The 548,392-nt window shown below is 42.8% G+C and overlaps 2 protein-coding genes across 8 annotated transcripts; one reads left to right on the top strand and one right to left on the bottom strand.

Annotated features, from left to right (window-relative positions):
• The first annotated feature begins 5,947 nt into the window (after positions 1-5,947).
• ELMO1 (engulfment and cell motility 1) lies at positions 5,948-485,800 on the top strand. Of its 7 annotated transcripts, none has more exons than XM_033088366.1 (23): positions 6,278-6,406; positions 91,625-91,774; positions 115,164-115,204; positions 116,146-116,218; positions 148,643-148,693; positions 159,797-159,966; positions 169,380-169,415; positions 176,094-176,193; positions 183,891-184,042; positions 186,098-186,176; positions 189,423-189,467; positions 190,546-190,596; positions 193,170-193,292; positions 194,661-194,792; positions 239,842-239,946; positions 265,619-265,727; positions 337,460-337,596; positions 444,552-444,715; positions 451,693-451,805; positions 461,122-461,229; positions 468,645-468,727; positions 478,527-478,604; positions 484,385-485,800. In XM_033088366.1, the coding sequence occupies exons 2-23, from the start codon at positions 91,697-91,699 to the stop codon at positions 484,583-484,585; spliced, it is 2,229 nt and encodes a 742-aa protein (XP_032944257.1). In that variant the 5' UTR covers positions 6,278-6,406; positions 91,625-91,696; the 3' UTR covers positions 484,586-485,800. The 7 variants fall into 7 exon arrangements, with proteins under 7 accessions (XP_032944261.1, XP_032944257.1, XP_032944260.1 ...); XM_033088365.1 differs by lacking the exon at positions 6,278-6,406 and adding an exon at positions 6,434-6,594; XM_033088367.1 differs by lacking the exon at positions 6,278-6,406 and adding an exon at positions 34,086-34,281.
• On the bottom strand, positions 454,440-454,957 carry LOC117012288 (60S ribosomal protein L21-like). The gene has a single exon (XM_033088372.1). The coding sequence runs from the start codon at positions 454,923-454,925 to the stop codon at positions 454,443-454,445; it is 483 nt and encodes a 160-aa protein (XP_032944263.1). The 5' UTR covers positions 454,926-454,957; the 3' UTR covers positions 454,440-454,442.
• Positions 485,801-548,392: the final 62,592 nt, after the last annotated feature.

Below are 548,392 nucleotides of genomic sequence, written 5' to 3' on the forward strand. Positions count from 1 at the left end.
CAGATATGCAGTGTCTCAGAAAAATTGAGCTCCCATTCATACTTTCTGAAAAAAAAAATTATTTGGTTATGTATTTCAGTGAAAAAAGAAGTCTTAGAAAGCAGAAAACCAAGGTATTCCAGAAACAGGGGAAATAAATACAGCATCATGAGAACTTCTAGGAACACAGTGAATAAGTAGGCCACATTGGGACAGAAAATCTGAAGACTCCATAGAGAATGTCTTCAAGGGATTCCATTTGTAAGAACATGGAAGACTTGAATAGGCTTTGGCAATTTAAAACTCCAAGAAGGGGAAAACACAAAGAAAGACATGGCGCCTCCATGAAGGAGGACACTTAGCACCTTAGTCCTAAGCAGGCAGGGATCTGGGTGGTATACACAGCATCTACTACAAGTGATTATGAAACAGGTGCCAATTAGAGAATCTGGACATTTAAACTTCGATAAAAAATAAAAACAAACAAACAAAAAACCTAAATAAATGGGAAGAATGGACAAGTCTGAATTAGTGATCTGGAAGACAGAGCCAGGGGGTTCTCAGGGAGGGCAGTACAGACACCAGTGGGAATAGAAAGAATGAGAGAAAAGTGAAGTGATATGAATGATAATATCACAAGGTCCATTAATTAAAAAAAAAACACAGAATGTGATGTTATAATCAAAGAACTAACAAAAGAATTGGGAGATAGGAGTAAGTAAGCCAAAGTTTTAGAAATCTTTTATAGAAGGGAGTTAATAGGTACTGTATGAAGCTGATAAACCAAGAGATAATAGTGTTGATAATTAAAACCGTGGCATTAATCACTGGAAGAATTAAAAACAGAAATGATGATGTGTGTTAACCTCTAGGAACTAGGACTGGGGTTAGGAATGGGAAGACTTTTACTTTTCATTTACTATTTTACACTTATTTTTTTTTTAACAATAGACCTGTATTTTGTGAAAGTTTTTTTTTCCCTTTTTTTTTTTTTTTAAAGTAAAGAATATTGATCTTTCCACCTATCCTGGAAAAAATCCATAACCATTACAAGTGCATACTGGTTAACATGCACATTGGCTCCATTTATTGAGTATTTACTATGTGCTGGATATTGTTTGAGAGAAGTATCATCATCCAATTATCCTCATTTCATAGGCTCAGAAAAAAAATACAATAATTTGTTCAGGTCCCGTGGCTATTAAGGAGTAGAGGGGAGATTTCTTTCCATGTCTGTAAGACTCCCAAGCCTGGACATTTAAATACTTTGTCAGTTTTGGTCTGATGAGATTCCGGGGTCAATTCTCTTGCCATTTTTACTGTACTATTGTAGGGATTCCTTGAGTGGTTCATCAGTGCTATTCCTTTGACTTGGTCTTTGGGCTGTGGGTGGTTAACTGTGGATATAGATCTGAGAAGTCTTAATAAATGCCCTACCAAACCAAAATCCAAACAGGGGAGTACATACGGTTGCAGTCCATAGAGATGTTTTTGGTTTAAAAGTAGGGTGGGATGACTAGAGCAGAAGGGGACTGGTACAGAGTAAAGTTTCCATTTTGGCGTGGATGTCCTGAACAATAGTATAATGGCTAGGAAATGGGAGCATGTTGGAGATGAACTCAGAGCAGTGGTGTCCCAGAAATGATCATTGGCCAAATAAGAGTGGAGTCAAGGCTTTCATTCCTTGACCTGGGGGCAAGAGTTGGAGGTGGTATCCCACTGGACACAAGACTGCAAGAAGGCCCATCAGGTTCAGTGTTTGGTGAGGCCAAGGCGGCAAGGTGAAAGCAAATGGCTTGTTTGTGAGCCTCCTCGACTACGGAGGATGAGCAAACCTTCGATTCTAGGCCCCTCTGCCTCCTTTGTAACATTTCAGTTTCTCCAGTTCTCCCGAGCCCCCTCGGTTAATGCATGATAGGCTCCTATCCTCTCTAGCTTTGGCTTACTGCAGTGACTTCTTGTTTGTACTTCCCACGTGCATTTTTGTCTCCCCTTTAATCCATTCCGTATTTAGTAGGATGAACCTTTAAAACAAAAAAGAAAAAAAAAGACGAAAGTGACCGTGACAATCTCTTGCTTAAACTATTTCACTTGGAAAACAAACCAAAGTAAAACAAAAACCAAAATAAGTTTCAGTGCCTTCCTATTATCCTTAGTATATCCAAATTCCATGATATGACTCTCAAAGGCTTCCAAATGTTCACTTCTGCCCACTGCTCTTAGATTCAATTTTGATATTCTCACACTTCAACCAAATTGACCTTTTAAGGTTTCTCCTACACTATGATTTGTACAGACCTTCATACAAACTGCTTTTTTGGCCTGGAACCCTTCGCCATCACCCAAGCCACATCCTTTCCCCTCTTTGTCCTGGCTGACACACACACGCATGCTCACTTGAGGTCTCAACTCAAGTGCAGCTTCCTCGGGGGGCTTATACAGATGATGTTAGCCCCTAGGGCACTGCAACTTCCTGGTGTTAGGGTACTCAACAGAAGTCTGTCTCCCTAACTAGGAGACAAGTGCCAAGAGGGGGCGCCCCGTGTTTCTCATACTTATCATTGTAGCCTCCCTTTCTCTCGCAGTAGCTCACATTTCAGGCATTCTGTGCACACTGAATTAATGAATGATTGACAGAAGCAGTGCCCTGGTACAGCAGACCCCCTTGTTACTTTGATGTCTGGGGACTGCCCCAGACCTTGTTATCTCTGGTACAGCAACTTTGTGAAGGCCACGTTCTGCCCCGAGAGCTGTCTGAAGTCTGGAGTCAAGCCAACGTGAGCCTGATTCTAAGACAGGGAAAAAGAACAGATTCTTCGAGCTGTAATAGATCAAGGAAGTTGAGGCTGACGGGGGCAGAATTCTGAAGCAAATTACTAAATGCATTATTAAATGCACAGGGCCCATTGGGAGTCCAATAACTGTTCTTTCTTTTTAATGAATTAAAAATGAATATCTGTGAACACTTAGAAAGGAAAGAGGTGACCAACATGAATCATCATTGATTAAAAAACAACAGGCCATTTTTGCAGTTTGGGGTCTCATGGTGCCATTTTGATGGCCTTCCACTCACCCTCCTACCTTGGATTCCGTACATAGAAGGAGGATAAAGACATGGGGACCACAGGATCGAGGTATTAAAATCTGGGAAGTTCCCCCAAACACCTGTCCATCCATCAACAAGGCAAAGATGTCTTGTAAACATAGATGGGGAAAGCAGTTTTGAATTGGGGCTTCCACGAGTTTTGTTCTCCAGCCAGCAATCCCCCACCTGCTTCCTTTTCTTCAGCTCATCCTGAATCTGAGCTGGGTGGTCCTGCAGAGGACACCTTGAATCCACCTCCCTCACACTTTCGATGTAGATGAGGCGGGCCTCGCTCCCCGGGGCTTACTGCAAGTGCTAGTGAACGGCTGCACTTGGATTCTGACTCTGACCCTCAAATGACCCTCCTCTCTACTACAGCCTGACCTAGTGGTTGAATAGCTCCAGCCCTGACCAGGAGCTGAAATAAAATCAGAGCAGTAATATTAGCTCTCTCCATCCCCTGCGGCTACAAACACAGATGTGGGGAAAAGGAGGGGACAATGCTCTTTTTCCGGACTCCGTTACCATGACTTATTGATTAGAGGACCCGAGTAGATAATAATAGCTAAGCTAACATTTATTGAGTGCTTCTAGTGCCAGACCCTGTTCTAAGAACTTTACATGTGTTAACTCATTTCTTGCTTGCTTAGCCCTCCCAGGTAGTTATAGTTTTAAGCCCGTGAATTAAGTCACCTGCATAGGGTAATGCAGCTAGTTAGTAAATGGCAATGCTGGGATCTATACCCAACAAGCAACGTCAGAGAGGGGGCCCTTACACATGACAACACTGCTCTACTGTGAGCACTGAAGAGCACCAGCTGAACCCTGGGTGAAGGCGGGTTTCTCGAAGGCATTTGACACTTCTAAGATGTCTTTATGAATACAGTAGAAAAAATGGCTTGTCAACTGCACAGTGAAGAAGGTTATTAGTAACTGAATGATCCAGTGAATGCAAAGAGTATGGATCCCTACCATGGTGGAGGGAACCCCTCAGTGGGGTGTCATCCAGGAACCCAGTGCTCTTACCTCATCTGTGGATTTGGGGAGACACTGGATGCCTGAATCAAATCCAAAGAGCCTTCCTTAGAGAAGGTGGACCGGGAGCTTTAGTCGCAAAGACCAATCCTTGGGCATGGATATGGCCTAACAGTAACATAACACAGAGTTTACAGTCTTCCCTTTGCACTGAGATCAACGGCGAGATGTTTTCGAAAAAATAATTGACCAGAGCTGAGGCTGGATCGAGTGTTTTTAAGCATTGACAAGAGCTCGGGCTAACTGATTATATTAATTAGTAAATTAATTATATGACAACTAAAATGTTTGGAAGGGCAGAGACAGGTGTCCTTGAAGGGGTAGATGACTAAGAGGAGAGACATTTGAAACCATATCACATGAGGAGGAATTAGAGTAACTGAGAGTGTTGAATCCTCAGAAGAGAATGACTAGTTAGAACTCAGGGTGTATCTTTAAAAATCTGAAAGGTTATCTCTTGGAGGAAGGATGGGACTTACTCTGTGTTGGCTGCAGAGGGCCGAGTTGGGAGCAAAAGTTACAGGGAGGTGGGTTTGCCTCATTGCTGTGCAAGGAGGGGGACAGAGTTCCCTTACTACTCTTGGGATGACGATGACAGCTAATATTTACTGACTGCTCAGACTGTCTGCACTCAAGTTAAGGTCTTATATGCCTTGGCTAGGAAGTGGTGGATCAAATTCATAGTAATCACCACAGCATCTCAGAGCATCATTAGAAAATGCTCCTTTTACCAACTGCTTATTAAATTACCTCATTTGATAGTTGCCCTGTTGACTGTTATGATTATATCATTATTTTTTTATAGATGAGAAAACAGAGAAGTTAAATTACTTTCCTGGAGTCATCCTGCTTTGTTATTATTGGCTTCTAATGATCTGGACCCAAGTATTCCTGCTACTAATACTTCCTCTCAAGGTTACACGTATAATAAGGGGTCAGATCAGGGCTGTTCATTAGAGTATAAGGTGAGCCACTAATGAGAGCCATATGTGTAATCTTACTTCTTCTAGTAGCCACATCCAAAACGTAAAAATAAACCAGTGAAATTATTTGAAGTTGCATATATATACTGTTAACCCAGTTGCATCTAAACTCTTATCATTTGCTGAGCTGATGTCATCAACACTAAACTCATGAACAACCTATTTTACATTCTGTTTTTCACACTAAGTCCCCTGTCTATTTTCCACTTACTGAACACCTCAGGACTAGTCACATTTCAAGTATACAGTAGCTGTTTGGATCTCTGCTCATGAACAGCTCGCACAGGACTACAATTTAAATCTCCTGGGGGTGGGGATTGAAATTTAAAGGGGAGCTCTGCCTTCCAACTTTGATTCTAAGGCCTCCCTGCCCCCAACTTACCTGGTTGCCAATTTGAATGGAATCCTCAGCAACTGCCTTTGCCTTTTCTGGTAGAGCCAATGTAGATATTTCTGAATTTGGAAAGGACAGGTGTTTCTCCTGCAACCTTCCAACAACTGTCATTTCCCTCTTGGCAGCTATGCTGGGAGAAGACGTGTTTGATTTCTGCTTTGAAAATGTCTGAGGTAGGTTGCATGAATTAAATAATGTACTCTAAATACCAATTTGGGGGTGGAACATCTTGTTTTATGCAAATTCAGGGAGGCCCTGGCGTAACTGATCAGGAATAAATCTTGTCGCCTGTACATGCCTTCGTGAGGGTTAGGGGAAGGCAGCATGATGTAGTTATTTTTGCCATGCTGCCCAAGGAGAGGGGTAGAACGTCAAAACAAACACACCAGCCTCTTAAAGGAGCTTTAAAACAACCCACCGAAGTTTCCCCTCAAAGTTCCAAACCAACTGCCAAAAATGAAGGTACGTAAAAAGATGCCAGGCGCTCTCGGTCTCCTTAAGGTGGCGCTCTGAGGGTGACGGAGTTAATTAGTGCCTGCAAAACGCCGCGTGTGAGCTCATCCGAGAAGTCCTGCTCTGTACACTGAGTATTTATGGCAGATCTGAGGCGGCCACGGTGTTTGACATTTTCTTTTTAAGTAAGGGGACTTCAAAAAGTCGTGGGCACTCGCCCCCACCCTTACCGCGCCCCAGGCAAAGTACCAGGCAGGCCCCAGGGCGCAGGCGGGCGGCGAACGCGCCAACCACGCTTGTCCAGGCGCAGGTGCCGGGGGCGGCGGCGGCCACTCCGCAGCGTCCGCTCCGGAGGAGAGTTCGCGGCTGATCTCTGGATGCCTCGCAGCTGCAAAACGTGTCTCTGGCCAGCAGGAGGAAGGAAGAGGAAGTGAGAGCAGCGGCAACCGGCGGAGCAGCAGCCTGCGGACCCGGAGTGTAAGTGCGTGTGCTCGGGCAAGCGCTAGCGGGCGAGGATGGGCACGGGATAGTCAGACCACCCACACCGCCGCGGCCCCGAGCAGGGCGACAGAGCCTCCGGGCCCCCTTCAATGGTCGCGGGTCGCCAGAGGTCTGTTCGCTGGGAACCTTCGCTGCCACTGCTGCTGTCCTGCGACCCCGGGCAGGTTCGTAAAGTTTCCTGAGCTGGCGCGGAGCCCCGGCTCGCTGACCTCGGCAGACCTGGGGGTGGGGTGGGGACGGAGGGATGGGGCTGGGGCAAGGAGGAGGCGTCCTGCTCCGGGGACTCTGGTCGCCTCGGAGACACTTTTGTTTCCTCCCTGGGGGCGCCGCGGCTCGGGCGGGGGTGGCCGCGGCGTAGTGCGGGGTGAAGGCTGCGGGCGCGACGGGGCGCTGGGCATTTGAGGAAGTCTGGGCAGAGGTGGATGGGGGGCTGGAATGGGAATGGGAGCGGAGGGAGGGGCCCCCGGGGATGGAGAGCGGGGCCTGGGGCCCGGGAACCCGGAGAGACGTTTCGTCCAGGGCCGGCTGGAGGGGGCCGCGGGAGGGCTGCGCTGCCGGCGACTGGGATTTGGGGCCACGGGGAGTGAGAGATTGGGGGCTTGCAGTCACTGGGGGCTGCGCGGGAGAAGGAACTGGCGGCTCGGACTCCCGGCATTTCTCGAGCACTGGCAGACGGGAGGGAATCCCCCAGCGAGCGCGTTCCTGGGAGGGGGCGGTGATGGGCTGGAGGGAGGGAGGGCCGAGAGGGACTGGAGCGGGTGGATGGGGCAGCTGGGAGTCCCGGGGGCCACTGTGAGCAAATACACGCCTCCCGGGACACGCCGAGGTCCCGGTTGGGACCGGCAAAAATGGTGGGGGGCTTCGATAGAAGATACCGGCATCAAAGAGGGGGCGCACCCGGCGCGCCTTCAGAGAAAGGGGGCAGCGAAGCTCGGGGGTCCCTAAAATCAGAGTGGAGAGGGGCGGCGGAGATGGCAGGAGTAGCTTTGAGGAAGAGGAAATACAGAACTCAGCCGACCCGGGGGTGCGCGCGTGTTTGGGGTTGGGAAGTCCGTGTTGTGCCGCGGGCGCGCGCGAGGGTGGTGAGAGGGGGTGTGTGTGTGTGTGTGTGTGTGTGTGTGTGTGTGTGTGTGTGACTTCAAGGGGCTTTGGAGCCAGGGACTCCCCGCCGAGTGACCCTTTCCCGCCTGGGGGCCCTTTGAAGTTGGAAGCTTCAAGCTGGGGTTGCTGGTGTTGGAAGCTGCGTTGACCTAAAGCCGCAGGGCTTGGCCCCCATAGTGACCCGGCTCTGGGCCTCTGGACAGCTCCTGAGACTCACGGAGTGTGTTTTGTGATGCCCTGTGCTCAGGGCACGGGCCTGCTAACACCGCTGTTCATGAATGATTTGGACCTAATTCGTTCTAGTTAAGGTTTATTTCAGAGAACCTAAGACAAGGGTTTGTGCCTCCCGGGGTGGAGGCCACAAGGTCCCCATTTAGGGCTGCCAGTGACTTGGGGGTGCGGTGGGGGGACAGTGGAACATTTTCTGAGTTTTTTTTTTTTTGTCCATAAAGTAAAAGGAATTAATGACCTGTATGTTTACAAAGTATACATACATGTAATGTATATACATACATGTAATGACCTGTTTTTATATAATGACCTGCATGTGGATATCAACTGTTTGAGGAGCTAGAGGGATTTACCCCCACTTTTAGATGGAAAAGACCTGGCTGGCAGCAGCTGTTATTAAGGACCTCTGGTCATGATTTTTCATATTATCTCACCTCCATACCCGCTTGCCAAGGTTGTTTCAAGGATTCCAGGCCCCCAGTTTACAGAACCGGGCATTGTGAGTTAGAAGGCCGGATCGCCTGCTGTCACCCAGCAGACTTTTCCCCTTAGAACTGACCTTTCACATCTGGGCTCTTTACTAGGTACATGTCCTATCTTTCCAGGGCTGTGGTTAAATGTGTATGTGACCTTTCCTACTCAATTTACTGCTCAGAAAAGACAGTCTTTAAATTAGACATACTGGTTGTCTTCTTGGGAACTTGTGAGGGAAAGACCTGGAGTGTTGCAGCTCTGTAGCGGGGGGGTGGTTTTGGGAGGGAAGGGAATGGGGGAAAAGCTTGGTAGGTGTCAGGGAGGGGCAGGCTGGGAGGCAAGCCCAGAACTGGGTCTGGTGGGACTGAGGGCCTGGAGTAGCCACTGGGCTATAGGGTGGGTGGTGCTGTTGATGGCCATATTGCCACCCCCTCCATCCCTCACCATGTCTCATCTCTCTGCCCTTCTTAACTGCACCCGTTCTGACTGCCTTACACTCTTTCACCAAGTTCTCTCCCCAGGGCCTTTGCATATGTTACTCCTTTTGAACAGGAGGTTTTTCCTACCCGTCCACATGGCTCACTCTTTTACTTCCTTCAGGTCTCTGCCCAGCTGTCAGCTTCCAGGGAGCCTTCCCTGAATACCTCTTATAAAATAGCAACTTGCCACCTCCTGCTCCTCAACTTGCCACCTCCTGCTACTCCTTACTCAGTTTTCCTTCTTAGCACTTACGAACCTCTGGCATTATATATCGGTTTGTTTGTTTGATTATTGTGTGCCTCCCCCATTAGATAGGAGTTCCACGAGGGCAGGGACCTTGTCTTGTTTACAGGTCTAGACTCTAGACTGATTCCTAGCATAGTAGGTGCTCAATAAATATGTGCTGACTGGCTGAATAAGAGGTGCCTGTTATAGGAGAGGTTCACCAGGGTAATATACCAGCAAAATATTGTAGCACCAGCGGCAAGAAAGGTGCCCAGGTAACAACAGACTTTTGCTTTTTCTCCTCTCTCCTGTCCCCAGTGCCCAGCTGCTCTTCTTGCAGACCCCTTTCTGCCTTGAGTAGAGCCTTCCCTTAGAATTTCAGCCTGAAGAAAGGAACAGAGAGGTGATTTCTTGGGACAGTGGTAAATAGGTACAGGTTATTAAGAACGCATTGCCACTCTAGATCTGGTGTTTGTTTTGTCATTCCCCTTGGAGAAAGTCTGTCCAGAGTATGTTGCTTTCCCCAGAGAAATCCTCCCCTAGGAAGAAGGACTGTGAGTGGGGTGAAGTCAGAGACATCGCTAAATCCCAGTCTGCTCTCCCAGCAGGTGGAAGTGGAGAGAGAGAATGAGAGGCAATGAGGGAGGAAGGAGAGAGGGGCAGGAAGAAGCTGGATGGCAGATGCAGGGGAGAAGAGAGAAACACCTAGGAGGAGGAAAATGACAGAGAAAACAGTGAGGGCCTTGTGCAGTGCTACTAAATCATAAGCATTTATGAAATTGCAGTTGAGTTAGGACACTGCATAGTGTTTTAAAGTATTTTACCCCCTTTGGGTGTTTGGTGTGAATGGGTGGGGAGACATGGAGGACGGCAGTGCTTTGAAGCCCTTGCTGAGAGGATGTGGCTGGGGCGGGCCAAGGGGCTCAGCTGAGGCACACTTGGCTTATGTTATCATCTTTGTTAACACTGAAGGTGTGGAGGTAGGTCATTTCTACAGAGGACTCTTCCCGGCTGGATCTATGACAGTGGGTACCCTTAAGGTTTGCTGCCGAAGCCTGCAACCACTTTTTAACGCCTGAAACCAGCCAAGTGGATGGTTTGGCTTATAAGACATTTATTCTGTTGAATTTGGAAAATGTAGGGAGTTACTAGATCGCCTACATCACAAAGCCTCAAGTGTTCTTTGCTGATTACACAACTCTAGTTCTGCTTCCTTCTATTCAACTAGTCCAATGCTTTTGAAGCTTAGGATTGCAATCCAGGAGTGGATCATAATATATTAGGTCCAGACCCGCAGTTTAAAACATGAAAGAGAAGCGTACAATGGAAAATAGTGTTTTAGAAAACAAACATCGAATCTTAATGTCAAGCATATCGCTTAATATGGGTCGTGGTAAAAAATAAAATCTGCATTAAAAATTCTGGAGGCCCTAGAAATCTACATTTTTTAACCAACTTGCCAGGGATTCTGATGAAAGTGGTTCACTGGGCCATACTTTAAGAAATACGTAGCGGTCCCTCTCTCCTTACAAAATCCTATTGGTTTTTATCTCCTTCAAGGGATGTTATTTCTAAATGTTGAAGCAGATGCAGTAAAAGCACAAGCCGTTGACTTAACTTTGAAACACCACGGTTTGTGGAACGTGCTGGTGTGCGAGGCCCTGATGCTGCCATCTTGGTGAAACTGGAAATCCAAGCAGCTGAGTTGAGTGATATGTAGAGGCAGTAGATTCTTCCATAATAACTCTTTAGCCTTACTTGGGATAAAACGACCAAATATACTCTTTTCTGGCCAACTTTTCATTTAGAGCTTTTGAGGTCGTTAAGCTTTTGAAGTCTTCGGAACTTTGGTCAACTTTTCCTTTCATATTTTACACCTAGTCCTCCCCACATGCATGACGGTAATTACTCTCAGAAGTTTGCAAAGACAGTAGGAATCTCGTCTGGTGGCAGCCACACTGCTGTGGTACATAATTAGATTCAGCATTTTAGCTGACCTGGACTTGGGACTGGCCAACCAAAGACGAAAGAGGCTGACGACTTCAGCACTGTCCCAAACATAAGGATTTTGAAGGCCAACCATCCAGGGAACAGAGTGTGGCCCTTGGGACTTTCATGTGGCCCAGGACAGCCTTTGAATATGCCTAGCACTGCGTTTTCAGATACAGCGAAGCCAGCTTGCATGCATAATGCACACACTGGTTGCCATGTTCAGTTCCCTGGATAATTTAGGTTGTCTGAGTATTAACAATTGGGACTTTTTTTTAATGATAGCCAGCACTGAAGACTGCAAAACACTATTGATCCACAGTCAAGTTAATTTGTGACTTAGTACGATGTTTTCTAAACTTCCACAGGATAAGTGCACGTACAGTTTGAGTGGAGTTTTGTCACTGGCCTACGGTGGGGTGAACAGCGAAGTATCTGATGGGAATTTGTGTCGGGGAAGGAATGGCAGCTCATCAAACAGTAACAACCTGGCGTAGTGCTGAGTACAGAAATTAGTCACATGTGTAAATGGAAGGAGATGGTGATTCTCAGTCGGTGTTCTAGGCCTCCACAAACCCTGGTTTCCAGAATCTGAGCAAGAGTATTTCTTAGAACCTCAATTTTAGGAATTGCGGCTACAGTTTTGGCTATTTTAGTTCTAATAGTTAATGTCGGGGACAAAACATTCTTCGGTATAAAACATTGGAAAACGTACTACCTGCTGGACTGCAGGACTGTCAGGTGTGGGGTGGGTAGTCCTGGCTGGAGAAGGAGCAGTGGTTTGAGGGCGCCATGGTCAGGTAAGTCCTGAGTGTGCTATCTCTGTGGCCGTGGAGTCACGGGATCCGTGCAACAGTTTCTTCCTTGAGCGTATAGCTGACACCCTTCCTCCGGGCGTGCTGGTTTGGAAATGGTGGGGAAAAGCCAGTGTGGTAGTATCCAGTTTCATACTTGTAGATGTGCCTTGGACGAAGGAAATGTCCCGGGGTATTTGGGGAATAGATCTGAGCCGATACCAGCTTTTCTGCTTTCCCCCTGCTGTTCCTTTCCCTGGTATCTCGAAGCCGTTGCTGTTGACTTCCTCCTCTTGCTGGTTTTCTTGGACTATCCTGGTCTGATGCCAGGACCCCCGTGTCGAGCTATGCTGCCATGCACCCAGGGGGCCTTTCACTCCTGTACCCTGGTGGAAATGCCCTGGGTTCTGATGGATGTGCCCAGGGTTGCCGTGACACCTAGAGATGTGTGTCTGTCACCACTGAGGTCAAGTGTTTCACAGTTGGTGCCTGCCGCTGGATATCTCATCCCAATGTTGACCTTCTGAGCCTTGAGAATCAATGGAACCTTTTCTCAGGGACAGCGTGCCCATCACCCAAACTCGTGATATTGAAGCATAAAAGCTAGAATGCAATTCATTAAATAAAAATGAGAATGATATTTGCCAAGGGGAATAGACACTTATGTAGCCAACACTTTTTTCTCTGTGGGTGAGTCATGCTGAAAGCAAAAGGATGAAACCCACTGGTGGGGGGAACTAACTGGCGTAAGGGAATGCACTTCACAGAGTGTTTTCCAGGTAGCAGGTAGCATAACTTTGCTGCTTCTGCTGCCCTGTAGATTAATCCCAAGGCAGGGAGCGAGACTGGGGTCTTTAACCAGGGTGATTTCTCCCTTGGGCGATGCTGAGGCTACTGATTCTGTTCTTTGTCTACTTGCAGGCTATTGTCCATTTTATCTTGACTCTTTACTTCAGGCAGCCTTAACCTCAGCATTATTGGCATTTGGGGCTGGATAATGCATTGTAGAGTGTTTATTAGCTTCTCTGGCCTCTATCCACTCGATGCCAGGAGCAACACCCCGTTGTGATCGCCCCAAATGTCTCCAGACATTACCAATTGTCCTGGAGGAAGGGTGGGGCAACCCCTCTTCCCTTAGGTGAGAACTACTGCTTTGATTCCTTGCATAATTCTGTGCTATCAATAGGCTAGACTTCTGGCAGCAGTTATAAACACCCCCGATTTTTTATTTACTGGTTATTCCTTAGCCGCTAATGTGGTATAGTCACAGCTGGGTGGTCTCACACTTTATGTTCATTTATTTCTTCTCGCTCTCTAAATTTCCTCTCTAGCTTCCTTCTCTCCTCTATTGCAGTTATCTTCCTAACCCCAACTGGTTTCAAGTTTGAATTTCATGTGTGTTTCTTTCTGGTAAGGAAAAAGATGAGAACCAGTGATTTTATGTCTTGGTTTCCTTACAAGGTCTTGAATTCTGGCCACTGGTTACTGCAGTAGCTGTCACCGGTGCATAATGGGAATAAGACACGTGAAATAAGGAAGGTAGGTAACCAACGTCAGTTTGGCTCATTCAGAGGCCTCTGTCACAAGATTAAGGAAATGTCTGCGTGGGAAGGAGTGAACTGGGTGAAATGCCTCCTCCTCGGCTTGCAAAATGTGCCTTAGCTAGTAGGCTAGTAATAGATACTGCTAATCCCGTTAAGTGTGACCGGGACATTGTGGCAGGTCAGGGGAGAAGCTGCAAGGTACTGCTTTATGTGAAGCCCTTCCCCACTCTGTCTGTTCAGATTTCTACCCTAATGTCGCCGCATGTGTTTCCTTAGGCAATTATCCATCAACCTTTTCTTTACCTCCGCTGTTTGGTTGCTGTAGCAGGGCGCAGGAGCATGTAGTGGCTTAAGCAACGTGGGAATGTTGCTGACTGGTGTCCTCCTCGCTGTGTCTGCTCCATGCAGCAGGCTTCTTTAAAGTCACAACCCTATAGCAGCCCTCCACCCTTCCTTCCGCCCTTTGTGACTTTTTCTTTTTTTTGAAATTGCACTTAGAGAGCCAGCGTCTGTGCTGTGGGGTTTTGTGGCTAAGCAGCCCTGGATGAGCTATATTTTCCAGGCTGCTACACACAATTACCCTTAATTTCGAAGCGTAATACGTTTCCAAATAATTTTTCTTTTCTTTCTGTTTTCGGGCTCCTTAACCCAAATGCAGAGCCACAGCTGCTTAGCCCTTGGCCCTCGGAAGGCATGTGGCTTGGGAGGCAGAGCTAGTGAAGGGCCTTTGGTTAGACGGTGTAATTTTGGCTGCGTGAAGAGTGAATTCCAATAACACTCAGTAAGGCTGGTTTTTACTTGACGCCTGCCCTCCCTCACCCCTGCTCCACCCGGCCATTTTTCTCATGGATCCTGTGCCCTCATTATTCCAATTATGGGCCACTCTGTGGGAAGTGACTGAGAGCTCAAGCATTTAGGTTTGAGGAAATGCGACTGATTCTTCCGTACACTAGTAAGTGTGTGTTGTGTATGTGTGTGTGTGTTAGAGAGTCACACACACACACATCCATGCAGCTCTCCTAATAATGGAAAGCTTGTAGAAGCAAAGAAACTATTATATCAGCTGTTCAATCCAATTTTCTCCAGTGCTTGTCACTTTTATAGCAAGACAGCACAAATCCTATTAAATCAAAACTTTTTTTTTTTTTTTCCAAACCAAGGAAGGAATGTGTTTCCAGCATCTTTAGACTTACTCTACTGACAGGAAGTGACTTCGACTCATTAGGACTATTTTCTCAATTACTGTCCAATCTTCAATTGAAAGTTTTGAAAGCATTTGTCTGGATATTTATAGGGAGAAGTACAAGAAAGCTTTATTTATTCCTTGTAGTATATTTTTAAAAAGAAATGTGTGGCTTACATTTAAAAGGCACATACGCATTTTCAAATTGAAATCATCCTGAGCCTGCAGCATCCATTATATTTTATCCATTCATTCACTCTTTCATTCAGTAGCCATTTTGGTCACATTTTATGTCGTGTAGTCAAGCCACTTGCTGGACATAATAAGTCCCTCTTCCTATGAACAGTATGAGGATGGGGACACTATGGGAGATGGACTCCATTAATAGTCAAAATGGAGTGTGATAAATGTGTGTGTAGAGCATTTTGCAGATCACAGAGGAAGGAGTGCACAATGCAGTGACTTTGAGAAAGATCTCAAAGCATTAAGTATTAAGAGTGAGTCTGAAAGAAAGAACAGGATGTCTCCAGGGAATAGAGCAATCAGGGCGGTGGGGAGAAAGTCTGGAAGAGGCCTTGGGGTCAACTCTTCCCGGAGAGGAGCATTTGGATTGAGCAGAAAGGAAAGCCAAAGGATTTTAGGCAAGGAAAAGACAGACCTGGAATTCAAAGAGAAACATAGTTCCCCAGGGAACATGGAAGCTAGATGACACAGCAGGAATTAGATGGTATAGGAAAGATGGCAGCTGTAAGTTGCTGCCTTCTAGGCCCACTTGAATAAACACGCAATCTTGGTCAAATGAATAAATAAATAAAGCAATGTGCATGCTATGTCAATGGACTCTGAAGACTGATTGCTCCGCCCCCACCTTCCAGTCTGAGTAGGGGGCTAATCTCCTCCTTTAAGGAGACAACCTCTGGAGACCCTTCCCCTCCAGCTGGATGCAAGACAGAGGGAAAGGATATTAATACTGATGAAAAAAATAGAAGATTTGGGGACTTACTGGATTTGGGAAAGGGGAACAATAGGGGTCTGAGGTTTAAAACAAAATAAATACATACTTGTTGGTTGAGGGTTCAAATATCTTTTCGACTCTGTGGGCTGGATGACGTGGTGTAAACTAATTATCTTTCTCAGCTTCAGTTTTCACCTCTTTCAGAAGGAGGTAATGTACGTCTCTATCTGTTAGAGTTGCTGAAGTAATGAAATGTAGTAATGATCGTAGAGTACCCTGAAAGTATTGGGTTGGATTTACTATTACTATTGATGTTATTATTACTATTTCAATAGTTTCTATTCAGGGTTTTTATTCAAATATCTTGCTTAAATCATTTAAAGACACACATTGATTATTTCATCTTCTTTAGAAAGCCTAGGTAATTCCTTCGCAAATCTTGAGTAGACAGTTAATGTGATTTATGTATCTTTTCTTCAAGAATACAGGAGAAGTAAACTGCTGAAATAAAGGCCAGGGAAAATTATCATCGATTGGGATTAAAAGAACCGACATAATGAATCAAGTTAGCCACTTGGGGTCCTCAAATAAAACTCCTGTAACTAGAGCTCTATCCCCCATCGATTTAGAACGAACCTGGGATTTTTCTGTTTTATTATTATTTTACTTTGGGTAGAGAGACTCAAGGCGGCTAATCAGGGCTTTTTCCCTTCCCTTGACTCCAGCTTTCTGGGGGCGGTTTGTGTTAATACTTCCCCAGTGTGAACAGGAGCCCAGTGCGAAACCCCCAGTTTGTGGAGTGATGGTAGAGGAACATTTGGCAGGAATGTAGTTCAGTTGAACTGGGTTTCACAGGATTATGTTGCCTGTTAAGGAAGCTCATGTTTCCAATAACACTTTGTAAACGGCCCTTTTTGAATCATGTGGAACCTGCCAGTAAGTTAGGGGACTATTGAAATGCTCATTGGCAGGTGGGTGGTAGTAAAGTGTTAATTTTTCTCCTTTAATCTGAGCCCATTAACCAGGTTAGGAAATAGTGTGGAGATAAAAATAGAAAAATAAAAATAGGATGACTATTTTTGAGTGTACAGACCCAGTATTATAATTCTGTTGTCCCAGCATCATTAATTGTACCAACAACTTTCACTTTCAGAGGTGTCCCAGGTTGGACACTTCATTTTATGGTCACTTAAGTAGAAGGCTATTGCAGTATGTTTGGGTGCCTTTTCTTTCTTTTTAGTTTTTTAAAGATTTTTATTGGGGAACGGGAACAGTGTGTTTTCCCCAGGACCCATCAATTCCAAGTCCAGTTGTTGTTCTTCAATCTTAGTTGCGGAGGGCGCAGCTCAGCTTCAAGTCCAGTCGCTGTTTTCAATCTTTAGTTGCAGGGGGCATGGCCCACCATCCCATGCAGGAATTGAACCAGCAACCTGGTTGTTGAGAGCTCGCACTCTAACCAACTGAGCCATCCGGCTGTCCCTCCAGAAGCTTAGCGGCAGCTCTTTGTCTTCAATCTAGTTGCGGGGGCATGCAGCTCACTGGCCCATGTGGGAATTGAACCGGCAGCTGTGTTGTTCAGAGCTCGTGTTCTAACCAACTGAGCCACCCTGCCGCCCCCGGGTGTTTTTTCTACGTTATATGCCTTCAGGAAGGCAACAACTAGCTGACAGGCTTACCAGCTCATTAAGCTTAGCTCATGGACCTGTCACTGGGGAATGGCTTTTATGGAGTGGGTCGGAGAAAAAAAAAAGCCTCAATATAGACACTAAACTGCCATGAAGTCAGGGTATGTGAGAGAAATGTGCCAATGGAAATTACTTCTCTGAACCTGTGCTTTAAAAGTAGTATAGTTCCTCCGCAATCTATTACAAGAGTCACGAAAAGTCACTTATCTGATCACTATATGCAAATCTTGTTTGGTACCTGACAAATTACACACTATCTTCAGTCCAAAATAAAATTTCCCATCACTTTCTCTTCTCCCAAGTAGGGTGGTAAATACGGATTGTTCAGCTGCTAGATTGTCAGCTGTGTTGCAATGCCTCTTTGCTGTATGTTAGGATTGGTTACCTTTAAATAGGATTCAGTGTTAAATGTTTAAAGACCCAAACAAAGATTTATAGAGTGAAATACAGGCTTACAGTAAATCACTGGAGAATCACATCCATACCAAAGTACATGTCAGTTTAACAGTGTTTCAAACATTATTATTTCGCCTTGTACCCATTCCACAGATGAGGAAGTTTACATGTCAGATAGGCTGGCTGCCCAACATCATGTGGGTCCCAACTGAACACTCCCTTCAGCCACACACCAGATGCTCCCCTCTCCTGCTGCCAAGTTTCCATTGGTTTGCCCAGTTCTTTTTTGCCTCAGTTGAACCCGTTATTTTGGAATGTTGTGTTGAGTGGTCACGCTACTTGGTAAAAGATAGGGGACAATTTGCCAGGAGAGCTTTGCATCAGGAGCATGTAAAAGAATACAGTCAGGGTAGCAAACCATTCGTGACCTGAGCCTGGGCCAACTGCCAGGAAGGTGTTCGAGGGGAAATGGCAGTGATGGTGCATTCATTTATATCCCAGTGAGACATCGTTCCACTGTCATAGAAATTGTGTTGTAATTATTGCTGACTTGTTCAGGGCTATTGGAAATCTTTTCAAATATGCTACTAACAGTCCTAGCATGCGAAAGTGCCCCATAATACAGGCTGAGAATTGACACCTGGATCCGAGAGTGGTAAGGCACACGAAGGTATACAAAAATATAAGACATCATTGTGGAAACCTCTAGGCAGTTTTTATTTCAACATATATCTTTCAGATAACGAACAGGCTGCAGGGTAATTTTTCATAACCAGATCAATGCAAGGCCCAGATAAATGGCTGTATAGCAGTTTTAATGTTGAATTCCACTCTTTTTTCAAAAATCCAGGAATTCCATTATGAAGAGTTGGACTCATCCATTTGAAGCGTTTCGTGCAAAAGACAGTTTCCTGTGTCAGGTTCAGGGGAATGAAAACTACCATAAAACTTTGATCTTCAGGGTACTGGAGAGACATTGGAGCCTTTGACTTTTAGGAGAGGGACCAGAGTGTATTTTAAATTCTTGATGGCTACTGCGGGTCTGAATTTGCCTCCAGTGTTTGCTTTTGAAATACTCTTTAACTCATTTGTTCATGCACAAATATTTATTGAGCACCTGCTATGTACCATGGGGTGTGCTAGGTGATACATAAACAACGGTTATGTAACTCTTTCCTCGGACATGAAATAGAACCGTTGCTGATTTCATGGGCTGCTTAGACGCTGGCGAAGGAGATGTACATTGATCAAAGGATCACACAAATAAATGTGACATTTAAACTGTGCCAAGGACTGTGGGGGAAAGGTACGGATGCTGGAAGGGCTGATGGCAGGCTGACTCAGGGAGGTTTGGGAAGAGGCAGAATGGGTTTGACCAGGGAAAGAGGAGCCCCTGTGGAGACGAGCTTATGTGAAAGTCACGTGAAGGGCACACTTGGATGCTGAGGGAACTGAAGACCAGAGAGCCGGGGGGCTGGGAGCACTCCAGGCCTGAGTTAGAGTGGGGAGGACGGCACATGCGGCCATGGGTCTGGCCCTTTATGAAAAGAGCAGTGAGAAGCCACTGAAGTGTTTTGCCCAAGGGAGTGATGTGATCAGATTTATGCTTTGGAACGATCTTCCTGGCTTCAGTGTGTACATTTTACGTCATCTAAAATTGGTCATAATGTGCCTGCACCATCGCTACTTTTAGAATCTAACAATTTCTAAGAGGATCAATTTAGCCACTAGTGTCTCCTTCAAATTTTAAACAGCAATTTAACCCAGTGATTTAGCATGGGGACTGCATCCACTTAAGGATGACAGAGTGCCTCGCGCTGTGGTACTCAGACTTCAAAATGTATTGGAATCACTGGGGACCCAGAAACTTCCTTTTAACAAGTCTCTCAGGTGATTCTGATGCAAGTGGTCCCGACTCTACTTTGAGAAGTATCATCCTAGAAAGTGCTAGGAGCGAAAAAAGAATTACAAACCTCAAGATGAAATGTTATTAGGCAGCTTCCAGAGGAGGGAAGCTTTTTATTGCCAGGGTTTGAACTTGGACCTGGTCTCCCAATACTGGAGGGCTTTTCTCCCAGTGCGCTTAAAACAGATTCTAAATCCTTTGCGTGTCTTTTATTTCCTAATCTTTTCACACGCAGCTGTTTTCTCCCATCGGTGGCTTTTACTCCCTCTGTGTCTCTGATATTTTAGTTTTCATTTTGTTGCTAAACATTTCTTGAGGATCTTTTCTTGTGAGTCCTGGATGAGGTTTTGAGGCAGGGAGGTGGTGGGGAAGGCTGCCCCATGAGAAGGGGATGGAAGCCCTTCCATTTGCTACTGGCCCTCGGGAGAGGAGACGGGGGCAGGGGAGATCCCAGTCCACAGTTACTGCGATCGGGCAGGCGTCTCCTTTAGCGCCCCCTTTCTCCGGTACCCTCTGAAAATTCTGCTGGGAAACTGATTGTGAGGGAAAGGGTGGTGGGTTCATGGCTCTTCCTCAGTGACTATTAGAGCCCAGAATTCCTACTCAGGTGAAATCAGGTTGAAATGCTTTTTAAGGGTAAAGTTAGACTGGAAAAGAAGTCACAGAAAAGGCACCAGCCACTTTGGTGGGTGAGAAGAGAGAGTGAGGTGCCCGGCACCCACCTCTCCCACTGGCCATTAGTCACCTCCTCTGGGAAGCTTCCTTGATTGCCGGCATCTCCTTCCCGTTCACATTGAGCCTCTCTGTGCTGGCAGCTCTCATGCTGCCTTACCCTCTGTTTCGTGTGCTTTTTCCTTGAGTAGACTGGAGGTCCTGAAGGTAGATAGATATTCCCTTTGCCAAGCCCATAACAGGCACTCAGTAAGCGTTTGCAGAAAGAAGCACTATTATTCATGTATACGAGCACTGCATCCTTCTGCAGTCCTTTTGGAAGAGCCCTTTCCCATGGCTTCCTCGTCCCTGAGTAAGAGCCCCAGGGACGCCTGGCATGGAACTCTCCCTGTACTCAGATTTGCTGAAGACCGGTCCCGTCTGAGGTCACCGTGACTGAGGCGTGGGCCAGACCAGATGTCAGATGTGGGGAGGCAAATGCCACTGGCTCTGCAGTGCCCTGGTCCTGCGGTGGCAGTGGTGACTACTTTACTGTCATTCCACTGTCCCCACATCTGCCCTGGATGTCACGAACTTTCCAGAGGAGGAAACCAACATTCTGTCATCACATTACTGTCTGCAGAAGGTTCATCCTTCACGTGCCTGCTTATAATTCTCTCCTAGTCACCAAAAAGCCAGTGGGACATAGATATGAGAAGACGGTGACTTGGAAGGAAAACACATTTCTTGGCTTAAATCCTGAAACTTCTGCCTTCATCCACGGTTCAGTCCCTGTTGAATCTAGAGAGTATATTTCTCTCTTCCTTCCTCCCCATGGCCTGTGGGTGACCAGGCATTGGAGACACACACTGGGGGTCAGGATCCTTACCACATGTGTGGTTACCCACATTTCATTTATTACGTTCTGAGAGCACCGTGGCCTTGGTAATTTATGTTTCTTGGCTATAATTGCACGTTATTTTTCTAGCAGCTATCAAGGGTTTGAGCTAGCAATTGAAATTTGATAGGTGTCCTGGCTCTTCATGGCTGAAACAATTTATCCTGATGTTCAAATGCTGAGCTGAGCCCATTGCTTTTAAGCTAACGAGCACACGCATGGTAAACCCCAAACTTAGGTGTTCCGAGTTCACGCTGGACGTGGAGCGTATTCAGGCCTTTGCAACCACGTGCTCAGACCTGCCACAGCCCCTTTCTCCCTCAACAAAATAGCCAAACAACTCCTGGTTTTCCCCAGTGTGGGGATTCTGCCAGTTGCTGAGTACGTCTGTTCCATGAGTATGTTGTGCTTTCTGGAGCTGGGGAAATAACCACAGGATGGGTTTGGAGACCTACTGGACCTGAAATGAATCTGACCACCTGAATTCCATAAGCGCCGCGCCTACTCTGAGTGGTGGGCTACCAGTGACGTTCTGGGTCTCCCTGAATTAGTGTCAGTTCAGAGCCAACATCCAGTAGTCCCCAAAATGTCTGATCCTTTCCTTTGCCCAGTGCACAGTCCCCCTAGTAAAAAGCAAGGCTGGGAGAAAGATTAACAATATAAAATTTTGGCAATGCACCAGGGCCCTTCCTTAAGGGGACCCAGACTCCCCTTCATTTAAGGGGTTCTGGTTCCATCCACTGGTTGAGTCTGGGAATTGATCAAAGGCTTATGGCTCTGTTTTTATGATTCAGGTTAGACTTTTGTTCTCTTGACCTAGACCTCTTCTGCTTCTACAGATCAAGTAAGAAGGTAGTAGGCTTCCTGTCTATTTGCTTTCTGGAAACACCGTGATTAACTAGCCAGCACCACCGGTCTGTGTGAATCTGACTGTTCTCATGCTGCTGTGACTCTGCTGTTTATACCGTAACCCTGCCACATTACAAAGGGCTTACAGAGAGGCCTTGGCTGGTTGGAAGCCTGGCCCCACTTGCTGCCTTAGATGTTTCTTTGAGCTGCCTTGGTGGGGCGGGGGTGACAGAGGTAGGATCTCCACAGATGAAGGTGAAATTACTCATCACCTACTTGCTCTGGGCAAAATCGTTAAGTTCTCATAGCTTCTGTTTCCTCTTATACAAATGGAAATGGTGCCCTTGTGTTGTCACAACAAAACGAAAAAACGTGCCAGGGAGCAGAGAGTTCTTTCGCCCCAGCAGGTGTAAAGTGGGTGTGAAAGGATATATGCTTTTGAACCTCTCCTACCAAATCATGTGTTCAAGACCGTTGGTTGGTTGGAAGGGATGGAATGAGGAGTCACAAAAAGGCTCCCAGGATGCACTGTTCCTGTATATTTCCTATACCCTTCAGGTTTGCTGATGACGTTCAAACATGTGCTCGCTTTTCGCTTTTGTAGAGAAAAAAGAAAAAGCTATTTCATTAGAATAGGTTATGTCTACAAAAATATTTCACGAAATTTTCTGTTCTTTGCATTATGGCTTAAATTTCAAGTTCACTGTTTCTCCAGTACCAGAGTTTCATTCCTGGCTCTTATCTTTCGCTCTTTACAGACGATAAGGTCTGTCTGGGACAGGTGACCTTTTGTAGTACTTCCCCGATGCTGTAGGAAGTCCTGTTTGGGGGCCCCATTTGTAGACTTCATTTATTAACTGATTCTTCAAACACTTGATGCCGGGGGATGGTGGTACACGGGGTGACTCTGCTCTCCCCAGAGGAGGAGGCGGCAGCCATGGATACACCTGTAGTATAGTGTGGCTAGTACTCCCTTGTAGCCACCAACCCCCGTCACTACTGGCCAGAAGCACGCTTCACGGCAGATGCTGTGCTGTGAGCCCTGCGGGCTCTGGTGGCCCAGGCATGAAGTCATGGCCTCAAGGGCCAGGGTCTTACCCCTGGGCCTGGCACTGGGACCTTGGCCGCCTCGATGGCCTCTGTTTTCTTAGCTGTAGAAAGTGGAGGGAGGGTGCTAGACATGATGGATGGTGCCCAAGCAAAAAAAATGCATGGATCATTCAGCCGCTTTAGAATCATCATATCACCAGCTGAAAAAATTAGGACCTGGGCCTTCAACAGCAGGAATTCTGGGTGGGTTCTGGAATCTGTTCATACAAAGACTCCCTGCCTTCATATCAAATGTGATATGAAGCCCCTTTGGGAGGCCCTGGATGACTTCTAGTTTCCTCTTCTTTCCTGTAGCTCCATTCCTCACCCTTTATAAGCTCACAGTGTCTCCTTCAAAAGCCTTTTTGACCTCTGACTGATTGGCTCTCCATAGACAATTAGTTCATGCTTCTGTGCAAAACAGCAGCAACAAACAAAACAAAACAAAACTCCTCAATTCGTGCTTGTTTACTTTTCTGGCTCCTCTGCTGGCCCAGGAGCTCCGGAATCTGGTTATGGTACTGCGTTCATCTTTGCCTCTCCTGAACCCTGCCTGTCGCTGAGCACAGAGAATACGGCCAAACAGAGCGCCAGCCCTTCTCTCTGCCTGTTGGCACTTCTAGGAAAGATTTAAGAGATGTTTCAAACAAATCGCCCCAGCATATTTGGGATTTCCCATGGAGTTACTTAACCGATGCCTGTTATCTGGCTGTTACAGAGCTAAGTATGTCCCATCGTTTAGACCTCAGACCCCCGGGATGGACCTGGAATCACAGAGGGAAGTGGGGGGAAGAAGACGAGTTGGGAACCAACAGTTTAAACTCAGGTGTTTTGCAAATAAAAGCACTTCCAAACTATGCTTTGGCACCCCCTCTCCATCCCTCCACCTCTCCCCAGTCAAAAAAGACAACCGACAAGATGTGTGCCCAAATCCTCCTCTGGATGGAATGCAATCACAGTGAGAACAGGAAAGTTGACGTCCTGGTTGCCCTCCCACTCAGAGTTCCGGTGGCGCATCCCACACTGTTTGCATCACTGAGCCACACACACTGCCAAGGCTGCATCTTTAAATTTAAACCCATTTGGATGGGCATAGAGGGTGACGCCTTACCAGAGAGGTGCGTAAGCATTGTGCATTGTTAGGTTTTACCTCTGCTTTTGGATTAAGCACACAATGTTAATTGAACCGTATAAAGCTCATCTTCTGAGCAGCAATTTGTGTATCGCTCTGCTTTCATTCGTGTGGTCTTTGAATTTTTGGAAACAGAAAGGCTGAAATATATTTCCTGGGGGTCTTTCCAATGTGCCTCTCATTTCATTGTTTTGATCTTCGGGCTACATATTGACTTGAAAAAGAACCAGTGTTATAAAAAGAAATGTAATCGCAAGGTTCTGGTTCCTGATTGTTGTTTGGGTGACACAGCTGTGACAAGGCTCTAAGCATGTACACCATTGTTCACTGGTTCTGCCCAATCCCATCCGGGGTCAAATGTCCCATTTAGCCAAGACTGCTAAGAAGTAAGATAACTGGATTCATTAGCCTGAGTGCCAAAAGCTCCTCTGAAGAGTTATTTTTATATTCATACAATTTTAATATTTGGGAACAGGCTGTACCACTTTCCAGGTGCCAAAAGTGATCACTCAGTTTTTTATTATGTGCTATTTTAGCTTCAAAAATATTTTATTTTTTATGGACGGCATTGTGCTTTTGACCCAGTTCTTTTCCCTGGGATGTATGTCCCAAGAGGATGAGGTTTATGGTATTAGTAATATCTGGAATATTAATTCCTTAAACGAAATCACTGACCCCGTCGTTCTCTAACACACACACACACACACACACACACATACACACCCTCCCAAGTGTGCATCTTTTAAGTTAAAATGCCTTTGGAGTACGTATGGGGAAAACTGGTTGTTCTCCCCTTTCAATCAGGACAAAGTATGTATAGAGGCTTTGTGGGATGCAAGTGTAGTACCCAAGGCCTCCGAACTCACCGACCTGGGCAGTGTTGTCCTTACTGCTCCTTTTACAGGACTGTCATGTTCATGGTGGATGTGCCATGAAGGAGGGACCTTGGGCCTTGCAGCAGTGAGAGAGTGTGCCATTCACAAAAGTGAGCTGTCAGCAACCATTTCCTCTAACTATAATTTGCTACAGCCTGGAAATGAATCAGTGACAGCTCTGAAAAGGGTTTTAGAATAATTGCAGCTAAAAGTGAAAACATTATAGCAAAGATATTATAGACTACCGCTTATCCTTGTTTCTATTCATGGAAGGGCTGAATGTTTGGGGTCCAGAAAATCTTTACAAAATTGTACCCTTGCTCATGATACTTTTAACTAGTCTACAATATCCCTTCTGTTCTTTGCCATCTCATGGTGGCTTTGGTTTTGCTGACACCTGAAGGAGGGCCATGTTACATTGGCATGAGTGTGTGGGGTTTATTTCACCCAAGGTGCAGAGTGCTTCAACTTGTGCTTTTCCTGGGAAGTTCGGGGGTTGAGCGGGTGCTCTTGTTCTTGGCTGGGTGCCATGCTACCTGTTATGTGCATTACATGAGTTTTAGACTTTTAAAAAGTCTTAGCCCGAAACAGCTTAAAAAATAACTCCCCACCTCTCAGCTAATGTAGCACATCCTAGAAAAGTCAGTTTTTTGTTTTGTTTTTTTCTTCTTCTGTAAATGGAACTGCAGAATAGTTGGCCATTTTGGCAAACCATTTCGTTCCAAATAAGTACCCACATTAATTTGCTTGACAGAGAAAAAGAATTGAAATATCTGAACTTGAAAGAGAATTCTAAATGCCATTCTTGCTTTGGGAAGACACAGAGTCAGTTTCGTGCCTTTTGTCACCTCTGATTTCCGGCTGGTAAATGATTTGAATCTAGTTTCTAAAACGGACCCTTCTGTGGTCTGAACCATGATGCTTCCTCAGAGGGATAAGGTTATCATTTGCCAAGATTAGTTTATGTTTTTCTGGAGAGAAGACAAGGAATCTTTATTGAAAGGATCTTGGAGATCCTAAGTTAATGTTTTCAGTGTATGGCGTTGAAGATAAGTTAGGTATTAATGCTAGCTTTTAAAATACATTTAAAAAGCAGCAAAAGAAACACACTTATTTCCACGGGAGCTCCCATAAGACTGTCAGCTGATTTCTCAGAAACTTTGCAGGTCAGAAGAGACAGGCACGAAATATTTAAAGTGATGAAAAGCAGGGACCTACAAACAAGATGACTCTACCCAGCAAAGCTATCATTTAGAATTGAAGGAAAGATAAAGAGCTTTCCAGACAAAAATAGATAAAGGAGTTCATCACCGCCAAACCAATATTACAAGAAATGTTAAAGGGACTTCTTGAAGAAGAAGAAAGAAAGAAAAAAAAAAAGAGAGAAAAAATGTGAACAATAAAATGGCAATAACTGTATATCTGTCAACAATTACTTTAAATATAAATCCAATCAAAACATAGGAGGGCTGAATGAGTAAGAAAACAATCCTTACATATGCTGTCTACAAGAGACTCATTCCAGATTGAAAGACACACACAAACTGAAAGTAAAGGGATGGAAAAGTAAATTGCATGAAAATGGAAATGAAAAAAGAAAGCTGGGATAGCAATACTTGTACTAGACAAAGAAGACTTTAAAACAATGGCTATAACAAAAGACAAAAGGACCCAGTGATCCCAATTCTGGGTATTTATCCGAAGAAACCCAAAACGCTAATTCTAAGACATATGCATTCATCCATATGTTCATTGCAGCATTATTTACAATAGCCAGTATATGGAAGCACCTAAGTGTCCATCAGTAGATGAATGGGTAAAGAAGTGGTACATATATACAATGTAATATTACTCAGCTATTAAAAAAAGAATGAAATACTGCATCTGCAACAAGCTGGATGGACCTAGAGGGCATTATGCTAGGTGAAATAAGTCAGAGAAAGACAAATACCATATGATTTCACTTATATGTGGAATCTAAAAATCAAAATAAATGAACAAACAAAACAGAAACAGACTTATAGATACCGAGAACATTTTGATGGTTGCCAGATGGGAAGGGGGTAGAAGGATGGGTGGAAAAGGGGAAGGGATTAAGTAGTGCAGATACACAGTTACAAAATAGTCCTGGGGATGTAAAGTACAGCACTGGGAACATAGTCAGTAATATTGTACTAACTGTATATGCTGCCAGGTGGGGACTAGACTTATTGGGGTGATCACTTCATAAGTTACATAAATGTCTAATCGCTATGTTGCTTACCTGAAACCAATGTATATTGTGTGTCAACTGTAATGGGAAAAAAAATTCAATAATTGTCTGTTTATTTTAATGCATATTAGAAAACATGCAACAAGCATATGAAACTATGATTTCACAGATTTTCTTGCTTAGGATGAGACTAGGGTGAAATAATCTCAAGAGAAATATTGACTATAATAGGGTTGGAAATAGTCTTTGAAGAGCTAGAATTTGGGAAATGCTGATGTAATCCAAAACCTGCAGTTTGCGCTGTGATGACGCTACAGAGGCACCAACTTGCCAAAGTCGACTCAGTGGTGACATCGAGACTGGAATCCAAAAACAATGCATTTCATTTGTGAGTAATAACAAGGGCAGCTAGCTTTTACTGAGTGTTTCCTGTGTGTGATGCAAAGTGATTTATATATGTTATCTCATTTAATTCTTGCTGCAGGCCTTTGAGTTAACTGCTATTAATATTCTTATTTTATAGATAAGAAAAGGGAGTTTTAGAGAGGGTGAATAACTTGCCCAAGGTCATGAACCCAGAAAGAGGCAGAACTGAAAGGAAGGAAAGATGGGATCACAGGTAGGCTGGTTTTAGGTCAATGAGAATAGTAAGCATCAAAGAAGACTTCGAAGAAGAATCCTTTTGTTAGGCGATTTAAAAGCCTGTGGAGCAAATATTTGTGGAGAGCTTAAAAGTGCACCGAACTACTAGGCACCAGGGACCCACAGACTTGCCCAGCGAATATGAATTAAGGATTTTGTAGCCTGATTGGAGTGGGGGACACATAGGACTTTCTCTGGGAAATTCTCTTGATACATTAGCATGTTAAATGTTGGGAAGCTTGTAGCCAGCAACCTGTTTTCTTCTGTTATTACTGAGGGCTTTCAAATTCAGTTAACCACAGGTTCTCTTTTTCTCCAATAAAACCTGTTACGTTTTTGCCAGGATGCAGAGCTTGCTTCCTTTCTGGTACACATTTCAAGCATACCCCAAATGGCCAGCGTTAGTACAGTATGAGGGGCCTATGAGTCCACTAGACTAAAGGTTCTGAGCTGCCCAAGTGATTGACACTAGGAGGAAAGATAAAGAAAGTCAACAAAGCCAATGACTTTTCCACTTGCATATCTCCTTCTCAAAGGAATTGGTGACAGAGGAAGCACCTTCTGCTGTGGAAGAAGTGGCAGTCTGATGCTGGCATGCTCATGGCTCTTTACAGTTTGCTTTGTTGTCCTGGGAAGCAGGGGAGTGCCATGCTGATCCCTGCCCTGTATTCCACAGGGGACTCCCTGTTTCCGAGGAGTTCCCACCCATGAGGTTCATGGACTGCCACCAGCATAGACCTCAGGAAGCAATCACCCAACACTTCATCCCAAGACAACTATTTAGTTTAGGACAAGGGTGTCCTCAATTTCAGAGAGGAGTATTTTAGTGATTAGACACACCCGCCTCTGTAGTAGAGGGCACTTTTATAATTTAAAAGAAAAGAAAGGGAAGTACATCTGACGACATCTGTCAAATTCATTGCTAGGTTTCTAGTTTTGCCCAAGAGCGTAGTTCCCTCAGAAGGAATTGTTTGTTTCATTCTACATGGCTTTATGGATCACAACAAAATCAGACATTTATGTTGGGGAGAAAGAGGACAAGAAATACTTATATAAAAAGGGTTGGAATCAGGATAGATGTGTGAGAAATAAAAATAAAATGGAAAGCTATGAGTTTTGTTTAGACTCAGAAGTGAAAGCAAAACTTTTAGAGATTAGGTAAAGAGACAAAGGCTTAATCGTATCTGTAGGAGTTTTCTGTAGGGCTGGAAGAGGAATGTCCACAAAGAGTGACGAAATGATGGCATCATATGTGAGTGAAGGGAAATGGTAGACTTTTTTCTCTTCCCTACTTTTAGGAAACAATGTGTAATGTGGAAGACATTAGTGCAGTGCTAGGAGCATGATACCTGGAGCCCGAAAGAGCCAGGCTTCAGTCCCACTTTCTCCATTTACTTGATACGAGAATTTAAGCAAGCTATGTGATGCTTTTAATTCTGTTTTTTAAATCTGTAAAACCTCTAGAGGATGTTATGCAGTGCCTAACAGGCCTGGCACATGGGGAGTGCCCAATCAATGGTGGTTTTTATTATGAACCATAAATAGAAAAATAAATGGTGGTCACCACGCCAGAAGAGAAGCTCCTAAATGCCCTTGGGAGGTGCCTTCAGACCCCGGGGCTTGATTTCGTGTGTCCTCATGCTTGTCTGATTTTTTTTTCTTTCTTTTTCTCTAAAGCAGTCTTGTAATGTATCATTGCTAGAATGCATTTTGGAATTTTTAAAATCAGTTAACTAAGGCCAAAGCCCTTTTCCTAAATCGGTAGTCGGGTGTTGCCTGCTTCCGCTGTCTATTTGTACACCTGTTTAAGCATTTTAAAGTCCACCCGAACATTTAAAATCATGAAAGCGAATTACTTTATGACTAAACAAAATTCCCTACCGGTGTTGTATATTTCTGCCAACAGCTGAATCCTCTAAGAGACAGAAAACCACCAGCTTCTCTAGTAATGCTATTGATGTGTCATGACTTATACCAGATCCCTCAGGCGAAAAGGAAGCACAGTGTTTATTTATTTTTTTTTAGGGGGGGAATATGATGAATTAAGCCAATAATATCCAACCTCTTGGCCAGAGAGAGATAAATTCTTTGTCCAAATTCACAGAAATAAGCCTGTTTCGGGACTGGAAAAGATTGATAAGTAATGCAAACTCATTTCTTAATTGAATTGATTTCTCTGGGGCGAGGGGTGTAATTGGTAATCAATACATATTGTTTGTTTGCTTTGTGGAATTGTTTCAAGCTGGGATACGGATGAGTCTGTGGTGTTAAAATAGAGGAAAGCTAATTTTCTTATACTGGGTTTGGCTTTAATCTTATTAGCCAGATGTTCTAACCATCAGAGCTAGCCAGTCAGATCAGGCCACAAATATCTCATTTGCAAATGCAATTGGATTGTGCACTGCATTCTTCAAAGGCCACTATTGGTATGGGGACAGAGGCACCTCTTGTCTGCATTTCGGGAGCATCGGTTGGCTCCCTGGTCTCACTGAGGTCAGAGGCGACACTGCCCATCGCGTTTGGCTCCAGCCCCTATGGTTAACCCTCACAATATTTGTAAACTCTAAGCTCAAGGGCCTGTTTTGGCCAGTGAAGGTGGTTAATCCTTTTGGCAGGCCATCCTGTGCTGCTGTTTCTGAGGCCCGGCTTGTTCATCCTTGTCTGTTAAAAGATCATTCAGAAAAATCCATCGCAGTTCCCCATTTTCAAAAAGCCTTTAGTTTTCCATCGTTTTCCTTTTGCAGCTTCGTCCATTTGCTCCATATTCAACCCCAAAGAAGCCAGGGTGGAATTGAGATGATAGGTTCAGAACAGCCTGGAGCTTGGAAGTTGTGATTATATTAGAGAATCTGTGGCTTTGAGTTTGCTTAGCTGTGAAATCTGGAGGTCTGTCCACACAGGGAAAGATTTATAGTGTCTGGCAGCGCTATGGCCCCAATAAGCTGTGATATTTTGATAAGGTGCTTGAGGAGATTGCTGGATACAGAGCAGTATAGGTTCCAGAAGGGTATAGGCAATGTTGAGTCCCCTTGGCTGAGAACTGCGGAATGTGTGCCCTGGGAGATCAGAAAATAAATGGTGGGCAGGACACGACAGCGTCCAGTTGGCTAAAAGAAGAAAATGAGGAAAAAAGGGAGAACTTGGCATATATTTGGTATTTGTGTCTGTTTTTCTCTCGAAATGGGCTGATGTGTTGGCAAGAAGCTTCTGGCTGTTGTCAGAGATATGAACATCTGTGCTCTTTTGCAGAAAACTGGGTTCTAAAGTGGTTGGTGGAAACTGTGTCACTGCCACTCACTCTGTCTCCTCCTGAAGGGAGTGAAGCCTCTACTGCTCAGAGTGTAGCTTTGAACAGGAGGATGTGGCTTCTGGCGCGCTACGTGGTGGAAGCAATTTTCCAGCCGTGGAGTCTAAGGCCGTCATTCAAGTGTTCACACTCGGGGCAAATCAGCTTTGCTTTCTTGGTTGGAAATAAGAAGGAAAGATGTCAAGTGAGCAAGGTAATTGTGACGCAGGCATGCAAAGAGAGCCATCAAGAGGTGTGGTGAATTCTTTGAAGCCTTTGCTAGTCACCTTAGTAAATGCTAAATGCTGTTGCGATGACCTTGACATAATGACAGCACAAAGAGAGTGTAGTTGTTGATGATTCCAAAGTCCAGGGCTGGTCAGTGGTCTCATCCTGGGCACCAGCATCCAGCCAGCACCTTACCCATCTTCCACTTGTCTTCCTTTGGCCAGAACCCAATCACAGGTGTGGCCAAATGCAGAGGACACTGGGAAATGTTGTTTAGCCGTGTGCTTGTGGAAGATGCAATTGGTTTATTGACCATACAGCATGGTCACTGTCACAGCCCTAGATACATACGGATCTACATTTTGTGGGGTCTGAAGCTTATGTCAGTTTGGGGCTCACTTTAGAAAATAACAACATTAGGTGCACGAGTAACTGTTTACTGCATTTAGAATGAGAATGGGAAGGGCTCAATCAAGTGAGAGGTTCTGCAGGTTAAGCGTCCTTAGCCTCACGGTAAATGTTTCCCTGTGACTAAGTGTCCGAATAGAAAACACGTTTCCCCCTTTTGCATCCTAACCAAACTGTCCTTCTTGGCCCCTCCAAGGAGCACGTGGTGCTGGCGAGGCTGGGCCAGGCCAGCTACTCACACTGCGCTGCAGAGTGAAAATTGCTGCAGGCTTTCTGGGGAGCCACTGGGCTGTGCAGGGAGAGTCCTCGGTCGCCCTGGGCTTTGCCTCAGGGGTCCTACCCCGTGGCCTCTGCGTGCCTGCCAGGGGCTGAGCACGTGGGCAAGGAGGCAGATCCGGAGTAATTTGAACCCACCCACCGTTTACTTCACATTCCTTTACTTTTCTGAACCGAAAGTTCCCTCCGTGTAGAAAACCAGCATAAATAGAGCACGGAACTCCGTGCTGGTATCAAGATTAGTTGGGGTAATGAATTAAAGGTGCTTAGCATCGTGCGTGGAACTTAGTAAAAGCTTAGCACATGTTATCTATGTTTTTAATTATCATTCACAGTAGGCAAAGATTTATGTTTGAAGATGTTCAATTTGCATTAGTCATAGGTAAAGAAAAAAAAAAGAAAATGTTCTAATTGTCCAATGACAGGTAAATGCCTGAATTATGTCTCCACACATGGACTGTGACAGTAATTCCAAATGATAAAACATTTTACGGAAAGAAAAATACATATAATATAACACATGAAAATAGAGTGATATAAAACACTGTGATCCGAATTATGTGACTAATGAGTAAATTAAAAGACACCGAAATTATGAAAATGTTAGCATTGCTCATCTCTGGATGATAGACAGATGACCTAACTTTGTTATCTTTATAGTTCTCTGCATCTCGCAAGTTGCATACAATTATTTTAATAATGATATTAGTGATCCTCCTTTGTAAATACTGTGTTCCCCGAAAATAAGACCTAGCCAGACAATCAGCTCTAATGTGTCGTTTGGAGCAAAAATTAGTATAAGACCCAGTAGAATTTTAACATAAGACTGGATATAATATAATATAATACCGGCTCTTATATTTATTTTTGCTCCAAAAGACACATTAGAGCTGATTGTCCGGCTGGGTCTCATTTTCGGGGAAACACAGTAGCAAGACTGCTTTAAATTTGTCTAATATTTTACTGCTTGGAAAGTGCTATCATACCACATTTGATCTTCACAACAACCCAGTGAGAACAAAGGAGAAAACAACTTACACTTTTAGTGGAAAAACATAAAACAAACTCACCCAACCACTAAAAACTTTTAATTTACTGAAATTTCCAGGTAGCGCAGTCACAGAAATCTCCATTTCCTTCCTCATGTTCCTCTAATTCATTCTGCTCTTTACCAAGCACTGTATCAAAGGTAAAAATACTACCCTCATCTCAATTAACGTAGTTTTGTATTTAGATTTTTAATTACGAGCATTTTAACAGTATTGGTTTGGATTATGTCTTCATGAAGTTCTAGAATAGAGCTTGGAACCCTAGCCTGGTTCTACTGGAAAATGGTTTCTGCATTTCAGCCATGGAGTTTGGAAATGTCCTTTGGGTCAGAGCCTGCCTACTTCCTGAGCCGTCCCTGTGCTCCCCACTGGGTCCACCCCTGCAGGCCCAGCTCTTGGGGCTCAGGGGTGGGGGTTGCCGGAGAAGTCTCTAGGACCATGGGGACTAGCACCTCCTAATCAGATCAGCCTGGATGCTCTTCTGCCTTGGCTGACTGGTGCTCTGTACTGGGCTTCTGTCTTGTTCCAAGGGCCGCAGTCCTTACCAGAGTACCCCCCTGAAAGCTGGGTCCTTGGCTTGTACCATCCCTCCTTCCTGCCTGACTGACCCTCTACTGCAGAAGCTGAAGTGAACCTCCCACCCCCAGCCTGTGACTGACAGGCTGTGTTCCATCCTGTCTTCTGACTACCTGTCTGTACCTGGGAATGTGGTGTGTTCCTAGATTCACCCTCCCCACGCTAGGTCCTCCCTGATGCTTCTCAGTCCAAGTCTGATCGGTAGATGCTGACCCTGTTACTTGAGCTGCCTCTCACGCATGCTTGGCACTGATACGCAGCAGGTACAGAATTCTGCTGCTGCAGCGCTTCCCTTCCAGCTACTGAAGCCGCCTCTCTCTTTGCTTGCAGCCTTGCTCACCCCTGGGGCCTGGTAAGATCCAATTCCAGGATCTGCAGTCTCCCAGGGGCCTTACCTACCTCACTGCAGTGAACTGGGCCAGGTCACCAGACACTGCGCTTGGAAAAGACAGTCTGTTTTGAAGTTGCTACCAGCTTGAAGGACAGAACTTCAAGCAGAACTGCAGGCTGCTGGAGGGGCTCAGAGTTGGGGGAGGCGGATGGATTGTGCTGAAGCTATACGTAGGGGTAGCATACTCTTATTTCAGCTTTGATAAAAAGTACCATTCGAGGCAGTTCATAATACGTATGTTGCACTTTCTGCTTGTAACAGTCTCAAGTCTGGAAAAGTATTGTGGAATGGAAGTTTTCATTTTGTTCTGTAACAGACAGGTCCCGGTAAGTGGAAAGTGTGGGAGGGGAAACCCGGAGTGGGTGGGAGTCTGGACCGCTGTGTTCGATTCCTAGGGCCGCTTTAACAAATTGCAGCAGACTGGGTGGCTTAAAACAGAAATGTGTTCCCCAACAGTTCTGGGTGGTTGGAGTGCAAGATCAAGATGCTGGCAGGAACTGGCTCTCTTGGAAGTCCCTAGGGGAGGCTCTTCCAGCTTCTGGGAGCTCCAGGCTTTTGTCAGCGTGTGCAGCTTTCTCTACTTCCATCTTCACATGATCTCCTTTTCGTGTCTCTGTCTTTGGAGGGTGATTTCCTCTTCTTATACGGACACCAGTCATCTTGGATTAACGTCCACCCTAATGACCGCATCTTAATTTGATGACATCAGCAGTGACCCTATTTCCAAGTAAGGTGACTTTCATGGATACCGGGGATTAGGCCTTCAGGGTAACTGTTTGGAAATCAGTTCACCTCCTAACAGCTGCCTACGACTCAGTCCTGCTGTACTCGCTTCTGGGGTGTGGCCAGCAGCAAGACTGCCTTGGGTTTCAGGTTCCTGGGCTATAAAGTGGAGATAATAATAGTGCCCTCTCACAGGATTGTTGGGAGAATTGAGTGAGATAATGCTTGGGATAGTATCTTCCTCATAGAAAGTGTGCAGTAGGGGTTAGGTTTTTTATGGCCGGTCACTTCCAGTCCTTAGATGTCACAAGCTACTTCCTGGAGAAATTGAGGAAGTGGAGGAGCCCGGTATTACAAGGTAATACTGGGGAAGCAGTGTTAACTCTTTCAGTGCTGCGACTCGTAGGCTTCTTCTGTGCACACATTTTGCTTCCAAGCTTCTTGTCAGCACTAATTTTGCTCTAATATTAGCTAGATTGAAATCTCTTATGCTGCCCTTTAAAGTGAATGCAAAGGAACCGTCTTGGGCAAGTTTTAGGGAATCTAGTCTTTGAGCTGAACTGAGCAAATGTATCTGTCTTTTTGCAGTCGTCCTGTAAGATATGTGGTTTGTGTGCCACTTGACTCCAGGGGCACAGTTCACATTGTGGTGAATGACATTGCTGCCAGGATTCCAGGGGGCACAGCCAGGGCCACTGTGGAACGAGCCCCAGGTTCCTTCCTAGGGTTCCAGGAAGTTGGGGTGTAGCAATGTGAAACTCGAACCATATTCTGCTGGTCTAATTATTCAATGGAAATGGGATTCCCAAGATTCTAAACCATAATCCATAGCTTTGAGGACTATAGATCTATTCGATTGTCCATCCGGGTAAAACCTAAGAGTGACTGTAGCCCAATGGCTGTTCTCCCGGCTTCTTCTTTATGAAGTTTGTGTCATCAGTTTTACAAACTTAGAAAAGAGATGCTACAAGTTGAAGGCCTGCATAAAGCTTAGCTTCAGCTTGAAGTCCAGTAAAGGACTTATTTATAGTTAGTTAACTTATTTCTGTTTCAAGTCAGTTGCAAATCTGAAAATGCAGGCTTAAATTTGCACATTCATTTAGTGGCGCTAATCATCTGAAATGCTGATTGCTAGAAAGATTGCAGATTTCATTAAGGGATATACTTTGAACTTGATTTTTGTGTGGGTCTGTTGATGTTCTGGGAATTTTGTTCTACGATGTGTTGAAGGTGTGCTATAACTCCTTGGTTTATGAGTTGTTGAGGTGCTATTTATTTTTATGGTACCCTACTTCTTCGCAAAGCAAATAATTAAGAAGTAATGTTTAACTTTAAGTGGGATCCATTTACTTTGTATTAAGAATTATTATTACTTTAATTTCCATTTCTTTTCCTTTGAAGCCCTGAGATATCTTTTGGAAGACCAACCTTGTCATGTATCTTTTCGTGTATTGATTATTTTCCTTTTCAATATTAGTTATTACAACCATAGCAGTGAACATTATTGCACATTTATTATGTGTCCGGCACTGTGCTAACTGGTTTAGATAGAGTGTTCTTATTACTTAATTTTTATATTAATAGTAGACTTTTAAATAGTGTCTGTTAGAACACACATTTTATAATGAGGATTTGAGGCCTGGGGAAGCACACTTGCCAAGGTTACCCATTTTAAGTGGTGGGGTTTGTGTTTGCACCCAAATATTCTGACTTGGAATACCAGGCCCCTCAACTCTACACGGTTGATAGTGCAGACAGAAGCACATCTCTGCTTTGGAGGGGAGAGTGTGGATGCTTTCAAGAACTTGTCAGTGATTCAACAGGCCTCTGTGCATTTGGGGCCAGTGGATCAGTTCCCTTTACGTAATCTGCTTTGTTCAGGTGGACACCGAGCTAATTTGCACAGGCAATAGAGCGGGGGATATCCCAAGAGAGCTCTGGGTTGCACGAGAAATTAGCCTGGAATTAAGAAATCCACAGGCTTCCTGCATAGATAACCTCTAGAATTGTTGGCTCAGTTGTTACCAAGATGAAAACGATTGCCCGAACTATGTGTTTCAGAGCAAAGGATGTTATTTGGGTTTAAAATAAAAATAATTATTGTAATTATTAGTAGTGTAAAAATAATAGTGCAAAAATAATTGCAAGGTCAAATCAACTTAGATAATTAGTTTAAAACGTTAGATAATTTTTTAAAAAAAATTTATTTCAGAAATTTCTCATGGCCTTTACTATGACAATGTGTGTTGCAATCTCTATGAGAAAAAATAAAAGGGGAGTATTGTTTCCGGAATGTGCCTGACAATTGTTGGCTTATTTATCTGTTCTTTATTTGTTCTGGCAGATAAGGTTGGATGTATGGCACCCAGGCAGTGTGTTAGAATTTTCCAGTGTAGCAGTGAGAATGACTTTGTAAGTGACAGAAGACACAGTGCTGAGTGGCGTAAACAATACAAGCTTGTATAGTGAAAAGGCTAGAGGTGTAGTGCGCTATAGAATTAATTAGTTTGATTCCGTCACTCCCGAAGTCATTTAGGATTTGGTTTCTTTTTGTTTTTCTCTCTCTGCCAGAATTGAAGTTTGGAGCTGGACCTGGGGCACTCCCCTAGCAAATGCGCAGGGTACTGGTCAAAGAATGCCAGATCAAAAATCCGATAATTTTTAGGAAGAGCGAAAGGGGAGCATGGATTCTTGAGTGGTGGTGCATTCTGGCAAGTGATCTGGACACACATCTCTTAACTTAATGCAGATATTAATCCCCTCTCTTTTTAATTTTGTATGTGTTGATATTCTACATGCAACGTACAGATATTGTCTATCGTTGCCTCTAAATGCAGTAATATTTTCCAGCAGGGTACTCAGAGGTACCATATGCGTATTTCAGTTTCCCATATACCAATCTCATAGACCTGATGAGATATTAGCGTTGGCTGCTCACATCCAAGAAAGTTTTTGTTTTTTAAATTTTCTTAGCAAACTGAAAGCCATCATATCATAGCCATTCATTGCTCTGTGAGTCATCTTTACACTTCATGTTATTTTGATATAAAAGTACCCCAGTGGAAGACATTGACTTGTCTGAATTTATCCTTTCCCATCACTGCTTGCAGGTTTCTCCTCACTTCTGAAGGGTGTTTTACTGAGTGAACTGGCTGGGGCTGTAGACAGCAAGAAAAAAAGAGAACGAAGGGCTGTAAGTTTGCATGTCATGCAGATACTTGTTTTTGACCACGGGGATTTCTTGTGAGAAGTGAGAAATGCCTTGGGACAACTTGGTCCTTTTGGTGGCTGCCCTGTTTACCATGTGGTACCAGCTGGTATTTTCTTCTGTTGTTCAGTATTTGACAGAATGCCTACAATGTGTGAGGTATTTTGTGTGGATTCTAAGTTTGTCAAGACTTTCTTTTGAAATGCAGCCTTTCTGGTCTTTGGGTCTCTGGTCAGGGAGATGAGCAAGCACACAAATAACTAATACAAAGAATCAAGTGTGAAGGGCAGCTCAGGAAAAGGCCTAGGGGGCTGAAAGGAGTGTGACACTCCCCGGGGAGATGAGGTGTCACGTGTGGCTGGGAGAAGGTTGAAGAATGGGGACTTCCACCAGAGGAAGTGTTAGTTAAAGGATAAATAATCTAGTTTGGCTAGAGCCTAAATACTGTGAGCCTAAATACTGTTAAAAAAGAAAAAAAAATTAGTCGAGTTACTTCTTGTACCAGTGATTTATTGTTGTATAAGAAATGGCTCCCAAACTTCAGGGCTAAACCAATAATAAATGTTTATTATCTTGCGTCGTTTACTGGGTCAGGAATCCAGGAGCAGCTTGGCTGGGTGGCCTGACCCAGGACCTCTCCTAAGGTTGTAGTCAGACGTCAGCTGGCCATCTGAAGGGCCGACCAGAGTGTCCAAGGTGGCCCATTCACATGGCTGGTCTGTTGTGGGTGCTCGTGCTTTGACATGCTGGCCGGCCTCCCCCAGAGCAAAATTTGAGATAGAAACAGTCACGTGGCAGCTGTATCTTTTTGATGGTCCAGTCTTGGAAATCACATAGCTTCATTTCTTAAACATTCTCTGCGTTAGAAAAGGCCAGTCTAAGGGGACGGGGAACTAGGAGTCACCTTTTAAAGGGAGGCGTGTCAGAGAATGTGCGCACATATGTTAAAACCTATACTGTTCTCAAAAAAAAAAAAATGACAGAAGCAAAAGCAATCGTTGCATTGCAGTGGTTTTTCTTTAGTTGTTTGTATGCAGTATTTACTAATATTAATTGGCATGCTAGACTATTTTGATTGGTAGGCTATGATATAAATAAGGTCGTGAGTGTATTTTCATCTACGGTACTAGCTCTTTAAAAGAAAATTTGGTAACCTACTCCAAAGGTATCTTGCAGGAGAAACTCACTGCATAAAATAGATCCAGCAGAAGTGCCTGCTGCTGAGGTGGTGGGGGATAGTCCCCCTCAACATCCAGGACAGCCCACGAACACCTTGGACCCTGAGAATTCAGCTCCATATGAAAGCCATGCCATGGATCCATCCAGTTCTTTGGATTTTCTTGGAGAATTCAGTTTGTTCTTTTGAAGAACTCTCCTCTATCCAAGGGTCTAGAATTGAGTTGTAAAATGTATTCTAATCCTAAGAATTATTTTCCGTAATTTAAAAACATGGTTGAGCCTTGGCACCAAATGATGGTATTGTTTCTTTCAGAACCTTTGATTGGTGGGTGGAGGTGGGCGTTGGCTGAGAGTGAGAAAGAAGACTTTAATTTGAATAGATGTTTCCCTCTAAAGAGCATGTGTTAGCTGAATGCATACTTGGGACTGTGGCTACAGCAGTGAAAGAAGCAAGCCACCCTTCACTGTGATATCAAAACTCAAGCCATCCGTGATCCTGTAACCTCAAACTGTCACAATATTACTGCTGGAGTGGGAGGCAAAGTTCTGAGAAATGGAGAATGTGTGTGCTTTTGTATGAGTGCTTTTGATAATTACCAGAAGTAACAGGGGAAATTTTTATGAACCAGATGAGGAAAAATTGCTCATTCGTTATATGAATGTTAGTTTCCCCAACATAGCAATATGCTGCTAAGTTCCCCCCCACCCCGAAAAAAAGCCATTTCGGTAGACTGCATGCATGAAACGAGACCCTTTAATATAATAGAGAAGTTGGAAAAGCAGAGTACATTACTTTTCTCTAATTTAACACATTTAAAAGGCAATAGCCAACAAAATTAAATTTTATTTAAAGAATTTTGAGGATAAAAAGCATGAAGATACTAATTTTTCTCCAGGATCACTTTCCACTTTTATTGCTGCTACAATCTACTCTACCCACTTGTTCCTGGAAAAAAAAAACCTGCAGGGGTTTCTTTTTAAAATAAAGAAGTGCTGTAGTAGATGCAGAAAGCTTAGAAGAAACCAGGAGTTGGCTGGTGAATGAAAGAAAGGAGCCTTTATTTATTTTATTTTTACAAAGAAGTGTGTATGGAAGATTATTGTTCTTTGAATTCACCCATTAGCAATCCCTATTAATACCTGTGGGGTTCCCCATTTAGAATATTGCTAAAGTAGAATTAGTTGCTGCGTCTCCATAATTATTTCTTAAAATGGTTTTCTAAGAGCCAGTGAAATGCGTGCTGCTTCTTGTTCCTACTTCCTCTTCCCGCTGTTCCAGGCTTTATTACGAAAATGTAGACGTGGGAGTAAAGCCCCAGCTCTTACTGAGAAGAGGGCCTGGCCTGGAGTGGCATCAGCAAACATTAAGTCCCTTCCTCCTCCTCTCATCCTCAGGTGTTCTGCTCTGACCCCAGCACCCAGTTAGGAAGGGTGCCCAAAAGTGTCAAAGTAGATGCCTTAGAAGACGCATCTTTTTTTTTTTTTTTTTTTTTTTTCAGTCAGCAAAAAATCTTTTCTGGTTCTTCCCTTTGCTGCTTCTCTGTTTCTCTCCCAGCATGCAACCCACTGTTTCTTATTTCTTCACCAACATGAATCAGGCTGCCTTCTTTGAAGGCTGGCAGGCCCGATGATAGGATCTCATTTCTGTAATTGTATTAGTTTCTTCTTGTGTGAATGAAGAAAGTTTTTATAAACCTGGACTATTGTTCATTCTGTTTTTATCCCTATATGTCATCCATCCATCCATCCATCCATCCATCCATCCATCCATCCATTCATTCATTCATTCAGCATAACATTCATCGGGGGCCCTCTATGTAGTGTGTGTGTATGTGGGGGGGGGGCATGGGACATGGAGGTGATTGTGACCTAGGCCTCTAGCCCTCTGTCCCTGCCTTTTAGTCACTAAGTCTGATGGTGAGCTGGAGAGGTAGACCTATCAACAAGTCTGTACATCTCTAATAAGCACTTACTGAACTCCTGCTGTGTGCCAGGAACTGAATCAAACTTGATGTAGATACCAGGTTTTTCTAAACTCGATCCTTGCTTTCAAGGAGTCCATGGTTTCGTACAGGAAATAAACATATTTAATTTAGCCAAAATTTAGAGAGCTTTCTATGCGTCAGTCACTAAACTGCTATAATTGGGAAGTTCACATTTACTTTCATGTTAATTATATGAAGTAAGCCCTCTGTACACAAAGAAAGTAAAGAGCTTTGGAGTTCTAGTAATTGGCGTAGGGATTGCAGAGGAAGTGGAAAGCAGAATAATAGTTCATGGATCTGACTTGGAGTCCGATTTGATTCATCTGGGTTTGGATCTGGCTCCATTACTTAGTGGCTGTGATTTTGGGGTGGGGAGTTAATTAGTTTGCAAGATTCAGTTTCCCCATCTAGACTGTATTTGTTTAAGATGGCCAAACCAATATCTTTCATGTCACATGTCCTTACAAGGTCACTTGGACAGTCTTCTCTTCTCGTGATAAGGTTTACGTCCCTTCTCTTTGATCTTGAGTGGAATGTGGTGACCACTTTGACCCACAGGTACAGCAGAAGTGGTGCTATGTAACTTGCAAAGTTAGATCATGAAAGTGCTATGCACCTCCATTTTGCTCGGCGGTGTTCCTGCCTATGAGCCAGCCACCATGCTGTGAGGAAGCCCAAGCTGCCCAAGCAGGAATGACCCAAGTGGGAGGGATCGAAGCCCCTCACCTGTAGGCAGGGCTGAGCGCCCAGCTGACCACTCGAACAACTTCTCAGTCCTCTGAGTGAGCCATCTTGAAAGTGGACCCTGCAGCAAGCCCAGCGTGAATTGCCCTGGCTGACCCCACATGGAACACCCATCAGCCATGCCCACTCAACCCTGCTGGACTGTAGTTTCATGAGTACAATAAATGATGGGCATTGTTTGAAGCCACTGCATTTTGGGATGGTTTGTTACACAGCAGTAAGTAGCCAGGACATTTGCCGTATAAAGTTGCTATGAGGATTCAGGGAAATGGTGCATAGAACACACCACAAAACTAATGCTTCACTGGTGATAGCTCTTGTCATTATTGTCACTAGTTGAGAAGATACTTTGTGGAAATCAGCATTAGTTCAGAGTGAGGTCACAACGTCAAGTTCCCCATGTGAACTTCTGGTATCCAGTATGTTTTGGGGGACTTATTTTGTTCACTTTTGTCATTTGCAAAATATCTGTTGTGTGTCAGTTTCCTAGAGTCCTTTCCTCCTGGGTTTATCATGCAGACTCTGTCCTCTGTTGAGTCAGGCTTTCAGGGTCATGACCAGACTTGTAATCAGTGTTTAAACTTTCCAAATATTCTGTGAAAGTCATGCTCCTGACATTATTAAAAATTTTTTTTATTATGGTGAAAAAGCCAAAAACAAAATCATCTTAACCATTTTTAAGTGTTCACCATATGAACATTGTTGAATGACTTCTTTAGAACTTAGCCCCTGGCAACCACCATTCTATTTTCTAAGAGTTTGACTACCTCATAAGTGGAATCATGCAATGTTTGTCTTTTTGTGACTGGCTTATTTCTCTTAGCATAATGTCCATAGGATTCATCCATGTTATAGCATGTGACAGGATTTCCTTCTTTTTGAATGCTGAATAATATCCCATTGTATGTATACACTACATTTTGTTTCTCTCTTCCTCTGTAAGTGGACATGAAGGTGGCTTTCACCTCTCAGTATTGTGAGTTATGGTGCAGTGAACATGGGTGTGCAAATATTGCTCTGCTGTTATTTTTTTCCACCTCCCAGAATCTTGTAGAAACACATTTGAGAGAGGTAGGGGCTTATCAGTGTTCATTGCCATTTTCCCCCCACATATCTTAGAGAGTTACAGAACATCAGGTAGCCAAGCTGCCCATATTCTTCCTGAGGCGGGGGCCGGCGGTGGTTGAAGTTCAATATGCACATCTATTTTGTAACCTGAATAGTAGTAGAGTTGCAGCTCTATTTGTAGGGCCCTTGCTTGCTTTCCAAGCAGTTTCAGAAGCATTCTTTTATTTACCCCTTGCCACGTGATGGCTGTTTTTTTTAATCTGGGGAACGTGGGGATACGGTTATGATGTGGACAGAAGCAGCATGCTGCTGTCTGTATTTAATGTAACGCTCACTCTTCTTTACCAGAGTGGGCTTCATTTATGAATGGACTTGCCTTAGTTCTTTTACTTTATTTTTTTAAATGAGTGGACATTCTTTTGGAACAATTTTAGATTTACAAAACAATTGGGCACAAAATTCAATGAAATTTTATCACATATGTGGATGCATGTAACCCTGACCACAGTCAAGATACAGAACCTTTCCATCCCCTCAAAGGCATTCCCTAGCGCTCGGCCTTTTCCCTAGCGCTTGGCCTTTTCCCTAGAGCTCGGCCTTTCCAGTTGCATACTCCCCCCAAACCCTGCCCCGCCCCAATCTCTGGCAACCACTGGTCAGACATATGTTCTTAAAGAAAATATCCCTGGAATTAGTGATCCAGTTTTGTCTCTGCATTAGTATAGTTTGAGGGTGATTGGTTGATTGATTTATTGATTCATGTTCCTTTTCATTTTTGATATTTCTAGTCTAGTCTCAGGTTAGTTTGACTGAGCCCATGTATCATCATGTGTCTTTTGGAACAGGGGCCTTTTCTTCTTTGAAGATGGTTATAAAGGTATTTGCAGAATGTATTGCAGGGTTTTGAATGGGTAACACAGAAAGGTGCAGTTTCGTGAACTTGAATAAAGCGAGACCACTTCAAGAAGTCGGGACAGGCTTGACTTGAACATGTAAGTTCCTTTCTTCAGGTTCTGAGATATAGTCATTAGTCCTTCATGCAGCAGATAAATTAGTCTGGGGTTATTATATGATAAAAACTTGCACAAAAGGTCCATGAGCAAGTTCCTTTAAGTAATGATTTACTTTAGTTCATTTGAAACATGATTCAGTTTACCGAAACGTAATTTACAAATCATTTTTCAGGAGAAATACCAACTGTATTTATTATACTAACTAGCAAATGATACAGCTTTCAGAAAGTAGAAGAATCACGGGGGAGACAACACGAGATGAACGAGAGCCTGTTTCAGGCCTGGTGAATGAAAGCTGTTTGACAATAGTGCTGGAGCCTGCAAGCGATGTTTATTTAGGATGCTGGGAACATTTTAATCTCTGAGGTTTCAAAGGGAAGAGAGAAGCATACTTCACAAGCCTCTGGTGATTTCTTTCTTTCTTTTGCCTTCCTCCCTCCCTCCCTCTTCCCTTCCTTCCTTCCTTTCTCCCTTTTTTTCGAAGGAAAAGGAAGCATGGCAATGTTGTGTGTTGGAGTTTGCAACACCCAGACCCTAGCCAGTGGTCACTTAAGAGGTTCTTGCACGCCGGGAAAGTTAAATTTGTGCAGGAGATTGTTAGTTAAATAATTAAAATGTAAAAACAACTGTATTCCATAATTCTGGAGCAATGTTTCTCAACCTCACTGCTATTGACATTTTAGGCCAGATAGCTTTTTGTTGTTGGGATCTGTTCTTTGTACTGTTAGGACTCAGCAGCATATCTGGCCAATACCTACAAGAGTTCAGTAGCACTTCCTGCCTAAGTTATGTCACAGAAAAATGCCTCCAGACATTGCCAAATGTCCCCAGGGAAGGCAGAGGAGGGGCAGTCACTCCTGTTTGAGAACCACCAATTTTATATATACCTAAATTGTGTGTGTGTGTGTGTGTGTGTGTGTGTGTGTGTGTGCACCAATGATATATATATATACATATATATTTTTGAGATTCAGCCATGGTTTATCCTTTTAACTGCTGTTTCTTGGGTTATGTTTGGACCATATCACGTTTCATTTATCTATCGATGCACATGTAAGTTGTTTCCAATTTTGCCATTAAACCTTATTCCTCCATGAATATTTTTAGCCATGTCACCCTGAATATAGATGTGATTATCTTAGACATCGAATGAAAGCCACATAGATTTATTCGACTTTACTATAAATTACCAAACTGTTCTCCAAACAGGCTATATTAATCCCAGTCGGGAGTATATGCGATCCTATTGCCTCCATACTCTTTCTGACACTTGATATTGTGGAATTCTTTCATCTTTGCCCATCTCAGGAGTGGACACGGTATCTGATTGCCGTTTTAATTTACACTGTCCTGATCACTAGTGAGTCATCTCGTTTTAAACCTGGAAGGACCTTTGGGATCATCTAGTCAACACTTATATTTCAAAGATGAAAAAAAAGATTGAAAACATTTTTTTTTCTTCTTTATTGCTTTAACTTTTCTTTCCTAAGAATGTTTTTCTGTCTCATTGTTTTGTCATATTGAATTCAGTATCAAATCAAATTGAAACCATTCACATTTGCCATGAAGGCGGGAAATGTATAAATAGAGAAAAAAATGAAAGATTTTTGAGAGCATCGATTCCCCCTTTGCAGTACTTTTTTATTTCCACCAGCCACCCAAAGAAAATGGCTGTTTACTGAACTGATTACATTTGGCATAGGGCCTGGATTAGGGAGAGCATTCAAGCGTTTGCATGAATGATGAAATGAGCCCTAAGATGTAATGAGCAAAACACAAGGTTCTAGAAGGAGCTTCAAAGTACCCCTCGGGCTGGGTTTTTTCCCATCTCTGCAGCTTGAACTTGATTTCCTGATTCTGTCCGCAGCCACAGTGGACCTGGGAATTACTGATAAGAGAAGTGTCGACAGTTTCCTTATTAGGATGGGTTCCCCAGTGCATTTTGACCCATGCTTCTGAGGTCAGTCCCCTTGAGAGCAGCTTCCCAGAGGCCGGTTGTTAGGATCAGCAGAATTGACCCTCTGGGTGGAGAAGTCGCTGCACTGTCCCCTGAGGGACACGTGGTTTCCTCTGTGAGGCCTTTAGACGCTGGAAGAGATCCAGCGAGTCTGTGTTGTAACTGCCGCGACCCTTGTGAGCCTGTCTTCCCGACAACTTCGTTCCCATTGACGAGCCTAGCATCCTGAGTCCCAGTAAACATGCCAAACGTGATTTCAGTGCCCCACGCACGGGGACGTTTAATTGCCATGTGATTGCCTAAGATGTGAAATGAAGGACGGTTGTCTACAAGGGTAGCATTTGTGATTCTGTGCAATTCGTTTCATCACAGAGATTGGTGTCAGTCAAAGCAACATGGAAATGGATTGACGTTACGTGGTGATTTGGAGGAATAACTGCAGATAAGCTTTCCTGAGTTAAATTGTGAGCTTATTTTTATGCTAAATGATGCCCACAGTGCATATTAATATTTCGTCTAGCTGAAAAATATATCTTGCTGAAAGAGACTCTGTTTATAGGCTTTTAAAAGCTATCACATGCGGGATGCTATAAAGTCCATTTATGGGTTCATTTCTTTCGTGATGCGTGTTTTCAGGAGGCATCTGTTCATGACATGCTACAGGCAGCAGCATACTGTCGCAGTTGCTGGAAATAGAAAGAGGGGTAACAGGGAAGCCAAGTGTTTGCAGCTCGGTCAAGTGGAGACAAAGACATGCAGACAGTTCAGCGGTATGAAAGGAGATAGGTACCAGGTAATAAGGAGTGGGGAGGAAGAACTGAATAACCACGGTGGAGAATTCACAAGTTTCTCCAAAGGCGGGACCTTCCTGCTGTATCCTGAATAACGCATGGGAGTGTGACAAAGATGGTGAGGGTGGGGCTGAGGTGCCTGACTATGGGCTGGGTGGGGAGGGTACTCCAAGCAGAGGGAACGGTATGTACAAAGGCTGGCAGTGGTGAGAAGTACTGACCTTTTGGTAAGAACTGTTAGTTATTATTCATTCTTGTTGTTGTTTGGTCTGGATGTATTAAAAGCACCCATGCCCTCCTCATGGGAATGATTCATTCAGCTAAAATCCCATTATCACCCCAAATTATGCCGTTTAACACAGCATTTCAGTCCCCCAGCTGGGGGCCCCCATTACCAAGGCTTCAGTGATCCCACCAAAGTGACTTCTCTCCAGGGAATGTTTGCTCAGCAAATGCCTTTTTCCAGCCAATTTCATAAAGTCCACACTTTTAGTGAGGACTCCTGATTATGTGCCCATTTGCATTTTATTCAGAAAAGAATAAAAAGGAAAAAAAAAAAGAAGCAAAGAGATTTGAGCCAAGCTTTAGCTGATGTTTTTAAGTAGATATTTTGTTTTTTCATCAAAGAACAATTATCCACCTACAACCTCAGTTGATTTAGAAATCCATTTTTAAGTCACCCTTCCAGAACCCAAAGAAAACTACGGAAAAAGGATCCAGGAAATTTTTAGGACTGGAATATGGTACCTCCTTCTGTTCACACTGCGTTCAGAAACACTGGTACATTTCCACAGAGAAGCTAGATCTCCACACTGGTTCGCCTCTGGGCCCTGCAGATGGGCAGTGGTTGAACAATGCATTGGGTATAAGAGATCCCTTATGGACACCGCCAGAAGGACCTGGGGATTTATTATTTACTAGGTTGATACTTCCATTAATGCAGAGAAGCGTCTGAGGGTACTTTGTTTTTCAGAGATGTCATTATCAGAGGTAAAAATAACATGGGAACCCTAGGGATGCTCTGGAAAGCTGAGGGAGAGGCAGGAAGTGGCAGGGAGAGGGCAAGGTTGAGCCAAGAGCATGGAGGACCAATGAGTAATGGTGCACTCTGTGGGAGAGCACTAAGCATGTGTAGGGAGTCCTGAAACACATGGGGTGAAGTCAAGGTGAAGTGCAGAGATCCGTGTTGGTGGGCGTGGGGAGAGGTGTTTTGTGGAAGGGTGAGGATGGAAGGTACTGGTTTAACTCTTTCTATGCACTCTTGACATTCGTTACATTGGGTCAGTTTCTAGACTGATTTGAGAAGAAAACGATTACAATTTTAGGAATAGTTTCCCTCCCTCATTGTGTCTTTCCTTTTTCTTTTCTTTATTAATAGATTTCATTTTTTAGAACAGTTTTAGATTTATAGAAAAATCGAGCAGATAGCACAGAGTTCCAATATACATCCCCCGCCCTGCCCAGTGTTCTCTATTCGCAGTATCTTGCATCAGTGTGGTATACTTTTGAAAAACGATTCCTGCATTATATGGTAAGACTAAATGTTTAGCTTTATAAGAAAGTGCCGAATTGTCTTCCAAGGTGGCTGTCCCATTCCTCCTTGCTTTTGAACTGTCCACATGTCTTTAGGAACAGAATGCATTCTGATTCTGAAATACCTAGAGAAGTGTTCAGTGTTTGGTGGGGTACAGTAGCAGAAGACCTGACCAAGCGTATCTTTTAGCATAAGGACATTTACTTTGATGGCTTATTTAACCAGAAGTCAGGGGCAGGTGTCTTCAGATTCATTAAGTAGCTCAAGGATGTCATCAAGGCCCCGAGCTCTTTTCTCTCTTTCTGCTCCATACAAATAAGTATGTCGGCCTTTTGTTTTTTCTTTGCACTTCATAATCTCAGGATAGCTGCTGTTGCACCAGACAGCATGTCCTCACACACTCAACAGGAAGAAAGAGAAAGGGGAAACACCATCGGCTCTCCTCTCAATTTGTCTCTTTCATCAGAAAAATGACCTTCAGCAAATTTCCTCTAATGTCTTGTTGGCCTCGGATGGATCACACAGTCACTCTACCTGTGCAGAGGTCAGGAGGACGTGGCTTTTTTGAGTCCCTATGATGTTTGACCAGGCCTCGCTCATGTGTCCAGTGGCCTCTGCAGGCACTCCTTGTCACTGTTTGGCTAAATGTCCTCATTCACCTGTGCTATGAGGCTTAGGCGATTCAGTCACTTTTAAACTGTGTTTCCACCAGCCCCAAGCTCCTGAAGTTGAGCCGTAGGGTTCTCTGCAAGGAGAGTGAATGGCATAGAGCCAGCCAGGCTCGGGACTCCCACCTCCTCCTGGACAAGCACACCTCCAGCTTCCTCATAAGTTGAGGTTCCTGGAGGGTTTCCTATGAATAAGGCTTCTGCCCCTAAATTAAGTGTGAAAGCCTCCTGGGTCAGATGATAGTAAGTGTCTCTTTCAATTCTAAGAGTCAAGCTTCTGGACCAGACTGAGATAAGGCTATTAGTCTCCTCCCAAGTGCTTTGCAACATTCTTTGGGGTTTGCTTTGAAAGCTTTACCGAATGCATTGGTTGAAAGAAAATTGGTCTTGTTCTCTGTCCTCAAGGAGGAGGATTTTGCCATTTGTGAAGTGGTTCAGTTCTCACTCCTTCCTTGATGAGGAGATGGTCTGGAGGCGGAAGATAAGATGGTCAGCAGCCTGACTGTTACCCCTAAAAAATGAAGTCTGATCTTTCTTTCTTGGTCTTTTCAAACACAGTTTATCAAAGGTCCTTGAATAACTGAAAAGGACAATTTGTGTGGTTTCCTACACTTTCCTCACTCCCTTCCATGTTTATGTGAAAATTGTGGACTTTTCAGATGGGCATTTTATATTTGATGTAGTTATTTCATTTGCGCTGAAAAAACGTGGGCTTTAACAATAAATTTCGGTGAAAATGCTTTGGAGTCAGCATTTATGCCCTAAAGTGAATTTATGAATTTTGAGGACTAGAAAAATACATTTATAAACAAAACAAAACTAGGTCGGTGCTCCCTAAGGATGAATGGGTGATCCTGCTGCTGGATGAAGCTGACGTGGGTTTTTGTGTGTTTTGTTTGTGAAATAACTCCAGTTGCTTCACAGTTCTCACAGCGCATGGGGATGTGTGGACAATGCCCCTGATCCTTTCAGGTCTCACTGGTACGATACTTAAAGAGAGGGTCCCTGCTGGTGCAAGACAAAGGACCTCAGTTCTCAGTGAGCTGTGCTATCTGAGGGTCTAACATTCTGCAGTAGTAGACAGTGAAGTACCAAACTTATGCCGTATTACATAGCTAGGAAGGAGCAGAGCTGGAGCTAAAGTCTCCCCAGAAACCTGAACATTTTTCACTAAATCCATTGCTCCGCTCCTCTAAAATTAATTGGCATTTCTCACATAAACGCAGGGGAAAGAGAATTATCAATTTTTGGCACTCTCTCTTTTTTTTTTTTTTTTGTGCCAAGTAATTTGCATACTTTAAAAATGTGTAATCCACACAGTGACTCTAGGGGAGGGAGCATTTATGCCATTACGTGGAGTGGGGGTTATAGTATTATCCCCATTTTATGTCGCAGCAAACTGAAGATTGCGAATTGTAGAGGAAACGGGTCCTTCAAGGACACGTGAAAATCTGCTGAAGCAGTTGGAGTAACAGTGCTATACGTAATTCCAGATAATATGGCTTCTGGCCTCTGTGAACTAATAAAATTCCCCCAAAGCAGTCACTCAGCTTATTCCTGTCACAGATGGCACGACGCCATGTGTTGTCCACGAGGGTGGTGAATGTTAGTCTACCGGAAGAAAAAGATAAGAAGTTCAGCCTTTCCTTCTTTCCCACACACTTTCACAGGGGCTCACAGTCAAGTATGTGGGTTCCCCCTCTGCCTGTGTTGGCTGGCATTGGTGCTGACTGTCCTGGCACAGGCCAGCTGTTCACAGGGCTTCCTGAGAATGGATTCCAGCTCTGTTGAAAATGGGTGGTCCCTCCAGCAAGGACTCAGTGGCTGAATATATACAATTTAGATCGATATGCATCAAAATTGCCTGACACCCCCCTTTCCATAAGTCTTGGGAGAGAATTGTTCCCCTCCCTCTCTCCTTTCCTCCAAGAATTTGTTGAGTCAGTTGAATAAAGGACGAGAGAGATTCCAGCCCTCATTGCCATGTCCTGGCAGAGGGGAGGACATCAAGGGGAGGCAGATCAAGGAGCAGCCAGAACCTGGAATGGACGTGCCTCTGGGAGGAAGGTGGTTCTGGATGGCAGGGCCATAAACCTGGCTCAAGAACCAGGCTCTTTGTGCAGCCAAGTGGGAGATGTGGTTTCCAGACTGCAGGGCCGAGGGGCGGATGTCAGGCCAACAGGTGGCTTGCTAGGTTGGTGAGGGCTCATGGGAGCTGGCTGCTCCTTGTCCCATGAAGCTGGGTTTGGACTGGCTTCCTCTAGTCATCCAGTGTACCTCAACGTAGAAAGTCGGTTTCGGGTTGGAACACGCCAGGGAGGCGAGGGTGATCCTCGTAGGAGGTTAGAGCCTTAAGCTGAGGGTGATGTTTTCCAGCGAGGAACCAGGAATAGTGGCCCTTGGAGGAAATCTTACTGTGCCTCTGGATTAGGGGTAGGGAGTGGCGGGATGAGGGAGGGTCTCACACACAAGGCACAGACCTGTTCATCAGATCTGTCGGGCGACTGAGTCTAGGAAAAGCACCCAAGTGCTGCCCCCGTTAAAGGCGTCCTTTTTCCTATTCTCCAAGAGGGATTTATGGGTGAAGATGAGGCTAAAAAATTGTGATGTGACAATGTCAGTGGTACCCAGAGCCTGTGTTGTCTTCTGAGCCCTCACACGTTGTCATTTCCCCGGGGGAGGAAAACTTGCCCTTTGGTTTCCTTACTTAGAAAAGTAAGAAATGTCAGGAGGTAAATGAAAGAATGGAAACAAAGCAGGAAGATAAACAAGGTTGGTGAAGTCAGTTCCTTTTTGGTTCCTACCTGAGTTTCCTTATCCTGTTAATTTGAATTAAGCAGGAAGAGAACTTTGGAAGAAAGAACATGCAATGATTAGTTGAATGCTTCCATTTAAATGAATATACAGATTGAGTTCTCACGTGAAAGAAACTTTAAAGTCCTAGAGATAGGAAGGGAAAATAAAAAGGTAAAAAATATTAATCTCCTGAATTTCTAGGTGACCGGGGAACGCAGTTCAAAAGCTTTTACTGCGTTTCATATATTTACACATCTTAAAAAAAAAAAAAAAAATGACCCTGGGGCAGGAAAAGGCAGGACATATTTATCAGTTGTGTGTCAGGGAGTCTGCTGCCTTGTGTGAAAGTGAGCTCATTTAATACTCACACCGTCCTAATGAAAGGTGTGTTACTGGCCGTGTTGATGAGGAAATCGAGGCGCAGAGGTTATGTGGGCTGCCCGGAGGGAAATCACTAGTAAGTGGGCCTGAGGGATTCCGACGCTGTCTTCACAACCTGCTGTCCGCAGCCGCGTCTGTGTCCACATGCTACCTAATGGGGCCATCATAGGCATGTCTTCTATAGCCATTCCGGTCACCTCCCGTGGTCCTGATATATTGATTCAGAGATGGGCTTGACCCTTCTTCCCATGTGCTCAGCCTTTGATCACGGAATCTGCCTGTTTTGAGCATGAGGTGTTATAGGCCTCATTATTCAAAGGGATAGAAAGATAAAGAAGAAATGAAATTAAGAAAGTTTATACTATGACAGGCCATAAAAAAAGTATTTTACATTTCTCTTGGGCCCTATGTTATTTCTTATTTAATATAAAAGTAAATTAGGTAAAATTTAATTGAGTAGACATGTTGCAGAGCTTCTACCTTATTCATTAGAGTTTAAGACTATGGCTAATTTTATGTTTCCAGCCAGTTTGGTTTCTTTCTAATGTAATTTCCCGTCTTCATTCTATACCATTCGGTCTTTCCTAGGGTTCAGCTATCAGATTTAGACTAATGAATGGTGACATGATGTGGTCATTTCTCCCCCTTTTTTCCTGTTCAGTGAAAACATTTGACACTAAGAATTTTCCTCTCATTATTCTTTTGCCTGAGACACATGCAGTTTTGTATAAAGCATTCTCCCAATAATTAGTTTCTGGCCAACATGTATTGAACACCTGTGATATTCTAGCGTAAAGCAAAATATGTAAACCTAAAACTTGGAAGTAGGCAAAAGGACGACCATGTGCCCCTACCGAGTTATATTGGATTATTGTTCCCCACCAAAGATTATCTAATTCTCTAAGCCTATGTGCCTTTCTTTGCTTTTCTTTTGATTTACTGTTTACGGTTGGTAAAGATATTTTGCAAGTCTATAAGGGAAGATGAATACCTAGAAAAATGGTGCAATGCAAACGATTCTTGCCTATTAGAAAAGTTAATCCCAAAAGTATTAATATAATTTTGATGCCCTACAAGGCACTAACCAGTTTTATATCTACTTTAACAGTTATGTTTCAGCATTTTTTCTTTCAGTGGCTATATATAAATACGTCTCCTCTCATATAATCCTCTGAAACAATTTTTCCCGTTGGTTGTCTCATTGAATTAAATAGATTTTTAGTAAGTATTCATTTATTAGTTTTATATTTGTATGAGGGCCATGCTGTTAATGTTTTCAGTGTTGCTTCACACTAGGAACGCTGTTAGAGGCTTTCAACTGTGTCGATGAAAAACCAGTGCTGGACAGTAGTTAAAGCAGGACAGAACGGGTTTTACTCAGGAACTATTGCAGTAGGGGACAGGGGGCCTCAGTTTAGAACTGGGCTCAATTCCAAATACAACAAGAGAAAGGGGGGATTTATAACCAAGGAGCAGGATGCAGGCCTGGGGGTGGACGATTACTAAGAGGAGCCATCAAGAAAGGATGATTCTTGCTAAACCAACTAAACAGGATTCTTGCTGAAGGCAGGCCAGAGCGATCCCATACCTCCTGGGGCATGAGAAGGGTGAGGAATCTGGTCAGACATCTGTCTGGAGGCTGATCAGATATTGAGGGCGAGGATTCTCTCTAAACTGAGTCACCGGGATTCTTGCTCAAACTGGACTCTACAAGGACACAAACAGAACCCATGATCCGGCTCAGTCGAGCAGAAGGCTCAGAGGAGTCGGACTGAAGTTCAGTCAAAGACAGACCCTTCGTCACATTCATTATGCAGTTTAATCTTCATATAAATCCATGTAGGTGAGCTTATCATTATCTGCACTGCACTGAGGAAGGAACCGAGGTTCAAGTGTGTTCAAGTGACTTAGAACCCGACGGACAGGCTGTAATGTTGTGGCACCAAGTGAGTACAGGTTCGTGTGAATCGAGGTCCACTGCTGAAGACCCTGGCCACATTACCCTGAAAACTCCCATCTTCTCTCCAAGGAGAACAATGATAACATGTGTCTGAGGGTGAATTGCTATGGTGCACAAAAGAATGAAGAAATAAAAGGAAGAAATACGTGAAGGAAAAAAGGCTGAGATCGCCTATCAAGGAACTATGATACTATTGTGTTTTTTCCTCCATAGATAAAAACTAAAGTATGCAAAATGTCTATGCAATTGTGTTTACTCATTGTTGTACTGGATGGATTTTAGTTGGAAAGTCCCTATTCTCCTACCTCAGCTCTGAATATTTGCTTATTGGGTGTATAGAGAAATGGTTTAGAATTAGAGCAGAGGTGCCTGCTATATATTAATGAAACAAAACAAACGAAACATCAGGAGAGGAGGAGAGCCATAATTGCTTCTAGGCCCTGGCCAAACACTGGGTTTTCATCTTTCACTCTGTAAATATATTGTTCCTAAATGCTGTAGGGTGTTTTCAGTTTTTCTCAAGGATCTCACAAAGTTCTCAAAACAAAATTGGTTCTAATTCACTGGACTTAAAAATAAATACATGAGGGAGGGGTCTGCCATGAAATTAAGCCGACAATAGATTGCCTCTACTCCAAAATTACTGGAAATGATTAAGGAAACAGAAGTGGTGGGTGGCAGTGAGAGAGGCAAGGATGGACAAGTCTCGAAACATCTCTCTGACACTGTAAAACTAGTCCCAGCTCTACCCACCATAATCGCTGCGTCAGGTAACATTAGAAACTCAAAAGTAATTAAAATACTAGGGCTGTAACTCAGCACGCCACGCTGGTATCCATCACAACAGCACACGCTGTCCTCGAAAATCTCTGCTAACCAGGATGAGTATAAATTCACTAGGATTCCGAATTTAAAAGGTCGGGAAATTGGTTTTGTGCCTGGAAATGCTGAGTTAGCAACACCTACTGTTGTTACATTCTGGATCCTGATTAAAAACACCCCCACTCCCACCCATTTTGTCCAGAAGCCCTCTGGGCCCTCCTGGTTGTTCCCTCTCTTCTACTTCTCACACTCCTACAGGGTCCCATGGAGATGCTCTCCTGTGTTTCAGTGGAATCCGGTCCCTGTTTCCTCCGCACTGTTCCTGCTCTAGATGAACCCTCATCAGCCTCCGGTCTGGGAGATAACTGCAGCCAGCCCCTCTGAACAGCCTGTGTACCTGGCTTTCTTTCCCTCGTGCTCCCTCTTCTTCCCCTCCACAGATGGGCTCTGCAGATTGTTATAAAAATATCTGCGTGACCTTGCCACGTGGCTTCGTAGCTGTTAGCGATTCCCATGGCTTACAGGACAAGGCACCGACTTCTGAGCACACGGAGGCCCTTCTGACCCCGTCCCCAGCCACTGTGTTCTCCAGTCTCTCCTTTCCTGTAGCTCATGTTTGCTCAGTCGGGTCTGGGACCGCTGGACGTGTGCTTTCAGGCAGAAGATGCCAGACTGTGTTGAGCCAGTGTTTCCCGGTGGGACTGCTTCCCTCTCGACCTGGACAAGGTCAAGCACCTCCTGGACAGTGACTGTAGGTGCTTGTTTATAACACTTCCACAAGGGACCGGTGCAGGGCAGTGTCCAATAGAGAGGGGTGTCCCTGGGCTTCACAGGGAGAGGCGCCTGTAAATGTGTGTGGCTTGAATGAATGAGTGAAATGAAAAAGTTAATGCAACTGACCTCTAGTTAGCTATGCCAAGATTGTGTGTGAAGGACCTAAGGTATTCTGTGATTTGTCCACAGAAGCATGTCATCTCTCTTCTTTCCTTTCCTCTCCATCAGCCCATCTCTGTGCATGTATTTATCCCTATAAATCAGCTGTCACTGCTGTCACTGCAGTGCCCTCCAGGAGGAGGCAGAGCAGTGGAGCACTGCACATGAGAGACAGCAGAGAAGGTACAAACCAAGGGCCCAGGCCCTCCCTAGCTCAGCTTGTCCTTGGGATAGGCAGGCCAGTCTTCATGGACTTGTGGGGATTTGAGCGAGTACACACACACACACACACACACACACACACACACACACCCCAAGCTGGGGGAAAAAATGAACATTACTGGCAATGGGACAAATCAAAGTCATGCAGCATCTGCTAACGTACAAGGAAAAAGATGCAGCATCACCTTTCCGTGATTTTCCTGCCAAAAATTCATAAACTGACCCTAATCAGAGAAAGCATCAGACAAAGCCAAATCGAGGGACTTTATACAAAATAAGCAGCCTGTAATCTTCAAAACTGTCAAGGTCAAAAAAATCAAGAAAAAGACTGATGTCTTTCCTTGAGGTGTTTTAGACTGAAGGAGACTCAAAAAAGACATATCACCTAAAAGCACTGTGTGATTCTGAACTGGTTGCTATAAAGTTCATCACTGGGACATTTGGCAAAATTTGAATGGGGTCCAAGGAGCAAATGCAACTGGTATTAAATGTTAATTTTCTGATTTTGATGATTGTGTTGTGGTGATGGAGGAGAATGTCATTGTTGTAGGAAATGCATGTTAGCATATCAGTGAGGGGTGGGGCTTCAGCTGGTTCAGAAAGGAAGGGTCCTCGTGCTATCATGCAATTCTTTTTGGTAAATTAGTTTTTTTTGAAAGAAAAATATCAATAAACAACATTGGACTTCTCCCTGTGGACTGTTGTCCTGATGAGACGTGATTGGATCTGTATTCTATGCTGATGGAATTGTCAGAAGACGGGCCTTGGTATTTTGAGAAGAATTGGGGGTAGAGAGGTGTTGAAGCCCAGGCACACGGCCATGAGAAAACCCACAGCCTGTCTCAACAGCCCTCAGCTGGTGGCTTCAGGTGAAAATAGGCTCAGCAGACAGACTGCCAGCCCCCCGGAGAGCAGCGGTACCTCCCAGGGGCAGGTGCAATTAACAGGTTTCTAGGGATTGGGGAGCAAGGTGCCAGATAGATGATTTCCTGTGAGAATTGTAAGCATGGCCACTGGCACTCTTTGACTAACAGATTTCCTCCCTATAGGAGGACAAACTTCAAGGGCAGCTGGGTAGTAATCAGGAGATTAGGTGGGTAAACAAGGAATCACAGTAAGGAGAGCGGATGGTCCAGAGGCTTCCCATCCTGTATGGGAACTTCAGCTCACACTTGGCAACGGGGCGTGGAGGGTGGAGCTCGCCCTCCCATGAGCAGAGCTGGGGTGGTTCCAGGCTCCAATTTCCGTCTGCTTTCATGGCTGGCCACCTTTCTGCTTCTGACGAATGTGTTCTTTCTTTAGAGATGGTAAGAGCCACAGCCAGGTTGTGGACTCTTGAACGTCTTGGCATGTCTGTGATTCCTTCTGGGTGGATTTCATCTGTGTACTCTCAGAGGCATGGGCCACTGTATTTGGTTTCCTTAGCCTCCTTGCCACTTCCGGACACGTGGGAACTTGGGTTAGAGGCAGGCTGCACTCTACTGGGGCAACTTCCCTCTTTTCTGTTTATTATCATTTTTTTTTTAAAGTCTGGAGCCATGTAAAAGGAAGGAAAGACTTTTTTTTTTTTTTTTTTTTTTTAAAGGCTTACCTCCTTGGACTTTCTTGTTTTGTCTAGAGTTCTTTAACTTCTCTAGGTTGCCGGCTTTCCTTTAGGGTTAGCCACCATGGGTATTTTTCCCTTTTGAGAACAGAACCCCCTGCATTGAACCAGGTATTCTTTGGTGCAAAGTCCATGCACGGCTGTTACGCTTGTGGTGATTACAGTTCTCTTTCTACAACTGACTGGAACTCTCCCAAGGGTGAGATTCCCCCACTCCCTTCAATCGCCCGTCCCCTCTTCTTTGTCACACAGGTAGCCATATCTCCTCCAGGGCACTTTATGGCCCCTGGTACTTAGCCCTGGAACCTGTGGTCCCAAATGGCTCCTAATGTAAAAGCCATTTGTTTCCTGGTGGGCGTCACTAGGGTTGTCCAAATCTTGAGATTCCTGAGAGTGAGGGCCTGTTTCTGAAGAGATGCCTGAAACTTGAAACGTGGCGCATAGGCCAGACAGTGGCAGCGAAGCCACGGTTCTGTATGGCTGACCCCTTGGTCAGAGACCGGCCAAAAGGTCTGAGTCCTTCTGGGAGGGCTGAAGGCGGTGGCTGCTCTCAGGCACAAACCCGGTATTCTTCCGGAAAGGAGTTAGAAGGTTTCTTGGATTTTTTACAAAGGAAGCGCGTATACATCTATGGACCGGCCTACACCGGCCCAACACTAAGGGTCCTCAGTTTCGTGTGATGTTACATTTTGTTTTCTCCTTTGCCCAAACCATTATAAGACACTTCATACAAATGCCTTCATAAGAGATAATCACATGTTTCCCGGAGCACACCTGATGGGGTGTTTCTGGACTGTGGACATGGCACGACAGGTGCAGTCGGGGACAAGAAGGGCATCCACGTGGTCACCAGGTCAGCTGCTGAGCGTAGCGTGGCCATCTGTGTTCTGTGGCAGATGTCAGCAACCAGACTGTCCTCTCATCTAAAAGTGCTACCGTGTGAAGAGCCCGTGGCCCTTAGCACCTGCTGAACAGAAACAGGAGTTGGAGGGTGGGGTGTGAGTGCCTGCAAGCCTCAAGGAACAGACCCTTGGTTTTCATTTGCACACAAAACCCGATTCTGGCGCTAGCCTTGGCCTCTGTTTGATGTTTTTGCTGGGTTAGGGGTATGATGAGTCCCAGACTCTGTGGACCCGTACAAAGGACTAGACATGGAATCCCTGAAACAGGCTATTCAAAGCAGGTGGGGCCTGTGTTCTGCTATAACTTTCACTTTCCTTCTTTCCCTGGTCCTCTTTGCATCTGGGACTCAGGGAAATAAATCAATAAATAAAAGGCAGGCTGTAACAAGACATGTGCTCCTTGGGCTACCCTAAGTAAGCCGTGCCTCTGTCAGCCATATTTCCTGTTTGATGGGAAGAGTTCTGCCCTCTCCGGCTCTGCCAGGCTTTCCCCTGGCAAGGGGGCGTGGGCATGATGTGAAGCTAATCTTTTTCCACGTAAGTGGCATGAAGCTGACAGCTGTCTAAGGAAACGCTCCCTGTAATGGGCTTCGGGTCCCTGCTCAGGCAAAAGGCAGACTTTTTACTCCCAGTGACAGCTGCAAAGCACAGATTTATGGTGGGGCACTAGCTCTGAATTCCAATTACCATTTGAGCTTCAAAAGAGTCCACATCTCCATGTCTCTGGTGCATTTTTACAACTTGCCACTGTGACAGCCGATACACAGCCATCCTCTGCTGCTAATATTTCCGACGAAATGATTTGCAGACTGAGAGCACAGGTGACGCGTACTTCAGGCTTTGCTCCTCGGGGAATGAAAGTGCTAGAAATCTGCTCTGAATTTCAGGAGGTGAGGAACGGGGGTGGGATGAAGGAGCCTATAAGAGTTTGGAAGCTGGGCGACATCCATGAGGCTGCGGACAGCATGTATTTCTGTTTCTGTTTACCAGGATTAATATTTGTTTCAGAGAGCAGGTCTCCCTAATGAGGGCAGCGTGTGCCAGAGTTAATGAAGGCCCTTGGGGACACCTGTGTTCTATGCTTTACGCATGCCCGCAGGTGGAGGTGGAAGTCTTCGTTCAGTTCCCGGGCAAGTCCTGACAGTGTGTTTCCTATGGTTGAAGGATGGCTGGATTTGCCATTGTGGGAATGGACTGTTGAAGACCTGGAGACTAGTATGTCCCCTGAACCCAGCCTATCATCCCCACAAAGCAGCAGGCTGGAAGGTGTATCTTCTGACTTGACAACCCGTGATGCTTAGAGGAAATACACGTGTCTGTCCACATGCACATCAGCACCGTGGAGGAAAAAATCTAGATGTTTTAAAATAGACGTTTAAAAGCATTACCGAGACTTCTTAGTCCCTTTAAAAAAAAAAATCCTCCTTCTGAACTTTGAAAGTCTTTTTCTCCACACATAAAGAAAAGGTCTTATGTGGCTGTTTTGCTTAATGTGGGCTGGTTTTATTTTGGACTCTTTGAAACCCAGAGGGAAGGCTAACATTCTGCTATGTGGAGAAGTAAAAACAAAAGGAATGGCGAGGTTGTGCTAAATTAAAGTGACAAGGCACAGATAACAGGGCACGGCCGTCTCCACAAATTAGCCCTCTCTAATTTGCTGCTGTGGAAAGTACTGCTTTGCTCTTGCATTGTAATTTCTTTCTTGAATCAAAAGTTTAAAAAAGAAAGACTAGTTTGCTCAAAAGAGAAAACCTGGAAAACCTAAGCCTTTCAGTATGGAAATGACCCATGGTTCCCTGGGTTCAGGGAATTGTTTCAGCAAGTCCTGCTTCAAAACTATGTAAATGACATGGTTGTATTTTTAGAAGTCATATGGTGTGTGCTGGATTATTTTGTGTGCTACTTAAAGGCAGCCTTTTGCCATGTTTTTGTTGCAATTCAGAATGTATTTGGTGTTCAGCAGGTGGCAGCTGTATTTTGTGTAGTCTCTTCTGAAAATAATGTGCCACGTCATTACAGATTATAGATTTCTGATGGGGAAGGGGGTTGAAAAAGGCCAAGGATACTTTCTCAACCTTCTCTTTAGTTCTAGGTAGTAGCTCTATATTGGGGGGGAGCCAAGATGACATTTGTTTGGATTCTCCAGCCATAACATGCCCTGCCCCAAATTATATTCCTTTCCCCCAAACTCAACTTCTCAGAGGGCTGAGATGTTATCATTCTTTGAAATGTGGTGGCACATTAATTATTATACAGATGCTCCTTAACTTTCAATGGGGTTACGTCCCGACACACTCATTGTAAGTTGAAAATATTGTAAGTAAAACTGCATTTAATACACCTGACCTACTGCACATCACAGCTTAGCCCGGCCCACCTTTCACATGCTCAGAACACTTCCCTTACCCTACAGTTGGGCCACTGTTTTGAGTTTCATCTCAAGAGTCATTACCTTCCTCTTCTTCTTCTCACCAGAAGCAGGAGACACAGATGGGTGTTTTGTAGACATGATGGGATGTGAAAACACAATGTCCCAAAAACACAGCACAGTATACTCTAGGGTATCAGTTATTTACCCTTGTGATGACCTGGCCGACTCAGAGCTGTGACTCACGCTTGCTCTCTAGCATCATGACACAGTAACGTACCCTGTATCACTAGCCCTGAAAAGTTCAAAATTCTAAATTCCGAGTATAGTTTCTACTGAATGCGTATCACTTTTGCGCCATTGTAAAGCTGAAAAATGATAAATGGAACCATCCTATGTTGCAAAAATCTGGCTACATAGATTGTAGAAAAAGTCAAGATTATTTATTACAACACTGTAAAGAATTGCTATTCATGATCATTTATTGTTTGTTTTCAGTTTCTATGGGTATTTGCTCAAGGAGAGACCCATTGCCTCCATATCACGTTGTCCATCTCTGGGTTCTGACATTTTCACCCTCATATGAGGGTTTAATTCATCGTGGTTCATTCCACACTTAGACATTTACGATGTTTCCTAAAGTGTGTTTCATAGATGGTTAATTGATATGATGTTTAGAGGGTTCCAGGGTCAAATAAATGTGAGAGACACGAGCAAAGCCAATATACTGCTATACTGAAGGACTTTTCCCGGCTTTTAGCATATAGATGTGCTTTGTGAATCGGGACAATGACATCTGGCTTCTCATAGGAAATGTCCTTGGGGACGGAACACTGCCTTGGGAAACACTTTGGCTCTACCTGCCTATTGTGGGTTGAATTGTATCTTCCGCCCCAAAAAAGATATGTTGGAGTCTCACCTACCCAACAGTTCGGAATGTGACCTTATTTGGAAATAAAGTCCTTGCAGAGGTAATCAGTAGAGATGAGGTCATACTGGAGTAGGGTGGGCTCCTAATCCAATATGACTGGATAAAGAGGACATTTCCACATGCACACGCGCTCACCATATACTAGGCCAGTGCTAGCTGAAGACTGGAGTTATTTGTGTACATTTGCATTCATGTCTTCTTTCGTGTGCAAATGGTTTTATTATAGATTAGCGTGAAAGAAGTAATTTGTTAGGGCCAAGTTTCTGAGGCAGCCTTTTGAGTAGATCCAGAACTTAATATTTCCTGAGAAATGCACTAATGGAAAATTTCCAGTTTTCAGGCAATCTAATTATTTTGCTCACTCTTGTTTATAAAAGTATCTTTTCTAATGACTTGCACTTTTAATTTGCGTTTGTATCACTTCACTGATCTTAGTTGAGTGTAAGTAATTAAATGTGTGTTATGGGCTGATTGCTTATATCTCCCTGAAATGTGTATGTTGAAAACCTAATCTCAAAGTGATGGTATTTGGAGGTGAGACCTTTGGGAGGTACTTAAGGTCATAAGGGTGTGGTCCTCATGAATGGGATCAGTGCCCTTATAAGAAGAGACAGAGATTGGACAAGATGGCAGAGTAGGTAAGTGCTGTGCTCACCTCCTCTCAGGACTACATCAGTTACAGCTAAACTACAGAACAGCCATCACTGAGAATCATCTGTAAGCAACATATTCCATACATACCACAAGTAAAATGTAGAAGCTAACAAAACCTATATATTTCACAATTTTCCTAAAATTGATATTAGTTTAAATGTTGCCTAAAATAATCTTTTAGACACTTTTCTTGCGATACATGTTATAAGATAAAAAGGGAAAGTGCTAGAAACATTATACTCTGTAAAAAAATGAATGATTAAATTTGTAGAAAATAATGATGGACCCTCAAATAAAACTTCTGAAAATACAACAAAAAATACAGGTAGTGGAAACTATATATCGTGTTTCCCCGAAAATAAGACCTAGCCAGACAATCAGCTCTAAAGAGTCTTTTGGAGCAAAAATTAATATAAGACCTGGTCTTATTTTACTATAACATATGACCAGGTCTAATAATATAATGTAATATATAATATAATATAATGTAGTGTAATGTAATATAGTATAATATAATAGTATAATAATAATATAATATAATATAATACCAGGTCTTATATTAAGTTTTGCTCCAAAAGATGTATGAGGTTTAATTTGTGAAATATTGTGAAATTTTGGTGTCAAATGCCCTGTAACATAAATGACAAGCAAAAATTCATGTGCTAACCATCCAAGAGCTCAAAGTTGACATCCCCATTAATGTGACAAACCAACTACAAGTGACTCCTAATATGAGGTATGACATCACTCCTGTCATATTGCTAACAAAAATCCATAACCAGAATCTCATCGCGAGAAGATATTAGACAAACCTAATATCTACATGTTGCAAAATGTTTTTTACTCTTTAAAAATTCCAGATCACAAAAGACAACGGCTAAAGAACTCTCCTAGATTGAAAGAAACCAAAACGACACACAACTCAATGCCATAAATTATCCTAGACTGGCTCCTGGACCAGGGAAAGAAATTGTTTGATCTTTAACGATCAAGGACATTATTGGTACAATTAGTACAATGTGAACAGGGCCTGTAGATTATGCAATAGTGTGATATCAATTTTAATTTTCTGATTTTGATAATTGTGCTGTGATTATGTAAGTGAATGTTCCTAATCTTCAGAAAAACACATTGAAGTATTTAGGGTAGGGGCCATAACATCTGGAACTTACTCATATACAGTCATAAGGGAGGAAAAACTGTTCTTTTTCCTCTATGCCCCTAGGTTGTCCAGCAGTGGCCCTCCCTGCAAATTAGACTGACAAATGGCAAAAATAATGAGAGAAAAAAACCCAGAAGTTTATTAACACATGCAGCATGCATACATGTGGGGGAAGCTCAGTGGTGTTTAACTCCCAGGGGTGGTTAGAACTTGGTCATATGTAGCATCTTAACAAAAGAATAATACATTTTAGAAAAGTAACAATACAAAGGGAAAGGTTTGTTTTGCTTCAAAACCTAAAGCGTGGAAAACAATATAGGAGAGAACTAATGGAAGATTATTGTTAATTTAGTAAGTTTGGGGAGGTCCATCTTGGTACCATGACATCTCAAGTGATAAGGTTGTGATTCCCTTCTTGTTACGGGAAGTGGAGGACACCTTTATAAGGGAAATGTGTTCTGTTTTCAGGCAGAGGGCAGAAAGTTCATCCTGTATCTGGTTTTAAAAAAATTGCCTTCAGGTCACAGTAACTCTTATGCCAGAGTGGCATATTTTGGGGTGGCATACGCTGAACTCCTTCACAGTTCAGGAAAAAAAAAAATAATAATACAAGAAAGAGATTAAGCTACTGTGATAAAGTGTTAGTGTCTGGGAAATGTAGGTGAAGGGTATAAGTCATATACATCTCAGAACTTTTATGTAAGTCTGACATTTATTTCAAATTATGAACCCTACGTTGAGTTTAGGAGAGAACATTTTATTTTCTCCAAATTTCAGAACCCTCTCTAAGCTACCTGTTTCTAAGTAGCAGGAAGAAGACTTTTCTTTCTTTCTCTTTCTTTTTTTTTAAATATAAGGCAAGTGTTTCTGATATTGCTTTAAATGTATATCAACTAGCTAAACACATTTCAGACATTGTCTTGTACCCATAGAGCAGTGAGTCTTGACATGGCAAAAGAACCAGTTGAAATAAAGTGGACCAGAAGGAAGGATTTTTCTAACGCTGAACTTGTCTTAAATAGTTTTAAGTTCTTAAATAGAAAATGCGTGATTTAAAATATTTTATCCATACTATTCACTCGCCAATTGGTCTCCATCCTTGTTACTGAATGTGTTTTAAAAGAGAAAATAGACGTTTATTACAAAGTGAGACATTCACTGGAGAGGGGATTTCCCGCATAGAGTGATATCGTACTGGCCACATGCAAAGGTTCTCCTGCCCCGTGGACTAGGAAGAGGCAAGACCACTACATTTCTCATGTTCTACATGTCAATTTAGCTGGTCATTAGTTTTTATATGCATCTCATAAGTTGCAAAAGTTTTGACTCTTCGACATAGTTGTAGTTCTGTAAATTTATGTTTTAGAGAAGTCACCCGTTGTTCTTATAAGCAACTTGGGGCTCCCTTGTCATTGGTTACTTAAGAAGTCGTAGCTAGTTCCCGCAGTTTTACTTCTGTAGTGCAGAGCTGTGGATTCCCAGCTACTTTTATACAGATGCATGTCCCCTTCACGAAGAACAGTTTTGCCTCTCTCACTCTGCGTTTTCTATTGAAACTTTAATAAACTGGCTTTAATAGTCATGACACATCTACCTAGAGGTATGGTACACTGTTTCCGAGAGAGCAGGCCTTTTCTTGGTAATACTAGTCTAAGGAATGGACATAGGCCATCACGTGGGACATGCTCTTCACTCTGCAATGGCTGTATAACCTTAGACAAGCTACAGCTGGTCCTCATTATTCGCAGATTCGTATTTGCAAATTCACCTATTCGAGAATATTCATAACCCCAAATCAATACTTACAGTGCTTTCGGTGTCAGTCTGGGACATGCACAGAGTGGTGAAAATTTTGAGTCGCCCAGTGAGCACATTCTCAGCTAAGGTTGAACGAGACAACGCTCTGCCATCCTGTTTCAGCTCTCATACTATCAACAGGTGTCTTGTTCACGGTCTGTGTACTGCTACGTTTCCCCATCTTTATGCTTTTTGTTTGTGATTTCCCTGTTGAAAATTAGCCTCAAGTGGAGTGGATCGCGGTCTAGAGATTCTAAGTGACAGAAGGCTGTCCTGTGCCTTAAAGAGAACACGTGTGTTAGATAAACTTCCTACAGGCATGAGTCAGTGCTATTGCCATGAGTTCAGTGTCAGTGAATCAACAACATATATGGAATAAGGTGTCTTTGAACAGATATGCACATGAAACAATGTTATGTGTTGATTGATTGGCTGACAAAAATGTTGAAGCCAGCGGCTTGTGGGAACCGAACCCTGAATTTCCCTTAAGAGCAATGATTCAGCATTTGCTAATTCAGGGTCATGGCAGGTTTATAGCGTGTAACTATCGCGAATAAGAGAATTGACTCCTTTGATCTCTCCGAATCTCAGCTTCCTCATAGTTAGTTTGACCATGTCACTCATCGTACAGCCCAGAATGAAAGTGAGAGTTTACCAATCGTTATGCTAGTTCAACAGGTGTAAGCAAGGACTGTGTTGAACAAGCTGGTTCATACTGTCATCCAATTACAGGTATATGGAGACTATGGTATCTAATTTCAGTAGCATCCAGCCAATTTTTATTGACCATCTGCAGGGCTGGGTACCGTAGTGTGCAAGGGATAGAACTGGTAAACAAAACCACCATGTGCTTTGTCTTCAATGGAGTTTACTGTCTATTAGAAGAAGGCACGTGAATGAATAAGTGCACAAATAAGTATATCGTCACACTTTTTTATCAGTTATACGACAGCAAAGAATAATAGGCTATTATTGTGGAGAGTAAGTATCTGATTTTGAAGCTGGCTGAGGAGGCAGGGAAGATGTCTCTGAAAAGGTGACATTTAAACCAAGATCAGATGAGCTACAGTTCAGAAGAGATTTCCAGGTAGAGAATGAGGTAGAATAGAGCGTGACCCTTTCTAGCCAGACCTTAGTGGCTGAAAAGTAACAAACAAGGAGAGAATGATGCAAGGTGAGTTCAAGTTCAGGATTCCAAGAAGCGATGGGAATCCACTGAGGGATTCTAAGTAGGGAAGTGGTAAGGTATTTTCAAAGTCCTCTGCAGTGTATGGGGTTGGAAGTGGAGGGAAGAGCAAGTGAATGCAAGAGATGAGTTGGGAGGTTACTAGAGAAGGCCTAGGGGAGGTGGAAGAAGACTGGGAGAGATACTTAGGAGGTCAGATCTGCTGGCCTTGACAATGAATATGAATGTATGGGATGAGACAGGACTTAGCAATGATTGTCAGATTGCTTGAATACAGGTTCCACTTTCATATTCATTTGCAACAAAGAGGAAATGTTGAAGGAGAAACACTATAGGGAGCTGAGTCAAGAATTTAACAAATTAGACATAAGTATATTTACATAGAAGACTGGGTAAATATTCGTTTCTTTTCCCCTTTTCATTCTGGCCATAGCAATTTTTAAAATAATGTCTGTTCTTTTTCTCTCCCTGTCTTTCCCTCTGTGGGTTTGTGTGTATTGGCGTCCACATTTGGTCAGCATTCTTTCATTGTTTGTATCAATTTTCTGCACATTCTTTCGCACACATTAGTTGGAAGCCAACAAACACCCAGCTCTTCAGTTCTGCCACTGCTGGCAAACGTTAGCTGTTTACCCAATCCAGGTTTCCGATCCTCCTCAGGATGCCAGGAAGAGAGAACTGGAGCACTGATCTGCTTCAGATCCTTGCACAAGCCACACAGTGGCCCAGCTTTGGCCCTTCCACGTCGCGGTTCTTCAGTATACACACGAGCTCCGCTGTGGCTCCCGTGCAGGCTCCCCAGACCAGCACGACTGGGATTGTGGTAGCTCTCTCTAGATCCTGGTTTTGAACTTGGATTATGCTTCTTACTTCCCCTTCTGTCTTTGGGACCTGTTAGGAGGACCACTTTTCCTCTACCTGCTTAAGTTCAAATACTCTGGATCCTGCCATTTAACTGACAAGAGACAGATAGATAGGAGAAAAGAAAAGGTTTATTTACATGTGTACGGAGGAGTACCGAGTAACTTGCTGAATAGACAGAGGTAAAGGCCACATACCAACTTAATAAAAAAAGGGTGTGGCTTTAGAGCTTCTGTGCCAAAGTATGGAAAGTTCTGTTGGGCTTTTTGATATTGGACAGTTGAATTCATACTTTCTGGTGCTAACGGGCAGTCTTCTCCATCAAGGGAACGTCAGGGATGGCTGTATAGTATTTTCTGGAGACTCGCTTACATTTAGATAATTTTCTTACTGTACCTGCTGATCATTCTGATGTTTTCAGTTTAGAGTAACTTTAATACCACTTTGGTGGGCTGTTAATTAATTCCTTCAGACTTTAGGTTTTTGATTGGACAATCTCAACCCATCAGAGTCAAATTAAATTGAATGTCAGAAGGAAGAGATTCTGGACTCCTTTTTTCCTGGCAGCTCCTTTATTCTTATGCAAATTTGTCTACTCAGTGACCTGATCTGCCTACCAGGGAATATTGGGAGGAGTGACCCTTCTCAGGTCACACAAGACGACTGCCCCCCCCCCCCCAGAGGTACTGGTTCACTCCTCATTTGCATAATGAAGTGAAGCCACCATGTTGACTCATCCACGAAGTAAGATCTGCTTCTAGTGTCTTAACTTTATCTACCCAAAGACACACGTGGCCTGGCAGCTTCCTAAGACCTGCCATTTCCTTTTGGGCACAAGAGATTTTTAAGTAATGGAAAATTAAGGGATGCTGTGCAGTACAGGTTCACTAATTTCTTGCAACTTTTTGATCTTGGATAAACGAAAATGTTTAAAAAACACTGGACAGTAGGTCAGGGCTTTGATCAAAGGTTTTCCCTTTCTTCTTGGGCTGCATGAATCGGTGCTTTTTGGTTAGGAAAAATTTGATATCTGTTCAGTGGTTCATAAAAACAGGAAGGCCTCTCTTCTTTTTCAGTTCCCATGTTTGTGTAACCTGTTAAGATGTGATTATGGGTGCTTTTGAGTCCTGCTTTGCTTCCTAGGAGAGGAAATATGAGAGGAATCAGGGAGATAGGAACAAAGAACCAAAAATGACTGTGCAGAAGTTCTAGATCTTTTAAAAACAATGAACTATTATTCATTTTTATCTGGCAAGTGGTCATGATGCCTTGGATATAGTATATCGAGCTTCTTGCAAGACTTCCAAAAATTTATTAATAAGTCTTTGACAACACGGAGTAATGGGAGCGGGGTGCAAATACAGTTAGACACAAATGGTTGCATAACAACAGCAAAGCAAAAGCAGCCACCTCCTCCTTTTTCTTTCCTAGGGCTGCCAGGGTGTCCAAGGCACTGGCCTCCAGCCAGGACTCACCAGCAGCCTGGTCCATCATGGCCAGCGTGCGTTCTGATTGGCCGTTGGGCACCCTGTGTGGTGTGAAATATTTTCAATGTGAGCTCAGGATATAATACTAGAACTCTTTCAAAAAGCCGGCCGAAGCTGATCCAGGCCCAGATTAGCCCTTTGGGAACTTCATACATGGGACCCCCTGTGTAATTAAAATGAAAAACCATCATAAACTAAGTGTCAGGAAATCCAACACAGTGCACATTTTCCCACGGTGATGACTTCAGTATGTTTTTAGAAATAGTAAGTAACAAATTGTGTTTTATTTTCTCATTGATTGGATGCTCGTGCTTCACTAGTGTCTTGAACGGGAGCCTCTGTTGAGGTGAGTGGACCTTCCTTGTCAGGCAGCAGGGAAGGAGAGAACTGGGAATTATGGATTAATTCTGTTTGCATGTGGAGCTGCTATCAGTAGTTGTGTTGGCTTCAAGTGAGTAAAAGTTGTTTGCACAGCCATTAAGCACTTATGATAACTTGTTGAGTTGTTACAGAGAAAAGCACTGCTTAAATTAAAATAGCACTGTGAACAAATAAGCCTTAGACTTCTTGTACTGGAAAAAGGAAGCAAAATAGTCAACAGAGGGATTTAACACAAAAGTCTAAATTTATTAAATTACCACTGTGGCGTATTGGCTTACTCAGATTACTTGCTTTCGGCTTTAGGTAAGTCTGTGTGCCTTTCCCAGAAAAGACCTCCCTAGCACCTTCTTCAGTTTTACATAGGGTTTTCCTGCGGTGATGTGAAAGGCTGACTTGCAAAGCTGACGGAATGGACAGATTTCAAGGGGCGCTATTTCCAGTTATGTTTCTCTGTAGGGGTCACAGCACGTTGTGACTACTGCTCCGTGCTGGGGTCTGGGAGTACCTGCCTTGACAATCCTCAGGAGACAGAGCTGGTTCTATCTTCATCCACCATCACAAACAAAGAGTCTGTCTGAGTGGGGAGATGTCTCATGATATCTTCCTTCTGCTCTATGCCAGGTTGACAAGAAAGACAATTATGAAAAAAGAGTGCTGAAGAGAAGCACCAACTGCCAGGTCCCCTAACGAGGGAGGGATTTATCTAGAAACACAGCTGAAAATACCCATTAAATGTATAAACTAGACTGAAGGGATTGGCAGAAACTAGAGTCACAGTTATTTATTGAATTATTACATTTTTATTAGTTTGAAATATACTTGCATATGTTTCAGTTTGCCCTGGGGAGGAGAAAAAAATGTATGAGTACAATTCAAAGTTATAAAAAGTGTTAGTTATTAAAATGCTGTAACTTTGAAAATGAGATGTGTGTAGAAATCTATGGAAACTTCTTCTTTGAACGTACCTGGCTTTGTGACCTTAGGGAATAAAACTAACAATCATTTATTGAACATTTATTATGTGCCGGGGTCTCATGGCACATTTGACATCATTTAATCTTCACAGCAACCCTATGAAGTAGCAGTATTATCCCCATTTTACAGATGAGGGAACTGAGGCCTGGTGATCTTCAGGGATTTGCCCGGAGTGACTCAGCTGGTTAGTGATATAGTCAGGATTTGAACCCAGGACCTCTGACCTCAGAGGTTACGACCGTCATCTTATGAAGCTATGCCTGTTGCGTCAGTCGCTTAACTCTTTTGGTTAGTTCTCTTATTTTTAAAATGTGAGTACAGGCCTATATTTTTAATAATAAATCTGAGAGTTTTGCAACTAAAATCTCATTGCTTAAAAAAAAAAAAAAAACAACCTGAAACTGAGCAGAGAGCCAATGTTCATCCTGTACTAATTGTGAAAGGTCAAGAGAATGACTAAATGGGTATTGGTAGCAATTTAAGTCATTTCAGGAATTTAATTTTGACAGTTATTTTTATTAGTTTTAGTAATGGACTCAGAAAGAAAGTCTTTCTGAGCCTGTTGGTATTTCATCTCTGTTGCTTTCTCATTTCTCTGTATGAACCCCTCCTCCTACCCCGTCATCTGGAGTTGCTAAATAATCACATGACAAGCTGTCAACTCATCAAGAGAATGATGAGTAAAATGCAGCGGATACATGAGAGGAGGGAAATTCAGGCAAGGAATAAGAAACAGCCCTCTGATGCAGAGCACCAGGATGAGACTGCGGCTATTCTGTGTTGTTCGAATCTGGAGGTTATTAACTCTACATCAGTAGAAAATACGTTCCTTACGTCTATAGGAAAGACAACATTCATCCCTTAGCAGATTATTGATTCTTCTGCCTCATGCATAGTTTCTTAAGACACAGCTAATTTAAATATGCACAAGAAGCTTTAAAGGTACTTTCCTTAATGCAGTACAGGAACGCCTCATTCTTTTGTTATCAGGCAAAAATTTGGTGTGTCACATAAGTGAATTTTCTAGGTAAATAAATACCCAAGCCTAACATTTTTATTTTCATCAATGGTGATGGAATATTATAATTATATTAAGTAGACCATATAGGCAAGTGAGGAAATAAAGCATTTATGTAACGAGGAATAATAAAATTAATACCCAGGTACCCACTACCCAGCCTAAGAAGTAAGGTGTTACCGGTACCTTTGAAACACTGATCCCATTTTCAGCGCTCACTCTTGTAACCTTTGTCCTGAATATCTTATTAATTTCTCTCTCTTTTTTTTAATTTTTAGGATTACATAAATATAAACCAAATATTTTGGAACTTTATAAAAATGCAATTATTCTGCCTGAACTTTTCTGTGACTTACTCCATGTTAGCTCTATGTCCTGAGATTCACCCGTGTTATGTAGCTCTAGTCCATTTTCACTCTTTATAGTGTATTCTATTTTATGGATGTGCCACAGCAGTTTATTTTTCCTGGAAGAGACATCTGAGTTGTTTCCAGTTTCTTGCTGTGAGGATGATGCTCTGAATATTTTTGCACTCCTCTCTTACTGCAGATGAGCAAGGGTTCCTCCGGATGCATACCCAGGGCAGGCGGAGCTGTGTTGTAGGGTGGGCACACCTACAGCTTTACTAGGCAAAGCTAGTGCATTCCCAAACTAGCCGTGCCAGTTTACATTCATCCCGGGAGTATGTGAATTTTTCTGTTGCTTCACATTCTTGCCAACACTTGGCAATTGTCAGATTGTGTACATTTTCCAGTCTCCTGCGTGTTAAGTGGTGTTGCATTGGTGTTTCTTTGTATTTTTCTAATTACAGTGAGGTTGGCCATCTTTTCATTGACATTCATGGTTTCTCTATCATGTAATGTCTGGGTATACCTTTTGAGTTGCTTATCCTTTTCGTGCATATTCACTCGACTTCTTTAGATATTCTATGTAATAAATATTTGTTCAATATAAGTGTTATAATAATGTTCTCAATATGTGGCTTATATTTTTGTGTTATACTTTTTCTTTGGGTACATTTTGATAACTATTTCTTAATTATATTGTGGATGAATTGATCAGTCTCTTTCTTTATGTTTTGGGCTATTTATATCTTGCTAAGAAATCCTTCTTACACTATGGTAGTTAAGATACTTTTGTATAGACATTTTTTTCTAAGATTTCTCTTTCTGTTCATTTAAATACTTAGTCTCTGGAATTGTTCCATTTAATGTAGATTGTAATGTAGGGGTTGAATTTAACTTTTTCTTACATCGTTTCAGTGCCATTTATTAAATAGTTTATTTTCCCTCATACTGGTCTACAGTGTCAGCTTTAGCATATATCAAACTTCCATCTGTGTGTAGGTCATTTTCCAGCCTCTATATTTGTTACATATCCTTGTGGATATCTTTACAATATTGATCCTCTTATTCATAAACTTTATTTGTCTCTCCATTTATTTTGGTGTTTAATATTTTTTAATAAATCTTATTATTTTGCACGGAAAATTGTATAAAATTTTGTTCGATATGTTCCTAAGTATCTTGTTTTTTATTATTATTGTAAATTGCATATTTAAACTATTGTTCTTTCTAATGCTTTGTTGCTGTTGTATAGAAATGCAAATCACGTCTGTATATTGATCTTATATTCAGAAACCTTGAAAAACTGTCTTAGTAATACTAACAAAGTTTCTGGCAGATAATCCTATCATCTGAATAATAACAGTTTGCTTTTCCCTCATTCAATCCTTACACTGTGTATTTGTTTTTTGTGTCTTATTGCGTAGGCTAGGACCTCGACTACAGTATTTAATAGAGCTTTGCTGTTTGACTTCCTTGCCTAGTTTTCAGTTTTAAAGAGAAAGCTTAATGGTTCATAATTGAACATGATGACTGAGGTAGGATTTTTGTAGACGTCCTTTCAGAAGAAAGTTCCCCTTTATTCCTAGTTTGTCCACTTTGCTAAAAAAGGCTGTAAAATTTTCTGATTGACTCGCATGTTGGTGATTCTGATGTCCTGTTCAGTCAGGGCAGAAGGGAGTTAAATTTATTTTTAGTGATTGATGATGATGTCTGCAGTGGAGGTAGTGAAGATGGGTAGAGTGGGGAGGAAGTGTATGCTTGCTATATGCTTATTTCTGCTTATTTTATATGCTGTAAAATGATTTCATGGAAATTATCTCGTTTTGGTGATTATTTCCAGCTTGTTTGTTTGTTTGTTTGTTTGTTTGGAGCATTCCATGAGTATGACTGGAACCGAGGTCTCATGCCCACTCATGTTTCCTTCTACACTCTGGTGATACTTAATTTGCACCACATTTAAGTAACTGATTGTTTCTTCTACAGTCTTCCCCAATTTTTCCAGGTCACACACTTCCTGAGTTAAATCTGTCACCTATTATTTTTCGGTGTACTTCTGAGGAATCTTCTTAACGTGTCTAAGAAATAAATTGCTTCCTCAAAATCTGATCAGTTTATTCATTTATTCACTTACTTATTCACCGAGTAGTCACTGAGCTCATCCTGTGACTAGAAATGTAACAGTGAAGAAGACAGCATCTCTGCCCTCATCGAGTTTATACTCTAGAGTGGAATTATGAGCATAAACAAATAGGTGGGTGTGTAATATGGTGCAAGGTAATGATAAGTGAGGAGTGACGGGGGTGAGAGAGAGGCAGAGGCTGGCTGGAAATGTCCATGTGCCAATATACTGGCCTTAGGGTACGTAGAGCAGCTTAGATTGGGCTGAGCTCTGAATACAGTGAGCAAACCAGCTATGGGAAGTTGTGGGAACAGTGGGTGGAAAGCGTGGTATGTCTAAGGAACTTGAAGAAGCCCCAGGTGGCCAGAAGAGAGTGAGCAAGGAGGAGCAGGGTGGGAGATGGGGACAGAGAAAGAGGCAGAGGCCAGAAAATGTTGGGCTTGTAAAAATCCCTCATCAGATGGATTCGCTTTCCTATTCTTATTGACATAAGGCGACTATGTAAGTGTAAAGCATTTTAGTAGCATCTGGTATCTCTTTGTTCTTTCACTCTCCCAATGCTTTCTTCAGTCCATTATCCAGTTGCTGGGAGTAAGAATGTAAACTCGTTGAGAGCAGCAACCGGGTGTATTTCACCCTTGCATCAGAATTTTCAAGCTCCATGATTGATGAAGGAAGGACCTTGTTAGTATTTGTGAAATGAACGGAGAATCTCTCTATTTTCCTTGGAGGAGTTTGGGGAATGCTGTCACTGAATTGGGGCTGGTTCTTTGCATCAAATTGGGAGATGCTGCTATTCTGCAGACATTCCAGAAGAATGAACCTTGGCGAAGGGCAGCTAGCTGTAATGTCTTCCCAGCCTTGAGTTGCTTCATGGATGAGGCTCCTTAGTGTGAGGGAGGGAGATTCCCAAAGTCAGACTTTCTTTTTTTCTTTTTTTTTTTTTTAAATTTTTATTGGGGATTATTGGGGAATAGTGTGTTTCTCCAGGGCCCATCAGCTCCAAGTCGTTGTCCTTCAGTTTAGTTGTGGAGGGCGCAGCTCAGCTCCAAGTCCAGTCGCCGTTTTCAATCTTTAGTTGCAGGGGGTGCAGCCCACCATCCCATGCAGGAATTGAACTGGAAACCATGTGTTGAGAGCTCGCACTCTAATAAATGGAGCCATCCGGCCGCCCCTCTGGCAGCTCAGCGGCAGCTTGTTGTCTTCAGTCTAGTTGTGGAGGGCGCAGCTCACTGGCCCGTGTGGGAATCGAACCTGCAACCCTGTTGTTCAGAGCTCGCGCTTCAACCCACTGAGCCATCCGGCCTCCCTGACTTGCTTTCTTTAATAGAAGCATATAACTTAGATAACTATAAATGATTCATACATGGTTCCATAACTTTGTGTTTCTTCAGCTATTCTTCTACGCAATTGGTGTCAGGAGATTGAATGAATCTGATTTTTGAGCTGGTCTTAATTTCTATGCCTCAGTCCCCTATTTGTAAAATGAGATTATGTAACAGTAGTTCCTGCCCTACCTCACAGAGATTCTATGTTAGAAGCTTAGGTTTGCCTGTTTAAATATGTAACTAATAGTTAATGCTAAAGTCTGATACAAAATAGTTATTACTAATAAAGTTTATTTTTGTTGTGTGCAGCATAATTTAACTTTGAAGAAAAAAATACGCTGGACATTCCATAGAGACTGCCTAAAGGTTATGACTACACAGTTGGCCCTTCTTATCCATAGGTTTTGTGCCCACGGATTTAACCAACTGTGGATTGAAAATATTTTTTAAAAATCCCAGAAGGTTCCAAAAAGCAACATTCAAACTTGTCAGACACCCAGCACTATGCTGAATCAATGGGAATGAAGTGATGTGTAAGTGTATCCCTGCTGTAGTTTACATGCAAATTCTACAGCATTTTATATAAAGGACTGGAGCATCTGCTGATTTTGGTATCCACGGGCATCCTGGAACCAATTGCCCTCAGATACTGAGGGACAAATATACTTTCTTCCTTTGTCTTATAGAAGAACAGCACAGTTATGAAAATTGAGAGGCAAAAGTAATGCTATTCTTTTGAATTTCCTTTTCATCCTTTAGCCCCGTTGAATATGATTGGCTTTTCTGCTTAGGATTTGAGGATAACTTCTAGGTTATTTTAATAACCTTGAGAACCTCATTGGTGGAGAGGTCCCGTAAGTGGTGGACAGAAGTGAAATCTTCATTTGGTGGCTCATTTTTCAGATGTTTTTGTATCCACATAGTGGTTGTAATCTTTAGTAGGTTATACAATGAATATTTACTATTTTACATTTTTGTATTTGTGAAGCTTGAAATTATTGCACATATTTGATATTACAGCAGCACAAGAAGGTCGTCATAGAGACACTTTATGTTTCTACCTGCCTAAGAAAACATAAGTGGCGGGTTGGAATAATAATTTAAATCATTGAGAGAGAAGAGTCTACTATTGAGGAAAAACACAATTTTCAGATTGTCTCCATTGATTAACTTGTTGGTTAGTTCTTCAGCTTTCCACTTTACCTCGGAAGCCACATCTTTTCCTGTGTCTTCACACTGGGTTTGAACTTTTATGATGGCTGAGATCAAAGTCTTGGTCATAAGAAATAATGACTAAGACGAGAGTTGGTGTTTGAGAATTGGCGGTTGTACAGTAGATGACACTCTTTTCTGCTTTTAATGAAGAGAGCTGCTCCAGAGCTCAGTGTTGAGCAGATCTCCTGCTGACCTTTAAATCCTGCGGCCACTTTGGTTGTTGGTCAACACTAACCAGAGGGAGCGCGGACACCGTCTCTTCCCTGTTGAGCCCCTGGCTTCACTCTTGTCTCAGACCCTTCATCCTGATCCCCTGCAGCAGGCTTGGGAATTCATCAGTGTTTACCAGAACAACTTCTTCTTCTTTTTCTTTTTTTTTTCAGGTACCCATTTGAAAAAATCTTTACTCTGTGAACGTTCACAGCCTTTGATTACTGTAAGAATTTAGGGCCGCATCATAGAATTTGAAGTCCAAAGTATAAATGGGGTCTGATATTAGATTTCATTTCAGTGAAAGTGGACATGTTTTTCACCCGACGGGAGTAGACAGGAAAACTGCCATTGTATTTCCATGCCATGCAGCTCAGATGTAAACCTCTGGGTCGGAAGAACTTTTTATCTGATAAAACTAAAAACTTACCTGCGTTTCTCAGCTTTCAAGTTATGGCAGTCATTCATAACCATCAAATATAAAGATGTTTTGGCAACATCAGAAAGAATCTTTAACATGTTCCAAGTTCCAAGTGCTAGACGCGTTACAGTTGATGAAAACATTCTGAATTTTGTTAAGAACATGCTTTTGACCCATCTTCAGTCAAATCCATGTTTAGAGTTATTTTTCCATCAACTGTGATAGAAAAGGAAATGTCCTGTGTTGTCTTGTATCTGAAAACTAGGAGGTATCCACAAAAGCACTCTATTTTGCTCTTCTTTCTCAAGCAAAACTTGCCAAATTTTGAGAAGGTGAAGTGAAAGAAAGAAAAAATTTGGTTTCACATGATTTTTTTCTTAGTTACAAAATGCAAGAATTATGGGGAAAAATACCAGAGCAAAAATAAATACCAGATTACAGCACTCAAGAATGCCTTATAGAACTCCTGCGTAATTTTTGCTACGCGTTAAAGATTTTTAAAGCAAACAAAGAGACAAAGAAACACACATGAAAAGAAGTCTATCCAATTGGATTAACATTCAGGTGAAAGCAAACATGCGTAAGTGTGAGTAAAACTTCAAGAGGTCCCTAATTTAAGCATAAATATGTCTCAACATTCTAAATTTTTGTCTGAAACTTGGAACACTTTTAGTCATAGATTCATTACTGCATTTGACAGAAACAGTGTTAGACGCACAGCCATCTCAGGGTCCCCTAACTGTCTCTGAAGTCTTATTTTATATTAATAAGAACATAGATAAACACTGATTGGAGAATTTGGTTCTAAGGGGAAAATGTATTGAGCCTTTCATTTGGGCTTGCTGGGAGAATATCATTCTTCATCACATAGTGGACCAGAGATGGGGGTGTATGGGGGTGATCTCTGGCCTTCTGTGAGGAGAGGACTTCTTTACATCAGAGGGGCCGAGGCCTAGGGTTGGGTCCTAGAACTGAATTGAGTGAGTGATTCTTGAGGGCTTGGGAGTAGTTCAGTACGGAAGCATGGGTAGAGAGAGCTGTAATGGTCATGAAGTCGATGGAGTCCTTCTAGTCTAGGACTTTCCAGAGATTCCCTCCTCCGGCCTGTTTGCTTTCCTACTCACTCTGTTCATTTCTTTCCCAAATTCCCAAGCAGTGGAGATGACTGTATTTTCTATTTCTAGCAGTGGTTAGATGCTGTGGTCTCATGAATTCTGAGAATTTAATCTTACCACTTCTGGAGAGTTTTTCAAGAGTCATTTCCCCCCCCTTCTAGTAATGAATGCAAAGTAACATGTGCAAGGTGAGTTAGATGTGTTTTAGAGTGACGTCAAGTAGCTGGGGACAGAAAGGAAAGATGGAGAAGAAGGAAGCTAAGGTCTGTGGTAGGAGCTTGGTATGCCTGAGCAACAGAGAGGGCTCGAGTTACTAAAATGGGATTGGGTAGAAGTAGGGCAAGAGGTAGAGGGAGAATGAATGAATGAGATCCAGACAGGTGGGCACTCGTTGGACTATGCAGGCCTTTCTGGGTCCTGTTAATGACTTTGGATTTAAGCCTGCGTACAGTTGGGAGCCATTGAAGGAATTTAAACAAAGGAGCCGTTTCAAAAATGTTGTGGTTTCCACTTTGGTGGCTATGTGGAGAAGAGATTGGAGGCCTGTTACAAGAGTCCAGTTGAGAGATGTTGGTTTGGCCGAGGGAGCGACAGTGAACATGGAGAAAATGGGATGGAGGTGAGGGAGTTTGGTGGGATTGGTGGTGAATTGGAAGTAGGGCTGTCAAGGAAGAGCTGTCAACAAGGACACCTGGGCTTTGGCACGACTGCCTGAGGTTCCTACGTCAGGTCACGTTGTTGTCACAACCACCTCAAAAATCTCAGGCCAATAGCACAGAGTTTTCAGTCATGCAAAGTGGGCTACAGGTCGAAGTGACCCTCCAGAGCAGCTGTCCTCCAAACTCAGAGGTCCATACTGCCCACTATTGCAACACAGGTTTTACCAAACTAGCTGTGGCAGAGGGAGACGATGGGGATTCTTGCCCTGGCTCTTCAGTGCCTCTGTCACCTCCATTCCTATGCCATTGGCCAACGTGAGTCATATACATGGGTGTGTCCTTTTATTTAATGGACCGGAAGTGTCATCCTCTGGTGTTCCCTGAAGAAGAGCAGACACAGAAAAGCTGGTGTAAAAGTCAGCCACAAAGCTGTGTGTTTTTTTGTTTTGTGTTTCTTTTTTAATGTGGAGAACTCTGAAGGAGGAACAGATTCTGGAGGAAAGAGTTTTGTTTCAGATATGCTGTTGGAGATGCTTGTGAGATAACTAAGTAGTTATATCAAATAAGCAGTTGGAAATTTGAGGAAGGAAAGAAAGGGGGAAGAAAGGGAGGGAAGAAAGGAAGGAGGGAGGAAGATTTGGGTTTGGGATATACATTTAAAATGTATCTATGGGATTGTATAAAATTGCCTAGAGACAGTGTCTAGAGAAAGATTAGGATGCAGAAATGAGCCCTTTTATTAGTTAGAGCAGGCTAAGCTGTCCTGTGGGTCTACTATAGGTCAGTGTGAAGTTCCACTATTTTATAACTACACGACCCAGACAGAAACTCAGTCTGAATAAAAAGTTCAGTGTCACATTCCAGCACCTGGAAGAATACCTGGCAGGAGGAAGTACCATGATACCTAGGAGGAGGTAGTAATTTATATATGTATATATTTCCTTTTTGGTGGGCTTTGTTGAAGTACAACAAAATTCATCCCTTTTCATTTTCATTCAGTGAGAACTGACCACCATATATAGTCATGTAACCATCACTACAGTCGAGGTGCAGACCATTTTCATCACTCCATGATGTTCCCTCGTGTTCCTGTGCAGTCAGCATCCCCACCTGGCCCCGGCCCCTGACAACCACTGATATGCTTTCTATCAATACAGTTTTGCCTTTTCTAGAATTTCATATAAATGGAATCGTACAGTATGTGGTCTTTTGTATGTGGCTCCTTTTATTTACCATGGGGATTGGCAAACTTGTTTCTGTAGGGATTCAGATAGTAAATATTTTAGGCTTGCAGGGTATACCCTGCAAGGTCTTTGTTGGAAGTACGCAAGTGTGTTGGTTGTAGCATGAAAGCAGTCTTTGACAATATATAACGGAATAGGTGTAGCTCTGCTCCAATAAAACTTTGTTTATAAAAACAGGGAGAGGGCTGGATTTGGCCCATAGGCTGAAGTGTGCTGACCCCTGATTTAGCATAATACATTTCAGATTTGTGTCTATTGCTGGGTATAGCGATTCATTATTTTCAAATTACTGAATAGTCTTCCATTGTATGGATGATATTCCATAATGTATCTACCTATTCATTAGTTGTTTCTAGTTTTTGGCTTATATGAATAAAGCTGCTATAAGCATCCACATACAAGTCATTATGTGGGCACATGTCTTCATTTCTTAAGGTAAATACCTAGGAGTGGAATCGCTAGGATATATGGGAAATGCCTATTTAATATTATAAGAAACTGCCCAAACTGCCCTACTATTTAACCAACAGTGTGTGAGAATTCAAGTTGTTCTGAGTTCTTGCCATGGCAGTGTCTACTAAAATAAGTATTTATTAAGATTTGAATGTCAATGGATATAAATGAATCAAGGAAAATATATTGTGAATATAGCCTAGTGTCATAGGTTTTTTTAATATGATTGTGTTTTATGATTGTTTATTCCATCTTAGGACTTTATCATAAGTTATTAAATCAGTTTCCTATCATTAAACCTTAAGACTGTGTCTAAAATTTTCCTATTGAACACAATGCAGTCACCATCTGTGCAGATGGCAGTGAGGGTGCAGAGAGCGATTGCTTTACTCTCGGAAGTTACTTGCAACCACATAGGCCTTTTCTAATTTGAATAGGTGCCCACCCTACCTCCTCGTGGGTATGCCAAAAAGTACCCTCAGGCCGATGCCAGATTGTTTTCAAAAAAGTAATACGTGTCTGTTGTCCCCCCAGAATTCTAGGCTTTCCTATGTGGCTGAATCAATTTTTGTCTGAAAAAATTTTAAGTAAATGTTTAAAATGTCTACCTCAGATTTTTTAAAATGTCAGTCAAGTTTCATAAACTCTCTCTTTAAGCTGTATAACTTCCCAGTGAACTCTCTTGTACCTGAGTGAATTGATGTGCTATTTAGGTTCTTTGCCATAATAAGCTCATTAAATGCTGGGGCCTGCAACCAAAAAGTCATTATTTTAGTTTGGAGTCCTTGTTCTAAGGCTATACTCTGACAGAGCTAGATGTCAATTAAGATTATTCCTTGTTAGTGAAAATAAAATCGTGTTATCTGCTTATAAAAGAATCCCTCTGTTCTTTCTCTAGGGGTGTGGGAGAGTATATTTAACCCACACAACAGTTTATCCATTCATTAAGTGAAAAGGTAAAAAGATAGAGGTCTGGAAAAGAACCCTGTTTCTCTCACCAGGATTTATGAGCCGAGCCCTGCGGGTATTTTCCTGCAGAGCTCTGTCTCAGAGGTAGTGTCAAGTTGCAGGTTCTGTAACAGAATCAAGAAGTGTGTCTGCGTGGAGCCTCAGAAGCGCAGGCCATGTGATGCCGGTCCACGGAGTCAAAGTAGGAAGCAAGTTCACTAAGTCGCCATCGATATTATGTGAGTCTGTGGAGGGAAGCTGCCGGCGGGAACCATGATGGAGAAGTGCTTAAAGCCTCCTTCCTCGTGAACTGTACTGGTCGTAGAAGACTGAGTTGGCCGATTCAAAGAGCTAATATTGACCGGCACTCGCTCTGTGCCAGGCCCTGTTCTAAGTACTTTAGGTCTCTAGAGGTCAGAGGAAGTTCAGTGTCATGGTTCAGAACTCAGACTTCGGACTGGCTAGGTTACTAACTAGCCCAGTGAGTGTCTGGTTTCCTCAGTGACTCTATTTCCTCATTTTTAGAATGGGGCTCATGCCCACACCTATGTCATGGGGGTGTTGGAGGATTGACTGTGTGAATATATGTGAACGGTTCAATAGGGTGCCAGGCACACAGTTAAGTTACAGAAACTAGCTTTTACCATCGTCGTCTTATGACTCATCTCAAGGAAGCTGTGAGATAGGGTGCTGTGGCTTTCCCCATTTTACAGTTGGGTACATTCAGGCACAGAGAGCAGTTATCCCAAGGCCACAAGACTAGGAGGCAGTAAAGTGAGGATTAAAATACATGTCATCAGAGTTCAGTCTGTGGCTGTCACTGCTTTCTCTGCTGCTTCTCAATTTCACAAGAAGGAAATGGCCATGGATTTTTAGATGTAATCTGTAGTATGGAAGAGGGGTGTCTACATGGAAGAGGGGTTTCTCTCGTACTAGTGGCTTGTACGTTACCACTGGTCCCTCCAGATGACCCTCCACACCCATGGACTTGACAGAGGTCAACAAGTTGTCCAGCAGTGCATCTTCTGTTTGCAGGAGTCCTAGCTTAGTAAATGGCATCACTACCTACGTGTTGTGTAACGTAAGACAGAATCCTGAGTCACCCGTGACTTCAGCTTCTCCTTCCTCTCCTATTTTCAGTGCATCATCAATTCCCGTTGATTTTCACTTTTAAAATAGCTCCTAAATCCTTCACCTCTCCATCTCCAACCCTTCACCCCCAGCCCAGGCTACTTCTGTCAATCACTTTCTTACCAAGCTCCTCCAGTCTGTCTTTGCCCCATTCTAGTATGTTCTCCCTATAGTCACTATGCAAATCTGGTAATCTTGTGCTAGGGCTTAAAACATCACCCACTTTCTCGTTCAAATTCAGACCTGTCTGACTCCGGAACTTGTCCTCTTTCTTATGCCATCTTGCCTCGATAGAGTTTGGAGCAGTTGGCTTTGACTTGAAAAGCTGAGAAAAGTAAGATTCTTAGCTGTCAAGTGGAATCTGGTTGTCTTTGACCTCATTTATTAAATTCGCGCTGCAGATAATTAGGTCCTAGAATCTGACCCCATTACCAGACCTGTCAGCAGAACTCACGTGTTCCACACAAATTTATATTATCTGACCTTCTTTCTTCGGCAAAGTATATTGTAACAGAAAAATGAGAAGATGCATGGCGGCCTTTTCTAATTTTTTTCCCCACAATATTCCTCATTAATCTAGCTAAGGTATTTTGCGTGTGCGTGTGTGTGTGATTGTTTGTATTATTATTGGTTTCTTTGTGCATGATTAAGTCCTTATCAGAGCAGATATCAGCAGGTTGGGTCCCAAGTTTGCTAGAACTGAGTTTAGATAAAAAAAAAAAAAACTTAAATCATCAGCCTCCAATTTACCAAGGTAAATTTTAAAAGGTACTCAATTAGCAAATTGCCAGCACTGAGTAGAAAGTCTCTCTGTCTGTTTTCCTCTTATCGATTTTTAATCTCATCACTTCCCAGGGTGCACAGACAGATTGTAGGGAAGCTCTGCCCAGGGCACAGTGAAGGGGAAATGAGCATTAAAAGAAAAACAAAAAGTCCGAATGTGATCCTCAGGATGGCAGTCAGCGGATTGATTAGCAGCCCAGGGGGTAATCGGCGATATTGGCTTTAGGAACTGACCAGCAGGCCACCTTTCCCCCAGTTTGTGCAATGGGTTTATTTTTAAATAAACATGGTGAGGGATTTCTGGATTCATCTACGTATCTATGGAAGAGCAACCGTTTTGTTCGTCGACCTCCACCACTGGCCCACTGTATCCACTGTCATCTTGGTGTTTGTGTGAAAAACTCTTTAAAGTGTGGCCACCTGTCCATGCTGATAGCATGTGCCCTGAAAGTATTTTATCTTAAGATAGTGTGAAACCGATTTGTGAGGAAGCCCAGATAAAAACCAGAAGGAAGAGATTTCTACTATATAATCCGGGGAATTTTGACAGAGCCTCCTAAGGTGAAAGAGATAAGAGGGCAAGGTCTACAGGGTTTTGTTTTTGTTTCTCTTACTGGGGAATGTGGGGCTGTGCCTAATCACCAGGGGGATAAAATATCTAAAAGCCTGAGAATGGAGGAAATTTGTGTTTTTTAATGGAACCTTTCCTGAGGAACGTTCTGAGGTTCTTCATTTAGAGCTGGGATAGGACGCCCTGAGAGTAAAGCCGTGTAATCATTGGCCACTGTGCTTTCGTCCCCAGCTTCTGGGGAGCAGATGGGGCCCAGGTCTGCAAGCCCAGCTCAGGACCCAGTGGATCAGGTGTCCCCTCTGTCAACTTGCTGGGGAAGCATGTTGACACTAGGGTTAGTCACTTGGAGAAGAGGACAGCAAAGTCAGCGAGTGGGGCAGCTCGATGGGTCTGTCTGAAGGGACACCAGCTGGAAGGACCCAGGCAACTGAGGAAGCTGTGCAATAATGGGGGACAGGTCCCCTCTGTGCAGGGGCACCCCTTTGGTTTTTCTTCAGGAACTCATAAATGCCGAGCGCTGAAGACCACATCCACTTCTCGGAGAGGAAGTTTCCAGAGGAAGATGAGTTCTGGTCACCTCCCTGTACTTAGAGAACTTTCCTGTGAGACTTGGGCCTGTGGTCAGTCACAAAGTGGGTCTCTTCTGTTTCATCAGGCTGTGTGCTCAGGCAATACTCTGTGAATTCCTGCCTTTGCAATGCAGGTCGATCCTTCCAGAATCTTAACCCTAATCTCCCTCCTCCAATTCCTTCCAGCCTAAAAACTTCCACTCATCCTTTAAGCCCAGGAAAAAAAAAAAAAAAAAAAAAAAAAGCATCCAAATCTATAAAAGCTCCTTGGACTTCAGGCTGTGTTATCATTTCCTCTCTACTCTCCTAACAGTTTGTCCAGTTCTATTGTGATGCTTAAGGGAAAAAGAATGATCACGTTGTGGGACCTCTGTGTGTTGCACTAGAGGAGACTACAGACTGCTTCCCCCAGGTATCCCGTGCCTGGTAAATTAATAATAATAATGGTAATAATAATAATAATAATAATAATAATAATATCACAGCAGGCCCTGTTCTAATTGCTTTATATATTTAGTCTTCACAACAATCCTATGAGACAGGTTCTACTATTGTTCCAGTTTTACAGAGGAGGACATCAAGGGTTAGACATATTATGCAATTTGCCCAAAGTCACAGAGCTGTGGACATGGCAGAACCAGGATTAACGCCCAGGCTGTATCCTGACCTCACTCTCACTCACAAGCCTACGCTCATCCTGAGAATGGACGCTCAAGGCCCAGGGGAGGAAGAACCACACAGCCGCTAACGCCATCCTGGGCCCCAGCGCATGGCGTGATGCTTTGCCTTTTAGAGTGACTAATCCTGTGCTGAGTTGTCAGGTGGAAGCCTGTGGAGGCATAGCCCAGCACTCCCCCTTCTGCGGAAAGCCCTTGCTGCTAATCTGATGCAATCAAATTTCCTAGGGTGGCCTTTGGAGCTCTGCTGTTGCTGGAGAGAGAGGGAGAAAGGAGTTTCACACATTGTTTTTTGATCAGCAGGTTTGGAAACTTTGAGTGTTTGGCTCGCAGGATGGTGGAAATGCTCCAGCATTTCCTGTGGCCTGGAGTCTGGGTTCTGAGATAGGGAACTGGGCCTGAGCTTTGCCTCTTCCACTGGGGAATGTCAGCACTAGTCACAGAGTGACAGGGCTTGCAGGGAGGAGGGCAGCTGGGCTGGAGGAGGAGGAGGGTGGTTGTGATGGGGGCAGGGAGGAGAAGCCATCACTGGCATTACAGCAGCTGAAAAGGAATTTGTAAAGCAAATATCCAAAAACCAGAACAAGGAGGGAAGTGTGTTCATTAGTTTACAAAATAATGAACTTTCCACTCGAGATGCTGATTCCCTAAGTGCACAGAGCTCAGAGTGAAGGGATGAGAACCAGCAGCTCAGCTCCGGTCTCATCTGGTTAGTGACAGAATTTCTCCAGGAGGAAAATGAATCTGGAATCGGCCTTGTTTGCACCTCTGAGCGCCTCCATTTCTATTTCTGTCCAATGGGAGCAATGAAGAGCTGCTGCTTAAAGTGCCTGGAGGTTTTCTGTGCAAGGAATTCTGGATTTTAAAAATGCATCTTTGGCTTGAGTTAAGAAAAAAAATAATCTCGGAATTTACTTCTAAGGAACTAGTGATTCATTCACTTGTCTGAAAAATATTTATTGAGCTGCTGTTTGCCATGCCATCTGGTCAGGACCAGAGATACAGAAATGAATAAGACATATGATCCCTACCCCCTACCTTGGGTAACTCAAATAAACCTATAGCAGAAGGTGTGGAAAGGTGCTTTGGTAGGTACATTGTAAATACCTAAGAGGACAGATGTCGGGGCAACTGCTTCTAGCTTGAGAGACTGTGGGGTCAGGGAAATCTGTGGGAAGAGCTGGCACATGAGATTGGCTTTGAAGCGAAGGTGGGAATTTTTGAAGCCACCCCAAGGGAAGAGGAAAAGACACCCAGGTAGAGGGAATGCTATGAACACAGGCAAGAGACACAGGAATTTTGCATGCCCAGGAAATGGCAGCAGCTTGATTAGGAAAGAGGTAGTGAACGTTTGTTTGTCTCTACCATCCCTCTCCACGTGGCACATCTGGAGAGGGATTCTGACCTGGCCAGTCTGAGGTTTGCCTTCTTGAAGCAGTGCTATCAACAGCCACTGCAAAAGGACTACTGATGGTCTTAAGGGAAAACCTATTTGCTATGTCTGCCTTACAGTCGTTGCCTGTGTCTGTCGGAATGGTAGGAAAACGTGCACTGGCTGTGCTGGGGGCAGCCTAGAGCCCAGCTGTGGAAGGTTTATGTGCTATACTCCCCCAAAGCACCATCCGAAGATTTAAAACAGGAAGTGAGATGTTCAGATTCGAACTACCACAAATATAAATATTCTGTTTCTTTTGCTGTTTCTCGTCTGCTAGTTTGCACAGTAGAAGCTGTAGTTAATTGAATTTTTACTGTCCTTTGTGAATTGGAAAGAGTTACTCAAAAGAATTGAGCTGCTTTCCTGGAGACGATCCCGTAGAAGCAGGTGATGATAACTCAATATGGGATGAAAGTCAAGAGTTTTCTCTGCCACTTTCCACTACATTTCTGGCCAAGACTATTCAGCAAACCGTTTTTCCTGAGAAACAGATGAGGCAACTAGTATCACAGCATCATCCCCCAAAGAGTGTCCCCTGACAAGCCAGTGCCAAGATGCTCCAGGAGGGGGGGAAAAAAGTTTTCTGGACAGATACATTTGGGAAATATTGTATGTGGCATGTGAAGATTTCACAGTCTACATGTATTCTGTTAAAGGTCCAAGGAGTCCTGTAGTAAAGGAACCTTTTTCATAATATGGTATAGTGATTAAACACGTGGGCTGTGGAATCAGACATTGGTGGGTGGAGTTCTGGCTGGGCTTCGCATGTGGCTCTGGGACTTTGGGCAAGTTCCTGCGTCTGCAACTCAGTGTCCTTGTCTGTAAAATGGTTTCGGAATGCTTCCTATTGCACATGAAGAGTTATGAAGAGTGTACGTGTGTAGCACGTGAAGTGATTAATTATTAGCTGTTACCCCTTTACTACGGACCTCTGGGGCCTTTAATGTAATACAGGGAATAAAGTAAACCAAGGAACGTTGTAGGATTCCGCACCCATTCCCCAGATGCTTTCAGGAGCTCGATAGGGACCTTATAAGGCAGAATGGTGGATGGAGATGTCTAGCCAGCTGCACGGACTTCCCTTTAGTGGTTTTCAAATTTTAGTTTGCTTGACAATTGTATCAGGCTGTTTATACAAATTGTACAGCTTATATTTACTGGGAAATTTTGACACTAGATACGGTTTAACTGCCAGTAGCTCTGATGACTTGTTGGTCGTGAAGAGGATGCACTCAGCTGACAGCCATGTTTGAAATGCCCGCCGTGCCCTGGTGGTGCAGCTGTGGCCAGGGTGTGCATCTTGTTCTTAGAAGGCTCCGTGTCGCCCAGAAGAGCCCAGCGCCATGAGTGCAGTGCCAGGAAGCAAAGGATACCAGGAGACTGAGTTCGTTGACTGAAGATTTGAAAATGTATTCCCGTGGTGGTTATGCCTGGCCAAGCACAGGGCCTGTGTGTTGATGTTTCGTGGAGAGCCTGATGAGATGATTTGTCTTATGTCAAGTTCAGTGTTGGGTGACCCTGAGCGTTAGTGACCTGCCCAGAGGACTTGGTAGCTCACAACTGAACTGGAGGATGATTTTGTTCTCAGAGGACATTTCTGCATCTCCATCCATCTCCAACGTCTGCAGACATTCCTGATTGTCACGACTGAGGGGGCCTATTGACCTCTAGTGGGTAGAGGTCAGGGATGTGGCTAACCATTCTACACTGCACAGGACAGCCCTACAACAAAGGACAATGGGCCCAAATGCTATCTGTGCCACGAGTGAGAAAACCTGTGCTAGAAACTTCCTTTCCTAAATTTTATCAGGAGCAACAATGACTATATATAGAAGCCTTGAGAGCTGACTGTTTCCTCATGGAAATAATACATTCGGGAGGGTCAGATATGGACTTCTGAGGATAATGATGTGGACCGGATTATTCATTCTGCCGTTGTACACCCGCCTCCACCCCACAGGAGCCTGGCTGTGCCCTCTGTGTGCTGTTTGTTAATCTGGGGAAAAGTGATGAGGTCTAATTGGGTTTGGTTAAGTGAATTCCCAGGGGATGCTGCAACCTCATTGCTCTCTCGGTGGCTGCTTTGTACACTGCTCCCACTTTATTCTCCAGGGAGAGACACGTTATTGTATGCTCACCTGTTCAACAGGTTTTGTCTGAACCGTCTTTGGGAAATAAATACCAGTGAAAAGGGAAGAAAAGCACACTTGACCTTTGATTCCTGGAAGACTAGATGACCTTTTTCAGTGTAATTCTAGACTATTTTGTGTGGAGTGGGGAGGAAGGTGCTCCAAATGCATTTTTATTTTTATAATTTACTCTCTTGTACCTCAAGATTGTGTGTTCTTTGTTTTGAATAGTGTTACCTGATATCCACACCGCATAGTGTGTTTTCACATTAGAGCCTGGTTTCTTAATTCTTATTCTAAGGTGTGCAATTGGATCCCGAATCGAAGTGACATGGTACGGATATAATACACTGTCCTTAGAATTCTCAAGTGATTAATGTGCATACTAAAAAGAAGAAGCCCCAGAACAGATTGCCTGCTTGTATTTGCATGTTTGAGATTCCATAATTATTTAACAAGTCCCTGTTGTTGAATATTCAGTTGTTTTCAAGTGTTGGGAAGAATTGCAACCCAAACAGCCATTGGCATTGTTATGGTTTAGTTAATAACTATGTCTTGAGGAAACATCCTAGAAAAGTAAAATTATTCAAAGAGAATACAGAACTTTAAGGCTTTTGGGGCAGTTTGCCAAAAGTACCTGTGGAAAGTTGTACCAATTTATGCTCAGAGTAGATATGCATGGCCGTGGGTTTTCTTCTTTAGAAATCACAACCAAGAGATACGGTAGGAGTGTCTGTGGTGAAGGAGCCTACCAAGTCATGACCCAGCTCTCATTATCAGAACTCAGTACTGTTGCCCGTACTTACTTGGCTTTGGCCATTCACCTGTGTCAGGAACATACCAGCCGCACTCCTGCCTCAGGGCCTTTGCACTCGCTGTGCCCTTGGCCTGAGGCGTGACTTCTCCGGATGTCTGTCCGCATGGCTCACCTCCTCACCTCTCCGAGGTCCATCCTCCAATGCTGCCTTCTCAGTGAAGCTTCCCCTGATTTCCCCATTTAAAACTGTGCTCCTGCCCCTTCCACACAGATATCCTCACGTGCTTCAGATTCCCCGTCCTGCTCGGTGTCCCTTGATGCCACCCAATATCTGGATCCCAGCGTGGAGAACAGACACAGAGTAGGGCTCAATCATTATTTGTTGAATGAGCGACTGAACCGCTGTCCTCGCCGGTCAGCAGTGATGAGCGTGCATAGCAGGCTGCCCTCATCATCCTCGGCCAGCGCAGCAGCAGTTTTGTTTGGGTCTGCTTCCTTTACTTGTCAGCTCTGGTGACGTTCGTTATTTTATACAACTATGGTGTTGTTGAGGCCGCCATTATTAGCTCTTCTATCTCTACTGTCTCAGTAATGTCCAACCGCCACTGAGACAGTGACTGATGAAGTTTACTCTGGTCTGATAAAGGCCCAGTGCACATGTTTGATTAGAATCTTCATACAGAGATCAGTTTCTAAAAAAAAAAGACCAAGACCCCAATAAGAAAGGGGCAAAGGATTTGGACAGTTCACAGAAAAGTGAACATGGGACTTTGCCCCTTTATGTTCAACTGCATTCACAGTAAGAGAAATACACGTTACAAGTGCAGTGAGATATATTATTTTCGGTGTGTCGGGAGTGCAGAAGTTCAATCTGTTGGTGATGCTGTGTGTCAATAGGCAGATTCGTCCACTGCTAGAGGAAGTGCGGATTGGTACAGCTCTTGTGGACGGATATTTGGAAATGACCATCAAAATTTAAAACTGCACATGCTCTTTGACCCAGCAATTTCACTTCTGTGAATCTAGCGTAAGGATGTATTTGCACGTGTGCAAAATGATGTATGCGGAAAGTTATTCACCACAGCTTTGTTTATAATAGCCAAAGGAAAGAAATCACCCACTGGCCACGGCAGAGGACTGGTTCATCAGATAGGATATTTCCCTACGAAGAGCCACGATTCAGCTGGGAAAGGAACCAGGACAGTATTTGTACTATTAGTACAATATTTGTACTAATATGGAAAGATTTAGAATATACACGAAATGAAAAACAAAACAAAACAGAGTATGGAATGCTGCCTTTTATATAAAGAAAAGGGAAAATGTAACATATTTTTGCATTTGCCTTACATACATGAAGAAATTCTGGAGGAATAGAGAAGAAACTAATAACAGTGGCTAGCTGGAGGGCTGGGGTGTGTGGGCCACTTCGGGAGGAGGGAAATTCTACACTGAACAGCTTTACACACACACACACACACACACCCTACATTCAAGTTTTGAATCCTGTGACTGTTTTACCTGTTCAAAAATATTATTAAAAAAGTCATCCTAAAAGAAACAGGCTAGTCTAGGAGAGGCAGCAAAGGATCCTCTTACTTCTCTTGTGTGAGCAGCACTGTTCATTTAAATGAGAATTCAAGGTCTGTTCTGAATGCTGCACTCTCCACATCAGTGGATTCTCTTCCCTGTGAAGGTGCATTGTGTGAACTGGCCTTGGGGAGGGGGTGTGTGTGTGCCCGTGTGTGAACCTTGGAGCGTTTCTCCTTCCTCATGATATCCTGGTTGCTATAGTACGGAGCTCTATTTGTGACACGCAGAAAGCACTTTAAAGAAATGCTGCTTCCTGACCATGACTTCCTGGGCAATCTGCCTTCCGGAGACTGTTGAGAGTGAGGGGTTCACGTGCATTTCTGGACAGAGCGAGTCCAGCTCACCGAGACCCAGAGCACCATTTGGAGCAGAACCCGGGGTAAGGGGTGCCTGGCTTTCCCCTGGGGTCAGGCACGCGGTCCCTCCCAGGGCCATGTCTCCTGGCAGCCTAGACTCTAGGGCGTTGGCACCTTCCCCTCGTTTGTCTTCTCTCCTCAGGAGTGGCCGGTGGTGCAGTTGGCGCCTTGTGTCTTCTGTACCCAGAGCCGTTTCTTGTACCTAAACCACCAGTGAAAACAGGAAGTGATGAAGCAGAATTCGCCTTGCATCTACACTGAGCGACTTTTCTTTTTTCTCTTTTTGTCATTCCCCATTAGGGATAGACACGTGCGGCTGTCTACACCGCGGGATCCCAGCGCCACCGTCTCTGGATATTCTCGGGGTTTACAATGCCGCCGCCCGCGGACATTGTCAAGGTGGCCATAGAATGGCCAGGCGCCTACCCCAAGCTCATGGAAATCGATCAGGTTAGTAATTAATGCTGGGAGCAGTTTGGGGGTTGTTGTCAGCTTCCTTTCTCTTCTGGAATTTTCACAGACTTTGGGTAGCTCTTTTTTCCCCTTTCTCTCTCTGGCTGTGTGGAAAAATCTGTGCAATAATAGTTGCAGTGTAGTTTGGGTTCTGTACCACATGCAGTGGCGATGGATGGGGTTTTTATACTCCTCCAGCATCTACTTGGTTTGTGTCCATACAGAGCTTGTGTCTGACGCTGTGAGGGAGGCGGGAGGGACAAGTGAACTGGGCTCTAGGCAGTGGACACAGTGGCGGCTGTCCCAGCCCTGCCTGGCAGGGACTTCTGAATCTGTGCAGACTGTTTTATCATGGGCAACACAAAACCTAATTTTTTGAATCACACTTCTCTTCAAATTTTGCAGAAGCAGCCAAGTGTATTATATTAACAGCTTGATAATGAAAGTAGCGAACAGGGGCTCAATCTTGGATCCCAGACAATTGTGATTTTATGATTACGATAAAATGCACTGTGTGTCTAGTATCTTATCTGGCATGTAATCAATACTCAGTAAACATTTAATAAATGATAAAATATCAAGACCATTATTAAAATGGTTTTACCTATTAAAGCATTCTTTAGCTTAGAGCTGGACGGTTTTATGGTGTAGCTCTCATTGACTGTTTGATTATAGGTTATCTCAAAAAGGCTACTTTTGTCATCCTAGAACATGATTTAAAGAAAAAAAAGGATTGAGATTTAATGTACACTTAAGGGTTTCATAGAGCAAATGATACAGGTTTCTAGATGGCTTTCTAACTTTTCAAAGTTAGGGTACCATGGCAACTCCAGTTTTCATTTATGTTCTTGATACTATTTTATGATTATGATCTATACTTTTTTTTTTTCTCCTGCTCAGATTTTATTATCTGGTTGAAGACCGTTATAAGAGTTATATAGCATGTATGGATCCAAAGGACTCATTAAAATAAATTGTAAAAGCCAAGTCAGGATTAGTTGAACTTGAGCGTGAATGTAAGACAGGGTAACTTTTTAGGATTGTTGTCAAAAGTGGTGTCATCAGACCAGCCCATCATTGTCATTTTAACTGCTCTCTAAGGTAATTTGTGTGACTCTAGAGGAAACCCGTGCAGGAAGAGAAGCCCGCCCAGTAGTTTTATATACATTTGTTTATATCCTTTTTCACGTGCTGTTTGCGAGAAGATATGAGCTGAATTTTACTTTCAAATATGTCTGGGCCTACTTGGTGCAGACTAAATGCAGTTAGGATTAGGTTTGGCTACATCCTAAGAGAACAGCGCTTCAAAGAGCTGGAAGCTGGTTTCTCCCATCCACATGGCAGTCCTGTGCTGGTGTGATGCTCCAGTGCCATGGACCCAGGTCCTTCTGTCTTGTTGTTTCCCCTTCTCCATATGTGGGGCTGAGGACCAGTTGCGTGGGCACCACCTGGAAGCTCATTAGAAATGGAGAGTCTCAGACCCTACCCCAGACCTTTGGACCCGGGATCTACACTTTCCTGCAAAATCCCCAGGGAATTCCTATGTGTAGTTAATTCTGGGAAGTGCTGGGCTGGTACTTGGTGCCCAAGTCTGAATCCTCATCAGAACCACGTGGGGCCCCATCCCCAGAGACACGAAATCAGTGGTTCAGGTAAACTGTTCCGTTTTGATTCCACCGTGGCTTGGAGTGTTTGGGAACCTCTGCTTTAAGACGGCAGCCCCTGATGCACTCTCTTAGGGGCCTGTGGCGTCAGTGTCCTGTTCCTGCCTTTGCTGTGTGTGTATTAATACTTTTTGAAAACATATATTTTAAAATTTTGGGATAATTTTAGGTTTACAGGAAAATTGCCAAGATAGTAGAGAATTTCCATATGCCCTTCACTCAGTTTCACATCGTAATCTAACAGTGGCACATTTGCTGAAATGAAATTAACAATGATGCATAATTAGTCCCAAATTACAGACTTTGTTTGGATTTCACCAGGTTTCCCGCTAGTGTCCTTTTTCTGTTCCAGCGTCCAATCCAGGAATGCCAACACATTGCAGTAGAGTCATCATGTTTCCTCAGTCTCCTCCAGGCTTTGACAGTCGCTCAAGCTTTCTTTTTTTCATGGACTGACAGTTTTGAAAAATAACTTTATCCCGGTAACAATTTCTAACACAGAGAAGAGGCAAGAATAGTGCAAAGCACTTTTGTCTGCCTTTTATCTAGATTCACCGATTATTAACATTTTGCTTCATGTACTTTATATCTCCTTTTTCTGAACCGTTTACATTTATATACCCTCCTTTGGAGGGCAGTTTAGAGTCATCATCCCCCTTTAGTTCTAAATACTCAGTCTGCCTTTCCTAAGAACACAGTCATTCTTATATAACCACCGTCTCTTTATGAAAACTAGGAAACTGAACATTAGTTGAACGCTATCATCTAATTCCAAGTCCATATTCAGATTTCATCAGTTGTCCCAATAAGGCCTTTTATAGGTATTTGCCCGGAGTCCGATAGATCCTCCAGGACCATGTATTATGTTAACTGTCATGCGTCTCCGGTCTTCATTGATCTGGAATGGTTCCTCAGTCTTTCTTTATCTTTTGTGGCCTTTTTGTAGAGTACAGGATAGCTATTTTGTGGAATGTCCTTCAGTTTGGGTTTCTCTGATGTTTTCTCCTCGTTAGAGTCAGGCTTTGCACTTGGGGCAGAAATGCCAGAGAGGTGATGCCATCTCCTTCTTGAAGGATCATATCAGGAGGCACATGATGTTGCCTTGTCTCATTCTTGGTGAGGATTCTGGTTTTACACATGCACATACTGCGTTTCCTAGAAATTAAGTGATTTGCTAGTTAGTGAGACCAGGACACAAAGCCAGGCCTCCCTTACTCTGAAGACTGAACTTTTCAACAGTTGGCTAAATTGTAGACCTCCTGCTAATGCCATAGGGGGACCTACATAAAGAGTTGGAAACCTAGTCCCTTACTGTCCTGCCTCTGCTGACGTTGGAATGAGACTCACGGCAGAGCTGGTGTCAGGTGTAGTTTCTTGCCCGAGTCAGAAGTTGGCACAGGAATTGGACATGCATTTGCTCATGCAATGAAGATTTGAGCATGATCATTACTTGAATTTTCTCCTAATTTTCTAATTTTCTCCCTGTTCTATTAAGGTCACATAACCTGCCTCTCTCCCACTGCATCTTACCTTTGTTTAGAAAGCTCTTTGCTCCTTTTCTACCTGGATAGCGACTATTTCACTAAAAGATCTTCCTGGAAGTTGGGTTAGGCATCGCTGCCATGTGTTCTCCCCAAATCTGGAGTATCCCTCTCCTTATCACATTGTGTTGTCACTTACCACTGTGTCTTATCAGCTTAAACAGGGGGTCCCCAACCTTGAGTAGGCCCAAGAATCACCTGGGAACTTGAGGAAAGCGCACATACCGAGCCCAGACTCAGAGGTTTTGATTCTGTTGGCTGGGGGGGTGGGGGGGTGGGGCCCTGGTTTGTGATGAGCAGCCGAGTTGTCTGACGCAGGGGCCCCCACGTCACGTGAAAACAGTCGGGAGCCTGTGAGCAGCTCCGTCTTCAGTGCTGTTTTTCTGGTGAACAGCCCTTACTTAATAAATGGGTATTTAATTAATGGGGAGAAGGAGCTTCCTGAATGGGGAAGTTCTGTTGTCCTCCAGCAGTGCCCGTTGAGGTCAAGGGACATGTGCTGGGAGTGGGCTGGTTTATCTTCTTTCTAAAATGTAAGGAGACAATTCTCTGTTTTCACTCCGTGGGCAAAGCCCCTCGGAGCTTCTCATAAGTGGCGTTTCCTGTATCCCACGAAGCTGGCTAAAGAGTGGTCACTTAGCTCATTTGTTTGCTCGCAGCTCCTGCTCCAGCCTTTCCTGTCTGTTCCTGGGAGTCCCTTGAGGCTGTGGGTGGTGGTCGTCTGGACGTACTGAGCCTACAAGGCTTCCTATCCACTTGTTAACTTGCTATCTACTGAACAGTGCCTTTCTCAGTCAAGAGCGTAGAACCCCCAACGCTTTGACAAGAGGCGTCGGCTGAGAGGCAGTGCAGCCAACCGGACACAGTACAGGCTCCAGGACGTGTAGGCCTGGCTGTGAGCCCTGGATCCCCGCTTTCTGGGAGAGGCCCAGTGACCTCTCTGAGCCTCAGTGTCTCTGTCTTCTAAAGCCTAGAGGGTAATTTGCCACTTTTGTGATTGTTGTGAAGATTAAAGAAAGTGTATGAAAAGTATGTAGAACATTGCTTGGCTCAGAGTAAACACTCTGCAAATTTAGGTGGCCATCATTGCCACGAGTTTAAGCAAGTACCCACTGGATTATAAAATGACAAGGTCCGGTTTTCCTTTTCACCTGGCCTTCTGTCATGAACAGCGTCCCTCCTTTCTCCTTCTTGCTCTGCCTAACTTCTTCAATGTTTGGGAAGGAGAGAAAATGAAAGGGCAAGTGGGATAGAGACATCACCTAGTAATAAAGGGACTTATTCAATGGACTTGGAGCCGATTTGTGCCGTGGAAGATTTACCGGCTCCCTGGTAGTGCTCCACGATAGTTTCTTCCATCTCTTGGCCGCTCACTGACATTTCTGGGCAGCAGCTCTTATTTCCTGCACATGTTTTATTTCCAAGCCTCATGTTTCTTCTGCCCCTGCTCTGCCCTCACACACCTTTCTTTCCAAAGAGTACACTGAGGACGGAGGGTCACCACCTTATCTGGGCCGCAGAAGGTCTCTGCTTATGTATTTGCATGCTTCCACAGACCGCTAGATGCTTGTGTCTCCTGCCATCCTGCCTACGTGTTCACGACCAGCAGAGGAGGGAAGACGCGGCCCCATGCTCTTCCCAGGGCATTCGCCCGTCTCAACCCCCGTCTCTGTCTCAGCACCTGGGTTTTAACCATCCTTTCCCCTTACTTGAGGCTTTGCCCCAACAGTATCCTCTTCATTTGTTCTTTTCTCCTTCTCTACCTGCAACAGTAAGCTCTACAATTACTACCGTGGAAAACCTGTCTCTTAACCTGGTAACTCTCTTGCTAGTGTGCAGTTTATTTTCTGGCTTTCCATTCCAAGCTGATTGAAAGATTGTCAGTATATGTTGTTCATGTCGCTTCAGTATCTACTTAGCCTTAGGGTGAATAATAATTTTCCCCTGTCTACAGCTGCCCTCTTTGATGGCACAATACCTTCCCGTTGGCTAAATCAAGTGGTCGTCACTCCACCGTGGTTGGCCTTGCCCGCTTGGGGGCAAAAGTGCTTGAAACCCCCCTCCCTTCATTAGGCTTCAGTTCTGAGATTCTCCCTCCTTGTCTGATTAGTCTTTGCGTGTTTCCTTCATAGCTCCGTGTCTTTCTCCTTCTTTCTAAATCTGTCATAGCCTCAGTGCTTAGCCCTCTGGTCTGTGTGTTCAGATGCCATGCTCTCTTGTGGCTTTAAGTATAACTTCTATATAAATGCTACCAGCTCCCGTCACCAGCCTGGCCTACTAGTGAACCTCTCTGTTTGATGGATATATTATTCCCCTGTTAAACCTCCATTTGCCTACACAATACAAGCAAATGATCGATGAAACTGCTCAAATATGAACCTGAAGAAAGGGGGTCTGATAGGTGCTACCGACTTTTGGAAGTGCTTTCATGTAGAAGAGGGATCATTAGATGTACTGTTTTTGGCCCCCAGTGTAGAAACTCCATCCTGTCCATACAAGGAAATAGATCTCACTTCTACTCAAGAAAAGTGAGCATGGGCTATCTCAGCAGGTGAGGGGCCCTGCTCGTCACCTTGATGTGTGCCTCAGTCAAACATAGCGGTGCCAGGCACGTGGTGGATGATGGGAAGAGGAGCATGGCTTTCAACCTGAGTTGTGCAGGACCTTCTCAAATGGTTCAGGGTGAGAATTGTATGTGATGGGCTTCCAGGCTGTTCTAGAACACTTCTGCCAGAGCAGCTGGTGTTGACCTGTTTTCATTTCTGGATGCTATTGGGAAATATTTTGTTTGAAGAAAGTTGCCACAGTTTAAAAAAAAGAAAACACACAAGCAAAACACCATGCATGATCCCTGAGCTTTCTAGTGCCCTTGATATTCGAGTCAGATCCCTTAACTGGGCTCACATCCTTCCATGATTTTCTCTTGTGCATTATCCTGGGTACCAGGTGTCTGTAGGTACTACATGGAATTCTCACGTACCCTCTTGTTTTGTAGAAGCTGACTTTAGAAGTGTGTCCCTGCACATTTACAAACTATTTTTTTTAATCTCTTGAAGTTTCTTCCTAACAGTAAGGCTGGTCGAATTCCTCCCACCTTCTCTTCAGCTCTTCACTCCTCTAAATCCTGGCTTTGGTAAGCCTTGTGGAGGGAGCGCCTCCTTTCTGTTCAAACCATCTTTGATCGTGTTACAATACAGTCGTTTCTCTATCCTTGTAACTTCTTATACCATTTTCTTTGCCTGCAGCGTTTATTTACAGTTAATATAATCAGCATGTAATGTCATTTACATTTTAAAAAATGTGCCCATGTATTTTAAAGTAGATTATAAACCTCTGAGGGTCAGCCTGTGTTTCCTACACCTTTCTGTCCTGTGGTCCATCACAGTGACCTCTGTTTCTGTGTGTCTATTTCAATTGTGAACAGTAAAGATGAGAATACATACAACTTTGGTATCCTCCATTCTTGAAACAGAAAAATTACAATAGCACCCCCTCCCCACAGATGGGTGGGGGCTAGATTTCTCTAAAAGAAACATGGTTGCATGTGTTTTTAGGCAAGCATATACAAAATAATTACCTGTGGTTTTCCCTCAACAATCCTATTTCTGTAGTATATTTAAGATATAATTCAATACACATGAACTTGATTTACCCAAGACCCTTTTAAAGCTTAATTGCATAAAGCATGTTTAAGTTCTTGTGCTTGATATTGGAGTTCTGCTTATTTGTACATAGTAATAGTAGTAGCAATAATTGCAGCATGTGCCATCTAACCAGTACGCACTGTGTGCCAGGCAGTGTGTGAGGTGCCCTGCACGGACTACTTCATCTTTTTACTATATCCCAACAAGGCCGGCTTCAGACTTCAGTTCTTCATTGTCAGAGGGTCATTTGTTTACCTAAGCTCACACGGTGAGGGAGCCACTGATATGAAATGAATCCAGCACGTATGACACTAAAACCCAGGTAGTTTCTGCTGAATCATAGATCTGTTTGGTAGTTCTTTTCAAAATTTATTTTAGGCTTCATTGAGGTATATTTTCCATTTAAAAATGATAAGATATTTAAAGTGTGGATCGTGGTGATTTTGTGTGTGTGTGTGTGTGTGTGTGTGTGTGTATATATATATATATATATATGTATATAATATCGTGAAAGGATTTCCCCTGTGGAATTAGTTACAACATCCATCACTCCACATGTTTATGGTTTCTTTTGTTTGTTTGTTTGTTTTGTTTTTTGCTGAGAACATTTAAGTTCTACTCTTAGCAAATTTCAATTGTCAATAGAGTATTATCAACTATAGTCACCATGTTTTCTATTAGATCCTCGGGCCTTATTCATCTTAAAGCTGAAAGTTTGTACCCTTTTACCAACCTGGCCTATTTCTTTCATACCACCCCCACCCCGAGCTCCTCTCAATCAATCTCCTATTCTCTGTTTTTATGAGTTTTGTTTTGTTTTGTTTTGTTTTTAGATTCCACGTAGAAATGGTATCACATAGTATTGTTCTCTGTCTGACTTACTTCACTTGTTTGGTAGTTCTGTTTGAGTCTTCCCATCTTTTACGCCCCTACTTAATGGTTTCCACCATCAATACCAGCTTGACTTGAGCAGAAACATACATCATTGCCAGGTTGCCTGCTTCATCCACTAACAACATGACTTCCAGGGACATACTGTGTTGACAGCAAAGAAAACTTAGGGAAAATCTGGCAAGTGTGGTCAGGGTTATACAGAAGGAGCCTACCGGAAGCGAGACAGAACCTTGAAAGGCTGGTTTTGCGGGCTGGACGCTGGGAGGGGCAGTTTGGACTGCCTGTGGCCATGGATTTTGGTCTCAAAATCTGGGCTGCTACTTAAGTACTGTGTGAGTGGGGACAAGCCTCCTGCTTTATGAGGAAGAATTGGCAATATTCATGCATCCTTCCTGGCATTGCAGGACTTCAGTGAGATAATCACTCAGCATTCTGCTTAGTAATGGTAACCGTTAGGAGCCAATTGTGATTTGTTCAGAGTGGTCCACAGAATAGAACAAGCTTCTTATGTTTCTAGCAGGACTGGAACCAATAATACAAATGTTCCCTTCAATGCATTCAAGCCAACTCTTTAGCCCGAAAACCCCTAATTCCTAAGACATTTAAATATTGGGAGCCTGCTGAACGAAAGTGACAGTTGAACTCCACATAAAGAGTTTTGAATTCGAATCTTTAAGATAACATAGAGCACACAACATGAATGTACTTAACATCACCATGCTGTACATTTAAAAATAGTTAAGATTGTAGTTTTAATGTGATGTGTATTTTACCATAATAAAAGAGAAAAAGGTTCCATAGAATCAAGAAAATGAGACTGAATTTCTGGAAAGCGAGATTCCAGCTTTGCTCTGTAGAAACGAAAAGTCACGTGATCTTCCTGGACCCTTCTTTCCTGAGTGGTTGGATTACATCAGGATTTCTCAATTTCAGCACTATTGACATTTTGGACTGGATAATTCTTAGTTGTGAGGGCTGTGCTATATGTGGCAGGATTTTAGCAGTATCCTAGCCTCTACCCGCTAGATGCCAGTAGTGTTCCCTCCCCAGTTGTGACAACCCAAAATGTCTTCAGACTGCTAAATGTGCCCTGGCCAGTGGACACCTTTCCCCCTGTTGAGAATGGACTAAGCCAGTGACTCCTAAGCTTGATGCTGCGTCAGCATCTCTTACAAAACATTTCAGGCATACAGAGAGTATTACTGGCAGGGGCATTTCGAAGCGCCGGGACTCCTGTTTATATGGAGCTCCCTGGTGACGCTCATGTACTTGGACCCAGGTTTGGAAATCCATGCCGTGATGCCCCATAAACCTTTATCAGTCGGTGACACCTCTGACACCCACACTCACTTTCAGCGAGTGCCTCAGTGCCTTCATCAGTCATGCAACCCTAATACTTCTTCTCTTCTCCTTACCCTAGAGAGTACAAACACAGCACCTTTAAGAGCTCCTTTGGTCCCACATAAGAATGGTGTAATAAAGCCTGTGTGATGTTGCACTATTACTTTTGGTGCTGTCATTACAAGGTACAATGATATGGGGACAGAAGTAGTCATGCCCCACCTGATGTTTGCAGCTCTTAAGTTGGGTATTGTAATTTGTAAAGGTATTTCTTCAACTTCCTTTAAAATAAAGTAGCTGGGCTACTTCCCTTTCCGGTTTTAGCTCTTTCTCTCTCTCTCTTTGTGTGATAGAGTCTGTATCATCTCACAAAAATCTTAAAGTTTGCCATGCTTCAGAAGAGAAAGACAGCAAACATGTTTCTCTCCTCTACTGAGAGCTCAGTTTTATTTAGCAAGAATGAATTCTAGGATCCTGCTTTTTCCTTCTGAAAATGAATTGCGGATTTTAGTTTGCTTTCTAGGTACGTGGGGGCGGTATTCTCATCCATTCTGTTTCCCTACCCCAACTCTGTCATTAAGGGTGCATTGGGCAGCTCAGGACAGAGCTTTTCACCAACTGCCTTTTCTTGAGATTTGGTGACTGAGATGGTTCATACTGGTTCACGATTTGGTTCATATTTTAGGAATCTTTAGTGGATGTCACACTTTGTACTTCATTTTCTTGGTAGATCAACTGGCGATTTGTAGTGGGGTATAAACATGCCTAGATTTTAGCATGCCGAGGACTCTGGATCTGCAGAAAAAGGCAGCTTGTTCTAGAGAATGGTAGCTTTATCTCTTGGGCTATGTAGACCTGTACAGTGTGCGCAGAGCTCTGAGGAAATGAGAACAGCCTCAGGGAAATAACATATGTGCTTTCCTGTTTTCTGTTTTCTAGATTTCCATCCCGTGTGTCTGTGGGGCCTCTAAGTCCATGGTACCACAATTGTACTTGACAAAGCCCCTTCACATCTCCCACAGCCCCTCAAATAGCAAGTCCTGTAGCGTCTACCTCCTAAATGGCCCTTGATGCTGTCTGCCTTTTCTCCATCCTCACTGCCACTGCTCTAGCTTACCTGCACTAGGTAACTCCAGGAGCATCTCAGCCGGCCTCCTTGCCACCGCTCTCACTCCCCCTCCAATGCCCTCTCCCAGACTTACATGTTCTTCAGCAGCTCCCCGACTGCACTCACAATACAATCCGTCCTTCCTGGCTGTGGTAACTCGGGCCCTGCTGTCCCCAGTCCTTGCCTATATCACCAGCCTCGCTTAGAGTCATTGTGGCTTCCCCAAGTCCCTCTATCTGGGTTCTCATTATAAGGGATTCTTTGCCTTTCGGTGAGCGCACACTTCTCAGAGCCTTTACAAATGTAGTTTTTCTCCTACCTGGAAATTACCCCCCTCATTTGTCTGTCTGTCAAATTCCTGTTCACTCTCCGTCCCAGATGGAATGTAGCTCCTTTGAGTGTCTTTTCTGACTCCTCAGACTAGATGAAGGTCCTTGTTAGATGCACTGTAACATCCTATATGGATCCACTTACTCACTGTGTGGTCTTCTGCGTGGCCCACGTGTGTCCCCAGCGCCTAGCACAAGGCCTGGTACACGGTGAACTCAGAATGAATGTTGAACAAAGGAAATAAGTGATGTTTGTCCTTTTTCTGTCTAATGAAACAGACAATTGAATAGAATTATGAAAGGGAACTGCTCTGGTGAGAGGCACTTCCCTTTCCTTCTTCTCCCCATGCATTCTGCATATATTGTTACATTTTATGAAGTGACTCATGAAGGTCTACTTTTGTCCTCCCATCAAAGCCGTCCATAGTCAAAAGACAACCAAATGACTTTGAGAGAAGCTGTGTCAAATTTCAAAATGATAGTCGATGGATCAATATTGTGGGACAAGTTTGTGTTGATGGTTTGGCTTCATCAGCTTCATTACCATAAAATGCCTGTACTTTCCGGCTGTTGTTGCTTCTTTCTTGACCTCCTGACCCCTATCAACAACTACCTATCTGGCTTTTTGCCTTGCCCATCTAGACGTCCCAGGCACCATACACTCAGCATGTTCAAAACACTCCTCGTTTGCCTTCCTCCCCTGAACCTATGTAGTTCGGCTTCTCATGTTTTCCTTGTCTTGGTGACAGATGTGAGCAGACACCCAGTTTGCTGAATCTGAAACTACATCTTCCCAGACTCTTCTCGCTCCCTCAGCTCTTTTCTCTAATCAGTTACCTCAGAAAACTTGCCCGCATCTGGTCCCCCTCTGTTACATCTACTGCTGCTCTGGCTGACCTTATTCTCTGTGGTAAGTGTGGAGGAACATAGAGAGCAAGGGAGGACCTAAAAATAAGTGTGTTAGATATCCTCAAAGGAAGAACTTTAAAAGAAAGAGAATGGCATCTGCACAAACAGGAGATGATGAACACAAAGTAGGTGGATATAAATTGAGAATGGATGGATATGAGAGAGAACCAATTAGAAATCTTAGAAATGAAAAAATATACATATATAAGTAAATTGTTTAAAAGAAAAAGTAAAACTACAACAGAAAGATGAAAACAAACACAGACAAAATAACTCTAGAGTGGATCCCCATTCATCCATCATGTCTAAGAACTATTTATCGCCAAGTTAAATAAAAAATATTAGTTGATAGGTCATTATTAAAAAAAAAAGTCACCACGCTTTGCTAAAATACATTTTATAGTCTTCTGGAAATAACATCTTTATGATATAAGCTAAAACTATGCTACTCTCTTTGAATGATTCAGAACAATGCCAGTTAAGCAACAGCAAAGTTTTCATTTACATGGAAGACATTTAATTCTCACAAAAATATAACAAACAATTTCATGAATTATTCATTATCCTTGCTTTTACATGTTCTGATCGCCTCCTCTTCACCCCATTGGTGAAGGAGAGCTCCCTGCGCTAAGTACATAGCCAAACACACGATACCAGCACTGCTCAGATGAACTTGACAGCGGCTCATTCTCCATACATGCTCACAGTCTAGGGCAGGACATTCCATATCATGCAAGATCACATGGGGTTTGCACTCAGGAAGAGAGTGAACAGGGGCGTGGACCCAGACTCTGCAGTAGTAAGAGGATGAGATGTCCTCGGGTTATTGGGGGAGGATGAGACTGATTTGTCTGAATAATTCCACAGGCTGGAGAAGTGAAGCTGAGGACCAGGAGAAGTGCAGCTGATCTCTGCCTGATAGAGGAACCGAGGAGCCATGTGGAGAGACTTTCTTGCTGGCGAGGGGAAGGGAGAAGGAGAGAGGAACGAATATTTGGGAAGCTCAGGGGCTCATGGTTAGGCTTTTGGCGCCAGTGAGATTCAAAAATATAAAAGTAGCACTTGGAATTTTAGACCTTACAATGTAGTGTGCTTAATATCAGATTACAGGTGTTGGTTTTTTCATGCTGGATCATTGAATCCAGATACTACCGTGTTTCCCCGAAAATAAGACCTACCCCCAAAATAAGCCCCAGTGAAGATGCGTCCGTCAGCCAGACGGACACATTTAGTATGTTATGATGTTCCAGAAGAAGATGATATGACTGTATTTGAATAAAGGTTGATTGTTATACATGAAAAAAATAAGACATCCCTTGAATATAAGCCCTAATGGAGCAAAAATTTATATAAGAATTGGAAAATGAAAATGAGGACTTCATCTAGAACGCAGCCCAAAAGTCAAAGGGGTGAGAAACACAAATGTGAATTCATGTTGAAAGGATACATTGAGAAGTTCTACATTATGTCTAATTGTAGTCCTGCTAATAAAGAATGGAAAGAGTGGAGGAGAGGCAATATTTTAGGAGATCCTGGCTAATATCTTACCTCTCTGGAATGGAAGAAAAATGCCATAGTGGAGGTAAACGGACTCTGGATTTGGCTGGTTGCATAGTTAGAGGCTCTGCCATGAAAAGCCATATTGACTTACGACTCTGTTCAAGAGCCACGGGAAAAGGGAAGTTCTCTAAGCAGGAGAGTCTGTGGTATGATTTGTACTTTTAGATGATCACAGTTTGAGAATTGTTTTGTGAGAGGTAGAATCAAATATGAGAAATTAGGTAGCTCTTGCCGTAGCCCAGGCAAGACGTACTCATGCCCTGGCCAAGGATCGTGGTGGGGAGACAGACAGAGGTGAGGGGTGTCTCAGGAAAACATAAGCGATTAAATTGATGACTGCTTACGTGTAGGGGGTAACGGGGAACGAAATCTTAGAGATGATTCCAGGATTTCTTGTATGAAAAACTGGGCACATGGTGGTGACAGCTACCAAGATAGAAAAAAAAAAAAAAAAGAAAGAAACTAGTGGAAGAATAATTAGGTGGACTCACATTCTTCATGCAAACCTTACAAATGAGCGTAGGAAGCTAAGGCGGTATCTGTACGGTTGGACTCGACCTCCTTATATGTTTCCTTTGGGTTTTGGTACGCTGGCAATTTTGTCCACCTAACTGGTCTCTTGGCCTCCAGTGTAATCACCTATCATTAGAAAGTGCGTATCTGATTATGCCTTTCGGCTGCTTAAAAACCGGCAATGGGTCCAAGTCATCAAGAGTTGTCTATAGGACTTAGACGGTTTTTGCCTCTCGCTTGCCCGTTAGACACAGTCTATGGCTACATATTCACGCACGTGACCGTGTCAACTCCTGAATGTACAGCCTGAACACCCAGTTAGCCATGCCATTGCTTTTACTAGACCGGCAACAGAAAGCACCCAAAGCAAGCAAAATAGCATTTATTTTTCATTGCTTCTCCGCCCCACAGGCAGAATAAAGAAGAAGGTTTAGAGAGTCACCTCTGAGATTGACTTGACGGGACTGAAACACAAACAGCAACAGGGAGGAGAGGGAAGATGTAATGTTGCTTGATTGTGAGTTGATTTCTGGAAAACTAGAAGACGAGGATGAATAAAAGTTGAAACTTGGGAGAGTTTTGGGGTAGGATTTAAGTTTGAAGTCATGGAAGGCTACACCCTCAAGGAAAAATCACCCGAGAAAGAAGGGAACTGCAGAGACGTTAGGGCTGGAGGTGTTGATTTGAGCATCGAAAGTGAGAAGGAGGAGACAGGGTTATTCCACTGAATATCAAGAGTTTTGGTGTTAATTTAGGATTTCATCATAATTTATGTGGCTAATGCGTGATGCAAGATCATCTATTATTCTTATGGTAGTGCTAAAACTTGGCCATTAAATATTAATAACATTTATTAAGAACTCAGTATGTACCACAGAACGAAGATACCCAGAATTCCAGCGCTCTTTGCCTCAGGTGTTAGCTCCAGGCACTTGGGCATGTTGTTGGTTGCAGGACTGCAGAGCTGAGGCGGAGTTAAAGAGCAAGGGTTCTGGAATTATACAGGTTGGGGTTCAAATTCTGGCTTTGTCACGGGAGCTGTGAGGCTTTGACCAAGCTACTTAACATCTCAAGATCTTCCTACAGCCTTCTCATTTGTACATTTAGTAATATCATCTTACAGGGGATATATGGTAGTCACTCAATAACTAGTAGCTATTCAGTATTAGTAGTAACATTATCAGGTATGCTGGCCAACTGACAACAGATAACAAAAGTCTGGGTGAGGACATGTCAAAGGTAGGGGAACTTGCAGAAGTACGTGAGGTTTGTGGCCATTGTTTGCATGTTTGGGATCCTTCCAGAAGAGCCTGTTTTATTATTGTCCCCGGCTGTGGTTCAGCCTCAGGTTGCCATGGTCACGTTCCTGGGACATATATTTGAGACTTGGAAGCCCATGTCCCTCCACTACTTGTTGACAGATATCTCAGCACACCCATTACCATTCAAGAAAGAAGCATGAATTGGCATTAATCCATCTATTACAAACAAGTAAACCAACTACATGACAAAGAGAGACGAGCAGGATAAGGGACAAAAACTAAATTAAAAATGTAAACTCACTTCTTACTATACCTTTGCCACCAGTTTCTCTCACTATGCTTTTGATTGCTGTCTTACATCCAATCTCGGCTCCTTTGCAGTGGATAAACCATCATAATCTTGTGTTTCAATTGAACCTGAACCCTCATTTGCCTTCAGAGCTCATCTGGCTTTGTCATATCTACTCACCTGATCTGATAATACCTAGTTTATCAGAGTTGAGAAGTGTTTGTTTATCCTACTGAGCTGGTCTGGCTTTTTATTTTTAAACGATGCACATAAATATGGTTACCCTTCCACGTATGAACTTGACATAAATAAGCAGACTGTTCCCCATGAGTGAAGTGAAGCAGACCATAAGCTCTGAATTAATTCACAGTGTGAATCACTCACTTCCAAATAGAAAAGGACACTTGAGTGCAAGGGTGTGGTGGAGAAAAATGGCACATCAGTCAGCTGGGAGTACTTCTTGGAAAAGAATGATATGAAGACTGATATACCGGAATTAGGAAATTGGTTGTTGTTGCTGTCTGAGATATTGACATTTGGGGGAAAATGTGTGTTCTCATAGTCATAGCAACATTGCTATTGGGACAATGTAAAATAGTCAAGAATCACAGAAGATAATTGATATGAGCAGGGCTTTGTTCTTACATTGTTCACCTCCATACTTTGGTCATTTTCTAAAATTGCAGTTTCCCTTCTATCGAAGGACAACACAGTCTCTCCTGAGTAGATGTATATCTAATCCCTAAAAGAGGAAGAGGAAGGTATGTCTACTTGTCTTTAATCCACTGACACATGAGCATGCTGGTTATTTATATGTTTACTCATTTGTATAGTCCAGTGATGTTTATGATGCAGAGATTGTACTTTATGTTGCTAAAATCTTATATATAATTTGTTTCATGAAGCTTGAAACAAGTCATTTTTAGTAAACCATTTTTGCAATGAATCATCATTTATCAAGAAAAAGGTGGCATAGCCTGTCATCTTCCAGCTTTTCAAATTAATATGATGCATGGTTTTACTACTTTGGAGATGAAGCTGTGAGCCCCTTTGTCATTTCTGACAATTACTGGAGTCTTGTGTCAGTGATTCACATCGGAAGTGTTGTTAAAATACTTGCTTTCCAAGAACCAGCTGAATTTGCCTCAGGAAAGAGTGGTTTTGTCATTATCTTTCAGATAATTTAGGCCTCTCTTAGGAAAACAGTATGATACACACCTCTCAGAACTCCTGGGATTCCTCCATACGAAAGGTATATGGCTCACAAGCATGGGGAGTAGTCACAGGCTCACGGGAGGAAGAATAAAGCTGTTATAAAATGACTTGTGTCATTGACACAATGTCAGCAGGCACCTGGGCAGCCAGGTGGGTTATCGTACATTAAAGTTGCTCCAAGTCACATCGTAGGCTAAATCATAGTCAGCACGCGTGTCCCTTCTCAGAGGTGTCCTGACATGTGGAAACCAGGTTTCGTTTCTTTCTGGGCCAGCGTTACTCATAACTGCTGTGCGGAATATGTTCAATGAATTTCCATCTATAAAAGCAGAGTGAGATCCTGGTGCTGTGCTGCACGGCCTCAAAGTGGCAGAATAAAGCTGTCATGGCCTTTTAAAGCCCTGGGAAAGGCTTTTTAATAGTCTAGGACCAGAAACTTTGAAGTCGTTGTGGAGGATAGTTTTGCAATTAAACGGCTGTGAGACGGTGGTTTCAAGAGCAGAGCCATGGTGGTGAGCGTGGGTTGCTTCTGTCTTCCTCTTGCTGCGTTCCAGCTTCAGCTCCTCCCTGAGCTGCAGTGGCAGTCGGGAAGAGACCAGAAGAAAGGAAAAGAAGCTAAAAGTCTGAAAAAAGATGTGTTCTTCATCGAAAACTATTCACTGATTGCGTGCCTTGTGGTGGTGTTGGTGGGGGGGCGGGGGCTAGCGGCCATTCACCTGGGAGGTGACCAAGGTATCTCAGAGGCAGCCTCTGCCTCTAAAGCAAGTATCTTCTAGTTGGCAAAAGAAACGGAAATGACAGAAATGATGTGAGGGATAAAGAACAGGATGGGACAAGTGCCAAAGGCAGCGCTGGGGCCTGGAGTCACTCAACCAAGGAACAGGCATTGGATATTTATTCATTTATGTATTTAATTTCTCGAACCAACTTTTGAAAACCATACCCGCAAAGTGTGCGAACGGTATTACCTAGTCCTAGGTAACCTGTGTCCAGGGCCTCACTCTGGACCACGTTCTGTTTCAGGCACTCTGCACATGTCGTCGCGGCTCATCTCCACAGCACGCCAGTGTGCGAGGTGCTGCTGTTATTTTCAGGAGAGAAAACAGAAGCACTGTGAGGAGAAGTCACGAGCCTAAGGCTACAAAACCTGGGGAAGTCGGGGTTCAGTCCCAGGCAGGCATTTGCTAGAGTCGTTCAAGAGCTCATCGTTGAGGGAAGATACGAAAAAGCAAGCAGCTGATAAAAACTCAGCATTCTAAATGCTTTTCTGTAGTCCCTTCATGTAATGTCATCCCATAAGCATTTTTCCCCCTCCATCATTAAAAACATTTGAAAGGAACAAGCTTACAATGAAGCCAGGCTTTCTTTTCTGGGGGATGCCCATTTTAGCGCCGCCATGGGCCTGGGGAGTGGATGTCAGAGGTGAGAACGCAGCCCACACTCCGTAGTTGCTAACAGGAATGGGATAACATGCGGCGGGGGGCAGGGTGCTGCCAGCCTCCGTGGGCCAGTCAAGGCAGAAATTGGGGCAGCGGTAGACTTGAGAGGTCCGAGGTGAGCGTGTGGTCTGGGTCAAGTCCCCAGGCCAGGTGCCTTAGCCGACAGACGGGAACAGGTGGTTGACTAGGAACTGAATTCATCAGAAGTGTGGTAAGGAGGGGGCAGTGATGAGAGAGATAACAGCTGGGCCATCTCGGGGGAGGGAGCCTCAAGGCAGGCCGGACTCTGGCTCCTCCTAAATAAACAACCAGGGACTCCCAAGGATGTTTTTTCTTGGGGTTCTCTCCTGCCTTAAGGGAACCATGTGCTTGGCGTGGAAGAGTGTTTGTCTTTTTGTTTGTTTGTTTTTTTAACAGATCAAAAGGAGGCAAGAGGTGGATCTGGTTTCTAAGAAAGAAGATGAAGCGTGAAGCTTGAAGGGTGGCAGGGTCTGTGCAAGGCCTTATTGGAAATGCAGGACCCGCCCTTAGAAGAAGTGTCAGGGTGGGAGGTGTGGATGAAAGAACTCATGATGCCAACATTTCATTAAAGTCAAGGGAGAGACTACAGAAAGGAAAACAAAGGACCAACGGAGAGAAAAGACAGTATTGCCAGACATGTAGATTAAAAGTGAATTGCTAGAGAATTTGGCCATTCTCGGGAATCTAGCTGATGTTATGAAAAGGAAATAAAACAAATCTTTGTGTATGGGTAGTTTGTTTCCGAACTTAGTGTCTCCAGTAGATTAAGTTAAATAAAGGATCCTTTTGGAGAATAAGAGTTAAAATACAAAGGGAGGAATCAGCCCCCCAAACAACAAAAAAAGCTACTCCCTGAATAGAACTGTTGGCACATGATACTGTGCCAATCAGATTCATATGGAAATGCATACTTTGACAAATAAAAATATTTCTGCCAACATTAAAATTTCACCAGAATATAAAGTGAAGGAAACTTTCGTATGCTTTCTGTTTTGAAGGTCAGACTACTTTCTCAGACTCAGTCGTTAAAATAGTTTTGCCTCATGTATTCTAAACCCAGATATATTCAAGTAGAGTACAGAATTTTACTTTTAGTTCCTGGAGGGTTTATGGAGTCATGGGGAGAAGAACCAGTTTTCATCCTTTTAGACCAAATTTTCTTTACTCCTGGCCTTTTTCTGTCTGTGAGGTAAAAGGCAAATTATTCAGGGGATCTACCGAAAGCCATCAAGGTGTCGCCCTTGTCACCCTACTCCCACATCTTAGAGAACTGGGCAGGTAGACAGAAACATCTTATACAACCTGAGAGAATGGTAACCAAAACGTAGGCAGAGCCAGTGTCTGGCTTGGCATTTACATCAGGCAAGGAACTCCTATCAGGAGGCTTTCTATAGGCAGTGATATCAGAATAGCATGCTCTGTGTGGGGCATCTTATTCGGTCCCTGTTTATGAAAGTCGTGCCAATCACCTGTGAGGCCTGGCTAATGGATGGTGACAGTCACTTGATTGGTGTCTGTTTTATCACCTGTTCAATTACGCTCTTCATCAGCTGTCTCGTTCAGTGCTCTTCCAGGCCGTGAATCCCATAACTCCTTCCAGAGTGTTCTGTGCAGGCAGTAGTGACAGCATTTACATGGCTAACAGTTTATAGTCAGCAGCTGCTTAGAGCCACCCAGCAGTGGCTTATGTGGTAGGAAGTGGGATGTGTGCTGATAAATCCAGGCCATCCTTCAACATAGTTTGCTTTCGAGCCAAGCCTTTTGATTGTGTTTTTTTAAAGGAAAGTTAGTGAATGTGTGGATTTTCCATTTAACAGAGCTGTATTGATCTCCTCTTCGATCCTATTAGCACCTATGTACTATGGTAACTAGTACTGAGGGGTGGAAAAGGTTGCAAAGATGAATTAAGATGCCTTGTTCTCTGGGACAGGAAGATTCGAGAGATACACAAAGTCCTCAGAAGTGCTTTATTTAATGTGCTGAGTACAGAGGAGTGGTCTCTGTCTATTTGGGGAGATTGGGGATATCTGCTTAAAAGAGGTGGCTTTGACATGGATATTAATGGTAGGTAGAGTTCATTGTCTGAAATGGAACAGAAAAAAGAAGAGGGATGTTTCAACAAATAGAGTAAAGTGGAAGAACAGAGGTGGGATTTGTTTTTCCTTTGGGCGGAGGGGGTGGGGGCGGGGAGGAGAATCTCCAACAATGTAGAAGTATGGGGAACAAGTACCACAGCATCAGTAGAAAGTTGGATTGCTCGAGACCAGATTGTGGAAGGCCTTGGATGAGAAACTAAGGGTGTGTATTGTAGGTGATGGCCATTGGGGAATCCATGGAGGATATTAGAGCAAAAGAGTGACATGAACAACATTTGTGGGGAAAGTCTAATTTTGTATAATTATTGTTAATGTGAGGATTGAAGAGAAAGAAACTTAGAGATGCGAAGACTTATTTGCAAGGACCCGGTGATGGGATTCTGAGAACTCCTAACAAAGGTGGTAGTAAGGTCCAGAAAGGATAAAGGAGAGAGAGGCTGTGGAGGAAGGAGTGGTGAGACTCAGTGTCATATAAACGTATACGTCACAGGATAGGGTAAAGGAAAGGAGAAGGCACGTTCTCTAGAAACATACACGGAAAAACTTAGGCGAGTGTGGAAGGTTGGAATCTGAGTTTGATATGCCAGTGGAACGTTGGATTGGAAATTCCTGGCAAGTAGTTCGTAATGATGGGCTCGCCCTCGGGGAAGGCACTGCAGCTGGGGAAGCAGAATTACGGGTGATGGGACTGGGGGAAGAGTCGTCTGATGGCAGGAGTTGGAATGAGGGGTGTCAGGGTTTTAGAAGAGTAGTTAGGTGGTGAGCAGTAATGATGTGAATGTCACCGAGGAAAATGCTACCCCACCTTGTAACAAATTAGACTGGAGATTGAAGAAATAAAGGTCATGATGTTTCTGGGCGGCAGAGGTATCATAATACGACAAAGGACTCGTGGCTGGGGTGGGAGAGCTTTGGGCGGCGTGCTGTTGTTGGCTTAGGTTGATGGGTAGGAGATGGTGAGTGTGATGAGTTCTGCCGTATACTTAAATAAGATTCCTGAAGGAGACTTACAAAGCTGTATTTAACAAATTGTCAGACATTTTCAAGAGAGTGTTTGATAGCAGAACGATAGACCTAGGGCAGTTGAAGTGAATGAAGAATTGACCGGTTAAAAGCCGAAGGCGCAAGAACAGAAATTTGGAGTTCGGAAGCTAGTTAGTGGTAGAAGGGACACAGTGAAGGATCTCTTAGATTTTATGGAAGGATTCTTCGTGTTAGAACTGTAGGAGAATGAAGGAACTATCACAGCTCTGGCAAGAGGGTTTCAAACAACAGGAAGTAGTAAGTGTCAAATAAGGTGGAAGGATTAAGAGAGATGAGAACTGTGAAAGGTCATTAAGTTTGGGTGGCAGGGGCTAATTTTCACTGGAATAGGTAGAAGAAGGGGAACAGGTGTAGGAAGTGGGCCGTGAGTGCGATCATTTTACACGTCATTTCAGTTGGTGAGGCGGCATCATGGCTGCTTCTTGTTCAGTTAACTGGGATCCCTTGTCGTCTGTGGTCTGGAGTTTAATCTCTCTCTGTTAAGTCTCCAAGGGTTGTTCTTCCGTGGTCTTTACCCCTTTCATATATCCAGCTTCAGAGTGTTCTAGATAGAATAGTTCTAGAAGTCCATAGATTTATATCTTCTCAAATTGATTCTAAATCTATGGAATCAGAATTAAAATCCAAGAGGTCCCTCTAAGAAACCTCAACAAGGAAAGTCTAATTCTGAGAGCTGTTATTTTAAATGCCTTCTCTTACCTCAATAGCAATACTTTCTTGGCCTGGTCTGTTGTTTCAGTGTCACTGAGGCCTGAAAACCAGCCCTGTTATTTATGTTTCCGTTTGGAGGGTGCAAGAAGTAAGATTAGGGGGCTAGGAGACTGATAGGTCTTTATGAAATACTGATGCCTAGAGAGGTCTCTGGCAGCTGGAAGTGCAAACTCCTTGTCCGAGGAAAGTTTTCTTCCTAAAGTTCTTTTGTCATTTGGCTTCCCCTTAACTTACAGCGAAAGCTATAAACAATGGACACGTTTGCAAAGGCCTAGGAGTTGTGTGACATTAAGTTCACTGTAGGACCCAATCCCCATTTCTAATCTTATTCTGCAGGAGACCCACTCAAGATGCCAGGAATACCCCCCATCTTTCCTCCACAATTCCAGGTCCCTCTTCCCCCACTGCACTCATAGTGGTTGGCATTTGTTTGAACACTTCGTCACAGAGGCTAGAGCTGCAGTGGGAGGTGTCACTGTCCCTCAGGCACTGAGGACTGAGTAGGGGCTTTTAGCAGGGTCCTGAGTTCCTTAGAAAGGGTGATGTACAGTGTTCGGAATTCATCAAGACGGCAGATGTGGCAGCATCCTGTCCAAGGGCAAAGATGTAAGGAGGAAATGGAGCTCCACTAGTGACATGCGAAGGCAAGGAAGCGAGAGCTCTTCCCTTTTTTTGAGTCGTTTGCCTTTTGTGTTAATTCTCATTTAATTTAATGTCATTCTTGTAACAGCTCTGAGAAGTGGGTAGGTCCTGTGCCCATTTTACACATAAACTAGTTGAGGTTCAGCAAATGAAGGAAATTGTCGGTCACTCTACAGGCAAGTTGGCAGAGCTAAGATTTGAACCCGTCCTGCTTGATTTAGAAGTCCTTTCCCCATGCCACATCGCCCGTTAGAGGGATAAGAAGTAGATCGTGTTTATATGTAGACTTTTTTTTATGATTGTATCTGAAAATCCAGGACCATGTGTTGTATTTTTTTGGTTTCTCTTCCCCATTTGTTTCTTGTCTGTGATTTGTTCTTTCGGTTGACACACTACTCTCCACCCCAGGAGACAGACAGGGTCTGTTTGCATCCAAAACAGAAAGTGTTTCGACATCTCCCGGCGAGCTGTGTGTGTGTCTCTTCACTGCATTCCTTCTATTTGGGGGCAGGCGGACACAGCTGTGACTGTTAGGTGGAGAGCACAGCTGTGGTCAGCCGCCAGTTGACAACGGGGTACATGGTGTCACTGTCCTATTACTCAAGTGTGCCCAGCTCAAGCTGCTGCGTGATGGGCATTTGTCGGGGCCAAAGTTGGGGGAAGAATTCTCTGTACTTTGTAGGAACAATTTTGCAATACCTCGTATTCGATTTGCCACATGTTCTCATAAAAATATCATGAATCTGAGCTCGTTTGCATAAAACCCAACTGCTGGTTGCCTGATTCCTATTCTCCTGAGTATTTCTGGGTATCGTTTGACCCTGCAGGCGTTCATTGCCTCAGATCTTTGAACAAAGCTGTGTTTTCATCCTGATTGTGATGCGGGGAAGTTCTATGTGATGTCGATTTTGTTCAACTAATAATATGAAATGTAGGAAAAAGTGCCATCAGGGCAGTCGGTCATTATTAATATATTTGTGGTGATGGCTCATAGATTATTACCTTTAGAAAAACAACAGGTTCCTTGACAACAACTAAGAATAGCAAACGGAAATTCTCCTTGCTTAAACATCGTTTTACTAGGCTTCTTTTTTAAGTTTAAAATGATGAAATGAAACTAACAGAAAGTATTTTCTTTTTTTTTTTTTTTTTGCTATTTTGCAGAAAAAGCCACTGTCTGCAATAATAAAGGAAGTCTGTGACGGGTAAGTGTTACTCAGGATACATCTGAGATGCCCCAGTCCACAATGTGAGAGGCAAATAAATATTCCTGTGGGATTGTAAAATATAATTCATAAGTCCCTACTTGACCCGCCCAAAGACACCAAGAATTACTCTGTGAAATGTACGCGCCTCTCTCCACCAAAATGTTACTGTTCCTCAAAGAGGAGAACGTGTGAAAGGGTTGTGTGCGTACTGGGGTGGGTTTTATTTATTTTGAAAAGTTGTGTTCATTCACCCTTCTCAGCGGGGAGCAGTCTAAAGTGCCTGAGGTTAAACAGACACTTCATCTGCTGTAAACTGAGGGGATCACAGGTCCCTATAGAGAGAAAGTAATTTAAAAGACAAGTCCATGGGTAGCTGCACTGCCACATAGAATGTCACAATGAGACGGCTTTCTCACTTCCCTTTGGCGGCTCCGACAACCCAAGGAAAAGCACATATGGAAGTTGCATTTTCTTTTTTTTTAAGCAGAACTATGACTAGAGTATTCCCTGGAATTTATTTAAGACCTGGGATACTTGACTAGAATGTTCCAATATGCAGCAAGCATACTGATTGGGGATTGTAGAATGCAGAGACCATTGAAATATAACAATTATCAAAAATATAAATGGCATTCATTTCCTTTGTTTTCTCCTCTCCACTCCACTCCTTCAAAATACGGAGAAATGTAACTTATATTGAAATACCACCTCCGCCCCAAAAGCTGTGGCAGGTGAAATATTTAAAGGTGAGCTTGGAACAAGATCTAGATGAAAGGTGGGCTCGTGTCATCTTGTTTTGGAAACTATATTGTGGGATATGTTGACTGCTGGCCTAGTTTCAATCGTAGCGTATTTAATTCATCTGACTCTATCAAAACTATACAAGTGAAAACGACCATTTATTGTTTTTCTGAGCAGCTTATGCTTATATTTTTAAGGTGGTCCCTTGCCAACCATGAATACTATGCGTTGCAGCATGCTGATAGTTCAAACTTCTATATCACGGAAAAGGTAGGTCAGCCCCATTGTTTAATCTGGGACTTACATTTAAGGAAGTCAAAACGTGACTGATGTTTCCTCTGTTCAGAGCTGGACATGCTGCTCTAAATTTTACAACTACCCTCCACAAAAATGCAAAGCAAACAACTGCTACTTTGGTCTTAACAAGGTGATAGTTAGCCCGTTCAAGAGTGAAGACCGAGTATGATTCTGCGTCCTGTTTTAGCAACTGCACTTGCCTTCGACAGAGAATTTACCAATTATCTTTTTTTTTGCTTGGTTAAAGCCTTTATGTGACACTTAATGACAGTCTAGCTCTCCATTCTCAGACTTGTGTTTTTTTGTTTGTTTGTTTGTTTGTTTTAACAACCTCTAAGCCATCTTAAAGTAGTTGAAACTATGACAAGAGATCTTTTCAAAGTTGGCATTGTGTTGGCACTGATTGTTCTTTGGCTTTTGGGAACGCTCCTTTCTTCTTGGCTGATTTTTATGCTTAAAGAAGCTTGAGAGAGAAGGAGGGAGTTATGAACACTACGGTAGCTCTCTGGCAGCAAATAAAATTAATGTCTTAGAGTGCCCTGATAGGAGAAGGGAAAACTAACATTTATTCAGTACCTACTGGAACTGGGCCATGTCCAGTATTCTGTTGTTTTCTTTCTGCAGACTAACCTGTGATGTAAAGAATTTCGGCTTTGGTTAACAGATAAGAAACTGAGTCATAAAAGTCAGATGACTTGGTCAATATCTCAGGAGTAGTAAACGCTAGAATTCAGGAGGAAGTCCACATCTTTGTGCTTCTATCATTTTTCCTTTGGGGGATTTCTAGAAGAGTTTACAGGCAGCTCAGTTTTATGAAGTGTTCACTGAAATGTTAAAAAGCCAGTATTGTCCTCGTGGAACTCATAACCTGGTGGGGTTGGCAGGGAGGGAGGGGACAGCCCTGTGAACAGTTTTCACCACAGCAAGGTGGTTGGCGCTGGGACAGAGGTAATACAGAATGCTCTGGGAGGAGGGAGAAGGGGCGACCTCAGGCTCCAATCAGTGGTCCCTAGAGGAACCATAAGTTTACCCATGAATCTAGTGGTGGTGGAAGGTGGGCCCAGTAACAGGGTCTGGTACCCACCGAGACTGCTCGCTTTACCCTGAGGAGTGTGTGTGTGTGTGTCTGTGTGTGAGTGTGTGTGTTTGGTGGGGGGGAGGGGTGGTGGGGGAAGGGGTGGGGCCATTCGGTCCAACCTAGAAGGAGCATAGCCAGAGGTCTGGAAATGCTTCTAGAAATCGCTTTGTTGTTCCCAGATGGGCACTGGAATTTTCATAACTGGGCATGTTCTCCTCTTCACCCTGATTGCCACAAGGCTGAGTATTAATAAGTGGGCTGGATTTCCCGGCCTGTGTTGTTAATTTTATTTGTTCCTTTGATTCATTCCACAGACAACTCATTTTCTGTCTTGATTTTCCCCTTGCTTCATTTTCTTCACATTTTTCATTGATTTTATACTGCATTTATATAATCTGCATGCTATTCTTTGTGAGATAAAGAGGAAATAGATAAATACTAGTTGAATGTTAGCAGTTAAGTGTATTGTTGTTGATATCCTGAAGGAGAAGGCGATCTCGTTTCAACTTAGTTCACCTTTTAAAGGCTAAACTAAAATATTGTGACTTGTGGGATATTACTGAAAAAGATTGCATGGTTTCCTACTATTTTGGGTATAATATGAAAAGTGTAAAAATTATTGTGATAAAATTATAGGACAATAGAAGTTATAAGAGTTTTTCAACCATCATCAATTAGTGAATAGTGAAATCAATTTAGTTATAATAGTATTAAAAATTGGAATATCATAGATAGAATAAAGCAGAGTACGTCACCTGTGTAGTTTGTGAAATATTTGTGTTATACACACACATGTATAACACATGAGTATTGCACTGGATTTTTACCCTGGGTTGTGTTCTAAAAGCCACTGTGTCACAACTAGCCCTGCCTTTGATTAATCTGTATTGGCTTGTGTCCCCTGGTGGCTGTCCTGCCTTCTGTCACCACTGTCAGGAGACCTCAGCTTATTGGAGATTACTAAAGGTGGGATTCTTGCACTAGGAAACCTAAGCACCGCAGGGAGGACATTTCTGAAATGGAGATCTTTTAGACCCCAAACCCCAGAGACTCAGAGTGAGTGTGCCTTGGAATGTGGCCTAGGGTTTTGCATTTTCAGAGCCCCCCCATGGATTCTGGTGCAGGATACCCGGGGACCACTTGGAGAAACTCTGCTCTGGGGCTGCTTTTCTGAAGAGCTGGGATCTGTGTGTCCCGGGCACTGTGCATCGTGACCGGAACCTATGCACTAAATTTGACTTAGGAGTGTGTTTGTGTATGGCCAATTCTTGGGATACTTTAAAAATTCATATAATATGCACTGTTTTGTTCTAATTAATATTAGCACTGACTCAGAAAATCCAAACTACTCAGAACAGTGGGGAAATTATTATTTTATCAGGCATCCTAGTCATTTCTGGGGAATCTTGTTTTGCCTGAGGAAGTTCTTAATGTTGACTTTAAAAGGGATTGCCACCTAAGTCTGTCCCTCTTCAGCAGGCGTAGCGGGGGTCATTCTTTTATTAAGAGTTTAGGAAATGAGAAGACTCATCTTTCTAATTGTAGCCCTTTGTCTGTAAATAAAATGTTATCACTCTTCCTCCTGCAGCTGTTACTGGCACAGCTGCGTGTGTGTATGTGACCTTGAATCCTGGGTCCCCAGGGACAAACCTGGGTTGCCTTCAGTGTACTGTTAAGTCCATCCACTTCCTTGCAAGTATTCCTAAAATTAGAGCCCGTTTTCCATTTTTAAAGTAATGTATTTAGCATCATCTTGGTTACTTACAGCCCAGAAAGTTGTTCGGTAATATTTGCATTACCATGGTAACTGGTGACTAAGTTTTAAAACCTGTGCATGTTCTTAGTTACTGATTTTTCCTCATGTGCAAGGTGGTCTCCCTTCCTCTGTCACAGATAAGCATATCACCTGTAATTTCAAAGAAGAAAGGTTCGCCAGGTCCTGCCAGCTAACATGTGTTGTGACTGATGGAAGAATGCTTGTGAGATTCTAAGGAAGGCACCACCCTACTTTCTCGTGTTATTCAAGCCTATTTTCTGAAATAGTCTTCATTTGCTTATTGGGCCATTAACTTTGGATTTTCAGTGCAATGGGAAAAAAAATGTATTGTTCCACAGGGTTACGCGAAGTGTAGAATGCAAATAAATGCCATACAGAAAGATAAGATTCAACTATTCACTAGTTCACATTCCGCCTCAGAAATTTTTATATCTCAGGGTTATGTCAGAGAGAGAGAGAGCGAGAGAGAGAATAAAAATTGAAAAATGAATTGTGTATCTTTTTGGCTTTATTGAGGTATAACTGAAAAAATTGTAAGATATTTTTATGTACATCATGGTAATTTGATATATGTGTACACCTAGTTAATTAAGACACCCATCCCATCTGTCTGTCTGTCTATCTATCTATCTATCTATCTATCTATCTATCTATCTATCTATCTATCTACCTATCTATCTACCTATCTGGTGAGAACATATAAGTTCTATTTTCTCAGCAAATTTCAATTATATAATACAGTGTGATCGACAATTACCATATTTTACATTAGACATTAGATCTTCAGGCTGGACTCATTCTATAGCTGAAAGTTTGTACACTTTTACCAATGTTTCTATTTCTTCCAACCCCTCAGCCCTTGGCAATCACTCTTCCACTCCCTGTTTCTATGTTGGACTTTTTTGTTTTCTTTCTAAGATTCCACATATAAGCGATGCCATGCAGTATTTGTTTTTCTATGTCTCGATGCCCTCCAGGTCCACCCATGTTGTCACAAATGGCAGGATTACCTTCTTTCTCATGGCTGAATAGTATTCCACTGTATATACCGTATGTACCACATCTTCTTTACCCATTCATCTGTTCACAGACGCTTAGGTTGTTTCCGTATCTTGGCAATTATAAATGCTGCAATGAACATGGATGTGCATATATCTCTTCAATATCCTCTTTTTATTTCTTTTGGATGTATACCCAGAAGTGGGACTGCACTCACCACGGTAGAACTATTTTTCCACCATGACAGCACCAATTTACATTTGTATCAACAGTGTATGAGGGTTCTCTTTTCTCTACATCCTCCCAACACTTCTCTCTCTCTCTCTCTCTCTCTCTCTCTCTCTCGCTCGCTCGCTCTCTCTCAATGATAACCATTCTGACAGGTGTGAGATGAACTCTCATTGTAGTTTTAATCTGCATTTCCCTAATAATTAGGGATGTTAAGATCTTTTCATGTGTCTGTTGGCTATCTATCTGTATGTCTTCTTTGGAAAAATGTCTATTCAGCGCCTCTGCCCATTTTTCAATTGGGTTGTTGTTTTTCTGATATTGAAGTGTGTGAGTTCTTTATATATTTTGGTTATTAACGCCTTATCAGATACATGATTTGCAAATATTTTCTCCCATTCTGGAGGTTGCCTTCCTGTTTTGTAGATGGTTTGCTTCGTTGTGCAGATGCTTTTTGGTTTGATGTAGTCCCATTTGTTTATTTTTGTGACTTGTGTTAACTTTTAAGTATTTCTATGGAATTTGTCTTCTGAAAAAACGTGATAGAAAGAAAGTGATACACATTTTAGTTCATTATCCTCATTCCAGTCTGAAGATGAAGGTATTATTATCTCCATTTTACAGTGAGGAACGTGAGACAGAGAGAGGTTATGTAACAACTTGTTTCGGTCATACCGATAAGCAGTGGGCCAGCTGAGGCTTGCACCCAGGTGGGTCTGCCTCCAGAGCTTTCTGTGCCGCCTCCTAGAAACCCTCCTGCCCCACCCCTACAGCCTGAGCCCCAATTTATTTATGATGCCCTTTCTTTGCTGACACCAGGCCAGTGATCCTAATGGTAATTGCCTCTAGAACATAAATGCGGGAAGTTACAGCCCATGAGCACTGGTCAGCAGCCCCAGTCTGTGGCTTTCTTATTCCTTCAGAGAACTTGGAGAAAGTTGGACCAGGTAATCTTCCACTCACTAGGGATTAGCAAGTCCATTTTCATTTGTTTTTGGGATGGATTATATCATTGGCTGAGGTAGTATTAGTGCACTAACACCAGTCTTTGTGGGCAAGCGGGAACATTGCCTTGCCGTCGTTCATTATGAGCATGCAGAGAGGTAGTTCCCAGAGCGTGGGACGTGGCCGAGGATGCCCTTAGGGGCTCGTGTGGACAGTTGAAGTTTGATCACGATTTCAGAATCGTGTTCGGTTTTCCCCGGCCAAGACCTACTTCAGAATGTATGAAGGTTAGTGATGTACCTTGGCGGTGTCTTAGTTTGTTAAATTCTTATTTTGGAATAACACAGAAAAACATACCTCCTCAGATCCTGTCTGCAAAGCTGGCCCCAGGAACCTTTGGGAAGGAAGTGGGGTTGTTTGAGGAGTACCCCTTCTTATACCGTTCCTACTGCCTAGGTGCTCTGGGTTCCCAGACAGGCCATGAGCTCCCCAGACTCTCTGGGCAGACAGCGGTTGGGTGCCCTGGGACTGGTATTTCCCACTGGGTCAGGAGACGACTTGATTACCACGTGGAATTCAGTGCAGCTGTGAGGCCCTGAGCATGGGGCTCCGCAAAGAGCTTAGTGACATAAATGCGCCCCATTCTCTGCATTCATGTGTCTCAAGATCTAGCTGGGGAGAACGTCTTGAAATGGGCACAGATTTTGAGGAAGGAGAGGAGGGCACTGAGTAATAACAGGAGTCTCTCCTTATCCTCAGCTTCAGTTACCATGGTCAACTATGGTCTGAAACTATTAAATGGAAAATTCCAGAAATAAACAATTCATAACGTTTCAATTGCATGCTGTTCTGAGAAGTGTGATGAATTCTCACACAGTCCCCCTCCATCCCACCCAGGACATGGCATCCCTTTGTCCAGCGTATCCATAGGTAGGCGCCCAGCCCGTTGGTTACTTAGTCGCCTTCTGCAGCTGGTGCTGCATCTCGGTGCTTGTGTTCCCGTAACCCTTATTTCACTGAATAATCGTCCCAAAGTGTAAGAAGAGTGATGCTGGCAGTTCAGATATGCCAAAGAGAAGCCCTAGAGTGTTCCTCTCAGTGAAAATGTGAAAGTTCTTGATAGTTTGAGAGAGAGACCACAGTCACGTAACTTTTATAACGGTAGATTGTTGTAACTGTTCTATTTTATTATTAGTTGTTGTTAATCTCTTACTGTACCTAATTTATAAATTAAACTCTATCATAGGTATGTATGTATAGGAACAAAACATCATATACTGGGGGTGCCAAAAAGATGTATACAAGTGGATACTTTGGTCAACGTTGCTCAAGCAGTAGTTCAGTGTAATCAGGAAGTGTCTGGACGCTGATGGGAACCATTTGAGCACGTCTTGTAATTGCAGAAGTCAAAAGTGACTGTATTCATCTTTTGTTATTGGTATATATTGACTATTGCAATTTTAATACAGTTTTCCTTTCTTAAAATGTGTATACATTTTTTGGCACCCTCTGTGTGTAGGATTCGGTACTGTCTGTGGTTTCAGACATCCACTGGGGGTCTTGGAAAGTATCCCTCACGGGTAAGGGATAACTACAGTATGGAAGAAAAGAGGGGTCCAAAAGTGTCCTGGAGAAGGCTAACAGAATTTAAATACTGTCTGAATTGAATTCTGAGAGACGAATGGGAAATGGATCCATTCAAAGACAGTTCTTCCTGTAAATTTTAGGTGCCTTGGTAGGCCAGTTGGGGTTATCTGGTGGGTGGTAACACTTGTTGGGTGCTTGCCATGTGACAAGTGCTCAGCTCTGTGCCTCACATGAGCTGTTTGTTTTATCTGAATCTTCCCAGTAAGCCTGTGGACCAGGTTTCACTGCGATACGCTCCGTTTTACGGAGGGTACAACTGAGCTCAGGGGTGTAAGTAACAGAGCTGGGATTGGATGTAGGAAGTCTGACTCCAGAGCCACGTGCTGTGCTCTGGGGCTGTGCTGGGGACACACAGGAATTCCAGGTTCTCTTTATGCTGTACCACCAATAGGGGGCACACCAGTTCTTGGCGCTGGAGATGGAAATTGATCTGTCCATCCTCTTCTTTCACCTCCCTAGTTTCCTCTGTGCGCAGTCCTCATTTGACCCCCTCTTAGTCCTCCAAAAAGTGTTCCATTCTATGAGCATCCTCAGCCCAACAACCCCAGTTAATCAGCGTTGCCACACCAAGTAATTTGCCTTAGAACTTCCCCAAAGGAACACACATCACCAGCAGCGCCTTTTTTCCATTCGGAACAAGGCTAATAAGTCCCGAGGAACTGGTTCCAGCCCTGTGTGGGAAGGTCAGCTTTGTACAGACACAGTGGATGGCACTTCTAAGCTGGGTCAAGTGACACAAGATTGCATGTCTTTTGGTCGCTAAACAAAGTGGGGACAGGGTATCATGGGGGTGGCTCAAGAACACTAATGAAGACAGTACCTACACGTTTCAAATTGGTACCTACACGTTTTCATTTCAAACATGCCTTTTTAGTGGGACGGACATAGGCTGCCTCTCGAGGGACATTGGGGCTTTGGTGTTAGTTACATGAGCTTCTGTTTTGTGTTGATTTCCTAAAGCACAGACATTTCAGGTCAATCTTTTGATTCATCTTTTAAGAGTGGTGAAACTGTTGTGGGCTTTGGGGTATTCTGGAAAAGATTGGGGGATTTTCTTCTACCTTGAGTATAATGTGAAAAATAGAAAATTACTTTTAAATGCTATATTTAAAGGATAATAGAGGTAATCATAGTGTTTTTCAAGTTGTAGGTGATCACTTATTAATAGGGATAAAATCAATTTAGTAGGTTGAAAGAGCATAAAATTGGAGTATAGTGGAGTAGAAAAAGATTAGAGTATGTTACGTGTGTCATTTTCTGAAATATTTGTTTCATGGACATTTATATACAAAATGCATCTATACATGCATTACATGCAGGGTGATCTTAGTTGTCACCCTGGCTTGGGGGTCAAAAATGTTTGAAAGTCACTGAAAATCATTGCAAAGGGGAATTAAATAGGGAGAATAAATACAAGTGCTGTATGCTAAGTGGTTGAAGGAAGCCTCACGTTGGGAGTGTGTTCTTCCCTGAAGAAAGTAACTCACGCACACCACCACCACCACCAAATAAAGTAGAAAACAAACTGAGGCACGTGTCTTCCTGGAGAGCTGCCCTGCCTCGGCCTCTTAGGAGGGGCAGCTCAATGGCTTCATGTTGTGTGCCCCTTCCCTATTGCTCCTACAGCTAATTGGGACCAAAAGTTGGCACCTTTTGGCCCTACCTGGGCCCCCATACATCCTCTCCTGGGAATGTGAAATTGAGAGTTGAGTTGAGTGATGGTGTTTGCTAGAACTGGAAAGTCATATGTAGTCAAAGTGGATATGACACCACAGCAGATAAATCTTCCTGTGAGCTGAATACAAAGGGTAGTAGACCAAGCCATAGTACGTGGAGTAAAACCCATCCGTAGAAAGGGTTGAGACTTGAGAGAAGTAGGGATGAAGACCCAGAAAGTAGGGTGAGAGGGAGAAGCTTCCAGTCCAGATTTCCCTCTCTGCTTTCTGTGTCCTGCCTTTGCATCCCTGTGAGGAGACCTGCTGTGACTTTTTGGTCCTGTCCCTTAAACTCCTTTATGCGTGTCTTAGTCTTGATCAAACAACTTTCACTAGGACAGGCATTTTAATGTGAGCCCAGGAAACTGGTAAATTTCCTAATCAACCACGTATCCTAGGAAGGAGTCCCTTTTCTGCTGCCATTGGTGAAAGCGTCTGGATTCGTTCAGCACAAGCCATTGCTGTTGCCTCTGCAGGCTACACCCCAGCCAGGTTGACCAGCATGGGCTGCCACCTGCACACGTGGGCCGTTGCCTCCAGGACTGGCTCTCAGCAGGCAGGAATGGGCAAAGAAAAATGTTTCTGCTTTTCCCCTTGCCCTATCTCTTTAGCTCTTCTGGGGTTCCTGACTCCAAGTTTTTCTCTCATGCTGCCCTTTGAGCTCTTTCTCCTTTGCCTTTCTTTCACTCCGCCACCTGCTGTCCTTTGTTAAAGACCCTGAGTTCCCATGTGCCTTGCTGCTTAATTCTTTCTTTTTTGAATCGTGACTGAAACTGACTTCTGTCGTGGATGCTCTGAGCTCTATTGGCTGCTTGTATGCCTGTCACCCGCCTTGGGAAAGCACTGGGCTCTCCTCGACAGGCTGATTGTCCTGGATCTGCCAGCTCATAATCCAGGGCTGTCAAAAAGAGACAGCCAAGCCAGAAGGAAAAAAGCCATGAATGCATGTATTCGATGGAGAAATGCGTGAGACTTTCCGGATGTGCCAGGCACAATGATGAGCTGGAGGTGGTTCCAACTTTCGTGACTTTCAATGTCCAGAAGGGGAGAAAGACAAATAAATATTTACCACAAATTAACCAGTTATAATTGTAAGTGCCACAAAGGACAAATGTGAGCGTCCAGACCTCGTTTAGCCTGCAGCCGGTGACATTTAAGCAGGGATCTAAAAGAAAGGTTGGGGAAGGGGTAGAAGACTTTAAAATGGGCAAGAAGTGTGGCTGCAGAGTTTTGCATAAGCCCCAATTCTTCAGGCCTTATTAAGGATTTTGAACTTTATCCAAAGAACATTGGGAAGGCTTCAGAGGCTTTTAAACTGAACCTGACCACAAATGTTTGGACTATAGATTCCCCTGGTCTGTAGCCTGAATGCACCATCCTGGAAGAGTGCTAGAAACTATGCTAGAAACTATCAGAAAACAGTTCACTGTGGAGAAGAAAAGAATGCAAGGGCATTTTGAAAAAATGCATAGAGATTGACATCAAATGCTGGATAGAAAAATGGGACCAGATAAGAATCTTCTTGGAATATCTGCCTTCAAAAGCTTGCTCTCTCCCTGGATATCTTGGCTAACCTAAGAGTAAGAATAATAATACACTGCAGTTGAATAAAATTACTCATTCAATTTACACAATAATGTCTTCTTGATAAATGTGTTGATTTGCACAGCCTGATCAAATGATAATGTATAGTTACCTGACTAACTTACATCCAATTTTAACTTCTCTTTGAACACTCCTAATTTAGAATATAAAAGTGTTCTAACTTATGTTCGTATTCATGGGAAATAAGTAGAAAAACATGTAATATTTCCTATAGATTAGGGCATAGTAGTGCAAGGAGGAAAAATTGATTTGCTCAGATTTGACAATTAAGTATGTGCTGGGGTGAGAAAGATATTTAAGACACAGTTCCTCTCCTCTTAGTGTTTTCAGTCTAGCGGTGGGCGAGGTTGATACTGATTGATGATCGATGGGAGTCATGTTTGAAAAGATGATCAGGAATATGATTTTTCAGTCAATTACGTTTACAATTTGATCTTGTATTTTTGGACCCATGTGATTCAGTACACATTAAAAAATCTTTTAAGTAGGATATGAATTCGTCTGCTTTATTTATTTATTTTTATTTATTTATTTAAAGTTTATTGGGGTGACAATTGTTAGTAAAGTTAATAGGTTTCAGGTGTACAATTCTGTATTACATCATCTACATATCACACTGTGTGTTCTCCACCCAGAGTCAGTTCTCCGTCCCTCACCATGTATTTGATCCCTTTCTGCTTTAATTTTTAAAACATCTTTATTGAGATAGAATTTATACATCGTAAATTCTACCTAGTTAAAGTATCGCATACAATGGTGTTTGGTATATTTACAGAGTTGTGTAGTGCTTTAATTTTTAGCTAGTAAAGCTGTGTCATTTCCACCCAGGATATTTCCATCTTCCAAAGCAGCGGCTCTCCCTTAAATGCAGATCAGGGCCACAAATCTGGAGAGTCAGACTCTAAATCAAGGCTGGGGATCAAGCATTTTTTCCACAAATGTGGGTGATCTTGGTGCTGTGGTTAAACGCTGCCCACTGAAAGTGTCAGTAGCCTCTGGATCTTTCCCTTGATTCCTCCTGCATATTGTGAAAGCCCATATTGTGAATTCTCATCGACCTGTAGGCCTGCGCGTGCTCCCTGAGCTGTAGGCATCGTTCTAATTGGTTTGTACTGTTGCTGGGAGAGAATTGAGGTCCAACTTTCTTACTTAACGTGGCCACCAAGGTGTGTCACAGTCTTGCCCCAGTCAACATTTTCCATTTTACTGTCTTTCTCTCGTTCATTTAAGTTTAGGTACACTTCCTTAGTATTCTCCAGATAAACCTTGCTGTGTCCCCCCCGTGTAACTCTCCTAACCTGAAATTCAGTCGTGCCTCCCGCACCCCCATTATGGTTCAGGTACTAGGTTAGGTGTTGAGGATAAAGACGTGAAATGACTTACTCCTTGCTTCTATGGAAATGAGTCTTAGCTGCAAACATGCACTAGAAGCAATGTCATTAAAATAACTGCCATCTCAGGACAGTTGATCCTCCTCTCCCTACCAATCCAAAATTGTTTAAGATGGAAGAGACCTTGGTCGCTTGTCTGAAATAATCTTAACCCCAATTTTGGAGATTAGTTTATTAATTCAGTCCTCTTCTAAATCTCTCCCCTGCCTCTCTGCTGCTATAGAAATTACTGTCTCTTGAGTTGACTCTCTCTTAGATTCACTTTTGTAGCTAATCAGGCCTGGCGTCTCTTTGTTGTTGCCTTACTAACTGTTGTATTTTCCCCTCCTCTGGATTCCAAATGCCTTACAGTCAAAGACTGTGTTCTACCTCTGGATCCCCTGCGTGTCTCCCATGGTGCCTTGAGTATAATAGGTAGGTGTTCGAGGATTGTTTATTGATTTGATGTGATGCAGTTTTCTTTGCAAGATAAAAAGTACAAATCGTTGCTTAATAAATTATGTGGGATGGTGGTTAATTCAGTTACCAGAACATGTACATACACTTTCAGATTATTAACAGTGGAGGGATCGTAGAATAAGTAAATGGATCTTAGTGCTCCTCTTAAACAGAGTCTTAAGTCAGTGTTAGAAAATTCTGGTTGGCTTTCAGCCCTCCACAACTGATTAATTATCTTTTTCACAATAAGTTCGTACATACATACAAATATGCACACATACATGATATCTACACTGTGCTGGGTGTTGAGTGAAAATTTTCAAAGATTTGTGAGATTTCATAAAATGATACTTAAACCTAGTCCCACGGATCTGAGTACCGCCTATTTGTAATAAATGACCTCTACATGAGAACTTGGTCAGCTGTAGGGATTTATCTCCAGGTCACAGCAATAGTGATGCGGAGGGGAAAATAACGGACCCTCTGGTACCGTATGTTCTACAGATAAATCATCATTACGCGTATGAGCAAACAGTAATGCAATTTCCAAGTCAATATTATTACATTTATTTTCACTGTGGCAAATTACAACCTCTAAGAACAAAACTTAGTTGTGAGAGATAATTTACCCCAAATTGTGTGGTTGTTCAATTCTGAGAAAGTGAGTCTTACTTTATTTCACCCCATGGGATCCGTGAATATTCATGTGGCTCACGCATCTTCAGTGCTTTATTTCAGACAGTCGCTGTGTGGAAGCAGTGGTCTCTGATGAGTGGAGAGAACCCTAGGCTTAAATACAGACTTTAGAGTCTCCATGAAGGAAAACGTGGGCGAGGACTTAGAAACCTCACTGGCTTGCTCTCCCCACCCCCACACAATCTTTAACTAAATGAAGGAAAAGCTTACAATAGTCACACTCTACTGTGGTGACACATTTTCCAATAACCAAGGAACAAGTGTTTGCAGTCGGAATTATATGTACATGTGGTGAAAACAAGCCACTAAGAACAGAGGTTGGAGCAAGAATTTTAACCAACAGGAAAAATGCTTTGAAATTTGTCATCTTGTGTTTGCTTGTGCCTTAGTCTTTTTGAGCTGCTATAACAAAACACCATAGACTGAGTGGCTTATAAACAACAGAAATACAGAAATTTATTTCTCACAGTTCTGGAGACTAAAAGTCTACGATGAAAGCGCTGGCAGATTCAGTGTCTGGTGAGGGACTGCTTCCTGGTTCATAAGAGGCCATGTTGTCATCGTGCCCTTTCTAAGGGCACTAATCCCATTCAGGAGGGTTCCACCCTCATGACCTAATCACCTCCCAAAGGCACCACCTCCTGATACCATCACACTGGAGATAAGGATTTAACAAATGAATTTTTTTTGGGGGGAGGGGACACAAACCTACAAACCTTCAGTCTTGTCACATGTGAACCAAGAGTGTTTTATTATCATCCCTCAGATCTTACATTTTTAGTTTCTCCAACTCAGGAACCAAAGGATTATCAATATTTACTTTAGGAACATACTGGATTTTTCCCAATTCAATAGTTGAAGACAAAGGCAAATGTGGAGCTGAGAGCAAGATGATAGCCATATGACATACCAGGGTTTTGTTTTCTGGGGTATTGTTTGGGAGAGAATGATAGGTACTACGCTTGGATTTCCTCAGCTCTTTCTCAATCCATCAAGCCCATCTGGTGGCAATCGAGACACACACACACACACACACACACACACACACACACACCAAAGATTGTCCTGATTTTCCTCAGGAGCTATCCAGCCCTGGCATTGGGCTTCAGTCAGCCATTTCCTTTTATGGGAATGTCACCCCACCTCTATCCTGGTGCCTTTGCTCTTAGTGACTCAAACGAAATTGGCAGTAGACTTTCTGAAGTCTTCTCTAAAAACATTTTTTTGGGTGGTTTTAGAATTTTCTAATTAGAACTTGGGAATTGGATGGGAGCTATCATTTTAAATTATTTGGTGCTCTTCCTAACTTGGAAGAATATATACTTATTTCAGGATGAAGAAAAAAAGAAAAGACAGTCTAAGTTGAGACATAAATGAGAGGGAGGAGGACAGAGGACGGTAATGACTGCCACCAGTATTACTCAGATGTCAGTGGGTTTTATGACATGTTATTTAATTCTTACCACGGACTGCTGGATAGAGGCTACAGCACAATAATTACACAGGCAGCTCACTTTTTTTGCTTAGGCTCCCTCGCTTGTGTTGGGTAAGATACGAATGCTTCTAGAATTGCAGGCAAAGATAAATGCCAGAGGTCATGATAATTCCATGTTCTCCAGTTCAGCTATTAAACCAATGAATAGATTGACTCAAGTCCTGAAACATTTAACTGTGTAATGCTCAGATACAGAACGAGTGGCATATGGGTTTCCTGCAAAGGCAGGAACTTGTTTACCAAAATGACCCTAGAAACTCCAGAACCCCCCTTCTAAACAAAACCCACGACAGTAAACAACAAAAACCCATGATCGGTAGAGGAGATTAGTTCTGAGAGTGGTGTTTTGACTCTTACGATGTGTTCCAAAGCCAGAAACTTAATCACAAATTTCCTAAGCACAATCCCGTTCATGTTTTTTTATATGTTGGGAATGAGGTTTATTTTTGAATGGCTATGAGACTGTTACTCAATATTTAAAGATGGAGACACAATATAAATTCCCTCTCTCTCTCTCTCTCTCTCTCTCTCTCTCTCTCTCTCTCTTTCTCCCTCTGTCTCTCTCTCTCTCTCTCTTTCTCTGTCTCTCTCAAAGATAACATAATAGATTCATGAAACAATAGTCACCATACCACTTGGAATGCCTATTTATCACTCTTTTTAGTCCATTATTTTCTATTTTGTTTTACATTTTTTAAATATTTCTAGGGCCCTAAGGATGATTTCATGGCCATTAGTGGTTGCATTGCACAGTTTGAAAAACATTTCATTACACTGTTTGCTTTACAAGATCACAGACAAAGTTAGATTTCTCACCTTTGTTACTCCAATGTCTAGAACAATGCTCAATAAGCATATATTTATTGAAAGGTGAATACCAACTACAGCAGTAAAACAGTGACCCAAGGGCAGACTGAAGGGGTAGGTGTGAACAAAACCCACAAGGAAAAGGAGACATAAAAAAGAAGATAGGAAGTATGGTAGAAAGACTGGGGAAAGATCAGAGGAAGACCTTGCCTCTACCCAGGAAAGGTAGTGTTCCTGCAACTGTTTTCCGGATGTGACACTTTGGTGGCATTGGGGTTCAAGGTTGCCCACTCTTCCCTACTGTGATCAGAGTTAAGTTACAGTAATAACTATTGCATGATCATTTGTGATCCTCATTTTGCAGTTACCTATTGTTGCATTTGAAAAGCCCCAAACTTAATAACAAATAAAAAGACCATCATCGGTGGAGATTATTAATTTTGCTCCCCGATCCTCGCTGGGTCAGGTATGTGGACATGGCAAATTAAGGATGATGACTTGTCTCTTCTTGATGATGTGTGGAGTCTCATCTGCAGAGACACAAATACCTGGGGACTGGAATCATTTGGAAGCTTCTTCACTCATATGTCTGGTTCCTGGGCTGGGGTAACTCAAAGGCTGGGCTCAGCTAGAACTGTATCCTGGGGGGCCTACATGTGGTCTTTCCAAGTGGCTTGGGCTTCCTCATTACATGGTGGTAGGATTCTGAGAAGCTCCCAGAGAGGGGGCACTTCCTGAGAACAAGTGTTCCAAGAGAACCAAGCAGAAAGTGCACAGCTCTTTATGACCTAGCCTGAGAAATTCAGTAGAATATTCTGCTGTACTCTAGCTGGAAGCAGTCATAAATCTGCCAGATCAAGGGGAGAGGACATGGGTCCCTGGTCCCTATGGAAAGAGTGGCAAAGAACTTTGGAGCTTTTTAATTAAACCACCACATGCAACATCTTTTTACCTCTCTCTCTCAGGGGAAACGCTGTCAGATAGGTTTACTGTGTTCCAGAAGTTATCCAAAGATTAAACTGTGTCTTTTACATTCACTAGATTTCAACTTTTTAAGCTCAGAGGAAGAAGGAAAGATAGATAAAGAAAAAAAGAAGAAAGTTTGCATCCTTAAAATGTAAAACAGCAATGAGACACTTTTTCACATTTATGAAGGGTACAGGAGGAGGCAAGACCTGTTGCTTCTCTTTCGTAAGGGTGGGAAGCAGGAAAAATGACTAGGTAAATTGAGGACGTGTTCACAGGCATTTAGAGGAAATTTATTAAGCACTCCGATATTTACACCTTCTTCTTTTGAGTCCGATTTTTGGGGAAATTGGGTCATTTCCTTTACCGTTTCTGAAGATTAAAGTTCAAAAATAAAAGCGAGGGCTTTGTTATCATCAACCACACTTGGAAACCAGTAATCACTCTTCATTTTTCAAAGACAGTCTTTGTGCTGTAACTAAAGAGAAAGCTGAAAAAGACCTGGGTTAATGCCGTCCTATCAAGTTGCTGGAACTGGCGTAGACCAAGGTAACCTTGGCTGTGAGGCACTCTCCCAATTCACTTCTCACTCTCGTGGGGAAAATACAGAAATAACTTTACAAGTGAATCATTGTGATCTTATTTAAGATTTTCTATTTCATCAAAAGATGAATAGGAAGGGATAGCTTCTTCCTCCATTATTTTTTTTTCTCAAGTGGATTCCTTCTCTTTTCCTATTTTTTCTCTCTCCCTAATGTTTATTTTTCCTTCTCCCATGGCCCCCATTTTTTTTTCTGCTGTTTTTTTCCTTTTTTTATTTCTGTCTGTGACTTTAGTTTTCTTTCACGCCACCATGCCTCACTATCACCTCCTTTATTAGGTTATTAGCCATCTTTAAAAAATGTCTCTTCCTATTTTTTGTCATCTGCTTTTCTTTCTCTTCCTCTCTGTTTAAATGGCCCCTCTTGCAGTTGGAGACATTTAATCACTATAGTTAAGTTTAGATTTTTAGATATAAAAAAATAAGTGCCACTTTACTAATTTAACACAACTTATATAGAATCTTTTTTTCCCCCAGTATCCGCTGATCCTAAGCAAACAGATATGAAATCTCAAATTTCATTTAAAAATATTTACACAGAGTAAGCGCATTGGAGACATATTAGAAGAAAAGAGGAAGAAGTAAAATATTTTTAACTATCAGAATCCTACTACTCAGAAAACCACTGACATTTTAGTATATACACATTTTAGCATATTTTAGTTTGGGTGTTCATTTATTTTTGTAAAGTGAGATTATAGTGTATACATTCTTTCATGACTTGCATTTTAATTTAATATATAGTGGGCATCCTAACAAGTTAGTTCATACACTCGTCTACTTCATTGCGTAATGAAGATTAAATAGGATAACGCCAGGCAAACACTATTCAAGGAACTTAGTCCATGGTCATCTCTCAGTGAGTCATACTTCCTATTTATTTGTCAAACTTTCTTAATGGCTGAAAAGTGTTCAACTCAAGTTTTAAATTAGCTCTTTCTGTTTGGGCTTTTAAATTCTCTCTCTCTCTCTCTCTCTCTCTCTCTCTCTCTCTCTCTCTCTCTCTGTTTTTTAAATAATGCTTAAGTGTCCATTCTTTAAACTGAGTTTTTGTGTACTTCTTTAACTATTTCCTTACAAAACATCAGTAGAAGTTGAATGATGAGTCAAAGAAACCGGATCCTCCAGGCTTCTGCACCCACCTTTTATTGAGGACACCCTTGGTACCAGTCACTTCCATGGGTGATTTCATTTAGGCATATAGGACTCACTGGGGTCCTAGGGGTTTTGAGGTTTTGGGTCACACAGCTTCTGAATGTCAACTTTGGAACTGAAGCCAAGAACTCCTACATTATTGTGAAGACAATTCCATTTCTTCACAGAAATTGCAGGTTCAGGAATTGCAGACATATTTGGTTTATGCGACCTTTTAAAATATTATTTTGAACTGTTTAAACATGAATAAAACTCAACATGAACTACAACGATAGCTTCATTATTATTAAACCGAGCCGCCAGACTGAGCTGACTTCAAGCGGACCTTAATATGCAGCATTCATTTCCTCCACCCCTATGCATATATTTACACGTCTTATAAGCATGTCATTGACTGGGAAGATGGTACTGTTTTATTTTAAATCAGGCATGAATCCACCCACTCAAGCAAAATCCTGTAAGCACGTTTATTGCTGCTGCACCTGTGTACTGGCCCATATCAGCTCAGGGATAGGTCAGCCTTATTGTCTTGGGAGCATGTCAGGTGTCCAGTAATTGGTGAAAACCTAATTTTGTTCCTTTCTGTTAAATGTTGGGTGCTTTTTGTCTGACTTCCAATATTGATTATGAGGAATGAGAGTTGAGATTACATCTTAGTTATACTGATTTGAAAGAAAAAATATCTTAGATTGTACCTTTTCCAAGAATCTCATTGCTCAGGACGAACAATGAAAAGCAGTTACTCATTGACAACTACATACCTTATGTGGTGACAGAAGTCTAAGATGGCCCCAAGGTTCCCAGCCCAGCGTTACATGCCTGGTGTAATCTGCTCCCCTTGAGTGCAGTTGGGACCTGTGACTGTGACGGGGTATCTCCCCTTGATTCTTTCACATTGGATGTCAAACAGGTTTGCAGATGCAGCTAAGGTCCTTAATCACTTGACTTTGGGGTGATCAAGAGGGAGAGTGTCCTGATCTAATCAGGTGAGCCCTTTCAAAGAAGGGGAAGCATTAAAAGAGATGCTCTTCCAGTGGCTTTGAGAGGGAGCAAATTGCCGTGCTGTGGAGCTTACAGGTAAGGACCTGAGAGCAACCTCTTCAGAGGTGAGAGTGGTCCCTAGTCAACAACTTGGTAAGAAATGGGGGAAAGAGACGTCTTAGTCATACAACTGCAAGGAAATGAATTTGCCAAAAACTGGAATGAACTTGGAAAAGGCCTCTGCACAAGGATGGAGCCAATGATACCTTGATTTCTGCCCTGTGAGACCCTGAGCAGAGGACCCAGCTAAAACATGCTAGACTCCTAACCCACAGAAACTGTGACATCATACATTTGTGTTGTTTTAAGCTCCTGAGGTTGAGGTAATTTGTTATGCTGCAGTAGACATCTAGTACACTGTGTGAGTATATCCAGATTTCCTGCATGTTGAGTAAAATAACAAAGCACAAAAACAAATGAAATGTGGAAGCTTGTTATATTGTTGTAATCAGCATCCATACTACCAGATACTGAATTCTTATGGTAATAAAAAAGCCTTATTATTCCTGCTGATTATTTTAATAAAATATACATTTACAAACCTTTGGTCAAAAAACATATTGTTATCAGTACAGTACCTCTTTGTCTATTTTAGGTTCTGAGGCCTCACCGGAGGACTTTCTTTTTTCCCTTTGTAGAACAAAAGAATTCCATTATTTAAAAACCACTGGCTTGACTAATAGGCACTTTTTAAAAAGACTGCATTTTGGTGGTTTTAAGAATGTAACTGTTGGCAGGGAAAAGAACAGCAGGATTGTGCAAGACTAATTGACAGTCAGCACATTGGTTTTGAATTTATGTTTATCGTTAATCGTTCCCTCATTACAAGGTAATACATAGATGTAAGAAAGCCAAGCACTACTTTTGATTTAGATAGTTGAGTTTTGCACTAGTGATATTGTTTTTTTTTAAAGGAGAATTCATTTGAATAGTAATTTCAAACTTTTTAATTTTGAAATGTTTCCAACATATCAAAACTAGCGCAGAAAAGGACATAACTGACACCTGTGTACGCAGCCATCTGGAATGGAAGTCAGGAGATGTCCACATTTTGCCTATTGCTTCAATCATCATTCAAACAAAAGTGCAAGTTCAGCTAAAACCCTACTCTATTATTTTTCCTGTCTCTCCTTCTATTTATTCCTCCCTCCCCAGAGGTCAATATTAGCCTGAAATTGATATATATTATTTTCATGAATATTTTATGTTTTCTACATATATATGTATTCAAGAATAATATAGAGAATTGTTTAGTAGGGTTTTAAATCTAAATCATTGGTATCATACTGTAGGTACTCTTTTGCAACTTAATCTTTTCCTTCAAAGTTACATTTTGAGATGGATGATGTACACCACCCCGTGGTGATGTAGGTGATGTTGGATCTGCGGGCAGTTTCTGGGTGTGGGCCGGGATCGTGTCTCGTGAAGCCGAAGAATAAACACACGGACCAGGGAGAGGCAAAGAGTTTTAAAAAGAGCATAGTTTATTAGAGGCAAGAGGAGAGGTTGCAGCTCCCGAGTGGAAGGGGGTCCCGGATGGGGGTGCCCCATGACTGAGGCCAAAGCGCTTACTTTTATACCTTCCCTTGCCTGCTTGGGGCAGGGGGCTGGAGCCGTCTAATGGAATTCATCTATTAGGTTTGTCCTGTTTGCCCGTCCTGAAGGGATGAACGAAATAACACATTCCTATCTATCAGATCTGCTCCTTTGTCCGGCCAGAAGGGATTTGAGATTATCTATTAACCTTCAGGCGTATTCTCATGTCTCTGTCCTGGAGTGAAGGGGACATTCCAGGGCCTGGAGTTTCAGGATACGGCTGTTTTTTGTTTATTCCACCGGGGACGCCCCTGTCTACCTAGCAACCATACTAACCAACCTGTCTCAGTGGCATACGTGTGATTTATCCATTTTTCTGCTCATAAGTAGTTGTTTGCCCAATTTTGGTATTATGAATGGTACTCTCATGAATATCCTCGTACATGTGTGCACGTGACCCCCCTGGACAGTTTCTCTGGCGTAGGTTGTAGAAGGCCATTGCATCAGAGGGACACCCATCTTCAACTTCACTAGAAATTGCCAAACTGCTCGACACAGTGGTTCTGTCAGCCTAGTCCCACCCACAGGTGGAGGCTCATTCATGGCAGAGAATAAGTGTGAACTGCGGGGTACTTTCATTTCCCACACTGGGTCCAGGGCCTGCTTTTCCAGGGCCTGTCTCTGGCCTCTTCTCAAACAGGGCCCATCCTCTTTGGGCTGGGACAGGCGAATTGCTGGGAGTGGTTCCGGACAGTCTTGTAACCTCGGAGCTCAGTTGTGGATGTCGGGGGCCGTTTGTAACTTTGCCTCCGTGTTAGGGCAGCCTGATGCTGTGCTTAGGTGAACAGTATGGTGGCATATGGTCCATTTCCATTCCGGCATCTTTGCAGACGCATGGATTGATGATGGAACAAATATATCTCAATTCTCTCTTTTTTGTATCATTAAAAAAATGCTGAATGATACATGTGCCTCATAGTAGGCACGAAGTGAATATCCATTGACTGAAGGCCGTTGAATAAGGAAGGCAAAGAAAGGTGGTCGGTGATTTCCTTGCATTGTGGGAGGAAGGAAGATCTGTGTTTATATCTTTGAAGGCATATGTGGCCAGTTAGCTTTGGTTTACAGATAAAGTCTGGCTATTGCTCCAGGCCATATTACAATTAAAATATTTATTCAATTCGTTCACAGAAAGTATTTCTAAACACACTTTATATACCAGGCACTGTTATAGGAATTGCTGATGAACAAAGAGTGAAGATGCTCGTTCTTCTCATGGCTATATTCTTGTGATTGTGAAGACAGACAGAAAATTAAAACAAAACAAACAAAAAGTGAACGGGGTATTTATTTTCAGATTGGAGTAAGTGCTATGGAGGAAATAAATGGGACTACGTGATAAAGATACGGGGATAGAGTGTGAATGGGTCAGAAATATGTCTTGGCTTGCTTCAGGTATAACAATAACCAGATCTAAATAAAATGGGGCTCTAGGAGAGTGGACATAGTTTCCAGAATCGGAGGCTTCAGGCTTTTATTCCTATAAGTATGTGAACCCCGAAAAACACACGTATACCCTCGGCTCTAAGGCGGTGATCGTGCTGTCAGGATTTGTGCTCCCCAAGGTTGATGCTGGGTTCTGGGTGTTCACACTGGGGTTGTGCCAGCTCTGGGGCCGTCTGCATCTCTCTACAAGGCTCTGGGTGCCCAGCTGTGGGCTTTGGGCAAGATTGCCATAAGGCATCAGGGAATGTCTCGCTCAAGAGGTGACCTTGGAGCCAAGACTTGGCAATGACAAGGAGGCAAATCAAGGTAGTGCAGGACAAGGAACAGCCAGCATGAGACAGTATGGTGGCATTTCTGAAGGCTGAGCAGCTTTGTGAGAGGGAACAAAGAGGGAACGAAAAGGGATAGATAGTGAGCTGGCGGGGGACAATATCAGATATGGCTGGGGAGTTGGCAGGGGCTGCATCAGGCTGAGTCTTTCAAACCATGGGAGGAGTTGGATTTTCTTCTATGTCCGGTTTTAACCGGGGGCCCATGAACTTGTATAGGAAGAAAGTTACACCTGTATGAACATGTCGATTTTGCATTGCTTCCCTCATGAATGGAGGCAACAAGCTATGGTAGTAGGAGCAGTAGCATCTATGCTGACCAGCAGACATCATAGACATTTCCTTTTATTACTGTCATTACAGCTATCTCAAAATGTCATTTATGATCATTACACCTAATTAGAAATTATTGTAGCTATTAGACCTTGTGATAGATCTTTCGTTTCCTGCATCAGTACAGTGGTCAGCAAACTACAGCCCGTGAGCCAAATCCAGGTTGCCACCTGTTTTTATAGATAATGTTTATTTGAACAGAGCCATGCCTGTTTATTTATGTATCATAGTTGCAACAGAGACTTTCTGGTCTGTAGTGTTTTAAATATTTACTATCTGGCTCTTTCTGGAACAAGTTGGCTGATACCTGCACGGAGAGTGTACATATTACTCTGATACTATTTAAAAAATATTTGGGTGACTCTTGTTTTCTTTGCAAGCTTATGTATTTTATTTTGTACATTTAAAAACATTATGCAGAAAACATTATTTAAAAACATTATGCAGAGCTCCATGGGCTTCTTCAGACTGTCAAAACCATGATACGAGGGAAAAAAAAGAAAGGACAAAAGATTCAGCAGTGGGGCATCTCAGGCAAAATGGTCGGACCTGTGTATCTTCTAACGGAGAGTCTCGTCCCCTGTCTTTCCATATTTTTGGTACCCACTAGGGAAGCTGCCTCTTCTTTCTGAATGGTATATTGAGACCTTACCATGTGCCAGGCAGAGGCTTTATTAGCACTGCTAGGTTAATCCCCACGACAGCACCACATGGTCTAGGTGTAGCTGGCTTCATGTAGCGGTGAGAGGCCCAGAGGTAGTGTCATGTGCATGCTTCATTTACTGAATATTCACTGAGCACCTGCTATGTGCCAGGCGCTGTGCCAAGTGCCCAGGTAGCAAACCTGTCGGTGCTGAAGCCAAGGTTTGAATCAGGCCCATCTGATACCAGTGTCTGGGTGGCTCACACCACAGCAGGTTATGTTCAGGATGCTATGTGACACCACACTGTTTCTTTGGAGCCAACCCGCCAGCTCGTCACTCCTTCTCTGGCATTTCCACCCAACTTGGCTCCACGGCTCTCCACGATAAAGATTTACGTCCTGTTCTCTCTCCCTAGTCTGTTGGCTTTGCCTAGAATAGGCCATGGAGTTGATATTTCCCATGTAGCAGAATCCTCAGTGTTCCCTGCCAATGCCACTGGAATGGCCTTCGAAAGCCTTTTTTTGCAAGCATGAGGTTCTTTACTGTAAGTGCAGCTGTCCTTTCCAGCGCTTTGTGGATTTCTGAGACCACAGGATCTAACTTGCCCAGGTTTAAACATTTGCACATGTCATTTAATTGGGGGGTAGGTGAAAACTGATGGTAGTGAGAGTGGCTGGCAATCAACTCTCTTATCTCAAATGGATGAAAAAAATGGGACTGCAGGAGAAGGCCTGTCTGATGTGGTTTACCCCAGCTTGTCCAGGTCTCTTCTGTCAAATCAAGGAGGTCACCTTGTCCCCTAGAAACATACACAGTCCTCATTAGCTGGATTGAGCAGAGACCTACAGTATCAGACATTTCCCCCTGATTTCTTTTCTTTTTTAACATGTTGCAAGTGAAGATATTCACGTGATTATCTGCGTGGGCACCGATGTTTGTTCAATGCCTACACACACATTATATTCCATGAATTTGGACTCATTCTGCAATATTGTTTTTTTTTTTACCTTCTTATTTTTCAATTATAGTTGACATACAATATTATACTAACTTCTTAGTTTTCAATTATAGTTGACATACAATATTATACTAGTTTCAGGTGTACAACGTAGTGATTCGACATTTATATAACTTAGAAAGTGATCCCCCCAATAAGTCTAGCACCCATCTGACTCCATACATAGTTATTGCCATATTATTGACTATATTCCCTATGCTGTTCTTTACACCTCTGTGACTACTTTATCGGCAATACTGTTTTGCAGCCCACATTTTTCACTTCACAATATGTAATATTTTCTTATATTATTAAACATTCTTTTACACCAGTCCTTCAGTGTCTATGTTATGTATTATTGGCCCGCTTTACCATAGCATAGTTATTCAAAATTTCCTTCATATTAGGGGACATTTGCAAGACTTGATATATCAGTCAGGATCGAGTAACCATACCATTATCGGAACAGGGAAATTTAATTTAAAGATTGGTAACTAGTGGAAGCTGGTTAACTGCGAATAAAGATGGACTCTGATGGAGCTAGAAGAAGCAGTGACAGCGAAGTATATGTGGCCTTGAGTCTGAGGATGAGGGGACAATGTAAGAAGGAAAGACCAGGAGCCGGCACTGCCCCTCCCCCCACGGCTCTTGGAAGAGAGCATGGCGGCCCCGGGTTCATCACCTGCTTGGGGAGGGTGCAGGCCTGTCGCTGGGAGGTTGAGCAGGCAGAGCTGGGTAAGAGTGGCCGTTGATAGGGGGAGTAGGGCTGGAGGGTACAGGAAGCCTGAAGCCTTCTAGAGTGAATAACAGTTATAATGGTGGATTTGAAAGGGAACCCACCTATCTGTCACCAGGCTGGATCATTTCAGTGGCCTCGGTGAGGGAAGCAGACCTTTCATGTGTAACCGGCTCTCCACCTTCATGGTCTGTGTTTACACACCACAACGAGGCAGTTAGCAGATGTCTTACTTAATACCTGTCTTGTTTTTTCTTCTTTCGATGTTGGGAATTGTGTGGGAAAGCTATCTGGGTGCTGTGTAAAATAAAATGATTTTAGAAAAACAACAACTGACAACAGAATCTAGTGAGGCAAGAAAAAAAGTGGAAATGAAGTCAAACCTAAATCCTTCAATGAATGGGTGGAACCATTAAAGCTGTAGAGAGGTGGTGGAAACAGCGTTCCTGAGAGGAAGTGAGCCTGGGGAAGCCCAGAATACTGGTCGTGGGAAATGTTCATTTAGAACAGTTGGCCACCCTTTCTTCCTATACTTCTTCCTCATCCCTATCTCTCAGCTTTTTTTTTTTCCTGGCTTTTGGGGTTCGGATTTTATTTTAGGGTATTTCTAGCATCTTTCCTCAAACGTTAGACTAGTAGTCCGTCTAGAAGCATTGCTCTGTAACCTAGCAACCAGCATGGTATATTGTCCTTAGTTATTTCCTTCAGCCCCCAAAGATTTGAAGATCAGCTGGATGGACACATAAAAGATGAAAAGGATCAGGTTTACATGCAAAGTCAGTCTTTGTGATGATTGAGCAATAGATCTGAAGTGAGCTTCATTTCATAGAAATACTTCTAAAGAATGATGTCACATCTGGAGAGAGACAGAGATAGAGAAAGACAGGGAGAGAGGGGGGTAGGGGGAGGGGGAAGAGATGGAGCCGGGGAGAAGGTCTTGGAGCTGCCTTCCCTCTAGGGTCCTAGATTGTAGGGTCATACATACTCCCTCCCGCTCTGACCTCCTGTTTTCCTTGCTCAGTAAATAACAGGAAGAGGGGTAGAATTGGGATTTTTGACCAGGAAATAATTCTCAATTTGTGTGGCTAGATAGAGTGTTGGCATCCTGAGAAAAACAAATTTCAGAGGGAGACATACGACAACAATGACATTTTTCTGCAGGAGCTTATTATCCAATCCACACAGAGGCTGAGTCGCTCAGCTAGTTCTGTGAAGAAACACAAAGGCGTCCTGTCGAGATGCCTGTGCATGTCAGGGGCTAGCACAGTGTGGAACTGTTGGGTGTGAGTGCTCACAACAGTGGGGCTTTAGTGGGTTTTCACTGAGCCACTTGTCATTATTTTTGTATATCGTGAGCTGTCAGTACATTTTCCTGCAGAAATGTTCTTTATGCCTCTTTTCTCCTTTTCATATTTTTGAGGAGCTGGCATTAGTCTTGTTTGCCTCAGACTTTATTACCTTGAAATTCAGACAACTTATTCTAAATGTGCTGGGCAGGCTTAGGAATCAGGCTGGGATGATTTTAAACTTTATTGGACATCAGAATTACTTGGGCTCATAGTGAAAATGCAGCGTCCCAGGCCCCTGAGACAGTGGCTATGGAGTGGGAGCCCTAAAAATCTGCATTTTAATACCCAGCCGTGGTGATTCTAAAGATGATATGAAGATCATATAAGAAATGGAGGATTAAAGACAGATTTCCCAGAGAGGGGCGTGGGGCGGCTTGTTGGCACTGTGAGTTAATGGATACATTCTTTGTTTTTGCAGAATTCCCGTCTCTGTTTAGGGGAAGAGAGCTCCCATGTTTTTCTTTCCTTCCTCATGTGCTTTTATTTGTTATTTAGTGGTGTTCTTTGTCTAGCCGGGAATGGTGGCCCTGATTTAGTGCTTCTGGATTGGCCCTGTCCAAAGCTGTTCCCCAAAGGTTACCAACACAACCTGTGGATAAGACAGAGCCGGCCAGCATATTCTTCCAGTGGTAAGGGAGAACTCTGTCATGCAAAGCTTCGCCTGTGTCTCATGGGGTGGAAGTGTATTGGTCAGGGTTCAACTAGAGATGCAGAACCAGTAGGAGATATATGCTAAGAGATTTATTGCAAGAAATTGGCTCACATGATTGTGGAGGCTGGATAGGCAAATTTGAAATGTATAGGGCAGGCCTTCAGGAAGAGTAGGGTACGGGCTGTATCTGCTACCTAATGGTAGAATTTCTTCCTCCTCAGGAACCCCTCGGCTCTGCTTTTAAGTCCTTTCAATTTATAGAATCAGGCCCACCCAGATTACCTAGGATAATCTTAAAGTTAACTGTTTGTGGGCTTAAATCACATGTGCAAAATACCTTCACGGTAACACCTAGGTTCATGTTTGATTGAATAACTGGGGACTGTAGCCTAGTCATGCCGACATATCAAAAGGCCACTGTGGGGACAGAGCCCCAGAGAGCAGTTTCCAGGCTCTCAGCCTCACGAGAAAAGGTGCTGGCTCAGGTAGTAGATGGCCGTCAGCTGTAGCCAGTTGTCCACTGATACAACTGCTGCGGCTGCGCTGGTTGGTGAGTCAAGTCGAGTGGAGTCGGTCGGTTGGCAGGCAGAAAAGCGGACAGCAGGTCACACATCGTCTGACTCCAGCCTCCAGTGAGACTATAGTGGTATGACTCCCCTACCTATGGCTCCGTGGGTGTTGCTTTTTGGCCTAGCCACATCCTGCATTCTTATGTGGGGAGCAGGAGCTGAGACCCTGCAGGCCACCCCGCACGACAGCCACCATAGAAGGTAAGATCACAATTTATTGAGATCTGGAAGTTTGATTTAGGCTGGTCTTTCAAAGCATGTATGGGTCATGGTTCAACTGTCCAGGATTGGTGTCGACCGCAGAGAATTTCAAATGGCGGGATTCAGAGAATCTCAAGGTGAAAACAGTTGATGTTTTTCACTGAAGAGTTTATGAGTCTTGCAGGAAGCTCCTGCAATGAGCAGGCATACCGTTTGCCTACACAGAAGATGCCAGGAGAAGGAAGCCATGCTAATGAAGGCAGGAGGACCACAAAGGCCTATGATTCTAGACAGTTGGGTTTGGATTCTCAGTGTTTAGCTGACTGAGGGTAGAGTAGGTAGTTTCTTCTCAGATCGGATGTATGGCACTCCTTTCTAATGGAGGACACACCTCTCGTTTCTAAAAGACGAGCCTTGCAATTCTCTTTATTACCCGTGGACCAGAAGCATTAAGCACAGAGAATGGCTACATGTTGCCAAGCTGGCCCCTTCAGAGAGAGGACACATATACTAATAGCAAATCGGAGCTGGAATTTCACTCCACTTACTCCCGCTCTCCCTCTTTAAATGACTAAATGTCACTCTACCTGTTCAGTGTCAGGTCTTTCCTTTCTTTGCGTGTCCCAGACTCTAAGACCACACAGGACTTTTCTCTGTTCCATGGGGATGTTTAGTCCTCTGAGATGTGCTGTTTCCTCTTCTCTCCTGGAAAATCTTTGCTTATGGATTAGAGGGCCTTCTTGAATATCACCCTTCCTCTCTTCCTGCTGTCACATGTACGTGCTTGTGCCATGCTAATCACACACTGTCTGGGCCCACAGGTCTTTCATGGTACAGCTATCATTAGTACATGCCAGTCCCTCTCGCTTTATTAAATTCCTAGAGGACAGAAGATAAGTCTATTCAACTTTGTATCTACACCAGTATCTCATCTATGCCAGGCATATAGTAGGCTTAGCCATTTGGTCACCATGTATTTCCTGAGTCCCCAGCATGCTATGGCAGGTCATTGATATCCCCTGTTCTAGATAGGAGTGATATGTAGTGAAGGACTGTCTTTTCTCAGGGAAGTGAGGAGGGCAGGGGGAGGTAGCCAGTGAACAAGGTAAGTGAGATCACACACACTCACACACGCACATGTGCACACAGACCCTCACTCACAAACACACTGCTTACTGAATGCTTGGAGGGCTGCCTCAAGGGATTCCCCTGTGAAACAGACAGAGGCTCGAGTGTGATACCAGAGTGAGTGTCAGGTTCCCAGCCTTTGAAGCGTAGGATGCTGTGCAGCAGAAGTCCCCGTAGCTGTGTTGGTCCGCCGACGGGAGAGGCACACACTGGCTAATTATATTCTGCTGAATAGAAGCGACTGACTCTTTTAGACTTAGGGTAACATAGATCACAGTATTATTTTTACAGATGGAGACTAGCTAAAAACAAGAGTACGCAGCCATGCCGTTGTTGGATGTTATTTTTGCTCTTAGTAATAATGACACAGCTAAGTTTTTTGGAGGAGTGTTTGCAGTGTGCCAGATACTGTTCTAAGCACTTTAAATGGATTGCGTCATTTAATTCTCCGAACCACCTTAGGAGACAGACATTATCTCCATTTTACACAGAGAAGATGGCCCGAAGCACAGCTGTGTCACTTGTACCAGATTCCCCAGGTAGGAAGTGAAATGTGGGTCACAAAAAGAACAAAGTGAAGACCCTGCTCTTAAGCGATGCTCTAGTCCACCTGACCGTTTAGGAAATCAGAGCAAGTACAAGCCTTTTCCTTCCTTAGCCGAGTTACCATTCCCAGTTAGGCATCCCCTCGTGAGCAAAAGGTGAATTTCCTGTTAGGCTACAGTCTCTGAAGCGGAGGTCTACCAGTGGTTTTCTCTTTAAGTTTGATCTACCTTCCTGTCAGGACCTTAAAGTTTGTAATGCATATATTAATAGTTCTTTTACTTATCCTTTTAAATTCCGAAATTCAAAACACTGATTAAAAAAATATTTTTAGAAGACAGGAGGAGAGGGCACATGAGCTACCGACTGAGAAGGCCCAGGCAGGATGGGTGCTGCTCTCTGTGTAACAGCCCCGTTGCTTTCATTTTCCAGCCATTTCTGTGCCAGACACAGCACATATGTCACCTCTGGTTCTTACGACATTCTCTAAGCAGTGACAGCTTCTCATTTCAGGGAATAGAAAACTTAGATCAGAGTGATTAAGTAGTTTACACCGCTGCTGGGAGGCAGAGCGGGAATTTGAACCCAGCCCTGACTGTCGGTGGTTTGAATACTGCTTTTGTTTTAAGCTAACAATCCTCGAGACCCTTTCTTCAAAGAACTCGTATTTGGATCTCGGAAAGTCAGGAGCCAACATTGCAGGAGTCAGCATGGGGGTCTGGAGGCCACCTGCTTCATTTTAGCCCAAACTCCCACTCCGTGCCCACGCCCTGTGGGCATAGCAGGGAACCCCAAGGAATCTGCAGAGCATGTGCTAACACCACTCTTCCATCTTTGCTCTCATGTGTGTTGACCAATTGGTGAACTCACTCCTCTAAGGATAAATGCAAGATCTAGGTCTTCTTACCTTTTCGGACAAGACAGAGCACAGACTCTGGTGTCTTATCTTCCCTTCCCCTCCGTGATGGGTTTCAATCCTCCCTTTTTCCTCCTTGATGCCGAGCAAATATTTCATCCTCTCGGCAGCTTCGTTTCTTGTCTTTCAAATGGGCAAGTCCAGTTCTCACAAATATTAGTCAAATTAAAAAAAAAAAAAAGACAACTCATTCTTGAAAAGGTGCAAATGTAAAATTTATAAACATAGCTAGAACCATAAGGAGCCTGTTTACCAACAAGTTCAGTAATTATTTTGGATCTGGAACTTGGTTTTCTTTTTTTTCATAGTGATAAGAATAGTGCAATACTAGGAAAGTTCTGGAAAAAGCAGTCTATTTTACTTTAAAATGAGAATCTGGTGTTTCTGTCTTTGTATTGTTTTGTAAGTGTTTTGGAGAAAAAATGGTCAGAGTTATTATTGATGGTTAAATAAGCATTACAACAAAAAAACAAAACCCCTCAGCATAGTGTCTTTCAACACATGTCAGTTTATTGCTATTATTAGGAGTGTTTCATCCCCACTGCAGATTTCCAAGAGGAGAGATTATTGCCCAACCCCCTCCCCCCCTCCCCCCGGCCTCTTCCTTAAATATTTTCCTTTTTCTTCTTCTGACTCTCTTATTTCTCAATTCATGTAGAAACTGAGCAGGACAGATGTATGCTATGTATTCAGCTTCCTTAATATTCTATAATTAGTATTTGCTGTCTTCCTCTCCCATTCTGATAGAGTCAGAATTTGAGAGTTGAAAGGAGAATTTTTAAATGGCTGAAGTTTATTTCACCATCGCGTATGTGAGCCTGCCGCCAGCTGGTCATTCAGTCTTTGCCTGCACACTTCTGGTAATGAGTTTACTCTCTCAGGAGGTGGTCCAGGGTGTCTGGCTGGGGATGCTCTCGCCTGGGCTGAAATTGCCCAAGGACGGTCAGATTCCTCATGTTGGGCTTTCAGGCCTACCTGCATTTATTGTAAAATGTTTAGATTAGGTTTTCTTTGGGAGGGAGTATTGGCTTGCAGACTGCTGTCTTTCAGGTAGTTCTTTCAGAAAATTCATTTTCCAACAATTAGTTAGACTTGGGTGAGGGAGAGAACCAGTATTCTGGGTGTCTTTGGCATGTCATCCTGAGAAATTTCTATCCCCTTTGTGTGTCTGCTGCATCCTGAGCAAATTCCAGCTGTGGTTTGTCTTCAGTGGTGTGGGAGGACGACCCTCCAAAGCCTTGGTTTACCTCCTGGCTCCCTGCACCCAGGGGGTGTGCAGAGCTGTGACTCCCATAAGGTCACCTCCTGGAAGCTGAGGATGGGGCGTACTCTGGTGGCAGAAAATAAAACTGCCCGTGAAATTCTACTTCCTGTGCCCAAGATGCTAAGTGACAGCTTCAAAACACTAGCCCCAAATACACTTGCCACGTGGAGACAGACTGATTTGGGATCTGCTCCTTTCTGCGGTTTGTTCTTTACTTTAAGGCAACACATGTTTGGAGCTAGCAAATGTGAAGAAACCAAGCACCTTAATAACCTTTTTAAAAAATAACAGCTTTATTGAGATATAATTCACACTCCCCAAAATTCACCTTTTTAAATGTTCAATTCAGTGATTTTCAGTATAGTCGTAGATTTGTGAAACCATCACCACGGTCGATTTTAGAATGTTTTCATCACCCAGAAAAGAAATGCTGCACCAGTTAGCATGCATTCTCCATTCCCCCACCGCCCACCTTTGGAAACCCCTGTGGATTTGCCTGTTCTGTACATTTCATATAATGGACTCATAAAATACGTGGCCTTTGTGTCTGGAGTCTTTCACTTAGTATAATGTTTTCGAGGTTTATCCATGTCATAGCATATATCTATCTTCCTTTCTTTTTATGGCCTTGTAATATTCCACTGAATGAGTATGCCATGTTTTGTTTATCCATTGCTCAGTTGATGGACATTCAAGTTGTTTCCATGTTTGGCTATTATGACTAGTGTTTCTATGAATATTTATGGACAAATGTTTGTGTGGACATATGTTTTCAGTTCTCTTGGGTATATATGCAGGATTGGAATACCTAGGTCCTAATCCCTTAATAACCTTTCAAAATTGCTTTTTTGTTTGCTATTCTTGGGCCCCTTATTCCTGTTCTTTGGGTTTGTTTTCACTTCCTCTCTGACGAATGCTGTCTACTCGTACGACTTGACATTAAGTCAACACATCTGGGACCCAGTTTAAAGTTCTTTGTAGAAATAGTTAAAAATTACTCAAGTGAGAATAAACTGAATCATAAGAATGCTTATTGTTTGCCTTTGTTGTCTTCTTTATCAAGCTGCTACTTGAAAGTTTACAAAGGATTTTTTTTTTCCCCTTTTCCAGAATCGCAATGAAATAAAAAATGGCACTATCCTTCGATTAACCACGTCTCCGGTAAGTTGATCTTAGTTGATAGCTTCCCAGTAAACGCGTTGATCTCCAGTCCTATAAGTGATGATGAATATTGTTTTGAAGATTACTTGAGTGCCAAACAGAAGGTCTCTGGGGTGTCCTCCACGAGGATTCTGGATGGTCATGAGTGCCCCTTCTAGAGTTCCCATCACAGAGGAAGAAGCCTTTGCTCCAGGTTAAGTACAAGTAAATCGGTTTTAAGGTTTGACGTCGGTGCTCATCTCAGCAATTCTCATGTTGCAGATGGGATAACTGAGATCTACCGATTGGTTTTACCCACCCGCCCACACATGCACCTAAAGCCAGCTGAGCAAATTCAGACAACAAAGCAAGCAAATCCAAAGATCGCCTGTTGCAGCCCTTTAAAGTCAGGGAGTGTGTGTGTGTCTGTGTCCGTGTGTGTGTCCGTGTGTGTGTGTGTGTGTGTGTGTGTGTGTCTAATTTGGGTCAGTTATTATAACAGTTCATAAAAATATAGTTGAAGAAATGTTTGCCACTTAGGCTGTTTCACTGACAGCTAATTCTAGATAAAAACACTTTAAAGTCTTCCAAATAAAAGCTGCTCAACAAAATGCTGTCAACTATTTAAACTGCTGTTCATTGTTGCTTATCTTTAATCTTTCTTCCTTGTTTGTAGGTACTTTAGGTAGTACATTAGCATATTTAAACTATATTATTTCACAGTGCATTTTATTGCTTTCCTAAAAAATAATCTGCACAAAATACACCAAGTGTTACTATTTTCTCTCTGCATATGTGATGAAAACTATGCCTAACTCTCATTTTCAGTTTCTACTGAAGCCATGTGGTAGGCTAAAAATAAATTTAAAAATTGGGAAAAGCATCTGGCTAAGATTAAACTGTGGGTTCTGTAATGGCCGCAAATTCTTCTTGTTGAAAATTATATTAGAGAGGCTTAAAAACTCCTAAACATTTTACCCAATAACATCTTGAACCTAAACACAGTGATGAGCTCAGTGAGTGCATTGCGGGAGTTGGCTGAACTGTCTCTCGATGCCTTCTTTTCCACTTAATGGTAATTATAATTCATCCTCATTTTTCAATGGCTGCATGATGAGCTGAGACATTTTTGTCTGACTTAGCATTGCTCTTCTTACTTTAGTCAGCAAGAATGAATGTTAATTTGACCTTTAGAGACCATGGTTTCACTTGGTTTTTGCAGGTCCTATTTATCCTGCTAAAATTACTCATCTGCTTGCTGGGCAGAAAGAATATTCCTCGCCCTTTGCTTCATCTTAGAATTAGAAAGTCTCGGTTTAGTTTTGTTTTTAAATCTAGGTCTTCTCTAAGCCAAAGAAGAAGTCGGTTCTCTTTCCTATTGCCATGGGTTCATGAACAAAATGTCCACAATGTTAAGCCACTCCTTGAGAGAAGGCTCAGTGTCTGGCAGAGTGAAATTTTTTCCTGAAAATGAACATTCTAACACTGTGGCACGACTTGGCACCATTGGGGACAATGACGTTTGTCCTGTCTGGGTAGTGACCTTCACATTCCCAGCACGGTGAATGGACAGATGTGAAAGGCAGTGGACAGGCAGTATTATAAGACAGAGGCCACTTACAAAAGACTGGTTCACATTTTGTAAAGAATGGCGGTCCCCAAACCTGAATTATTGGTGGAGCTTTAAAAACGCTGACATCTGGGCCTTTAATGAGAGGCTGGATTATGATATCTAAGAATGGGGCCCAGGAATCTGCTTTTAAAGAAAGCACTTTATGGTTTGGCTGTAGCCACTGTGTCTAGAATTGGGAATTATTCTATAAGCAAGATATTTGGATTTGTAAACTTCACTTGTTGCTGGTAGATTATGTCTTATTTATTATTTTGTGTTTAACTGAAAAAAATGTGGGTCAGCATATGCTCTTTCACTTTTTACGTACACACTAAAATATGTTTAAAAATAACTGTCACCATCAAATTTGCTAGGAATTATTAGAATACCATAAAGAAACCAGCAAATAGTGTTATACTAGCTTTTACTGTCCCTTCATCCACCTCAGCTGAATTCCCTCTGTAGCCAGACAAGAACACACACCCACATGTGTTCATGCACACGTGCACACACATGCACACACTCTGTTTTAGGCAATGTGCAGCTGCGCTGAGTTTTATCTTCACTCTATCAAAGGTGGTGTTTTTGTTGGTGAATTTGTTTTCCATCTTCCTCTATCAACAAACCTTTCTGGATTGCTCGTAGCAAAATAGGGGTATTAATAAGGGATCTGAAAAAACAACGTGTGTCATTATTCTTATAAAAGCTCTACACTTGGTTAAATGGGGCTCTTCTGTAGTGCACGTCTTTAGATAATATCTCTAGTGACCATATTAAACACGCCTGACTTTGAGGTGTCATGTCTTTATCCATCTCCCCAGTATCATGAAAATATAGCCAGGAACATGACCAGGAAATGTGTGCAAATGTGTGTGAGTGTTTGAGCAACTCAGGGTTTGGGGAGTTTCTGATTGTGCCCCTAAGCAATGTTTCCTTCTACCTGCCATGGGAATAATAGCTGTGGAAATCGAATATGAGGTCACATGTTGCCTGAAGCATAGTTTAAATACATTTTGGCTACTGTTCCTATTAGAAGATGCTTGGGTTGCCAGATCATTGTGTTTACTTTCCTGAATTTTGTTTGAAAAAGCACTTACAATGAATCTGTTTGTAGTCTTGAAGTGTGGATATCCTCTTTTAAGTAGGACACAAAACCCCCTAGCCACAAAGAAAAAGATTGATGAGAAACTTGGCGACCAAAAAATAAAAACAGCCCACAGAAGCTTTATGCTTGGAAAGAATTCCAGAAACAAAGTCAAACACAGAAAATTCGGAAAAAACAATTGGCAACATACATGATAAGTAGAGGATTGATTCCTTAGTTTACCCGATCCCTTATGAGTAAATAAACAGACTCCCCCAATATATGGCCAAATGTATAAGCAAAAATGGTCAATATATCTATATAGCTATATCGATATCTATCTGTTGATCTGTATATCTATTTTATCCTGGCAACAGGGCTAGGATATAAATAAATAAATAAATAAATAAATAAATAAATAAATAAATAAATAAATAAATCCATCTATAGCTATAGATCTATACATATATAGATTGATACAGATATACACACACACACACACACACACACACACACACACACATAGCTATAGATACAGATATATACGAAAGAAGAAACTCAGTCTCTCTCTTAAAACAGATGAAAATCTCGACTCCTAGATAATCAAGTTGTGAGGTAAGATGCTGCAGTGCTGAGAGTAGGAACTGATACAGACTCGTTGGAGGGCAATTTAGCTGTGTCCACCCAAGTTAAAAATACATGTGTCTTCGTTCTGACAGTTTAGCTGCTGGGAATTTATCCAATAGATAGACTCACAAAAGGACTGCAGGAGAGACACACACACACACACACACACACACACACACACACACATACGTGCGCCATGCACAGGGCTGTATGCATCATTGCTTTTAGTAATCAGAACCTGGATATCTGTTCACTGTCTGTCATTTGGGACCAGTTAAGTGCATTAAGTAGCATCCATGTGATAGAAGAACATTGTGCAGCCATTAACAAGAATGTGGGTTGTGCTTGCTCGGAGATACCACTAAAGTATATTATTTAGTGTGAAAGCAGGCTGCAGAACATTCTGTGTATAGGGACTCCAGTTAGGTACATGGAAAGGAGGTGTATATATGCTGAATAAAGGGAAAAAGTCATTCTCCAGGGATAACAGGCGATGGTTAACGTTGGGTTAACTTTGTTTTTTATTTTACTACTTCTGGTAGTCCTTACAATTTTTTTATATCATGTGCTGGGATTATTTTTAATTAAATAAACAGACACACAAACAAATACCATAAGGTCACTACAGTATGCTAGAGGTTAATCATGACGTTCTATGCTAAAATCATTTTAGTGTTCCAAACTCTTAGATTTTTTTAAAATATTTTTTTAATTTTTCAATGACAGTTGATATACAGTGTGATATTGATTTCATACAGGTCTAATCACTCTGTTGTACACAAACTGCAACGTGAATTCTTCTTGCCCATTGTTTTGGCCCGTGTGGACATAGTACATAGAACTACTCACCCAGTACTTGCTGTTGCTTAGTCAGCTCTAAGCGTGGTGCTCCCTTTCTGCTGTCTCTTGTTTAGAGACCTGATGTTAGAAGCATCTAGGTCAGAGGGCCCTTCACACTGATTCTGGGGGCTAGTTACTCTGGCAAAAAGAAAGATGGTGTTATTTCAACCACTCTGGATTCAGGTTATCAGAGAGTCTTAACAATAAGACTGTTCACAATTTTTGAAACCAGTTTTTCTCTACTGACCTGAGAAACTGAAAAGGGTTATAAAATGTCTGAAATTCTATTTCTTGCCATCCCTCTGTGAGCCTAACTTAGAGGGAAGAAACCAGCAGAGGCTTTTAGGCAGAAGAGTGAAAAGGTCGCTCTGGCTGCTGCCCCAAGAGCAGGTTGCAGGGGTGGCCAGGGGGCAGGTCAGGAGTTTATTACAGAGGTCCTGGCAGGAGATGAAGACGGCATGAGCTGCCTGTGGAGGGAACGAAGGCATGTTTTAGAGGGCAAGGCCCTGAACATCCTGCTGGATTGGATATGGTGCTCCTTGAGGGAGGCTGTGACCATGTCCCTGGGCAAGGGAGAATGAAGAGTTCCAGAGGCCTGCACTGTGTCCCCGAGGACATGTCAACCAGGCAGTTAGGTATGTGTGTTGGGCGGCCATCCCCAGGTACATGGCATGGAAAGCCATGGACTGGATGAAGTCGCCACAGAGAAGGAAGAGCCTTGGGTGCCCCTCTCAGGTTTCCAAGGAGGAGCCGGCCAAGAAGCCAAGAGAAGAAGGTGTTTCAAAGAGGTGGGGGAAATTAGGTGTGTTGAAGGCTGCTGAGACAGTGAGGAAGAGGAGATGGGAAAATGACCCCTGGACCTGCCAGCTAGAGGTATTGACAGCGTCATGGGGACACTCTCAGTCTAAGGGTAAGGATGGTGGCATCATTGGAGTGGGAGAAGAGAGAATGTGAGGTGAAGTGAGACAGCAACTTTAGACCCACTCTTTAGTCCAGAACTTTTGCTGAGAATGGGAGCAATGAAATGAGGGCATGGCGGGAGGGGAATTGGGTCAACGGATGTTTGCACATTTTTGTTTGTTTTTTATGACAGGAACTATTGGAGATGTCTGCAGCTGGAAATGGTCCCCTGCAGAGAGAGTACCCAATGGTATAGGAGAAAGGGAGATAATTTAGAAGGAGAGTAAGCCAGAGAGGCCAGAGCAGAAGGGACATAGAGCAGCAGGAAGGATTGACCTTTGATGGGAAATAGGCAACCAGGTGTGTAGTTCCAGGAAGAAGCAGAGCATGGGGATAAGTGGAGGTGTTGGGCTGCACTCCTGGAAGCAGGAAGACGGAGGGAATCCTGGTTGATTACTTTGATTACCTTAGTAACATGTGAGGCGGGATCCCTAGTGTGGGGGGAGCAGGGGCAGGGGGACATGAAAGGACAGGGGAGTTTAAAGAGAGAAAAAAGTGTGAAGGAGTCTTTTTGGAAGGACATAGCAAACAGTCTAAGGAAATGTAGTTGGACTGCTGGGCAGTATTGAGTGACGTTTGAAAATCGCTGTGAAACTTGTGAACCTAAGAACTTTTCAGACGACATCTGAGTTGGTCTTATGGACCCGGAACCATGCTGGAAGTTTCTTGGGGGGATTCTAATTAGGACCTTTAAGAACACAGATGGGAAATACCTGGCTCGGATGACCAGTACCCCTTTCTCTGCCCACCGCTGATCCCGCGGGAATCTGTTTCCCTCTGAGCCGGGGCCCAGACTGTCTCAGTCTAGGATATTAGGCAGCCATGTCCAGCTGAGTGTCTCAGGACGAAACTTGTTTTCTATCCTTAGAGCAATACCGGAACACAAAACTTAGCACTCACATTCTGACCCAATCATCCACACTGCTAGACTCTTTTTATTTGAGCTATTTGAAAAATCAGAACTAAGGCTATTTTATTTTCTAACAGGATTGATTCCCCCCCTCGCCCCCAGCCCCAACTATGAAAACATTGCAGAATCCTGGAAAATTTGGAAAGTGAAGCTTGCTACAAAGCAAATTATGCAGGATATTACAATTCATAAATAACCATGGGTCTTATCTTCATTTGTTTCCTTTGGTTGTTCTCATGAAAACATACGTACCTATGTGTTTATATATGTTTATTTATTTATTCATTCATTTAGTGATTTTTTTTTTGAACTCCTGGTAAATGCCAGGCACTGTTCTAGGTACTGGTAATAAAGTGGGGAGCGAGTGTGACACATTTGTTCTTCTCCTGAGTTTGCATTCTAGTGGATGCACGCGCGTGCGCTCTCTCTCTCTCTCTCTCTCTCTCTCTCTCGCTCTCTCTCTCTCTCTCTCTCTCTCTCATACTCCCCTGCCCACAAACAAGAAATATATTTGCATCCTGGATTTACTCCTAATAGTCCATGATGAGGATGTGCTCATGCCACCTCACAGTCTCTGGAGGTTTCGTTTTTCATCCCACATACTATTTCAGCCTGTAACCACATCACGAGTTACTGAACCATTGTCCTGCAGTTGAACATGGTGGTTGCTTCTCATGTTTGAGTAGAAGTGCTATTCTCAGTGCTCCAAAGGTGCCGCATGCCTGTCTCCAGTCCTGAAATGGTTTGTTTCAGTGAGGGAAGCACATCACCAGCCACCAACCCAGACACACTGGTCCCCTTTGTGTCCCTCCAGATGTGCCGGCCTTGTTGTCCTATTCTTCCTTTGCACTAACTCTATGTGCTGCCCAGAAATCAACCTTCCCTCTCCCCAGTGTGGTTAGCTTTTTGTCAATCAGATCTGTGCAGAGATGTCACTTCTCTAGGCTGCTTGTCCCTGAAAACTGCACTATCTTAAAAAGCCACCAGTTGCTCTCTGTCACATTCCCCCATTGAGGGCTATACAGCTCATCAGTATTTAATTTCTGATCGTTAGTTTGTTGTATTGTTCACCCCCACCTCTGGGATGTCAGCCCCAGGAGAACCCTGGCTGTCTGTCTGTGGCTATTTCCCAATGTGCCCGGACAGCGTCTGGCTCAGCGTACACTTCCCTGAGTATGTGTTGAATCAGTGAGTGAGGCTTCTTTGATTTTGAAGGGACATAGCTTGGAAATAGATAACTGTAAAGAGTTGTCCGAATATAGGCCAAGTACAATTATATGCAGAGTAATCTTTGGCAATAGCCGATGCCCAAAAAAGTAGGTTTTCCTTATAAAACCCCAATATTTTAACAATAAAACTTTTATTCGCACATATTTTTATAATAGGAGTTTCATATCCACATCATTTAGAGATTAATGAAGGTAAAAAGAAAACGTATCAGGTTCCATCTAGGAAAACATTGCCTTTAAAAATGTCCCAGAAGTTTGATGTAATGTTTTCGTTGGGGCTCATTTCAGGGAATAACATCTATGGAGCACCGTTTCCTGGCAGACTCTGTGATGAGGGTCCCCGCCCACCTGAGAAACAGTTTGGGACTCTGTGGGTTGGAGGGAACTTCAAACATGACCTCATCACAGATTGTCAGGGTACCGATGGGGAAAATGAAGCTAAGAGAGCTGAGAGAAGGTCACTGAGGCGCCCTTGCTAATCAGTAACGGAGATGGAGGCAGCCCCGCGTTCTCACTCCTAGTCCCGGGAGCTCTTCACCACTGCTCACCACTTGCCATGATGCTCCCATCCTCATGAACGATGCACCCCCTCCAGTGCTTTACTTATGTCTCGAAACCAAAAGGAAAATTCACCCAATAGCACATGCCATGCAATTCTACATTTTGATGAAGAGTTGACTCCTTAGTTGGCACCCTGAGTTGGCACCCAGGAAAGGAGGAAGTTCCGTCTTGAAGGATAAGAACACCACCATGACTTATTTCACTTAACATAATCCCTCTAGGTCCATCCCTGTTGTCTCAAATGGTACGATTTCATTCTTTGTCATGGCTGAGTAACGTTCCATTTTATTTACTATGTACCACCTCTTTTTTATTCAACCATCTATTGGTGGATACTTAGGTTGCTTCCATATCTTGGCTATTGCAAATATTGCATATAGCTTTTTGAATTCGTGTTTTGGATTTTTTTGGCTAAATACCCAGAGGTGGAATTGTTGGGTTCGTAAGGTATATAAATGTCTAATCACTATGGGGTACACCTGAAACTAATATAATATGTATGTCAACTGTAATTGAAAAATTTTAAAAATTAAAGAAAAAAAGAACACCACCATGAAAACAGGGCACATTGTTTTCAGGCACTGGGGTGAGTGGGAGAGAGGGGTGGATGGTTCCATAGGAACTTCCCAGGCCATTGCATCTGTGAAAATGTTGCAGTCGGACACAATTTACATGAGCCTTTACTATTGTTCTTGGATGTGACTTCTTGGCTGAGACCCCAGCACGTCAGGGTACCGCTTCACTATTCCGGTGTGTGCCTGTCTTGGTGAAATATTTTTGATTTCCACAGCAGCTACCTATTAGCTGCCCTGCAATGTGGGACTTCAGTCTTGATTCCTCTGCTGGGGACACTTGTTCTTTTCCAGTTTCTGATGTTGTCTCTCTTCACTTCCCTTATTTTAAGTAAAGCAATTCATTCATGTTTAAGTAGGAAACATTTCAAACACACACAGAAGTGGAAAGAGTGGTCTAATAGGTGTCCTCTACCTAGAAGCCACAATTGTTTACTCTTTTTATTTTCTTAGCAAGCGTTCCTCCTGAGAAGTCTACATTTTTAAAAGAACGAGTAGATTGTTTTTTTTGGTAGAATAAGCCAGGAGGGGATCGTTGCGCCCCCCCTGAAGGAGACCAGGTGGTGAGTAGAAGACGGATCAGAGCCTGGGTGCCCAGTGGGATGGGCTGTACATTCTGTCGTCACTGAGACATGCAGTGTCTCAGTGCTTTAGAGCAGTGCTTCTCAGCGTGTGATTCTGGGACCACCACCAGCAGCAGCACCCGGGGGCTTGTTAAACATACAATTTAGGGGATGTCCCCCTAGACTTACAGAACTAAAGACTCTAGGTGAGGCCCAGGAACCTGTGTTTTATAAAGCCGACAGGTGCTTCTCAGGCATGCACCAGTTTGAGACCCACTGCTTTAGAGCCTGTTGTCCAGAGTCCAGCTGCCCAGATTCTCTTAGCTCCAGCACTGACAAAGCTGTGTGACCTTGGGCAAGTTACTTAACTTCTCTGACATTCAGTTTCCCTGATAGTGCTGTTGTGCAGATTCAATGATTGCTTCATGAAGGTGTCGAGAATAGTGACTCAAAGGGCTAGGGCACTGTTAGCGTTTTTATCGCTAGTCGTTAACAGCACCGAACAATGTTAATTAACATTAATAATGACGATGAACTCATTTTTGAGGATTCGTTATCATTATAACATCTACAGTGAGTGCAGACTTCCTGCTTGGAGAAAAGAATATTTTCAAGGAATTCAAAGTGATTCGCTTGGGTGAAATATTATGTTAATGTTGTATATTTGAAAACTTTAGAGAACAGCATGTCTTTGAACAATTTTAAAAGATAAAGTGATTCCCGCTCAGCTCTCTGTTCTCCCTTTTAAAAATATGGGATTTAGGGTTTGAGCGATTTGTCAGGTACCTGGAGATCACTGACAGAGTCGGGAGGGTTCTCTTTCTCTACCTCCTTTCTTCTTCTTCTTTTCCAGCTTCTGATCACAGGGTCAGTTTGGGGCTATAATAACAGGGATGCCATAATCTGCCTCTGACCAAGAGATCGGGGCACGGGTTTCATCCATCTTGGTCCCTGAAGAATCACATCGGTCTCCCTGGTGGACCCCAGCCTGTCCCCAGGGCTACGTCCAGGTGACAGTGTACAGAGAGCTAAGCAGGGAGGCGGGGGCTGTGCTGTGGAGTCTCTGGGGTGGGGTCCCTTTGCTCTCAGTCCCAGTGTGGATTCCTTTCCTCCACTGAGCAATCCCTGTTACGTGGGCTCCTCACCTAGTTCCAGTCAGTTTCTGTTCAGGAGAAGATACTCGTTGTTGGGGGTCAAACATCCCACCTTCCCCTTTCTCTGAAATGTAATGCAGTTTCAAAGGAGAAAGCAGGTACTGGAGAAGGAGACTCTGAGGATGGTGGAGTGCTTCAACCATTGATTGAAGTTTTGAGTGAAATAATAACTACAACAGATGTCCAGTTATTTCTGCTAAGCAAAAACACAGGCAGAAAAATTTAATATTTTCTTTTTTTTCCTGTTTACCCCAACTGAAAGACAGAGATGAAAGGCTTCACTGGGTGAATGAGAACTATAGATGACAAGTTATTATCCAGAAGTTCAGCTCGTCCCATAAATTTCCATTCCTCGCTGTCCTGCGCATGGAAGCCAAGTGCAAATGCCTTAAAAAGATGTCTGATTCTAGGCAAAGCTGCTAATTTGGTTTCCTAATTATTTTGTTATAAATTCATGCAGTAAGTAGCGAATGTATGGGAAACACATGTTGTCGAAAAAAGTGTCACTTACAAGTATCATTGTCTTGTGCTGGAAGATTGTCTGTAACCCAGAACGATTGTTTGGATGTCTCATGAAGCTTTTGAACACTGTGTGTAGGCAGTTATCACTCATAGGATTGACTGAATGGGTGAACACACTGTATAAATTTGTGTGATTGCTTAACTAAGCAAAACGCTTTTTGTAATTCCTAGATACAATTTTTACTTACAAGGTAAACAATTTCCCCTCCTCGCTGCCCCACCTTTTCTGTTTCTGGGGCTTTACTGTTCTTGTTGTGCTCTTGCTTTTCCAAGAGATGGAAACATGAGCCCCATCGAAAGAACGCAACGGATTTCCATCATGAAACCAACAGACGTAGCCTCAGGTAGAAACTTGCCCGTGACGTGCAGGACGCATATAGTCTTGTGCGTTTGGGCTCTGTGTCTCTGTTTCTCTGTGAACGAAACATGCATTTTCGGTGTGCTTTGCCTTCCTCTGTGAACATTCCTCCGTCTGTCTTTCGCCCGTAAGGCTCAGAATGCCCAGCAGCTCCATGAACGGATCCAGTCGTCGAGTATGGACGCCAAGCTGGAAGCCTTGAAGGACTTGGCCAGCCTCTCCCGGGACGTCACGTTCGCCCAGGAGTTTATAAATCTGGACGGCATCTCCCTGCTCACACAGATGGTGGAAAGCGGTACTGAGTAAGCACCTTTTGTCCAGATTTCCAATCTGTGCTATTCTTTCCAGCGTTCTGGGAATCTGTTACTTTCCTTATACTTGCAATTTCCAGTTTTAAAGACCAGAAATTGACTAGGCTCTGGAAAAAAACAAAAATCGCTTTCAAGATAGTGCCTGGGTTTGCAGTTTAAGTCTCACTAAATCCTCCATGCACCAACTAGCCAGTATCTAAGACAAAGTAGAATTCCATAAGATACCTGGAATTTCACATTTATGAGGAAAAATATTAGGTCATTATCTTTAAGGGCTTTTCCAACATTAAAATTATAATTTTACAAAATATAAATCCCTCACATCCCTTGCTTATCCCCAAGAAAAAATTATCTTCCCTGACTTAGTTAAAAAACAAAATAAAGAAAAGAAAAGAAAGATAAAGAAAAAAAACAAAACAAAACACTAGAATGCCTCTTGATATTCTCAAAGTCTTAAACCAGGTCAAAATATCATCCCTGAAGTAAGTTTTTAAAAATTAATGTTTGAATGATGAAATGCATGTCCCTATTTATTTAAAATTAAATCCAATGTTTATTAAATACCTGTTGTATGCAAAAGAGTGGAAACTGGGAAAATTTAAAAAGATGTGAGCCTTGCCATCCAAAAATGTAGGGAGGCAGAATTCAACTGAGGTTTAATTCCTCCTGCGGGCTTTGAGTTTCCAGGTTGGTCCAGCTATGTACATCCCTGGAAGCTTACAGACGGGGTGTCCGTGCATGGGTCTTGAAGGAGTTTGAGTTCCATCCTGAACATGAAAGGGATGCTCACCTTCCTTCTCAGGGGAGGCTTTGACCCCCTGGCATGACTGGGAGTGGAAGGAGCCAGACAGTGTAGCCCTTACCTGTGTAGACAGGTAACTCCCCTGACTGCCAAATGCCAGGGTAGGGTCCACAGGAAACTGTTCATTCCCATATGGTCAGGTGCCACTGGCATAGACTATTAGAGCCTGTGGGTTAGAGCATGTGAAGACGCTGAGTCAGTTAACTGCATATTAATATGCTAAATTAATCATGTACAGAGTTGAGATAGATATTTATTAGGAAAGACTACATATCATTGAGAATTGGGGCTTAAATCTGGGGCATTTAAATCTCTCTTCAGTACCTGGTGATTCAAAGAATGAACTGATGACTGTACATGTTAGAGACCTGCCTTAGCCCACTCCCTTCCTTCCTTCCTCTCTTCCTTCCTGTCTCCTCCTACACTGGGCATTCTTTGGCTTCTGCAGTTGGCACTAGTGAAAGATTCTTTTTTTATTTTTCTTATTCAAAGAGAGGATATTTTATAACAGCAGGAATATCTCCTAATCCAGAACGTTCTGTAGAGTTTGGAGTCGGGGGGGTCTTACCTCATAGACAAGTAGAGAAAATATCTAAGAGTGAATGGGGTGGGGGGAAGCAAATCTAAGAGAATCAGCAAGCAGGTGTGGGTGTCTAGAAAGGGTCAGTCGGAGGCAGGTATCATTTATTTTTTTAATCATCACTGAAACTGCTCACTCATGAAATTTTTGGCAAACATCACCTTGGACTAAGGCAGGGAAACTCAAATTCTGGGCGCTTTCAAAATCTAAAGTGGTTATTATAAATTGGAGTTGGAGCTTGAAACAGCTCGAGAGAAGTTGAATAAGTTTGGGGGTCCAAATGGCTTGACCAAGAAAAAGGAGAAAGAAGGTTCTGTTTGTGTGTCAGAAGCTCCAAGCTGAAGTCCAGTGTGGGAGGTGTTAGATCCCTCAGTCCTTATTAGTGGAGAGCAGTGGAGTGAGGTGTGATTACAGACACCTTCACTGGTGACTGTGGGTGACTCCCTGGGATTGCCACACATGGCTGGCCTTGCGGAGCGCCCACCACTGCTTCTGGCCCAACACGGAGACCTGCGAGGCTCTACCTCCATCACATTTACAATGTGTAAAATTAAAAGGTAAACATGTTCCCACGTTTATTGATTTTTCTAAGTCCCAGCCATTGATGTATCAAAAGCAATGAACGAGAGCCAGTTGTAAAATCACCTGCTAAAATTAAGTGGTTCTGCCACAGGTAGCTAGGTATCCAGGGCTGAAGCTTTTGAATATTGAGAATAATAGTGTATTCATACTTGCAAACTTACCAGAATTGCAATCGTGATTATTATTACAATGGTAATAATAATTACTGAAAGCATGAGTCTGTGTGATATGTGCCCTGAATAGAAGGCTAGAGCAGGTTCCAGCACCTCCAGAGGCTGGCAGTTGTGTATCTTGACAATGAGGAAAAATGTATGCTAGGAGCTTTAGTGCTTAGTTTCTCATTATATTTGTTCGCGAGGGCTGCTATACCAAAACACCGCAGACTAGGTGGCTTCAGCAGAAATTTATTGTCTCACAGCACCAGAGGCTGGAATCATGGAGTCGGCAGGTGGTTTTTCCTTCAGTTTCTCTCCTTGGTTTTCAGATGGCCACCTTTGTCCCTCTGTGTCCTCACACCGTCTTTCCTCTGTGTGTAGACATCCTTGGTGTCTGAGTGTGTCCAAACTTCCTCTACTTTTAAGGACACCAGTCAGATTGGATTAGGACACCTTCTAATGTGTTCATTTTAACTTAATCACCTCGTCTTTAAAGGCTCTATCTCCAAATACTGTCTCTTTTTGAGGTTCTGGCTGTTGGAGATTCAACATATGAATTTGGGGGGAACATGATTCAACCCATAGGACTCATCAAAGAGTCACTACCACTGTTGTTTAAAACGAAGAGTAAAAACTGATGCTATGTATTTGTCTTGCCGACATTATGACGTTTTACCTGGGCTGTTGTCTTACTCTACAACTTGTCTTGACCTAAAGTGTGGTCCAGACGAATCACATCCCTCAGACGAAGACTAGCGACCGCATGAGAGAATGTGCATACTGAATGACTTTATGTGAGCCACAGTCATTTCTTTTTCTTTTTTAAAAAAGCATAGTATACTCAACATAATATCTAACTATCTGTAATTCATAACCCATCCCAATTTGTGACATCCAGCCAGGTGTTAGGCAGATGAACAGAATTGAAGGCCAGATCTTAGGTGAGTTCTGTTTTGTATTTGTCTCTTACCTTTCCCGTCACACTCTCTTACTGGGCGGGCTTCGTGTGTCTCTGGATCACCTTTTGCACCCTGCTCGCCATTGTACAGAAGTTCAAAGTCATGCTGCTTTTGGGGATGGAGGAAGGACTGGAGCTACGCAACCTCCTGCCTTCCTCCACTGGGTCCTGCAGCTCTCCTAAGAAGCTGCTCATTTGATCCCCAACTATTTTTTGTTCTTCAGATCTTTTGCTCAGATTAAAAACAAAAGAGGAAGACATTTTACTTATAAGGAAACCTGGCTTCTCAATTAAACTTAGAGCAAGACTTTAATTAACTAACAGGAAACCTTTGGAATAGAAATCACACAAATGAAATAGATCCTGCAATTTGGAAGGCAGTTCGCCATGACCCTGGGCAGACCTCCAGCTGGGACAGGCAGAGGTTTCTAAGCAGGACCAATGGAAATTTTAGGGAACACTGAAGAAATGTAGCTGGAATTTTTCTCCTTAACTTTGAGCTATAATGAGATTCAAAGACGGCTGGGCTTCTTGTCATTACCCAAGGCTGAGCTTTTAAAGTGTCTCTCTACCGGGTACCAGGAGGGGTCATGGGGAAAAATGAGCAACAAAGGAACAATAGGGAAGTGTCACGTTGGCAGAGCACAGTGTTTAAAACCTGAATTTAATTTTCCCATCCTTGTGGAATTTGGAAATTCCGTTTCTAGTTTCAGCTTGAAAGGTAAGTGTGGAAGCAAATAAATTTGTGGGGGAACATGTTGCCCCAACCTGAGCAAAGGAATGGTGTCAGGAGGGGACATTAAGGAACGGACAGTGTTTAAAAATGCATATTAAAAGATTTCTCAGAAATGAAATATTTTATTTGATTTGAATAAAACAACCAAAACAAAACAAAAAAAACGATACCTGCAACTCTAAATGCCATGTAGCTTTTCTTCCGGTTTCAATCAAACACCATGTCTTTGGCTACACCTCTGTGCACACAGACAATTGTGCAGTTTAGCCTGTGTCCTTCCAGTCAGAAGAACAGGGAACATTTCCAAGAATGAAAGGGCAGCATCTTTAGAGTTTCCTTCTCACTTGGCAAAATTACACCGTTGAATATGAGTAAACTGTTAGCACCACCCTGGGCAGAAAAATTAAGAATGAAAGGAGTTAAATTTGTTTGTTTATTAAAAGCTCAGTTTTTTTTTTAAAATTAGTTTTTCATCCCTAGTACAAACAAAAACAAAAGCAATCATATTTATTGTTTAAAAAAATAAATGTAAATAAGCAGAGGCGGGAAAATAAGAATCGTGTATAATCCACCTTTCCAGAGACAAACATTTTTAACAACGTGGTGGATATCCTTTTTGTATTAATATACTTTTGACATACATACACACACTTGCACAGGCTTTACAAAGGTAGAATTATAATATTCATGCTCTTTGTAGCCTGCTTTGTATACCAAACAATATTTTCCTGTAATTTAATATTCCCCTTATCATTTTCCTCGTCTGCATATTACTTCATTTGAGAAGTTTTGTTAAGGTTCAGTGGATACACAGTGTGACATAATCATTTGAAACATGTGCACAGATTAGTCAACCATTCGTCCGTTTTGGGGCATTTACGTTGTTTTCAGGTTTTTTCATGAGTATGAGCATTCTCTAATCAGCTTTTCTTTTAGCAAAATCTTTGTGAAAATTTAAATTATTTTGCTGGCATAAAATTCTTGATTCAGAGAATGGAGCTGTGCCCATTTCACAGCTTGCTGAAATGTGCTAATTTATAGTTGAGCATTTGTGTCCGAGTATGTCCATTTCTAACCCCTGGTCACTACTGGGCTGGTGGTTACAGATTATAGCTTTCCTAAGAAAAACAGCAGCGAGGCATTTGAGGAGTTGTCACTCCTCAATACACGAGAACGTTTTATTTGCTTCATTGAAGTCGTTGCTCCAAAATTTGGCTGTATTAGGAACAGTGGAAAGAGTCTCACAGTTATGTAGACATATGCAAAGCCTCTAAGTAACTGTCTTAAAAACAAACAACATTTGTTGTTTGTTTAATTGTAGAAATTATTAGTTCCCTCCCCATTCTGTCATACATATGGCACAGAAGAGGACATTCTACTGTGTGTATGGATAGTTGAAATTGTTGTTGTTGTTCATTAACACTTAAATGATTTTCTATTAAACTTCCATTTTCAAATCCCTTTTCTCCTGGCTGGAATCAGAACTGTGGCTATTTCTTAGAAGATGTGAAAACTAAGATATAACTTGAATGAAGCTCCCTGAATGATGCCTTGGCTTTGCTACTGCCTGGTACCCACACTTGAGGATGGATTTGTAGGTTTTGTTCATTTGACAAAGTGTGTATCGTCTGAGTGCTGAATGTTCCTGACACTGGGTTAGGCACTGGGGGGAGGTGTATGGGGAAAATACAAAGTTGCAGATGACAACTTCAGACTGTGTGTGACATTTTTTGAAATGTTGCCTTCACACAAAAGATGAATTTCTTTTTTGAAAGCAACTTTGTTAACCTCTGAGGACACAGATTATCAGCTCTAACTCATGCTCTGGCTTCTGAGAATCTGGTGTCCCTTATCAGCCTGAGCTGTTCCGGAAGGCCCAGGCCAGGCCAAATTGACCAAGGACTCATGGCCGAGCCATTCAGTGCAGGTTGCACCGTGCATACCCTGCACTTCACCTCAGAGGAGAGAACAGCTCCCTAGACTGTGCCAAAAAGAAGCTGCTCTGTGTGGTGTGTGGGCCCTGCCAGGGCCGGCTGCCAGGTCTCCCAGCTCCCTTTGCCTGCTTTCCTGGGGCTTGTATTCAGTGGAGCTCCGGGAGTTCCAAGTGGAGCAGCCCTTCTGGGGCCTTGCCAGAAATTTGCATCATAAACTGCAAAGGAGCCAACCATCTTGGGCTTTGTCAGGGGTTGTGGGGCAGAAAACTCCTTCAAGGGGATCTCCCTTCACCCCACCCCTCTTTGCTTTGTCTCTGTGTCTTTGTCCATCACTCTGGTAATGGAAATGAGAAAGGGTCAACACAACCTGATTAAGAAGATTATCTTCTGTTAGGGAGAAGAATGACATACCTTGGGCTGAAACGAGAGGCTTCTGGCCACTCATCAGCCTTTCCAGAATCATTTCTTCTTATGGCCAGGTTTCTTTAAAAAAATGGGTATTTTGAGAGACACAGAGGGCAAGAGCCTCAGGAAAACAGACATCACAACAAAAAGTCCTTCTTCTGCTTAGGCTTAATCTGAAGTTGATAAATAAGAAACGCTGTGACCCATGACTTGGCACTGACTTTATATCTGCACTCTGGTCAAGGAGAATTTTCCAAGGCCAGGCAGGGTCTGCCACAGGAGGTGGAACACACAAAAACCTAAAGATGCTCAGGCCCGGACCAGAAGGCTGTTTTGAAAAATTGCAGTGATGTCATACAGATACACAGACACACACACACACTCTCTCTCTCTCTCTCTCTCTCTCTCTCTCTCTCTCTCTCTCCATAGAACAGTTTCGTTTGAAATAGTTCTGTTGAAAGATAAACTGAGGCATATTAAAAATTTTAAGAATTTATTTGAACAAAAATTAGTTAGAATCAGTCATTGCCAAACTGGAAGTGGTTAGGACTTCTCTGCCCACAGGAGCTTGGGGAAGACTATTCTAGAGAAGAGGCAGAAGCAAAACAAGGACATTATTTGATTGGCTGTAGTTAAAGCCTAGCGGCTGTTTGTAATTGGTTGAAACCTTGAGCCATCTACAGGCTTAGATTTGGGTTTGCTTAGCCACCAAGGCGTGAGAGCCACCTCCGTCTCCTGGCCTTCTTGTTTAATTACACAGTTGCACATTTAATGGAAAGGTTGCACAATCAAGTTCCACTTGTTGTCCAGTTGTGCGTTTTAATACAAAGATCTAACTCCAGGTAGCAGCTTGCACCCAGTTGTCCTGTCTTTTTATATCTATTTCAATCTGGAACTATTTCTTAGTTATTCCTTTTCTGTCATGACTTTGGCACTTTTTAAGAATATAGGTGAGCCATTTTGTAGGATGTCCTCCAACTTGGGTTTGTTAAAAGGTAATTCATTAAAGGTAATTTTCAGGGAGTGATAAAAGCATGGCTTTTATGCAGATATAAAATGAACCCATGTTAAAAGAATTCATTTTACTCATGATCTGAGAGAACCAGGCACGATGTTTTCACCATTTCAAAGGTATTGTCAAAAGGACACAAATGTATTTGGAGCAAAGGAATGTTGAAATGAATTGCAAATGGAGACAAAACTGGTTTTTCACCTGCAGGAAGTCAATTAAATTACTAACAGACAGGACAAAACATACATATCCATCAGTTAGACAATAAGGCTGGAATCTGATACCCATAACAGTATGCCATATAAACACCACATAATTTTCCATTGAAACAATTTTTTTCTTGCAGTGTTATCCAATGTTATCTCATTGTAGACCCTATTCTGTCTTTGGCTGGGATATCACAGATGCTTGTGATATCCCATTGCTTCTTATTGATGACACATGATGTCCCTTTGTCTTATTAATGATGTTCACTTCAGATAGTGCCTTCTAGGTGTCTTCACTGTTACGCTTCCCCCTTTGTAATTAAGAAATAATTTCGGAGTAGTTACAGCGTGGAAAATGGTACTAATAAGGTTTGTATGTTTTTCGCCCAGAGATTTGGTTCTTTAACAACACCAGCACACACCACTCTTTAAAACAACATGGACTTATGCATTCCCGTTTTATTCGGTGGGCTATAATATAATACTCTTATAATACTATTATTTATTTTGATGCTCAGTTTGTCCCAGATTTGGCAGTGGAACCTTCTTCAAGCTGTCTTCTGTGTTCTTCTGACCTGTTTCCTATTATTGTTTGAGCATTTCTTTACTTTTTGGCTCAAGGAGATTTTCCAGACTTACCTAAATCTTTCCTGCCCTAGTCCTGGCAGGAGCCATTTCTCCAAGGAGCCCCAGTTCCTTTCAGTGGAAGGTAGTGTTTGGCCCTTCCAAAACGACCCCCCTCTGCCCTGGCCTGCCTCTCTGTGGCCACCCACTCCTTCCACCCTGCCTAATGCCTTTTTGAAGGAAGCAGGAAGGGAGCTAATAAACATTTTTTTTTGTTTGTTTTTTGTTTTTTAAGGAAAGGCATGCAAAGATTGGGGAGGAGCAGAGAAAGAAGAAGATCTCTTTATATAGATTTTTAACCCCCCAGTTTTACCAAAGACTAGATCTGAACTTGTGGTCAGTTAGATTTCTGAAGTGCTTACATTTTACGTGGTTGAAAATGTGAAACTTAACTTTTACTGAAAGCCAAAAATTCATCCCCATTTATTGAGTACCTACACTGTATGTGCCTGCTGTTGTAGTTGTAAGGCACAGTGCAGAGCCCCTGCTTTCAAGGAGCTGGAAGGACAGAGAGATATCCTAATTCATACATCTGATGTGTCCTCAGCCCATGCAGACATGGGCGTCACTGTCAGTCTGGTCAGCGAAGGGAAATCAGAGGTCAGTGGGGCTTGCCAGAGGATCCTAGAATCCAGTGGGTTTGGAGTAGGTCTTCGTTAGTTGGACACGGAGGGGTAGGATATTCAATATAGAGAGAAGAACATACCTAATGCCAGAGAGATTTGGCAGACTTGGAGGATGGCAAGTGTTTTGGTAAGGTTAGCATCACTTGTTTCCTTATCTTTTTGACCCTGGTATTTTAAGAAGCATCATTGTTGTTTCTTGCAGGTAAGATTTGTCTATTGCACACTTTTTTTGCAGGTTACCATCGCAGGGTTCCGTCTATTGTCCAAGACAATTGCAATGTCTCATGATGTCTTCCTTCAGATATATATATATATATATATATATATATATATTTCTCTCTCAAGAAAAAGAAAGTAAAATTACCCAAGAAAGATAATTTAATAAAACTACGTTTTCCTTGTGAGCATACACTTAAGAACAACGGATCTAGTACTCTTTGGCTCCACTTTTTCATTGAAAATATACTCAGTTTTATCTCTAGGGATTTTTCCACATTGAACATATACCCATTCTGAATCAAATGGAGTGTTCTTGTTGCCTTTACTCATAAGTAAATGCAGGAGGTTGGTTGCAGCAATTTAATCCTTGTCTTTTGGTTGCTGCTTATCATGAGACAGCAACAATGTATTGCTTTGAATAATGTTTTGAAATGAACAGTTTTCTTACTTCATGGCAGTTAGATCTTCCCTATATTTAATTCTAAGCTTTATTCACAGTGTGTAATTTGTGTAAAAATCCTTGCTTCAAACATGTTACTTACATGATTTTTCTTAAATTTTGCAGCCGGTACCAGAAATTGCAGAAGATCATGAAGCCTTGGTAAGAACCTATGATCACTTGATACAGACAGCATAACCCTTCCTCTCTGCATAATTACACGCTGCCCTCTGACTGATTGTATCCCTGGGCATATAGATGTTTCGAGTGATTTTTATTTTTATTTTTATTTTTTTTGCTTTCTGTTTGATGTTCTTATAAACAGGTTCTTAAAAAATGTATTTCCCTTTTCTTTCTGCTTTGTGGCAGAATGGGTATTTTATGTTTGTAACCACAAAATGAGCATGCCAGGATTGCTCCCCTTTTCCTAGAGGAAGCCAGGCATAATTTTATGTATTACATTAAAAAGAAACTTTCTTTTTTGTGTGGCCTATGTGATGTTCAAAGTCAAAATCCTTTCATTTTCTTCAATGGCTCAGTAAGAGAAAGAGCCACAATAAAAAAAATGTATTCAGGATTGAAGTATGGAACGCAAATTATTTACGTGGAGTCTGAGAAAGTGCTCAGTCACCTCTTTTAAGTGTATTACATGCTAATTATGTCTAGAGATCTCAGAACTTCCTTCTTAGTTTCCCTCCTCAGCGCCTGTCTTATCCACTAAACAAGGTAAGCACAAATAGGGCCTAACAGAGTCTCTATAGTAGTAGGCTGAACAAATTTCCGTGTTGTCAAGTTGTTAAGGAGGTAATTTCAGTTTGAGAAGGAAGACTGAAAATGTGCACCTCATTCCTTAAGCCCTCCAAGAAAATCCTGACCATCGTCAGTGTTTGACTCTGCTCTCGAATCACTCATCGTCCCCTACACCTCCCACACAGAAAAATGGTTAGTTGTGGGAACTCTTTAGTTATTAAATTCTAATAGAGTATAGAAAGCAATCTTGAGTTTTTAGGGTAAAGCTTCTTAAGTCTTATTTTGATGTATGTTTTTGATATAGTAGAAGCACTTCATGGCGCAGAAGCCACCTTTTATGAGTTCATTCTGTCCCGGGCACTGTCTCAGTGTTTTCACTCATTACTCCTAATTCACACTTGTATCCACCAACACAAGATTGGTAAAACTAGTATCTTTCTTCATGCAGAAGTTAAAATCAGGTGGTGGCAGTGGGAATCAAACTGATTTTTGTTCTCTCCAACAACATCATACAGCTTGCTAATGTAGAGGAATTTGGGGCTCTGAAGCCAAAGTGATATCTTAAAATTTATCTGCCAATAGTTTCATTCTTTAGGTAAATAGGGATGTTGGAAGTGTGATTACATGTGAACTATGAATGCATTTATCAATCATAGACAAAATCAATATTCAGGGCCTTGGGTCTTATAATGACAGAGTAACTTATTCAGATTAAGTAATGCGGCCACTATCATCCTGATAGCAAAACCTGACAAGACAATACAGGAAATAAAAATTGTAGATCATCAGGTGAACAGAGGTACAAAAATTCCCCAGCAAGCGTATCAACAAATATAACCAAACAATATATAAAAAGGATAATACTTTGTGTCTAATAAAGGTTTATCCCAGAAATGGTTTGACGTTTGAAAATCACTCACTGTGATTCAGCATTTAGCAAAACAAAGAGAGAAAACCTAAAGAGAAAAGTCATTTTAATAGATCCTAGATACAGAAAAAGCGTTTCATAAAATCCAACATAAAATTCTGAGCAATCTAGGAACAGAGGAAACTTCCTCAACCTGATAAAGGCCATTGACCAAAAACATATCATACTTAATGTTAGAAGACTGAATATCCTCCCCTAAAACTTGGGAATAAGGCAAATGTGTTCACTTTTTGCACTTCTATTTTGCATTGTGCTGGAGGTTTTAGCCATAGCAATAAGTTAAGAAAGAAATAAAAGACATAAGGATCAAAAGAAAGAGGTAAAACCAACTCTATTTATGGAAGACATCATTGTCTGTGTAGAAAATCATAAAGAATCTACAAAGACGTTGCTAGATTTCATAATTGAATTTAGAAAGTTTTCTGGATACAGCATTGGTATATAAAAGTGATGTATTTTTATACATTAACAGCAACAACCTAGAAAATGAAATTTTTACATTTCCATGTAAAAAGTAAAAAAAAAAAATCATAAAATCTTAGGGATAAATTTAACAGGAGACATGCAATACCTGTTCACTGAAAAATAAATATGTTGCTGAAAAAAAGAAGACCTAAAAAAGTGGAGAATATACTGTTTTGTGGTTTGGAAGATACAATATTGTTAAGATAGCAGTTCTCCCCAAATTAATCTGTAGGTTCAATGTAATACAGTTTCAAAAAAAGAAATTACAAGCCAATTCTAAAACTTAAAGAAAAAAAAAAACTTAAAGGAAATGTATAGGACCTAGATAAGCCTAAACAGTCTTGAGAAAAGCAACAGAGATCAACAAAGTGGAAGGATTTCATTAACTGACTTGAAGACTTACTTGAGATGTATGTTGTCAGAGGATAGACAGGTCAACGGAATAGAATAAAGAGCCCAGAATTGATTCACAGTGAAATTTTCAACAAAGGAGCCAAAAGCATCTTTGCTGACATAAGTCTTGCTATTATTCTGAAGACTAAAGCACTGTCCAAAGGGTGTTTTAGAAATCCATACATTTCAGTGTGTATAAATTTTACCACAAACTAAAGAAAATACAGTAAGTCCTCACTTAACGTCATTGATACGTTCTTGGAACTGCAATAACACATTGTAGAAGGAAACCAATTTTACCATAGGCTAGTTGATATAAACAAGAGTTTGGTTCCTGTTGCATCTCATCAAAATAATGAACTAAGTGACATTACTCAAGAACCTACTGTACATGAAAAACACAAAAGGAGGGGCAGAACTATATTAATGATGGCAATTAAGAGTATATTCAGCATGATTTATTGATAGTTTTAAAAGTGGCCTTTATTTTCACTTTAAAGGAAAAGTAAAGGCCTTTCCTTTACTTCTGTCTTGGGCATGGCATCCAATGGAAACATTTGGAAGCACTATTCTTTGATAAAATTAGCAGCACAAATTTACATGCTTTACGATAGGCTGAAATGTACTGGAATGAAGATGGTCTCTACTGAGTTGATGAAAAACATTTATTTGAATCATTCCAGCACACATGGTGTGTTGGCTGTGATTCTGGCTCTCAACCAGCATATAAAGTTTGCAGTCGGCTTAATTTGTGGCAGTGAGTACTGCAAAATCTTAAGGTTAGCACTTTATAAAAAAATAAATAAACCAAACAAATAAAAATGCTCCCTCATGTGCCATGTGGTTGCTTTATATGTGGAATTCATTAGCCTTGATCTTCTACATCCAGCCCTGCTTTCAGAGAGAGGGCCTTGGCTCCTGCCTTTCTTCTTTGGAGCCTGAACCGCTCCTCCCTAAAAGTGGAAATAAACATCGATGTCTGGGTTTGATAAGACCTTGTATAGTGGCTTCATTTGAAATGAGGTGGTAGAGCCCCTTGATTTGGAATGCAATAAAATGTTAGCATGGCCATCCTTTCCTTGCAACTGGGGCTTTCAAGTTGAATTTTCAAATTCTCCCTCATGGAAACCTAGTATGCCAGCAACCAGCAACCAGGCATAATGAGTTATACATGTGATATATACAGTACATATAGTCTATTATATAATATGTATATTGCAGATATAATAATATATAATACAACATATATACATAATATGTCTAATAATATATTTATATATCATGATATTAATATATGTCTAATGTATCTATATAATATATAATACATAATTATATATTAAAATAGATAAATGTATATGTAAGATGTTCTATAATGCTTATATAAAATATAAATATAAATCATGTAACATTTCTATAAAATGTTATTAGATGGACCAAGAAAGCAGTCCTTCCTTTGGGCGCTCTGGTGTAAGACAGGAAGTAGCTTTTCTCTCACTTATTGATCATTCACACAAACGGAATACTGCAAATCACAGAAAGCCCTAGCTGTTGTCTCAGAAATGGTTCTCTATCTTCTTCCCCACCGTAGAGAGTGAAATCCTGGTCCCAAAAACAGCTTGGAGATTTGGAAACCAAATAGTTCTCTTTCCCTTTCTCTCCATCTTTTCTGCAAGGCCCTGGCAGTCTGTCCGAGGAGTCAGTCGGCAGAGTTCTGGAGCATTTGGGGAAGAGGGACCATCCCCAGAAATTAGGCCATGTGGATGATGGGTCCATGGAGTGGGGAACAGACAATTAGCATAAATATAATTTATCTTTTTCTTCTAATGCCATTAATGAAGACTACTGTCAGCCCTGTTCCCAGGCTCAACTAGCTATCGGGAACGTAAAGAAGAGTTTGATTCCCATAGTGTGTGTCTTCCTTTGTCACTGCCTGTTCCATTCCTTGTTGTTAGTGATGACGTTGAGGCAGTTCTTTGACACCATGTGGAGCCCATGGATGCCATCCTCCAGTCATGTTTGTGGGGATCTTTCCGCAGTTGAGGTCTTTTAGGATGCCAGGTAGAAGCAAATGGCCACTCTGAGTTATCATATAGTTGCCATTTTTCCTCTTATTAAGTTAAACTATTTAGCTAACATTATGTATTACTAATAAAATAATTAGCTAATATTTACGACTAATGCTATGCTTTATTATACAGTAATATTTCCACAGTAATACTAATGCTAATCATCTATTAATAGATCTTACTAGTTGCTTTTATTACCTGGCTCTTATTTTCTCGAGGCAATTTCCTTTTGGTTTTTGAAATCTTATGCTTGGATTTTCTTGTGATTCGCTGTCCGTAGAAAGAGTCATTGTGGAATTTTAATTTGGCATTCATATTTGGAATTCTTGCTAATCTTTTTAACCCATTTTTTCCACATCCTACTTTTTTTGTCCACTCCTTAAAGTAAGTGTGCGTTTTTCTGCTTTGGAATTGCTTTTCTGGGGTCATGATCCTCTGATGCCACCTAGGGGGCACCTGTAATATTGGGGTTGCCCATCTGTGACTCAGAAAAGTCTTTTTAAAAAAGGTATTTGCTGCTTTTCTATCTACCTTGCAATTTTTTTTTTCTAGCTCTAAGGACAGATAATTCTTGAGACATGAAGCCAAACATTTGAAAATCACAGGCTTCATTCACCTTCGTAGAGTATCACTTTTGCATAGTGATCATAGCGAACACTCACATGCTGCGGAGGTCAGAGGGCTTTACGTTGGTAGCTCATTTCATTTCCCCAACAGTCCTCTGAGTTTGGTATCACCCCCACCACCATCATCATCATTGTCCCCGTTTTTAATACATGAGGAAACTGAGCCATAGAATGCAGCAGTAACTTGCCCACTTAGAGCTGGAGGGGGACCCTGTGCTGTGTGACTCAGAACCCACCCGCTTAACTGTTTCTATCTATTGTGTGTCATCCCTCTGGCCCCCCGGCAGTGTTGGGGTATGGTCCTTTGCAGAGAGCCTCTTCCTCTTTTGTAGGTCTCTCCTCAAAATCACAGCTTCGGTGGTGATGCAGGATTTCAGGGTCGGTATTGAGACTGGGCTGAGAACACGAGGAAGAAGGGAAATTGCAGAGCTGTTTTAAGAGCAACACGAGCCTGTTTTCTATTCTATTAATTGAAAATCGGTGGGAAGATTCAATCAAAACATTTTATGAGACTTTAGTGTAGCAATTGTGGCATCTCTGAGTCAACAGATTAAGAATCTGAACAACCGACTTCATTTTTGAAAAACCATGCATGTGAATCCGGGCAGTTGTGTATAGTGTAGGAATGCTGATGGGCAGAATCCAATGTACTTGAAGAGAGAGTACTTTTCTTGAGAGTTTTAAGTTAATACTTATTATGATGAAAATGTACAATGGCGGTGAGTGTCTGTAAAAGACTCTGAGTGTCTGGTAAAGTGTTGTTTTGAAGGCACCAGAAACCAGGATATTGTCTGACAAGGGACGCGAGTGCAGCTGCTTTTGGTCTCTGCTTGGCTTTCTGAGGCACACATTAGGCCCTTCCCACAACTTCCTGAATCACAGCAACTCCATTGGCAGCCAACAGTCATTGTCTCCACAGATATTCTACAAAACCTATTAACTAAGGATAAACTGCTGGCCAGTGTAACATAGGATTGAATATGCTTCCATATCTACTTGTGTCACAAGTTTGTGTGTGTATATGCACTTGCCCAGACACACACACACACACACAGACACACACACACACACACACACGTATATAGAGACCACACAGATCCTTTGCAAGTGCTAATACTCTTAAGAGAATTATTTCTCATCTTCCCTATTGGCTACCCATGGGTAATAAGAGAAGCACGCTGCCCTTTCTCAGTTGTCCTAACTTTCATTTGCTGAGAAGCTTTTCTTTAAGCTCTCATTTGCAGAATACTCATAAGCTACACACTTTAGTGAGAGCTTTACAAGCAGCCCTATGGTTAAATAACTGTCACTATCCAGTTTTTCTGCTGAGAAGACAGAGGCTCAGGAGGTTAGTGAACTTCCCAGTATGACACAGCTCGCCAGAGTGAGCCCAGGTCTGTCCCACCGAGGCCCTGGCTCACCTCCAAGAAGCCGACCACCTCCTTCCCATCGATTCATGTTTGCAAGGCCTTTGTCTGTGGCCCAGCTGCGTATCCCAACCATCTTTTACGATTCTGCTTGTATTCACTTTTCTGAAGCTTTGTCACTTCTGTGTCTTCCTTTGTGCTCGGGTCTTGGGCCCTTGACCACTGTACCTCCCTGTGTTTTCCAGCTTTGGAGACATGCTGTCTTTCACCCTGACGGCCTTTGTTGAGCTGATGGACCATGGAATAGTATCCTGGGATACGTTTTCGGTGGCGTTCATTAAGAAGGTAATGCCGATCGTGCTTCCCTAGGCTTAAATCACTTCTTTCCTGCATGGGTATGTTCCTCTGCTTTGACTCTATCTTATAGTTGTTTCCACGAGTTCTTTGTGTTAAAAGGTGGGTGGGGCTTTTGATAGTATTATGTATATGAGGGTCAGAGCACCTCAATTATATGTGAAAATGATATTGCCTTGCCACTGGAATGATGAGGGATTGAACGAGGTAACCCATAGTCAAGGAAAATCAAGGTGTCATGTTGTTAAAACCATACAAGGGTCTGCTGAGTCCCTATACAGGACTCTGTTGTTCTCAAGACCTCAGGTGAGTTCTTGCCGCCCTTCCTGAACCTCCTCCCCTCAATCCCGTGTCCAGGGAAAGGGAAAGAGGCACAGCATACTGACTTCCTGTATGCCTGGGTTGGAAGCACGGCTGTGGGAGAAGAAACTATGCCTGGGTCCATGACACTTAAGCATAGTAAGCCTGCTTACCTGTAATCAAGGTGGAATAAACGTCTCTGGGATCACCTAGTTTGATCGGTTCCTCCTTCTGTAGGAGGAAGCTAATAAAAGATGGGTAAAGTTGAGTTGTAACAAAGACACATCTGCAAACTTACCATTGTGTTTCCAGTCTTTTCACAAAAAAAGAAGTAGCCCTGAGTTTAGAACTATTAAATGTAGTTTTAAATCATGGGTTATTATTATTTATATTAATGTGTTAGCTTATTTTTCCACTCTTTGTATTTGTGAAATGGTTTATAAGTGTATTGGTGTTTTTCTTCTTGCGGTTGTATTGGAAATGAAGAGATGTTAGGAATTCATAACTTTATTTTCTAAGTATAAGTTCCTGGGAAGGGTTACCTAAAATAAAGAATTTCAGAGAATCTGCAAAAGCTGGAAAATCAAAGCAAAACCCAGTAAGAGTCACTTGAATTTTGTAAGCCTTTTATTTTGACATCATGGTAGACTTAACAGAAAAGTTGCAAAAAATATTACAGAATGTTCCTAAATGCCCTTCCTCCAGCTTCCCCTAATGTAAACATTTTGCATAACGACAGTGCAATGATCACAACTAAGAAATGAACAGTGGTACAGTGCTATCCTCATTATCTCACCAGTTTTTCTACTAACGTCCTTTCTAGAAGGACCCAATCCAGGATCCCACAGTGCATTTAGTTGTCATGTCTCCTTAGTGTCTTCTAGTCTGACAGATCCTCAGTTTTACCTCATCTTTCCTGACTTTGGCAATTTTGAACAATACCGGTCAGTCATTTTGTAGAATGGTCCTCAGTGTGGCTTTCTTTGCTATTTCCCTCAGGGTCAAATTAAGGTTAAGCATTTTTGGCAAGAATACCAGAGAAGTAAGGATGTGCCCTTCTCAGCACATTGTATCTGGGTACTTGATGTGCCGATGTCTTTATTAAAAGCGACGTTACCTTCCTTGTGTGGTTGAGGTGGTGTCTGCTGAGTCTCCCCACTGCGAAGTTACTCCCTTTCCTTTAGAAGTTAGTCAGTGTCCTGAAGGAGACACTGCCTTGAATTGAAGGGCATACGAGAGCCCCTCGTGTGCTGAATGAAGGTGTTGGGAACGGAAACCCCATAGATGGGACCCCTGCGTAATGCTGTATGTTTAATTCCGACGAGCTAATTGGGAACCCAGGACACACCTCTGCATCCTCTTTCCTTAGGTAAGGGCATAAAACCAAAGATGAGATGTGATGGGAACCACTTAGAAAACACCCAAAAAAGGAGGAAGGCTCTTTTTGCTTATGATTGTCAAAATTGCTAAAAAGAAAAGAAGTGGTTATAGATGAAAAAGCCAAGGAAATCCTGATGTGTTAGGAGGTATTTTCTTTTGGTGATGACAGGGAGGGTAAGCATTAGATTATGAAAGCAGAGAGTTAATTGCAATATTCTGTCTTTCTAAGGTCAGAGTTCTAGAGAAGCAAGTTCAATCTGAAGATATGGGGTTTTGTGGCTTTTTTGTACTTAAAAAAAACATTTTAACTCATTCCGAATTTACAGCAGGTCTTCTTTCTACATCCAAGTTGCCTAGCTTGTCTGTCATTAGAGCCTCTTTTGCCATACAGACAATGCTGTTCTGAACGTGAATTCCTGGAAATTACGTTGTGCTTTCATGAAACACATGATCTCTTTGGATCCCTGCAGCGATCTTTCTAGAACAGAACAGAGAGTCTTGTTATTCCTGTGCAGGAGTCAAGGACACTGTGGATTGGGGAGGTTAAGTGAGGTCACAGAGTGTGGCCTGTCATGGTTCAGGGCTCCTTCTCCGTGGTGTCGCACCTGTGCTTTCAAGTGGTGGAAAGAACTGCTTCTGAAGACTTGTTCACCAGCCTTGCCTTTTGTTCAGCCCGTCCTGACCTCACTGTATAGACTTAAGTGATTTCTTCTGCTTCCCATTCCCCTTGGATCTTGTGATGACCCCAGTTCCAGCACCTTCCACATTTCTGTGAAGGTTTTGTTCATTTGACTGGCTCTCCCAGTGGACCGTGAGTCTTTGGAAGGCGGGGGCCATGGCTTCCTTCATCACTTTATCCTCTGATCCTGGCACAGAGTAAGCCCTTAATAGATTCCTGAGAAACAAATTAATGAAATATGCTTTGGAAGGCTTTTTTTTTTCCCTAAACCCTAGAACTTGAAAGAGAGAAGGAATACAGTGGCATCGTGTTTAAATATATTTCAAGTAAAATTTCAGTTATGAGTAGAAAGGAATTCCAAAGCTGTCTTTCTTTAAATGATGTGAGCAGTGGTTAGAGAGAATGACAATAATTTAATTTTCTAACTGCTTAAGAAAGTGGTTTCCATTCATCGAAATTGAATGAAAAATCATATTAAGTCTAAGGAAGCAAAGACTAGCAGACTTGAGAGTTTAAATAAAAATTAAATATTTTTCAGGAGGCGATACATTTAACATATTCCACGTCCTCATTCCCAATCATTTCACTTCCTTTGCACTGCTACTTAAATCTCAACCCCTATGAAAATTTGAAAATGCTCATCAGAAAATGACTTTATAATTGATAGTTTTTGTAAGGTTAACATTTTTTTATTCATTAGCTGGATCAAATTCAGCACTCTGACAACCCAGGAATTGTATGCGGGCAACTGTCTTTTAAATGGAGCTTTATCTTGACAAAAATCTACTAGGAAATACACTGACAAAAGATGCTTATCTCTGTGGTACAGACTTGGCTTCCTCTTAATGCCAAATTCATAGCACTTTGGAGAAGTATTTTTTCCCTGCCAGCCCCTCTCTCCTACTCTACTATTTTATCTGTTTTGTTATGTGTGGACCTAGATGCTCGTTACAAACTTTATTTGCAATACATAACATCATTTCATAAACACTTTGAAACTTGGATGCCAATATATAATTGTTGCTTTTTGAAGACCTGACTACTTAGGGAGAGGGTAGGAAGACATGGAGAAAAAAAGAAGTGGAAAAAACAAACAAAAAAAAACTTAGAACTTTCTGTGTTACGAATAGGTTCTCTCCTCGCCAAGTATAACATCAGTGCCTTTTGTTGGCAGGAATGTTTCATACAAATGCTCTTGTAACCTTAGCTCTGTAGGAGGGCCTGGTACAGCCTGCAGTGTTTTTAGTGCTTGGACAAACATCCAGCCATTTCGGTTTAGAGACCCAGTAATTTTTGCCTCTTAAAAACTTGAGAGATTTATGGGCCTCTGCCTGGATAATTTAAAATATGGGAGTGGAACTCCATGCCCTCCATGGTTCATTTCAGTTTTGATAACGCAGGAGAATTTAAGATCTCATTTTAACTGATTCTAAGAAGTGTTTATGTGATTTTAATCATTTCACATCATTGACTCATGTAGTGCAATGCCCTTTGCTTCTTAAAAGTCACCCATTTCCTCCATTTTGTTTAGGTAACATTTGTAAGTGAATGGAGGTATATGGGAGTACTACACGTAATTACTGCTGACACCTCTTACCTCTCCTTCCTACGATACAGACCTGCACTTTCAAGAAGCTATACTTTGCCTGGCTTAGCCTGCCTCACCTGTGTCGGCCAAACGTGCTGTAATGGAGCTTCGAAAAATTTAAAAGCAAAGGAAGTCATTATTGATTTCTAGGGGGACAAAGGAAATTAAAGTTTAACCAGAGAGTCTTCACCTTCTATAGCTATACTAAGATCTGTAGGTGTTAAACAAGAATAGAAAATAACATGTTTACATATACAAATTTGTATGTGCACTAATAAGAAGCCCAACTATTGTCATTATGTTTGCTCAATCAGCCTTGATGCTTTGGTTCTTACCATGTTTCCCCGAAATTAAGACCTAGTTGGACAATCAGCTCTAATGCGTCTTTTGGAGCAAAAGTTAATATAAGACCCTGTCTTATTTTACTATAAGACCGGACCATGTCTTATGTAATATAATATATTATATATATAATATACATATAAATTATGTAATATAATATATATATATAATATAATATATATATAATATAATATATATATAATATAATATATATATAAAATATAAGACCCGGTCTTATATTAATTTTTGCTCCAAAAGATACATTAGAACTGATTGTCCGGCTAGGTCTTATTTTTGGGGAAACACGGTAGTACTCATTAGGTGAAAATATTGGGTCATTTAAATGTCTGCTTAAAACCACTGACAAAGACAAAAATACAGAAGTTAGTTTCAAAAAATGCTTAGTATCACCTACAGAATTGTCCATAGGACTCTGAGTTGTGATTCTTCTGCTCTTAAGAGCAGGCAGTACCCAACTAAATGCGATGCATAAAACGCTCGTTTTGTAACCTGCAGTAGGGTTATTGAAATGATGGGTTTTATATGTTAAGAAAGAGGTGACGTAAAAGAAAAGATGAATTTTTAAGAAGCTTGATGAAGATAAGGGGTTAGTTTCAATTACTTCCAGAAATGGTAACTGGAATATGAAATATGTGTGTGGGATGTAAATATGCCTGAATCGAGTCACAGACCACCCACTAGTGTCCTGCCATTAAGCAAGCCCACTGGAAGCCAGTGAGAGTTAATAATTGGTAGAGTTTACAACCCACTATAAGAAGGTGTACTTTGTATTTTAAAAATCCGGAGCTCTGATTGAATACTTCCATAAAGGAAATACTGTCAAAAGGATATTTATGGAACTAGAGGATAAAGGGAAATCTTGAATGTAGAGAAAGCTGAATAATGTAGAGAAAACCCAGGAATGAACTCAACCACAGGCCAGTGTTGTGCATGTATCGTAGACCTGAACATGTATCAAAGAGGAGACATTACAAATGCGTTCTCAGGGATAGAAAATAGGGAGAGAGATTGTTAACCATTAATGGGATGGCAAACTTGGAAAAAGGTGATAATTGAGATGGGAGCATTAAGAAGACAGTAAGATTGGTTTTCACCCCACTTAATTTTAGGCTTTGTTGGAATATCTAAATGGAGGTATTCTTTTAGTCGCCAAGAACAAGCACTTAACATACTTCATAGTAAATGTTTCTTTATCCATCTGCCTCCGCTAGACTATGAGGTCCTTGAAGTTAAAAATCATGTGGGTTTTGCTCATCTCTCTATTTTCAGATCTTAGGACAGTGCAGGCCTGTTTTACAGCACACAGTGAATGTGAATTACTTGAATGAATGAAAAACGGGGATGAAGGTTGGTGGGTGTGGGAGGGAGTTTGACAGTAGGTTGTCAGGTGGAAGAGTCTCTATGGAGTCTTAAAAATGCATCCACATTTATTAAATGGAGACAAGTAAAGGAGCGTGGAAGGAGGAGAGAATTAGTGCAGAGAAAATTGGGAGTGTGGCCAACGAACTTCTTTGTGATACCTTCATTTTTCTGGTAAGTGCTGACCAGTGTGTTGCGAGAATGAGAAATGGTTGGGGTGGTGTTGGCGGGGAGGTCAAAGCCCTTATATTCTATTTAGAAGAGGTCTAAGTTACGTGTTAAACCGTGAGCACAGTAGGAGAGGAATTGGGTTTTTGTCAGAGAAAGATGGCCCGAGAGAAAGCCAGGTGGCCTTCCGTTGGTAGATTTGAGAGAGTGGAGCAGACTGTGTGGAGGGAGGCAAGAGCTTTCCAGGGACAGTAAACGTGCTGGAGAGGTTTATTAGCCGTGAAATAGACTAAAGCCAATTGGGTGATGAGCCAGTGGAATTCTTTTGAGAATCTTAAATTTTCTCATACTCTTTCTATTTCAAAGCAATAGAAATAGAGTAGTTCTATTACAAGGCAATAGCTTTTTGGAATAGAATATCATAATGTCACTATACTTCCTGTTATTTAGTTCCTACTCTCTGAGATCCAGATGAGGTGTTAGTATCTGTACCCCACCCCTATTTTCACCAGGAAGTCATTGGACTAGAAGCGGTTGAGATGGGAATAGCAAGTTGCCATGAATGCCTTTGCGGTTTTCCTTGTACAGGATGGAGAAGGATGAGAAGGGCCAGCAGGAAGGGAGAAATTAGTGTCGACAGAGGGAAGCAGTAAGTGTCAATTTGTCATGGAACCAAATTATTTAGCTTTTAAGAAAGCAGTCATTAAGTTGATATAATAACAGCTTTTTAGTTTGAGTTGTCAACAGATAGTAATAACTTTTAATGAGGCCTGTAAAATAAAACCTTTATGGTACCCATGTGTTTGCGTTGCTGTGATCCGTTATTCTAACCCTGGTGTTGCTTCTCTGTTGCATTGTGATTTATTTTGTTTGGGGCCTTAGTGATTAATTCCTTAGGGAATACATTTTGGAATTTAAACTATTATTTTAACTTTTCACACTGCTAATTTAAATGTGTTCTTGTTTGCTGAATTTTAGAGAAATGAGGAGCATTTATTATAACGATATAAAACGAAAGAATGGGGGAAGGAGGGCTCCATGGAGGAATAACAAGGAGAGTAGCCAGTGACTGAGAAGTTGCCAGTTGAATTGTGTTGACAAGTGTGATTTGTGTGAGTCCCTTAAGAATGTAACAGGATCATAATAAGAACATAAAAGTAAAGGAGTAGCCTGGGAACGGAGAGGAGTAGTATGTGTTGAAATGACTGAATCAAAGAAAAGTTGGCCTTCTGCGTCCGCAGGTTTCACATCCATGGATTCAACCAACCACAGATCAAAAATATTTGGGGGAAAAAATTAAAAAAAAAAAAAAACAAACAAAAAAAAACAACGTTCCCAGAAAGTTCCAAAAGGCAAAACTTGAATTTGTCGGGTGCCAAGCACTCAGCTGAAACCACTTGAATGAAGGGATGTGTAGGCGTACCCTGCTACAGCCTATATGAAATATAGGTTATGTGCACATACTACTCCATTTTACATAAAGGACATAAGCATCCATGGATTTGGGTATCTGAGAGGGTCCTGGAACCAATCCCCCAAAGATATGGAGGGACGACTGTATGTATTGAATTCATCTGCTCTTGAAAGCTGAAACTCAGAATAATCCCAGAAAAACCAGACAGAATAAGTCTGTGAAGCTGTCTCCTTTTTACAATTGCTTATTATTGAATTATAGAAACAGTGCTTTGTAATAAATGTCATGAACAATCATTGCTGACTAGATGTGTTCCTTGCTCTTCTTTTATCCCCGGGGTCTGCTATTTCTTAAAGGATTCACTCGACTTGCTCCCTTCTCTCCGTTTCTTCTCTGCTGACCATGAGTAGTCATTTGTGTCCTGCTTGTATTTTCAGATAGCAAGTTTTGTGAACAAGTCAGCCATAGACACCTCCATCCTGCAGCGGTCCTTGGCCATTTTGGAGTCCATGGTGCTCAATAGCCATGACCTCTACCAGAAGGTGGCGCAGGAGATCACCATTGGCCAACTGATCCCACATCTGCAAGGGTAAGTAAGCATGCAGACGCCACCCCTGTGAGGAGGGGAGCTGCTTCAGCCACCGTAACTCTGTGATTAAATGCACAGAAAAAGACCCTTGATTTGGCCTTCAGTCAAACCATGCACCACCCTCATCCTCCATGATGCTGAAATGGCACAGTCGCTTGTCCCTCCATGCCCACTCTCGGTGCTGTGCTGTCCCCAATCCCTGACCCTTGGTAGGTACTCGATTTCGATCCGTGTTGGTAGCTCTCCCTAGAGTTTTACTTTTACCAAGACATAATAGGATTGTTTTTTCTCTTACATTCTCAACAGAGTCTTTCTTTGGTCCTTTAAAATAGTGTTTTCAGTGGCGTAATGAGTATTTTCAGTCAGTTAAGAATTTTTAAAGGCAGTCTTCTTTTTTTTAGGCTCAAGGTGATTACAAGAACCTTTTTTTTTTTTTTGTATTTTATAATATATGTGTTTTTTTCCCAGAGTTTGAGCTACCAGACTGGGCCCTAGCAGCTTGCAGGCTTTGGGGCCTTTCCCCTTCTCTCTACCGTAGGTCACTGGTAAGGGTGTCTCTTATGATAGCGGACTAAGAAGGGCCCCACTGTACAATGCTGCTTTATAAATTGCAGCACTGTAGGTGCCACAGACATCCTGAGCTAGCTTACCCAGAACAGGACGTTGACTGAAAGGGACGCTGGGGCACAAGAATGACTTAAGTAGCTGAGCCTTGGGAAGGACAGAAACTATGGCCTCACCACAGGCCTTTTCTCCAGGGGGTCAGCTGGCACTAATGTGACTGGGTTCCCAGTAACCGCCACCCCTGGGCTCTCTGGTTACATTTGTAAATTCTCAAGAGGAAACCTGATTGCCCGTTTGGGTTGGGGGTGCAGGGTAGAGGTGGAGGGAATATTCAGAAATTCTCAATATACCCAAATGTTAACTGTTGTGTTTATAATTAAACTACCAAAGTGCATTCGATGTTTCCTTCATTTGGAGGGGGGATGGTGATCAGAAAGTAAAACGTTAAGTCACACTTGCTTAGACTGTGGCCTCGGGGAAAATTAGCACATGCTCCAGAATGATGGTTTTGTGTGAACCATCTCTAGAAATACCAGTTTCTCACTTCCCTGAATGTGAAATGTGTTATCTTTACAGTCTGTATGTTTTGTCTGCATCTCAATGGCAGACTTGTGCGTTCAATGTACTTCACCCAAGTGGACAGTTTCCTATTTGCCAAACTCTGTGCTGAGGATCTTGTACACACCACTTCGCTTTATCCTCAAAGCAACCTCTTGAAATAAGTGGATTCTTACCCAGTGTTATGAGGAACCTACGTCTTAGGGACATTCCATGAACTTGACCATGAACGCTCAGTGCTGCACTGGACTTTGACTGCCAGAGACCATATTCCCAGCCCCGCCTCTCCCTAAATTACCTGTAAATGGAGCTCTTAGCTGCCCCTTGCTTATGCTTTGGATCCTACTTGACTGCTTACCATGTGGGTTACATTAGATCTTTGCTTCATTTGGAATTTCTGATTTCATTCTGGTGAAAAGCAAATGCGTAAACTTAAAAACTCTGACCTTCCTGTTATTAAAACGTTTCTATTTGGAAATAGATTTTTAGAATATGCAGTATCACTGCCATGGATACAAAGCGGTTTCCTTTCCAATAAGCCCAGGACTGTGAACACACCCGTCTCCCCCAGACAGTCTTCATGCTTCAGACAGAAAATTACACACACGCATGCACGTACGCATGCACAGGCACACATGCGTCCATTCACTGAGTCCATGCTTTTCTTCCTAATAGAGAAGATGAGGAAAGAGCCAGCTGGCCATGGGTACCCCTGGGTAATCTGTGCTGAGCTGTATTGTCTGGCTAGCAGTAGTAATTCCCCCACACCCCGCCACTGTGTTTCCAGCCTCGTGATGGGTGAAATACATCTTCAGTGCTGACTGCATTTTCCAGGTCCTGCTGTTCTCACGTTTTAGGGAGATGATCGTGAGCCTCATTGCGGTCTGACTCAGGGGTAGCGTCTTCTGACTGTGTTTTTCCGTGTCATTATAGGACAGATCAAGAAATTCAAACCTATACCATCGCAGTGATTAATGCACTTTTCCTGAAGGCCCCTGATGAGAGGAGGCAGGTAAGTTGCATTTCTGTGGTTTTAAAACTGTTCCCAGGCCTGGCAACTTTTGGTGCAGAGGGAACCCTCTCCTGCCCATCTTGGGGACCCTTGGGCCTCCCTGCTGCTCTTTGGCTTGGCTGGCCAGCCTGGGATCATTCACACATCTAGTGGGAACTAGGTGAGACGGGCAAGTCCTTGTCTGAGGAAGAATGAATGCTGGAATGTTCCCGCAAGAGAGAGCCCTTTCCTCAAATGAAACCACTGTAAATGTCCAAAACATAAAGCGATGAAAGCACTGCGGCTGGGGTGTGGAAATGGAGTTAGAAGCCCCTGTGACCTCCTGTCATTTCATTGCTCACTGGGGCAACAAGGTGTTGTCCCCACTTTTCTGATCAGGAGCTGAGACCCTGAGAGGTGTCAGCTTTGCCCTGGAAAGTGAGAGATGGAAAGGTAGGTGAGAGGACAGGAGTGGGAGGACGCGGATTTCTGCCACCGGCTGAAAAAACTGTCCCTACCACAGAGGAGCTATTTGACTCAAGATATTTGTGTTGTCGCTGTGTGCATGTGCCGCAGGGCCGAGCAGTTCATTTCCTCTTGTGGAAACGAGGGATGAGCCCCTTGGATGCACCCGTGTGAAACCTGTCCTGGGAGACTCGCCTTTGTTCTTTTGTTCTTTTTTGTTTGTTGGTTGGTTTTTTTGTTTGGTTCAGGTGTACAAAGCAACATAATAGTTCGACATTTATACCCCTCATAAAGTGATAACCTCTTCCCCTCCCCAAATCCACTACCCCGTATATAGCTAGAAGAAGTAGAATTTATGTCTTGGAATTTAGCTCCCACCTCAAAATCCATTCATGTCTTTTTTTCCCATCAACATACCATATGCTATGTTACCTTGGTCACGATTCACATCATTTCAGAATTGGGTGGAAAGGCGAGATCTTTCAACCATCAGGAAGTGTGCCCAGGTGCTCTAAGACAGTTACCAATGCCTTGTCTTAGGAGAACTTAGAAAACTAGCCTGCTGCTGAACACCATGTCAAGAATTTTATTTATGTTTTATTTTATTTTTCTGTTGTCAAGGATTTTAAACCTCAATGACTAAATGTGAGGGTTTCTGGTTTGCTTTCCGTTTAGGATCATTTGCTCATTCCTCGGGGCTACAATTTGTGCACCGTGTGGAGTGACTTTAGAGTTTCCGGTGCCTTTGTTTTGGTGCCGGCTGGAGCCAGGAGAGCCTGCCCGTGCTCTAGGCTGGATTTTTAAGGGTGGCTCTGCCCATCTTAGGTGGGCTCATCCGTGGGGATGCTCCTGTATATTTCCACCTAAATACTGAGCTCATGATAACTCCTAGCAGCTCGGCAAATTGCTGGCAGCTCTCACATGCATGTGCCTGATGAGGTGATTGGAGAGGCTTGGTCATCCTGCTGGCGAGACCAAGGGTGCCTGGTCAGAGTACCTGGTAGATAGGTGCAGAGTGAGGGTCAGGAAGTCTGTTCTGGTCTGACCTCTCCGGACATTCCTTTCCCTGTAGAGGAGGAGGTTGGATTAGAGGAAATGAAAGCTCATGCCCACCCCAGGTGCTGTGATTTCACTCGGATCTCTGGATCTAGACTTGAGGGCCATGAGTGTACTTTGCACCTCCCTGTTATATCACGAACTGTTGTTAACCTGCCGAATGGGAATTGTATGACCGTGGAGAAATGGGGAATCAGATGCCAGTGTATACTGACTCCAGGACAATGACAAAGTAACATGTAATGTCTTACCAATATAACATTGGGTGTGGCTTCTGCGAATCAAATATACGTGTTAGGCAATATGGGACTGACGTGACACAGTTTGGCCATATAGTGTTATAATAATAATACATCACAAAGGGTCTAATGACATTAAACCATGTAAGAAAACAATTGAACTAAGAAAGACAGAATGTATCATCCAGTGGGAAAATCTAGAATATTACATGACTAATTTAGTCTTTGAAATGAAGATAGTGGCAAGGATCCTTTTTCTTACAGCTACTTGCCTTTATTAATTTTACTATTTTCATGGCAAAAATGTTCGTGAGATCCCTTCCAAATTTCTCTACAAATATTGATGGTTTCGATAAGCATTTAAAAAAAAAAAAACTTTTTGGTTAAAAGATTTGGCATAAAAATCAGGGGAAAAGAAAAAAAAGATTCCAAAGGAAGAAGTTTTAAAAACTCCTATAGTTGCATTCCCGGAGAGAAAACCACACCTACTCACAGCTTTGACTCTCAGAATCCTACGTCCTGCTTTGTTCTATGAAAGACTCTCGTACTTCATCATTTCTTCACCAGATGTCATCAGACCACATGCGTTGTTTTTCTAACACATTAGAAAACTTTTAGACTGCTTTTAAAACTAAAGATTTTGTGGACACCTTTCCATGTCAACATTCTTAATGGTATAAAATATTTTCCATAGAAATGTTTACTCAAATAAATCCGTAATATTGTGGGGGAAAATCCATGATGAGAACAGGTACTTTTCTATTTTCTCTCTGACCAAACTCTTGTTCTTTAAGGAGGGTAGTGGAAAATATTCATTTATTCTTTTATGAAACACCTATCTTCTACTCTGTGCCAGACAGTGTGCTTTGGGCCTGGAGTACAAAGATGAAAAGGACAGTCTCTGAGCCTGTGAGGTGACGAGAGCCTTATGCAGAAGAGAAATTATGCAAACAGATAATCACAGTAATTGCTGTACATGTTGGAAATAGGTTGCTCCTTTTAATTTATTTTAAAATTGTATAAATCAATTGGGCTGAAACAAGCAGAGACTATTTCTTTTTTTCTTTTGTTGTTTGTGTGGCAATTAGGCAGTACTTTCATTTTTTATAAAATAAAATACATTAAAAGAACTATAGAATCCTTTGGACCTTTTGTTTTTCATTTGATCTGAGAAAAAAACAGGCCTTTCTATTTTGATCAGGAAGAAAGCACTGCCTTCTATGCGTGGTGGAAGGGTAGGTTCCTTCTGCAAGGCCGTGAACTTGGTTCTGAATGTATCCTTGTTCTCCTGTGTTCAAGAGGGTGGAAGAGGACATCATTACATTTTGACTCGAATTCCACCCGGTCTTCTCGAAACACCTTACAGTACTGATGTACTTTTCTCTTCAATGCAGTGGGTCAGCAGGGGTGCTAAACAAAGCTGTCACCTCTAACAGAGTATTCTGAATTTCCATCCCTTCTTCTCTCCTGCTTGCTTTCCTTTCTGTGGTGGCGATGGCGCCGTTAGGTTGGTGTAGAGAGCAATGTTGACATCCTTGATTGTCCTCTGACTGTAAGTCTCCACGTTCCCTTTGTCAGCACAAAGCTAGTCCCGCACTTCCATTCTGCTCCTACAAGCCCTGCCTGTGCCCTGCCTCCTCCTGCCTCCCTGTGTTCGGGGTTCTCCTTGCTTTCTGCAAGTTGATTTTAACCTTGACTGAATTCGTGGCTGTGTTTTGGAATCGTAGTTTAGTTTCTTCTCTACCCAGTACGAGTAGCAGCACTAAAGAGACCACCCCCGCCACCTACAAAACACATTCAGGTGTCTTCCTGAATATGAGCAGTATTTTTGTTTTTGAATGTTCGCAACAGAACCATATTCCACTATTGAATTTTCCCTTGGTGTCTATATGTTAATATTTAGGAAGGGGACTCTGTGAATCATTTTATTTAATAAAATCATGCCCGAATCCTCTCTGCCGGTCAGGCAGGCCAGAGCACCAAGCACAGCTTACAGAACTGAGGCTGGCAGTGCTGTGTGGGTGCTGGGGCTGGAGCATTTGGCCAGATCTGTGTCCCGTGCTAAAACCTCCTCCACTCAGCTCACGTGCACAGACTACTTCCAAGTCCCGGGGGAGGTACTGTGTGCTCTTTGGTTTTGCCCAGATTGAGGTGAAATTCAGAAGACTTAGATTTTAAAAAATAAAGTGATGTTTCTCTAATGTTGACTCATGGTGCAGGCATACGTGGCCTTGTCAAAGCTCTCTCTGCACATGCGTATTCTAGTGAAAGCCGATGAGCGTTTCCAGTAGAGGACTACTGTTTTCATTTGGAGTGTTCGTGATTTTTATTCAGCATTCACCGTTTCCCACAAAGAAGAAACGCCCCTCCCCAACCCCACCCCCCCAAAAAAGGGGAAAATGTTTGCAGATACCAGATTTCCTTTCTGTGCTTTTGGACATGGCTTTGTTATCTAAGCAGAACATTCAAAAAGTAATTCGAATACCACTACCTATTTGAGTCCATTCTTTCATAAGAAATACTGCTGCTATCCAGTCGTGAAGCATAGCCCAGGATAAAGTCATTTTGGACCACGGTGAAATGTATATTTCTAACATAATCTTTTGTGTGGGTGTGTTTGTCTTCAACAGGAGATGGCGAATATTTTGGCTCAGAAGCAACTGCGTTCCATCATTTTAACAGTGAGTACCTACGTGCTGTGTCCGCTTTGTGGGGGAGGAATGGTCTGGTGCATTTATTTATCTCCTCTTTTGGCTTTAGCTCGTGGCTTATTCTGTGACTTGCTTCTGGGGTGAAGCAGTAGGAACTAGAAAGGAGGAAACAATGTGCTTGTGGAATTGGAATAAACAAGGCTTCCCACAGGAATGGCCTCCTGTGATGGCGGGGGGGGGGGGAGTCTTTGGACCTGCTCTAGAGAGAAAGACATTCTGGCAGGAAGAGTTGGAAACATCTCAGTGGGGCACGTGTATTATACTCACCATCGCGTTAGCTTTGCGTGTAAGGGAATCAGGGACTCCATGACTTAAAATGTCTACGAGTGTGAGCTTCTGCTTTTTTTAATGAGGGAGCTAGCTGGAAATATGTCAGACCCTGAGAGAAGTCTTGAAATTCTGACCCTCATTTTCCTGGGCCCCTCTGCAAGAGAAAGGCAGAAAAGCCTTCCACAGAACGTACTCATTAACTGCAGTGCAAACACGACTAGAAACCTCAATGCAAAAGAAGCCTTATGTGTTATGTTGTCAATGTTTAGAAATAAATCAAATAGCAAGATTTTCTGAGGCCTTACCTGCTACTTGACTTTTAAGCAAAGGCTGAAAGAGGCACATGTTAATTCCAAATAGCTCTGTGAGCGTATAGTTACACACACAGTCTCTCTCTCTCTCTCTCTCTCTCTCTCTCTCTCTCTCTCTCTCTCTCACACACACACACACACACACACACACACATTCCAACCCTATGAGGCCATTAAAAGTTACAAACCTTGTGAGGACAAACAAAATAAATATTCTAGAACCCAAAGCCTATAGTAATAACTACAATTTGTCATCAAGTTTGATTTTAAACTTTATGGCTGTCAAGGATAAAGAGAAACATATGAGTGTGATTTTCATTGTTTGACTAAAGAGGTACCCTGGTCCTTCAGGGATGACATATTTTCCCCCCCTGGAACTGGAATCTGAATTGGGTGTTGCTAGAGCATTCTAATAGATTCTAGGTCCAAGAATAGTTTAGTAGAACTCAAAGAAAGGTTCATAGTATGTTTATTTTTTATACTGGCTCTCAATAAAAGTGGAAGTTGCAATATTAAAGCGTAATTCAGTGAAAGTGTTTGTGAAAGGGGAGGAAAGGGGGGAATAAAAGATTAGAAATGTTGAGTTAAGGTCAAGTCCTCTGGTGGACATTGCCCTGATGTGGCAGTCGGGGTGAGAATGTCCAGAGATGGGGCGGGTGGAACGATGGTAGCCACCACGTCTCAAAGATCAATTTGCTTCAGTGGGACCTCTTTTCTGAGACTCTGATGGCTGAAAGTTCAAGATTGGCATTCGCTGGCAAGAACTTAGAGCACAGACACTTTTGAGTCGCTGAAAAAATAGATACCCACATACTTTAGCACCCATGCACTTTGGACACTACATGTACTGTGAAGGAACATTCTGCTCTGAAGATGAAAGGCCATGGGGTTTTATTCCATCCCTCCCATATTGCCCAGCTTCCCACCCCCTCCACCTCCGTAATTTTTCTTCCATGACTTCCTTCCAGCCCCGTTCTCCTCCCCATCCTTCCTTCTTTAGTTACCTATTTCAGCATGGTACTACCCGTAGCCAGCGTGTGCAGTCAGACGCATGCCAGCTGGGGGCATCTAGAGAAAGTTCTTTTGGACAGCAAGGCATGGCTGGGTGTAGCACATTCAAAATAACTGATTTCAATGGTTGTCGCGCCATGTCATCCACGTGTCGTGTTTAAGGCACAACCGTGGTCTCGGCCAAAGAGGATTTACTTAGGCCCAAGTGTTGAATCCCATTTCAGACCCAGCTCTGCTCGGGGCAAGCACCCACCTATGTAGTCTCCTGCCTCTCCTTTTATATTTGTTCCTTTGTTGTGCTGTTCCATTCATTGTGAGTAGGCGAGTAAAGTAATACACATGAATTCACTCACTGTAGTGCAGTGGTTCCCACATATTTTTCACAGTGAATTAACCACAAACCTGATAAGTACTTTGCATGTGCACATGCATGTGAGTGTGTGTGTGTCTGTGTGTTCCTTCTAAAACTTGCCTCCACTCAGAAGTGGGATCACCTATCAGAGACAGTTAGAGGGTGACATGGTGGCTAAAATGCTTACAATTAGCTGCGCCGTTTATTCCTCTGCTGTATGGGAAGGATGTTTCTGTTGTGGAAACCCAGTCCTCTTCCAGATCCTCTAATCTCAGGCACACCTTTATATGGCTGCAATCACCAGTGCATGTCTAGTGCCTCCCCTCTTCTATGCCCCCCTACACCCAGTAGGTCTTTTTCCTGATTTCTGGTCTAAAGGTCTAGGAACTTATTGGACCCTGGGATATAAAGGAAAGCTCCACAGTCACCTGTATTCTCACCTTTCTTCTGAAAGGTAGTTCCACCAACCTACCTCCCCCATGTCTACATGCAGACTTCTGAGGTTCTACTTGGCATAATCATGAGGGTGAATGTTTCTCATTTGTTTTTCTTTCTTCCCTTTTCTTTTTTAAATTTTCATTTGCAAACCATCTCCTCAGCATGTCATCCGAGCTCAGCGGGCCATCAACAATGAAATGGCACATCAGCTGTACGTGCTCCAGGTGCTCACGTTTAACCTTCTGGAAGACAGGATGATGACCAAGATGGACCCCCAGGACCAGGTGAGTGCTCCTAGTACAGGTCCATGAAGGAGAAGATGTGTCATTATGTGTCTTTTTCTTGGGCTACTCTGAAACCAGGCGTTTGTAGGTCATGATATTATTGTTTCATTATCATCTCAGAATTTGGGGGAATGGATTGCAAATTTAGATGAATCTAGGCTCAGAGAATGCACTGAATGGATTATTTCATTACTCATCAAACACATGCATCTACTTTGCTGGATAAGAAAACTTGACATCACGTGGCCACAGACCTTGGCTCTTGACCCCAGGGCTCTCAATGGAAATAGCTATGGTCGAGTTCCCAGACCCCTAAGGCCACTTGGTAGCTCTGTGTGATACTGATTCTGCAGGTTGAGGAAGTGATTTCTGTTCTCCAGTGATTAGTGCCAAAGGTGGGGGGCCCCAGGTCATCCCTGATTTCTGGGCTTGCATTTGTGTCTGTTGGCTATTTGCCATAATTGTCTCTAGGTCTCTGGCTCTTATGCGTGAAAGGTTATGTCTCCATCCAAATGGCTTTTGGGGAACTTTCCTGTGTGAGGACAGAGTGAGGGGAAGCAGCTGGGAGCCCTGCCGTAGCACATTTTCAACTTACACAGCGCTGCAGCTTTGGAAAGGAAAACACTCATTATTGGCACGTGAGGGCCTGATCTATCGCAGATGTGAACTGCACATGTGACGTGTGTAAGTGCTGCAGCGCTTCATTCATGGCATGAGGCCATGCGACTGAGAGTGACGGAGAGGCTTTGAGAGGCCATCTAACGTGCCCCGGACTCTTGGCAAGGCCACGTGCAATCATCCCAGAGAGATGAGACTGTCATCGTACCACTTGTGGTGGAGGAAGGCAATGCGTCTTAATGGGGGCAGCCCTCCCCGTTTGGAAACCCTTCCTTTTATTTATTTAAAACAGTTTTTGTTTCCCTTATTGTGGTTAAGTACACATAAAATAAAATTTACTACTGTAACCATTGGAAGGGTTTGTTTCCGTGAAGGCACTTCTCAGTGAAGTTAGGGATCCCTGGTCACCTGAAGACCTGTATCCCGCAGTGCAGCACCCCAGGTCCCCGGACTCGGCTTTTTCCCATCACAAGCCTTCCATTTAGAACTTCACCAGACAACTCATGTAAGTGTTCCTGATGACCTGGCCGTGAGGATACTCGTGGAGTAAAGCCAGGCTGACCAGCAGGAAGAATGACAGGCCAAGGAGGGGTGTGCGGAGCCCTAAGTTGGAACACTGGATGCCTTTTATCTGTTTTTCTTTTGCCTGAATTCAGTGATTCATTTAGACCCTGGGGAAAGAGGGAGTGTGTGTCATACCACACAATGAAAGCAGCTCTCCTCTCCTTCCTTTCTCCCTAACGCCTCCAGGCTCAGAGGGACATCATATTTGAACTTCGAAGAATTGCCTTTGATGCGGAGTCTGAACCAAATACCAGCAGTGGCAGCATGGAGAAACGCAAGTCCATGTACACCCGGGATTATAAGAAACTTGGCTTCATTGTAAGTAAGCCATCCCCAGTAAAGTCTCTTCTTCCAACATCCCGGGGCTGACCTCAGTCGCATAACTCACGTCTCCTCAGAGCGTGTGGTCCGCTTGCGCCTTACAGAATAGTTTTCACATTTTCCAGATGTTTAGCTGGTTTAAACAGGATCACATGAAAATCTCTCCTGGCTGCAATGAAATGGAATAACTTGCACAAGTGTGACTAATACTGAGTTTGTTTATTCTGCTCTGATTAAGTGTAACCAAGAGCACTTAGCCTGGGATGCATCTAGACTTGATTGAATCTACGTCACAAGATGCTTAAGGTTGTATTTGAATGAAGTGGGTGAGGGCAACTGTGGGATAGCTCTGATTATTGGGTTTAGTGATTGGATGCCTTACATACATTGATTTCATATCAAAATCGAATTGAGAGTCTCCTGAAATTTAGCCACGATGAGATTTATGCAACATATATTTTCGTAAAAGTTTCGTCTTGCTATGAATGCTAATACACTGTCTTCTAGATTTTCTTTTTTTATTTTGCAAGTCAGAACACAGCTTGTCCTAAATATAATCTGTTTCATTCTGGCCTTTACCGCCGTCACGTTTCTATGTGACCTTGGGCTAATAAGCTCAAATTCTGCAGGTGTAAAATCGGGTTTCCATTTTAAACTCCATCATAAACAACAGAAGTGAGATTTGGGCTTTTGTAATTATAAATTGCCAGGCCTTATTTTATAATTGCAAATACTATTTCCTTGAACACACACACAGATATTAAATTTGTACACATGGATATCATGCTTTAGGTGTTATTTGGGGGAACTGGTCTTTGAAGGGAATTGTCTTTGAAAATATTTCCACGTCAGTTAACATGTACTGTTTTTCATTACTGAGTTTTTCATCATTTGGATATACTGCAGTTCATTTAACCAAGCTCTTTTGCTGAGTGTGTCAGTGTTTTGAAATTATTATTAAGTCTATTATTAACATCTCTGCTGCCTTTTTATGCATGTCCATGATAATGATATTAGGATTAATTTGTGGAACTGTCATTTCCATGGCATATATTTTTAAGGCTTTTGATATTACCAAATTGCTTTCCACAAGCATTGAGTGTTTTTCACTTGCAGTGGATCAGAGTGACTAAGTTTTTGAACCTCTCCAATAATGTTTCTTAAACAAAAAACACAAAGATCTAACAATCTAATGAGTAATTGTTTATATAGCGGTCATCTTAGCATGTCTTTTCTAATAAGAATACTTGTCAAACATTGTATGTAGCTGTGCAACGTGCTTTGCAGAGGTATTGTGACATCATTTTTATACCCCCATATCCTATATTTTGATTATGACATTCCATTTGATCTTTTAGTTGACTTTATTTTTTAAAAAAAGTTTTAGCAAACAGTGTCATGAGTGATGGGCCAGGTGTGAGTTCCCCATACTTGGCACGCATCCATGAGCCATCCAGGCGCGTGGGCGGCCCTGGCCCTGCCCTCATCTGTTTCCCAGGGATTTAGCCAAGGGGATGTGAATGGAGCTCACGTCCTACCCCACCTCCTGCTCCTTTCAGGTTTCACTTCTGTGTGTTGAGCGAGGCTTCTCCAAACGACCTGGGAAGACTTGCAAACTCACGCAGTCTCTTATGCTTAGATCATATCAAAATGCCCAGAGCACATGCTTTGAGAAATGCTCCCCATTCATTCCCATTGTCCTGACGGAGAGTCTGGTGTAGGGTGCGTCTGAGTCATTGCCTTTCATCTTCCTCCTTCAGCTACCACCTGGATTTCGGGTGCATTGGAACTGTGTAGGAAATGCAAAACTCTAGCTCTTGACACCTACGGTCCCCTCCCCCAGGACTCATTGTCTGTCTGCCCAGCAGTTGGATCCCAAAATGCACCGTGTCATTTCTGGCCATGTGTGTGAGGGCAATTGGGGGAAGAACACTTGGTGGGACTCAGAGTATTCCAGGTCTCCAAGAAGGGTATTCATACAGGGGTAGGAGGTATGGAGCTTGTCCCTGTTTACGTCCATGCTCTGGTCCTGTGTGAGCTCGCCCGCGTATTCCATGAAGCAAAGTCTGCGTGATTTTGCTCAGTGTAGCTCCATGTGTTGTAACATGTTTATTAGTTCCCCCCACAGTTTACTGGTAGAGTATAGTTGTCTTTATTTTCAGTGTCAGCTGAGTGTTCTGTTTCATGAGTACTTTAAGAAAAACAATGCATTTTTTAAAACTGAAAGTTAATTTGATGTGGTTTTGAGGTCTTTACCACTTATGTGGCCTCCTCTCTAAGGGCTTGAAAAGTCATTTTAGAAAAAGCAAAGACCTTGGACAGAGAATAACCAAGAGGGAGTGTTGGCTTCCCTTATGTTTTCATGTTCTTTTTTTAGTTTCAGTCCTAGTCCTTCCTCTGAAACTTCTCCCAGGCCATGCTTTTCCACCAGAGAGTTGAGAAATTGTGAAGATTAGTTAGTAATGATTCTTAATGCTACAAGTGATCCAACAGCTCTGACAAGTAGAGATTTCTGCTTTTGAATATCCTGGCAGCCAGAAATAGACAAGCCCCAAGTCAAGGGAAACGCGCGCTTACTGCGCCACCTAGAGGCCATCGTGCAAAGGCGCTGCAAGCCGGCCGTGTCCATCTCCATAGGGTCTGTCCACAGAAGCTCTAGACACAGTGAATGGTCCTGGTGCAGGACTCCCTCTGTACTTTCAAAAGACAAACAGTCTTACCTGTTAGCTCCCTCTGTACTTTCAAAAGACAAACAGTCTTACCTGTTAGCTCTTTCAGGATCAATTTGATATTTGGATAATCTTTGGGATCTCTTTGAAGAAAAAGTTTGATTCATAAGATGAAGATTACGTTTTCTCATTTCCCGTCTTCCTAGTAGGTAGTGCCCAAGAAGTGTGAAATGACACTTTTTTGAAGTTGAGTGGGCCTACAGTTTAATTCCATCTTTTCTACTAACAAGCCCTGGGCCAGGGGGCCAGTTAGTTAACCAATTTGAACATCGGTTCCCTCGCTTGTGAAACTGGGCAGGTATTCTTGTTTCAAAGTTGGTGGAAGGCCCTGCCTGGCATGGAGGGACGCACCCAGCAAATGGGACGTCCCTTCCTTGCTCTTCGGAGGGCCCATATCATGGAAATCATAGGCAGCTTTTAAGGATTTCCAAATAGAAGTGGCTGTTGCTCCAACAAGGCAGGAAGAACAGTTTGTTAAAGGATGATGAGCACAACACCTTTGAGAAGGCAGATGGGCCTCTCTCATTCCTTCTCAGCAGAGCGTCCGCACTGATCAGGGCTTTTTTTTTTTTTTCCTCATGAAGTAATTCGAAAATCTCAACCTAAAGTGGCTAGACGTTTGGTATGCATAGTCATAACACAGAAAAGCGCCTGCTTTTAAAACAAAGCTGCTTAATCTCCTATGATCTCTTAGTTAATGATTCTCTAGTTTCAACATGACTTTCGAGGTCCCCTGGTTGGAGGAGGGGGTTAGCGTTGTCTGGGATATTAATATTGTTTTTATTGGAACTCTAAGGAAGTGTGCATGTATTCTTCCAGGTGATAGAAGGCAGATTCTCAATTTTAGAATGACTTTGTTTTGAAAACAGAAGATGCCTATATACCAATTATACTCTGTTGGTTATAATGACCAAGAACTGTCCAAGATGGTTTTTATATTCCGTGAAGAGTTGTGTTCCCAAGTAGAGACCTTTCAGAATTTCTCTCTCTTGATGTTGAATTGATAGCTTGTCTGTTTGTGAATTTTGCCTTAGCCCTGTCTATTGGACAAACATGAAAAAGAAGATGTCTGTACAGGCATCACTCAGAGTTATGTGAGTTCAGTTCCAGATGACCGAAATAAAGCGAACATTGCAGCAAAGGGAGTCATGGGAATTTTTTTGGTTTCCCAGAGCATATAAATGTGTTGTTTACATTATATTGTTGTCTATTAAGTGTGTAATGGCATGATGTCTAAAAAATGCACATGTGTAATAGTATGATGTAAAAAAATGCTTAATTAAACAATACTCCATTGCTAAAATATGCTAATTATGCTCTGAGCCTTCAGCAAATCATAATAATCTTTTTGCTGGTGGAGGGTCTTCCCTTGACATTGATGGCTGCTGACTGATCAGGGTGGCGGTTGCTGAAGTTGGGGGTGGCTGTAGCAACTTTTCAAAATAAGACGACAGTGAAGTTTGCCACATTGAATGACTATTCCCTTTATGGACGATTTCTCTGTAGCATGTGATGCTCTTTGATAGCATTTACCCCAGAACTTCTTTCAAAATTGGAGTCAATCCTCTAGACCTCTGTCACTGCTTTATCTGAATATAATGTTTATGTAATATTCTAAATCCTTTGTTGTCATTTCAAAAACCTTCACAAGTGTCTTCACCAGGAGTAGATTTCATCCTAAGGAACCACTTTCTTTGCTCGGCATAAAAGGTACTCCTCATCCGTCAAAGTTTTATCATGAGATTGTAGCAATTCAGTCACATATTCAGGCTCCACTTCTAATTCTGGTTCTCATGCTGTTTCTACCACATCTGCCGTTACTTCCTCCACTAATGTCTTGAACCCTCCAAGTCATCCACGAGGGTGGGTAGCAACTTCTCCCAAACTATTTTGACCTCTTCCCACGAATCACAAATATTCTTAATGGCATCTAGAACGGTGAATCCTTTCTAGAAGGTTTCCAATTTACTTTGCCCAGATCCATCAGAGGAATCACTATCTATGACAGCTGTAGCCTTACAAAATGTATTTCTTAAATAGTAAGACTTGCAAAGTTGAAATTACTATTCAATCTATGGGCTATAGAATGGATGTTATCTTAGCAGGCATGAGAACATTGATCTTGTGGTACATTGCCATCAGAGTCTTGGGTGATTGGGTACATCGTCAATAGTGGTAATATTTTGAAATGAATCCTTTCTCTCTGAGCAGCAGATCTCAACAGTGGGCTTAAAATATTCGATCCACCATGTTGTAAAAGAGATGTGCTGTCATCGAGGCTTTGCTGTTCCATCTGCAGATCACAGACAGAGTAGGCTTAGCATAATCCGTAAGGGCCCTAGGATTTTCAAAATGGTACATGAGCACTGGCTTCAAGTTAATGTCAGCAGCTGTATTAGCCTCTAACAAGGGAGTCAGCCTGTCCCTTGAAGCTTGGAAGCCAGGTATTGACTTCTCCTCTCTAGCTGTGGGAGCCCCAGGTGGCATCTTCTTCCAATAGAAGGCTATTTCGTCTACATTGCAAATCTGTTGTTGAGTGTAGCCACCTTCATTAATTATCTTAGCTAGGGCTTCTGGATAAATTGCTGCAGCTTCTACCTCAGCACTTGCTGCTTCACCTTGCACTTTTGTGTCAGTTTATTTCCTTAAACCTCATGAACCAAGCTCTGCTAGCTTCTAACTTTTCTTCTTCAGCTTCCTCACCTTTCAGCATTCATAGAGTTGAAGAGATTTAGGGCGTTGCTTTGGATTCAGCTTTACCTTAAAGGAATGTTGTGGCTGATTTGAGCTTCTATCCAGACTACTAAAATTTTCACCATATCAGCAATAGGGCAGTTTTGCTTTCTTATCATTCATGGGTTCACTGGAGTATTACTTTCAATTTCTTTCAAGAACTTTTCCTTTACATTCACAACTTGGCCAACTGTTTGTACAAGAGGTCTAGAGTTTAGGCTTTCTCAGCTTTTGACATGCCTTTCTCACGGAGCTTCATCATTTCTAGCTTTTGACTTAAAGTGAGAGACATGTGACTCTCTTCCTTTTCCTCAAACACTTAGGGGCCATTGTAGGATTATTAATTGGCCTGATTTCAATATTGTTGTGTCTCAGGGAACAGGGAGGCTGGAGGAGAGGGAGGGAGATGGGAACAGCTCATAGGTGGAGCATTCAGAACACATACATTTGTCAATTAAATTCACCGTTATATATGGGTGTGGTTCATGATACCCCCAAATAATTACAATAGTAACATCGAAGATCACTGATCACCATAACAAATACAATAATAATGAAAATTACCAAATGTGACAGAGAGGAAGTGGGGAATGACATTGGTAGCCTTACTTTACGCTTTAATTTGTGAAAAACACAATATCTGAGAAGTACAATAAAATGCGGGATGTCTGTAGTTCATTTTCTGATCCATCTTCAACCAAGGTAGATGTTAAAATTGGGCAAGTTTTGTGTTTTTTGTCCCCCCTAATTCCCTTTTGTTTGTTTGTTTCTTTAGCTTGCATGGGGCCAAAATAAACTCTTTTTTAATAGAATCTATTTCTGAACAATGTAATGTGCTTTAACATAAAAAGTTTTGGTAATCATCTCTTTTAACATTTTCAGATTGTCTTAAAAAAGTGAGTAAATTGTGAAGGTGGAAAAAAGTAATGGGAGAAATATTATTTTAGAATTAAGACTCTCTTTTAAAATGTAGGTTTTATTGTATTCGGGTATGGTGAGTCCAACGCCTCTCCTGGAGACGGTTGCTATTGAAAACATCGTTTGTTACTCACAGTGCCTAAGAGCATGTCACACCCCACAGGGACACATGGGGAAGCACCAGTGTTGGCAGAAGGAGCAAGGGGACAAGATGGGCAAAAGCCTTTGTTGTGATTTCCGTGGAAAGGCAGTGTAAGCAGGTTTAGGATTGGCTGGCTGGGATAATTTCACTAGGCTCCAGAGCATAGAGGCTATCCCTAGTTGTGGTACCTGGCCCTGTGCTGAGTAGGCAGGGGGATAGTGGCTCAGAGTGCAAAAGCCTGATACAGGAGAAGATTGAGGCGTGGCATTTGGATTGGTTGGTTTGCATATGACAGGTACTCTTTCTATCTCTGAGGAATTAGCTAACCCCGAGAAGGTCAGTCCGTCTAAAGTGGGCAAGGATCCAAGTTATCAAGGCAAAAGAAAAGGTAAAACAAAAAATGAGTAATATGGATTCATGTTCAGATTTTTAGAAGCTTTTTCTACCTTCTTGGGTGAAAGAAGATAATTATGCCTAGTCACGCAAGTGTACTTATGCATAATTACAGATGCAGTGCTTGGTGTTGTTTTCATATATTTTTTCTCAAATACAGATGGCAGGGAATGAAGCGAGATGCCTATTTGTATACCTCTTCCTCCATCTCTGTCCCTGTCTCTGTTTTCATACCTCACAAGGAAGCATCCTAGTCTAAATGCCACTAGAATTCAACAATGACTGTGAGTGTGTGACGTGGAGATTAAGCTTGGGCCCTGGATTCAAGGTGCCCAGAGTTGATTTCTCACCCTCCCACTCACAGGCTGAGTGACAGGCAAGTTACTTGACATTTTCATACCTCAGTTTTCTTATCTTTAAAATGGGGCGTGATACTATCTCTATAGGTGTGAGGTGTGGATTCAATTTGAAGATACTTATCAATCATACAGCACAGTGCCTGGCACATTGTAAGCAGACTATGAATTTCGATGCGACTGTGATGACATGACAGTTACTATTAATGTTACTGTTGGAACGTCACCCAGTGCCCCACGGCATTAAGACCCACAGTGATGAGGAAATTTGAGAGTTGTAAATTGTCCCAGGAGGACAGGGAGAAAACACACGGTTCCAAGCAACAGTTAAAGATGAAAGAACATCGTATGCTTGGGAATCTGCAAATGATTTGTCCTGGCCAGTGTTTATGAGCAGAGAGAAGTAGAGTTGGCTTTGCAAGTGAGGGACAAGTTATAGAGACTGTTAAATTCAGAAGAGTTTGAAATACAGTCAATCCTCATTCTTCATGGAATCCGTGTTTGCAAATTCACTTATTCACTAAAATGCATTGGGTAGCCCCGAAATCCATTATCATGGTGCTTTCAGAGTCATTTGCACACACACACAGAGTGACAAAAAATTTGAGTGGCCCGACAGGCACATGAGGTCAAACAAGACGGCACTCTGCCTTCTTGTTTCAGCTGTCGTATCATAAACAAGTGTCCTTCTCACAGTCTGGCCAGGGCCACACTTTTTGAAAATGTGTGCTTTGTGTTTGTGGTTTTGCTGTTTAAAATGGTCCCCTAGGATAGTGCTGATCTGGCCCATGTTCTGCGTGTGCCAGGCTGTGATGTGCCCTATGGAGAGAATATGTGTGTTAGAGAGAAACTTAGTTCAGGCATCAGTTATAGTGCTGTTGCTGTGAGTCCGATGTTAATGAATCCGCAGTATATGCTAACACGTTGTGTATTTAGAAACCCATGTAAAAAAGGTTATGAATTGATTGGTGGACAAAAATCTTATAACCGGAGGTTCAAAGGACCCTAACCCTGTTCAGTGTTTGTTAATTCAGGGTTTGGGATGACTTCATAGAACATGATTACAGGACATGTGGAGAATCGAGTGGCTTTAAGTGTCTGGAGAGCTTTCAGGCAGGGGTAAGCCACAGAGAGAATCCCAGGCTGTCCAAGGCTCAGCAATCTCCTAGCCACCTGTCCTGTATGTGATAAGTGGGCAAGAGAAAGTCACCCTGTCTTAACACAGAAATGCAGGAAAGAATGTGCTGGAAATGGGAAATCTAAGTGAATATTGACTGTAGAAGCAATAACATATTTAAAAATATACATAATTAAATCATGTGACAGCAGTGACGTGGAGGGCACAGGAGTGATAAAAATGGAGTCAAAGGGAACCAGCATTGCTGGAATGTGGTACAAAGCTGTCTGGGGAAGTGTGAGCTGCTTCTTGATATGTGTTTCTCAGGTAAGTAAAATTCTTTTACAACCATTTCTCAAGTTTCTTTTTTTTCTTTACGTAACCACATCTGGAGTTATCTGCTCAGTGGTATTGTTCAGACTTCTTCTGTCTTGATGGTAGGGGGTACCTGAGCCTCTTGGACATTTTTTTCCTTTTATCTCTGTCTTTCTCTTCCTTACTCCAACAAATAGCCAGGGCATTCTGAAAGGGAAAGCAGCCAAAGGAGTACTCCAGGAGGTTCTAGCAAAACCTTGCAGGCAGTTGTGGTGTTCCCTTCCTTGACTGGCAGGCGAGCGTCCTGTCTTTCAGAGGGTTCCTTCCAAACAGTTTCAGAGAAGAGCACCAAGGTCCTGTCCTGACACATCCAGGGTGGGCTCTGGTATCTTTCTTGGCTGTTTTGGGCTCAGTCATGCAGAGCAGGGCATGCATGGTTGTCCTGTTTGGTTTTAAGTGTGGAGACCATGACTTGGTTGAAGTTATTACTGCACATGTAGAAAGGGAAGATCAGCTTTGGAAGGCTCCCTGGCAGAACCCAGAAAGACCAGAGGTCGGGTTTTATTCCCCACCATTCACCTGAGCGGAGAATTCCCTAGGACAACGACAGCCCCTGCATGGTCAGCTCTGCACGCGGGTGTCTGAGGCCTGGTCAGGCGCTTTTAGCATCATCTCACTTCCTAGTGAAAGGGCGACACCCCGAAGTTCCACACAGAATACTTGCATGCCTTTTCTTCCCTGATCTTGCTTTGCTGTCTGGCTGGAGTGGGAAAGGACAGTCAAAATCAGAGCAGAGTGGCACATAGGGGCCGCCGAAGGCGCGCGCTCGGCCCCTGCCTGAGAGGAGCATGGGCCCCGCCTTCCACGTCCTGTCTCTTACATCAGTCAGGTCTGTGATTTTCCGTGTGTGACATGCTGTTTTCCTTCCCCTGCCCTTGCAGGGGAGGGAGCCCGGAGGAGACCTGTGAGGTCCGGGACAATATCATCTTAGATTCAGCCCACAAAGACCCGGCACTTAACCTGCTGCGGACGCCACTGGAAGCAGGTGAAAAGCACACCTATTTTTACTCTCCGACAAGGGACACATGAATAATTGTACTTTTAAAATGTTTTGATTTTTTTTAAAGGACATATTCTGAAGGGAAGCTTTTAAAAACAAATGATCGATGACTCATCTTCGTGACAATATTTGAGCTTTGTTCTCCTCTTGTATTTGTTACTGTAATTGCATTAACTTGAGGTAAAAAAATTTCTCAGGGATAACTATTGGAAAGCCAGGCTTCTCAGCTCCCTGTTTCCCCCACGCCTTTCCTGTTCGTTTCCCCTGGGAAAGGAAATTTAGAACTGATTTTTTTCTGGTCACCAGGGGGCGCTCCTAGCCAAGGCATGTACTTGGTTTTATAAAGAGCAGCGCCCATGTGCTTGACAGGGTGGAGTACTTAGTGGGGTAATTTTTTTAAAAAGCCTCAGTTGAAATCTTCCGCTTTCCAGTTTTAGCTTAAAACCCACAACAATGATGGCCCCTTTAAAACATGACTGTGGCAGAAAGAGGCAACTGATTAAACAGTGTTATTTATTAATCTCTTAGAGTATTCTGCATACTTTCTTGGCGTCCTTTCTTTGTACCTGGTACTGTGGAGCCACAGGGCACCACCCAACAGGTTCAAAGATGACGCACAGGAGATGTGGGCTTTGAAACATGTAAACAAGTCAATTTTATATCAGCCTAACAGCATAGCTTTGCAGAGCACAGCCTCTGGGGCCAGAATGCCTGGTTTTGCATCCCAGCTCCAGTGCCCATCAGCTGTGTGGCCTTGGAAAATCTCCCTAACCTTTCAATATGCTTCAGCATCTTCGTTAGTAAGATGGGTATAGTGATAGTTCCTACCTACGCTTGCTATGGAGATTAATGAGTTAATAGATGTCAAGTTCATAGAAACATACCTGGCACTGGAAAAATTTTAATAAGCTAACTATCGATATTACCATTTGGATCTGACAGTTATAATGAGTCTGGGGTCTGCATTTCCGCCCCTCCCACCCCCCACCCCCCCGGATGACTGGGACCAGTCTCCATTTGACCATCAAATCAGAGATTTGAAATACGTAGCTTCAAAAGCATTGCTAATCCTGAGGGGTGACACGTCCCAAAGTCCATGAATTCTAGAGAATTCTAGAGGGCTTAGGAGTGCTTAGCAGGGCAGGAATTTTATACCCCTCAAAGAATGTCTTTAATGAAGTGGTGGTTCTTTTTCCTGTGTCTGTTTGCTGCTCGGGAGCTAGCATGCAGGCCCGTCATTAAGTAAGGCCTTATGGATCCAGTCTGTCGTAGGCCTCTGCTCTTGTGAGAATTTTCAAAAGGCGGGGAGGGCTCAAACCCACAATATAAATCAGAGAAATCTTGCTGTCCACAACAGAAAGCACTTTTCCGTTGGCTGACTCCATCCAGGATAACCCTTTAGAGTGCCTCGGGCGTAGGACAGACAGTGCCAGAAGAGTGATCAAGTTATGGGGTCCTGATACCTATGATGAGTTGGAAACATCCAGCACCTCGTCCTGTTACGCTTTCCTGTCATTGCCTGGCCTTGCGAGTCTGCCCCTGGCAGGATCGTCCCTGAGAACCATGCTGGCTCTTCTGGGGTGCAGGCAGGGGGGTGAGGAAGTAGCCAGTTCAGAGACTCATGATGCAGTCGCCTGCTTGCTGTTGACAGCCACCAAACAGCCCCGCATGAAGCTAGCGTGCCTTCTATTTTCGTCCTCTTTCTTGAGACGTTTTTCTTTTCCTTTTTTCCAAATGGTCACCATTTGGCAATGCGTCTCAAAATTCTGAATTTGGTGTGAAGTGACCTCGGGAGAGGAGGTGCCAGCATGACATCCGGACCTGTTTCATGTCTGGGAGGAAGTAGTTCATCCATCGGGAGCTGGCTTCATGGCGTGGGATTCTAATTCTGGGGATGGCATTTTGTATGTGTAGGAAGACTGTCAAAACCTTTCCAAAGGGAAGGGACAGGAACCAACTTGAGAATGACGTGGTTATATAAGAACTGTCCCAATGGAGGCATCTTGGCACACTTCCTGTACTTGTTCATTTTGAAGAGGAGAGAAAGGGGAGCAGGAGGAATTCTCCATGAACTTGTGCAAACCTACAAACTTTCCAGTGAGAAATGACGCACGCCCCTGAGATGGTTCTGGAGGCAACCTAGTTAAATGGGTGTGGGTATTTATTAACCCTTTGCTTTCCTATTATGCTTGCACCTCCCCTTTAAATGTTTACCAAACGGATTAGCCTGCTGAGAATATATAATTTTCAGGTGGCCCATTGGGCTTTCCATTGATTTTATATCCATAACAAAATAGCCGCTGCCGTAACCTCTACCAGCAACAGTATATTGGGTGTTTCTCGGGACCAGGAGCAAATGGCTCACATGTAGTATCTCATTTTGTATCTACAAGGCACGAGGTACAGCTACTGTTATTCCTCTTTGAGAGATAAAATCACCTTTAATAAATGAAAAACCTGCCCAAGGGGACTGCCTTATTTTGGCAAGACAAGGAAACACCTGCAGACTTAATGTCGCTTCTTGAGTTATTTAGCCAGAGGTACAGACAACAGTGGAAGCAAGACGGTGAAATGGATGACTGTGGCACAGCTTGGCATCTCTTTCTGGCCTCCCGATGCCCTGTGGGGGTGTGCAAAGCCGGGACACTCTCCGCTCCTATAGAGTCCTGCCAGGATTGAGAAACTCCAAAGGCTGTCTCCACAGGGCCTTTTCATTCTCAGGATGTTACTTAGCTCCATTATGGAGACCACACACCAACCATCCATTAGCGTCTCCTTAAGAGAACAGGTGCAGACCATTGACGTCGCAGGTTCTCAAACCCAGGAGGGACAAGGCCACACCTTGTCCCAGGGTAGAAAGCAGAGTCCTGCTTGCTGGTTTGTGAAAGAAGCCCTGCTTCCAGTTTTCCGGAGCCCTGGAAAGCCTTCCCAAGTACTCAGGGCCAGCAAGGGGCACGCCAGCATCTGGCACCATTTCTGCCGGACTCCAGTCTCCCACTCAGCCTCTAGGCTGCACTGTGTTGCTCCTGAAGGAAAAATGGAACCGCTTATTTAACCTCCACCTGCTGTCTCCATGTTGTCCAGTGATTTGAATTTCGTTGATTTTGTTTCTGCGTTTCCTTTGCCCCTTGCCTCTTCCTCCCCCTGATGTGGAGCCCCTTCCCCTCAGAAATGCCCTCTCTTTACCACACTGATGTTCTCCTCGTTCCACAGCTAAAACAAAGTAATAAAGGAAAGGGAAGCAAGTGCTTTGATGATCGAGCTCCCACATGCCTCTTCCTTACTCCCTGGAAATCCAGAAATTGTCCTTGATTCTCTGCCTTCCGTCGTTCACGAAGCCTGATGTTAGCAATTGGATTTTGCTTCTCTCGACCACCCAGCCCTGTAATATATTTATCTGCGATGTAATCCTATACGGTCCTTCTTAGCTCTCTGGAAGGACTTTCCCACATTCCCACTGCAGCCATTCCTTATCACTCATGAGCATTTGGGGAAAGGGGACAGGCTGGAGAATGGGGAACAGGAAGACGGAGAAACATGTGGTTTGGCTGCTGGTCTGGAGGGACCCGCCACAGAGGACGTTTGGGGCCAGGTCTCTTAGGAAAAGAGCCCTGCCAGTCCTTGCAGGTAGGAAAGCTATGGCAGGAGGCACAATCCTCCCTAATTTTGGAGGACCCTGCAAAATCAAGCAACTGCTGCACATGGAAGGGAGTGCCGTCTCCAGCTGGGGGCAGGCTGAGGCATGGGAGAGAGGGTTCGCTGTGATTTCTGTTGTCTGGTCTGGGTGATTCACTGGATGGTGGGACCCCACTGGTCACCTACAGAGTACCTTGGTAATAACAGATCAGACAAAGGAATAGGGCCATGTTGGAATTTAATCTAGAACAAAAATAAGAGACTAATGAATTGATACATTTTTCCATGCAGCCGTATTCATGAGTCAGTATTTATGCCTATTCATAAATACTAATTATATTTAAGGCCCTGTGTGAATAAACCTCTAGTCACAAAATGAACCAGGCAGAAGCCAAGATGTTTGTGGAACTGGCTGTTCGTGAGCTCCCTGTCCCTCTGGGCCTCTGTGCATGCTGTTCCCTCTGCTTGTCCTCTCTTCCCTGCTTTCCCTCTTCTACCCTTCTGCAGTTCTCAGCCCAGCCGTTACTTCTGGTGGGATGTATTATATTCTTAGACTGAAAAAGGTTATTCAGCTGGAAGCTTCTCCAGCTGCAGGCTCTTCTGTTTCAGCCCTTGTCGCCGTCATTGGTGTCACTTGCTTACTAGCTTGATGTCCCCTCAGAGGGAGAGGACCCGTCTGTTCTGCCACCATTGCATCCCTCAGACCCAACACGGTTCCTAGCATTTGATGGCCATATGGTAAGTGTGTGTTAAATGAATGAATCAATTAACAGTTCTATCATTCAAGAAGGGATACGTGTGTGTGTGTGTGTGTGTGTGTGTGTGTGTGTGTCTAATACCAGGTGGAAGTTGAAAGTGCCCTGAAAGTCCAAAAAGAAATACAAAGAATTTGTTTGAAATTAAGTGGAGGGGACCTTGGGGATGAGCACGGAAGAACTGGGAGTGTTTGGATTAGAGGAGAAGCAAGGGACCAGCGTGAATTAGCTGTGAAGGGGGAGAATGCCCATGGGTGACAAGTCGGGAGTGGAAAGCTGAAGAATGTGAAGAAAATGTTCCTTTGGTGGCAATCCGTGGAAGACTAGGGTGCCTGGATGACAGTTGTCATGTTCTTATTCGGAGGTTACGTGATCATTCTGTCACTTTGGTGGCAGTATAATTAAGATGACCTTTTGGTGTGTATTCTTTCAACCTTTTTTCTCTGCAGACGTGGGGATGTGGCAGGATTTGTAATGGAGGCAGTGCTGTTACAGAAGTTGAATACCCAAGCTGGGTTCTTCTCAGGAGTGTATGTGTAGTCATTCATATGTTTACTTGTGTGCATGTAGTGTGTACGTGCATATGAGTGTACACATGTGTGTACATATGTGTGTTCATTGATGATAGAAAATACGATGGCCTGTAAGCCAGGAACTCTCCCAATTTGTTTGTAAGTGCTTAGAAACAAAACTGGTGCTCTTCCCACAAAAAGCCACCTGCGTAGTCCTATTTTTAACATCTCCTAGTGACTCAACACTGTTTATATAGTACTGCCCTATTTTAAGTGCTGGGTGTGAGTACACTGCAGAAGACTGCTGGTTACCAACGGGGCTCTCCCTCTAGCCCCTGGTCCTGCAGGGAGCCACCCTGAGTGGTGGCCTGTGGCTCTGTCATCTTCTGCCAGCCCCAAGCTTGGCAGAGCACATCCTTACCCGGAGCTATTGAGTGCTCTATTCTTCCTGCCTTCCACGGTTGCTGCAATAACAGTTTTGTGTTTTAAATCAGTTTGTATGTCAGGAAAAATCACCTCGACCTTAAAGGAGGTTTCTGTGAAAATGTCAGCCTGGCAGAAGTGCAGGGAGCGAGGACCTTGGTTGAAGAAGCATCACTTTGTGGGTTGTTCAGTGTAACCCTGGCTGGTCCAGGGGCTTGGAGTTTGCTCCGGCTCCCGAGTCTGACTCCCCACGTGCCTCCTTTCCCTTCCTCGGGGAGAAACACAGGGGAAGGTGGTAAAGGCCCTCGTGAAAGCCTCGGCAGGTTCAACCAGATAGTACAAATAGGGTCGAATTCTTCACAACCCTCAGAAAAGTACGCCCATCCTCCCAGATCTGAGAACACATCTGCAGTGTTTGGGTTTGTTTTTTGAACTTTTATGCCATGCATGAACTTTCTCTCTCCACTCTTGAACAACATTTCTTTCTGCTAATCCGTTTAATACATCCCTACTGTGGAAAGTTTGGAGAAGAGAGGGCATTTTGAAGAAGCAAAGCAAAGACACAGGAAACCACAAGAAGACCTCATAATCCCACCGTCCACAGGCAAACATAGCCTCTGGTTATCCTGTTTCCTTTACTGCTTGTTCTATGAACTCTGCTCTTTGCATAGTTGAGATGACATGTTCAATTTCCATATGTCAGCAGTAAACCTTGATAAAAATCCTGTGTAGTGGCTGGATAACATTGCATTACGTGATTGAATCCTTATTTATTTAGGCATTCTCCTGTATACTTAAGGATTTAAAAATATATATTACAAAGAAACATGATTCAATGAACATATTGTGTGTAACTCTTTGTCCCCATGTAGGATTATGTATTTAGCAGAGACTCTGGGGTCCAAACATAAGGACATTTTTGAAACTCTCATTTATAGTTTTATTTATACCTTCTAGTATAAAATTCATCCTGCTTTCCATGAAGTGGGTTATTCATATTGTTTCTAACCACCTTTTTTGAATTCTAGTGCTTTTTAAACTAACTATTCTAATTCTGAGAGCAGGACATACTTATTGCACAGGATTCAGAAATATAGATAACCAAAATGATTTGGATAAACGTCAGCCATATCCCCCCATATGTACATAAAATATTGTTACGATATCGGCAAATACCTTTCCAGATATTTTCTAGTGATTTGTGATGGACTTAAATATATTAAGAAGTTTCAGCAAAAGCAGGTTGATTTGGGTGAATATTTTAGTCTAAGTCTGCTATATTTTTGTTCTATAGGGACTATGGTTTCCCAGGCTGTATTCGGTTTTTTGCCTTCACTGTGTAGAGCAATTCATAGGGACCTCAATCCACAGGCGTCTGCAGCTGTAATACTAGTGCCTAGAGTCAGACCAGCTAGGTATCCAGAGAAGGTATCCCCAGTCTCTGTCTACCCACACCTCTGACCTCTGAACCACACACACGGGGAGCCGGCTCAAAGCAGCTTAGTTACAGACATAACACCTGAAATGAGACCAGAGCCGCAGCCCCAGACACAGTTTGCAGTTAAAGCCCACACAAGAAAATTACCTACTAAAACAAAGGAAACAATAATATGGGAGAAAGATAACAGAATCCAGAATCTCCACAACTTAACATTCCTAATGTCAGGAATACAACGCAACATTCCCTAATATATGAAGAACAAAGACACAACTTTGAACTCCAACTCCAAGATGAACCAAATGTTGAAACTCCCAGACAAGGAGTTTAAAATGACCATGCAAACTATGCACGATGAAAAAAGGCAAACCATGTTTTTAATGAATGAAATCTTAGCAGGAAAAATTAGAAGTCTCAGTAGAGAAATAAAAACAATAGGAAAGAACCAAATGGAAATTCTAGAAATGAAAAATACAATTTCTGAAATTCCTGGTATATGCCATGTTTCCCCGGAAATAAGACCTAGCCAGACAATCAGCTCTAATGCATCTTTTGGAGCAAAAATGAATATAAGACCCACTCTTATTTTACTATAAAACTGGGTCTTATATAATATAATATAAGACCACATCTTGTATTAATTTTTGCTCCAAAAGACGTATTAGAGCTGATTGTCTGGCTAAGTCTTATTTTCAGGGAAACTGTAATACATCTTTTGTAAATAGAAGTAGATATTATTATGTAAGAACAAGGGTAAGGTATTTTTCTCTTATGTTATTACACTTTTGCTAATGAAATAGAAGCAGATAGGGTAATTCTATTCCTCATTTCATCTTCCAAACCTTATTCTCCTTAGTCTTGAGACAAAAAAAGTTCTGGAATGTAAGTAGTAAAGTAAGAACGTTGAGAGAGTTGGGGAGTATATAGCATAATTCTTCTACTTCTCTCTCTTCTGTGTTACTTCTATACTTTTTTTTTCGTTACTTCTATACATTCATCTTCTTATTTGTTTCTCTCCCCTGATGGGCCCAGAATTCCAAGAGGTCAACTTCTAGGACTTTCTTATCTCTTTCTCTAATAGGAGTTGAGTGAATAATGTACTCAGTGAATAATTAAAGCTTTTGGGTCCCTGGGTCCCTATTGTTATCCCCTGGCCTTTTTCTCGTAATTGTCACGTCTTTATTGCAAATGTTTTAGGATGGTTTCCAAGAAATTACATTAGTTACGGAATCAATATTATTTACCGACTATACGGGTAGAATGTTTGCCAGTTTTCTTTATAATCAGGCTTTATTTTTGTATAACATATTTAATCGCCGTAAAAATGAAAAGTGTCCATCACAATAAATAGACCTGTCCTTCCTTCCTCTCTTCCTCCCCCTCCATTCCTGTGTTGTATTTTCTATCGCGTTCGCAGCTTCAATTCTTTTATTAGTCCTGGGAAGTTTCTATGATGTCCATTCCTAAAATAGCCCCCTTTAAAACGGTGTCATACAAGTGTGTCTGGACACTGATCACTTTTACTAAGAGGTCATTGCATTTTAAAAACTCGCTTCTATGGCTTATACCTGTTTGACATTTTTTGTAGAGCTTTGAAGAAGAAAAAGAATAGCAGAGATATGAGCCCTCTTTATGAATTACCAAGCCTCGGGGAGAACGAACAACTAGGAGTTTTTCGTCTACTTACCATCCTGTATGAAGGCCTTTCCTGAGTGTTGAACATTCTTTCTTCTTTTAATCTTCACAACTAGCTTGTGCAATAGATGTTTTGCCCCTTATTTTGTATCTGAAAATACTGAGGTTGAATAACCTGCCCAGAGTCTCACAGACAGTAAGTAAGAAGTGACACCCGGATTCAGTGATGATTGTATCTCCCATCTAAGTCGCCGTTACTGGGCGCACAACCGTACTGCATCTCTCTGACACGGAAGGTTGAGAGAATTCAGGAATGTAGATGTAGAACTCCCTGTGAAATAGTAATCGTTTTTAACCTTTTTCCACTGTGGAATCATATGATGGCCCTCGTATTATATATACCCCTCCTGTGGCCTGCGAGCTGTGACTGCCTCTTTCTCTCTCATAGGCAGAGGCACACTGGCATGCCAGTGAATAGCTGTGGGATTGTTATATGACTACACCCTACAGTATTTGCCAGTGTCTAAAACGCACCAGTGCGGAAGATGCACGGCGCCTGTTAAACGGCCTGCGCTGATTGCCTCACGTGCCAGCAGGGGGCAGCATCTTCACGTGGTGTCCCACGTTTCGGCGAGCGGGGCACTGGGCGGTGCAGTCATCGAAGCTCGCCTGGAACCCTGGAACTCTTCACCTCTTAGCTTCCAAGCCTCATGAGCAAGTCGTAACCGGGCAAAGTGAATGCAAACCTTTTTTTTTTCTTTTTCTTTTCTTTTTTTTTTTTTTTATTTGAGGAGGAGAGCAGTGAGAGGGAGGAAATATATCTTCATATATTAGCATACTCATTAAAATACTTGGTACTTTATATGAATGGATGTGTTGTGTGTGTTTAGAATTCTTTCTATTGCTGAGCGTACCCATTTCCTTTGCCAGGGCTGCAGTGCTCAACGTATGTCCCAGCCACACAGGAATCCTTATTTTCCTAAAGAAACAAAATACTCCCGTGACTGGAAAGCATGGTCCACCGGCTAGGAAGCAGTTTGTGTAAGGCCCGCTGTCCAGCGTGCTGACATTGGAGTCAGCCGACCTGCGTGCAAACCCTAGTTTCGACACTTCATTAGCTGTGGGACTTTGGCCAAATGACTTACCCTCTCTGAACATCACGTACTCATCTGTAACATGAGGATTATAGTACATTCCCGTTTTCTTTCATTCAACAAATATTTATTTGAGGATTCTTTTTTCAGGTAGAACATGGTGTTCTGCCTGGGTATAATGGTCTTTATATATAGCTCCCAGTTCAGTTTCGTATAAATTGGCCTCTTGGTTTTTGTAACTAAGTGTGTATTTCTGTCAAAAGCCCTGGCTAATGCGGGGAGATTCAAGGCAAGACAATCAGGGAGTACAGACTCGAGCTCCCTCAGGTAGTGACAGGTTATTTACGCTGTGAAGAGTGACTTGGGAGTCACCCCCAGGGGCAGCACCTTATGAAACACCCACCCCAAGGGGTGAGGTGGGTGTCCTGGTTCTCAGCAGCTTGGCCTGGGTGTGGGAGGAGTAGGGAGCTAAGCGTAGTTCCTGAGCTGCGGTTCTGAGGACAGGAATTGGCCCTTGTTTAGGGAGGCTCTTGGTGGCCTCTGGGCATGTTATACTTTGCCATCTGACAGTTAACGCCTGTCACTTATTCCCATTTTGAGTTTGGGCAACTGTGGCCCCTGGAATTACAGATTCTGGAGACGCTGCCAGGTCTCTTATTATTTTTGTTTTTATCTATATGAAATTCACATAACATAAGATTAACCATTTTAAAGTAAAGAATGCATTCAGTACACTCAAAACATTGGAAACCCCCCATCTAGTTCAAAAAAAAAAAAAGGTTATATTTCTAAGCCTTTATTTTGATAGAATTTTGAATTTAGGGAAAAGTTACCGGAATAGTACAAGGAACGCTTGTGTAACCTTCAGCCAGATTCCTTATATTTGTTTATCTTCTGCCCCATTTGCTCATTGCTGTGCTCTCTCTTTATGTATATACATGTTAAATATATACTATATGCATTATATATAATATATACACATACAAAATGTATATATAGAGGGTGCCAAAAAATGTATACACATTTTAAGAAAGGAAAACACTGTATTAAAATTGTAATAATATATACCGATAATGAAAGATGAATACAAGTCACGTTTGACTTCTGCAATTACAAGAGGTGCTCAAAGCAGTTACCATCAGCATAATTTTAATACAGTTTTTTCCTTTCTTAAACTGTGTATACATTGTTTTGGCACCCTCAGTACATATATACATTTTTTTCCCCTTGAACAATCTGAGAGCTTGTTGGAGACATTGTGCCTCTTTCCCACTAAATATTTCAGTATGTATTTCCTCGTAAGGGTACGTAGTACAATTAAAAAGTATCTGAAGATTTGAAATTGATAAAATACTATTTTCCAACCTACAGTGCTTGTTTGAATTTCATCACATGTCCTTTATACCAAGGGTGTCCAAACTTTTTTCAACGTTTTTCACCAAGGACCATATGCGGTAAAATACACACACAGCCGGGCCACTCACTCGAGGTGAAGTACGTATGGCCTCACCTGGTTTATTTAAGTAAACTAAATATATTTTTGGAATTTGCTGCGGGCCAATTAACAATGGACCGCAGTTGGCCCGCGGGCCGCAGTTTGGACACCCCTGCTTTATACCATTTTTCTTTAGTACAGATATAATCCACAATCACACGTTGCATTGAGTTTTCTTCCTTTTGTCTAATCTGAGGCACTTGTTTTCTTTCTGATTGTTCACCTTGATATTTTTTGAAGCATACGGGACAGTTATTCTGTACATTGTCATTCAGTCTGAATTTGGCTAATGTTTTTCATGGTCCAATTTGAGTTCTTACTTTTTTTGACACCATCCCTTATGGGAAAGCATGTCCTGATTTCCACATGCTAGAACATTGTTTTTCATCCTTCCCTTTCAGAAGCAATTGTCCATGGGTGGCATTTTCTAGCTTCCCATTGTAACAACCCCCTAACTCTGTGGGCCACAGTGATACGTTCAGTTTCGCTGAAACCTCAGAAGTCTGCAGCCATCTGGATTCAGGAATTATATAACTGGAGGTTTATGGTTTTGAGACTGGAAGGCAGTGGCTGAAAATCCTATTGGTTAGCTCTCTGGGTTAAAATCATTGTTCTTTGATATCTTAGTGCCAAATGGAGTTTCCTGTATGTTCACTCACTTTTCAGACGTTGAAGGAGAAAGTGGCAATTTGCAATGTAGATTTTTAAAATAATGAAGTAAGTCTTCTAGGGCATGGCAAAGAGAAAGCACCTGTTTGGCTCCTGCACCTTTTCCCAGGGAGGACGGTGCATTGCATTTCCTCTGCGGTGCAATTTCACTCTGCCCAACAAAAGCATGCCACTACCCGAGAATAAAAAGCAAACCTACGATGTCAATTGTGGTATCTTATTTGGTAGCTAATTTCTTATGACTGTTTTATTATCTTTACAGCTATTATTATTAGAAGCAGGTCCAGGGAAACCACTGTCTTTCTACTCTGTTCTCCTCCCTTTCTCCCAACTCTGCTTCTCCTTTCCGCATCCTGCTGTATTTGGCAACTAAACTTTTCCTAAAAGTGTTTTCGCTTTTGTTTTAAAAGTTGAAAGAAAAAGCTATATGTAAATATATGTGGGTTAAATTTTGATTGTTTTTAAACCACGTGGACAAAATTCCCCTCACCAGTCTGTTTCCACTAAGAAAAATACCTCTGTTGTTGCTTTTATTTTTTAAACTTTTTATTTTGAAATAATTTTATATTAACAGAAGTGTTGCCACTATACTACAGAGAACTACTATAACCCATAACGAACTTTTCTGTATGTCAGCATCCTAAAGGATCATAGTATATTTATCAAAACTAAAAACTAACATTCATATGATACTGTAACTCAGAGTTTATTAGGATTTCACTAGTTGTTATACCAATGTCCTTTTTCTTTTCCAGAAACTCAGGCTGCATTTAGTTAAGAGACTTTTTAGTGTCTTCCATCCTGTGATAGCGTTTCAGTCTTTCTTTGTTTATAATGACCTTGACATTTTTTAATGAGGTACAGTCAGGTATTTTACAGAATATTCCTCAATTTGGGTTGTCTGATATTTTCTCATCACTAGACTCAGATTTTCTCATCATTATCCTTTTTTGGAAAGTATGACAGAGGTGAAGTACCATTCTCATCGTGTCATATTGGGGTTAGGCGTTATCTTTGTTGATTTTTTAAATTTTCTTATTTTCTTCCTCTGTTCTGCTGTTTTCAATACCCCTTTAAGGTAGTAAAACCACTTTTCAAAATGGAATGAATGTTGTGGATCAAGCACTTGGTTGTTCATGCCTAGTCCTTAGACCCCTTTTACAGTTTTCGGTTTTCGTACGACATTGAGTATCTCTGTGAAGGAATGTCAAATAAGAGTGTCACCTCCTCCTTCTCAAGCACTTAGAAACTTTCAGTGCTACCTCAGGGGCATGGGTACACCACTTTGTAAAGTGTGCCGAGCGTCCTGGACAAAACATACCAAATCTTGAGATTTCTTTTAAGGTTATTGTTGACTGGAGCTCATACATTGGAACAAATCCTGCAAGGGAAATATAAGGGGTTGGGTGAATTCTGCGGCACCAAACTCCCCACTGAAACCTAACCTTGACTTCCTGAATTTCATAGAGGGGTGTTTATTTGGCTCAAAATATCTGTGGGTATTTCAGGAAGCTGATTTTAATCCTAATGTAAACCTCCCTTTCAAGTAGAGGGAATAGCATACCTGTGAATTTTATCTAATTTCCCTTTACTCCTAACTTTTTAGGCCCTAGAAATATTAAATGTAGCCCGTGAGCGCAAATGAGGAAGGACCTTGAGTAATCCACAAACCACCATCAGTGCGTGACCACCAGTAGCTAAAATTGTCGTTCTCAGGCTTTCTTGAATTAGTAGTACACTTTACATTTTTTCTTTTATAACTGAGATATAATTGATATATATCATTATATTAGTTTTAAAGATATAGCATCATGGTTTGATATTTGTATACATTGTGTAGAAGTCTTTCTAGTAACGTCCCCTTGTACATAGATTGACATAAATAAAACACATAACCAAAGGAAACATATACATAACTTTTTGTATAAAGTTAAATCTTTGAAGAAACATCACCTGTGTTTACTGTCTCGGAGTGAATTCTAATTATGGTTTCCGGAATACGTTCTAAACTATCGTGGGATAGCTTAACTATCACGCATTACCTATACTTCCATTTGAGGGAATATGAAAAAAAAGGAAATGTAATTATCTTCAGGTTCGAGAACGATGGAAACAAGCACTATTTCTATGCCACTTGTCTGTACGTCCTTATGCAGATGATGTATTTAATTGCTGAGATTTCTTGCTTAATGTGTGAATGTGTTTGGCAACCACTGCCACAGAGTTAGGTATCATGAGCTTTCACAAACCACATATGTTCAGAAAGGTTCGCTGATAGGGTGGAGAAAAGAAAATCTCAAATCTGCTGCAGCCCACAGTCTTCCACGAGGATGTGCTATGTTTAGTGTACTGATTATTGAGGATTCTAATAGGAAAGGTGATCTCTAATAATTCCTCGAAGCTCTTGATGTCTGTTTCTGAGTGGCGCTCTCTTCCCCGCCGGAATATACATCTACACTTCTTCCTTCGCCTCTTTGATTGCTACGTCGTTTCTGTACTTTTCCATTGAGCTCTATACTCTGTATTGGTCTATGTCAGTATTGTCTGACATAGATTGTATATTCTTCTAAAAGCTGTGAAAGTTTTTTTTTTTCCATTTTTCATTCTTTAATTTTTCTTTCAATTTTTGTTTATTGCCCGAACATCAGAATAACAGCAACAAGGAAACAAAAGAAAAATCAGTTCTATGTTCTTATTACAATGAACCAGCTTTTTTTTTTCTTTGTTTCTTTCTACTTTTTGGTCATACATGTAAAGATCCACATAACTATAATACTAAAGGACAGATTATTTTCTATTTTACTTGAGGAGTTACGAGCATTTTTTTCGTATTGTTATATCACCATCATCCTAATGACTGTTTATTTCATTGAATTGATGCATTGTCATATATTTAGATGTTTTTAATTGTTGGACATTCAGTGTTACAGTATTTTTCTACTTATAAGCAATCATCTTTTGTGCATCTTTGTTCTTATAGCTTTCTCTTGCCTTTTGAATGATTTCACTGGGTTAGGTCACTAAGCAAAGTGCTTGAAGATTTTCATGGTTCTTAGGCTGTATGCTGTGTTTTGTTTGTGTTTGTTTTTAGCACAGTGTCATTTTTTAAAAAGACCTTTTATTCAAGGTCTTGAGATGAGGCAATGATAAGGAAGCTTATTTTGGACACAGTTGTCTTCTCTTTTTTTTTTTTTTAATTAAAGTTTATTGGGGCGACAATTGTTAGTAAAGTTACATAGGCTCCAGGTGTACAATTCTGTATTACCTCATCTATAAATCACACTGTGTGTTCACCACCCAGAGTCAGTTCTCCTTCCATCACCATATATTTGATCCCTTTTACCTTCATCTTCCACCCTCCTCCCCCCTTACGCTCTGGTAACCACTAAACTATTGTCTGGGACACAGTCTTCTTATGTGAAATTATCATTGGGATTCTGAAGATGTTCTTTTAGAAATGATGGTAAAAGTTAAGCAGCCCCTGAGTCTTGGGAAGCTTGTCGAATCTTTGAAATTCATTTGTTTACCCCACTGTAATCTATACTGAAATTATTTCTAGTAACTAACAACATATTCTCAACAACGTCAAAGCTATTTTAAACCCTGTCTTGCTCTCCTGTATGTCGTGAAAGTTTTCTGTCTACCCCAAATATCAATCTTCTGTGGAAAACTATTTACAAGCATAACAGTCTAACTTGCAATTAAAGGTACATTCTTCTCCAGAGAGAGTACAGATGCTGCCCATGGGCCTTTTGTTGGGTTTCGAGTTGGGCACGGGGGACACTGAAAGTGGTGTACCTGCGTGGTTAAGAGACTTGTTGGATGGAGATCCTTGATGTCACTGCAGGGTACACAGTTTTCCTTCTCAGCATCTGTTTGGTTTCAGCTGTCCTAGAGGGAGAATTTACCCTGTTTTTCCAGGGCAAACATTGCACTGTGTAACCCAAGGAGGCCTCAGCAATGGGTTACCATTTTTATCTCACTCCAATGGGACACGTTGAACGTTTGAAGAACAGAATTTAAACACTCATCTGTATCAGGTGAGGCAATGATAATTGGTGACGACTTGCTCTGAAGCTCATTTTCAACATTTGGAAGTGATAGACATTTATTAATGTGCTCATCTCAAAAACCACCCAACCTTTATTTCTCTTTCACTCTCTCTTTTCTCCTTATTTTTCCTCTTTATCGTTGTCTCTTTTCTGATGTTTGAAGTGCTGATTTTCTCCTCCTTCCTCCCCTATTTCCCCTTCCACTCCACTTTCTGTACCATTTTCTTCCCCCTCCCCCCACTTCATCTTTAGAATCCCTTTTCCTCTTGGTTTCTGCCATTCTGCCTTCCCCCCCCCCCCTTTAGGAAAATAGGCTTTCCATTTTGAATGTGCTAAAATGTCATTTCATAGTGAAAACCTGCAGGGGTTCAGGGGCTGCGTTTGTGACTTACTGATAAAAGGAGGCACAGAAGCTACTGCTTGTGGGAGTGATTTAAGGGTGACTGCTCAGTGTCTCCGGTGAATGCGATTACGTTGTGGGACAGCTGGATTCCATTTTAGTCTGATTTTGACCTCTCCTTGCCATGTAATTAACAGTATGCCAGCCACAGATCATAAAGTGAGGGTAGTTCAATGAATAATACCACATCCTGGTGCCTGGAGTTTGTCTTCCCCTGGGGACCGAGTGGGCCTGGGGTATGCCTGGATGTCTAGCCAGAAGTGACATTTCAACTCAACTGCCTGATGCTGGGTTATGAGAGCTCTGACATGTGTCCCCAGACAGCTGCTCAATACAGATGGCTGATGAGCTTGGAAGCTTCAGGCTGACGTGTCCGGGAGCCCAGGGGCAAACTGACCCTTTTCTCTTTGGGCACAGCATCTGTGTTGGCTGTTTAGAAAAAAGCAGAAGACGTTTTAATTCACTTTGCAACCAAAGCTTGCTGGGTTTCATTTTGGGTGATTAAACTAGACTTCTAAATAGATTTCCTCAAACCCCGAACACCTGATACAGAGAGTCACCTAGTGAAGCAGGTTTGTCTCCGATGACGAGTGTCACAGTAAATTCAGTCCTTGTCATGGCTTTTGTGTTGTATGTTGTTTAACGGAAAAAGAGAAGACTGACAGGTATATCCATAGAAAAAAGAAGCAGCAATGGTATGAAGCATGGAATGGATAACACTCATTTGCTTCAGATGCATCAAATAACTTGAGGTAGAATGGGGAAGGGTACAAGACAGAAGATTGAACACTCTCCCACCGCCAATCATGGTTTCATGTACTAATTGAGGAATTCGGCAAGGTGGTTTAGGTAGATTCAGGGGCTGAGTGTAAAAGTCTTTCAATAATCACTAAGGTATTGTTCAGGACACAAACCAGATAACTTTAGTTTCACCAGAAGATGGGTAGACATGGCCAAGTCGTCAGATAATAATTCTTGGCATTTCTGGAATCTGGGGAAGGCACCACCATTGGGGCTCATCTTGGTCCAACCTCCCGAAAGCCAACCAAACAGGCACTGTCTGTGTTGTACATTTGGGTTGAGGATGGTAGTTCTGATAGGAACCCAAAGGAGAGAGAGAGAGAGCCCCTTTAAAAGGAAAACACTTCTTTTCTCTAAGTAAGTTCTGAGTTTAACAAGCTGACATCAATGACGGAGTTGCCCTTGGGTTTATGCTTAGAGTCTACCTGTGGAAAGATGCCACCATGGGGAGTGAGGAGATGGTCCGACGGGATGGTCTGAACCCCCTCTCAAGTCATTGATTTTTTTTTTAACTTTCTAGTTTAATTTATATCAAGGCAACACAGTATGCTTTAAGGAAAAAAAAAACACTAAAGAATAATTTATGATGAAAAGAAATAGTCTCCTACCTACCGCCAGTCCCTCTCCCAAGAAACAACCTATTAACTGATTTTTAATTCTTATACTTGTTACCTCCAAAATACTAAATAACAGGAATGTGAGATTTCTGAATCCGTCATATTTTATATTTAGCCTGTTTGTTCCAGAAATGTAAAATGGGGATTTAATTAACTTACAATGGGTCGCAGAATAGTTGAGAGGGCTAGTGGATCTCATACCACAAGACGTGGATAACACGTACCCTGTGGACTAAACCAAAGATCCCGGCACTGCCTCGCTTGACTCATTGGATGTCAACAAAGACGCACAAGACCAAAGAGCAGGAGACGCTGAGGAAGACAGAGGCTAACTATCCACAGAAGCCTCCTTACCCCCAAGTCTCCAGCCCCACATGACTCCCCGGGATCTGACCTGCCCTCCCATGAAAAGCGGATGGGAAGGGAGGGATTAAATCTGACTTTACGGAGAGAGTTTAAATGTAAAATGACCGAGTTTGCATGGCCTTGACCATAACTAACTTTTCTGCCAGCTTGTAGAATAAGGTCTTTTAGTCACAGAAAATGAAGTTCATCCTTTTTCATGTCCAAGAACATGGCGTGAGAAAATTGAACCTGCTACGTACGACATTGAGGCATATTATTTAAAGTAATTAAAGATAAACAAGCAAAGCAATAGCAAGGACGACACATCAGCTATTATAAGGAGGCAGAGGTGGGAGAGAGAGGTGGCCGATGCACCGGTTTAAGCATTCCCTCAGAAACATCAGCCTGGGCTGCGAGCTATTTGAGTTTTTGCAATTTAGCTTCACTGTCTACTTGGAGGTGAATTCTCTGGTAATTGGCCTCATGTAAAATCAAAGGCAGATTTGAAAGAACATGTTCAAAAGCAAATTAGAGGGATTTTTCAGTCCCTCTAATTTGTTCAGTCCCTCTTTCCATTGTTTCCTTCCATGAGAGGGGACTGTCGTGGTTTGCTTGGCCTCTATGTCCTCAGTAGTGCCTTTTCTCGAACCCTCAGGTGGTGACATAGGGCTCACAGGTGGGATACAAGAAGAGGTGGACACCGTCCCATGGGCCTGTGCTGGCCTGGTCTGACAACAGGGGAATATGACTGTAGCCACTAGATCTCGTTTCCATGAGGGTATCTCTAGGGTTAAGTGAGTTTGCTGTAAATTCTGGACAGTTATAGATGATGTAATTCTTCGGCACATTTTATCAGGCAGATTACATTAAGATATAGAAACTGTTCTTTCACATTTCTTGAGAGAGGGAAGTCAAGGCTTGTGAAACCTGTTGACTGCAATAGAAGGTTGTTGTGTGTGTTTCCTCCTTGTTTCAGGATCTGTGTTCCCTGCTGCCCTCTACTCCTTGCACAGTAGACAACCCAATCTGCTAGGAGCCTGTTGAGATGCATAAGAGCCCTCTGTCAATTGTGGGAATCTGGGCTCAATGGAAACCTCTGCTATATCAAGTGTGGGTGTGTGTATGCATACATAAAACCTATTCGTTTAGCTCCAGCATTATAACTACGACGGCCGTTTTCCTCCTTGGCACAGTATTTACATCCAGTAACTGGATGGTAATTGAGTAGTTGACTTGAGTTCTATTTCTGGTCTTGCTGGTGATGTGCGCTCTTTGGCCACTGTAGACTCTAATATCCAAATCAAGGCTGTTAGTACCGCCTGATAGTGTACTAGCTCATCAGTATATTCAAATGTCACCCAGATTATACTTTGTCTTAACTTGGCTGATGAAGTCTGAAAGGACATGAAGAATAATAAACTGGTTTCGGTGTTGTGGTATTTGGATACGAGTGTGGAGAGGAAATGAAATGAGGGATGTGTCCAAATATCTCACTTAGCCTTTCTTATGGTAACAGAAATAGTGAGAAAACATTTCTTAGATAATTTACTCTCAAGAGTAAATTTCTTTTCTGAAATATTCTAAGTGGCTCAGAAAAGGATTTCGGTATGAAAGACTCTTTTTTTTTAAACTGAAAATATAGACAATTCTCTCTCTACCCTCAATCCTTTACAGAATTTTAAAGGAAAGGAGAAATAGAAATAAAGTTGACAAGAGAAGCCATTTAAAATTAAAACTCTCCATATGGAATTGATTTTTCTTCTCTTCTAGATATTGTACTCACTCTAAATCCTAGAAACTCAGCTCCATCTTCAAGGGTTTTCTTACAGAATGGTCACCAGAGGCTCTTTTAATGCCTAGCTTCTATCATCATTGTTCAACGATTTGTGTCTCCTAAATGGTGAAAACGTGTTCTTCTAAATGACACGTTTTTATTCTAAAAATAGCTTTGCTTAAATATTAACTAGAGAATGGTGCATAGTCAAAAGATACAACAGGAAAAAAAAATGGTGAAAATTGTTCCTTTCACTTCTTTTACCTTCTCCAGAGGCTAATACTGTTCTCAATTTCTTTATTTTCAGTCCTTGGTTTGAATCCGATTATGTTTAGGAGCTGATGGAGGATGAGTAACTTTTTATGCAAGATGTGCTTTATTGGTTTCCATCAGTTTAAAATGTATTAGAAGAGAAAGCAAGGCCTAGTTATAGTGATAAACTAATGGATTACTTTTAGCTTACCTAGAAATTTCCTAGATAAACTTCTCGCTGCTGTATTATATGCCCATATTTTATCGTCACAGAGGCCACTGATTGGTAGACACACATTTTATGTACAACTGAAAATGAAAACAAAACAAAACAAAACTAGCCAGTTAAGCTAATATGTCTACTATTTAAGTATATTTATTAAAACAGCTCTGCTAGACTTAATGATACATAGATACTTATCATTTAACACTCTCGTAAATGCATAAAAAGAAAACACCAGGGAAGTACATTAGGTAAATTTCATTCCTGAAACTTCTACCCATGGAGCCCAACTCTTCTGAATCACTTTCACCTCAGCTCTTCATTGTCTGTGTTTTTCCACCCACGGTATCCTATGTGTCCTCAAGAGCGCTGGTGATGTAGTCTAAAAAGAATCTGAAAAGAATTAAAAGCCATTGGTACTGAGCTCTTAAATCAACCTATGTCTGCAATTTTGTAGAGTTAATACACTTTTGACAACCACTGGGGTGGGGATGTGGTGAAGTGGGCCTGGTTTGCCCCCACTCCCACTCGTACCACTCCCCAAAACCATTTGGCACTTAGAGTTAAAAACTGCTCTAATATTGTCCCAGAGTTTTTATTCCCGACCCCGACTCTGCTCGTGTGATGCTGAAGATTTAATATTCACATATACCCATGCAAAGAAAATTGCTTTGTGACTGCTGTCTGGTTGAGAATAAATTGAAAGATTCCATTGATTGTGAAATTCTACCCAAATTTAGAACTGTTAAAATATAGAAAACAAAAGTGTATCTTAGAATTGATGAAAGATGCTAATAGTCATTCTGGATCTTATTAATTAAAAATAGAATTTTTAATTTTTCTGATGAGGAGTATCTCTTGGTTGTAGACTTTTTCCGTGCTCACAAGTCAAAATCATGTGTTGACACTAAGCTTTGAGATTTTGAAATGTCTTAGATTCTTAAGTGTGAACATCCCATTCCTTAGTGTGCCCACAAATATTGACACACATTTCTTTTTCAAAACATCTGAAGTGAGTCAGCTTGAATATTTAAGTGGCCAGTTAAAACAATCTATTTTTTTTTCCTCTGAAGAGTAAGCAATTTGGTTTACTTTAAGAAATCCAGAAGTAAGCTTCAAGGATGGTGTTCGAAATGAAAATGGGAAAAATAACCCAAAACAAAAGCTGTGCTTGCAACCCAGACTGTCTCAAATCATAGCTATTTTTTTCTTTCTTTGAAATGAGTAGTATTATAGTCAAAAGGACTAAGAAAAATTATTCAAAACGTGGAGCACATAAAGCAAAACAAAGTAGAGTGACACATCCTTCCAGTGTCATACTGAAACAGTGAAAAAATGTCTGACCAAGGCTTATTTAATTCTGCAGGAATTAAATTGTGTTTGACTTGGTTGTTTCCTGTTTTTAGAGCCTAGACACTGGGAAGTGATATGCTAATGTGTGGATTTTTAACTGGTAGACCTGTCCAGTAGGAAAGCTTACCCCAAATGTTGCAATGTTCTGTAGGACCCTAATCAGCTGGGTTAAGTATCCCAGGGACTTTACACGAAATTTTTTTGCACATGCTCAAATGCTCTTTGAACCAGCTTTACCATCCTGCGGTTTCTTCATAATTGACTTGAATAAATCCTGATACATGTTTGTTCTATAGAGTTCTGTTTTTTATGAGTCAGGTTTTTAAATTTTAAAAAAATTTTACTTTGTCAAGATTGACATCTCTCAAGTGAAACAGAACTGTTCCCAGTCATTATGATACGTATATGTAGACTGACAAGTGTGCTTGGGAGTAGTTCAGAGTAACCTGAGCACACGGTAAGGCACGTTTACCGGGTTCAAAAGGAGATTGCTGAGGCTTGATGTGTGTCAGCCTTTCCCCAGTGATTCCAAGGTGATTAGCCAATGATTCTACTCGTGTGGATGAAAAGTTTCAGGAGTTGGAACTAGGTTTGTCTAAGGAATTGTGGGATTCCAGGCAGAGGTGGGACTGTGTACAGAATCACGAGAGCCATCTCAAGAGAACAGTGTGGGGTTACAGGCTGGGCGCAGATGGTCGTGTTTCCTCCTTCAGTGCAGGAGTGGGGTTTTCTAAGCTCTTAACCATGTGTGCAGTGGTTCCCTGGAGTTATCACCCTTGGCCTTCAGGGAACATCGGACGTTAAATTTACTTAGTTCAGATTATCCTCCACCCCTGAATTATCTTCTCAATATCCCTCTCCTTCCATCAGTCCCATTTGACTCCCTCTCCTTTTCTTCTCTCTGTCTCTCTGTCCATTAACAAATGCTCCCTGATTTGGAATGATGTGGAAGATGACATCAATTTTAACTGAGATGTATATTTATTTGATTACTTCATGGTTTTCTATAATGCATTACTGGCAACCTTCACCGGCAGTGCCAATCAATGAAACACACACAAATCAGTGAAGAAGAATTTTCTATGTATTTGACCCTTATGTTGATCACCTTATCTAGTGTATTGAAGTCATTTTCCTGAGCGAGTAATTAAAGTATTTCATATTTGAAGTGGTTTAAGTTCACTGATTTGGAATTGACAGAATATTCAAAGTACAGTGGTACATGACTTTATACAACTCGGTACCTGGAAGTCAGGTAAAATACTGCTAAATGTATAAATGAGTGAAAAATGAGAAATGCTATTCAATCATCTTTGCCACAAGTCCTTATAAATAAGACAAATTACTGTCTGGGTAGGAGACTGATATTTCCCACACTTGAATGAAGGAAGATAAAGAAGGTAGACTATCCCCCAGGATCTTCGGGGGACTTTTGATTCTTTCATTTGCTGTGTGATCCTGGGTTGGGGCGGCAGTTCAGGAAGGAGGCCCTTTTAGCACAGTGCTGGTGAGATCCAGAGTCTGGGCTGAGAGGGGTCCAGGGAACGAGACCCACGGGGTCAGAACAAAAGCCAAACTTCAAATGGATGATATCTGAAGTCTAAGAATTCAAGGTCAGTTGATGTCCTGAGGGGAGCCAGGCCTGGGATAAAGACCAGGATTTTTGCATTGGGGAGCTTGGGCAGAGTGTACTGGAGGACATGAATGCCACTGAAGATGGAAAGTGGATCACCAACAGCTACCATTTCCCATGATTACCTGGTGCCAGACTCTGCTGAAAGCGTTTTCTACACATCTTCCCATCTGATCTTCACACTGGGCCAGTGAGACAGTGTGTAGGTAAAGTGGGTCTTCGAAAAGTGACATGTCTTGTCTAAGAGCATCAATTCACACTGAAGATTGCACTGGAACTGGCTGGTCTCCCCAATCCTGTGCTGCCCACCACCGTGCTGTGCAGCCCCCTACATGTCTTTGTTTTCCCCACGTGGTTAGGCAGGCACTTTCTGATGAAGTCCTTGTCAGGCTGGAAGGACCAGCATCTTTCAGGGTCTTTCCTGCTCGTGTAGTCAGTTGGCGTGGAGTGTCTGGAGCTATTTACAGGCCCGTGAACGTGGTGGGCACAGGACCCTGTAGACATTCTCTGGGCACCACACTCCCCGGGTTGGGCTTCTCTGAGGTCTCTTGGGGGCCAGCTGTGCTTCCTTTGAGGTGTTCCTTAATTTTGTCCTCCCCCCCACACACACAGGACCACTGAGGGAGGTCCTGGCTCTGTCAGCTTTACAGATGAAGATGAAGAATGAGCGCTTTGTGAATGGGCAGGCCCATCCAACCCCCTCTGCCTGTCTGACATGTGAGGAGTGAGCAAAGCTCCTTCCTTTCAGGGCGCCGAAGATAAAAAATGATGCTTGACTAGAAAATGGGGACAGGAGATGAGAGCATGCACTTCTGTGGACAAGGGAGGATTTTATATAACTATGTTCAGAATGGTGTTACAAAGACTGCCCGTATATGACCCGTCTGTTCAAGAAAGATTCATTTATGGAGGATTGAAAGGTTCCTATTAATATTCCTTATCTAAGAGAAACAGAGGCGTCTCGTGAATTTTACGAAAAGTAATGTGAAAACCAATCTCCAAGGGTCTTCTTTAATATTTGGCTTCCTCCTTCATTGTTGAAAATACATTGCAGTTCTCCTTTACTTGCTGGCATACAGCAGAGGAAAAAGATAGCATCATCGGTATGAAAGTAATATCGAGTAAGTAGCCATTTGCATTTCTGGCAACAGTGCTTTTGGCCTTACATTGTATTATTCTATAACATTTAAGGTGCAAAGTCCCCAAGTATTTCAACCTACTTGAGTTGGCTGTGGTCAAATAAAATTAATAAAATGTAGACTTTCTAAATTTAACTTTTAATTAAGCAAAATTTTGATGACAGAAAAATAAAAGAATAGAAAATGCATTCAATTATGCACCCACCACTCAGATTTAACAGATACTAATATTTTGCTTGATTTTCTCTAAATGTCCTTATTTCGGGAGGGGGGACTATTAAGAAAATAGAAAGAAAAATTACAGATTCAGTTGGGGGCCAGCCCTCTCCCTGTCTGTGCCCTTTCCATGTCCCCTCTGTCCTATCATGGTGCAGGCACCTGTAATTTCCCTGCATGTTTTGTACTTTGAGAAAATGGTGTGGACGTTTTGAATGTCATTTTCTTCACAAATGTATTTTGTGGTAACATTGTCAGTTTAAAGCCATAGGTATATTTTTTAAATTATTTTTCTGTGAGGTATAGTTATCAAGGTACCCAGTTGTTAGTTAAAGGTGGTGGAAGTTAGTAAAATAATTATCAAACATTAAGTTAGGCTTTAAGAAGTTACTTCTGGTTTCTCTTGTTCCCCCGTCTCCCCCCCCCAGGGCCCTTCCCTCCTCCTGCAGATCCTTCCCCATGTGTGAGGGGGCCTCCAGGACAAAGACCTTAGAATGCGTGCGGTTCACAAGGACAGCTAGGAGCTTTATTGTTTTCCTTTAACGCAGTAGTTTCTAATTCCGTGTAGTCTGTTTGCTAAGGTTAGGGCCACTCACATGCTATTTGCCTAACATTTCCAATAGTTCCATCCTCTCCCGGGGTTTATTGCTTCTCTGATTGGCAATGGTCTCAAATCCTCCTTTTTAAGATCCTTAGTCTCAGGCCTGAGAAAGTCACAGTTGCTCTACTGCAGATGAGCAGATTTCTATGAGTAAAACCAAATCCAACCAGAGGTCACCTACGTGTCTGCTGGCCCTGATGAATGACACTCGGGACGGGAGAACATTTCTCCTTGGCGTTTGCTGATTTCACAGTGGAGGGAGATGTGTCGCAAGAGGCGTCCAATTTCAATACTGATTTTCAAACCAAAACTATGGCACTCCCTCTGGTCTTTCTACCCTTAGCACCAGCTGATTCCTTTTGGAATTTCTTCTATTACATTCTCTAGAATCTCCTTTCGGAAACTCTCAAGATCCCTGGGGGTGATTGCAACTATTTAGCTCCACTGTTATTAGGTTGAACCATGTGAAATTCCATTTTTGTAGGGGAAGAAATGGTTGTGTATTGGGAGTTTTAATGGTTCAACCCAGTATGTTTGTGGAACTCTGACCATTTACAGGTGAGAGGGCTTTGGAGCTGGAAGATCCCAACAAGATTATAGTGTCCTCCAACTGCCAACATTTACATGTCACCCTGGGGCTGGCCCACGACTGACATCACTGTGAAGTGACTCACCCAGATTGAAGCCGTGATGCAGTCCCCTGACAGACTGTGAAATGTGGTGTGAACTGTCAGGCTCCAAGAGGTGCTGATTTAAAGGGTCAGGATAAAGAAAAGGGTTTCTTTAGGTCCAAAAGGCTATACCCTGGCAGGGAAAGCAAATTGAGCAAATATCCTGAAAAGGCCAAAAAGGCCTCAGGACCCGAGACTGCCCCTGGTTCCGAGAATTCTGACCAGACACGACCTCCTCCTGGTCTCTGCCATCTCAATGGGAAACCTTTCTTGCCCCCCACTATCTGAAATGCTGTTTGCAGGACCTAAGCCGTCAACCCAAGCCATCCCCCCGCCTGCACAGGACTGACGTGGGAAGGTGGAGGTGAGCCTTTCTGCCCGGAGTGCGTCCCTCTGGCACAGCTGGGTGCAGACCTGCAGGAAGGGCTTCAGCAAAGGCTGGAGAAGGGTCCAGGAGGAGACTGCGCACTGATTCTCATGTTCTTTTACAGGCTGATCTGTTTGTCCTTGTTAGAGAACACTGGACATGCCTCTAATAAAAAAAAATAAGTAAAAATTAATACATACTCATTAGAGGAAATTAGAAAACTATAGATAGGTAGAAAAAAACTCTCTCACCTTCCCATCCCCACAAATAATTACTATTAATACCTTGGTAACTTTCCTTCCAGTTTTTTTCTAAAAAAAGAAAAAAAAATCATAATTACATGCTAAGTCTCTATCTTCATATTGGTAATACCAATGTTTTATATGTAATAAGAATGTAGAGAGAGTCCTCTATATCAAATATGCATTGCTGAGGGATAGATACTGCTATAGAAATTCAGACAGACCACAACATACATTTTTCTCTACTTCTCAATTTCTTCATCTTTAAGATAGGTGTAAGAATTCTATGGATTCTGTTGTAGAAAACAGACCACAGCCTCCAGGTTTACAGGCCAGACTTTGTCATTGTCAAGAGCTGCACTGAAGAGGGAAAGGAGAGCGCTTACCACTCATGATCCCGCTCTCTGCACATCCAAACTGCAGGCAATTTTTCACTGTAACCATGTCAGAGGTTTGCTTTTGGTCAACAGGCAGAAGGAGCCCCAGAACACCAGGGTGGGGCTTGGGTCAGGACCTCAGGCTGCTGCAAACATTCCTTTCCACATAACATTGGAAGAACATGGAATTTGCCCAGTTAAACCTTTGGGCATCTTTAAAGTCATTACACTGTTTATCCAGGGAAGTAAAACATTGAACATTGACAAAAGGGTCACCCAGTTGTCCAGGGAGCACAGCATTCGCATTGCTTTGTTGGCGGAGCTTTTTAACTTCCGGTTAACCCCTAACTCATTGGTTTGCCGTGCGGACACTTAGAATAGGAATCACCAAACTTTTCTTGTAAAGGGCCAGGTAGTAAATATTTCGGGCTTTGCGGGCATATGCGAAAGCAGCCACAGACAGTATATAGTAAATAAATGAACTTTCTTTCTGGACATTGACATTTGAATTGCGTGTCATTTTCATGTGTCGCAGATTTTTCTTTTTTGGATTTAAAAAAATAATTTAAAAAATTAAACAACAGCAACAACAACAACAGCAAAAAAAAAAAAAAAAATCTTTCAAATTCACAGCTGTAGCAAAGAAGCGGTGGGCCGTACTTGGCCCCTGGGCCCCTCCGGCTTAGAACAGTCCTCCGTTAAGTGCTGTATGTTAGCTGCTACTGCCCCGTTCGAGTTGTTATCAACATCAGCACCATCTCTTCTAGGGCCAAGTAGTGCTGGGTCCTGGAGGAGACGGGGCTTGCAGGCCACAAGCCCCAGCATCCCTCTGCTCCTGGCAGCTTGATCAGCTCCTAGCTCCATCGTGGCCAAGAGGTTTGGTGTACCAGGCTGGTGCTGGTCCCCTTACCAAAGGCTGCCTGGAGAGCCGTGCTGGGCTCGGAGGGCAGGGACCAGGCTTCCTGATTGATTGGCTAGGTCTGCCCTGGAGTGATGGTGGCAAGTTCTGTGTCCTTTGATGCCGTTTTTTAGCCTGTTCTTCCTGGAGGGTGGGTGAAAAAGGGAGCCGGAGAAATCCACTGTGGGTGACTGGTGCTAGGTCACCTCCTGTTTTAAAGTGACAAGAGGTAGGATAAAAGGGGGTTCTAAAAGAAGGGGTAAAACAAAGGATGTGGGGTTTAGAGAAGAAACAGGGTGTTTCTTCGCTGCCTGGATTGCCTAGAATCCTGCATGTGCTCAGCTCAGTAGAAATATTACAGATATCTTTATAAACCTTGACAGCATTATTTCATTATTCATGAAGGCTTTAAAAAAAACCCACAAAACCATAACCGGCTTCCTTTTAAAAGGAATTTATTCCCAAGGCATTTTTAATTGAGTTTTCATGGTAATTCTTTGTATTGACTGTTGAATCAACATACCCAATAAATAGTGTTCAAGTTCATCCTTTTATTCAGTATGTCGCAACTCTGCTTCTTCAAGATGACGAAGTGAGAGTGAACCCAGACTTGCATGTGTCGTATACATGGCAGTGAGTGGCCTTTTCTGACCTTTTAAGAGTAATTTTATAAAGGGCATCATTTTGTAACTAAGAAAATTTACCCTAAATCCAGAATTTTTCTGAGACCTTCCATTGTGTTCACAGGTGAAGTTATTTATGAGTGTGTGTGGGTGTGTGTGTGCGCGTGAGAACACGCATGTGTGCATACTTCAAAGCTGTATTGTTCAGGCTGTTAACAACTCACTTCTGAGACAGAAGTTTCTTGAAGGCAAGTGCTGTTTTGAATTCATCTTTGGATGGAATCTGTTATGTCTGCCTCCCACGGTGTCCTGCACAGCAGCACACATCCAAAATTATTTGATGAGGTAAAGAAGGAACAGGGAGCGGGAGCTGCCAGACCTCGAGAAATTAGCTCCAACCGTCCACCCTGTCGTTGTATCGACGGCATCCCCGCTGTACACCCGTGTTCGCTTCAGTATTTCTAAGGGCAGGATCCTGTTTTCTGTAGCTGAACAGCGGAGTATTAATCCTCCAGATGCCTAAACACATATTCGAAACCCAACGCCCACCCTACCTGCACCACCACACCACACTCGCCTTCTTTTTCCTCCAGGGCTAACTATTTCAAGGTTTGTTTGTTGTTGTTGTTGTTTCCCAAACTTTTCTGATATGTCTTTCTGTTCAGATATTTCTGCTTCTTCCTGGCCACTCCTTTGTGCATGATTTCCTGTGTCAGGAGCTGGCCCTCAGTGTGGCCCCAGCACTGGGTGCTGTGTCCAGATGTGGCCTGACCCAGGCCCAATCAGGGGAATCTCCTCTGTTCTTCGGGTTGTGCTCCTGTTAATGAAACCCAACATGTCACAGCCTCTGACTGCCATGTAAAATTGACTCCTCTGGGACTGACCACCCACTCTGACACTCAGCTCTTGATAGTATGACTAGTGGTGGACTCTCCTAGGTGGCAGAACATTCTCCCGGAGGGGATTCCCTTAGTGACAGTGGGTAGTTGTGATGGTCCCAGAGCTCAGCTGAATCAGAGGTATGACCTGAAAGATTAATCACTTGTGACGTATCATCTCAGGGAAAACAGAGCCTGGTTGAAGGTCGGGAGGTAGTTAGGTGAGGGAGTGCAATTCGAGAGATTAGCAGAGGTGTTAGAGAGGCCAGACAAAGAGAAGAGAACATGCAGGCAAGAAGGAGGTACAGTGGGGAAGCGAGGTGCTTAGAATCTCTTGGCCTGAACCCTTCACACCTTCCTGGATGTTTCTTTCATGCCAATCCTTTGTTTTACCTAAAAGAATCAAATTTTGAGGAGGACCTGGGCTCCATGAATTATTCGTAAGCCACGTATTTCTTATTCTGTAGATGTGTTCTTGAATTAAAAAAAAAAAAACAAAAAAAAACTTTTACAAGACTTTACATTTCTCTGGTTAAGCTTTTTCTTGCTAATGAGGCCCATCTTCCTATTCTCCAAAGACCTGCTGAACCTAAATAGGAAAAGAAGCTACAGAGTTGAAGTGGTGACTCGGACGTTTTTACTAGTAGTGATATTACACAAGTCACACATTCTGACCTCATCTGTAGAAAGAGAAGAACAATATCTCGTTAATCACACTCACCTCACTGGGTAGTTGGGAAGATTCAGTGAAATCACTCATCTGAAGTCCCAGATGAGTGAAGTCTAACCTCGTCCCAGTTAGTTTTCTGCTCTTCAGCATAGCCACCATCTTGCTCACCCTTAGGTCTGACTTGATAGGATGCCTTCTCTTCCTTCATCCAAGCTATGGATTTTTATTGACATTAATGGAGAAAGAGCAAGGCTAGATTCCAAAGATTTCCAAAGGCCACTTCTAGGACTCTTTGGAACACTGGTCTACATTGGAGGTCACAAAGTCAGATGTCATCCAGGGCTTCCTTATCTAAATGTGTGAACAAGACAGGTGAGAATGTGGTGGGCCCGTGTCAACTCAGGGAATGCTTGTTCAACCTAGAGCCACGTGTCAGGAAAAGTCGCTGCCTAACCAATCACCTGGGACAGGAACCAAGATTCCAACACCACCCGCTCCTGGGTGTAGGTTCCTAACACACTCTTGTATTGAGTTCCTGTGGCTTTCGAGCGTATTCCTCAAAATATGGTTCAGAGACCATCAGCAGCATCTGGGAACTTGTATGAAAGCCAAAATCTCTGGCCTCCGCCCAGATTTACTGCATCAGAATCTCTGGAGGTGGGGTCCAGCAATCCGATGAACACACCATTCACGAGATTCTGATCATACTCACATTTGAGATCCACTGATCGGGGAAAGTGTTGTCAACCCTGGAAGGACATGGGAATCATCTGGGGAGCTTTAAAAATCCTCTTGCTTGGTTTCCAGCCACAGAATTTCTCATTGAACTGATTTGGGGTACAGTCTGGACATCAGGATTTTTCAAAGCTCCCCCAGGGGATTTTCAGGTGCATCCAAGGTTGATAACTGCAGTCCTGGGGAGCGTGTTGAAATGCCCACGTACTCCTTTCTCCTGGGTGGGAAGGTGAGGAGTGGGAGACATGTGTATTTTGACGGAGCTCCCTAGTGATCTGCCTCCCCCTGGAGAACGTGCCCTTACACTTCCAGCCTCAAGAAATAGCCTCGATGAGGCTTCTCGTAGACTGAATGAATATTCACTCAATGTGATTTGTTTTAAAGGTTGCTTCTAATGCTATATTTGTTCAGCAAATGTAGGCATTCATATAGCACAAATATTAGCTCCCAAATTCTCAAAGGCGGTCCCCATGATATGTCACCTGGCAAGCATTATTGTAATCATGTCTTACGATCATCCACACTAATTGAAAAACACAGATCATTGAAAAATCATTCAGGCTTGTGTGGCACTGCTCCCCCAACCAGGAAGCATTCAAGAGTAGAAGAGATTGGCTGATTACCGTTTCCTGCCTCCACTGTGGAGGTACTAATGCGTATTATTTTCCTCAGAAATTTGAGCAGTAGGAGAAGTGAGAACCTTCTAAATTATAAATCGTTTTTTCTGAATAAAGGAGTGTGTTTTCTCAATGAGAGGCTAACGCACCAAGCAGATAAACATTTGCACCTTGGAGCCAGTGGGTTCAAAGCATAGTATAGTAGACGCTGCATGGGATTGGAGGAATCAGTGATCTGGATTCTAGAGCTTACTCTGATACTACCTGTGCTATTTGAGGTGAGCCATTCCAGCCACCTGTGGGTCTCAAAGTGTGGTCTCCAACCAGCAGCATTTACAAAACCTGGGTATTTGTTAGGGAGACAGATGGCTGGACCTCACCCAGCCCTCCTGAATCAGAGAATCTGGGGGTGAGGCTTTGGTGTATGGGCCTGGGCCAGGTTGAAAGATTCTCTGTCTTAGACCTTGGACATTCCCTTAGATGTGCCGTTGAAATGATTCAGCTAAAAAACTGTCATGTGGGTAACAGAAGAGAAACAGATCTCCAGGAACTCGATCCCCAAACCCCTTGTGGGGTGTGCAGCATAAAATAATAAATCGTGCCATCTTAATGGCCTGGTCAGTCCCATTTCCAGGGTGAAGAACTCTGGAGCCATCTTCCTTTCTGTGGGGGCTGAGAGCTGTCTGATGTGATTCAGGAGAAGCACTGCTAACAAATGGCGTTTCCGAAGGATGTACAGAGGTACACAGGCTTTGCAGTAAAACAAGGGAAAATTTCAAGCTATTTATCAAAGCTCACGCAGTTTCCATTTCAAGACAGGTGGGGGAAAAAAATAACGTGGAACAAGAAAAGAAAAGAAATCTGTATCCAAGGAGTCTCATAAATAAGAAAAGAGTGGGGGAACTGTTGGCCTTGCAGGTTCTCAGAGTATTTTTGTCGTGGTATAGAAAGCTTTCAAATGTTTCCGCACATAATTCTTATGGTTTTTCTGTTATCAAAATCCATGGTTATAAAATTAGTTTACTGCCTATTAAAACGAAAAGAGGAAAAGGAAAGAATAATTTCAAGGAGAGACGAGCTGGCTTGGGAAATGATACCCGGAGTTAAAAAAAAAAAAAAAAAAAAAAGAGGGAAAGAGAGAAAATAAGAACAGCAATTCACCCAGACTACAAAATATCTTTAAAATCTAAGACACGGTGGTGCTTCATAATTTAGGGCAATTCCCAGAAAATCATAGGCAATTTTCTAATTGGCTTTTGTTTAGTCGGAGCCTGTTTGTCAGAGACAATAGGAACCGTTTGTTGAACATGAGAGAGACGTGGTCTGTTATGTCTGGAAGGGATGGAGAAATTATAGTTTTTATTGAAAAGGGCAGATCACAGGCCCAGTTTGCCTGAGTAAATAACGTTGACTGAGAAGAACCACGACAGCTGAGGACCTACATGGGACATCTTTGTGGAACCCCCAGCAGTGTCAGGTGGATCCATCATTTGACACTAAAATCCTGATTAAAACTCTGTAATCTGAGTTCAAATTCTGGCTCTGCCACGTACGGTCCTAAAACTTTGGACAAGGTACCCAGATGCTCAGTGCCTCGGTTTCCTTCTGTGTCAAAGGAGGATAATAATAGAACCTCCTTTGTTAGAGTTTTATGAGGACTAAGAATTAGCATATATGCAAGGTGCTTTGCATACTGCCTCGCACATAGCAGGCATTACTTTATTGGGACTATTTGCTAACAGCCATGTGTTTCTTTAAAAGAATCCTAAAAATAATTGTATTGTTTCTTAACTGTAAGACCTTTTGAAAGCAGCAGTGCTCTATCCGATACCCCCGATGTGTGCATAAGGGGGGTGTGATTGATAGAAGGAAGTTTTGAGGGGACCTTGAGAGCACAGTTCAAACAAGACTGATGAGTCTTGAGCCATGGGGATTTTCTCCCTGGTCAGCGTCACTAACACATAGCTTTGGGGGGTTGTTCAAATTAGATTCAGAGAAACTAATTGATGTCATTTGATTTCCTTTTTGGGTATTTATTTTTGGAATAGACTCATACACCAACACTAGAAATGAATCTGAAATAAACGTCATGATTTTCTCTCTTATATTTGGCACACTCTCCATAGATGGCTGGACCCTGCTGGGAAGCAGCTAATATTGATTGGCCTATATTTTTCTCAAATGAACTTTTCTCCGGCTTGTAAAATCTAAATGGTAGCAGTACCAAAGTAAATGCATTCAACTTACGAACTGGTACTCATCTGCGATGCAGTTTCCTCATCAATCAATTGGGGACATTAGTGCCCACTGCCTGTTTGCTGAATGAGATCATGTATGGAAAACACAAACTGCTGCTATCCCCCCCGCCCTCGAAAGCACTCAGCCAGTATTAACTTTTTTTATGTTTCTCATGTTCATGAAAATCGAATGTATCAATGTCAAAATAATAAATGTATGGGTAATGGGAGAAGTCCCACTATTTTCTTCTGAAGAACTAAAAATATTATACAACCTTTAATCGCAAGTGACTTTTTAGACCAGATCTCAGCATTTCGATCCACCCACTATCAAATACAAACCTGACCCCTCTTACTCCAGTAAGTATGAGTTTAAAGCTCAGCCCCACAGCATTTGATGCGTCCAGTGATTTTCAATTTTGCTACAATTGCATTTATTTTATGAGTGGTATCTCTCTTATCATAAGTGGTGGTACTTTGGTGTTTTAAAAACTTTCCAACATCCTAATAAACAAATCAGGATGAAATACTACAATAAAATATTGAAGTCACTGTTCGGCTTGTTCTAGAGATATGGGCAGGAATTGTCAGCGGATGTGGAATTGTCACCAGTGGACACCTCCACTCTCCTATAATTTTACATGTTGTTTAAAAACCAGCTCATATATTTTTTCAACTCATCATGGAAAAGACAGCTAAGATGTACTCTTAAATAATGTACAGAAGTGTGCATTGTTCGAACCTTGGAAAAGTGAACAAGAAAGCTTTCCTGGACTTGAATTAGAAAAAAAATGCAGTCATCCAAAATTTCCCTGGCTAATCAGAGATTGGAACTGTTTTGTTATTCAGGAACAAAAGAAAAATATGTAGTTTCATACAAATTACCCAGATTATGAGGTAAAAGCATTTTTTTAAATTAAATTTATTGGGGTGACAATGGTTAGTAAAATTATATAGGTTTCAAGTGTGTATTTCTAAAATACATCGTCTTGCATTGCACTGTGTGTCCACCACCCAGAGTCCGTTCTCTTGCCATCACCATGTATTTTACAGAGGGTAAGGCGGGAAAGGGTGCTGGTAGAAGAGAGAAAAGGGGATCAAAAGCGGTTTTCTTTAATAGCTCTTTAACATTTCTTTTTCTTCTCTTTAACCAAAAATATGCCTTTCTTTAAATCATTCACCATTCAGATATGAATTTTCAGGACAGGTTTTGGTGATCTCTTCTGATGATTAGTGGAAGAGAGTGGTTTCCTGCTCTGAACAAGAGTCTTGTGATGTTTACTCGGGAGACCTTGAGCACGTGGAAAATTTGTCGGGCGTATTTGAAACTGTTGTTTTGTCTTCCTGATTCTCGGCACTGTGTGTGGTGACCACAAGGCCAGCACACTCCCCAGAGGAGGCAGATGTCAGGAGCCTGTGGACATCAGGGTTGTATCATGTATCCGTGCTCAGAGGCCTGCAGACTGTGTAGCTCTGGACCGTTCTGCAAGTCCATGGGCGGAGTGGTCATCCATAACCCTCGCACTTGAGGATGAGGACATTAGGTGCAAAAAAGTCAATGGCAGAGAGGTGGCTTCATCCCAGGTCTTTCTCCCCAAAGGCTGTTGGTTCTACCACAGCACAGCCACCAGAAATGGAGTTTCTTACATTATTTTCTTTCTCCAGCAGTGTCCTAGGTCTAACGATACTCCTATATACCCTGACCTTCAGCTGAGTTTTTTAACCCCAGCTATAAAAGTGGGTTTCGCTGTACCTGCAGGAGAAGTCCCGACTGCCACCGCAGTAGGTGTATATGGAGATAGAAAAAGTCGTCGTACTTGGTTGTGTGGAGTTTGACTTGTGGAACTTTGGTCCTGAGGAGGGAAACCAGATTTCTGCTGATCAAACATTTTGTTTTAATCACAGAATCATGTCAATCCTGCCATGGACTTCACCCAGACCCCTCCCGGGATGTTGGCCCTGGACAACATGTTGTACTTTGCCAAACACCACCAGGACGCCTACATCCGGGTAAGCACGCAGCCCCTTCAGCTACTGTTGGTCTCCTCCTGAACTTGAATTTCTAACTTACAGGTCTGGAGGTGAGTGGCCCTTTAGGTGAGTGACCCCAGAGTTTTGGCTTTCATAACTCAGTAAAGTAAAAATTAAAATGAAATGAAATCAACCAGGGGCACTGAAATAAAATGTTTTTTTCTTTTATCTTTAAGTACTTTTCATATGATGACATTTTAAAATACAAAAAATACTGGAAAATATTTTATATGGATCAATATTTCATTATAAAAGCCCTTAGACTTAAATAACAAGGAAGAGACATGAACTATGTCCCCCAAACCTGCACGATTCCAACTTTAGTGGAAACACTTAGACTTCTCCAGCTTCTTCTAGAGAGGCCCGGGACCCTCAGTGTTAATGCTTTTGCTCAATGTGATACTGGAGATACAATAAGATAAACAGAAACAGAAGAATGGGCGAGGTGGGGAGGGAAGGGAAATTCCTTCTCTCATTTTGTAACAGACGCGCGACACTCTAGCTACCAAGGCAGAGCCCTTTCTGGGTGGGACAGAAGGAGACTAGAAGATGCCACCTGCAGATCGGGCAGTGCAGGGACCAGAAGGACCAAGTGTGAAGGAAGGGGAGCGTAGGGACAGTGACATGGAGAGCCTGCCCTGCGGGGCAGCTTCACTGCAGTTCCTGGATCTCTGTCGCCTGTCCTCAGGCAGAGGAACCCAGATTCAGCCGGGCGAGGTATACTGATCCAAGAGTAAGAGGGAGGAGGATATGAATAAATGGGACAAAGGAACTGACGCGTGGTTAAAAGGATGACTAGATCTCAGCTTAGAAAATATTGGCTGAATGAATTGCCTAATGCAGGAAGAGCAAGGCTGAAATTAGAATACGGTAAGCATCGGTTCCTCTCACAGTTTCCGTTGCATCTCTGTTGGTGGCACTGGCTTCCTGGAGACTGGGGTTTGAGACCTGGCACTGTTGTTCTCTAGTGACGTAAATATGGGTAATTCCTTTTTACCTGGTCTCAAATTTCTTCTCTAAACAAGGGAGCAGCAATTCCCCCCGGGAGGGTTGGAAATGTGTGTTTCTTTGGTAGTCGCCATGCCCGGTGGGTGGGGTGCTCCCAGCCCAAACCTATAACACATGGGACAGTCTGCACAGTGCACATGTGGCCAGCTCAGCAGTGACCCCTTGAAAAAGTCATACCGGACCTCTGAATTCCCTGTAGGCACTATATTTTAACTTGATGTGTTTTTCTATATATGCAGTTTGATAAGTTTTGACATATACTGAAATGTTATTTGTAATTTGATTATATAAAGGATTGTATGCATTTCTCTGAAAGACGTGGGTCAGATGCTTGGTCAGAAATGCAGTCTCCCATGAGAAAACTGTTTTCTTTTTTTCCAGTTTTTTACTGAGAAATAATTGACATATGTCACTGTAGAATTTTAAGGCCTGCAGCATGAATGGCTTGATTTACATATATTGTGAAGAAAATTTTCTTGTTTTCATGAAAGTTCCATTTGGCTTGTAATGTGTATGTATTTATTGCACAGATTGTTTTCTAGGAATTTAATCTGCTCCCACAAAGGAAATTAATATTTTTAAGATGCCATGTAGCATAGCCTTGGAAAGTTGTGTGTGAAAAGAAGAAGCCATGTAGAAATTAAATTTAGCATTAATGATTAATGCTTGTGGATGAATATATCTAAAATTAGAGCTTATTAAGTGATGCTTTATGTATTGTTGATTGCGTAAGAAGCATATGTCTTGTGAAAGTAAAATGTTTTAAGCCCATTTTCCTCAATGCGTTCTCTAAACTGTTATACGTAAAATTAATACCATGGAAACCTGACAGAACTTTATATCTAATAGGGAGAGATTTAAAAGAAAAACCTGTTTGTAAAGCAAAGTGTGGCCCTTTTTGCCCAAATTAATTTTTTTCCTATTGGTTAGACATTCCTATAATTGACATATTCGTGATTTACTCAAAAGTGTCCCTTAACTGATTTTTTCTCTGTCCCCTCTTACTTTGTATCTGACTGGATGGAAAGCTGCAGCTATTTACATAAGGGGTTATGGGATCACATATGAGGTCTGAGGCATTCTGCAATCAAGTTTGGTGGTGACTATGAAAAGAGAGATTCCCAGTGATGGTGAAATAGTGATATAGATAGTGAAAACGGTCATTGCAGACAGCTCATTAAGTGGTCCTTTCTGAAACATAAAGGTGGGTTCTTTTTTTTTTAAGTTTACATTTTGATAAAATTGGCTCTCTTTTTCTTGATCGGGTGCACCTCCTGTGTGAATGCAGCTATTTACTTATTATTTGTATCTCTCCTTCAGTAAACCCTTTCTCTGTACCTGGATATAGTCTCCCCATTCCCTTTGCCAGTCAGGTCTCTGGTTGAGATTTGTAAAGGGGATTGTAACACGCACACACACCTGTGCATACCCTCTTCACCCTCGACACCCCCCTCCACTGTCACGTGGCCGCGGACACCGTGCACTTGTATTTTTCCAGATTGTCTTGTTGCCTCGTGTTCTAACTCAGCTGCCACTCACCTTTCTGCACCACGGCTATCACCCATCCCTTTTCAGAAGCAGTCTCCTCTTGCGTCGCCTCAGTTGCCCTCCCATGGACACTGGACAGTGTTTTCCATTCAGCACTTTCTCTTTTTGCCAGCAGCCAGTGAGGTCTGTGTTGGTTCTCTCCCTGGCTGGTTCGCTTAGTCACTCTGGTGGGTTTCTCTCTCTCAGCCTGCCCATCAGATGAACATGATCCCCAGGACTCTGTCTGTGCACCATTTTTCTTCTCAACCACTCAGGCTGCACATGTTTACTGAGTAACTATCAAATGTCCATCAGTGAGCTAGCTGATGGGGAGTCCCCAAGGACCAAGTCATTCATGAGTCCTGTCTCTGAGGAGGTTACTATCTAGAAATGCAAAGAAGGGGTGGGGGTAGGATGAAGAGATAAATATTAGGTACTTTCCTAATCACTTGGAATATATTTTGATTGATCAGGAAGGATACTGGGGACACAGAGGACAGTCACCAACACAGATGTGGAGGTCAGGCCAGGAAGGCTTCCTGGAGGAAGTGGTGTCACATTAAGGTGTGTTGGATAGTACTAGTTAATCAGGTGAACGGGAGGGGGTATAGGAGAGTATGCCAAGCAGAGGGAAACAGTGAGCAGAGGCCCAAAGGCATGCGCTTTATTCGGGGAACCAAAAATCGTATAGTATGGTTAAAACCGGGAGGGATGGATATGATCATGGCTTGAGAGGCAAATGTGGGATAGATAGTTCATTAGGTACCTTTTACGCTGAGTGAAGGTGTTTGGACTTATCTAAAGTCATTGAAGAATTGCTGAAGTGTCTTAACTAAAGATGATGCGAGTTAATTTTAGAAAACTTCCTCTCCTGCCAGAAAACAAACGTGAGGAATTGAGAGACTAGCAGCAAACATGAAATTTGCGAAGTTATAGAGAAATGATGGTAACCTGAACTAGGGTAGTGGCGGTGGCCTCGGGGAGAAGCAGTTTGAATGAGTTATTTTGGAGCTAAAATAAACTGGACTGTCTCCGAGGAAGAAAGAGGGCGATTACGGACTTGCGCAAATGGATGGATGGTGGTGGCATTAATGAAACAGTGCAGGTTTGTAAGGGGGACATTTGGAAACATCCAGACCCTTCTATGCATGGAGGACCTCTGCGCAGGTGGGCATGTCTAGCTGGCAGTGAGACACAGGCAACAGAATTTAATATCTAGACGCCACATTCTGCACAGTCTACATCCTTAAATGTCATTCCCTCCGATCCGTGCGTTTGGATATTTGCCATATAATTTTCATGGCCTCCTTGCTGAAACCCAGTACCTTTGAACCCACCACCCAGGCCAGCTGCTAGGATGATCTTTCCAAACAGAGTTCACAATGCTTCAGGGATCACCCCCAACCCCCAAGCCTCCCTCTTGTGGTACCAGGCACAGAATGGATTTTGAGAATTTCTTGTTAATCGAGTGAGTAACAAGTTTCTTTCATTTTTATTTAAGTGGACTCTTGCCAATGATCAATTCATGTTTTAGCATCTGAGAATCATGGCCTGCGTCCTTTGAACAGTTATAGGAAGGTATATTTTTGAACCTGAATTTATTGACGGGCAGCCTTGTTTGTCATGTATTTTCTGAATAAAGTCTGTGACTGTGTACTAGTAAAAGCCATGGGTGTAATTGAATTACCCTGCACTTGGATGGGCACAGAACACCAGCAGGAATTGCAAATCTGAGCACCCCACTGTGCAGGGAGTGAAATCTGGAGTCATTGCATGACTTCAGACTTCTGGGTCTTATTTACTATGGGCATAATTGCTTTTCCTTCTTGTGCAGATGCTACACCCCCAGCTCTCCCCACCGCGGCTCTGTCTGGGAGAGGCGGGGGTCGTGCGTGGCTCGATCCCATGAGCCTGCTGTCATTATTTCACAGACAGGAGAATGGCACAGAGCTGCCTGAGCATGTGGTGTGTTTTGTTTCCGTTTGCATTTTTTTTTTTTCTCTTTCTGGAATGACAAGCTTAGTGGCTCCATTGGAAATAAACCCTTTGGACTTAGAATATATATTTTTTGATGTAGTTAATTATTCACTGGAACTACTGAGAAACCCAGATGACTTGGTTTTCATTTGGTTCAAGACTCATGGGGGGAATTGCCAGAGCCAAGTGTCAGCAAGAAGCAGGAAGGAATGACGAGGAAAGCAAAGGTTTCCAAACACGCAATGGCTAGGTCTTCCCTTTCCATTTCATTACAAACTTTACATGCAATATCATATTTCTTTATTAAATTGTAAGCTCTTTGAAAACCAAGGCTGTATTTTTCCTGTATAGCACTATACTGGTAGTACCAAATATTTGACACTAAAATGCTGTTATTTTAATAAGCCTGGCGAAGGTATCTCTGCAAGGCTTTTCGGATTTCAGTATGGTCATAGCTTCAGACTAGTGACATGAGAGGTAACATACAGAAGTATTTCAGAAGGTCGGGGTAGGTTCAGACCTATTGTCAGTCACCTGGCCCGCTTTCCACATTTCCGCCAGAGAGAAGCGTGCTGTGTATAATCCCAGACCCTAACAATGTCAGCTAAGCTATTTAAATGAGCAACAATAAAAGCCACATGAATGCAGTGGAGATATTTCTGTTATCATTTCTATCTTTTTCAGAGGAAAAACAAAGTCACACAGAAAACAAAAACGGTTCACCTTCTTAGATACTAAAAAGCATCTAACTAAAGGAAGAGAAATCCCTTTCATCATTCACATTTATTCATTTTACTGACTCATTCAGAAAATATCAAACACTTACCATCTTCCAGGCCAGTGCCATGCACAGTGGGCGTGGTGGTCAACGAGAAAGGCAGAGTCTAGTTCCTAGATACCAGAAAACAGAACAGCCAGCGAAAGAAGAGAGTAGGGTGCTTTCTGTTTTGTTTTGTGTTATCTTGTTTTCTTGTCCCACCCCCTTGTTAACTTCTGGATTTTTAGATGTGACCTGTCCTGGACACATTCATCAAGTCATAAAAACTTTACTTCTTTGCAGTTTTCCACAGTATACTGAGTAGGTCATCATGTCACTGTTTTATAAAGTATCATTGTGTTTAACTGTATGAGAATCACTTAGGACTTGTTTCCTTTCCCAAGGACCTAATTTGAAACAATGGCGCTACTTTTTAGAAAAGTATTCTGGTGTTGGGTCAATATGGAATAGAACAAACCTGTCCCCTCTCGCACGGGTCTCCTCTTTCTTTCGGGTGATGCCATGTCATAAACAACATGTATTTTTTTTTCAAGTTTATTGGTAAAGTTACATAGATTTCAGGTGTACAATTCTGTAATATATCATCTACATCTATCACATTGTGTGTTCACCACCCAGAGTCAGTTCTCTTTTCATCACCATGTCTTTGACAACATGTATTTTTAATGAGGCTGTTACCCAACTAACTACAGAATTTATAAAATACGGAGGGTCCCAGTAACAAAGTAGAAAGCGAATTCTGGAATCTACTTGTTTTTGATGTACCCTGCAGTTCTATCCTCAACATCCCTCATCAGTGATGATGAGCATTTTCATCCAGTTAGAATGTCCGGGGTGACTGCAATGGAAGAGAATTGATTTCTTGAGAGGGGGAAAAACTAGAAATTTCTTTAAAAATAAGATTAATTACAGTGGTTCTGTGCAGTTGTGAGTCAGGGCACATGTAAGTTTCTAATATTATCCCAAATCAAAACAAACATTTATAATATGTCAAGTAAAGTAGATTATGGGAAAAGATGGCTATCTGTCCCTAAGAATTGTCTTCTCAAGGTTCTTTCGTGATAGCCATTTTTTTAAAGGATGAAAAAAAATGTAAGGTATGTGTACACTATTTCAAAACCTTTAAATGGATGCTTCCTTCTCATGATACATACATAGAAAACACTACTTTGAAAAACTAGTTGGGAGAAATACTGATTTAGACCCCAACTCAGCACTGGGACGTGAGAAGCCTGGTTCTTGAGCAGTACTGAAAATAAAATGCTGTGGGATGACCCAGCATAGAAAAGCTACCGTCTCTGAAGCCTTTCCATATTCTGAGTACTTAGGAACATTATTTGTAACCTTCCCTGTAGTGCTTCCAGAGATGGGAGGACAAGGTCGCCTTTGTACCCTGTTCTTCCAGTCTGTAGAGCTCTGGCCGTTGAGGTGTCCTCACAGCCCTCCTCTGAAGTTGGCACTGTTGTTAGTTCCATTTTACAGGTGAGGAAACGGACACACAGAGAGGTTAGGTGGTTTGCCCAGGATCACACAGCTAAGCAAGTGCCAGAGCTGAATTTAAAAGCAAGTAGTCTGCTTGCAGTGTTCATAGCCTGTGCCTTTTAGGGCTTCGTAGATTCATATAGGGGTTGCAGCCACTGTTCAAATGCGTCCTGTGGAAGTGTTTTGCTCAACTGGCATAGTATTTTTAAAGGGAAGATCATTGACTTGCCTGTCGGTGGTGCGTGCACTGCCTCTCCAAATACTCCCGAGCCCAGAACTCCCTCTTGTGTTCTGTCTGGGTGCTCGATCTCGTTATCTGCCTGGTACATGAGGCAGTTGAGTCAGTGGCCACTGAGGCTGGTGGACTGCTGTGACCTTTGTGAAATTCTCGGTGCACCGTCAGCACACAGTAGGTGCTCACACCATTTTCCTTGCCTTTTCCCTTTCCCAGTTCATAAAGTTGTACTTGATTAATGTCCCATCTCCTGGGGGTGGGGGGATCTCATCTTTATGTGCTCAGTGTTTGTTGTCTTCCCATCCCTGTTGTCAGCTCCTGGAGAGCAGGTGCTTCATCTGTGTCCTGGATTTATTCTCTTGCTGAGCATAAAGGACTTTAATTTCAATCTCCCAAGAGTAAGGAAAAGGAATAGGCGTGTGTCTCAGATTCTCCAGCTGTAAATTTTAAAGAAAACAGTCGTCAGATCTTATTATAAATACACCGGACTGGAGTTCCTGGGGCACTGAGCACAGTCAGCCCTCCGCCCCAGACCATGCAAGAGAACCCTTGCTACCTACCAGCCTGCGTGGCAAGGGAGCAGGGGCCAAATACCCCATATGCACTAAGGTGGGGTGCTGATGGAGACGATGCTGAGTCTTTAAAATAAATTAAGGAACTTTTAACATTTCAAGGGGGAAATTGGCAGTTTCCTAAGCGACATAATTATAGGACATTGCGTAATGTGTAATTAAACTTAACTATGAAGCAAACGATTGGAACAAAGCTTGGTGGCACATCGTTTTTCTTTTTGTTCCCATAGTGCTGGCAGATCTTCCCCTCCCCTTGTCCCTGAAACGGCTTCAGCAACAATTGCTCCTAATTTTTTTTTTTTTAATGAAATTATATGTTACCAGTTAAACACAAGTTTTGTGTAAAGGAGCCTTTTTTATTTGAGTGACGTTTTCTTTCTAGGTGATCTGGAGCACAGAATCAATTTAGAATAAATAACAAGGACCCTAAGGCACAGCCTTGCTGGGACTTGAAAAGGACTCTTTTGTCTCATAATTCATTTCAATACTTTATTCCTTGCTTTTGTTTGTATTCATTCCTTGACCAAGGTCCACAGTTTGGAGGCTTGTTTCAATGTAGTGTTTTTTTGTTTGGTTTGGTTTTTTCATGTTTCAAAAATAGTGGCATTGATTTCATTGATTGTGAATATCCAAGCTGTTACTGCCAAACAATCAGGACCCCTTGAGAGTGTGAATATATGTGATTAGATTTACTAATTGTGCTGGAAGGGAGACTTTCCGACTTCTGAAGCCAGTGATCTGAACGGAATGCTTCCGGCCTCAGGGTGAGCTCATTGTTCAATATGGGCTTTTATCTAGAACGGCATGTCTGATGGAGACAGGTTCCACATACCCTGCTGACTTCTGGACGCAGCGCTGTGTGTGCCCTGCCCCCACGCCGCCGGAGCTCTTTCGGTACTGGTTTGGTACTCGAAATCTCAAGCAGGTCTACAACAGGGTAGCTCTCAGTTTCATTCTCCTTTGCTACCAGCCCGAGCTGGGGGTGAGTTTCAGAGTTTTCACTTAGCTCTATCTGAAGGTTTTTCTGTTTTTTAAACACTAAAACGCAGTGAGAGGAAATTGAAAACAAGGTACATAATGAACTATATGCAGTTGGCACACAGTAAACCTAAGCCCAGCGTGAATTACAAGGTTAGAAACTGCAGACAAACTCACCTGGGGGTGACACCCTCACTAGCTGCCTGGGAAGCCCTTAGCCAACAGTCAATGTTGGGGCGGGGGTTGGGAAGCCTGTCTGTCTCAGACCCAGGAATGTCTTCCATTCTTTCCCCAACTGGTCCGCATTTCACATTGTCCATGTTTGTGTTTCACTGTGCTAGTTAAACAAATAAGTATTTATTGAGTATCTGCTCTGCGACCAGCTGCCTCCTTTCTGCTGTCATTGATCAGGTTTCCACCTTTAACTGTGCACTTCTAACTTCACTGTGCAGAGCTCAGGGCTATAGTGCTCGGGGTTTGCTATTGCTTTTCCCCCTTCTGCTCTCGTTGTAATTCTTCTGTTGTTGAAAGTTGGATGTGATGTATAGGGTGCCAGGAACTGAGATCAGTAGGCTTTTAGTGTGAGATTTTATGTTTAGCTTGCTAGGAATTAGCCCGCGTTTATTGTTTGCGGTAGCTGTAGGTGTCAGAGCCTGAAATTTCCTCAGGTGTCCTTGTTTTTGTCACTCCTGCTGTGTTTGTGTTTCCCTAGAGACTCCTTCTTCAGTAGGGTCTGAGGCTGGTGATTCTTTTCGCTGTGATACCCTGTTATTATACAGGAGTCCTATTGGTGTGATGGGAAAAGGTAGGGGGAGGGGAAGGGTCCTCTAGACCTGTGATTGGGGCTCAGTCTTTTAATGAGCCTGTGCCCGTAGGCTGTGACCTTCACAAGTCCTCCTCAGTTCCGTCCTCTTCTTTTAGATGAGAGGAGAAGGCTAAGCATGGTTGGACTTGGGCATTTTCCTTTCCCCTGCTTGGTTAGGCTCTGGTGAAATAGTTTCCCTTGAGGCCACACCACTGTTCAAGAGAACGGATTGCTCTGAGCTTATTCTAACATGGTCACTTTCCCCTGCCCCTGATTGGAGCAAGAGATCTTGTGTTTTTGTTTTGTTTTGTTTTGTTTTGTTTTTTGTTTTGTTTTGTTTTCTCTGATATTCACCTGGAGAACCTGGCAGGGCTCCTGGAGGTATGACTTGTGAAAATGTAGGGACCTCCCTGAGGCTGGGACTCCAGGAGTTTTTCCCTTTTAGGCTAGTCAATGTTGCATCTCTAGCAATCAGTCAGTTACTGTTTAAGTATGTCTGTCAGGCTCTAGCAGTGGCTTCTACTCTCAGGAAGTTGTGATCCTCAGTATTTGCCTGTTTCTCCAGTTTTGAGAGTGACAGTTTGTTCTGTGACCTCAATTTTCTGATGGAACAAGGTGAAGTGCTGATTTTCAGTTTGTTCAGCTTTTTTCGTGTTACAAGTGTCCAAGCTTTTTACGTGTCAGACCAGAAACCAGAAGTCCCCTCCTTTTTCGTAGGAAAAAATAAAAAATAACATGTGAAGTATAAAGAGTAGCTGGTAGTTTTGTCCCATTGCTGGAAATTCCTGTGCTCAACTGTAATTTTGTCACAAATATCCTTCTAGCACTGGATCCGCTTCCTTCAGGAGCAAAGCTTGGCTAAACCTACTTAGAACTTTGTTGCGACTCTACCTTCAAAATATATCCACACCACCAGCTCTCTTTCCCACCTCTACCAGCTTTACAATGACCTAGTCCATTAAACGTCTCTCTTGTGACACTGCAGTAGTCTCCTAATTGGTTCTGCCTACTTCCTGCTTCTACCCTTCTTCCTCTCGTCTGTTCTCAACACAGTCGCCAGAATACTAGGGAGCCAGTGATGCTTCTAAAAGATGGTCTCCTTATGTCCGTTCTCTGCTCAGAATTCTCCGACGACTCTCATCTCGCTCAGAGTAAAATCCAGGGTCATTGCCATGGCCCTTCAGGCTCTATAATAGTCTGTGTCTCTGCCTTTCTGTCCATCGATGCCTCCCTCACTCAACTCCAGCCACAGAGACCTCCTTTGTATTCGCTGCTAGGGCTGCCATGACAAAATGCCACCGGTTGGCTGGCTTGCACAATGGAGTTGATTTTCTCGGAGTTCCGGAGGCTGGAAGGCTGAGATCAGGGTGCCATCGATGTTGGTCCAGCGGAGGCCTCTCTCCTTGGCTTGCAGACGGTGCCTTCTCGCTGTGTCCTCACATCCCTGATGTCTCTTCCTCTTCTCATAAGGTCATTTTGCATCAGGGCTCCACCCCAATGGCCCCATTTAACTTAGTTGGCTTTTTAAAGGCTGTATTTCCAAGTATAGTCATTGCGTTAGGTACTGACAGACCATTTAACATACACTTTTTTTTGGGGGGGGGGCACATTTCAGTCCATAGCATCCTTGTTGACCTTCAATGTACCAGATGGACTCCAACCTGTGGACCTTGTACTTGCTGGGAATCTGTCCCCCAGTTAGCCATGTGGCTCCCTCTGTCACTTCCTCTAGGCTCAACGTGGTCTTTCTTCAGCACAAAATGTAAAGGAATTTCACCGCTTTGTTCCATGTCCTCCTTACCCCTTTGTTTCCCTCTGAATGTAAAGCTTGTTTACAAACTCTAAATTTACCTTTTCTTTGTTGTTGTGTGTCTCCTCTTTTTCTGTCCTAATGTTTCAGCTCTGGGAGGACACAGCCCGTGTGTTGCATCTCTGCTGTGCCCCAGTGCCTAAAGCAGGGGTGCTCTGCAGCTATCTGTTAAACGAGTGCCTGAATCCAATGAGTCCTGGCGTTCTCCTTCAGGCTGGATTGCCAGTCCCCCTGAGGAAGAAAGCCACAGAAATAGGTTTCCATCTTGAATATGCTCTAAGCTCCCTGGCTTTCGCGCGCCTTCTGGCCTTTGTCCATCCTGGAACGGAAAGCAAAGTAGCAGCCATATTGCTGTGCCCCCAGATAACCTTGCCTCAGATATGCTGATGCTTGTGCTTAGGTGAATCACTGCTGACTTTCGTTTGTAAATTGTGTTCCTGTGACCAGAAGCCAGCCAGCATTAGCAACCTGCCTACCAAATCAGAAGGCATTTTGTACTGGTATAATAAAATTTAGGTGGTAATGTCCCCAAATGCCCCATCGTAAGTGGTAAAAATAGCTTTCCCCTTAGGATCCGTGCAATACACCTGGTGTACCCAGGAGTGTTTGGCATGGTCAGGTAATTTTATTTTTACCTTGACCTTAATTTTATCAACTTTTCTCCTCTACTGGTAAAACCCAAGATTCCAAAATTTAGTATAAATCATAAGTAATAGACAATATTTTTCTTGTATTTTATAAAGCAGCTGAAACACTATTAGTAGCAGATATAACAGCCCTAATAACTAACTTCTCTCTGGCTGGTTTATCAAGGGTTGTTCCCACAAGGGTCCTTATACGTGGAGGCTTTTAGGATCCAAGACTCTCATATATGTTATTCCTACCTGTCTACAAACTTGAAATTACCAAGATCAGGAAAGCCAGCTTGCTGACATTTTAGTTCTTGAATCGTGACGCTCATGTGCCACAGGACCTTTGCATGTGCTGGTCCTGCTAACTCAGCCCCTTCTTCCCCGCCCCCTGCCCCGCCCCGTTACCCACTTCACCCCCATTCATTCTTCAGGACTTCATCCTTCTGGTTTCTTTTTTATTTCCTTGGTTTTGTTTCCTTGTTACTTTTTTTGTAGCATTTACTCAATGTGGGATTATATAATCCTCTGTTTTATTGTTTGGTTATTATCCCCTCAAACATGACATTTTTGAGCAGAAACCATGTCTTGTTTTATCCTTTGTCCTCACCGTCTAACATCGGCCGTTTAAATTATTCATTAAATGAATGATTCAAGATTTGATATTTTGAATCCTTGACCGGTGTTGCTTTCCTCTTTGTCCCTCTGAAGTCTTTCATGGCCATAAGTGATATGTGTCAGAGGATCAAAACTAACATTGGACTTGGAAGACATCTGCCTTTCAGTGAGCTGATGGGACCGTCAAAATGGCCAGTTTGTAAGGGTGGATGAGCTACGTAGTATTAAGCCTTACACAAAGTCTCAGTTACAAAAGCCAGGAGAACATGTATGTTACATGAGTAGACACGAGTTCTGTATGAAAAAACAACTGAGAAGACCAAAGTTTATTTAGTTATTTCGGCAGATGGGTCAGTTCTACTGATAACCTGGTAACTTGGGGTTCCATGCTATATATATCCCATTGTCTGGATGGACCACAGTTTGTTTATCCATCATTATGAATAAAGCTGTCAATAACTTATGTGGGCGGGTTTTTGTGTGGACAAAAGTTTTCAACTCCTTTGGGTAAATACCAAGGAGTGTGATTGCTAAATTGTAAGGTTAGGGTATGTTTAGTTGGGTAAGAAACCAGCAAACAGTCCCATTGTGCATTCCCTTCAGCAATGCACGAGCGTTCCTGTTTCTCCACATCCTCACAGCACTTGGTGCTGTCAGTGTCCAGGTGTTGGCGGTGAAGTGATTTGAACGGGAATTCTCATCCATTGCACTGGGGACTGTGAAATGACACACACTTCTTGGATGATGGTTTATAAACATATATTTAAGTGGCAAAAATGTTAAGATCTTTTGACTTCACATTTCCATTTCTAGAAATGTACATAAAGGCAATAATTTTGTAAGTAAGCATAAAAATTGCTGTGCGTGGATGTTTAGCATTAAACTTGGATAACGTACAAAGGAGAGTACGTTTGGGTAAAGGGAGGGGTCTGGACACCAGGATGGGAGTGAGAGGCAGACCTGGCACCTGTGCAGATGCAAACCAGAGAAGCAGCTGTGCTTCGTCGCCTTGGCATCCTTAAGCACGTTAGGATGGGTGCCAGTTTACTTTTGTTTATAAAAGACAGAGTTCTGAAATGAAGGAAAATGTAAAGTCTTTTGGGGCTATTACAGCTGAGATCATTGATCTCCCTAATTCTCGGGCACTTGTGCTATTTATCACGTCGGCTGATTGGGAACAAGAGTAGCCAGCGTGTACCTCTTGTGGCATCAGGGAGACTCGGTTCGTTCCAGAGGGCGATCTGGGGCTGCTCGGGGCTTCCTGGGAAAACCACGAGCATTCATTGCTTTGCCCGCAGTGCTCTCTTTCCTCTCCATCCATATCTTCAGAGAGCTTTGTCACTTACAGAGTAATTAAGAAAAATTCCCTCGTTCATCTTGCTATCAAGAAATACTTTTGAGCCTCTTGTTTTCCATTTTCCATGGTGCACCTGAAAGCACGATAGAATTAACTGAGAGACAGGCCGTCATTAGGCAAGAAAAGTGGGGCTCAGGTCGAGGGCTTGTTTGCAGCTGGAACGGGGACCTTGGTACAGAACTGGTACCCAATCGGCGCGAAGTGGAAGGAAGTGCTCTCAGGGGATCACCACCAAGGAAACACAAGTAGGTGTCCCTGTCAGTACTCCAACATGGGGTGCCAGCCCACGGCACCTTTGCAAGTAGCCCCGCCCATGTCCCCAACCACACACCCGGATTCAGGGGTCCCCCCTTCTAGTATCAGGAGAGTAAGGAGTGCAGCGGTGCATGTGAGCATGTGGAAGGGACATTCCTATGCTGTGGGAGCTGGCTCCCTGTCATCTCATACATTTTTTCCTGCTGATTCTCACTCACGGTATTTACAGGAAGCATTTATAGCAAATACTTGCCAAGTGTTTTCCATAAACATACAACCAAGGACATTTTTCACACATTCCAGTGCTCTGTAAAGTTTGTTTACACAATGCACAAAGAAGGTGAGTGCACAGTTTCCGTAAACAGACTTTTGAATTGTGGGCTTCCGCCGGCCCTGAGTCTGTCCTTCTCCGTGGCCTCCGCCTTTCTGGGGACATAGCAAGCACATGCGGTGGACACAGATCCTTTCTGAAGGAATTTTCCTCCACGGCCTGGATTCCAGCGGTGGCTGCGTGTTCTGACTGAGGAGTCACTTCTGGGTCCTGAGCGCCGGCCCGATGAACAAAACAGTGAGGTCGGGGCTTTCTGAGGGCATCACAGAAGCCATTGCCTCTGAGAAAATCCACAGGGAAGTAGAACGGGGAATGAGGACGGCAGGGGATTAGCAGATGATTGTAACTCAGTTAAGATGCTTGTGAATGTACAGAAATTATACATTATGGAAATTCTTCTGTTGAAACCAGGCAAGTTGGTGTTGGCCATAATGGACAGAGAGGCCCACTAGGCCCTTGGTGGGCACTGTCAGCCCAGTGAGAGGCCAGAGTCATATCCTGTGCTGGCCACTCACTTGTTCGGTTACTGTTGCATTAACAAGTGCTGAGTATGACTCTGCTCTAGTGTGAAAGATTCCCAGCTGGTTGAGATGGGATCCTAGACCTCACGGGCTCTACCCCACCGGGGGAAGCAAGACACACGCACTTCACCACCATAGTGGCAGAAGGTGAGACTTGCTGTGAGAAAGGTATAGATAAAGGCTGCGGGATCTTAGAGGAAGGAGTCGCGTAAGGCTTTATGGAGAAAGTGACATTGGGTTGGGTCAGGAGAAGGGAAAATCATACAGGTGCAGGAGAGGGAGGGGGGCGTGGAGGGGTGTCCGGAGACGCAATTTCCATAGAAGAAAACCCCGTCTGGACACACCCCTGTAGGAGGACTGTCCCACAGAAGAGATCTCTCCTTTAATAGAAGTAGCCACGATTTGGGATGCTTGTATAGAGATAGATGTCATGAGATGAATTTCATTTGAAAAGCAAAATTTTCATAGAAGAAAGATTTCCTTTTCCCATGCCTTTAAATTCAAGGAAAGCAACGTATGCCTTAACGTCTTAATTAGGTTTCAATAAATAATTTTCCCATTGTAGCTAATTTAATGCGTATCAGAAAGTATGTAATCAGAAAACTAACACTTTCTGCTTGAAAACGTTACTACAAAGGTTGATTTATGATTGTCCAGAAGAGAGTGATAGGACATAACTCTCTCTCCTTACCTTTCCATCTCCTCAAGTTCATTTTCCCCCAAACCAGCGTGAATTTATGAATCTATGAGCTAAGTGAGAAAAGGAAGTGTGATCTGCCTTACAGGAATTTATTTTATCCCCAGCTCTCCTGGAATGCGTTTGTTTAGCAAAGCGAGTTATATCCAAATACATTTCAGAGAATATATGTGGAGTGTAACTTGGCTTTCAGACTACAATAACTGTTGAGACAGTGGTGACAATTTCTCAGTAAGAAATCAGGCTTGAGAAATGTCAAGCCTAATTTTTCATCTCACAGGGACTGTCAGACCACGCCAGCCTCTCGGAGTCGGCATCCCACTGAAGGAGACAGGAGGCATTTGTATTCAGTAGCGCAGTGCGCAGTGAGTCAAAATGCTGCCCTGTGATCTGGTGATTTATTGCTAATGTTGCCCCGAATGCAGACGGGTGTCTCTGACTTCATGCAGGTCCTATTTCCCAGGTGCAATTAATCTTTATTACGTTCCAGAGCTCACCTCTGGCTTGGAATGTTAAAAAGATACGTGAGGAGAGAGCCTGGAATCAGTGTCTTCTCCTTTGAGGTTCCCCACCCCGATGAAGCTTACCCTACGTGCCCATTGCATCTCACACGCACCTGCGTCACATAAAGGAATAATTCTTTGTAAAAACTGCACATAATACAGAAGTGTATAAAAGCGGTCCATAGCAAATGAAAAGCTGTCCACCCTACGAGTCTGTGGGGACAGAGTTCCAGAGTGCAGTTTTCAGGCTCTTGGCCTCCCATGGAAAGGTGCTGGCTCGGGCAGTAGATGGCCGTCAGCTGTGGCTAGTTGGCTGTCAGCTGTAACCAGGTAGCCATTGGCCACTGATATAACTGCCGTGGCTGAGCTAACAAGTACGGATTGCAGCTAGCAAGTCGGGTGGGTGGGTGGGTGGGTTGGTTGGTTGGCTGGCAGAGAAGTGGAAGGCGGATTGCTCATCGTGTGGCTCCTGCTTCCTGCATCTCCAACCCAGCTACCATCAAGAATATAGTGGTGTGACTCCCCTACCTATGGCTCCATGGGTGTTCCTTTTTGGCCTCACCATGTCCTGCCTTCTTATGTGGGGAGTGGGACCAGAGACCCTGCATGACAGAGTCCCACCTCCTTGTGTCTTCTAAACATATTGCAAGCCCCTAAAGATGGTAGTTTGTTCATATATGTATTTTTAGCATCTAGCAAGTCACTTAGCAATATATATGTGTTTAAAGAAATACTCGTTGAATGAGTGAATCGAAGGGTGAAGAAGAGGAGAGTGGGGCTAGAATTCCAACGAGGGATTCGGGCGGCACAGCACCTTGGTTTTCAAAATGTGTCCCTATGTGCAGTAGCTGGTTAGAAATACAGGACCTCAGGCTGACCCCAGTGTCCTGGGTCAGAATCTGCATTTTAACAAGGTCCTCAGGTGATCAGTGAGTGCTTTAAAGTTGGAGGAGACCAAGGGTAGTGCATATCTGCAAAATACTGATAAACGTGCGCTTTCACAGACAAATGCAAGGGGGAGCGTGTGATTTGCATTTAAGCAGTATGCAGGGGGCCCTCTCCACCAGTGGATACCATACCTCAGGGCTGTGTAAGGCCTTCCTGAGTTACTCCCCTCACCGAGCCAGTGTGGCTGTCCTTGGGTGTCCTGTACGACTAGCCTCCGCGGCCATTTCTGATCCATCACCTCCAGTGCCCCTATCTGGTCAGCCCTAAACCCTGGCTTGGAAATAGAAACATTCCATGCCACCCAAGAAACAGTTCCAGCCACAGCGTAGAAGTCGTGAGGCTTGCTGTGAAGTCAGGATGCCGGCGTATCCCGTTTTAACCGCTAGACAAGCAGGCGTGTGACGCCAGCTCCAAGGCGCGGTTTCTTCATCTGTAACCGGTTCTGCCTTGGTGGCTTGTGAGGACCAGGCGAGTTAAAACCCTTCAGAGTTTGCATGGTAATCACTCCATGTGTATTCTCTCTATTTTTAATGGAGGTCAAAGTCACATAACATAAAATTACCATTTCAAAGTGAACTATTCAGCAACATTTAGTACATTCACAGTGCTGTAGAAACACCACCTCTGTCTGGTTCCAAGACATTATCATCACCCCAAAAGGAAACCCCGTGCTCGTTAAACAGTTGCTCCCCATACCCTGCCTCCAGCCCCAGGCAACCACCGATCTGTTCTCTCTCGATGAATTTTAACTCTTACTAATGATGTTTTTATTAGTCACAGAAAAATAACACCCAAATTAGATTTATTTCTTCTTCCATCTACTCTCATTGCTCTCCATGTCTTTAAAAACAGGAGGTTTACTAATGGTGGAAACTGGGAGAATAGGTATGGCAGAAATTTAAATCAGCGGTTTGTGGCATGTGGTCCCAAACTAGCAGCATCCACATTACCTGGAAACTTAGAAATGCAGATTCCTGGGCCTGCCCCAGACCAACTGAGCCATAACCTGGGGGTGCGCCCAGCAGTCTGTGTTTCAATAAGCTTCCAGATGATTCTCATGCAAGTTCAAGTTAGAGAATCACGACTTTAAATAAACAAGATGTTACCTCTCCAAGCCTGTAGGAATGTGTACAGGTGCCTGCCACACCTGCACCATCCTTGGGCCCAGCAACACATGGGCTGGCACAGAGAGGACCTCTCTGAGCCCAGCTTCTCTGATGCAGTGACATCAGCGTCGCTGTACGGGCACAAACATAAGTCATCCCTGCCTTTGTTTAGTCCTTTCCCCTCTCAGTGTTACCCAACTTACTACTCGAAGGGTGGGGGGTGGTGGGGGGGGGTTTGTAGCAGAGTATGGCCGTGGTCGTTCGGTGTTTGTCTCACACATCCTGCCTTTTTGTCTCACTAGTATATCAAAGTGCAGGCAGCGTTTCCTTTTGGTTGATTCATGTTCAATCCGAGGTCTATTATGAACCTCCAGGCTTTAATTACTACACCATTACCCAGTCAATTCCTTGCCATTTGATATTTATGGCTTTTATTATGTCTCTGTATGTGTAATTGCCTAATTTTATTCTGGAAAGATTTCACCTCATTAGCTGGGTTTTATACCATTCTTCTCATTTGTCCAAATTGTTATTTATCTCTGCTCTCTGTATATGCTTTCTACTTTGGTTTTTTTCCCACCATCCTGACCCCTCATACACCCTTTTTGTCTTTTTCCTGGGATGCATTGTTCTTGTGCCTTTGAAAGCAGGTCTTTCAGTTTTTGCATACTCTGCTCTGGGTGTTCTTTTTCCTGGTCACACGCTGAACTCAGTCTTTATGTCTCCACATCATGGTGTCATTGACCCTGTTCAAAGGACTTGAGGCCTGGCTCTTCAGCCCTGGACACACCACAGGCAGCGGCCTCTCTCTACATGGCCAATTAGGGACCAGGGAAGGTGTGTGGATGGAGCATTTTTGTCTTCTTTTAAGAGAATGCTACTAAAAATAACTTTGAAATGTTCTCTGAAATGCTTTGCTAACATCCCCTCCCTCAGTTACCCCAGTGCCTCAAAAGAATTTAGGGTTTGGTTTACTTGCTTGCATATTTTTTTAGGTTCCACCGCAGACCTGCTGAGTCAAACTTTGGGGGAGCAGGCCAGCAGTCTGTGTTTAATAAACATTCCAAACGAGGCAGACGTTGATGTCCACTCAAGTTGGAGAGCCGCTGTTCTGAAGAGATGCCAGAAGAATCTCAGAAACCCATCTCATGTCAGCAATACTATTTATTCCACCTGAGTCCTTACTTTGCCAAAAAACAAGATGAATAATCTCTGTAGCAGTTGTGTATCGTTTTCTGTTGTGTGGTGTTTTGGTTTTTTTTCCAACAACTTTTCCCTAGAGCTATAAAAATATGTCAGTAAAGCAAATGGTAGCTCCCCGGGACAAGAGGTCATGTAATTGTAGCCATAGTAGACCAATTCTCTTCATCATTGAGTGTTTGAGATGTCTCAAGCACTCAGAGATCTTTACCTCCTTTTTTTTTTTTTTTTCATCTAATCTTTGCAACCCTTCCTGGGGAGGTATTCCTCTCTCCATTTTTGTGGGAGAAAACTTAGGTTAAGGAAAGTGCATCACATCGCCAGGTCTGTTGTGGATCCTGGAAAATCATCTCAGTCTGGAGCCACAGCACTATCGACTCGTCTGTTACCATATAAAGGAATACCCTGTTCAAAGGTTTATTACTGTCTCACTCTCTCTTTTTTCCAGTAGGAATAGGTATAGTGCGTTTTGGCAGGAATCAGTAACCAAGAACCTGAGCTCGAGAACCTGTGCTGACTCTATTTACTTCTGTGCTACATGAGCTGGGGCTAATGATACAGTCTCTCTTTGCATCAGTTTTTCCATCTGTACATTGGGAGGGTGCAGTGTGTCTGTCATGTGGTAGTTAGTATAAATGAGACACTCTTTAAATGCGCTTAGAATGAGGCTTGGGCAATAAATGCTCTCGATTAATATTAGCTGCACCTTAACTTTCTCTGCTCCCTTCTCTGCATCTTTAAAGGTATCTCTTTTAGGGTTCTTTACTTTGGGGCTCCCTTCCCTTATCTGTAAAACGGGGGCGGTGGACCAGGTGGCCTGGCAGCCTTGTGTTCTGCTGTGTTCCGGTTTGTTTTCCTGCTTGGCATACTTTCTATAATTGCAATGTTCTTTGTCCTCTGCCCATTTAAAATCATCATATTAGGGCTTTGGCACGGTTGTTGGATTTTATGAACTTGCTCAAAATTCATGATTGCAATTAAGCTCTTGGGCAGCCCCCTTGAGGCAGCTCAGTGTTCATTCCTAATGCTTCTCTCCGGGCTCTGGGAAATCACCATTAGCATTTGTACTGATGGGGAACCCGGGAGGGGTGACTCCCTCTGGCCCCAAAGTCTCTGTGAAAGGACCTCAAGCTGGGCTTACACTTGGACTTCAGAAGAGGTCTGGGTCTTGGTGATGTGATCTAAGGACTAAGGCTTCATTCCGCGGTGTTCCATGATTCTGTCGTTCATGCCAAACTCTCCTGTGTTGTATGTGTGTGGAGAGGACGTCATTGAGGCAAATAAGACGTTTTATTTATTTGGTGGTTGACCATGGGAGAAGTGGGTCAGAAGACGGGTTTCAGCAGAGCTTGTGAGGTTGACAAGACTCTGAGGATGGGTGTCCAGGGGTGGCCGTAACTGCTTCGTATTGGGACTTACCTCCCAGACCACCCGGCCATGACTTGTTCTTCGGTCATGGTGCCGCTGCTCGTTCTCTGTGCCCGTAGCCCCCTGTGTTCCTGTGGAAGATTTCTGTTTGTCTATGAGCCCAGGGGACTTTGTATCTTGCCTTTCTGGTGTAAGTTGATGACAACACTACTCTATTTATCTGCTTCTCGTGCTGAAACAATGGGCGAGCCTCTGGCTTACATGCATGTACCCCCCGAAAGCAGTTGTCAGAGAGCCATCTTCACTGTAGTCGTGATTTTGCTTTAGTGGCTGGTAAAAGTGTTGTGTGAAATGGTGAGCAAGGGCCACACAGGAATAGGAAGGGCAAAGGCGATAAAAAGATGATAGACTGATAGACGCCAACCCGGTTGAGTCTGTTCCAGGCACTTGGCCTTTGTGTCGTGACTTAAGATGCACAGCCGTCCTATAAAGTGGGCTTTACAGAATGTTTGTACATCTCACAGAGACACAGACTGCTTTGTGCAACCATACGCTAGTTTTGCCCTGGCTCTTTACATCATCGATGCTTTGTATCAGGATTGGGGCAAGATGGACAATCCCTTCTCTTTGGAGAAAACACGGTACCAAAGTCCTTGGTGGCCTATGGAGAGACCACTCTGCTTTGTGTGACCCTCCATTGGAGTCGAAGTAGCATAGATGAGAGGTGATGGACAAGGCCCTCGAGGCTCCAGGGCTGGCTAAGGGGAAGCAGAAAGGACTGGACTTGTCCCAGATGTGGATAGCTCAACAGAAAGTGTGAGGAAAGTGTGTCAGGGACAGCCAGCGGGATACAAGCCAGTAACAGGATGCTGAGGCTGAGATGACAAGGGTGGTCCCAGAAGTCAGAGAAGGGGCAGTGCTAGAGCATGGCTGGCCTTATACTCAGCATCTAATGGTCACACCCAAGCCGAATAGGTTCCTGATCTGCACCACTGGAGGAGAAGGTGCAAAAACACAGACCATTCAGAGGGGAATTTGACATTTATGGAAAGACAGCCTGCGGGGATACGCCACAGCAGCTTTGGTCACTTGCCCTGAAAGATCGGTACCCTTCTTCAGGGATAAATGAGATAAGAGAGAACCTTATACCTTTGTCCGGGAGGGGCTGGGATTTATAGACCTGCTTCAGTGAGCTAGAGGACATTCATCGAAGTTCTCTTAGCCTCTTCAGACATGAAATCCATTGAGTTTTAAGGCAATAAAGTACGTGAAAGCAATCTGTAAGCTACAGCATGGGGGGAAGAGATTTGGAAATGGAAAACCTTAAACATTGAATTCCAGGACTGACGTAGGCTAGCTCTATGGTCTAAGCAAGTCACCTCTTCCTTGTATTTCAGCATTTTGAAGAGAATAATAATAATAATAATAATACATGCCTTATCAATCGTGTGGACTTGTTGGGGGTCAGTTGATAGAACATGTGTAAATGCACCCTGTAAACTACAAAGTATTTTATAAAATGTGTTATACTTAATATTGCAAAAATATTCTGTGTTTTATTTTATAAAGCATGCAGACGCTTGCAACTTCTTGTGCTATACAACATGTTCTAAGATGAGTGATAATAGGTTTTAGTATTCCATCCATCGTGGTTTCTGTTCCAGTATGTTTGCTCTTAAAGCTGAAGAGCGAGGAAAAAATAAAGATGAAAAATATGCCTTGATATTTCTGAATGAAACTTTTCAAAACATCTTAGGTGAACATGGTTAATACCAGAATGTTGGAATTGAATATAAATATATCAGTGTGTTAAATTTTGAAAAAGCCACTGTCCAGTTTAAGAATTATTTCTCATAGTAATATCTAACTAGGAACATGCACCATCACAGTCTTTTCTAAAATATTCCTGTAAGAATGTTGACCTGAAAACCCATACAGGTAACTTTAAAGTTTTGTGTCTACCTTGTCTATAGAGATGAGTCAAGAAGGAGGGTTTACTTTTCTTTAGGTGGGTAAATATGATAAGATGGATGGCACATTAAAGAATAAAAGAGTAGGGCTTCTCAAAGCTGCTTTACATATTGATTACTTAAATTACTCCTTAATTTAGTGCCTGCTAATAAACTGTGCCTTGGAAATAATTCTGGAACATTTTATTGGCTGCAGTAATTCTACCTACAGTGTATGCAGATCACATCCTCATTAAATATTGATGTGCTCATGAAATGTTAATAGAATGCTAATGTGAAATGCTGGGGAATGTCCTCTCTGGGAGCTGGCAGCTGGCTGAAAACTACCTGTCTTGTGTCTTTCTTGACGTTCTGTCTTCTTCTCGCTCTGTTTTGTCCATTCTTTTCCCCATCACTGGGATATTCAGATTGGCTCCCTGAGACATATGATGGTTGTCTCAGAGACACACTTTGTAAAAGAGAAATAAGGATTCTCTGATACATCGACAGGAATTTACTTGTCCTTCCATCCTGCTTTCCTGAATTGAAATTCCTGGTTAGAACCAGAAAGGATTTTCCTAAAAGGAGGAGGGTGATTCAGGCTCAGTCAATTGAGACTTTGTGCTCAGGCACCTCATCCAGAAGAGACCTTGAAGAGGGCATGGGACTTTCAGGGACCCCGCAGGAGCTGTTCCATGCTTGCTAGGAGAAGGGATTGAGTTGGAGTTATGTACAGCTTTTGTCAAAGAAAAACAACCCACTCAAAGCTTATGTTTCCTAAAGAGACTGCAAGGAAGAATTTTTACCATAAATCCCAAGGATGGTAAAGGTTACGTTCACGATGATATTCGGTAATTATGTATGAGAGCACACGCTACCAACTTGAAAAGTCCCATAACACAGGATGGTTCATTGGCTTGGTGGACAATAATGAGAGTGATAACGTGATCCTCATAAGGGCAGCGCAAACGGCCCAGGAGGCGTCGTGGATGAGGAGATGGAGTACGCAAACGATTTGCGTTGTGTTATGGCTAGGTAGCAGTGCAATGCTAGAAGGAACGTCCCCAAGTGGAAACAGTTGATTTGTTATTGGGGACTGTCAATACATACAATACTTTGTGTGCGTGTCTGTATGTTATTGTTACGGTGTTTATGCAGAAAATAATCGGAGCACGTTTTTATTAAACTTCTACGCCTTTGGTTTTAAATAATTCACCCTCTTTTTCACGTTACTTCACTATTTGGAGCCCTGTCGGTATCAGCACTTTTATTTCCTTTTCCTCCTTCCCCTTTTCTTCTTTCCTTCCTTCTTCTCTCCTTCCAGATAGTCCTTTCACCTCTCTTTTCTGAAAGCCTTCTCCTTCTTGTTCTCGTCATTCCCTCCTGCCTCTCTGCCTGTTCCATCACTTCCCATGTGCTGAGTGGCTGTGCAGCCCAGCCTGAGATTCCCTGGTTTCTGTCAGGGGCACTGCCCAGGACCTTCAGAAGGACTGTGCTTTCTTTCTTACTCCCCACTGTCCACTCCCCACGACCATACATGTTTTCAAAACCAATCAGGTCACGTCACTCACCCATCTAAGCTTCTCAGGGTCTTGAATGACACCCCACACAGCCCTGGGGCAGTGGCTGACCTACCCCTGAGGCTCCTCTGCCTTGCTCTGCCTCCCTCTGTGTCCTGGAACCCAAAATGTGGCCGTGCAGACCCCTGCCCACTGTCCACCAGGCAGCGTGCTGGCCTGCCCGAAACACACCCTACTCAACGCAGGGGCTCTGTCTGTGCTCCCTCTACCTGGCAAGTTCTTCCTCACACACCTGACATGGCAAACTCCTTCTCCTCCTTTGATTCCCAGTAGCCACCTGGTTATGTAAACTCTCCTCCCCAGCTTCCCTGTTCCTCTTTACCAGTTAATTTTTTGAGGAGGTAGCAAACAGTTCACGGGGGAAGTCGGAGGTGGCGTCAGAGACAGAAAAGCTGGTTATTCCTCTTGTTGACATATGAATTTGAAGTTTAGTAACTTTAAAATAGAATTGTGTCGTTTTGTTTTCCTCTTGTTTAATCCTTTGATAGAATGGCTGGCTCCCTTAGTTGTCCCAGGAATATCTCAAACTACCTTAAGGAAAGAGCAGAATTTATTGAGGGACCAAAGGGTGTTCAGAGGAAGGGTTGGACAAACAAACTTTAAGGATAGGGAAGTAGTTTTGCTACAGGAACAAGTGGGACCAGCCACTCAAGTGCTCCCAGGGCTCCCACGGCCTCTTCTCGCTGTTTTTCTTTGCATTTTGGCTCCCTTCCTTTCTTTTTTCTTTCTTTCTTTCTTTCTTTCTTTCTTTCTTTCTTTCTTTCTTTCTTTCTTTCTTTCTTTCTTTCTTTCTTTTTTTCTTTCTTTCTTTCTTTTTTTTTTTTATTGCAGTCTTACCTTCAGGTAGCCCCTGCACTCATGTCCGTTAGGTGCTGTCAGCATAGTTGGGACAATTTTTCCCTTTTCCTACGATAAGGCTCAGGGAAGGACTCTTGTTGGTCCAGTTTGTGTCCCATGTCCTTTAGGTGTAGTCCAGTCAACTAAGGCCAGGGGTGGAATCTTGTAAGAACAGGGAAACCTCTGTGGGAACTATGTGATTAAAATGCAGGAGCTGAAGTCACAGAAGGGTTGCTTTTCCCAGGAAAGGGAAGACACGATGGGAGGACAAGAGTAATTTTCTCACTTACATTAAAAATGCTTTATTGTACTGTTTTGAAAAAATTATCTCCAAAGGCATCTCTGTAATTCACCAACAAGCAAAATATCCTCTTACAGGGTCTAAGAAGGGTCTAGGATATTTGGCACATGTAAGATTTGAGGTTCTATCTACTGAGACTATACTGAGAGGACGATTTTGTCCTGGCCCCTAGGGCTTGAGTTTGGTGGTTTGGAGAGGATCGATTTCTCTGTGTCAGTGTCTTTGATGTTTTATGTGAGCTCACTTCCCTTGGTGACCTGTTCTCTTTCCTGTTTACAGGTCGTGCTTGAGAATAGTAGCCGAGAAGATAAGCACGAATGTCCCTTTGGCCGCAGTAGCATAGAGCTGACCAAGATGCTGTGCGAGATCTTGAAAGTGGGGGAGCTGCGTAAGTACACTTGTTTCCCACGTGGGCATAAAGCTGGGCAGACACCAGTTCCCAGGGTTGCGTCCCCACCCCCATGAAGAGTCCCAAGGTGCTGAGAGCTAGACATGGGCATCACGTGGACCGAACGCTCATTGGCTCAGGTTTCCAGCATAGATATTTCTGCATGTATGCTCTGGGAATAAATGTTATTAAAACCCACAAGAATGGAAACATTGGCAGGGACTGTGACTGAATTCCAAATATTAGAAAAATGAGTGTGTCTTAAAACAGCCTTGCATTTAATACTCTGTGAGGAAAAAAGATCTGTGGATTTCTTTCTTTTTTTTTTTTTTTCTTAATTCAAGTTTTTAACCTACCAATAGATCATTTTCTTCTCTTTCTTTTGAAACAATTTTTCTCTATCAAGAAAAAAAACTGAAAAAAAACAAGAAAAAAAATGACATCTCTTGCTCCCAGTATCTCACTTGTTTAAAACGCTTGCTCTAAGAAGGAAGGCATTGTTGAAGAAGATGGGTAGCTGATCATGACGCGTATGGTCAGAGATATGTCTACTGCTCTTTTTCTTACTTATATTACAAAATTTCAGAGAAGACACCCGGAAAATGAGGGCATGATAATTTCCTAGCCTTCTGCTCCTTGGTGTAATTTGGCTTTAACCTGTTGGAGTGAACCTGCTTGAACCTGGTTCAGAATCACTGTCAAGGATGACCTTCCTTAGAGCGGCTGCTTTTATTCCCTCCGACATCGATAGAGCTGACACACGTATAAATCTTTCCTTGTAGGCTTAATAACGTGGGCACCAGAGAAGACTGTACCTGAGAAATGTTGGGTGTTTGGCGTTATGGTGGGAGCATAAATATTCAGTCACATGCTTTAGAGTTTACAGAAAAATGTTCTGAAATGATTAATGGGAAGAGATCCAATGATTAAATTGGAAAGGGGGTTATGTTTTGTGTACAGGGTAGAACTGACTATGGTATCACTAACGTAAACTAGAAAATTCAGAACTTAGTAAGGAAAATGCTAAGGCGCTGTGCCTGTTTCAGTAAGAAAAACAGACGTTATCATCCTCGCGTGTGGGTGGGTGGGGGAAGGAAGCTGGAGTTGACATGGAACTGCCATGAAAGTTCATTACTTATGAGCCAAAATGCAGTCATTTTTGCACGAGGGGAGTAGCCGCCTGACCTGAGAGATTTCTGTGTCAATCTACTTGGGTTCACTGATAACCAGTGTGAACATTTTCATTTACTTGGACCGTTGATGTGAGTTCTGCTTCCTGCTCCCCATTAGAGTAACTCGTTGAGATTTTTGTGTGCTGGATAGCTTATTGTGTACTGAGCTGAAGGCTCAAAGTCCTGAATCAGGCAAATCCTACTGAATTCCTCAGTCTGATGACTGTGACTATTTCACGTTCATCTCAATGTTATGGGGGAACTATAGACAGTCACTTACTAAAATGCATGGCAAACCATCTAAGATTTTCAGAAACTGGGGACCTGCTCTGATCTCCTTGGCTGACACTTCTTGCTCCAGGTTATTGCCCCTCATCGCCCTGTCTTTGCGCCTCCCCAAGTCCCGGCTCCCCCAAGGGCTTGCTTTGGCTATCAGCTCTCATCTTGATGGCAGCATGAAGGTATATACTCTTGTGCTTTGACTGCCATATCCAGCTTCCTGCTCTTCTCTGCCCAATGGACACGCGTCTATCCTGCTAACAGTTAACACATATCAGACAAATGGTGGAGGACGAGAAGAATGTTGGGAATAAAGGGGACTTGGGTTCTATCTCTGCCACTTACCACGTTTGTGTCCTTGGGTATCATACAACCTGCACTGTGCTCTTGCATCCCCACGTTTGCAGAAACAGATGGGTAGTATTTGCGGTGAGTGACAATGTCAGTACAGTCACGCAGTGCATGACGATGTTTTGGTCCACGATGGGTTGCATGGATGATGGTGGTCTCATGAGATTATAATGGAGCTGAAAAATCCCTATGGCCTAGTGACGTTGTAGCCGTTATAATGTACACAATGCAGCACAATACACACGTGTTTGTGGTGACGCTCGTGTAAACAAACCTATCGGGCTGCCAGTCGTATAAAAGTATAGCACCTACAGTTATGTGCAGTATATAATCCCTGCTAATGATAACAAATGACTGCATTACTGGTTTATATGTGTGCGCTACTATACAGTATGTTGTGTTAAGCTGGCAGCAGCCTCACACGTGTGGTGTTCACCATGTCTGTTGCATGCATCGTTCTCTCACCTGCTGGCTCTCATCTTGTGCTGTTCTGTGTAGTAAGGTGCTGTGCAGGCTTGGAGCCTGGGAGCAGTAGGCTCTGCCATGTAGCCTCGCTGTGCAGGAGGCTGTGCCACCTAGGACTGTGTAAGTGCACTCTGTGATGTTCTCACAACAACACAACTGCCTAACAACACATTTCTCAGACTACCTCCCCGTCGTGAAGTGGCGCGGGACTGTAATTGTATCCATTTTGGCTTGACCACAGGTAACCTCTCTGGCTGAAATTGTTGTCATAGGAGTGAATGGAGTACCCTGGGAACAGATAATAGTCAACCCAAGGGGACTAACTTGGAAAAGATGGCCAAATTCCAGGCAATGTGAGGGCAGGAGAAACGTGGATCAATGGGGCCCCACCTGGTGGGTAGAGGGGAACCGTGGTGGCAAAGTCTGAGCAGACAGGGCCTCTCAGGTAAACGTGAGCTCTGTGCTTTGGGAGTTGAGGTCAGAGTGGGGGCGGGGGCGTGTGTTGGGTGTAGAACAGGGGCTGACTGCTGGCTGGTGTAGAGCAGCATCCTGGATTTTTGATGACCCGGTAGTCAAGCCAGGTTCTGTGGACATAACATAGTGCAGAGGAAGGCACATACCTCAGGGATCCCTGACGGTACCCCAGATGCTATTCTTGGCCTGCAGATTGTTCCATATCCCACCCTCTGCTGGAAAGACCGTTCCCAACATTCTGCCACAACTCGCTCAGTACCTAGTCAGGCCCGGTCCCTACAGCGAGGCAGGGCTTGTACAGCTAAAGCCTGACGTACTCATGGCAGGTTCCCTTCCTCTAAGATGACAAATGCATGTATTCATTGGTTCAATAAAAATCTTTTGATTACTTACAATGTGCCCAGGACTATGATTGACATTGCAGGTACAAAGGTGAACCAGATACGGTCTTTGTCCCCAACGTTTCTGCTTCAGAAAGCGAAACAACGAGTTGGGACTGATACTTTTTCCTATTAGTTATAAGTCATTTTATATACATATATATATATATATGCCCATAATCTGTCCTAAAGCCAAATTTTTCCAGTGTTTTGGTAGTTGAAGTTTTTAGGTTGATCCACTGCAAAGGCCGTTCTGGACATTTTGCAAGACTAATAAAATATCCCCATGTTTCTGCAGTCAACGTGCCCAGATGAGTTGTTTTCTGTTCATGAAATATTAAAGGGTTGCTACATTCTGACTGGGCGCTAGACATCGAGTGATGAAACACCCTGTGGTAAGGGGAAAATTGCTTTTTAACGGATCGCCTCTTGCCTATTGCCATACTAAATAAGTTACTAATATGAAAAACAAATCTGAGTACACCCTTATATTGAAGGAGATGTCTATGTTTTTCCTGAGAAAATTAGTTTCACAAACAAATCCATCATCTCTTGGATCGTACGTGTCTGCTTTTCTCCATTTCCAAGTTGATGGTTCTTCTCGGGCGTGCGTTCATAATTGACCTGGGAGACGTTAGATCTATAAGCAAGTGCTGAGACAAAAGACGCACCCAGTGAAAAATTTAGCTGATGGGAAAAAAGGACACACAGAAAAGCAGAACAATCTAGAAATGCTTTGTCTTTTGATTTAACTTCGAGTCTTTTGAGGAAACTTCCTTCTGAATTACCAATTACATTTTGGTGTTTGAAACAAACATACGAGTGTTCAATTATATGACTGATGCCAAATATGTATGCAGGTTTTTTTAGATTACTGTTTTCAAAGCCCCCTTTTTTTGCTTCCTAATTATTGACATTGCAAGAGGCCAGTGTTTAATAGTGTGGTATAGAAAATAATGCCTATTTATATTCTCAGACCACTTGATCAAGGTTATTTAACTGAAGCCTGTACCACCCCCAGGAGTTAATCAAGATCATTTGCATCTATGTTTATTAATGAAGAGAAGACTTGCATTTACTACATGTTGTCTAGGGCCACTGAGCCAAATTGGTGTCCAGGATGCCCAAGAACAGTGTAGAAAGAGGCAGGGAAGTCCAGCGCTTGCATTTTGGCGTCCGGATGACCCATCTTTAAATCACCATTCAGCTCCTAATTGGATGCCTCGGACATACTTCTCAGTTCTGAGCTTCTGGTTCCTTAGCTATAAAATAAAGACAGGACTATACATAATTGTTAGGAAGATTAAATGAGATCATAGATATTGCTTTAGTTGGAAGATGGATAGTTTTTTTGTTTTGTTTCGCTTTTGTTTTTTTGCAAGTGCTGGCGTCTCTCTTTCCATAAGCAAACTGTAGGTTAAGCCACGGAAGGACCGTGCTCTCCTTGAAGTGTCTGCTGAACCAGGACCTGGAACAATGTCTTTGTTTCTTTACATGCCCCCTAAAATTATTCTTCTCAGTCTGCTTTCTCCGTGAGGTGCTTTTAAGAGCAAGGCATTTGTTTTCCTTTAGTTTCAATTTTAAAAAATCACAAAGAACGACACTTATAGACCGGGATATGATCACAGATCCTAATGGCCTGGGGTTTATAATTGGAAGCCCCAATTAGAGGAATAAGATTGAAGTAGAGGGAAGAGCAAGTGTTCAAAGGAACAGGTATATTTTCAGGGGGTTGGGGTGGGGGGACAGAGGGTGGTGCCTTTACAGAAGAGAGACAAAGCGCAGACAAACCCACAGATACTTGTTACAAATATGGAATCCTCATGAAGAGCCTAACAGTGGTTAAACATTGGTTACTGTTGTTTTCCTTATTGTAGTTCTGTCCTCAAAGCAATAAGTTGTTGAGTGATGCACAGAAAGCTTGGTTTCTGTTACAAAGAGGTTCATTACTTATTTTTGGGAGGTAGAATGTAACCCAGTTACATTTATATGTTAGGTAGGGCTAGGATATTTCATTTGGCCTCTCATTTGTTCATTTATTCAATAACTATACGGTTTCCTCTCTACAAGTCACAACCTAATCTTTTATGACACAGACTTAGAACACACCCTCATCCTCAAGCAGCTCCTATTCTAACAGGAGAGCCATTCACATAAACAAGTGATTACGAACCATTTTGCCATTCACCTTTAAGTTATAATAATGTCATTAAGAGGCAGTGTTCAGTTCTATTCCTTCATGGGGAGCTGGGCAAGCTGAGGAAGGGAGAGTCTTGCAAGATGTGATGCAGAAGAGATCTTTGAGTTTGTGGAATCACAAAGACGCAGAGAACAATAACAGCCAGGCAGGCACACCATGTATATGGCGGGCAGTGGCTGTTGAAAATTCCAGGCAGTGAGAACTGTAGGTGAAAAGATAAGGAGGTTGAGAGGATTCTACGTCAATGTGGCTAAAGCAAAAGGCTTGAGAAAACAAGAAAATGGAGCTGATGCTGGCGGGGAAGGCCAGAGTCAGATGATGACAGTTTGCAGTGCAGAGAATTTGGACTCCACCAGGCAGCGGTGCCAAGAGAAGAATATTATTAAGAAGAAGAAATGTCTCAGTCTTGGGCATAAAATTCTAGAATTGGAGCATGATACTGTCTGGGGCCAGGGACAAAGACGAGCTTATCTCACTCATGCGAGTCCTGGCCCAGATAGTGCATCTGTCAGGGGGCTTTCAGCTGCAGGTGATAGAAATCCCAACTCAAAATGCCCAATGGAAGAAGAACATTTATCGAATGCCATTATTGCAGATTTGAGAAGGTCCTAGGGTTGGTTAACTGTTCGGTGATGTCATCAGGACCCAAGATCTTTTCATCATTTGGCTCTGCCATCCTTGAAGTACCAAATATGTCCTTAGGCTGGTAGCAAAATGGTGGCCACTGTTACGTGGTCCAGAGGAACAAGAGCCTGTCTCTTCCAGTAAGTCTCTTCTATGTGTGGAAATGTTTCCAAAAGCCGGTCAGCAGAGTTCCTCTCACGTCTCATCGGCTAACACTGTGGCCTGATCCTGTGTGTAACCCAGTCAATGATGAAGGGAGTGGGACATTCTGATGGTCAGACCAGTCATTAGCTGCTCCGTAGACTTGACGGTGAAACCAGCCTTCCCTGAGGATAAGGTCCCAGGATGGTAGATAGCTGAAGAAAATTGAGGTTTGTTAAGATAAGAGACAATACCTACTTCAAAACCCTTAATTCAGTCCTTTTACTTTAAAAATTATTTTCTGCATTTTCCTTACTGCTGTAGAAAACTATAACAAATTGAAGTCAGATTGTAGCCCTCTGTCATTTCGCCTTTATTGGGAATTGGGGAAATGCACTAGTATTTCTTTCAATGTAGCAATATCAAAGGTTGCAGAAAAATGAAAATTGAGGTTTTATTATAATGTATTTCATTTTTCATCACTAAGATGCTAGGGCTGCACTACCTTACTTTCCTTTTAGCAAATGGATATTTCCACTTCTTCAATTATGCTTTTTTTGGTGTGTGTGGGTTATTCTCAGGTGTACCTTGAAGGGCAGAGTGAACACACATTTGTGATTCATGCCTTCATAGTTCTCTGAAACAATTTTGCCATCTTCACCTGTTTGATCATATATATAATTAGGTTAAAATTTAATAGCTACTTCTCTGTTTTAAAAAAACAAGAAGGAAATCTAGATCACACATTGCAAAAATGTTCAGTATTTCCTTACTTTGTCTGTCAGTGGCAATATTTATTACAACACACCGGTGGTGCTGAGTGAAGCACCTTGTGCAATTCATCACCCAGACACCTTTGCTTTAGCAAGTAAAAATAACATGTGAGCTATCTGAAGGACTCTTTGGAATCCGACAATTAGAACAGACGCTTAACTCTGGGACATTGGTGTTTTCATATTTTGAGAAGTACCATCCATCACTTTCATTCTTAGCACATTCTGGCTAAAGGAAACTCGAGAAAATTTCACTTTTAACAATTAAACCTCTTAAGGGCGTTTTCCTTTTTTTTCTCCTAATACTAGCTTATACCCATGCTTCATGGAAAAGTTGAAGCCTCTTGGAGCTTGACTTTGTCTTGAATGTTCATATTCTATTTTTACTTTCATATTCTACTTCAACCTTACGTTTAAAGTAAAAATAAAACAGCAATAACAAAAACAAAACAAATTAAAATAAATGTTCAAGGTGTGAGCCTGGCTTTAGAAAGTTACATCCATTTAGCCCAAATTAAAAATGCCATAGCAGAGAGCACAAAATTTATCTGAGCGTGGTTGTTTAGAATAATTATAAAACTGATACCAGGATTTCTAGTAGTATCATCAAAGACAGGAGGACGTCTTGTAAGATTCTTGCATTCAGAATCAGAAGCCCTAGGTGTAATGGATGTAAGGGACTTTCGTCAACACGGCTCGCCATCGTGTTCCTTATTCTCTCATCTGTAACTTGGGGATAGTATCAACATCATCACGATCCTCGTCTGAGAATCCAATGAGAAAAATGTAGATTAAAGTGTTTTGTTAACTGTAAAATGCTCATTCGGGAAGGAAGTGCTAACACAGATATGCAGAGACGTAGAGACATTGAGCTATATCTCGTAGCAAAGCTTACCCTTTCTGTGCTCTTAGGTGCTATCTTCAGAATTTGAAGTTCTGTGGTGGTTTGCTGGTGTTTCAGAAGGCAGTACTTACAGATACTTCTAAAATCATAGAGCCATGCTGATCTCCATAGGAAGTGATTACTGAGAGAAATTGGACCTGGTGGTTATAAGGAGAATATATCAAGCACTCTCAATTATAAATGAATGAAAATAATTTACACTTATAGGTTTTAAGGACTTGCTCCTTTTTACATTATTTCTGAGACGATATAATACATAGCATCCGTTCTTGTTGTTTCTTAGGTTATAGATGGAGGGGGGAGCCAGGAGATTTGCCCACCTTCCTCATGGAGAGAGACACAGACATGTTAAAAGAACATAGATGCCCAGTGTCTTCTCCTTCTATCCTGCAGACCTTCAGGCCCATCTCAAACATCAGGTCTGCTTGGCTGTCTTGGTCCCTCCAGCATACGCTCCTCTAAACTCCTATAGCACTTCATCTGTGCCTCTGTTGTTCTACCATTTATTCGAATTAATGTAATTTAGAAGAATAGTGTGTATATATATATATATTTTAAAATTTGTGACCATGTTTCCCCTAAAAGTTGAAGTGGTTTATAGGAGATCATAAAGAGAATTCAAAAATAAATAAGTGGAAAAACCAAAGGCAAATAAAAATAATATAAGTGGATTATGAATGTTTGCAAAGTGTGTGCGTTTGTATTCACTACTGCTGGACCTTCAGTTTGACTCAAAGATTCGCTTCCCAGAGAGACAAGCGGAGTTCAGGGATAAAAAACAGATCAGTGCACCTCGCACATGAAGAAACTCGAGGTGAGAACCCAAATGCTCATCTCAACTAAAGCTAAACCAGTATTTGATAACATTTAATGTCATTTGTTAAAGATGATGGAATAGGACATATTATCAGCTTCATTTTGTTTGTTAAAGCTACTATAAAGCAGCAAGCCAACACTGTATTTAAAATGGTGATAGCAAAACAGCTTTCCTATTAAAAACTAGAACTAAAGTAGGATGCTAATATTCACCATTATTATTTCTCCTTGATCTGGATGACACAAGCAAATAGAAGTATAGTTCATTGATAAAACAAAGTATTTTAACTTATAGACAATAAAACTTATGTATCTAGACATCCCTGAAGAAGCAAAGGAAAAGCTGTTAGAATTAATGTAATTTAGAAGAGTAGTTACACAGCGGACAAATAAAACTTAATAGCATTTTCATATGTCAGCAGTAATTAGGTAATTACAAAATGGATAAAAAGCAATCTTTTTTAGCAAGGGCAATAAAAATGTAACCTATTTCAGAATAATCTTAACAGAAAATGTCTTGGACTTACGTGAAGAAAACTATAAGACATTCCTAAAATATGTAAGTTTCAAATAAATAAGCACAACACCAGGCAGTTGGGCTTATTTATTTGATAACAACCCCTGGCAGGAGAACATTGGTATTGTGATAAAGATATAAGTTCCTCCGAGTCCGTGGGCAGACTCATGTCTCTTTCTAAAATACCAGTGGGACTTTGGATGGAAACTCGCAGATCATTATAGAGTTCCTTTGGAAGCATACGGAGGTGAATGTTGGTAAGGAAAAAAGACAAAGAAGAGCGATGAAAAATGAATGGAAATAAAAGTGTATTTCCTTTTTTGAAACATTTTTCACACAAAAGTCCAAAGAACTCACTAATGTATAGACAGATAGATAGATATAGATATATATATATCTATATATCTATATATATATTTCCCCCAATTACATCTATTGTTGTGTTAATATTCTGCCATAGTTGTTTTATCATTCTTTTTTACTCTATAAACACACACATGCCCCCCACACATACACATGCATTGTTATAAAAATGTGAAAAGTATGTTGTTTTTTTTTGGCAGAAAAAAGTTAAAATAATTTAAAGGAAAAAATCAAAATAAATAAATAAAACTGATTTTAAATGGGATCCAGCTCTGGCCCGTTGTCTGAGAGAGCAAAAGGTGCTGGGCGCCCTGCCTAGCCAGAGACTTCCCAGGAGAGCTGTGTGGAGGGACGGTGCAGGTGGCGCAGGACCAGACGTCATGGCGGAAGCAGTGTCAGGAGCCTCGTCAGAACACCTGCTCCCCATGGAGGTCTGACTGAGGCTCGCTGAGACCTGATGTCTCCCCGGTGCAGGTCAGGGGGTGTATGTTGACGAAACTTACATCCACGTCCCCCAGTTCTTCTTCAGCACTGTGGGAGTGGCTTTCCTAAAACGCAGTGGTTATGTACCTAAGAGAGACTGTGGATTTCAGGGCACACAGCTGCTTTTATAAATAGAAGTTTCATAAAAAAAGAAAAACATGAAAGTAACGTGATCCCAGTAGATGAAGGAGGCCATTTGCATGGATGACATCTTCACTCTTCATCTGTAAAATCAATCTCGTGTGAAAGTTACTAGTCTCACTCCAAAAATGTAGAGTGTGAAAACCACCTTCCTCTAGTTCTGCACCCTGTGGTTTGTACCCACAGGCTATTCTTTTTCCATAGCAATAACTACTCTTCCCAGCATTTACTGTAGGATTGCGGTATACCAGGCTATGAACTCAAAGGTCCTAGGATATTGTAAAAGTAGAATATGACTTTGGAAGGGCAGCATGGAATTAGAGGGCAAGTATAAGCAGAATGCTAGAAGATTCAAACAGAGGTAAAATAGAATAAAATAGATCACAAAAATCACAAAAAGAAAGGAATGAAAACAACAGAAATCAGGATGATGACTAACTGCACTGAAATGGTGACGAAATGTTAACCTGTAAGGTTTTTAAAACCAAAATATTCATGAGTAAAACAAAAGCAAACCAACGAAAACACCCCAGAAGCATATCCGCAGCTTTAGTCTTGAGCACACTTCCCTCTGGTGCAGTGAGGGGCTTCCTCCCTCAGGGAGAGCCCAGTGGTTGGGACAGCAGAAATCCCTACGATGCCTATTCAAACTTCTTCTCCTGAACCTGAACCCTTGAGACGGAGAGATTTTCCTGGTTGTTGGGGTAGCCTAGGAAGTGGATGCCAGCAGTCTCTCCCAGCCTTAGGCATTTGAAGTTCAAACACCACTTGATGGTTTAAAGTAACCATAAAGAATTTATTGAAAAGAAAACAACAAAACAAAAAATCCACAGCAACGACCACTGCCGTTTATTAGATGCTTTCTATATGGCAGGCAATTCCCTGAGGTGAATTCTCTGTTAACTTTTATAACATCTCCGTTTACCAATGAGGGACCTGGGACGCTGGGAGATGTGGAGGACACATGCAGATGCATTTAACTATTGTGGGAAACCTTTGTGCTGTTTATTTTTCACGATGGTGCAATGCCATCGACCACTGCTTCCATTTTTTAAAATGCCCTGTTTTCCTTACGTGCTGTGAGCTCCTTGAGGATTAGGCTCAGAGTGAATCCGTCTCTAATCCAGTGCTTTTTATGGAATCTGCATGTAATAAGTATTTATCACATGAATAGAGTAAGCCTTCTGTTTGCTTCAGGGTCAGTTCCAGAAATATATTTTCAGACATTGCTAAATGTTTTATGAACTTTGTGTTTTACCCTGAAACCCTTCAAACACCATCCTTTTCTCTTCTAAATTAAGCAAAGAATGATATATAAAAAGGCCTCCTCTTCATTCCCATACCTTCATCCTCAGGGTAATTTGGTGAGAAGGCCTACTGAGTCCAAATTTGAATTAGAAAATAACGCTACAGTATGTTCCCCAAAAAGGAAAATATATATATATATATATATATATATATATATATATATATATATATATATATAAATATATATATATATATATATATATACCTATTTTCAGTCTTCTGTTTCAGAACACACACAGCTGTGTGACTTCCTAATTGATTATGTCCCCAACTGCCTCCAGACAGCTCCCAGCTTGCTTCTTTTTTCCTACCCACCCCCTGCCTACTGGAAATGGGCGAACGAACCAGTTCCGAGCTTGGACTCCAGTGAGGATACAGATAGTCAGTAAACTGCTCCCCCTGAAAATACCTCCTGTCCAAGCAGGTGAGCCCATCTACGAGGACCCGAAAGGAGCCAGGTCCCCTAGGATGGCTGCTGCAGGCCAGGAAGTCAAGCTGTCAGTGCCTGGCAGGCCAGTGCCAGCTGCCTGTATGTCTCTGGAGTGGTCACTGCCTGCCTCCAGGGAGCAGGACACAGCCCTGGGTGGCTCCTCTCTACTTGGCTTTCCAAGGGTTTTGGCCACAAGCACAAATTCCAGCTGTGGCCTGAGCAGCTTTTGAAGTGTGAATCATTTCTCCCGCCCCGCCCCAGGAAGCTATTTTAAGCTTTATAATTGCACATTTCCATGTTGTTTTTTCATAGAGTGAGTAAGGAGGATGACTTGCATTTTGAAAAATAGAAATCTGCCGCTGTCTTGGCTCGTCTGTGTTGTATAACCCAGGCCAGTGATCCCTGAACTTGGCTGTGCTTCAGAGTCACTCGGGATAGCTTCTGTGAAATATAAATTCCTGCGATGGAATCCAGAAAGCAGCCGGTTTAATACACTCTCCAGTTCCTTCCCAGGCAGCCTGACTGGCCCCTCCTAAGTTTGGAAATCTCTATGAAGCCCCACCGCCTGCACCATGGTGATTTGGATCATGGTGAAATGGGTAGCTTTGTGGGGTACTCAAAGCTCTAGATTGGGCATTAGAAGACCTCCATTCTGGTTTGAACTCCACTACCTAGCAGCTCTAGACAAGGCTCTTCTGTGTGGTCCTCGGTTTCATCTGCTGTAAAACACTGTGATTGCCCAAGTGGCCGCCAGCCCCAAAGCTGCTGCATTAAGCAGAATCCTTTCTATGTACCCAATATGGTGACCATAACCAGGAAGTTCGTTAACCAGAATTTTGCCATCATCAGTTCTTGAGTAACATGTGTGTAAGCCAGGTCAGTATTGGATTCTGGGCAAGATAATTAATGAAATGCCTGAAGCCCTGGTTAGAAGGATCTTCTCGTGGTCAGGCAACCTCGCAGGATGCACTGCGGACTCATTTTGTCCCAGGCAGATGGGACTACTCTCATCTTATGAACATTAAGTATAGTTGAATGTGCTTTCCCTACAATGAATTGTTTTATTCTTTGAAATGTCAACCTTATTGCCAGCAAAGAGTCCTTTGAGAAGAATTACACCTTAATTTTGCCAGAACAGATCAGGAAATGGCAAAAAAAAAAACAAACAAAAAACATTTCTCTCACTTCATTCTTCCCTGCTTAGCTGATTTCCCCATCTTTGCGACCTCTGTGTCCTGCCGGCTGGGTTTGGTGGCCCTTTCCCCCAGCCTTGGTGCAATGGGGCTGTCCGGAGCAGAAGCAACTGCCTCACTCATCGTGACTTGGAAACAGGAGTTTTTAAATCATCCTGAAACTTGGAGAAAGAAACAAGCCTTCGTCCAAATGCTCCGTAACATTTCTGCAAATCATATGTGTCCCTACCCGAGAAGCACAGCTCTAATGCCTCTTTGGGTTTTATTGGCTATTTAATAGTTTGAGAAATTGCTTTTTATTGGAGCCCATAAGATAAGACAAAATCTTACAGAAATGCACAGACTTATTTTCCCATCCAGACTTGTCCAGGTCGGAACTAATCCGGCTGTTTTTGTATTTTATTCATGTCATCCGAGGAAACATCACATGTGAGGCCTCATGGGCTGTTTCGATCATTTAAAGAATGTTTATTTTCTCTTGGGAATTACCTTATCGCATACACTTGAACAAAATTTCCTGTTCGTTTTTACTATAAAAATGAGCTAATATCGTGCATCTTACTTTGTGACCTGATTCTTTTCACTTAATGTGTTTTCAGAATTCTTTCCCTTATAAGTTGATTCCTTTGCTGTTTGTTCAGACTTCTTATCGTTGAATAGAATGCTATCTCACATAGGTGGTCATATTGTGATTATAGATGTAAATAGTCTGCCATGGTATCAAAATGTGGTCTCATTGACAGATAGATACAGTGTTTGCAAATGTTTGTTTTTATAAAGGGCAGCAGGATGAACATTTGCTCAGTAAAACCCTTAACATCTTAGCATGTGAAGTAGCAGTGAAATAAAGCAGAATACCCTCTCTTCCCTTAAGTAGCATATATTTGACTTGGAGAAAAACAGACAATAAACAAATAAAGAAGTATTTCACGTGGTTAAAAATGCAATGGAGAAAAATCAGACAGAAAAGGGGGGATGCCTGACGTAGCCACACTAAGATTACGTTGACCAAAAATATGAAGTGAGGGAGTGGGCCAAGAAAGTACCTGGACAAGAGTTTTCCCAAAAGAGGGAACAGCAGTATAAAGGCCCTGAGTCCTAAGTGTCCAGCCTGGGAAAGGAAGAGCAAGGAGGCCAGGGTGGCAAGAGCAGAGCCAACCAGGGAAGGACTCGCCGGAGATAAGAGGGATTGGAGAGCAGAGACATTCTGCAGGCCCTGGGGGCCATTTCTAACAGATTGGCTTTTACCCTGAGGGAAGAAAGAAACCGTGGGATGGATTGAACACATGCGTGATATTATGTGACTTACCGTTTGAATGACTTGTTTGGCTGATCCATTGGGATTAGACTGTAGGAGAGAGCAAGTTAATACACTCCACTACAGTGAGCAAGTTGAGAGGTAATAGTGTCTAGAACTAGGGTGTTAGCAGTAGAGGTACTGAAATATAGTTGGATTTCAGATATATATAGTACATATATATACCGCCCCCAGAGGAGAAAAAAGAATCAGTTTATTTCTTCTTTTAAATTGAAATATCGTTAACATACAACATTATATTAGTTCCAGGTGTACAACATAGTGATTCAACATTCATACCCCTAACGAATAAAGATGAGAACGTTTTCATGGGTTCCTACAGGTACCTTGGGCCTTCAGAACTGCTCTTGCTGGGCCTGTAGCTAGGTCGGCCCTAATTATGCTTCTCAAGCTTCTCATAGAGAAGCATAATACTTCCAATATTTTTAATAATGAATAGATAGTGCTTGTGACAAAAAAATAAAAGAAAAAATATCAAACTAAATTTGTGAGTAATCATGGTCCCGAAGTCCGTTTCTTTCACTTTTTCCAGGAAGGGAGGAGATGCCTTCGTCGTTTCTCGTATGTTCCATCCCATTTCCTCCCTGGCAGTGAGCTGTAACGGAAGACTTAGCTCCTGCTGTATAGAAGAAGTAGAAGGAAAAAAACCACTAGCTCCGCTCCCAAAGTTGCTGCTAGTCCTGATCCCTGGTGTCACCATCCCCCCAAGTATCCCCCTGAACTTGATGTCTTCAGTCATAGCCTCATGTCCACGGCCGGCCCATGGCCAAGTCCTGTCAAGTCAGCACCCAAAGTTTCCTTTTTTTTTTTTTAATTGAGATACAATTGACATATGACATCATATCAGTTTTAGGTTTACAACATTATAATTTGGGAAGGGAAGCTGGTATATGTATACATTGCAAAATTATCACCAGACTACATTAAGTTAACATCTCTCACCTCCCATAGTTACAAATGTTGATGTGTGTGTGATGAGAACTTGTGAGATCTCCTCTCTTAGCAAGTTTCAAATGCACGATACAGTTTTGTTAACTACAGTCACCAGGCGGTATATTACATCACCAGGACTTCCTTCCTTGTAACTGGAAGTTTGTACCTTGTCACCACTAAAGTCTTCTTCTGTCTCCTGATTTTTCTGTTTCTACTGCCATCACCCTAATTCAGATCACGTGTTACTGCCTCCACACTTGCCTCCTCTAATCCATCCCTGTTGCATCCTGCAACATGGGCTTTGTCTACAGCCTGAGTCAGATCTGTTTAATGTGACTTATTTAAATGAGATGGCTCCTGTTTTCTCTCAAGAGCAAAGGCCAAACTTCTTTTCACCACCCCTACACTCCAGAAATCGCAGCATGGCATGCTTCCTCTCCCTCTGGACCTTTGCACACGCTGGCTCCGCATTCTAAAGTACCGTCCTCCATTCCTTTGTGTCCCCACCTCCGACCCAGTCTTCAGCCCCCGCTCCCTGACAGCACCCTTCCACCGTGGCATATCTCACGCTACGTGGACATGACATGTTTACTTAATCTGTCTTTGCACATTTTCTCCCACCAGCTCTATCTGCTGCATAATTGGTGTCAGTTCCATCCAGGTTCTTGTAGAATGTCCATCCACCCAATGAAATGAGAAGTTGGAGGCACTGTATGGCGGGCAGTTAGCAGGTGTCATATAGAACTGGGTAGAAGACAATTTTGTGACAGAGGTGAACCGGTTGGCTCTGGGGCTGTAATTGAGGCAGTTAGGACTGAATCAAGCCTCTCAGTCAGGACCAGCAATGCCGTGTGGGCTGATGGAAGGTAGGGGGATGGATCTTAGCCACAGCATCTGACACACAGGAAGAGCTCAGCCAGGTATCGGCTGTCATCATCATACCTGTGGAGGCAACACTGGGAATCCGGCCCTCCAGGTTTGCCCTCTGCTCTCCTGGGGACCTGCCTGTCGGGATGTGAGGCCAACGTGTCCTTGTCAGTAAGACGGTGGTCAGAATGCAGCAGGTGAGCCCTGCTTTGCTAGATTGTCACCAATGTGACAATCTCTTGTGAGGTGGAGCCCAAGTTTCTTTGCTGCTCCTGGCCTTGGGGAAAAGTTAGGATTGTAGCCAGTGACACTTACTGAGCTATTTTGTCTGGCTAGTGAGTTGGCTTTTCAGGTGACGAGGAAACAAATGAAAACAACAACAACAACAAAAACCCGAGTCAAAACAAATCTAACCCTCCGGTTGTGCACCCATGTTGCTTCTTTGTTAGGACATTGGTCACCATGCTGGTGAGATAATAAGAAGGGGACCCTTGGACTTTTAAAAAGCTCTACCAGTTGCTATGCCATGTGATTGCCTGCATTTATGCTTTAGATGACAACATGATTTCTGCTGTTTTGAAATATCCCTCTTGAGGCATGACCTTGAGTCACTTGATTTCTAACTTTGACTATTTCATGAGATGTGGTGGTTGGCATTTTATCGGAAAACAAATATATCTGAAAGGAGGCAGTCAAATGGATTACTCTGTTGAAGTAATTGCGAATACTGACTCATCAGGAGTAACAAAATCACTTTAGGGAATTTTGAATAGTGTTTTTAAACTTGGGATAAGATAATTTTTAGAGTGCTCCCCAAATAGCAAAGACAAGTGTTTCATTAGAATCAGTTTTACATTCCTCGGCATGTGTACTGAGATTCAATACAAAATGTGTTCCCTGCTGGAGGTCACACCCCCTCCCCTACCCATCGCGAGGCAATTCACCTTGAAATTACTTACTCAATAGAGCGTTGTCTGTTTTCACGTTAATGCATGCGTTACACACTTTTTGATTCAAACACGTCATCCTATCAGAGTTTATCTTACGGGGTGAGTTGCTGCCCCTCAGTAATGCAGGTGAGGCTGATCGTCATCTTAGACAGGCCCTGCCTGACTCCCGCTCACGTCTCTTTTCTTGGCACTGCTGCTGGTTCTTAGTGATACCGCCACACTCCCAGGCTTGTTCTTAGAAGGGCTTCTGTATAGATTGGAAAGTGAGAATTGTGTACGTGACATTTCCTACGTATACATAAGAGGGAGCTACAAGACACATCTTGAAAAAACAGTGTCAGTCCTTTGTGTCAGAAACGACGGGAGCTTTACAACCACCTTTGTGTTTCTGGAATACTTCAATGTTTCGCCAGCGTTGTATCTGAAAGAGAATATTCTGTTTTAAGGAATTCCAAATGGAAAGCCATCAGCTGCCATTTATGTAAAACCCTGTCTCTAAAACCCGAGCAGAAATGTCTGATTAAATGATACATGCCCTTCGTTTCTCCTGGGCCCCCTTCACACACAATCGAGGGCACGAGAAAGCAATTTGGAGGTCCTGACTAATAAGAAAATCGTTGAATAGTGTTTCACTCCCACTCAAGCCTAGGACTTTGGGCTTTAAAGGCTTCATAGTCTGGCCTCTGTCTACTTTTCTAACCATACATTCTATACAACTCAAACAAACAAAAATAAAAAAACCAAAACCCCTAAACTAACTACTGCAGCCAGCTTGCACTGTGCTTAGATATGGCCCATTTGAGGCCCCTAAACAGGTCAGACCACCTCATCTGTGCCTTGGCTGCTTGGCATTTCCTCCCACGGGTGCTTTTGTTCTAATAACCTAGCATCAGTGGCCCAAGGTGTTGCCACAAAAATCTTTGGGGACCCTCTCCACTGTCTGAATTCAATGTGCTTCTGTTGAGTACCCACCATGCTCCAAGCGCAGCGCGCAGATATGTCAGCAAAGAAGACATGATTCCTGACTTCTCGCCTCTTCCTCCTGAGAACCCAGCTTACAGAATTATTAAACAAATGTCTATTGAGCATCCACGATATCCCACACCTGTGTTAGGTGCTGGGACTGTGCTGATCTGTTGAAGATAACCGAGAAGTCAATCGTGGAATTACCTTTATGTTCCTCATTAACTTCTATTTTAGAACAAGTGCAGCCATAAGAATTAAACAAGTGCAGCCATAAGAATTAAACTATTTAGAGACGTAACCAGCATCTCCAAGCATCCTTTTAAGCTGTTCAACAAAGAGGGGTTCTATAGAAAGAAAAGAATCATGAGGCTGTGTTCACCACAGTAATCCTTTGATTTCCATTACTGTTCAGGCAGGTGATATTTATATATTTTATTTCTAAATTCCTTTATTATATTATAAGTATTAGATTTTTATTTTTTAAATAAATGATCACATAGTAATTGCCCTTGATTTTTCTTGACCATTTCTCTGCCAAAAAATCATATGAAACCCGCATGATATCACATATATATGGATTTATATATATTTTAAGATTATAAAATCAATGCATTAAAAATGAAATTTAAAAAACAATGCACATTCATTGTTGAAATTTTAGAAAATGTGAAAGATGTTTAAAGAAAAAAATTAAAGTCACTTAGTATTCTGCCACCCTAAGGTAACAGCTACACATGGTGTATTTCCTTCTGTCCTCAACTAAATCTCTATTTGTATCCTCACATTATATGTCTATGTACATATGTTTGCATGTACATGCATACATAAAAAATGTGGGAGAATACTTCCTCTGTGGATCAGAATCCTGTTTTTTTCTCTTTACCCAAAATTATATCTACAACATCTTCCTATATCTTAAGATATTCTTCAAAGATGTATCTTTAATGACTATATATCGTTCCATTGTGTAGCTATATCATAAGTTAGGTACAGATGTCCTTTTTTATATGTTGAAGTTTTTTCATAATTTTTATTGTTATAAACACCTTGGGGATGGATGATTACCTCTGTAGATAAATCTTGCATTCATCGTTAATGTTTTACTTAGAATAAATTCCTAGAAGTGAAATTACTCGTCATGTACAACCTGAAGTTCTAGATACCTGTTGCCAGGCTGCTCTTTGATAAGGGTATCTCAGTGTTTACGACCCCCTCAGCTGCATGTTCTCTGACAGACCTGCTCACCACACTAAAGTACTGCCATAAAAAGAACAACAAAACCAAGAAATCTCATTGTTCACGTCAGAGTTCAAAACGTTGTCTTATTCTTGGCTATTTTATGAGAAATGTTAAGCATTTCTTGGACATATGCATTGGCCATTTATATTTTGTATGTCAAAATGATTGGTTTTATTTTAGTTTCATGAGAATCACACGTGCCTTATGTTGTATGCGTAAGGGGAACCAAAGGCATGACTAGGTGGCACATGCTGTTTGATATAGGGACTAGGAAGATTGAGCCTTTGAAATAATGAGAATGGGTGATTCTAATTTAGAACGTCCATAGGGTGATGATTTCACTTAAATATTTCAGGCTGTTTGAAAAATATTAAAATATTGGAGCTATACGTTGACTTGCGTTCTGAAGTAATAACAAATTGGGTTGTAGGGACCCAGGCCCTATTTTCAAAGGAGACCCTTTTAAAAAGTTCCTTTTTAAGACTCTTCAACCATTTTGGGGAACGTTCTTCCTTTTATTGAGTTTCCAAAAGCCTAAAGGGTAGTTTGGGTAGTAATTTATTTTTTAAGGTTTTAGATTCTTTTAAATACTTTTATGAAAAGTGTAGCACATACTACTATAAAGTACTTTAAGTGATACAGGAGACTTGAAATACAGAGAATGCCCCTCTCTATCCTCCTCTTGTTTCCTCCTTCCTGAGTCCCAGCCCCCGTCAACAGCATTGATTCCATGGGCTCTCCTAGTCCTTTTTCATTGCATATACTAATATATCGCGTGTGTGTGAGGGATAGTGTAGAACTCATTATTTTTAGTGTCTGGATAATATTCCAGAATAACGTCCAACCTAAGAGGATGCCTAAAATGTGAGTGCAGACAATGTTAGGTTTACCTGCAGGGAATTTGTTTATTTTAATCTGATGGAGAAATGGAAGAGCCTGGGAGATGACCTTTTTGGTTAATGTTAGTAGAGAAGATACTGTAGAATGAGTTTTGTTCCTTTTTAAATTATCCCAAATAAAGAAAGATGGTACCAAACTTAATTGTCTGCTTTACCGGCTAAATTTATTTAAATTCTGTAGCCTAATGAAATTTGGGAGAGGAAAGTAATAAAGTGAATATATACCATCAGGAACTCTCTCTGGAATTCTCTCTAGGGGAGTTGAATCAAAACATCCAACATTGATTCTTTTCTTGAACAGTAGTCTCACTCAAGACTCTGAAATACACTTATAAAATCCCCCGCTAGTTTCTTCTTCAGAGCATGAAGCCAGCTTTGGGGAAAACATAATTTTTTTTTTCCTCCTAGAATTGGGAGCATGATGAGAAGTATGACGTGTGTACGTGTGTAGGGGGGTTGGGGGAGGAGAGAGGAATGACTCATTTTCCTCTACCTACAATCCATATAAATGGAATTGTACAGTACATTGCCTTTTGTGTCTGGCTTCTTTCACTCAGTATAATGTTTCTGAGACTCATCGGGGTGGTTGCGTACGGCTTTCATGCTGGCTCAGCTTTCTCTTGTTTTTTGGTTTGTTTGTTTGTTTTTCCATTCCCCTTTAAAGTCAGGTTCATTGAGGTTATGGTTAGCACAATAAATTTCACCCTTTTTAGTTTTGATAAATACATATAGTCGTGCAACCACCACCAGAATCAGGATATAGACTATTCCCATCTCCCCCAAAAGTTTCCTGATAACGATTTGCTTTGCCTTCGACCAGGAAAGGATCGTTGGGGTGGGGGAATGATGAAGTTAAATCTCATCTGATTGCCGTAAACCTCCTTATCTGCTCAGCTTTTAGGGTTACACTGATGACATACCCCCCACCCCACCCCTTTGTGAATGATATACAAAGGACTGTCACCGGAGAGAAAATAGGTGGCGTATGTTTCCTCTCCCCTGGGTTACTGCACCATGCCTCATCCGGGTATGGTACTTCCACAGGATGAGCCAGAATCACCCCCCCCACACACACACACACACACGCACACACACCGACACCAGAGCAAATCTGATGCCCATCTTTCTGAAATTCATCACATCACCTTTTGCTAGAAGTCAGTGAAGGCCAGAACCAAATAAGAGGGGCTTGCTCGAGAAAACGGGTCAGAGATAACAACCTGAGAGCAAGCCCCCCTCATTTGCTCACCAGGGTTCCTAGTTTACAGCTGTTATTCAACCTCGGCATTTAAACACAGGTTCTGAATGTAACACACACACTTGCACACAGGAACACAAAATTCACAGATGTCCATGACAGTCAGGAAGGGATGTGGTTTTTAGTCAACTAAGCAAGGTGATACGTCCTTTTTAGGTCTTAGCCCTCTAGTATAGATGAAAAAGAAAGAACGAAAGAAGACCGCATCTTCATAGGAGTTCCTCTCAACCTGCCTTATCCCCTTTAAGTCTGTTTATCACGCTCCCACCAGATATGGAAGGCTCTTGAAACTGCAGAACGAAGTGACTTAAGCAACATGGCCTCTTCTGCCATCACGTGATGTCATGATGATGGGATAATGAGGATTTGAAATGATACTCGCAGTTTTCTCTCTTCCCTCCCTCGATTGCTATCTTCTCACCCCCAGAGGAATATCTTCCATGTCTAATCGGATGAGGTGAAAAAAAAAAAAAAGAAAGAAAATGGCATTTATTTTAAGCTTAAAGTTTAGCCAGATGGGAGCCAGCTTAAGTTTTGTGTGAATATAATTTGATTTTTTTCCCCATCTCACCATCCCATGTTGGGTTGCCTCTGACAACTGATAAAATTCACATTTCCAAGCAAATCTAGGATTTAGATATAAATATGCAGAGTGAGCACACAAATTAACTCATGTTCGCAAAGTTAAAAAGGGTGACATCGGACTCACTTCACATAAGAACACGTTCATCTTAATGCTGGTGAGACAAAGCGAAATAACCGAGAATTAAATTCCAAAATTCTTCCAGTTCATAATTTTGAACAGAATGAATAGGAACATTCTAGCAAAGTGGATCACAATATCTGAGAGCCATTTTCTCATTAACTTTTGGCATGAAATAGGAGATGAGTTCCATTTGAAATAATGTTCCCAAAGATTGACCTAACAATGCTTGTTAGGAAATAAATTAAAAATTTAGGAAATGTTGTGAGATGTGAGTCATTAGCAATGTTAGCACCAGTTAGCAGTCGCTCCCATCTCTCGGCTGCACTAAGGCACAGTTTGAGAATTTCTCTTCTAAGAGATTTCTTCATTTCATGCTTGCAGTTTCCCGACCAGTCAGCTTTTAGTTACTCTGCTTCTGATCTTTATCTTGTCTCCTAGGTGAAGGGGCTGGGAAGTGATGCCATGGAATTTGGTTTTTCTTATCAGTCACATTGGCAATTTCTTCTTCCAGTGGTTTGGATCTAGAAACAGATACTTCTTCTTCTAAATAGATTAGTGTTAGGAACAGATTTGCAAGATACTCGTATGAGTAAAGCAAGCTTTTATATGTATTCCCTCCTCCCTAGCTAGACCCAGGGAGGAAGAAAAGCAGGGACTCCAGCCAAATCCAGGTGGAAAAAGTGAAGGTAGTAGTTCTCAGCAGTCTGGGGAGTGCAGAATCAGAGTTGGAGCGGAGTCTCCCCAGAAGCCGCAGTAGCCACAGCAGAGGTGTCGCGGGGTGCCCTAGCAGAGGTCACTGTGGGACTATCACGGTTCACTCCTGGCTCTTAGCGGGATGGACCAGGCATTTTGAGACAAGTGACCCACCAGCCATTTTAAAATTTCATTTTACATTTCAGAGTCAGCATTGTTCCTTATATTCAAACTGTTTTTTATCATTAATTTGTGTTGGCCACATTTATATTTAAGATCCACAGCCTTCAAATAATTTGGGGGATCATCGGATGACCTAGGGGGCAGAATCATTAGTAAGCGATATTTTCTTGAGGGGCCCAGACATCCTAAAGGGAATTTCTTTAGGGACCCCTCAAGATAGCCATTCATTAGCGAGTTCCACCATGTCCCCTTCCATAAACCAGCCTGAACACTCCTGTTTCATTCCATCGGGTAATGTACCAATGGTAGGGCCCTAATCCATCAGTTCCATAAGTCCAAATATTGTGTATCATGTTGATATCTGAGTTACCTGTGTTGTAACTGCTTTGTTCGTCTATAAGGTTGATTTTCTTATTTATGTTTCACTGAGACGAAAGTAAAAATGCGTGTGCTTTAGTGGAGGGGGTCCTTATAGGTCGACTGAAAAGTGCAATAGGAAGAAGGTGTGCCTATGGCCAGGGAATTACTGTTGGCACGTGGCATGTACACTGGCTCTCACCTGGATCACATTGTAGTGCTCACACACCAGGTGTTCCTAATAATGGGTAAAGTACCAAAGCTTGTGCGTGAGTGCTAGATCAAGTGCAAGAATGTCTCTTTAACAACATCCCTGTGACAAGCTAACTTACTTTTTTGAGAGGGAGAGGGTGGGATAGAATTTCACCTGGACCACTGGAACCTTTATAACTGTGCTGCCCATCTTATGTCGCCACAGCCTTAATTTAGGGCTTACCTGCGGGATGGATGAGGCATGGGAACTTTCGTATGTGTCGAAGTGAAATAGCTGACCCACGTTCAGTTCCTCTGCAGTAGGATGGATGAGTGCCATGGCAATCTGTGGTTTGTTATTACCTCTTGGTCTTCTTTTATTCTCTTTTTTCCCCAGTTTTATTGAGATATAATTGACATACGGCGTTGTATAATTTGAAGGTGTACAGCATAATGACTTGACTTACATATATCGTGAAATGATTATCACAATAAGTTTAGTTGACATCCATCACCACCTATAGTTATACAAAGAAAACAAGGAAAAAATGTGGGTTTTTCCTTGTGATAAGAACTTTTAGGGTTTATTCTGTCAGCAACTTTCAAGTGTACCCTACATACAGCAGTGTTAACTGTAGTTGTTCTGTTGTACATTACATCCCAGTACTTATCTTGTAACTGGAAGTTTTTACCTTTGACCACCTACATCTAATTCCCCAACCCCCACCTCTGGTAAGTACAAATCTGACCTCTTTTCCTATGAGTTTGTTTGTTTGTTTTTCTCTTGGTCTTCTTGGTTCTCTTAGCTCAGTGTTTCATCTCGAACATTCAATTGCAAATGCTCTGGATACCTCCATAGACTGAATTTGAGATTCTCATAACATCAGGTAGAGGTTGAACTGTTTTATTTATAAGCAAGAATAACTTGCCTGGAGTCCATATTTCCAACTCCTTCTTTTGAGATTTGTGAATGAATCCAATCCGAGGAGAGCGTTACAGAGTACATTTATCAGCCACAGAACCTTCGTTTTCAGAAAACCTTTTAACTTTCACAGTGTTAGTAACAGAGGAACATTCTGGCTTTTTTTTTTTTAATTTATGTGAATTTCCACAATGTTCCAGACTAACACTTTCTATTTCTGGTTTGCTAATTTTCTGACTCTACAGTTAATAGAGATAACTTAGAAGCAAAGATGTTTTGGTATTTTAACAATCTGAAGGCATTTCTGAAATCATCTCCCTTTGACATTTTTTCTTGAGCAAAACTCTCTGCCTTTTTTTCTAATGGTGAAACAGTTTCCTATACATAATAGAAAAAAAAATAAACTTAAGAATTAGACAATTAAATGTGTTTTTTTATATTACCCCAATAGCCATTGCTAACATGCTTTGCGTTTCTGTCAGTCTTTGGTGCATATGTATTTAGAAATCTTGCTCTTCAATGTACCCCAGCGTCTCTCAGACCTGAAAGTTGTAAGGAGCTCAGCACGTATGTGTGGACTGGATGCTCTTTTTCATGTTGATTATTCACGTTCTTTTCCATTGCTGGGGTCCCTCAGTCGCATTTGATCGAGATGTTTACTTCTGAAGCATCGTCTATACAGATGACTGTTTGGGCTGCCTAACACCCCTCAGTAACCAGAGACATGCACGATTTTAAGAGCTTTATCTACAAATGAATGGATGAGGTTCTGTAGCGTACATGGATCCCGATTTTTATTTGATCCTCTTAAATTCTGACAAGGTTTGCCTCATAAATACAGCTTGTGCGAAATTGTTTCTGCCCCTAAAATTGCTCAAATACAGAATTTATTCCTAAGTCCTTTTTCTTGGCCTCTCTGTCTGATCAGTTGAAGGCTTTCTTGCAGGTGATTGTAACCTACTAGTTTTTCTTAACTGGGAAATGCAAGCGGATGTTCAAGTATCCGAGCAAATCACACGTATATTGCCCTCCAGTTTCTTTATTTTTAAAATTAATTCTGCTCTACCCTACAATTGATATGAGTCCTCAGTCCAGTTTTCTCAGCTTCAGTAGCCCTTTGATGCACTGAAGCCCACTGACCTGAAGCCATAATGCCTTGTTCAGAAAACAACCCCAGAAGGCCTGGGTGCTGGGTGCCAAGGACACCCCCGTGTCTTTGTCCAGGGGCCCTGCATTGGTCCCACTTTGTCCAAGGGCGATTCCATTTGCCTGGTTCTTGCCATCAGGCTCTGCACCCAGGCATACGTGTTCACAGTGACGGATGTACCGCGCCCAGTGATGGCTGCAAAGCTCAGCGCCTACAGGTCTGACTCCAGCCCTTCCTTCAGCGACTCACAGCGTGGACTGTCCCTTCTTCCCAGACAGCCTGAATTCTGGTCAAGGCGAGCAACAGTCTTATCCTTGATTTGTCCCTCCAATCCGCTAGGATTATAGTGTTTTCACTATCAAAATAGGTACAGATTGAAATCAGAGAACACAGAAGAAAATCCAATGCTGGAGATAATAAGTTGGGAGTCCTTGCCATGTGAGTTAGTGTGCAAGGGATGGCACTGGTTAAAATAGTCTCGAGACAGTTTCGGCCTAGTGGGGGTCCAGGATGCAGCCCCATGGAAAAGCTTCATGTAAGGGCCTCCTTGAGGAAGAGGAGGACCACGTGAAGGAAAGACTGGATGGGGAAAGGCAGAACCAGAAGGCGCAGGGGCACCAGTGGAGGCTGCCAAGAATTTAGAAGAGGACGGACGTGTGTCCAGAGGACACTGGAGACCTTAGCTAGAACAGTTTCCACGGAGGGATGGAGACAGAAGGCAATGTGGAGTGTGTGAGGTGTAGACGAGAGATTTGCGCCTAGAAACTGCTGATGGCGACAGCTCCTTCCAGGGCCGCAGCCAAAGCAGCAGTAGCTGGTTGTGTCATGGGCTGGGATTGAGGGGGAGCACAGGAATCCTGGGAGGTTCTTTTTTTGTTTCTGTTGGTGATGGTCTTTGGTTTTTTGTTGTTGTTTTTGTTTTGTTGTTTATTTGTTTTCAAAGATGCGAGAAACTATAGCATACATCAATGATGTCTGGAGCCAGATATTAAATTTTCAGCAAGTTTGGTAGCCCCTTAAAAAACGGACAGCTTACACTTGGCCATAGTAGAAGTATCTACATCACAGAAACTGGCAAACACAAGTGAGCCCCCAGCATTACCGCCGAGAGCTAGTGGTTAAACCTTCCCCAGCGTCCCGCTGAGCATACCTGAATACAGATCAGCCCACTACAGTAGGAGAGAGAGGAAACGCTGATGGAGCTGTTCTCTGAGGACGGACAAGGACACGGGACGCAGCCACGTGTGGGAAAATTGGCTTTTAAAGGGAGGGAGGCTGTGCGATCTATTTTCATAGGAAGCAAAGAATAGAAGATGCGGGAGCCACGATCTATAAAAACAGTGGTAATTATCCATGCTAACAGTCCTGGGTGCCTATTATGTGCCCAACACACTTCCATGGGCTCTGCTTGGGTCATCTCTTGTCAGCCGTACACAGAGGCAGGTGTTGTCATTATGTCTTCATCGATGAGGAACCCGATACACAGACAGGTGAAGTAGTTTACCTAAGGTCTAACAACGGTTAAATCAAGGAGCCAGGATCTGAGCCCAATGATCTGATGCTCCAGCCCTTGTACCTGGCCTCTGCATTCCAGAGAATATGTAAGTTTCGTGGCAGGAATTTGACATGAGTTCCCTGTGAGGGCTTTTGTTTCCCTCTGAAGGATGCAGCAACATCCCCTTAGAGTGAGGGGAGCCAATGAGACACGTTTAAGAACGCCCAAAATGTATAAAATGATGTGCCCCTGGGAGAGCAGACTAATTAGAGAAATGCAAGAAGATGCCCGGGCAGTGCCAAGAGCCTGGTTGATGGTTTTGGCCATAAGGGTGAAACCATCCAGTGGGATTATCTACCTTCAGTCACCTTCAGTCACCTCACTTGTTCTGCGAAGGCACGAAACTGGCTTGGAGGGCTCCCTGCTGGTTAGAATTACAACAGGTGGATGAGAAAGAAGATTGGAAGCACAAAGGAGGTTAGGGACTTTGGAAGACAGAGCATGATTGTGATAGTGGACCATGGATTCTGGATAGGAGAAAGACGACAGGGAGGCAGGAAGGGGCTGGTTGTACTTGAGGCTTCGATGAGGTTGAAGAACTATGGTAGTTGAAATACTTCAACTTATTAAGGAGGTAAGAGAGGAGGCTGTCTTAATTGGAATTGACTGATTCTGGTGACAGTGTGTTTTCTCAGTGTTCTCAGTTCCGGGAGTGAGTGTGGAAGGGGACAGCTGACATGCAGTTGGAGGGAGTGAATTCAGTTTACGTGTAGTTGGAGGGAGTGAATCCTCATTGATGAACCGTGGGACTGAACTCTGGAGATAAGGTCAAGGACCACACGTATGGACCTACTGAAAGTAGTCCCGGAGGAAGGTAGACGTCATGATGAAGAGGAAGACAATGATCCTCGTTCTAGAACATCTATGATCAAATACTATGTCATTGAACATCTTTGTACGGGTGACTTTTAGTTATTGCTGATATCAGTTGATGATTTTGCATTTCACTTACTATACTACTTTGTTGTATTCATCAGAGAATAAAAGCATGTGCATGTCTTACAATTTTTAAAACTTTGTTCAGTATGAAGTATAGGACCTTTTACTAGTATCTCTTTTAAAGATTTAGATTCCTTATTGAACCTGAAAATGAGTGCTGGCATAATAAAGAAAATCTACTTGGATTAATCCTAGTCAAGTTTCAGTTATTCCCCAAAAGCAACTTATTGACTTAAAACGCAATCTTCAGCTCTCCTCAGGTAATACAATCAGACTTTGTCCAGGTGTGGCCATCATCAATTGGATTGGCAATCATCTAATACTTGAAACTTTGCCCTTCACACAAGTTTCAGATCCCTGCCCCCTTTTCTCTCTTGGACTTTCATGGAAACCTAATGAGAAATGGCATTCGTAAGTGCTGGTAACTCAGTATGTACATTGGGACTTCTTTTCTTACTGGGTGGATGATACAATATCACATCTCATGCCTTAGTATGTAGGGAAAAGGTGTCTGTTTATTCTCTTTGATCCCACGGTAATTCCTTGAAGACACTGTCCCTTCACCTGGACAGGTGGTCCCAGTGGAGACGTTTCTCTTCCTGAACAATGGCCAGTAGTGATTACCACTGGCAGTGTTGTCTCCCTTGGACTTCATCTTGAAGAGACATGGCTACTCCGCTAGTGAATCTCGACCTAACTGTGGTTTCCTTGCTTAGGGGCAGTGTTTCCTTGTGCTCTAAGTGAGACTCATTTTCATAACTTCATTTACCTGGTCCAGGAGGCAAGCTCCAGTTGCTATGGGAACAGTAACTGAGTTTCCTGGCATTAGTACATTTATTTAACACATCAACAATGACGCTACAGTGACATAGGTACATCTTCCTTTTCCCGCTTCCATTGCCTTTTCCCTTTCTAGATGGGTTATTGTCAGGGAAAGGAGAAGAAGCATGGTGTATCTGGTATTAGTGTATCACAATATTCACCTGGCGAGTTATTTTCCTGGTAATTACATGTCCAAAGGATGCACGTGTCTAACCTTTACTTCCCGCCTTTGGTTGGTGCTAGTTCTGATAAGCTTTCTAACATCATGGAGGCCCTCGCAAAAAGAGAAAAATGTTGTTCCCCCTCGTACTCTGTGGGCCTAGCCCAGTGCCCGAAACTGAATAACTGTTTATTGAACTATGGTAAGTTGTGTAATTCACGTTTCGTCTTGACGGCCATTAGCCATTTCCTCACTAAAATTGAAAGGCCTTCTGGGTTAGATCTCTATATGCACATAGAGTGTAATTGTCAGAGAAGTACTTGCATTGCATTTCTAGGCCACATAATCTTTAGCCTAACATTTGCATATTAATGGATAATTGTAAAGCATTATGTAAATTTTGCATGGTAGTGAATATATTATCAAATCAAATGGCCTTTAGGGGTAATTAAAGTATGCTGCTATGTCAACTAGGATACTGCAGGTTGAATGCACAACACTTCCCACAGAATGAAATATAACTTGGCCAGAGTTTATTTTCATCCCAAGTAATGAGTTGCTTTTCAGTGTGATTTTTCATTTTGTTAGAAGAATCCGATACCTGGGTTGATATTAGTTGTAAAATATTGGAAGTTAAAAGAATAAAATTCCGGTTGTAACACATTAGAATGTGGAAACCTTTAAGGTTGGTAATTAATGTAAGTGTTTGAGTCACAGAGAAAGGCCCATGAGTATTTATATATTCCAATGTACCTATTCTAACATGCTTTGTTTCTTTTTCTTTTTTCTTTTAAAATAATCCATGCTCATAGTCAAATGCAGCAGAAAGTACAACCTCCTTAAGTTACCCCATTGCTAACTGACTTTGTTCATTTATGGGCTGCCTACATATGGTCTTCTTGAAGACCACTGTCTGAATTATCACTCTATTCTCCGCAAGTCTAACTTAGTGCCTATTCTCTATATGGCAGCAAGAAAGCATTGTGGAAGGAAGGAAGGAAGGAAGGAAGGAAGGAAGGAAGGAAGGAAGGAGGGAGGGAGGGAGGGAGGGAGGGAGGGAGGGAGGGAGGGAGGGAGGGAGGGAGGGAAGGAAGGAAGGAAGGAAGGAAGGGGAACAGGGAGGGATGGAGGAAAGGAAGGAAGAAAAGAAGGGGAACAGGGAGGGATGGAGGAAAGGAAAGAAGGAGAAATGGAGGAAGGAAGGATGCTGGGCCAATAAGTGCTACCCCCATGGGACTGAATTCTGGGCAGTTATACAAGGTCTGACAATTAAGTCCGCGAACTTGCCACCATGCACTTACATTGGCAGCCCTGTACAAACAGCTTGGTGAGGTTTTATAACCTTGGTACCTCAGTGTCTCACAGCTGTGTTCGTGATGTGTGGCGGTGTCTTGCTGAGTAGCATTCATTATTGTTGTTGTATGGTTTTGTGTGCCATCGTGAGAATGTCTGAGCTTGAATTAGAGCAAGGAACAAACATTAAATTTCTTGTTAAACTTGGCAAGAGTGGATGTGGAATCAGAGGCATGTTAGTCCAAATTTATGGGGATAATGCCGCGAAGAAAATGGCAGCATACAAATGAATTAAATGTTTTTCTGAGGGGAGAGAATGCATCCCTGATGAAGAGAAGTCAGGGTGGCCAGTAACGAGCAGAACTGAGCAGAACTGGCGAAAACATTGCAGAAATTCATTGAATTATGCGTTACAATTGTCAGCTGACTGTGAGAAGTATAGCAGACCAAGGAAACATCGATAGAGAAACAGGAAAATCTTCACTGAAAATCTTGGCACGAGAAAAGTCCCGAAGGAGCTCTTGCATCACGACAACACACCAGCTCACACGGCACTTTCTGTGAGGGAGTTTTTAGCCAGTAAACACATAACTGTATTGGGACACCCTCTCTACTCACCTGATCTGGCCCCCAATGACTTCTTTCTTTACCCGAAGATAAAGGAAATATTGAAAGGAAGACATTTTGATGACATTCAGGACATCGTGGGTAATACGACAGCTCTGATGGCCACTCCAGAAAAAGAGTTCCAAAATTGTTTTGAAGGGTGGACTAGGCCCTGGCTCGGTGCATAGCTTCCCAAGGGGAGTATTTTGAAGGTGACCATAGTGATATTCAGCAGTGAGGTATGTAGTGCCTTTTCTAGGGTGAATTCGTGAATTTAATCGTCAGACCACATATAGTAAATTCTTCCACCATTTATTAGGCTTGTGTATTAGGAAAGAAATAAGGTTTCTCTTTACAACATGTCTTTTTCCATAAAGGAGATGTATAAATATCGGTTGTGTCTAGTGCTTTGAGGGGAGGCTGGCTCTTTATTAATATCTCCTAATAGTAATCAGTAGGTAGCAGAGACCAACTTGTCTTTATCACTGTTTAAACCTGTTCCTGTCTAATCCCTTCTCCCTTAAGGCCCATCCTACTTCATTTCTACACAAAATGAAACCCTCCCCCCCCACCCTCGCCCCAACCCTTAACTTCTAACTATTTCTGGTTCCCGGAGTTCTTCGTTCTATTCGTCTGAAAACTGAGGGTGAAACATTTTATCCTAAAACAAACCTGGTAGTATGGCAGCCATCCATTTTCTAAAAACAAAATATAAACAGTAAACAAATTTGTAAAATCAAAACCAGTCCTCGATGAGAATGGCCACTCGGATGTGTACTTGGAAATCTGAATCTCCACCTGAGGAGCCTACCAAGTCAGAAACCTGGGTCTGAGTCTCCTCCTCCTATCTGTGCTTACTGGTCCCCAGCCCAATACCACACTGGACCGGAACCAGCTGACTTGGGACTGGCACCTACATTGTTGACTAATTAATGTATTTACTCAGTTTACTTACACTGTACATGAAATTGAGTGAGTGAGCTAACATTATATAGGACAAAAACACAAAAGAATCGTTGGTGAAGTTTCTGTTTTGGTTGATTGTTCTAGAATTTTGCAGGTCATTTCTAACCAGAAAAGGAGCTGTGCGTCATGAAAGATTTCTGTTGCTTTCTCAGCACCAGGATTGGAGTTAGCTGGTTAAATCCTCGCTTTCCCGCTTGCGGATTCTGTGACCTTGGGCAAGTACTCACAGAAGCCCTTTTGCACTGGCCTTCGAAGGTGTAGGTCATGATTCTTATCTAACAGGACAACTGTGAAAGTCAAACGAGGTCACAGACATGACGGCCCCCAACAGAGGGCCTAATCCATAGTAGTTGTTCAATCCATGTCTTCCCTTCTACTTACCTTTCCTTGTTTTTGTCTTCTTCCTGCAATAGCATCACAGAGACCTCTACAAATGATTATTGTCAAAGCTCAAATGCCAGCAGGTGGCCGAGGTGTAAGCCTCTGCCTGCCCTTGAGCCAGTTATTTATTCATCATTCATTTGCCTTTTCTCCATCTCCAGCTCAGTGGGTCATTCGGAGCCATTGGGAACTAATGAGAAAATGAAAGCACTGTTACCATTATTGCTCTGGTGCCATGAGGTCTCGTGTGGGAAAATTTGAGAGAGGAAAGGGGTTATAAAGAAAAAAGGAAACGTGCCTGGAACTAAGCTCTGTTATCTAGGGCCTCCTTCACTTGACTTCAAAGACACATTTTCTTAAGTGGGAGTTAAAAGCTTAATCTCCTTTCCAGTTAGAAATAATTCCCAATGATTAACATAATAGTGAAGCATTTTTTTGGCCCTGTGCGATACTATTGATGGCAGTACTGAAAAGCAGTGAGACAAAGAAATGGCTTCTGCCACACAATAAAGGAGGAAAATATAACAGCTAATGAATAGACCATAAAGTATTTTCTACTACTCTGTACTAAAAGTTTGACACACCTAATGTTCGTTTTAAACGAGGACAGGTTATCTGATTTTTATGGTCTTCCACATGCAAAGAGCTGATACATTGACCCTAAGCTTGCATTTCTGCCTTGAAATAATTTTAACCTATCACTCGTGACAGGCGTTGCAAAGGATTGTGGCTCACTGGGCTCTCTGTTTTACAGAAGATCTGTCCGTAAAAGCCTTCCACTGATGTGCTAGTGGCCTTGGGTAGATCAGAATTAGCGTCTTGGGTTCGTTAAAAAAATTATCAATATGGAGACTACAGAGGAGTGAAGGAAAAGGACCTGTCCCAGGGTGGTTCACTGGGCGCTGGTAAAGATTCCAGCATCCAGCTCTCATCTGAGACTCTAACTGCAGGGAGATCTCAGGTGCGTCAGGTGACCCTGGTGGGAAATCCCAAGTCGATGGGATGCCTCATGGATGGTGGTGCATTGCCTGATGGGCAAAGGTCCCTCTGCAATGTCCCTCAAGAGGGGAGGGAACCTGCCATGGGTTCCAGAAACCTCTGAGAAATCCTTTTTGGGTATGAATGAAATCAAACCACCAACTCCAGACTTTCTAAATAGTTCACAGTCTTTGAGGAATCCTTCGAACAAGTATTCTTGGATGGGGATATGGCCAACATGGAATCAGGTCCTGTTGCTTTTCTAGAGGCATCTTCGTAGGCATTCAATACCCAGAGACCAAGAGTCCCTGGACTGAGAGTCGCTGAAGGAGAGGTCCATTACGCTCTGAAAGGAGGAGTGTAGCCCCAGCTTCAGCTGAGGTAGTTGCTGATGTGCCACCATGGCTTACACGACATCGTCTCCCCTCAGTCCCTCTGATGAAAGCTTGGCAGGATTTCTCTTCCTCACTTTCTTCCCCTCCCCCCTTTGGTTGGTGTGTCCTTGCTCCCTACATGGCCGGAGAGTGAAGGGGCAGCGAGGAGTGTCCTTGAGGAGAGAGGTGAGAGAGCAGCTGCTACCTGCCTACTCACCTCTCAGGTGTTTGAGGTGACTTTTTACATCTACAGTGAAAATGTGATGAGCCAGCTAACACACTCCCACAAGAGTAGGAGATAGAAAACAGGTAAATGCACCTCTGTTGCTTTGACTTGAGTGATATATCCTGGAGAACTTAACCGTTATATGAGATCCGCCCCACAGAATCAAAGAAAGTGAGAACGAGCAGGGTTCTCAGCAGAAGGGAGTCCAAGGGACCATGCACTGAGGACCTTGCTGGCCTGAGACAGAATTGTCACTGTTCAGCAGCCAGTGACATATCACGTGTTTGTGCATGAGTGCTTGTGTGTGTTCAAGTTGCCATTTGTCTTTTGTAGCACTGAAGGACTAACCTTTTTCTGTATCTGTTTCCTGTCAACTTCTTTAGGGTCAAAAATGTCTTGCTCTTTACTAAATGATGCTGGTAAGGGCGGAGGGCTTTTTAAATGGTTTTACTCGGTACAGTGGGAAGTTGACAACCATCACGTCACTTTCCAAATGTAAAAGAGTGTTTGCTAGCGTAAAAAGGCCTGAAATAAAGATCACGAACTAGCAGAACTGCCAGCATCCCTCGCCCCACCACCAAACTCTACTTTTTAGATGATGCTCAGAAATGCGGAGAGAACTGTTCTCATGAATAGACACAGAGGCGCGCTCATTGTGGGCACGTGTGTGTGTCTGTGTGTGCACGTATGTGCTTGTGTACACGCACACTTAGACTAGCTTCTCTCCTGATGCCGCTCGGAATTTGCTAGACTGAGGAGGTCTTGCTGAGCTGGGTGGAGCCTCTATATTTTGGAGGCATCTGAAAGCGGGAGTGATACACTCCTTGTAAAGAATAAAGGTCACGAAATCATCTCTTTTGTTGACAATCCGTGAGAGCCTCATGAAACTTGATTTCTCTTTCTAAATGGTTTCACCATTTTCTACCAGGAAGAACAGATGGTTGGACGTCTGTCTTCTGGGGAGGAAGCTGTGCCTTCTGCCTAGAGGTTACTAGGACAGGCAGTCACTCACACTTTTTTTCTTTAATCCTATAAAGTTAGACATTTGCATACACGGTTGTTAAATTTTTTTTTTTTTCAAAAACATGACAAATAGGCACCATGATGGCATTGATTTTAACCTTAAATCAGAGCCCGGATGCAAAACGCACCAAAGAATGTATAAAAGGAATAAAATAATTTAAAAACTGTCATTGGTAATGTAATCCCCCTCAAAATGATCATAATTCATGTCTGTCTTGTTACGTGTTTGTTTCAATCCATTTAACCATTTGTTAAGCATCCTCCTCTCTTCTATATTATACCTCACATATTAAAAATATAACACTAATATTTTTGAGTACTTATCATGTGCTGGACATTTTGATAAGCATTTTTATATCTCTTATTCCATTTAATAGTAAAGTCATCCTGGGGAACAGGTACTATCTTAATCTTCCTTTTATAAGTGAGGGAAACTTAGAAGTCCAGTGACTGGCACAAGATCACACAGCTAAAAGGGTCCAGATAGGAAGTGGAACTCAGGATTCTGGCACCAAACCCCCATCCTGTACACTGGACGCCACCATTCTACTCTGAGGACGTATCATTGCATTTCTCCTCCTACCTTCCTACCACTACATACACACCCACACAAGGACGAAAATGACTGTTTTGATGGCAGGCGATTCTATCTGCTCATCCCAGAACACATTTCCTCTAAGTGTCTAAAAAAGGTCCCACCCTTGGTGCTTTATAACCCAAGGGTGGGACCTAAGGCAAGGGAGTCATGTGTGCTTGCTGAGGAAAAAACCAGAGGCAGAGTATGTTTCTTTTATTACCCATGTCGTCCTTTTCGTATATAAAAGCTGACTGGTTAAATGGACCCAATTGGTGGTAGGGATGTCCTGTTTTGTTTTCTGACAGGCACTGACACTCCATCTAATGGACCACGTTTCGGTTTAAGCTTGTTCATGAGAACTGTGCTTGGTCTGATGAAGGTGATCACGGTAGGAATTGGGAAGGATGGTGCTCCCAGAATGAGTTATCTCTATCTCATTATAAACTGATGCGTGAAAAGCGGATCCTGCCTGGTGCTCCCGTCAAGAAAATCACTTAGAAGAAACTGCAACTGTTGATGCTTTTTAATCACTACCCTTCTTTCCTCTTGGGGACACTGACCTCATAAAGAACTGACTTGGGAGCTAGAGTCAATAAAAATAGCTTGTGTTTATAAATCACCTTTCCTCCAAAGTATAAGAACTACTACACAAATTTTATTAACACTAAAATTCTTCCTGAAATGTTATCGAGGGAAGCAAGACTATTGTAATTATAAATTCTTTTTGGGTAGGACTGTGTGTTTACTTTTCTTTTGTTCCTACTAAAGCAAATATTTACTAAACATTTTGTGAGTAATTGGTTCCTAGTTAAGGTTCAGATCAATGCATAAATCTTAATGGATTACATGAAGTCAAACAAGAAACTCTAGGGCTGCCCCTTCTGCCAAGGCTATGGGCAGGCATTCCCCTTAGAAAGACTGTGGCAGCCCACCGTGTATGGTTGGGTATTGCCCAACGGCAGGGTGTACCATTCAGAGGGCCTCTGGTGATTATGGTGCCCCCTCGGCTTGGGCACTGCTTAGCCATGTACAGTAGTGCAGAGTGGGCACAGTAGGACCAATAACTCAAAACTCAATACAGATGTGGGGAGAAGGTACACTCCCCAGACAATTTCTCACCCTCACAATCTCAGGAGGCAGCACCAATGAGAGTCTGCTCCTGCGGAAGGACTGGAGCTGACACCCTGTGCAACAGCTGACTTACAGCTGGTAGGGGCAAATCCTGCAAATGGATGGTTACTTTCCACGGCTTGTTGGTTCTTTGGAGAATATCTGGGTGGTGAGTCTGCAAGGGAATAGGTATCTTGACTGCTGAAGCTTTGATTCTAGGCTTACACACATACCTGAAATTTTTAAATCTGTGTAATTACGAACCCAGGAGTCTTTGTTTGGTCTCTGCTGTAGCAACAATTGCTAAAAGATGAAGCAGTGAAGGCTCAGAGAGGGAAATCAGCTTGCCCAAATTCCCATACCTAGTAAGTTGTAGAGATGAAGTTCACCCAAATCGTTAAAGCCTGTGTTCTTTGCAGTGTACTCTGCTGATTTTAGTTCAAAGCATTTTTTGTATAGACATTCCAGCTCTGTGTTTCTTGTTATCACTTCTGGGTATTTGTCCACTGGCCACAGGAGCCATTTTCTCATATCCAACTTAATGTTCAGTGTTTCTGTGGCAGGAAGAATCACAACTGCTTTTTGTCATGGCTCACAGACAGACATGGTATCGTGGGGAAGCTCAATGATAAGTTCTTTACGAATCTGTTCCCCGGGTGATGGAATATGCTCAGCTCTGTTGTTTGTGAGCAGTAGTATTATTGCTAAGACCAAAAAATGGAATACATATGCTAATATGTGCATGAATGGTTTGAAAGAGGTTTGAACCAAAGGAGCTTGTCTGTTTCACAGTTACAGGCAATGGAATTGAAATTTTTTCAGCAGATTTTCAATGAAGATGGGAGAGGTGCCAGAAACTGAACATTGCTACCTGGTGGTGCCTTCCTCTGAATTACAATAGGCATGTGTACTGTTTGCAAGGGTCTGAATGAATTTATTGCCAATCTTATGATTCTGTAAAATACGACATGTTATACAAATCCTCCAGATATAATGAGCATAATCTGAATAAACATGGTTCCTTACATTTAGCTTGAAGTGAGATTACATAAAAATTATAAAGTTTTATTTTTCACATTATCTGTTAAGATTTCTTAAAGTATTTAATAAAATGTTATTTTGCCTGTTATTACCAACTTCAGTGTAAAAGTGGCCCCTTGCAATTTTGTATATTAATTTATTACAGCATCTATCATACTTGCAGTGCAGTTCTTGTACCTATAACCAATTCCCTAGTCTTCCCAGATACTTGAAAATAGAGGCCATTTCTCGACAGGCAGTTAGTTCACCAGTGTATGCTACGGGACTGAGGGTGAATGTTATCATTTTCAGTTTTTAAAAGTGGATTCTTAAAACTATTATTACTGGCAAGTTTTTTTAAAATAGAGTATTGAAAAAGACTAGTTTTGGGGTTTTCAGAGGGGTTTACAAGAGGAAGCCATTAATAGGGAACCTGGGAAAAGCGGGGCCTTTGGGGGTGTGCTCTCCGTGGTGCTGAATGGAGGGAGCAGCTTTCAGGGGTCCTCCCAGGCTGAGGAGGCCTTGTTTCTTTATCGCTGCCTTGTAACATTTCAGGTTTTGCCTCTTGCTTGGTGAGATGCTTCTGTATTATGGCTCCATACCATACAGATCACATCCCTACACCAAGCCTTCTGAAAGCTCTGCCTGCCTTTCTTAAATTTGGCTGGCACCCAGCCTGCTTTGACCTCAGTCCACTGACCTCTCCAGGAGATAAAATATTGTGAATTATGGAAAATTAATTATGGAAGAAATTTGAGGTTTGGATACAGAGCTGCAATAGGTGAAACATGACAGTTATAGATCTCTCTTGACCTATCAAACAATGACATTTCTTATCACTTGCAAAGTCATCTCACTTCTATAGGAGATTTAGACATGAATTCAAATATTGGGTGAGGTGGAAATCTGGCTGAGGAAGAGGGTCTTAAGGGTTTGATGAGCCACTGATAAACTGGAGATAAAAATTATCTGTTTTTCTTTTACACTTTTAATATCTCTCATTCATACAAAGCATAGTTCTTTGTCGCTATAGATACCAGTTCTTCACACTAACATGGCTTTGCATGGAAGTGAAAAGCTTTGAGTAAGGTCTCCACAGGACAATGAGAAGAACCACATTGACAGAACATCTTGACCACAGAAGCAGGGATCTGATAAACTTGGCCAGTACAGAGTAAGGGAGTCATTTTCTGCACATAAGAAAAGGACACAGCTGGACTACCAGCCAAAGGTATTTCTGTTCTCCTGTGTGTGGGGTCTCACCAGACATAGAGTAATTGAGTCCTGTGAGTTTTGTTCCCTGTGGACTCATGGGGCTAGGATTGAGAGAGGGAGCTCAAGTGAGAGACTCTTGGAATCCTAAACGGAAAAGGAGGAGAAGGAACTACTAATGGAAAAAGAAGAAGATGAAGCATAATAGGAGGAAAGGTCTGACAATCTCTGATATTTAATGATAATTAACTTATATAAAAACCTGCACAGAAGGAAAACCATTTTAGGCTCATAAATTATATAGCCAGATTTTAATGATAAAACTCCTTGAGGAAAGGATTCATTCAAAGTTCACTAGTTATAATTTATAGAACAGTGCTACACTCAATTATGCAGTTAGTAAATGCTTTCCATAATACATGTGAGTTTGGTAGGAGCAAAAAAAACCCTTGAAAAAAATAGAGATGAGGTTTTTAAGGAATATAACAAATGAAATAGCTAATCCTCAAGATTCATCCAGTGAGGTTTTGTGATGAAATAATATTTCATAAAAAGAACTTTGAGGGTGAAAAAATTTATACTCTTTCATAATTTAGACTAGTCTCTTAACCGGTCAAACTCAAGGTTAGATTTATTAGTCTTAGAAAAATTGCAGCCACTAAAGAAGCAGCCGATTTACTGAATAATTCTCTTTGAAAGTTTATTTTTATCTGAGTAAAATATTCTCCAGATCTAAGGTGTCTCAGTGTTGATTTGAAAAGCTCTTATTATCATATCTTATCCAATGAGCTCAAAAGGCCAAGAAGACAGGCCCGTTTCTCATTATCCCCCTCCTTTTATTTTATTTTATTTTTTTTATTTTTGGTATTGCAGTTCTTTCAAACACGTTTGTGCTATTTATAGCCACTCCAAAAGAAAACAATATGTAGCCAAACACTATGTAATGGCCACAGGAAGGAAACTGAACATGTCAAAGAAAGAATTCCCATGGAAAATTCCACATTTATGGCAGGGCATCCTGCCCAAAGCACTAGAGCAAACCAGGCCCTGCATCTATGCTATTTAATATGGTTAAATTGTCTTCGTGGACGGTACCATGTTTCCCCGAAAATAAGACTGGCTCTTATATTAATTTTTGCTCCAAAAGATGCATTAGGGCATGTTTTCAGGGGATGTCTTATTTTTTTCATGTACAACAATCTACATTTATTCAAATATAGTCATGTCATCTTCTTCTGGAACATCGTTATAACATACAAAATGCATCCGTCTGGCTGACGATCTTAACTGGGGCTTATTTTCAGGGTAGTTCCTATTTTGGGGGAAACATAGTAGGTAACCTCATTTGAAACAGGCTAAATAGTAAAAAGGTTTGACTTTCTTCCCCCAAAGTACAGATAAGACTGTTAAAAAAAAAACACTTCAAATCAGTTAGTTTCTGAACTTTGCATCTCCCTTGATTCAGTAGAGGTCATAATTAGCCACCTTGAGAGTCGCTGTAAGGTATTTGGGTTATGCGAGGAGCATAATAACTGTTAGTTCTCTTGCCACCTTCTCTTTGAAGACTATGTCAAGTACTCCTAAAAAAGAAAATTGGAAAATAAGTTTTTATTCCTGCCAAACACCTGAAGTTCTTACATCTTCATATTAAGTAAAGTTTATGATGGATCCATGTACTCCTGAGGCAGGGCTCCAGAGGGCAGCTTTCTTTGAATTCCATGACTGAATGTGACAAATTGGGCTGCTGACCGGAGCTCTTGGTTTATGCAGTTGTCCTAGAGAAAAGGATAAGGCCACATACATACTCCCAAGAGAAAGCCACACGTGGAGAAGCCAGTGTCAACTGATTGATGTGGCTCTAAATTTAGATTTGATTAAGGAAAATAACATCACTTTCAGTGGGCAGAATAATAGAAAGTGGAAAAATAAGATTTAAAACCAAAAGGGGAATGAATGGTGACTGCTAATGGGTATGGAAATCAGAGAAAATCTGTAAGCTCTACAAGGAGAGCTGAGCAGTTCTGTACCTTGAACACCCCCACATAACCTGGTTTCCTTTAGAATGGGAAAGCTGAGAGGCACCAAGGAGACAGGTGTTGAACATGTTTCATATCTTCATTAGTATAAAAGGGCCTCCAGCTGAATTTCTTGTGCATCAGAGTGGTCCTCCCATGGGGTGGGCAGAGGGATGCAGCCAGAGGAGCTGACTTGCCTGGAAGCCGAACCAGGGACCCTGGGAGGAGCGGCCCCTGGTAGTTCCAGAGCGACAGTGGCAGTGCTCACGCTGCAGGAAGCTCCCACCCCCCCATCCCTACTCAGATCCTGCATTTATTTCTCTGGTTCATTCAATACATGTGTATTAAGTGGCAGCTGTGTCTGAGATGGTACAGTAGGTGCTTAGTGTTTATTTGTCAATAAGAAATGTAGTGGTCTCTATCTTAAAAGCTGATATTCCAATGGGAAGACTGAGAAAACAAGTTAAAAACAACTAAAGAATTGTAAATTTGATCAGTTATGAATAAATCAAAGGGCTGAAAAACAGTGGCAGGCAAGTGCTTGCTTTCCCATTGGGTTTCTCTAGCCACATCATGTCCACTGGGATCATTGAGGAGAGCACTTTCTATCCCGTTTTCACGTCTGTGGAAGAGAAAAAAGTGCCCACATCAAGAAATACGATCCAAGCCCCTTCAGTGAATATAAGATATTCTGGGGCAACTGAACTTTAATTATCCAAACAGGTTAACACTTAGGCTCTGTTTATACAAACCTTACAGAAGACAGTGGCTACGTAAGTCCAAAGGGAGACAGTGCATGGGGAAGCACCTTGAAAATGTTAAGGGACCTAGGTAGGAATCACTCTGATGATTGTCTCGTGAAATACTTTTAACATGTGTTCAGATTAGGTCCAACAACTTCCAAATATAGGTACTTTGACTTATTTCTTTATTTTGTGAGCTGGATGGAACGCTGATCCCAAGACAAAGTCTTCCTCTCTATGATACCAAGGGGACAAGAGTCTTTTTCAGCATTTAGGTCACAGAATAGTCAGTTATTGTGCAAACGCACAGGAGACATTCTTTTCATTTGCTCCCTTATAAAATAATTAAAATCAGTTACTGCAATGTGAAATTATTTTATTTTTATAACTTAAAGATTTTTACTTTGTAAGTATGTAAGGTATAACAAAGTAGGAGTGGTTCTTTTTGTTGTTTGTTTGTTTTGTTTTGTTTGCTAGATTTTAATGGTTAGATCAGTGTCTCTCAGCCAGCATCGGTTTTGCATCCCAGGTCACGTTTGATAATGTCTGGAGACATTTTTGGTTGTCACAATTGGTGAGGGTTGCTACAGGCATCCAGTAAGTAGAGGCCAGGGATTCTGCTAAACGTTCTTTAATGCATAGAACAGCCTCCTCTCAATGAAGAATTATGCGGCCCCAAATGTCAGTAGTATGGAGGTTGAGGGAACTTGGCCTAAATTAATAAAACTTCTTGTCATAAAGTTCAAGATGTGAAGATTTAGTTCTACAAGGAAAAAACCAATGATTTATGATAAAGTACAATGATTTTTCAGATAAACTGCCACAGTAAATATTTAAGATAGTAACATATTATAACGAAAGAAAGCACCGTTCCTTATTTGAAGATACTTTTTCAAAAAAAATCACTGTTTCAGAAATAGACTCAGAGATACAGACAAAAAACTGGTGGTTGCTAGATGGGAGCGGACTGGAAAGCGGGGGTGAAGGTGAAGAGATTAGAAAGTACAAATTAGTAGTCACAAAATTGTCACGGGAATGTGAAATACAGTATGGGGAATATAATCAATAATGTGAAGATTATGTAGGATGCCAGATGGGTATTGGACTTATCAAGGGGATCACTTCACAGATTGTGTAGATATTCGACAATTGCACTGTACACCTGAAGCTGAAGTAGAATAATATTGAATGTCAACTATAATTAAATATATATGTACAAACTGTATATAGTCACGCGACGAAAAGTACAGCATAGGGAATATAGTCAATGGAATTGTAACAGCTGTATACGATGTCAGAGGGGTAGTAGATTGGGGCGGTAATCACTCTGTGAGGGATATAAAGGTCTAATCACTATGTCGTTTTGTAAACCTGAAACTAATACTTAAAAAATTTTTTTAAATCACTGTTTCTCTTAAGAGAGAGAAAACTGCGATATGAATTCACTTACTTGCCAGCCTCAACTGAATGCAGAAAGATCTCTTGGTGACAAATAGACATGTTCAAGCTGAAGCGTTAAAGTTCATATACTTTATTTAGGAAAGTCTCTCAAACTCCTGCATAACATGTGTATTTGTGGTGGTTGGCATGGTTCTGCTCATGACACTTAACTAGAATAGGCGCCGTGAGCCAGTCAGGAAGCATTTGCAGCTGTCCTGCGAACATGCTTTTCCTGCTGGGGGAGATCCTTGGATGTTGATGCATTGAGCTCCTAGGAAACAAGTGACACTGGAGTAGCTGCAGCTACTCACTGGGTATTTGTTGTCCTCTATATTCTTTGCAAAGATCACATGCTCACAAGCCAAAACAGGCCTAGCTTACCTGGGGCCAAGACGGCATCTTTGTTCATTAAGGAACATGGACCCACTTTTGGGGTCAGGCCAGTTCTCTTAGTTATGTGTTCCAAAGCCCATACAAGGTAGCAAAACTCAGATATATAGAGAGAAGCAAATTCGGTGACAGGCAGGCACACTGATGAATCAGCTATTTCTATGTTAATAAACTGATTTGTTCAACAGGCTATAAAATGAAATGCCCGGTCATTTGTATTCAACAAACATGTTTTAGAGACAAAGTACTAGAGGCTGAGGACAAAAAGGTAACCCACCTTTAGCCCCGCCCCTCTAGACGTTCATTCGTATGACTCAGCACATTCTTTCTCCTTTGCAAGTTAAAGAAGGAACAACAACTACCAAAGACAAATTGTGCAGCCCATTTTCTTAAAGTGCAATGTTCGATTGATCCTAAGTGATAATTTCTTTATATGGGAATCTGTGACTTGTAAACAGGAGAATTTCTCTTTCATTAGGGCCCACACAGGGAGTTGTTCCCAGCAACTCCCAGGCTCTCCCACAAGCTGACAATCCTGAAACCCCTGTGCTTTGTGCTGGAATTGCTTAGAGAGTTCCCAGGTTCCCTTAAAAAAATCAGAAAGTGAATTTGTATTGGCTGTTATTTTGCTCCAGAAACCCCCTTCATCTCTGGAAGATCTCCCTTCTCTGTCAAAATCTCATGCAAGGCACATGCCAGGCCTTTCCCTTGATCTCTCCATGTGTTTCAGAGTGTTAAGGTTAACTACAGACGTTTACTTCTGTCTTTGATTTGTCTCGTGCTTTGATTCCTTTGTCTTGTTTTCATCCTTCCCATCCCCCCATGTGATTCATTGATGATTATAAAATATCAAAGCCTCAGACCTAAACTTCTGCTCTAATGAGAGCAGACACACTGGGGTTCTTTCGTGGATGGATCTGAAGCCCGGAGGGCAGCTCCAAGTGCAGCCCTTACCGAGCCATCTTTCTCCAACAAGAAGGTGGCTGGGCAGAGGTCCCGGCTCCTTATTTTCTCACATTGGTGAGTGCTAATGTCTTGGGATTCCTTGTGGTAAAAACACAAAGAATGCTTGATGTTTCTGGCAGTCATTTGAGATGGTTCTGACTTCTCACAAATAGGAACTGTATGTGTGTAGAAAACAGTTTTCTCTCTTTCAAAGGCTGACCTTGAGTTAGTCTGTTGAAATTGTGTATATCTGCTGGGCAGTTGTACATACTCTCTAATTTTAAAAGGAGATAGTAAACTGTATGCTTTAGGTGACAGGGAAAGATCAGCTGGCTTTTGACTGAATTATATTCAGAAAGCAGGGAAGTGATGTGTATGCAAAGGCGGACACCGTGATTATAAGCTATGGATTGATTTTGACATTGACAAGATGCTTCTTTGGGCTTAATCCACCAAAGGCTGCCTCAGGTGTGACAGTGGCGACCTCAGGGCCAGCAAGGTGGAGGAGACGTCATGAGGTCTGCAGGGAGGAGATAGCCCTGCATGGCTGGGAAGCTTTCACTTCATTCCTCTCACAGCCTCAGTTTCTTTATCTCCAAAATAGGGATGATTCTAAACCTCAAAGTAGTTACCTGATATGTTACAATGTGTGGGGAAATGCTTTGTTAACTCTGAAGTATTGTATAAAATACACTTTTTATCATGGAAATATAGACTGTTTCATAATCCTAGACTATTTTAGGGAATTTAGGAAAAGGAGGACTTTATGTAACTATTCTTCTTTTCTCTTAATTCCTCTGTGGAATGAGGCACTGCATAAATACATAAATAACTCTTCCTCCTCCCAAGTTCAAATAAGTGGTATTTTCAAGATGTAATAGAGAATAAAGGACAGAGAAATTGCTGCAGAGCAAAAGCAGTCAGCAAGGAAATAAAAAGCATTTTTTAATAAAGCTTTTGAACTATTGTGATTTGAAAAAATATGTGCACCATCTTATCAAAATAGAGAAGTTACTTTCTAATAATGGCACGTCATAAGTTTGGGGCAGTAAGTAGACAATACAAAATTTTAGCTTCTTGTACCACAAAATTTTCTTTGGTGAACTTTATTTTTAGTACAGTTTTGCATTTACAGAAAATGCAAGGATAGTCCAAGAGTTTCCATGATAACCCTGCATCCAGCTTTGCTGCTGTTGACATTATGTAATAATACATTTGTTGCCATTCATGCAACTAATACTGACTCAGGTCCGTACTCTATTCAGATTTCCTTGGCTTTCACCTGGTGTTCTTTTTCTGTTCCATGAGCCTACCCAGGAGACCACTTTATATTTAGTCATTGATTTGTACTCTAGTGGTCCGGAGTTCAGTGTAGGATGTTGTGTGTCCCTGTGTGTGCCTCTGTATCAAACTAGTTACTTTTCCTAAGGGTCTCTATTGACCATCCCAGTAAAGCATTTATAGCCTCCTACTGGGAGAGTATTGTTACCTCCCTCCCAGAGTTCAGCTGTATAGTCACTTTATCTGAGCAACCCCGAGGCAACACTAGCACGGAAATTATAAAAAACAACCAGGAACGGCCGCAGCACATGACAGAGTGTCAGCCATATTTATGCACATATTCTTCTAGCATCACTTTGCTAATTTATTTATTTATTTTTTGTCTTATACACATTTCTAACTACTTTGGTACCATAGACTATTTCAAGGGCTCAGCTTTCGGGATGAGTCCATACCTATCAACAACAGCTGAGGGTTACTTAAAATTCTAGAATAATCTCATTTAGAGGACCCAGAAGATGGATGCAAGTATTATCCTTTTAATGATTTTAGTAGCTTTTGAATTCAACCTAATGAGGAGCAAAGATGCCTGGGATAATGACAGTAACAAATGTAGGATGTTCAGGGATATAGAGAGTAAAGCTCAGTGGCTAGATCGAGGCTCTGCTTACCTCACAGGAACTTTTCTTGAACTTTTCTGTGAAGTATGTAGATGAACTGTAAATCATCTTTTTAAAGTTACAAATATTCAAGCAACTAATAAGCTGACTTCTGATTCTACTTGAGAGATGGCACTGGAGCCAGACAGACCCTGGGTCAAGATTGTGACCTGGCAGGACGTGTATCCATCGTGAACTCATCCATTCGCTCAACCAGTGTTCATTTAATTGCCCGCTGGCCCGTGTTGACACAGGGTACAAAACTGAACAAACGAGAGAGGCTCACCTCGTAGAGCGTACATTCTGTTCTCTCCTGTGTTGATGCAATCTTATTAACATTACCAAAGGATCCCTCTGGATCCTGGGTGGAGAAGAGACTATACGGCAAGGATGGAGCAGGACACCTCCTAAAGAGACCACATCAGGCAGGATGTGACCTGGCTTAGACCAGGCGGTCGTGGTGGAGATGGTGACAAGTAGTCAGGGTCTGAGTTTATTTTCAAGACAAAGCCGGCCAGATTTGCTGGCAGATTGGATGTGGGGTTCGGGAGAAAAAGGAGTCAAAGATGCCTCAACGTCTGTGGCCATTTACTAAACAAGGGAAGACTAGGGCACGGGAGGGCTTGAGGAAGGGAATCGAGTCCAGGCTTGGATGTTTGTTTGAGATGCCGGTGAGACAGGGAGATGATGGGTCAGTAGTGAAACCGTGCATCTGGCCGCAGGGAGAGGAGTCAGTGAGCCCAGAGACTGGATGAGATGTTATTACCCAGGGAGTGAACACAGGTAAAGAAGCCAAGATGTATAGAACTAAGCTTTGGGCTCGGAGCTTAAGAGGAGGAGCAACCAGTGAAGCAGGTTAACAGAAGAGCCAAGAGGAAGTGATGTCCCTCCCGTAAGGCGAAAGGTGATCACCAGGTCACATACTAGCCGTAGACAACTGGCGTGACATGAGGACTTAGCACGTGCCGCTGACTTTGGTAGTGTGGGGATGATGGCAAAGCCACCTTTTCCTCATTCGTAGCTGACGGCAAAAACAGCACTTACCTATAATGGCACGATGTGACATGCTCAGCACAGTTAGCTATTTCAATGGGCTACATTTGACAGATCCCTTTCGTGTAGGCTGACTGTTCTGAGCGGTGATCTGAGAGAGAGGAGTGGCCGTTGCAATCATTGCCCGTGCTTCTTAGGACACTCACCTCAGAGACGTTAGAGGGAAGTGGGACGGTTGCTGGGACAGCACTCTTTCCAACCATGCCTCACTGAGGATTTTCACATCTGCCAAAAAATACCCAAACAAACAGACAAGCACCTGTTGATTGTAATTCTTTGTCTTAAATAAAAAACTGAGTGGGTGGTAGTGCTTTTCTCTTATAAACAAACATCCCAACATGCCACGTTGTTCCTTCCCCACGAGTCAGTTTAATGTGTATAAAAACACTACTCGTTGGGTAATGGGGGTGGCAGCCTATCCCGAAGAGACAGAGGAATGTCATTCCCCAACCCAAAAACAAGCACCCTGAATCCTTTCTCTGGAGGTGGCAGCAAAGCTGGCTTCGTGCAGCCCCTTCTTTGCTGGCCTCCCCTTCTTTGTGTGACTGTCCTGTTGCCACTACAGCTAGACTCACGTTGGTCGGTCTCAATGCTGGGGAGCTTTTAAATGATGTTCTGGCTCACACTCTCAGTGTTCCGTTTAGTTCATCGAGAGGAGGCCCAGGCAGCAGTAGTTTTTGTATGTAGGTTGATTGAGAGATAATTTACACATAGTAGAGGTGACCCCCTTTTGTGTGCAGTTCTTTGAGTTTTGACACACGTATACGGTCATGCAGCCAACACAATACAAACACATTTGTATCACTCCCGAGAAACCCCAGTGTACTCCATCAGTCAGTGTGTCCCCCGCCCCGGGCCCTGGAGACCACTCACCTGTTTTCTGTGGTATCAGGGTCCTTTAAAGACAGGTGATTCTGGCGTACAGCCAGGGTTGGGACCCATGGTCAGTAGAGCTGCCCGGCAGCCTTTGATGAAATTCAGGGACACGGGAGAAAGCTGTGGTGTTCTGTTAATACATCCAGGAAATCCATCGGCTTACCTCGTGCTTATGCTGCCTGTGTGACTATTAGCTGAGAGGAGACCAGTCTGTGCGGGTGACTTGCTGTGGCTGTTTCTTCGCATCAGGAGTGGTTTGAAGAGAGAAAGGTGGAGTTGTTGGAGTGATTGCAGGCTCGGAGGCGTTGCCGGAGGGCACACTTCCCGCCCCTGCCATGCTGGGCAGTTTGAGGTCACCAGGTACGGATACCGTCATTTGCAGGTGTCCTCACTGTGCTCAGCTCTGTGGACAGAATGGGAAGCTGAATGTGCACTGCCCCTGCCTGAATGGGCTTGCTGCCAGGGGGTGGAGGTAGGCGATGAACCAATGCAAGCCTATGGAGAAGACAGACGTAGTAACAAATGCTATGCACAGACCTGAATCAGGACCCGACAGCACTCGGGAGGCCACTTGCGATTGGGTGGCCTCCCAAAAGCGGTCACATTTAAGCTGAGACCTGAATGTCATGAGGAAAGCAGCCATGCAGAATTAAGGACTATGTCAGACCGAGGAAACACTCAGGGCCAAGGCGTTACAGCTGGAAGCGCAGTCAGAAGGAAGGCCGGTGTGTCTGGCTGTGGTGACCAGGGGAGAGCGGTGGACACGAGGTGGGGGAGGTAGCCTCGGGTCGGAGCTACAGGTGCTCTGTACAAGGACATCTAAGGAGATTCCATTCCAACTATGATAGGCATGTGGTTTAGAGCAGGAAATGACATGTTCTGATGTGTTTTAAAATACACTTTGGGTGCCGTGTGGAGAATGGGCTGTGGCGGGAGGAGCGGGGCACGAATGGAACCGGGGAGACTTGTTAAGAGGCTACTGAGGACAGATGACAGTGGTTTCTTACCCCGGAGATGGACAGCAGTGGACCCATTCAGGTGGACTTGCAGAAAGTCCTCTGAGAGGGGCTCCTCTGGACTTGCAATGGGTTGGGTGTGGAGCGTGAGGGAAAGAGCAGAGGAAAGGACGTCTCCGAGTTTGGAATTGAACTTTCGATCGCTTGTGACACATTTGCTCTGGCCTCTCCCCATCTAACCTGCATCTTTTGGTGCATGTCACCAGTCACTACCTGGGCCCAAAGCCATTCAGCCATGACCCGGCATCACCAACGTGGTGACCGAACAGTTCTCCTGGGGCTGCTGCGTTTCTGCCGGTGGACTCGGAAGAAAGACACCCGGCTGTGATTAAGACGGCTCAGTGCTCAGCAGTGGGAGTAGGGTTAATGTGGGAACATGTGATGATGTGCTACAATACTGCCCCAAATAAACTGGATTTCACAAAAAGACCTGGCTCTGAATATGCCTCTCCAGGCATAAAATATAAGTATAAAAACTAAAAGTCCCAATGAACATATAACTGTCTTGAACAAAATAGGGTTTTCGAGAAGACGTGACAGCAGCTACATATGTTGTGACACAGAAATCACGAATCTCTTATTTTCCGAGGTGTAATTAGCTGCAGGTGCTTCATCATCAGGATAGAAAACACAATCAAGTACACCTAGGCCCTCTTTGGGCTAACACACCCGACAACGGCCCAGTTCAGGGTGTGAACCTGAGGGGCAGCTGCTCTGCCATATTCACTTGCCTGACCTTGTGGGCAAGGTCACCACCGTGCATAGCTTGCTGCTCATGTTTTTACGCTCCTTTCTTTGGCCATTATTTCAGGAGTCGTGACTTTGTTAGCTGTATTTCTTTTAAACTTATGTCAGAAACTCGTCCTTTGGTCTCCTTGGTTGTGCTTTTCAAACAAAGCCTCCATCGTCCTCCCCACTCCCTCTGGCTGAGTATTTCGGGGAGAAATTGGCCAAAGGGAAAACCAGCATACGCACACACTCACACCTCATAAACGCGTGTGTCTTCTCTTGGCCTGAAATAGAAGCTTCTTTGGCCCTCCCTCTGCCTCCCTTTGCCACACACAGACTGCTGCGATGCCAGTGATAACTCAGGTGCCCACAGTAGATCCTCAAGGTTGGCAGAGACCTTCCTGTTGGAAATATACTGTGTATATTTCCGGGGCTTGTAGTCTGCCCGTGATGAATAAGGCCTTCATTTTTTCAGGCTCATGGCTATAAAATGACAAATGGTAACATTAATCTCCTCGTTCTTGCTCTCCCCTAAGCCATGGTAGGGACAGCCAAGGCCATGCAACCATGTAACCTGAGTGTTGTTTTTCCTTATTTCTTTTCCTACACAGAATGTCCACATCACCTACTATATATGCTACACTTTTCTTCGATCTCCCGACTTCCTATTCCGAAATAGCTTCTAGACTTACTAGTGTATAGAATCTTCATTATGGAAGTTGAAGGGAGGCCCGGCATCTATTTCTTACAGCCGCAGGTGCTGGCTGACAGGGTGGGCTGTATACTGGTCCAGTCCTCCTTCTGTGGCAGAGAAATACACTAACTCGTGGTAACACTCTAGGCGAATCATACACTACCTCGAGTTTGCAACTGGGTTTTTTTGTTCCAGGGCTCTCTCTAAATGAAGTCATATCTTGGGGGAAGAGGCAGCTGCCACACTTAAGAGGGTTGCATATCACATTAGTCACGTACTAATCACAGCCAGGTCCCAAATATTTACATGTTTGTTATTTCTGTTAATGTTTTCATCATAATGACACTAAATCCTTTCCCCGTGGATTCATGTCCTTTGGTAGTAAATTGGAAGACCTACATGCAAGAACCATTTGTATAGAATCCCAGCTACTCTTGTGTATAACAAAGGCACCTGTTTAACCTGTGCCAAAGGAGGTACCGATGAGTACCCTGATCTCAAACTATTTCTATGTGGTTTTAGTTTTGTGCTTTGAGAATGGTTTTGCCTGTGAGTAGGTGTCTACGCTGAATAGCCATCTTTTGAAAACTGTGCTGTCCAATATGTCAGCCACTGGCCACCTGTGGCTATATGAATTTGAATTAAGTAGCAATAAATAAAACTTAAAATTCAGTTCCTGAGTCATCCTCACTCGCCACATTCTAATTGCTCAGTGACATACACACACATACTCATGTACACACACATGAACGAACACACACATGCACGTTTTCATTATCATAGAAAGTTCTGCTGCACAGCACAATATTGTAACATCCTTGCTACAATGAAATACAGTAAAATGAAAACTTGTAAGTCTTTGCACTTTTTAGTTATTCTGGATTGAAGCCCACATTTGATGTTAAATCAGCACTGTGCTGATCATAGAGATAAACGCAGGTCAACAAATAAGTAAAATAAAAAAACTTCATTTATCCCAGTAAATCATGCGGGCTAAAAGTGTTGACTGTTGATAGTTAGGAGGAAGAACTGAGCACAGACTGAATTAGAATCACATGGAATCAAGCTGACAAGGGGAATTTGCCTGAGGAGACTACGCAGGGGTTGTCAGACCGGGTCTGCCTTCCTGTTTCTGGGTCATCGATGTCACGTGATCTTTGTGCTCCCGTCGAGCTTACATATGATGGCGCGTCTTTACCTTGAAAAGTCAGCACCACCCTCACAGCATTTCAGTTGCCCTCATGGCTGGGTCAGTGTTAAGTAAAACTGGAATGATGAATCTTTGCTCCATTTGTGTGGGGATAAGGGGCCAAGACGCACTTTGTTAAGTGCCTTGACCCCCCCCCTTCCCCCCACGTCAGCTGGACTCAGAACAAGGACTCACTGCAGGAAGCCAGCTCGAGTAGAAACCATCCTTTTCCCTCCTCTTTCCCAAGACCTATGGACAGAGTGCTAAGGAGTCTTCTGGGAGGGCGGAGGGCATGCGGCAATTCTCATGGAAAGAATGGCAGATTGTGAAGGAAAACAAACCATTTACCTTGGACCGTGGCGTGTCATAATCTGTACATTTTACTCCTGGATAAATATATGACATAAAGGGCCACCCATTTCGTGAGCCTTTGTGTGCCCTTGTGAGTGTCCTTGCAAACTGATCATATTTATTTATAGCAGCAGTGACTCATTTCACTAAACCTTGCACAGAACTTTTACTAATCCTTTGAAGAAAAAAAAATGGATCTCAGAGTTTCCTGAGTTTGGAAAAGTCATGTAAGAAGGAACACATCTAAACAAGGAAGAAACGGTCCTATGTTTTCATTTCCAACCTCTGTTGCTGGAATTCAAATCTTAGAATATTCAGAAAAAGCAACAACTTCAATGGTAAGAATTAAGGGAGACGAGAAAGTCCATCCCAAAATGTCATGAGCATCCTTTGAGTCACTGTCATGGACTTACTTATTCATTCATTGCCTCCGCAAGATTTCTCTTTTGGAAAATAAAAAAAGAGTTTGTTCTGAGAAATGAGAGCACCACCTGGGTGGAGTTGGAGGGGACATGGGCTTCGTGCTCGTTTTCTTTTACTTCCATTGAGGTGATCTTTGTGTGTTCCCTGATTGGAAAGCACAGGGCCATGTAGGACAGTCAGGGAATATATCCTTTTGGGATATGGGGGATGCTGGGCCGAGCAGATGGGTCCACTCAAGCAATTTGTCTGTGAAATCAAGATTGTCGTCTCTGGAAACATTCAGTGTACTCTTGATTCCGTCTTCCATCAGTGTCTTTCAAGTAGGTTGACTTTTCCATCATTTCCGTTGTTCTTTTCTTCAATACTGACACTTTTAGGAGTGTCCGCTGTCCAAATTAACCACATCCTGAGCCACAGATTAATGTATCTGGGTGTGCATTTCAATACCCTTCATCCAGTCAAAATGAGGTGATGTCTTAAAGCCAAAACAAATTAAAACAACAAACAAACAAAAACAAACAAAAAAAACCTTTGAAAATGGCACATCTAGTTAGTAAGAGTTTCTGTATTCTATCTGAAAAATACTCAGGGAGAAGTTTGGAGCATAACAGGGATGGAGAGAGGGAGAGGAAAAGGAAGAAATACGTATATAGATTTAAAACATTGCTCCCATTGACTCGTCGTCATCTGTCTAGTTTCATGTATTCAGAAAGCAGTCCGCCTTTGACTACTTCTGACTTCCGGGACTTGGAATTTCAGTTGGTGAGGGAACCAGGCAAATGACCGATTTCTGTGGGTTTTGTCACTGGCTGTGACTTCCCTCAGCTCCTTTCACACTAGCCTCTCCCCCGTCTGGATTTTCTCGGGAACAGTGTTGGTGTCACTTGCTTTTGCCACCAGGCCCTTTGCCAGGGGCCGTCCACCTGTGTCCAGGCTGCTCAGGCTTCTGATGGCACGACTCCTGTCACTGCTTGCTGAGTCCTCATTGTAGGCAATGACTGTGTCTTCCCAGGTAGCAGCTCAATTATTTCTTCATCTCCTGTGACACCCGGCTTAGTGGACAGGATTGGCCGAACCCGACGAAAGAATGGCTGATCACTTTTCTGCTTGAATTGGGGGAGAAAATGCAACTATAAATATCAAGCTGGAGTAAAAATTTTAAAGGTTATTGAAAATCACAGAAAACATGTGTGACTCTCCCACATAATGCACTGGGTCTGTTGGCATAGAATCTATTCTCTCGGGAATAGAGTCATTCAAAATTTTGTTAAGACATGAAAGGGTGTATTCTACCCTTTGCACCCTGGAGAGTTGCTGTTTTATTTGCTATGAGATTAACTAGTGGATGCAGAATATTGCACAAATAAACTTTCAACCCATCTTTTTATTACTTCCTTAGAAACATACCTTTTATTCTCGAAAAACCCCGTTGGTACTTCTCACCAGCAAAGTCCTTACTCCTCACCATTTTACCACCTCCTTGTGTCCACCTGGCTTCCCAGTTACATGGGCCACTTTATTCTCCTATGATTTCTGCAAACTCAGGCTCTCAAAGACACCTTTGCTTCTTTTCTCTTTCATGTTCAGTTTGTTGAAACTCTCTTTTGACTATTTCTCTATCATGGAAGCCCAAACCCTGATTGTATCACTTCTGGGTTACTAGATCCTTTCTAGAAGCTTCCCTCCAACTCCAGTGACTTGCATCTATTTTAAAAAGAAGAAAAAAATTTCACAGCCAAAAATGTGTGACTCCCATTTGTGGAATTTGTTTTGATTTTTCATCATTCACTGAACTCAGCTCAATTATCCCCATCCCTGACATTTGTATGATACCAGAGCATCTTTGAAGATATTTTTATACATTTTTCTCCTTTGATTCTCTCAGCTGTGTAACGCTGTGAGAAATGAAGTAAGTCACCCAGAAACATATGTCTATTTTGTACAGAAAGTGGACCATTACTTCAGCCTCCTCCTAACAGTCTAATTTCTTTCTCCGACAGGGTGCTACAGTCTAATTCAGACAGTCACTCACTGTTTACACATTTCCTTTATCTTCTGTTGTCTTTATTCTGCACCGATTATCCTGGGTCCCCCACGCCTTTCTGCCTTGGGCTTTGAATCGGTTTTCTCTCGGTGTCTCTTTGTGTCCTCTTCTTGGCTTTCAGAATCAATTCTGATTATCTTGGCCTCCAATAGTCTGTCCCCAATACTTCCTCATGGGACAAATTGCCTTGTGATTCCTTTTTCAGATTCTGTATTCTTATCAGAAACCTCTTTCATCAAAGACACTGCATTTGCCTCATTTCTTCGTACAGTCAACATACCCTGCTGCTTCTGTCCCTCATTCCTGGGAAGGAATGTGCAAGCCTTGGAATGCTGCTTTGCTGCAAAGTTTTAATCGAGCATGTGGGGTTTTTTTGTTGTTTTTGGTTTTTTTGCCCCCTAAACACATGGCCTAGACATTGTCTTTGTTTCATTTTAACCCAACATTTGTGATAACAAAGCTTTGTTTTCACAGAGCATTTTCCTCCTAAAACATTCAAAGTGCTTTGAACATGATCCATCCTTGCAGTGTGCCTCTGAGGTAGGTGGGTGGCAAGTATTTTTATCTCCTTCGATTAAAGTAGAGGCAGAATTCACTGCACCGGGAGCCCCTGGAAAGCAGGGCAATCTGGACTGTGTGAGTCTCTGCTCTGATTCATTTATCGGCCACCGTAAACCTACTTCTGACAGAACCGTGCACTGAAGCAGCACCTTTGCAGGCAGACTTATATGCGTGCCTTTAATCGGCTTCCAAGAGACGTTGATTATGGAATTTGGAGTCTGAAGAAAATGGGATTTGAAATGAGCCCAACTGGGAAATTGTTCTGAAAGGAAAACACATTCAGAACTGTGAATTCGGTTCTACCCATCCTTGGGTCCACTTCCAATGCCAAGTCCTCTAAGAAAATAAACCTGCCCTTCCTCTGGATTCGCATCACTCTTTGCTTGTTCTTCCTTCGTGGGCTGTCATTTGCTATACTTCATTCTGCTGTTCTTCTGTACAGAGGCGTGTCCACTTCATCTCTGTGGATAGCCACTCAAAATGTTTTCTGGAATGGAACGGAAGGAACTAGCCACTATTGTTTATAACTGTCATGGAGCCTAAGAATCCTACCACTAGCAGGTCCTGAGTGCCCTGGATGACATAAGGAAGATTGCGGCCCTTTAATTGTCCTCTCACCTTGCTTCATGGTCGCTACTTGACCACAGATTATGCTGGAGAATATCTTTCTCTTTGGCTAAACACGTGGGCCTTATTTATAACCAAGAAAGGCTATCCAGCCAGCCGTTTTTCAGCAGCAGCTCTGGCAGCTTTAGGTGCTAACCCTGAAGGGGGTACATTGCACAGTGTCATTACATCCATTGAACCCTCCTGTCCCCCACTGATGATAGAACACAGTGACACCAGCCCGTGACCGGCCTCCCAGGACTAACAGGAGCTTCAGATGTGTCAGGCCTCCAAAGTCGCTGTGCTGCCCTGATGAGAGGGGCTTTGAGTAGAATAGCTTGTTAAAAATAAATAATGCCAATTCTCAAGCTGCCCCCTGCCTTTTGCTTCCCCTGGCTCCCTTAGATGTTTCTAAAAGGTGCCAACAAAGGCCGCAAAACATGGGTAATTAAAAGGAAGGGAGACCAAGTTCTTTTTGTCATAAGAGTGAATGGTGAGTCATATGGCCTGACTCATCTCGAACATACAAAGAAAGCCCATCAGTGGGAGTGCCCTCTAATGGGATGTTTTTGCAGTGACTCACGCAGGCCTGGACTGAGGAGCAGCCAGAATCAAGCCAAACAAGTGTATTTTTAAATATGGGAGGGCGAGTTTCCTGGTACAATCTGATGAGGAGTCCTACACACTCACAGGCTTATTTTAGCCCAGGCACTGAAACGTGTGGGCATGGCCTCCGCGGAGCCTTCTCCTGGGGCCATGTTTTGTTTTGTCAGCGGTGAGGCATGTATAGTGATTAACTGGCACTGGCAAGCTTATATTTCAGTGCAAGATTCCAAGGTAAAGAGGTGAAGCATTTTTGATTTTTGTGACTTCAGTGACATTCCATCCTCAAGGACAGGTTCACGTCACACCGTGCATTTCGCAGACATTTTGGGGGCCCCTCAGTACTGAGTATACAGAGACAGAGCAAGCATAATCCCGACTCTCCAGGGTCTTAGAATTCCTACGAGGAGACCCAAAAGCAGACAGAGAATTGGGAACTTGGTAGACGATGAGATGGAGACACTTAGAGTGTCAGTATAGAGATAAAAGGAATAAAAGCATCCCACAGAGGTGGTAACAATGGCCCTGGACCTTGAAAGGCCTGCAGGAGTGATCCCTGAGAAGGAGAAAGAGATGAGGAAGGGTGTTTCGGGCAGAGAGGGAAGCATACGCGTAGATTCAAGTCTAGAAGTCTTGCAAACAATTTATTTGATCTTTTCAGTCATTCTATTTTGTTCTCAAAATTTTGAAACTGTTTTCTCCCTCCGCCTTCAGAAATGCATTCGGGAAGTTCTATTTTCAATAACTTGTCCTGAAATTGGTTCCTTCAGGGACAGGCAGGGTCCACATGTGAAGAGTTGCTAAGGAGTTTGGACTTTATCTGAGGGTTTTAAGCAGAGTGGCTTAATGATGTTCCCACTGAAAAGGCACTAATCAAACTAGGTTTGAGGTCTTGTTATTGCTGTCTTGCTGTGGCTGTAGTTAGATTTAATGAACTCCTCACGGAGGGCAGTGAGGAAAGTAGATCCATCTTGAGAGTGGGAGACCATTGTTGGAGGCTTTTGTCACCATCTAGGAGAGCCGTGATGAGCCCCTGAACCGAGGGCCAGTGGCAGTGGGACAGGAAAGGAGGAATTATATTTAGGACATTAAGGTGACGAGGGAGGAATCATGGTGACCCTGGGCCCCTGAGTGGGTGAGACCGCTTAGATGGGCACCCAGGGAGTCCAGAGAGAGGTAGTGAGTTGAGTTTGGGTCATTTCGAGTTTGAGATGATGAATGGACATCTGGGTGGACATGTCCAGAAAGGAGTTGGTTGATTGGAGCTCAGGAGAAAGATCTGGGCTCGAAATAGTGATTTGGCAGCTGTAAGCATGGAAGCCTCAGGACTAGATGAGTTCTCCCGTGGAAAGAGTGAAGACAGAAGAAAAGAAGGATGAGGACAGAAGCTTGGGTAGAAAACAAACAAACATACAAACAAAAACAAGTCAGTGATGGATACAAGTAGAGCAGTGAGACTGCAAATAATAAAGATCCAGCATTAGAGGCTGTCATTAATTTTTATCCTCTGAAGTCTTAATGGCTGTCACATACACACACTAGATATAATGTCTTTCTTACCAGGAAACATGGTGCCATATTGGGTATCTTATGGTACGTCCCACTGACCACGAGATGCCCTGGTCACTTGTATGTGTAAAAGAATAGTAGTAATAACAGAAACACCCTCTGTTTTTAGAAAATTGGGAACTTTTTATAACAAAGTTCCTGAATGCATATGTGAGAGAAGAGGGAGAAAACTGTTTCAAAATATCAAGAACAAAATTGAATGACTATAAAGTAAAATAACCCTGCAAAGAATGGGAATGAAAGCACCTGAGAGCCCTAATTTTTATTTCATATAGAAGGAAGTACTGAGAATTTCATCAGAATCTTCCTCTGAGGTTAAAAGCATTGTAGTTTTAGTTTCATCCTTAGTTTCTTTTTCATGAAGATGTGTTTTTATCTAAAATGACCTCTTCTTGATGAGGGCTTAAAAAGAAAGAGAGAGCAAGATGCTAGCTAAGAACCTAGAGGCCAAAATAACCGTGGCTAAATTTGGTGTAGGGAAAATTCTGGAGGAAAAGTGGTAGTTGGAAAACAACCACTTGAAATCACAAGGATATTATGGAAACCCTAGGGGTTACTTATCATTTCATCAAACCAGAGGGGGAAAAGTAGCAGAGATTTGGTATAAAAAGAATTTAGATAGCAAAACGTCAAAATATATCTTTACCAATCAATTTAAGGCCGAATTCTTCACAAACACACATTTCTAGGGCAGAATCTATGCACGCTTCCATCCCAGTGGCCTGGGTGCGTGAAAGCAATGTTCCATTTGTGGCCACACCGGTCAGTACACAAATGCTGGGTAGGATGGAAAAATAGTCTCATCAAAGCAGTAACAAGAGTTTAAACCTAATTTTATTAGTGTCCTTTCATAGTGAAAATCATTTTTATCAACTGCAAAGCCAGAGTCACTTCTAGGATGTCTGTATGTTCAAGACAACCAGATACATTCCGGTTGTACACCCTAGTGAACAGGCCATGTTCTACTCCAATTTACTTGTCAAAATACCACCAAATCACTGACACCTGGTTTTTTGTTGGTTTGCTGGTTTTTTTGAGGCTGTTTCTGTGAAATAATCTTTTTTTTTTTTTTAAAAGAAATCAGAATGAATGGTATTGTTTTTAATGAATAGAAGTGATACAATTTGGCGACTTTGAATAACGTTTCCTTCAAAGTCGTTTTGTTATAACATTGATGGGATGTCACAGAAACTTAACTCTCGTTTGTATCAATTAGCCTGTGGTAGCACTGGTTTCATTATACATCGTTTCGCTTCAGGTCACAGAACCTATCGACAATAAGTGAGGACTAATTGAAGAGAGACTCTGAAATCAGCAAAGCTGGGATAGTCATGGATATTGTGTGTTGGATCAAAGGAGCCTGGTGGCCTTATTGTGTGAACTCTTGTCACTTTCTCAATCCAACTATACAGTGGTTAGCAGACAGTTACATCAACTATGTGCTTCAAAAGCTAGTGCGGCAGGAAGACCTCCGAGCACCCTGGGCATGCGCCGATTTGGTTCAGAGCACAGGCTCTGCAGGCCGACTGCCTCCCCACTTATTCAGGCTCTGCCTGCCTCTCTGGCTGTGTGATCTTGGACAAGTCGCTGAGTCTCTTTCTGTGCCTCAGTTTCCTTACCTGTGAAATAGAGATGAGAACCGCAATCTAGCTTATGTTTGCTTCTAATATTACAATTAAATAAATCATTTAATAATGGTACAGCATTGAGTACATTGGCTGGTATATATTAAGTACTAGAGAGTTGTTTGACCCAAAATAGATTGGTTTATTTAGCTTGATTTTCATAGTCTTTCAGGATATGCATTAAAGGAGATGCATTAAAGGAGATGAATTATTTTTACCTTCTTTATTATGAATTATTATTACCTTCAAGATAAGAATCCATGAAAACAATGAACAGATAAAAGAGCTCAGAAATTAAGAGTCTACAGACTGTTGATGTTTTTTCCCCTCTGGCATTAAAACAGTACCATTTCTGGGAATACATGTGCGCCATAGATAAATTGGAAAATGCAGTGCCGTCTTACCAACTATAAGAATTGTGTATCTAAAGATTACCTTCGTTAGCAAGATCAAGTCTTCATTAAAATAGTGGGTCAGAGGAGAAAGAAGGGGAATTAAATTTATGTTTAAATCACAGTAAATAGACGTTCTAGAAAATATTAACTTTCTGTTTTAACAACCTTCCATGGAGAGAAATTGCTGTTTGGTGAGTAGCAGGAGATCAGGACTCTGGACCCAACTGTTATTAAAACCTGGCTCTGCCTCCTGTTAGTGCTGCAACCCAGTATGTCAGTCCTTTGTGCCTCAGTTTCCTCATCTGTACAGTGGGGATGATAATAGTTAACTCTGTCTCGTGGGATTCTTAGGAGGATTAAATGAGGAAATACTTGTAAGGAGTTTAGGACAGTTTCTGGGATGTGGTCACTACAATATTCTAAAGTAAATAACTCACCTTTCTCAGCTGCTCACCTTCCAAGATGCTGATGCAGACCCCCCAACTGTCTTATTATTCAGATTATGTCCTTTTCAACTTTTCCAGCCAGCTTTTACTGGTTTGGTATTTAATGACTTATTCTTCAGTGTCCTGTGTTTGTGGCACATCTCAATCAGATGCCTGTGTGAGGCTTGACCTTTCCCTGAATTATTATCACGATGCTTGAGGATCGCTTTTGGGGCCCGGTATTCTGTTCATACGCTGAGAGGGGCTCACGGACCCTCGGCACAAACCTTCCCACGCGACCCTGTTAACACGCTGTCTTGTTTAAGAGGACTGAACAGAACTATAGCTAAGCAAACACATTAGGGATTTCACTCTTTTCTGGTTCACTGATATACCTCTCCATCTCAGATCCCATGTTGGCAAAAGCACGATTGTCGGCGGATTAGTCCCTTATATCTCCCTTAATTCCACCACCCACGATGAACACATTGTCAACGCTGTTATGCAATCCTTGAGGCCATATGTTCCTTGTCGCAGAGTCCGAGGAGGGCCCGAGAGGAGCGTGCTAGCTCAAAGCCGGCACGTGGCGAACGAGGCGGGGTGAGGGCTGGTGAAGGGACTAGCTGTCGGCCTCCAGAGAAGGGTTACGTCTCTGTATTTTAACAACAGAGTCGGGTTGGTTTTCCTTTTCTGTTGAATTTGTGTTACGAATTTGCTTCCTCTCTAACGTTCTTCACTGTTCTCTTAAGAGAACACCCACACTTCGGTCTCAGAACATTGGGGGAGGGAAGGAAGGGGGAGGACCGGGTCATGTTGCAAGTGGGACTATTTTAAAACAGTGGGTGAAGCAGGTGAGGAACATGCCCATCACAGCGGGGGTGCAGAGATCTGTGTTGTACAAAAGTCGGGGGACATCCCTCACCCTGTTCCATACGCATTGCGTGACTTGGGGCATCGCGAAAATCACAGAGAAGAAAAGCTGGAGGTGCCAGGGTGAAGAAGACCAAGGAAGGGCGTGCAGGCATGTGTTTGTGGGAGAACCTTAGGAATGCAGAAATTACGAAATCAAAGTTTCTGTTTTTCGTGCACTCAGAGTCAGGAGGGGGAATCCAGAGAGGCGAAGAAGAGAAAAGGCCTGTGGAAGCACAGAGAACAAGGCCAAGGCCTGGACGAAGCACCTTTACCAAAGGGGTGGGCTTGGGAGGATGGCTCCGTGGGCTCCCCAAAGAGGGAAACCCAAGAGCTTCACATGCAGAAGTACAAGCACGGCTGGTTTGTTGGATAAAGAGGTGGAAACTCTGATCAAGTTTAGGGTTCGGTCATAAGGCAGAGCAAGGTTAGAAGGAGAGGAAGAGGGTCAGACTGAGAAGCGTGAATGCCTTGCTTTGCCTTTTATCCGGGCAGCTACAGGTAATCACTGAGTTTTTAAGGGGCGTTATTTACTGAGCTCTGATGACAAGAAAGAATGTGTGGCATAAGCTAATCGTGGCGTGTCCTCTGGTTAGTTTTGCATGTACGGATTCAGGATCACTTATGTTTAGCCCTTCTGCAAGCTCCCTCGTGCTGGCTCAAGCGCTGAGCCCCAGGTCAGCGGGTCATGCATGCTCATGTGACGATGCACACGGTTCCTGCTGGGCTTCAGTGAGGCCCATCCCAGCCACTCAGTAATCTACCTGGATCCCGGCATTACCCCCATTCCACATGGTTGGACAGGCAGTTATTTATATCCATGCTAAATCTGCTATGCGACAGTCTCTTAATGTGCCACTTCCCAGAATAATTTTCCCTATAAAGGGAGTTTTAACAAGGGCATGCAGAAATCGCTTCTCGAATAATCTCTCCTTTGCTCTACCTTGCCTAGACTGTTCTCTCCCCAACCACAATTTTTCTTTCCTAATCTTCCACTGTACCGTCCCCAGTGCTCCAGCCACATCACCCCAAAAAGATAGGCAAACTATATTTAGCAAGAGAAGTGTGCTTCCTTCTTGGTTTTGCATTGCTAACTCACACCACAAACTTGACACGCCTTTCCAAAAAATTCATTGTTTTCCTGCTCTTTTTTTTTTTTTTTTTTCTCTGTGGGCCAAGAAAGAGCCCTTTCGTACAGCTGCAAGTGGATCCGGAAACAATTATTTTTGCCAATAGATAAGGTTTCAAGGATCCGGGTTCCATTTTCCTGCACATGTTGGTTGTTTCAGCCAGAGGACAAACGAAAGAGCAAATACAGAGCATATCAGCAAGACCATTTTTCAATTCTAAGCAAACTCCCAGGGGTCACGTAGCTCTCTCTTATCAGAAATCTTAATTTACTGGAATTTCTGTACATTTTGTCTTTTGGTTAAACATCTCACAAGATGACGAAGGGAATACTGCTTTGTAATGCTCCAGAGGAACTGGGTACCTTCACAAAGGGGCTGAAAGTAAATACAAGCTAACCCTTGTATTCAATTCAAGATTTTTGGGGGGAAATACATGCCTTTGTTCTGCAGAACCTTTTATGAGTAACATATATCGAGGGCTTATTATATACCAGATGCTTTGCCAAGTGTTTTATGGGAATCTCTCCATTGTATCTTTACTCAGTTCTACAGGTTGTAAGTTACTGTTATTGTCATCATACTAGGAGAGACAGCGACATCAAAGGACTTGTTTGGGATCACACAGCTAAGGTGCATAGGACAACTTCTAGCCCCAGTCCTAACTCCAGAGCCAGCACTCCTAACCACTTAGCACTAAAGTTTTTATCCTCCTTAATACACTAAAATACCAAGTATATGGATTCCAGTATAACAAGAATCCTCAAATTACTTGAATTTTAGTTCCATTAAAAAGAGACAAAAGGAGAGTTAAAAGGAGGTGAGAAGTACTCATCACTCTCCTATTTGAGTCCCTTTAATGGTTTCCCATCGTAGGTGGGACTAACGCCCACACCCTCTGCTGTGGACTACAAAGAATTAGATGATATGATGCCTACCTGCTTCTTCATCCTCATCTTTTACTCATTTCTCCTTGCTCATGAGCTGAAGGTCATACAGATAATGAGTGGCAAAGCCAGGATCCTAACTCAGGCAGACTGGCTCCAGGGCCCTGCTATTAACCACCTGGATGGATGGATGGATGGGCCAATCAATGTATGGACAGGTGGACATGCACATACTTGGATGGATGGAAGGAAAGAGTAAGGGAAGGAGAAAGAAAGGAAGCTCATTTGAAAGAAACCTGTGACTCTTCTTAGAGTTCATATTACCAGTCAAATTTATTGCAGCTTCTCCATCAGCATCTTTAGTGAGATCAGGATCCCCATTCACAAAAGAAAACGCATGCGTATTCCCTTTTACCCATCCAACAGATGAAATTAAACTATACTCCAGGTGTAGAGAGGTGATACCAGTTAGGATCAGGATGCCAGCATACTCGTAGACAGGTGTCATGTTTTGCTATCCAGCCAGTAACCTGGGCTACCTAAAATGCCAATCCCTGGTTCCAGAGAAAATGGGCAGGTCGAATGCAGTACTGCTTCTAAAAAGCCCACCTAAGTCATATGAAATAGTTTCATCCTGTCTAAAAACATCTTTGCCCCTTCTTATTCACCTGGAAAGCTCATATTGTATCTTTCTAAGTTAACTTTTTATGTAAGTGTAACTTAAGTGCATACAAGTGTTTGGATACTAAGAGCAAAACACAGCTCAATGAATTTTACAACTACCAACCATCCAATTAAGTACTACCCAGATCAAGATAGAGAGTATCATACAACCATCAGAGACTTTCTTGGGCTGCCCTCCCCCACCCCAATTTCTTCCATGAATTTTGCCTGTTCTGAGCTTTAGATAAAATAAGATTGTATAGTAGATTTCTCTTTTGTATAGGACTCTTTCTGTTCAACCTATGTTTTCAATTCATTCATGTTATTGTGTGTGGTATAGTTTTTTTGTAATCATTTCTTAGTAGTAAGTGTGCCACTTCATGAATAAACCATACTTTATATAATCTACTCTTGGGTGGACATTTTGGTTGTTTCAAGTTTTTACTCATCGTGCTGCTGTGAACATTCTTGTACGTTTCTTATGCAGCACGTATGTATGCATTTTTGTGGGCTTATATGTTTGGGTAGAGTTGCTGTATCATAGGTTATGAATACTTTAGCTTAAGTAAATACTACCATAATGTTTTTCAAAGTGGTTGAACAATTTACACTCCCATCAACAGTGTATGAGAATCCTATTTGTTCCACATTCTTACCAAAGCTTAGTGTTTTCCATCGTTCCACTGTAGCCGGAAAGCATATCATTGTTGTTTAATTTACATTTCCCTAGTGGCTAAAAAAGCGGAGAACTTTTGCTGGTGTTTATTGGCCATTTCGATATTCTCTTTCGTGGAACGCCTATTTACGTTGTGTATATTTTTGTACTGGATTGTCATTTTTTTCTTACTGACTTATAGGAGTATTTATGTATTATCAATACCAGTTCATTGTAGATAATGTTGCAAGTTTTTCACCTACTCTGAGGTTGCTATCCTTCATACATTGTTTAATGAACAGTTCTTGGTTTTAACATAATTCAATCAAAACTCTTCCTTAGGGTCAATGATTTTTCTGTCCTGTTTAAGAAATCTTGGCTCACTTCAATGTCATTAATAGATTCTCCTGTGTGATATGGAAGCTTCATTGTTTTTCCTTTCACATGGAGATGTATAATCCACCTCGAGTTGATTTTTGTAGATGGTGTGAGGTAGGGAGTCATACATAATTCATTGTCTCCAGATGCATACACAATTGACCCAGCACAAGTTATAGAAAATCTCTTCCACTGCCGTGTCACCTTTGTCGCAAATCTAGTGACTGTATACTCGTATACAGGTCTGTATCTAGACTTCCTATTCGATGCCATTGTTCTGTTTTTCCAACCATAGACGGATATCAAGCTGTTTTAATTACTATAGCTTTATAATGCCTTTCTACCTGAAAGACTATTCTCTCCAGATTTGTCATTTTAGCTAAGTACAATAATTATTATTTTGCTGTTAAAACTGGCAACAACTAGCATTTACTGAGTGCTTATTTTATCTCAGTTAATATATGAATCACGTATTGCTTTACATTTAATGCTAGCCACAATTCAATGAGATAGGAAACATTGTCCTTTTTTGTTGTTATTTTAATGAGGAAATTGATGTCTAGAGGAAGTGTAATTTGATCAAGGTCACATTGTTACTAAGTAGTGACACTAAGATTTGTACCCAGGACAGCCTTGCTCCGGAACCTCTGCTCTTTTATCAATGAACACTGCATACCTGGCTGGGATGTGACGCTAGGTCATTCTTGCTGAATTGGTTGTCTTTTGCTGTCTTTTGGCGCTCGAGTCTAATTTTCAGCCCTAACTCTAGTCAGTATTTTCTTTTCACATCTCTCCACATCCTTAAAAAAAGGCCCATAAGGAAGGTGAACAATGAAGCATTGGATTAGCTACGCTGTGTCTTTTCAATGTCAATTTTATACTATTTTTAGGCATGTTAGAGGTTAGGAAAGAATACCCAGTTTTATTATATATACCAGGCTTCAGGAGCTGGGAAGAGCTGAGCAGGTTTCCAGTCTCTGAGACCCTGCCCTGAAATAGCAGGGGTGGTGGCCTCTGTTTTGGGGAAACTCAGCAGCAGTGGGGGGACTTCAGATTCTTTGCCCTCACTCCACTCTCCTCTTTTTACCTCCCACCTATGAAAGGGTCTGAACTTTTAGCATCTTCCCACACAGGACCATAACGGAGTCACTAAAGAATACCACATCTAAAAATAGAAAACGCAAAGGCCACAGAGTAAAATTTTCGGCAAAGGTATAAATACACATTTGCATCTGAGAAGTCATAAATATATTATCCAGCTTGACCCTAGAACCACAAATAGTTCTCATTTCAGTTTCCATGCTGTGGATAACTAACACGCTGTCACAACCTCTCTAGCAATTTTCATGTATTAAATGCTTTTGTGTGTATCTGAGAGGTCCCCTTCTCCTTGTAGCTGATAATTTTAAAACAGTGTCCTTTGCTTGTCTTTGTTTCAGTAAAAATACTGGGAATTCGCCGCCTGCTGCTTCCCAAATCTGGGACCCTTTTAGGCACTCGTAAGTGGGTTCACGGTGTCTCTTAGCATAACAAGGGTCATGGAAAGTATGGAATAGAGTTTTTTGGCATCTGAAAAATTACAATTTGTCTTAGAAAATTCCCATGAAGGAGCAGAAATTATGTGCACTTGTCTGTCACTGTCATTCTATCTTTTGTCGAGCAATTTTCTTGTGTAGTGGTCTGCGTTAGGTGATATTATAATAGTACGTTGAAAGGGTATAAAAACAACTAACAATTTTCTTAGGAGAGTAAATAGTAGCTCATCAAACATTTCATAAGCCTATCAAATGTGACTTTGATGCCGTAACACCCTAAATGAAATGTGTAGCCATCCTGTCATTCAAAGAAATCATAATTTAGGAAACAAAGTTTAGTGCAGGTACAGTCTCCAAGTTCTATAGTTATTAATGGACATTAGGGAGTTGAAAATCCATTATCTGGGTGTGTGTGTGTGTGTGTGTGTGTGTAGACTTACAATTTTAGACTTGTTAGGAACCTTACCAGTCCATCTCATTTACAGGTCAGACACCTGGAATCCAGGGAGCTAAAATGACCTTCTCAAGGTCACAGGGCAGGACAGAACCAGCTCTCTGTATTCACCTTTTATTGTTTACTCGCGGCAGTGCAGTAGCCCTTGTTCTCTGAGACCCAATCACCATATCTGCCCACCTCACATTGTCCAATAGAAAATAGGAAGAAATCGACTTTGAGAGGCGAAGTGCTACATCAATGTACAACCTTCTTATTTTTATTTTTAACAGCATATGTGCGTGGGTTATATAGCTGCTTTCAACGCTGGCCTATTTATAAATGAAATAAATGTGAATAAATTAATAAGAAGCCTTTTTACCCGCAGCTCTGAGAATACCTTATTTTTCCAGACTGAAAAGACCATTAAATTGATTTTTTTTATAAAGTAGAATCTCATTGTGTTAAAAATAGTATGCTTAAAAAACAATTTGATTTTTAAAAAAAGCGTTACTATTTTTGTCTCATTGAAAATTTCTCTCTAAATTTCATTTATAAAACCATTGCCTACTAATTCAATACTTTTTTTTTAATCAATAAGTGCTTTTATTTTTCTTAAAAAGCAATAGTAAGCGTCACTCGCCCTGTTTTGATTTGTTTGTTTGTTGAAACATCTGAAGGACCTGGGCTATCCCTGTATACAGATGCGTGTTCACATTTGTCAGTGGGACGGCCTGGGCCAGGGTCCCCACGATATGAGCATCATAATTCTGTTGGCTCACAATCGCAGTGAGCTTATTTCTTGTAGTTCCTATTCCCACTTAATCATTACAGCAACCCAGTGAAGTGTATACTATTGTTGGCCCCAGTTTACAGATGAGAAGACTGAGGCATTGACAGACACAATGACTTGCCCAGGGGACTCAACAGTAGGGGATAGAACCGGAGTTTAAACCCTGGCAGTCTGGCTCCCAGCATCTTTGCCGCCCTTCCGCCATTATCAATTCTAGGTGAACCATTTTGCAGTTCTCATGCCCTTACCTACAAAAGGAGAGGGCAAAACAGATCAGGTAATCTAGACAGGTCCTTTCTGCTGGATAATCCTCAATCTTCAATATCTGCCAGTTGAAACTTAGAGGAAAAATATACTAATATTTAATACTTGACCCTTTAATACAGGTTCATCCTTTCACAAGGAGTCATAAATCCCAAAATACATCCAGTTCTTGTCAGTATTTCTTGTGTAACATGTCAAGGAACAATTTATTTTTGATTTGTTGTTTGCCCATTTCTCCCTGCAAAAGGTGAGCCTTTTAAAGAAGTTTAGGATGATGGCAAGCCAGTGCCTTTGTGTAGGGACTGGAAACATGGGCTCTGGTGCCAGAATGCAGGATCCCTAGCCCCGTCGCTCCTGTTACTTAACGTGACTGTTCCTTATCTGTGACAGAGGGATGGTGATAGTAGCTTTGTTGTTTTTGATGTAACAGCAACAACAGTGTTGAGACTAACTTGAGGAAGAGAAAAGAGTTGGTTCAGTAGAAACTGGAGCCAAGGAGACTATTTCTTGGGTACTCGGGAGAGTTTTCAAGGCAGCAGCTTGTCCTGAGCCAGGGGGAGATGAGGCAGCATCCTGAAGGGGTTGTAACCCTGGTGATTTGAACCTAACCCCACTCGGATCACAACTAGTGGGGAGAAAGAGGAATCCTAGGCTCCAAATATACCCCGTACACCAATAGTTACAGTTGTGCTGCTTGTAAGATTTTATTTCATAAATACCTTCTATGGGTGGAAAAGCAATTCTTTCAGATTGGGGTTGGGAGGAGGAGTGAATTGGAAGCAGGGTTCATTGCACAACAGAATGAGGAAGTGAGTGCAACAGAATAAATGGTGGGCTTTCAAACCATGCTGACCTGAGTTTGAATCCCAGCTCTACCATTTGAAAGCCACGTGCCCTTGGACAAGTTACCTTTCTAGCTCTTCTATTTCTAATGTTAAAAGAAAAACAATCACTGAGGATATCTTCCCCGTGTGCTGGTTGTAATAACTAATGCTAACGCAGACTCAGGGCCTGACGTGTGGCTGGTGGCAGTGGAGTGGCCATTGTGGCACTGTCACATGGGAGGAGGGGGCTGCCCATCAGCAGCCCTGACTGTGCACTTGCTGGGAGCCCCGTCCGAGTGCAGCTCAAGATCCTGGTTTCTGTTGAAGGAGTCCTGCAAGGAGAGCAAGGAGAGTGGGTGGGGAAATGCAATTTCAAAGCAGCAATCAAAAGGAAGTGCTCTGAGCTGTTGATGTCAACTAAGGAGGAAGCCCGCTGCTGGATCAACTACTCTGGGGGTTTCAAATGCCCATCGGGGGCCATCTAGTAAAAGCTCATCGCAGAAGGTCTAACTTCTCCGAGCCACCTTCCTCGTGTATAAACTGAGGATAAGCGTAGTGTCGACCTTGCCGTGTGTTGGGAGAGGAACGCTTGTAGAGCCCATTCTGTGCAGCCAACAAATGTGGCCTGTTATTCCTGCTCTTTCTTCCCTCCCTGTTCACCTGAGCAAGAGCAGGGCTTGCTGGCCTCGCGTTTGTCTGGTAATCTCAGCTCCAGTCATCCCATCAAAGCTCTAACTGGGGCATAAAGTCCAAGTATAATCACACTAGGCCCGGAAAAAGATACTGTAAGAATGTGATTAATGATGAGTTGTTGGACGGCAATGGTGTTTGAAAAGTGCTGCTGTGGACTTGTACCCGTCATTGGCTCCAGTGCTTGTGAGAGTTCACGTCCGGAGCTGCAAACACACAACCCACCTGTATTTCTGTTCCAGATTCCTTACATAGCTTTGTAGCTCAGGTCGGAGCTGTTGACCTCTGCCATCTTTCTGCTGGTCGTGCAGGCTGGGGATGCGACGACATGCACTCTTGCCTCTGGTTTTTGAGATGTGAACAGGCTTGACTAGGAATCGGGGGGAAATCAAAGAATAACCAGACGCGATATGCTGGCACAACATTTGTTTTCACCCACCGCTTCTCTCCATATCAGCTTTTACCCCTTCAGAGCACTTTCCCATGAATCCTGTCAGTTGATCTCCTCTGAGACCTTTGGAGAAACCAGAGGAGGGTCGTTTCTAGTTGTCAGTTAAGAAAACCAAGGCTCAGACAGAAAGGTGAAGTGACTTGCTCCTGATTGGCATGGGACGGACTTGAACCCAGATCTTCGGCCCCCAGACCCAAACCCTTCCTCCCCGACTGCACCTGCTGTCAGGTGACTACTCTGTGCCCTTACCTTGTCTGGAATAAAACAGCAGCCACCTATATTCATATCGGGTTGCACCCTTCCGAAGCGGAGACCTATACAAACATGCCACCCCTTTGTTGTAGTTTTAAATGATTTCAGGGGTCGGGATTCACTGTGTTTATAAAGGATGAATACAGAAGAAGTTAGTGTATAATAACTGTAGCCCTGCCAGAGAAGAGCGTGTCCCCTTGGGTTTGATCAGGGTTCGTTTGCCTGCAGAGGGTTCTCTCTCAGTGGAATCGAAGTTCCACCAGAGAGCAAGCACCAGGACTTCCCCCAAGTAGGAAAGTCGCTGCTGTACCCCGATCCCACCCTGCCCCCTCCTCCTCTCCTGGGCTTCTGGGTTTGCAATTCCACCATTGGCAGCCTTGAAGGCTAATTGGTGTTTAAAGAGATTCCAATTAAAATAGGAATTCTTTCATTGTACATAACAGCTTCTATTTACAAAAACTCAGGGTACTGTTTTGGGGGGTGGGGGGCCATAAAGCCTAGTTCCTTGGGCTCCAGTGTCTTCCTCCGTGACATGAGCAGTGAGAGGCACTGTCAAGATCCAATGAGATGTATGGAAAAGGCTATGCAAGTAAAAGCTTGACAGAGAGCGGAGAGGAAGGGAGGGGCTGGCATGCTGGTCGGCGAAGGAGAGAGCTGATGGCTGCACCTGCAGCTCAGAGCACTGGGTCTGACCGGACGAAGCTGCAGCGGGGGCTCGGAGGCATCTGGCTGACCTCGTGGCAGGATTGGGCCAGTTGCGGCCTTGGAAGCCCTTTGGATTGCTTCATCCTCCAGCCATCTGTGTGTAGGAATGTAAAACAGATGATGGTTAAGGATCTCAAATGTCCCGTCCTCACAGCCTTCAGAGGGAAAAGAGCCCCCTGGAGAAACCATCAGGATACTGCATTCAAAGTTGCAGTTAATTGTGCATTCAGGACATCTTGTCCTCTGCCCGTGATTCTGTTGAGAAAGGGGAAGTTAAGGGTGATGGACGAGTTGTGACAGAGAGGGCAGTGTGCGTAGTCTTAAAAGGTGAGGAAGGCAGGTACAGAGCTCATATTCAACACCAGGGATCTTGGAACAAAGCCTTAAGAGTCATGTCCTGGGGTGCGTTAGTGCTGACTTCTTTCAGTCAAAGTATGTGTGTATCTTAAAGGTGGGCCTGACCATCGGCCCTTAAACTGGGACGTTGGACAGGGGCTATCTTTAGGTCGCTTTTTCAAAATGCCCGTTTTCCTCCGCGGCTTGAGCAAAGCATGTCTCCCGTCAGCTCTCTCTGGAGCGCCCACGTGTGTCTGTCCTGTCATTTCACTTTTCACACTTCCTCCCGTATTTCCCTTCTCTTTCCTCCAGCTAGTGAGACCTGCAATGACTTCCACCCGATGTTCTTCACCCATGACAGATCCTTCGAGGAGTTTTTCTGCATCTGTATCCAGCTCCTGAACAAGACATGGAAGGAAATGAGGGCGACCTCTGAAGACTTCAACAAGGTAAGCTGAAGCCGAGGCAGCATCTCCTTGTGTTCCCCAAGCAGCCCCCCCTTTGCACGGCCCTTAGCTGTGTGTGGAAGGCGGTTGGCAGGTCGGGAGAACGAGAATGACCGTGGTTTCAGGTTGCTTTGAGAATGGAGAAAGACGTGAAGCTATGTACGTGTCGGTGACGCTGTCACGTCTCTAGGAATATGCTTGCAGGGGCTCTGTTCCTTTTGGCTTACTAAACCGGAGCCCCAGCAGAGCCTTTCTTGTGAAAAATAATGTCTAGCTGAATTTTTCCTTTCAAGGCCTTACTCTGAGCTGCCTTATTATTGCTCAATGTATTGGGGGAAATGCCTTCCTTCTGCCTAGACAGGGGCTGCCACAGACACAATGAGATCAGGACAGCTGCTCGCTCTAGGTCACTTGGTTTCTTTGTGGGGTATGGATGTATTGAGATAATTTGTCCTTTGCTGTGTCAAAACGAGTTTTTATTACAATGCGAGATCTCTTGCAGGGCGTTGAATAAGTAAGTTTATATGGAAATTTTTTTGGTTTACAGAAAGTATTTGATTCTTGGAATGGAGGTGTCCTTTGGTTTTCAATAAGAATGTGAATTGCATATTTCTGTTTGGTAGTGAATGTTGGGTGGAGAGAAGAGCGTTGACCAACTTAGAGGAATCAGAAGCATCATGCACATTTTTTTAGATAAACGGTCTTTATTCTTAGATAAAGGCCTTATTAATAATGGCATGGCTGCTAATAACTAACGGTCAGGACGTGTATAGATATTTCAGCCTCCGATAGGATAGTTCGAATTTGCTACTGTACACGGCTCTGGGTGTGGTTGGCCCCATCGCCCAGGCCCACTGACCTGGACCTAGGGATGCAAATCTTCTAAGGTACTAAGGATCTCATCTCACAGTCAACCTGTGTGGCCGCCATGGGTTTGTGCTCGGGGCATCACATAATATCTAAATTCCAACTCTACTTGGTACGCTTACTGGTCTTTGTTTTCCCGTCACCTTTTCTTTGAATTTGCATCTTGTCCTTTCCGCCATATGTCTGGTTTGTGGCATCTTGAACCTATTTTGGAGGGGAGAAGGTGAGGTAGAAGAGGGTCAAGGGGGTGTCAAATATATGGTGACCGAAGGAGACTTGACTTTGGATGGTAAATACACAATGTGATATGTAGATAATGTATTATAGAATTGTGTACTTGAAACCTGTATAATTTTATTCGATCTCACCCCAATAAATTTAATTTTTTAAAAAAAGAAGAAAAAGCAGTAAAAGGAAATGGCACTCTTCCCCAAGCCTCACTGAGGTTCTAACCTCCCTGTCTCCACGAGCGTAATGGTCTTACCTGCACTTAGAGCAGAAGGGTGTCATTCCAGCTCAGTCATCTTGGGCCGTCTATTTAATTCACTGATGGGCCTCGGCAACCCCCCCATGGAGAGCACTGATCTGCAAGCTGCAATCTCAGCTCTGAGCCGCCATGCCCGAGGACAGGCGTGGTTCAGGAAAGGAAGTGGAGGAAAGAAGCCCATTAAGTCCTTCGTGACTATAACTGTAAGTTATACTAAGTGTACTTCACTTGATTATGACGGCTTTGTAATTCAGGTACAAATCATCCCTGGGAGAGAGAGAGAGAAAGAGGCAGGGAGACCTTTGTTCAATCAAGCCAAAAAAAGTAGAGTCAAGGCACCGCTCTTTGAAATTGCTACAGCCACTGTGCCCCTGGATCCGTTCAACTCTCCATGGACTGCAGTGTTACTGAAAACCATGCAGTCGTTAGCTTTTCTGTGTCGGGGACACATATTCCTCCAGTAGGAGACCTTGCTGACTGTCATATTCTGACATCAGGTGTCCGTCTGCTTTCTGAGAGGAGCTTATTATTCTCCTTCTCCTGAATTACAGAAATCTGAATTCTGTCAATGATAACAATGTAAATATGATTGTTGTTGGTCTGTGCACAGATAAGGTGTAGGGAAACTGTTACCAAAGTCCTGGAGGGGAATGGCCGCTTAGACACTTACGTGCTGTAGAACTTACAGTTGATGACATGAAGCCACAGGAATGCATTGTTAGCAAAGGAAAGCTGGGGTGTCTGCCTGGAGGAGGTGAGCAGGGCTGAAGGAGGGAGCTGAGCAAGGCTCTTGGGTCCCTGTGTTTCATCATGGCTATGTGCTTGGTGGCAACAAAGCCTGTCTGCACAGGGTAAGGTGACAGCAAGCCCCCCCAATTGTCATTCTGACACTCTGCATAATTAACTCACATGGCCGCAAACACTTCCTTCAGCAAGCTCTAAGAGCCAGGTTTCATTTCAGGTATAGTTTTATAGTGTGGCCCTGGTGCCATCTCTTTGCATTGTACAATCATAGACTCATGTCTGTGGTCACACTTCTGCTGCCATCTAGGGATGGCAGTTTATGGCTGTGGGCAGGCAGCTGGAGGCCTGAGAGGCAGAGGGTCCCGCCCACATGTCCATCAGGGGAGTGGATGTCAGAGGAGAATCAGGGATGGGAAAGATGAGGGGGTTACATTTCTACATTAAATACTTTTACTACGTTGGCTGTTTCTTTTCAGTACGATGCGTGCCTTACTTTGTACCCAGAAAACTCTGTCAGTTATATACTTTTTATCACGTGTGTATGAGATTCCTAATACTGCTGTAACAACTGACCACAAACTTAGAGTCTTAAACAATACAAATTTATCTTACAGTCTCAGAGCTCAGAAGCCAAAACTGGGTCTTCCTAGGCTAAGAGCAAGGTGTCAGCAGAGCTGTGTTCCTTTCTGGGGCCTCTAGGGGGGATCCATTTCCTTACCTTTTCCCGGTTCTAGAAGCTGCCTGCATTCTTGGGCTCGTGGCCACTTTGTCCATCTCAAAGCCAGCAACTGCAGGTCCAGTCCTTCTCACATCTTGTCTCATCACTCAGATCCTCCCTGCTCCGATCTTTCACTTTTAAGCACTCCTGTGATTACATTGGGCCATCTGGATAATCCGGGATCATCTTCCCAATTTTAAGGTCCGCTGATGGACAATCTCAGTTCCCCCTGCAACCCACCTTCTCCCTTGCCATAGAAAGTAACATAGTCACAGATTCTGGGGATTAGAACATGGGCATCAATGGAAGGGTCACTATTTTGCCTACCATAATGTGGCTATATTTGATGTATAGGTGTGTGTATCAATCTAAATTAATGAAACATGGGCAGATGAGCTTTTTTCGTGGTTGTTCTTCTTGCTGGTAGACCAGCATAATATCAGTCAGAGACTCCTCCTAATGGCTGCTCAAACACAGATTTGATTATGTCCGTTTTCTTTTATGTCCTTGGCCTGCCTCCACTGACCTTTTAAAAAGAGAAGGACCTGTGTGAGGACCTCTAGTTCACTGTAAATCATGTCTTTCTGATATTTTCCTGCTGCCTATCAGCCACTGCTCTGCTTTACCAGATAATAAATTGGAAAACAGAGAAACAGAGAGCTGAAATGTTAATCAGTTCCCTTTCCTTTTTGTTATTAACTTGGTAACCAAAAGTGATTAAATTTAGGAACAAAGGCAGGTTTGGTATTCCTGGTTACATTTATCTAATTTTCTTGTTTCAAAAGAATTGTCCAAATTTGAATTCAGAAATATCGTAAAAGAGTCCAACAGCAGAGCAGACATAATTTCTTTTGAACCTTCTTGGACATTGTCTCTGGCTCTGGCCACTTGGAATGGAAGCATTGATGGCAGATTTAATTTTGGACCTGAGACCCGGGGTCTGCCTGCAATAGCTCGTTACTGTAGAAGTATCCCTCAATCCAAAATTTAATTTTCCCAACAAACAATACTAGATGCCAGCTGACGCAGGAATCTCTTCGACAGCCCACCTTCATTGAGACAGAAGCATGTTTGGGGGTTGTGCTACTGCTTGAAGGGAGTGTTTGGGAAAGAAGCTGTCTTCCTGCTCCTCGGACTTGGGAAGCAGCAGATGGGATGTTTTCTATTTATAGAAGAGAAATAGAATTAGAGAGCGATTAAAACATTTATGCTTTGAAGAGGGCTTGCTTTCAGTTTCTCAGTATAGCAGCCTCTGCAGAATAATCCATTGATTCAAGCCATTGAGTTTATATTCTGTTTTCGCCTTTCATTACTAGTACCTTAGCACATGCATTATGTATTACTTTGGGTATTAGAAAAGAGCCGAACTGCAGCTGAATACCTCGGCACACATGTGGCCCCGTAATCATTTCATCCAAGCCCTTGTTTTTTGAGCAGGGTAGGAAAGGCGATGCAAGTGAGATGGATATTTCAGGCACAGGGAACCTCACTGGAAGCTTTTGTCACCAACGACTCCACTTTAAAACGTCTAACAAGCATATACAAGTCAAAATCTATATCTGTATGTCGTGTGTTTCCGAAACCCTGCCTGTACATTAGACTCCCCGATGCTGAGGTGGGGAGGGCTTTTGAAACCCCTGTTATCTCAGTGCCCAGTTGTACCACATACCAGTTAAATCTTTGGGTGGGACCAAAGCTATCAATGCAGATTTTGATTGAGGCAGATTTGATCACTAAAAGTGAATTTTGTCCATAGGATTACCACCAGTTGACACATATACCACATAGTACCAACTAGAATGAACTGCATGCATTGATGAGGTAGTATGTCCATTGGTCTGTAACGTCCAGTGTCTAATCCTGGTTCTGCCTCTCAGGAGCTCTGTGCCTGGAAATAAGAATTTAAAAAAAGGGGGTTGGTGGCGGGATACTAAGATCCCATTGCCCTCTTTTATGGTGGTGTGATATTAAGTTGAAGTAAGAATTGTAAAAATGCTTTGAGGAGGTGAAATGAAATCTGCAGCTGTAAAGTGTTCTTTTTATATGTAATAAAATAGATCCTGTCTATGAAAAATGAGAAAATTGCGCTTGTCAAAAGCAGACACTCTTCTGACCATTATGTTTAAAAAAAAAGAAAAAAGAAAAGAAAGAAAGAAAGAATAGAAAAAGTAAAAGCAAAGCTGTCGATGTACCCCCAACTTAACTTCCGAAGTGCATTAAATAACTCATTTAACTTTGGCAGAAATAGGATTGAAGCTGCAAATTGTATGGATTTTGGTGGTGCCTTCCCCCAGACAGCCTTTTCAGGCATCTTAGTTTTCCATGTGACAAGATGAAAACTCAACAGGCCCCACAACTCTCGTGTACCGAATGGCCTCTGCAGCCTTAGCCTAGTTGCCCAGACCTCTCTGGAATGGCTGAGTCTGCTAGATGCCATGTGTATTCAGAGCATGGGTGTGTTATTTTAGATGCTGTCAACATTGGCGTTCAAAACCAGTATCAAACGACTTTGCCATGCTTTCAAATGACCAAAACGGAAGAAACGAATGACTTGAAAAATGTAGTCCCTCTAGAGCGAAAGCACTCTTGTAAAACTTTACCCAGCAGCATTGTAAGCAAAGCACAACACAGAGGTTGGAGTCTCAGGCTTACAGATGGGAAACCATCCCTTAAAATAGGAGTGTGCATGGGGAGAACCCCGGGCCCAGCAAACAAAGCCGCAGCTGCCTCTGGCCAGGCTACAAGCTTCATCCCCGTCCTTCAGTGGGGAACAATCTCAGGAAGAATTGGAGAGCAGAACAGAGGGAAGAAACATCCTGAGAAGTGCCCTGGAAGATTATCCGTGAAAAAGAGCCATTAACTAGTCACATGTAATAGGTTATGGTTTGGTATAGAAAAGGGATTGTTTGAAACCTGGAAGGCAGCTATCACATGAATAAAAAAGGGGAATATGTTCGCTCCCCAAACTGCCCCTAGCTTTTGACTTTCTGTGCATGCTTTTCAGGGGGCAATTATATATTCAGGAGTCCCCTTCCTAGGCTAGGCCAGCTCAACCCCAGAGTGGTGCAGACGGCGCTCTGTTGGTTAGCTGAGCTGGCCTAGGGAATGAAAGGTGGTCTGTAACTCTCCTCATGAATAAACATGAATCTCATTTGCATGAGGCAGGTGACTGTAAAATATCTTGGAGCAAGTTGTGAAAGGAGGCTTTGTGCATCCGTGCCCTGGGGGAGCTGGGGAGATCTCAGCGTTGTTTATCTTCATTAGAATTCCATCTAGTGCTGCTGTTATTGATCTGAACTGAGCCTGGTGTGGCTAATAAAGTAGGTGTACGTTATAATTGAAACATTAATATTTAAGCAGAGGAGAAGTCTGTTAAAGGGCCCTAATGTCATACAATGAGGTTATCCATTTTTCAGCTGTCTGGGCTGTTTATGAGTATTTATTTAAAAGTCTTGTCATGTTTCACAAAGGTCTTTAGGTTTGGCACGAAGAAAATCGAAGCTCCTCTAGAAGCAAATGCATCATATAAATAGATTTATTTTTTCCTTTGATGTTTCCCATTGGAGAGGTAGCAAATGGTTTTGTGTGTGTGTGTGTGTGTGTGTGTGTGTGTGTGTGTGTGTGGTTTAACTGAGTGCTTTTAAACTATTCACTTAAAGTAGTGTTGTCACTGGCATCGTATTTCATGGATCGGCCACCTTTGGCTGGACAGTGATCTGCGCGTGTGTCCTCCGATCCTCATGCCTGTCCGTTGTGCCATCTAGGGACATAAAGACTGAGAAAGAGACCAACTTCACTAACTTATGTTTTCAAGAGGTATCTTTTTCAGAACACCCCACGGTGTATACTTTCTCCAAAGAAATGTGTTAATTACAGGTAACACGTGCCTGGCCACGAGGAGGAGGTCACGGTGGACTGTAGCGTTATTGTTCAAACTCTTGCTTTTTCTTAGACTTGTTTCCCTGATCACCCTCCCCCTGAAATTTTAATTGCATAGGTATACTGTTGTCTGTTTATGTAACGTATGTATGTCTATGCTTTACACATACAAAGAGAAAGATTGTTTTGCTCCTCCGAGGACCAATTTTCAGCCCCTGGGGGCACTCTTTGCCCCCTTGCCCCCACAGTGAGAATGCAAGAGGGAGAGGGCAAAACCAAGGCTGGGAGCCAGCAGAAGAGTCTGGTAAAAGTCCTATTGTGGCCCCTCACTAGCAGTGTGACCTTGAGCATGTCCTTGAGCTGCCAAGTCCCTTCTCATCTGTAAACTGGTAGCATCACTAACAACAACAACAACAACAATAATGGTATGTCCTAGAGTCACTGTAAGGATTAGGTCCTTAAGAGTTGCGTTTGTAAATCACCCATACAAATGACAGGTGGTGATCTCAACATATAAACCTAAACTGCCAGTTCTTTGCACGGGGTCTTGCAGTATAATTGAGCTGCTTTGTTTTCCCAAGATACTTTGTTGTAATATCTATAAATACAAATTTCTTCATACCTCTGTACAGGGATCCACTGAACTTTGTTTTGGCCGCAAAAGGGGATTTTGACCACAGTTATGAGAAATTCCTACGTGAGGAGGAAATCGACTTAGCTGCATCTCAGAGGCAGGGCACAGCTGTCAGCTGGATGACCTTGGGGAAGGGATTTATGCTGTCAGCTTCAGATTCCTCATCTGTGACATGGGACAGGAAAAGGACCAGGGCTGGGTCGGCTCTGAGCCCTGGACCATGTCAAGCAGATACACTGCTTGGCTCAGTCTGGCCTTGAGCACCACGTGACACAGGATTCTAACTACCTCTGGAAAGAAAAAGGATACTCATGGCAAAGCTGATAGCAAACATTTTCAGAAAAGGTAGACAGGCTTGTCCTTCGGAGGGACTGGTTAACTGAGTGGAACGCCCATCGCGGTGTGCCGGCCTAGTGGATTCAGCTGTACAGGGTCTGAGACTTTTACGAGCAACAGTGGGATGACCATAAAGTGGTCCATTGCCACGGGCTGTCCTGGGGTTGTGCCATTAGCAGCCGGTTAAGCTGTTTGAAATCTGTTTGAAGCTTAAGAACTAGGTTTAGTGGGCTGAAAACACTGCTGACACGTTTTGCTTTTTTGATATTCTCTGCAACTGGAGCATTCATAAAAATGATATTTACCGTGGTTTAGTCTTAGGAATAATTATGGATAAGCCTGACAACAATAAATATACATCTTGGGAGTTCCTTTGTGTGCAAGGTCTGGTTTAGAGTTCTTCTCATTTCCAAAGTCTTCTTAGAGTCAGTGCATCTTTCTCTGCCTGTGTAATGTGTTAAATTGAAACTTGCTAATTAGGAGAAGGAAATAATTCGTAGGGTCTCTGCCAGGCAGACGCAAGAAATATTGGTCCTGTGTTTCACTTGCAGACCATTCCCTGAGCATGAAAATAATGACGAGTTTTTAAATTAACTGCTCTACATAACTCTGTTCATTGACTGCTGACACTTCTTTCCCTTTTATTATTAACTACACTTTTGGGCACTGTATGAATTGTTAACTGGTTCCTACGACCTGGATGCCATATCCCATTGTGGATTATGGAGGGAATTCAATAATGGCACAGTAACTATTTTAATAGTATGTGCCCAACTAAAAGGAAATGACCTACATCTTAAGTAAGGCACAATGAGATTTAGGCATTTTAACTTCAAGGGCAGATAGGAATCAGCGCTGGATAGCTAGGAAGAGCAGGATTAGATGGGAATCTCTCCGAAATATGAGTCCTCCTTGATTTAAAAGAAAATATTTATCATGTGATTGCAAAGTAAATTATGTTACAATGGGAGTTGAAAAATGCACGTCTACAAAGGGATGTGTTTCCTGAGGTAAAACAGAAGCAGATACAGGTGCTGTCTGTCATGTCGGTGCTCCTTCCTGCCAACTGAGGGTGATGATATCAGAGTGGGGTGAGGTGGGTGATGGACGGCCACGAGGGGCCCTAGATAAGATGAGATAAGGAGTCAGAATGAGAGCATAGCATCAGAAACCTTTTGCTAACGCTCCAATATAAGAGCTGGGAGAAGTTAGAAGAACCCAAGCAAGCTTTCCAAATGTCCCCTACAAAAATACCAGATGAAGGAGATCAGGAGTTGAAATGTATACTTAATTATTGAAGTGTGCATGACTCATCTGCTACCTTACACACCTTGTATGGCTGTGCAGGTTTCTCAAAACTGTGCTTTTATATCTGATCCACAGTGAATGATGGGTCCACACTCATTTTACCAAATAGGAGGTAAAACCCTCACGTGCATGATTCAACACCAGGTACTGGCCTGCCTATGCCATGTCCAGGCATGAATCTAAGCCCCTGGGTCACACAAATGGAAAGCAGGAGCAAAGGTTGAGAAACAGGAAGAGGGAACCAGTGTAGGGCTAAATTTGACAGCCATTCCTTCCACCTTTTGGGGGCGGTTGTTACCGGGAGAAAAGTGAACTGAAAACTTGAATTTGAGAGATGGAAAAATTCCATCTACTAAAAATTCCAGCTACTAGTTCCTTCTTCTCCTCCCTCTCCCCTTTCTTTTGTTGTTTCTATGTATTTTCCATGCAGTTCTGGTAAAATTTAATAGGAGGTGCTCAGTGAAACTATGGGGGAGGAAGTCCTGCAGGCAGGTAGTCAACTCAGATATCACTCTCACACCAGGCCAGCCCCTTCCCAGGAAAGTACTCGAGCCTGCTGCTATCACTTTGGAAAACAGCTCGCTCAGATGTGCCTCAGGTACTTCCTCGTCTCTGTCCCTGTGAACACCTATCCCCTAGCACTTACCACAGTGAACTGCAATTGTGTGTTTAATTGTCGGGCTTCTGAGAGCAGGGCCTTGCTTTTTCCGTACTCCCAGGATTTGCTCGGTGCCTGGGATGTAGAAGGTGCTCAATGTTACCATCCCACCACCACCATCCATACAAACAGCACAGCGACATCAGCCCTCCCCATCTTGTTAAGAGTGTCCCTCCCCAGCCTACACTTTAAATGTCATCCGTGATTTCAACAAGTGCTGTGTGTCCACAACACAGCCGGCCCTGTGCCAGGCATGGGAAGACAGAGGTGAACTGGCAGTTGAGTGAGTTTTTATTTGGAAGTTTATGGACTAGTCCCTCTTTCTGAAATCAGTCAGTGGCCGAAGTCACCAGTCACTGTAAGGTCCCCTGCCTTCCCATCATTGCCTTGGGTTCAGATCTTCCTCTTTTCTCTCTCCAAATATGGCTGGTTGCACGTCTTCACTGCTCCAAGGGAGTGTTGTATGAGGTAGCCTTGCCATGACCTCATGATGGGTGAAGCGTGTTTCTCCTGCCCTTTAGCTTTTGACTTGGCCAAGTGATTTGCTTGGGCCAGTGAGATATTCATGGATGTGAAGTGAGCAGAGACCTGAATATTGCTTGTGTGGTTTGGTTGGGCTCTTGCACTTCTGCCTTTATCATGAGATAAAGTACATATGCTGGGTAGTCACGGCCCCTTTGGTGTAGGTCCCAGAATGAGGCAGATGGAGTACAGTGTCCCTAATCAGCCCACAAAATTATAGCTTAAAATACCCACCTCAGCGGACCTATAGACCTGGGAATATGAGAAGAACTTCTCAGTTGCTGGGATTATTTGTTACACAGCATTAGTTTGGCAATAGCTGACTAAGACACCAACTATTGCAGTAAATTATCTCCCAACTTTGAAAACTTCCCATTTTCTAAATGTCCTTCAACACAGATCTGATCGTATCATTCTTGCTTTTAGTCCATCTGTGTCCATTGCCTGCCTTTTAAAGTTTCGTGGCCTCAGGAAGATGTCCAGATTCCTCTTTATTTAGCCTAACGTACTTTTCCTGCTTCATCCACATATCTTTGTGCTCTCCTACCCTAAGCTCTATGTATCCCATATCACTTCTCCTTTTGCCTGTTGAAATTCTCCTTTAGGATTTTGCATAAGTGCCACCTCAGAAAGATGGTTACCATCTTCCTTTCACTCAAAATGAAATTCTGTACCTCTGCTCCCACAGTATGGAATTCAAAATTGCTTTTGGAAAATATCTTCTAGCTGTATAGTAGTTTATTTACAAATCTAGCTTTCCAAATTAAGTCAATGTATCATTGGAAGCAAGAACCACAGCTTTAAATCTTGCTATTCTCCAGATATTTTTTTCTTTATTTTTTGAAGTTGTATCTGCCTCATTACTTTGGGTTGAATGTCAAATGAATAAATGACCAGAAATGTTTAATTCACTCATTATTTAAAATGGTCCACCTGGTCAATATGCTGAATTAATTTACGCCATTCTAATATGGACTGGTCACCGTTGTTTGATCCTGGAGAACCTAGATACTAAATATTTTGCAGTTCTATAGAATAAAGAAATGTCTTGCCCCAAATGCCAACAGAAACACTTATTGAGAAACACTTCTAGACCCTTCATTCCCAATCTCTTTTTCAGGTGTCAAGACTTTGAAGGAGTAACAAAATGATTTTGCCATTCATTTCTTAATAAAAATGACAGTAGTAATGATTTTTCCACCTCTGTAGCTTTACATAAGATGAATGGAAGTCCTCAAAGACATTGAACAATTGCAAAATAAACTGAATTTCTCTTTTCTGAGGAACATGATTGGACCCTCAAGTTAAAATAATATATCCCCTGCACTGTACACCTGAAGCTGAACAATAATGAATGTCAACTACAAGTTTATGTGTGTGTGTGTGTGTGTGTGTGTGTGTGTGTGTGTAGTTACAAGAAACGGAGTACAGCATTAGGAATAGAGACTGGAAATGTAACGGCTGTGTGCGATGTCAGAGGGATAGTGGATGGGGGGAGGGGGTTTCACACAGTGTGAGGGGTATAAATGATAAACGTCTAAGTATTACTTTGTTTTGTGCATCTGAAACTAATAAACAAAAATAATAATATATCCCGGTTTTATTTTTTCACCTTCACTCATTTCCCATCTCTCTCTTAGGCCTGCTTAACCCACATACTCTGGCCATCAGGGGGTTATTCTTTCACCCCAGTAGTGTTGTTTCCAGGCCAGTGAGGAAAATAGCGTCAATAATGGCACTTATCCTCTCACAGGATGGCTGCTGAGGGACCTGTCATTGCAGAGGACAAATGTCCTTCTGGCAGTCCATCCCATTTAGGTGGCCGCCATGTCCCCAGGCAACCCAAGGAGCACGTGCCTGCGTAGCAGGCATGTTGAATAGTAGTGAATGTGAGCCCATGCTGTTCACAAAAATCATCTTTTGCATTTTACCTTTACCTCCCAAAGTTGTCTTAAATTAGTGAGGAACAACATTGCGTTCCCTGAGAGTCTCCTAAGAGTAGGAAGGCTTGAGTCTTGTCCCAGGGTGTGTGCTGTAAATGCTGCAGGCAGTCAACTCCCTGGAACTCTTCCGGTCCCGCTTTCCTTATTTCTCTTTCACGTATCCGTCTGCGTGGCCTGGCTGGATCCGAGGGGTATGGCATATGGCTTTTTGCCGCTTGAACTGCCACAGAAGTAAATGTCATTGGCGTATAATGCCAGATTTCCATTTTGTGAATCATAGGGCGGAGAATTCTGTCCGAAAGCTCCCGGGCCGCTCGCTCTATGTTCTTCCAGCAGAAGGAGAAAAGGGTAAGAGCCATGCCTCAGAGACACTGTTCTTAATAAAATGCATCTATCCTAATAGAGAGTCGATAGAAAATGGAGATGCTGTGGACCTGAAGTGGGTTCGGAAAAGCTGCTTGGCTTGTTTCATTGTGGTCAGGGCACTGGGCCATCCTGAATATTTGCTCCAAGCCTCAACTAAGCAGACACTGGTCAATCAGGGATGTAGAATTGTTTTTGAATTTGTTCAGGCATATAAAATTCATTTGTGCACATGCCAGAAAAATAAGACTGGGAATAAAAGGTACCAACCGTTTTTCAATGCAGTTGACCAGAATATTGTATTCATTACGTTTACCAGCAATAAAGCACTTTAGGACAGAGTCGGCTGATGATGAAGACCTGAGGCTGCCACAAACACCCTCCGTGTGGGCTCCCCACCCCCACTTCCCCACCCCCCCACGCCCCACCTCACTGCACCACCTGCTACTCTCCAACCCCCTCCAATGGACGAGGAATCAAGAGGAGGGTTTGGTAATTCACACAAGAAGAATGAGTTCCATTAATAAGTTCGGTAAGTCAAGGGCATTGACTGCAGACCAAGCAGTGGTTCAAAACCCAGCTTGGTGATATCCTTGCTCTTGATCTTGGACGGATGGATTCCTTGGCCCTGTTTATCAATCTGCCTATTTGTGAAATGTGGAACTTAATATAACTGTTGTGAGGGTTAAAGGAGCCAGTATTGGGCCGATCACAGGAAACGGCCGTTATTCGATCACTTCTGAATTGCAAAACTAAAAATTCTTTAGGCTCTAGCCTAATATCTGTAAAGCACTTGGGCCATTTCCATGAGGGAAAGGACAGGAAGGATGACATAATGTTGCAGACAAGCTGTGGGGACACATGGATGCCCGTCCAGCTCTGCCTCTTGCTGAACTGCACCCCCCTGGGCGGTTCTCCTTCCGCACTCACCACCCCTCTGCTTAGAGCCTGGTGGCACCTGAGGCAGGTTCCTTCTTCTTTGCTTTGCATTCTTTCCCTCCTCATCTGTTCACTTATCCCTTCTAATCCTTACATCATCAGTCTCGTCCTCTTGGGTGCTATCTTCTCACCAGCCTATAAATGTATTCAAATCTCCTGCATTTTAAAAAACAAACAACTGCTTCTCAATCCTCTATCCACCCCCCTTGAAGTCAGAGTTCCTCAAATAGTTGGCTATACTAACCACCTTCTCTTTTCACTTCCTAGTCACTTATTAATCAACCTATCGTGATGTGTCTTTTGCCCTCACTGAAAATATAACTAAGCAGAAGAAGAGAAATATGACTCTGAAAAGGACTGTGCTATATTCTCAGTACTTGACAATCTCTCTAGCCGCAAAAGCCACTGGTTTTGACAAAGCTAAGAAGAACCTCAGATGGACATTTTTAAATCTCCATCTCATTTGCCTTCTTTGCAGCACTGGACCCTGCTGGCCGTGACTTTGGAAAGGGACACACACACACACACGCACACACGCACACAATGTATACATGATATACTATGCATGTTAGAGGAAGAAATAAAATAATAACCATTGTTCCAGTTGCTTGTGATATTTTGAGGAAAAAGATTCAAAAGGTAACTAAAAATACAACTAAGCTCAAGAAGGGAAATAGGTCTCTAAAATGCACTCATATATATTTTGAATACTTGAAAACCTCTTTAGCCACAAAAGACATGATTTCAAAGAGGCAAGTGGAGATTGAGAGGAATTATTGAGTTGTTCTAATTTAAGACTAGATACAAATCACATTGTTATGAATCTCTGCTCTGATGAAACAGAGATATCACAAAAAATATAAAAATACATCTTTTATTCCTCACACCTTTATACTTATTGACATCCTCCATCCTCCTCACTCAATTTCTTTTCTTTAGCCTGAAAAGCTACCCACATCTCTCTTATCCTTAGAAATGTTTTCTCACCTCTTGTTCCTCTTTCAAATTCTTATCCAATCTCTTTCCTTCCATGCTCTGCCAAGGTTTTCCAGGAGAGAAGGCCGTCTCCACTGGCTCGCCTCCCTCACTCGCTGTGGTCTGACATTCACCCATATCTTAAAATTGCTTTATTTAGGACAGCAGTCACCTCCTGAGTGTCAAGTCTGATGGCCTCTTCCCAGGGCTCATCCCGTGCCATCGCTCTGACACTGGCTCATGTCCTCACCTGTGCTTCCTGGCATCCTGTCCATTCTCTGACTCCCGAGGCACTGCCGCCACCTCTCACTGACCCCTTAAGCTTCGGTGTTCCCCAAGGATGTCTTCTTGTTTCTCTCCTACCACTTCCTCCTCCCCACCCACGATCTCTCATCTTCAACCATCCTTGAACTCTAGGAGTGACGTGACAGTCCACATCATCTCCTAGACGTGGCACTTTGGAGGGCTCCCTGGCTTCCTCACCCTTTTTCCTAACAGGTTCCCAGATCCCATGAATCCACTAGCATAGGAGAAGGGGTCATCGGGCTTTTAGTGCTGTGACCCTGCTTCCTGCCACCATGTCTCTTCTGTAGACGGTGTTTGTATTTTGATTGTTCTTCCAGAATGTGGACTCGTCTCACCTATAAGTTCTCTTTTCCCCCAGCTGCCAGAAACACCTTTCTAGAACACACTTCTTCCTATAACACATCCGTACTCAAAAATCTTTGGCTTCCTCTTTCTCTAGTACTTGATAACAGAAGTTCCACAGTCTATTGCAAACCACTTTTCCAAGCAAAATGCCTCTCAGACCCTGCAACTCTCCCTACTGATCTAGAAGGAATCATACTGATGGCTCCCTGAACATGCTTTGTACTTCCAAGTCTCTCTTTTTACCCATATTCCCTCAGCAAGGAAGACGCTTCATTTTTTCTTTTGAAATTCTGCCCATCCTGTAAGGCCCAGCTCATGGGCCCTGTGGAGCCCATCCAAAGGGGCAGAATTAATTATTTTCTATTAGGTAGACTGTCCTTCTCCCTCGCTTGTAGTACTTAACATTTTTGGCCATACATTGAGTTAGAAAACTTCTTGTAGCCAATTAGCTTACTTCAAAGATGTCTCTCGTCACCCTTTGCCCACCTCGTGGCTGCCTTCAGGCAATGCTGCTGAAGCCGGGAAGGGCCCACTGGAAACCATGGTCTTAGGAGATAGTTGTTTGTCTACACTCTCTCATTCTGGACTCTATCCCTGAGAACAAAGACAAATTCTTCTTCACCTTTCTGCCCCAGGGTGCCTACCAAAAAATTATGTAGTTGCTCAACAAAATGTTACCTGGATTGAATTTTTATCCAGCCACTAGCAGAAAAAGAAGCTGATAATATTTTTAATAAGCTGACAATATTTTAAAAAGAAAAAGCACATTCTAGAACAAACTTTGTAAACTAAAGAATGGATTCAGTCCATACGTGAAGAGCATTGTATGACTAAGATATGACAGGAGTCGGAGAGTGTCTTCAGTGACGACTTCTTTTAGGGCCAGGAAAAAAAAAAATTAAGGCATTTCCAGGGGAGAAGGAAAAGGAAATTTGTGTGTGTGTGCCTTCAAAACACGTTTAGGTTTCGTCCTGCGGGTATTTGCTGCCTGACAAAAGCCAGCTGCTTTCTCACGTTGGCATGTGCTCCTGCACAGAGACCAGAGGCTGAGAGGCTAGAAACACAGTCCCATACCAACCCAGGCCGAGCCTGGGAGACCCAGCCTCCAGGTGTCTGTGAGGTTACTTACCTCCCCTCTAACCCTCCCCTGGCTTATACAAGAAGACCTGGAGCTCCTTCTGCAAAAAGGAAAGGAAGAGTTGTCATCCACAGTGACGTAAAAGGGCCCCTTGTGACCACTTTGCTGCCAGAGACCTTGACATTTCAGTAGAATGTAAAGAAATTTTGGGGGGGACAAAGTTCCTCTTGGGAAATTTGTCAACAATTGATGACTTCCTTTATAAAGCCAGGCACTACAGTGTGGCTATTTAGAATCAGAAGCATTCCGGAGAGAAAAAGAAAGGCTTGCACATAGATGTTCATCTATCTCATTGTTATTTATAGCAGCAAGAAAATGGAAAATAACCCAGCAGTGCAGCAATGAGGATATGATAAGTTAATTTATGGGCACATTTATTTATATGTTACATTTTTCAGTCAAAGTGACATTTGTGAATAGTACCTAAATACAAGAAAATATTGTTTTATTATGTTAAATGTAGGGGGAACGGTATGCAAAACTATATCTTAACTACAAACTAGGAAGGTCTTAACCTTAAATTTGAATGATTTTAGCAATGATTTCTTCTGCATGGTGGGATTAATTATAATTGTTCTCTTTTGTTATATTTTTAATGTTACGCATTTTCTCTACTGAGCATGTATGTTCTTATAGTCATATTAAAACAACTTTAAAATATGGGAGTGCACAACTCTCAGCAAGCTCCAGATGTGCTCTGATCAGTGATCCCAGGTTAGAGGGAATTCTTTAACCTCAACACCTCGTGTTATCAATTCAGGCTAAGTTCGTTTTTATTCTTCCTTGAAAGAAAAGCATGGGTTGGAGCCAGCTGTGCTAGCTAGGCAGTGTCCTGCATCTTCAGCCTGAAGTTGATTGGTGCTAAGATCAAAAGCCCTCGGAGGCCCCATTTGTGGGGGACTCATTAACCGGGAAGAAGTTCTGAGCAGATGTGACATCCTTGAAAAAAAATGAGCCAGATGGCAGCCAGAGCTGGGCCCAGCACCTGGGCAGCTTGTAAAATGGGCTTTGGAAAGAGTGGTTTCATGAGTGCTTTCCAATGCACCCTTTTCTTTTTCAGGCTGGGGATTGCAAGAGTGGGAAGAGGAAGAAATGGGAGAAAACATGAGATAAGTCACTGAGATGTTTTCGAAGATAGCCTCATCTCAGAACTTATCCATGATGTTAGGGAGAGTGACAGAAGTACTCAGAGGGCTTTCGTACCTTCCCCAAGTGGAATGGTTTGAAGAAAGATTTAGTATTCTTTGCTAAGGTGCCAGAGCCATCTAGAAATATGGTTTCCTGGTGTTGTGTTAATAAATCTGACTCTAAGGAGTTCACAGGATTGGGGATACCTTTGGAAAGAGATAATTATGAAAGAATGTGACATGTGCAATAGTGAAAGCCCAAACCTTGTATGGAAATAATTCAAAAGAGGAAATTACATAGATACTTTACTTCAGATGCCCTTGATGTATAAATAGACCCTTACCAGGCGAGCATAACAGAGTCCACTGGGAAATGACATGAAATGCAATGAATACAAGAAGAGAGAGCTTAGTAGGTGAAGCTTTACTACTTTCAAGATACTAAGGCTGTGTTCTTGGGTTCCCAAGACTTGGAAAAAAAAGAAAAAGTGAGGTTCCTAAACATCAGTTGTATGAATGAAGGCCAACTCCTTACTTCCAAACTGGACTGTTTTGATGAAATACATTTTTTCAGTGTATGTACAGAACAGCTAACGTGTCTAACAGACAATAGATTTGCAAAATAAGCAAGAGCACTTGCTCATGTTTGAGCATATGGGATTATTTGAAATACTTGCTTCATAGTTGTCATGCTTGTCACTGTGTTGAAAATTGTAGGTGTTGCATTTTGGACGTCATTTTTCATGATTGCCTTGGGTTGACTTGGAAGAGAAGCACTTTTTGCATGTAACTGGATCGGTTATTGTCCTTTGGGGCCAATTTTTATTTATATTTTCAAATTAAGAGCTTCCTGCAATATTGGCTTAAAGATACAGGCAAGTACTAAATAAAATCATAATTTTGTCTGAACTGAGTTGCTGCACCAATTAGGTTGCAAAGCTCATTCTTTGTGAGAGTTGGGAATAACCTGTCAATATCATTTGCCTAGGGGTTCATGGTTCATATTTCAAAGCTTCCTTTAATTAGAAGAAGAATAGAGAACAGCTGGAAGCGACCTGGCGCTTCCAAGCTGATGATATTGGGGGCCTGAGCTGAAGAACAGGCTTGTCCTGTGGTGGCAGTGTTGGTTCGCCGTGAGCCAGCGTACTTGGAGCTGGTTTTTCCTAAAGAGGTTCTGCGTTGTTGCTGATCTTCCTTGGGACTCTGGGCACATACCTATGGTATGACTGGCTTCTGACAAAGCCAACTTCTTTACCAAGGGGTAGACTAAAATTAACTGGGTTTAGACAGAACTCCTCCCAGAATTTCATACATTGACCCCCTTGGTCCTGTGGGTGTCCGTACCTAGTGGTTCCATGTCTTCCTCTGTACAGACCTCTCAGCCCACCTTCCAGGTCCTCAGGCTCCTTCTGCTCTCTCTAGCCCCTTCCACATCCGCCTGGAAACTGACCGCCTAAGTCTCTAGCACCTTCCTGTGCCTCCCTCCTCGCCAGGGTCAACTGCATCTACCGTGTTTCCCCGAAAACAAGACCTAACCGGAAAATAAGCCCCAGCGTGACTTTTCAGGATGACATCCCCTGAGCATAAGCCCTAATGCGTCTTTTGGAGCAAAAATTAATAGAAGACCCGGTCTTATTTTCGGGGAAACACGGTACTTATCTTCTCGACCTCTGCGGTTTCCCTCTTGCTCAGCAAACCCTCCCCTCTCGTGCCTGGTTTACCCTGTCATGTGGCAGTCTAGTCCTTTAGTAACAGGAGACCAGAACACATGGGTTATCTGTGGATCTGGGAGCAGAAAGAGCAGAGGCAGTAAGGGCATCAAATGTTAACCATTTGATAAAATATAGATTTACTCTCTACCAACGGCAGTGAAATTGGTCCTCCCATTGAGAATACCAGAAACTTTTTGTCTTCCTCCAAGGTAGAATTAATTATTTGCGTGTGAAATGGATGTGTGTTTCAGAATTAGGAGAGGTTTACTTATGCATCATATCTGAAAACCAAGAAAAATGTGATGATAGGCCAGAAGCTCCCCTTTTTTACTGGTAAAGAATCTGTTCCCCACTTTGCATCATGGAAGAATATCCTACCATTGGCCCAGCAGTGTTTTGCCACCCTACTGCCAGAGGACATGCTTGGCAGGGATGAGACGAGGATTTTGGCATTTTCGTTTTTCCTTTTGGCATGATTTTTTTGTCAGCCTGCAATTCTGGAATGCATTTCCATGGTATATTTGGAAAATTTGAGCTGGCAAGATGGTAAACTTTCAGAATTTCACCACCTATTCCCTTTGAAGGCGCTCAGAATTATAAGCGATGCAGCATATCCGACCTTGCTCTTCTGTCCCCATGTTCTTCTTAGGTCAGCCCATTCCATCTGGCCAAGTCCATCACGCCCCAGGGACTTCCAAACCTTCAGTCTCCAACCCTAGGAATGCAAATCATGGTCACCTGTCAGAGGTCAGTGCTCTGGAAGAAGGAAGGAGAAATGCATGGGTTGGAGATAAGTTGGCATTTTGCCTATCTGGTTTTATTTGATTGCATAGGTTTTGCTTATATTTTAGGTATTTTATGGGAAATACAAAAATAGCCAGGGCCAGGGAAATAAACTTCTTTATATTAATGCCTCATAGATATGAGTTATAAAATACAACTTAGCCTTAGCATGCTATCAGAACAATCTTGCCTTCTCCAGACTCTTTGCTTATGGGAGCTCTGAGGCCCAGATGTAGTGTGCTGCTTCTGGTGTTTTTCAAACAGATAGCTGAGTTTGAATCCTGAGACCACCACTCACTGGATGGTGACTCTAGATATACTACTTATTGCCATGGGTCCTAATTTCTCTTTTTGGAAAATGGGCGTTGTTACGATATTGACCCACTGTAAGCACTGTATAGACGTTTGCTATTGTTTTTCGTATCCTCCCACAGATAGCAAGGTTATGCCACATACAGCTTAGCATCTTGGGTCCTAAGGATATTAAGCCTAGTGACATTATACTGGGCTTTGTAAGTTCTGCTTATCAGGAGGACGAGGAAAAGAGAAGCAGCTGTCTGTATGTCGGGATTTTTCTATGAAATATTAAAATGATTATCCTCTCCTAATTCTGAAACACATATCCCCCCCCCCTTGGGGATAAAAAGATATGTAAAATTTAACATGACCGTATTTAGTTGAGGCTTTGCATGTGTTTTGGTTTTAAAATGCACCATGTGAAAAATCAGAGATAACTATACACTGCTTATAGAGAAATAGCTCTCCAATGTCTCTGGAATAAAATGAAGTATTGGACCGAGCCAAGAGTAATTACACTTTTGACCTAGTAGGACAGTGTTCCTACTTCTGACCTCACACCCTTGGGAGATGTGGTTTGGTCCAGTGTATGTTGGGCCTTTTTCTGTAAGACAGGGGTGGAAGTGAAGTCTCTGTGTGTGTGTGTGTGTGTGTGTGTGTGTGTGTGTGTGTGTGCGCGCTCATCTTGGAACATATGGGCAGGATAGCATGCCTTAAGATGGCTAAGGCGTAACTGGAGGTGAGCCTCCTGTAAGACACACCCTACTTGTTCAGAATTTTCTTGAAGCTAATGACCTCCCTCTTAAGAATGAATCAACCAAAAAGAAATGGGGCTCAAAGAAACAGAAGCGGGGCCATTTCATGAACTAAGGGTGTCATTACAATCATATTCGTTGTCAGCAATGAACGTGCATCCTGATGAAAGGGATGCCCAGATGGTGGAAGTAATCCGTCCGGGACCAAGAGTTGGAAAATGGAAGGATTTGCTCTCAGTGCCCCGTCTCTATAACCTACTGAATGGAATCCCCTTTAGCCCTTCTTAAAAGCTTAATATGAATGGTGCTCATTTTAGATAAGACCTGTTGGTAGATGAAGGAGAATTTAGACAGCTGGTTTAGAAATCATTCTGCAGCACCATTATACTTCCTGATCCAAAAATACATATCACCTAACAGAATTCATTTTTGATTTGTGAATTTATTTAAAAAGTTTTACAAAGGTATATAGGTATATGAATTACATCAGATTTGGTAACAGTGTATTTAATAAATCATGTTTATGGAAAGGAATAGAATTTGATTAGCTTGACTCTGTCCCTAAGAAAATGCAGGATAAATGGTACCAGCAGAGCAAAGAGTATAGGCTGCAATGTGGGGGATGAAATGGAGAGAGATTTCTTCTGATCTGTATTCAGATGCCCAGGGTGATTGTTTTTCCTTGAATTTCCCAGGTACTTGATGCTGTGATTGCCCTCTCCTGTCTGTGGACAGCACATAACAAATCTGACTGTGTTAATCTGACCCTCCCAATACTACATTTTGAGCCTGTAGAATGCAAGTCTATTAGATGTATGCTTCATACCAGTTCTTGGGGGCTTGACAAACAGTAATTCAAATATCAAGCCAATAAAATCCAGGTTTTCCTTTTTTTGTATATGCTCTTTTCATTGCACCGTCTAAAAAGGAAGGTCTATCTAATAATGGCTGACTTAACTAACCCGGTCTGTGATCTCAGTAACAAAACCACTAGATAAGATTCCATGGGAAACTTCCTGGGAAGATTCTCCAAATACTCTGTAGCTATTTGGGATAAAGTGACCCCTCTGTACATATAGATGAAACTGCTTAGTTTTCAGAACTAGAACTGTGACTAGCTAGGTGAACCAAAGAACTTTCTTGTCAGCTTTTGAATACATAAAGGCGGTGGGGGGAGGGCAAGGAGGGGTGAAGGGGGCCCAGACTGAAAGCGAAAGAAATTCTCTGCCTACCTACCGTGCAATGCTGTCTTAAAAATGAACTTTCTATGAGAAAAATATCTGAAGAAGATTTATGACATTTCATAGGGTCCACAATAATACATGACCTACATATCGTATTGTTGGCAAGTCTGATAACATCTCCAACTACTTGGTGAATCTCGTTTTAAGGACCCTGCGTGTTCTTTCTTTGTGTGCATAGCTAGTGAGCTGTAAACTGTGCTCTGGTATTCACCCTCAACTCGAGAATTTGTAGTTAGTCAAAGGAAGGTGACCTTTTTCTGACGTCGAAGGGTCTTTGGGGAATGGCGTGGAATAGTGAGCCCTCCCCATTCTCAAAAACAAAACAAAACAACAAAAAAACTTTTCTCCATTTTATGCATTAAAGATTAATTTAGGGTTAGTCTTCTTTTATACACACATCTCTTAGTGATTCTCAAACTGTGCTGTGTATAAGGATGCCCTGGAGAGCTTGGGAAAATGTTCCTAGACTCCACTCCCTGAGATTCTTGTTTAGGAGAGAAGCGATAGGACCCCAGAAATCTGCATTTCGATGAGAATTGCAAATGATTCTGATACACGTGGTCCCTGTCAATCACACTTAGAGAAATGGGAGCTGGAATCACTTGGTTCAAATCCCAGCTCTGCCACTTTTTATCTTTATAGCTTTGGCCAAGCTAATTAACCTCCTTATGCCTCAGTTTCCTCATTCTGTATACAAAGGATAGTAATAACACCTCACAGGGTTGTTGTGAGGATTAAATTGATTAATCCAAATGAAGTGCTTACATCACTACATGGACTGTTAATCACTCAGTAAATGTTAGCTGGATCAGTCCAACAAGTGTGTGGATGCCTTGAAATAGATTATTTCAATCAGATTGACATCCTGTTCGTATATTGTTGAGATCAGCTGAGGGACATTTTGAGTTATGTTGGGGAAGGGGGTGTCAATGGCTGGCTCGTCCTTGCTTGTAGAATAACAACCAAACTCCTTAATGTAGTCTCTAGGACCCTGCAGATCTGGCCTCTGCTTTCTCTCTAAGCTCGTCGCACGCTGTCCTTTCAAGCATTCTCACTGTCATCAGCCACACTGCGCTCTTGCAAGTTTTCAAAGAAGCCACACTCCTAGCACATGGCCTTTGCAGGTATCACCCCGTATGCCTCGGACACCATTCTCCTCACTTTGAATTCATTCACTTTCACCTTTTCTTTAGCTCGTAGCTCAAATGTCACTGTGTCCAAGATACTTTCCTACACCTCATTAAGTCTTTTTGTTATTTGTGCTCATGACATGTAGCTGTCCCTCTAACCCGTTTATCAGTTATACTTTAATATGTTTGTCTCCTCTACCAGAGCCGTGCTATTAAACAGAAACTGTGTTAATTTGTTTTGTCTCTAGCACAGTGTTTGTCATATAAACACTCACTAAATATCTGTGGCTAACAAAACAAATTTTGGTTGAGGGAAGACCTGGTTGGAATGACATGTGTCTCCATAGAAACAGTGGTGATTTGGACAGTCTCAGGAAGATGAACAGGCAAAAGGTACGGGCCCCAGAAATGAGCAGAGTAAGCGGGAGAGATTGCAGATGTTCCAGAAATATGATAGAGAAACCCTGACATATCCCTGACATACCCATGGCCCTCGAGGGTAGAGATAGTCTGGACAGAGCTGAGAAAGACGGCCAGTGTTGGATTTGGGTGCCTGAGAGGCAGAACTTGGGTGAGCTTCTTCCCAAGCACAAAAGGGCACAAAGAGACAAAATGGAAAACCAGGATTCAGATTCTTGAAAGAGCAAATCCAATATCAAGACCATCGGGCCAGAGGTGAGCACTTGGAGATGGATGGAAATGCGGTTTTGACTGAGAGTCATTTAGGAGTAAAGGAGACCCCAGACTACTGTTGACTGTTGGACAGCGGGTGTGTGGATAAATGGATGGTTCACCTCAGCTTCACGAGCCGGAGGCGTGCCAAGAGCAGGCCTCAGCCCCCAGGCGCCTGGTCTGTGTCATCAATGGCTTGTGGGCACCAGGCTTGCAGAGACGGTTAGGAAAGAGAAGGTTCGCCTTGGGATTCATGACAATGGGACAGAGCATAATTCTTTTTGCTCTGCCTTGAGTCAGAATCATAGCCTTCTTTGACACTTGCCATTTTCAGCCAATCTCGGTAGAACGGAGGGCTTCCCACAGACCCACGAGTGTCTTCGCCACCATCGGGATCCCTGCCCTGGCACTGATCAGGCCATGCTGCCATTCATTGCTCAGTGGCGGCCCCTGCTGTTAAACAGGAAGATAGCAGCGCATCCAGAGTTGGTGACATTAACTCCGGTCGTGCAATCAGGAGAATTTGGGGCAAGCAGGGGAGGAGTGGAAGCTCATGTAACCGGGCTGAGGAAATGCCCAGGGAGATCCCCAGTGTTCTGACTGCCTTGGTGAGGTGCTCGCGTAGAGAAGAAACTGGGCCTAAATACTTTTGTGCTTAAACATCTTCCACAAGCCTCCTGGTTTAATTACTTCATTCCAGAGGTTTGCTGGGAACCACCACAATGCCCTCTGAGAAATGCCAGTGCAAATTTTTATTTGGGGGCTTTCAGAGCTGCCAGATGACAAATATTTTAAAAGGTACCCCATTTATTTTTAGGTGAACTTACAGGAAGGTTTAGTTAGGGGTGGAGGCACCAGAGGGGCTGTTGACTTACATCCTGAGCAGGAATTTATCGGCGTATGGATCCTCCCGTGGGACCCTGCTGGGGTTGCACCTTTGCATGCACTCTTGCATGCATGCATTTCTGGGCATGAGAGCATGCCTGGTGTGTGTGCGCTCTGTGTACACAGGGAGGTGGTGACGTGGTATTTTTGGACAAAAACTGTGTGTGAAGAGAAGGAGGGAGAAAGCAAACTTGCAATCAAATAGAAGTAGGGAGGGGGAGAGATGAGATTGCAGTTGATTATGGGTCTGGCAGCAGATGTTCTACACGAATCCCACTCCCTGCAGCCAGTCTGTTTCCGTGGTAACAGAATCAGTAATTATTGGGCCTGGCGCTCCCTCCTCCTTGCTCCCAACAAGGTAGAGGCTGATGAATTTGAACTATCGCCAGCCCATCACCAGCTCTTTCTTTTTCTTCTTCTTCTTCCTCTTTTTCTTTTTCCTTTTTCAGTTCTTTATAAAGAAAAGTGAGGGTTTTGAGACGTACCAGGAAGAGGCGGCATATGTTTATTGATGAATGAGCATTAGACACGAACGATGAGATGAAGTCATATTTTTCTCTTGTGATAGTATCAGAGAAAAGCTCTTCCTAGAAAAACCGATGATCTCGGAAGATGTTAAATAAATGAGCAGGAGTTTCCCTGAAATGGAAGTTCCTTTTGATTGGCTGATCTGCCTGCGATGCCTGCCAATCGGAGCACCCCTGGGCTCCAGCTCCATAAACATAAGCAAAGCTACATGCTTATTCTTCTGGACTTGAAGTGTAGACCATTCAAAGGTGTGCGGCCGGTCTCCATTCACATGGCTCAACTGGAAACCGATTTCATGAACAAGCTTCCTCAGGAACCATCTGGTATTCTAGCACATTGTTCTTCTGGGGGACGGCTCTAAGTCATTTGGTGGTGACAGCAGCTTAGAAGCAGTATTTGTAGTTGGGAAAGATGGACTTACGGGAGCTTGGTGAGTAAACCTCCGTCTTACATATCTGTCCGCTGGTGTTAGCAGCCTGAGCTCAAATGTAGCTTTGTCCTATTGTCTGCTGAAGAAACTGTGAATTGGAGCAGATGCATGGAAGGGTCGGCATTCTAAGGGACCCGTGATGTTTGAGCTTCTGTATTTCAAAGGCTGCATGAGCTGCTTGGGTACGGTCGGATCTGCAGAACTGGGTATTATACTAGGACATTGATTTGTTTAGTTGGGATTATTGTGAGGCGCGGAGTTTTGCTTTATCTCCCTGGGTACGGATCCATTTCAAAAGAAGATGCTTGAAAACTAAATTATTAAGAGTCAACCCTGTGCATTTCTGGGAAGAAAGAGAAAGGTGCAGGCACACAGCCGAGCCTTGAGCTGCTCGATTGTGTTGCTGGCATTTGCATTGTGAAGAGAGATGTTATTACAATGGTCTGTCACACACTTCTTCAGACCCCCAGCCGCAGAAGGAAGAGTCTCTTCTGTGTGCGCTGCTGTTCTCAGCTCGGGGAGTGTGCCACCGAGCTAGGTCGTGCCCCTTCCTTGTTTCGCGAAACCCGTCTCCAAATTAAAATATGCTCTCTCTCTTAAAAAAAAAAAAAAATGAATTGCAAAGATGAGTTGAACTATATTCAGAGATATCTTAGCTGTCAAAAACCATGCTTTAAAATGACTCTGTTTTGCATCCTTTTAAAACCTCTGAAACCCCGAGAACGTTTGCAAAGTTATATTCGAGGATTGGCTCTTTGCCAGGGAAGGGATGCTCTGAGCTATCGCTCTGCTCTCGGGGGTTTAATTCTCTGACACTGGTGATGAAATTTTCAATTTTGTTGGGTGGAAGCAAGAAGAATAAGAAAGCAGGGCTGTACACCGGCGATGGAGGGGTAACGTGTGGAAGGAGGAAGGAGGAGCTCTGTGCCTTGAGGGACCCTTCTAGCTGCAAAGTTAAAAATATCTGTGGCAAGACAGAACTCGAGCACAGTGTAGGATTCCAGGGGAACGACAGTCCTTCTGAACATGGAGAAGAACGGCGCTACCTTTGATTTGGATGCAGGGAGCAGGGGCTGAACCTAGAGCTCCCATCTCTGCCTGAGAGCCTCTCCCCAACATCTTTATGTGCTGATCCTGAGGCTTCCCCACTGCGAAATGTTTGTTTTGTTTTGTTTTGTTTTGTTTTGTTTTGTTTTGAATGTGATTCCCTATCGTATGTGCCGGGATGACTGACAGCACACTTGATGTCTCCCATTTACAGCCCACTTGGGCTCCCATAGCAGACAGAAGAAAAACGAAAAAAGCATTATCGTCTGGTTTATAAATAAATGCATGTGCAGTACTGGTACAGGGACATCGTATTGGCTTGTCCTTTAAAACGATGTCCTTTTGACGGAAGAGAGTGTCGTGGGTCTTCATGAGGGAACTCTAGACTAGAATCCGCCGTGTCCTAAGTAGGACCTGTGATGGTTGGGTCAAGAAACGGAAGAGCAAGGAAGGTTTCACCCAGAGGAGACTTGAAAGCAGGGCAAAGGTGAACGGGTGCCTGGAAGAGACCTCCGAGTCTTGTGAGCAGTGAGAAGGTGGGGCTGCTACCCCAGGAGGAGGTGCAGCGTTTCCTAACTGGGGGGACAGTGCACAACGTACAGGGAACCTGGACACCTGACCTGGTCAGTGACCCGTTTGGTAGCTGAAGGCCTCTCCAGAAATGCTAGCTGCCCTCTGATCCCAAGGCCTCACGATGGTATGCTAAATTGAGAATTCCACCAGACTGTAGGCAAGTGTGTACATGGGAACTCTCCCTCCTGTGTCTCACTGCTCAGTTCGCTTTGGTACACGCGCAATTTTGAGGAACTCTTGTGTCTGGTGGATGCACATTAAGTGGCAGTCATCTAATTAGAATGATCCTCCACTCTTTTCTGGTCTCTTCTCTCCCCCATTAGTGTCGCTTTACATGAGTGAAGTGCTGGCACCTGTTGGCAAGAATGAGAGAAAAAGCAGCCTTTTATAGAAACACTAAAAATGCAAAAAAAAAAAAAAAATTAAGAGTGGTTATTCACCTATTTTTGGATCATGGAAGTCTAAGAATTTGCAATTCTCCCCTGGGCCTAAGAAAATACCTGTATGCATAATCACGTAACACTTTGACGACAGCCCACTTCAGGGTCAAGGAGGATCTCTGTCCGGGGAGAGTGGCCAAGCGTTTATTATGCCCTCGAGTTTATTATTTCCTTTTGTTGCAAGTGGGTTTCCCTGAATTCTGCCACGGCCCCGTGGCTGTGACCTGTGGCCCCGAGCTGGAGCTAAGCTCCTGAATGAGACCCTGGGCATTCTCACTTAAGGCTCTCATTAAGAAGTCTTGGAAGTAATTCTAGAACATGGTGATTTTCTCCCTCCTGAGCCTCAAGGGGTGGTAAACTAGAGCGATGGGACTTGAAATGTTTTTTCGGGTAACAGCACCCTTGTTCCGTCTGCTCCTGAGGGAGCAGGCTTCTTCCCTCGCCTCCTCCTGGCATCTCTAGGATGTGGGGCAATACCAGAAAGATAAATGGAAAGACCGAGAAAAATGAATTCCCTTAGATTTTTCAAGCAACCGTCCGAGTTCCCCACTATAACTCAAGGTGAATGTAAATAAGTTGAATCGAATCCCTGAAATTCAGCACTGAACGTTAGAATGATCCAATCCCTCAGTTCTCCCAGTAATCGGAATAAAGTTAGTCACAACAGCAATAGCTAGCCTGCCTTGAGCATTTACTGTGTACCAGGCACCTTTCAATACATTTTAGGTAGCTGCAGTAACTCACTGATTGATGGTTTACAGCAGCCCAGCAGGCCTATTTTTATACCTATTTTCTAGATGAGGAAATTGAGTCACCACAATATAAAGGAACGCGCCCATGCTTACCCATATCCATCTAGGAACTGGCAAGTGCTTGGTGTTTTCACACATGCTGATTTACTCGTGTGCTGTCTTCGTGGATGAGAGGAGTGTGAGTGGGGGAGAAGGAGGTCTCCTCCGCTCGCTGTCTGGTAGTCAGGCCACAGGGAGATGAATTAAACAGTCATGGCAATAAGTCAAATTCCAAAGGCATTTTGGGGTAGTTTGGTGACTTGTTAATAATGTCATTTAGGAAAAGAAGTCTGAGCTAAGGAAACGCTTGTCACCAAAATGCCCCATTTGTTACTGCCCTTGTGTTACTGCATGACACGCACCCTTATTCCGCAGAGTGTTTATTTGACTGGTAGGAACTGAGGCAGTGTCTATATGACATAGCACCTCCTGGGCCATCTGTGAGAGCTCCATGGCTACCCTTTGCTTGCATTTGCCAGGAAGGATTTGCAGTTGCCATAGCAATGGTGAGGGTCCTGCAGGGCCAAGAACAACAGGGCAGCCGGTTTGGGGATGTGCGTGACCCGCCATGGCTGTGGGAATCACCAGGGCCACCAAGCTTTCTGCAGACCTTGTGAACACGAGAGACTGGCCCGGCTCATAAAAAGATCCCAGGTAGTGACAGTGACCATACATGGATGGAGTGGCTGAAGACGCAGGAGATCAGGCCTGGAAATCATCAAGTGATGTTTTCAAACCGTGCCCCTCAGAGTTGGGATAATGTGGAGCCGGAGGTGGGGTGGGGCTGGGGAGAGCATGTGAATTCTTCCCTTCTATTTCACCTAAGCATCTCCGTTTCTGTCTGTTTTATACACTGGCATTCCCACCGAAAGCTTATAAATGAAATATGAAAGAGAAAGAGTTAGACTGCTAAAAGGAAAAACGACTGATCTCCTCAAGATGTCCAGTTTCACAGACCAGAACCTACACCAGGTCACATAGCTAGGGAAGGGACTCTGTCGGGTCTTAGGAGTAGGTTTTAAAACTGGGTTATGAGCTACGCGTGCCTAACATTACACACTTTCTGCTATGACCCGAGGTATGGGTATGCATAGAAGACCATTTTAATAACTATTCAAAGAAAAAGGTCCTACAGGAACAAGATGGTACATCTCTTTCTGGACCAGCACTGTCTAGAAATATACTGCAAGTTATGTACATAATTTCAGGTTTTCACTAATTACATTAAAAAAGTTAAAAAAAACCACAGATTTGTGAATTTTAATAATCTATAGTATTTACCCCAGTCTGTCCTAAATCTCATCATCTCAATTCTCAACTACAAAATTATTAACAAAATATTTATATTCAGTTTTTCATGTTAAGTCTTCGAAGTCTGATGTTATTTTACACTTACAGCGTGACTCAGTTTGGAGACTGGATTTTCACAGGAAATCTGTATTTAGATTTCATAAAATTTATTGTTAAAAACAATAGATTCATGTATGCAGGTCATTCCGAGCATACTTAAAAGTTTTCTAAGAATCAAAGTGAGTGTCCATTTTTAAATTTAAATTAGCTAAAATTAAATGAAATTGAAAGCCCGGTTGTGCAGTCACGCTGGCCACGTGTTTCAAGGCCGTAGCCACCTGTGGTTCGTGCTGCCCGACTGGACAGCACAGTACTGGACTCTCAGTGAACGTGCCTACACACTAGGCCAGTTACTTCTGTCACTTCATCATCATGCCATGGTGCCTTCATCTCTTTGATCTCCGTGAGGTTCCTGGGAGATGTACTCTGGTAACAGAGAGAGAAACCGAACATTAGTGTTCACAAATGTGTGCCTTCCCTTTAGCCATGGTGCACAGCAAACACACCACGAAAGTCAATCTTGGGTTCTCCGTGACGATTTGGCCTGGTGGGATGAAGAGGTGTGGCTTTCCCATTGTAGACAGTCAACACTCACCCTCTGTGTGTTGAGTCCCCAGCTATCTTGGTCCTGCCACCTCCCTCAACTCAGCATGTTCGGGGAACATGGGTTTTATTTTAAAAACAAGCTTAGAAAACCACGATTGAGAAAGTAACTCAGCCCCAGATATTTTTTTATGAAGACAAGTATAAATTGAAGTGAAGGGATGATTTCATGGCTGTCATGTTGTTCCATTCTGCAAAGTTTGTTGAGCTAGAAAATATTGACTAAGTCGTACTTCCAGTTAATTTGGTCTTAAAATTTTTACCTTCAACATGAGATATTATCTTATGTATCTACTCACCCAAAGTTTTTTATTTTTTTAAAGTATAACCAACCATGAAAATATAATCAGCCTCTTCAATAACTAGATTAAAATCATGCTGCAAAGTCTTCTCGGAGGCATCGGGTCCTAACACTGACATTTCAACCAAATCTGCAAGTGGAAAAATAAAGCTAAGTACAAGCTTGGTGCCCCTAAGCCTTCTGTTAATAAAGAGCTCTTTTAGGAATTCCAAAAAACATTGAGAAAGGGAAAAAAAAGAATCCATAGAGTTCAGTACCATCACCTGGTATCAGGTATGGCTTCTGGTCAAACTCTACCCATTTCCAGCAAGTTGGACAAAATTCCCAAGGAGAAAGCCTAATGACTTAATCACTCCATAACGTTTGTTGGATTAAATTGTGTGGGCCCTTGCAACTTCTTTTCTCATCTTGTATCTTCTTTCTTTCCATGGTATGACTCAATCTTCTTTTCTGAGGCAACACTGGGAGACCAGATAGATTAATCCATAGGCAGGGTTGAGGGACTTTGTCAGTCTGCTGATGTTTGGCCAAGCTAAGGACGTCTAGCCAATCACGAGTGAGAAGAAGTGCTGTGGGATTCCAGGGAGTGCAGAGGTGCTGGGAAATGCTGTATATTCTATAAGTGAAATGATCCTTACAATAATTGTCTTTGCATTAGCACAGGACTTGGAAGTCCACAAATATGCTAGCTTATTTCAAGCCATCTGTGAGAATCTAAAAATCCAGGACGAGCAAAGTATTTGTGTAGATGACAGAGCGGTAACCTAGAATCTAAGGCCTTGGGTTATTGTCTCCAGTTTAGTAACTAAATTTTGCAAGTCACTAAACCTGTATGCTCCTCAGCATCTTTACATGGGCAAAGAGGAGTTTGGCCTTGGGGATTTGCAAAGTCATACGTGTGTCACACTTCCAAACAAGTTGTCCTCTAGCACCCATGCTCCATCAATCATACCAGTCTTTGGCTCTGTCACATACAGCCTGGGCATCCTTCTTAACACAGCATTAAGTCAGCCACTACCAAGCTGTCAGAACTGGTTTATAGCTGAACCTGACTGAGTATCCCTCTGTCCTTTCCTTAGCTCTGTGCCTTGTGCAAGACTTTGAAAAGGAACATACGGGGAATTATCATCAGTATGCAGGGTTTCGGGGATAAGGGAATGAAAGTTCTTTACTCACCCTCTGGCTCAGCTGTTCCGTGGAGGTGTTGCCATCTGACAGGAGGGCTGCATCCTGGCACTTTGGGAGCTCACTTTTCTTTTCCTTTGAGCTATAAGTGATGAGAGAGCTGTCAAGGAGAGCAGTTCCCTGGCATCATTCCCAGACCTGAAGCATAATGAAATAAAGTTTCGTCCTGACTTGGTTGGAATTATAGCTCCACATTTGAGATAGCATCTGGGCCATTTCTAACATTCACTTGCCGGCTTGGAATGAAGCAGCCATCAGCTAGTGGGACTCGGGCCTTCAGACTGGCAGCACATCAAGTTCATGAGTCCTTGGCTTGGGAGAAGTTATTTCTCACCAGAGCCAACCAGGCCACAGGTCCCAGCAGATGAGATGGAGCCCTCTCATGTCTCCTGGGCCAGCAATGTGAAATCGGCATTCAGAAACTATCATATACAAAGAGTGATATCAAAGCAGAACTGGTCTAAAAGCCACCCACACTGGTATTGTCCCTAGACCTAGATTACTTAATGTTCAGGGTTCAGTTCAGGCTTGGGCTCTGCGGGTGTTACCCTTCCAGCTTCAGAGAGCGGTGGGGATCAGGGGCTAAAAGTCCCTCTTCTAGATTCCATGAGCCAGACTCAAATGTCCCTGCAAAGTAGACCCAAGAACTTTTGCAAAGACCAGCTTGTGGGCGATCCCTCTGTCCTCTGTAAAATTTCCCAAGAACTAGGTAGGTGACTGCTTAATCTTTGTGAACCTTAGTTTCCTCGTCTGGGAAAATGGAAGTAATTGTGCATTTCTCACAGGGCTGCTGATGAGTGAAAAATCCCTGCTGTCACTGGACGCCACCCAGGGAGAAAAGAGCAGTGTATCTAGAACCAAGAGCCTGGGCTGAAGTCCCAGCTTCGCCACTAGTAAGGTTTAGGTCTTGCCATATACCTTTTCAATCTTAGTATTTTTTCCCTCATGGGTAAAATATGGATCATATCTATTCCATCTGATACGTAGAAATGTTTAGAGAACAAATGAATTAACATACCCCATGTACTTTGTGGATTGTAACATAAGGTGTTACTATTATTGTTGGAAATCTAATATCTCCTAACAACTCAGCCTTGTCTATTGAAGAGAAATAATTGGAAACATGTTTCTGGAGCTAGAATAGCAGAAGCTCCAGGATGGTGATGTATTATTTCCTGAGTTTGGAAGCCAGTCAAGATCAAACAATATTGTGCTTCTAGGCAGGCCTTGCCGCTTTCAGGAAGGCTGTGACCTGCCATAAATACTTGGTCTCTGCAGATGGCCTGTAAATCTTTCTGGATAGCCAAGCCTTAGCCATCCTGCCCCAATTTGGTCTTTCTTCTTCTTTGCCTTGAAAGATGTGCATACTTTTTGTTCCTCCATATGCAGGTTCCCAGCCACTTCTCCGTAGCTTTCTTTACTGCCCCTGTCCCATAAACCACGCACTTCACGCCCTGAATTATGTATTCCATCAAGAGCGGAGAAGGGTTGATTTCTTCCTTTGTTATATCTGGTTACCTATTTACTATAAACCCCTTGCATCCTGGATCTTAAAGAAACCTGAGTCCTGGGACGGCAAATAGATTCTGGTGACAACTTCGGTGCACTAATGGCGGCTGTCTAAGGGCTCTACATCTGGTCTCAATGGGCTCATAGGCAAGGAGGGAAGGGTAGCAGCATGAAGTTACCTTATTACAGGGGAAGAAAGTGAGGCTCAGGAAAATTAATGGACTTGCTGATATGTCTCTATTAACAAGGGGCAACATTCACATTCCCTCAATTTATTCAACAAGCACTATTTGCTGAATGCCTGCTGTGCATCAACTGTAGGCCTCGGCACTATTATGAACATAGATAATCTGTGAACATCTAGGATTAACCTGGAGATTTATTTTTCGTGCAATCCTTAGCTTCAAAGTTGGAATCAGCCAGAATATAGCAGCTACAATAAAAAAAAAATTTCCAACAAGACACAGTTACTTATATAATAGTCACTAATTTATTTGTGTGTTCTCTTCTGAGTCCATTTCCATGCCCATTATCTAAAGAATAAATATCCACTTTCAAAAAACGGGCTTTTGTAAGAGGTCTTTGAAAACAACTGGAAAGTAATTGCTGAAAACAAATTGGCCTATAACTGCCCTTGCCTTCGCCCTCCCTTCTCAGCCTGCTTCGTTCTATGGCTCCATTGGCACGGAATTGAAAATGAACACCGAAGAAAAACTGAACCATAGAAACAAACTCAAGAGCTGTGCACTATTCCAGTATTGCAAAGCAACCGAGAGGAAGCCTAAAGGAACCAAAAATGTTCCACTTTTAGCAAAACTGTTGCAAACTGTTAGAATTGTTAAGGGAGAAAGAGTTTATAATTGTGGTGGCAGAGACCTGTTGCAATCCCATGTCACCTCGGTGTACGTATAAATAGCAGTGGATAGGACCATCTCTTAGCCCTTCGTTTGAACACTACAGTAACTGTACAGTGATCACACCATCTGCGCGTGGCAGTCTGTCCCTGTCTCCCATCACTGGTATAATTGTCCTTCGTGAGCTCACGTCCAGCCACTTGCTTCAAGGCTAGAGCAATGCCAGAAACCCTTGCATGGTGGGAGTAACAGTTCTGCCAATTACGTGCTAGGCACTTTATGTATACACCGGTCTTTTTAATGGAATTTCCCAAACATTTATTTTTTCTTCATTTTTAGTGTAGTTATCATTTTAAAATTACCGCGTGCAGTGGTCCATCAGGATATGTTTTTTATCCAAGAGTGCATCCTTCTGTACTCTGAGGATGGCGTGGACATTACGGAGGCTTTAGCACCGATCCAGTCTCCGTCCTTCTTCCGAGCACAGTCTCAGTAGAGTGTTAAGAGCAATACTGAAAGGCATTTGTGGCCCCTTTTACAGGTAAGTAAACAGATGTAGAGAGTTAGCTTATTATCCATCTAGTCAGGGGCAGAGTGAAGTTCAAATCCAGGTCTGTGTGATTCCCAAGTCCATGTTTTTTTTACTGACCGATGTCTAGTGTCTCCGTTCCAGCCTCACTACCTGCATGTGGATTTGTAGCTAATGCTTCAGAAACAGTCTTCAACTTCTGCCGGGGTATTCATTCCCCTGAAGGATGTGAATGAAGACTTTTCGAGGGAAAGGCAGGCGTGGGTAGCTCTAAGGTAATCCATTTCCACATTCTCAGTTTCCACTTACACGTGAAAATTGACCACCTTGAGACAGCACTGGTGGCCTTCCCAAAACCCTTCACCTGCTTAACAAAAAAAAAAAAAAAAGCTTTCTCTCACTTCAACCTTACAGTGCCATGTTGCCCAAAGTGTATAAACCCAGTCAAGAAGATTTTTTCAGCCTTCTATTCACAGAATATGTAGCATGTGTGTGTACATATATAATTTCAGAAAAGTAGGATAGTATGATTAAACATAAAATTCTGTATGAGTAGAATCTAGATAGAGTGGGGAAAATGGGGGGTAGAATTGGAATTATGGAAATTTAGTTCCAGGACAGGAGTTGGCAAACAAAGACCTGTGGGCCAAATCCAAGCCCCAGCCTCTTATTGTAAATAAAATTCGAGGGGAACACCGCCATGCCCGTTTTTCTATGTATCCCCTCTGACTGCTTGCCTGCTACAGTGGCATTGTTCAGCAGCTGTGACAGAGACTTCTTGGAAAGCCTAACATAGTATTTGGTCTTTACAGAAAAAGCCCGCTGGCCAACACTGATGATGTAAAATTTCCAACTTTTAAAGGAGAGCTTATTCATGTGTTTTCACCTGAGTAATTATAGGTATCAAATCACTATTGTATGTATATGCAAGAATACGTTGAAAAGTAATGTAACAGTTTTCTTTTAAAAATATTAATATTGTAGTACACTGAAAATTATATTCTTTGCAACTATTTCAACGTCAACGACACCTTTCAACCGCCAACTTAAAAACGTCTGAGGGGGTATATAGGTTTAAAACAAACAAAAAAACAGAGCGTTAGGAGACCGCTGCCCTAGAAGACAGGATCAGGGTTGTGGCGTTCCACAGTTCAAGGACGTTTGTGGAGGTTCCTTCCCCTGAGAGTGGTTCAGCTGAGCAATTAAGATCAAAAATACTGGAGCCAGAGCTCTTGGGTTGAAGTCTTACTAGCTGTGTGACCTTGGGGCCTGAATGGTGTCACTTGTTAAGCAGAAGAATAATAGTACCTGCCTTGTTCGGCTATTGTGAAGACCAACTGAGTTAACAACATGTCAAACCCTTAATGCGTGGTGCATAGTAAGTGCTGACCAATGAAAAGCCTGTTGTGTTACCGGGGACCAAAACGAACAACCTCTGCCTAAGACCCTCGCAGACCCATGAGTCACCCGTCAAGTACTACCCACGTGCTCCCACAGAATTTTGGAAGTTTTATTTATGAAATGACCATATAAATGTTTGAAGGGTTTTTTAAAAAAAAAAAGAATTAGTTGTCTTTTTTTTTTTTTTTTAATCCTGTCTTATTCTTGGAAAGGCTAATATTTGAGAAGAGCTGGCATGCCTTATTAATCCTTTTTAAAAAAGCATCTATTCGGGTACCAGTTGGCAGTTCGATTTTATCAGTCACTCGAGATTATGGATGAAGTCACTGATCTTTTTACCCTTCGAGCTAATTAGCCTTTGGACAAATACAGCTAGTCACAGAAGCCAAGCACAGCTGACCAAACACATTTCAAAGAGTAAATTCGGTGGGTAAATAACACCAAGCTTAGATGTCTCTGTAATACTGGTTTTCTGAGTCCCTGGAATCTCAGTGATTTTTCCTTCCCAACTAGAGTTGGAAGTGAGGTGGTTACAACCCTTCAAAGCAATAGGAAAAATGGGACTAAATTACACCAGCTCTCTCCTTCCTTCCCAACCGACCCCCCCCCCATTTAAAATGATTTCTTCTGTTCTCAAATAACTCGCCCAGCTTGACTTTAAATGACTTACGTATCCTTTGGGACCCTTGTTTAACAGACAAGGGAGACTCCCCTAAATCCCCCGCTGAAATGTAATTTTTCTCAATTTAATTTCATTATTACTACCTGTCAAGACTTTCTCACACCTCCACAGAGCACCTCCAGCAGTTCATGCCTCACCTGGGTTCGAAGGCCTGTGAAGTACTTGTAGGTAATTATTACAACCTCTTAGACAGTGTTTGGTAAAACTCAATATTTTCAGACCTTTCATTCTTTGTTAAAGAAGACCTTTCCCTGTTGTCCTTTTCAAGCTCTCTTCACTTGAAATTATTGTCACAAGTAATAGCATAGATACAATCTCTCCAGTGAGTCCTCAGTTCTCGTGCGGAGGTCCTCTCCCTGGGACACCGCCATCCCCTTGGTAGTGGCAGCTGGAATGGTGTGCCCATCCTGGTGTCCAGCTCTGGTGGGCAGACTCTTGGCCTCTCCCTTGAATGCTCCTCCCACAAGCAGCCTTGCACTGTGCCTCCATGATCTGAGTGACCACTGCTAATTCCTGATCCCACAGGGTGGAACTCTGGAGAAGCGGGTCCAGAGTGAATGACCAGCCTTGACCTTGCACGGATGCCGATCTCAGTCCCTCAGGCTTTGGTTTTGGTTCTTGCATTCAGGAAAACAAGAAACCGTTGAGCTCGTATTTCGGAAGAGTAGCAAAAGTGTAGACATGTTGCATTGCCATCAATTTTCATTGATTCAACAAAACATTTATGAAGTGAATGCTAAGGATATAGCACTGTGCTTGGTAAATGGGAGGAATCCAAAACAAAGGCAATCTAGACTTTTCTCTCAGGAATCTTAGAACACAGTGAAAAGCTTACAGGATAGGAAACCATACTGAACAGTATTATCTAGTTAGTAACAGACTCGTAAGCCTCGAGTGGAGTAAGTCCTAGACCACCACTCTGTACATTTGCAAAAATATCCCACGGTGAAGAGCACAGAACTCCACTCTTGAATAGGCTTTTCCAAACCAAGTTGTCATGCCGGATACCCGAGTGGCATCTGTTTAAATGAATTTTGATAATAACAGTTTATTACATAGAATGGACTCTCTATATATTTGACAGGAGAAAATGACAAAGAAGGTGGTAGAACGATATATAGTATGTGATCCCTGGAGAGTGTGTTTGTCTGTGTGTGTGTGTGTGTGTGTGTGTGCACGCACGTGCGCTGTAGGTGTGTGAATGTATTTGTGTACGAAAAGTATATGTGTCCAAAAAGTCTGGAGAATGAATAAGACAATGACAAGAATAGCTAATGCTGAAGAATGAGACTGGGGAACCCAGAAGAGGACTTTTATTTTTAAAATGATAGTCTTCTGTACACATTTTTACTGTAAGGACACATCGCTTTTTTACATTTATGTTAATTTAATCATTCAAGTGAATTCTTGAAAAATATAAATCGCAATAAAATGTGAATAAAAATCAAAACCCTTTACAATATTATCCATATAGGAAAACACGCTTACTCTTGAGTTTAATTATTAGAGAACTGTAAGTAGAGTTTGTTATGGAAATATTTAAAGCTGTGGTTTAGTGCTCATTATAACCGCCTGTTAAGTCTATTAAAAATTGAGAGACCTAGACCCAGGGTCACCCCAATTTTATAACTCAGAATCATAAGTGAGGCTTAATTGTGTTTAAAAACAACACACATACACCCCACGAACACCACCATCAACTGATTCTGCTGCGCAGTACATTAAAACATAGAGCTAGAGAGGGAAAAAAAAAATGACGTGAACTACCATTGTGGCCATAAACATGCTAGGCCAAACTTCCAGTGAAAAGACAAAATTCTGAAATTGGATTGAAAAACAATATGCAATCATGTTCTACTCACAAAACAAATCACCTATGTAATTAACAGAAATTAATTTTAAAGGAAAAATACAGCACACAAATGGAAAGAAGAGAAAACAGGAATGGCAATATGGACATCAAAGAAGATATTAAGTCAAAAAGCTTTAAAGGGGACCAAGAATCATTTCATGGATAAAACAGTCAAACTAAAATAAAACTAGAATGGTCATCTTCTAGAATCTTTATTCACAGCCTACCAATATCATCCAAAGGAAAAGAAAAAAACCAGAAATACGTGAAGAAATGCACAGGAAAATAGCTGGGCTAACACATCATTGCATTATTACTATATTATGCTTCAAACGTAACATTTAAGATATTTAATATAATTAATGTCAACAGATAGGTACATATTAAATAGGCACCTTACACTGAAAGTATGCCTTCTTTTCAAGAATCCGGGCAACTTATTTAAAAAATGTGTCACTTCCATTACCAAAAGTCCTTCATAAATTCTGAAAGTAACAGGCTCCTAAATAACTGTTGAATCCAGGAGGAAATCAAAGCTATTATTAAAGGCTACTTAGAAAATGATGACAGTGAAAACATGCCATGACAAAACTTACACGATACAGCCCAAACTCTCCTCTTATGGTATATCTCTAGCCCTAAAAAACCATTCTTTTTATAGAAAGAATGAAAGTAAATGACCTAAGGATTTAACTGAAGTGAGAAAAATAACAACAAAAGAACAAAGAAGGCAAGAGGAAAGATATAATAAAAAATAATAAACTAGAAAACAGAGAAATAGTAGAATCAATTTGTGAATCCAAGAACTATTATTAAATAACTGATAATCATTGACAATTTTATCAAAGGAAATTTTATCAATTTTATCATATCTCTTTTGATAGGAAATATGAATTAACAAATTTATAATTTAAAATGATATATGAAAACAGGCATGGAGGGGACTAAAACATCGTCAATGAATTTTATGGGCAGCAATATGCTAATATGTAATACTAGATAAAGCTCAGTGCACAGGTAGCTTTATATATAAAGCTTAGTTATTTCTATATATAAAACAAATATATATATATATATATATATATATATATATATATAACAAAATATATAAATCGCTAGCAAAGCAAAATCTTAATTTGTTGAGATATATATTTGTACAATCTTCCTGAAAATGGCAATATGTATCAAGAACTTAAAAATTTCTATGATCCTTGACTCTCTTATTCCAAATCAAGTAATTTATCATAGGGAAATCAGAAATGTAAAAAAGTATTCTTCAATAGGGGTCAGAGTTTAGGAAGACTAATATCATGTGAGTGTGCAAATATTCATGTTTGTGGGGGTAAATGTAAAAGAATGATTGCATCTAACTAAAACCCATGTAATTATGAACTGAAATCATTCTAGAAGACTACACCACACCTTAACTCTCATTATTTGAGTGTAGGGATTACAGTGATCTTTATCTTCTTCCATGTATTTGTGTGTCTCTTCCAAATACTCTTCAGTTGCAGTGCAATCTGTTGTAATTAGACAATAAAACTACTAAAGTAAAAGGACACATTTTAATATAAAATAAGAGAAAAGTATTTAAAAGAAAAAGCATGTGTGCAGAACATATCAAGGCTGAGGACGCCACAAAACCCTAATGTTCACTAGGTAGTTTGTATACTTTTTATTTCCTTGAAAAGGGTATGAATGGGAGGTGGAAGGGGAAGGACTAGCTAAGACATGCTCTCTTTCCAGAACCTGACATCTCTGGTGTCCCACTGCTGTCATCATGGGCCTTTTATCATGAATCCCTAGGAAGTCAGCGGTTCCTTGCCAGCTGCTTGAATCCCTACCAAAAACCCCTCTTACCTACCCAGGGACTCTGGCTTCTTTTCCTCCTTTTGTGTCTCTATCCTGTCTTTCTGTGTGTCTGAGCTTCTGGAAGCCATCAGCACCCTCCCTTCCTTTACCGGAAGCACAAAGTTTGGCCAGTACCCCCCCTAGCGGCCATTTAACAAATCTCCTAAAGTGACTTACCAGCAGCCAGGGCTGAAACCTGAGGGCCAGCCTGGGTTGAGTCAGTCATTTCTTAATGACACATATTGCTGGGCTCCACCTCAGAAATATGTATTTATTTTTAAACAAGTAAGCCAGGCGATTAAAATACTCAAGTGTGGAATCGATTGCCTTAGATTACACATTCCTGAATGTTATAGAAAAGAGGCAATGTGAGAAGAAATTCTTGTAAACTCACTGAGTGTTAATTTCCGAAAAGAACAGAGGCCAGAGGTGTTTGTATTAATTTCCCACAGTGAACAGTTGTGAGAATTCCAGCTGCTCCTTTAATTCCTTTTGCTACCGCCAAATATATGAGTATATGTATGTAATGTTATTAATCAATGTTACCCCAAGTAAATTTAATTTAAAACAGTCAGTTATACCTGGGCACTGTTTCCTTATTATTCTCCATTTATAGTTCTAAAAATCCTCCATATCTAAGATTTCCAGTTTCTCTCCAGTTTCTCTCCAGTTTCTAGACTGCCAGCCCATTTGGAAGAGCCTGCTGATTTAATCAGCATGCTGCTTACCATGTTTTCCAGATGGTTAATGGGTCTCTTAAATAAAACCGGCCCTAATGCGAGCTGGTGTTTCTATTCTGGTCCCTTTTGTAGAGTAATTTGTTGCATGGCCCAAGTTTCCTTTCGTTATTTCTCTGTCGTCTTTGGTAATCCCTTTTCACCACTTCTTTGTTCAGAACTGTCCAATGGCCCCTTCATTCAATTCATTGGTGTTAATCATACACGAAGGGAGAGGAGATCGTTTATATTAATACCAACCCATTATCCAAGTTATGTGTCATCCACATGCAAAGTTTTAGAGATTAGGTTGGCCACCATAATTAGTTGAGAGAGGAAAGAGCCTTCTTGTTATGGAACCTCACACTCCAGGTTTCCCTCACTATTTCTGCTTCAGGAAGGGGTGTCCTTGTCATAAGAAAGAGAATTATTTAGGGAGCAGTGTGTATGGACCGAGTTTTCAGGGATCCCACCCGAAAAACCCAAGATCCTAATATTCAGGGCTACACGAAGGATTCCAAATACAAATAAGCTTCGAGCTGACCCCTAGATTTCGGTCGGGTTCCCATTTCAGACATGGTTTCCAAGGTGTGTACAGTTTTAATGTCATATAAAAGTGACATTAAAACTGATGTTGGCAGAATGCCACCGTGCATGACTCCTGCAATAATGAATGGCTGAAGGTTGGCGAGATCATGTAAGATTTGGATGGGGTTGCATTCTGATTGGAAGGCAGCCAGAGGTCCTGAGAATTAACAGAGAAGCTGCAGGAAAAATAGTCCACGTACTTTTCTCTTTTCCATTCTATTGCCTGGCTGAGATGATTTGGCAGAGTTTAAAAATAAATGAACTGCACTCATTTTTTTTCTTCAGAGCTTTGCTTGGAAAGCATTCTCTATATTAAGAACAGAAATGGAATACTACCTCAGTCAGTGCGGGGGGATCGAGTCATGAACATAAGCCGCCTGTCCGGCAGTGTATATTCAATAGCCCACACTCTTCGTGTGGGGAAGTATGCCAGTTCCAATTACGGTCGTATCATGTAGGCAAATGGGATACTTCAAAGAGATGTTAATTATCTGCTAGGTAAATGTAGAGGAAATGATGTTTTGAATGGGTTTGAGTAGCATTTGAACCTTTGCACTGTTATCTTTACACTGTAACATACAGTGAGAGGGATTAGATTTTTTATAGCAACTTGATTCCAATTTTCAGTACTAACTAGAGACAGGATTCTTTTGCGGGGGTATCATGTATGTTGATTATTGCTTTTCACATTTTACTTTAGCCCCAGAACCCTTATTTTAAACAGAGGAGACCCCTAAATCTAAAACCCATGAAAGTGCTGCTCTGTGATGGGAAGAAGGTGGGACATCTCAGAGGTCACCCCCACTGAGCTCTTATTCCAGTGCTTCCTTCATAGCCAAGTTTGAAACAGTTCTTAGAGAAAGAGCAAGTTTACTTCTCTATAACCCGGGGGGGGTGGGGGAGACGCCTTTAATCATTCATTCATTCATTCATTCATTCATTCATTCATGCTTTGATAGGACAAAGATTTACTCAGTGCCTGTTATAAAGCAGCCCCTCTTCTAGGCACTAGGGATGCAGCAGTGAGGAGGAAAGATGAAGAGCCTGCTCTCTCTGGGACACCATGAGGGGCTAGCCAGGTAACCAGGAGGTGGGCGCTGCTATGGAGAAATACAGAAGGATGGGCCAAGAGAGGGGTCCTAGCCAGAGAGCTACCGTAGCGAGAATGGCCAGGTAAGGCCTGTCTAAGACACTCGGATGCTGAGGAAGAGTGGCCACATCCAGAGCTTGGGAAAGAGTGTTTCAGGCAAAGAAAGCTTCTGAAGTCCCTGAGGCAGGAGTATGGGTGCACATTGGGCAGGCAGGTGGCCGGAGCCCAGCACGGTGTGGGAGTGCTGGGTGGGGCTGTGTCAGGCAGAGAGGTAAGAGCGGAGCAAGCCTGTTCACGGAGAGTCTAGTAAGCCGCGATGGAAAGTCACATTGTATTTCATGTTTTATTTTCAATTTGCTTTTAATCATGGTTTAGTTATTTATTACTAACCTACTTACGATTAAGCTCTTTATATTTTTATTCTATTGACTTTGCAAATGGCTTTGAGATAACTCACATATGCGCGATGTAGACATAGGTCCATTCAAATAAAAGCTCAAGACAATGCAGAGGAGAATGAAGTAATAGACAGTGGGATTGAGATTTAAAAATGTAGTTCTGTGTTTCCTCAGAGCCAGGGAAACAAAAAGAAGAAAGAAAATGATGGCTTATATAATTCTGATTCGTTTAAAAGGAATGGCTATGTTTTCTTAACGGAAGAAAATTCTACAATAAATTCTAAACATAATGTATTCCATCGAGCCTTATACAAGAAGCATCAGTAATTGTCTTTATGAATACTGAATGCCTAATATATGCAAACTGTTGACTGTCTAGGGAACACAAACTTTAATCAGACATAAATTCTGCCTTTCAGGAGCTTGCAGTTTAATAGAGTATATAACAAAAGTGCACAAATGACTATACTATAGGCAGGAGATATATATGACTAGTTTTCAGATGATCTAGAAATGGGCTTTCTTAGAACTTTCTATCAATCACAGGTGTAGCATTAAGGCATGACTTAGATGTATTTCAGGGTTGGGGAAGGAGTTAAAGTAATGTGTCAGGTTCAAAACTTTTCCGTCATCCAAGGATTTAGCCCACAGGAGCCAGGAGCAAGGCAGCAAGGAGGTCCTTTACGTCGTCTTCCTCTGCTCTTGTGTCTCACACGCGGGAACTGGATCTCATTTAGTTCAAAGATGACAGCCAGGAGCCTGGAAGACAGGTGTTCTGGTTGCTAATTTGGGAAGTTATGTACTTTGGGTATCAGATGTGTAGGTGACACATTGACATTGTTATGCAAACTGAGTAAATTTTTCTACTAAAATATATGCGTAATAATCAAACTAATTCAAGTTTATGGGTGAAAATAGAAAACATAAGCATCACAAAAGGAGCAATGCTTATAATCCATTCATCCAAAGAAAAATACTGTTGATGGTATGTTCTGTGTCCTCTCAGACATGTTTCTAGGTGTGTGCACAGGGTGAGGGTCACACCTTCTAAACTGTTCCTCGGTCCCCTTTCCTCATCTCGTTAAACATCTGGACCTGCAGTTCCACGACGTCCTTAGTAATTGCTACCTGTTAGTGTAAAATTGTATTATAATTTATTTAACCAATCTTCTAGGGTTGACACAGATTGTTCCTGCTTTTTCACTGTTAGAATCAGTGTTGGGGCAAACGTTCTTTAAAATACACCATTCACACTTTTCCAATTTTCTGTGAATTATTTCCCAGAAGTAGAAAGAACAGTGATTTTCAGTAACTATCCTAGTTCTGAGTACCACACATGCCCAGAGCTTTTGTTTAAGACCTTTGCTCCTTGACCCTAACTACAGTGATGCTAAGCTATCTTTTCTACCGGGGGGCAAGGGGGAGGGTGCTCCAAAGCAGTAAATAGTCCCTGAATTTTAGATTATCATTTGTTTTTGCTTTCTTCCCACCCCAATCCCATTAATTCCCTGAAATCAGTAACCCACACCAAGCATGGACAGCATTTCCAGTTCCTTCTGTTTACTCAACACCTACCACCTCCAGTAGTCACCAAGTTCTTTATGGTCTTCTTCCTAAAAAATGTCCTGAATCTCTATGCTACCTTCCTCCCGCTCATCTGGCCCTGATCTCTAACTCTGGATCCCCACAGAATTTCCTAAAGGATCTCCTCTTTTTGGATTTGTCTCACTCTTTAATCCATCCTCTATAGGAGGTGTCATTTTCATGTAAATCTGATGCCTTTCTCTCCCTCAAAGTTTGTAATGGCTCCATACTGCTTTCTAGATAAAAGTCAAACCCTGTAGCTTGGCATCCAGGCCTGTTTCTGGATTGAGTCACCTGGGTTGAGTCCTGAGAATCTGTATGGTTTAAACTTCCCGTGACCTCTGAGCAAGCAGCTGGGCCCTTCACAACTCTCAGGATGGGCTCTTAGGAAACGCTGGTCTGCTTGGAACCACTTTAGAGAGGAGGCCAGCTACAGCTGGAAACTGCCAGCCACGGCTTAAAATTATCCAGCACAATGTGATTATTTTAGGAAAAATTTCAAAAACATTCTGCCAAGGAGCAGCAGGTTTGCAAGTATAGATTAGAAAATCATTTCCATTTAGGAAACCTAATTTAATTAAGTGACACCATTTTTAAGCTATGAAAGCTTTTCCTGCTGAGTCAGGATGTTTTGCTTTTTGGCTAATACAGGCAGATAGTTGCAATTAGAGACTGGCTCCAGAGCGTGCCCCATACTTGGCTGTGACACAGTTCAGAAAGCAAGTATTGTTGTGTGGGACGGGGTATTTTGTTTGAATCTTATTAAAGTACTGTGCTAACCTTTTTTTTTTTTTCTCCTCAAGGAAGACATTTAAGTTGTAGGTTCCTAGAAAAGTCGGCTCAAAGAGCTCGAGATGAGAATGAGCTTTATGTGCCTCAAACACAGCTGGGCAGTCAGTGGGCAGGGAGAGCAATAAACAAGTACCTTGGTAGGGGACTGGCTCAGAGAGCCAGTGCTGTAGGGTCTTGTAGGCCACGTGAGCACTTTGGCTCTTGTTCTGATGAGACAGAGAACCCTTGGAGGGCTGTAAGCACAAGAGTGACATGATCAGACAGGTTTTAAAGGACCATTGCGACCTCAGGGGAGTGAGAGTGACGTGAGGCAGATGGGGAGGCTGTTGCCGCAGGTCAGACGGGTGAGTAGTGGCTGAGACTGTGGGGAAGGGCTGGAGACGATACGGAGACAGAGGAGAGGCCAGCTGGGTGTGACAGGTTGGGTGTGGGGTGGGAGACAACGGGGGCCGTCAAGAATGACTCTGAGTTTTGATGGCACCATTTATGGAGATGGGGAACACTGGGCAAAAGAAGAGGAAGGAAGAGTTGAGTTTGGGCCCGTTGGACGTGAGATGCCTGATAGACGTCCCAGAGCAGAGGTGTGGGGAGCAGTGCAATAGATGCGTAGGAGTCCAAGGAAGAGGTCAGGACTAGAGAGATAATTTGGGAGTTGCCTCCACAGAGATGATGCTAGATCAGACTATCTAGGGAGGGAGTGAAGATAGAGAAGTGGTCCAAGGACCAAACCCAGGGCACTCCCAACAGTCAGAGATCAAGAAAATGAGACAAACTCAACAAGAGACTAAGAAGAAGATACGGGGAGGTAGAAAGTACGCAAACAACAACAACAGAGTGTTACGATGCCAAGAGAAGGAAGATTCTTTTAGGAAGAGGCAGTAATCATCTGTTTCAAATGCTATTGTAAAATACAGATTGTGAATTATCTATCACATTGAGCCTATGGAGGTCATTGGTGCCCATGATTAGAGCAATTTCAGCTCGAATTTACTGCCTGATTAGAGAGGTCTCCTGTGATTGGTTTTAGTTTCTTAGTGAAATGAGAATCAAAGTTATGTGATAAAAACTGAGGAGGAAGAGGCAGGACCCTGGAGGTTTGTGAATAGAGGAGAAGCTTTGAAGAGTGAATCAACTAGAGAAATACAGTAGGATTGCCAAACAGAACTAAGAACTCACTTGTTACTTAGGGTCAAAGATTTAAAATGAGATCAGATAGCATCACCGTATGCTTTTCTCCAGCCACTTTCAGCTGTTTAGGTGGGTACAGGCAGACAATCGAATTTTAAGAAGATCTGTATTTTGCTAGGCAAGTATGATGGAGGTCCTGGGGCTTTGGGAGTTAGTGTAAGGGAATGATTATAATTATAACGGAATAGAAGTTAGGTAAAGATGAGAGCAAAGACATGAATGGGATGATGGACAAGGAAAAGGTGGCAATGTCAAAAGCCACAGTAGGTTCAAAAAATTTTTAGAATGGAGATGTTAGAAAGAGCGAGTTGGAAATATGAAATAGCAGTTGTAAACCTGAGAATTTGGTGATGGCTCTGTATCAGCAATGACTAGGTTTAGGATAGAGTCACAGCAAAGGGGGGCTTAGGGAAGTGGACTAAACAAGACCATTGGATGGAGGAGGCCATGGAACTGAGAAGCTAGATATTTTATGGATCATCTGTGAAGATACTGAAATTACTAAGAATGACAACAAAAGAGAAAGAAGGGAAAAAATTCTTCAATAAATGGCGGGCATCACCAGGAGGAGAGTAAATAACATAAGGAGGGAATGTGGGTGGTACAGTCTGATGGTAGACCCCTCAAGGAACTGGGTGGGGGTTATGGAGTAGAAAGGACCATGGTCTGGAAATTGCAAGGAAGAGCAGGAAGGACAATATCCAATCTCCAAAATCAGTAGTGCCAAAGGGTGGGGGGAAAAACTTGAGAAGGCCACAAGAAAAACAGTCTCCTAGAAAGTCAGCCTAACTTCCATCAGGGCAAGAAAGAGAAACAAATACTTGGAGAAGATACAGGATGATGACAGACACGGAGTTCCAGAGGGCACACTGGAGATGGAAGGAGGAGTGGCCAGCGTGGAATACTCAGTACTAAACATAACTATTCCTCTGACCTGGTCCCTTTGCTGATTCTTGGGATGAGGTGGAAGGGATTAGAGGAGGGGGAGTGGAAATTGCACGAGAAGCCTGGGGTGCTCTGGGGACTCCTTGGAGGCCCAGGATAATGGTCTGGCAGGGGCAAGGTATTTCACCTTCATCAAGGGCAACCTCGAGGCGTCCAGAAACCATACTTCTTCAATTGTCCCTTACCTTTTCTAGATTGGGAAATCGTCATCCAGTAATCGGGTGTTTGCCCAAATGTGCTTAATAATTACTAGGTTGGTTCAATGCTTCAACAAATACCGTCTGCATGGAAAGCACTTCACATTTACATTGGGAAAGAGCTGGTGCCATCCTCTCCACAGAAACTGGGCTGACAGCACTTACAAAATAGCTTTGGCTCCCTCTTGGGGAGATCATAGTTGGTGGGAGTCAACAACATGACCGTGGAACTTAGCTTGGAAATGATATTTTTCTTTGCTCACTGCTAGACACTTTGGACTTGGGAAACTTAGCCTATCAGAGAAGCAGTTAATGTGTAAGGGCAGTGGGGACTTGCTTCAGCTAATGATTTCTTGCCTTTTTTACCCTGTATTATAATCTAACCTATAGACCACGCATTATTTACTTATTATGAGTCCAGCTTTCTTGCTTTTCCCATTTCAAAGTAGTCATTGAAAAACTGCCCAACTGATGATTTTTAGGTAGGTAAAACATTTTTGATAATAGTCTTTCTAACAATTGCTATAAAGCTTTGTCACTACAGCCTGTCACAAGATGGCCTCACTTGGTAGCTTAAAGACCAATTAGTTTTTTTATACAGCTGGCATTTTTGAGCTGTACAATAAAACTTTTTGGGTAAAGTAACCTTTCTCCTATATGCAATCTAGACAATTTCAGAGTTGTCCTTTACAAACATATAAAACACTGATTGATTTGAAGGCATTTGAGTCTAAAATTACTTCTTGGATGTAGAAGAGAACAGGGCTTGCTTTGAAAATTTCTGACAATGTATTTTTAAAAAGAGAAGACAAATTCAGAATTTGAAGAGAATTATAGATTTTTGTTCTGACTGTTCCTGAATCAAAATGTTTATAGCCTTAAAGACAATGGAGACAAGGGAAGGTTTTTAGAAAGGGAACAAATACTGAGATAGATAAATTTGAATCAGGCACCTATTTATACATCAGATGCTGACTGAGAGATTGAGATATAAAAATGAAAAACAGATCTTGTCTGAAGCATCATATGGTCTAGCAGTGGAGACACACATACACCAATAACCCTGTTCATGTCCATTAGACTTCAGTAAAGGATGTGGGAACAGTTTATCCTCTTGGGAGAGGAAAGAGACTCAGTAGGACATGGAGGGGACGGAGCTGGGAACCGAGGAAGATCAGAAGCTATTTGAATTGGACTTTGGAAGATGATTAAGAATTTGCCATACATTGTGGGTGGGAGTTGGTTGGGGTCATCAGAGAGAAAGTTCAAAGAAGAGACAAGAGCCTGAGCAAAGGATTGGAGGCAGAGTAGCCTTTGGGACCCTGGGGAAACAGCAAGGGACAAAAAGAAGTCCAGTGGTGAATTGGGTTCTTACATGTGTCAGGACTCGGATTGAGATTCCTGTCACCCTACTTTTGACAGCTTTAGGGAGAATAAAAAGATACACATGTGTTACCAAGTCATTATGGAGAACACTCCTTTTTATTTGTTACTTGGAAACATTCAGGAATCAAATCATTATACTGAAAAAATGTGGAATTGGACAGTTTTTCTTGGATGAGTCGAAATAAGTCATGGGGTGGTGTTTGCATAAAGGAAGGCTTTACCCCCGCTCACTGTGTTGTTTCTTCTGGTATATTTACTTGGGAATTTGTTCTTAAAAATGGATTCTCCGTCTTTTGGTGAATGGAGGCCAATGGGCACAGTGATGAGAATTAACAGAGATCGGATGTAGAGAAAGAAGCTGAGGATTTGAACCAAGAGAGGTGCGTCTGTTTCCTAGTGTGAACAGTTAGGAGCTGTGTGACTCTAGACTAACGTCATTTGACGTCCTCGACTTCACGTCTTCCGCTGCCTAGTGGGAACCGATGAATGAGTTGTTTTAAGACATGAGCTAGCACACGTGAGGTAACGTGAAAGTCCTTCCATGTGCCATAAAGCACGCTAGACACGAGAGCTGACAGTCGTACTCACCTCTAAGTTGGAAACTTTGCTTTGTTAAAGCCCCACGGTCGTAAATTGTAGGATGAACTTAGAGAATGATTCTTAAACATTGGGGTCCAGAAACATTTCTCACCTGGCATACTTGTAAACATGTTGAAGCTTGGGAACCACCTGGAAATTTTCTGAGTCAGGACGAGTAGGGACAGGGTTTAGGAATCCACTTTTTTAATGAACACCCCATGTGATTCCAAAAGTGACCGAAGGAGACCATGTTTAGGGAAAGTGTCCCAAAAGCTCTCAAAAGATACATGAATCCAGCAAAATCAGGCTAGAAAGCCTATTAATAAAACCTCGAGTTCTTACTTTCCAAGAAAGAGTGCACATACCACTCCTTGTTGAGCTTCTGATGGCCCACTTTGACAGACACCACAGTGCAAGTTTGCCTCCCTACCTGGAGCCAAATCCAGAAGGCACTCATCATTTTGAAGTCCTGTGGTTGTGTTTGAGGTGGAAGGTGCAAGACCCTACAACCCTGCCAGCTACTGAGCATAGGCTCCACCCGTGGGTTGCCTTGGCTCCTCCCATTGTGCTAACTAACCCTTCATTGGCAGCAGTGTCCCTGGCCAGGATCAATTCCACTGCCTTCCAGAGGAGCCCCTCCTCCCCTGGCTCTCCACTAGCTCTGCCCTAAGGGCATCTGACATCCGTGGGAAGTGCTCTCAGCATTTGGGCTGAACTCTCATTCCGATATAGCCACTCAGCGACCTCCAGCAATCCCTTTACCTTCTGAGTTTCCGTTTCTCAACCAGAAATGAGGATGACACACCTAGCTGGCAGCACTGCTATGAAGATAAAGTGAGGTGGTGCTCAGTGCTGTACAGGAGCCTGCTTCACGAGGCCTATTCCCGCGAGGAGCTCTTGCCTCACAGAAATGTGTGTGTTTGCAGGCTTCTGAGCAAAGCAGTGCCTGTGGAAAGGCTGCCTAGGAACCCCAGCAAGCTTCCAAGTTTTAGGCACTGCGTGGAAGGCAGAAAACAGCTTTAAAATTTTCACTGCAAGTCAATTAGCTTCTGAACAAAAATGGTAATTTTGGTTTGAAACATTTAATTCTCCTCTTTCCAGAATTCTCCTTGAAATGACCAACACACACACACACACACACACACACACACACACTGCACAAACTGCACCAGGCCTAGAGCAAGGAAAAGTGCAATGCAGTCATTCATTCAGCAACATGCAAACATATACAATCAAGACGCCAGGCTCTCCGTGGGTCCATTTCACACAGGCTGAAGTGGGAAATAACCTACATGTTCACCCACTGGAGGAAAGGTAACTAAATAGAAAACTGTGTCTTCCTTAAAAGATGATGATGTATTAGCATAGAATTTACACAGAAAAATGTGTCTAAAAGCAAGGTTTAAATGTGTTTTTTAAAAAAGGTTTAGAAACAATAGTATTCAGTACAGTATTATACTGAAACTATTCTTACCAAAACTTCTAGGAAGACATGCACCCAAATTTTTAACAGCATGTTTTTTGTTTGTTTGTTTGTTTGTTTGTTTTTGTAGATGGTAGAGTGAGGGATCATTTTTTAAAATATTGCTGATCTATTCTTTCTAACTGAATTACATTGAATTTAATATACTTGTGCAATAAACAAATATATCTATCAGATTGTAATAGTCGGAGTTTGCAGAGATTAACTACAGACCTAAAAAATCTTTGCATCGATAATTTGGGGCTTTTGTGTAATGCCCATTTTTATGTCAAGAGAGCATTATTTTCTATCATGTGGCACCCTGACCTCATTATGTTGCAATGTCATGAGAGTCCCGTCATCTTCCTCTGAGTCCCCTAAGCAGTACTTTGGGGGGAACAGAGATTTGTCTCTGGTCCTCCTGTGCCATCTATTTTTGTCCCCTCACAATCTATTCGCATGCCAGTCGAATTTCTCTTATATAAGGTAGACCTCTCTTGAGACTCTCATAGAATAGAATGCGCTGATCTTTTTTTCTTTTTTTTTAAGAGCACCGTTACAATCCCTCCTTTCCCTCTATTCATTGAGTAACTGAGTCTGCAATGATTGCTTTGTCTTTGAACCTTGCTTGAAAGTGTCCCAGCCCCTTTACGACCGCCCCTTTACCTGGCGCCTGGAAGGTGAGAGTGATGATGACATGGAGCCGCTGTCTTATTAATCAAACGTTTGCTCTGCACTGGGCATTAATCACATAAACCCGCACAGCTGGATAAGATTCATTAGTGTCGTCTTTCACTGCTCTTGTCTGCCCATCCTGCTTGCTGTCTGCCGCATTCATTAAAATGCCACGGACGCGTCAGGGTGGCTTTATCTCTCTCTCTCACCTCCCGTGGCCAGGTGCTGTGTTTGACGCCCAGGGGACACGGAAAGATCACTAAGAGGTTACCAAGCAGAACATTTCATTAAAGGGCCTCTGATCGCCTCTTTGGCTGATTGCCTTTCAAATCTGCCAGAATCCTCTGGGAGCTTCTTCTCAGGATCCATGATCTACACTGAGCCAGATGACAGCCCCTGAGAGTGGAAATGGGCCTCAGCATGGAGGGAGCATCTATATGCTGTGGGTTTGCCAGTGTGACACACCTGTTCACCAGTCACTTCTCCGTATTCAAGGACATCCCTCTGTGCCCAGACCCTCCTCCCTGGTTTCCAGCCAGCTCCTTCTCCAACCCACTTCCTGACCTCTATTAGAGGTCTTTGAGTTCAGAGTCCCTTGCTCTGACCTTTAACTCCCCTTTTATTTAGTCATTCTTTCAAGAAATATTTATGGAGCAGCTACTGTGTGCCAGGCCCTGCACCCATCACTGGGGACACAATACCAAGCCAGAGAGGCATGGTTGTGCCCTCGTGTACTTTACATTCTAGCAAGGGAGACAAGCAAAAGCAAAGCAAAAGAGGAAGCAAGGCACAATGGTCTCAAGTGTAAGAATTGCAGTGAAGTGAACAAAAACAGGACAGAGACAGCATCGACTAGGTGTGGCAAACATACTTCAAATGGTGTGGTCAGAGACAGCTGTCAGCGGCAGTGGCAAATCTGTTAGAAACACAGATTCTCCAGCCCTCTCCCGGACCTCTGATCAGAGACTGGGGTGGGCCCAGTCTGCGTTCAACAAGCCGTCCAGGTGGTTATGACGCCCACTAGTGTTTGAGAACCACCAATTTCAGCTGCAACTACATGATGGGAAGGAGGTGCAGGATGTGGAAGTGTGCAAGAAAGTACATTCCAGGCAGAGGGCAAAAGACCCGAGACAGGAAAGAACGTGGCTTGTTCAGGAAAGCGAAACCGAGACTGCTTTGGCCGGGGAGAGTGACAGAAGACGGTGGTGTTGATGAGGGCAGGATCACGCCATGCCGGTTCTTGTAGAAGAAGGTGACAGGTTCGGCCTTCAGTTAAGCGAGAGATGAAGCATTTTAAGCAATACCATGCACGGATCCGAATTACTTTTAAGATGGTCTCCATCGCTGAGCCCAGAATAGATCAGAGCATCGTAAGAGTGGAAATGGGAAGACCAGTGAGGAGGCTGATGCGCTGGTCCAAGCAGTCGATGACGGTGGCCTGCACTAAGGTGTTATCAGTACAGATGGAAGTATTTCCAAGATTTTAGAGAGAAGTTCAAGAGGACTTGCTGGTGGTCTGGGAATGAGTGGGGAGTGGTTGTGGAGGGGGGAGGTGTCATCATTGACTCCCCCATTCTGCCTTGAGTTACTGGGTGAATGGAGGTGTCATTTACTGCTCTGGAGAGGCAATAAGGTGGGCATACCTCCTTGGCCTTCATCTCAGACGCTCCCCAATTTTTCTGGGCAGGCATCTCACAGTAAACAGCTTCCTAGAAACTATCCTCAGCTTCATTCATGGACTACATCCTCAGTTCACCCCAGGCCCCTGAGAGAGGAGCCACTGGACTGATCCCCATAAGAGCTCTGTCCCTCTGGCACAGTGTCTTACATGCATGAATTTTAAGGGATCCCTAAACGGCTGTGTCCGGATGTAGCGCATGTTCCTGTTGGAACAGGAGTGAGTTAGTCCCCAGCCTTGCTTAAAGGCACCTACTTCTTATATATGCTCACCTGAGGAAGGAGAGCAGAAATAGAGAGGAGAGAGATAAATTGCCTGGAGCCAGGAAGCACACAGAGCCCTGGAATCCAGTGGGGGAATGAACCGAAAAACCGAAGCAGAAGATACGAGAGTGGCCAGAGGCAAGGGAGGGAATTGGAGAAATCTGTGGCTCAGTGGTGGGTGACCCTTTGCCCCGGCCCCCACCGTGAAGAGTGAATCACAGGTGGGAACAGGGAGGAAAACACATTTTTAAACTCTTCACATCTTCTGCAGAGAAGGTGGGCTGGTTACATAAAAAGCCGCTCGTGGGCTGCTCAGTTCCTGAGCCTTGCTCATGAGTCTGAAGGAAACATCACCTCCTCTCTCACACGGGTGAGTGGTGAACATGTCAGTCACCCCAGCCAATCAGGAGTCCATCACCTCCTATTGTACATGCGCCGCCGTATTGTTTGTGTACCGTGCACAGTGCTTTGTGCCTCATTTACTGTGTGTGTTTGGGATACGAAGGTAGCTTCGTCTTCTAGATATTAAATCCTGAAAAATGCGGTGAGATAGACAGTGGGGGATGGAAAGGAGCATGGGAAGAATAGAAAGCTTGGGAACTTTGACCAAAAGAGCCATGACCTAAAAAGGTGAGCAGTTGATCCAGCTGAATCAGCTTAGCCAGGAGGGCTCTGGGAATTTGCTTTGGAAAGATGTTTAAGTTGTCTGTGTGATTGACATGTTTACATTGTCTATGTGATGGACATTTGAGACCAGTGGTTCTCAAATAGGTGGAGGGATTTACCGGGGAGCATTTGGCAAGGTCTAGAGACAATTTTGTCACAGTTGAAGGCACAAGGGTGGGGTGCTGCTGAAATCTGGCAGGTAGAGGCAAAGGACGCTGCTAAACCTTTTACAATGCGCAGGACAACACCTACAACATAGAATTAGCTGAACCAGAATGACAGTAGTGCTGAGGCTGAGAAACCCTGGGATAGAGCATGTGAGCAGAACAGAAGAAGAAAGCATGGCCTGATGCCTGCCACAGGAAGAGGGTACGGCCAAACACATTGGGGAAGGGTGGTTTGCAGCTGGTCATCAGGGAACCAAAATGAAGCAATTCAGTGACCACCCACCTGTAAATCCAGCTCTTGTCTGAATTTCCCTGGAAATCAACAGATGTTTGCTGCCCTCCAGCTGTGTGGAAGGCGCCAGGTTGAGGTGATGTGGGAGTGCTGGTGGGGGCTGGGACAAACAGAGGTCAGAGGTCAACAAGCCACGCCTGTGTATGGAGCATCTCATAGGCCATGATGAAAGTTCTGTACTTCTCCTCTACGTCATCAACCATTGTAAGGAAAAAATGATAATGTACCCAAAGTGCCTGTACCTGGCTTCCAATACTAACCAAAGGCTAAGTCTTCTCCTTGTTCCAGGGTTTAGCTGAAGGAGTCTGCATTCTTTTTCATACAGTTCCATGAATATGGATCCCACATGTTGCCTCAGTTTCCCTCACCGCCCCATCAGTGCCCTGAAGCCAACGACTCTCCCCGTCCCCAGTCTATCTCACCAAATAATTTTAAGGATAGAGTGTCCTCTACGGTATATAAAAGCAGCTCTAAGATAAGTTTTCATATAAAATCAAGATCCTATTCATTCTAGTTATGCTTTCACCATCTTTTAACATTTATCTATTCAGTCTGCAATTACTGAGAGTCTACTGTTATAGATGCTGAGAAAATGAAGTCAACTTGAGCCCTACTTTTGTGAATTTTGTCATATCATTTAGTTAATATACCTGGGTTACATCCTGTTGGAGGACAGAGAGTCAGCCAGGAGAAGAATCCCGAGGGGGAAGAAGGTGCTTGTGGCACATCCCAGGCTGAGGGGGTGGCCTTCCTGATGTTTCCAGGTCACAAGTCAGAGTGTGAGTAGGCAAGGGACAAGAAATGCAGTTGTAGAGGTGAGCCAGGTCAGTTTGAGAAGGGTCTTGTATACAAGAATGCTGCTGTGGAGTTCGAGCTTTGTCCCAACAGAAATATTTAAACTAAGGAGAGATGTGGTCAGATTTGTGCTTTAGAAAGACCACTCTCTCGATTGAGAAGTCCAAGATTACTGGAAGAGAGACCAGTTTAGGAGACGGCCGCCTAACCCAAGCAGGAGGTGATGCAGGCCTGAATCAAGGTAGAGCCCCCAAAGGGGAATGGGGTCAACAAGTGTTTAGGATGGAACCGACAGATTTGCGTGATTCATTGGTTATATTGAGAGTGAGTTGGAAAAAGAGACATTGAGGACGATTTTGTGGTGGATACTAGAACCTCCAAGTGAGATAAAGAACGTGGGAGTAAGAGCGAACCAGGATTTGGGGAAGCGATGAGTTCAGTTTCTGAGCTACATGTGAAGTGCGTTGAGTACATCCAAATGGAAGTAACGTCTTACGCAAAGCCAGAGAGACTAACGAGCAAAGGTGAGTGAGACCTGCTAGAGAATACAAAATTGGTGTCACAAGCATGAGATGGAATCAGAAGTCATTTGAATAGGTGAGATCACCAACAGAGAAGGCAGAGAGAGAAGAGAAAGAGGGCCCAGGACCGTGCACCTGCATTTAAGGGGCATGCAGCAGACGAACTCACAAAAGACACTGAAGAGAATGATCAGAGGTTGAAGACATGGCTGTTTTCAGCGAAAAATAGAGTCTCGATGATTTCAGAAGGAAGATGTGGCTTTTTATGGACAACCACCCCACTCCCATCCTGACTAGTGATATGTCTTCCTTTGGAAGGCATGGTGCAACAGTCATACACTCACACACACACACACACACACACACACACACACAGGTTGTTGCAGAAAATGCGATTCTGGTTTTAGCCAGGGGTGGCTTTGAAGCTTCAACCACAAAGAAGTGATTTAGAGAATTCCACGTTTTTCTTCTTGACAACCCTTTATCTTCACAGCATAGCAGGAGGGTCCGGTGGCCACCTGGATGACACAGGCACTTTCCCTGTCCCCATTAATATCACTCAGCGTCCTACATACAGGGAGGGAGTGTAGCCCTCATAGCTGCCCCAAGCCTCTCGTCATGGGGATGGAAATCTCCATTATTGACAGGGAAACAGCGGCTAATGGCACAGATGAACCGTAAATTTCGACAGCACCGACAGGTAAATATTGGCTTTGCACAGACAAGTGTCTATAAATAGCCTTTCTGCTGTAGAAACTCCACAGATGGCAGCAGGGCGGTGCCCAAGCGTTGATTTTTTTCCCAGGGTGCTCGGTGCAGAAAAGCACAGCTGTCAGCTTTGCTCTTCTGGTTGCACACTCAGGCTGCCTCTGCTGTACCTGCAGCCTGGCCCGGTCCCATCCTCCTTTGGCAGGCAGAGGTGGGGACAGCTGGAGATCAGTCATTTCAATAATCTGCTTCCAGTGCCTTTCATTCTATCCAGGAGTCCAAAGGGGTTTCTTACCCTCCAGTGCTACTCTTGGCGGTGACCAGTTAGCTCGGTTGATTGGAATGTGGTGCTAATAACACCAAGTTTGCAGGTTCGATCCCCGCATGGGCCACTGAGCTGTGCCCTCCTTTAAAAATAAAGAAAAAAGCCACTTCTTCAGGTTTTGCAGACAAAGTGGGAATTTGTCTGATAGGGGATTTGTCAGCCCCTGATAATTATAGCTGGTCCTATTAAAAAGAAAGCAGGTGAAGGGAGACAAGTAGTCACTCCGGACTGTGTGTCATGTGGCTGCATGGCTAATAATAGTGCTTTCAAGGGCTCTGGGCAGACGTGGCTGTTTTATGTGGGCGCGTCATGGATGCTGAGCTGAAGGGGAATGTGTCGGGGAGGGGAGCCGTTCTCACCAGCAAGTCTTCTTGCTGGGGAAATTTGCCCAGCGGCCAGCACGCCCCGTCCAGGGAGCCGCCGGGAGCATAGTGAGCCACGGCTGGGAAAATACGCTGGCATTCTTATTTCACAAACGTTGGGCTAAGAGCCCGTAACTGGAATAATGCTGATGAAGTGACAACGTTCTATATGATCATTCTAGGGACGCCCAGAGAGCTTAGTGCCGAAATTGAATGCTCCATCATTGTGGCTGGGCTCTGGTTTGGGGTCTGACTAGACTTCCCTTCATGCCTAATGTTTATTTTCTGCTTCTCCTCATTTCTGTGGGCTCATTTATGTAGTACGTTTTATATTGTAAGCCTCTTCAAACCCTTCTGGAAGTAGACAAGGTATAAATCACGTAAGTTCAGTCAATTGATGCGAGAGGGTCCCTAAGATAGCAATAGTAATCAAAAAAATCATTATTTTTTTTCCTTCAACGAAGTCTTTGAGAAAACAAATGATAATAATAGACTACGCAATTAGACAAGTTGTAATAGAAAATTAGGAGGAAAAATATTGTGGAGAATTGCAGAAGGAAGTAACATGTGAATAATGAAGTAATGGTGGCATCCCGCCCAAGGCAGAGAGGTCTGTGGTTTTTCCCTTAGCCTTGTCCCAAGAGAGGAGAGCAAAGCTGACACGCGTCAGCAATCATTATACAGTGTGGCACAGAGGTTTGCTCTAATCTTCGTTCACAGAGTAAATACAGGACGTTTACTTCCTGCTCCTTGGCAACCAGCCACCATTAGCACAGTGTCCTTTGCTTTTCTGGTGGGTTCCCCTTCCAGTTATAACTCCATGTTCAGAAGTACTAAGTTATTCGATTTGGGGGCCTTGGGCTTTTTCTCCCGTCTTATCTGCACGCATGAAGGCCTAGATTTTCAAGAAGGGCTGTGAACGTCACCCATTCTGAGCTGGGTCCGTCCCTGGCATCCAGCAGGCGGCAGATGAATGTTTGTGGAGTGGAGCTGATTCAGTGAGCTCCAGTTATCAGGGAGTCTATTTTCCAGTTGGGGGAAGAAATCAGAAAATTCTTCATTGGTGAGAGTCCAGCTCGATGGTCAACAATACAGCTATGCGAGATGCTCAGCATGGAAAATAAAGTCATCTCCCGCTAAACCTGTCAGGACACAGCGGACAGGAGGCCCCAGAGGTGTAGTCACAAGTGTCTGAGCTTTGTAATCAGACAGACGTCACTTTGAATTGTGCATGCCTTCACGTGAACTGGTGGACTCTGGGCAGGTGTCTGGGCCTCTCTGAACTTCCGTTTTCTATAGATAATAATAATCGATGTCTCCGGATGGTGACATCAAAGTATAATGTCGCCATCGCAAGCAGGAACTCTGGAGCCACCTGGCCAGGTGCACATTTCTGCTCTGCCATTCACTAGCTGAGTGACCTGCGGTAAATTCCTTAAGCTTTCAGTGCCTAAGCGCCCTTGGATTTTAAATGGGAAGAGTTGCTGTGAGAAATAAATATTAACGTATGTAAAGTGCTTAGAACAGCATGGTATACGAGTGTCCGATGCATGCTTGTGACAGCATCAGGTGGCACTGGGGAGAGGTGTCCTACGTGGGTGTTCTCTTCCTCCATCTCACTCTCTCGCTCTCCCTGTGCTTTCCTGAACAATTTCTTGATCATTTTATTAATCGTGAAACCAGCCACATTATTGTCATCTTCATAAAGGATTGCACAGCTATTATCTAGTACAGACGGCCTCACAAAGAGGGGACCTGTGCCCGCTTCCACACAAAGCCGGAGAAAAAGCCTTCAAAGCCCCTGGAGAGAGCGCGGCGAGTTCCGTTATGCATAGCTGGAGTTAGCATTTTGTTTCTTTTTTGTTGTTATGAAAACACATTCTTTAATTAAAAAAAAGTACAAGTGTTCTAAAAACCAAAGTAACACACGTGCTTATCTAGTGAGGAGTGAGTGAACTAGTAAGAGGCATATAATACATTTCACTTATTCAAGATGCTGATCTGAACTTCATTTATTCATTCATTCATTCATTCAAACCCTCTTATTTGGTGACTGTACATTGGGTCCTGCGCCAGATGCTAGGAATAGAAATAGGAACAGGACTTTGTCCCCCAGAATTCCAATCATTTTGGCAATGTCAGTCAATGAAAGTTGATGACACTAGCAATTGTTCAGAGGTCTGTTGATGAATGATGATCCAGAATACCAACAGGGTGATTCTATACCAGGGGAAAGTGATTAGCCTTGTGTTAGAACGAGTGCAGTACCTTACCTAAGGCACAGCTTCACAAAGGATGTGGGAAAGGGAAGACTGGGTTTATATAAACACCAATGTTATATTGAATTCTTTTGTTAAGAACTAAAGATAAAATAGTGTTGAAAATCCCAGAACTGCATAACCAAACTGAATAATTGATCCTGAATGTGTACAATGGAACTAAAGAGTCGTTGATGAATTTGTTTCATCCTCATTTGCGTGTTCATTACCCTCTAACTAGTTGGCCCACGGCGTCCCTATTGTTCAAATGAAGACACTGGAGCTTAAAGAGAATAAAGGGGTAGCACTGACAGGGAGCAGCTCTGAGATGGAATCCAGGTGCCACATTGGCTGCAGTCCTGGTAACAGCTCAGTGGCACACGGTGCCAGCCTGCTGCTGTGTGGTCTGAAGGTGGCTGGTTGGTCATGATGCTGATCGCTGCAAAAGAACTCTGGAAGCGTTCAGCGGCATGTCGTGACACCTGCCTTTTATCTTCCGACTCCTCGGCCGTCATCTCCCTTCCTTACTGGAAGCATCTTATTAGTTAGTTAATGACTCTTGGGCTTTCTCTACTCTGTGTTCCTTTTCTCAGCATGTGTTCATCATACATGTAGATTTTTCCATGGCGCATAAAAAATTTTCTGGCTGGGGCAGTAACTCTCCTAATTAGCATGCAATGCCATGTATGATCTCACACGCTGATTCCTTCATCTAAAGCATAGTGAATCCACATCAAAGTAAGCACTTCCTTTAAGAGGAATAAATTATGACTTTTATCCAGATTTACTCCTTCACAGTGTACATCTGTGGTTTTCATGTAACTCAGACAATCTTTTGTCTACAGCAAAGAAAATGTCCTCCCCATATCTCTCCTGATATCCTCATCCCATGTCATAAGCTTCCTCAGACAGTGGTGGCACAACCTGTCTCCTGAGACCAAGAAAACACTGCTTCTGAGTCTTAGCCCAGCTCGAGGACTGTCAGTTGTGATTACTTCATGTTTCTATTTCAAGGGTTGTTGACTGATGCTTTGGCAAAATCATTTTGTTTTTTCCAGATATAGCTGAGGGGTTTCAGAGACAACATACAGCTACACTACCTGGTAGAAGAGGACGGATTTTCTAGATGCCGGGGGGCGGGGGGCTACTTAATGAGTGAGGGTTGGGTGTGGCTCAGTGACCTCTGTTATTCTTTGGTCAGTGTCTCCCAGGTTTTGACTCAGTGTGTGGAGACAGGGGAATGCTTTGGGCTGTCACACCATTAAAAAAAAAAAAAAAATCCATCTCTAAATTTCTATTGATGAGATAACAGTATGGCTTTTAGGTAAATTACAGGCTACTGTTTTCCTCTACCACCAAAACATTTGCTCCCTGGAATCACCCAGCACTAAGCTAAGGTGATTCTAGCTTTCTAGCACTATTGTGACTCCAAAGCAACTGGAATGGAGTGACCAGGAAAGCAAAGGAAACAGAACTAAAGTCCTGATACCTCCCAGCTGTGCAATCTTCGTGCATTGGTTCACCTCCCTGAGCTTCAGTTTGCTTGTCTATGAAAAGGAGAGGAATAATGCCCATCTCACAAGGTGTTGTGAAAGACCAGGTGAGGGTGCTGTGTAGAATGAATACAGTGCGTTCCAAATGGAGAAGATGAGTTAGATCCTTTGGTAGCATGTGTTTGATCATCGACCCAGGAGTTAGCACAAGGTGGAAGTCACCGGCCTTTCTTCCTAGGTTTCCAGATTGCCTGAATGGGTTTGGCAATGCTGTGCCAATCGCTCAAGGCAAGGTAAACTGGAAAATCAGTAGGTATTATGCGAGGAGATAAAAAGTTCTTACCTGACCAAGTGTGTTTGGAATATCCTAAGTTTAGTAAGTTGAGTAGATTTAACTTGCATATGCTGATGTATGTAGTGAACCTCCAGAAGGGTATATAAGCAATGAAGTGTCTCAGAATTTTAGGTCACAGATTCTTTCCTCTTTCTCCCACTTCCTTTGCTTCCTCTATCCCACCCAGCAGATTGTGGAACTAGTGAAACCCAGAGCCTACTCTGAAAAATGCTGATTCAAGGAATTCTAAAGAGACTACCTCATCTCTTTACCCCTGTTCTAATAGAAAGGCACGGTGTCATAGATAATGCCAAATACCAAACACTGCAGAGAACAAATACAGCATCTACCATAGAGTATGCAAGGGTGATTGGAGCAGCGCATGGGCTTTCTTCCTACATGGTCTCTATTTAGCTGATAGTCCTGAAATCAGTTTATTTTTGCTAGAACCAACATGGGTAAAAGTAATGGAATTCATGAGGAAAGGACTATATAATTGGAAACTAACTTGGGATTTGGTTTACACTGGTTGGGGATATTTCATGAAACACATAGCTAAGCACCAGTGTTACTTCCTTCATGAAGCTGCTCTAAATTCCCCAGCTAGAAGTCGTCTTTCTTCCAATCCTTTATCACACTCTACCTGTGCCTCTCTTGTGCATTTATAACGTGTCCACTCACCCAAGAGCTGTGTGGTTTATCTCACCTTCTGGTGAAGAAACCCCTCTTGTGAAGAGCCTCTCAGAGCCTCACAATGCCTAGCACAGAACTTCCACATGCTAGACACTCAGGCGATTGACTAGGTGAGTTTCTTGTATTTCCCTAAGATTATTTACTTACTTTATTATGGTTATAATTACCTAGTGATTCATTATTCATAGCTAATATTTCTTCAAGATCTACTATGTGCTAAGCACTGTGTATTCATTATTTCATTTAACATTTACAACAAAACTCTGAGGTAGATACTTGTTCCCCTCAATTTACAAATAAAGAAACTGAGGCTCTAAGAAATTATAAATAACTTGCCCAGTATCAGAACCGGTATTCTAAACTGTGAGTGTCTCTTATCCAAGCCTATGCTTCAGATCACTACATCCCCCTCCCAGGGGCTAAAGAAAGAAAAACACTCAGAATCCAGCAGAGCAGCCTCTGAGGAACCTTTGCGGTTCCCCATTCTCCTTAAGTCCCACTGTAGAGACGGTCACTCCCAGACATGACAGACTTGCAGACCACCAGCCAATTGCTTTTTCTCCTGCATTCTGAGTATGGAAGGAGCTCCTTGGCTGTTCTGCCTGAGGTTGCTTTCATCACATTTGCTCTGCTGTGACTGTCAGCCCTGGTTAAGTTGGGTTCATTGCCACTTTGGGCAGTGTTCTCCTTTAGACAGTCCCTCCAGCGAGAGCCACCTCAGAACTGGGAAATGGTCATCTGTTTGCTCTCCACTTGCCCAGCTGCCGATGGGTTAGGAGGACGCCGACGACATAGGCCATTCCAGATTCTTCTCGTGCACAAACCTGATGATTTTCAGCGTGTTTCCACCTGTGTGGAGTCAGGAACTCAAACCAAACAGTAATTATTGGGCACATGTCGCTGTAAGAAGTGGGGGGCACTGTGAACTCATTCACACTCATTTTGATTCATCTTGGTCGCTTTTGCTAGGGGAATACAGTACGGCGAAGAAAGGGATGGGGGTTGAGTTCTCGCCCTGCGTCAGATGCCACTCTCTGTACGCCGCGGGCCAGCCACTTGGCCCCCTGGCTCCCTGTCTCAGCTAAAACCAGGAGGATGGGCTATGGCACCCTTTGTCCCTCCTTCTTGGACTGTCTTTCTTAGAGTGGGTGCAGCTCCCCAGGGAATGGGTTCATCTGCAGTCAGAATGAGGGTGGGGACCATTGTAAGCGTGTGACACAGTCCAGAACCACTGCAGTGTCACTGACATGCTTTACTTCCCACTTCGTCTCAGAAAATGGTCAGAAAACACAGTTCTTGGTAGATGAGTGGACTCCAAATAGTGATCCAAGTTGGCGGGGATTTACTCTGTAGACTTGTTTGCAGAAGGTGGACCGTGCAGACGCTGCAGGGAGAGCCATCCTCAGTGCTCAGGCCCCTGCCCGACGGAGTCAAATCCTGGTGCAGGTCTCAGACGCTTGCCTCTGACAGTGACTGAGTCTTTGACCTAAATGTGACATGGCCAGGAAATCAACCAAATCCTTTAGGAGACAAATGCCAAATGGATAGTTAGTTATAACCACAGAGGACGAAGTATGGGTCATTTGCCACTTTTTAAATAGCTTTAAAACTTATTCAGGTAAACACATGGTTCCTTTTTTAAAAATTGAAAATACCTAAGGTGTTTTGAATCAATAGAACTTTAAAAAAACTGAGCATCACTGAACAAAGCACACAAACATCCCCTCCTCCAATGGAGCTTACATTCTAGGCGACCGTTAGTGACAACTAAGGTAAAACACCAGCATGTGCCCATCCAAGAACATCACATCCAAAATGAAGCAAATGCAATACGGGCCCTCTTATCCCATGTAGCTGGCGCTGGCCGCCGATTAATTGATTGTAAAAAGACCATGAAACTGGTTGTGCTTAATCCTGACATGATCTATGTGTACCGTAAATATTTTAACTTAAGACGTATCAATGCGTATTCACTCACCAACATTTTTATGTGAGACCAGAGCATTCCTTATGTTTGCCGAGTGGAGTCTTTAACGGCTGTGCTTAGATAAACCATCCCTAAAAGGCATCTTCTGCAATTTCCAGCTTCAGTTTCCTTAAAGTGGAATGAGATCTTGAAGGCATTTAGAAAGCAGTCTAACTACAGAATCTTCCAGTCTTCTGTGGTTGACCCACCCACACCGGGTTCGACAGCGGGTTTGATTTCGTTTTAGCACCTTTTTTTAATCCAGTCTTCCAAAGCAGGCAACTCAGAGCGTTTTCTTCTGACACCCCCAGTTTGTCAGTGTATATAATATGCAACCAAATTACATAATTACACTAACAAGTATAACGGGCAGAAAGAGGTTTGGAAACAGACCCCACAGTCTCACATCTCATCCGGTAGAAGCAGCACAGGGGCATAGCAGCAACTAAGCTGTTAGCTTGGCGTGTCAGCCTGGGTACCCGTCACTCTATTTTACAGACCAGGTAGAGAACGTTTCTTAATCCGGCAAGTCAGTTATGCTGCAATCATTTGAGAGAAGTCCTACTGTACTCCTAGGTGTGACCATAAATGCCCACTATTTGCAGCCCCTGGAATAGTGTGTGGAGGCCTGAGTGCTGTAGAACCCTGGCAGTTCTGTGAAGCAGGGGGGCCGGGCCTCAGGGCTCGTTAGAGAGATTTAGCCGCAGGCCTCACCCCCCCAGCTTGTTTCACCTGAAGAAGATGCACTTTTATCTGTTTACATATCTGTCTCTTCCATATTTGTAAAGAAAAGGCTTAGAGAATGATTGTATCTTTACATGAGGGATATTGGTGTGCTTTTAGAGAGGAAATTTTAGGCTTTGAACAGCCTGGCATAAATTACCATAGACAGAGAACACCTGATACGATTTGAAAATCTTTTAAAAAGACTGATGATTTAAAATGCCTGGTTTCCACCCGATTCTTTTTCCATTCAGTGTTTCTGAAAAGGCACTGTATTAGTTTCCTAGAGCTGCTGTAACAAAGTACCACAAACCCGGTGACTTAAAATAGCAGAAATTCATTATCTCACATTTATGGAGCCTAGAAGTCCAAAATCAAAGTGTCAACAAGTACGTTCTCCTTCTGAATCCTGTGCAGGTACCCTTCCTTTCCTCTTTCTAGCTTCTGGCGGTTTGCTGGCAGTCCCTGGCATCCCCGACTTGAGCTGCACAACTGCAGTGTCCGCCTTTCGTCACATGACACTCTCCCTGTGCACCTGTGTCTTCACATAACCGTCCTCTCATGAAAAACAAGTCATATTGGATTAGGAGCCCACCCTCCTGTGCCCTCATCTTAACTAATTCCATTGGCAGTGACCTTATTTCCAAGTAGAGTCAGATTCTGAGGTTCAGGCATTAGGACTTCGACCTATTTTGAGGTGGGAACAATATTTAACCCGCTGTTGGCACTGAGGATTTTCCGGATGTCGTTCTTCTCCCTGCCTCCAGCACCCTCAATTCCTAGAAACTGCCAATGAATAAAACAAAGCCTCTCAACATTTATAATGTCAGAGATGTCCTTGTGCTCGGATAAAACTGAAATAGATCCTCTGGGAGAATCCCTTAATTGAGGCAAGGCAGTGTTGCCAAGAAAAGATCCTACAGTAAAGAACGATCATGGTTTAAGTGCTTACTCTGTACTTAGTCCTAGGCTAAGCGTAGCACGTCCCTTCTTTTATTTTTTTCATTTGTCTTCCCCCAAATTCTAATAGGTATCTTTACTATTTTATATACTTCAATTTGCAAGTGACAGAAAACACGTAATTGTTAGTTATCTTTAACAAAAAGGAACTGTATTGGCTCATATAACTAGAAGCTAGAAAGAATGTAGACGTCGGGGCTGCCTTAATCCAGGGCTGCATTTCTCTGCAATTTCCTGGGCTCTGCTTCCCTCTGGGTAGCAGTTTACCACTGGACATTGCACACTACAACATCCTGTGGAAGAGAGAGGGGACACTTCAGGCCAGGAGCCCAGAAGGAACAAGAACATTCACAGAAGCGCCCAGTCAACCCTCTGCCTGTTTCCTTGGCTTGAACTTGAGCACACACCCAATTCTGAACCAAATACTATCAAAAAAAGGGGGTTATATTCAGACCAATCAGATCTGCATCTGGAGGCGGGCTGGGGTGGGGTGAGCAGCATGCACTGGGGCTCAAGGTCTGCCCTGAGGATCCCCGACAGATACCAGAATAAAATTAGGGTTTTCTGAGGAGGGAGGAGGAGGCAAACATTAGGGAGGCCTCCGACAGCATCCACCTCAGCAGGCCCAGTGTACAGATGCAATAACGAAGATTTAGGGAAGTTAATGACTTCTTCCCACAACCACGCAGCGCGTGAGCGTAGGCTGACATTCCACACCCAGTGTCTATGACTTTCTCATCTATCAGGCTGCCCCCAGGTCTCCTGCTGGAGTGGCTAAGTGCTTCCTGGAGTCGTTACGTGGCCTCAGAAACTCGGTCCTCACACCCTTGACCACCCACCTCCTCAGAAAAGGTGTGCTTCTTCATAACGTGCTGTGTCTCTGTGAGTGAAAAATGCTGTTGGAGGGTTGAGGGTTAAGAGGAAATTCTGGGAGTGCTAGTGCTGGGAGGATGGCTTCCTCACCTGAATAGACAGCCTCAGTAGAACCCCCAAATTGCTAGCTTCCCTTTTGTGCTTTCACATGCTCTGATCAAGGTATCAGGTAGGCTGGTTCAAAATAAAGGGAAAGGGGGAGGCGGGAGAGGAAAGGGAGGAGAGAGGAAGGGAAGAGGGAGAGGGAGACTCCTTCCACCTTTGCAATTAGGCCACTTGGGTACTTTTTTAGAAGAGACAAGGCATTACCCGAATAGCCTCCCAGGAGAAACTTGCAGTGGCAGAGACCACGGTAGTGTTCATTATGGCTGAGCAGTCACAGGAAATCTCAGGATGGAAGAACTAAAGCTTTCCTGCCTGCCAGGCATCTCACTCAAGTGATGAGAAATGAGAAACAGAGTTTCCTCATGCCCAGGCCTTGGCACCGGCCTGAGTCTTTGGCTCTAACCCTTAGCGGAACTATTTCTACATGTTTCCTTTCTAATTTCTCTGGCCCTTGGCTTTTGAAGTTTTTCCTTGTGTGGAGGATGGGAAAATCCACGTTTTTCAAAGACGTTCCCTCTTCTAAGCATCTGTATTGTCAAGGAGAAAAAATTTTATCCATTATTAACCTTCATGCTGATTGCTTCTTTTTTCATCTCCTAATCATCAAAAGCACATGTTTCCATTTCCATTTCAATCATTTCAATTTCTTGCATCCAAAGCAGAAACAATCCCAGCATTATTAATGTTTATAATGCCCCAAAGCCAACAGCTCTTAGCAGTTCCTAGCCTTGCCTGAACTTTTCCCTTGGGAGCACTGCCACCAGGATTGGTCTCACAGTGTGTACAGGGAGAGGGAAACAGTGTACATGCTATAAGCGGAGTTTGTAAAGTAAAGGCAAATGTCCACCCCTCAGTCCTGAGCCGTGGGTCCCACTGTTTTGGTTGGGGGAAGGGCTGAATTAAATGTGCACCTAATAAGCCTGAAGTGCAGGATCCCAGGAATGTGACTTGCGTCTGAGTTGTCCGCAGTTCTCCACATTCCTGCGCCTTGCTCTGTTGGCCTGATCTCTGCAAGACCTTCCTCTCTCCTCTAGGAGTGAGACCTGCCCTCATCCCAAACCCTAGGTTTTTTTCCCCACAGGGCGCTCTCCAGCTCCCGCACCCACCCAAAGCTGGTGGAATCCTGCCAGGAGAACTAGATTCGCAAATTTCAAACATTTTCACAGCCCAACTGTTCCAAAAAAAAAAAAAAAGAGGGAGGCTCAGTAAATAGTAGAGATAAAAGCAGAAGCAGAACTGTTCTTGCTCAAATGGGAGGGACAACTTTGCAGCCCTCCCCCTTGGCCCACTAAAATGCATCCCTCCATCACTTCTGAACACAGTGTAAAAATCACAGACCGGAAGCCATGAGGCCACTGGTCTGGCTGGGAGTCTCACCTGCCTGCAGTGTGCTCCTCAGCCCCCTGCCCTCTCTGCCCAGCAGTTGGAGATCACAAACCTCCCCCAAGTTTTTCATGTGTCGGGAAGAGTTTCACAGAAGTGCCCTTCTTCCTCCCAAGCCAGATAGCACTGTCCTCACCCACTGTCCTGGTTTGGGGTCTCTCTCCTCCCAAGGGCTTGTGTTGGCCACGTGTCTCACTGTAGCTCACCCGAGCACAGAGAGTATTTCACAGAGAGCTTTTAAGGTATGTGGGTAGACAAGCTCGGGTCACTGTTGCTCGTACAACTGTGATGTCACTACTAATGTCTCACCTCGGAGGGTTGGTGGGAGCTACAATTCATCTTCCCACACCCAAGTTCCAAGAGAAGAGCCTAGACTTACAGACCTCCTAATTTCTTCCGCTAGAAAATGACGTGGTCTTCCTAGAAAAAAGTGACCAGTCATTCCTATCTGGGGTGTCCTGAACCAAATGGATTAGTGTCCTCGAAAATGCTCTAGTTGCACTCTGCTCCTGTAAGGTGTTCGCTACAGAAAGTCTGTGGCATTGTAAATAATTGTATTTAAGCAAACTTGGAATACAGTCATTTTCAGCCTGCAGCCTGGACTTCTAAAGTCTTCTCCACTTAGTTTGAGTGGCATAAAAGGTATTTTCTGGCTCCACATGCTCCGAGCTGCTTTGAGGCAGGGGTTGACTAAGCCAGATGGACACCTTGAGGTGCCCCCATCATTCGTGCCTCTCTCAGTTGCTGCAGAGAACAAGGCAGAACTGATTCTTCTTGTCTTTTCAGGGCCAATTCAAACGCAGTCCCTGAGCCGTGGCTGGCGCACTGGCCCTGGGAAGGCTTTTCTCCATCCCCTGATGCACCCACGAGGGACCCTGAGGCGGGGAGTAGCATTTCCCATTCATCTGTCGAGTCAACACATTTTCAGAGCCTTTTCTGTGCCATCCACCAAGTTTGGTGGCCGGGCATTCTGAGAGCGTTTGTCAGGTTGACTCGGTAGGCTGAAGAGCTATGGCGACACTTCATCTTAGAAATACCCAAGAGACCATTGGATGTTTAAGACAGAGAAAAGAATGCAGTTGGTTCTCGTCTTTGTTCTGTCTCTGCTCTCTGGATCCTCTCTTTCTTCAGCTAATAGAAACACGCAGTATCCTTAGCACTCTGTTTTTCTCCCTTACCTTTATAAGAAGAAGCACGGTCAAGCCTTTTCAAAACTACAAAGACTTTCAATTAGTGGCGTCTGAATCAGTGACATTTTTTATCCATGCATCTCAAGACTTCCAGTTAAAAGTGGATAAACTCCTCAATCCTAATACACTTTTCCCCCTTCCATCCATGAATCTGGAAATTACAGAAGGATATTAGGCAAATTCTTGTCTTTTAGCACTTACCACCCAGTCTTTGAATTGATTTTCATTTGTCTCCCAGTTAATCAGAGACCTCCTTGAGGGAGGAAAAGAAGGAAACCAATACTTACCATGAAGTAGATACTGAACCAAGAACTGTGTGGGAACCCTCTCCATGTGTGGACAGGGTCCATGTTTTATTAAACTGTGTCTAATAGTGCCTTGCCTGCCTCTTCACACACCCACAATAAATGCATTATGAATGAATGAACAAACGAACAAATGAATGAATGATGTTTATTTACCCTCTAAAGAGCAAGTCATCTTATATCTCAGCACATGTTTGCCACCTGGGCCCAGGTAACATACTATGTATAGTATCTGGTTACCTGAAAAAATACCTTATTTTATATAGAGCCTTCTGATTGTCATTCACATTCTTAAAGAGAGACACATATACCCAAAAGTCCCTACCATATAAAATGTGCTCGATTATTATTTGATATATATAGACAGTTATTAAAAGAATTCTGTGAGGTAAGTAATGCCATTTTCCTTTTCAGGGAGATAATTTCCTGTCTGTCCAAGGTCACATAGCTCAAGTTTTGGATTTGTGTTCATTGGTTACAAGTATTGAGGACCTACTACATGTCAGGTGTGTCATGGGTGCTGTCCACATGTTTGTCATTTAATCTTACGACAGCTCTGCAGAGTTTATAGTATTAGTGTTATGATTAGGGAGATTATGAGACTGAGGTCTTAAGAAGGTAAGTTAATTTTCTTTAAGGCCACAAGTTCATACATGACAGGCCCCTTTTCCAGTATCGCTCATTACAGCTCAAGCAGCTAGAATCAGCCCTAGGACATTGATCCTCTGGGATGAATCCCCAAAAGCTGCCTTATGTGTTGTAAAGGAAACACTTTTCTTTCCAAATTTGCATCCATCTTTCTCACTAGATGATGGTGCTCAATGGTGTCATAGGAGCCAAAGTTTCCATCTTATTCAAATTCTGCATTAGTTAAGACTAAATGCATCAACCACCAAGTCGATATTCATGAATCAAGTGCAACAGGAAAGCCAGGAACTCATTTACATTCTGACCCCTTTCAATGACCAATAATATGATGGAGATGGATATAAAGAAACTAAAAGTGCCCATGTTCTCACCACGCTGATGAATGTGTCTGCAAAGGTCCACTGAATTTTTCTGCATGCCCTCGTGCAGGAGGAAAGGAAACATGCCTTTCCCACCCTAGAGAACACTCTCTGACCTGTTTTTGCACTTGCCTGATTGGAAAATAGCTGAAATTGCAAATATAACATAGTTGGAATGATAGACTTTCTCATTGGGAGAGGAAAACAGAGTCAAGTTTATTTTTAAAAATCAGTGAGGTGTTTCTAAAACCACAACATTAAAAAATCATGTACCTGAGCATGCTCTGTAAAAGATGATTTTATCCTATCTTAGGGGGTATTGCAATTATGGCGGACTTCTATTGGGAGCAGTGCCCCCGGAGCAGAGGAGTGAGTAACGGAGCACAGCGTGTGGCTTGGGAGGCTTCTCACTAAATGCAACACAGCGAATTAAAGGCATAAATCATTTTAATGACGGTATAAGAGACCGAACCTTCAAAGGTTAGGACATTTTAACTTTCACTTGGGGGAATTGCACGGATGTAGGCTTTCAACTCTTTTCATCCTAAAACATTGCAGTATATGCTTGTCGAATAAAATTCACTGAATCTGTAATTTGGAAGCAAAATCGAGTTTTTGAATTTCCTAACATCGGTCTGCTATTGATACTACTAACAAAACCGCCCTGGACCCGAAATAGTCCACTTAGACTTTCTAGACACATCCGGGGCCATGGCTACTCCCTGGTCAACAGCAGCTGGCCCGTGGGCTGGGGAATCTTGGACACCCAGGTAGTCACTTCAGTTGCAACACAGGGACAGACCGCTCATGGCTGCTCCCAGGGTGACGTTATCACCTCGCTTTGCTTCGGGTTGACCAGTTCTCCTCACAGCAGGCATGGTACCCAATGAGCAAGGTAATCCCCAAACACAGTTGAGGCCCTTGTGGAGATGCATTATTTCATTAGGCCACTTGCACCTCATGGGACAGCAGACTATTCATTGTCTCAATTACTCCCAAAGGGGTGTGCAAAGCTGATGAACCTCCTTACTTCCACTTTGGGAGTAACTCACTGACTAGACACGCATTGGTCCACATCCAGGGCACTCACTGGAAAGGGGTGTTTTTCAAGTGCCTTTGGAAGCCAGAACAATCGATTTGGCTATCGTAGATTTTAATATTAAACATTTTAGTATTCCTTGCCAGCTACTTTTATATTATTCTGCCACAGTGACTTTAAGACATATCCTGTTTTATATTCATCAGCTGATTAAACCTTTCATTGTTCATTCATTCACGTATTTACTGAGTGCCAAACATTTAGAGCTGGACCACACTGAACATAGAGCTGGAGGATTTCAGGGTGCTTCCATAAAGGTTTGGAGGGTGATGCTGAGGCTCAGGGAAATAGTCATATGACACATTTATTTTTTTAATTTTTATTTAAGTTATTGGGGTGATATTGGTTAGTAAAATTATATAGGTTTCAAGTGTACATTTCTATAATACATTGTCTATATATTGTATTATGTGTTCACCACCCCGAATCAGTTCTCCTTCCGTCACCATATATTTGACCCTCTTTTCCCTCTTGCACCACCCCTTCTCCCCCTTTACCCTCTGGTAAACACTAAACTGTTGTCTGTGTCTATAAGTTTTTCTTTCTTTGTGTGTCTTGTTCATTTGTTGCTTTCAGTTTTATGTCCCACATACGAGTGAAGTCATATGGTTCTTGACTTTTTCTGTCTGACGTATTTCACTTAGCATAATAATCTCAAGATCCATCCATGTTGTTACAAATGGCAGTATTTCATCTTTTCTTATAGCCAAGTAATATTTCATTGTATATATGTACCACATCTTCTTTATCCAGTCATCTATCGAAGGACACTTCGGTTGTTTCCATGTCTTGGCCACCATGAATAATGCTGCAATGAGCATAGTGGTATCTATATCTTTATGGACAAATGTTTTCAGATTTTGGGGGTAGATACCCAGAAGACGGATTGCTGGGTCATATGGTAATTCTATTCTTAACTTTTTGACGAAGCCCCACACTGTTTTCCATAGTGGCTGCACCAATTTACATTCCCACCAGTAGTGTATGAGGGTTCCTTTTTCTTCACAGCTTTTCCAACACTTGTTATTGTCTTATTGATAATAGTCATTCTAACAGGTGTGAAGTGGTATCTCATTGTGGGGTTGATTTGCATTTCCCGAATAGCTAGTGAAGTTGAGCATTTTTTCATATCTCTGTTGGCCATTTGCATGACTTCCTGGGAGAAGTGTCTATTCAGGTCCTCTGCCCATTGTTTAATTGGATTATTTGTTTTTTGTTGTTGAGTTATATGAGGTTTTTATGTATTTTGGATATTAGCATATTGTCAGGGGTGTTGTTTGCATATATCTTCTCGCATTTGATTGATTACCTCTTTGTTTTATTCATGGTTGAATTCCAACCTGGAATGATAAATTTCCCAACTAGTACCTTGATATGTGTTCACCTTCCTTCAGAAATTTCACTTATGTGAGGCAGGAGGAACAATAGAAGGAGTGAGCCTAAGGGATTAATAGGATATGGCAGTACCAACTCTTTCATCTGCACGGGAGGGGAGGACAGAGCTCAGCAGTGTGGCCTCCTCTGGACATTGGGAAGAGTCTGGCAGGAGTCCACACCTCAGTCTGCAACTGTCCACCGTGAAGCAACTCCTGGAAGGCAGCAGAAAAGAGCGCGGGCTTTGGTGTATCTGTTATCTTCGGTTTGGTTCCCAGTCTGCTACTGAGTAGCAGTGTGACCTTGAGTAAAGCTTTTAACCTCTCTCCCTTGCCCTTTCTTGCTAATGTGGAGATAACATCGTCACTGCTAGGGCAGGTACAGCACTTCGCTCAGTGGGTGGCCAGACAAAACAGTCCATGAAGGATGGCTGTCACTGGCTGGTGTGGCTCCGTTGCCACTGCTGTCAGTCAGTCTTGTCCTTCTAGTCCAGTCCACTGTCCACTTCCGTGCATGGGCACAAGTGCATATACACACACGCACGCGCGCGCACACACACAGGCTCTGTGTGTATCAGATGTGTAGAATGCACGCATTGGTATATTACTGCCATTCAGAAAAGCTCTCTTTCACATTCAGTCTAGTAGAAAAAGGCTCCGGCTTTCTCCGCAGGGGTTGTTTGATTCCGTGGGGCCTCTCCAGAGGGGCCTCCTTTTAGACTACAGTTGATATTTACAGTCAGGACTAGGAATGGCCTGGGGGGAAGGTTGGCCAACTCTTTCGAGGCAAGTGTATTTAACCAGGCAATGGGGACCAAGCAGGGCCTGAAATAGATGCCAACCTTATCTTTTAGTTGCAGGGTATCACTGCCTCTGCTGCTTTTCAAGTCAGTACTTCCTGGATGGGGGTAAAATTAGATGGCAAAATATACCATTTTTTATCAGAGACTCAACTTTTCAAATATAGAACGCTGTTTGTGCATTGCTGATACTGTTGCAATTGCCTTCGACACGTGATTTACAGATGGTTCTTTTTACTGGTGACACTGAGTGATTTGCTTAAAATCCTATCGATCGCCTGGTGAAGGGTAAGCATTGCTGTCAAAGCCCTGAAGTCTGCAGGAGGGGAGATAGAAGGAGATTCAGAATATCTTAAAATAATCCTATTCTTGGATGTGCATGTGTCAAGAGACCGCCAGCTTTCTGTTTTCTGGGACACAAGGAAGACACATTTATGAATCCCGGAGTTAATCCTGAACCAAAGGAGCTTCTCTGCTTAGTTAACAAGTGACAAAAAAATGAAACCTCTGACTCTTCTTTTCCCTCATTAACCTTTGGAGATTGTCAGAGATTTACCAACAGCCGAGGAAACTGATAAAGCATTAAGAGATGAAGTTTGGGTTTCTGAATAATCAGAGTTTGATTGGCACGATTTATTCGAGTTGAACTCGAGTCTGGCTTCCCAGAAGAACGGAGAGACTGGTCACCTATTTTGTGTGATCTGAACCCCAAAATCTCACCCCCTGAAGCCAATAAGAGTAGTTAAAATGACAGTCCTTAAAAGTAATCAATTTCTCTAAATAAGTAAATAGCCAGAGGGCCTCAATCAGTCACTCATATTCTAGTGTGAACGAGTGCCTTCAAGTTTGATTTCTAGAGTCACACTAGTTGTACGGGAGGAAGGGGCATGGCTTTTGCAAAACAGCAGAACAGCTTGGTACTGTCTCCCAAAAGTGGGACTAGGTGTAGTACCAGAGTGGGGAGTCCTCACTTTGGGGCTACTTGTGTACTGTAAGCTTTCAACTCTGCTACCTCCAGCCTCAGGCTCTCTGTAATCCTGGTCCGCAGAGATGTAACAGACTGCACGTAAAGGAAAGAAGCCGATCACTGCACTGCGCTGGGGAAGGACAGGGAGCTCATGAACACAGACTTCCTTCATTCACTAAGTATTTCCTTCACTGCCCTGTGTCTGGTGCTGCATTTGGGTACTCTGGTCCTGGGAGCAAGCACAGGTATCTGGATTCTTTACTCAGACCACACACCCTGAGTAAACGTTATATCCTGAGGATGCAAAATTATATCCTGATGATGCACTCGTACATGAGAAAGTTGGTACTCAGCTCACCCAAAGTTGCACAAGTAAAAAGTGGTCAGTGTAGGATTTGGATTGAGCCCTGCCTGACACCAGTGTCCCCATATACCACTCTGCATCTCACCATGTACCACGTCCCCATATACCACTCTGCATCTCTCGTGGAGAGCAGTAACCACTCCAAAACTCCCCAACTGCAGCTGTCTGTCAGGAAACACAACTGGTGATTTGATACGTTGGAGTAAATCTTGCTCCTTATCGGTCCCTCTCACAGATGAAAAATAGAAATTGATTGGGGGAAAAAAAAAACAGGCAACAGCACAGTCGCCCCAGGTATAACACTTGGAGCCATATTCCAAAGACACCACGTCCATCATCAGCAATGCCCATAGTCCCACTTCTCTCCCATTGGCTGGGCCATGGGTTTTTGTTGCCCAAAGTGGCAAGGGCCTGGACACACTATTTGACAGCTTCACCTGACAAGAGTCGCTCAAATTTTTTTAATTGGAAGCAAAAATCCCCTCAGAGTGCAATGAGAGCAGCAATTGCCATGGAGTTAAGCAGATAAGGAGAGAGGGGAATGACGGAGGAACAAATAGGTGCATGGAATGTGTGAACCACTCGTTTGCCATTTTCCCAGTTGTGATCCCCCCGTTTCTTGGTTTGATAGGAAATAGAATGTACCTTTTACACTTTTGTAGACACCGCAACAAGAATGGCAGAGTGAGTCCGGGGAAACCAATAGATTAATTAGGACATTTGTGTAGCTCCTCAACAGCAAGAGGTGAAATGAAGCCACACTGTCGACAGTTAATGATGACTTTTCTCAGGGGAAGGTTAGCACAGCTCACTCCTTGGTGTGAGTTTGAGATTAACCCAGGAAGACTCTTGAACGTCGCAAGCACGAATTTAAACCAGAACTCCTGTGTGTGAGATTGTTTGCTAAGCAGCAGCAAATTCTGAAGGATAGCCCATGCAATCCATGTTTGAGATTTCATAAGCACGTGTAACATGCAAAAAGTATCCTGTGGTTCATCAAGTGGGCAAACACTAGGTTAAGCCAAGAATCTTGAATTTGCTCGTTGTTAATTAATAAATCTCCAGTACGTCCTTTGCATTTTTCCTCGGCCATTCAACTCATTGCCAAGGAGTATCCTTGAGGCAGGATAGCGTGGTGACTAAAGAACTGGGCGCCAGACAGTCGGGGTTCAAATCCCTACTCTTCCACTCACTGGACACTAACAGTGTGGCCCTAAGCAAGTTGCCTCAGTTTCCTCATCTGTAAAATGGGGATCATAATAGTATCTACCTCCTAGTGTTGTGGGAACAATCCAATGAATTGAACCATATAAAGCATTAAGAACTGTGCCTCGTACATGGTAAGTGCTCTGTAAGTGGTGGTACTATCGTTCCCGTAATTTTTAAAACTAAAAGACAGGGCATCTTTTTAAATGGAGCTAAGCCCCTACAGATAGTTCCGTAGGAACCAATCTCTTCGTGGCTAATTGTTTGTTGTTTGCTTCAAAATAAGTTACAAAGATTATTTTTCTCTAGCATGTGTGGAATTAGGACAAATCAATTTAAAAGGCTGAAACAATAAATTACGGGATTCCTGCATTAGATATATAGCAAACTATAAATCATGAGAGTCAAATAGGAATTTGAACATGATAGTTAGGGAAGATAGAAGGACAGCCCGCTGGACTTGAGTAATTGGTGTCTGAAATGAAAGCACCACCAGCAGATCACATGATCCCTACCGGCCCCTCTGTTTACTGCGAGCACGTATGAATGAGAGTGAGTGCAAAACACTGAATGCAGATTTTCTTCTCCATCCTGTCCTTCTTCACTCCAAGGGAAGGAGAGGGGAGGTTTAGTCATGTGAGGTTTAAATACAGTTCTGAGTGAATCCCAAGGTGAAAAAAAGGCTAAGACCAGAGATTCCAACCATGGTTTGAGTGGGTCAGGTCCCCATTGGGACTCCAGGGGCCCACACAGAGGCCCCAGTGCCCTTAATCCAGCCCCAAGTAAGACAGAAAGAAAAACTGCCCCCATGGGTTTAACAATTCACAGACACACTCTTCAGAGACACAGGAGTCTCGCAAGACCTGGGCCCTAACCTCGTCACTAACTCAATGGGTGACCTTGAGCGACTCATTCCAGGTAAACAAGGGGGCAGTCCTGGGTCCCGGCCCTGCCCTCCTGTGGGACAGTCTGCCATCGTCCTGAGGACAGTGAATTGTGCTGAGACTTCCATAGGAGCTTAGAAATGAGGACGGAGTCTTGGGCACGAATTCAGAGTTCTTCACTCCCTCCACCTCCGTGCCTTGAGCAGACGCGATCTTCCTTATGTAACATGGTCAGGGAAAAGAAGGCAGGAGGATAAAAATATTACCTGCAGCTGTAGTCAAGCCTGCACCGCACTGGGTTGTGGGGATGGGACAATGAAGATGAAGGAGACTCGGAGGGAATGGGCAGGAACAGAGCACGCGTAACATAGAGATGGATTCCTCTGGCCTGAGGCATTCATCTGTATTCTGTCCTCTGTGTGGCTGCTGGGTGCGCATTTGGAACCAGGCCGTGGGGGTAGGCTGGAGGGAAGATGCATCCATCACCATTGCTGAGAGTGTTTAATTTTCCAGAGACTGTCATTAAACAAATTTCTGCTGCAGCCTGGCAGCCGGCACGGACGTTTGTTGGAAGGAAATTACGACAAGGTGATTTGTCTGAGGAAATAGCCCGACTGGGCTCTAGATTCTTAATGGTACACGGACCTTTTGCCTTTCAAAAAATTGCTTGTTTGAAAATTCATTTTCCAGCCTGTCTTTGCAATCAGAGTCAGAGGTAGCTGGGGTAGAGCCAAAAGAAAAGGCGCAAACACTTGCTGGGCTCTGAAGCCCAGAACTGGGGCCTGGGAAAATTGAAATGAATAGGGGACAATAGGAACCAAATGTTAGGCACTGAATGATGGGGTAGGAGGGATTCTGGGCATAAGGAAAGATGCCTTTTCTGGAAGTTTCTGGCCATTACCTGGTGGGAATAGAATCCTTTTATCAATTAAGGTGTTATCTTTTGCTGCTGCAGCAGCTAGCCTGGAAAGGCCAGGCCAGGCAGGCACAGGGAGAATCGGCGAGGCCAGGGCTATATATAGCCTGCAGGGTTCCTCTTCTCAGCCTTTGGAAATGTTCACGCATCGAGAAAGTCACGAAGAAAAAAATGATCGCTCTGTCTGTTCCTTGAAGTATAAAAATGGTTTTATTTTTAGACATTACTCTTTTTTTTTTTTTTTTTTTTTTTTTTAATCTACTGGCAGTTGTCTTCAGACGCAGCCATGGAAAATAGAATACCGCAGCCAGGGGTTGGCAAAAACTTTGTAAGGTGTCAAGGATTTCTTAGCCTCAGCACTGTTGGCATTGGGGGCTGGCTCATTCTTTGTTGTGGGGTAAGCATTGTTAAGATGTGTAGCAGAGTCCTCGGCCTCTACCCACTAGATGCCAGTAGCACCCCCACCTCCTGTGGAGATAACCAAACGTAACCGAATGTTCCTGGGGTGGGGGTGGGGGGCAGAATTGTCCCAAGTTGAGACAGCTGCTCAGAAAATGCAACCTTTCCCATGGACCCTGCATTACATTTGTCTGCAGTCATCAGCTCTTACCCCAGACCTGTGCCCACTTTCCTTCCAGTTGTCCCCTGCCACCCTGTTCCCATGGGGACACACTGTTCCTCTGCCATTCTCTGATCTCCTCCATCAGATGAAATGCATTCTTCCTTCCTCCTATCCCCGGCACCATGCAGTAAGTTTAATGCACACTGTTCTTGTCATGAAACGTTTGCATTGTATTTACCAAATATATGTTCTTTGAGTAAAATTTTGCCAAATGTGCTGCTTCAGCAGGAGAAAACACATTTCCATTCAGTGCTTCCATTTGGTTTTGTTTATCTGTGTTTTTTAAGGCAGTGCCAAGAGGACATATTCATCCCTAGATCTCTGTGATCATGTTTTTTTTGTTTTCTTTTTTGTTTTTGCACATTGTTAGGTTTCTTTTCTACCTTCCCAACACTTAGGACCCTAGAATGACAGCAGGGAGACATGCTCTGCCAGTGGGAGGACCGTTGTTTCAAAGCACCGCCAATAAGGCGGTGACATGTGATGTGTACTGAGTGGGCATGACCTGCAGCCCATGGATCTGCAAGCTTCTTGCACCCAGATCCAAAGAAGAAAAAGAGGCATTTCTCCTAGAAGAGAGCCCCTAAACCATGAACACAAGGCCAGGGCTGTTGGGCAACAGTCTAAGAGATAAATGCTTAATAAGATCTAAATTTAGAATTTGGAAATGGAGTCTGATTAGAACGGGCAGTATTTAGAAGAGTGAGAGCCCTAACACACAGCTCGGGTGGCCATTTTACACCTTCTCTATAGCCCTTTGGTAGTTCCTCCGGGAGGAGTCCAGGCTTCCCTCTGCCCACCTCCCTCCCTGTGTCTTCCAGCTATTCAGAACTGCTTTCAGTTTTCCAAATGTGCCAGGCTACTTCCTACCTTTGCCTGGAATGTCTCTCCTTTATTCCCTTGTCCCTGGGAAATTCCTACTCATCATTGTTGACCTCCCTCGACCTAATGGTACTACCTCTCTACCTCATAAGCTGTGGTGTATTATGGTTCTTCTCATGATATGTTAAACGCATTTATGTTCCTTCCTGAATTTCCCACACTTGGTACAAAGTAGACACTCCTGGCATATAACTGAATGGATTAATATATGATCCCATCCCCATCGAAGTGATTTCGGATTTGCCATTCTTGAAAAGAGGTTTTTTAAAAGCAAAAAAAAAAAAAAAAAATGTATTCGCTGAAGGTCTAAATTTTAGAAGGGGCCTTGAAAACTCTATAGTCCCCACCTCTTCTGCTGTGGAAATTCTAGCCAATTCTAAGCCGGTTGCACAGGCGATCTGCTGCTGCAGATCCCTCAAACACAAGCGTGGTTGTTTGTTTGTTTGTTTGGTTGGTTGGTTGGTTGGTTGGTTTTTATCACAGCTACCCACCTTGTACGGTTTCCTGTCGCCATGGCATCCGTGGAGTTATTCTCTTGCCCTTGGCCTTTATTCTCTTACCTAAAGATGTAATATCGACATACAAGGTTTTCCTGCAAGATAGGAGACACATTTCAAAAGAAATTGTTAGATTGTTAGATTAACAAACCTGTTAGTTCCACGAGTCATGTTCTGTCCTATTCATTTGACTAATTTCTCTTTCTTTTTGTTAATTAATTGTTGAGCAACGTAATACTTCCACTGCCCGAGAAACAGGCTCTTGTAGTCATGTGCGGAGAATAGGGAACGCACACTGCAGGGAGACACAGCTTACAGGAAAGTCCAGACAGACGTCAGAGGAGGGACTGGGCAGGGAGAGTGAAGTCCCCGGAGGCCTGGAGTGAGCCCAGATTGATGTCAGTCTCTTGTCATTCATCCTCCCTGACCACTTTGATTGTGATCATTCTTCCTCAGTGTCACCCTTAAAGAAAGACAGGAGGCACCATGAGAAGCTCCGTGAACATTTTCCGTAGGAAATATGTCACGAGGATGAAGTGTTACGCTACCACTCAGCCATCTCTTAAAGCTATCATAAAAGACGAATGTGAAATGGAGGTTTTTAGGCCTTGAGTCTCGCGGGCAGCATCCGCCGTGGGAGTGCGTACTATTGCCTGGAACTCAGCCACCATCTCCCCTTGACACCCGCCCAGCAGAAGCAAGTTAATTGTTAAGTCATATTCATTTGTAAGATGGAGGCTTCCTTATTTTTCTCTGTCTTCCTTGTTTCCCATCTCTCTCCCTGCTCTGTGAAGTCATGTTTGGGAAGATTTCTTAATTTTCAGAAGGAAAAAATCTAGAATCTAAGAATAAAACTAATTATAATGACAAATTAACCAAAATGAGGAAAATGACAAATAATCTGTAGGCTGCAATTTTCCCAAAAGCCAGGAATAAATAAAATGTCTCTTGAAGTGCCTGGTGGAGGAGGCTAATAAAAGAACTCAATTATCTGTTGTGGTTTTTTTTTTTCCCTTCAGTCTGTGATATCTGACTTTAAAAGGGGAAAAAAAATGTAGACATATTTAAGGGTAAAAGGAAAATTACAAATAGAAGTTTATGAGCTTCTCTTAATTTAGGGGTTGAGAGAAAATGTATTCATAGTAAAATAGCTAATGAAGCTGTGGATTCGCTTTCAAGAATAGCATCGCTCGATTTAATCTCCTCTCTTTTATGTTAAAGTGCTTCACTTGGATAATTGGACACCTGACCACCTACTTATTGTTATTGGAACTTTTAACTATTTTACTGTAAATAGATACTGTACTTTGTTTCCGTGAAATTTGTCTCATTCCCATAAGGGAAGAGCAGAAAACAACAAGGAACACACAGAATTGGAAGTGTTTGATGGAGAATGGGGAAAGTTCCATCAGAAAGGGAAGGAGAGCTGGACAGCATCAACTAGGCATATGCGCTGAGGTTCTACCCCCGCCCCCTTTGGAATGATTTGGCTTTCCCTGGGCACTTTCTCATAGCTAGAACCCAGCAAATGACCTAAAGACAGGTGTGATCCTGCCTCAGAGGACTTTCTCAGGAGACATACAGCCTTGAAAGATAAAGGACTGCCATAATTATGGGGGGTTTGCAGTGAATCCGCTATGGTCTGAATGCTTATGACCTCCCAACCCCCAAATAAGTCTGTTGAAACCCTAGATGATAAAAGGGGCCTTCGGAGGTGCCTGAGATCATGAGAGCAGAGCTCTTGTGAATGGGATTAGTGTGCTTATAAAAGTGTCCCCACAGAGCTCTCTAGCCCCGTCTACCACGGGAGAGCACAGTGAAAAGGTACCAGCTATGAACCAGGAGGAGGGCCCTCACCCAACCATCTAACTCCCTGACCTTGGACTTCTAGCCTCCAGAACCAGGAGAAATAAATTTCTGTTGTTGTTTATATGCTACACAGTTCGTGGTATTTTGTTAGAGCAGCTCGGACAGACTAAGAATCCTATCTGGACCCTTTCTCCATTGAAGAAAATTCTGGGAACTTTTCTGTTGAAAAGTTGAAAATAAGGGGTTCTAGGGAACTCAGTTGATAGTTATTGAATGCCTGCAGTATACAAACAATTTATACTTGATTCTTTGAGCCAGGTGCAAGAAAGAGATAGCTTTCATCCAGCTGTCAGTGAGGTCACAGACTAGGTGGAAAAGGGACAGTAGTAGTACTAATAACAACAACAATAATAATTATTATTATTATATTGGGGCAGGGTACTGTTATTATCCCCATTTTACAGTTGAAATAACTGAGGCCAAGAGAGGTAAATAACTTGACATGGCCACATAGCTAGTAAGGGGAAGAGCTAAGTTCTAAAGACAGAAGGTCTGGTCCAATGGGCCAGCTCTTGACCACGGGGCACACTGCTTCCCAAGGACGTAGACACTGAAATCAATCACTAAATGTGCTCATAGAGGCCTAGAAAGAGGTTTGGGGGTACAGAGAATAGAGTGACTCGTGGGGGAGTCAAAATAGACTTCTCAAATGAGCTGACATTTCAAGAGAGGTAAGAGGTCGTTCTAACAGCAGGAAAATAAAATGGCAGAAAACAACATGGAAACTTTTGTTCTTAAATTACCATTTTGGAGAGTGATTTAATAGGGATATGTTGTATGCCAGATTTTTTTGAAAAAAAAAACTTTCATGAATAAAACTATAGTGATCTGGTATTCATTAAAAGATGTGCATATATATATGTGCATATATATGTGTGTATATATATATATATATACACACACATATATATACATGAATTTCTTTATGTAGATAGGTAAATTACTGTATTGGGTGAGAGATTATGTTTTAGGGTATAAACCGAGCACTATGTTATAATGTAGTTTTAAAGAACCATACAGTTTTGGATATTGTGGGAATTGTTTTTTATTATCCACAAATCAGCTTAATGGGAAAACACAAACTCTTTGGAGCCATGTGAGTCTGTGTCTCTCTCCAGAGGCAGTGCCAAGTGACAGTTGTTGCCTCTGGGTGACAGTCTGGCTATCCAGTCAATCCAAATCTCATTCAGCAATAAGGAGTGGCACATTTCATTCACTCTATTATTCATTTTATGGACTCGCTGACTCTTGTATTCAGCCAATATTTTTTTAGTAAGCCCAGAGCCCTATATGTTGGCTCTTGAATGGCTTGGCCACGGGGTATATTGCTCAGGGCAGAGTGGGTGAGATCTGAATACTGCAGGCCAGGCTAGAGGAGGAAGTGTAAGGCTGACCTCGGAGGAGAAAGCGACTAGACATTCGTCCAGGCTAGAATGCCCCGAGGTAAGAACCATGCGTCCTGATCAGATCACTGTGGATATCAAAAGGGGGGTGGGGAGCTTCTGGCACTCCATGGAGAATTCCCAGTCGTGACACATCACAATTCTGAATGGTCCATTGGATCTGTGAAGCTAATTTCATATACTGGCTGGAGATTTAGTGATGTGAGGGGCCAGGACTTCAGGGAATGGGGGCCGGAAATGGACAGATGGGTTGGTCCAGTTACAGTCAAGTTGGCAACAGTGCTCCATTCTCCTGAGCGCTGTGGATTGTGGAAACTCTTCCAGTGAGCAAAGAGTCTGCATCTTAGAGCCGAGATATGAACCGGGGCTCAGAGAGTGGCGGGTGGGGGTGAGGGGCAGTGCTCTCAACAGGAGGACGTGGCGCTGGCTTTGCTGTCACATCCCTCACTTCCCTACGTCCCAGGGCCTCTCTGTTCCAGGCACTGTACAGTCATTATCGGATTCTCCCAGCAGCCCAGCCAGGCTCTCGGCATTATCCCATTTCACTCGTGAAGAGATTGAGACAAAGCCAGGAGATGACAGCGGGGTTTCAAACCCAGGGTTATCTGACTGCAAAGCCCATATTTTTTTTTCTTTTTTCCTAAATGTTGCTTTTCGTGAGCCAGTCCGTGCCTCACCCACTGGCGAGAGAGATTGGTTCAGGAATTGATCGGGGGCAGCTTTCAGGCTGCCAGGTCCCAGCCTGTATCTGAGCAGCACTGGAAAAGGCAGAAACTTCATGGTGCTGAGTGCTGTGGGGAATAAAATAGAGAAATGAATGACTGTCCTAGTCAAAATTAACCCGATGCTGCCTCCCGTGAAGCCCATGGTGACATCCAACAGGGAGAGTTAGATTCTCTGCTTTCTGGGGTCTTCCAACCCAAGGCGTACGTTTACTTGCTTCATTGAGCTTTAAGAAGGAAAGTCACTGAGTGGGTGCCACTTATTTTTATTATGGATGTTGGACTGCTATAAGTTAGCTGAACCATCCTCTGCATAACGTACATCCTCAGTGCTTTTAGTTATCCCAGGTGTTGACTGAATAACTGAATGAATGAATGAATGAAGGCACGTTTGCTTCCTCTTTATTGATTAGCTTTCTCGCTACAGATAAACCAAAGGAAAAAAAATTTTCCCATACTCTCTAAAGCGAGTCTACTTTCTTTTGTGGGAGGTAGCAATTTATAGACCTAGCTACACATTATTTTCTAAAACTCAAGTATTTTGGAAGAGCAGATGGAGTACCATACTGTATACACTAGTCATATATTTTGGAATATATTACTTTTTGAGCAGTTCGGTGCTGCTTTATTTAGCAAAAGCCGTTGAAGGTTTTAAAAGCCATGATCCAAAGAACATGAGTGGCTGAGATCAGAGTGGATAACCCTCAGGCACAATACTGAGACTTTTCACATTCTGCTCTGCAGGCCCCGGCCCTGGCCCACATTCCCTCCCACCCCTAGAAGTTATGATCCACTTCGTTCTGGGAGGTAAAGGGGTGGAGCCTGGTTATCTGTAGTTTTTAAAAATCCTTTGGGTGATTCTGATATACACCCAGGTTTGTGAACCAATCTTCTACACCCATATCTGAGTGGCTACTCTTAGTGCCACATTAAAGAAAAAAAGGAAAGAAAACTGCATTGCTTTTATATTTTCTAAGAGTCGTGGGGGAAGCAAGTAGGTGTGGAGCACCTCCTATATTGCCAGGCAATTTGACTTATCAATCTCATTTGATCGTCGCAAGAACTCGACTATGTTTTAAGAATTAATTGGCCCTCAGATATAGAGATGAGTTATGCATACTCCTCAGTTCAAAGCGTATCATCCTAAATCCATGCAAGATTTTCTTCTTATTTTGTTGTTGTTTCTTTTATCCCTGCTGTCCACACCCATTCCCCACCCCCAACAGAAAACGACTTAAATAGGCCGGAATAAGATGTGCACGTGTCCTTATAAAATATTCTTCCTTTTATATGTATATGTATAGTTATTTCCGTAAGTGATAGATCTATAATTAAATAACTCTAAAAAGTAAGAGTTTTTTTTGTTGTTGTTTTTTCCACTCAACATTGTGTTTTCAGGAATCTTACTTGCTTCTGTGTAGACTTCCAAAATTTGCAAAATTTCGTTGTCTGCATTCACTCCATTTTATGTGTCTCTTTCCTTGTTAATTGATACTCATGGTACCTCCACATCCCCGCTGGCACAGAAAATTCTTCAACTGACATCCCTATTTGAAAACCTTGGGGACCTGTGTGAGAATTATTTCTGGGATGTGTGCCCAGGAGTTGGATCTTGGAGTCATATGATATATGCATATTTAATTTCCTTATTGGAAGCAGCACGTGAGAGTTCCACGTCCCCACCACCATTTGGTACCGACCACCTTTTAAGTTCGGTCCACTGATAGCTGAGAGTGCATTTCATTGTTGTTTTAACTTTTATACCGAGGATCCCTAGTGAGTTTGAGCATCTCTTCGCATGCTTTTTCCCTATTTGGACTTTCCCTTCTGAGAATTGCCTTTTCATGTCTTTTATCTACTTTTCACTTTCTTTTTGTGTTCTAGGCGTTTTCCTTTCGTATTCCTGGTCAGCTTTAGATTCTGCAATAATTAACTCCCAGTTTGGAATTTGTCTGATTACTTACGAATAATTTCTCTTTTGAACAAAAGTCCTGACTATGTAATGTAGGTAAAGCCACCCATTTTTCATCTTAGATTTTAGGATTTTTTTATGAAGTACTTTCCCACTCAGAATAAAGAAGCAGGGTCCCACAATTGTTGCCCAAGGTCACACTGTCAGTTAGCAGCCAGATTTGAAAATGTTAATAATTAACCATTAATAAATTAAATCATAGTATTCACAGTACTTTTAAAGTAATCAAGTCTTATTTCCACTAAAAATGTTCTGTGAATTTCACTCAGAGATCTCTCAAAAATTGCAACCTGCAGCTCTTATTCATCAGATGTCACTGAATTTTCCTTCCTGCTCAAAATCCTTGCAAAGTGTCTCAAATTACATTACAAGCAGGCTGGCCGTAATTACAGCTTCGGCCTTCATTAAGCTAATTACTATTTGCAAAGTGAGCCCCTGGCTCAAATAACAGCGTAAAGCAGTCCTTTCCGTGTGATGTCTCTGCCTTTTCTAGGAAAGGACAAGGCTGAGATCAGAGTTCTGTGTCTCCTTAGAGCCGGGATGTCAAGCTCTCCTCTCCCAGGAGCCCTGGGCACAGACCCAGTGTCACACAGGCTGTGCAGGAGACAGGTGGGGAGCGAGTTGGGGATTGAGGGAGTTGGGGACCGAGCACAGGCTCCCACTCAATCTGCCTCCTCCGATTTCACCCAGACAAGGCTTCCCTTTATTGGTTGTGTGTATAGGGCAATACGTAAGGTCCACCTGAAAAAGGATTCTCCTGCTAAAGGGTGTGTGGGGTGGGGAGGGGAGCACTGCCTTAGAGAACTAGACTAGTTAATATAAACTGAAATATTTTCATCTCTCTGCTTATGTTACATTTATGTAGTGCTTTACATTTTGAAAAACACTTATACATCATTTGAATTTATAAAACCCTGTAAAGTAGGCATATTTTAACAGCTGCGGCAAAATGTTGTTATAATCAAAACTCCATATTGCAGCACCATGCTGGCAGGCGGGCTGAAGGGCCACATGTCAAGAGATGGTAGAGATTATCACTGGTTTAGGTGGAAGCTAGAGCTAGCTGAACTCTAATCTCTCTGTTCATGCAAAAATGTTATGACTGGAAATGATGAGCCAAGAAAGTAAAATTAAAAGAATCACCTACACTAAGCCTCTTGGGGGTGAGAAGGAGGGACATCACGTGTGTATTGAACACCTGTCACTAGTCCCTGTGCTAGGGGCCTCATTTTGTTTAACCTTTACAGCCCCTCACGGAGGGAGGGGTTATCGTGTCCATTTGAAAGGTGATGCAGCTGAACTGTATCAGCTTAAGTGAAATGCTCAGAGCCCAGAGCTCTCCAGCTCCAAAACCAGGGCTCTTTCTGCTGCAGAAGGATGTCTCCACGGAAGCACTGCCCCTTTTAAAAATTAGCCTCCCGGGTCTTCGTTTCAGCGGGTGTTATTTTGGGAAGGAACTTTTTCCTCAGCAGTTCTGCCTCATGCAGGGCCTCCTGTGGTCACCTCGGTCCTCTCCCTCCTTCCGGTCCTCACCTCCTGCTTGTGGGTCAGGCCACAGCATCTGTCCTGTATGGCTGCATTCACCCTCTTTTCTGGGGAGGTTACTTACTTTGCTCCCCTGTAAGCATCTTTCTTGATTTGATTTCCTGGGTTTCCAACACAAGCCAGTGCTATTTTTTGCTTTTGCCTCAGATAGGAAGATTGGAGAACAGCGGTCCGGCCTTCTGGCTCTTCAAGTTGTTGATTCAACATGGCTTTCTCTCTTCATTCATGAATTCTTTTTGTGCTGCAAGCTAAGGAGGTTGGCATGATTGAAAGGGTCTTCTCGCTTCTCATCTGGTACACATCTGGGACACAAAGAGGGGCCGAATGTGGTGTCAGCTTTGGTTATCTTTGTTTTCACTCTTCCAATGAGGATCCCTCAAAGCACTCTTTCCCCCTCCTACTTCTTAAATAAAAGAATAAACATAGTGAATAAAGTTGAGTAGTTTTATTGCAAATATGCATATAATATGACTAGTGTCCTGAGATAGACAGAATTACCAAAAATAAATATATTTAATCTTAGCCTTTTGTTACTAGGGCCAATAGTTTAAGAAACTGTGCTCTGTTAAATGAAAGCTGTCTGGGTTTCACAACTTGAACTTCTGGAATCTTGCATTTTACACTAAAAGGCAGTTTACTCAGATGTTTCTGATCATTCTTAAACAACGGAGAGTAAGAATGTACATTTGTATGGCATCTTACAGTTCAGACCCATTATCTGTTATACTTTACTCTGTGGGGTAGGTTTTATCATCCCTACTTCACATAAGCAAATTCAGACGCAGAAAAGCCTTCAATAGAGCATTCGTTTTGAAAAAGAATTGTATGTGTAAGGAGAGTTAGCAGAGTCACATAGACCTACCGTGTGCAAGTCCTAAGCCTCTTTCACTACATGCTATGCTGTGTTGATGAAGAAATAACGTGATACTTTGGGAGAGCTGATCCATATGAAAAATTAAGGTGAAGCTGAGTTGTCATTAAGGTGGCTTACACTCAGGTCAGTAAGAAAGGGGCAGGATTCATGGAAGGAAGCGTGGTGCTATATTTTCCATGTGAAAAGTCAAGGCCTTTATTTGTGGACTGTGTTTTCGGTTCCCTTTCCTTTCAGGATATCTTCCTGCAGCTAGCTGCTGTTAGCCAAGCTTTCAGAGCAGCCATGATGCTTTCTGGATCCCCCAACCAGAAGAAAACGAGTACACCACAAATCCTCAGTAGGCTAGGCGGTATTCTAGGTGTTGGGGAGCCCACGATTAATAGGACGGGTCCTTGCACAAAGGCTGTAACAATACAGAGGATGCAGAGCGGATGTGGCTTAAACTAAGTCTTTTAATACAAGGAGATCAGGGCTGTGATGGGATGACAAGCCTGCCTGAGTGAAAGGTGAGCAGTTAGCCTCTTGAAGAGGTGGGGGGACATTTCAAAAAGAGACAACAGCATGAAAGAATGAGGAAATGACTTGTAACCTGGTGTTTCTAGAAGGCAGTGTCTGAACTGGGAGGTGGGAGGGGGTGAGACGGGGTAATACAGGCAGAGTCTCCATGATGCAGGATGCTTGTTTTCCATATTGAAGCGTTTGGCTTTATGCTCCTGAGCACCTGGACCCACACAGTCAGGCTTGTGTTCAGCTCATCACACCGGTCCCTCAGTGGAGAAGGGGTGGGAGAGAGTGAACGTCGCGGGAGAGAGATAAGCTAGGAGGCTTCTGAAAGAGGGATGTTGGACGTCAGCAGGCAGAGGAAGTGGGAGTGGGAGAAAAGGGCAAAGGTGAGAAACAGTGAGAGGGTAGAGTCACAGTGAGACCACTGTACCCAGAGGGTGCAAAAGAGAAAAGGTCCAAGATGATGTCATTATTTTTGCTCCAAAGGAGGGTGTTATAAACCTTCATAGGGAATGCCCCAGGAAGGACGGTTTTAAAAGGAAGATAAGTTGAGTTTTAGAAATGTTGTGTGAGAGGTGTTTATGGGACACTTCCAGAAGAAAACATTCCACAGACAAGTTAGTTTGTCATTCAAAGCTAGACATGCAGCTTCAGCTCTGGTTCACATCATTCTTTTTCTCATGCTACCCCTTTAAATTAGGGGTACTTATGGGCTTCATCATGACCAACTTTGAGAATCTGATGAAGGCAATGGTTTCCCTGAGAAAAGCACACATTTGCATGTTCATGAACCAGGACACACAATTTCAGGTTGTAAGGAGACCCCCAAGTGAATAATCCTTGCTTTAAAAAGGACACAGAGCTTTAAGACACCACACACATCTCTGATCTGCGAAGTCATATGTCGAGAGACTGTCAAGGTTACCCTCTGCTGCTGCCATATGATTGGAGGACTCCAGTTACAACCACGTGGTTTATTATCCACACAGGTCAATGAGAGATCAGCAAACGATGGCAGTACCCAGAAGCCTGAGTGCACAGACAGGCTCCTTGTAACTCTTGTGTGCACCGCTCAAAATCTTTTCCTCATGACTGCATTCTCTGCCTGTGTCATCACCTCCTACCCAGACTTTCCTTCAAGGCAGAGCTAATACAACATGTTCAAACTCTGTTACTATTTATTGACATATATGTGGGTTTTTTGGCACCAGTTTATTGTCATCATTAGGTGGGGACCCCATTGCGAAGATAACCATGCTTCCTCTTCTACTGTATCCTCTGCTCAAGTGGGTCAAACTCGATCTGTGTCCAGAACTCAAGTTGTGTTTGTTTTCACAAGAATATAAACATTCTGCTGTTTTCACCTCCATCATTTGACTCTTTTTCCGTAAGCGCCGTACAGATTCCCCTAAAATAAGCTTTCTCACACATTTTGGTCTCCTGCTGAGACTTGTTGTCATTCCTGTCCTCTAATGCAATAAATAGTCCTTCATATCAACAGAGTCCCCCAAACAGATACAGAGGTATATTAAAGTATTGTGTCTCTTAATATTTATTGAGTACTTGCTATGTACTAGGTGTGCCTTGAGAAAGCCAATCTAATGAATGAGGCAAATGTGGATTGATGAATGACCCACACTGTGGTCATTATGCTAATAGAAGCGTTGGAGCCAGGAGGATGTATTTTGCATGTTGCGCTATCACTTGTCTGATGGGTTGAGTCCTTCAGACATTTTTTCAGTGAGCATTTGCTGCACCCATCCTGAACAGACTGCAAGGTGCTGTGGAGGTACTTGGACAAATCTTGAATCTGAGAAATTTTCACAGCTTAACAAAGAGATATGAAGTAAACCATAATGGGAGGTAGACACGCTATATGCCATAAATGTGAAGAAAAACAAAGGGGAAACTAATGTTTATTGGGTAGCTACTATGTATCAGGAATTATTTTAGGTACTTCCATTTATGTTTCCTGATTGAATACTCCTAACTGTGTTTCGAGTATTATCTCCGTTTTACAGAACAGAAAATGAAGGCTCAGACATAAGTAAGTTATCATAGATCTCCTTGTTTCTAAAGCTCATGTGTTTCCGTTCTGTATTGCTAAAGAACCTTAAGAAATATACCAAAATAATAAAGTGAGAAAGAATATGACCCAGTTAGTTACTACCCAGTGTTCCACTTTTCTCTTAACTTCATTTATCTCTTTTCCCCTGCCCATTAGGGGTACATATATACCCTGGAACAGCCTTAGGGTTTGTCCCTTACCGGCTCTAACTATTATTAATATTCTGATCATTTCAAAAATAGATCCCTTTGGACGTAGCTCAGCAGCTTCCTCCTGTCTCTCTCGTGATTTATCCAATCCCTGCTAACATTAATCTTAGAGATAATTAAGTGTGCTGCCTTTACATGATGATTTTCATAGGCATACCTGCTATCTTTTTCTTTCTTCTTCTTCTGCTTTTTTTTTTTTTTTTTTTTTGTAAAGCACAAACATTTCTTATTAAGACATAAACATGCCAGGCACCTTCTTTTTTGTAATTCATGGCCTTTCATGTCTTTTTTAACAAAACTACTGACAAACCCACCCTCATGGTTTACTTTACTGGATAGGAATTATTACAGCTTACATACATCTATCCAATATCACAGAAGTTATTGAATGTACCCACTTAAATGACCCAGATTTTCTCCCCTTTACAATGTAACACTTGAAGTAAATGCTAGCAAGCCTCACTGTATTGGAAAACACTGTATCTGTCTGAAACAAGTTGGATACCAAGATTTGTCCTGCCATCTTCGTAGCAGTAACGTCTAAAGCAATACTCCTTTAGCTGACTGGCATTCTCTTCGTGATATTTACCCAGTAGTCATCACTCATGTTTGTTCATTAGGTGTTGGGGTGATGAGCCAAGCCTTTGGATTCTCAGCTGAGCCTGGAGCCTGTTTAGTTTGGCGCTGATTGATGATGTGCGGGGAGCGGGCAGTTTGCAGAGCATCTTAGAAACCAGTTAGCCAAAGACAAATAGCTGGAAGTTGGCTGAGGGGAGCTCAGGAGGTGGGCTCTTGGAAAAGGGGAATCCTTCAGAAACACCACTCTGACTTTGATTCTCCTAACTAGGGAAGGGACAGGTTCTGTGGTAGATGATGCTTTCTTGAGATGAACCCCAGGATCAGGAGGGAGGCCTGTTACCGCTGTATTCCTACAACTCCATCATCTCCCTGGGCTTTAGTTCTCACCATTTCTAAACGTGCTTTTGGAGCCTACCATCTTCCCAGCCACCTTCAGACAAAATGCACTTGTATCAGTGTAGTATTCATATATTGAGACATTCCTATTGAAGATTTTATGCCAAAAGGACAGGCATTTATAGCTTAACTTTTTCTTTATCAAATGAATTTTACACTGGAAAAAAAAAAGTTTTAAGTAGTATTGATCTTGCTTCAGGTACTTCCTAGCTCTTGTTTTTCCGTCTCATTTCATTCACCTGTTGTACCCTGTTGGTTTGGCATCCATGTATTTACTCAAATTTTCTCCTTTGTGCTGTTTCTGGTCTTTGGGTGGGACAATAAGGGAGACATATATTGATCCTGAAGTTAGAGAGACAGTAGCTCAGCTCTAATTGAGGAGAGATCCTTTCAGTGGTGTGCCAAAACTTACACGTATTTTTATTGTCTTTCCCAGCACAGACTCTCTCTCCCTATTACTGACAGAGAGCTGGCCAGGACTATCTATTTCCTAAAGATAAATAACCCCTTATTACAAACGTTACAAGGATTCCTGAATCCCTTCGGGGAGGAAAATACAGAAAGATGAGAGATATGCCCACAGAGTTACACAGGAGGCAGCCCACGAAGAAAGATGCAAAGCCAAGTAGACAACAGGTATCCTGGCTTAGTTAAGTCTGACTTTCTCACTTCCTTCCTCTTCTCAAAGATCTTAAGTTTTCACCACTTCCTACATGATACAGTTCAAATTCTTCTCTTTGGCAGTTACCGGCCTCTATAGTTTGATCTCGACCTGTCTTCTAATGTGTTACTACCTACCCCTCTCCCTGAGTGAATAAACATAAACAATAGCCTTTTGTTTTCATCTGGTCTCCTACAAGCTGCGTGACAAACATTCTTTTACTCCTTACACTGCAAGGTCTATCCCATAATCTCCACCTTTTTGGGGATCGGAGGCTTAGAGAGGTTCAGAAATTTGCCCCAGGACACATGGATGGTAAATTTGAGAGAGCCAAGAATCAAACCGGGTTCTGCGGGATTCCAGCCCTCACTGCTTTCCTTCCACCTTTCACTAAAGCCAAAGTGATCACAAGCCATTGCCTTTCTATCGACCTGGAAAGTTCTAACCCTGATCGAGTGAGAGAGGGGGTGGATATTACATTTGTTTTCAGTTTAAAAACATTTTTTTCTCATACAAGAATGGTATGCATGGCGAGGTCCCACATAACATGTACACTTTGCTTATGTAAGAAATTGAGAAGAGCCCTAATTTAGCTTACCTTTTCCATAAGCTTGCTTTGTTAGTATCCCTTTACGTGGTGCGTGCCTTTTTCCCCATCTTTCACATTTTATCGTTCTTTAATAAACATAACAAAACATAACAGAGCATTGCCTCTTTAATATCCCTGAACTCTAATACAAGTTATATCTGTTAGGAAACCATTTCATTTGCTTTTAATCAACAAGTAGTAAGAACATTTGCATTATAGCAATAAATATTACTTCTAAAAAATTAATCAGTTACTTTCATCCAATTATAATTCTAAGAAAGTTCCTTCAACATTGGTTACAGTCAGAAATTTTTTCCCAGAGTTAAAAAAAATGATTGAAATTTGAAAAGAGGGAAAAAGGTGATTGTGTTCAACATCAGGTGTATAATTTGACCTAGGAGACCTAGGCCACTTCTATGCCACTTATTCGGCAAACATGTAACAGCATCTCCCGAGTGTTTGGCTCTATTCTAGGGCCCAGGTCTTTAACACAGATTTTACACTATATCCAGAGGTGTTAGCATTGACTTTGATCACCAAGGTGATGAGTGAGACAGAGATATTGTTTAGACATTGGATTAGTCAACTTTCACAAGGACATACAATTAAATACAAGCTCAGGCACTGAAAGGACTTGGGCTAATCCTCAAAGAACTTTGGTTAGGGGGGCATTGGGACTTTTAAGAAAATCGAAATCGAAATTATTGAACAGTATAATAAGTTAGGTAAGATTAACTATGGCTCACAAACATCGGTTCCTTCAGAGAGAGAGGATGGAAGCCATTGGGAACGCCAAACTCAATCGATTGGTAGTGGCTGCCTGTAGGCTGAGTCCTGGGTTCATCAGAAAAAAAGTACCCGGATAGATTAGTGATGCCTGCCATGGGCATGAAACAGGAATGATGACATGTATCCTCCATATATGGGGGGTAATTATCATCATTAAGGGAAGAGACCAAATTTTGATAAAAGTACAGCAGCACCTGTGGATTTCTGCAAACCGTGGGAACAGCTGCTTTCATCCAGCTGTAAAGGGTATAGTATATAAGCAGAAAGGAAGAGGTTTTGAGTGGAAAAACACAAAAACCATTTCAGGTCTTCCTTGAGTGCATTGGCCCCAAACCACCAAATAACTGTCAGGAATTTTTGCAGAATCAGAGCACTCTGGGCTGTTTTAATTGTCTGAGCTTTGTGGCTGTGGTGGTTGACAGGTTCTCCTTTGAAGATAACAAATGACTCACAATTACTTCAGTTTGGAAAATGCTCTGCTGCCCTGGGACATTGTAATAACTGGCCATGGAAAAGAAAAGGCCTGGGGATTTATGAGGTGTCCCAATTTACAACCATCTGGGAGAAATACCGCAGGAAGTTGGTATAGCAGTGTGTTAATCAGAGTTCATCTATCATTGCTACTGTTATAAACCCTCTTTCCCGCTGCTTAAAATCATCACAGGGATTTGACCCCAGCCTTTATAAGACTCCCTAGAAATCATTTTTGTAACATGTAACTCAGAATAAAATCTGGTTGACCTTCGGTTTACTGGACTGAGGGGGAAATTTTCCAGGTATAAGAAATTGTAAAATCCACCAGTAATAAAAAGACAAGTGAGGTATATTCTCTTCTTTCAAAGGGCTCAGGTTCTTCCTGGGAGACCAGTAATGAATACATAATTTCAGTTCACTCTGAGAAGTACGATTGTTAAAGCAGTGGTGTCTTTAACCACTAGAAATATATTTATATGCACAAAATAGAAATATATTTATCTGCACAAAAACCAATGGTGTGCTTAATAATCTCTTTGTTTACCCTGTCCCTAAATTCTTTGGACAGCCAATACCCTTAATAACACTTACTGAGATCTACTGTTATTATTTGTATACACACCTCCCGCCCCCTCACTGCCCTTGACTTTCCCAAGGGTAAGAACTGGATCTGGGCCGTTGTGTTGCCAGCACTTCACCCAGTGATTAGCACATATTAGATGCCTAATAAGTGTTAGCTGACTTAATTCATGGTTGAATGTATATTTCTAAAGCTTCTGTAATGCAATACCAGGGGTGGTCAACTTATTAGATAAAGTTTAGAAAATCAAAACATATTTACCTTTCAGATCTTCTGTTGATTCAGCTGGATATATCTAGAATGTGAAATGCATACCATGGTATCTCGAAGTTCTCAATAAAGAATGGTCCACTTAAAGTATCACATGGTTATCGTGATGAATGCTGAAAAGGGGAGAATATGTGGAGAGTGTAGCAAGAACAGCCCTTCCCTGTATGTATCAGAGTTTTGACCAGTGGACTGTGCTAAATTTTAAGTCCCATCCCACTGTGTTACTGTCTCCCCTGCTCAATCTGACAGCTGAATAGCCTCACCAACATTTTCATTTTGGTGGCACTGCCCTTCCGGAGTAACCTGCCGAGGCAGTGATGCCAGTGTTCCTTGAGTATAGCCACCTTGCCTGGTGGCAGAGCTCGTTTCTGGGAGCCAGACCTTGCCTTTCCACCCCAAGTCCCCCGTGGTCTTGCCTGAGCAGTCTGCTTATGAGACATTTATTAAATCTCTCTTCCAGAGGGGAACATTGTCCCATTTCATTTGTCACTATTTAATAGCTTATGCAAAACATGCTGGGAGATCTAACTGTGTGGGGCTTCAGGTTGCACGCTCCATGTGAAGCAGTAGACATTTCCTTATTTCTTAATAGTGACTAATTTTAGAGTATTTTGAGGCTGATTTATCTGGGCGCGCTGCTATTTTTCTGTGCACTTTCCTTTTAGCTCAATCATTCACTCTACAAATACTCATGAAACCGATATTAGATGCTGGGCACATAGAGATGAATTGGGTAAATCCCACCCCCCATAGTGGTTGAGACACACCCGGGGAGGTCAGCATGTGAGCAGATGGTCACTGTGCACTCCTTTTTTCATGCCTTACCGATGAATAAGTGAAGAGGGGCAATAAGTCCACCTCAGATTGGTTGGTCGTGTCTAGAGAAATATTTAGAGAACCCTGTGGACGCCATTCATCCATCAACAAAGACAACAGTGTGTTTCTCATCATTTAGCTCCATCTTTTTGGTGTAATGGTTGTGGGACTTAAAAAAGAAAAATCCTTTCAGACTGTTATTTCTTCAATGAGATTCCTCCCCTGCTTTTGGGGAGCTCCCCAGAGAGTCAGTCCACCCCCACCACGGTCAGCCTTAGCTCCAAGAGACCCGCACCTCCATCGGGACCCCAGTTTAGGAGACTTGCCTATTGGGAAGCTCCTTCTTTGTAACTTCCAGAAGATTTGCAAAACACGTCGTTTTCTACGCTCATGTTTGGCAACGTAGGGATAAGTTTGGTAACCCAGCATTAGAAAACCAACAGGAGCATAATTATTAAAAATGGGTAGTCATTTTCCCCTCGCCATTTCAGAGGAGTTTTTCAATCTTGTTTGCAAAAAACCAGCCCTGTCCGTTGCTGCCTCTCTCCCCACACACAGTCACGTATTTTGACTGATTTGCTTGACGTGTTGGTTATTCAGAGCAGTGGATTAAATGCCACCACATTAGTGGACTTTGCTTGCCAGAGGCCGACTCCATCAGACACCGGGAAGATAGCTTCCCGTTGTCCACCAGGGCCTCCGGTGAGCGAACCAGCAAACCGAGGCAGATCGCTGTATTAATTAGGCTCCCTGTTTTGGTGGGGAAAGGAAGCTTCACCACACAGCTGTTTTGCCTCTTGATGGCGCTCCCCTCCAGGGAGGGCTGCAGGGAGAAAGAGGCCATCCCTGCCCTCACCTTTTCCATCTCTTCTGTCTGACTAGCTCCCTGAGGATGCTGAAGCAAGTCCAAAAGACGTGGCTTTCGTATCCATCGATCTTCAACAAACCCAGCCTTAATTGATTTTAAGATGAATTGCTGGTGGAACGGTTTATTTATTTATTTTTTTCCTGGCTATAAAGATGCCTTAAACCTTAAATTAAAATGCCGTCTGTGAGGGGCAGGTAGCCTGAGTGCCCTGTGTCTTAGTCTTTGAAATGGAAATTCACCCAGCCAGCACCTGTGGGGGACTGCCAGGTCAGGCATTGTAGAATGAGCTATTTGGGGGCGGGTAGCAAAGCTCTCAATTTGGGTTATGATTAAATAGATTCCCAGGATGCTTGAAGCTGCCTGAGCATCACTACCCCCTGCCATCTGATTCCTCTTTTATTAGCAGCTAAAAACCAGGGGACATTCTCGAGTGAGGGAACAGCAATGCTGAGCAACTCGTTCCCTGTCTAACTGCTTCAGTGCCATCTGCTTTGCTCTCAGGATACATTTGAAAAATCACCTTTCATACTCTGTCTAATAATAGTCCTCCATCGGGTTCCCTGGCCCGTCTGGATACTGCCATACACAGGCTTGCCTGCTCAGGGCTGGCACACAGGGCTGGCACATAGGGTCTGGGAACACTGGTGCTGATTGCTGCCCAAGGTGCTGTGGGCTCATTGGGAAGATGGTGGCTGCCCTTGCTAAAGGGGCTTCCGAAGCACCTCCTGATCCAGGTAGACAGCTGCCCGCACCACGGTGGCTGTGGCTGCCTCAGTGAGAAGAAGCCCAGAGTAAATGGCCTGGTCCCCACATGGAGATGACTTCTGAAGGGCCTGCCCAAGCGTGCGAAGAGCAGACACCATCTCCTGACCATCTCTTTGACCGTCCCAGGGGAGAGCCCTCATCCTGTCCACACCACAGCTAGCATCTGCAGACCGAACCTTGCGGGGAGCTGAGAGCAATAAAAAGATGAAGTCCTCGTCTGTAAGCTACATTGGGCACTTTTGAGGGAAGGGAGTGTGTCCCTTCTCTCTTTTCCTGGAAGGGCAGCATCTCTGCTCTTTCCTACCTTCTTATGCCTCCTCATATGGACCCATACCCTCAACCTCAGCTACCCATTGTCGTGCCCTGGGGAGCTTTGTAAAACAGGACCAACGTCTAGAACCCGTTCCAGACCAAATGAATCAGAAAACTTAGGGATGAAGCCGGGCAACGGTACGTTTCAAATTTTGTTGTAGACTGAGGGTTGAAAATTACTGATTTCCGAGGCTATTTCCTTTTTTTAATCATTTGATGAGTCCATCAGTCATAAAGTAAATGGATATTTTCTCCATAACGAACACATAATTGGATTGTGTACTGCAGACTCTGTATGTATAATAATAAACAAGGGGACACTATTCGTGACGTTGCAGTACAATCCCGTGATGGGAGCCTAGGTGGCAATAACACCAATTCTAGGGGGGAGGGTGGCAGGTCAGGGAAAGATGTCTAGACTTGAAGAATGAGCAGGTGTCAGAGGAAGGTGTCAGCCACAGGTGAAAAGAAAAACACAAATGAAGGCATGGGGTGAAGTTCAAGGCGTTGGAAGGATCTCCTTGTGCTTAGCCCATGGGGCAAGGGGTGGGACCAAGTAGGAGGCATCTGCTAGAGGGGAGGTGAAAGTCCACCGTGATGGCCCTTGTGGTCACACTGGAGAGCCTGGTCTTCTGCAGGCAGTGCTGAACCACCATGTTTAAAAAAAAAAAAATTTAATTTATTGGGGTAGCATTAGTTAATGACGTCACATAAGTTTCATACAATTTTGTAATACATCATCTGTATATTGCATTGTATGCTCACCACAATCGAGTTTTCTTCCATCGCCATATATTTGACCCCTTTTCCCCTCTTCCTCCTCCCCCACCCCTTTTCCCCTCTGGTAATCACCATACTGTTGTCTGTGTCTGTGAGTTTGTTTGTTTGTTTGTTTGTTTTGTTTGTTCATTGGTTGCTTTCTGTTTTATATCTCACATATGAGTGAAAGCATATGGTTCTTGTCGTTTTCCGTCTGACTTCTTTCACTTAACATGATACTCGCAAGGTCCGTCCATGTTGTCCAAAATGGCAGTATTTCATCATTTTTTATGGCTGAGGAGTATTCCGTTATATATATGTACCACATCTTCTGTATCCAATCATCCCTCGAAGGGTATTTAGGTTATTTCCATGTCCCAGCTATTGTGAACAATGCTGCACTGAACATAGGGGTACATATTTGGGGTTTGCATTTTGCATTTTGCAATTTGGAAAAATCCGACCCCTGTCAGGAGGGGCTAGAGGAAGCTGAGTTTCAGTCTGCAGTCTGTTCTTTTTCTCAGCTCTTAGATACAGATCTGGGCTTTTGATGTGGTGCACAGCAAGCCTAGCGTTCTCTGGGTTCAGAAACGCCATCTTAGAGAGAGAAACAGTTACAGTGACCTCATTGCCTATGTCACATGCTCCTGCCCTTTGGCTGTGAATGAGGTTATCTCACACCCTTCAGACACATACCCACAGGGGCTCAGGTTTAGAGGGCTGTGAGAGAACCACTGGGGAAACACAGGCAGGAGAAGTTCAGTGGCTTCTGCTTTTTCTTATCACGGCATGCCACATTTAGATCTGTCCTTTGTGAGATGCAGGGGAGCTGTTTTTGCATTTATTAATAAACACAATGTTTGAAATTCATCTGGTATAATTGAGGACACATGATGAACTCGAGAGGGGGCTGGAGGTTGCACACCAGCTGAGTGGACTCTTTGTGATTTCCGAACAGTTTCGGTTCATTTACATTCAACCTGACCCTATAGGGCCCTGCAGAGCATAGCCCTTCACCGGGGACTGACTGTGGGTCAAACCCCAGTGGGAGGTGTGACAGGAGGAAGCAAGGATGTGTCAACCTATCTTCAGGACCCTGAAACCCTCCAGGGGGAGAGCTGAGAGTACTGGGTTTTAATGAAATCACTCCTCAGTCTGTCAGAATCAGTTCTGTTCGGTGCAGCCTAAATATCATCTTGAGCTGCCCTGCACATGTCACAAACACTCGGCATGGTCATGAGGTGGTTTGCATGCTGCAAGGACGATTTTTGTCTTTGGATAAGCTGGCTGGAGCCCTGTGAGTCGTAATGATGGGTATGATATATTGGGGTTGAGTGCTCTGCGGCTCCTAATCCTAACTGAAGGTTATCACCTCTGTAAGGAAACCTCCGCTAAAGGAGTGATGGAGGGACTTTGAAATGAGTGCTGCCCAACTGTAAAGCCAGGCCTGACTCCTCTATAGCCAGGGGCTGGCAAACCACCACCTGCAGGCCAGTCCAGCCCACCACCTGTTTGTTTTTTAAATCCAGTTTTATTCAAACAGCCACACCCGTCCGTTTACTTGTCTGTGGTCACTTTCACACCACCAAGGCAGACAGAGCTGAGTTACTGCAAAAGACACCTCATGGCCTGCAACACCTAACATATTTACCCTCTGCCTTTCACAGGAGTTTGCCAACCTCTGCTCTATGCCACACAGTCCGACAGTGAACACAGAAAACTTAAAAGTTGCTCCTTGGGCCCAGAGCGCACTTTCATTTTTCTCTCTCCTTCATTTAGTACACTTGACACCACTCAGCAGAAACCCTCCTTTGCAGCGACTGGCCTAGGCTGTGGCAAAACTACAGAGTAAAACCAGCTTTCATTTCCAGAAGGTGTCCTGATGTGAAAGACCTCTGGGTGGGAAGGGGGTGGGGCGAAGGGGATGACAGCCAGCATCTGGCTCAGTAATTGTCCTTGCTGAGTACGTCACCAGTGCCCCAGCTTCTCCTACTATTTCTGGGCATTGCCACTTCTTCCCACTTCTAACCTTGGAGAATAGCTCCCCAAAGCGCCCGCCCCACCCCCATCCCCGCCCCACCCAGCCTTTAGGTAATTACCTGCGTACACATGAGCACTTGGTGTCTTCTTTCCCCAGACCGCTCTCCAGGCAGAATCCTTCCAATGTCTTGGTCTTTATGAGCCGTCTTCACTCATTTTGGTTTGTGTAGGGCACAATCCTGGGAAGAAAAACGGTCCAGTCCTCAAGCCCAGCGATGAAAACTCGCCCATGTTATAAAGCTGGGCTGTCATTCGAAGGAGTCATTTCGTTGCTGGACTGCATTGGTATCTGTCTTCCCCAAGGCAGCCTTTTTCCTTCATTATGAAGATCAATTCGTTTCATGGGTCACCACTGATTGTGTAAACTGATCTCCTTTTAGTGGCCATGCCCCCCCAAACATATATTCCTGTGGCTTCTCCAGAAACCCTCCACGCAGCTGCAGACCAGCCCCTTCCAGCTCAGCCTTGAGAGGAAGCCCAAGGTGCCCTAAGATACCATCTCAAGGCCACAGACTTTATCCTTTAGGCTTTGTAAAAGTACGCTTTGAAAAACATGTCCCCGGTCTTATAATTCTGTTAAGGATGTACTTGTTTAATTCTATAGATGAAGAGAGGCAGGCTAAGAATCTTCGGCATTAAACATATCCATCATAGTCTGGGAGAGACTGCATCAAGTCCTATGGGGCACAATACGCATAAGAAAGAGTTCCTGTCCTCCAATGATTTACACTCTAGATGGGGCAGAAAGTGCACCAATAACTCACCTGACTGTTTTCTAATGATATGACAAGAAATGCGACGGATGCCATACTGACGCTCAGGAGTGGGGCTGGATGTTTGCCGAGATCCGTGGTTCTCCCACTTGAGTGTGCGCTAGAATCACCTGGAGGGGCTGTGGAAACATGGATGCAGACGGCCGACTGTGTGCATTATTCTATGCCATTTTGTATAAGACACTTGGGCATCCGTGGATTATGGTTTCCATAGGGGATCCTGGGACCAACCCCCCATGGATGTCAAGGGACGACTGTACCAGCAGACATGATTCTAATCAGGGATCCCCACTTTTAACCCAGTCTTCCAAGGAGACCAAACGTTTTCTCCATGTGAAGTACAAGACCTGTGCGACTCCCGCTTTTTTTGTAACATGTGACATTATCATAGAGAAGATGTGCTGGGAGAACTCCAGAAACACACCACAGGCACAGTTCAGACCTTGCTGAAATAATGAGTCCATTCCACCAGCGAATGCAAATTCTAAGAGTATGACTTCTTTGATGTCTGTGGCAAAGCGCATGCTGTAATTAACAAGTTTTAAGTTCATTGATTTGCCGATGCCTCTGAAACACTGTCTGTGGGTTTTTCAAACAATGATAAATGGTCTGGGATTTTCCAGAGGACAGAGTTAAAGGATGGTGCTTGTGAATGTCTTGATTTAAATTGTACACGTGGAGCATTAACAGAGACTTAAAGCCATTCATTGTAGCTCTTGTAGGAGGTACTTTGCCAAAGAATACAGGAATATTTGACTTACATATTTCGTCTTCTTAAAAAAATCAATGACATCTTCCACTGGAATCATTTTCCTGACACACAGAGTGACCATAGAACTTCTTGAGGCAGTGCCACGCAAAATTGTGAAGCGAAGTAGGCCAAGCCAGTTGTGTACTCACCGCTTGTATCCTTCTCCCCAGGTCCAGGTGCCCTCATGACTTCCTTCCTCCCCCCATCCTATCAACCTACTCTTAGGACACAATATTGTCTTCAAGCTAAGGTATACGTGACTGTGAGTAATTTAAAGGTTGTTCCACTTATGGATTCTTGGATCTAGCAGGGATCAAAGTCTTACGCTAGAGGAATGAAGCTCTAACAGTGGATTTTAAGCATAAGGTATAAGTAGGAGCTACATAAGGGATTGCCATCATTTCCATGCAATGGTACAACCATGAGCATATAATGAAGATGATTTTCTAAAATTATTTCTTCCTGAAGTCGCTTTGTTGTTTCTATCCAGCTTCCTTCCCCTACTTCTCCTTGATCCAGGCAACCTCAGCCCCACAAGCAGTACTCCTCTGGGCCTTCATTCTATGTATTTGCAGGAACTTTGGGTTGCAAGTGATAAGAATCCCATTCAAACCACCACATACCAGGGTTGGGCTGACTGTATGGGTGAACGTCCTTAACCATTATTAACACTCTTACAGGCACTCCTTCCTTTCTTCTGTCTGAGTCTATTGGCAGCAATCTCATTATCTTCCACTCTCCTGTATATTAAGGGACACTCCTACAGTTCTCAGTTTGAGGGGAAAAGAGCACGCTTCAGCTCTGCCTCAAATCAAGTGAGAAAAATCTGGGAAGCGTGCTGATTGGTCAGTTCAGGTCACTCACCCAATCTGGGAAGCGTGCTGATTGGTCCGTTCAGGTCACTCACCCACTTAGCAGCGGGATCATTGTATCTAGTCAGATGGGGGCTGGTGATTGTCATTTCCATGGCATCCCCTTAAGGAAACACATGAAGGAGGGAATCTCCTGGCCCTCTGAGCTTCTGTGTCCTTATCTGCACATTGCGGGAAGTGGCGATATCTCTAAAACTCCCCCAACTTTCACCTGATTGTATTTAAAAATCGCTTTTTCATTTTCGGTATTCTAATAGCTGTGTCTTTCTCTCTCTTACACGTGCTAACTCCCACCAGGTCAACTGACATTGGAAGATGATAATTAATCTCCCTGGCTCAATGCTGAGTGTCTCTGCATGGGGATAGCAGAAGCTCCTGTGGGACCCCTCACGTGTACCAGCAAAGAGTCATATAGGTCAAACTTGACCAAATTTAACCGCCATTTGTACTGCATGATATGAGATGGTCACGATTTCAAAATTTGTTAAACATCCCAAATTTAACATTTTGCCTGAGTGGAAAAGAAGCAGATTAGGTACAAGGCAGAAGGTCAGCTGGAAATGTTCCTTTATGCTGTTATGCTGAGGGCACAAAACAATGACTACGTAACTGGTTCCAGTTCAGAGGCAGCCCATGTTCAAAGTGGCTAATGTGCAGAGATGTCCAAATTATTCATCTGTTTCCACATTATTGGATACCCATTCTTTCTGTAAAACCCACATGATGTCTGCTCTGAAATGTCTCCCCACCTGCCAACAGAGTCCATCTTCTCTATCACATCCACATTTCTGTTGTAATGATCTTTGCCTGTGTCTAGCTCTCTTATTAGACCATTAGTTCACAGAAGGCAAGGGCCATACCTTATTCATTTTTGAATTCCTAGTACCTCGGCAAGTGTAGGCACAGGGTAAGTATTCAGTAATGTTTGCTGTGTTGACTTCACAAATAACGTTTCTCAAGCAAATTTTTGTTAGCAGCTTCCATCTTGACAGTCCACTTGATGGTAAGCTAATACCTAGCAGAGTTAGACTGCAGGAAGCAACCCAGCCATGAGCCTAGAAGCTCCCATGAGTCAGGGACTGGGGGACAGTTACCTTTACACCTTTAGCCCACTGCTGTCACCAGCAACCATGTCTTCACAGGACAGGCATGGCAGGCAGGTTCTCTGAGAACAGTGGCACCTCGTGGAGAAAGCAGATTCTTGAGTAAATGGTATGATCTGTCATCCCACAAATTTTCTCCTATAGTTTCTTGAAATTTCTGCCGTTAGTTTTAATTTTTTGTGATATCATCCTCCATCCTTCTCAGTCTCCGTTTCCTTATCTTTAAAATAATGGTAATAACACCACTGTACTGTATTGGAGGCAGGATTAAATGAGGTGATGAACAGTAAAGTGCCTGGCGCAGAATCTAGCATATAATTGAGGTGCATTTATGATATTTCTCTTAGTTTGAAGTTACTAAGTCACCCCAAGAATGGTGTCTTGGCTGGCAGTATAGTAGAGTGTTTACAGTTCTAGGTTTAAATCCTGGCTCAGCCACCTACCAACCAACGGTATGATTTTGAACTAGTTCCTTACTGTTGCTTTTGAAGCCTTAGTTTCTTCATAGGTAAATGGAATGATGATAATGTCTATCTTACAGATTTGAGTGGACTAAGAGCAGGAACTTGTAGCAAGCCTCCTAGATAGTATCTGGCACATAGTAGGCACCTTATCAACAATAACAATTGTCATTCTCATCTGTAGTGGAGGGTAAAAAAAAAAGAACCAGCAAGTCTCTTGGCTGCCTCTGTGTTTTTTCTGGTCTTCTCCTGCTTTACATATCCCAGTGAAGAAGAATTCACATTAATAGAAGCAATAGTTAATTGCCTCCTTGTGAGCTGGATCTGTCCTGAGGCAGCCAATTCTTCTTTTTTCTTGAGGCTTCCAATGAGATTTGTCTATTCTAATTGAATAGACCTCTTTTTTCAGTGCCTGGCTCAAAGAGGCAATACCACGTACACATTTCCAAATGCATCATGAGTCTGAACACTCAGGCCTTAACCACATGGGGAAAGCATTCTAGTGAGTGGCAGTGGTGGATATCGGTTCATATTCACTTGAAAGGGTGCCAACTAAACTTCCACAGTTAATTGTGTCTCAGCGAGTTTCTCCTGGAAAAAAAGAATTCGTATGCAGACTTCTAGCTGTTGTTTGGACTTCTTTCATTCTTGAGTTTGCGTTGTTTCCAATGTTGGTTCAGGAGCCATCACATAATATGTGCAGCCAATGGAGCACTCCTCCCACAATGCACCTCTCCACCCCCATTTCTAAGTTAGTCAACCCGTCTCCTCCCTTGTGGTTCCAACAGCACAAAAGATGTGCATAATGGTAGCTTACTCTTTGGAAAAGCACGCTCAAGATTTGGGCGGCGAGTACATGCAAAGCGATTCACGTTCACGGAGACAGGGAGCCGTTCACTCAAGAAGACTTTTCTGAATGGGCGAGGTCCACCCCGGAACATTATGGTCTTCCTTTAACCTACAGGTAATGCAGGTGGTGAAGGAGCAGGTTATGAGAGCTCTTACAACCAAGCCTAGCTCCCTGGACCAGTTCAAGAGCAAACTACAGAACCTGAGCTACACCGAGATACTGAAAATCCGCCAGTCTGAGAGGATGAACCAGGAGGATTTCCAGTCTCGCCCGATTATGTAAGTTACACCCTGTCCCTCTGTCTCCTTGAAGCCTCTGCACCCCGCTATCTCCAGAGGGAAAGCCGATCGAGCTGTGTTATGGGATTTTTACAGAAGGCCAACAAAAGGCATTCTGAAAGATCTCAATTCAGTTCAGGAAGTCTGAGCAGGTCCTTGAGGAAGGCTGGGCAGGGGTGGGCCGAAGGGGAGGTAGGGACAGGTGCAGGCAGAAGGCTCTAAATCAGGAATTGGCCTGCTCACTGAGGAGCCCTCTAAAGATTTGCAGCTAAAAAGGTGGGGACCTCGTCTAACACCGGGAACACACTGTTTTGCCCGTGAAGCCATATTGAATGTAGGCGCCTTAAGTGGCCAGATGCCCTGGCCCAGCCACAGTGAGGCCCAGTGATGATAAAAACAATGTGAACGCTGGAGCACTGTGCCTGGGCAGCATGGAGAGCCGGCCAGGAAGACCGAGGTCCGCCTTCTCCCTGCTGTCAGCTCTGCTCTGCGTCACAGCTGCTCAAGTTGCGCTCGTGACTGTCAACCTACCGGTCAGTGAGAGAGGCAGCGGCCTCCTTTTTATAGGACTTGCATCAAACACCACTAGCAATTGTTGCAAAATTTCATGTTTCTCCATCAGCAAGGTGTTCTCAAGCTCGAGCATGAGGACTGTGTTTGCTTCCTCTTCTTAGAACTGGCGTGTTTATCGTCCCTTGCCCTTTTCCAAGAGCGAGGTCAGTTTTGCTAAACTCTTATAGTTTATAAGGAAGGAACTAAGGGAATGGGGTGGAGGGTGAGGAAAGTGTTTGACGTCTATTCTCATTGTGCCCTCAGAGGTTTGGACACACTTTCTTCTGAACTTTTCTATGAAGCCAACTTACAACATACGTGCCATTGTCAAACCATTATTAAATCTGTGTGTGTGTGTGCGTGTGTCTTTCTGCTTCTTTTTCTTTATGCCCTTCTTTCTGTTTCTTGCTCTTATACATCTGACATTTCTAATGCGTGGCAATTTGCAAAGCATCTTCTCATGCTATTTCATTTTCTCACATCCATGTGAGAAAAGCAGGCCTTATCTCCATCTGAGGACCAGGATACAGCCTTGAGAGGGGAGGACCTTGTTAGTAAGCTGAGGGACCAGGATTTGAAATCCGGCCTGCTAATCCCTCAGCTAACACTTCGTCCACCTCACCGGAGTGCCTTCACCAAGTGCAAGACTGAAATGAGGTTTAAAAAGTGCACAGGTCTAAAAAGACACTAGCCAAGCTGTCACCTCTACGTTACATTTGCTTTTAAATCTTAAGGAGCACCTTTAGAAACTGCAGAGCAGAACTGCAGACTTCAGTGGGGATGGAGTTAGGCGCAGGGGAGGGGACATGCTTCCTGAGGGTCTTTGGCTTCATTGAAAAACCTAAGTCACACCCACCCTGAACACCAGCCAGCTCGTTATTCCAGCCCCTGAAATAGGCAGGTGGAGCCAGCCTTCAGCTTCTTCTCCAGTGCTGTGTTTGTCTGTTCGGATGAGCTACTAGACAGGAAGGCATTGTGGGGCTGCATGGAGTCTAAATGCTGCCAAAATGGCTCACAGGATAAATCCAAGCCAACAAAAAAAAGACACAGTCCACGTATGATTGTTTTCATTTATTCGTTCATTTACCAAATGTGTATTGAGCAACACCTACCTGCTACATTCCACCCGAGGTGCTGGGGACAGGCAGAGAACCAGAGGGACTTGGTCCCCACCGTCCCACACTTTAAAGCTGAGGTCGGAGGGATTACCAGGTATCTGGTCCGTACTTGGCTGGAGGAAGCATTGTTGGGTGGGTTGTCACAAGAATACACAGGTGAAGCATGTCACTCAAGCTGGGGAATTAGGACAGGTATTAGTATTTCAGAGCCAAAAAGCACCCTTAAGGTCATCCAGTTCAAGCTTTTCATTTTGCAGACTGGGACAATGACATGGGTGGGGCTTGGCGTGGCTAGAGTGGAACCCTCTGTCCCACCTCCCTAACCCCACCCCCACCTCTGTGTCTGCCGTGCATAACATGGTGGGAAACCTCAGTACTATGAAGACCTCTTGAGGCATGCATCCCATTTTTATAAAACATTTATGTTAGCTGAGAAGGAAAATGCAAAATCCATGTAAGTAAATATTTGGGGAACATATATTCAGTGGGTTGAAGAAACTCTGTTTTGTTTCTTAACTCTTGACTAATGATTTCAGGGAAGAGGTATTTGTTATTTTCTATTTAGCGTGACTTTACGGGAAAGATAAGTCCATCCACACAATTAATCTGAGTTAATGGATATAAAAAGCTTGAGTGGCCCCAAAATAGGTCATTGAACACTATGGGGGAGGTAGAGATGCAAGGATACACACTAGTGGAGCAGAGTAGCAAGGTGTGGCCACCCAGACCTGGGAACTCACAGACCTGTGGCTCTTGAAAGCGAATTATGTAACCTATTCTATGCCTTTTGCGCATGTCTGTAAATGAAGGTGACAAAAGTATCTACATGGTTGGGTTGTCGTGGGGATTCAATGGAGTAGTGCATGAAAAGCACTTAGTATATACCTGGCACATAATATCCACTCGGAGAAATGGTCTCTCTTATTAGCCGGTAACCAGAATTTAACAAGTTGTCACACCATTAACATGTCAATGGTAACAGTGACACTATGAATATATTTGTATATATGCCTAACCTTGTCTCAGAAAGCACAGTAGAAGTAGGTGAAAAAGAAAAAAATGAAAACAAATAGAGCCCAAAGTAAGCCTATCCTGCAAATCTGCATTCTCACTAAAGATTGACCACAAGCTTTGCTCGAGGCTTTCTTGTAGCCTATGCCAGTAGGACAGTCTGGTTAGTTACACAATTTTCAGTGTTCTGTGCACTTGACAAATGCTTATCAAGTGCCTGCTACATGCCAGGTACGGTTGTATGTATTGGTGACTCAGTAGTAAAGAGAACAGACACGATTCTCACCCCAACAGTGATTATATTTTAGTGGGGAAAAACAGACGATAAACATGGTAAATAAGATAATAGCACGTTAAAAGAGAATGTAGGCAATGGAAATGGAAAGCAGGATAAGGGAAATAGAGCTCATCGTTTTAAATGAAGTGGTCAGAGTGCATCCCTATAGTTAGTGCAGTGACATTTGAGTAAACATGTGTAAGAGGCCAAGGGAGTAGGCTGTGTGTGTATTTGGGAGACGGATATGCCAGCAGAGGGAACGAGCAGTGCAAAGGCCCTGAGGTAGGAGCAGGCCTGGATGCTCAGTGTGGAACGAGGAGGCCAGTGTGGCTGGGGCAGAATGAGCAAGGGGCAGAACAACAGGAGGGAAGGCCATCAAGGTGCCTGGGAGCCCGATGATGTGGGGCCTTGTTGGGGAACCACTGGACGGTTGGGAGCAGAGACCTGACGTGTTCTGACCGTGTTTTTAAATAATCCTCCTTGTAGCTATATTGACAATAGAAACCACGGAGGCAAGTTTGGAAGTTATTCCCTCAGTGAGAAAGTTATTCCAATAACCCAAGCGAGAGGTAATGAGAAGTGACTGGTCTCGCCTATAGATGAGATAGATTTTTAATATAAGAAACAAAGGTGTTTCCTGAGGGATTCGATGTGGGGTATAAGAACAAGAAAAGAGTCAAGGGTGAGCTCAAGGTTTGGGTGTGAATCAAGCAAAAGAGAGCGAGTGGAGCATTTTGGGACAAAGGGATCAGGAGTTCAGCTCTGAACATGTCAAGTTGTAGTGTCTGTGAGCCGCTCACGTAGACAGGTGGGCTGATGAGTTGGTTGGTTTGGAATTCCGCTGAGAGGTCTAGGTTGGAAGATAAATTTGGAAGTTGTCAGTATAGAGGTGGTATGTAGAGCCCTGAGTCTGTAACGTAAAGAACAGAAGAGGTACAGTACAGGACTGAGCTTGGAGGCCCTGCAGTGTTGAGACAGAGCAGATCCATCTCCATGAAACAGGCACTGTCAGCCCAAAGTCTGCACAGAACCCTCTGAATCGGGATCAGCAAACTATAGTTCTTGGGCCAAATCTGGCCCACTACCTGTTTTCATAGAGTGTTATTGGAACACAGCCACACTCGTTTGTGCACATACTGCCAACTGCTTTTGCTCTATCCCAGCACAGTTGAGTCCAGTAATTGCAGTAGATAGTGTATGACCCACCAAGTCTGAAACACTTACTCTGTGGCCCTTTACAGAAAACATTTGCCAATCAATGTTCTAGATGAACACTGGGTAGCAGCTCAGTAGGGCAGACCTCAGGTCCAGCAAGGAATCTCCCCAGCCTAGTGGGGCTGTCTTCGGTGTATGGCGCTGGCCGCATTGGGCGTGAACTTGAAAGTGTCTTCCGGAAACAGTGCTGGACTTGGAATTGCTCTTACGCACTTATTCACCTACCCCTTTTAATCATCCTCCTTTTACTTAATTGCAAGGCCTTTAGGTAGAATTAGCTGAGTAGTCATCCAAACAAAGCCAGTGAACCGTGACCTTGACCTCATTGACCCCAAGCTGAGAATTTCAAAACCCAGTTCCAGCTCAGGGTGTTATTACCTGGATTTCCCTGAGATCACATTTCATCCCGAGAAACACCATGGAGGGATTACATACGTTTTTCTAATAAGAATAAGTTGTATAGCTACTGAGTTCATTTGCAGGGAAAGAAAAAGAAATTGCTTAGAAAAAAGAAAGGCTGTCTCGTTTTCCTTATTGCCCAATCATGTGTTGGAGTCCTTTGGGGTTTCAAAAAAAAAAAAAGAAGAAGAAGAAGAGGAGGAGGGGGAGGAAGGGGGGGAGGAAGGGGGGAGGAGGAGGAGGAGAAGAAGAAGAAGAAGAAAAAAGGGTAACTCTTCAGCAGCAGATTCACTTATTCTGATAGTCTGTCCCCAGAGAATGGTTCCATATCGGAGTGTGTCATCGGGAGCACATGTAGGTCTTCCACTAAAAAGTCATCATTAATTATTGTGCAGTTACTCAGAAGTCCTTTCAGTTATTTCCTCCTTTTGGTCCTCATCTCTGCATCTTCATCTCCATTTTAATAACTCACCTCTAGCTTAGTAATACTATTTTTGAAAAATACATCTATAACCGAAGAAATGATGCTGTCCCCCAACTGTTTCCCCCGTGGTTTCGCCAGCCCTCGGTACCGTCTCTTCCTGTCTGCCGTTGACCCCTACCTCAGAGGTCAGGAGCAGTGATTTGTTGTCCTGGGTGACGGCCCTGGCAATTCCCCACCTTCTTTTCCATTCAGAGCAGAGTTCATCAAAGCTGCAATTTATGAGGCTATTTCACAAAAGCTGAACACTGATAATAAATAGTTCTAGTAATCTGAAAGTCTGAGATGAGCCCGGGGGAGACCTGCACAGGAAAAGCTTTCCCGGTGTACCAAGCGGCCTTCTTAGGGCTGAAGCTCCATCTCATGCTTTAAAATATGTTCAGTGAGAACACTACCAAGTTACAGAAGGTTTGAGTCCGTTGAAGCCTAAGATGTGTATTAAGGGAGAAGTAGAATGCCCTGTTACATGGCCAGATCCTCCTTTTCTGTAATTTTTTTATTCTTTTTTCCTCACATGTAAATAGATGTCATTTGCCCCAGGGAGACAGTCCGTTCCCTTATCCTATGCTTAACCCCTGTGAGCTGTTTCCCCGTCTATAAGATGGGAATGAGGATATTAATACCTGTTCCCAAAGTTGGGGAGGGAATGTTAAATGAGCGTAATATGCATAACTCACAACCTGGCTCTTAGACACTTAACGTAGGTGCCTTCCCAACCTGGGAACAGAACACCACGTGAAGACAGACTGCCTGCGGTCCTGAGTGACTCCAGGTTACAGATACCTGAGCCTTGGCTACCGTGTGCCCTGGGCCTGGGAAGTGTTTGGAGAATATTATCAAAGCAAACTCAGCACGACCTTGCACTCCTGCCCAGGGCTTAGAGAGCACTTGCTCCCACACCATTTCCTTTGGGAGTCACAACGGTTTCCCAGGGAAGATTCTCATCCCCATTTTACAGATGAGGAAGCTGAGACTTAGATGGGCTACATGTATTGCTTTCCATGCGCAAAGCCTACATTGAAACCCCAGTCTTCTGAGTTCTAGATCTACGTTCTAATCAAAACTTGCAGCACTGCTCTGAGGGCTGGGCTCTGGGTCTCCCTATCCATCTTCATCCGGAACAACTCTAGCGACAGTAGACTCAAAGGCTAGAGCACTACATCAAATTTGACTTGATAAAAAAAAACTCTGCTCTTAAAAAAAAAAATCTCTGCTCTTAAAAAAAAAAGAAAGAAAGAAAGAAAAAGATTTAAAAACCATTGCACACTATCATGACATCTTTACAGCACAGTGCATCTAAAACTAAATTACATGATGTTAGCCTGAGACAAAATGCAAATAATCCTTAATTTATCTCACCATTATCCCAATCTCTGTGGGCTGGAATCTGAGACAATGTGTAGAGCCCATTTGTAAGCGAAAGGATCAAAAGCCAAACATGGCCCTGTGGTTTGCCCAGGATACAGTGTTTGCAGTGGAATAGGAATTGTGCAGTTGACCAGCTTCCCCATTTGATGAGATCACAAGTGTCATCTCAGAGTTGCCCTGCTGTAGAGCGGGAAATGTGAGCAGAGATTTGTTGTCACAGCACAGCTGAGTAAATTTTTGCATAAGTTGATATCTGTGGCTTTGTAAAACAAGACAAGAAATCTCTCAGGACACTTTGGTCTAGAAAAACATCCCTGTAGCAGCTAGTGCTTTTGTGGGTATTCTGTAAATGCCAGCGAGTCTATGGTGTTATTGTAACAGATAAGCCTATCCCCTGACACTTAATAAGTGATTCTCTAAAGCGCCAACTTGGGAGGTATTGGGAGGGTCATGAAAAGATGCAGCTTGCCCTTGCCTACCCATCTGCCCACGACACCCTTTCAACCAAGCACTGTTCTCAAGGCCTGCAGTGGAAAATGTGTTTATCCTTTCACAGGGAACTAAAGGAGAAGATTCAGCCAGAAATCTTGGAGCTGATCAAGCAGCAACGTCTGAACCGCCTCGTGGAAGGGACCTGCTTTAGAAAACTCAACAGCCGGCGGAGGCAAGGTATTGTATTTGGGGCCACTCTACACCTGCCTAGGGTGAGCAGCAACCTGTTCCGTGGAGAATCAGTCACACAGGTGTTGGTTTTAGCATAGGCCACTCGGTGCTGTACATGAGACAGGAATAGCAGTCCGGGTAAGTCGTGATTCCCCGTGCATACCTAGGAAGAGTCAAAGTCCAGAAACACCAGAAGACCTGTGGAACTGAAGAGCCATTCTGGGCCATGTTGAGCCGTGAGTTTGCTAGTAATGGTTCAACAACAGCTAACGTGGATTGAGAGGCTGTCATTTAACTTACATGACACATTTCATCCTCACAATGGCCCCATGAAGGCGCTGCTGGGATTACACCCAGTTTACAGATAAGGAAACCAAGGCACTGAGGTATAAGATCTCTTGCCCAAAGTCACGGAAGAACAAAGATTCTCCAGCATCAATATGGCCACTTTTTGTGACTCACTAGGCTGTCAGGTGAGCTTGACACACACTGTTGGATTTCATCTTGGAACTTTCAACATAGGTGGCCCATATTCCCAAACTCCCATGCTGATTTTCTTCAGGTCAGTACTATTTTCTTTGGAGATATAAGTACCAATGAACCAAGGTGGGATAGAATCCATCCTCATAATCTTGCAAGACAAATTTCTGAATTGTCTCTATAAATTCTAATCCCAAAATATCAAGTCAAAATGGGTGCCATTAGACTGGTTCCAGAAGGTGGAGAAAGCACTTCCAGCTGTGTCTTAGCCAGGCAAGTGAAGTCCCTTGATTGCTTTCTTGCACTCTCCACATACTGCTGATTGAAGTGTCATGTACTCCTATCATACTGTCCTAGAAACATCAGAAAGTAAAATGGGAAAATAGGTTTGGAAAGGGGGGAGTTAGTGAAAATATTGTGGAACAACCAGGAACAAGCCTAAGCATTAAGCTGTTCCAAGAACCTGTACCAAGAACGAACCTCAGTTGTGGCCCCAGAGACACTCTGGCAGGTAAACCTGTTGGATCCCTGCGCACAGGGCTCACCCACTGATGACAACATCACATCATGTCGATGCTGTGCCCACCCCCCAGGCCATTTCCTTTAACAGCTTTGTGCTGAATACCGAGGGCATTCAAAGTATTTCAAATGTTACCATTAAAAATCATATTATGGAATTTCCAAAGGCAGAATGTCCTTGAGGAAAGAAAATGCAGGTTGTTCTGGAGGATGGGAAGCCATGAAAATGAACCTCAATCTGGGCCTCCGGAGAGGACAGCGGGCAGAATAATAAGGGCTAAGTTACATGTGGGACTGAGAAGGCCTCACCTTAGGAGGGGCAGTGCAAGAGGGAACTCGCTGTCCCCAAGCAGCCACTGAAGGACAAGTTCACCCCCCTCCCCTTCTCTCTGCATTCCACGGACACCTTCGTCAGAGTAAATGCTGTTCCAAGAAGGCAGTGTGGGTACAGTGGTGAGGACAGATAAAGTGGGTGGAGTCCTGCCTCTCCCCGTCTCCAGCCGTGTGACCCTGGGCTGTTCCACATTTGAGATGGGGAAAACGATGTCTGTCTCCTAAAGTCATTGTGAGGAAGAAAGGTAATTGTGAATGTCCCCCTTAGATGGTGATAACAGAAGGCCGCGTCTGTTATGGTGGAAGGTCGCTTAGGAAAAGAGTGATGAGCTGGGAGTGAGTAGACTAGGTTCTAGGCTTCTCAACTCTGTAAGGAACCACCGGGGTGTCTTTAAGCAGGACACATGACCTCTCCAGGCCACAATTTTCCACCTCTTCAGGAGGAGAATAGGACGAGATGATCCGTTAGCTCAATTAGCCAGATAGTCCATTGCATGCCCTGATCTTTTCATTACCTTTGGACAAATCAATATCGAGGATACATTGCCCCTATAAGGTGATTAATAAAGTTTTTATTTACTTGACTTTGGGCAAAAGACACAGAAGTGGAGGGCAAGGCGGAAGGCAGCAAACACACATACCACCACCAAACGCCTCTGATGCCCAGCTGGAATCCTTGAAACCTAATTCAAAGAACTCAGCTGAACCGTCTCATCTACTTCGGATGAGACTTCTCTTTCTAGGCTCAAATGGGGTGGTTCTACTAGAAAATAATCCTGTTTCTAGGTGTAATAATAAGGGGTTTTTTTGCTAAAGAAATGGGAGTCTTACATCTGCAGTTCTTTCCAGTTTTCTAAAAATGAATTACCTAATGAACAAAAATAATATTAGCATCCAGATTATAAATTTGTTAGTGAGTTCCCTAGGGAGCATGGCCATCTGTGTTTAATATAAGATCACCCTTCCGAGTGCAGAAAGGCAGGCTTTGGGGTGTTTAGTAAATGGATTTAAAATCTGGTAATTAGTTCTGGGGGCTTAAAAATGGGGATTCAAAACAGACTGTGCGGAATTCGTTTCCTATCACCCCATCAAAACATTTCATCTAGATTTACCCAGATGAATGAGGACGTAGTCTGTCCCTGTAGACGTAAGGTCCCTGTAATCCCTTTGAGAAAAGTGCACTTTCACAGAAGATCTAAGACGGGAACATCAGGTGCCATCACGGATTAGAGAGTAAGCAACCCAGGAAGGAACCCTGGCCACACGCCCTTTTTTTTTTTTTTTTTACAGAGGTCTTTTATTTTTTTCCACTTATGCCATGAATTCATAGGGAGTGGGTTCCAGCAGCTCAGGCTCCTTCCCATTGGTTCTCACAAAGTGTGCTTCTCTGGGTGGGGCAGGCTGGCGTTTCAGTTGAACCCAGGGACCTTTCTCTTTGTCTTCCTTCTTTTTCTGATCATTTTCCTTCACCCGTTTCAGGAAGCTATCTCGGCTCTTAGAGTGCTTAATATGCTCAATACGAACATTAATTCTCTTGGCAAGAATCTTGCCCTTGACTTGTTTGTTTACAACAATGCCAACTGCATGCTGAGTAACATTGTAGACCCTTCCCGTTTTGCCATGGTAACATTTGTGGGGCATTCCTTTTTGAACAGTGCCCATTCCCTTGATGTCTACAATATCACCTTTCTTGTAGATTCGCATGTATGTGGCCAAAGGAACAACTCCATGTTTTCTAAAAGGCCTAGAGAACATATAGCGGGTGCCTCTCCTCTTTCCCTTTGTGTTGGTCATTTTGACGAATTACTGGAAGATGGCAGTCCCGGCCGAAAAGCGCCACACGCCCTTTAAACTTGTCCAGCGGTGAGTCGGACACAGATGAGTGGATTTACGTATTATGTTACAGGAAGCAATACGGAAGAGCTGCCTGTCCCACACAACTGGAAAGTGGAGGCCCCGCCATAGCATCCTTTAGGCCACATTTGCCTAGAGGGCCCCTGCGTTGATGGTACTTGCTCATAATTTTACCTGCCTCATCTGCACCTCTGCTACTTGGACAGTGGGATGCAGACACTTCCAAATCCGTGTTTCTGAGGATTCTGACCACATTAAAACTGGGAGGCAGTAAATTATGTGAGACACATCGAGCTGTGTTCAAGTCCCTGGCTTCCTACCCGCTAGCTGGGTAGCCTCTGGCAGCCTGCTAGATCTCTCTGTGCTTCTGTTTCATCATCTGCCAATGGAGGTGATGTCAGTTCCCACATCAAGTAGTTAATTGTAAGGCATGCATCGATAGCACTTAGTAGGGTGCTCAGCACACTGTTAGTCACTTATGGATGACATTTCGCATTGGTTTTAGCTTGGAGTTCCTCAGAATATAGGTTTTCAAACACAGGCAGTAGAGTGGCCGTGGGTGTCACACACGGACTTCACTCCGTTCTGCAGCCCCCACAGGGCACGTAAGGCTCTCGTTCACAGTCCTTCATAATGAGTTCTTGCTGCCGTCTTCACTGGGCTTCTGCAAGAGGGAGTTAAGATGCAACCCCAGAAGACGTCCAGGTTAGGGCCATTCTTTGCTTTATGAGAATCTTCAGACTCAGGAAGTGCCCCCTGTTCTCCTTGTATTTCAGAGATTAGGGCCTTTCGGAAATACTGGCATTTATAGTCCTGATCTGAGCCCAGGGCGACACATTGGAGTGTCATTCCCAGAAATGATAACATGAAACTTTTACTTCTCATTGAAAATGTTGCCCAATTTGTTGAGCGCATCCATCCCCTAAGGGCTGATATGACAAACTGAATTTGGAACTCAATAGTGGGCAAAATGTGTCCCCCGTGGAATTGTTCTGCTCCCACACTGCTGCCCACGGCTATGTAGCTTGCCTTGATGTTTCACTTCACTTAGAAAACCTGCAGCCAAATGGTATATTCAGGCAACGTAACCACATCACCTTTTGAGGGATCAGGTGTTTCTTCCTCTATCCTTAATCAAAATTTTCTCTTAATATTTAAATAAACTTTATCATAATTCATTTTTATAAAATGGCGGGTATAAGTAAATGCATATTTTCAAAGGAAGAAAAGGCAGTTTATTTTCCTGAAAAAGGCACTTTCCAATACATCAAAATGACAGATGATCATTGTTCTCAAAAGGTGGAGGGACCAGTAGTGTAGACATGAGGGGTTACCATTGATGGGAAAAGCAGGAAGACGCTAATATTTGAGAGCCAGCTCTGTGAATGGTGCATGACAGATACTTTATGTGTGTTTTCCCCATATAATTATTAGCATTACTTAACCAATGAAGAATAGAGATCCCTAAGGTTTTTATAATTTGGCCAAGACTCCATAGTTGATGTGTCAGGACCACGTGTGTCACCCAGGTCTATGTGACTCCAAAACATTGGTCAGGCCAAACCATCTTCCAAAGGATTTGAGGGTTCTGGAGTCATCCTCTGCTGGGAAAGGAGAAACCAGTCTCCAGGGAGGCAGAATTATGAATCAAAATACAAGACTCATTCTTAAGAGCGACCAGTGAAGTTGAGGAAGATTTGAAAGGCAGAATGAGCTTTCTGCCGTCTGTCCCTGCAGTTGTTTTCTCCCTTTACTGGACCGCCTGAGAAATCTTGTGTCTCATCACCTGAAAGATGACATTTTCCCTTTCAAAATATTGCTGGGGTCCCTTGTGATTTGTGACTTGGAAAAGTTCAACCCTAGGCAGAAGCAGACCTTCTGAACACACTAAAGATTTTCCATGTTTTAGGCTAACCTGCAAACAATCTGAAGCCCTCATAGAAATGCTCTAAGAATTTACTTTAGTAAAGGCCAACTGCCTCCCAAACACAGGGTTCTCCGGGCAGCCTTGGGCCAGCATCCAGCTGCCAACTATAGACTTTGTGCCCAAGACGAAGGGGTCCTCCCACTGAGTCCATGGCAGAGTTGATCAGGAGTCGGTCCTTGCTGTGCCCTGGGCCTCACTGAACTGACCAGCATTTCACACTCAACAATGGTAGCTTCTATTCAATTGTCTGCCTGCTCTGTTGCACCTTCTGGCCAGCCCCAAAACTTAGCTCTGGCCTGCATGATGAAGACAGACAACACGCTACACTGTTTACTGTAGCTATTTACTGCTATTTAAATTCATTAAAATTAAATACAGCGTAAGATTTTGTTTCATATGTTGGATAAAACAGACACAGTATTTCCATCATTGCATAAAGTTCTATTAAACATTGCTGCGAGAATTACAGATGTCAGTGGTTATTAGCTCCATAATGATCTATGTGGCATTGGGAATAGATTTAATCAGCCCTGGAGACCTTCTTACCAGGCTTGTGCGTTTTGAAACCAGCTTTTCCCTATGATCCTTCACACATACAGAGAGAGATAGAGGGAAGGAGGGAGGGAGGGAGGGGGAGAGAGAGAGAGAGAGAGAGAGAGAGAGAGAGAGAGAGAGAGAGAGAGAGAGAGAGAGAGAAAATTGCCTCCATATTTTGAGTTTTTGAGTTTGGGGAATGAAAAGATGGCTATTAATGTACTAACATTCATAATTGACTGAAAGACCTCCATATTAACTTCTGTTTTCTCTTTAAATGCTGGTAAACAATCTTTGATAATGTTCTCTCTGCTTCTTCCTAATTGCTTTTAGCGACACAATCCACTCATCCATTGCCCAGAGGGACTGAGGCACTAGTAACACCATGCTGGGTTTTGAAAAGAAAATACTCATTTTTCTTACCATAAAAGAAACTACAAATCAAGCTGCCACTGTTGGCTGATGCTGAAACTCTCACCCACAAGTCGGTGTGTTGTGCTGGGTGGAGCTGGCAGCTCTGCTTTTCTTTACAGCTGCTCTACCTTCCAGACGGACATAACCAAGTTAGGGTGCCTTTAAACCTTCCCAGAACTAAGGACTCCAGCCTCTGTCCTGTAGAAGGTACAGGCTGAGTATCTGGTATTTAATACTCCTGAGTCAAAACAATCTTCCCAAGCCTTTTCAGCCCACTTCCCAATATTTAGTCATCCATCCAAGGTTTCCCCTTTGATGGGGAGCAGCGGAACGCATCACTTACAACAGTGACACACAGACCTTTTGGCTCTCTATCATTTTAGTAGTAGACAGAGAAAGGGGACCTTCTGTAGGATAAGAGTTAGGCAGAGGCAAGAGGAAGACCAGAGAAGGGTGGTGTCATAGCAATCAGGAGAATGTAAGCGTCTGGCAGGAGGAAATTCTGTCAGCTGTACCAGCTATTGTTATGGTGGGGCTCCAGGTAGCTTTTTGTGTTTCTTTTAAGCAAACAGCGATGGCAACTTTGCAAGAAAGATGGTTGTTTTGCCTCCTAGGACCTAATAAATAGCCACTGTTCTCTAATTCCAAGTATAAGAATATATTGCACCGAAGACGTTCTCTAACCCTGCTTTTCCCCGTAGCCCCTGGGAAACAGATTCCACCATCTTTTTTGTAATTGCTATCAGGACCGGAGGGAGCTCCTTGTCCTTGAGCTTCTTGGCTTTGTCTCTCACGTCTGCCTTTCATCCTAACAGTTTTTTGCTATCCCCAGTAGAGTGCTGTGTGCTTGGTACGCACTCTGCAAATATTCATTGGATAAATAAACTTACCTACCTTGAAAGAATATGCAGCAAAAATTTTTGAAGTCTTACAAATAAATATAAGTTGTGCATTGTACTCCACGCTATATCTGTACCATTTAAATTTCTTAGGGCTTCCTCAAATATATTAAGAATGATTGATCTTCTTTGATTGTGCCATACTGACCCTTGGGCTTCTGGTTACCACCACTAACCCCTAGAACTTCCACCAGCTTGAGAAGTGAGAACTTCCTAGAAAGAACAGGCTAAGACCTTACTTAAAATAAGGCCAGGGAGTCCAAGCATCACAGCTCACTGACTTCCTTCCCGCTTTCTGTCATCCTTCAGCTGCTCACTTAGCCAATAATCCCACCTCAGAGGCCGCAGGGGAAGGAAAGCTTTATAGCAAATTTCTCCAGCTGTCTTTCTGATCATCAGGCCATTAAGACAAGGTGAACGGTCCTTCCGGGCAGAAGAAACCTCTGCCCTCTGTCATGACAGGCTCCCAAAGCAGCAGTGACATTCACGGCCCAGGCAGGCGCTGCTCCATGGGAGTTTGCAGTCTGTATTGGGAATTACAAGTCCAATTCCCAAATGTGTTCTCTTTATGGAAAACTGATCATTACACATTTGCCTAATCGAAATGGCTGTGACTTATTCAGGGAGGAACTTGATGTCCCTTTGAAATGCTCTCCCAGAAAATTGACCTGTGTTGGATATATATAACATACTTTTGAAAATTTAGCAATCCCAGATGTTTTCCTAGCCGTCAAATAACTTTTTATTTCCCCTCTTTTTTTTCTTTAAAATTTCCTACCAGAGTTCAAATCCTTTTAAATGTATGATGGCCATATTCTGACAGCATTCGGGAATTTGCAAACCCCGTTTAGAGATGAGGAAGATTGGAATCACAAAGAGAGCTTGCTTTTATGCATCAAGCTTGGGCGTTTTCTTTGTTCATCATGTGGCTTTTACTTCCATTTTTAAAACTTTCTTTTCTATTAAAAGAATCATAGTTAAAACACGGTTTTGCAATGAATGCAATTTTAGGTAGAAAAACACTTTTCTTGAAATGTTATGGAGAATTGTTTTAGTCCAAGTGGTTTCAAGACAATTTGTGTTTGTAGACACAGTAATGCGGTGAGTTGACCAAGGCCACTACACCTGTCAACTGCATAATTGCATAAAGGGGTTCCATGTCACATGTCATAGACATTTTGTGCCTTAAGCATTTTGACCAAGTCCCCTTGGGTCTTCATTTATCAATTTAGCCAACAGCAACTGTGTAACTTCTAGAAGCCAGGCATTGTGCCAAGGCATTGGGGCAGTACAATTATGAACATAGTGCTATCACCAGAGACCCCTGGCATCTCCACACTGTCAGGGCTAATGAGTACCCTGGACTCTTCTTCTTCTATCAGGAATTGTTCACAGTGCAACCATCAGGGCAAGTTGCTTATTAAGGGTATGTGACGGATGATAGGGAATACTAAGGTGCTTAACATGTGGGCCCCAGTAATCAAAGAGGATGCTGGAACAGCTAAGACCACAGGAAGAGTCCATTTTGCTGAGCTAATCAAAGAGGGCTTCCTGGAGGAGGCGGCATCTAAGTACAGCCTTGAGAACTGCAGAATGATTGCTGTCATAATAAGTCCCTTATCTATAAAAAGCACTCTTTTCCTCCTTCTCCCTACCTCACAGACTTATTCAGAAAATTTGATGATGTTTGGGGAGGCAGAGCAGTTCAAGCTGAGGGAGTTATTTGTAACCATGATCTTAACACCCTTGGTCATGCCTATTTAGAGACCCAAACTTGAGGAATTTGAGAGGAAATGATTGTGAATGTCCTCATTCTTTGAATAAATCCCTGAATTATTTAGATTATTTCCTCATGAATTCCAACCCTGGTGTGTATCTAGCACCCTGACAATTCATTCGTTGATCAATTGGTGTGTGTTAGGCTCAGGGGTGGGAGGTTTGGTGTGCCAACTAAGAGGTGTCACACAATTATCTCAACAGGAGAAAAGTTCCGAGAAAGCTGTTTTTTCTACACCTCCCTCCCCGCTTTTGTCAGGCCCAGGTGCGTAAGGAATAATTCCCATAGTCGCTATAGAAACTGATAAAATAACCCTCTGGAAACCACCCCCTCAGAAAATCTATTATCACTGTACTTGAAGGATTTGCTCCCTTTCCCAGTGGTTCTCAAACGTACATTAAGCAGGATAGGTGCTAACTATCAGAATTAAAAGGGGACTTACTGCTCAGGGCTCTAGAATCCATTCCTTTCTGAAGACTTGAAATCAGATCAACCGTTTTCTCTTCCAGGCAATACTATTAGGAAATAAGGTTGTCCATATATTTGGAAATCACTTACATTGCGAATTTGTGTTTTTTTCCTCAGACAAGTTTTGGTATTGTCGGCTTTCACCAAACCACAAGGTCCTACATTACGGAGACTTGGAAGAAAGTCCTCAGGGAGAAGTGCCCCATGATTCTTTGCAGGACAAACGTAAGTGGCTCTCCTGAGTTTGGGTTGGTTGTTTGTTTCATAGTCACTAAATATCCTGCAGAAAAACTCTCAACCCAAATAAACCCTTGGACATGTCTCATCTTGTTGTAAGTCCTGGCCTCGGCATTCTCATCAAGCACCAGACCTGAATGGATCTGGGGTTTGGGATGAACAGGGAAGAGCATAAAAAGAATGCTCTCATATCTTTCCTGAAAGATGTAAACTTGGGGAGCTAAAGTCCACTTTTGCATTATGTACCCAGGTGGTATTTCAAGGAGTAAAAACAACATAAATCTGATTCTGTCAATTGCTTTTTTCTGATGACCCAAAATAACTTCACATGAACTGTGGGCTTGGTCCCACCCGCATTTCTTCATTATTGTTTAGTGTATCCCATGATTATAATGCAAAGTTAATGACACATCCAAATATAGCTAACTTACTTCAAAGACATAACGCAGACACCTAGGAAATTTATGATGAATTGCATTTTCTTGTTTTCTGAATTCCCTGATTACATATTATCTAACCGTGTTTCCCCAAAAATAAGACCTAGCTGGACAATCAGCTCAAATGCGTCTTTTGAAGCAAAATTAATATAAGACCTGGTCTTATTTTACTATATTATAAGACCGGGTATAATATAATATAATATAATATAATATAATGTAATATAATACCAGATCTTATATTAATTTTTGCTCCAAAAGACACATTAGAGTTAATTGTCCAGCTAGGTCTTATTTTGGGGGAAACATGGTATTTGTTTGCTATTTCTGTATGATGTCTGTTTTAATATGTATATTTTCAAGAACCAGTAACATGCTAAATTATTTTCACCCAACACCAAACCAGGTTCCAGGCTTTTTAGATGGTATTCAATATACAAATTAAGCAAGGTATTATAGAAATATAAAAATATACAAGGTCAATGAATTAGTTTGGAAGAGAAATGAGATGAAAGGGACATAGCCTCAGAGGATACCCCATGTAGAGAAATGAAAGAGTGAGGAAACAAATGAAGAGACTTTTAAATAACCTTTAAAAGTCACATTGACCCTGCTGTGAGTCGTATAACTGTTTCCCAGATAGAATCTTCACCCCCAGGTCCTAGCACCTTCCCTCTGGTCAGCCCCGGGCCCATGGAAGTCACATCTGGACTGCCTTCCTTGAAGCTCATGGCCATCAAAGGCAAAAATAAACCACAAGTGGAAAATTCCTGGCACATTCAGACTCTGTGCTGACATAGTAGGCAGACAACCTGGAACATTCTGTCTTCCTCCAGCTTAAAAATGGGATAGTCTGGGCTTTGAATGTCATTTAGTTCAGAAAGCAATCTCGTTGCCTTTCGTAGGAACACTGCCTCCCCAGTGCTTATTATTGGTATTGTCAATGGGAAGAGAAAGAAATCTGAAACCCACCACTGCAGAGTCTGGGGCAGGGTCTACCCGTCCCTGCAGTGGGGGCATCCCGGGCCTCTGCCTGTAATGAGGACCCTCCCGTCAGGTCTCAGGAAGCACAGCCATCCCGCCGTGGACAAGCTAGACCAGTGGTTCTCGGAACATGGGCCTCAGGCAATCAGCAGCTGCAGCATCACCTGGGAACTTGCTAGAAATGCAGATTCTCAGGCCCCACTCCCAGACCTGCTGAATCAGAAACTCTGGGGGTAGGAACCAGCAGTCTCTGTCATCACAGACCCTCCAGGCGATTCTGATGCACCCGCAAAGCGAGAGCTGCTGACCACAGCTGGCCCTGTCCTCTTCATAGCGATTCTCCAAATTGAGCGTTCACCAGTAAGCACAAATTTAAAGAAACAACAAAAGCGAATTAATAGTAGGTCGCCAACTTTTAATTTTTGTAAGGAAGGCTATAGAGAAATAAGATAGAACTAAAAATTAATACTGCAATTCATTCACTTAAAAATGGGGCTCTAGATCCCCCCAAAACAGTATGAAAGACCTAGTCTCAGAGCAAAGAACAGTCCCTGCTACTAAATTGAATTCGCTTTGTGTTCCCACCAGTGTTTTCATCTTCCTCTGTTTTCTAACTGGTGAGAATTCTCTCATGAACTTGGAACTGTCCAGAGACAGCGATTTGGAACCACTGGTGGTAAAATGAAGAGTCAGAGGTTACTGTTGACCAAAGCAACCAGAAACTCGACACGAAGTCGCCCAGAGTCTCATTCTTAACCTGACCAAGATACAAGGAAAGTGGTCCAGGCAGGGGGAAAAAAAAAAACAACTGGCTTGATTCATTCTTTACCCACGTGGCCCAAGGTATGGGCTCTCCCACTCACGGGACATTTTATTTACTTATTTCCACATTTAGAGAGCTATAATCCACTTCTCAGCCCACAGACAGGCATTTGATTGGCAGTGGTGGCAGGTTTTATATGCGACACTCCCATTCTAGCGGAGCCTGCTGCTGAGGACATTGGTAGCCCTGTTCCTAGAGAAGGTCAAGGTGTGGCCAGCACCTGAACTTCATGCTGGAGTACTTCCTGGCCTGGCCTGCAAGCTCATGTCCCCAGCTCTACCAAGGCCTGCACCCTCAAGAACCTAGGGTGAGGTAACTAGCTGGAAATCAGTGGTGCCAAGGCCAGGTAGAGCAGCTTGCCAGGTTGGTGGCTGAAGAACAAGGTCAGAGCCATAGACCTCTGACAGCCTGTAGTCGGGTCACAAGGGATGCTGGTTCTCGGAAGGATTTGCAGCAGTCGCTCTGACAGTGGTTCCAAAAGTCGTGACCACCCCTTTCTTCTTGCAATCCAGCCTTGCAATCCAGGCATTCACACTTTGAAAGAGCTGTTTCATAACAGTATCCATTGCAATATAAACCAAGAATCTGTACCTGTACAGGTGTGTACATGTGGGAGGGTGTGTGTGTGTGTGTGTGTGTGTGTTGCCGACATAACATCTGTATGCACACATGTGCAGGGGAAAGTGCTTATATTCCTGTAATGAAGTAAGATGAAGCTATTAGGTGCCTGAGCTGAAAAGGCCCTGGCCTAGGAAATTCAGTTTGCTGCTTAAATGCTACCTGGTTTGCATTCAATTCCAATGACATATCTGCCCGGAGCAAAACAGCCCATGCTCTTGGAGCCTTTAGAAGTCAAAGACTTCATTCCACCAGAAAAATGAGTAGTTCTGTTAATAAATGTCAAGTGCCATTGCTCTTCCCATGTTCGATTGCCCTCTCTTGAGACCCAAGGGAAGATTGTCTTCTGCCCCTTAAGTTAATCAGTGCCGAATATTGAGGTATTGATGAATCAAATAATGTAATTGAATCCTCTTCATACAGAGTACAAATGAAGATTGAGAGCCTTTCCTGAGCTGTCCTGTCCCCAAAGGTTTAGGAAATCACTCTTCTCATATTTCTTTTGTTTGACAGGAAATAGGGCCCTTAAAATCCATATCTCCTTACACCCCTTTTGCCCCACCTCCCTCCCGCCAGGTCAGGCTCTCATTGCCCCCACTAACCACTAGACTCCATTGCTTTCCAGCCAGGCCCGAGGCCCTCAGTGCCTCCCTTTGAAAAAATCTACGCCAGCCCTTTGCACTCCCACATCAAAGGGGCTGAGAGGAGACGCCCCCCCCCCCCCCACAAGGCAATGAAGCCTGTTATACAGTCCAAGAGAGGAGCTGAGACAGGAAAGCAAAGTAGGCAATTTGGGTCACTGATGAATGGTGAATAAATCAGGTCTCTCGATCTACAGAGAGAATTGTCTTTGGTTATTGATAATGAGAACAATTGCTGATAACATTTATTGAGTGCTTACTATACGCCAGGCACTGTGCTAAGACCTTTCCATAAATTAGCCTCTTCATGACCTGAAGAGGTAGATGTCATTGCCCTTGTTTTACAGATAAGGACACGGAGGTACAGAAAATAAGTAACTTGTTCAAGGTCACATGATTAGTAAATAGTAGAGCAAAGATCTGACTGTAACCAACCCCCTGGCCCAGATTTGTATCCATTGCTCTGTCCTGCATGGATTAAAAGCCAACAATGATCTTGGCTCCAGCATCAGAAAGTACGAGTGATTCTTGGAGCAACCCTCTGAGATAAATGATGTTACGGTTCCACGTTGCACGCGAGGAAGCGTAGTCTCCCAGAACATAAGCCTAAGTGGTAGAGCCAGCAGGTGGGTCTAGAATTCAAACCCAAGCTCTGTGATTTTGTCCCACCACTCTGTGTTGCCAAGTTAGAGACCAGATTCTTCACTGAACTGAACTGGCATCAGCCTGTCCTTCTTCTGGTTCTCCATCCACAGGAGCTTCTACGGCGCTGTATACACAGCAAGTGCCCATAGCTTAGTAGCTACTTTCTGGGGTGATTTCTGCCTCAACTTAGTTCTCAGTGGTGTAAGATAAAACTGTTTTCATCACGGTGGCCATATCTACTTTTTCAATGGTATTTTTGTTTTAAATCACGGGTAAATTTCCTTCTATTCTTTGATATTAGCAATCAAAGAGTTTCCTGAGCATATCTGAAGGGATAACCACATCTGGGGCGGTGTTCAGCCAGATTTGGGGTACTGACACCTTCAAGCACAAGGCAAAATCATGACCTACCAATGAACATGGAGTGGAAGAAAGAGCAATCGTCCCAGCTCTGTCCCCCAGTAGCTGTGTGACATTGCATAATTTATTCCGATCTATTAAATGGGAGTGTTGAATTAGATGGTCTCAATCCATCTCAAACTGAAAAAAAAGCATAGAAAGAAATGAGGCCATTCGCCAAGGATTTAGAGTTGAGGGTAGGGCGCCAGTAGTGACCGTGCTGTTCCCATATCTCTGGGCCCCACTTTTTTATGCTGGCTGCACCCAGAAAGACCTAATGGAAACACTAGCCTGGCTTTGAAGTAATCAAGAGCCCTTTGCTGCCTCCTTAGAGTACAGATTCAAGAGATGTGAGCCTGATTCTGCTGGGAACAGACAGGATGGCATTCTGGCCCTTCCGATGCCTAATCTTGCAGTGCACCTAGAGGCAAACTATGAAAAGAACAACCTTTAAAAGCCACACTATATTTTTAGAATTTTGTGTTTTCCTTTTTGCTATAATCCTGTGAGTAGTATAGTAGCTTGTCTCCTTCACAGGGGACAATGCATATAAAAAAAGAAAAAACATTAAATGTGTGCTGTTGTAAACACGGTGGAATAGTGCCTTTTCTCCCCTGAAGCCTTCTCCTTAGAGATTCTGAAGGCTACAGCACAATAGACTTGTGTTACTCATGTCCTGTTCCTTATGATGAGTTTTGAAAGCAAAAGCAGGGGAGGGAGTAACTTACTATTTATAGATTGTAGACACTCTCTAGTTCATTGACTATGTTATACGCACAAAAGACTTCCTACTTCTGAGGTACTTGTGACTCAAACTCCATCTGAAGCGTGAGAAAGTTTTTTGAATTGGCATGTTAATTCCATCAAATTTACTCCAATGGTGGATTTTCCATTGAAAAGTAAACCCAACTTCCCAGATGCCCCCATCGTGAGGTTGTGATTAGGCAGTCAGCTTGGCCACCGAGAGGAACGGGGCTGATCATGGTTATGAAAACAGATATGAGAACTGAAGTCAGTGGTTGCAGTCAAAGGTAGGTTCAGGAATCGTATGGACCCTGTACAGGAAAATGCCAATTCAAAGGAGCCAGGCAGAGACAGGAAAGCAGTTCAAGGTAAAGGGCTATCCCACTTTGGACAGGAAGCATTGCTTCATTATGCTACTGGAACGAAGAACCTCCAAATCGCAGTGGCTTGTGACAACAAGAGTTTATTTCTTGCTCCTCACATTACATAACTGACATAGGCCATCAAAGGACTGCTCCACACGGTCACTCAGGCACGCAGGCCCGTGGCTGCTTTGCCATCCCATAGCTATGCCCTCTGGATGGAAAATGTGGCCTATTCACTTTCTCCATCTGGAGAAGAGAGGCTCGTGGGAGTGGACTTTTCACTGTCTTAACCAATTAAAGAAACTTGCCATTTCCTTTCATGTTTCATCGGCCAGAACTAATCATATGGCTTAGTAACAGCAAAGACTGCTGGGAAGTGTAGTCTTCCATATGCCCAGAAGGAGAGGAATGCCAGATATTAGTGAGTGTAAATAATGTTTACCAAAGGGATCTAGATGAATCAAAACTGCAAGAGAAAAGAGCAGACATGGTGGGACAGATAGCCAGGGAGTTTGTGCAGATTGCTGGAGTAGTTCACCAAGCCCCACTCTTCTCTAGGGTTAGAGAGAGCTGTGGGAGTGTCAACAGATGTGGACAAAGTTCTTAGCAATTTTAGGGTACCTGGAAAATGTTAGCTTTTAAGGGAACTTTCTGTTATACAATTTTGATATTCTATATACTTTACAATTTTATTTCCATCTAAATATCACCTCCACAACCCAATTCCCCAGTAAAAGTTTGTGAACTTTAATTATGAAATCTCTTCCTTTTCATCATTAAAGGAGTGATTACTAAGGAATTATTGATTAATTATTAAAGAATTGATTACATAAAGCTCCTGTCTGCAGATCCTAAGTGAGACGGTCTCTTCTGGGACAAAAGATTAGGAATTGGAGAGAGACAGGTGACTTTGCATTTTTTTTATTAAGGTTCCAAACCATCTTACTGCTTTCTCTCTCTCAGATGATCTTAATAAAAAGTTTTAAATGCACAAACCTTTCCATGTCTTTTATCTCCTTCCAAGTCCTGAGAAAGATGTTAAATGATACCATTTTATCTAACTGCAAGATAAATACCAGCTACCATTTCCCTATCAGAAAAGAATGTTCCCTTTATTTGAATTTAATTTTGTTGTCTCTAAAATAGGGATAATAAAACCTGTCTCACAGAATTTTGTGGGAATTGATGAGATGGTAGTAAGCGAGAATGACAGTGAGAGTTCAGGACTGTTTAGATTCAAATACATTTTCTGCGATAGGGCTGCTTTCCCTCATTATCCAAAACTCAGAAACTAAATAGATGTAGATACTTTAGTAAGGGATACTGATATATGCAGAGCACTTGGCATTATTCCTGGCACACGTCTTCCATAAAACCAGTATTAGTACAAATTATTACTATTATTACTACTGCTGCTTTTGATACCATCACTTTCACACAGCTATGGTGGGAGTTTTTTCTTTCTTTTTTTTTTTTAATTTGTTTTAGTGAACCAAATGCTGCTTATAAACATAGATGTTTCTCCCCAAGGATGCTTTCTGCCAGAATATAAGAATATATTTTCTTTTCTATTCCTCAGACATTGCTTGACTTCTCTTCCTCTTTTTACCTCTTTGCTTGTCTCTTTTTGCCATAGCTTCTGGGAATGGCAACTGTGCTAGCAGACCTGATGCTTAATCCTTCTTCTTTATTGACATCTAAGCTTTCACAAGGTGTAGTCACTTTCATTTTCTTTTCTGAATTGCAGTGCCAGTGGCAGATATCAAAGCTGTGGTGACGGGAAAGGACTGCCCTCATATGAAAGAGAAAGGTGCCCTTAAACAAAACAAGGTATGATTTCCAAATTATTGCAAATAGTTCTGTCTGCACAATGCAGTCAGTGGTGAGCCCAGCCCTTCTTTAGTAGCAATGCTGTGTGTGTGTGTGTGTGTGTGTGTGTGTGTGTGTGTGTGTGTGTGTGTTTATACATTTCTTCCTCATTCCTTTTACATCTCTTTCCTTTCCTGATTCCTTTTAGGTCTCTCAGCTTTATTTTTCTCTCACTGATCACTTGTCAAATCCCCACCATCTCTTCTATTCTCTTACTTCCTGTCTCTTTCCAACCCTAGCAATTGCCCTCTCACTATTGTCACAGTGTTGTCTTGAGCTTTCTCTGCTCATCCCCATCCATTTTCTGTGAATGTGTTGTTTAGGAAGACAAAGGGGAGCGGATACAGCTAATGAGCCTGCTATGATAGCGAGATCTTAGCTTCCTGAGTTACATAAATATAACGCATGTCAAGTCCATGTGAATTCCTTCTTTATCAAGCCTGTCACAACACTGTCGTATAACGTGCTTCATTTAGAAGCATAATGACATAAGGGCATGCCTAAGAGTCTGTGGGTCGTCTGTTACATAGTATTTCTACTTGCTCTGTGATGTGTGGGGAAATAGGAATTCTACAGTTCATCAGATTTCAGATCAGCGTCCTTAACTAGCAGCAAGTCACCAGCCTTCATGGTTTGCCTCCTGTGGGGCTGCCCTCCTTCAACACCATCTGATATGCAGAGCACAAACGGGGAGCATGAGCTCTGCTCAACTCCAGCTAAGGTCCCGTGGTTATATAACACTGGGAGCTGAGCAGGAAGTGATGTGTGGAAATTGGCAACAACAAGAGTCTATAACCAAGAGAAGTCCAAGAGGGGTGTTGTTAGGCGGCAAAGCAACCTGCCTAGGACTCACGTTCTCTGAGTAGGGACACTGAGAATTATGTAAAACAGCTGTGGAGGGACTTCCACTTTCAACCGTAACATGGAAAGAGCTTGGGAGTTGTCGCTGTTATCCTTACAGTGAGAAGAATCTGAGTAAAGTAAAAATCAACAATTTTCTTGGACTAGCCAGAAAACTGAGGGCAAACTACCACCCTGGAATCTGGAGTCAGGTACATTCAGAGAATCCAGATCGGCTCACCTGGAACAGAATCCACTGGAGCCATAAACTGTAGGATCACTTAAATGGTAATTCTGATAAATTGCTTTAGACTGAGTGTGGGCTAGTGTGAGAGTGAAAAACTCTTGGGGGTTTCAGTCTTGGGGGCACTCTTTCATGGGCTTTACTTCCAGTAATCTTCGCAGATTCTCACAGTGAAGAGCTGAGAAAAATCCCCACCCCCATTGGCTCTGCCAGGGGAAAGGGACCAGAATCATAAAATATGCCAGAACCTTCTCATAACAAAGTCCTGTTCTCCAGATCTTTTTTTTCCAGCTAGGGGAAGACAATTTCTCCCAATTTATCCCATTTTTGCCTTCTTGTCTCAACTGTGGGGCTGGGGGCAGGGGAAACATAATCAATAGCAGTCAGAGCCTCCAGGAAATTGGTAGGAAACTCTGCATCCAGGGAAAATGGGAGGGGGCAAGGGAAAAAACTGTGCCACTGGAGAAAGTGACAGCCACAAGATACGGGACCCATGAAAGATGGAGATTTCATTGGAAAATTATGGAATGCTATCCCTCACCCATGTCCTTCAACCACACCCATATCCTACAACAATATTCCAAAATAATAATGGTGAATTATAGCAGAAAGATTTGTAAGATACAAACTGTCTCTGAGGAGGAGTACTTAGGGAAGCCCAAAGTCAATAGCAGAGACAAAAATAGGGACTCTAGAGGAATTTGAAGCCTCTGGCATTTACAGCTACATCAAACATTAAACATATCCCTGTTCCATGTCAGATTAAAATAATTACTCTGAAAGTCTATGTATCTTTTGATTACCTGGTACAACATTTCTGGATTTCAACAAATAATTATAGGTATGCCAAAAAGCAAGAAAAAACAGCCTGAAGAAATAAATCAACTATCAGAACCAGACTCCAATACGACATATGACACAGATGTTGGCACTATTAGACAGAGAATTTAAAATAACTATAATTAAAAGTAGGCTCTAATGGGAAAAGTAGACAACATGAAAGGACATAGGGGTAATGTAATCAGAGAGACAGAAACTCAAGAAGTGAATCAAAAGGAGAGATTATAAATAAAAAACACTGTAACCGAAGTTAAGAATGCTTTTCATTGGCTCATCAGTAGACTTGATGTGGGTGAGGAAAGGATCAATGAGCTTGAAGATAAGCCAATAGAAACTTCCTAAACTGAAATGAAAAGAGGGAAAAATATGAAAAGAAAAAAGAAACAGTACATCAAAGAACTAAGGAACAATTGCAAAGGGTATGACATATGTGTATTTGGAATACCAGAAAAAAGAGAACAGAGCAGAAAAAAATATTGAAGCTGGCCAAGAAGTTCCATAATTAATGGCAGCTATCAAACCACAGATCCAGGAAGCTGAGAGGACACCTAGCAGAATAAATACCCCCCGGAAACCACACCTAGGCATAGCATATTTCACGTGCAGAAAACCAAAGACAGAGAGAAAATCTTGAAAGAAGCTAGAGGAGGGCAAAACACCTTCCTACAGAAGAACAAAGATGAAAATTAAAGTGGATCTCTCATCAGAAATTATGCAAGCAATAAGAAAGTAGAGTGAAATATTTAGCATTGAAAGAAGAAAAAATGCACCAACCTAGAATTCTATATCTAGTGAAATTATCCCTTAAAAGTGAAGGAGAAATAAAGACTTTTTAAGATAAGTAAAAAGTGAGGGAATTCATTGCCAGCAGATCTGCTCTTCCAGAAACGTTAAGAGAAGTTCTTCAGCAGAAAGAAAAATTATATAGATCAGAAACTTGGATCTACTTAAAGAACAGAAGAGCATCAGAGAAGCAATAAATGAAGATAAAATTAAAGTATGTTTTTTATTAATCCATCTAAGAGATAACACTTTGTTTAAAGCAATAATAGTAGCAATGTGTTGGATGATTGTAGCATAGGGATAACTTAAATGGAACGACAGCAAAGTCACAAGGGACAAGTGGTAGGATTTGAGATACTCAGAACAGAGAAGGCAAAAAACAGAAAAAGAAAAAAGAAAAGAAAAAAAAAGAAACAAAAAATGCAACAAATAGAAAGAGTTGCAAACATGGCAGATATTATTCAATTTATGTTGATAATCATTTTAAATTTCAGTGGCTTAAATATATAAATTAAAAGGCAGAGATTAACGGAGTGCGTAAGAAAAAAGACCCAACTATATGTTTTCAACAAGAACCCCCCTTTGAATATAAAGACTAAGATAGGTTAAAGTAATGGGGTGGACAAAGGTATCAAAATATATGAGGGAAAACTGATAAAACTGAAAGGAGAAATTCACTAACCATTATTATATTGGAGACTTCAACACCCCTCTGTCAGTAACTGACAGATCAAAGAGGCAGAAAATCAATAAAGATATTGATGACCATCAATCCACTTCATCTAATTAACATTAATAAAAAATCTACCCAAAACAGCAGAGTACACATTCTTGTTAAGTGCACAGGAAATGTTCACCAATATAGACCAATTCTCGGCCATAAAATACATCTTAATACATTTAAAAGAATAGAAATCATGCAAAGTATGTTCTCAGATTCACAGTGGAATTTAATTAAACCAGAAATCATTAGCAGAAAGATAGCTACAAAATCCTTTCAAATATTTAGAAATTTAAGAACACACTTCTAAATAACCCATAGTTCAAAAAGAAGTCTCAAGAAAAATTACAAAATGTTTTAAACTGATTAGAATAAAAAATATAACTTATCAAAATGTATGTAATGGGGCAAAAGCAGTGCTGAGAGGGAAATTTATAGCATCAAGTGTATATATTAGAAAAGAAGAAAAATCTGAAATAAATAAAGTTTCTGCCTTAGGAAACTAGAAAAAGAGGAGCAATTTAAGCCTAATGCAGGCAAAAAAAAAAAAAAAAAAAAAGGAAAAAAGAAATAATAAATATTAGAATACAAATCACTGAACATTTTAAAAAGGAAAACAGTAGACAAAATCAACAAAACCAAAACTTGTTTCTTGAAAAAGATTAGTAAAATTGATAAACTTCGAGCCTGACTAGCCAAGAACAAGTGAGAGAAGACACAAGTTACCAATGTCTCAAAACAGGTGTGAAGATGATGGTCTCTTCTGAGAATCTGATATGTGTGGGTGAATTTGGCCTTTCTGTTCCAGACTCCTTTCCCCTTACAGGCGATTGATAAAAGAAATTGTATAAACGACATTTTCCAACCTTTTTTTTAAATTGTCACAGCACTAACAGAAAATTGGATGGATAGATAGATGATGGATGGACAGAGGATGGATGGATAATTTGGGCACATTGCTATAAACACATAGATAAGATTCACGAATGGAGGCTATGTCCGGGGATTCAGTGGCCCAGTTGTTCCCAGCTCTTCCAGGCTTCCTTAAGGCCTGAGAAAGGCAGCGTCTCTACCAGCCTGGCTCTTTCATTTGCACACAAGTGAAAATTGTTTTGTCTTGTAATATTAATAGTGTTCATAGGCCTGGTTCACCAGGCAAAAAATCATCAAAAGGCAGAAAGGAAACCCACAGTCCTAAGAATTTGCTTCCTCAACCCCACTCCCACACCCCCTCTCCCAATACTCCAGAGGCCTGCCCCTCCCTACCTCTGGGACTTCTGGGTAGGAAAGGGGAGACCTGCAGCTTGAAAGGAGAGTTGACCAAAATGAGTCCTTAGGAGGTTTATCGGTGCACAGCAGTGGGCCTCCACCAAGGTGCGTTGCTGGTTCTTCGGACAGTTTTTCCAGCTGGCAAGGGGGTTCTGACATTTTGTGCCACAGGAAACCTAGGTTAGCTTAAACGCTGAGCAAGGCAAACTGAAGACATCCGTGTCCATAAGGGAGACACTTTGCAAAATATTGGTAACTGACGCTACTTCTCACTCACTGGACATCTGATATGCCAGGCACTGGCCAAGGCCCTGAAAAATCGAAAAAGGAAAAAGGAAAAAAAAAAGGATCCTTTTCCTTGAGGCAGAGGCGTTTGTTTAGGCATGTCACTCAGTCAGCAGTGGAACAACTGAGATGTGATGAGCTCTGCATACAGAGCGGTGAACAGCACAGCCCTGTTTTCCAGGAGCTTCGAGTCCAAGTGTGTAACAGACATCAGTGTGACTGACAAATTTTTGTGGAGACAAAAGTACTGGCTTCTTCACAGAAGGATGAGGAAGTTTCTCAGTGAGACTTGAAAAGAATTGTCATGGGTGAATGGAAATTCACCTGGAAGAATTTGATTGTGAAGGATCGAGGATTTTAAAACTACGTTGATTTGTTGCCGTGTTTTTTAAAGTGGGCATTGCTGTTGTTTATCCCACTGAATTTGGAGCTTACAGTTCAACAGTCAGCATGTCGTCTCCAGAGGGTAGATCTGACCAGCTCTCACTGATTCGGGTAGAAATATATTTGATGTTAGAGAAACTTCTGTCGCACCACGTCCCAGAATCCAGCTTTTATTTTCTTAGTGTGATTCCTGAACCTGAAATAAGAAGGAGATTATACTAGAAGATAGTGTCTTAGCATCAGCTTGAAAACCGTAGTCTGAACTAAAAAGCATTTTATGCAGTTTTACTTCATTTATCTTTCATTCAGCAGCTGTATTGAGTATTTTCTTTATGCCAGGCCTGTGCCAGGTGCTCGGAATCCACAGATAAATACCACCTGGCCCTTGGCCCTGAGTGTCTGGTCGATACAAGATTTACATACCAGCATGCTATTGCCATCCAGTGATATCTGTGCCTCAGAAAACTTAACCACAGAGAGAGCCTGGGAGACTTGAGAAAGGCTCCTGGAGGAAATGATGTCTGAACTGGGTTTTGAAAAGGAGTTGGCCAGCTGGAGAAGCAAGGGGAAGACATTCTAGGAGGAGAAAAGAGTATGTGAAAAGGAACAGTGGCCTTTCGGCACATGAAAGAGCATCCTCTGATTGAGAAACATTGAATTCAGAGTACAGGATTGATGGGTACAGAGAGAAGGAAGTGGGTTGGAGCACTACGGGCGGATAATGCTAAGATAGATTGGGGCCAGAAAGTTATAGCTGGTGAAGAAGGTAATATCCTCTATTAGTATTACCATAAGAATGAGTGAATTTGCCTTCTAAAGTAGAAACTCAAATTCATAGGTATGAGATGGCCAGCAATGCATGATAGCTATGAAATCTACTATGTCTAAGGTCATACAGCACACACACACACACACAGAAGCCAAATTCTGGCCTGCCTTTAATCAAAATGCTTTGCCCTAAGATGACCTGCATAGATGGGGGAGAACCAACATAATTAAAGAGAATGCTGGCCAAAATGGCTAAATGAGACAAGTTACCCCAAAACACTACGAGGAATGGTAGCCAACACTGTGCACTGAAAATATGTTGCATAAAACTCTACTCTTGTATTTATTTAGTTCATAATTCGGCCTCTAGAAGATGACAGTTCCCAAACCAAGGCGTCATTCATGCCCAGCATTTCTCTAAGCATCCCCTGACCCAACGTGCCTTGTCACTGGTCCCAGGGCCACAGGGTAGAGGATGGGGTCAGAGGCGCCAGAGCAAGGGGGTGTTACCAATTCCTCCTGCCTCCTCTATCCCCAGATCTCACCCATCCTGGGCCTTCCTCCACATGGTAAGGCGGGAGATGTGAATTAGTGGAACAGAGGGTGGAGAGAAGCTGCTCCTGGACATAATTTTCCACTGAATTAAATCCAGAGGGAACAGAAGCCCTTAGGTAGTGAGTACCAAAGCCCCAGAGCGTCAGCAGTCTGAGTGAGTGTTGTGTGTGACAAGAAGCCCTGACGAGGACACTGCCCCAGCTCCATGACTCTTACTCCCCCAGCTCCTGGCACCTGTCTCTGTCACACACAGGTTGGACAGGTGGCAGCTTCTGGAGTGTTAGCCCGAAAGGTACCATTGCTCCCAGCTCTGCAGCCTCTCAGCTCCAGGTGCTGAAGCACTGACCTCCACTGACAACTCAATGACAAGCCAGCAACGTCAATAAAGCTCATTATAAGTGGCAGCAGCCTTTAGTGCGGCCTTGTGGGTCAGAGAATGAATTCCTCCCACCCCTGCCAGGCAGCTTTGGTGGAAGTAAAGCAGGGATTGACATTCTCATGAATTTCCCATTTCCTGCCCGTGTTTATCAGGGATCTAGAGCAGGACAGCTCCCCCCATTCAAGTCTTCACTGGTGTATACCTTACTAGAAGGACAAAGCCCAAAATTTGCAGACCTCTCCCTTTCCCTCTCCGTGCCATGCAGGCAGAAGAGAAAATGTCACAAGGACAATCACGCTGACACTCTGCTCTCAAGTGACTTCAGCACCTAGTCAAGGAGCTGAGTCTGGGCTCTGGTGGTATTCACACAGCTGTCATAGCAAGGGGATGATGAGGGAGGTGACGGCCCCTGAGCAAAGTAGCGGCTGTGATCCAGGGTCAGCTCAGCTCAGAATGCCTTCTGTGAATTTCACCTTTTCCTACTGACCTCCAAGGGTCACCTAGTGCTGCTGTGATATAGTCACTGGTTGTCCAAAAGCAAAGCCCTGTCCTTTCCTTTCTCTCCAGTCTATCAAGTATGAGTCAGAGTTTTCCTAATGAATGACAGTAAGAGTAATAAAGAAATCATCAGTTATATCAATGTTCCTAATCTAAAAACAATTTTTATGAATATGCGAGATAAGAGCTTAACATTTTATTGAAAAAATTAAGTTTTTTGAAAGAAGAAAATAATTACCTATGATCCCAGGACCTTAACATTTCACATCCAATCTCCGTCCACAAATAGACATTGTTCATAATTGTGATCAAATGTAAATCATGTTCATTTCTTTTGCTTTTTTTTCACTTAAGATCAGATCTTCATAATTCTCATATTGAATAGCTGGCTGAATATGTTTTTCTTGTTTGCTAATTTGTGGGTTTTTTTAACGGTTTATCCAAAGAAGGGAGGACATTTATTTAATTTCACATGTTATGTTCTTACGGATAATAATGTACATAGCTTTTGCTTACCTTTGAATTGTTTTAGGAACAATTCCAGGAAGGGAATCCCTTGTTCTTGATACAGACGGCTTTACTGATTTTTCTTTTTAAAGGATGGCATCCATTTACGGTACCACTAGTAGGGCCCATAACCCTTTTCATTATAAACTAAAAGACCTGAGAGAGACGACAAACTGAATGGAAAAATTGTTTTGGTTTGTTTGTTTTGGTGAGCTTCCTTTTAATAGTGTTAGTCTTCACTGGGCATGTCTAAATGGAGGCCTATGGAAGAAAACATGAAAATGAAGAGAGGGGTAGTTTTGCAGAATAATAGCTTCCCTTCCATGACTTGGTCCTCTTAGCTTCACGTGTTTCTATTTCTGGCAAGGAGAGGAGGCCATCAGAGTATGAGATACTGGTACGTCTGGTTTCAAAACAAGGGCTGCTCCCTCGTCTTACGAGGACAGCTGGAGGAGAGCCAGACACAGACAAACTCCATGAGAGCCACAAATAGCCTGATGGTTGACTGTTTGGAGTCATCCATCAAACAGTCAACAGTCAAACAGGAGAGGCATCCAGCTAACCCTGGGCCTTTGGAGTTCACTTTGGAAGAATTTTTTAATCCACCTGAAATTCTGAAATCTGGAGGCATTGACCTCATGTTTCTGCCTTCCATCTTCTCTCCGGGGCATTCTTGCTGTGAGTTACTGGCCAAAGGCAAATCCTCTGACAGACATTAAAGTAGAGAATGATACGGAGAGGTCTGCCCCTCCCCCCCAAGAATGCATGCCTCCTGGGCATTTACTGAGAGTACACCTCCCATATCACAGCCGGTGGCGAAGGGCTGTCCTCAGAGGTGCCTAATGAAGACACACGGAGGGAAGGTAGGCTAGCACGTGTGTTACACACAGGACTACGCAGAGCACCGCAATGGATACACTTGACCCTTCCCCTCCACATTGGGAGGCATCAGCGTGTTGAGACGTGCAGTGACTCTTGTCTTCTAGACAATATCCTGTGGACTGCTCAGACCTGTAGAATCATCATTGTACACAATATTTACAGTGCAGACAATTTGAGAAGTGCATTTTAACATACATATTAAACATGACACTGAAGGTCTCGGCCAAGGCTATTCAGCTACAATGAAACAATAGTGTCACTTAGTCCTTGGTCCCTTGTGTGTCACTTAGTCCTTGGTCCCTTGTGTCTGGCTCAGAGTCTGCACTCAATAGATATTTACCAATGAATGAACCCCGATATTCTGACGTTAGGCCCACGCTTTTCCTTTATAACCTGTGGCCGCTATAGGATAAAACCTAGGGTTTGTGTAGCCTTTGCTCTATAGTGGTTCAAAGATCAAAGGACAGACGTGGTACCTAAAGATAATGAATTCACCCAAAAGCCTCGTGGCCTTCCGTGCTTTAGGAAATTCATACCCCTGTGGACATCTGTCTGTGTGGGGCTGATCACACATAGAGCAGCCCTTAATACTGCTGATTTAGAAACAGTTTACTGCTTCCATGGTCTCCATGGAAGGGGGATGCTGAAGAAGAGAAAGTTGGGGCTCTGTGGCCTTGGACAATTCACTTAACCACTGCTCCTCTGGACACTGGAAGCCTCCGCCATGTGCAATCTGCAGCCATTTGTAACCGCAAAGCGAATGTGCCAAGTCCCTTAATGCGATGTTTCCTCTGATCTCTTGTAGGAGGTGCTTGAACTTGCTTTCTCCATCCTGTATGACTCAAACTGCCAACTCAACTTCATCGCTCCCGACAAGCATGAGGTAAGGGTCTCCGTGGGGTTAATATATGAGAGAATGTCACATTTTCTCTAGAAAAACAAGCAGGAGAAAGAAAAAAACTGGAAAGAAAGAAATTCCATTTAAAAAAAGAAACGCCTGCCTGAGAAAAATCATGAACAAAGGAACATCTTGTTGACTTGGAATAGAACAGAAACCTCTTGAAAAGCTTCCAGTTATAACACATTCAACTTCTTACTAGCTCGATTAATAATACGGGGTAAAGAAAAAGAATGTACAAATGCTTCATACTCAGCAAGGACATAATTCTTAACCAAGGACGTAATTCGTAACCCACTCTGGTTACGACGTTTTTTTCATTGAATGTTTAGTTTTTGGTCAGGATTTTTCCCAAGATAAACTTGTCTCTATTCTTTACCACATTTCATACAGTAGGTTTTTCTACCATGTTTCTTTATTTCAAGAGGTTTAGGGCTGTCTCTGCTGTTGCATTTTATTTTTGAGATACTTTTATTCCTTTTTTGATGTCTTACTATGTGTGTAATTTGTTTCCCTCTTTGAAGCATGCTGTCAGCTATATTTAAAATATTTAGCATAAATCTAGGAAAATGCATTTTTAAGATGAAGGAGCAGCTATGACTGATTTAACTTTTTCTCTTGTAAACTAGAATCCAGCATCATGCTTGAAACTCTTATTTTTAGATGATACCATTCAAATTCTTACTTTGCGTGTGGTTGCATAAACAGCTCTTAGAAAGGAAGGGAACATTTTAATAGACTCTGACTTTTGTTCCCCATTTCCCCTAGGAGACTTAGCTCATTTAGAAGTTATTCAGTATCTGGTTTTCACTGGTTTGAAGCTGTTGAATAAAATTGCACATCCCAAAGAAAGGAAAGATTAGATGCAAATCTTGCATTTGGAATGGTGCTTAAATATAATTCTGTGTTACTTGACATTTAGCTTGTAGAAGAGTATGACTTTGTCTTCATCTGTCTGAAAATAGATTCTGTGTCCTACTGTTTCTCTTTTTAAATAAAATTATGGCTGCACACAGGATACCATATTAAAGATGTATACAGCTCTATAGAAAACTACCGAAAATAGTAGAACTGCAGATATTTAAATCTATGCGAGGCTCTTTTCCCCAGCACACATTAATTCCAGATAACAATAAATGTCCTGGAGGCCAGATCTGTGTTTACATCTGCCATTTCTGATATAGGGAGGAGAAAAATGCTTTATGCTTGTGAGCTCTTTTAATTCCTTCAAACCACTTTCACATCTATTACCTCATATTGTTGGCATTGTCTCTCTGTAAAAATAGTTTTATTACAGATATCCGTGTTTATCAAATAAGGAGAGAGAAGCTTCCCAAAATGGACTACCTCAACAATAGCAGTAGTTTTAACTAGTCAATGCTTTATGTACTTCGTCTCACTTAATTCTCATATCACTTGAAAAGAAACAAACTAATCCCCATTTTATGAAGAAGGGAAACGAGGCACAGAAAGGTTAAGAAACTTGTCCAAGGTCAAACAAGTAGTCAGAGCTGGGATTTGAACCATGGCGGTCTTGCTCCAGAAGCCCTTCTCTATGGCTCGGGCACTGTGTAGCTAGGAAAAGAGAAAGAAGGCGGGACCTGAACTCACAACTTCCTGCCAACAACTCCCTGCCAGTGCCCACCACCCAGCTTCGACAGTTAGCAACTCATGGCCAGTCTGCTTTCTTTCATCTATACCCACACCCACACCCAGCTGCCACCCCCCCAGATTGTTGTCGAAGCACATCCAGATGTCATATCATTTTCTTCGTAAATATTTCTGTGTGTAGCTCTAGATAATAAAGAGTCCGTTTTGAAACACAACTACAATACCATTACCCTACCTAATTTTATAATGTTTTAACACCACCATATGCAGTCAGTTTTCAGATTTCTCCAGTTATCTCATTTGCGTGTTTTTCTTTTATGCTCTGTTCACATCAGAATCCAAATAAGATTCATACATAGCAATTGATTAACAACTTTCTTAAGTTTCCTTGAATCTATAGGATCTCTCTCTCTCTCTCTCTCTCTCTCTCTCTCTCTCTCTCTCTCTCTCTCTCTCTCTCTCTCCCTCTCTCCCTCCCTCCCTTCCAACCCTGTATCTCTGCCCCCCTCCCTCTCTAGCTCCCTAGCTCCCTTCTTCCCCCTCTCTCTCTCCCATCCCCCCACACCCCACTGCTCACCCCTGTTTCTTGTGAGTATTTGCATGTGCTTTTTTTTCTTGCAATTTATTTATTGAAAAAATCAGGTCATCTGTCTAGTAATATTGCCAATAGTCTACATTTTGCTTATTATGTTCTGTGTATTTGTTTACTGTGGCTGCTGTAACAAATTACCACAAACTTAGTGGCTTAAAACAACTTAAGTTTATTGTCTTACAATTCTGGAGGTCAGAAGTCTGATGTAGGTCTCTCTTGGCTAAAATCAGGGTATCAGCAGAATTCCTTCCTGGAGGCTCTGGAGAAAATCATTTTCTCTCCATTTTCACTCCTGGTCGCTCGCATTCCTTCACTCATGGCTTCCATCCATGTATAGCAATGTTGGACTGAATTCTCACATCTCATCATTCTGACCTCCTTTTCTATGGTCAAATCTCCCTCTGCCTCTCACTCCTATTCTGTTTCCCTCTGCCATTTTTAAGGCCCCTTGTGATTACATTGGGACCATGTAAACAATCCCAGAAAATCTCCCAATTTTAAGCTGAGCTAACAGCCTTCATTCCCTTTGCCATGTAACCTAACATATCCACAGGTTCCAGGGATTAGGACACAATGGTCTTTGAAAGGAGAGTATTATTCTGCCTACTACAACCTAGCTGGCATTTCACATGTTTTCCTGTCTTCTGCATTTCTTCTTGAGTGGTACCGTGTTTCCCGGAAAATGAGACCTAGCCGGACAATCAGCTCTAATGCGTCTTTTGAAGCAAAAATTAATATAAGACCCGGTCTTATTTTACTATAAGACTGGGTATAACGTAATATAATATAATGTAATGTAATGTAACAATATAATATAATATACCGGGTCTTACATTAATTTTTGCTCCAAAAGATGCAGTAGAGCTAATTGTCCGGCTAGGTCTTATTTTCGGGGGAAAGAGGTAGTTGGAGGATGAATCAAATTCAGGCTTCACTTTAAGCAGCACTGGTGTTATGTTCCTCCATGACGTCTGGCTGTCTCTATTTTGGGATGTTAGCAGCCATGGATGATGATTATTGCTGAGATCTTTGAATTCATTAGAGGTTGCAAAAGGTTGGTATCCCAATTCTGTCATTTCTTCTTCATTTATAAGTGGGATAGTTACATAAAGAGAAACTGGCCTCATCAACTCTTAGGTTACCCTCAGGTTATACACTTTATATATGAAAGGCGGGATAAATACTTGACTCCCTTTACCTTCAAAATAATGAGCATCTTCCAAAGGAGACTGATGAGGTGTTTTTGGTGTTTAAGTATCATTGTGAAGCAATGAATATAAACATATTTTTAAATTTAAATACTTAAACATAGGTTGCAATTATTATCCGTCTCCAGATTATCCTATCTAGAGAAAGTAGGAACACCTTTTGGTTGGCTTCTGAGTCCTATTGACATTACCTGGATGTCTTTGATAACCTTGAGTCATTCTGGCATGATACGATATTCTAGACTCATTTTGTATGTTTCCTGCCTTTTCTTTACGGAGCCTTGGATCCTTTTAGCAGGACGTGGTATTTAGCAACCAGAGTCTGGGCATCAGGTGTGCTTATTACTACTTAGTTGGTCATTATTTTTAGGCCAATTGTGGACAGAACTAGGAGTTATGATTCTTTAAAAAGACAAAAATACATCAAAGTTCATACTGCTATTTCAACCCAGATTCAGTACTACAGACTTTGAATTTATTGGTCGATGTACTTTATTTAAATAAAATGCCCTGTGCCTGCTGCTTCTCAAAAGAAAAGCACTGCAGAAGTGTTCCTGTGGGTTAAATTAATCTGTCCTAGGAAGCGAGCCAGGACTGGAAAGGCTGTGTACAAAGAGCAGTAATCCCCAGTACTTAGGGATTTACAGTGGAACAGGGCCAGACCCGGAAAGGGCCTCAGGGAGCATAGAGGTCAGTGGTACCCATATCTGGAGGGACATCACAATTAGCTGGAAGCTTTTCTAAATAAAGTTTACTCACCCAAGATCTGTGAGATAAGGCTCCCCAGGGTAGGACCTAGGTTTTTATTTTTATTAAGGTTATTTATGAGGAAATGAATGTTTGCATGCATTCAGAATCTATCTAAGGTAATTGTGAGGACACTAATATTTCCAGAAATCCCTTAGGACTGAACTAATGTTCAGATTGATTAATTATTTTGGCTGAGATCACACAGCCAAGACAGAACCAAAGCTCTGTCATCCGGGGTTGCCTCGTAATACACCCACAGAGCACGTTCTCAGATTAAAAAGTGGTGACACCCATATGCATCATGGTAGATTTCCATCACATCACTACGACATATTACGGTGACTTAAGATGTATCTAGTACTTGCAGTCTTGTAGTTCTTTTATGTTGAGATCTGCTGTATATTCTGAAACATAGCCCAGGTAGCAGTGCAGCAGACAGGCTAACTAGGGTCTGGAATTGCAACTTGACCTAGTGATGGCAGGAGAGTGGGGAATCTAGATCACGTGCTAGAAGGAAGAACAGTCAACAGGAAGAGCACAGCAGTTACTATCACAGAGGTCCCGTAAAGAACTAGGACATCCTAACACACGAGCAAAGCACAACATCCAGAATGCAGACAGTTGCCTGAGATGCTGACAACAGAGGCTAGTTCTTGCACCAGATCTCACAGCTCTAAAACCAGGTCATGGCAGAACTCTAGCCTCTGGAAGGGAAGTTGACAAGAGAAAGGTAGGTCCTGAGATCAACAAGGCACAGCTCCTTTCCTCACGCACTTCATAATCTACTGGAGAGGCAAAGGGCATGATTAATTTTATGAGAAGGGAAAAACCAGATTCTTCGTTGAGTACTATGGAGGGCTTTCCAAAACAGGTGACGTCCCTAGGGACCATGACCCGAAGATCTGGAGGAAAGAAACCCTGGGAACTGGAGACCCAGGCAGAAGAGGTTCCCAGACAGGCAGCCGACCCACCTCCCATTAAGCTCATCCCATAATTTTAGCCATTTGTCCGCCAGATATTGGGCAGCAGAAGACTATTTCATAGCCCTTTTGCTGAGAAATGCAAAGATGGGACTACTCCTGGATCCAGGGTGGGATGGGACTGTCATTGTGAGTTCTAGAATCAGATAAAACAGGCAGAGATTAGCTACTAGACTAGGAACCATGCCTGGAGTCAGGAAAGAAGCACGCTTGACCTGATTGTTGGAATATATTCCAGCAATACCTTAAAATCCTAGAGTCACTGGTGGGGTGTTAGAAATATGTCACAGTCATGAAGAACTCAAATCCTACCTTACATAGGGAGGCATTCTTTGCATAGAAGACCGCTAGACACTGGAGTCCGATTGCATAGGTTCAAATCCCACCCACTCCACTTACTTCCAAGTTATTTAACTTCTCTGTGCCTCAGTTCCCTCATCGTAAAACAGAGATCATAACAGCACTGTCGACGTTGTAGAGAGGTGGTGAATATTATAAATGACGATGTAGGCAAAGCATTAGCCCAGAGCCCAGCATATGTTGAACAATCAGTCAGTGTTAGCTATCACTACTACTCTCATAATTGTTACCAGTAGTCATCACTGTCACGTCCTTTCCCACCAGTACTGTATCTGGACCGACGGGCTGAATGCGCTGCTGGGGAAAGACATGATGAGTGACCTGACACGGAACGACTTGGACACCCTGCTCAGCATGGAAATCAAGCTTCGCCTCCTTGACCTGGAAAACATTCAGATCCCAGATGCGCCCCCGCCCATCCCCAAGGAGCCCAGCAACTATGACTTCGTTTATGACTGTAACTGAAGTTGGCCGGCCCAAAAGCAACCCCTCCAAAACTGGAAAATCTTAGCTAACAGGAGAGAAGAATGAAAACACGTCCACACCTTGGAATCCTCTGTGGTAAAGGGAAGCTGTGGGTCAGTGCTTCCTTCGGCCTCGCCTCTAGCCCAGCCTTTTTCTACCCCTCCCTGGCATTTTGCTCACCGCCCCGAGCTCACCACTTCTGTTTCTAGATGCCGTTGCTTTAGGTCACTTCTCATTGCTGCACTCCACTTGTGGGGAAAAGAGCAACACCCAACACCAATAAGAGAGCCAAAGGGCCCTTCCACCCTAACCCCCGGCAGGCACGTCCTCCCTTCCTGGAATAGAAACGCCAGCAGCATCGGACTGCCCCCAACCTGCCCACCAGACCGAGACGAGCATCCCAAGGCTTGTGTCTGGAAGAAACAGCCTGACTACTTGAGAGGCCCAACCACCACCTCCTCACTCCCCTTCTCTCTAGAGTCAGCTCATGCCTCCAGTTCTGTGTGAACTGAAATCTGCTTTCACATCCTCTCCGTCCTCCATCACGGCCTTCACCTCACCCTGTTCCTTTCTGGCACCAAGAGCGGCAGCAGCAGCAGTCGCCTCACCCGCGTTCTCGCCAGCATTGGGTCTCCCAGACACAGTCCACACGTGCCATGCCCACTGCCCGTCTGCACTCTAACTGTGAACAGCCTTTCCTCACCAGCTAGTCTTGGGTTTCCTCCCCGGACCCCAGCTCAGCCCCGCCTTCTTCATTTCCACATGCCCTCCCAGCCCCTTAGCTGAAAGCACAAATGGTGAGATCAGTCGTCATGTTCCAGCTCCAATATTCAAAACCTAAATGCCTCTACAATAGGCGGTCACCATCTAAGGCTTTGGTGTTACCCTCTCCTGGGGCGGGGGGGTTCTCTGCAACACGGGTTCCACAAGATGCTCGAGGTGTTGAGACACCCAAGTTTACATCATTGTAATTATTACAGCTATTGACAACTTGCAAGGGTTTGGGGTTGTTTTGTTTTATTTTGTTTTGCTTTGTTTTTGTACAAAAGAGTCTAACATTTTTGCCAAACAGATATATATTTAATGAAAAGAAGAGATACATAAATGTGTGTACTTTCCAGTTTTGTTTTTTAATTATTTCAATCCTAAACATCTCCCTGAGAATAACATCCCCTTAAACATGCTGTGGAATAAAATTAATTGTGATCAGTTGGGGAGCTGGTGTTTTGATGTGGTAGCTTCTTACTATCTGGTCCCCAGCATCGCCTGCGAGCTTGTGAGAAATGCAGCATCTTTGACCCTGCCAGACCCTCAGAACCGAGTGATGCTTGTACTTACGTATTAACGTTATGAAGCACTGGCCTAAGGGACTCCTGACCATTGCTGGGTCGCCATAGGCTCTAGGAAGGCCATCGTAACTCATAGAGAAAATCAGGCCCACTGTGTAAAAATATGATCTATTCATTCTACCCTGTTACTTCCTGACCATGATGTTCTCGTTGATGTTTTTCTCCCTCACCATTACATAACTTAGAGAACTGACCAAATTAAACACATCACACTTGGAGCGAGCACGTTTAGCCATGAATAAGAATGCAAACCCATAGACCAGACATAAAGGAAGCCAGAACCAAATAAATCTAACTATGAATTAATAAAATATGGGTCAGCGCCCAGCAACGGATTTTTCTGGGGTTAGTGCCACTGGAGACACATCTGGATCATGAACTCTGAGGACTGGAAGAGATGTCACAAAGGTCCCAGCGTGTGGAATGAAGCTGGGGCAGCACAAGCTCCCCTCGGCTCGCAGCAGAAGTGCTAGATGCCTTCAGGTCACTGCTCTTTCCCGTCACCAAAATGTCCAGTTACAGATGGCCCCGGGTTGGCGTTGCATGGTCCAGGCTCTCCATAAATTACAGGGGAAAAATCCTTTATAATCCATAGTGATTCACAGGTGATTATGCTTCCCCTCAGAGCACACACGCCTGAGCATCAAGTGGATGCTTCCTTTATCATCAAACTTTGATATTAACATGTCTGTCCTCCGTGTCAGGAGCATTTATTGATTTATCTACCATCAGGATAAAATGACAAATGTTGGGTAAAAGAAAGCAGACAGAATCATACCGTTTTTTATGTAGGAGTTATCAGACGCTGTCCATGAAAAGCAAAGTTCTTTGGACACGGTATCTGAGGTCCTGGGACTCTGGGTGAAAGAAGTTGATGTGACCTCCGCTGGGAAGAGCCAGTTCTGCTCTCCTCTGGCACCCCTGCTTTAAACAGAAGCTAACCCTTTCAGGACTAGAGAGAGAGCGTTCTCCTACTTCTCCTTAGGACCGTCGGGCCTCCTGAGGGCCTTCTGAGAACCTGAGACTGTGACATCATTATTTGAAAGTCCTTCACTTTGTGGCGAGCTGGTATAGGGTTGCTGTCCATGTCTGGCCACCTCCTCATCCCCACCAAGCTGCCCAAGGCGTCTTTCCCAGACAGTAAGCCCAATTTTGTCATTGGGTCTAAGCCACATTCTCCAGTTCAGCTTTACCTGAAATAAAATTGAGCGTTAAGTTTGAATCTGCTGATATTTTAATTCCTGTCTTATGTTACTCAGAACCCGTGGAGGGAAGCATCATTAATTGGTGCTCTCATACTCAAAAGTGACTACTTTTAAGGGTAGGAAAATCTAATGGTCATTGCAAAAGAAAAAGTGCAAGGCTGAATGTTTCTTGAGCCTATTTGCAATTCCATTCTAAAGCATCTTCTAATCATCAACTAAAGCATGTCCTACCTACTTGCTCTTATAATGAACGGAACAGTTGTCCCAATGACATACGTGCCTGTCATGCGGGGGACCCTGCTCGCTGCGCCATTTGTCATGCAGGGCGGCCTGCAGGGTCTCTGCTCCTGCTCCCCACACAAGAACGCAGGATATGGCTAGGCCAAAAAGGAACACCCACGGAGCCATAGGTAGGGGAGTCACACCAATATACCCTCACTGGCGGCTGGATTGGAGACACAGGAAACAGGAGCCACACAATTCCCAACCCTCACTGCGCCGCTTGCAGGCTCAGCCACCATCTCCTTGCTAGCTCCACCTTTTTCTGCTAGTGTAACCACGGCAGTTATATTAGTGGCCAATGGCTCACTGGTTACAGCTGACGGCCAGCTAGCCACAGCTGCTGGCCATTTGATCACAGTCGATGGCCATTTACTACCTGAGCCAGCACCTTTCTATGTGAGGCCGAGAGCCGGGAAACTGCTTTTTGGGGCTCTGTCCCCACAGTGCCTTTCATCCATTTTGTTTAAGTTATGAAATATTTTACAATTCACATACACCTTTATAATTTTAAGGAAGTAAATATCCATAGAATAATCAAAAAATGTGCTTAGAACTAGATGCTAAGAATGCAACAAGAATAAAATTTGTAAATTTAAAATTTGTAAAAATAACAATTTTATAAAAATCAAGAACATTATAATCAAGTAATTTAGTCAAATATAAAACCAAATAATTACAGCACAGTGTGGAAAATGATACCATATAAATATGTACAAGGTAAAGTAGCAGAAAGGAGGTTGTGCTCAACACTTGAAAATGGGATAAGGGTAAACCAGGAGAGGAGTATAAACTTGAATTAGATCTTGAAAGAGAGATGATGTTTACCACGCAAGAGATAAACATTCCAAGTAGAGCAAAGCATACAAATAGCATGGAAGCATGAAAACCTGACTATTCAAGAATCTGAGTTACTCAGTGTGGCTGGTGTGTAGGATGCATATGGGAGAGCAAAGGAGAGAGTACCGCAGAGGAAGTGAGGCACAAATCATGAACATCCTGAGATAGTTGGCGGCCAGAGACTTGTACAGCAGGGCAAAAGAGAGTTCAGTCAGACGGTGAGAGGAATGATGTCAGATTTGCCATTCGGGAATATCACAACGACAAAATGTGGGGGAAATATTGGAATGGGAGAAACTGAAAGCAGAGAGATTAGCAAGAAGATTGAAATAGTCCCAAGCAAGAAACATTTGAACACAAACTTGGGTCTAAGCAAGGGGGAAAGAGAGGAGAGTAAAGGTATTAAGGGAGCAGAATTAGCTGTCTTTTACGTGAGAGTGAGAGAGAGAGAGAGAGAGAGAGAGAGAGTGAAAGAGAGAGAAGAATGCAGATGACTCCTGAGTTTCTGGAATGCCTGAGTAAGCAGATAACAGGGCTGTTATCTAAAATCAGGAAGAGAGGAGGAACAGATTTTAGGAAATGACAATGAGGTGAGATAACGAGACTGGTAAGTTTGTTGGGCTTCTCTAAACAAAGGAATGAGATCATTGAACCATAGTGAGCCTCTTCCCTCATTCACAAAATGGAAATCACATTACTGCAGAAGACTGCGCGCAGCTGGCCGGAAACCCAGTGCGCGTAAGGAAATCCTCTCCCCTCCCTTTCCATGCCCGCCCAGGCCCTCGCATCCCTCCCCGTCCTTTGTAATACACGTTGATGTTTGAGTGAATGATCTCTAGTACAGCTCAAACTAAGTGATGTATTTTAACCAATCCAGCCTGTTTTGAGAGAAAGAAAAATAAGCTGAGGGAAGGAAGAAAGGAAATATTTTAAATTTGAACATACTTCTTGAAATCAGAATTTGAGGTAATTGTATTGAAACCATAATTTAAAAAAAATTCTCAGGGAAAGAATGTATGGTGTAATCCCATTTGAAAATACAGTTATAGCCTAAATTTTTCTTTTAATCTAATTACACTTTTTTCCTGACAGTAAAATGTAAAGTGAGCACTTCAAGGTAAGTGTTTTTTTGTGTTTTGTTTTGCTTTAACTCAAAAAAACACAGTGATGAAGGAAGGAAATAATTCTACCAGAAACATGCTGTAAAGATAGTTGATACATTTGAACATTGAATCTAAATCTGAGTGTGGGGACAGAGTCCCAGAGAGCACTTTCCAGGCTCTCAGCTTTACGTGGAAAGGTGCTGGCTCGGGTAGTAGATGGCAATCAGCTGTGACTAGTTGGCCATCAGCTGTAACCAGGTAGCCATTAGCCACTGATATAACTGCCGTGGCTGAGCTAGCAAGCGCGGATTGCAGTTAGCAAGTGGAGTTGGTTGGCAGAGAAGCAGACAGTGGGTTGCGGATCGTGTGGCTCCTGCTTCCTGTGTCTCCAACCCAGCTGCCAGCGAGACTAGAGTGGTGGGACTCCCCCACCTATGGCTCCGTGGGTGTTCCTTTTTGGCCTCACCATATCCTGCGTTCTTTTGCGGGGAGCAGGAGCTGAGACCCTGCGAGACACTGGGCTTTCTGGAAGTGAATGTAAATAAGGAAGCAAATTTGGATATATTGCTCTCATTTTTTTTTTTTAAATAAAAGTTTTATTCCCTCATAAGAAAACAAACATCCTTTCCCGGGCACCAAATTTGGGTGAAGATGTGCTATTAAAAGCACTTACTGCCTTCAACAGACACCTCTTAGCAGGTGTTACTTGTCTGCCATTCTGTTTTATAGAATGGGGTGTTGCTCCTGCACCCCCTTGAGGGATAAAAGCAAATGCCGGGGTAAGTTTAGAGACAAAGTGATAGAAGAATCAGAAGAGGAGTCTGGAGTAGAGCAACAAGGAGAGCTTGGCCCGAGAAAGAGGTTCAGCAATGGATAGTGTGGGGCCAGGGCTCGAAGAGGAGCTGGGCAAGGGAAGAGTGGGGTCCGGGAGTCGAACCCCATTGAACTTGCATTGGGCACACACGATGCACCGTGCTCGGTGCCTTCCTGATGCTCGTAGTCTAGAACAGGAAGCAGAGACAAACAAGTGCAACGTGTGTACTTACCTACTACCGAGCTAGCACACAGAGCAGAGGGTGACTGGCTATGCAGGCAGGCAGTGAGGCCTGAGGGAGACTTGAAAAGATGAGCAGGAAACCCACCAGGTAACAAGGGAAAGAAGGTCAAGCTCATTGCTTTCTCATCCTTTGGGTCATCATTTGCCCTGGAAAGCATTCTTTCCCTAGACATCCAAGTCAAGGTTAGGGGCCCCTCCTCTGGGCTCCCACAGCCACGCCTACTCACCCTGCTGATCGCTTGAGCCCTTCCCTCCCTGTCCTTCCTGTCCTCCCTGTCCTCACGAGCTGGGAGGAGGAACCAGGCCCATAGGGCCCACTATGCCCTATCTTTAGCACAGTGCCAGGCCCTTAACTGTACTCCATCAATACTATCTAAGTGACTTGACAAAGGGCATTGCTGGAAGAAGCAACAGCATGAGGCATTACAAAGAGGAAATGTGTTATGGCTGCACCAGAAATGAGTATGGGAGAGAAAAAAGTAGGAGATGCACATAGAAAAGAGGGTAAAGATCCTTGACTGGCATGCCACAAACTTGGCAATACATTCCTTATGTGACCAGGAACTAGTGATACACAGACTGGCATGGACAGGTTTGCATTTTAAGATTTCCACTTTCATACTGGCCCCAGCATAAAAGACAAGTTGAGAAACAGTGGGTCTGGAAGCAGGGAGACCAGGCCAAAGCTGCGTCAAAGGTGCTTCACTTTTAAGAAGACTGAACACATCAATCAGTCAAATTCCTAGGATGAAATTGAGTCCCACAGAGATTATACTTGGGTGGTGTTAAAGAGGTAAATAATCATCACTGCAAAGAACGGAAAAATAAAAGGCAAAAGGATATATTTTTTGAAGCCTAATGTATAAATGCAAAAATAAATATAAGACCAAATCTTTCTTAGATGCCTGAAAAACAAATGCTAGGTACACAATATGTGCCTAAAACAAAATGACACAGAATAATTGAAAACACAGAGATGAGCAGGATTACCAGCAAACACCAAGTCACAATGACGTGCTTGGCGAGAGGAGATAGCAGGGAAGAAGCACATAACATCAGGCAAGTAAAATGAAAGAGAAAAAGCTATGGAAAAAAAAGTTATTTTATAATATCCTTTCACACTACTACCATTTACCATGTTCATATGACTGATAAGAATATCTACATGCCAAATAAAAGTGTCCTAAAATGTATACATCAAAACTATTTTATATACCAGAGAATTGATGAACACCATACCTTAGGTAGAGACTTTAAATAATGGTATTAGGCTCTAACTCATATGATTAACTGGATTCAATAGATGGAATCTACAATAAACATACGTTCTTTACATATCTGTGCAATACGTACAAATTAGTTGTGTAGTTAAAGAAAATCATGACACCGTAAGATAGAAAGGAAGTATAAAGGATTTCTGGTTCCATGACATTATCCAAAACATCCTCTCCCCAAAAAATATTTTAAAGGCAAAAAAACTTGAAATACAATAAAAAATTATTTTACTTGAGCTGGTATGAAAGAAATGAAATTCTCAGGTGCAAGCAATGGAGACAGAATTGCAATCAGAACCACTAAGGGTATGGCTGAGTCTGTGGCCTCCCCAGGGTGTGGGTGGTCTTGGGTGGTCTTGAGAGGGGTGTGGCTCTAATACCCCAGTGGGAACAGAGACCAGGCCTCAAGCTCATGCTACATGAAGAGGAGAACTGAGGTCTTCCCATAAAAGCCAGGATCCTGAACTCAGGACTCAGTTGCAAGTTAGAGGGGAGGGGGGAAATCTATCCATTGGTCAGAACGATAATGTGAAATCTTATCTGTCCTATCGGGCAATGGCGGGGGGAAAGGACTTGCCTAAAAGTCTGGAACCTTAGGCCTGCGACTCACGTGGTTTTACGATTCACATTTATATTGCTCCCATACGTCCTAGAATACCCAACTTTGGAGACTAACGTAAACCATGGTCTGGGCTGGACAGAGCTGGACTCCTGGCAGAAGTAAAATCCCGTGTCAAATTCAAGTTCTGATGCTTGTAGGCTGTGTGACTTCAGGTACATTATTTCCTAGTTTGTAAAACTTTGTATAACCTTTTCATAACCACTGTTGAAGGATCACATTAAGTCATGTTTGTAAGTTTAAAGGACGGTGTCTACATAGAGTAAATCATCAATAAACAGTAAATAGTAAATTCTCATAGCTAAACCTTTCTGCTGCCAAAAATCAAAACACCTGTCCACTCTGAGGTCCCTCTGAGTTTGAGAATCAGGTCACATTCCTTCCTTCCTCCCAGGCTAGCTGCTGACCACGTGGCTCTTACGGGGAACTATACCCCTCACATTTTTAGCTCATGAATTGTTAGTAAGCCTTATTTTCACTACTCAAATGTTACCCCACCTTCCCATGTGGTCATGCTGGATGTTGAACCACTGGGCCAGACTAACTGGACATTACCTGGAAAACCAGGAACAACGGTGCAGCCTGCAGGAATAGAGCTAAAAGTGGAAACTGAGTTAACATGCAGGAGTCAGGCAGAGCTGGCAGGCGGTGGGAGCAAGGTTGGGAGCTAGGAGGTCTTCCGTGTGGCACCAGGAGTAATGGGAAAGCTGTGACTTGCTTTAACGGGACACCAGAAGTGTGCTGCCGTGTAGCTCGGACTGCCATTTACTGGCCACCTGGTGGCAGGTATCGTGCTAAATTCTTCCCTTGCATTATAGCATTTCCCTCTCCAGGAGGATGGCGGCGTTCATTTTACAGATGACAAGTCCAAAGCTCAGAGAATTTAGGTCACTCTCCAGGGCCACACAGTAAGGAAGGAGTTGAATCGGGGTCTGAGAGGGACTTTCTCTGACTCCGTAGGCCATACTGACTCGAATGGACAGTTTGGGGGGAGACTTCACCTTCTTACACTTGTGCTATTCGTTTTTCTGATCCAAGTTTGGGACTTCACATTTCCCTCTTGGATCAGGGAAGCGGGCCAGTGCTTTTTGCTAGTGGAATCTCTCGTCTCTGAAATATTAGACTTCTCCGTAAGGCCAAGGAGCTGTGTGCTGTACCCCAGCCTGCCTGGCATCCTGCAGTCTCTGTCGTGGTCCAGAAGCCCATGGGTGTGAGACCTCCTCAGCCTCACACCTGAGCAAGTCTCTATGACTGCATTAGTTCCCTTAGATTTTTCCCTAGAGATCTGTAATGCCTTACTCTGGTCTTAAGTGGTAAGAGAACTTTGATCTCAGAATCACCCACGAACCTGATTTATTTATCCTGGATTCTACCACCTCTTCTCTTCCTGGCCCATCTCTCTCTTTTATATTTGTTCCTAGTTAACTTCTTTAGCTACCTCCTCCTTCTCTTTGGGGTCGTTGTCATCTTCAAAGCCTGCCAGCGTAGGTCTTTCAGAAGATTAGCTTCCAAAATACATGCCCAGAACTTGTAAGGAGGTGTTCCAAATACAGAAGAGAGCCATCCATTGGCCTTTTCAGTGGGTGCCATTGGGTGACAAGGAGCAGCCATGGTTTTCCTATAAACAGCGTTCCAGGACTTCCCTTGCCCTCTCCCCTACAGACTAATGGCTCTTTGAGAAGTGAAGACATTCCTTCTCAAGACTGGATCTTGCATTTTTCTGTTTACTTTTGGAGAAGAGAGATACGCTCTTGGCGCAGAATACAAAGCAGAAGAGGGAATGGGAGCCAGGGCCAGCCCGGTGGGGTTGGCTGGGGGCCATATCACTGTGGTGGCACATTTGCAAGGGACATGCAGCTCTCCAAGGCTGGCAGCCTCTGCAGAGGGCAAGGCCATGTCACGACATTCCTTCTGCCTCTTTCTTGTGCCTACCGTGAGAGCAGTGAGGAGAAATACAGTCGTACGTGTGACTTCGTTTGGCCCAAGTCATTTCAACATCTGGAAAGCAACGAGGAATTCATCCCTCACCAAATAAAGTCATTATTGAAGCAGCTGTTACCCAGACACGTCTCTCAGCTGGGGCTGCAGAGAGCAATTTATTTCTTAGCAGTAACTTGTCAACATCTAACTTGCAGTGGACGGAGGAGGAGAAATGCTCAGAACATAAGGCTCAGGCAGACGTGCCGAAAATGGCGCTTTAACTTCTTTTTTAAATAATGTGTACTCTTTTCAATTATGAAACACTTGTAGAAAATTTGGGAAATTCAGAAGCATGCACACAGGAAGAAAATGACTTCTAATCAAGATAACCATCATTAATATTTTAGTATCTTCTTCCAGGCACTTCTCCATATATTAGATAGATAGATAGATAGATAGATAGATAGATAGATAGATAGATAGATAGATAGATAGATAATAGATAATAGATAATAGATAATAGATAATAGATAGATGGATAGATGATAGATAATAGCTAAATAGATAGATGATAGCTAGCTAGCTAGATGTTAGATAGATGTATAGATATTATATAATTGAGAATATACTGTATTTTATATGTGTTTGTATCACCAACTGCATGGAACCCGTTAGGGAAAATTAGTGTATTCATACGAATCTGCCCTCAGTTTAGCCAGGTTTTTTGAGGGTTTCATCCAGTGACTCTATTTATTTTCTTCCAGTCTTTTGGATTGTACTTCATGTGGCCATTCTCCGTGACTCCTGGAAAAGTCCCCTAGCTGATCTAGGCACCCTCAACTTCACACACCAGGATATCTCTGTAAGTATGTTTTTCAGTGTGTCCATATTAATAGATGAGAAAGACTAAAAAAAAAAACCTTACGTAAATCTCATGTATCGAATGGGGAAAAGTTGAAGGAAACTTCAAGTAAAAAAGAAATGAGATGGTGCAGAAATGGTAACAGAACCCAACTTGAAGGCAAAGAGGAAAGGGAGACAGGCCAGGTCAGACTGAACAAGGTCGCCCCGTTGAGTAGAGCAGTCCCATTTGAGTATTTCCCCACCCCGCCGTCCTTAAAACCTCCTCGATGAGAAAGGGAGATGTGTAAGACACACTCCTTGCCTTCAAGGAGCTCGCAGATAAGAATATACAGCTTCCTCTATGGCCAGGTGTCTCAGCCTTGGCCCTGGCGACATTTAGGGCCAGGTAATCCTTTGTCATGGGAGGCTGTCCTGTGCTTGGCACCTGTTTAGCACAATCCCTAGATTCTACCTATTAGTTTCCTGTGGTAACTGTCCCCCACCCCATCCCCAGTAAGTTGTGACCACTAAAAATGTCTCCAGATATTGCCAAATGTCCATGGTGGGGTGGGGGCAAAGTTGCCCCCAGTTGAGGATCACTGAACTAGATAGAGGGGATGGGGATGCGGGATATTCTTCTCCCTGCTGACACCAAGCAAAATGACCCTATTTGCAGATCATAAAAAGTTCAGCAGCAATGTCCCTAGGGACATCAGAGCTAAGAGCACCCATAGCCATTTGGGTTCAGGAAGAAGAAAGGAAATAAAAATGGATTCACATATCTGATTTATTTTAAACCTCTTCATCATCTTTCAAGGTGGGCCTTATTTCCCTCATTTTGCATGTGAGAAAACTGAGGCTCAGAGAAGATAAGTTACTGGCCCAGGATCATAGAGATGGAAAACAGAGGGCTCCCCACCCCACAGTGCTGTATCCAGCCCCAAAATAAGACTTCTTAAGATTTGAGAAAGGAAATCTCAGAAATCCTAAATTTATAAATTCGGAATCAGAAACCCTGGACCGTGAGGACCTGGGTCTGGACAGAGGCAGGCTTTAGTGACACCAGAGACTGAGTGATTCCACAGAGCTTTTGCCCTTCTAAATCCTCGAATTTGTTTAGAATGACTTTGCCAGCAAAATTGTTGTGGAGTATTTTGTCTACTGATTGGGTCCTGCAATTAAGTGTCTCTTGATGAAGGCGTGTTAGGGCTAATTTTAAATCTGATTACCATCAGCATGACATCCACTTGAAGCTGCTTTTCAAACAAGCAGCAGTAATTTTCCTAGAGATGTCAGTGTCAGGGTTTCTTGCCAGAAGCCTCTGCAGTCCCATCTTCCTCTCCCACCCCCGGAGGCCCCTGCAGGCATGGTCAAATCACAGCATGTTAAGCTCAAAGTGCCTTTACGCAAGTAAATGCTGGTCCGTCTCGTGGGAGCCCAGAAATGCCACGGTGTCTGAGTGTTGGCCTGAATCCGATTGCAACAGAAGATTGAGCGTCTAATCAGATTAGTGAGAGAAGGGCTCTGGGCCATGTCCTGTGGTCCCTCCACTTGAATCCTCCTGTATTAATAGCAGTAATACGTGACTTGGGCAGCCTCGGCTCCATTATGGAGGGATAACAACAGAGAGGGATTGACACAAACTATTAAGAAGCCTCTTGCTCCCCAAGCCCTCCACTGTCTCTCAGATCTTCCCGTCTTCCTTTGAATAAAACACATGGTAAGCAAGACAGGACCAGCGGAGAAGCTGCCAGTCCACTTCCACTGTTTAAGATGACGCCACATCTAAAAAAGTGTGCCAAGTGGGGCAGAACCGGGCAGCCCAGTACTGTGGAATTCATTCTGGAATGTGCACGTCTGCCTGGGTCCAGTGCTGACTGTCTTTTTCCTGACTCTCAATTTTCCCAGCTCCTTTCGTCCTCTGCCCTTGAGCTAGGAAGCCTGTCTGTAAACTATGTCTTCACGAACTCCCAGCCCCAAAACAAGGAACCCAAAGCCCTTCGTGGTCGGGCCCTTGCTGATCTCCTCAGACTCATCTCACTTACGGTGAGGGCTTGGAAAGTGCAGAGGTGATGAAGATGGCAGAGAGATTTGGGAGGCAGCCCCAGGTGGCCGACTGCACGTGGGTGTGAGCACGAGGGGGAAGTCCGAGGGACGCTTGAGCTGCTTACTTCACTGATGAGGGCCACGCTAAACAGCAGAATGAACTTGGGGTGGGCAGCGTGGGGTGGGATGGACGTATGTGGGGGAAGATGGGTGCTTCAACATGGCTCATGGGCATTTGGGCATCGCAGGACCCGCCAGGACCTGTGCCATTGTAACAGGGCCCAGTTGGGACCCCCACAAAAGGCCTTGCAATGTCCCTGGCCTCTCCTCTCCCTGCCCTAGAGCTTACCAATTGATCAACCCTCTCCCTGCGGTGTGAGCTTGGAATGTCCCCTGTCCCAGGTCCCTGCTTCAGATAATACCCCGAAACTTATGCTTGCCTGCTGATCACAATACCCCTTGCTTACTGGTTACAATCTCTATGGCCTAGCATCCTCTCCAGGTCACTGTCATCACTGCTCCTGGGTTGATGACCACGTTGGAGAGACACATCTCCTGAGGGAAGGCTCCATGCAGAGCCCTGGGACCATCACGTGGCCTCTGGAGGAATGTCCAGATTTTTCCTTCCCAGGCTGGTCTGAGAATGTGAAGGCAGTTTTTGGAGGTGTTAACCCACTGCCTTCTCAGACCACTGGTGCTCTGATAATAAACGCTTATTCTATGGCCCAACTCCTGTGTCGGTCTATTGGCGGAGCGGCACAGGCAGAACGAGCCCCGGACTCGTTTGGCTCCGGTTTCACCATGAGAGGAGAAAAGCTCTCTCTGCCATGACTCCTTACTGCTCTCTCATGCTCCCTAATTTCTAGAACAGGCTGGATCCCTGATTCATTGTCTACACAAATTTCTTCTAAGTGGGAAAGTGACCTAAAAGGAAATAAGTAGCAGGCAATGGTCTTGAAGTATTTTGTTGGCTGTTGGGGGAAATGGAGAGAGAAGAAGGAGGCTACTGGTTTGTCCCTTGCGTTTGTAGACCCACCATAGCATTTGGGAGCAGAAACTTCTTTCCTTATGCCTTTCGTTGTTGATATTACTATTATTACTATATCTCAACTTTAAAATACCTTTTTGTTATGTTGTTTTAGTGTGCTTGAGACTCCTTTCTCAAGTGTCCAGTCTTAACCACTTTCCCATTCAAGTTTTAATGTTCTGAGTTTTAGAGCCACTTTTTTTTTTTTACCTTTTTCCTTTTTTTTTTTTTTAGCCTTCTACCTTACATAACATTACATACATTTGGATTTGTTTTGATCTTCATTTTAACTTCTGAGCTACAGGTTTTATTTTTAATTGTTTACATTTTTATCTTTAAACCCTTCCTTTGTATGTATTTGAATTTTTACTTTAATCCGTGTACTGACTCATTTTAAGAATGTTTTCTACTTTTTTAGGCCTTTTCAAAAGTTCAACCCTTAAATTTTTAGCCTGTATCTCCCAATCATTTTCTTACTAGGTTTTCTCCTTTTAATTTCTTATTTAAATTTATTCTTAACTTTAAGTTTATTATTCCTCTCACTGTTTTTTATGTGTTTTCATTTTTGTTTTATTTTTTTATTTTTTGGCATAAAGGTTCTGGATATAGTTTGCCCACTTTCCACACTAAACAGAGATTAGATGTCATTTCTCTTCTAGCTGTACTCCTCCTTTCTCTTTGTCTGGCACCAATAAATTTTTCCATATAGATTTCTAGAAATACATTCAAAAACAATTCTAAAATAAAGTATACGCGCGCACACACACACACACACACACTCACACACACACCTCTTACGTTATAAAGTGAAATTCCTTCTCAGCCAATAACACTGCCTCTGTGGATGACACATCTGGAGAGCTGAAATGGTGGTGTATCACTTCATCACGTTATTAGGAGGTATGGAATCTCTGATTCCAAAGAATTCAAAGAACAAGACCACAGTCTTGTCTGGGGAGACTAGATGTCATGGGTGTAAGGAAAATGCCCTCCTTAAAGTGCTAATGTTTAGTACTGTTCAAATTTGGAATCGAAATGAGTTACATCTGTAGAAACTCTCACCTTGAAAATGTTGGACATTAACCTGTCACTGCACATCACCTGTGGCATAACATGTATGATGTAAAATATGTAACTTTTTAAAGGGTGGCTAACAGGATCAATAATATTACTTTATAGCAGTGTTCCTCATTACTTATCTATTTCTCTTTAACAAATAACCACAAAAGTTAGCAGCTTAAAATGACAAACATTTATCATTTCACATCATTTCCGTGGGCCAGGAATTCAGGAGGGGCTGAGCTGGGTGGTTCTGGCTGAAAGTCTTTCATGAGGCTCCGTCAAGATGTTGGCTTGAGGCTCTGTGCGGCCGAAGGCTTGACCGGGGCTGGAGGACCTGCTTCCCAGGTGACTCACTGACATGACTGGCAAGTTGGTGCCAGCTGTTGGGAGGCCTCAGTTCCCTGCCACACGGGCTTCTCCAGAAGGATGCTGGACACCGTCTTCAGGACACAGCAGCTGCTTCCTTCAGAGTGAGTGATGCAAGAGTGTGCCAGGTAGAAACTACAAGGACTTTTATGACCTAGCCACAGAAGACACACTTCATTGTGTCTGCAACATTCTACTGGTTATAGATGTCAGACCAGTTCCACATGAGAGAGGAAGCCCAGGGAATGAGTACCAGGAGTCGTACATGATTGGGAGCCATCTTGGAGACTGGTCTACAGACCACCGGCGTCAAAATTAGGGTCCCATGCCACTTACAGAGATATTTCCAGCTCAAAGCTCCCCAGGTGACTTTTACTGGTCAAGGCCAAAAGCTTATCAGTCTTCTCTCCAGGGATATTAGCCAGGGTCAGGTTCTGACAACTGGGGTAAATATAGCAAGAAGACTGGTGAGGACAAGAGAAGAAGGAGGAAACAGAGGAAATCTGCAGTCACATACTTGGTGGACTGTATTGATTGGTACCTTGGGCATATCGGGCTTGGTACTTATGATATCCCATTGTCAGCCTTTCTCCGTTCTCCAGGAAGTGGTGGTGGGGGAGCCTGGATGGGGTGAGCCTTTTGGCTCCATCAGACTCTGTGCCCAGAATCGATTTTGTGTGTTGGAAAGCCTATCTCCTTTCCTCTCTGCTCTTCCCTTGTTAGTAAGTCTCTCTATCTCTTTAGAAAAGAAAAACTAAGTCAAAGAGTATGAACAATTTTGAGAACCTGATTCACGGCCATCCATTAGGCAACTGTTAACCTTTTGGCCTATTGTTGATGAATGTTCTATAACTTACATGTGTTTACGGGACCATAAATAAATTATTAGAAATAGCAGGGTTTTAATGCACTTCAGTGTACATAACATTTTACTTCTCCCACTCTACCAGTTTGGCATTAAATATTCAAATCTGTTTGGTGGTCCACAAAACATTCAACGATAATGCCATGCTCCATGTAAAAGAAAAGTTTAGGATTCCTGACCCTGGGTAATCAAACCAACATGGACTCTATAGTTCAAATAATCCAGGCAGATTTTATCATCTAATCAATAAACTACAGAATCATTACATCTTGATGGTTGTAGAAATATAGGCTCATGCATAAAATATGCTAACACTGTAAAGGGTTTTTAAAAATTGAGATATAATTCACTCAGTAAGATTCATTCTTTTAAAGTGTACAATCCAGTGAACTTTAGAATATTCACAAGGTTTTGCCATATCACTATTTAATTCCAGAATATTTTTGGCACCCCGAAAAGAAATTCTATACCCATTACCAGTCACTCTCCATTTGCCCTCCCTCCCATCCCTAGCAACCACTAATCTGCTTTCTGTCTAAATGGATTTGCCTATTCTGGACATTTCATATAAATAGAAGCATAAAGTATGAAGACTTTTGTGACTGGCTTCTTTCAGTTAGCGTACTGTTTTCAAGGATAGTCCATGTTGTAACATGTGTCAGTACTTCTTTCCTTTTTCGTGGCTGAATAATATTCCATTACATGGATATACCACAATCGGTCATCCATTCATCTGTGGAGAGTTTTTAACATAAACTGTTAATTTAAGTATGGAATACAAACAGAAAATAATGCTGATTATAATTGTACACCTTGATGAATTCCTACCAAGTGAATAACCAGCATCCAGATCAAGAAACAAAACATTACCAGGACCCCAAAAAGCCCTTAGGCCACTTTCCACTCCTTAATCACCCTCCAAATATAGCCATTATCCTGAATTCTAACTCCACAGATTAGTTTTTCCTGTTTTTGAAATTTTTACAAATGAAATTATATACTCTACTGTCTTTTGTGACTGGTTTCTTTCACGCAGCTTTGTATTTGTGAGATTCATCCATGTGGTGGCCTGTCATTGTAGCTGATTCTTTGTCAATGCTGTATGGTTTTCTATTCTGGAAATACTGCCATTGATGGCTGTTTGGATTTTGATTTTTGGCGGTTGCTAATGTGCTTCTCTGAATTCTTGTACGTGTTTCTCTGTGAATATATGGACACATTTCTGTTGAATATACAACAACGAGGAGGGGAGTCGAGTTGCTGGCTCATAGAGCATACCTGTGTTCACTTTTAATAGATACTATGGAATCGTTCTCCAAAACGATTGTAACAAATTTGCAGTCTCACCCTCAGTGTATGGATGTTATGGTCGCGTGGCAAGTGGTCGCGTGGCATTCTTGCCAACACAGAGTATTATCTGTCTTTTTTGTTCAGCCATTCTGGAGGTATGCTAGTATATTTGTATCACATTGTAGTTTTAAATTATTTCCCTAATGACTAATGAAGTTTAGCACCTTTCCATATAGTTGTCGGCCATTTAAATCCCTCTTTTTATAAGTGTCTTTTCAATGCTTTCCCCCATGTTTCTATTGGTTTGTCTGTTTGTTGTTTTTTTTTTAATTAATTTGTAGGAATTCTTTATATTCTGAATTTGGATCTTTCATTGGATATAGGTATTGGAAATATCATCTACACTGTGACCTGCCTTTTCACTCTCTTAATGGTGTCTGTTGATAAACAATGTTTAATTGTAATGCAATCCAGATTATAAATGTTTTCCTTTATGTGAGTAATTTTTTACATATCATGTTTAAGAAAACTTTTCTTATCCCAGCGTCATGAGATGGAGTTTTGATATGTTTGGTATTGGTGTGTCTGATATTGAAATGTTTACTAATTGTCAACTTTATACTAAATGGTGAATTTATCTCATCAGGAGGAGAACACAATGTATTAGAGATGTTCTGAATGAAAATAAGAACAAAGGAACAAATCATAGCATACAATCTGCTAACACCTGGCAAAGATCACAAAAGCTACATTACCTGTTAGCCTTTAAAGGAAACTGACCCAGGGTTGCCTCTCAACTCAGTGTTCCTTGTTGTATCTCTAATTACTTTCCAACTTGTACATCATCCTCATTTGTGGCAACAATTAGCTTTGACTCATTAATCTCCCTTTGTCTAAATATAAAGCACACTTCATGTTACTTTGTAACCATCCAGGTAAGAGTAAGAAAGGGCAGCTCAGCAATGTTCCAATAGATTTATCTCTCCATCTAAACCTTTCTCAAAGAGGTCAAGTATTCTTTCAATTACCAATCTGGTGACACTTTGAGCATCACTATAATTTATGTCACAGGATGTTTAGGGGTCAAGAAGGAGAAATTAGCCAGATTTTCAATGGCAGTGCACTGTTGCATGAAACAGAAGATTGTACACAGACCATATTCTCTCCAAGGGTCACAGTGCTTTGCTCAGCTCACCCTGATACACACAGAAATTGCATCAAGCTAAGAGGGATGATTAATTCTGACACTGCATCACACTGCAAATGCAAAACACACTCTTCTTCCCAATTAACTGCTGCTAAACAATATGACCAGGCAGAGCACACGACTAGATTGCCAGAGAAGCAATGATTCACTGGGTGCAGGGAACAGCTAGCCGGAGTGTCAGAGGGTCTTCTGCCCTCAGAACACAGCAGCTGCACTCATTGCAGGATATGGCCTCTCTGCTCTGATTGGAGCATCTCTATGCTGTCACTTCAGTGTTTGTCCTGGGTTCTGCCTGCTCTGTAGAGAGGGCAGTGAGGTTTACTGTGCTCTCCTTGGTCTGAACTGAAGGCAGGGCCTGCAGCAGGCAAGCACGTCGTGACCCTGTCAGACATCTGCCTTTCTGCAGTGATCAGAGATTTGCTCACTTAGCCAGTGGTTTAACTAATGGATGTCCTATTTTATGCAGGCCAGTGAATTCCAAAGTTCGCTCATTTTAAGACCCTCCTGGACAGCTTCTGAAAAACACGTATTTCCTAGATCTCATTCTAGAATATTTGGGTTCATTTTGTGAATCTTCACTTCAAAGCTCTTCAGCTGACAATCGAAGAAGTTTGGAGACACCACTGATAGGCTAAGATAAACCTAGGAAGCAATAAGTATTCATTAAGACCGTCAAGCACAATTCCATACGTGCGAAGTCCAAGGTTCTAGAAGCAAATGAGATGCCTTCCTGTTTCTCTTACTTCTTACTGGGGTCAAGTCCTGAGAATGGCTTCTTCTAGTAACACTAACGTTCCGCCTTTTCCTGCTCCCTAAGTGCCTAAGGTACCTGCTTTCTCTTTCCCAGTGGGGACAGGAGATGGGTAATCATATCCTCCCAAATCTCACAGAGTTGCTTCTTCAGCTGTATGGGGTTTGTTACCAGAAAAGGGGATAGGAGAGCAGGATAAACAAATGCAGATGTACACCTGAAGGTGCCACCACAGGAAGTTGTCACCTGCTGGCTTATGCAATCACCTGCCCAGGAATGGCTTTCAGGAGTGTAGTCCAGCTTGGAAACAGGAAAAGAGAACAAGTGAAACTACCTCTTCCAGCCTCTTCTGCAAGTTGGATTATACCAAGCAAGAATGCCCCTGCTAGAAATCAGCGATGAAGACTCAGAATGTAAACACCATATTTGTACGAAGCACAACCCAATACTGAGACGTCTAAGTCAAGTTTTAAAATAAGGGAGAACAATAGGTCATCTCCTGTGTGAGTCAAGAGCCATGTGTAACAGCCAGACCAGGAACTTGGCTGTAGTTCTCTCTCAGGAAGGAGCCAGGGATTAACAGGAGAGTTCATTTTCTGTTTTTTGTAGTTTATTGTATCTACATATACATCTATGTCAGCCCTATGTGGGTTTCATGGATGGAGTGGGTTTCTCTTTGGTCACCTTCTTCCAGTCTGAGCTAGAAAGTCTTAGGGTTGGGTGGTTCCTAGCAGACAGGGAGGGTCAAGGTGCCAGGGTTCAAATGCACACTTTCCCTTCCAGAATTCTATCCAGACAAAGCTTATATCTTTCTGGGAGCATGCAGCATCTCTAACGCTATGCTATGGCACAAATCTGTATAAAACGGTTGCTAATGTTTAAACAATCAAATTTATGTATTTTGAATACAAATTTTCTTTTTAAAAATGTCAGATGGCATATAAATATTTGTTTCAGTGGTTCTTTCATTGATTTGTTCCAGAAACAGACAAGGAAGGAATTACTTAATTCTGTTGATAAGTTGTATGAGTAACAGATTGTGTTGAACAATGATAATTAACAGATTTCTCTATATATAGAAAATGAATGAAAAGCAAAAAATAAAGTCATTTCCATATCCTCAATTATTTCATGTAGTCAGGGCCTTTACATTCTAAAGAAGAACTATTTAGATTTTTTAAAATGGAATGCCTGCTTATGGTTCCTTCAATGAATTCCATTATTTTAGGTTGTTTTGTCTTATAAGCATCATGTTGTTTAATCTCTTGCTGTTTACAAACCAGTCACATTCATATGCATGAATGTAACTGCCTTTATTTCAGCACAGTGAGTGAACAAGCACACGTTAGCATGCCAGCATGCCCGTGAACTCACGTGTGCATGCACACAGACACACACACACACTCACACACACACACACACACACACACACACACACACACACAGAGAACATACTCGTTTATGGAGTACTTCTTAGCTCATTCTATTATTCTGATACCAAAGCCAGACAAAGACTTCACAATAAAAAGTAAAACTACAGACCAATATCCTTATAAATACAGATGCAAAAAACCCTCAATCAAACATAAGCAAAACAAATCCAACAGCTTATTGAAAGGATTATACACCATGACCTAAGGGAATTTTCCTGGGAATACAGGAAGGTTAAACATACAAAAATCGATCAATATAAAATAACACATTAACAAAATGAAGTAAAAAGACCCACATGATCCTTTCAATATTTATTATATGGGCATCTATGAAAACCCACAGTTAAGATAATCTTGAAGGGTAAAAGATTGGATTTATTTTGCTAGTTCTCATCCAACCTTTAATCCCCAGCACTTTCTGTCCCTATGAGCTCAGCACTATTTCCTGGTGAATATCAAGGTCCTGTATTTCTTTTTTTAGCGGGGGAGGGGAACAGGACTTTATTGGGGAACTGCGTATTTCTAGGACTTTTTACTGGGGAACAGTGGTGTGTTTTTCCCAGGACTCATCAGCTCCATCCAAGTTAAGTTGTCCTTTCAGTCTTAGTTGTGGAGGGCGCAGCTCAGCTCCAGGTCCAGTCGCCATTGTTAGTTGCAGGGGGCACAGCCCATCATCCCTTGCAGGAGTCCAACAGGCAACCTTGTGGTTTAGAGCCCGCGCTCCAACCAACTGAGCCAGCCGGGAGCTCAGCGGCAGCTCATTGACTTCATTCTAGTTGCGGAGGGCTCAGCTCGCTGGCCCATGTGGGAATCGAACCGGCAGCCCCGTTGCCCAGAGCTCACGCTCTAACCAACTGAGCCACCCGTCCACCCCTCCAGGGCCTGTATTTCAATTCTCCTAGCTGCCTGAGGTTCTCAGAAGTTCGGGTTGGGTCATTCATTCCCTAAAGTAGCTCAGGCAGCCTTTTTAGTAACCAGGACTGTAGTCAGGCAGAACATTGGCCTCTGATTGGGCCCGAAATAATCTGAGTATGAAGGTCAAATGCTTTCACTTGGGGCATATGAGCTGGTTAGTGAGACGATAAAAAAGATCCACTGTTGTATTTGCGGAGGGAAAAAGGGAGTGCATCCCTCTATGATAATTTCTAATTAACCAGACCTGCTCATGGTCCGCGGGTTTAGCTCTGTAAATAGAAAGCAGATGCCAGTGTGGGGGCTGCCAGGGTAAGGAAAACAGCAGAAATAGCTTCACACTGTCACGATGGCAATGCAGAGGATTGGAAGAAATGATGGGTACGTTTTTAGACATTTTATTAAAATGAGAGGTGGGCTTGTATAGCCATAACACCTTGTTCTTTTCGTTGCAAAGAAACTTCCCCAATCTCCTTGTCAAAAACAAACAAAAAGATTTGGGAATGTAAATAATTACCGAATGGCAACGCCAACCAATATTTACAGAGGGCATTCTTGTTCTTTCAAAAGTAAAACATATTCAGAGTGTGTGTTGTGTGCCAGGTACTTTATATTGTTATTTCTACTCTAGCAAAGAGGAAGCTGAGACTCGGCACAGCTGAAATTTGAGGGAGAAGTGGGACTCCAAAGTCCGTGTTATTCCACTTCTCATGCTCACTTTCTATGATGATTTTTAAAAAGGTTTCCCTTGGAGAGGGCGACCTCGTAGGGGTTTTTGTAATCCTGGCCGTCGTAGGAGAACAGAGTGGGGAGGTCACATAAGTCCACCAATATATCTATATCTTGCAGGTCTTTCTGAAGAGGTAAAGATGTCACTGAGTTGAAATTCATTGGTTGAAGGTTAATCCTCCAGAGAGCAAGACCCAGAGCAAAGTATTTCCCCGTCCCTGACACAGCGATGAATGAATATAAGTTAGAAAACCAACTTAACAGGCAATGTCTGTGTTTTATTTCCTTGAGTATTTTCAAAATATTGAGATAGATGATAGATAGATAGATAGATAGATAGATAGATAGATAGATAGATAGATAGATAGACCTGGATTTTATTATTATTATTATTAACAGATTATATCAATTATTTACATGAAGCTAGACCCAAATTAGGAGCAGTTGGAGACACACCATATTCAAGACTGTTTAAAGGCAGCCAAGGAAAAGACAAAAAGTCTCCAGAGAGATGAGCCTTCTAGCTTCAGGTGGCACTCCTCTCTTAGAGAGAAACAAAGTAAGATCCATTTGAGGACTTTGGAGCTCAGTGGGGAATAAAAAGGTGTGAGGGAAATAAGGAACACCTATATTCCACAGTAAAAGTTTATTCTGCTATATGAGACAAAGAGCTGGAAATAGCCCTGGGAAGCCCATACGTGGGAGAAAAATGAATAAGCAAATATTTTAAAAGAAAAGTTTCAACGAAAGTTAGTAATGAAACTGAGGGTATGCAGAGGTGTTTCTCCTCTTGTAACACATTCTAACTGGGGTACTGCATGGCCTGAAAGCCAAAGCTATGGCTCTCTAAGCCACTTGCAGTTGTTCACCTAATGTTTTCTTGCTTAAACTGGTAGATTTGATGGAGTCTATGAGAGATCCCGTATTGGACTCCCTTTCCTCCCTAATTTCCATGATAAGGAGACAAAAAATTAAGAAACAGCCTGGAAGGTGGAGAGGACGAGCCCAGAGCACCAGTACCCACAACGTCAGCACAGAGGAGCTCAGCACAAGGGCACCACCCTGGGGCTCGTGCGCTGAGAAGGTAGCTCTTTCTCCTGCCACCTTTACAGGTCTGTCCCCACTCCTTGCCCCCCACCGCCCTGTGTGTGTGTGTGTGTGTGTGTCTGAGTCTGAGAGAGAGAGAGAAAGAGAGAGAGAGAGAGAGAGAGAGACTGAAATCACTACAACCATACTTCACAAAGAAAGAACTGCTCTCTCTGAAGAAAAATCACATTTAACAAGCTTCTGTGGTTAAATGAAAGGAACTTTGTATAATTAAAGAAAATACACAACACACTGAAAACAGCCAAATATGAATACAGTTTTGAAACATGTGTATTCAGCATCTTGACAGAATTGAAGAGAACAGGGATCAAGATTATGAGAAAGAAAGGTCACTTGGGTATAAAAAACTTAGTGGATTTTAAATGCATGGGCTGATTGAGGCAATGGTGGTCAACGAGTGGTATCATGAGTGGAAGGTCTACCGGAAATTTTTAGAGGAAGTTCAGGTGGAAATGAGGACTAGTGGTACTGTGATCGCTGATCATGCTAGTGTCACATCCGGGCATTTCGCACCTCCAGATGCGATGCCGTAGGAAGCACAGCCCCACCTCTGACCGACTCGCCAAAAAGAGGTAAAACAGAATCTGGTTTAATCTTTAAAAAGTTAGCGATTTATAGGGATGGTGGGGAAACAGGTGTGGTGGAGGACAAAAAGGACAAGTTAATTGACACCACAAAGACACAGGGCATTTTAGAAGACCACTGACTGGCATAAAACAAGCCAGGAAGAAAGGGACGTCCCTTGATTAGGAGGGATTTAGGAGAAAGGACAACCAAATGGGGTGCAGGGACCCTGTTTGGATTCTGATTCAAACAAACCAATGGCGAAAAAAGTTACAAACATTGGGAATTAAGAAATTGGATATTGTGTGATACAAAGGAATTTTTGTCAATTTTATTAGAGGTAATTAGTGGCATATGGTTACGTAAGAAAATGCCTCTCTTGATTTAGACTTGCTTACTTAGTGTTCATGGGTAAAATGACATGATGTGTGGCATCATTTTTTTTTATTATTTTCCCAGCTTTATTGAGATATTACTGACATACATGTAAGTTTAATTGAATAACATGCTGATTTGATACACGTATATATTGCAAAATGATTACTACACAAAGGGTAACATCTTCATCCCCTTCCATAATTAACATTTTTTGTGGTGATAGTTTTTAAGATCTACTCTCTTAATAACTTTCAAGTATATAATACAGCATGGTTAATTACCTTCACTATGCTGTATATCAGATGGGGTTATCATTTTTTAAATAATTCAATAAAAAGGGATAGATAAGGAAAATATTGCAATATCTTGGTAATTGTTGAATCTGGATGCTGGTAATATAGGAGTTTGTTGTACTGTTCTCTCGACCTTTTGGTGTGTTTGAAAATGTTCATATCACATTTGTGACAACATGGATGGATCTTGAGAGTATGATGCTAAGCGAAATAAGTCAGACAGAAAAAGCAGACAACCATATGATTTCACTGATATGTGGTATATAAACCAAAAACAACAAGACAACAAGACAAACAAATGAGAAACAAAAACTCATAGACACAGACAATAGTTTAGTGGTTACCAGAGGGTAAGGGGGGTGGAGGGTGGGAGATGAGGGTAAGGGGAATCAAATATATGGTGATGGAAGGAGAACTGACTCTGGGTGGTGAACACACAATGTAATTTATAGATGATGTAATACAGAATTGTACACCTGAAATCTATGTAATTTTACTAACAATTGTCACACCAATAAATTTAAAAAAAAAAGAAAATGTTCATATCAATTTTTTTCAATTATATCAGTGACATCTCAGTCAAAATGGACTTTAGCATAAATAGAAAGTTTCCATGCAAATAACAGAAAAAACAAAGCATACATTTTAATATGGGTGTAAATACACAGGCAAAAACTAGGAAAATACATCCTTTTTTTTTTTTTTTTTTAATTTGGGGAAGGGAAGTGAGTGGAAAGATGTTAAGGACAGTTTTCGTTTTATTTGAATCACTTTAATTTTTATCAATAAGATGAGTTAATCTGTTATTTGTAAAAGTAAGATAATTTTTTGTTTTTTGTTGTTGGTTTGTTTGTTAACAACATACAATAGAAGCTGCCTTCAGCAGATGGGACACTAGAGACATATGTGAGTTCATGAGAAGATGAGATTAAGGCTCCCAAAACCAAGGCAAAAAAGGCTAAAGAAAGAAATACAATCTTTGAAAACATAAAAGAGATGACAAGTAGACCTATGTGTGTTTCATATGAAAAAGAAATTCTAGAAGTAGGGCAGAACAAAGGAGAAGAAGCAATCGTAAACAAATAACAGAAGGAAAATTCCTTGGTTTGCAAAGACTGGAAGCCTCAGGACAAAAGGGTCTCCAAGGACCAGGCAAAATACCTGAAAACTACATCTATGTGGTAGAATTGTTAAACTCAAATGACAAAGAGAAAAATGTTACAGGAAATCAGGAATTAAAAACAGGCCGTCTTCCAAATATAAAAATAGTTCCGTTGGCACCAGACTTCTTAAAAAATACCAAATGCCAACAGTCAACAGAGAATAATCACAGTATTTGAAAGGGAAATATTGTGACCTAAAGGTTTTGTATCCAATCAAGTGATATTTAACACATGCAAGAGCCTCCCACATGCAAGAACTAAGATGCAGAGCGTCAACACATTTTTCCTTAATAAAAATTACTTGAAAAAGTGTTGATGTAAAATGCTCTACACCAAGAACTTGAGTCTGGAGGTTGAATAGGAAATAAATGGTGATGAGCAATAAAATAAGTAAATTTTTGAATTAGTCTAAGTAATTGATATTAGCTTGTAGTGGAACTTAATGTGCATGTTAAGAATAATTCTTTAATGTTCATAACATAAAAATGCATTATTATTAATCTGGATAGAAAGTCCACGACTACCGACATTACTCAAGGACAGATGGGAGGAAGGACAGAGAAAGTATGAGGTGCTAAATCTCTCATAGTTTATACAGGTATGCAAAAGACATTATTTTATCCTTGGTATTAATTGGGTAATCTTTTTCTCAGTTTAAAGACTATGACTGGTAGACCAAAATTACACATTTTAATTTCTATTGAAATAGGAAAAAAATTAGGAAAATTTGGCCAATGTTATAAAAAAGTACAAGAAGAAAAAAATGAAAGATAAGGAAAAAATGTTTAAAAGTTCAAAATAAGATGACAAAATCAGGGTGAAAGAAATTATTAAAATGAATATGAATATATCAAGTAAAAGTACTAAAATAAAAAATTATTCAGTAAAGAATTACTAAGCAAAAAATTCAATTATATAGGATTTTCCAGAGACTCAAAATTATTTAAGAAAGGGCAAAAATACTGAGGTGGATAAAAACACACTGGTCAAAAAAAGAATACAGGGATGGGCAATAATAACAACAAATAAAATTAAAATAAAGAGAAACAATCACTAAAGGAGACAGAAAGGGTTGTTTTGTATTTTTGAGCTATAGCTACAATAAAGAATGATGTTACAATAAAGTTATGAATGATGACTGAATCTATTCATTGAATCACATAGCTTTAAAATGTTAAAAAATATATTGGGAGGAGAAATTGACAAAAAAAAAATATATATATATATCCAATAAGAAATATTAGTATGCCTGTCCTAGAATCTGGAAAAGTAGTAGAGAAAATTACTAAGGATATAAAAAGTTAATATAATTAATAAGCTTGGATATCTATCTATCAAGGATTACACTTATTACAACCATGCATAGTATATTTACAAAAATCAGTATCTCGGGCCAAACTGCAAATCTGAATAATTTTGGAAGAGACCTTATGCTGGCCAATTTATTACCACAGTGCAATAAAATCGCAAATTAATGGCAATGGTTTTCATAAATCCTACTTGAAAACAGAAAAACACAGCTAAATAATCCTGGATTCAAAGAAGAAATTAAAATTGTAATTAAGGTTGACTTAGAAAGTGATTATAGTGACTAGAATGAATCTCATATTTTAGTGGGATATGGCCAAAGCTGTGTCAAAGACATTTTAAAAAGAATAAAAATACACAAGCTGTGCTTTTTCCAATATTGATCCAAGAAAAGGAATAATAAACATGTAAGCTGAAATTCATAAATTTGAAACAACAATTTATAAGTAAAAGAAAGATTTAATTATTTCTCTTGACAAAAGAGAGAAAACACATATAACATTAAATGTAAAAAACTATATATACAGAGGGTGCCAAAAATAAAGTATACACATTTTAAGAAAGGAAAAAAACTGTATTAAATTGTAATACTGAAAATATACCGATAACAGAAGATGAATACAAGTCACATTTGACTTTTGCAGTTACAAGAGGTGCTCAAAGTGGTTACCATCAGCGTAATTTTAACACAGCTTTTTCCTTTGTTAAAATGTGTATACTTTTTTTTGGCACCCTTTGTATATTACTGTAGAAACAGAAAAAAAATAAATTCTTAGAGACAACAAAAATGAGATCAAACAATGAATATAGATACTTTTCCTGTTACATTATACAAGTTCTTTTTTTTTCTTTTAAAGAGATTCATCTAGTGGCAAATAACAAGAAAGCTTTACGTGAAAGAGGAAGGCAAGGGTTACCAAATGAATACAAACACACAATAATTAGGGGTGGTAATATTATCTGACAATGTAAAATCTAAGGCAAAAGCACTAACTAAAACAATCTTATTTTTAATGAATAAGAGTACAAGTCACAATGGAAATACAGCAGGTATGTACCTTTCAGGTCACATAACAGCCCAGAAATAGATAAAAACAAAAAGACAAAAACAAAAGATCACAACTGGGATATGCTGTAGGAAAACCCTTAGAAAACCTCCTTTTCTGGGATGAGGCCCTTTCACATTGCCATGTAAAACACCATCCTTCTCTTTGAAAACAAATGGAATTAATAAACTGTGGCAGTTTTTCCAACCTCCATATTCCTTCCCAGAGAGACCATGTAATGTTTGCAAAATTCCTTCGAGGATTTTCCCTCTGTCTAGAAATGATGCTTGCTTGCTGTTTAATGTTTCCATTAGAGAAAAAGAAAATCAAACAAAGATGGTCCCTTAGCATTTCACATCAAATAGCATTATGATTTGATGTCATCCTTAGGTCCTCTAATTCCACCCCAGGAGAAATAATAAAAGGGGACGTAACACCACCACCTTTGAACCAACCACCTGGTAGAGCCCATCAACCCTGACTCCTCGTGTCAAGGTAAACTCGTTGTGCCCCCCTGTATTCAAGGGAACTAGACTAACATCGCAGTTTGGGACTCTATGGCAGTAGGAAAAAACAGTTATTTTTCCTCTTCAGCAGACACATCAAAGCAATCTGGGTGATGTTTGAATATTGCTTCGGTTGGACTCTGTCTTGTCTTGCTTTGGTTGAACTCTGTCTTTTGAGGCCATCAGACCTCCATGTTATTGCTTTGAAAAGATTCAAAGTAAAGGCTAGCCCACAAAAATCATTATCTCTACTTTTGGCAATGATGGAAACATAATGGATGGCTTTAAACAGTTTTCCCATAAACTGAGAGATCAAATAGACAAAAATACATAATACAATGAAGTTTTTAAATAAATAAGAGCTTTTTACCCTATCAAAAAATGCATTTTCTAAAAATTATGCCTGAAACACTTACAAAAGTTTACCAAAATTGTCTAAAAATACAACAGCAATTCATACATACAAATTTAAGAATAGAAATTCTACAGGCTCCATTTTCTCATTCATTTGTTCATTGATTTATTTATTCAATATTTAATGAGCAGCTACCATTTGCCAAGCAATATGCTAGATGCTGGGGATAAAGCCAGAAAGTTTAGAAATTTGAAAAAAAATAAACCAAAAACATATTTTATTTTCCACAAACATTTGAGTTTGGGGAACTCAAAAAATATTTCACCTACATAACTGAGATCAAAAAATAAATCAAAAGTGCACTTATAAGCTACTTCGAAAATATTAATGATAATTATACCACATTCTAGTGAAAACGGTGCTCAGGGGAAATTCATAGCATTTAATGCTTTTATTATTAAAGAATACAAATTTTAAATAAATAAATGAAGTGTTTCTGATTAGCAACCTGAATTTTTGCTGCAGTCTTAATTTCCCTCTGCCATGCACGCAGCATATTCACGGGTTCTGAAGATTAGGATGTGAACATCTTGCGGGGAGGGGCATTATACTGCCTACGACAGAGAAATTACATAACTTGTTACAGGTCGTGGAGAAAATAAATGGTATTTCCTGGATTCAAACCTTGGTCTCTTGATCCCAAGCCTCTGCTGTTAACTCTGATGCACGCTGCTACCCACACTGCATTTCCTAAGACCCCCTTCCACAGCAGGCACTGTCCTGGACACTGATAGTTTGTGTATCAATAAGTGTTAACCCCTGACCCAGAAGGGCTCACAAGCTTATAAGTGTTAATAAAAACCTAAAATGGTAAATGAGAAAGGAGTATATGCAAAAGGCTGCGCGCAGAGGTGGGAGTGACTAATTCTACAGGAGTGGAAGGCAGGGAGGGATGGGGTTGGAGAGGATATGCAAAGTGATCTGAAGGGTAATTCATTCACGAGGCGGAGAAGGAGGTGAAGAATCCTTCGTGCAGAGGGAATGACGGGAGGAAGGCTGAGTGATGGACGTGACTGGGTGTCTGTGAGGAAAATAACTCATTTTGGTGGAGCCAGACATGAACGTCTGAGGTTAAAGTGGGGACCTGAGGTTGGAATGAGTTTCTGATAGTGAACGGCCTTGGACACCATGCCAAGGGGTCTGGGTTTATGGTGGAGAAAGTGGAGCGACATCAAAACATTTCAAGGAAGGGAGAGCTATGATCGAACTTACACGGTGGGCACCTCGCTCTGGTAACGAACTTCTCAGAAGATGAATTAGACTGGGGATAAGGCAGTAGGGGCTGAGGTCACATAGAGGAGAGAGACGATAAGAGGCTAAGGATGGCTAGTAGCCACGAGAATGGAGAGCAAAAAGCATATAGAAGACATTTCTGACGTGAATTCAGTAGACATTGGTGGGTAATGGAGAAGGGTTATGGGGTGGGGGCAATAAAAAAAAGTAGAGTCAGGAATTACCCATAAGCTCTCTAAGTTGTTTAGGGTGCATGGCGGCACCCTAAACAGAGGTAGAACTTCATGGAAACTCCTGCCATCATTGATTGCTAAGGGTATTTCTAAACTCAGCATCATAGATTTCTAGGGAAAGAAGATCCTCTCTGGAGCTTGAATCTACAAAATCAAGTAGAAGGAAGGAATCATTAGTGGTGACAGTTGTAAAGTTAGATGCGGAGATCTGGGCGTGCGCCTGTGAATCTTTGGGGGGAGGTGTGCCCTTTCTTAAGCAGCTCTTTCTACCACTAACGCCTGAGGACACCTTGCCATCTCCCCAAGTCTCCAAAGGAAAGCTAAACCTGGTATTCTACCGAACAGTTTGGTAGTGGCCGGATCTATCAAGAGGAACTAAATCTTGGGTGTGCGTGTGTTTGTGTGTATACTTGCTTATGTGTTTCCGTAGGTGTTTCTGCATGTGGATCTATGTGTGTGTTTATCTTAGAGTTACCAGATTTAGCAAATAAAAAGGCAGGACGCACAGTTACGTTTGAATTTCAGTCAAACAGCAAATAATTCTTTTAGCATACGTACACCCCATCCATGTTTGTATATGCAGTATTAGGAGTTATTTACACTAAAAAATTAGTCCATGTTTACCTAAAATTCAAATGTGTAACCAATGTGTTTGTGTGTGTGTTTTGTGTGTCTATGTATGTATGTGTGTTTTGCATTTTGTTTTTGTGCTTGTGTGTTTGTGCTTATTTGTTGTATGTTTGTGCATCTGTGCTTTTTGTATTTACATGCATATGTGAATCCTAATAAGAGATTTGTCTGAGCTGTCCAGGGCCTGGGAAAAATAGAACTCTCCACTTAGAAGAAAAAAAGCAGTCAGGTTTTTTTTTCTATTATTAATTAGTTTTGACTTTGAACAAGTCATTGCAAAGTGAAGAGGCTGAACAGATTCATCCATTTAAATATTCGTCGATCCCTCTAGGAGAAGAAGGTGCAAAGGCAAATAATTCATAGAGGGCTCACCATCTGAGAAAAGAGGTGTCTACAACTGATGAGGTTCCAGTGTAGCAAATGCCACAATAAATGTGACAGCCGAGATCCCAGTGACAGTGCAGTGCCTTCCAGTCCCTTGTGTCTGTGGAGCCAGGCCTGTGTGGAGGCAACTGATAGCTCAAGTGATGCTTCTATCACTTGGAATTTTTAAATCGTGATTACTGGTGGAAGCATGCAGGCTGCTTGGCTGAGCACAGATGATTGCCCGGGCATCAACTAAGGGAAGCACTGCTCTATCCGTCAGGTTTGTTTGTGTTTAATACTAGCAGTATTCGTGAAAGCCAAGAAATGTCACTGACTTCTGCATTTCAGGCATTTCTTATCAGCCCTCCTGTCGTCTTGGGCAGACAACGTACCTTGCTGCTTTAAAGTGCTGCCTGCTGCGTATCCGAGCTCCCTCAGAGATGGTTCCCGACACTTATGCCGCTTCATTTTTGCACTTCTTTTGCTCACCCACCATTTTCAGGCTCTGTCTTTCAAAATAAAATTAGCTGGCGAAGTGAGATATTGGCCATTCTGGCTTGAAATCTGTCTCAAGTGAGTGTTCACACCCCTGCAGAAAGCTGCTTTAATATCATAACTGAGGAATTAGGTACGAGTGTCTGAATCCAATGGCGTACAGTCAGAAGACAGGCCCAGCTGGTAGAGTGAAGAAACCTCAGTGGTGGCAACAAGACAGAAATTGATTTCTCACTCACCCGGTAGGCTGAGCCCAAGCTGGCTTGGCTGACACAGCACTCTCAGAGGGACAAGGAGCCCAGTTCCTTCTGGCTTGTTGATGGGCTGCCTTCCATCCATGGCTGCCAGCCCACAGTCTGAAATGCTGTCCTCACCCTCGTCGGCATGGCTGCGTCCCAGCCAGCAGCAAGGGGAGCGGGGTTCCAGCTCCTTTCAAAGGCCAGACCTAGAAGTTGCAAGCATCACCTGCCCCCACTTCCACAGGTGAGAATGTGACCATACTTGGCTTTAAAAAAAGGCCAAAAATGTAATCTTCATGTGGGTCTGGGGCCTCTGTCACTGCGGAAGAAAGGAAGAGTAGACAACGGGGCAACCAGCAGTCTCTGCCCAAAGAACATTGGCTGTGAATGATTGAAGAGCACTCAGGGCAAATAGCCCTCCGAATACGCTTGTCTAGTTACAGCTGGGAGGAGCAGGAACCAACACTAACTGAGCATGTACCGTGTTCCACACCCCGTGGGAATCATTTCGTGTATGTTGTTTGATTTCGTCCTGATAGACAGAGAGCCTGAGAGGTGAAGCAAGTCACACTGATAACTGTAAGTGCCAAAGGGAGCATCTGGGCCCAGGATCGTTCCCACATATTACCCTGCCTCCTGTAGTCGGCTGGTGACTGAAAGAATCCCTTGGCTGTGCACAGGCTCCGGGGTTGTCGATTCAGCATAACTACCACCCCCAGCTAGGTCTCCATTGCATTGCAACAGCCAAGCAAGAACTACATTTCCCAGAAGGCCATTCCCTGCAGGATCCAGGTTAGAGCACCGGTGAGAGCCATCTGGAAGGCAGAGGCCTTTATCCTGCAGAGGTGGTTGTATCTAGACACATGGGCAGGTGGCCCTTCACAATAGTTTGCCTCTGGCTTCTGAGAACCTCTGACTCGTGTCTCAGGCTGATATCTTGGCTGGTGGCTTCTGTGACCTTTGCACCTTGGCTCTTCCAATGGTTAGACAAATCCTGGATTACTATGCAAACCTGTGCATACCTGGAGCACATCGACTGATCCCTCACAGACACAGAATATAAGATCAAGAGATTAAGTTCTTTCTGTATGGCAGAAAGGATGCTAAAATGGCACTGGATTTTCTGGATTGGAATCCCAGCTTTCCCACTCACCGAGCATGGCCTTGGGCACATCACTTAAACGACATGAGCATCAACATTTTCTTCATTTGTCAAGTCGGAATAACAATATCTAAAAAGTCATTGGGAGGATCACATGTGATAAAGATATTTAATAACAATTAGCCCAACAAGAAAATAGCATGTTATTGTTACTATTACTTCTAATAACAATAACCACAGCTATTATAGGCATTATTTCATTGACTCCTGGTTACTGTCATCATGCCTATTTTACAAGTGGGAAAACTAAGAAACAGGACTGCATTAACTGGCAGATGATCACACAGCTCCTGACAGAGCCAGAAATTGAACCCAGTCTCTGGTTTCAGAGCTCACACTCTTAACCACTGTTGTACTTCCTGTTAACACAAGTTTCCGCTCGCTTGTTTATTTCTGCCTTCCTCCTCGACACTTTACCAGAGTTGCCAGCAAGTACAAAGACCAGAGAAGAGAATTTATGGGCAACCATATATATATATATGGAATAACCTTCTAGTATTTCAAGAACCCATCATGGAATCAGTCTATCGAGTAAGGAGCCTGGTTCCTGGGTATTTTCAAAGAAAAGCTCAAGAACAATTGACTCAAGGGTAGTGGTTCTCAACCTGGGGCACCTATACCCTCCAGGGGACATTTCGCAATGTCTAAAGACATTGTCACAACAGAAGATTGACTATCAATGGCATCTAGTGGTAGAGGTCAAGAATGCGAAATACATTGCAGTGCCCAGGACAGCCTCCTTCCCCTTTAAGCCACAAACAAAGAATTATAGGACCCCACTATAAAGTATTGCTATTGAGAACCCCTGCTTTAGGAGGTGTTTTGAGATTTTCAGCTTCTGATATGGGTCATAGAACATTCTCTAAGGTAGTGTTGTCCGATCCGGTAGTCACTTGCCATGTGTGACTATTTACATTAAAATTAAGTTAAATTAAATAAATTAAACTTAATTTCTCAGTCACACTATCCACATGTCAACTGTTCAATGGCTGGATATAACTAGTGGCCACCATATTGAACAGTACAAATTTATAGAACATTTCCATTATCTCAAAAAGCTTTTTTGGACAGTGCTTTTGCAAGATCGTTTTTACTCTGAAATTCTATTAAATACCGGTATGTCAAGAATGTTATGAGAAACCAAATATTAAAATGGTGATTTTTTTCTTTTTCAAACTTTCAAAAATTTATTTTAAGTGTGTTTTTCCAGGACCCATCAGCTCCAAGTCAAGGAGTTGTTCCAATCTAGCTGTGGAGGGCGCAGCTCACAATGGCCCAAACGGGGATTGAACCGGCAACCTTGTTGTTAAGAGTTCAGGCTCTAACCAACTGAGCTAACTGTCCACCCTTAAAAAGGTGATTTTTTTAAAAACAGATAAAATTGGTCATATTTATTCACACCATAAAAATGATCTTTTAAATGTGAATGTTTCTAATACATTTCATGGCTTATCTTCTGGTTAAGAATCTGATTTGTTTAGAGATCATTAAAAGTGGGAAAAGAGTGGACACGTAAACCTAGAATTGGCACAGCTACTATCAATGGAAGCTCAAGTAAAGGACTTGAAGCAGCTCTGAAATTTCAATTTAAACCAAAGATTTTTAGGAAGTTGTAGAACTTTTGAGTTTAAAATAAGGTTTGTCTATTTTTTTTTGGGGGGGGGGTTTAGACTTGTATAATTGTTTTTAGGGGTCGCAAAGTTTGTGTAGAATCTGGTGAAACATACTGATCCCCCATTCACAAGTGGAAACATGAAAACATAGATACGTACGCATATACGTATTAGGTTGGTGCAAAAGTAATTGTGGTTTTCAATTATGTTTAACCTTTTAAACCGCAATTACTTTTGCACCAACCTAATAGATACAATTTTCTATACAATTCATGCAATTAATAACTTCCTAAAGCCCAGGTAAGCCCCCTGTTTTCCAGTTGGTCTCCACCCATTACTGCCATTTCACACATGAGGAAATTGAAGTCCTGAGAAATTAAGTGACTTATCCAAGTTTACACAGTGACAGAACCTGAATCAGAAGATATTCTAATTCCCAAGCCTTCTACAGTCATTAAGAAATACCAATTCATATAAAACAGCAAAGGAACTAACCTACTATGTGGCATAAGATACATTTGCACTATCCAATTTCTTTTGCTCAGCCTCTATGAAGGGAAGGGATAGGATAGTGTTTCAAAAGCAATGGAATGGCCTCCAAAATGTCCAGAGGGTAGAATACACCCTCTTCGATACACCACTATGAAGCGCTGAATGAAGAAGCGTGTTCTATAATTTCTGATTTAGGTTTTTTATCACAATTCTTCTTCTTTGAGAATGCATTTCCTTTCCCACAAAACAAGCTCCCAGTAATAGTATCACCTGCTCACTCAAATGCCTCCCTCTTTCTCACTAAGGCTCAGGAAGCACAGTTTGTGAATTCTCCTTCAAAAAGCTCATTAAGTTATTTGTTTTCCTGCCTTGTGTCTCCTGTGTTCTGTGTCCTTATGTGTGCTCTTTCTTTAAAGCCAACAAAGACCCTGGAAAACTCCCTTATTCAAATTCTAAAATTTAACTGTGTATTTTACTCGTAGACTTCATTATAAGAAGCCGTGGCAGTTGTATACTTACAGCTTTTCAAAGTGTGCCATTAGGTAGAAGAGCGAGCAGAAGCAAAAGGTAGCGAACCTCACTGGTAGTCTTATCCACACAGAGCTATCCCTATTGAAATGTTGTAAACAGGAATAATACACAAGAAAAAATAAATTGCTTCTAGGGCTGTGCCCAACAGATCTACTTACAAATTCCAAGCCAGGCTTCGTGAGTCGAGAATACATAGCCCACTGTCTGGACCACAGCAATTTGTTGAAACAACATTTGTTGAGTGAATACACTATTTTCATTTGCCCCCTCACCATTCATTCTTTGCTCTCCATCCTCTTCGGCAAATCTCTGCCCTGACCCATGTAGACACCGCATCACCCAGGTTTTCTTGCTGGGGGCTGCCCATTGGCTTACAGGGGCTAGGAGTTTGGAAGATGGAAAGAGAGACACATTAAGTACCCACTCTCCTCTCCTCTGCACTTTGTTTCTGTATGGCTGTTCCCTCCCTAACCACGGCTCACATGGGGTAGCCTCTCCTCCATGGCACCAACTCTCACTGGGTTCCAGAAACATTATTTCCTCCTCTTACCCCTGTAGGTCTAAGGCTGATAACAACTGCCTGCATTGCTAGGTCCAGATGTCTTCACATCCTTTTTGGTTCCTTCAACCCTGCCTCTATCTCAGTAAACTCTCATAGCTCGGGCTGCCATAACAAAATAACATAAACTGGATGGCCTAAGTTACAGAAATGTGTTTCTTACAGATCTGGAGGCTGGAAGTCCAAGACTAAGGCATCAGCGGATTCTGTGGTGAGAGCACACTTCCTATACGGCTGTTTTGCTGTAACCTTACATGACAGGTGGGACGAAGGCTCTCTCTCAGTGGTAAGAGCACTAATCTCATCTATAAGGGCTCTGCCCTCATGATATAATCGCCCCCAAAAGGTCCCTCCTCTTGATATCCTCACCTTGAGCGTTAGGATTTCAACATACGAATTTGGGGAGAAATACAAACATTCAGCCCACAGCACCATCCCTTCATTAATTCTTCAGTTGAGCCAGATAAATTCAATATTGTTTTTGTTATTCTGACTGATACAGTGAATACAGGAAATGGATAGCTAAATGAAAAGATTTGGAAAATGAGCTTTAAAGTAATTTACAAGTGTATAGTTTTTAATATCAAGGAATAAAGCTATAACTATAAAAATTACTTCCCAAAGCATTAAAATTTCAATAAGCATTAAAATTTCAATTATTGAAATTTTACTTAAATATAAGTTTTAACATACAAAAATTTACATTCATGTTTATATAAAATATGTTGGGGACCAAGAGCAGGTAATGTAATTAAGAAAATTGATCAAGGTATGAAGAAAAAATGCTAAGAGCATTCATAAATGACAGCTGACAATTAGCTTGAACCTCTATTATAGATTAGAGGTTTCTTACGTGTGTGTGTGTGTGTGTGTGTGTGTATTAAACAGTCCCAACTAATCATAACAAACGTTGGCTCAGCATCTGTGGTCCAATAAATGAAATGGATAGATAAATGAAAAGATAATAGAAAATGAACTTTTAAAGTAATTACAAATGTATAATTTTTAACAAACGTATAATTTTTATAAATGTATAATTTTTGCTGCTGACTTAGAGCAAAATCTTATAACTACGTGGATTTTAAACGGTGGAGTCCAAGTGTGGCTCAGACATAGGCATGAGTTGGTTTCAGGTTACAGGTAGGAGTCAGAGAGAAACACCTCATCATCAAGCAGCGTCTGGGTGGGTAGCGGTCTAGATACACCAGCCCATGGCTGAATGAATGCATTCTTCCTTCTCTCTCAGACACAATTTGTCCAGCTGGTGGCACTTGCTTTCTTTCACTCTTACTCTCATTATAATACATAGTAACATTTATTCTTCTTGCTTTCAGCAAGTCAGAAACATAGAAACATACTATAGAAATAAACATATGCAAAAGGAAAAGAAAACATAAAATGACCCATAATCTTTCTATAGTGAGACGATCAGTTTTCACTGTTGAGTGTATGTGCTTCAGTAGGTGGGGTGACTGATGGCCAGCTCGGTGAATGACGATACATGGGCATTTCCTAGCAAAACTCTGGTCAAATGTGTATGTTCTATTACTGGCTATTTTCATTTAACAATGTGTTTTAATATCTTTGCGAGTTGTTGCCTACCCTTCTACAGTATCATTTTTATAACTGAAAAAACAGTCTATTGTATGATTTTGTCATTGTTTGTTTACCCAATTCCCAATTGTTGGAAATTTAGATTCTTTCCAATAGGCCCCATTTTAAACAATGTTGTTGTAAATAATATCCTTACAATTCCTTTCTATTTCAGTATCAGGGTTATTGTCACTATCTGGATGTTTTAGTGTAACGGCAAAGCACTTTGCTTACCCATCTTACTTCTGAGGTATGGCTGCGATCACAGAAAAATGTAATAATCATAGAATCAGCTCAATTTTAAAGGGATGGGCCCTGCATATCCAACACAATGTCATTGTTATAGCCTGGGTCCTCCTTGCTACCAAAAGCCCTTTCCCCACATACTACATTGTTAACCAGATAATCTTAGGGAATTAGTTAACATACACACACACACACACACACACACACACACACACACACACACACACATATATACACATATATATATTTTTTTCTGATGACTACAAAGTGGCAATATGGATGGAGACCTATGTTTTCCTGTATTTCTTTCACATACCCCCGTCTATACTATACACTACACGTAATATATTTCATAAATATGTATGAAGATGTCGACAAGAATGGTTGAAGCTAGAACTCTCACACGTTGCTGTTGGGGATGCAAAGTGGTGCAGAGCTCGGAAACAGGAGGGTGGTGTCTCATCAAGTTCAACTTGCCCTTTTCGCAATGACCCAGTAATCTCACTCCTAGACATTTACCCCAGAGAAATGAAAACACACAAAGACTTGTACGCTAATGTTCTCAGTGGCACTATCCATAAGAGTTAGAAACTGGAAACGATTCAAATGTCCCTCACCTGGTGAATGAATAAATAAGTGTGGTATATGATTACTACGAAATACAACTCAAAATTAAAAAGGAAGAGAACATCCATTCAAACAACAAGAATAAATCTCAAAAGATTGGGCTAAATGAAAAAGTCACACACAAAGGGCTATATGCAGTGTGACTCCATTTACAAGAAATTCTAAAGAAGACAATACCAATCTTTCAGAAAACAGATCAGTTTGCCTTACCTACCAGCTGGAGGTTGGGGGAAGGGATTCACTAAAAAAGACATGAGAAATTGTTTAGGGTGATTGAAATGATCTATAGCTTTACTGTTGTCGTGGTTACATACCGTGTTTCCCCGAAAATAAGACCTAGCCGAACAATCAGCTCTCATGCATCTTTTGGAGCAAAAATTAATGTGAGACCTGGTATTATTATATTATATTACATTATATATTATATTATATTATATTATATTATATTGCATTGCATTGCATTGCATTGCATTGCATTACATTACATTATATTATATTATAAAGACCTGGTCTTATAGTAAAATAAGGGTCTTATATTAAGTTTTGCTCCAAAAGATTCATTAGAGCTGATTGTCCGGCTAGGTCTTATTTTCGGGGACCGGTAACTGTATACAATTTCCCAAACTTTATTAAACTGTACATTAAAAGTGCATAAATTTTATTGTATGTAAATTACACATCAGTAAAGCGGGGGAAAAATCAAATTGCAAAAAAAAGTCAGAAGTCCCAACATGTAAGTGAAATATCTCTTACTGTTCTCCACAGCTGAGCTAATTACATGTCACAAGCAGATTCCAGAAAAGGAATTCAATAATAATAATTATTATAACAATAAACTGAGTACCATTTATTGAGCACTTGCTTTATATGGAACTTTCTATGGTTCCGTCTTATTTAATCCGAACCTCATGAGAATGATGTAATTAAGGAAGGAATGTTTTATAACTGAACCAGGATCACAAGGCTAGTAGATAAGCAGGTGTCATGTGTTTTCCTAAATGCTACTGACAAGTTTGCCATCAGGAACGTTGGGGAATGACATTCAGACTGTATTTGGCAAAAATTGATGTTGGCCTCTGCTGTGAAATTTAATTGCCTGGAGTTCTGTTTGGTGACCTCTCAAAACAAAATAATTTTAATCCAGATGCCCCCTCCACACACACACCCCCCAAAATCCCAAACTTTAGTAGAAGTGATTTACCAAAATCTCAGTGTAGTTCTTAACAGGATCCTGGAGAATATCGAGAGTGGACTTGTTCCATTCACTCTTCTTTGCATGCTATGTGCTTTTTCACACCACTCTGTTCCTTCACAGATGGATTTCCATTTCTCTCAAGTTCTCCTCTCCTCCTTTCAGAAGCTGTCCACTTATGCCTGTCTCTGCCATTTGATAGTGAACTCTGAGGGAAGGAGTGAAAGAAAAAAGAAAACAAGCATTTGAATACCTGAATGAACCTAGCATTGCCCTGGGAAATTCACAGACACCATTTAGGGGTCCAGGAACCAAGTTGAATTCATTTTTTTAGATTTATTGCTTACTACACTGCATAGTTTTGCAACCTGAGGGGAAACAAAACTGCTTTTTTCTTTTTTCCTTTTGACTCCGATGTACTTTCTTGCATGTGAGCATATTCACATTTTCAAAATCATGTATTAATCAACTTGGTACTGTAAGGCAAAGCCTGAAACGCATAGACTATTGATATAATGCAAAAGACATGGTGAAGATACTAAAATGAAGTTAGGAGGTAGACACCTGAAAGCTCCCCAGGGAAATGCTTAGACAACAAAGTGGAATTCGTTGAGTTAGGAAAGCAGAAAAGGACGCCACAGGCAGAGGAACAAATGGAGTCAGAGAGGACCCAACATTACAATGATTTAGTACAGAATCTACTTCAGGGGAAAACACTCGGGGGAAAGAAGAGGAATGGAAGAAAGAAAAGGGTCATTTAATGCGTATCTTTGTAGCTTTTAAGATAATTCTGCTTGTACCTGCAGACAATTAATTAGATGTCATAGTACTTAGATTCAACTCATATTGTAATCTTGCCTTGTGTTTAAATTTACTAATTCCCGAAAATTGCCTAACTATTCAGGTTTGGTTTGATGTCCTGCATCTAATACTAACTTTCCAAACCAGAAGTGAATTCTTAAACCACAGATGGACCTCACTGCCCTTGGTTTACGGTCTTCCAGCTTTACACTGACAGTTGATAGCCACTCTCGCATTTTCTCTAAGTGTCTCAATTGAAGAGAAAATTTGTTTTATGACTCTGTGTCTGTCTTCTGTCACTGAATTGATTTCCTCCCTTGGGCCTTGGATCCTGTTCTCTGTTCTCTCCTTCCTTCTAACTACTTTTCTTCATTAATTACTCTTGCTCACATTTATCTTCAACTCTTCCTTCTCCAGGCTCTGCCATATTGGAAAAAACCAGAACCAAAACAAACAAAAGCCAGCTACCACCTATGCCTTCTTCATTCAGAGCCAAACATCTTGGAGAATTGTCTATATTCCTTATCTCCAATTCTTCACCACATTCTGTCCCAACTTCACTGAAATTACCTCTCACCAAGCTGACCAATGACCTTCTAATGCCAAAACTCATGAATGTGTTTGCAGTCCTTTTTTTACTTGACTTCTTTGCAGCCATTTGACAATGAAGCACATCCTCATTTAATTTTTTTTCCCTATGAGTAGTAAGCATTCCATAAACAGTAGTAATTACCATTAATAATATTATCATTGCTATTAGTGTTCACTAATTTGCCTAATACATTTGGGGTGCAGAGGAAGGAAGAGACAGAGAAACAAATGAAAGTAAAACAATGAATGTCTATGTTGGAAATCAGCAGGCATATTTGGTTTCAACTTTTTTTATAATGTGTCTTCTTAACTCGCAGGATTTATTTCATTTCCTTCTGCTTTCTCTCTCTTGTGTTAGGTATTAAGATCTGTTTTAAATGTAGTCATTTCAAAGTCTCCTAGACATTGTGTAAATGTTGTACCACTAATATAGATCCAATGAGTACCCACGCAGGCTGGCTTCCATGTCAAGAAAAGGAGTCCCGTCATCTGGCAGGTGGGGGGATGACAAACACCACCTGCCCATACTCTGCTGTCCTTAGCTACCAAACCATGTGTTCTGAGCTCAAAATCAGGATGTATGGTCTGACAAACATGCTTTCACCTGAGTTTTAATTTATTTTTATGAAAAGGCTCTCATAGGTATTAAATTACACGAAATGTAATGGATAATCTTGACTGCAAAGAATAAAATCTCAAGTGAAAATTCGGGATATATAGAGGGTGCCAAAAAAATGTATACACATTTTAAGAAAGGAAAAATCTGTATTCAAATTGTAAACCTCAATATATGCCAATAACAAAAGGTAAATACAAATCCTGTTTGACTTCTGCAATTATAAGAAGTGCTCAAAGTGGTTACTGTCACCGTAATTTTAATACAGTTTTCCCTTTCTTAAAATGTGTATTCATTTCTTTGCACCCTCTGTGTGATATATATATATATATACACACACACACACACATATATATTATAAATACTGATATTGTGTGTGTGTATATATATATATATAAAATATCAGTTTTTATAATATTTGGAATCTGAATTATCTGTGACGATCTAGAATGTAAGAGTTGGTCAACATCTGTGGGGTTTTGTTTTTGTTTTGCTTTGCTTTGTTCTCAGGTGTCCCCCTCTCCTACTCTCTTTCTCTGAGCCATGTTGCCCCATTCTAATCAGATGATCCTGGTGAGCTGCCAGACATAGAACCCCAACTCTGGTTGGTGGAATAGACACATGACACTGACCCAGCCAATCACAATTCCCCGTCACCCTAGCCAAATGTGGTCCCATGAATAGACACAATCCAAAGAGAGCTAATTTTGTACAGAGAGATGAAGAACACGACTTTGTTTCCTTCCTCTTGATTCACAGGCTGTAGAGAAGCACATGGGAGCTGTTGCCTGCCATTCTTGCTACCACAAAAAGGAAACACATCTGCAGGAAGTGACTGAGGTCAAAACCCAGAAAGAGGCAGGGCTGAGAAATGGAGAGGAGAAAACATCCTAATGGCATCTCTGAGCCCTCAGACCCAGCAGTGCCCCCGACACCACTTATTCCCCATCCTTCTCTGTACGTGAGCCAATAAATCTTTTTCAAGTGGGATTTCTGCTACTTGAAATTGACAGAGCTCTGGCTAGTACACAAGGTCATTGTAAAAACACTGTCAATAAGAGACCTCAGAATAATGAGTCCAGAAAGGTGAACAAGAAGACAGAGACAGGAAGAAAGAAGAGTGGACATAGCAGGCAGTGAGGCCAGGTGGGGAGGTGAGACTCAGTCAGAACACCAGGGTTTCTGGTCCAGCTCTATGACTTACCCATGACTTTGGTAAAGTGCAACCTTGGATGACAGCATGACATTTCTGTTTAACAGTCTGCAGAATGGACAACTATGATATCACTGCCATGTATAACATGATGTCTATTGGGAGATTCATCTGTGATAATAAATGTGAGCGCTCTTTGTAAATGTTAAGTGCTTGCAAAATGGCACTTATTACACAGAAAATATCACATTTAAAAAGACTATGGATTAAAACAGAGACTAGAAAGTAAAAGGCTGTAGGTAACAAAACTCCTGAGGGAGGAATATGGAATCACTTAATGGTTGGATTTGCTATAAAGTATCTAAAGGGCAGACTTAATACTGAATGTCACTGGTTTGAGTACAAACATACGCAAAAACTAGAGAACAATTCAAAGTCTCTGTGTGAGACAGGAGTAGGAAAAGAGAGAGAACCGTCACTTGTCAGGTACCCGCATTGTCTCCTATGTACCACACTTGCTGTTACTTGACCCATGGAGCGACATTGCAAGAGTCCAGTATCACTGTTCCTGTTTTACATTTGAGGCAAATAAGGCTCAAAGCTTACAGTCAAGCCCAGGCCTTATGATTCTACAGCTAGATCACTGGACTACACCACTGCCCGGATAATACATTTGAAACTAGACCTTGGGGGTAGATGACGATGTGCTTAGTTTTCTTTCCAGATTATAAGAACCAATCAGTATTGTTAAGAAGGCTAGAACTCATTTAATTTTAAAAATTTAGTTGTGAATGGTTTTCTGTTAAAGTCTAGTGCTTTCAGTAGTTACTAGAAATCTGTTTCTTCTCATCCGTGTGTCAAGAATTGTGAAGGCTCTGGGATTTTACCCTACTTAGAAGTTAATAAGCTAGCCTGTTATGATTTGATGGATGCTGGCTGGAGACATAAGACTCCTGTTCAGAGACAAAGAACTTTATTACTTACGGCAAAATCACTAGCCAGAGCTTTATGTTGGCTTGTGTCAGTTGGTTCTCAATCATATCCCACTACCACCAAGTCCCATGAAGGTGACAAAGAGAGCACATCCTGCAGGTTGCATTACAGAAGAGGAACACTAAAATTTTGTAGCAAGTAAACAGGAGTTAGCCCATTCTTTTTCTGGGAGAGATGTTACTTCATCCCTCGAGATGAAGCCAACTACTGCAAACAGAACTGAGAAATGGAGCAGTCAGGGCATGTTGGCACACCGAGGGAGAATATGTAGGAGTGCTCAGGGCCCATGGTGGACGGCCCCTCCCAGCACCAAATCCGTCCCTTGAGGTCTTGCCCCTACTTATCTTCTCCATCCGCAGTTTCCTTCTTTTGTTCTCCGTTGGAATCAGCCCTCCACATATTTCTTCTAACTGCTTCCCTTTGCGGCAGACATCTCCCACTTTATTCCCAACGTTTTTAGAAACATTGTCTTTGAGCCTCCACCACTGAGTCCCCGTGTGATGCGTCAGCACAGCTGGACCGTCGTCACCCGCATTCCCACCACCACGTATGGAGCCTTGATACACACAAGACACTATTCAAGAGGCCTTACAAGCGTGATTTCATTTCATCCGTACAACATCCTTGTGATGTAGATATTGTAATTCCCATTTTTCCTATGAGAAAACTGAGACTTGGGAAAATATTATATAACTGGCCTAAGGACCCACAGGTACCGTGTTTCCCAAAAAACAAGACCTAGCCAGACAATCAGCTCTAATGCGTCTCTTGGAGCAAACATTAATATAAGACCCGGTCTTATTTTACTATAAGACCCGGTCTTATGTAAGACCGGGTCTTATATTAATGTTTGCTCCAAAAGACGCATTAGAGTTAATTGTCCGGCTAGGTCTTATTTTCGGGGAAACAGGGTAGTAGATGCCAGAGTTACGATTTAAATACTTTTAACCCAAACTCCAACCAACTGGCAATTTTGCCTTTGTCAGAAGATACGGACAATGAGGGCACAATCAGTAAAAGCCATTCATTGAATCAAATTCATGGGATCTGGCCAAGCATGTGGCTTCATCTTAAAAGTTGGCAGTAACCCTCAGACAACAATTGAAACCACTACAGCCATGGGAGTATTCTAGTTGGTGTAATCACAGGTTTCCTTTGCCCTTGGTTCCTAAGGCAGCTTCACAGTTTCTCCGGATGCCATTGTATATGCTCAAAGCGCAGCCAGATCCTTCCCTTGCCAAGCTGTCTTCCATGATTGACAACAACCCAGCTTCTAGCCCATCACTTGTCTCAGCTTTACCACTTTATTGATACAGCTATACCATCCTGATCCCAAAACCCTAACACTAGTGAATCTCAATAACATCATACCCGGCAAACCAATACTCAACCGACCAGGGGCTCTAGGGAGGATTCCTACTGATGTCCAGTCAGTGCAGTGCTATTGCAGCATCGTGGTGCTAAAAGAATTCTGCAATAAACAGCAGCAGAACATCAATGCCAACAAGAAAAAAAAAATTGCCTTCCTTCCCAAACAAGAATTTTTGGAAATTGTTTTAGTCCTGTGTGATGCCTGTATATTTTTGGCACAGTGTTTACTTTATGGGCCCATCATCAAAACCTGATGTGGCTATGAATAAAGATTATGTAGAATATGAAGAACAAATTACAAAGATGGCTATGGCGGCATAGATTCCAAAGGGATATGTGCCAGGAGGAGAGATCATCTTGGCAGCTAGTTCTCTTGGAAGAGAGAGAATAGGGTAATTACCTTCTGACACTTTAGAGTTTACCTTCTGCTTCTCTGAAGAAGGACAAATCCTTGATATATTTTACATGTAGCTACTTTCTTTTGTGGTTTTGTGGTACCTTGATGGCTTCAGTTTGTTTAAATGTTTATTTCAGTTGGTTGTGAATTTATTCCAGCATTTTCAGAAGTTGATTTAAGTTCACTCTATCAATTACCCCAGCCAGTACTGTGATCAATCCCCACCTTCTTTGTTAATTCAGTGGCGAGGAGGCTGCAAATGGCCTGGGAGTAAGCTCAGCTCCCAATTTAATTGAACTATGACTCTATTTTCTGGTAGAGCATTGCTTAGTAGAGCACAGATCTCAAGAAGGGGATAACATCAGATATTACTCCAGCCACTCTGATTTCTCTTGGTTCCTAAGCCAGGGAATTCTAACTATAGGGAAGGTGGCATCAGATATTGGCTGCTACTTTACAGCATCATTCCAATCATCTTTCAAGCCATCTGCTTCTGGGTAACAGGAGAGAGAAGTGAATGCCAAAGGCAAGAGCCCATTGCCATATATACTTCACTACCAAATAATTGCCTTCGATGGCTGTGACATTTTGTGAGATGCCGTGTCAATAGATAAGGCATTTGTAGGTTCACAAATGGGAAAGCCAGCAGAAGAATTCTGAGAGAGGAAGGCAAATGTGTGTCTGGAATATGCATCTATTCCTATGAGGACAAATCACTGCCCGTTTTGTGGAATGGTGCCTTATTAGGACTCAGAGTTGGCCTCTGCTGTTGGAAAGTTGGACGCTCTGTAGTGGCTCTGGCCAAATCAGCCTTGGAGATGGGAAGTCTGTGTGAAGCCTCCATCTTTGTCCTTATTGCCACTCTCCACATGGGCTCATTGGACAAGCATCAGTGCAGCTGAGGAAGGACAGTGACTGACAGCCACTTTTCCCACCTGTCTATTGAGAGCGTTTGCATACCAGATGCCAGGAATAGTTATTAATTTGCTCCAATGAAGATACCACATCCAAAACCTCATCTGTGATTGCCATAACCACCTGACTAAGTCTGGAACAATCTACAATTATTCTCTAAGACCCGTCTGGCTTTCACACCTGCCAAACAGACTGGTTACACGGAGATATGGTAGGAATAACCACCCCTGCAGCTCCCAGGTCTCTGATGGTGGCATTCATCTTCTCTGTTCCTCCAGAGACACCACACTGCTTTGAGTTTCTTATTTTGGGGCTTCCACTTGGCTCTTCCTGCTAATATAATCTCATTTCACACAACGGGGACTAATGTGAGTATTCTGCCAGTTGAGTGTAGCAGTTGTCACTATAGTTTGGGGGAATGGGAAAACAAACAGGGGTGAGACTTGGGTAAGAGGAGCCACTTCTGCACGCCAGGGCTTATCAGTGCTCGTCCTTTTCCCTCCCCTCCCATCTCTTCCCTCTGCTACCATAGCTTTGCAGTTCTCAAATGTGGGCAACCCAATGACAGAATCTCATTTTGAGAGTCTGTGTCCTGGGGCCACTTCTCCCAATACTAAGTATTATGTAAGTCAAGGTTCTGGAAGGAAACTAGTACATTCACATTGGGGTCATTGGAGTGCATAATAAAGGGACGTTTTACAAAGCTGTGGGCAGATTTAAGAGAAACCAATAAGAGATAGAGAAACACCACAGCATTAGCCACAGCAGGAAGCACCCATTGGAACCCCAGGGAGGGAACCCAGAAAGAGCTATAACCTTCAGTAAGGATTGTAGTCCCGGCCAACCCATGGCCTAGCAAGTAGGGAGCCAGAAGAATAAGTACCCTTACTTTAATATGCTTCTGCCTTCCAATGTCCCACCAGTACCACTGGAACCTGTCCAATGGGAAGCCATAGAGTAAGAGGGCCGGATGGTGCAACCCACCTAGCCATCCATCACATCACAGAGCAGGGTGAAGGGCAAGTGTGGCGCCAGAAGGGCTAACAAAGGCTATCCAGTACTTCACCTTCATGTAGAGAGCCGCCCTGAGCACCTAATATATCACTGTGTCCCCAGGTTCTGGAATTGGCCATCCTCCTTATTTTGCTCTACCTTTTCCTTTTCCATGGCACCATCACTATGACCTATTTACCTATTTATTACATTTATGGCATATTGTCTCTCTTTACCTGTTCCCTGATGTCTCCAAATCACCCAGAACAGTATGTAGTCGGTATTCAATAAATAATTTTTGATGAATAAAAAACTAAATTGTGGATAACGGAAAAGATCTCAACAGAGAGCGAGGCAAACCTAAGAGCTGATATACTTGTGGTGACTCTCTAAGCCTCCAGATGTCTCAAAGAGAGGAGTTAGGAAAAAGCTGAGGTATAGAAAGAGGAAAGAAAGAGGCAGCTACCAGGAAAGATTAAATTTATGTCAGAAAAGGCAAGAGAGTCAGAGAGGATTATGTTTGCATGTTATCTCTAGTTAACCTCATAGGAAAAGGAATACAATAATCTTATCAAATAAGGTCATTGAGGAAAACTGACCAACCCTTGAAATGGGCTCACACTGTCCAGTGAATTATTCTGAGCCTCCCGCAGGCTTCCCTTCGTTTCCCACCTTATAAATATCTCCTTCCCCTTTTCTCAGCCTGCAGTGTTGCAGTAGTGGAGGGGATGCGTGGATCTGAGCTCACTGAGAAGAACATGCACTCCTTTAGGCTCCTAAATCTCCTCTCCAACCCCAATACATTTATACCATTAAAAAAAAAAGAAAAAGAAAAAGAAAAAAGAAAAACAAAAAAACAAAACCAGCATGGGTGGGGCTAGCCCATTTGTGTTTCCGATGAGAACTCAGAGGAGCAAGGTTGAGGCCCTCTGCTCTTGCCTGTCTGGCAGCTCTTTCCCCTTCGTTTGGTAACAACATGTTTTACCTTGAGGCACCTGATAGACTGAATTCTGTGGCCCCAAAATTTATATATTGAAACCTGAGCCCCAGCACCTCAGAACGTGACTGTATGTGGAGATGGGGCCTTTAAAGAGGTATAATTAAGGTTAAATGAGGTCGTATGGGGGAGGGGCTAATCCAACAGGACTGGTGTCCTTACAAGAGAGGAAGAGATACCAGAGAGGCCCACACACAGAGAAAAGGCCATGCGACGACACAGCAAAAGGTGACCATCTCTAAGTCAAAGAGAGAGGTCATGGGAGAAACCAAACGTTCCAGCACCTTGATGTTGGACTTCCAGCCTCCAGAACCATGAGAAAATAAATTTCTGCCGTTTAAGCCACACACTCGGTGCCATCTTGTTATAACGGCCCTAGCAGACTAAAACATGAGGACTAAACTGCTCCCATTACTCACGGCATGATAAATCAACGTATACCACTCCAGGCCAAGATTCACAAAGCCAAGTCCACAGCCCGTCCCCTACGCCCCCAACCATCCCTCCCCCCACTGTAGACCAATTCGGGGAATTTTAATTCCAGAGGGAGAAATGGTATAGCAGACATTGCAATGGCAGCGTCCAAAGCTGGCCAGGCCTGAGTTCGTCTACTTTCCAATCTTGGGTTGATCAGCCTTTTCTTCAGTTTATTGAACTAGCTCCTCCTGCTATGATGTTTTCTTTCTTTCTTTTTCTTTTGCTTAAATTAATGAGAGTTTTTTCTAATACCAACAATAATTTACAGGTGATTCTCAGGTGGCCTAAAAATGGGAAATGTTTTCCTCCAAAATCTAACTTCTCACTAAGAATTTATTCCACATAATGTTCCCAGTCACACTTGAGTTCCATAGACAGAGCATGTTTCAAGTGAGGGAGCCTGGAAGATGAGCTAACATGCCAAAGAAAGGAGAAGGGAAGCCAAATGATCTGAACTTCACCTTCCAAGCATGTATAAAATAAGCCATGAAGGTTATAAGGCAAGTTTACTCACGTCAGTGATATAGTAAGCAGGGAGTGTTTGGACTGGACTTGCTGGACCAGTGTTTGGACCAGAAGCTTCTGAGCATGGTCCTTTAAGATTGTACTTGTGGAAAAGTTTTTAAGTAGTGGGGAGACAAGTTGAACTCCTTTTAGAAGGATTACTGCACGGTCCATGCAGGAGAAGGTGCTGAAGCAGGACAAGGCCAGGGACGGGCTCTGTGTATGCACCTGGCAGGTGAGCAAGATGTTTGCCATCAGGTAATAAATACTATTAATAAATATTATTGTGATTATGCACTGGAATGCTATGCATTCACAAAAAGATCTGTAGCTCTGTGGGGACGTTACCCCAATATTAAATGAAAAACAGGAGCTCCTGACAGTATGTCGAGAATGCTACCATTTTGGAAAACAACAAACAAACAAAAAGTGTGTGTGTGTCTGTGTATGTGTGTGTGTGTGTTCCCTGCATATAAGAGTGTCTGCATTTGTGAATAGAAAAAGTCAGGGAACAGCTCCACAAAAATCTGAATGGTGGTGGCCCTAGATGGGAAATTTCTAACTTCTCCACACTTCTGTATCATTTTCATTTTTAACCACAAATATGTTTTATTTTTATAACCAAAAAAAAAAAAACCAGAAAAACTATTTTCACTCTGAAATAACCAGACCACTTACCTAAGGGCATTGCACACGTTTATGAGCAAAAGTTGAGAATAAAGACTGATGTGAAACAAGAACGCAGTAGACACCAAAATACACTCTGGACCAAAGCAGACCATTCCCCTGGTGAAACCAGATGAAGGCTCTCACTAAGGTCTTTGGTAAAATTCATATCAGAACCCCCAGGAGGGAGTGTTCATTAAGTGACCTCTAACTTAACAGGATCGTCGCTGTGTGTGATTTTCATTCTTCATTTGTTATTGTCCCTGCCAGATCCAAGAATTTTAAAAATCCATGAAAGTAGCGTAGGGTGTAATTAATGTGCCCTTCTTGACTCCTGTTGTCAATATTCTGGTCGGGAAATAAACAGAACTGGCTACCAGAAAGTAACTTGACTGTGTCTGGGTGTGCACCCCCAGCCAGGCTGGCTTTACAGGTGTGCAGCCACGCGGGGTCAAGTTCAGAAGGGCCCCGAGCTTGGTTTAATGCTCGGCTGTAGCCATTTTGAAATTCTTAATAATTTGATCTTTGAACTTGTGTTTTGTAAGTAAGTCCAATAGGGCAACATAGCACGGGAATGAGCTGAGGCTGCAGGCAGGTGCCGTCCTCGTCCTCGTACTTCTGGTTCCTGCTGCCCCAGAACGACATTCACATATAGCTTTGAGATGCAAAAGCAGCAGAGAATCCCTGTGCATCCAGGATACGTAGGAGTTCAGCAACACTCAAAGCCAGTAAAGGTAAGTGTGTTATGTCTACAACTGAGTGAGGGGGCTGTTGAGAGCCTGAGAGCCCGTGCTGTCTGTGCACACCCGAAGCTGCTTTGAACACAAGAAGAAGGCGATGGCGTTCTAGGAAACAGGAATGACCAAGGAACCTCATTTATTCTTTCTTATTCTTGTTACCTTGCTGCAGTACCCACCCGCACACTGAAAATGATGACATGGAAGGAAAGGGAACGACAGAGCTCCCCGTAGATCTTCTTCTTTTCACTCCTTCCTTACAAATCACTAAGCCAAAGGGAGAGTATCGGTCGAATTGCATGTATGAAGCAGTGAAATAAAATAGTTCAGGGCTCTATTTGTGCAATGTTTTCACTGTTTTGGTAGGGATGAAATATATATTGCATGTATGAGCTATGAGATCTGAAATGTGGTGAGTTACATGCTTGTATATTTGCATTTAAACACGGCATTGTATAATATAAATACAAACGGTAAATAAATTCACACTAATTTAATTTCCATTTTTCTGTAGACTAATGTTAAATTTTAAAAAATCATGACAAGGCAAGAGAGAAACTGCAGAGGAAAGAACAATGGGTGTACTTTAGTCCCATTAATGGTACTTTATTCCTGCTTTTTGAAAAAGGGGTCCCCCATTTTTATTTAGCTCTGGGCCCTGCAAATTGTGTAACCAGCCCTGCCCGCGATTGCATGGACCCTCAAGTCACGTGGCTTTGGCACGTTATGGTTGTGCTTTGATGGCAGCAGGAATGAAGCCTGAGAAGAGGTTACACAAACATCACCAGAGAGACACAGGGAGAGGGAAAGGGGTCTGAAAGGGAGGTGGGGCGTCAGCTAGTGTCCTTCAGTGTGCCCTCTAGGCAGCCGTCAGAGAATGACAAGGGCAGTGTCACACAATGAGGCCTGCTTCGCGAAAAGAAGAGTTCCCTCCCTTTAAACTGTGTGAATAAGGGCAATGTCGAGTTGAGAAGGGAGGTTAGAGAAAGGCTCTTTTTTTGTATGATCACTGGTAACCTTTTGTTTATTACTCAGGCTCAATACTGGGACATATTTGTGCAAAAAAAGCTGAGAGCTTGCTCTCAGGAAACCCAGGGAACCGTGTGATAGATCGATTGATTTGTCAAGCCCTGGCAGACAGAAACAATTTCCTTGGCTAGACTTAATTAATGCAGATAGCTGATTCCTTCACCCTGTACTACACCACACCCTGGCCATGGATACCATCCCAGGAGGAAGCCACAATCTCCCTGGAAGGCTCTGGACTCTCTCTCGGCATTTGAAAGAGGACATAAAGCAGCCCAGCAAGAGCCTGAGAAAATGATTAGCATGAGGCAGGTGTGCCTGGGAGAACAGTTTGGTTAGTAATATGTCTACTGGTAGTCATGTTAAAATCTGATCCTGCCACCATTTTCTACATCTGGTCACCCACTGGTACACCTGAAGCTCTTGGGGGAAAGAAGACAAAGAACATGCTCACTAAATGCCGATCCATCATACCTGGTGTCAACTCCCAGCCTCTGGCGGATCAGCTGAGACAGTGGGCTGTTCAGAAGCACGTGACAGGCAGAGCCCCGTAGCTTGGAACCTAAGCAGATCTGAGCCTGGTCCCCTTGATTCTTGCTTCTTCTTCCATCCCCTACAACTATTCATTTCACTCTCCACATTGAATTCTCCAGCTGCCTCTAGTCCTATGCAAGGTTAGGAAGAGGGAGGCTGAGCACTATACCACCGGCATTCCATCTATACCCTCTCCTTTCTGCCAACACTTCTGATAACCACACGAGGCTTATAGTTTCCTGTTTCTCCACAGCATTTTCCCCTCCTTGCCTTTATTTATGCTGTCCTCTCTGTTGGAATGCCTTGCCTACCTCTTCATTGACTGGTGTTCATCAAACCCATTTCCTCTTCTTTCTGGCTACACAAGACTACATTTCCCAGACTCCCTTGCGGTTAGTTGGAGCCATATGACTGGGTTCTAGCCAATAGAATGTGAGCAGAAGTGATGTGTGCCACTTCCAGGCCTGATCCATAAGAACATTTCCCTCTACAGACTAATGCAGAGGACCAGAACACCAGGAGAGCTGAGTGGGAAAGGTGGCGGACGATAAGAAGGACACAATCCAGGTCCGATAATCTCCACTTGGAGGGGAGCTACCTGCTGATCGTCAGGAATACCTATCTGGAAAGTGGGAAATAAAGGTTGTTTCAGCAGCCAGTGTTACCAGAACTAATACAACTGACTTCTAACAATATTCTCCCACCTCCTGGGGATTATGACACAATTGTATCCCAGATGTTAACCACTCAGATGTCCTCCCGACAGCTGGAGGCTCCCTCGTCCTTGATACTTAATTTTAAAGGCTGAAATTTCTTCATACTTAAGGGAAAATTTGGAGATCATCTCCCCCCACCTCCATTCCTACCAACATCTCTTGGGTCTTCTAAAAGAAATTTCTCCTGGTCACATCTTGCTCTGATATCACTTGAATGATAGAGGTCTTTGGACTTTTCTGTTTCTTAGAAAACCATTCCCTTCCTTTTGTGTTCAAGGTAAGTTTTGGTTTGAAAGGAAAGCATGGCCACTTGGGGCCGTCAGTCATAGGTTTGTTCTCACTTTGAGTCTTGCTGAACTCCCACGCCTCAGGCTCCATGGGAATTCTGTGCTGAGGGGGTATTGCACACACTCTATGCGAATGGGGAGACAGGGAAGTGGGTGTACACATGACGCCTATCTCTGGGCATGAGTTTAAGTGGTAAAAAACAGATTTTATTCAGTAAGTACTGATACGAGAGGAAGGCGCTGAGCTCCCTTCTGTTTTGTGCAGATGCGACTGGGCATTTTAAAGGGGGGTGAGGGAGGGGTAGAGTCAGAGAAGAGAAAAATGACAACGGGTTGGTCAGCTCACTCTGGCCCGCTGCGTCTGCTGGCTGGTAGTTATCCAAGTTGGAATGCTGCCCTCCCACAGAGGCTGGGGGACAGAGGTCTTATCCTTCCTAATGATTACATTTCAAAAGAATGGCTTTCAAGTGCTTGAACAGGACACCTCTGAGTTGTAAAAGATACATATTCACAGTTGTGAGCACTCTCTAGCAAATTGTTGGGAAAGGCGATTTCAGGTGTGCAGTTTTCTCAGCCACGTAAGAATGGGCCACGGGCCTGGAACACTTCCTTCCCCAGAGCTAAGGAGCCCACACAGCCTGTCCAGAGCTTGTCACCTTGTGTGGGGAAGTCCTTCCCTGTTGCAGACTCAATGTGTGCTCCTTTGTTCTGGTTAAGCATGTGTGTCAGTGGTCCTCAGACACACCCTCAGCTTTCAGTATTTCAGATTCCAGAAAAAAGGGGTCCTTCTCCTATAGAATCAGAAGGGTTGAGCGTAGTCCCTTGTCCTGTGTACGCTGCCATGGGAGAGTTGACACACACTATTGGAGCTGATCTAGCTCTGTCTCTTTTCTTTCTACGAGTATTGTCACAACCCAGGGGCTTCAGCAATCATATCAGCTTACAAGGTCATGAAAGTTTTCTGAACGAGTGTCACCTGAGCTGGCATCTGTAGGCAGGAGAAACTTCATGGGAAGAGAGTCTGTGAAGATAGGCTGGGACTAGATTTCGTTGGGTGTTATGTGCCAGTATTGTGAAATCTATCACGTAGGCCTATGCTTCTGTATACAGGGTAAGTGGCACTGGGCCAGGATTTGATATTCAAACCAGGTAAGCATGGCCCTTCATGGAGCACTGATTTTATTAGAATACTTTTCTAGGAGGAAAACCCATTATTTTTTATATTAGAGTCAGTGTCATGGAATAGAATTCAAAATTAAAATTCATTTCTTTTAAGATTTGAGACTCCAAATAACTTCCTCTGGTGCTGGTGGAAATTTTTGAGTAGCTGCCGATCAGAGCAGCCATCAGAAATAGGGCCGCAGGGTAAACGGAGTCAGACAGACATGCCTGTGGTGGACGGGAGACAGACAAGGGGCCCCCAACAAGCTGTGGAATCAAGGAAGTTTTCCCAAGTGTCCCTAGACTGAGCCACCCAGTCTCTTACCAGTGCAAGAAGGAAAGTTTAGAAATGACAGCAGAAATCTTTAAGGCACAAACAGGTTAGGCAGAGGGGGTCTTCTTCCGGGTTAGAGTGACTTCAGCAGGATGTGGCATGCAGCTGGGCAGAGAAAGGGGGACCTTCAACCTATCTTGGACTCTCCCTTCAGTTGCAAAGAGGCAAGCACCTAAAGATTTAGACCAATGGTTGGCAAACTATGACCCACAGAACAAATCCAGCCCTGTGCTTGGTTTTGCATAGTCATGTGCTAACAATGGAGTTTACAATTTTCAACCGTTGGAGGGAAACATAAAAAAAAAGTAAGAGTTTGTCCGAAGGGTGTGGGTTATTGTTAAAAAAGGAAAGGAAAAAAAAAAAAAAAGAAAGGTAAGATTTCTTGAAACAGGAAAATCATACAAAATTCAAATTTCAGTGCCCATGAAGTAAGTTGAATTTGAATACAATCCGATGGCTCCCTTAAGAGTTGGCTATGCTGCTTTCACAGTACCGTGGCCGAGCTGAGTAGTTGCAACAGAGAACAATGGCCTACAAGATCCAAAATCTCTACTGTGTAGCCCTTTACAGTAGATGTTTGCCTGGCTTAGACCTTCACAAGGAAGGAGGCCCCTGTGGACGTAACCCTTTGACTCTGCACCCTCTGCTTTGTCTTCTGCAATGATGCCCGCCTACACCTGCATTTCCCAAACTGCTCTGAGAGAAAGCAATGGGTGTTCCATGACACAGAAAGGGTTCTTTAACAAATTAAACCCTAGGTTTTAAAAAAAAGATAAAACGATTTTGTTAGCGGAAATGTTTTCAGCTCTTTAAATATGTTTTGTGGCGATCCAAATTAGGGATGTGAGTTTTAGCGTTTCCCAAACTTATTTCACCTCTCGACAATGTTTCAAGGAATATCTATTCTGATCTCAAAATGTCCCACTGCACCCAGGTCAGGAATGCTACTCTGTACCTTTACCAGATATCAAAAAATCGCTTTCTAATTGGAAGCAAATGCATCCCCCTTCTTCGTGAAGGCCCCGGATCGTTCACTACCCTCTTCGGGCTCAGGAATTTACTGTGGCAATTGCTTCAATCCCTACGGACATGCTCACTGCCCTATCTCTGATCTCATTCACCTGCCTACACACACATCTCCCCCTCAAAGCCACGGGAAGACAGGAATTGCAAGCTGGAATAACCCCACAGTGGGTCATGAAATCGATTTAGAGGATCAGGGACCAGGCATTTTTAAAAAATAATAAAATAAAAGAGGATATAAAATATCAGAGTGCATCTCAATAGCACTTGGCGAAATTTTTCCATGTGTTGTGGGTCACGGCATAAATTGTATTTCTTACTTTAGGTCATGGTCAGAAATGTTTGTAAGTCACTGTGCTAAGGTGTAAACAAAATAAAAGAGCACAACAGAGCCTGGTAGCTAACATTTGGTTAACAAAAATGTTGCATCTGTCCCACCACTCATTCTTCTCATGTGTTTCCACCACCCCAGGGTGTCCATTTCAAATGACAAACGTAAGGACCCGAGGACTGTGTCTGTTGATTAACCTCTGTATCTTCTACCCCACACAGACTGTGGGACTCATTTTCCTAGAGGCTGCATAAATGTGTTGTTGATAATGAAATGGAATTAATAGAGCTCATAGAATAAGCTCTCTGGTTTTTACTGCCACTGTCTGTTACAGGACCAGAAGGAGCTCTATGCCACATCCACTCCTGCTTGGTCTTTCAGAACGCTCTCCATGCACCATCTAAGGTGACCCAAGAGGCAGCACTTCTTTCATCAGCAGAAAATGCACACACCTGGCTTCAAGCTCTTCCCCAGCTGTGACCTTTCTACATTTGCACTCTCCGTTCTGCCCCCTCTTGCGGGCACCCTCTGCTCCAGGCACTGGTTTCAGGAATCCTCCATGAGTTTACGTGCACTGTGCTCCCTCTGCCTCACAGCTTCTTCCTCCAGGCTTTCCTCCTGCTGAAATCCCTCCTACCCATAAAGGTCCACATTGTACAGACCTCTCTGTGAAGCCCCAACACTCAGTTACTTGCATCCTTTTTCACGGCCCTACAGGTCTTTGTGCATCTATAGAGTAATGGTGACACTGAACTGTAAACTCCGACGTGCCGATTGCCTCCCCTGCCCATTGGTCGCACCAGAACAAGGGATATGTTTTATTCCTTTCTGAATCGTCCATGCCTGGCATGGACTGGCCCAAAGTAGGGGCCCAATAATGTTTTCAGTGTGAGTGAAAAAGAACAGAGAGTATGAACTGTCAGAGGGAACGCAGTTTCCTTGAGGGGTAGGCCATATTCCGTCCTCCCACCTCCAGCCACTCTCTAGCACCCATCACAGAGCCTGTTTGGCAGGCTGCAGAGTCTGTTCATGAGATGGATGAATGGAGACCAGATACGCACATACATTGCAGATATCTCAGGTAGAGAACTGAGGCAGCTGCCTCTTCTACAGGGACTAACGCACTTAGAGTCACAGTCAGGCCATTCCACATGCAGGGAGAAGTAGCCATTGCCCTCAGAGCTCTAACGTGATCACAAGTCCAGTACCTCTTACGGTGGACAATGAATGACTTGTAGAATTAGCCCAACTGTGAGCTTTATAATAGCTGTGAATGTTGAGAACTTCAGGATTCAGCAGTTTTTGTTCTGAATTTCCTGAAAGCTTTTCTGTTTTGATCCCACCCTCTTGTACTCCCCTCTCCTTCCACTCCACCCCCACTCACCCCACAACCCACTTGCCTGTTTCCTCCTAAAGCTAGAACGCTGCTTCTCTCACCTGCCAGCACCCAACAGGATGCCTGCAGCTCCCCAAACTTCTGTGCCACTTCTGATCAGAGCAGTGCCTTCTCTGTAGACGGCCTAATTGTCTTGAGGGAGGGAGGGAGAGAGAGAGAGAGAGAGAGAGAGAGAGAGAGAGAGAGAGAGAGAGAGACCATGATGAGCTGCTTCACCTGAGCCCAAGAAGTTGCTAAAGTTTGAAAAGGGATAAAAGTCATTTGTTGGTGTGGGGACAGAGTCCCAGAGAGCAGTTTCCAGGCTCTCGGCCTCACATGGAAAGGTGCTGGCTCGGGTAGTAGATGGCCATCAGCTGTGACCAGTTGGCCATCAGCTGTTACCAGTTAGCCATTAGCCCCTGATATAACTGCAGTGGCTGAACTAGCAAGCGTGGATTGCAGTTAGCAAGCGGTGGTTGGTTGGCAGAGAAGCAGATGGCAGATTGTGGATCATGTTGATCCTACTTCCTGTGTCTCCAACCCAGCTGTCAGCAAGACTATAGTGGTATAAACGCCCTATCCATGGCTCCGTGGGTGTTCCTTTTAGTCCTCGCCATATCCTGTGTTCTTATGCGGAGAGCAGGACCAGAGACCCCATATGACACCCTGCATGAGAGTTGGATTCTACCAGGAAATCCATGCAAAACTGTAGAACATTTTCTTAGTCAGGAAGGCCACACGAACCCGAGTACAGAAGGAAAAGAAACAAGGCCCTGGGGACAGTCTGGGCTCTCAGCCAGATGTGAAGGGAATGTCATTTATGACCTTTATTCTCTTTGGGATCTGTGGATTCCCGAGAAGCAGAACTGAGATGATTAAAATTAGTTGTGCGGCTGCTGGCACCAGGCACAGAGGTCAAAAGGCACCAAAGAGAACATCATACTTGATGGAGACTGATAATGAATTCATTTCAATTAAACTTGACCTACTAGGCAATCCACCATGTGCCAGGGACTTGACTCAGCTGTGGGGCTCTGAAGGCCAAGTATATGGACCTGGGTGTTCCGGATAGTTCAGAGCCAGTGACTCTACTGCTCAGCATCTTCCTTCCAGGCATGCTTCCTCCTGGTGACCCTCACCAGCTCAAGGTACCGCTCTCGATCTCACTGCCTAGGCCAGAAGTCTGGGTCTTATCCATGCCACCTTCATCACTACCACACCTCTCATCTGGTAAACAAAACCGGAAGACCTCACTTCCTAGATATTTTCAGGTAGAATCTCCTGGGTCCTTTGCGTGACCAGCCAGCCTTAGGTGAGCTGGCCTCTGCCTGACTCTCCAGCCTCAGACCTCTCAGAAACCCCTTTCCTACTTCCCATCCCATTTGGGGGGCTCTGTAGTATGGATCTGTGATGCTCCCTCAGAACTGCAACAGGAAACATACCAAAAGGCAAATGACAAACAGGGCACAGTATCTGTAACCTATATGAAAGTCTAAGGGTGAATATACAAACAGCTGTGACAGGTCAATAAGAAAAATGTGAGCAGTCCAAAAAGAAAAAAATATACAGAAACAGGAATTAAAAAAAGAAAAACACGTAGGGTGAATAAATAAAAGCAAAACAAATAAAAAGAAAAATATAACATATGTAGGGTGAATAAAAAAACAAAGAAAAGCAAAAAAAAAACAAACTTTAATAGTAACAGAAGAAATACAAATTAAAACAACAATGACATATGTTCTGCCTTTCTTGGTGAAATGAGGAGAATTAAGACCTCTCCCCGGCAGCTGCTGAAGTATAAATCGGCAAAGAATTTCTCATGGGAAACTTTTGCTATATGAAAAAAAAGTCTATAAAAAATATCCATAACATTGATTAAGCAATTTCACTGATACAGATTTATCCTAAGGAAATAATTAGTCTATTGGGAATTTTTTTCACTTTAGGGATGTATAGCACAGCGTGATTTTTAATGGTGAATGTATGGAAATAATCCGCAGTGTCAACAATAGTTTTCTCTTTTTTTATTAAAGTAAATTCCGTAAAATACACTATAGGCATCAATTTAAAAGGGAAGTCTGGAAGTATAATTGTTGACATGAGACAAATGTTGATTGGTAAGTTTTAAGAAAAACAGTTTTTTAAAAAAATATATATGACAGTATTTTTATTTAAAAATTTTATGTGCATAAAATGCAGGGCGAATATATACCCAAACTGTAAATATTGGCTATATCTAGAATAGAGTTACTGGTGAGGAAATTTTGGAAAGCCTTTCTGCATTTTTCCATCTTGGAACAATAAAAATGATATACCTTTCTAATAAAAAGTGGTTTAAAAATAATTCAAACAAAATTGCCAAACTTAGAGTTATTTATTATTGAAGGAAAAGATTTGAGCCACTTAATTTTAAAAATAGAGTTAAGAATTTATTTCAATCTAGAAGGCATTTATTCATTTTCTAAGAGCAGACATGATTGTGTGCTTGGTGTAGAAAGCACGGCATTAAAATGATAATTCCCACAGCAGCTTAAATAAACCTCATGAAATTCCAAATTATGAAAATTTGTTTGATTTATGAATCTTGACTATCATGCCAGAGTCATTTTCATGTTCATTAAGTTAGGTAATAAAAAGAAAATACATTTAAAAATAAAATGACACAGTTACACAAGTATCACATGTGTCAAAACTAATTGAACTGCACATTGAAAATCTACACATTTTGCTATATGCAATCATACCTCCAAAATGTGAAGCCAGAAAAATAAAAACATCCATAAAAGTGACACAAAATATTTTACATTTTTCATCTTGAGTGTTTAACGGCTCTCTAATATTGAATCAATTAAAAAACCAAACACAGGAGTACTTCCACTTCTGACTAGTATTACACAAACTTCCCACTGAAAGCAACTATGAAAGCTGAATAAAATTATGAGAAGCAAAGAAGAAAGAAACTTTTGAGAGGGTAAAAACTAAGTAGAAATTTTGATTTCTCGAAATGCTAGAGAGGGAAAAAAATGGGTTGAGGACATGCAATGGAGAAAGGGCCTTGATAAGCCTCTAAGATTCTTGAAGGACACAATCAGAAGAGAAATCCAGAGGCAGACCCAACTCCACTGGACCCAGATGATGTACCCATACTCTGTCTGTCTTACAGAAGTGGACAGAATCTAACCCAGAAGAAAATATCATCCAGAGCTTCTACTTTTTTTCATACATTTTGGGTAATCAATATAAAGTGATCAAAGCACAAGAGGAAATAGGAAGAAATCATTGAAAACTAAAAGACAAAAAGCCCAGAAAATAGGACACCCTGCGTTACATAGATATTTGAGTTATCAAATACTAATTTTAAGATAATAAGTCTGTGCTCCTGGCTCTCCATGAGCCCAGCATCCTTCAGCCAAAGGCAGGGGCCGATTCACCCCCTTAAGGACATCTCCATCTTTGTTATCACTGCCATGTTGTGTTGATTAGGGTCAAAAATTGCACACGCCGCCAGCTTATGTAAATAAGATGCAGCTTCCTTATTTTCTGCTAGTGATGGAATCTTCCTTTCATCCTATAGAGAATACACATGGAGGTTACACTTTAAACTTACCAGTTAGTAATATCTCACCCTCTGTAGGCTGGAATAGTCTCTGTGGAGTGACCAGGTCTCTTTTGGGTCAACGCTCAATCTTCCAGATTTCCCACCTCCTCTTTTTCAAGATGGCGCCTGAGTGTGGGGAAAGAGGAGATTTCAGGGTGTTGGGGAAGAATGGGCTCTCACGCCATATATTCCATTCCTGCTGTGTCCTTCCACAGCCCTACTGTCCACGAGGATGTCCCCTGCACCACTGCTGGCCTCTGAATCTGAAATCTGTAGCTGGTGAGTTTGCCGTTGGTCTCTAGGCTCCATCTCAGCCCTTCCCCCTCGTTGGCCCCATCGTGGCCCTTGCTGGTGCCACACCTGAGTGATCGGTCCTGCTCCCCGTTGGCTACAGGATCTCTTTACCCCTGTACTGGAAAACCTCACCAGCCACATCATCAGCTAACTTCTTCTTCTACAGGCCACAAGTGAATTTCTGAGTCTCTGCTACACCACACTGAAGCCGAGGGAAGCTGGAGAATGCTAATTCACACGTCCTCCTGCCATATTGGGGGTGCCATATTTTTTACTCTGCCACAGGCATCCCATGCAGCTGAGAGATTCCCCCTGTGGGATGGTCTCCTCCCAGCGTGTCCAACAGCAGACAGGGTGAAAACGTCCCTGCTCCTGTCTGTACCCTCAATGTCTGTAACACCTACAGCCCTCAGTTTGGGCCTGAAGGGAGAGAGATCGTACTGTTAATATACATGTCTGACAGCTTACTCACCTCCCTCCGGTGCTCTTCTCTTCCACTTCGATGGCTCAGAAGGGACATGCTTCTCACTTTCCTTTCTGTCTGACCTGAAACCCTCCTGTGTCATTCCCTTCCTCTTACCAGTGAATCTTGAGGCCTAGCCGCCCTAGGCAAAGATCTATAGAAGGAGTTACGTGCTGAATGCTCTACGTGGGAAGCTCTACGAACGCTATGGAACAATTGAGAATTAGGGATTACCAAAAATGAAAATATATTGGTTTCACAGTCCCCAAATAGTCTACCTTTTCAACACATTTTGATGCCTGGTGCTTTACATATTTTATAGCTAATTCTTATAGCAGGCCCACCCAGGCTCTACCATTAGCCTCATTTTGTACATGAGGGAAGTAGGATCAGACAAGTTAAGTTGCAGGTGCTCAGAGGCAGGATTCAGAGCCAGACGTGTGCATCGCACGTACTCTTCCTCACAGCACAGCTCCTCCCAGGCCTGTGGTACCCTCACACAGCCCTGGTTATCACATGGAAAATGCTCAGTTTGTGTCGTCTACATAAATGAATAATGAAAGACGGGTGAATGAATTTCTACCGCACAACCTAAAGGAACCCTGGACATATCCAAACACTAGTAGGGATAAATAAAAGTTTTCCCGTGACTTTTGCTGACAAGCATTACTCTATGATGCTTTGCTGTTCGAAATAAAAGCACTTTTATATACTATCTCATCTGGCCTTTGTAAGGATCAAGTAAAGAAGAAGACAGAGCAGGGGCTCTAAGTCCATTTTATAATAGGAGAAACTGAGGTTCAGTCTACAGCAAGATGCACAAGGTAACACAACCGGAAGCAGACTTCTCACTCACTTTCCCTTCTCCTACATAGGACATGGTACTGTGGTAATTACTGAGTGATATAAAATAACTTGCGAGCTTTATATCTAATAATACAGGGATAACTCTGCTTAGTCAGGGAATGCTTATCCAGAATACCAAACTATTCTGAATATAGATTAAAAAACCACAGAGCCCTTGTGGTCAACATAGAAGCTGAAGTCAAACCCTTAAAGGTCATGCAGTCCTTTGATAGATTTCCTCGAGCTCTCATTCAAAGCACTTTTTAAAAAACGAATCAGGACATATTTGGTTTTCAGCCCACAACAGAATGAAAATATCAAATGAGAGCAGGGAAGTGTGCACATTATCTGCAAGAAGATGGTGAGGGAGGAGACAGAAAGATGAATAAAGAGCATACACAGGAACCGTGGAGACCTAACTACCTAGGGTCAGCAGTGAG

The sequence above is a fragment of the Rhinolophus ferrumequinum genome, chromosome 20, assembly GCF_004115265.2.
Source record: "Rhinolophus ferrumequinum isolate MPI-CBG mRhiFer1 chromosome 20, mRhiFer1_v1.p, whole genome shotgun sequence".
Taxonomy (NCBI): domain Eukaryota; kingdom Metazoa; phylum Chordata; class Mammalia; order Chiroptera; family Rhinolophidae; genus Rhinolophus; species Rhinolophus ferrumequinum.

Bases quoted from the DNA above. Each gene is read 5' to 3' on its own strand.
- ELMO1 (XM_033088366.1), top strand. From the start codon at position 91,697: ATGCCGCCGCCCGCGGACATTGTCAAGGTGGCCATAGAATGGCCAGGC. The intron at 337,597-444,551 runs GTAAGCTGAAGC...TTTAACCTACAG, and splicing joins CCTCTGAAGACTTCAACAAG to GTAATGCAGGTGGTGAAGGA. The intron at 478,605-484,384 runs GTAAGGGTCTCC...CTTTCCCACCAG, and splicing joins TCGCTCCCGACAAGCATGAG to TACTGTATCTGGACCGACGG.
- LOC117012288 (XM_033088372.1), bottom strand. From the start codon at position 454,925: ATGACCAACACAAAGGGAAAGAGGAGAGGCACCCGCTATATGTTCTCT.